Source organism: Mobula birostris, chromosome 22, assembly GCF_030028105.1.
Source record: "Mobula birostris isolate sMobBir1 chromosome 22, sMobBir1.hap1, whole genome shotgun sequence".
Classification (NCBI taxonomy): Eukaryota; Metazoa; Chordata; class Chondrichthyes; order Myliobatiformes; family Myliobatidae; genus Mobula; species Mobula birostris.
The window spans coordinates 12,251,483-12,828,198 of NC_092391.1; the positions used below are offsets into that span (position 1 = coordinate 12,251,483).

Below are 576,716 nucleotides of genomic sequence, written 5' to 3' on the forward strand. Positions count from 1 at the left end.
GGAAAAACTTCTTCACACAGAGAGTGGTGAATCTGTGGAATTCTCTGCCACAGGAAACAGTTGAGGCCAGTTCATTGGCTATATTTAAGAGAGAGTTAGAGGGCCTTGTGGCTAAAGGGATCAGGGGGTATGGAGGGAAGGCTGGTACAGGGTTCTGAGTTGGATGATCAGCCATGATCATACTGAATGGCAGTGCAGGCTCGAAGGGCCGAATGGCCTACTCCTGCACCTATTTTCTATGTTTCTATGGTCCCTACCACTGATCGAGGGGTCCAGGTCCCTACCACTGACCGAGGGGATCCACGCTCCCTACCACTGACCGAGGGGGTCCGCACTCCCTACCACTGACCGAGGGGTCTGCGCTCCCTACCGCTGACCGAGATATCCACAGTCCCTACCACTGACTGAGGGGTCCATGGTCCCCAGGTTGGGAACCCCTGCACTGAGGCTGCACAATGCCTCAACTCCATTAACTTGAGTCATCCACATTTTGCTGAGGTAAAGACGGTTGCGAGCTTCAAGTTCCTGGATGTAAATATCACCCACAATATACTCCCTGGCCAAGCCAGGTGGATGCTTTGGCCAAGAAAACACACCAGTGTCTCTACTTCCTTAGAAGGCTAAGGAAATTCAGCACGTTCTTGGGGACACTCACCAATTTTTACAGGTACACTATAGGAAAACACTCTTGGCAGATACCGACTGTTCTGTCAAAGACTACAAGAAATTACAGAGAGTTATGTACGCAGGCCAATATATCACAGTGGCCAGCTCCACCATCTCAGAATCAGAACAATTTGGCCACCTGACACAGACTATTAAAAGAGAACCCATACGAAAATAACATTGTCCAACATTATCCCAGATAATAAATACAGATTTATTTAAGCATATTTTTCACAAAGACATTTCCAGAGGCCCACCTCAGGAGGAAATACATTAAGAGGAGACAGAAAATGCTTGTCGTGTTTTTCTTCCCGATTTCCATTCACTTTAACAAAAATATTCACTTATCAGATGAACTGAACTTTATTTTAATTTGTAAAGAAAAAGACATTTTAAATCCCTTAATATTCATTTCATATTAATTAACAGAATTATAATCTACCTTCACAACAGTGCTCAACAGCACTGAAAATAGATATTTTTGTAGTTATGAATTCAGTAATTTTTGAGGCAACGTTTGAAACACAATACATTTACATCTGTTACTTGGCATAAAACCATAGGAATACAATATTTTAAGACAGTTGGTGTTTTTTTTTCCATCACAGAGGTCCAGCAACAGTGTCGACAGTACATATTCATTGAGTACAAAAAAAACACTGCTAAGAGGTCAAGGGTCAAAGGTCAAAACCAAACATCAGGCCATTTAAACAAAATGTACAAATCTCAGCCCACAAACGTCTTCCATTCAACGAGATAAATACACTGTAATAAATAAAATCGCCTGCAAAAATATTCCAAACCTTTTAGTGGAGACGGTTGTTAAGTGCGCGGAGGTTCACATTAAATTAAGAGAAGAGGTTATCGGTCTTGTGGAAGTCAACAACAGTGGTGGATCTGAGCAGACATGCACTGTACATTTTGGGCGGGGAACAATGGGTTACAGATTCATCGCATGGTCTGGGGCAGGAAGAAGGGACCTTTTCTCTCTTTTTTTAAAAAAAAACGAGGAAACAAATGTCTCTGTACGTTTTCACTTCAGGTCCAAAACTTCGTCGTCGAAAGATGCGTTCAGGTGAAATAAACAGCTGGGCAGGGGGCTCTCGATCTTGGCTGCTGTTGTGTCTGAGTCGGAGCTGGTGGATAAGTGGCGCTGGGCTTCCGATTCTGTATCCATGACCTCCGCCAGAATCCTGGAACAGGAAAGCAAAGCAGAAAGGGTTTATTGGTCATACAAGATGTAGATGCAATAACCCTTCTCAGTAGGTCAGACTGTTTACTGGTTTAGAGTTACAGAAAACTACAGCACTAAAACAAGCCCTTCAGTCCATGCCGAACCATTGCTTATTCTCACATTTTATAATTATTTTATTTTTGAGATACAGCACAGTAACAGCCCCTTCCAGTCCTATGAGCCTGCGCCACCTATTTACACCAATGTGGCCATGTAACCTAGTAACCTGTATGCCTTTGGAAGGCGGGAGGAGACTGGAGCATGCGGAGGAAACACGCGTGGTCACGGGGACGACGTACAGACTCTGCAGAGACAGTGCTGGGAATGGAGCCCTTGTTGCTGGTGCCGTAAAGCGTTACGCTAACCGCAATGCTACCGTGGCAGCGCATGGAATGAGATATGGTGAAAAGCTTTTGTTTGCATGACATCCGGGAAGATCATGCCACGTGTAAGTACATCGAGGTAGTGAGAAGATAAAAACAGAATGCAGAATGTAGTGTTCAGCTGCAGAGAAAGTGCCGTGCAGGTAGTCCAATAGGGCAGAAGACATAGGCCACTCAGCCCATCGAATCTACTCTGCTATTCCATCACGGCTGATTTATTATCCCTCTCAACCCTATTCTTCTGCTTTCACCCCGTAACTTTTGATGCCCTGACTAACTAAGAACCTATCAACCTCTGCTTTGAAGTGCTGTAGTATTCTATATTCTACACAGAGTGGTGGGCGCATGCTATGGTCTGCCATGGGTGGTGGTAGAAACAGATACACTAGAGACATTTAAGAGACTTTTAGGCACATGGATGATAGAAAAATGGAGGGTTATGTAGGAGGGAAGAGTTTGGTTGATCTTAGAGTAGATTAAAGGGCCTGTACTGTGCTGTAATGTTCTATATTCTATAGTGCAAAGGCCACAATGAGGTAGATTGGGAGATCTTTAGGACACGAGAGATCCATTCAAGAGTTTGAAACTGCAGGATAGAAGCTATGCTTGAGTCTAGTACATACTCTCAAACTTTTGTATCTGATTGGTATCTCCCACACACTTGTTCATATCTGCCTTTGATTGATTTGGGTTAGGAACAGGAGATGAATCCCATTATAACCTGGAGACTACCCTCCACTCTCCCATCAACATCCTGCTCCCTACTCTAGGCAATTGACAGTGGCCAATTAACCTACTGATCTGATCAAACGCTCACTTCTGTGAGACGAAGGAGACAGTGACGGGGAGAAGGTGCAAACTGCACACAACCCATTCTTGGGGTCAGGATCGAACCTGGCTCACTCGAGTTGTGAGGAAGCACCTCCACCAGATGCACCACACCCACCTCTGTGCACTCCGGAGTGAAAGTACGGGATGCTGCAGGTGGGGTGGAAGCATCTCCAAATCCATCGTTGCAATGAGACAACGGCCCACCTGAATGGCACGTCAGCCGTCATCAAGAAACTAAGTAAAGTTAGGTGGTTTGCTTTTAGAGTCATCGGGTAATAGAGCAGTACAGACCAGAAATAGGCCAAGTTAGTCCACCTCTCCTTACACCTCAATAGATCATTGGGGTTCTACTGATGGTTGGATTGCATGATAAGTCCTCAGATTCGATTGGCCTTGGTCAAGTTTTAATTTGAAATCTGAGAAGCCACTAAATCCCTGTGGTGAAAACCCGCACAGGAGTCTTAGCAACACAAGGTCAGGCAGCATCTATTGGAAAAAAGTACAGTGGACATTTCGGGCCCAGACCCTTCGGCAGGACTGGAGGAAAAAAGCTGAGGAGTAGATATGAAATGTGGGGGAAGGGGAGAGAGGAATGCCAGGCGATAGGTGAAGCTTGGAAGTGGAGGGAGGGATGAGGCAAAGAGCTAGAAAGTTGATTGGTAAAAGAGAAAGAAGGCCATGGAAGAAAGAAGAAAAAGGGTGGGGTTGGGGTGAGGAGCACCAGAGAGAGGTAAGGAGATAGCATGAGAGAGGGACAAGGGGATGGGAGATGGTGGTGGCATTACTGGAAGCTTGAGAAATTGATATTCATGACACCAGGTTGAAGGCTACCCAAACCTCTTGTTCTTTACCTGTCACTGCTCGTCGATCTCACGGCACCTTTCCTGGGCTGTTCGTCTGTTCCTTTCCGAGACCACTTTTTGTGTTTTGGAGCACCATCAGATTTGGTCGTAGTTGAGTCCGTCGTCAGGCCTACAGTGTGAAGGAGGTACAATGTTCAGCTGTGAAGAGGAGCTGCCAGCTCAGAGGCAAACACACACCGTGACCAACCCCTTGAAAATGATAACATAAGGAAAATTCATCCCATCCACCCTCTTAGACCCTGGAATATTGAAGAGTACTGCAGAGAAATGGGAATCATGGAACAACAAACATCTTTCAAATCGGTTATTGCTAGTAAAATATTTATTCTTTGATTCGGCAAAATAAAACCAAGTTGCTGAAGGAACTTAGTGGGTCAGGGACAGTCATGGAGGGAGATGGACATTCAACATTTACTTGGACTGAAAGAGCGGTGGCGAGATGGTCAGTTTAAAGTGGTGAAGGGGAGGGATGGAGCAAAAGCTGTCAGGTGATAGGTGGATCCATGTGACGAGAGGTTGATTGGCATATGAAGTCATTTGCTCATTGGTGCCATTTTCTCATTGCCTCATTTGGAATGGGAAAGGAGGCAACCCTGACCGAGTGTAACTGTGTGGCAAATGAAATATGTTCTTTAGAGCTATGACACTGGCTGTCTTGTGCAACTGAGCATGAGACTGGGAGAGGAGTGGGAAGGGATAGAAGGGAAAAGAAAAAGAAAGAGGAAATAGAGAGGGGGGCAGTATCAGCAAGGGATGGAGGGAGCCAGAAGAAACACATTCAAAGATGTAATAACTCCAACTTCAGTGGACTGCACTTGTTAAGAAATCTTGAATAATGTTTAATCCACATCTCCCACCGAGGTTTTGCCTGAAGGTTTCAGATGCACACTTTGTAAGTGCCTGTCAGCTGATGGCTCTCTTATGCCATGTTTCACATCCACAGAGTGAGCTGCAGATACCCCACTCTGTCCAGACCCTGGGAAGGGTGGAAATGTGAGCTGCAGATACTCCACTCTGTCCAGACCCTGGGAAGGGTGGAAATGTGAGCTGCAGATACCCCACTCTGTCCAGACCCTGGGAAGGGTGGAAATGTGAGCTGCAGATACCCCACTCTGTCCAAACCCTGGGAAGGGTGGAAATGTGAGCTGCAGATACCCCATTCTGTCCAGACCCTGGGAAGGGTGGAAATGTGAGCTGCAGATATCCCACTCTGTCCAAACCCCGGAAAGGGTGGAAATATGAGCTGCAGATATCCCACTCTGTCCAAACCATGGGAAGGCACCGCGTCTGTGAAAAACTCAGAGACCTGCTTTGTGTCAGGCATTTTAGTGACTAGCTGGCCTCAGGAAGGAAAGAGGGGATTGTCACCTTCCTGTACTTTAAATATAGGGGGAATAGAGCAGGAGTTAAAAAATAAATAAATAACTATATACATGTATATTTTATATGTTATTTCCTGCCTATGCAAACTCAGATGGGCTTTTGAAAGGGAAAGAATAAACACTCCTTGAATTTTAACCATTTTCAGATTTCCAAAGATCATAGAACATGGAATATTACAATACAGTAAAGGCCCTTCAGCCCACAATGCAATGCCAACCCTTTAAGCTACTCTTAAGATCAATTAGACACTTCTCCCCCACCCACATAACCCTCTGTTTTGTATCATTGTGCCTATCTAAGAGTTTCCTAAATGTCCCTAATGTATCTGCCTCTACCACCACCCCTGCCAGGGCATTCCATACACCCATCACTCCCTGTGTAAAAAACTTACCTCTGGCACTCCCCCCCCCCCCACATACTTTCCAACAATCACCTCAAAAGTAAGCCTCCTTGAATTCCCCATAACCGCACTGGAAAAAAAAATCTTTGGCTATCCACTTGATCTTATTATTTTGTACATCTCTATCAAGACTCCTCTCATCCTCCCTCATTTCAGAGAGAAAAACTCTAGGTCATACAAGCTCTCCTCGTTTAAGTCAAGCTCTTCTAAGCCTGGTAGCATCCCGGTAAACCTCCTCTGGATCCTCTCTAAAGATTCCACATTGTATCTTGTAGACCAATACAGTGTCAAAACGTTGATTTGTTCATCTTTGCTATCAAGAAGGCCAGTTTCAGCTTGCCAATTGGAACAAAGGTGAAGTGAGCATCTCTTACCCAGCAATTCTTTGCGTGTTCTGCATGCAATCTCTTTGATCTCCATGCGGGACAGTGAGAGTGAATGGGTTACTGGCATCGGCGCGGTAACACTGGACGTGGGTGTTGTGGCAACCTTTGCAACCAGGGGGGACTTCAGAGGCCGTTCGATGCTCCTTCCAACGAGGTTGCTGAGGGGAATCTTGTAAATGTGTTTCCACTGAATCTCCCCTTCAAATATAACACAACAGCACGGTCACAAGTTAGCCACAGCAACACACACAAAAGTAGCACACGGACTGCTAGGACGGGAAACAGCTTCGTCCCCCGGGCTGTGAGACTACTGAACTCCCGGCCACCACCCAGGTCTCATCATTTATGAAGCACCAATAGCATTATACTGTTCACTTTTTAACTTCTTTTGTAAATGCACCCTATGCTAAATATCAATCTTCTGGAATGTATTTAATTATTTGTTAATTTATTTGTGGTAATATTCTGTTACGTGTTGTGTGTGTGAGTTATATGTACTGTGTTGTGCACTTTGGTGTGCAGGAATGTTATTTCATTTGGCAATACACATGAAAATAAACTTGATATTGAAAATGCTGGAGGTATTGAATATATAATTTATATATAATATATAATATATAATATAATATTTGTATTCTGTAAGATTGGGAGGTTTAATATCTATGTACTAACTGGGTTTATATTTATATATCATAATTACAACAATGTAATCCCAATAACTTTGTATGATTACCATGTTATGTTAATCTTTATCATTACGATACTAATAAAAAGATTGAAAAAGAAAAAAAGAAAATGCTGGAGGAACTCAGCAGGTCAGACGGCTTCAGTGGAGGGGAATAAATAGCCAACGCTTTGGCTCCTTGGTCTTCATTAACTTCGCGTGTCGAACAAATCTCCGCCCAGGTCAGGGTTGACACAATGTACAAGTGATGAATGAAAGCCTTCCTGGCCAAAGAGAGCTAACCTGGATCAGACAACGGACCACATCAACACAGCCTGCCATCAGTGGAGATATCCCTGAGATGAACTGCATTTCTGAAAATTGCTTTACAAGATGGCAACTCAATTTATAAACAGCATTGGGTCATAGAAAGTAACAGTACAGAAACAGGCCATTCAGCCCACAGAGTCCCTGCTGGTAATTAAGCACTCAGTGATCTTACAGCACCTGGGATCACTTATGGGGTTCAATTCCCACTGCTGTCTGTGAGGAATTCTCCGTGTTAAATATATGGATTACGACAAAAGGAAAAATGGCTAGAGTCGCTTAGCACTTTAGTGCAAGGGTGCTTAGAGATATAGAAAACCTACAGCACAATACAGGCCCTTTGGCCCGCAAAGCTGTGCCGAACATGTCCCTACCTTAGAAATTACTAGGCTTACCCATAGCCCTCTATTTTTCTAAGCTCCATATACCTGTCCAAAAGTCTCTTAAAAGACCCTATCGTATCCACCTCCACCACTGTTACCGGCAGCCCATTCCACACACTCACCACTCTCTGCATAAAAAACTTACACCTGACATCTCCTCTGTACCTACTCCCAAGCACCTTAAACCTGTGCCCTCTTGTGGCAGCCATTTCGGCCCTGGGAAGAAGTCTCTGACTATCCACACGATCAATGCCTCTCATCATATACATCTCTATCAAGTCACCTCTCATCTTCTGTCGCTCCAAGGAGAAAAGGCTGAGTTCACTCAACCTGTTTTCATAAGGCATGCTCCCTAATCCAGGCAACATCCTTGTAAATCTCCTCTGCACCCTTTCTATGGCTTCCACATCCTTCCTGTAGTGAGGCGATCAGAACTCAGCACAGTATTCCAAGTGGGGTCTGACCAGGGTCCTATATAGCTGCAACATTACCTCTCAGCTCCTAAATTCATTTCTATGATTAATGAAGGCCAATACACCGTATGCCTTCTTAACCACAGAGTCAGCCTGCGCAGCTGCTTTGAGCATCCTATGGACTCAGACCCCAAGATCCCTCTGATCCTCCACACTGCCAAGAGTCTTACCATTAATACTATATTCTGCCATCATATTTGACATACCAAAATGAACCACTTCAGACTTATCTGGGTTGAACTCCATCTGCCACTTCTCAGCCCAGTTTTGCATCCTATCAATGTCCCGCTGTAACTTCTGACAGCCCTCCACACTATCCACAACACCTCCAACCTTTGTGTCATCAGAAAACTTACTAACCCATCCCTCCACTTCCTCATCCAGGTGATTTATAAAAATCACAAAGAGTAAGGGTCCCAGAACAGATCCCTGAGGCACTCCACTGGTCACTGCTGGTTTATTAGGTGCGTTAAAAATCAAACTTACAAAAATTAGTGAAAATAACGAAAGCTGCCAGTATTTACAGACAGATATCTATCAGAAATCACATTAACAGCTCCCAGCTTATTCTGGTCCAGTGTGAAAACCTGGCAGCCCCCATCTCCCTCTCACTGAGGGCAATGAGCTCCCTTTATTCAGCACTAGGACCTACCATCTTTAAATACCAAAGTTAACACATGAATTAGAATATGATGCACCCCACAATGTAGTTACAATTATATTACAAGATAAACAGAGGTATCTACCTTAAATACAGAAAGAACACATGCACCTTTACACATCCCTATTATGAAAGAAATAGAATATTCCGCCATATATAGGAAGAAAGTCACCATAAAGCCAACCCGGACACAACAGCTCGGTTTAGGACCCAATATGAGAATATACTGGGGAAGAGATTAAGGCGCGCACACTCAGTGCAACAGCAGCAGAATGAAAAGATAATGTGTGTGTGTGCGTGTGTTAGGAGTGCGTTTACTGAGTGCTGTCCACCAAACCCTATGACCACACGGGTTTCCTGCAGGGGCTTCGGTTCCCTCCCATATTCCAAAAACATATGATTAGATGAGTTGGGGGTGTGTGAGATTAGTATGTTGGTGCAGGAAGTGGGGCAACACTTGTGGTCCTCCCAGCACAATCCCCGCTGATTTGATTTGACGCTGGTGACGTATCTCACCGTATGTTTAGATGTACCTGTGATCAATAAAGCTAATTTTTAATTTCACATTGAACACACACAAATCTTATTTTCTGCTCCCATCAGCTCCTCCCACATTGTGCCAAATCACCTGCGCATCTGGGGCAATTTACAGGGGCCAACTAACCTACCAGTCCACATGCTACTGCGATGTGGGAGCGATACTGCAGCCCTTGGGGCCACAGGGAGACCACAAGAAGTCTCTACAGGTAACACCAGGGGTCAGGATTGAACCCGTATCACTGGAGCTGTCTGGCTGCAGATCCTCTAACTCCACCTTAGATGAAAATGGCATCGTTGAGCACACTTACAGGGAGAACTCCCCCCAGAAAGCAACATTCATCATCAAGGACCTCCACCATCCACAGCATGCTCTCTTCTCAGTACTACCATTGGGCAGGAGGTGGAGGAGTCTGAGGTCCTATACCACCAGGTTCAGGGACAGTTATTACCCCTCAGCCATCAGGCTCCTGAACCAGAGGGGATAGCTCACTACAACACTGAACTGATTCGACAACGACAGGCTCAAGAACTCAAGTTCTCAGTATTATTTTATTTGGACAGATTGTCCTCTTTTGCACATTCATTGCTTGTCTTTGATTATTTCTCGATTTTCATAATTTCTATTGTATTTCCTTATTTTCCTGTGAATGTAAGAAAATGAATCTCGGGATAATATATGGTGACATATCAGAATCAGGTTTAAAATCACTGGCATATGTCATGAAATTTGTTGTCTTTGCAGCAGTAGTACAATGCAATACATAATAATAAAGAAAAAAAACCTGAATTACAGTAAGCACGTAGATATTAAATAGTTAAATTAAATAAGTAGTGCAAATACAAAAATAGAAAAATAAGGTAGTACTCATGGGTTCAATGTCCATTAAGAAATTGGATGACAGAGGGGAAGAAGTTGTTTCTGAATCGTTGAGTGTGTGTCTTCAAGCCCCTGTACCTCCTTCCTGATGGTAACAATGAGAAGAGTACATGCCCTGGGTGATGGGGGTACATATATGTACTTTGATAATAAGCATATCTTGGAATTTGAATATTCATAGCTGGAAGTGAATTGAAGGGTCTGAGAGATAGGTGGTTACTCAGATGGACCTGAAACGGCTCTTGAATCTGTATATAGGACTTGCTCGGGCAGCACTGAAGTTTACAATGACAACTTTGCAGCCGCCTTCACTGGGAACCGTGGAGATGGTCGTCTGAAATCCTGCAACCAATCACACAGCAAATGGATCTCCGGGAGGATCCTGAGAGAGCTTGAATTCAACAAATACTACAAGGCGAAGGATTTAAAGTCCAAAGTTCAAAGTAAGTTTATTATCAGATTTATGTATATGTCACCATATACTACCCAGAGATTCATTTTCTTGCAGGCATTCACAATAGAAATACAATAGAATCAATGAAAACACACACACACGAAGACTGATAAACACCCAATCTGCAAAATAAGGCAAATTGTGCAAATACAACCCACATCCCCAAAAATAAATACATAAATAAATAAATAACACTAAGAACATGAGTTGCAGAGTCCTTGAAAGCGAGTCTGTAGGTTGTGGAATCAGTTCAGTGTTGTGGTGAGTGAAGTTATCCGTGCCAGTTCAGGAGCTGCTAGTTGCAGGGTAATAGCTCCTCCTGAATCTGGTAGTGTGGGATTTAAAGCTCCTCTGTCTTCTACCTGATGCAGCTAGTGAGAAGAGAGCATGGCCTAGACGTTGCCTTCTGGTGGGCAGTACCCCTTGTAGATGTGCTCAACGGTGAGGAGGGCTAAAGTTGTGTTAAAATGTCAGGGAAGCTGAGTTTTGAATTTTGAATTTTAACAGGATTATGCTTTTCAACATTAAATGCAGAAACAGTTTCACAAACTAAAGCACTGCCTGCTTTCTGCTTCTGGATGAGAAACATATTTGCTTCATTTCCCAATGCACTGTTTTAAAGGAGATGAGATTCTGGTATTGGCAGAAAGACAATGTTTGGGTAATCCCAGGTGTGGCTAGCTATTTTTACAGATCCTTCATAGGAAGCATCCTATCCAGATCATCGCGGCTTGGCACGACAAGTGCTCCGCACGTGGTCGCAAAAACCTGCAGAGAATGTGAACACAGCTCAGTCCACCACACAAACCACCGACTCTGTCTATACTTCCCACTGCCTGAGGAGAGCAGCCAAGTAATCAAAGCACCTTGCCACCCCAGTCGTTTTCTCTTCTGCTCCACCCCCCCACACCACCTTCCATCAAGCAGAAGCCACAGAAGAACTAGAACACATACCATTGGGGCGAGGATAGTTTCTACCCCACTGTCATCAGCACCATCACGATGTGCCGTGACGTACGACGTGGCCCATCACGGTCTGTCCATGACCATGACTGTTCTTGGCAAATTTTTCGACAGAAGTGGGCAGTGTCTTTACAAGACGGGCGACCCCAGCCATTATCAATCCTCTTCAGAGATTGTCTGCCTGGCGTTCGTGTTTGCATAACCAGGAATTGTGATATGCACCAGTTGCTCATACAACCATTGGCTACCTGCTCCCATGGCTTCACGTGACCCTGATCGTGGGGCTAAGCAGGAGCTGCAGACTAGCAGAGGGAAGGAGCGCCTTATACATCCTTTGGTGGAGACATATCTTTACCCCGCCACTGAACCCACTATTAAAAAACTTCTATTTTGAGGCTGTGCCCTCTGGTCCCAGCCTTCCCCAGTACTGGAAACATCTTCTCCACAACCACTCTATCTAGGACTTTCAATATTCGGTGGGTTTCCATAAGATTCTCCCTCATTCTTCTAAACCCCAGGGAGTACAGGCCCAAAGCCATCAAATGCTCCTCATTCTTTCATTCCCAGGAGCATGAGGCAGATTGTCAAACTAGGGGACTGTTCAAAAGTCTTGTAACAGCAATGTCGGTGATACCTTTGAGGAAGATGCCCTGGATTCTCCTTACAGATCCCACCATAGAACATAGAACAGTACAGCACAGGAACAGGCCACTTGGCCCACAGTGTTGTGCGAACCAGCTAAAAGGCAAATCAGAAACAGCCAGACATGAATCCCTCCTCCCTACACTGTGTCCATATCCTTCCATCTTCCTTACATCCATGTTTCTTAAAAGCCTTCAATGTATTTGCCTCTACCACCACACCAGGCAGCATGTTCCAGGCATCCACCTCTCTCTGAGTAAAAAAACACACCGATCACATCCCTCTTAAACTTACCCCCTCTCACCTTCAATGCATGCCCCCTTGTATTAGACTTTTCAACCCTGGGAAACAGATACTCTCTAAACCACACAGCATCCTGGTAAATCTCCTCTGCACCCTCTCCAAAGCCTCAACATCCTTCCTATAGTGGGGCCAGAACTGTACACAATACTCCAGATGTGGCCTAACCAGAGTGTTATAAAGTTACAACATAACACTTTTAAATTCAGTGCCTCGTCCAATAAAAGCAAGCATTCCATAAACCTTCTTAACCACCTTATCGACCTGTGTAGCCTCTTTCAAGAAGCTATGAACTTGGATCCCAAGATTTCTCTGCTCAGCAACACGGTCCAGGATCTTGCCCTTCACAGTGTACTGTCTCCTTGTACTTGCCCTACCAAGGCGCAACGCCTCATCTTTAACTGGGTTAAACTCCATCTGCCATTTCTCTGCCCATATCTGCAGCTGATTCATATCATGCTGCATTCTTTGCTAGTCTTCTGCACTATCCACAACTCCACCAGTCCTGGTATCATCTGCAAAACTTACTAACCCCTCCATCTACATTTTCAACCAGGTCAGTTATATCCATCACAAACCGTGAAGGTCACAGCACAGATCCTTGTGGAACTCCACTGATTACAGTCCTCCAGCTTGAATAAATTCTTTCAACGACTACCCTGTGTCTTCGATGTGCAAGCCAGTTCTGAGTCCAGACAGCCAATTCACTGCAAACCCATGCACCTTCCTTGAACTCTGGACTGGCCAATGATGAGTCCCTAAACTCTAGGCCTTGAACTTCGGTCTCAACCAAATCACATCATCATCACTTGTTCCTCCTGCCCACATGGAACCTACCGACAACTTGTTGACCTGGGGAAGGTGGGGAGCTTGTCCACTCTCTGTCAGTCTGACATCCGACCACGGATGTCCCACATCAACGTTGTTAGCCTTTGAATGCTTAATGGAGACTTTGACTATGGTCTGACCTTTAATTTCCCACATCTCAGTCTCTAAACCCTAACCTGATCCCTAATTCCCTTTTGTCACAAACCTATCCCTACAGACCTAAAGATACACAATGAAAAATTTAAAAAAACCTGAACTGTGACTCAATTCAGGCATTCCAGTGTGCTTCTGAACCCAGAGTTAAGGCAAAAACCCAAAGAATTAGGCTATTTGGCCCATTGAGTCTGCTCTGCCATTCCATCACAGCTGACGTACTCATCAAAAAGGCTGGATCCATCCTTGGTTAAAACCTGGATTCCTTTGAGTTAGTGGTGGAGAGGAGATCGCTAAACGAACTGTTATCCATCATGGACAATCAGGCACATCCTCTCATGGCCTACTGAATAAGCAGCCGAGCACACTTTCAAACAGGTTCATTCAGCTCCACTGTCACAAGGATCGTTACAGGAAATCTTTCCTACCAAATGCAATAAGCATATACAACAGTTCATCCCTGTGTGACAGGAGAACACACGTCATAGAACAACAGTCTCTGTTTTATTATTTCGTACATTATTATTGCACATTGGTAAATTATTATTGTATATATTATTATTCTGTACTTTATTATTAGTTAAGTCTGCACACTGCTAAGTGTGTTTTTAAATGTTGCTGTTGTAATTTCCCACTCAGGATCAATAAAATACTTATTATTATTCTATTAATATTTACTTTCCCTCTCAACTCCATTCTCCTGCCTTCTACCTGTAACTGTTGATGTCCCGACCAATCAAGATGATGAGTTTAGATCCCATTATTGACCTAAAACATGTTTCTTTCTCCATAGGAACTGTCTGAATTGTTGGGTGTTCCCAACTTTGTCTGTTTTCATTAAATATTTCCAGTATTTGCACTAATTTTCTTGGTAAATTGTGGTTTCTGCTAAATTGGGACACTTGTGAACCCGTACATTTGGCCCAATTAAGCAGTTACCCAAATTAGCCAAAGTTTCATGGAAATAGTTAAAAAGCATAACAAAGACAAGCTACAATTTAAATGAGTTACAAGTCATGCACTTAAATGAAATGCAGAACAAATTAGATCACTACCAGTATTACCAATTAAGACAGTTCTAAGTTGTCTTACTGCTTATAAAACTGCACATTGATTCTCAATAGTTACTGATGGAAGAATTCATCACTGCTGTGTTCTTTTGATTGATTAGAAATGAACAAAATCAGTGCAGACACCTAGTAGGCGTAATAGACTGCCTTCATTGCCTTCCTGCATAAAGTCAAATAAAAAACAAAATTATCAAAAATTTCTGCTTTTTGAATCAGCGTCTGCTGGCCCAAATGCATAACATAATGCAAGCACCCACAATGAATGCTGTTTAAAAACTGTTTGTTAATGTCTAAAGGCTGTTTTCGGTATTTCTAAGCCTGAACATTTTAAAGCACAGTGAGCAAAATAGTTCTGAATTGTCTTACTGCTTATTTCTCACCAACTATCAACAACAAAAATCACTGCTTTCTGAACACAAACACACAACTGGCACTGTTAAAAAGCTGTTCGCTCTAAGCATGGTGTAGAGTCTAACAGCCACACAAGGGCATGCGACTCGCAATAGTTGGATACTGTTTGGCAATAGTCCCGTGTCCCAATTAATTTGCATAGTGTTTCAAATAAATGAAGGGAATCCCGGCTATATTCTTGTCCTAAATAAGCACCTGCCTTGATTAACCAATGGCCTAATTAACTGGAATCCACTGTATAATATATAAAAGTCACATGTACATACATGAATATACATTGTATATACACACACACATATATATTGTACTGTGTAAATGTCTTAGGAACATGTAAAAAACTTTGTAAAGCAAAAATGCTTTCAGAAATAATGAAATGAAGTTTCTAAATATCAATAAAAACATAAAGAGCAGTAAACAGTAAAAATTAAAACAAATTTGATGTGACCACCTTTTGCCTTTAAAACTGCATCAATTCTCTTAGGTATACTGTTGTCCCATTTTATAAGAAAATTGGCTGGTTGGTTGTTCCAAGCATCTTGGAGGACTTCCCACAGTTTTTTCTGCAGACTTTGGCTGTCTCGCGTGCTTCTGCCTCTCCAGGTAATCCCAGACTGCCTCGATGATGTTGCAATCAGGGCTCTGAGGAGATCATACTATCTGAAACTAATATTAAAAAATCTAGGGTGCCTACAACGTTATAAATAGACACAGCATATTAGGATCAGGAGTGGAGCTCAGTGTGGTCTTCTGCTGATGTAGCCAACTGTCACAAAACGTGTAGCCAGACAAGACACGGTTGCTGAGTGACATTCACTCTGTGGCCACTTTATAAGGTACATCCTATACCCAGTAATATGGCCATGATCATGGTCATCTGGTGCCGTAGCCTATCCACTCCAAGGTTCAACGTATTATGCATTCAGGAACGCTCTTCTGCACACCACTGCAGTAATGTGTGGTTATTTGAGTTACTGCTGACTTCTCATCAGATTGAATCAGTCTGGCTATTTTCGTCTGACATCTCACTAACAAGGTGTTTTCACCTACAGAACTGCCACTTGCTGGATATTTTTGTTCTTCATACCATTCTCCAGAACTGTTGTATGTGAAAATCCCAGGAGATCAACAATTTCTGAGGTCCTCGAAACACCCCAATCGGCACCAACAACCATTCATGGTCAAAGGCACTTAGATTACATTTGACCATGTCTACATGATTTTAATGCACTGAGTTGCTGCCACGTGATTGGCTGATTAGATATTCGCATTAACAATCAAGTGTACAGGTGTACCTAAAAAAGTGAGCTCTGAGTATATATCAATGGATTCCAGTGAATTGGGCCGTCGGTAAATGAAGGTGACTGATGTGGTGTTTAATAGCTACAGCACCAGAAGACCATGAAGATACAATACTTCTTCCTCTTTTGGATGCATATACCCTGTGCCTACCAAATTGCTTCCAGAAATTTCAGCCATTGCTGCTCTGCCGTCATCCCTGCCAGTGTTCTCTTCCAATCAATTCTGGCCAATTCCTCTCTCATGCCTCTGTCATTCCCTTTACTCCACTGTAATACTGCTATATCTGACTTTAGCTTCTCCTTCTCAAATTTCAGGGTGAATTCAATCATATTATGATCACTTTCCCCTAAGGGTTCTTTTACCTTAAGCTCGCTAATCAATTCTGGTTCATTGCACAACACCAAAGTCTGAATAGCTCATCCTCCACTGAGCTCAACCATGAGCTGCCTAAAAAGCCATCTCATAGACACTCTAGAAATTCCACCTCCTGTAATTAAGCACCAATCTGATTTTCCCAATCTACCTGCATATTGATATCCCCCATGACTATTGTAACATTGCCCTTTTGGCTTGCTTTTTCTATCTCCCACTGCAGTTTGTAGGCCACATACTTACTTCTATTTGGGGGCCTGTATACAACTCCCATCAGGGTCTTTTTACCACTGCAGTTCCTTACCTCTATCCACAATGATTCAACACCTCCTGACCCTATGTCACCTCTTTCTAATGATCTGATTTCATTTTTTTACCAACAGAGCAACACCACCCCCTCTGCCTTCCTGCCTATCCTTTTGATACAATGTGTATCCTTTGACATTCAGCTCCCAGCTCTAATCTTTCAGCCATGATTCAGTGATGCCTACAACATCATGCCTCCCAATCTGCAATTGTGCTACACGTTCATCTACCTTATTCCATATACTGTGCGCTTTCAGATACAACACCTCCTGTCCTGTATTCACCTTGTCGATTTTGTCTGCCTTTTACGTTGCAACTCATCCTGTTGTCTGCAATTTTGCCCTATAACAGCCTCTGTTTGTAAACCAGCTACATACCTCATCTACAGCATTATGATGTGCCCTTCCTACGCTGCTTCTTGCATTGAAATATATGCAGCTCAGGACACTAGTCGCACCAGGCTCAAAATTCCTAACTTTGTCTGAGGACTTGCCAAGATCTGCCCCCCCCACAACCTCTCCACTAACTATTCTGGCACTCTGGTTCCCATCCCTCTGCAACTCTAGCTTAAACCCCATTGTGCAGCATTAACAAACCATCCTGCTAGGATATTAGTCCTCCTCCTGTTCAGGTGCAAACAGTCCGTTCTGTATAGGTCCCACCTTCACTGGAAGAGAGCACAAATACCCAAAAATCTTTTGCCTATCCTCCTACACCAACGCCTTAGCCACGTAATAAATTGTATGATCTTCCTAGTTCTGGCCTCACATATTACAGGTAGCAATCCTGAGATCACAACCCTGGAGTTCCTGCCCTTTAACTTAGCATTTAACTCCATGAACTCCCTATGCAGAACCTCAACCCTCGTCCAAACTATGTCACTGGTACCTACATGGACCACAATCTTTGACTGTTCACCCTTCCACTTAAGAATACTGAGGACTCAATCCGAGATATCCCAGACACCGACACCCGGGAGGCAACACAGCATCCAGGAATCGTGTTCTTGCCCACAGAACCTCCTGTCCATTCCCTTAACTAACGAATCCCCTATCACCACAACTCACCTCTTCTTCCCCTTCCCTTCTGAGTCATAGAGGCAACTCAGTGCCAGAGATCTGACCACTGTGACTTCCCTCCATTAGATCAACCACGCACCTCCCCCCAACAGTATCCAAAGTGACATATCTGTTGTTGAGGGGGATGGCTACAGGTGTGCTCTGCAATGGCTCCTTAACCCCTTTCCCCTTCCTGACTGTCATCCATTTTTCTATGTCCTGCACTTTGGGTGTAAATATCTCTCTCTGTGTCCTACCTATCACCCTATCAGCCTCCTGAATGATCCAAAGTTCATCCAGTTCCAGCACCAACTCCCGAACGCAGTTTGTTAGAAGTTGTGGCAGAATGTACTTCTTGCAGTTGTGGTCACCAGGGACACTGGAGGTCTCCCTGCCTTCCCACATCCCATAAGAGGAGATGTCAGCCATCCTGCCAGGCATCTCTACTGTCCCAGCAGATAGAAAGAAGAGAAGGAAAAAAAAACTTGAGCTTTTCTTTCCTTTGCTTTCTCTGACTGAAGCCTCTTTTCACTGAAGCCTTGAAGAATTAGGAACTAATACACATTTTTAGAGTGCTGTAGAGGTATTGGCTCTGCTCTAATTTATTCTGTATCTTACATAAATATTGAAATACTCAGTTGAAAGGTCATTTGTCTTTTTTTATACTTTTTAAATAATCTCCATGACACTTAGGACTTTATTCCTTCAAACGTAGAAGACTGAGAGGACACTTGATATGGGGTATACAAAATTATGAGGGGTATATAGATGGAGTAAATGCAAGCAGGCTTTTTCCACTGGTTGGGTGGGCCTACAACCAGAGGTCATGGGTTAACGGTGAAAGGTGAAAAGTTTAAGGGGAACAAGAGGGGAAACATCTTCACTCAGAGGGTCGTGAGAGTGTGGAACGAGCTGCCAGCACAAGTGGTGCATATGAGCTCGATTTCAACATTTAAGCAAAGTCTGGATGGGTACATGGATCATAGGGGTATGGAGGGCTATGGTCCCAGAGCAGGCTGAGTAGGCAGTTTAAAATGGTTTCAGCATGGACTAGATGGGCTGAAGGGCCTAGTTCTGAGCTGTACTTTTCCTTGAATCTATGACTTTGGCTAATCAGGGCTGCTGCTTAACTGGGCCAAAATGACTGATCCCGATGTGCTGTAATATAAATAGAATTAAAGTCCTAATGAATCTTTTGCAACATGAAAGCTTGTGCAGCAGGAGGTACAGCAAATCGCTGACCTTTGTGGGGTGTACCAGTTGTGAGAAAAGAAATCAGAAACTCATTAATCTCTTCCCAGTAAGGAAGCAGTAAATGACAAGTGAACTGTGCTTGTTCTGACAAGCTGAAAAACATACAAGTCATTCCTCCAGTGGGTAGTGACGCAAAGTGTGCAGCTGCAGGTACAGCAGAGGTTTCCCCAGGGCGAGGAGACAGCACTGGGAATAAGAGGTAGATGGACTCTGTCTATACTTCTCACTACCTAAGTAAAGCAGCCAGCATTATCAAAGACCCCAACCAACCTGGACGTTCTCTCCTCTCCCCTCCCCTCAGGCAGAGGATAATAAAAGCCTGAAAGCATATACTGCTGAGATCGACAGCTCTTATAAGAACCATACATAGTCAGCTGGGTTGAGTTGTTCCCCGATCTTGGCAATTTACTTGCAAACGTTTCATCACCATGTGAGAAGTCATCATCAGTGTGCTGTTGGTTGTGGTGTGACCTCTGAAATCTTGCCCACTTTGGGGCATAAATAGGATTGAGGCCCATGTGTTTAGTTATCAAATTGTTCATGGAAAACCAGGCTTCCAGGCCACAGCCAATCAGCAACGAGATTTCCTCCCCACATCACAATTGAGTTTCCATAATGACGGCCACTCAGCTGATTGGTAAGTATATAAAGGCCAAGCCAGACATCCCACCTCTCCCGGAAGTTCTGGGAGTCTCCTGCATATTAATATTGGCTCCCTGATGCCCGTAAATTATATACAATATCCCGGAAATCAATTTTTTTGAGAGCAAGCGAGTGAGAAAATATAAAACGTACGTCACCCCAGACTACACTAAAGTGTACCCCTGCCTAATAGGGGTCAAAAATAATGACAGTGTTGCTCGCTGCACTGTTTGCAACAGTGACTTTTCTATTGCCCACGGTGGGTTAAGACTGTAAAAGACATGTTGAGGTGAGTTTAACAGGTGTCATTCGTTCATTAGCATAGCTAACGTTATTTAAACTAGCTCGCTAGCTGCTAAGGAGCTACTCTATTGCAGACATCCCACTTCTCCCAGAAATTCCGGGAGTCTCCCGCAAATTGATGGTGCTACCTGCCTGAAATGAGTTTTTGCAGGATGGGATGTCTGCCAAGCACTCGGAGGACATCACAGGTAACAGTGCACTGATGGTGTCTCCTCGTAGGGTAACAAAACACTTGCAAGTCAATTGCCAAGAATGAAGAACCACTCAACCCAACCGTCAACCACCTGAGCTACACATTTTACAAATTATCTCCAACTATATATAGTTCCCTAGTATGAGAAGATGGACTCTTGACCTCACGATATGCTTCTTTATGCTCTTGCACCTTACTGGTTACCTGCTCTATGCATTCTCTGTAGCTTTTATACTTTAATCTGTATTGCTATTGTTTTACCAGTTCCTTAAGGTTGTTGTAGCTGGAGGTGGTCATGGGGACAAGCTCGCACTACCTATTAAATGTTCCCAATGGTGTGCTCCTCAAATAGCCCCTGACAACCAAGTCCAGCTCCTGGCCTTCATGTGTGGTTTAGCTACTAAGCCTGGTGGAACTGCTTCTACTGACTAGAGAAGGGGCAAAGGTGGGTTACTGATGCCTCAAAACCAGTCGCTTCGGGCAGATGGGGCTTGTCAGCCATGGTTGGCAGCTCATCCAGGAGAAGGAAAACTCTGATCTAAACCTCTGCTGCCTTGCGGCTATGCCCACTCATGGGGAAGGCTTCGGGAGTAAACCCCGAGGGAAAAATCCCAAAGGGGAGTCCCTAGGGCAGTCCTACGCTGGGTTCAACGCTGACTGGCAACTCCTGCACCAAACTGCCATCTCTGCCATTCCTTTGGGTCCATCAGATGTGTGAAGAGGAGAAGCTTGCTCTCCATATTGCACTGGACAGGATGGTGTATGTATCTTGACACCTAGGACACAACATCCTTGGTCAACTGTGACCAACAGAGGCCTCATTATTGCTGATTTGCCTTATTCTGCCCCAATGCGCAGTGTAATAATCCGATCTGTATGAGCAGTGTGCAAGATAAGCTCTTCATTGTATCTCAGTACATGTGACAGTAATAAACCAGTTCCGTTTCCAATAATATGCAACGATTATCAAGGGAAATGGTTTCAAAAGAATCTGAGTAGAAAAGCTCCAATCATATGAGAGCCTGTGTGGTCACATCTGGAAAATAATGTGCACGTTTGCTCTCCCTCAGGACGGACATTATACTTGTAATACAGGGAGGTCCGTGAGGGTTCACTGGACTGAAAATAAAACAGCCCAAATCTGTGCAGGCAGCAACAAATCTCAAGATATTAAAGGAATTGCAGAGGAGCGGACGAGAGATCAAGAAGAAAAATGGCAATGAGGTAGAGGATCAGCCTGAACTTATCGAACGGGGAGGGGGTGTTGCAAGGGGCTGAACCACCCTCCTCCTTCTCTTTCTTCAAAGCTCAGGCGGCCATCCATTTCAATTCGACTTCCCATTCCCATTCTGACATGTTGGCCCATGACCTCCACTGTCACTTTGATAAGCACACTCAGGCTAGAGGAGCAAAATCTCATGTACTGCCTGAGTAGTCATCAACCTGGTGGCGTGAACATCGATTTCTCTAACTTCAAGTTATCTCTCCCTATCACTCTTCTCTCCCTATGAACAAGTTAACAAATTTATCGACAGATGCCTGTGATGTTAAATCTGATTCTGATTCTTTCCATTTCCCCATTCTGGCTCCCCTCTTACCTCTTCTCATCTGCCCATCATCTCCCTCTGGTTCCCCTCCTCCTTCCCTTTCGTCCATGGTCCACTGTCCTCTCCTATCAAGATTCCCTTTTCTTCAGCCTTTAACCCTTTCCACCTATCACCTCCCAGCTTCTTACTTCACTCCACCCCTCCCCAAAGCACCCACAATCCCCCCCCCTCACCTGGTTTCACCTATCACCTGCCAGCTTGTACTTCCTCTCTTCCCACCTTATCATTCTGGTCTACCCCCCCAGTTCCTTTCCAGCCCTGAAACGTCGACTGTTCATCCCTCTCCATAGATACTGCCTGACCTGCTGAGTTCCCCCAGCTCTTAGTGCGTGTTACTATGAGGAAAGTATAACATAGGGACATAAGAAATAGGAGCAGGAGTCGGCCATCTGGCCCGTCGAGCCTGCCCCGCCATTTAATAAGATCATGGCTGATCTGGCCATGGACTCATCTCCAGCTGCCTGCCTTTTCCCTATAACCCTTAATTCCCCTACTATTGAAAAATCCATCCAACCTTGCCTTAAATATATTTACTGAGGTAGCCTCCACTGCTTCATTGGGCAGAGAATTCCCCAGATTCACCACTCTCTGGGAAAAGCAGTTCCTCCTCATCTCCATCCTAAATCCACTCCCCCGAATCTTGAGGCTATGTCCCCTAGTTCTAGTCTCACCTACCAGTGGAAGCAGCCTTCCTGCCTCTATCTTATCTATCCCTTTCATATATTGCCACACATTTTGTTTTTTCACTAACTAGAAGCAAACAGGCAAGTAGGTTAGCCAACTAATAAATTGCTACTGGAGAGCTTGAAGAGTTTATAGATGGAAACTGGGGACAAAATTTCTGCTTTCATTGCTTGCCAACATTTTTGCTAGTCCTTTACAGCACATTAAATATATACGAGTATGTTTGTGACCATAAACCAAATTAAATACAATCACTGTTTCCTGAACGTGATGAAAGACAGACCCTGAACTCATACTCTGGAGCAGCATATCCACATCTTGTTAACAAATGTCATCTTTCTGGGACTCCATCAGTGGAAAAAACTCAAGTCCAAATATTGGAGGTCAGACAAAAGGAATTGCAGATGCTAGAATCCACATCAATGCCTCTACTTCCTTAGGAGGCTAAGGAACTTGGCATGTCCCTGTCGACTCTTACCAACTTCTATCAATGCACTATAGAAAGCATTCTGTCTGGCTGAATATCAGCTTGGCTTGGCAACTGCTCTGCACGTGACTGCAAGAATCTGCAGAGAGTTGTGGACACAGCTCAGTACATCATGGAAGCCAGCTTCCTGCCCATGGATTCAGTCTGTTCTTCTTGCTGCCTCAGTGAAAAAGCTGGCAAAATCAAGGACCACACCCAACCCAGATGTTTTCTCTTCTCCCCTCTCTCATCGGGCAGAAGATTCAAAAGCCTGATAGCATGTACCACCAGCTTCTGTCCCAGTGTTGTAAGACTACTGAATGGTTCCTTAGTTCGAGATCGACCTTATTATGTTCTTGCACCTTATTGTCTACCTGTACTGCATTTTCTCTGTAGTTGTTGCACTTCGTTCTGCATTCTGTTATTGTTTACCTTGTTCTCCCTCAATGCACTGTGTAATAATTTGATCTGTATGGACAGTACGCAAGACAAGTCTTTCACTGTATCTCGGTACACGTGACAATACTATACCACATCTGACGGAGGAACTCATCTGTTGGAGGAAAGGAATTGTTATAGGGACTGAGAGAGGAGAGATGAATAAATTTCCCCTAGTTTGTAGGTGTGTGGTACAATCTGAAGGATTAAGGAGATTGTAGTTAGAGGAATAATATGGGATTAATGTGGGATTAGTGGAACTGAATACTTGATTTGGTGCAGACCTCGTGAGCCAAAGGACCTGTTTCCATACCTCTCCGTAACTCTGTGGCCATTCTGGCTGAAAGGATCCCAAGCCTTAGTTCCAATCCTTCTTGCCCTGAGTCCCATGCTAGCCACAAAACTGCACTATCCTCTGCATAGTGGATAAGCCAACCTTGCACCCAACATTAGTAAGACCAAGGAATTGATGGTGGTCTTCAGGAGAGAAGCTGGGAGAACACACACCAGTTCTCATCGAGGGTCAGCAGTGGAAAGGGTGAGCAACAGCAATATCTCTGAAGATCTATCCTGGGCTCAGCAGTGGAAAGGGTGAGCAACAGCAATATCTCTGAAGATCTATCCTGGGCTCAGCATATTGATGCAATTACAGAGAGGCCACGCCAGGGCAATACTTCATTAGGAGTTTGAAGACACTTGGTGAGTCACCAAAGTCTCTAGCAAATTTCTACAGATGTACCGTGGAGAGCATTCTGACTGGTTGCATCGCTCTCTGGTGAAAAGGTGTCAATGCACGGTATTGGAAGAACCTGCTGAGGGTTGTAGACTCAGACAGCTCCATTTGGGAACAACCCTCTGCACCATCAAGGATATCTACAAAAGGTGAAGCCGGCATCCATCGCTAAGGACCTTCATCATTCATGACATGGCCTCTTCTCATTCTCCTCTCTCATTAATATCATCAGTGAGGAGGTCCTTCCCCTCCACAATCAATGTTCTGAACGCTCCATGAACCTACAAACACTTCCTCACTATCTTGCTCTGTTTTTCCACTACTTATTGTTTAAATATATATTTGTTATTGTAATTTATAGTATTCTTTATGTATTGTACTATACTGCTGTCACAAAACAACAAAGTTTTCAACATATATGAGGGACAGTAAACCTGATTCTGATAGGAAAGCCTTAAAGCAGAGGTTCTTAACTGGGGGTCCATGGATAGATTCCAGGGGGTCAGTGAACTTGGATGGGAAAAAATTTACATCTTTATTTTCACTAACCTCTAACTGAACTTTAGCCTTTCCTTCAATGATGAATGTAGGCAACAAATCACAGTAGCATTCGCAGTACCTGTAACTTTGTCACCAATAGAAATCACAGAGATTTTCATATCACATTACAGTTGTTACAGATATCTCAAAATGTCATTTACGGCACACTCACCACTACTTTGAAACTACGGTAGTTATTAGACCTGCTGCTAGATCGAACGCGATCACAGTCTTCCTGTCTGCAGACGCTCGTAGCTGGCCAACTATCGGGCAGCCCCGTGATTGGATGTCCAACATGACAAGCGTACTGCTTTATCAGAGGCCATCCCACAGTTTTTATTTAAGCTAAGCAACAACAGCCTTCACACTGATAAGTCTTTCAACAATAAAATTTAATTTTAACTTGCCTGTATTTTAAATATATAGTCTTATTATTTCATGTGTTAATAAAGAAGCACATACATTACTATATCACAAATTTAATATTTTGATAACTGCATTTGAATATAATCAGTTTCCTTTGTAATCCTATATAGTTTATTTTTTATATTTAAATACATTATTTATATATATTATTTAAATATGTTCTCAGAAGGGGTCCATAGGCTTCACCGGACTGACAAAGGGGCACAGAAGCTTCACTGGACTGACAAAGAAGTCCACGGCATAAGGAAGGTTAAGAACCTCTGGTTTAGAGGAATATGGGCCAAAGCTTAGAGGGCTATGGTTTAGGTGTAAGTGAATGGGAGCTGGCAGATTAATAACTCAGCATAGACAAGATGGGCCGAATGGCCTGTTTCTGTGTTGTAGTGCTCCATGACTGTAAATGTCTCAAGCAGGACTGGTACAGGAAGATCCCCTGGTCAGCATGCCTGAGTGGGGCCGAAGGTCCAATTTCTAGTCTGTATTAACTGTAAGCTTAGAAGTCTGCTCACTCAACACAATATTCATGTAAAATTAACCATCACAAATTCTCAATAATTTCTTTGCTTCCATGTACTCGTTAGAGTGCCAATTCTGAATGTCAGAATCATTCTTAAATTAATGCAGCTTACATTTCAGGAGCAGTGCCAGGCCAAACACTGTCTACAACTTGAATAAGAGTGCTTCCATCGTCAGATGGAACACAAGACAGCAGATTATTTCATAAAAGCATGAGAAACTCAGCAGCTCTCATCTAATACAACACCATTAAAAAAACACTGCCCCACCTTTTAAGTAAAAGCCATCATCTCTTGATTCGGCTTCCCTGCAGTGAGTAATACCTATCAGTAAAAGGTCCCCAAGAAGAACAAAATGCTTCTTCATTTACTAAATAGTTCTAATCATGTCTTCCATTCAAGAAACTTTAAGCTCAATACTGTAGGCATCTAAAATGGCAATCAGGTTTCTAGCATGTGATCACTGTTCTCTGGATTTCAAAGCTGCAGTCAACCTTGGAGCAATTTGGATCTGCTCCAGTTTGCCCACTGTCACAACAGGTCAACAGCAGATGCCATTTTATTGGCTCTTCACTCAGCCTTGGAACCTCTAGGCAGTGATCAGGAGCAAGGCCTACCAGCCAGCTGAGTGACATTGCAGCAACAACCAAGCACTCAGCGTTGGGAAAACCAAAGAGCTGATTGTGGAGTTCAGAAAGGGTAGAACGAGGGAACACACACCAATCCTCCTCCCTGTACAGGGAGTTACAGGGAGGAGAAGAAGATGGCGGCGCGACAAAGCGCGCGTGGCCTCTCCGGTGATGAATATCTGCAATCTGTCAAGTAGGGTGCCGTGCACAATTCTGATTTGATGGAGGCAGACGTGAGAGCACGGAGGAACATCTGGTGAAACTTCTTTAATACATGCATTTCTAAATGACAATAAACGAGGTCTGAGTGTCCCCATAATCTAATCTAATCTAATCCTCATGGAGGGATCAGAAGTGGAGACAGTAGCAATTTCAAATTCCTGGGTGTCAACATCTCTGAAGACCTAACCTGGATGTAACATATTGATGCAGCTATAAAGAAGGCAAGACAGTGGCTGTTTTTCATTAGGAGTTTGAGATTTGGTTTGTCACCTAAAATACTCAAAATTTTTTACAGATGTCATGTGGAGAGCATTCTGACTGGCTGCATCACCATCTGGTATGGGCAGGGGGTGGGGGAAGGGAGCTACTGCACAGGATTGAAGGAAGTTGCTGGACGTTGTAAACTTAGTCAGCTTCATCATGGGTACTAGCCTCCGTAGTATCCAAGACATCTTCAAGAAATGGTGCCTAAAGAAGTGAGATCTATCATTACGGACCCCTACCAACTCAAGACATACCTTCCATTCATTGTTCCCATTAGGAAGGAGGTACAGAAACTTGAAGGCACACACTCAACGATTGAAGAACAGCTTCTTCCCCTCTGCCATTGGATTTCTAAATGGTCATTGAACTCATGAACACTAACCTGCCGAAGAGTCTTGGCCCAAAATGTCGACTGTGCACTTTTCCATAGATGCTGCCTGGCCTGCAGAGTTCCTCCAGCATTTTGTGTGTGTTACTTGGATTTCCAGCATCTGCAGATTTTCTCTTTGTGATTGGAACACTACCTCGCTACCTTTATTTTATTTATTTCTGTTTTTGCACCACGTATTTTAACTTAACTACTTAATGTTCATATATTTACTGCAATTCCGTTTTTGTCTATACTTATGTACTGCACTGTACTGCAGCTGCAAAGATAACAAATTTCACAACATATGGCATTGATATTAAACCTGATTCTGATCAGGATGCTCTACATTTAACACTATCATCCCATCAAAACTAATCAATAAGCTCCAAGACCTTGGCCTTGAAACCTCCTTGTACAATTGGATCCTCACTTGCAGACCCCAGTCAGTTTGGATCAGCAGCAATTTCCATCAGCACACCAAGGCTGCGTGCCTAGTCCCCTGCTCTACTCACTTTACACTTATGACTGTGAAGCCCAAGTACAGCTCTGATTCCATACTTAAGTTTGCTGAGGACACCACTGTTATTGACCAAATCAAAGGCGGTGACGGATCAGCTTATAAGAGGGAGATTGAAAATCTGACTGATTGGTGCCACAACAACAACCTCCCACTCAATGTCCGCAAGACCAAAGAGCTGATTATTAAATACAAGAGGAGGAAATCAGATATCTATGGGCCAGTCCTCATTAGGGGATCAGAGGTGGAGAGGGTTAGCAACTTTAAATTGCTTGGCATTATCATTTCAGAGAATCTGTCCTGGGTCCAGCATTACAAAGAAGGCATGGCGTTGCCTCTATTTTCTTAAAGGTTTGCAAGTATACAGCATGACATCTAAAACTTTGACAACCTTCTCTAGATGCATGGTGAAGAGTTTACTGACCGGATGCATCATGTCCTGCAGCAAAACTTTGCTCAAAGAAGTAGGTGTTATAGTTTCTCAAGGGGGAGAGAGATAAAGGTGAGGCAGTTTAGTCCCTTCCACTGCTCTGAAGGGCGAGGGAGCTATTGATGCCCCTTTCAACCAGGTTGTTAAGGAGGATAGTGGCTATTATTCCGCAGTTGCTGGTGTCCAGAGGAGATAACACAACCTCCACAATTCCAAGGACGCTGACTCCATAACTAGCAATTACTTACACCTTTTATTTTTGAAACAGGATTGTTGCCTTACACACAAAATAGTGGAAGAACTCAGCAGGTCAGGCAGCATCTATGAGAGGTATTAACTGCTGATGTCTCAGGCTCAGACCCTTCACCAAGACCTTTTCATTCCTCACATAGATGCTGCCTGACCTGTTGAGTTCCTCCAGCATTTTTTTTGTGTTGCTCTGGATTTCCAGCATCTGTAGAATCCCTTGTTTTTGTGATTTCACCTATAGTGCATCTTTAATTCCTCGATGACTTCATCCCTCTCTATCATTATAACCTCCTCTTGATATCTAGTCTAGAGCATCCATATCAAGGTCTGGGCCAGGGCAGTCTCACTAAGAACTCATGAATGGTGGAGATGGTATGGAGTGATTCCTGAATAAGAGTCTCAGCCCAAAACTTCCACTATTCATTTCCATAGACGCTGCCTGACCTGCTGAGTTCCCCCAGCATTTTGTGTGCGTTGCTTTGGATAGGGAGGGCATCAGAGAAACACTTAAAGCACTCATGAGATGCTCGCTCACTAATCCCATGGATACCAGAGAGGTTCCCGCTCAAGGGATACCAACATTACTCCTGGATTCTATCCCGTGCTTTCTCAGCTGCTGTTAAATTACAATTCGTTGGACCCTTGACCCGACAAACTATCTTGCTGTGATGTTGCTCCTTATTGCACTTTCCACGTAGCTGTTACACTTTATTCTGCATTGTCAATGCTTTGCCTCAAAGCACTGTATAATGAATTGTATTGAATGCAAGTAAAGCTTTTCACTGTAGGATGAAAGATTGTAAGATTAGCTTTATTGTCACATACACATTGAAACATACAGTGAAGTGCATCATTTGCGACAATGACCAACACAGTGCAAATATGTGCTGGGGGCAACCTGCAAGCTATGCCATGATTCTGGCGCCAACATAGTATTCCCACAACTTAACCCTAACCAATATACCTTTGGGACATGGGAGGAAACTGGAGCAGCTGGGGAAACCCGTGCAGGTACAAGGAGAACGTATAAACTGCAGAAGAAAATGGCAGAAACTGAACCCCAGTCACTGTGATAGCATTATGCTAACCACCATGCAATCATGCCTCCCTAATCTCGTGTCCATTATTGACAATAATAAACTAACTTATTATTGTCAATTCTCGAGACCAGTTCCATTTCCAATTCCCCTTCCAAACTTCCTGGGTAATGTTTTCTGGGGTCTGAGTGCCTATCGTACTCGAATGGAGCCAAGAATGGAAAAGCCTATGAAATTAGGTAGATATAGCTCAGTTCATTACAGGAAAAGCCCCCTCCACCATCGAGCGTATCTAAAAAGAGCACTAGCACAAGAAAGCGGCATCTATCATCAAGAACCCCAGCATCCAGGCCATGCTCTCTTCTCACTGCTACCATCAGGAAGGAGGTACGGGAGCCTTAAGGGTCCAACACCACCAGGCTCAGGAACAGTTATTACCCCTCAACCACCAGGCTCAGGAACCAGTGTGGATAACTTCACTCACTTCAACACTGAACTGACCACTGAACACAACCTGTGGACCTCACTTTCAGGGATTCTACAACTCATGTCCTCAGTGTTATTTATTTATTTATTATTAATTTTTTAAATGTATTTGCATAGATTGCCTTCTTTCACACATTGACTGCTTCTTACTCTTGGTGTGCAGTTTCTCAATGATTCTATTATCATTCTTCATTTTCCTGTAAATTCCTGCAAGAAAATAAATCTCAAGATAGTATATAGTGACCTACAGTACACGGCATGTCCTTTGATAATAAATTTACTTTGAAACTTTGAAAAACATGGCTTTTTGTGATTGGTTCAGGTAGCACTTGACTGATAGCTTGTTTAATAATTTGCATCGTGCTTTTGCATTTGAAAAATTCTTTCCTAGATTGTGGTAAGTCAAGAAAAAAAAAACTAGTTAGTGCTGAGGTACTCAACATGAAGAGAGAAACTGCAAAATCATCTGAGAAGCTGGGGAGGTTGAGAGAGCAAGGGGAGGAGACCATGAGAAGACATGACTGATGTCAACCAGCAGGGGGAGCTGAAGGCTCAAATATCAGAAGAGATGTGGAGATTGGGTGGCGGGGTGGAGATATAGTGCCTATAAAATATATTCACACCCCCATGGAAGTTTTAATGTTTTATTGTTTTACAACATTGAATCACAGTGGATTTAATTTGGCTTTTTTGACACTGATCAACAGAAAAAGACTTTCGTGTCAAAGTGAGAAAAGAGCTCCACAAAGTGATCAAAATTAATTACAAATATAAAACACAAAATAATTGACTGCATAATTATTCACCCCCTGTTTAATATGATAACACCAAATCATCACTGGTGCAGCCAATTGGTTTTAGAAGTCATGTAACTAGCTAGGGTGTCCAAACTATGTGCAGTCAAGTGTTTCAAATGATTGTAGTAAAAATACACCTGTATCTGGAAGATCCAACTGCTGGTGAGTCAGTATCCTGGTAAAAACTACACCACGAAGACAAAAGAACACTCCAAGCAGCTCTGCGCAAAGATTATTGAAAAGCACAGGTCAGCAGATGGATATGAGAAAATTTCCAGGTCACAGAATATCTCTTTGAGTGTGGTTAAGTCAATCATCAGGAAATGGAAAGAGTATGGCACAGCTGTATATCTGGCTAAAGCAGGCTGTCCTCAAAAACTGAGTGACTGTGCAAGTAGGGGACTAGGCCACCAAGAGACCTATGACAACTCTGGAGGAGTTACAAGCTTCAGTGGCTGAGATGGGAGAGACTGCGCATCCAACGACTGTGGCCCAGGTGCTTCACCAGTTACAGCTTTATGGGAGAGTGGCAAAGAGAAAGCCACTGTTGAAAAAAACTGACATGAATCTCAGCTAGCGTTTGCCAGACTCTGAGGTTAACTGAAAGAAGGTTCTATGATCTGATGAAACCAAAACTGAGCTTTTTTGACCACCAGACTAAATGCTACGTTTGGCATAAACCAAACACCGCACATCATCAAAAACACACCATGTGAAGCATGGTGGTGGCTGCATCGTGCTGTGGGGATGCTTCACTGCAGCAGGCCCTGGAAGGCTTGTGAAGGTAGAGGGTAAAATGAATGAAGCAAAATGCAGGGAAATCCTGGAGGAAAACCTGATACAGTCTGCAAGAGAACTGTGACTTGGGAAAGATTTGTTTTCCAACAAGACAATGACCCCAAGCATAAATCCAGTTACACAGGAGTGGCTTAAAAAAAACAAAATTAGTGTCCGGGAGTGGTCAAGTCAGAGTCCAGACCTCAATCCAATTGAGAATGTGTGGCTGGACTTGAAAAGAGTTGCTCACTCAGGATCCCCATGCAATCTGACAGAGCTTGAGCAGTTTTGTAAAGAAGAATGGAGAAAAATTGCAGTGTCCAGATGTGCAAAGCTGATAGAGACCTATCCACACAGACTCAAGGCTTCAATTGCTGCCAAAGATGCATCTACTACATACTAATTTGAAGGGGGTGAATGTTTATGCAATCAATTATTTTGTGTTTTACATTTGTAATTAATTTAGATCGTTTTGTAGAGCCCTGTCTTCACTTTGACACAAAACGGTCTTTTTCTGGTGATCAGTGTCAAAAAATGCCAAATCAAATCCACTGTGTTTCAATGTTGTAAAACAATAAAACATGAAAACTTCCAAGGGGGATGAATACATTTTACAGGGACTGTATGTCTCTACCAAAGGAGGTGTTTGGCACTCCCTCCCTCCACTAGTCTGCAGGTCACCTTTAGACAAGGTATAACACCTGCTTAGCCCCACCCCAACCAGCTCCGACCAGGGTCACATGAAGTTATGGCAAACCACTTCTGCAGAAAAAATTGCCACAAACAATCATGGTTATGAGGCCATGATCACCCACGTCATACTATACCGAAAATAATAGTGATAACGTTAATCGAGATTGCTGACAATCCTTTGAGTTTGAGAACAGAGTTGGAAACCTGAAATGAGAAGTGTTGGGAAAGCTTTGCAAGTCAGACATCTTCCGTGGGGAGAGGAAAATGGCCAGGGATTGAAAAGCAAAGCAATGCAGATGCTGGAAATCTGAAACAAAAGCAGAAAAAGCCAGAAACATTCAGCAGGTCAGGCAGCAACTGAGGAGAAAGAGATTGAGGCAAAACCCCAGATCAGAGTGGTGAAGCTGTGCAATCCATTGCCACAGATGGCTGTGGATGCCAAGTCCCTGGGTATATTTAAAGCAGAACTTCATAGATTCTTGAGTAGTGATGACATCAAAGGTTTTGGGGAGAATGCAGGAGAATTGGGTTGAGAAGGAAAATAAATCAGATGAGATCAAAAGGTGAAGCAGACTCGATGGGCTGAATGGCCTAATTCTGCTACTATGTCTTATGGTCAGTGAGATGCCATCATGAAAGATTGTTAACCCAACATATTAGTCCTGTCTCCCTTCCACCGTAGATGTGAACTGACCAGCTGGGCACGCCCAATATTCTCTTTTCTTGTACCAGAACCAATCAGTTCTGACAAAAACTGGAAAGGTTGGTTATCTGAAACACAGCTGGAAGGAAGATTCCTCGAGCTTCTGTTGGGCTTTGCAGGGGAAGTGTAAGAGGCAGAGGGTGGAGAGATCCATGTGGGGAAGGGGGGAATTAAAGTGACAGGATCTTCAGCATCACCTTCCAGACCGAGGAGTGGTGTCTCAGTGACTATCATCCAGGAGGGCTTACAGCCACTGTGATGAAGTTCTTTGAGAGGTTGGTCATGAAGCACACCAACTCTTGCCCAAGGAGTGACTTGCATCCGCTACAATTTGCCCACCTACCACTGAACACCTGGACAAGAAAACAGCATCCATCATCGAGGACAGTCACCATCCAGGACATGCTCTCTTCTCAGTGCTGCCATCAGAGCGGAAGTTCAGCAGCCCTGGGCCCCACACCACCAGGTTCAGGAACAGTTCAACCATGAAGCTCCCGAACCAGGGTGGACAACTTCACTCACCTCAACACTGAACTGATTCCACAACCTACACACTCATTTTCAAGGACTCTACAACTCATGTTCTTAGATTGATTGATTGTTCAGAAGTTCAAAGTAAAATTTATTATCAGAGTACACACATGTCACCACGTACAATCCTGACAGCCTTTTTCTGTGGACATGCTTAGCAAATCAAGAACAGTAACTGTAAACAGGATCAATGAACAGCAAACTGTGCAAATGGAAATATAGTTAAATAGCAATAAATAATGAGCATGAAATAACAAGATAAAGTGTCCTTAAGGTGAGACTATTGGTTATTTATGGTATTTTTGCATTTGCACAGTTTGTCTTTTGCACATTGACTGTTTGTCAGACTTTGTGTGCAGTTTTTCATTGATTCTGTTGTGAATGCCAGCAAGAAGATGAATCTCAAGGTAGTAAATGATGGCACAAACATGCTTTGATAATATATTTGGCAACACAAACACAAAATGCTGGAGGAACTCCGCAGGTCAGGCAGCATCTATGGAAATGAGTAAACAGTCAATGTTTCGCAACAAGAACCCTTCTCCAGAACTGAAAGGTCGACTCTTCACTCATTCCCTTAAACGCTGCCTGGCCTGCTGAGTTCCTCCAGCACTTTGTGTGTGTGCTGCTTTGGATTTCCAGCACCTGCAGAATTTCTCGTGTTTATTTTGATAGTATATTTACTTTGAACTTTGAACTTCAAGTGGCCACTCAAATTATGTTATATATTCCCAGTGAAGACGCCAACATTTAAGAGGAATTTGGATAGCTATGTGGCTGGGAGGGATATGGAGGGCAATGGTGCGGGTGCAGGTTAATGGGACTAGGCAGATTAATATGGCTCAGCATGGCTAAATGGGCTCTGTGATGTACTGTTCAAAGACTTTATTACTCTAAGAGAAGGGCATGTGGTAAAATCTAATGCTGAACGTTAAGCTGGGAAGCATCCAAGTGAATTGCTGCCTCACCTCCTGAGGCCCTCCAGCATCTTCTGCCTTTAATTCAGATTTCCAGCAACTGCTTTTTTTAATATTTTAATTACAGCATCCGGATGATTACAGCATCCAGGAAGATTACTAGGCATGATTGACAGTGGAATTACCCAATAACGCCCAAACCATAATTAAGCAGTGAGAGATTTACTTTGTTTGTAGCCTCCGCACAATTCTTAGGCGTGCAAAAGATAGGTAACCTGCAGATGCTGGAAATCCAAAGCAACACACACAAGATGCTGGAGGAACTCAGTAGGTCAGGCAGCATCGATGGAAAATGGGCAAAAAAGAGGCAAATGAAATACAATGTTGGAAAATGCATCGTCATGGACTTTGATAGAAGAAATAAACATCCAGACTATTTTCTAAACAGGGAGAAAATTCAAAAATCTGAGATGCAAATCCTTGTTGCAGAACACCTTAAAGGTTAACTTTCAGAATGAGTCAGTGGTGAGGAAAGTACATGCAATGTTAGCATTCACTTCAAGAAGTTTGGATACGAGCAGGGATGTGATGCTGAGGAACTGGTGAGGCCTCACCTTGAGTACTGTGAACAGTTTTTGGCTCCTTATCTAAGAAAAGATGTGCTGGCCTTGGAGAGGGTTCAGAAGAGGTTCACAAGGATGATTCCGGGAATGAAATGTCATCATATGAGGAACTTTTGACAGGTTTGGGCCTGTACTTGTTGGAATTTGGAAGGATGAGAAGAGATAGTGACTGAAACCTTTTGAATGTTGAAAGGCCTAGACAGAGTAGATGTGGAAAGGATGCTTCCCAATGTGGGGGAGTTGAAGACAACAGGGCACAGCCTCGGGACAGAGGGGCGTCCACTCAAGACAGGGATTTCTTTAGCCAGAGGGTGGTGGATTTGTAGAATTTGTTACCACAGGCAGATGTAGAGGCCAGGTCATTGGGTCTGCTAAGGTGGAGATTGATAGGTTCTTGATTGGCCACTGCATCAAATGTTACGGGGAGAAGGCTGGGAAGTGGGGCTGAGGAAGGGAAAAAGGATCAGCCATGATTAAATGGCGGAGCAGACTCAATGGACCAAATAGCCTAATTCTGCTCCTAGGTCTTATGTTCTTATGGAAAAGCGTAAACAGCTGACATTTCAGGCCTAGACCCTTTATCAGGACCACTTTCTTAGGTGTGTTGTTTGTTAACACAAATGGCGCATTTTACCTTATGTTTTGATGTACAAATGAATCTGAATCTAAATTCTCTTTTGGTGAATGCACACTACTAATGATAGGGAAGGCTGCTGTGGTTTCATCCTTGGCTTCCCCCACCCCACCTTTCTGCATGCTTTAGACAGATAGAGGTGGGGTAAAACATTATTGTACAATCTACTTCCAGGCTGGTTGAACATCCACCCTACATCCAATTTGCCACCTAATGTTGGTTGTTACCACAGAATGTCAAGAAAAGCAAATCTGCTCAAGTTGCAGGAGGATCTGAAGACAGGTAGATAAACTGGCTTCCCCCCTAGTGAGGGAGATGTGATGGGATGAAGAGAGGATTGATATAAATGGGTGCTTCAATCAGGATCATGTTTGCCAGCGCTGACATATGTCATGAAACTTGTTGCCTTCCAGTAGCAGTAGAGTGCAATACATAAAAAATATTATAAATTACAATAATATAAAGGAATTTAAAACGTGGCGCGAAAGGAGAGCAAAAATAGTGAGGTAGTGTTCATGGGTTCAGTGTCCTGTCAGAAATCTGATTGTGGAGGGGAAGTGGCTGTTCCTAACGCGTTGAATGTGTGTTTCTGGGCTCTTGTACCTTCCCTCTGATGGTGGCAAGGGGAAGAGGGCATGTCCTGGGTGGTGTAGGTCCTCATGGATGGATGTCGTCTTTCTGAGGCATCGCCTTTTGAAGATGTCTTCAATGGTGGGGAGCATTGTGAATTTAATATTTCAGTAGTATTTGAGTAATATAAATATATTGTTTGATTAAGCATTCTTGTTTGTTTAAAACAACTCATAGTTTGTATAACTCATTATGGGTTATATGAAAACATAAGCAAATCGCATAAATCATGACGCTACCACGTGATACCTGCGCGCCTTACTTAAAGAACAAATTAAGACTTGCATCTCTCTTGACTTTTTTGTTTTCCTTTGAATTTGTTTCATGTTTTGAAGCTGCAAAACCTAACAGGGAGTCTAGCGCCCATGGCGGGGTGGAGATATGTCCCTACTAAAGGAGGTGTAAGGCGCTCCTTCCCTCCACTAGCTTGTAGGTCACCCTTGAGCAAGGTGTAGCACCTGCTTTGCACCACCCCCCCGCCATGCCAATCAGGGTCACATGAACCCATGGGAGCAGGTGGTGGATGGTCATACGAGCAGCTGGTGCAGATCACAAGTCCTGGTTATGCGACCACTGACACCAGGCAGACAATCTCTGAAGAGTACTGATCATGGCTGGGGTCACTCATCTTGTAAAGACACTGCTCAGAATAAGGCAATGACAAACCACTTCTTTGGAAAAATTTGCCAAGAACAATCATGGTCATGGAAAGACTGTGATTGCCTATGTCATACGACACAGCACAGAATGAACGAGCTCGTGCCCATAATGCAGCTGTCTGTGTTTACAACATTCTGCAGCTTTTTCCAATCCTGTGCAACGGTCTCGCGATGATGCAACCAGTTACCAGCCTCTGTTAATTTACAGGTTGAGTCGATGGTAAGGGAGGCTTGTGCAATGTTAGCATTCATTTCAGGAGAACTAGAACATAAAATCAAGGTTGTAATGCTTAGACTTTATGAAGCGTTGGTTAGACCTCACTTGGAGAATTGTGGATGGTTTTTAGGCCCCTTATCTAAGAAAAGATGTGCTGGCAATGGAGAGGATCCAGAGGAGGTTCACAAGAATGGTTCCAGGAATGAAAGGATTAATGTATGACTCACTCAACAACTTCCAGATTAGATGCTTGTACTAGAATTGCAAAGACACACTAGACCATAAGACATTGGAGCAGAATTATGCCATTTGGCCCATCAAATCTGTTCCTAAAACTGATTGCAACTTATTATCCTTTTCAACCCCATTCTTCTGCCCTCTCTCTGTAAACTTTTACTAATCAAGAACTTACCAACCTCCACATTAATTATATCCAAAGACTGCAATAGGCTTCAATGAGAACCTCCTCATTCCTCTAAACTCCAGTGAGTACAGGTCCAGAGACATCCTTTCATTCTCCAGAACATTCATGTGAACTGGTCACAAACAAGGGAAAATCTTGTTTGCGTGAACTGGTCACAAACAAGAGAAAACACATAAAATGCTGGAGGAACTCAGCAGGCCAGGCAGCATCTATGGAAAAGAGTACGGTTCACACTTCGGGCCGAGATCCTTCAGCAGGACTGGAGAAAGAAAACCCAGGAGTAGATTTAAAAGGTGAGGGGAGAGGAGAGAGGTGATAGGCGATAGGTGAAACCTGAAGGGGGAGGGATGAAGTGAAGAGCTGGCAAGAGACAGGAGGCCATGGAAGAAAGAAAAGGAGGGAGAAGCACCAAAGGGAATCGATGGACAGGTAAGGAGATAAAGTGAGAGAGGGAAAAGGGGATGGGAATGGTGGGGGGAGGGGAGTGCATTACTGGAAGTTTCAGAAATTGATGTTTGTGCCGTCAGGTTGGAGGCTATCCAAACGGAATATAAGGTGTTGTTCCTCCAACCTAAGTGTGCCTTATCCCGACAGTGGAGGAGACCATGAATGGACATATCGTAATGGGAATGGGAAGTGGAATTAAAATGTGTGGTTACTGGGAGATCACGCTTGTTCTGGCAGACGGAGCATAGACGCTCAGTGAAGTGGTCTCCCAATCTATGTCGGGTCTCACCAATGTGCAGGAGGCCACACCGGGAGCACCGAACAGAGCAAATGACCCCAACAGACTCACAGGTGAAGTGTCGCCTCACCTGGAAGGACTGTTTAGGGCCCTGAATGGTAGTGAGGGAGGAGGTGTAGGGGCAGGTGTAGCACTTGTTCCACTTGCAAGGGTAAGTGCCAGCAAGGATGAATGGACAAGAGAGCTGCGTAGAGAGTGAACCCTGCAGAAAGCAAAAATGAGGGGGGAGGGGAAGGGAAAGATGCGCTTGGTGGTGGGATCCCGTTGGAGATGGCGGAATTTACTGCGAATTATTTGCTGGAGGCAGAGGCTGGTAAGATCGTAGGTGAGGACAAGAGGAACCCTATCATTGGCAGGGTGACGGAAGGATGGGGTAGGAGCAGGCGTGCGTGACATGTAAGAGATGAGATTGAGGGCAGCGTTGATGGTGGAGGACGGGAAACCCCTTTCTCTGAAAAAGGAGGATATCTCCTTCATCCTGGAATAAAATGCCTCATCCTGAGAGCAGATGTGGTGGAGATGGAGGAATTGAGAAAAGGGGATGGCATTTTTACGAGTAACAGGGTGGGATGAATTATAGTCCAGGTAGCTGTGAGAGTCTGTGGGTTTATAACAGGCATCAGTGGATAATGTGTCTCCAGAGATAGAGACAGAGAGACCAAGAAGGGAGAGAGAGGTATTGAAAATGGACCAGGTAAATTTGAGGTAAATTCATGTGAACTGCTCAAGTTAGCAGGACCAGTGTTCCTGGCACTGGTCTCCCAGTACGCTAAACATGATGAAAACTTAAACTGAAAGAGTAGGTCAGGATTTATTTAATAGAGTGTTGGAGAATGAGGGGAGATCGATGGAGATGTACAAAACTATGAGGGGTATAGATAGATACAAGCAGGCTTTTTCCACGGAGGTTAGGTGAGACTAGAACTAAAGGTCATGAGTTAAGGGTGAAAGGTGAAATACCTAAGCAGAACCTGAAAGGGAACTTCTTCACTCAGAGGGTGGTGAAAGTGAGGAACGAGATGCCAGCAGAAGTGTGGATATGGGTTCAAATAAGTATATGGATGGGAGTGGTTTAGAAGGCTACGTGGGTCGATGGGGCAAGACAGAATTGGAACAGACTAGATGGGCCAAAGGGCCTGTTTCTGTATTGTAGTGTGCTATGACTCTATAACCCTAAATGTTACACTAATCCAATTGGAATATGAGCCTGGGTTTCAATCACTGGAACCAATGCTCTAGCAAACACTTGGGACTGGGTCAGATGGTTCATCAAACTGGCTTGATGGAGTTTAATCTATAAAATGAACACTTGGCTCCAAGTGTGTCTTGAAATGAGATCAAAACAACATTCCCCTTGTTTCATTCCTTCCTTACAAGTTCCTGTATGAACACCAGATGACTCTCCAGTGGGTCAGGGCCAATCCCAACCCCTGAATTCTAGAGAGTCTACCCTGCCATTTCTTCATGGCTGATCCAACTTTTCGTCTCAGCCCCAATCTCCTGCCTTCTCCCCGATATCCCTTCATTCCCTGACCAATCAATAATCTATCAACCTCTGCCTTAAATATACCCAATGACTTGGCCTCCACAGCTGCCCATAGCAAAGCACTGCACTGATTCACCACTCTCTGGCTAAGGAAATTTCTCCTCAACTCCATTCTACAAGAGTTCCTTCTACACGGTATGAAACGAGGACCCCGAACCACACCTGAAGCGCTACAGAGAAGATGGCCAAGGACATAGGTGGAGGACCTCCATTGCTGCCCTGTTTGCCAGGGACGCAAGTAAAGAAGAGCTTCTATCCACTGTTATCAGACTAGTGAAATGGACCTCTTGTATGATAAGATGGACTTTTGGCCTTGTAATCTATGTCCTTAGGATCTTTCACTTTATTGCTTACCTGCACTGAAATTTTTCAGTGGCTTTGTTATTGTTTACCTCATTCTAGCTCAATGCATTGTATAAGCAGGATGCAAGACCAGTTTTTCGCTGTATCTTGGTACATGTGACAATAATAAACCAGTAAGAGAAGATGATTCTATATTTTGCGGCTAACGAACAACACTCGCCAATGGTTACCAAGAGTTTTTGTAGGATTTGGGCACGTGGCCAAGTGGTTAAGGCGTTTGTCTAGTTATCTCAAGGTCGCTAGTTCGAGCCTCAGCTGTGGCAGAATGTTTGTGCCCTTGAGCAAGTCAGTTAACCACACATTGCTCTAGTCTGTGTGAGGAGTGGCACCCCACACAGACTTCCAATCTGCGCCTTGTAAGGCATGAAAATGCCCGACGCAGGCCTCTCATGGTCTGAGTCGACGTTCCCTCCCCTTTGTAGGATTTAGTCTGATTTGCAGCAAGCTGAGGTAAAGAACTAGGAATGCAACTAAAAAAACTGCAGGGTTCTTCAATAGAAGAAACATAGAACATGGAATACAGACCATTTTCTCATTGAGGGCAGGAGACTTCTGATGAAGGAGGCAGACTATATTTATATTTATCAGGTGTTTGGACAGGTACTTGGATAGGAAAAGTGTAAATGTATGAACCTCAAACAAATGTAAATACACTTATCAGTTGTTTGGGCAGGCACAGACTGGAAAGGTGTAGAGATATGAACCTATTGTGTGCAAATGGGATTAGAGGGTATAGGCTTCCCGGTTGACCGAGAGGGGTGGGCCATGAGGGCTGTTCCTGTATTGTCAATTCGGAGATTCTGTGAAAATGATTGGATTGGACTGTGACCAATCACTGAGCGGAAGTACGTCAAGGAAGCTACCTTTTCAAAATGATATTCTGGACAAACTTCAATATATGAAGTCTGTCTTTCAAACTACTTACTATGCAGTTGGAACTTATAATATTTTATAGCATTTGGTAAGCAGTCGACCATTTGAACATAGGACAGGACAGTCCCTTTGGCTCACGATGTTTTGCTGGCCTTTTGACCTGCTCTAAGATCAACCTAACATAGCCCTCTATTTTTTTATCATCTATGTACCTGTCTAAGAGTATCTTAAATGCCCCAAATGGATCTGCCTCTATCACCACTCGCAGCAGTGCATTCCATGCACCACCACTTTCTGTGTAAAGAACTTACCTCTGACATCACCACCCCCCCACATACTTTCCTCAATCACCTTAAAATCATAACCCCCGCCCCCCCCACAATCCTCATCCACACACAGTCTAAACTGGGAAGTGCAAATTAAATTTAAACCATATACAAGAATGATTGAGTCAGAGATACCAAAGCCATACCAAAAGGGTTATATAGTAAGTGTGCACAGACTGATATATGAATAATTGTAAACACTGGACAACTTTGACTTACCGAGGTCAGCTTATAGACTATTCTTAGGACAGAACCCTTACACAACCCGGGAACTATCTCTACAAGCCATCCCTAGGTTACAGAGACGGACTTACAAACGATGCCGTCATACGGGGTGGCGCAGTAGCATCGTGGTTAGCACAACGCTTTACAGTACCAGCGACCCTAGTTCAATTCCCACTGCTGCCTGTAAGGAGTTTGTATGTTCTCCCCTTGACTGTGTGGGTTTACTCCGGGTGTTCCTACAATCCAAAGACGTACCAGTTAGTAGGTTAATTGGTCATTGTAAATTGCCCTGTGATTGCGCCAGGGTTAAATCGGGGCAATTGCTGGGCAGCGTGGCAAGAAGGGCCAGAAGGGCCTATTCTGCAATGCATCTCAAATAAATTAATAAATACATAGATAGATCGATAGGTAGATATAATTAAATTCAAATGTCTAATGCATGTGATTAGTCGGCTGCTTTGGAACAGCATGGGGTTTTAAATCGATTGCTATGTTGTAGGAATGCGAATGCAGCCTTCGAATCCCATTGGAACTTAAGCAGGACAAGGCATTATACTGTTGGCAGTAACACCAATAAACATCTTTTCCCTCCAAAATGGCAGCAAACTTGGCAGATACTAGCAACAGTTTTGCTGTCAGTTGGATTCAAGTACAATTACAATCAGCAAAATATCTTTATCATCCTTCAACATTTCCATTACATTTCCAGCCGAGCGTTTCTGTGTTGTCAGACTGTGTTCTTGATGTGAAATCCTGGAGAGTATCCAAAACGCTTCAAGTTGGGAATAGTTTTTTTGAAGGAGAATTGGCTGAATATTCAAAGGAGTTGGGTTTGCAGGGACATGGCCCTTGATTGGCCCTTCAAAGCGCCAGAAGAGAAAATGACCAGCGACATATATTCTCTATCATCTGTTAGACCCAGAGTTCAGATTCACCAATCAGGTTATAGAATGCAGAATTGTCCAGAACCGTAGGGACCTTCCAACCTTTCTGACCTTCATAAACTTATTCAAAGCTGAAAGTATATTTATTATCAAAGTACATCTGCGGTATGTTATCAGACATAACCTTGAGATTCGTTTTCTTGCAGGCATTTATGGGAAAAAAAGAAATAGAATAGAATTTATGTGAACTATATTTAAACAAAGACAGACGAACAACCAATGTGCAAAAGACGAACTGCACAAATAAAGATAATACTGAGAACATGAGTTGTAAAGGGTAAAAATGAGTTGCGGTGAGTTGTAACTCTATGAACAGTCTACCTTTCCCTTCCACACAAGCTATAGTCCTCTATTTTTCTTCCAAACATGTGCCTATCGAAGTATCTTATATGTACCCTATTGTATCAGCCTCAACTGGCACCCTGGCAATGAATTCCAGGCACCAACCATTCTCTGAATAGAAAATCTACCTCTGATAGTCCTCAACAGTCCTCCACCCACCTTAAATGGATGTCCTGCTGTATGTTATGCTATGTGAGCCTAAGTCCCGTGGCAACCCAAGGTGCCCAGTGAAGTAAATGCTCTTTAGGGGTCTGATGCCTGTTGGTCAAAGTCTGGGTTGTCAAGGCAAGAAAGCCTTAGAGGGGTCATAGCAACCTGGCAAAGAGGAAGCAGTTTTTTCCTTGACTCATTCAGGGGACAGGACACCAGAACAATGCGATAACGCCTGGGATCATGTTTTAAACTACCCCCCTCTCCCACTCAGTTTAGGGTTAGCCAAAAGGCCAGTGGCAGGGCTGTCATGACCTCTTGTACTGACGAGCTTCACTGCCTCTGTACTGCTCATTGGCTCGATACTGGGTGGCTGTAGAAAGTGACTGAGATAGGAGGAGGGTCATACACAAGTACAGTTGTGGAGTTCAGCTAATTATTTTCTCCGCCCAAGTCCGCTGTCTGCCACATTTCTGAGCTTTGCTGTAAGCAACTTACTGGAGGGTGACCATTGCCAGCAGTGTGCTGATTGCTGCTTTCCAAAGGGTTAGGTGAAGTGTGAGAAGTAAATTAAATGAAGTGTTATGACTTTTGATCCTGTCGTGTATTACAAGCAACTCAGACTGCTGGCTAAGACATAATCACTCATACACTCATGTGTGTCCTGTTTTATTGCTGGGTGGCTTTCTCTTTACTGTAAAGCCCTCACCTTCTTGCTCTGCTGCTGCCCCCGATATCTCTCCCTGGGCGATAGCAGCTCCAGCTCCTTTTTGAAGATGCAGGGCTTCCAAATGAGCCTCTAGCCAAGATTTGTCTGTTTTAATGGTGGTCTCCCTCTCTGCAAAGGTAGCATGTGCTCGTGTAGCCTCTGCCTTCGCTCTGGCTCGTTCTGCTGATGATCTGCACAATGACAATGAACTGTGATGAGAACTGCTGTCAGACGCTCCGTCTTGTGTGCTTTGTCGATCCTGTAGCGTTGTGTGGTTTGTGTGTAGTATCTCTCATCCACGGTGCTTGTTATTCACCGCCATCGACTCTTCATATGCTGTTCGGCCAGTTCCATTCCCATCTTTTGACTGTACACTGAGAGAGCTGGGAGATGTAGACAAGTGAGATGGCAGAGTTGGAACTAACCAGTCTTGGTAACATTTCAAGAATCATGGGCGAGAGATAGAGGGTAGAAATTTGTGCTCAAACTGTGAATGATGGGTTTACTGAAGTTCTCTCAAAACAGCACCATCATTTGCGTGGAGAAGAGCACAGGAAGAAAGAGCAAATTTTGAAGGCACTTGGGAAACCTCAGAATGAGAAGAACTGGACATCATGCAAAATTCCTCCCATTTCATTAAACAGCAAGCGGTTTTGAGCAGCTCAGAGAGGAACCCTCTTATTATGCAAAAAAGCAAGTTGATATGAGCAGCTCAGAGAGGAATCCCCTTATTTTCTAAAAAAGCAGTGGATTTGGGCAGCTCAGAGGGGCACCCAATTATTTTGTCTGGCATGATCAATAACAGGTGGAGCATCAAGGATGAATTCATGGAAGGGACCATTACAGCTGCTGGTGATATGTCTTCTTCTGCCTCTAGAAGTGCTGGTTGTTTTGTACAAACATCACATCCTGTTTTTAAGCTTTTTTTTACATCATTTCCTGCACGGGTTAATTGGGATTTTGACTTGAAGCACACATGGGAGAAAGACAACTATCTCCATCCACTTTTTATTTGCCCGTGAAACAGCAACATCTGTGAGTCTTGAGCTTGTTCATATTGGTAAACAGTTAGTAGATATACCTTGTAGGAAGTTATATGTTTATTGCTCATTGCTATTAAGCTATTGCTGTACCTCGAACTCACTCTAGTCCATGGCTAGCTATAGAATGTTGCATGTGTGTATGACCTTGTTCAATGCTGATCCTGAGAATAATCGACAATATTAGTATACTCAGGTGTGCAACGATTCTGTTTCAAATTTAATACATGTTTTACTTAACTTCCTGCAGCTTCACAAAGTTTTCCCATTAAAAACCCTGAAGAAAGCATCGGCTCAGGTGATATTTGAGAAGGTGTTTAGCTCCCTGCCGAGCTTTGTACACAACACACTGCAAGGGCAGTAGATGGCTGACTGGAGACAAGAGCCGCATAAGCAGCATTTTACATGACCGTACCACCTGTCGCAAGCTAGAGGGATAAAACGGGAAGGCAAAATGATGTCCGACTTGCCAGAGGAGCAACTAAGCACCTCTCCACCCTTCACATACACTAGTCTGGATGTCTTTGGTCCTCTAGTAGACATACAAGAGGAGGCCGAACTCACAGCAAGCGATGGGCAGTGCTCTTTACCCACCTGAGCACTCAAGCTGCTCACATAGAAGTGACTGAATTCATGCATACATCTACCAACATTAACATGCTGAGACGGGTCCTTTCCTGTCCTTGGTCCCATGAAAGGATCCTACACTGACTGCGGTATGAATTTTATTGGTGTTTGCCTTGAACTTGAGTTCCGCAAAGTGATGACAAACTCTAAGGTGCAGAGGTCTATCAGAAGCCAGCTCTGAACTTGGGACTTCAATCCGCCAGCCAATCCGTTCAGCCTTTTATTTTGAAATAATAGCCCTGCCGACTTTTATTTGGATAGCTCCCCCAACTTCAATTTTAAAATTTAATTGGACCACGTCAGGAGGGCAGCACTTCATTTTTGGTGGAGTGTTCTGATCAGATTGAAGAACATATAAACAATCCTATGTTGCCTCCTTTCATTTGCACCATCAAAATCATTGTCTGTAAGTGTTGTTTTAGCTCATAAAGAAGAATGCTATCTGAGCAATATTTTGTGTTAACAATATATAAAAATTTAGTCCCGATTATTGGTATAGTCTTTGACTAGCCTTGGTAATTTAATGCAAGGAAGGACCTGAAGTTTGATCGATTTAAGCACTGGGCTGATTGGGAAAGGTCGGTTACGGGCCGAATTGAGGCAGTGGGGCCCGGCACAAGAGCAAGGAATAACCCGAGGTTTGGACGATTTAAGTGCCAAGCCAGATGGAAAAGGTCTGGGTATTGGAACTGGGGGCCAGGGATAGGCCGGTTCAGCCTGCTGCTCAATGAGGTTTACTTATCTCCGAGCTGAACTGAGACTGCAGTCCGCCACCAACAGGCTCCTGAATCGGCTGCTGCCTTCACTGCTGGGGTCTCACTATCTGAACGCTATTTGCTTACTTCTATTGTTTGCATGATTTTTTTTCCCTGCATGTTGGGCATTTGACGGTCTCCTTTTTTAAACAGTTTCTCTCAGATCTCTTTGTTCTGTGGCTGCCTGTAAGGAAACAAATCTCAAGGTTGTGTGTCGTGTACATACTTCGATAATAAGTATACTTTGACTATGAATGCTTACATGATATTAATCTTCTCGCATACTTTAAAGCTTTGCATACTCATGTACATAATATTTGTGTATTTTACATGTAAGTCCAGGCTTTATATATTCCTAACTTTTTACGAATATGTGAATTAATCATCATAAGTCTGCTGCATTAAGTGCTTACAGTATTTTTCTTAGTTTTAATTTTATTCAGTTGTATGTGTGAGTGCTGCCCAATAAAGCACCAGGAACTTAGACGTTACATTCTGAGTCCTGTATCCAGTTGAGTGGAGTTTGGCTTGGTGCTGCACTGTGCACACATCAGGATTTCAGTATAGTGGGCTTGCTAGATAGGCACCAGGATATGGGACAACACTTGCGGGCTGCCCCCAGCACATCCTTAGACCGTGTAGGCTGTTAACGCAAACAATGCATTTCACTGTAGGTTTCAGCATACATCAGATAAATAAATGAATCTGAATCTGACTCTTTACAACTCATGTTCTCAGTATGATTTTTATTTGCAAAGTTTGTCTTCTTTTCCACATAGATTACTTCTCAGTGTTTGTTTTCAGTAAAAATAGAAACACAACAGAATTCTTAAATTTTATTTAATTTCTTTTTTTCCCTGTATATAACTGCAAGAAAATTAATTTCAAGGTAATATGTGGTAACTTATATGTACTTTGATAATAAATTTACTTTGAACACTGAAGCCTCTGTTTGAGTCTACCAAAAGCAGAGAACTACAAATGACTCTTATTCCTCCAGATTTAAATCCTGTCGAGTCTTCAGCCACCTGGAGGTTCGAGCTTACCTTCACCTTGAGATGAGGGGAGGGCTGGCATCTCCTGACCTGTCGGTGTTTGCGGTGAACTTTGCAAACTTGCCTCCTTTGAACTGCCACAGGATGTTGCATTCATCGAAGCAGCAGCAGATGTAAAGTAGATGTCTGACTGGAAAGTGAGAGAGGGGAGAAACAACAGTCAGCTCCCAGGGTAAATTATAAACACAAGAGATTCTGCAGATGCTGGAAATCCAGGGCAACACACACAAAATGCTGACAGAACTTAGCAGGTCAGGTTGCATCTGTGGAAATGAATAAACCATCAACATTTCGGGCTTAGCCTGATCTGCTGGTATTACTTTTAGAAGATGGAACTCCATACAGTTCAGTACAGACCCTTCTGCCCACGATGTTAACCAACTTCTACCACCACACCTGCAACGTGTTCCACACATCCACCACTAGCTGTATAAAGAACTTACCTCTGACACCCCTCCTATACTTTCCTCCAATCATTTTAAATGAGGAGTATGTCCCCTCATATTAGCCATTTCCACCCTGGGGAAAAGGCACTGGATGTCCACTCCAGCTATGCCTCATCATCTTGTACACTTCTGTCAAATCACCTCCCATTCCCTTCCACTCCAGCGAGAAAAGCCCCAGCTCACGCAACCGTTCCTCCTAAGACATGCTCCCTGATCCAGGCAACTTCCTGGTAAACCTCCTCTGCACCCTCTCTAAAGCTTCCACATCCTTCCTATAATGTGGCAACAGAACTGAACACAATATTCCAAGTGTGGTCTCACCAGGGTTTGATAGAGCTGCAACATTACCTCACGGCTCTTGAACTCAATCTCCAGATTAACAAAGGCCAACACACCATACATGGTACGATCCTTCCCACAAAGGTCCACCTACACTGGATTTCCTTGGTGTAATAGTTCCAAATGGACACTCCGTACAGAATCAATTTGCAGCAGGTTTCCAGCATCTGTGGTATTCAATTTACTTTCTGTGTAACGTCGATGAACACCAGTGACACTCATGTGACAGAAATTGTCTGCAACTGTTATTAAAAGCAGTAGGTTCCATTTATACAATATCTTCAATGTAATAAAATGTTCCAAGGTGTCTCATAGGACACTATTCTGACACTACATAAGGAAAATGTTAGGACAGATAATTAGACTGTAGAAATAAATTGATTTACTATGGTCAGACACACAAAATACTGTACACTAAAAGGCTTGTAATGTATACTGTTCGTACAGATCAATCATTACACCGTGCCTTGAGGTAGAGAAAGGTAAAACATAGAAACATAGAAAATAGGTGCAGGAGTAGGCTATTCGGCCCTTCGAGCCTGCACCGCCATTCAGTATGATCATGGCTGATCATCCAACTCAGAACCCTGTACCTGCCTTCTCTCCATACCCCCTGATCCCCGTAGCCACAAGGGCCATATCTAACTCCCTCTTAAATATAGCCAATGAACTGGCCTCAACTGTTTCCTGTGGCAGAGAATTCCACAGATTCACCACTCTCTGTGTGAAGAAGCTTTTCCTCATCTCGATCCTAAAAGGCTTCCTCTTTATCCTTAAACTGTGACCCCTCGTTCTGGGCTTCCCCAAAATCGGGAACAATCTTCATGCATCTAGCCTGTCCAATCCCTTTAGGATTTTATACGTTTCAATAAGATCCCCCCTCAATCTTCTAAATTCCAATGAGTACAAGCCCAGTTCATCCAGTCTTTCTTCATATGAAAGTCCTGCCATCCCAGGAATCAATCTGGTGAACCTTCTTTGTACTCCCTCTATGGCAAGAATGTCTTTCCTCTGATTAGGGGACCAAAACTGCACACAATACTCCAGGTGTGGTCTCACCAAGGCCTTGTACAACTGCAGTAGTACCTCCCTGCTACTGTACTTGAATCCTCTTGTTATGAATGCCAGCATACCATTCACCTTTTTCACCGCCTGCTGTACCTGCATGCCCACTTTCAATGACTGGTGTATAATGACACCCAGGTCTCATTGCACCTCCCCTTTTCCTAATCGGCCACCATTCAGATAATAATCTGTTTTCCTGTTTTTGGCACCAAAGTAGATAACCTCACATTTATCCACATTAAATTGCATCTGCCATGAATTTGCCCACTCACCTAACCTATCTAAGTCACCCTGCATCCTCTCAGCATCCCCCTCACAGCTAACACTGCCGCCCAGCTTTGTGTCAACCGCAAACTTGGAGATGCTGCATTTAATTCCCTCGCCTAAGTCATTAATATATATTGTAAACAACTGGGGTCCCAGCACTGAGCCTTGCGGTACCCCACTAGTCACTGCCTGCCATTCCGAAAAGGTCCCGTTTATTCCCACTCTTTGCTTCCTGTCTGCCAACCAATTCTCTATCCACATCAATACCTTACCCCCAATATCGTGTGCTCTAAGTTTGCACACTAATCTCCTGTGTGGGACCTTGTCAAAAGCCTTTTGAATATCCAAGTATACCACATCCACTGGTTCTCCCCTATCCACTCTACTACAACAACAAAATGCAGAATAAAGTGTGACAGCTACAGAAAAAGAGCAGTGCAGGTAAACAATAAGGTGCAAGGTCATATCAAGGTAGATTATGAGGTCAAGAGTCCATCTTATCATAGAAGAAAACTATTCAACAGTCATAAGGATAGACACAAAATGCTGGAGGAACTCAGAAGGTCAGGCAGCATCTTATGGAAATGAACGAACAGTTGACATTTCAGAGTGCAATCCTTCAGGACTCCTGTGTCATAGCAGCAGTTTAGAAGCTGTCATTGAGCCAAAAGCTTGATCATGCCAAGAGATTTCAGGGAGCATTTTAAATGTAAAGATTTATGGAGGGCATTTCAGAGCCTGGGGATCCACAGCAGAAGGTACAGGTGCCAAGCTGAATTCAATAAAAAACTTCGGGGCATGCTCCAGTGATCAGAATTGCAAGGAAACAGCGGCCTTGGAGCTGTGGGGGAGGAGGAGGTTACAGAAGCAGGAAGGGCAAGGACAAGGAAGAGCATAAAAACAGGGGTAAAAACGTTAAAAGCAAGGTGGTGTGTAAATGTGAACCGGTGTATGGTCAATGAGCTTAAAGGTGGTGGGAGGGTAAGATTCAATATGATTTGGGAGAAGAACAGCAGAATTTTGGATGACTTTGGATTTGCAGAACTTTGAATGATTAAGGGTGGGCAGGAGTTAGAAAACAGCAATTCAAACTTGAAGTTGCTACAAACATACAAGTAAGAATACTGTCTAGGTCCTCAACCACCACAACAGATTTCTGCTATACAGTATTTACTGATAGTGGTTGGGTCCTGTTTCAATTGGCCACAGAGAAGTTGGGTTCTGATTGGCTGCAGTTGGATGTGGTTGGGACCTGATTGGCTACAGTAGGGTCATGCTGTGTTCTGATTGGCCACATATGGGTCTCAATTGGCCAGTCAGGTCACATTGAGCTCCAACTGGCTACAGTCTGGTCAGGTTGGTCTCCGATTGGCTGTACTTGGGTCAGGGTTGGCTCCAAGTGGCCTCAGTTGGGTCAGGTTGGGTTCCCACAGGCCACAGTCAGGTCATGTTGGGTTCCGATTGGTCACAGCTGGATCAGGTTGGGCTCTGATAGGCTCCAGTGGGTCAGCTCGGGTTCCGACTGGCCGCACTTGGATCAGGTTTGACTCCAACTGGCCGCAGTTGTGTCAGGTTGGGTTCCGACTGGCCACAGTCAGACTGCGACTAGTTTGAATGCAGGTCTGTGCAGGAGGGATTCAGCAGCTGGTGAGTGGGGCTATACGTCGCGGATCCCAGCATGGAGTTTCTAGAAGGCTAAGTATTTGGAAACCCAGCTCTGGCTCCTAAATCTGACAAGCAGAAATTACTAATTTTTATTCACTATAAAAAATACACACCATTCTCCAGCAAACAGGAGTGGTTTTAACAGCATGCATATGCACAGACACACGCAAACACGCATAAACGTGTGCGCGTGCATTCAGACATGTGAATGAACATGGTGCTTGAACACACACACACACGTATAACATTTGTACACACAGACATATGTATGAACACGGTTGGCACACACATAATATATGTATGTGCACACATGAATGAACATGGTTTACACACTTAAATGTGTATGAACATACATGAATCAGCAATCTTCACACATAGGCATAGGAATAAAGATTTTGCACAAGCACACACACACACAGAGGAAGAACGTGATGTTCACGTACTCACACATAGGAATGAACACATGGAGCATCACAACCTCACACATCTTTGATGATTTCATTTGTAAATACATTTGAATCAATCATTCGGTAAAGTTTCTGACAATTAAGTATTGTATCTCCCTGATCGCAGCTGTCCTACGTTTTGTAATGCTGCATTGTTCCCACATATGCGGCTGAATACGGGGAGATGTCCTGCTCCAGCGGCTCCTACCTGTGACGCGGTGAGATGGAGCTCCAGCATCACGGCCGTGTGCACGAGGTTTCCGTTCACTACCAGCCGAATCTCGATGGAATCAGTGGTGAAGGCCAAGATGTAAGGAAATGCACAGACTGTGGGAAGGAAAGGTCAGCAGAGACGTTACCTGGAGGTTTCTCAGTTTTCCCGCTGCGCCCCAGCGTGCTGCTCCCGACTGAAGTGGGAGAACGCAGGGGGAGAGTCACAGTGTGGGTGTGAGGTTCCTTCCTCTGTGAGACCCCGACACGCCACGAGCTGGAGTGAGAGTGGGCTGATCGCATGCTGGGAGCCCACAGTCTCTGGCAGAGGGGGCTCGAGGATGTGCAGAGTAAATTAGGGTGTGGTGGTGGGGGAGAGGGAATGTGTGGCTGTGGGGAGGTGTCAGAAAAGGGAGTCTTCAGCGGGGCTGTTAGCATGGGGAGGGTCAGTGTGGGGTGTTGGGTGAGGTTAGTGTTGAGGGATTAGTGTTGGCGTGTGGCCAAGTGGTTAAGGCGTTCGTCTAGTGATCTGAAGGTCGTTAGTTCGAGTCTTGGCTGAGGCAGTGTGTGTGTCCTTGAGCAAGGCACTTAACCACACATTGCTCTGCGACGACACCGGTGCCAAGCTGTATGGGTCCTAGTGCCCTTCCCTTGGACAACATAGATGGCGTGGAGAGGGGAAACTTGCAGCATGGGCAGCTGCTGGTCTTCCATACAACTTTGCCCAGGCCTGTGCCCTGGAAACCTTCCAAGGCACAAATCCATGGTCTCATGAGACTAACGGATGCTTATATATAAAAGTGTTGAGGGGTCGGGTGATGTTAGTGTTGAGGGGTCAGCATGAGGAGCGGCGGTGGGGGGGTTGGGGATGGAGTCAGTTTGTCCACGAGAGCATTTTCCACTTTGACTTGTTTGCCGGTTGCCTCTCCCAGTGGGGACAGGTCTAAACCTGGGGGCCCCACCAGTAGCGGAGGGTCACGTCACTCAAGTAGATTGAATAGAGCGGATAGGGCTTCCACATGGTGTGTGCGGGTGGATTTACCCGGGTGGATGGGGTTACAAGTGTGTGTGGAGTTACTGGGGTGGATGGGGTTACACGTGTGGGTGGAGTTACCGGGGTGGATGGGATTACAAGTGTGTGTGGAGTTACTGAGTGGATGGGGTTACAAGTGTGGGTGGAGTTACCGGGGTGGATGGGGTTACAAGTGTGTGTGGAGTTACCGGGGTGGATGGGGTTACAAGTGTGTGTGCAGTTACCGGGGTGGATGGGGTTACAAGTGTGGGTGCAGTTACCGGGGTGGATGGGGTTACAAGTGTGGGTGGAGTTACCGGCTGGATGGGGTTACAAGTGTGGGTGGAGTTACCGGGGTGGATGGGGTTACAAGTGTGGGTGCAGTTACCGGGTGGATGGGGTTACAAGTGTGTGTGGAGTTACCGGGGTGGATGGGGTTACAAGTGTGGGTGCAGTTACCGGGGTGGATGGGGTTACAAGTGTGGGTGGAGTTACCGGGTGGATGGGGTTACAAGTGTGTGTGGAGTTACCGGGGTGGATGGGGTTACAAGTGTGGGTGGAGTTACCGGGGTGGATGGGGTTACAAGTGTGGGTGCAGTTACCGGGGTGGATGGGGTTACAAGTGTGGGTGGAGTTACCGGGTGGATGGGGTTACAAGTGTGGGTGGAGTTACCGGGTGGATGGGGTTACAAGTGTGTGTGCAGTTACCGGGGTGGATGGGGTTACAAGTGTGGGTGCAGTTACCGGGGTGGATGGGGTTACAAGTGTGGGTGGAGTTACCCGGGTGGATGGGGTTACAAGTGTGGTTGGAGTTACCGGGTGGATGGGGTTACACGTGTGGGTGCAGTTACCGGGTGGATGGGGTTACAAGTGTGGGTGGAGTTACTGAGTGGATGGGGTTACACGTGTGGGTGGAGTTACCCGGGTGGATGGGGTTACAAGTGTGTGTGGAGTTACCGGGGTGGATGGGGTTACACGTGTGGGTGCAGTTACCGGGGTGGATGGGGTTACACGTGTGGGTGCAGTTACCGGGGTGGATGGGGTTACACGTGTGGGTGCAGTTACCGGGTGGATGGGGTTACAAGTGGGGGTGGAGTTACCGGGGTGGATGGGGTTACAAGTGTGTGTGCAGTTACCGGGGTGGATGGGGTTACACGTGTGGGTGGAGTTACCCAGGTGGATGGGGTTACAAGTGTGTGTGGAGTTACTGAGTGGATGGGGTTACAAGTATGGGTGGAGTTACCCGGGTGGATGGGGTTACACGTGTGGGTGCAGTTACCGGGGTGGATGGGGTTACAAGTGTGGGTGCAGTTACCGGGGTGGATGGGGTTACACGTGTGGGTGGAGTTACCGGGGTGGATGGGGTTACAAGTGTGGGTGGAGTTACCGGGGTGGATGGGGTTACATGTGTGGGTGCAGTTACCGGGGTGGATGAGGTTACAAGTGTGGGTGCAGTTACCAGGGTAGACAGGGCACCTGGGTTGGGGGAATTGCCCAGAGCAGTGTGCTTGTCCAATGGGTGGGCTTGTCCCACTGGGTAGAGATGCCCGACAGGGCCAGGTTACCAAAGTGGTGGAGAGATGGAGCAGCATGTGCCTCCACAGTCATCAGAGTTGGACTATGTCTTTTGGAGACTCTACATCCTCGTAGCTGAGCAACCAAGCTTGTAAGGATCCTGTTTTAATCTGAGGTGACACTGTGCTTCCCTCTGTGCTCCATACTTGCCAAACATAATAATAATAACTTATAACCATCTGGATAGAGTAATAGAGGATAAACAGGCAAGAACAACTTACCTAATACATTTAGCCATTCCAAACACACACACACACACACACACATATATACAGAAATCAGTACGTGAAATACACCAGAAATGTGCTGAATTAAGAGAGGAAGTTTAGAACACGAACAGGGTGTACATTGTCCCAACAGTATTATCTACAACTGGCATCACCCCCAAGGCACTACACAAGAGCATTAAACAATTAGAGCTACACAGTAGTACAAAACACCAGCAGAATAGTCCAAAAGGTCCCAGCAACTGAGAAATGAGTGAGCTTGAGCTGAGAAAAAATAAATAAATAAGAACTTAATTATAGAAAACTTTTCATGCAAATGAGCCCTAGATCTTCCAACTCACACTCACAGGGCTGATGCAGCCCTGAGATCAAGCGCTATGTGCAACCATTTCAGTGACTCTGCTCACTGGAAAAAACGTTTCAGCTCAAAGTTTAATTCCTTTCTTTGCTTTCATGCATGGCCAATTCAAATGCTAAGCAACAAGTAAAATCTTCAGAAGGTTTCCGGTAATTGGAATATGAAGCAGCTTCTAATTAACAAGGATGCTGGGGTGAAAGGTGTTCATACCTATGGAGTTGGGGACCTGGTTCCAGCTGAAGTGGAAGTCGGAAGCCGACGGCTGCATCAACGGAGAGCCACCATTAAAGGGACACACCTTCTTGTAGTAGCAAACATCTGCAATGCGACAAAGGAACACTTAATCACTTCGTTGTGGCCTGGAATTAAATGCAAAATTTCCACCTCTGCCATCCAGAGGAAAGTGGGAGTACCACTGCCCTCTAACTGGCACGCGGTCCTGCATCACAGTTCCTTCACACTTCCGTGCACATTCGACATCAGTAAGACCAACTGGCTGTGGACTTCAGGAAGGGGAGGACAGGAGAACACCTGCCTGTCCTCATCGAGGAGTCAGCAGTGGATTGGATGAGGAAGTCAGGACTGAACCCGGGTCTCTGCAGTTGCAGGGCAGTGGCTCTACCAGCTGTGCCAGTCTGCTGCGTCATGCCAAGGACTACAGACCAGACTGATGATGTTACCAAACTTCTTAACCTTCATTGTGGACTGCCAAGTAAAATTCTCCTAACTGGAATTCAGGATTTGGACTTGGTCAACACACACAAAATGCTGGAGCATTCAGGCAGGATAACTGAATATTCCCCTCTGTAGATGCTGCCTGACCTGCTGAGTTCCTCCAGCACTTTGAGTGTGTCACTTTAAGATTTCCAGCTTCTTCAGAATCTCTTGTGTTTTAGACTGGTTAAAATTCTTCTCAGGACGTGAGGAAAAAGAAAAATCAATAACATTTAAAGCCCTGATAACACCAGGAGCAGTGAGACTATTTTCAATGAGTTACAATTAGAACTCCCTTGGTATATGGTTCATAACTGAACTGAGGAAGATTAACATAACCACAACCTTCATTCTTATAGAATCCTTACTGCAGCAAAATGTGCCTCAGCACCGAATAGGAACACTTTAAACACAATTTGATAATTGAGCCACATAGAGTTGTAGATTGTTACAACACAGAAACAGGCCTTCAGCCCATCTAGTCCATGCTAAACTTTTATTCTGCCTAGTCCCATTCACCTGCACCTGATCTGCAGCCCTCCATAACCCTTCCACCACGTACTTATCCAAACTTCTCTTAAGTGTTGCAATCGAACCCACATCACTATTTCTGCTGGTAGCTCGTCCCACACTCACACCACCCTCTGAGTGAAGAAGCTCCCCCTCACGTTCCCGTTAAATATTTGACCTTTAGTTCTAGTCTCACCCAACCTCAATGAAAAAAGCCAGCTTACATTTACCCTATCCATACCCTTCATAATCTTGTATGTTCATCATGACCATGATTGTGCTTTGCAAATATTTCTACGTAAGTGGCTTCCCATTGCTTTCTTCTGGGCAGTGCCTTTACAAGACGGGTGACCCCAGTCATTATCAATACTCTTCAGAGATTGTCTGCCTGGTGTCAGTGGTTGCATAACCAGGGCTTGTGATATGCACCAGCTGCTCAAGAGACCACCCCATAATTTGTATACTTGTATCGAATTTCCCCTCATTCTCCTACGCTGTAGGGAATTAAGGAAAAGAAGGTGCATGATTGTGAACACAAACAAATTGGACCTGATTCTGTGCTGCATGAATCTAGGGCACTTTAGTGGGGGTGACCGAGAACTCGGGCCAAGAATTAGGTTTTATCCAGCATCTGAAGCCAGAAAGAAAGGTGAAGAGGATTGTTGTGGTATCCTCTCAGGGCTTGCTTCGTCAATTGAAGACAAGGCCACCACTGGGGGGGTTGATTAAACATGGTGTGATCACGTTCTCCGAGTTGAAGGAATGCAGGTAACCCAGAGGGTTAAAAGGGAGATCTCAGAGCTGAGTATGAGACAATGGAAGCATTTGAACATAAATGTATAAGTAGAGAACTTTTTAAGGTTTAATTTTCATTGTACAGCAAAATAACTGTGTGCAGAAATCTAAAATAAGATAGTTATTGTAGTTTACCATTGTCTAGTGACAGGAGAATTGCAATCAAAAAGTTCCCTGGGGTGCTGATGATACCACAAAGATAGACAGAGCTGGGAGGTGAGAAATCACTTGTTAAATTTTTAAATTTTATGGCACCAACATTCACGGAAACAGTTTTAAAAACACTGAAAATAACTGTTTAATACTTATTTTGTTAAAGATCTACAAAGATAACCTCAAAATATTTTCAAGCAAAAGAAAATCTGCAGATGCTGGAAATCCAAGCAACACACACATACACCATGCAGGAGGAACTCAGCAGGCCAGGCAGCATCTATGGAAAATAGTGAAGGGTTTCAGCCCAAAGCGTCGACTGTACTCTTTTCCATAGATGCTGCCTGGCCTGCTGAGTTCCTCCAGCATTTTGTGTGTTTTGCTCAGAGTATTTTAATGTCTAGAGATTTATCATGTAGGAGGGGAAGTTTGTGAAGGCAGAGGGAAAAGAAAATGACAATGCAGAGAAGTGATTGATGCTTTAATTGTTAACGTTCCACTGTCTGGATGGCAGGTAGACACACTCTGACAGCCTGCTGTCAATGGTCTGAAAAGAATGGTCATTACAAGGCAGGTTTTCACACAGAGTGTGGTAGGTGCATGACAGTATCAGAGCAAATTTTGGGGTTAGCACATGTAGCAAATAACTTTAACTGACTTCAGACACTAGCCTTCAGATTTAAATATGAATTGTGGATTAAATTGCAGATAAAATACAAGTTAAATTGGAAGAACAGAAAATGCTGATTTCAATTCATTACTTCTGTGTATTTGAGTGTCTGTAATACAGGTGCGAACAGACAGGTGTGATAGTGGGAAGATCCAGGCATTTGAAACTGTTACGCGTAATTCAAAGGAAGCATTGTAAATATGGAATTGTCCTTTGACCTTAGCATATAAAATGTGATGTAGTGCTGGCAGAACTCTTGCTCTGAAAGAAACTGCTTCGTCTCTATCAGCACTTCTTTTTGGTGACGTCATTCATGTAACAACAGGCGGGTGCTGGCAGGAGCAGTGGTAGAGACAGATACATCAGGGACATTTCAGAGACTCTTGGATAGGCATATGGATGAAAGAAAAATAGACGGCCATGGGGGAGGGAGTGGGTTAGATTGATCCTAGAGTAGGTTAAGAGGGCCAGAGCAACAATGTAGGCTGAAGGGCCAGGACTGTATTGCATTGTTCTATGTTTTACGATCAAAGGCACCTTGCAACCTCAATGCACCTTACCTGAGGCCTTCAGGAGCTATGAGAGTGATTAAAGTCTAAGTCTAAAGCCCAGCTTGCCCAGCAATGGCATGGAGAGGCAAGTCGATGACCAAAGAGCATCTGAGTAAAAACTGAGATGCAGGACGTGCTACATTATTTTAGTGGCTGCCTCACTTTCCTGACACAATCCTATCCAACCTCAAGAAAGAACATACAATCTAGAACAACGAAGAATGGGAGATGAACCCTTGCAGAAGTTAGATAAATTATAAAAGATTCCTGATAAATGCAAACAACTGGATGAAATGTTTGACTTACAGTTGTAACAGAGAAGAAGTCCGGCCTCGCCATCTTCATACACATCAATAGCTGCCACAAAACTAACCTGCAATCAGAATGGGTAAGGGGAGTGCATAACGTCAGCAAGAACTATGGAAAGCCTTAACTTCTAAACACTGGAGGTAGGTCCATCGTTTCAGAGAATTCTCCTCCACTGAAAAGCAAAATAAGTTAAGATGCTGAAAATCTGAACTAAAAATGCGCCAGGTCCAGAAGCAGTTTGCTAGCGTAGTGGTTAGCTCAGTGCCTTACAGTACAGATGACCCGGGTTCAATTCCCGCCATTGCTGGTAAGGAGTTTGTACATTCTCCCCATGTCCGTGTGGGTTTCCTCCGGCTGCTCTGGTTTTCTCCCACAGTCCAAAGACGTACCGATAGGTGAATTGGTCATTGTAAATTGTCCCGTGATTAGGTTGGGGTTAAATCGGGGGATTGCTGGGCAGCGTGGCTTGAAAGGCCTATTCTCCGCTGGATAGATGGAGGGATGGATGGATGGAAGGAAGGAAGGAAGGGAGAAAGGAAAAGAGGGAGGAAGGAAGGAAGAAAATAAAACCTTGAAGTTGATGGATTGTAACCATTCTCTGCTACCAGGAATGGTAGTACAGGTATAGCATAGCTAATATTAATATAGCACCTATGGTACAAGTTCAATTTTGCAATTATCTGTGAGGAGTTTGTACGCTCTCCTCATGACTGTATGGAATTCTTCTGGATGCTCTGGTTTCCTCCCACATATCAAAAACGTTCAGGTTATTTGGTTAATTAGTCGCAGAGGGTGTAATTGGGCTTGTGGGTCAGAAGGGCCTGCTACTGTGAGGTACAGCATCTCTAAATCAGGGGACTCCAACCATTTTTATGCTATGGACCCTACTATTAACCGAAGTGTCGATGGAGCCCAGGTTGGGAACCCCTGGTTGAAATAAAAATGAATTAAAAAAATGGCCGGGAAGGCTCAGTAAGTCGGGTGGTATCTGTGGAGAGAGAAGCAGTTAACGTATTTTCTGAAATGAGAAAAGTTAAAAATCAAATATGAATTACGACCCTCAGAACATGAGCTGAGGTACAGCATACTCTGTTGCATTGGAGACAATTATGGATTCCATTGTCTGGAATCAGAACAGAGTGACAGGATACCGCAGATGCCGGAATCTGGAGCAACAAACAATCTGCTAGAGATACTCACGAGTTGAGCAGCATCTGTTGGGGGAAGGTGATAGGGAGTATTCTGGAGTTACAGTATTGTGCAAACATCTTGGGCAAAAATATATATCTAAGGTGAATAAACTTTTCTCGGGCTTCAAACCAAGTACAGGCATCGATTATAACCAATGTTTCGATGACAAACTCTGCCATCTTCTTCACGGATGACTAACCAATCAGGAGGGATGAAATTCAGAAGAATGAGGGGTGACCTCATTGAAGCCTTTCGAACGGTGGAAGACCTCGATAGAGTGGATGTGGAGAGGATGTTTCCTGTGGTGCGGGAGTCTAAAAGCAGAGGACACAGCCTCAGAATAGACAGATATCCATTTAGAACGGAGATGATGAGGAATTTCTTTCGCCAGTGAGTGGTGAATCTGTGGAATCTGTTGCCAGATGTAGCTGTGGAGGCCAAGTCATTGGGTATATTTAAGGCAGAGGTTGATAGGTTCTTGATTGGTCAGGGCATGAAGGGATACGGGGAGAAGGCAGGAGATTGGGGCTGAGAGGGAAATGGATCAGCCATGATGAAGTGGGGGAGCAGACTTGATGGGCCAAATGGCCTAATTCTGCTCCTATATCTTATGATCTTATGGTCTAAGTTCAGGGAAGTTTGCAATTAGTTTGTCCAAGCCATATTATTTGAACATTTGGGGGTGTCTTCCCCATTACAGCTATGCAATCCAACTCAAATATGGAAGTAAATGATGCCATTGTGACTAGTGAAACTGTACTAAATCACCCACTGACCTCAACGGTACTCTGAGTTTATGAGACCATCAGTGTCTCCAAAAAAATGCCTGCTCATCGCGATAAAACTTCATTATCACCAGCTTCAGAGTTACTCCCATGACTTCAATCACAGTCAAAACAGAAAGGAATTGCTGACATTCTGGATTGAAGAATTAGGGTTTCGAACCGAGACGTCAACAATTCCTTTCCTGCCACCTGATGCGGTTCAACCTGCTGAGTTTTTCCAGCCGCCTGTGCGTTGTGCTGGGAGTCAGAACTTGTGATCACCGTGTAGGAAATAGAAAACCAAGTACTGTACAAATTGCGAAGCCTAAGGACCGGCAAAGTGTGAAGGGTAAGATTTTAACAGTCAGAACAAGAGCTGCTCTGAGGAAATCCACACACCCCACCCCCTGCCGTTAGCAGAAGGAGGTGGAGAAGAACTTTAGAAGAAAGCAGGAGGCATGTGGCACTGGATTGATGAATGTCCACTAGTGTTCAACCCTCCATTGGGATAAAGACAGCACAAGGAAATGGGTTAGACTCACTTGTGCAAATGCAGTGATGCCAGGTTGCATCAGGGACCACCTAAGAGGGCAGGAAATGCAGAAATCCTCGCAGAACATTCAAAACCCTGACCTCCAAGAGCTGCCAACAACTCCACCCCACGTGGCAAATGGCTTATTACTGTCCCATGTATACAAGTGAAAGGTTTGTTTTGCATTCCATTCATACAAATCATTGCAACAGTGCATTGAGATGGTACAAAGTAAAACAATAACAGAATGCAGAATAAAGTGTTACAGTTACAGACAACAAGGTGCAAGGGCATCAATGTGGTAGATTGTGAGTTCAAAGAGAACGATAAATCATAAACACGAGGGTTTCTGCAGACGCTGGAAATCCAGAGTAACACACACAAAATGCTGGAGGAACTCAGCAGGCCTGGCAGCATCTTCGGAGAGGAATAATGAGTCAACATTTCGGGCTGAGATCCCTCTTCGGGACTGAGAAGGAAGAGGGAAGACACTGGAATAAAGAAAGGTGGGGCGGGGTAGGTGAAGGACATCAGCTGGAGGGAGATAAGGGAAGCCAGGTGGGTGGGAAAGATGAAGGGCTGGAGAAGAAGGAATCTAATAGGAGAGGAGAGCAGAGCACAGGAGGAAGGGAAGGAGGAGGGGACTCGGGGGGGGGGAAGCAACAGGCAGGTGAGAAGAGGCAAAATGCCAGAAGCACGGAACAGAGGAAGAGGTGGGGGGAATTTGTTTACAAGAAGGAGAAATCGAATTTCATTCCATTAGGTTGGAGGCCATTCACTAGTCTTCCTATATAACAGCAGGATAAAAGCTCTCCTTTAGCCAGGTAGTACATGCTTTCAGGCTTCTACATCTGCTGCCTGGTGGGAGGGGGGAGAAGAGAGCACGTCGGGGGTGACTGGTTCTGTTTTACATGATGTTGGCTGTTCTACTGGGGCAGCAAGAAGTGCAGACGGAGTCCATGGAGGGGAGGCTGGTTTCCGCGATGCTGAGCTACGTCCACAACTCTCTGCATTTTCCAACCTGATGGCACAAACATTGACTTCTCTAACTTCAGCTAATGCCCCACCTCCCCCTCGTACCCCATCCGTTATTTATTTATATACACACATTCTTTTTCTCTCTCTCCTTTTTCTCCCTCTGTCCCTCTCATTATACCCCTTGCTCATCCTCTGGGCTTCCCCCCTCCCCCTTTCTCCCTAGACCTGCTGTCCCATGATCCTCTCATATCCCTTTTGCCAATCAACTGTCCAGCTCTCGGCTCCATCCCTCCCCCTCCTGTCTTCTCCTATCATTTTCGGATCTTCCCCTCCCCTTCCCACTTTCAAATCTCTTACTAGCTCTTCTTTCAGTTAGTCCTGACGAAGGGTCTCGGCCCGAAACGTCAACTGTACCTCTTCCTAGAGATGCTGCCTGGCCTGCTGCGTTCACCAGCAACTTTTATGTGTGTTGCTTGAAATTCCAGCATCTGCAGATTTCCTCGTGTTTGCGTTTTTAAATACATCCAACTAGGATGCTTTCAGTGGTGCACTGATAAACATTTGTGAGGGCAAAGCCTCCTGAGGAAGGAGAGGCACTGGTAAGCTTTCTTCGCAATTGCGACTACGTTACTAGACCAGCACAGGTGATGTTCACTCCTCAGAACCTGAAGCTCTCTGACCTCTCAACCTCAGCACAGCCCACGTGCACTGCGCCCCTCCCCCCCAGAGGTCAATGACCAGCTCTGGTTAAAAACACCACGCACAGACACGCTGCCACGTATTTTCAAAGTTCAAGTTCATTTATTATCAAGATACTGTACGTATACATTATACAACCTTGAGATTCGTCTCCTTATAGGCAGCCAAGAAACAAAGAAACTCTGAAAAAAAGACTGGCAAACACCCGGTGTGCAGAGAAAGAAAAAAAAAACAAATCATGCAAACAATAAAAGCAAGCAAACAGCATTCTGAACTGAAGTCCACAAGGAGAGCTTGTCCACGGACCCTTATTTCAGCACAGAGCCCAGTAAACAACGTGGAGCAGTGATCTGAACCGGCCTGTCCTTTGCCTAGGGCCCTGCCCTGACACCTTGATCTTTTCAATCTGACCCAATGCCTAAATCATTGTCCAAACATCAGTTTCTGTCGCTTCAATATGCTCTGGGGCCTGGACCATGCCTCCTCGATTCGGCCTGTACCTGACCTTTCCGATTCAGCACGGCGCTTAAATCAGTCGAATCTCGGGCCTTCATCACTCTCAGCGGTGGGCCTGCTGCCTCATTTCACCTTGGTTCTGCCACACCGAATTGTCTCCAAGTCCGAAGGGAATTTACACACTATTGCTGCTGAGGATCATTTCCCAGAAAAAAAAGAGTGATTAATAAAAAATTTAGCTCCTGGGCAGAATGAAAGGCACTTTTGCCATTTGTAACATTTACTACGTATATAGTAATTGAATGAGACGTGTGACGTACTTTGAGAGTTTCCCTCTAATTTCCGTCCCAGAGAAACACCAGCTCTTGCTGGTGGCCACTGTGATAATTAACATTGCGAGCATCTTCCATGGAAATGGAGGAGGCAGGGCAGTATCTGACACATCGGAGTCAAAGGGGAGCAACATCCCATGATGAGCCAAACAGCAGTCTTTCCCAACACATTAAAACAGAGACTAGATCACTTCATAATCACAAACTGCGGCTCCTAGATGACCATCAACGGTAACCATGGAGACAGAAGAGCTGTATTGGCTGTTGGGTAGAAGCAGCAGCAGAATCTATATCTCCATGCAATCTGGTTGGGAGAGAAATAGAAGGGCTTCGGAAGCCCAGATGAAAAGATTAGCTCAAAGTTGAAAGTAAATTTATTACCATATGCTACCCAGAGATTCATTTTCTTGCAGGCATTCACAATAGAATAAAAAATACAATAGAGTCAGTAAAAATACTACATACAAAGACTGACAAACCACCAGGGCGTAAAACGGGACAAACTGTGCAAATTAAATAATGAAATCAATAAATAACATTGAGAACATGAGTTGTAGAGTCTTTGAAAGTGAGTCTTTTGGTTGTGGAATTGGTTCAAAGTTGAGGTGCGAGAAGTTGAAGGGTAATGATTGTTCCTGAACCCGGTGGTGTGGGACTTCTACCTCCACCTTGATGGCAGTAGCGAGAAGACAGCATGGCCCGGATAGTGAGGTCCTTTGTGATGGATGCTGCTTTCCTGTGACAGCACTCATCACATCTACATCAGAAAACCAGTGAATGCATCATTTGCATCAAATCAAATCAGCGAGGACTTTGTTGGGTAGCGTACAACTGATGCCAAGCCCCCCGTGCCAACAAAGAGAGCCCACGATTCACAAACTCTAATTGTACACCGCTGGACTGTGGGAGGAAACTGGAGCGCTTGGAGCAAATCCGCGCGGTCACAGTGAAAACGTACAGGCAGGAATTGAACTCCATCTTATAGCTGGTGCTCTAAGGCATGGTAATGGGGTTAGAAATGACCTTGTAGAGTAGGGGTTCCCAACCTGGGGTCCATGGCATAAAGGAGGCTGGAACCCCTCTTGTAGAGGTACCGTACATAAGATCATGAGGGGCATAGATAAGGTGAATTGTCACAGTCTTTTTTCCCCAAATCTATAAATTACAAAATAAATAAATAGTGCAAAAAAAATCAAATAATGAAGTGGTATTCATGGACCATTTGGAAATCTAATGGCAGAGGGAAAGAAGCTGTTCTTTATAAGACCATATAAGCTGTCTTATTAGAACATAAGACATACAGTAGAGGCCAATTTAGGCCCAATGAGTCAGCTAGGCCATTCGAACATGGTTGATCTTTTCAATCTACCTCATCATGATGTTGCACTATATCATCTACTTCCACTGTAAACATCATATTCGGCATTGTTGTCATTTTTTGTACTAAATTGATGTAATTATATTTGGAATGTGTTAGTGCATATTATAGCAAATATTAACTTTAGCAACTAATCTTTAGACCTGAATGTGGATTGTAGATTAAATTTAAAATGCAGCCCTGGTCAATAGTTTCCTGGAGCTGTGGACATAAGTTAATTGAAAACCAGACAATGCTGATTAACGTTCATTTTGGGCATCTGGAGTGTGGGTGTAGAGAAGGAGGTGTGAAAATGATACGTAATTCAAAGGAAGCATTGTAGAAACATTGTAACTATAGAATAATCATTTGCTCTGTAGCCTATGAAATGCCACGTAATATTGGGTCAAGGTGGCCTCTTCCTTCAGAGAGTGTTTCATTATGTTGAATGAAGGACTACTTTTAAATCTACTAGCTGTGCCTCTCCGGTGCCCTTGTTGGTATTGCAACAGTTTGATTTGTATGAATGGCATGTAAAACAAATCCTTTCCCTGTACCTTGGTACTTGTGACAATAATAAATCAATTACAACCACCTCCCACCACTCTCTCTAAAACTTGAAATGATTTTTCCCACATTCCCAGTTTGGATGACACATCCTCCACCTTAAACATTAACTCTGTTTCTCTTTCCACAGATACTGATTGACCTGCTGAACGTTTACAACATTACAGGCCTCCAACATAATTAAAGCTTGGTTGATATTGAATTATACTCAGCAAGCAAGACTTGGTCAGATATTGAATTAAAAAAAAAACAAAATGCGACACTCACCTTAGTTACTTGTATTTTAATGCCACTATTCAGGTGATATGGGGCAAATTCAATTAGCTCTCAGATACTGATTTGCGTTCTAATGCATTCTGTGACTAATTATATTGTAAGATCAGTATTAATAGCTCTGCTTCATTGTTAAGTTTAGACAAACATTTTTTCCATGTTATTTAATATGACTCAGTGGTGGCCGAGGGGTTTTCTTTGTCTCGCGGTCTGTTGCTCACCTTGCTTGCATCGACGTGGTGCAGCCTGTAGGTCTCGCCTGTGCTCTCATTCACCAGGTCGAACTGGTGGCGGTAGGCCACGCAGATCAGGTTGTCGTTCTCTCCCGTTGGCCCGTCCACCAGCGTCATTACGACTGGGGGGTCAGACAGGCAGATCTCCTGCGGGCAGACACAGAGGGCGAGATGACTACCATCGAGAAGCAGAAAGCAGGGAGGAAAGGCCCTCTACTTCCATGATCACGAGTGCTCGCAGCATGAAGTCAAAGGGAAATGGGGAAAGGGAGTGGAATGAAAGCAAGTAAAGAAGATGGTATAAGGAGGTTGCAAAGGGATATAGATAGGTTCAGTGAGTGGGCAACCATGGGAGTCAAAGGGCAGGAAAGTAGAATTGTGGAATATCAGATTACCCACAATCCCTCTAAATGGCAGAATAGGGGCAGAATGGTCTTAAGGGCCAGAATGGTCTTAAGGGACAGAATGGTCTTAAGGGCAGCAAAGCTCCTCCAACATTACAATGAGGGGAAGTTTAAGGGGTATGCTCTATTCCCATGTAGAGGCTTGAATGCACTGGTTTCTGTGTTAGAAGAAGGTAGTCCTCATTTAAACTTAGCTTCCATCAGATTGAATACATTCTGATCAACAGAGAAAAGATTATGGCAGCTATTTCTCTCCAGGTACGCAGAGCAGTTAATTATCACTGTGGTAGGTGAGTTATTTTTATTTCATTGTTCAATGTAATTACATTAACTCATTTTTTAGGTTAAAAAAGAAGCTCATTTCATGATGAACTTTGGGCCTTCGCGGTTTTAGATCATTATTCGACACTGGAAGTTCTACCCCGCTGGAGATACCAGATCTCACGGGATGGTAAAACAGGCCCAATTTGTTCACTAGGATTAATATAACAAATCCCAGGATACTGCATCAAAGAGGACATTGAGAGACCTCCCCAGAATTTAGATGTTTAATATATATATTAAACAGTTAAATTAAATAAATAGTGCAAGAAATAGGAAATAAGAAAGTAGTGAGGTAGTGGTCATGGGTTCAATGTCCCACTCTTGGCAGGGCATTTCACTTACCCACCACTCTCTGTGCAGAAAACTTAACTCTAACATCCCCCTATACTTTCTCCAATCACCTTAAAATTTCGCTGGTCCGTATAAACCTATTTCAGCCTGGGAAAAAGTGTTTGGCTGTCTACTCAATCTATGACTCTTATCATCTTGTAAGCCTCTGTTTAGTCACCTCTCATCCTCCTTCACTCCAAAGAGAAAAGCCCTAGCTCACTCAACCTATCCTCATAAGACACGCTCTCTAATCCAGGCAGCATCCCGGTGAATCTCCTCTGCACCCTCTCTAAAGCTTCCACATCCTTCCTATAATGAGGTGACCAGAACTGAACACAATATTCCAAGTGTGGTCTAACCAGCGTTTTATACAGCTGCAACATTACCTCACAGCTCTTTCACACTTTTCTGGTTTAAACTCCATCTGCCACTTCTCAGCCCAGCCTGTCAATGGCTTGTTGTAACCTACTTCCACACTACCTACAACGTTGTGTCATCTGCAAACTTACTAACTCAATCTTCCACTTCCTCATCCAATTACTGAGGAGGGAGGAGAAGATAGCAGCACGACACAGCGTGCGCAGCTCTCCGGTGAAATGATATCATATCTGTTAAATAGGGGCCATGGACAATTCTGATTTGATGGAGACAGACGTGAGAAGCAGAGGAACATCTGGAGAAATTTCTGAAACGCCGGTTTGCTGCCCCTGTTACTGCGCGATCGAGAATCTTCCAGAGGGAAGGCCCCAAAATCCCCAGCTTTGCCTGATGCTGACGACCGAGGCTGAGGCAGAATCGTTCGGATAGAGATGGTGCTCAGTACTCGGTGTCGGAGGGCTGATCGGAGGCTCGAAGTTTTCGGACGACTCAGAGTCGGACTATGGTCGGGCATGGCAGGGGGAGTTTTCTTCCTTCTCTCATCTGCGAGAGATGTGGGACATTCGAGAGACTTTGGACTTTTTTACTGTGCCATGGCCTGTTCTTCATCAAGTTATGGTACTGTTGCACTGTTGTAACTATATGTTATAATTATGTGGTTTTGTTAGTTTTTCAGTCTTGGTTTGTCCTGTGTTTCTGTGATATCACACCGGAGGAATATTGTATCATTTCTTAATGCATGCATTACTAAATGACAATAAAAGAGGACTGCGTGTCCTCATAATCTAATCTAAAAAAAGTAATTTGTAAAAACGACATTGAGCAGGGGTCCCAGAACAGATCCCTACGTTGATGGGTCTTGTACCTTATCCAGCAAGAACAGCAGATTTCCTTTCCTGAAGAACATTAATGAACTCTGCGGTATTCTAATCAGTTCACGGCTATTATTTATGAAACTCACAGAAAATCACATTTATTTTCTTCCATTGGTGGGATTTGAACTCCTGGTTCTGACTTAATGGTTGCTAGTCTGGCAAGTCAATCTCTATGCTACCATGCCCCATGCAAACCCCTTGTCCAGTTATTAGAGCTTACCCTAATGTACTGGAATTCTTCAACAGGAGATTCCGCGCACGGTTGCAAGCTGGGAAAACTGTTGGAGCTGTGGAGGCTTTTCCTCGTGATGAGGAGCAGCTTGTTCCGAATGGCCACCACAATACGCAGCTCGCTGCTGTGGTGCGTGTTAGTGGCGTACAAGTGACAGCCTGCAGAAAGAAAAAGAGGAGACCCCGAGTGAGTTGGCTTGCAAGCATCCAGCAGAACGCTTCCTCTCCTGACTCTGGTCTGCTGTCACTTGAAGGGGATTCCCAGCATCCAGTATCACTGAAGCATTTCTACAGCTGGCAAGTTAGGAAGCAAAAAGCAAAACGTTTGTCCTGATGAAAGGCCTTGTTCCAAAATGATGGCCCTTTACCTCTCTCTGTAGGTGCTGCCTGACCTGCTGAGCTCTTCCAGCATTCTGTGAATTTGAATTGAATTGACTTTATTTCTTACATCCTTCACAGACATGAGGAGTAAAAATCTTTACATTATGCCTCCGTCTAAATGTGCAATGTGAAGATTTTCAATGGGTGTATTACTCTGGATTTCCAGCATCTGCAGAATCTCTTGTGTTTACATTTATCTCTTTTTTTGAAACTACTAACAGAACAAAATAAAATTTGTGACTTGCTGATGTGATTTAAGTAGAAGGTGAATTCTCAGAAACATTTGTAAATGTTACCATTTTAGAAAGCATGAAATTATGATACATTTACCGTATTAAATGGCATGTATAAAATAACTCACCTTAGGGACTCAGATTAGTGTGTAGAAGATTGATTCTAAGAGAAGCTGATGGGAATACGAGAGAGAACAAATTGTCTGGGTAGAAGGAGATAATGAGAGGGGTGGGGATTTGGGCTAATAGATTATACACCGGCATGGACTTGATCATCCAAACAGCCTCCTCCTTTGCCAGTTAAACAGGACTAAGTATACCAATTTAAGTTCAATTACACCTCAGTGACTGAGACACATTATGTTCTACGGCCAGGATTCATGGCTAATACCTGGAATTCTTACCAGTTCACTGATTTCCATTTCCACTTCCTTGGAAAACTTACTTACTGCCCATTACAGTAAGTTTTTAGGGCAGCAATGAAGGTCCTCCCTCTCTGGCCATGTTCAGGGCTTCCTTCATCATGTCAGTAGCTTCCTCTTGCCTTTCACTACTGTCAGTCACGCAAGTCCCGGGTGGAGACTCAGGAATACTGTCACACTCAGATGCAGAAGGATTCTTCATTGCTGTTTCCGTAATAATTTTGCTTTACCAGTCAGGGTTGTTAGCCCTGAGCTGGACCCTGAACCCCCAAACCTGAAGGACCAATGGACCACTTTTAGTCTGGCCTCTACTCTTTGACCTGTTTGGCATGGGTGACCCTACCAAGAGCCAAAGCATGAAGCTCTGCCTCCAGACAACATAGCTCTTTGGGTCATTGAGACACGTAAGCGTCCAAACCAGGACAAAAGTGTTGTCCTCTTGAAGGTTCCTTGGACGAGCAGCCAATACAGTATAATCAAAGACTCCTCCCACTGCAGACAACCTCCCTCCTCCCCTTCCCATCAGGCAGAAGACAGAAAAGCTGAAACACATGTACTACCAGGCTCAAAGTGGGTTTCCATCCCGCTGTTGTAAGACTATTAAACAGACCTCTTGCACAATAAGATGGACTCCTGATCTCACGATCGACCCAGTCTTGGCTTTGTACTTTATCGTCTGCCTGTACTGTACACTCTCTGTAACAAGAACGCTACTTTCTACATTCTGTGATTGCTTTTCCCTTCTACTGCCTCAATATACTGACGTGGTGAAATGATCTGTGTGGACGGCAGGCAGAACAAAGTTTTTCACTGCACCTCAGCGACAATGATAAACCAATTACAATGACACATCATGGCCGAGAAGGCTGTGGCAGTGAACTGTGTGGCGAAGCGCTGCCTCACTGACTGCAAGGTCTAGAATTCTTCAGTTAACACCGCCCATGCAGATCCGAGTGTGGTAAACCATGTATATATGTTGTAACTTGGTTACCTGTCTGGACACACCCCTCTGCTGACTGCCCCTGTGGCTCCTCCCACAGAGTCCTGTATAAAGGTGTTCGCCTTGCCCCTCCCCCTCAGTCCGGGGGCAGACACTCACTGTGGAGGTCGTATTGTACAGCGAATTTCAGTATTTTACCAAACCTCAGTCTTTTGGAGTAATTGAAGGTGCTTCACCGAGTTTTCTTCATTGCTGCAGTGAACACTGATGGCCTCACAGTCACTCCCTCGGTAAATTCAGGGCTTTCCTTTATAGTTACTGATGTGGAAAATAATCCACATTTATAATTTGTTCAATTGGCAGGGGCCAATTCCAAATTTACTTAAAATAAGGGGGAGCCATTACAGACACCCAGAGACAGCATCCAACCACTGGTAAAACCACTATATATATACATATATATATATATATATATATATATATATATGTATATATATAAATAAAAACATAGAAATCCTACAGCACCATACAGGCAACGTGGTAAACCACGTATACCTGTCTGGACACGCCTTGGACACACCCCTCTGCTGACTGCTCCTGTGGCTCCTCCCACAGACCCCTGAATAAAGGCGATTGTGTCACTGCCCCTCCCTCAGTCCAGGGCAGATACTCAGCATGGACGTTGGTCCACTTACTGTTAATAAAAGCCTTTCAGTATTTACTCTATTTCCAGTCTTTTGGAGTAATTGATAGTGCATCAAAAACCTACAGCACAATATAGGCCCTTCGACCCACAAAGTTCTGCTGAACATGCTCTTACCTTAGAAATTACCTAGGGTTATCCATAGCCCTCTATTTTTCTGAGCTCCATTTTCCTGTCCAGGGGTCTCTTAAAAGACCCTATCGTATCCGCCTCCACCACCGTCGCGGCAGCCCATTCCACACACTCACCACTCTGCGTAAAAAACTTACCCCTGATATCTCCTCTGCGCCTAACGTATGTATATATACAACGCAGCCTGATGCTGATGGCAGCAAGGTTAACAAGGTTGCATACATGTTGTGGAACGTGCTTTTGATCCAGACCTCAGGATCTATCCACAGGGATTTGAGCAACATACACACACAATTCAGGGAAAACTCAGCAAGTCAAACAGCATTTAGGAAGAGGAGTAAACAAACGACATTTCAGACTGAGACCTGATGCAGGGGTTACCGGGACAAGGCAGGAGATTGGGGGTGAGAGGGAAAATAGATCAACCATGATGAAATGGTGGAACAGAGTCTATGGGCAGAATGGAGTCTTAAGGCCTTATGGTTATGAAACTAATAGAACTAGTAATTAAATTAAGCCCTTTCGCCTGTGCAATGCACACATATCTCAATTTTTTGCACTTCCATTTGCCTGTCTGGAGATTCTTAAATGCCCCTATTGAATCTGCCTCCTCCACCACCCCTGTTAGCACATTCCAGTTATCCACCACTCTCTGTATAAAAATCTTACCCTGCACGTTTCCTTTGAACTTAACCCCCTCACCATAAATGCATGCCCCCTAGTATTAGATATTTCAACCCTGGGAACAAGTTACTGCCTGTCTACCCTATCAATGCCTCTTATAAATCTCTATCAGAGATTTTCCGAGGACTTCTCTGCCATTGTAGACAAAGCTACCTCAGACACAAGAGCTTCTGCAGATGCTGTAAATCTGGAGCCACACAGACAAAATGCTGGAGGAACTCAACAGGTCAGGCAGTATCTGTGGAGGGGAATAAATGTTTTGGGCCAAGATCCTTCATCAGTACTGGTGAAAAACCCTAGTTTTTCCAACCTCTAGACTCCTAATCCAGCCAGTGTCCTGGTAAGCCTCTTCTGCACCCTCTCCAAAGCTTCCACAAACTTCCTATAATGGGGTGACCAGAAATGAATACAAAGACTCTGAAGTTTTATAAATCTGCAACATAACTTCCTGACTCTTGAGCTGAACACCTCAACTAATAAAGGCTAATAAATTCCATATGCTATTACCCTGTCAACCTGTACAGCTTCGTAATGATGCGGTGGAATGCAACCAAGATTATTCTGTGTACCGACACTATTAAGGGTCTTACCATCATTAGATTAATATTCATAGAGTTACAGAAAAGTATAGCACAGAAGCAGGCCCTTCAGCCCATCTAGTCTGTGCCAAACCATTTAAACTTCCATTGACCTGCACCAGGACCATACCCCCTACCATCCATGTACCTATCCAAACTTTTCTTAAACACTGACATCGAGCTTGTGCTGGCAGCTCATTCCATAAGATATAGGAGCAGAATTAAGCCATTTGACCCATTGAGTCTACTCTGCCATTTCATCATGGCTGATCCATTTTTCCTCTCAGCCCTAGCATCCTGCTGTCTGCCTGTAACCCATCATGCCCTGTTTCACACTTTTCACCACTCTCTGAGCAAAGAAGTTTCCCCTCATGTTCCCATTAAACTTTTCACCTCTCACCCTTAACCCATGACCTCAGGGTGTGTACAGGGTATTTCCAGGAAGCATCACTTCCAAGGCGCAGGGCATTACCTTTTGTTTTTTCAAGCTTGTTGTCCTTGCAGTCGGCTTTACTCTTCACAAGCTGTCTCTCCTCCACAGCCCTCCTGATAGTGCTCAGCCTAAAGACAAACAGCCGTGCGTCTTTCCCTGTTGGAACAAGCCAGACATTTTGCACTGAATGGCAGTAAAGATGGGCCACAATCTCACTTGCAGAAGCAGTGCACCATATTGAAGAACCCCTGTCAGACGTCCAAGAGTTCAGTCTGTGCTCATGAGCAGAGAAAAAGCTGAGATCATATCATGCAGCTGACTTACATCAGAAATGGCCAATTCCGATGCAGAGACAGAAAGTAAGAGATAATCCCTTTGTGGAGCTATGGCTAGCAAACCACAGAGGACTCTCCTACGACACACAAAGTGCCGTAGTTACTCAGCAGGTCAAGCAGCATCTATGGAGGGTAACATAGTGGATAGCACAAAGTTTTACAGTCGACGTTTCGGCCTGAAGCCCTTCATCAGGACTGGAAAGGAAGGTGGAAGAAACCAGAATAAAAAGGGGGAGGAAGGGGAAGGAGTACAAGCTGACAGGTGAGACCAGGTGAGGTGGGAGGTGGGTAAATGGGGGAGGAGTGGGGGACAAAGTAAGAAGGTGGGAGGTGATTGGTGGAAGAAGTAGAGGACTGAAGGGAGAAGGGTAACATAATGGATAGCACAAAGTTTTACAGTGCCAGCTGTAAGACTAGGGTTCAATTCCATCTGCAACATCCCAGACACTATGTGTTCAATCTCCTGCCATCTGGTAGGAGATACACAAACATCTCAGCCAAGACAGTAAGACTGAAAAACAACTTTTTCCTGAGGGTTGTTGTGCAGCCGAGCAATGCTACACACCAGCTTGCCAAATGCCTTTGAATGTTATGGACTATCTAAGCCACTTGTTGGATGTAAATACCAGAATTTTTTTTAAGTTAAGCCGTACCACGTGCGTCCTACATATCTGTTTTGCACGGACTGGAATCTTGTTGTCTCGAGCAATGACAATAAAGTTCTATCCTATTCTATTAACCCTGTGTCTGTGTGGGTTTCCTCTGGGTGCTTTTGTTTCCTTCCTCATTCCAAAGATGTATAGTTACTCAGGGTTAGTAACTTGTGGGCATGCGAATTTGATGCTGGAGACATAACAACAATTGTGAGCTGCACCACCATCAGCCCCCTCAGCACATCCTGAGATTGTGTCGGCCATTGACACTAACAATGCATTTCACTGTATGTCTGGATGCGCAGTGCCTATAAAAAGTATTCACCTCCCATGGAAATTTTCAAGTTTTATTGTTTTACAACATTGAATCATATTGGATTTAATTTGGCTTTTTTGGCACTGATCAACAGAAAGACTCTTTCGTATCAAAGTGAAAACAGATCTCTACAAAGTGTTCTAAATTAATTGCAAATAGAAAACACAAAACTACTGATTGCATAAGTATTCACCCCCTTTAATATAGAAACCATAGAAAAACTACAGCACAGAAACAGGCCTTTCGGCCCTTGGCTGTGACGAACCATTTTCTGCCTAGTCCCACTGACTTGCACATGGACCATATCCCTCCATACACCTCCCATCCATGTATCTGACACACCAAATGATCACTGATTCAGCCAAATGGGTTTAGATATCACATAATTAGTTAAATGGAGATCACCTGTGTGCAGTCAAGGTGTTTCAATTGACAGAGATAAAAATACACCTGTATCTGGAAGGTCCAACTGCTTGTCATAAAACAACACCATGAAGACAAAAGAGCATGCCAAGCAACCCTGTGAAAAGGTTATTGAAAAGCACAAGTCAGGAGATGGACACAAGAAAATTTCCAAGACACTGAATATCCTTGGAGTACAGTTAAGTCAATCATCAAGAAATGGAAAGAATATGGCACAGCTGTAAATCTGCCTAGTGCAGGCCATCCTCAAAAACTGAGTGACCGTGCTAGAAGGGGACTAGTGCGGGAGGCCACCAAGAGACCTATGATAACTCTGGAGGGGTTACAAGCTTCAGTGGCTGAGATGGGAGAGACTGTGCATACAACAACTATTGCCCAGGTGTTTCACCAGTCGCAGCTTTATGGGAGAGTGGCAAAGAGAAAGCCACTGTTGAAAAAAACTCATATGAAATCTCAGCTAGCATTTGCCAGACTCTGAAGTCAGCTGAAAAAAGTTTCTATGGTCTGAGGAATCCAAAATTGAGTTTTTTGGCCATCAGACTAAACGCTATGTTTGACGTAAGCCAAACACCGCACATCATCAAAACATACCATCCCTATCGTGAAGCATGGTGGTGGTTACATCATACTGTGGGGATGCTTCACTGCAGCAGGCCCTGGAAGGCTTGTGAAGGTAGAGAGTAAAATGAATGCAGCAAAATTTAGGGAAATCCTGGGGGAAAACCTGATGCAGTCTGCAAGAGAACCGTGACTTGGGAAAGATTTGTTTTCCAACAAGACAATGACCCCAAGCATAAAGCCAGTTACACAGGAGTGGCTTAAAAACAACAAAATTAATGTCCTGGAGTGGTCAAGTCAGAGTCCAGACCTCAATCCAATTGAGAATTTGTGGCTGGACTTGAAAGGGGCTGTTCACTCATGATCCCCATGCAATCTGACAGAGCTTGAGCAGTTTTGTAAAGAAGAATGGGGAAAAATTGCAGTATTCAGATGTGCAAATCTGACAAAGGCCAATTCACACAGACCCAAGGCTGTAATTGCTGCAAAAGGTGCATTTACTACATGCTCTCTTGAAGGGTGAGTAATTAGGTAATCAATTAGTTTGCATTTAATAACTGTAATAAATTTAGACCAACTTGTCGAAATATGTTTTCACTTTGACACCAAAGAGTCTTTTCTGTTGATCAGTGTCAAAAATGCCAAATCAAATCTGCTGTGATTCAACATTATAAAACAATAAAACATGAAAACTTCCAAGGAGGTGAATACTTTTTATAGGCACTTTACATGTGACAAATAAAGCCAATCATTTTTTCCTTTAAAAATAGTTGAGGACACATTACAGGTCCTTGTGGTTGGGTAGGGGGAAGCGAGTTCATGGTGGTAGCTACATGCATCTGTCCCTCTGTTAATTAGTCCTCATTACAGTTACCTTTGTCAGCTCGGCAGAGGAAGAGGTCCTGAGTTTCTAAAATATCCATCTGTTTCACCGGTAGTGTCCTGTCAAACACTGGCACTGGGCTCTGCCCCTCTGTATGGACCAAAAACAACCAGAGCTAAAATTAGACCACAGTTAGATTCATCCTACAAAAATATCAATTAATTCTTTCCCTGTCCCTCAGAACCTGGGATAAAATGCCAGAAATTTTTATATTGTAGCCTGCAACTCACCACACAAATAACTGGTGGTCAAATTAAAGCCCAATCAAATTTAAAACAAATGAAATACAATTATGCAAATTCACGGAGTTGAAACTAGACTAGAGTTGTACTGTCAGTGCTGACTCCTCATTATCTTTTTTTACATTTCAAAAATATACCTTATAATAATTAAACTTACATCTCCTTGTTAATGCAAATAACTAATTAGCCAATCATGTGGCAGCAACTCAATGCATAAAAGCACGCAGACAAGGTCAAGAGGTTCAGTTGCTGTTCAGACCAAACATCGGAATGGGGAAGAAATGTGATCCAAGTGACCTTGACCATGGAATGATTGTTGGTGCCAGACAGGGTGGTTTGAAACTGCTGATCTCCTAGGATTTTTACCCCCAACAGTGTCTAGAGTTTACAGAAAATGGTTTGAAAAACAATAAAACATCCAGTGAGTGGTAGTTCTGTGAGTGAAAACACCTTGTAAAAGAGAGAGGTCAGAGGAGAATGGCCAGATGGTTCAAGCTGACAGGAAGACAACAATAACTCAAGTAACCACATATTACAACAGTGGTGTGCAGAAGAGCATCGCTGAACGAAAGCAACAGAAGACCACAAACATACACTCAGTTGCCACTTTATTAGGTACAGAGGTACTTAATAAACTGGCCACTGAGTGTATGTTCAGTACACATCTTTCTCTGCATTCATTACACCATCAACTCATTTTCTTATTTTACTGTGTGCTTGCACATAATTAATATTCTGTGTGATTAGAAGCTTGACATTGCAGGCACCATCTCCAAACTGTTCCAATCCTTCCCCTGTAAGCGCCAGCCTGCACTTGCAGAGTTCCACCCACTGCTATTAGAGTTAGCCAAAGGCCAATTAACCCCACTGCTGGAATACTGGAGGATTCAAAGCAGAATTTTAAGATTTGTACCTCCCTTAGAATTGAGCAGAACAGCAGCTCCTCTGTCGATAACAGAGGATAGAAATGCTCAAGGCATTTCACTGGAGTTTGACCGGACCCAATTTGAGACAGAGACAGAAGATGGACATTAATATTAGAGAGGTGCAGAGTAAAGGCTGTTTAAAGATTTCGAGGCACTAGTGTACCATGAAGTCCAGGACATCTTCAAGGAGCAATGCCTCAAAAAGGCAGCGTCCATCATTAAGGACCCCCGTCACCAGGATATGCCCCCTTCTCATTGCTAGCATCAGGAAGGAGATACAGCAGCCTGATGGCAAACATTCAACGTTTCAGGGACAGCTTCTTACCCTCTGCCATCAGATTTCCGAACGGACATTGCACCGATGAACACTACCTCATTACTTTTTTTGATACGTCTCTTTCAAAGGAGGTGTAAGGTGCTTCTTCCCTCTAACAGTCTGCAGGTCACCCTTGGGCAAGGTGTAGCACCTGCTTAGCCCCCCAACCAGGGTCACATGAAGCCATGGAGGCAGCTGGTGGATGGTTGGATGAGCATCTGGTGCATGTCACAAGCCTTGGTTATGCAACCACTGATACCAGGCAGACAATTTCTGAACAGGATTGATAATGGCCGGGATCACCTGCCTTGTGAAGACACTGCCCAGAAGAAGGCAAATACAAACCACTTCTGTAGAAAAATTCGTGAAGAAAAATCATGACATTTTCAAGCTGGCCTGGTTAAAATCCCCCAAAATAATGTTTCACACATGTTGGTCACATTGTACAGATCATCTAGAGCCTGTTTGATATTGACCTGAGGTTTAGACAGATGTGTGCAATGTAAGAATAACAAACATCACAAATAAGATGATAAGTTGAGATACAGCTCTTTAGATAAACAGAGAACATTAATAAATGTATTTAAGGCAATTTAAAGAAACAGGGCTTTTGAAGTTATGTTCCATCACAATTCCAACAGATAAGTTTCCAATAGTGGCAATGATATTCAACATCAAAGATGAAACCGCAAATGTTTTGTGAATTGGCTCTGTGTGACCACTCCAGTGACATTTGTTAGGCCGTGAAGGCTTAGTAGTACACAGTATGATTCCAAAGGTTCAGTACGGGATGGGAGTAAGTAATTGTGAATGTAAGGGTTCAGTACAGGATGGGAGCAAGTAATTATGAATGCAAGGGTTCAGTACGGGATGGGAGTACGTAATTGTGAATGTAAGGGTTCAGTACGGGATGGGAGTACGTAATTGTGAATGTCAGGGTTCAGTATGGGATGGGAGTACGTAATTGTGAATGCAAGAGTTCAGTACGGGATGGGAGGGGAGTACGTAACTCTGAAGTCAACAAGAATAAATATGTCCAGAACATACCAAACCATCTTACAGCAGTTCACAGGGGCAATCTCAAATGACATCCAGTAATAAACCATAAAGCTACAACGAAGATGGCGCCAAACAACATCCTCCACACCCATCATAGAGTATCCTTACATCCAACATCCTCCACTGCCTCGTAGAGTATTCTCACATCCAACATCCTCCACTGCTTCATAGAGTATCCTCACATCCAACATCCTCCACTGCCTCATAAAGTATCCTCACATCCAACATCCTCCACTGCCTCATAGAGTATCCTCACATCCAAGATCCTCCACTACCATCATAGAGTATCCTCACATCCAACATCCTCCACTGCCTCATAATCCACACATCCAACATCCTCCACTGCCTCATAGAGTATCCTCACATCCAACATCCTCCACACCCATCATAGAGTATCCTTACATCCAACATCCTCCACTGCCTCATAGAGTATCCTCACATCCAACATCCTCAACTGCCTCATAGAGTATCCTCACATCCAACATCCTCCACTACCATCACAGAGTATCCTTACATCCAACATCCTCCACTACCACCACAGAATATCCGCACTTCAACATCCTCCACTGCCATCATACTGTATCCTCACATCCAACATCCTCCACACCCATCATAGAGTATTCTCACATCCAACATCCTCCACTGCCTCATAGAGAGTATCCTCACATCCAACATCCTCCACTGCCTGATAGAATATCCTCACATCCAACATCCTCCACACCCATCATAGAGTATCCTCACATCCAACATCCTCCACTGCCTCATAGAGTGTCCTCACTTCCAACATCCTCCACTACCATCATACGGTATCCTCACATCCAACATCCTCCACTACCATCATAGAGTATCCTCATATCCAACATCCTCCACGGCCTCATAGAGTATCCTCACATCCAACATCCTCCACTGCCATCATAGAGTATCCTCACATCCAACATACTCCACTGGCTCATAGAGAGTATCCTCACATCCAACATCCTCCACTGTCAAATAGAGTATCCTCACATCCAACATCCTCCACTACCATCACAGAGTATCCTTACATCCAACATCCTCCACTACCATCACAGAATATCCGCACTTCAACATCCTCCACTGCCATCATACTGTATCCTCACATCCAACATCCTCCACACCCATCATAGAGTATCCTCACATCCAACATCCTCCACTGCCTCATAGAGAGTATCCTCACATCCAACATCCTCCACTGCCTGATAGAATATCCTCACATCCAACATCTTCCACACCCATCATAGAGTATCCTCACATCCAACATCCTCCACTGCCTCATAGAGTGTCCTCACTTCCAACATCCTCCACTACCATCATACGGTATTCTCACATCCAACATCCTCCACTGCCTCATGGAGTATCCTCACATCCAACATCCTCCACACCCATCATAGAGTACCCTCACATCCAACATCCTCCAATACCTCATAGAGTATCCTCACATCCAAGATCCTCCACTACCATCATAGAGTACCCTCACATCCAACATCCTCCACTGCCATCATAGAGTATCCTCACATCCAACATACTCCACTGGCTCATAGAGAGTATCCTCACATCCAACATCCTCCACTGTCAAATAGAGTATCCTCACATCTAACATCCTCCACTGCCATCATAGAGTATCCTCACATCCAACATCCTCCAATACCTCATAGACTATCCTCACATCCAACATCCTCCACTGCCTCACAGAGTATCCTCACATCCAACATCCACCACACCCATCATAGAGTATCCTCACATCCAACATCCTCCACTGCCATCAGAGTATCCTCACATCCAACATCTTCCACTGCCATCATAGAATATCCTCAATTCCAACATCCTTCACTGCCTCATAGAGTATCCTCACATCGAACATCCTCCACTGCTTGATAGAGAATCGTAACATCCAACATCCTCCACTACCATTATAGTATATCCTCACATCCAACATCCTCCACTGCCTCATAGAGTATCCTCACATCCAACATCCTCCACTACCATCAGAGAATCCTCACAGCCAACATCCTCCACTGCCTCATAGAGTATCCTCACATCCAACATCCTCCACACCCATCATAGAGTATCCTCACATCCAATATCCTCCACTGCCTCATAGAGTATCCTCACATCCAACATACTTCACACCCATCATAGAGTATCCTCACATCCAACATCCTCCACTGCCTCATAGAGTATCCTCACATCCAACATCCTCCACACCCATCGAAGAGTATCCTGACATCCAATATCCTCCACTGCCTTATAGAGTATCTTCACATGCAAAATCCTCCACTGCCATCATAGAGTATCCTCACATCCAACATCCTCCACTGCCTCGTAGAGTATCCTCACATCCAACATCCTCCACACCTATCATAGAGTATCCTCACATCCAATATCCTCCACACCCATCATAGAGTATCCTCACATCCAACATCCTCCACTGCCTCATAGAGTATCTCACATCCAACATCCTCCACACCCATCATAGGGTATCCTCACATCCAACATCCTCCACTGCCTCATAGAGTATCCTCATATCCAACATCCTCCACTGCTTGATAGAGAATCGTCACATCCAACATCCTCCACTACCATTATAGTATATCCTCACATCCAACATCCTCCACTGCCTCATAGAGTATCCTCACATCCAACATCCTCCACTACCATCAGAGAATCCTCACAGCCAACATCCTCCACTGCCTCATAGAGTATCCTCACATCCAACATCCTCCACACCCATCATAGAGTATCCTCACATCCAATATCCTCCACACCCATCATAGAGTATCCTCACATCCAACATCCTCCACTGCCTCATAGAGTATCCTCACATCCAACATACTTCACACCCATCATAGAGTATCCTCACATCCAACATCCTCCACTGCCTCATAGAGTATCCTCACATCCAACATCCTCCACACCCATCAAAGAGTATCCTGACATCCAATATCCTCAACTGCCTTATAGAGTATCTTCACATGCAAAATCCTCCACTGCCATCATAGAGTATCCTCACATCCAATATCCTCCACTGCCTCATAGAGTATCCTCACATCCAACATCCTCCACACCCATCATAGAGTATCCTCACATCCAATATCCTCCACACCCATCATAGAGTATCCTCACATCCAACATCCTCCACTGCCTCATAGAGTATCTTCACATTCAATATTCTCCACACCCATCGAGTATCCTCACATCCAACATCCTCCACTACCTCATAGAGTATCCTCACATCCAACATCCTCCACACCCATCAGAGTATCCTCACATCCAACATCCTCTACTGCCTCATAGAGTATCCCCACATCCAACATCCTCCACACCCATCATAGAGTGTCCTCACATTCAACATCCTCCACTACCATCATAGAGTATCCTCACATCCAACATCCTCCACTGCCTTATAGAGTATCCTCACATCCAACATCCTCCACTGCCTCATAGAGTATCCTCACATCCAACATCCTCCACTGCCCCATAGAGTATCCTCACATCCAACATTCTCCACTGCCATCATGGAGTATCCTCACATCCAACATCCTCCACACCCATCATAGAGCATCCTCACATCCAACATCCTCCACTGCCTCGTAGATTATCCTCACATCCAAAATCCTCCACACCCATCATAGAGCATCCTCACATCCAACATCCACCACTGCCTCATAGCGTACCCTCACATCCAACATCCTCCACTGCCTCATAGAGTATCTCACATCCAACATACTCCACTACCTCATAGAGTATCGTCACATCCAACATCCTCCACACCCATCACAGAGTATCCTACCATCCAACATCCTCCACTGCCTGATAGAGTATCCTCACATTCAATATTCTCCACACCCATCATCGAGTATCCTCACATCCAACATCCTCCACTACCTCATAGAGTATCCTCACATCCAACATCCTCCACACCCATCAGAGTATCGTCACATCCAACATCCTCCACTGCCTCATAGAGTAACCCCACATCCAACATCCTGCACACCCATCATAGAGTATCCTTACATCCAACATCCTCCACTGCCTCATAGAGTATCCTCACATCCAACATTCTCCACAGCCATATTGGAGTATCCTCACATCCAACATCCTCCACACCCATCATAGAGCATCCTCACATCCAACATCCTCCACTGCCTCATAGAGTATCCTCACATCCAACATCCTCCACACCCATCATAGAGCATCCTCACATCCAACATCCACCACTGCCTCATAGAGTATCCTCACATCCAACATCCTCCACTGCCTCATAGAGTATCCTCACATGCAACATCCTCCACTACCATCACAGAATATCCTTACATCCAACATCCTCCATACCATCACAGAATATCCTCACTTCCAACATCCTCCACTGCCATCATAGTGTATCCTCACATCCAACATTCTCCACACCCATCATAGAGTATCCTCACATCCAACATCCTCCACACCCATCATAGAGTATCCTCACATCCAACATCTTCAACTGCCTCATAGAGTGTCCTCACTTCCAACATCCTCCACTACCATCATAGAGTATCCTCACATCCAACATCCTCCAGTGCCATCATAGAGTATCCTCACATCCAACATCCTCCACTGCCTCATAGAGTATCCTCACATCCAACATCCTCCACTGCCTCATTGAATATCCTCACATCTATCATCCTCCACTGCCTCATAGAGTATCCTCACATCCAACATCCTCCACACCCATCATAGAGTATCCTCACATCCAACATCCTCGACTGCCTCATAGAGTATCCTCGCATCCAGTATCCTCCACACCCATCATAGAGTATCCTCACATCCAACATCCTCCATTGCCTCACAGAGTATCCTCACATCCAACATTCACCACACCCATCATAGAGTGTCCTCACATCCAACATCCTCCACTGCCATCATAGAGTATCCTCACATCCAACATCCTCCACTACCATCATAGTGTATCCTCACATCCAACATCTTCCACTGCTTCATAGAGTATCCTCACATCCAACATCCTCGCCTGCCTCATAGTATCCTCACATCCAACATCCTCCACACCCATCAAAGAGTATCCTGACATCCAATATCCTCCACTGCCTTATAGAGTATCTTCACATGCAAAATCCTCCACTGCCATCATAGAGTATCCTCACATCCAAAATCCTCCACTGCCTCATAGAGTATCCTCACATCCAACATCCTCCACACCCATCATAGTGTATCCTCACATCCAACATCCTCCACTACCTCATAGAGTATCCTCAAATCCAAGATCCTCCACACCCATCACAGAGTATCCTCACATCCAACATCCTCCACTGCCTCATAGAGTATCCTCACATCCAACATCCTCCACACCCATCATAGAGTATCCTGACATCCAATATCCTCCACTGCCTTATAGAGTATCTTCATATCCAAAATCCTCCACTGCCATCATAGAGTATCCTCACATCCAAAATCCTCCACTACCTCATAGAGTATCGTCACATCCAACATCCTCCACACCCATCACAGAGTATCCTACCATCCAACATCCTCCACTGCCTGATAGAGTATCCTCACATTAAATATTCTCCACACCCATCGAGTATCCTCACATCCAACATCCTCCACTACCTCATAGAGTATCCTCACATCCAACATCCTCCACACCCATCAGAGTATCTTCACATCCAACATTCTCCACTGCCTCATAGAGTATCCCCACATCCAACATCCTCCACTGCTTCATAGAGTATCCTCACATCCAACATCCTCCACACGCATCATAGAGTATCCTTACATCCAACATCCTCCACACCCATCATAGAGCATCCTCACATCCAACATCCTCCACTGCCTCATAGGGTATCCTCACATCCAAAAACCTCCACTACCATCATAGATTATCAACACATCCAACATTCTCCGCACCCATCATAGAGTATCCTCACATTCAACATCCTCCACTACCATCATAGAGTATCCTCACATTCAACATCCTCCACTACCATCATAGAGTATCCTCACATCCAACATCCTCCACTGCCTTATAGAGTATCCTCACATCCAACATCCTCCACTGCCTCATAGAGTATCCTCACATCCAACATCCTCCACTGCCTCATAGAGTATCCTCACATCCAACATTCTCCACTGCCATCATAGAGTATCCTCACATCCAACATCCTCCACACCCATCATAGAGCATCCTCACATCCAACATCCTCCACTGCCTCATAGAGTATCCTCACATCCAACATCCTCCACACCCATCATAGAGTATCCTCACATCCAACATCCTCCACTGCCTCATAGAATATCCTCACATCTAACATCCTCCACTACCATCATAGAGTATCCTCACATCCAACATCCTCCACACCCATCATAGAGTATCCTCACATCCAACATCCTGCACTGCCCCATACAGCATCCTCACATCCAACATCCTCCACTGCCTCATAGAGTATCCTAACATCCAGCATCCTCCACTGCCTCATAGAGTATCGTCACATCCAACATCCTCCACTGCCTCATAGAGTATCCTCACATCCAGCATCCTCCACTGCCTCATAGATTATCCTCACATCCAACATCCTCCACTGCCTCATAGAGTATCCTCACTTCCAACATCCTCCACTGCCATCATAGAGTATCCTCACATCCAACATCCTCCACTGCCTCATGGAGTATCCTCACATGCAACATCCTCCACACCCATCATAGTGCATCCTCACATCGAACATCCTCCACTGCCTCATAGAGTATCCTCACATCCAACATCCTCCACTACCATCATAGAGTATCCTCACATCCAACATCCTCCATACCCAGCATAGAGTATCCTCACATCCAACATCCTCCACTACAATCAAAGAGTATCCTCACATCCAACATCCTCCACTACCATTATAGAGTATCTTCAACATCCTCCACTACCATCATAAAGTATCCTCACATCCAACATCCTCCACTGCCTCATAGAGAGTATCCTCACATCCAACATCCTCCACACCCATCATAGAGTATCCTCACATCCAACATCCTCCACACCCATCATAGAGTATCCTCACATACAACATCCTCCACACCCATCATGGAGTATCCTGACATCCAACATCCTCCACTACCTCATAGAGTATCCTCACATCCAACATCCTCCACTGCCTCATAGAGAATCCTCACATCCAACATCCTTCACTACCATCATAGAGTATCCTCACATCCAACATCCTCCACTGCCTCATAGAGTATCCTCACATCCAACATCCTCCACACCCATTATAGAGTATCCTCACATCCAGCATCCTCCACTACCTCATAGAGTATCCTCAGATCCAACATCCTCCATTGCCTCATAGAGTATCCTCATATCCAACATCCTGCACACCCATCATAGAGTATCCTCACATCCAACATCCTCCACTACCATCATAGAGTATCCTCACATCCAACATCCTCCATACCCAGCATAGAGTATCCTCACATCCAACATCCTCCACTGCCATCATAGAGTATCCTCACATCCAACATCCTCCACTGCCTCATAGAGTATCCTCACATACAACATCCTCCACTACAATCATAGAGTATCCTCACATTCAACATCCTTCACTGCCTCATAGAGAGCATTCTCACAAGAGCCATTACTGCCTGGTTTGGTGTAGCATTCTCGCACATATATAAAAAGCACAGTGAACTGTCAGGTCAGTAGGAAAGGCCATTGGCTACATTCTAGTACCACAGCAGGGCTTGTATGTGTCCAGGACAATGAAACAGGCAGGAAAAATCATCATGGATACCATACACCCTGCAAACTACCTTATCGAAAAGCTCATGTCTACTCAGCACTATAGAGTATTAAAATAAAAACCTCATGCCATTTTAAATGTTTCATCCCCCAAGCGGTTAATCTGATCAACCATTCTAGTTAGCGCCCTCCCCATCTATTACCCCCACCACTCCACTGTAAACACTTTAAACCATTGTTTGTAATGCAGTGTACCTTCTAAATACATGGTGGTATTTATTTCTTTATGGAAATGTTAGTCCATATCTATATTTATCCTCCAACTTTGTTTTTTATGTAATTTATTCTTTGTAATTATTCAATTTTACTTTTTGTTGCATGTAAATACATGTAAATGCATATGGTGAATAAAATTGATCCTTGATCATTTACAGGAGAAGCTTAAATGATTTAGGGAGGGAATTCCAGGCTTGGGATCTGAAGAGTCCATTCCGGGATGCTAAGGGTACAGAAACTAAATGGGTGTAGATATCCCAGAGAGATGAGCAGACGGTTTTAATGACTCCGGGTCTGCACTCAATGGGGTTTTGAAGAAAGTGGGTGGAGCTTATTGAAACATTGAAAAGCCTAGGTAGAGTTGATGTGGGGACGATGTTTCCTGTAGCGGGGGAGTCTGAATAGGCCCTCTGGTCCTAGGAGGAATCTCTTGGAGTGTGTTGAATCTGTGGAATTCATTGCCACAGACAGCAGTGGAGGCCAAGACATTGGGTATGTTTAAAGTGGAGGTTGATAGGTTCTTGGGTAGTCTAGGCATTATGGGAAGAAGTTATGAGAATGGGGTTGAGAGGAACACACATACACACACCTAGCACAAACAAACAAACAAACACACACACACACACACACAGCCACTACACAGTAAAAACCAGTTGAAGATTAGTCCAAAATCGTCATCACACTAACCGTCCAACAGCAGAACCCCAGCTTCTGTGGAAATCAGTAACGACTGGCCCCAGGAATCGCTGCAGATGATTTCGAGGGGGAAATTGTTGCAGAAACACTGAGGTTCCCAGGGCTGCGAGCAAAGTAGACAAAAACAAAAGCATTGAGGTGATCTGACCGGGAAGCTAATGTCTAGCACAACATGCCACGATGATCGAAGCCAACCAATGAAACCTAGTTCATAGGAGCTGTAATGTAAAATTGTTCCAAAATTCAAGGTTATGGAACCCACTGGGATTCCATACCAGTCCTGATGCAGGGTCTCAACCTGCAACATTGACTGTCCATTTCCCTCCATAGATGCTGCCTGACACGTTGAAATGTTGAAGGCGTCCTCTCAAAGTTCAAAGTCTATTATCAAAATACATACACGTCACCGTATCCTACCCTGGGATTCAGTTTCTTGCAGGCATTCAGAGTAAATGCAATAGAATCTATGAAAATGCACATAACTATAGACAAACGACCAGGGTGCAAAAGACTAAAATCTGCAAATACAAAAAAAGGAAAAAAGTAATAATAATAATAAATAAATAACAATAAATATCGAGAATGTGCATTGAAGGCTCGTTAACAGAGAGTCCATAGGCTGTGGAATCAGATCAGTGTCAGGGTGAGTGCAGTTATCCTCTCTGGTTCAAGAGCCTGATGGCTGAGGGGTAATGCATTGAGTATAATTAAATTCCAAACATGCTCTTTCACAGATGTTGGTGCATTGCCATACTCAGACACAGGAAGTCTGTTCCCTCTTGAATCTCTGAATTGGCCAGGCTCAATGTCTGTTGCATTGATGTACCGTCCAGACTGACTTTTTCCTTACTGAGGTATTCCTCACTGATTCAATACAACCATTTGCTTTTTGAAATCAATTTAAAGCCATTCATTTAGAAAGTAATCCGGGTCTATCAAATGCTTTTGAGCAGAGACAAGCTTCTCCTATGAATCATAGAAAACTATAGAAAAGAACAGAACCATTTAGATGACTGTCTCCATGTCAACAATCACAATATTTGGCTGATCCCACTTCCCAGCTCTCTCACTTAAGTACTTATGAAGATACCTCACAAATGTGTTGCTGTACCCAGCATTTCTTAACACACTGACTTTCCACATCATCTTTGGGCCAATATTTTTGTCTCAATTCCTCTCTAATCCTTCTCCCAATTACCTTCTCTACGTGAGGCAACACTTCAGCTGTGAATCTGTTGGTTTCATCTACTGTACTTGGTGCTCTCCTCTACATTGGTGAGACTGCTTTGTGGAGCAGCTCATCCTCAACCACAAACTCTCACTCCTTGGTCTAAATGCACCACTATGCAACAGGGTTTTGTTCTTCCTAACCAACAGATAGACCTTAGAAAGTCAAGATGCACAACCATTCCTCTCTCCCCATCATTCCCTGGGCCATGTGCTGAGACTATTACGAGACACTTTGCTCACACACGACTGCATGGACAAGCACCTGAGCAATCACATCAAGTCCGCCGATGACACAACAGTGGTGGGGATCATCACCAACCTTGATGAGATGGCCTACAAAGGCGGAAGTGTTCGAGTCCTGGTGCCAGGCATATAACCTAATCCTTAATGTCAACAAGACAAAGGAGACTGTTATCAGGAGAGGGCACACCACTCACACCACTCTTTACGTAAGTGGCACAGTAATGGAAACAGAAAGGTGTTTCACGCTCTGGAAGTCCACATCATATACAGCCTCTCATGGACCCAGAACACATCTTGCAGAGTCAAGAAAGCTCAGCAACAACTCTACTTTCTAAGAAGGCTGAAGAGAGCTGGACTTTGCACATCCATACTCACATCATTCTACAGATTTGCAGTGGAGAGCATCCTGACAAGCTGCATCACGACTTGGTATGGAAACCGCACTGTGGCGCACAGGAAGGCGCTACTGTGGGTAGTCAAAACTGCCCAACACAACGCTGGCACCAGCCAGCCTGCTGTCGAGGACATGTATAGAGAAAAGTGCTGGGAAAAAAAGGCCAGTAGCATCACGAAGAATCCCACGCACCCTGCTCATGGACTGTTTGTCCCATTCCCATCAGGAAGGAGGCTATGTTCTGTCTTCACCAGATCCACCAGACTCAAAGACCGTTACCTTCCCCAAGCAGTAAGGCTGATCAACACCTCCATTCATTAATTCCACCACTACTTTATTATTTCCTGTCAGTCACATTATGTACAGCCCAGTGTCAGTTTATGGACATATCTATATAAGATATCTTATGTATTTATATCTATTATGTGTTTTGTTATCATATTATTATGTCTGTCTTTAGTGTATTTTCTTTTGTGCTGTATCTGATCTAGAGTAACAATTATTTCGTTCTCCTTACGCTTGTGTACAAGAAATGAAATTAACCAATTTTGAATTTTGCATCATGGAAAAGCAAAATTTTCCGGTAGCCAATCATTTCAAATCCTACCCCCTTTCCTGTTCTGACACGTCAGTCCATGGCCTCTTCTTCTGCCATGATGAGTCCACTCTCAGCTTGGAGGAGCAACACCTTATATTCAGCCTGGGTAGTCACCAACCTGACAGCATGAACATTGATTTCTCCAGATTCTGGTGATCCTTTCCCCTTCACCTTGTTCATTTCCCCAATTTGATCCCTTACTTCTTCTCCTCACCTACCTATCACCTCCCCCATGGTGACCCTCTTCCTTCCCTTTCTTTCATGATCCAGTCTCCTCTCCTATCAGTTTCTTCCTTCTCCAGATCTTTGCCTTTTCCACCTATCTCCTCTCTGCTTCTTACGTCATCCCCACTCCCCCATCCACCTGGCTTCACCTATCACCTCCCAGCTTGTCCTCCTACCCCTGCTCCCACCTTCTCAATCTGGTGTCCACCCCTTTCCTTTCCAGTGACGAAGTGGGGTCTTGGCCTGAAACTTCTATTTCCATAACTGCCACTTGACCTCTTGAGTTCCTCCAGCATTTTGTGTGTTGCTTTAAATCCCTGTCCTGCTTATTAACATTCTTGTTTTATCCTTGGAATCACTCAGCCACAGAGAAGCCCTGGAATATTGGTCAAAACCAAGAATTGCAGCCATAAAACCTCCTTGACAATAGACAATAGGTGCAGGAGTAGGCCATTCGGCCCTTTGAGCCAGCACTGCCATTCACTGTGATCATGGCTGATCATCCACAATCAGTATCCAGTTCCTGCCTTCTCCCCATATCCCTTGACTCCACTATCTTTAAGAGCTCTATCTAACTCTTTCTTCAAAGAATCCAGAGAACTGGCCTCCACTGCCTTCTGAGGCAGAGCATTCCACAGATCCACAACTCCATGGGTGAAAAAGTTTTTCCTCAACTCCATTCTAAATGGCCTACCCCTTACTCTCAAACTGTGGCCTCTGGTTCTGGACTCCCCCAACATCGGGAACATGTTTCCTGCCACTAGCGTGTCTAATCCCTTAATAATCTTATATGTTTCAAACAGATCCCCTCTCATCCTTCTAAATTCCAGTGTATACAACCCCAGTCGCTCCAATCTTTCAACATATGACAGTCCCGCCATCCCGGGAATTAACCTCGTGAACCTACGCTGCACTCCCTCAATAGCTAGAATGTCCTTCCTCAAATTTGGAGACCAAAACTGCACACAATACTCCAGGTGTGGTCTCACCAGGGCCTTGTACAACTGCAGAAGGACCTCTTTGTTCTTATACTCAATTCCCCTTGTTATGAAGGCCAGCATGCCATTAGCTTTCTTCACTGCCCGCTGTACCTGCATGCTTACTTTCAGTGACTTGGGTGGGGGGTGGAGGAGACCAACAGATGAGTGATTCATTAGTACTGTAGCTGGTTAGTCACTTCAAGGTGCTGCTCCTGAGGCTGTTAATCAAGATAAGAGCCCACAGTAATACAGGAAAAATACTGGCATGGACAGAGGATTGGCTGACTGGCAGGAGGCAAAGAATGGGAATAAAGGGGGCCTTTGTCTGGTTGGCTGCTGGTGACCAATGGTGTTCCGCAAAGGTTAGTGTCAGCAGCGTTTCATTTTGTATTATATATCAATGATCTGGATGACGGAATCGATGGCTTTGTGGTCAGGTTTGCCGATGATACAAAGGTAGGTGGAGGGACAGGTAGAGATGAGGAAGCAGAAGGACTTGGACAGATTGGGAGAATGGGCAAAGGAGTGGCAGATGGAATACAGTGTAGGGAAGTGTATGGTCATGTACCTTGTTAGAAGGAGTAAAGGTGCAGACTATTTTCTAAACCGGGAGCAAATTCAGATGTCAGAGGTGCAAAGGGACTTAGGATACCTCATGTGGGATCCTTATAGGTTAATTTGCAGGTTGAGTCAGTAGTAAGGAAGGCAAATGCAGTGTCAACATTCATTTCGAGAAGACTAGAATAGAAAAGCAAGGATGTAATGCTGAGGCCTTAAAAGACTTTGGCCAGGCCACACTCCGGGTATTGTGAGTGGTTTTGGCATTGGAGAGGGTCTACAGGACAATCACAAATATGATCCCAGGAATGAAAGCGTTAAAGTGTGAGGAACCCTGGGCCTGTATTCGCTGAAGTTTAGAAGAATGAGTGGAGGTGGGAGGGGGTGGATCTCATTGAAACCTATTGAATATTGAAAGGTCTAAATAGAGTGGATGTGGATGCTTCCTGTAGTGGGTGAGTCTAGGAACAGAGGGCACAGCCTCAGAACAGAAGGACATCAATTTAGAACAGATATGAGGAGGGAGGAGGGATTTCTTTACCCTGATGGGGGGTGAATCTGTGGATAAATTTGGAGTGTAGTTTGATGGGATCTTGATTAGTAAGGGTGTCAAAGGTTACGAGAAGACAGGAACAACCTCTTCCTCATCAGATTTCTAGGACAACTAATCCATGAACACTACCTCACTATTTTTGCTCTCTTTTGCACTATTAATTAACTAAAATTTTATAATATTTTTGTTGTAATTTATAGTTTTTAATGATTATGTACTGCTGCCAAAAAACAACTAATTTTGTATTTGGCTGAACACAAGTATCATGTCCAAAGGGCCTGTCCCTGTGATGTACTGTTCTATCTAATAATACACTACCATAAGTCAGGAGTGTGATGGAGTATTATCTATTTACCCAATAACTACACCAACAACAACTGTCACCAGCTGTGGGACTGCATGGCAGCATTGAGGTTAACCTAACTTTTTACAACACCAGCATCGCAAGTTCAATTCCCCCTGCTGTCTTTTATGAGCTTGCATGTCCTCTAGGTGCTCCAGTTTCCTCCCGCATTTCAGAGACTTACGGTTAGGGTCAGTAAGTTGTAGTCATGCTATGTTGGCATGGCGACACTTGCAGGCTGCCCCCCAAACACACCTCGGACTGTGTTGGTCATTGATGCAAAGAAAGCATTTCACTGTATGTTTCGACGTTGTCCTGTATTTGTAACATATAGCTAACATTTAATCTTCAGGTTATGTCGCAAATGATGCATTTCAATGTCTGTCTAGGTACCATATCCGATGCGATCGTTGGTGACCATGGTTTTCCATATAGATCTATCCCTTGTTCTTTGGATGACTTCCATTTCCTCGATGTGTAGCCACCTGGCTAAGCTTTTGATGTCCTCCTCTAGGTTTGCTCCCCTCAATCTTTCCAGAGAGTATGAGTTTTTCCAGTTCATCTTTCCGCATGATGTGTCTGAGGAATCTGAGCTGCCTTTCTCTTACTGTTGGTATGAGTGATCGAACTGCTTGGACTCTTCTGAGAACTTCTTCATTTGATGAGTGTGTGGTCCGTGATATTTTTAACATTCTCCTGTAGAACCATAATTCAGCTGCTTCTAGTCTCTTTTCCATTGCTGGAGAAATGGTCCAGCATTCACTTCCATAAGTCAGAATAGAATAAATGTAGCACTGCAGTATTCTGTTTTTAGTGTACATGCTCATCTTTCTGTCTGTTAATATGGTCTTCATTTTTTGGAAAGCTTCTTTCGTCATTGCTATTCTGTATTTGATATCTGTGCCACACCTCCCATCACTTGTTTCGATGTACATGTGATAAATAAAACTAATCTTTAATCGTTAGGTTTTGCTAGCTGTTAATACAAATGCCACATTTCACAGCATGTTTCAATGTACATGTGATAAATAAATGAATTTGAATCAAGGATAATTCAATCTATTTTGTTTGCTGGTGAGAGGTTTCCAAGCCCTGAAATGAACAATAAATTGTTATCACAACCTTAACCGACTGAGCCACAATTTGTGGCATGCAGACGCTTATTTCACCGTCCTCTCATTTTGAAGGTGTCTCAATATCCTGCTGAATTATAAAGGAAATGACTAAAAGGTGCAGGGTTGTCACGGTATCATTTAAGTGCTGCTGATGTAATGTGCCTGCCTCAGTGCCTCTGCTCAAGGAGAACGAAAGCTATATCCACCACTGATAAATTACGGCTTCAGGTCAGATTCCAGACAACATTGAGACAAATTAGGAATCGGTGTTCAGACAAATCCTCCGGTGTAAAGGGAACAGCTCTCAAAGCAAAGCTCACCAAACACATCCATCAGTTAATTTGATGGGATTAAATGTGCATTAAAACACTATCCGCATTAATCTTCTGATGACACTAGTCAGCAGTAATTCAAATGGAACAGCCACTCGATTTAACACTTTAGAAACAAACGCCCTTACTACTTCAAATGAGCACTGCTTCCACAAATCTTCAGTTGAAAACCGAACGCCAATATCTCCTGTCATTTTACTGAGAAAACATCTCAGAAAATTGTTTGTCAGATGGGCATCAGTAAACAGCACTGTCGATGGGAAGCTACTTCACTGGAAGGAAATAGCATGGAGAATGCCAGAAAGGAGCTGTAGCTCAGATGCCCTTGAGGTGCAGAGGGGCATCTATGTCAGGGAACTGGGAGGAAGGCAGTGATATAAGGCCTAGGCGGGCTACATCCCTCGAGAAAACCTAAACTTCTCCCTCCCCTACTCACTGGATGGTGGGGTCCATCATCAGAGACTCCCACCACCCAGGTCACGCTCTCTTCTCACTGCTGCCATCAGTGAGAAGGTACAGGAGCCTCAGAACTCTACCAGGTTAAGGAACAGTTACTATCCCTCAACCATCGGACTCTTGAACCAAAGGGGATAACCTCACTCAACTTCACTTGCCCCATTATTGAAATGTTCCCACAACTAATGGAGTTAGTTTCAAAGACACTTCATCTCAAGTCTCAATATTTATTGTTAATTAATTAATTAATTGTTTTTTCCCCTTTGTTTTTGTATTTGCACAGTTTGTTGTGTTTTGCACACCAGCTGAACACCCATGTAGGTGCAGACTTTCATTGATTTTGTCATGGTTATTATTCTATGGATTTATTGAGTACGCCCACAAGAAAATGAATCTTATAGTGATCCATATGCACTTTGATAATAAATTTACTTTGAAGCTTGAAATTCAAGCAGATGATTGAGAGTGCAAGGGGTGACATTAGTAGGTGTTAGAACAACTGTTTGACTAATGATCCTCTCCACGCACAGGAGCAAAACACTGGGGATGTGTGTTGGGTTGTGGGTCAATCCTGATTTCATCAGTGTGAGGGGCTAAGTAATCTCCCTTAGCTTCTAAAGGTCACAGTTCCTGGTGAACTTGCATGAATAACGACCTACAGTTTCCAGTAGTTTCTGATACACACACGTGTAACCACCTGCTGGAGACAGTGCGTCACTATAAATGCAACATTAGTGGTAATGCAATCACTCAATTTGAGTATAATGTCCTCCTAAGGGGTTGTCTATTTATTACCAAAGTAAATTTATTACATATATGTCACCATATACAACCCTGAGATTCATTTATTGCGGGCATTCACAGTAAATACAAAGACATACAATACATTCAATAAAAACAAAGACGGACAAACAAACGGTGGGTAAGAGCCAGCAAACTGTGTGAATACAAAAAGAGAAAAAGAAAAATACAAAATTATAATAAGTAAGTATTGATAACATGAGATGAAGAATCCTTCAAAGTGAGTCCATAGCTTGTAGGAGCAATACTGTGTTAGGGTGAGTGAAATTATCCCCTCTGGTTCGAGAGCCTGATGGTTGAGGGGTGATAACTGTTCCTGAACCTGTTGGTGTGGGACTTGAGGCTCCTGTACCTCCTTCCTGATGCAACAACGAGAAGAAAGTATGTCCTGGATAGTGGGGGTCCCTGCTGATGGATGCTGCTCTCCTGGGACAACGCTCCTTGTAGATGTGTTCAATAGTGGGGAGGGCTTTTCCCACAATGGACTGGGCTGTATCCACTACTTTTAGTAGGCTTTTCTGTCAAAGGCATTGGTGTCTCTATACCAGGACACAATGCAACCAGTCAATATATTCTCCGCTGGGTTTGTCAAAGCTTTAGATATCGTGCCGGATATTTGCAAACTTCTAAGTTAGTAGAGGTGCTGCTGTACTTCCTTTGTAATTGCATTTACATGCTGTCCCAGGACAGCTCCCCTGAAATGATAAAACCAAGGAATTTGAAGTTGCTGATGCTCTCTGATCCTCGAATGAGGTCTAGTTTACGGACCTCCAGTTTCCTCCTCTTGAAGTCAATAATCAGCTGCTTTGTCTTGCTGACATTGAGTGACAGGTTGTTGCTGTGACACCACTCATCCTGATTTTCAATCTCCCTCCTACATCTTTATACGTCACCAATTTGATTCGACCAATGACAGTGGTGTCATCAGCAAATTTAAATATGGCATTGGAGCAATATTTAGCCTCACAGTCATAAGTATAAAGTGAGTAGAGCAGGGGCCTAAACACACAGCCTTGTGGTGCACCTGTGCTGATGGAGATAGTGGAGTAGATGTTGTTGCCAATCCAAATTAACTGGAGCCTGCAAGTGAGGAAATCGACGATCCAATTGCACAAGAAGGTATTAAGGCCAAGGTCTTGGAGCTTATTGATTAGTTTTGAGGGGGTGATAGTATTGAGTGCCGAGCTGTTGTCAATGAAGAGCATCCTGATGTATGCATCTTCACTGTCCAGATGTTCCAGGGTTGAGTGAAGAGCCAATGAAATGGCATCTACTGTTTACCTGTTGTGCCAGTAGGCAAGCTGGAGTGGATCCCAGTTGCTCCTCAGGCAGGAGTTGATATGTTTCATCATCAAACTCTCAAAGTACTTCATCACAGTTTATGTAAGTGCTTCTGGACGATAGTCACTGAGGCAGGTCAGCATGCTCTTCTTGGGCACCAGTGTAATTGACGCCTGCTTATAGCATAATAATAAGCAACAAACTATCTGCTGGAGGAGTTCAGCAAGGCGACAGATCCTTACCCCCATCAGATGTTGCTTCACCTGCTGAGACACTCCAGCAGATTACTTATTGTTCCAGATTCCGGTCTCTTGCATAGAGTGTTCTCTCTGAGATCCTAATGCAAGATATTGGATACATTCCAGCGTATCTCAATGAGACCTACCTAATTGAAAGGCCCCAACAGAGTGGACATGGAGAGGATGCTTCCAATAGTGGGAGAGTCTAGGACCAGAGGACACAGCATCAGAATACAAGGACGTCCCTTCAGAACAGAGATGGGGGGGGGGGTGGATTTCTTTAGCCAGAGGGTGGGGGATCTGTGGAATTCAGCACCACAGATGGCTGTGCAGGGCAAGTCACTGAGTGCACTTAAAGCAGAGTTTGATAGGTTCTTGATTAGTAAGGGTGTCAAAGGTTATGGGGAGATGGCTGGAAAATGGGGTTGAGCGGGAAAATAAATGAGCTATGATGGAATGGCCGAGCAGACTTGATGGGCCAAATGATCTAATTCTGCTCCTAAGTCTTATGGTCTTACAAAGATGGCAAGAAAGCAAATTGTAAAGAGGGCAGAAGGAGCAAAGGATACAAGAAGAGTCTTGGCTCAACACGTTAACTGTTCATTTCCATAGATGCTGCCTGACCTGCTGAGTTCCTCCAGTGTTTTGTGTGTGTTGCAAGGTAAATCCAGCTGCCTTAGCGGGGCTGCCCCAACACATCCTCAGCCCGCATTGGCCAATGTTGTAAAGAACGTATGTCACCTTATGTTTCAAAGTTTAAAGTGCATTTTTTTTATTGAAGTATATATATTTTACACTACCTTGAGATCAAAGTACATGTGACAAAGAGAGCAAATCTATCTTTGGTAGCACAGTAACACAGCCAGTAAAGGCATTGCCTCACAACTCCAGGGACCCAAGTTCAATCCTGGCTTCGGGAGCTGCCCACATAGAGTTTCCACCTTCTCCCTATTGCGATCCAGTTTCCTCTCACATTCCAAAGGCATGCAGGTTCAGAAGTTAACCGGCCACTATAAATTTCCCCTGGTAGGTAGATGAGAGGTGGAATCTGGGAAAAATTGATGGGTGTGTGGGGAGAGTAAAACATGATGAAAAGAGTTCTGGTAAAGTTGGTATGTGATCATCAGCACATACTCGATGGGCCAAAGGGTCTGTTTCTGGGCTGTATCACGCCATGATTCCGATTGTCCAGGATACGATATGCAAAATACTCATTCTACACGGAAGAGATTAATGTATTTCTCGTGAGAACCACACTAGTTTGGTGATCATTTCTGGGTAGTTCAGTTTCTTAACATGGGGTCTAAATTTCCAGAAATGGACAAATCAGTGCGGCTTTGCTATTCCTGATATCATCATGTGATAATGGAATTAGAATTGGTTCATTGTTGTCACATGTACCGGGATAGAATAAAAAGCTTGCATTTGTGTGCCATCCAAACAAATTATTCTGAACATCATCACACTGAGATAAGTAGGAAGAAAAACAGAATGCAGAATATAGTAACACACACAGAAAATGCTGGAAGAACTCAGCTGGTCAGTCAAAATCCTCAGGACAGGGTAACATTGAACTCACTCACAAAAACTCAGCAACTCCATCATGGGCACTGGCCTCCCCAGCAATGAGGACATCTTCAAAAGGTGGCATCCATTATTAAAGACCCCATCACCCAGGACATGCCCTCTTCTAATTGTTATCCTCAGGGACGAGGTACAGGAGCCTGAAGACACACACTCAGCGATTCAGGAACAGCTTCTTCCCCTCCACCATCAAATTTCTGAGTGGACCACGGACCAATAAACACAGCTTTAGTATTTTCAATTTTCCCTCTCTTTTTGCACTATCTACTTATCTTTTACATATAACTGTAATTTATATTTTTTATTAATATGTATTGCACTGTACTGCTGCCACAAAACAACAAATTTCATTACATATGCCAATGACTTTAAACCTGATTCTGATTCTGAAATAGTTGCTGTCTGACTCAGCAGGTGAGGCAGCACCTATACAGGGAAATATACAGTCGATATTTTGGAACGGGTCCCTTCGTGCAGCATGTGCAGTAACCTTTGTTTCTCTAATATGATGTTAATTATTGTGTTACAGTTACAGAGAAAAGTTCAGTGCAGGTAGGCAAATAAAGTGAAACGTTCTGGGGTTTGCTCAATCCTGGTGACCTGGGCGATACTCACTTCTTGTTTCATACTTTACCGACAGCCTTGACGGCTTCTGTAGAATTTTCTTTCTTAGTAACTGACTCAATCACACCAACAGCTACCATCTGTCTCACGAGGTAGATCACAAGAACAAGGATACACCTTTTGGTGTGTGAGAATTCCGTTCAAGAGTCTGAGAACAGCCATGAACAAGGATGACAGGTGGGAGGAGGAGAAGGCCGGCAATGTAGTGAAGCCAGACTCTAGTCCTGCATCCGTCCTACTCTCCCCTCCGCCCATCACGGACACCCCACTGTATTTCAGACACAGAGGGAAGTCCTCAGGCCACTGCTGGAAGCACGGCTCTGTAGTGACATCATCCACTCAAACGTTTACGGAGGAAGACGGGTGGTCGGTAATACACTCACCTCCTTCCTGTACAAGCCTGTTGTCACCAAGCTGGTCGGGGCGTCGCCTCTCACGATAGTTTTCAGCTTGAGGGCCTGAAAGAAAGAGTCTAAGTTGTAAAACAGCCGTGCATGGTGAGGGAATCAACACACACACACACAAAATGCTGGAGGAACTCAGCAGGCCAGGCAGCATCCATGGAAATGAGTACGGTCAACGTTTCGGGTCAAGACCCTTCAGCAGGACGGGAGAAAAAAAGATGAGGAGTGGATTTCAAGGAGGGGAGAGAGGAGAGACAAACACAAGGTGACAGAAACTGGGAGGGGGAGGGGGTGAAGTAAAGAGCTGGGAAGTTGATCGGTGGAAGAGATACAGGGCTGGAGAAGGGGGAGTCTGTTAGGAGAGGACAGAAGGCCATGGGAGAAAGAGAAGGGGGTTGAGGAGAGGAGCACCAGAGGGAGGTGATGGGCAGACAAGAGATAGGGTGAGAGAGGGAAAAGGAGATGGGGAATAGTGAATGTGGGGGGGGGGGGGGGAGGGGATTACCAGAAGTTCGAGAAATCGATGCTCCTGCTACCTGACTGGAGGCTACCCAGATGCAACATAAGGTGTTGTTTTTCCAACCTGAACGTGGCCTCATCATGACAGTAGAGGAGGTCGTGGATGAGCATATCATACATCAGGCCAATTGTCACTCAGTTTGGACCTGCAGGCTCGACTTTATTGGTGGACAGGGACCTGGACACAGCCAGTGGACTCTGCACTGGCTCACGACCCTGGGCAACATGGCTGAGTCAGACTGAGACACATAAAATGCTGGAGGATCTCAGGAAGTCAGGCAACACCTACGGAGGGCAATAAACAGTCCACACTTCTGGCCAAGACTCTTCACGAGTCCTGATGAAGGGTCTCGTCCCAAAAAGTTGACCGTTTATTCCCCTCTATAGGTGCTGCCCGACTTGCTGAGTTTTTCCAGCGCTCTGCGTGTGTTCCTCAGCTGTTACAGCTTCTGCAGAATCTCTTGTGTTTATGTAGTAGTTCTCCCCATGCACAAAATACAGAAGAAACTGTATCTATTACAAGAGTTTTTCTTAAATTTAAATATAAACATGTGAAATGGTTAAAAACACTTTTTAAAAATAATTATGCTCATGACAACTATAAGCAATATTAAAAATATGATGTAACCTTCTGCCTACATTACCTCCTTGATTAATAATTCTCATCTAACAAGCCATGCATTGGGGCAAATCCTACCCCCCTCCATGCAAGTGCTAAGGGATTACAGCCAGTCTGTGCAGGGGTAGAGTGCAGAGACCACTACCATCTGGCCAGACATACAGAAACCTGAAGTCCCACATCACCAGGTTCAAGAACAACTACTTCCTTTCAGCCTTCAGCTCTCGAATCAACCTGCACAACCTTAACTACTACATCAGAATAGCAACACTATGACCACTTCGTACCAGAATGGATTTGCTTATTTTTGTTCTAATTGTGATCTTTGTATAATATTGTTAATTCACGTACGTCTTTCCTGTGATGCTGCTGCACTTGTGCATACATGTACCTGTACAAATGACAATAAACTTGACTTTGACATCACCACCTGGAATTTGTCAGCTGGTCTGCTAGACCCTCGTTTCAAGAAACTTGGGACAAAGCTCTGAGCCCATCGGCATTCAGAACGATGGCGAATGTCGACAATTCACAACAGAACAGGTGGCATTTCCCAGTGGGATTTGTCCACTGAAGACATTCTATTATTTGCAGATACGGTGGATTCCGGTTAATTGGGGCAGCCACTTATTTGGGACACCCCTAAAGAACAAAAACTAATCAAGAAAATATTTATTTATTTAATGATACAGCACAGAGTAGGCCATTTTCGAGCCACGCCGCCCCACCCAGCAGCCCCGATTAACCCTAACCAATCACGGGACAATTTTCAATGACCAATTAACCAACCTGGTCTGTTTTTGAACTGTGGGTGGAAACTGGAGCACCCGGGGAAAACCCACACGTTCCACAAAGACTCCTTAAAGAACATCTCCGGAATTGAACTCTGATCTCTGGAACGCCCCGAGCTATAATAGCGTTGCACAAACTGTTACGCTAGCATGGCCCCCAAATTGCCAAGATTCCTTCCATTTGGTGGAGACACTACGTCACTTAATTGGGACAGGAGGTTAACTAGCATCAGGCATGTGTACCTGTATGGCTATAAGATACTACACTAGTTTTGAGTGAACAGTTTTTAAATGGCATCAGTTATATGTATTTGTGTTCAAAAAGCAGTGATTTTCATCACTGATAGTTGTTAAGTAATAAGCAGTAAGAGAATTCAGAATCGTTTTGTTCACTGCAGTTTCAAGCATTCAGGCTTGGACATGCCAGAAATGGGCGGGAATGAAAATGAAATGATTTCACTACTTCAACAAGTTAGGAAGATTGAAGAATTTGAAGGTATCAACAATCACCTTGAATGTTACAATGAAATTGAAGATTTGGAGGAGATGTGTAGGGCAGTTTTTTATTCCACACAGGAAGCAGTGGATGCCTAGAATCTGCTTTCGGGGTGATGTGTAGCAAGATACATTAGAGCGATTCAAGCGGCTCTTAGGTAGGCTCGTGAATGTGCAGAGAGTGGAGGGGTATGAAAAAGGAGGGGTACGGACTATCTGCAGGTTGAAGAGATTTTGTGTCATTAGCTTAATTAGTTTGCACAACATCATTTACCGAAGGCTCTGTTCCCGTGCTATACTGTTCTATGTTACATTGAGAAATGATTTCACACCGATCGCCTCTGTCAATTGCTCCCTCATTTTTGTTAATGTCCATCTGGACCTGCGGTCTGGGGAACTGGTTAACCAAGCGACCCGGCCCTTGAGAATTTGGACTTGACATTACGAAAGGGTCCAGGAGACGACTGCCTGCTGCCGTCACTCCCACTGAAAGTAGGGAGATCTGGCTATTAGATTTCTGTAGCCGCACCCTTCCCCCAGGCCAATGAAGCGTGAAGCAGTGACTTAATTCCATCCGGTGCCCCTTTTGAACCTGAACTTGAATGGAAGCCTGGGGGCGGCCCGTCCTGCACTAAACTTACCAACACTAACCATACATTTCTGGGATGCGGGAGGAAACCAACGCACCCAGGGGAAAGCCACGTGGACACGGGGAGAACGCCCAAACTCTTGACAGAGAGCGGTGGGATTGTATCCCGATCGGTGATGACTGGCGCTGTAAAGCGGTGTGCTAACTGCTACGCTACCGTTATTAATGCAAATGACACATTTCACTGTATATTACGAGGTGCGTGTAATAAATAAACGAATTTGATTGGTGGTGGTGGGGGGGGGGGCGTTGAGATCATCCTGAGAGCTGGCATTAGCTTGATGGGCTGAATATCATGCGGAAATTGTGGAAAAATCACCATTTCACTGAACTGCATTACCTGCACACTTGAAAATTCAGCATATTCTCCCCTGAGAGAAGATGCAAATATTGCTGGTAATCAATGCTCCATTTTGTATATGCCATGCTTTTAACATTTCAGATAGAAAGGGTTGTCCGTCTGTGTCTGGAGAGAATTAATTCAGCTGAGCACCATCTTAATATGATTGCCGCTCCATCGGGCAGCCGTTGCCTATCACATGACCTTTAGCCAAGGATAATGAAGAGGAGAGAGAAAGACAGACTTTGCGCTGTCAGGTGGGCTCTGCGTAGTTTGCTCAGTGCATTCACTAAGAGACTCGTTAAAATGCCTCTCGTTGAAGTCAAGTGACGCCGCACTGTCAGAATGCAGACAAAGTGCAAAGAGGCTTGAGCTCGATAAGGAAAGGGAGAGCAGCCATTTTGAGCTGTAGTCCTAGAGCACTTTCAGCCCCTTGAGCCCCTGGCAAACTACTATTTTGCCTAGCAACACGCTGAAAATGCTGGAGGAACTCAGCAGCACAGGCAGCATCTATGGAAAAGAATAAGCAGTTTGTGTGCGTTGTTTTAGATTCCCAGCATCTGCAGATTTCCTTGTTTTTTATTACTGTGTCCATGCATTGACCTGCACCTGGACCATAGCCCTCTATTCCCCTCACATCAATGTACATATTCAAACCTCTCATAAATGTTGAAATCAACCAGCTCGTACCACACTCTCATCATGGAACAACATTAGCTATCTTCCAATCCTCTGGTACCTCACCTCTGCGTTAAATACCCCTGTCGTTCCAGGTTTCTGATAGAATCCTTTGCTGTTCGGTGATAACTTACCTGACCCACCCGGACAAACTCGGCCTGGCGTGCTTCTTCTTTTTTCCGTGCTGACTTAGGTGACTCCGGTAACACGTCGCTGAAGGACCGCCTATTCAGCATGTTCTGGGCACACAATGAAAGGAAGGTTAAAACCCCTGTGCCATTCCTCCCTGCTCGTTCAGTCTTCTAATTCTCCGGAGGGAGGAAACGGATCTTGCAACGCACAAGCCTTTGCTATTGGCAGCTGTCCCCCCACAGCACCCCATTTCACAAGCTGCAACCCCAAATAATTTACCGCTACTTCAGAGTGAATCTTTAATCAGAGGTGGCAGTCTATGTGTCACACATTTTAATCAGAATATGACAGTAGCTGAGTTCCTCAAAATGCCTGATGGATATTCTCAGGAGAGTACAGATGAGCAGAATTCGGGAGGTTCATTAGTGCTACGAGTTTGACAAGGGAGGATGGGAATCAGAGCACCAGGTCAGAAAGTGGAGGAATGGAAATGAAGGTAGATGTCAGGGCCAGTAAAAATAGGCAGGAGCAAAGTAATAGATAAGATGAGACAGATAGTTTGAAGTGTGTGTGTATTTTAATGCTAGGAGTATTATGGGTAAAGGCAATGAACTTAGAGCATGGATCAGTGCATGGAATGATGATGTGGCCATTACAGAGACTTGGTTGAGAGAGGGACCGGAATGTGCGATTAATGTTTCGGGGATTCGATACTTCAGAAAAGATAGAGAGCAAGGTAAATCTTAGGAATCTAGAATCAAACAGAGACCTTGAGGATTATAAAAAACTCAAGGAGGGAATTACGAAAGCCAGGAGGGGCCATGGCAAATAGGATTAAAGAGAATCCCAAGGCATTTTATACATCCAACAGGAGCAAGAAGATAATTAGGGAGAGGGTAGGACCACTCATGGATAAAGGGGGGGACATCTACCTGGATGGGGAGAATGTGGCTGAGATCCTTAATGAATACTTTACCGTAAAACAGAAGAGCAGAATCCGGCCATTCAGCCCATCAAGTGTGCTATCATGACTGATTTAATATCCCTCTCCACTATTCTCCTACCTTCTCCCTGTAACCTTTGATGCCCTGATTAATCAAGAGGCTATCAACGTCTGCCTAAAATATACCCAATAACTCGGCATGCACAGCTGTCTGTGGCAATGAATTCCACAGATTCACCACCGTCTGTCTAAAGAAGATTCTTCTCATCTCTGTCCTAAATTGACGTCCCTCAATTCTGAGGCTGTGCATTCTGGTCCTAGAGTTTCCTGTTGTGTATTTAATATTTCAGTAATATTTGAGTAATATTGTAAATATATTGTTTGATTAAGCATTCTTTATTGTTTACATAATGCATTACAGGTTATATGTAAAAGTATGTGAATGGCATACGTCATCACACCACCACGTCACACATGCCCATCTCACTTAAAGTAAAAAAACAAAGTTAGACTCGCATTCCTGGTTCCCTTGTTTTTCTTTCAATTAGTTCTTATGTTTTGCAGTTACAAAACATAACAGTGGTGAGGAGGAACTTTTAAAACGAACCTGTGATGACCTACCTGTTGAAGTGCAGTAAGACGTTCGAGTTTAAAAAAAAGGTGCAGTGAGACTTTCGAGTTTTAAAAGAAGTGCAGTGAGATGATCAAATTTAAAAAAAGACAGAAACGGAGAAATTCATGGGTGCATAAACAGTGATAATAATCATTAAGAAAAGCAGAAATAGCAGAAATACATCAGAAAGACTGACACATTTAATTGCACAAAAGATAACTAGGTATCGTACACTGTGAATTAAGCAGTATTTTAAAGCAAATAAAATAGCCAATGAGAAATAAGTGACAATTTTACTAAGTGCATTGGATTTAAAGGCAGACGGTTTGCTTACAAGTTGATCTGCTTTAACCAAACCAGCCAAAATGAGCTTTGCTGATATCGTGAAAGTAATAGACCATAAGACATAGGAGCAGAATTAGGCTATTTGGCCCATCAAGTCTTCTTCACCACTTAATTATGGCTGATCATTTCTCTCCCCCACTCAGTTCCACTCCCCGACCTTCTCCTTGTAAACTTTGATGCTGTGTCCAATCAAGAACCTATCAAGCTCCTCCTTAAATACACCCAATGACCTGACCTCTACAGCTGCCTTGAATTGAATTGAATTGACTATATCTTGCATCCTTCATATACATGAGGAGTAAAAATCTTTATGTTACATCTTCATCTAAATGTGCAATTTATAGTAATTTGTAATAAATAGTATGTACAACAGGACAGTTAATATAGCATAGAAATACAATTGTATCAGTGTGAATTAATCAGTCTGATGGCCTGGTGGAAGAATCTGTCCTGGAGCCTGTTGGCTTTAATGCTGCAGTACCGTTTCCTGGATGGTAACAGCTGGAACAATTTGTGGTTGGGGTCTCCAATGATCCTTCGGACCCTTTTTACACACCTGTCTCTGTAAGTGTCCTGAATAGTGGGAAGATCACATTTACAGATGCGCTGGGCTGTCCACACCACTCTGTACAGAGCCCTGCGATTGAGGGAATTACAGTTCCCATACCAGGCAGTGCTGCAGCCAGTCAGGATGCTCTCAGCCGTGCCCCTATAGAAAGTTCTTAGAATTTGTGGGGGCCATACCAAACTCCTTCAACTTTCTGTGGTGAAAAAGGCGCTGTTGTGCTTTTTTCACCACACAATCTATGTACAGACCATGTGAGATCCTCGGTGATGTGTAAGCCAAGGAACTTAAAGCTGTTCACCCTCTCAACCCCAGATCCATTAATGTTAACAGGGGTCAGCCTATTGTGGTAATAAATTCCACACGTTCACCACTCTCTGGCTAAAAAAATTTCTCCACATCACTGTTTTAAATGGACGTCCCTCTCTCTTGAGGCTGTGCCCCCTTGTCCTAGAATCCCCTACCATGGAAAACATCTACTCTGTCTATGCCTTTCAACATTCAAAAGGTTTCAATGAGATTCCTCCTCATCCTTCTGAATTCCAGTGAGTACAGACTCAGAGCTATCAAACGTTCCTCATAAGATAACCCTTTCATTCCCGGAATCATCCTTGTGAACCTCCTCTCAATCCTCTCCAATGCCAGCACATCTTTTCTTAGATAAGGAGCCCAAAACTGTTCACAGTACTCAAGGTGAGGCCTCACCAGTTCCTAATAAATCCTCAGCATCACATTCCTGCTCTTAAATCCTAGACTTCTTGAAATGAATGCTAACATTGCACTTGCCTTCCTCACCACCGACTCAATCTGCAAGTTAATCTTTAGGGTGTTCTGCACAGGGACTCCCAAGTCCCTTTGCATCTCAGATTTTTGGATTTTCTCCCCACTTAGAAAATAGTCTGCACATTTATTTCTTCTACCGAAGTGCATGCCTATGCATTTTCCAACATGCATTTCATTTGCCACTTTGTTGCCTATTCTCCTAATCTATCTAAGTCCTTCTGTAGCCTACCTATTTCCTCAACACTATCCGCCCCTCCACCAATCTTTGTATCATCTGCAAACCTGACACTGAAGCCATCTATTCCAACATCTAAATCACTGATAATACAGCTTAAAAAGAAGTCGTTGCAACAATGACCCCTGCGGAACACCACTAGTCACTGGCACCCAACCAGTAATGCAGGAACTACTGTTGACTGCAGAGTGCTTTAGGTTTCATAAGCAAAATCAAAAAGAAGGGGAGTCCATTTCAAATTGAAGGGATTGTCTGAACATTGTCAGTCCTGTAATGGACTTAATGATGTACTGACAGACTGTTTAGTTTGTAAAATCTTGCAAGAAAGCATTCAATAGCACTTCCTAACTGAAGCACAACTTATATTTAAAAGAACAGTTGAAACAGCTGTATCAATGGAAACAGCAGACAGAGATGCAACTGAGTTGCAATCAGGAATGAAAGTGAACAAAACTGTAAAATCTAAACAGAAACTGGCCTGGCTAAACAAATTGTTGTGGCAGGGGCTCACATACACCAGACCAATGCAGGTTTAAAGGTGAAACGCAGTAAATGCAACAGACTAGGACACACACAAAGAGCATGTCGGGAAGACAAAATAAATGGACTGCACAGGGAAGAGAAAATGATAAAAAGTCAATTGCAGCTTTAATAAGCATACTAATCTGCATGCTGTTAAAATCTGATAATGATGAGAGTGACACAGGACTGGGACTGGGTAGACTTGAGATTTACAATGTGAAAACTAACAAGAGACAAGCAATATGGCTTGCACTAGGAGTGAATGGCAAATTAATTACAATGGAATGGAACACTAGCTCAGCTGTCTCAGTCATTCCAGAAAATGAGGTTACTAAGCTACTAAGCTGAAGCCTGCTGATAGCCAGCTCAGAATTTATACTGGAGAAAAGATAACTCCTGTGGAAATGACATTTGTAAAAGTGAAATAGAACCACCAACAACCCACATTGGGCTTGTATGTGGTAAGAACCAGGAGGGCCAGCAATGTGGGGTGTAATTGCCTGAGACGACTACAACTTGATTGGAGATCCATCCACTATTTTTATGCCACATCCCCTGTAATAGAGTAAACTGAAAGTGAATTAAGAAAGGTATCGGATGGTGCCACAGCAATGTTCAAGGATGGCATTGGAAAACTCAAAACATATCAAAGCTAAAATAGTGTTAAATGAAAATGCCACACCCATGTTTTGTTAAGCCCATCTGGTTCGTTGTACCATCTGTGATGAAGTAGCCAGTGAGTTAGATCACAAGGAAGCTGAAGGAATTCTTTCCAAGGTTGAGTGGAGACTATGGACAATGCCAGTGTCCAGTAGTCAAAAAGAATGGGTCTGTCAGTACCTGTGGTGATTTTAAGGTCACCATCAACCCAGTACTGAAAGCAGATCAAAACCCTCTGCCCAGGATAGAAGTTATCTTTGCAAACCTTTCTGGAAGGAAACACTTCAGCAAAGTGGACTTAGCAGAGACCTATTTGCAGATGGAGACAGAAGAAGAGTCCAAAGTGTTTCTCACCATAAACACCCACAAAGGACTTTATCACTAAAATGGGCTTATTTCTGGAGTAGCATCTGCACCTGCATTCTGACAGAAAGCTGTGGACCAGGTGCTGCAAGGCTGCCCAGGCACTCAGTGTTACCTGGATGACATCAGTGTTACCAGTATGGACGACAAGGAACATTTCTAAAATCTCCAGACAGTGTTAGAAAGATTAGAAGATTATGGGTTCAGAGCACAACGCAGCAAGTGTGAATTATTTTAACCAAGTATCACTTACTGTGGTCACACCATAGACACATAAATTTACACAAGAGTGCTGAGAAAATTCAAGCAGCGGTAGATGCCCCAAGGCCAAAGGACATGTCATAGCTGTGTCCTTTTTAGGATTTGCCAATTACTTAAGCAAGTTCCTGCCAAACTTGGCTACTGTGCTCTACCACTTGAACTCTGCTACAGAGCAGGAAGAAATGACATTGGACAAAGCAGTGTGAGGTGGTTTACAAAAGGTAAAGGAAGCTGTGATGCCAGACACCGTACTCACACATTATGATCCACATCATCCAGTGACGTCTGCCATGCACTGTTTGGGATACCAATACACCCAGAAGAAAGGTGTCCTGAGCGGTCAGAACCTTTCCCTGCGGTCCCAGAGTTAACTCCTACAACCACCACAGAGGAGACCCCAACAGCTGAGATTGTTTCACAGCCACGAGTTTCATCTGGCAAGCAATGTGATCCCCTCTTTTTACAAAAGATGTTATCTCACAAGATTAAGAAAGCCTCCACAGCAATTAAATCTTTAGTCCTGAATGGGACAATTTAAACTTGACTATGCTGTGGATGTCTATACAGTAGTTGTATTATATAGGATGTGTATATACAGTATGTATATAAGTTGAAATGGATTCTATAATGAGTTGGATTTTATAGCTAAGCAGGGAAGAGTGTTGTGTATTCAAAGGTTTCAAAGGTGCATTCAATATCAGAGAAATGTATACAACATACATCCTAAAATACTTTTTATCGCAACCATCCACAAAAAAGAGGAGCGCCCCAAAGAATGAACAACAGTTAAATGATAGAACCCCAAAGCTCCCCCCTTCCTGCGGGTAAGTGGCAGCAATATTTGAGTACCTGCCAAATCATCCTATTCATACCCTCACTGGGGCGTGGCACAGTCAGCAATCCAGAGATTACTACCCTGGAGGTCCTGCTTTTCAGCTTTCTGCTGAACTCCCCATATGCTCTCTTCAGGACTTCCTTCCTTTTTCTACCCATGTATTTGGTACCAATTGGTACTGATCCACATCAGTATTTACCAAGGAGAAGGACATGGAGGATAAGGAGATCATTGCCGAAAGTATAAGTATGCTAGGGCATTACAAAGTAAAGAATGAGATAGTGTTGGGTCTCTTAAAAGAGCATTAAGGTGGATAAGTCTCCAGTGCCTGATTCAACACAGCCCACGTTATTGCAAGAGGCTAGTGAAGAGATTGCTGCTGGGGCCTTGACCATTATCTTAGTGTCCTCTCTAGCTACGGGTGAAGTCCTGGAGGACTGGCGAGTAGCTAATGTTGTTCCATTATTCAAGAAGGGAACCGGGGATAATTCTGGAAAGCATAGATCAATGAATTATACTGGACAGAGTTCTTAGGGGTAGGATTTATGAGCATTTGGAAAACCATGGCCAAATTAGGAAAGAGCCAGCATGAGTTTGTGCAGAGCAAGTTGTGTCTTACTAACTTGATTGAGTTTTTGACAAAATGGTGAGGGTGATTGAGGAAGGTGGAGCTGTGGATGCTATCCACATGGAATTTAGTAAGGAATTTGGCAAGGTCCCTCATGGGAGGCTCATTCAGGTGCATGGGATCAATGGTGAATTGGCTGTTTAGAGTCAGAACCAACATGCCCTTAAAAAGTAGAGGGCAGTGGTCAAGAGGACTGGAGATCTGTGATCAGTGGTGTTCCTCAGGGTTCTGTGCTAGGTCCTCTGCTGTACGAATGACCTGGATGAAAATATAGATGGGTGCCTTAGTAAGTTTGCAGATGATACGAAGATTGGTGGTGTTGTGGATAGTGTAGAGGACTGGCAAAGAATACAGTGGGATATGGATAAGTTGCAGATATGGGCAGAGAAATGGCAGATGGTGTTCAACTGGCCAAATGTGAGATGTTGCACCGTGACAGGTCAAACATAAAGAGTGAGTACACTGTTAAGTCCAGGACCCGTAATACTTGACAGTGTTGAGAGCAAAGAGATGTTCGAGTCCAAGTTCATAGCTCCCTGAATATGACTACACAGGTTGAGAGAATGGTTTAGAAGGCATATGGCACGCTTACCTTTATTAGTCAAGAATTGAGTTCAAAAGTCACAAAGTTAGGCCGCATCTGGAGTATTGCCTACAGTTCTGGTCGCCCCATTATAGGAAGGATAACAAGGCTTTGGAGAGGGTGCAGAAGAGGTTTACCAGGATGCTGCCTGGATTAGAGGGCATGTGCTATGATTTATCTCGCTCCTGTATGTCTTCTCATCACCATCTGAAGTTCTGCCAACAATAGTTGTGTTGTCAGAAAATCTGTAGATGTTGATTGAGTTATGCCTGGCCACACAGTTGTGGGTTGAGAGAGATCAGAGCAGTGTGCTGAGCATTGAGATGCACCAGTGTTGACTGTCAGTGAGGAGGAGATGTTACTTCCGATCCGTACAGGATGTGGTCTCCCAGTGAGGAGTCAAGGAACCAGTTGCAGAAGGAGGTACAGAGGCCCAGATGTTGGAGCTTGTTGATTAGAACTGAGGGTTTGGTTGTATTGAATGCTGAACTGCAGTCAATAAGCAGCAACGTGACGTAGGCATTGTTATTGTCCAGGTGATCCAAGTAGAGAGCCAGTAAGATTATATCCGCTGTTGGCATATTGTGGTGATATGCAAACCACTGCAGGTCCGGGTCCTTGCTTAGGCAGGAGTTGATTCTAGTCATGACCAGCCTCTCAGTAGATAAGAGTGCCACTAGGCAATAGTCGTTTAGGCAGTCCACCCTCTTCTTGGCAATGGTATGGTTGTTGCCCTTTTTGAAGCAGGTGAGAATCTCCGGCAGCAGCAGGTAGAGACTGTAGATGTCTTTAGACACACCCGCCAGTTGGTTGGCACAGATTTTCTGTACCCTACCAGGTACAACATCAGGGCCTGGCCCCTTCCGAGGGTTCGGCCCCTTGAAAGATGTTCTGACATTGACCTTCGAGGCAGAGGTCACATGGTCACCAGATGCTGCAGGGATTCGCACAAGCGTAGCTTTATTCTCTCCTTCAAAGCATGCATAAAAGGCGTTGAGCTCATCTGGGAGCGAAACGTAACAGCCGTTCATGTTAGGTTCCCCTTCATAGGGAGTAATGGCCCACGGACCTTGCCAGTGCCAACGTGCATCTGATTCCATCTCTAACCTCAATGGGATTTGCTTTTTTTTAAAATCTTAAAATGGCCTTCCATAGGTCATACCTGAACTTCTTGGATAGTTCTGGATCGCCGGTCTTGAATGCCACAGATCTAGCCCTCAGTAGAGTACAAATCTCCTGGTTCATCCATGGCTTTTGGTTTGGGTATGTCCGTGCTGTTCTCAAAGGCACACACTCATCCATACAGGTCTTGATGAAGTTGGTGAAAACTGTAATTGTATTCACTCAGATTCAAAGATGAATTCCTGAATATTGTCCAGTCCACTGTCTCAAAGGAGTCCTGTAAGTGCTCCACTTCTTGGTCCACACCACTGGTGCTGAAGTCCTTAGTCTCTGCCTATTTGCTGGGAGCAGAAGTGCAGCCAGGCAATTGGACCTTCTGAAGTGTGGGCATGGGATAGAACGATAAGCGTTCTTGACAGTGGTATAACGGTGGTCAAGTGTGTTCCTTCAAATGGTCAAATGACATACTTCCTACCGCAGTGCGACCAGAACTGTACAGAGTGCTCCAGTGATAACCTTACCAACATCTTACAGAGCTGTAACATTTCGTCCTAGCTCTTCTACTCAATATCCTGCCAAATGAAGCATGCATGCAAACCACTTTCTTCATCATCCTGTCTATCTCTGTCACCAGCATTTTACAGTAGTACCGTATCTTTTGATTCCCTTAGAATCAGAACAGAACAAAAAATAACAAGATGAAGTCTTTCAGCCAGCTCTGTCCAACTAACAGCCCGTTGAAAACTGTTGCAAAATGGCTCCCATGTCACCAACCTCACCTACTCTACCACCATGGCCTCAAAATATAACAGTGAGTAAAAGATTTCTGAGGTTTCAGTAGCATGAAACAAATCTAAATATTACTTTCACTAGTGCCCATTTTCAAACAGGCTAAATCTGTGGCCTATTAACTTTAGCTACAATTAAAAATGTAATCAAATACTACTGACCAATAACCAACAGAAACTATTAAGTGCACTCCACTTCACATGCCCAATCACTGAACTATTCCCACAACCAATGGACTCAATTTAAAGGACTCTTCATCTGATGTTCTCAATATTTATTGCTTATTTATTTATTATTATTCTTTCTTTCTTTCTGTATTTGCACAGCCTGTTGTCTTCTGCCCTCTGGTTGACCCCAAGTTGGGTGTCTTTTTTATTATTCTATAAGTTCCTCGGGGTCAATATCACAAATGACCTGACTTGGTCCATCCAAGCAGAGTCCGCTGCCAAGAAGGCCCACCAGCGCCTTTACTTCCTGAGAAAACTAAAGAAATTTGGCCTGTCCCCTAAAACCCTCACTAATTTTTATAGATGCACCGTAGAAAGCATTCTTCTAGGGTGCATCACAACCTGGTATGGAAGTTGTCCAGTCCAAGACCGGAGGAAGCTGCAGAAGATCGTAAACACGGCGCAGCACATCACACAAACCAATCTTCCGTCCTTGGACTCACTTTACACCGCACACTGTCGAAGCAGTGTTGCCAGGATAATCAAGGACACGACCCACCCAGCCAACACACTTCTTGTCCCTCTTCCCTCCGGGAGAAGGCTCAGGAACTTGAAGACTCGTACGGCTAGATTTGGGAACAGCTTCTTTCCAACTGTGATAAGACTGTTGAACAGATCCTGACCCGGAACTGGGCCGTACCCTCCAAATATCTGGACCTGCCTCTCAGTTTTTTTGCACTACCTTACTTTCCATTGTTCTATTTTCTATTTATGATTTATAATTTAATTTTTTAATATTTACTATTGATTTTGTACTCCAGGGAGCGGGAAGCGCAGAATCAAATATCGCTGTGTTGATTGTACGTTCTAGTATCAATTGTTTGGCGACAATAAAGTATAAAGTGTATACTTATTGAGTATGCCCACAAAAAAATAAATTCCAGAGTTGTAAATGGTGACATATATGTACTTTGGTAATAAATTTACTTGGACCTTTGAATTTTAATTTAAATGCAATACATGTAAAAACCTACAATGTATCTCCTCTCATCGGTGAAGGTAAGCATTGATTGTGATTCGTTGTTTCTATTTGTACCTCATCCCAATGTTGGAATCTTATTAGATGTTCACTTCGATATTACTTCTATTGATCTGCGCCACAAGCCAAAAGACGGCAAAATCTCATTCATTCACTGATCTAATTTTAAGCTAGCACTAATATTAAGGTGGGGGGCAGGGTGGAGATAGGTCTCTACCAAAGGAAGTGTAAGGTATTCTTCATCTCCGCTAGCCTGCAGGTCACCCTTGGGCAAGGTGTAGCCCCTGCTTAGCCCCCTGATCAGGGTTAGATGAAGCTACGGGATCAGGTGGTGGATGGTCGTATCACAAGTCCTGGTTATGCAAACATTGGCACTAGGCAGACAATCTCTGAAGATTATTGATAATGGTTGGGGTCACCTGTCTTGGAAAGACACTGCCCAGAAAGCAATAGCAAACTGCTTCTGCAAAAAAATTTGCCAAGAACTATCATGGTCATAAACCATGATGGCCCACGTCATATGACATGGCACTTAATGATGATGATAATGAATATTAATGATTTCTGATACGGACTACCGTATACAACCCAAAGGACTGTGTATTGGGTTTATTTAAAGCATAGGTTGATAGGTTCTTGATTGGTAAGGGCAGCAGCAGTTACAGGGAGAAGGCAGAAGCATGGGGTTGAGAGGGAGAATAAATCAGCCATGATGGAATAGTGGAGCAGACTCCATGGGCCAATTAGCCTAATTCTGCTTCTGTCTTATGGTTTTATGATTTTACTGTAACCAGTTCCTGATCTCTGTTCCGTCCTACTACAGATTAATCTTGTTATTGAATGTGCTGGTAGCTCTCAATCAATTCAATCAGATCAGGTCTCCACAATTACATGATTTATTTATTTGATTACTGAGATACAGCATAGAACAGGTCCTTCCCCTTCCAGCCACACCACCCAGCAATCCTCTGACTTAATCCTGGCCTAATCACAGGACAATTTACAATGACCAATTAACTAGCATTTACTGCCTATCCCTAAGAACTTAAGAAATAGGAGCAGGAATAGGCCAGTTAGTCCATTCAGCCTGATCTGTCGTTCAATGGCTCATCTGGATATTTCCCATAACCCTTCATTCCTGTGTTATCCAAATTCTATCTAACTGTGTCTTAAATATATTTAATAAGGTAGCCTCTACTGTTTTCCTGGTCAGAAAATTCAACAGATTATCTACTCTTTGGGAAAAGCGCCCTTAAGAAGCAGTGGTGAGCTGCCTTCCTGAATTCCTGCAATCTCTGCATTGTTTTATTTAGAGATACACCATGGTAACAGGCCCTTCCAGCCTAACGAGCCTGCACTGCCCAATTACACCCATGTGACCGATTAATCCACTGACACGTATACCTTTGGAATGTGGGAGGAAATCAGAGCACCCAAAGGAAACACACAAGGGGAATGTACAAACTCCTAATAAGACAGCTGTGGAAAGTTATGTGCTGAATCTATTACAGGAGTAGTGTCGAGGTGGCAGTTCCAGAGCTTCGGCCAACAACACCAAGAACAGCTACTTCCCTTCAACCATTTAGTTCTTGAACCAACCGGCACAACCCTAATCACTGCAGTTTGCAACTTTGATCACTTTGCACTAATTTGAACTTGGTTTATTTTGTACTAATTGTGTGCCTCCACGTAGAAATCCTGTATAACTGATAATCCGTATTTTTCTTGTGAATCCTCCCAATATGAAGCCATGTGCCGGTGATGTGGCTGCAAGTTTCTCATTCCAACCACGCATACATGGACTTGTGCAGATGACAATAAACCCGACTTTGACTTTAACTTTGTAAGCAAAGATACATTTACAAGTAAAAATGGTTGGGTTGGGTGAGGGGAAACAGATGTGTTTTATGATGTTCTTAATTTCATAATGAAAATTAATCTGTAAATTCAATTGGGCACTCACATTTTCTGTCATTATCTCTGTCCACAAACATAAGCAAATATTCCCTAATTAATCCACTTTTGGCACTGCAAGTCACACTGCTGTCAAACTGCAAGGATATGGATGTTTTGTTTGGAGATCTTCTTCCAAGCTGGCAAATGAGGTAGACTGGCAACATTTCATGCAGAAAGCAACAAAAATATTTGGAGTTGCAATGCTTTTGGAACTAACTGTTATACCAACCTATAATTCAGCCTCAGAATAGAGGGGTGCCCTTTTCGAACAGAGATGCAGAGGAACTTCTTTAACCAGACTAGTGAACCTCTGGAATTCATTGCCACAAGCGGCTGTGGAGGCCTAAACATTGGGCATGTTTAAAGCAGAGGTTGATAGATTCTTGATTAGTCAGGGCATGAAGGGAGGAGATTGGGGCTGAGAGGGAAAATGGATCAGCCATGATAAAATGGCGGAGCAGACTCGAAGGACCAAATCGCCTAATTCCGCTCCTCTGTCTTAAGGTCCTATATCCGCTCCTAATTCCACTCCTATATCTTAAGATCTAAATAATATACAAAATAACAAACAAAATTATGAGGGACATAGATAGGGTAAATGAAAGCAGGTCTTTTCCACTGAGGTGGGTGAGACTAGAACTAGAGATCATGGGTTAAGGGTGAAAGGTGAAATGGTTAAGGGGATCTTCTTTACTGTGAGAGTGTAGTCCAAGCTGCAGCAGAAGTGGTGGATGCTGGTCCAATTTCAACATTTAAGAGAAATTCGGCTAGGTATATGGATGGGAGGGTATGGAGGGATATGGTCCGAGTGCAAATCGATGGAACTAGGCAGAATATTAGTCTGGCATGGTCTTGATGGGCCGACGGACCTGTTTCTCTGTGTTCTATGGCTCTATGACTTTATGATCAGAATGGGTAGGAGGGGATGAGGAAGAGAGGACGAATGATGCTTTAACAAGTAAACACAGCACACTGGGTCAAACAGCTACCCGAGGCATATCATCACGCTGAAAGTCACCCATAACACACCATTAATGTTAATTCATAGAATTTGCTTTCAATGCCTGTTAGCTCAGCCTGTTGCTTCTTAATAAAATGGACACCAATTTCACACATGACAAGAACCAAGAGACAACAGAGCTTGTAATATTTTAGTCCAATAAACGCAATGCTTTCTTTCAGTTAGAGGCAAGGTTAGGGCACATTGTTAAGCACTTTTGAAAACCATGCTTCAACGCTAGATGCAGTCAGATGTTACAATGAATGTTATTAACATGGGCAAAGCAGTGTTAATCCTTTAAGGACAAGCTGCGCATTCGTGCATCAGAAAACAAAACCCTTTAAGGTCTGTGTGCCACGGAATACTGATGAGAGATTTAGCGTGCCGGCACATCATTCTAATTGAAACCATCGCCGTGGTTACGTAAACCTTTGAGAACAGGCACAATTTGAAGGAAAGGTCCAAGGAATCCAGACTCAATAATTGCTTGGCTTCCACTGTTTCTGATGCTGGTTGAATGCACTGAAGTTGCCCATCTTAGTTCAAGGGGGGTAAATGCTCATGAACTCAGACGTAAAGGGAAATAAAAGATAAATGGTCTCACTGTTATCCAGCCTAGTTGGATTTCGTTCATTTCCTAAAGAAGAAATGTGACACAAAACAGTGGTTCACTGTGATATGCTCTCAACATTAACAAGTTAACGCTAAACCAGAAAGTGAGCCCAGTCTCAAAGCTTGTGTTGGGACAAGATCACATAGATAATATTCTCTAAACAATGTTAATATATAACATTGTGGGTAATTGTACTTGAATAATTGCATGCAAAATCAACCACTGAACTTTCTAAACAATTTACTTAATAAATACATGTAAGACCGAAATTAATATTTTTAACACATTAAAATGCATGCAAAAATATCAAAATTCTTTGATACAATTTTGTCTCTAGTATACTCTTTAATAATAGAGATTACTTTATAGAGACTTTGCCCCATTGAGATATTAGTTAGCCACTCTGTGTTGTTCAGTGGTTGCAGAAGAAACCATTTATTTACTTGCCCCACTCCTATCAGGGAAGCATCCACGCCAGGACCTCCAGACCCAAAAACAGTTACTTTCCCCAAAGAATAGTCAGTATGTGGGATACAAAATACAACGGGAGATAAAAAGGACATGTAAAAAGGGCAGTGTTACAATAGCCATGGGGGAAATCAATATCAGAATGAGAACCAGGTTTAATATCACCAGCATGTCATGAAATTTTTTAACTTTGTGACAGCGGTACAATGCAATATATGATAAATATAGAAAAAGAACTAAATAAATTACAGTAAGTCTATATCTGTATATTAAACAGTTAAATTAAAAATACCAGTGCAAAAACAGAAATAATAAGAAGTAAGGTAGTGCTTATGGGTTCAATGTCCATTTAGAAATCGTATGGCAGAGGGGAAAAAGCTGTTCTTGAAAAGCTGAGCGTGTGCCTACAGACTTTTGTACCTCCTTCCTGACGGTGAAATGACAGGAGGGCATATCCTGGGTGATGGGGGTCCTTAAGAATGGATGCAGACTTTCTGAGGCACTGTTTCTTGAAGATGTCTTGGACACTCCGGAGACTAGTACCCATAACGGAACTGACTAATTTCATAACTTTCTGTAACTTCTTTTGATCCTGTACAATGCCCCCCCCCCCATACCAGACATTGATGCAGCTACATTGGAAAAATCAGGTTGGTGCTGGATTCCAAGAAAGGGAATCTGGAGAGTGCCTACAGGATGGCTTTTTAGAGCAGCTTGTGGGGTTGAGTCCAGGAGGGGAAAGGGAATTCTAAATTAGGTGTTATGTAATAAACCAAATTTGATTAGGGAGCTTAAGGTAAAGGAACCCTAAGGAAGTAGTGACCATAATATAATAGGATTCACCCTGTAGTTTGAGAGGGAGAAGATAAAATCAGATGTATCAGCATTACAGTGGGGAAAGGGAATTACAGAGGCATGAGAGAAGAGCAAATTGGAATTTGTATCCCACATCCTGGCTATTATTTGAAGCCCTGAATACAACTCCCATCAGGGTCTTTTTACTCCTGTAGTTCCTTAACTTTACCCACAAGGATTTCACACCTACCAATCCTATGTCATATCTTTTGAAGGATTTGATATAATTTTTTTTTTACCAATAGAGACACCCCATCCCCTTTGCCAACCTCTCTGCCCTTTCAATACAATGTGTATCCTTGGATTTTAAGCTCACAACTATAATCTCCTTTCAGCCACACTCAGTGGTGCCCATAGCGTCATAGTTGACGATCTCTAACTGCACTGCAAGATGGTTTACCTTATTCCTAATACTGCGCGCATTCAGGTATAATATCTTCAGTCCTGTATTCATCCCCCTTTTGGATTTTGCCCTTATGTTACACTGCAACTCATCCCACTGACTGTAATGATTCTGTAAATTAAATTTGTTAGACTAAAATAAACACTAAAATAAAATAAAATCCTCCAATAAAGGCTTCTATTGTAAATCTCAGTATTTAGGCTATGTAACTATGGATGATAGAAAACTGGAACAATGTGTGGGAGGGAAGGGTTAGATCTTAAATGGGGTTAAATGGTCAGCACAACATCCTGGGACAAAGGGCCTATACTGTGCTGTATTACTAAGGAGAAGGTGTTTGGGAAGATGAAAGGACTGCAGGTAGATAAATCACCTAGACCAGATGGACTATGTGCAGGGTTCTGCTTTAATTTAAATAGCAATAGACATTGTGCAGGTTGGATTTAAATAGCCTCCACTGGGACTATTCAGTGCTGATCTCAATAACATTTTGGTCAGTTCACAAATCACAGTGATCCGGGGATTGTTAGGTGGGAGATTTGGGGAAATGTGCCTGAGGTACAGGACAAGCACAGAAGCTGTATACACAGATGTTGGTTGGAGAGGTCTAATGTGGAATATTGTGTGCCTTTCTGGTCACCTACCTACAGGAAAGATATCACTAAGATTGAAAGAGTGCAGAGAAAATGCACAAGGATGTTGCTGGGTGTGACAGAGAGCACTCGGTAAACGTACACACACACACACACACACACACACACACACACACACACACACACACACACACACACACACACACACACACACACACACACACACACAGTCTTGTTATTCTGTGGTCGTTGTGCTGAGCGGATGCCCTTCAGTGCCTTCCCCAGTATGTTCTCATAATGGGTCCTAAACTTTGATATGCTCATTCCACATCCTATTCCCATTCTGACATGTTTATCCACGGCCTCCTGTACTGTAAAGATGAAGCCACACTCAGGTTGGAGGAACAACACCTTATATTCCCTCTGGGTAGCCTCCAACCTGATGGCATGAACATCGACTTCTCTAACTTCCGCTAGGCCCCACCTCCCCCTCGTACCCCATCTGTTATTTATTTATATACACACATTCTTTCTCTCACTCTCCTTTTTCTCCCTCTGTCCCTCTGACTATACCCCTTGCCCATCCTCTGGGTTTCCCCCCCTCCCCCTTTTCCTTCTTCCCGGACCTCCTGTCCCATGATCCTCTCATATCCCTTTTGCCAATCACCTGTCCAGCTCTTGGCTCCATCCCTCCCCCTCTTGTCTTCTCCTATCATTTTGGATCTCCCCCTCCCCCTCCCACTTCCAAATCTCTTACTAGCTCTTCTTTCAGTTAGTCCTGACGAAGCGTCTCGGCCTGAAACGTCGACTGTGCCTCTTCCTAGAGATGCTGCCTGGCCTGCTGCGTTCACCAGCAACTTTGATGTGCGTTGCTTGAATTTCCAGCATCTGCAGAATTCCTCTTGTTTACTGATATGTTCAGGTTGGCTTTATGGGGCCTTTTCCACCATACACAGCAGAATATTCCATTCCTTTAGCAATGGGGATATGTAAATGTGTATGTATACTGTATTTAAGGTAGATACTTCTATTTATTTTGTAATATGATTGTAACTACACTGTGAGGTACACCATATTCTAATTCATGTGTAGTCTTAAGTTAACTTTGTAGGTCATTAAAGCAGACAACCCACCCTGAAAAAACTCATTTCAGGGAGGTAGTATCATCAATTTGCAGGAGACTTCCGGAGAGGTGGGATGTCTGCAATAGAGTAGCTCCTTAGCAGCTAGCCAGCTAGTTTAAATAACGTTAGCTATGCTTATGAACGAATGACACCTGTTAAACTCACCTCAACACGTCTTTTACAGTCTTAACCCACCATGGGCAATAGAAAAGTCACTATTGCAAACAGTGCAGCGAGCAACACTGTCATTATTTTGACCCCTATTAGGCAGGGGTACACTTTAGTGTAGTTTGGGGTGGTGTACGTCTTATATTTTCTTTTTTTGGAACTCTCTCGCTCTAGCTCTTGCTCTCACTCGCTCTCTCTCGCACGCATGCTCTCTCACTCATGGTCGCTCTCATTCACGCTTGCTCTCTCGTACTTGCTTTCTCGCTCTCTCTCTCTCGTGGTCGCTCTCACTCACGCTTACTTTCTCGCTCTTGCTCTCTCTCTTGCACTTGCTTTCTCGCTCTCGCTCTCTCGTGCTCTCTCTCTCGTGGTCACTCTCACCGCGCTCACTCTCTCGCGTTTGCTTTCTTGCTCTTGCGCTCGCTCCCTCTCGCGCACTCTCAAAAAGATCAATTTCCGGGACATTGTATATAATTTGCGGGCATCAGGGAGCCACTATTAATATGCGGGAGACTCCCGGAACTTCCAGGAGAGGTGAGATGTCTGTTAAGGGTGGTATGTCCTGGTGCCTAATAAACAGGGCTCTTCACCCTCAGTGAGGGAAAGATCGGGGCTGCCACGAGTTCACACTGGACAAGGTATGGAGTTATTATTGTTTTCTGATATCTCTTTGCAAACATTGACTTTTTTCTTGTCACTATTTCTGCTAATTTTTGTAAGTTTGACTTTTGACACGCCAAATCAACACCCTTGTACTAATATGCTAAGTGACCCCAGCTACAGTATATTTCCTTTGGTCATGACCCATGTACCTACCACTGGGACTTTAGAAACTGAATTGTAGAGAAAGATTGAATAAGTTAGGTATTTATTCCCTGGAGCGTAGGAGAACGAGGGGAGATTTGATACAAGGAGGCAAAATTCTGAGGACAAATGCAAGCAGACATTTTCCACTGAGGTTGGGTGAGACTAGAACTAGAGGTCATAGGTTCAGGGTGAAAGGTGAAATGTTTAAGGGAACATGAGGGGGAAGGGAGTGTGGAATGAGATGCCAGTGGAAGTGATGGACGCAGGTTTGATTTCAACACCTAAGAGAAGTTGGGGTAAGTGCTTGGATGGGAGGGGTATGGTCTGGGTGCAGGTTGATAGGACTGGGCAGTATAACAGTTCAGCATAAACTGAACGGGCTGAAGGGCCTGTTTCTGTACGGCAGTGTTCTATGAGTCTATGACACACAATGATCCTATTAACAAGCTTGAGGGAGTCCCATGGCCTAATTCTGGACCCTTATATGTATTCTTAAGGAGGAAATTCCTCCAACTACTTTTTAAAATTTTTTTAAAAAATTATTTTATTTTATTGAGATACAGGGTGGAATAAGCCCTTCTGGCCCTTTGTGCCACGCTGTCCAGCAATCGCCTGATTTAATCCTAGCTTAATCATGGGGCAATTTACAATGACCAATTGACCTACCAACCATTACATCTTTGGACTGTGGGAGGAAACCCACGCGGTCACGGGGAAAGTGTACAAATTCCTTACAGGCAGCGGTAGGAATTGAACGTGTGTCACCTGTACCGTAAAGCATTGTGCTCACCAGTACGCTACCATGCCTTTAACTTTCATTAATTATTTCTTAATAACAAAGTTTTGCATAAATCATTTAACAGTAGTTAAATTGAAACTGCTCCAAGAATATGATCAATTCTGGGCAGGAATCAAAATTGTCATAGAACACAGAACAGGCCCTTCAGCCCAAGATGTTGTGCTGACCTTTTAACCTACTCTAAGATCAATCTAACCCTTCCCTCCTACATAGAGCCCCATTTTTCTATTATTCATGTACCTCTCTAATATGCACCTAATGTACCTGCCTCTACCACCACCCATGGCAGTGTGTTCCACATAACCACTAGTCTCTGGGTGAAGAACTTACCTTTGACATCTCCTCCTCCAATTGCCTTAACTTATGCCCCTTTTTATTTGGTATTTCTGCCTTAGCTATCCACTCTACCTATGTCTCTTATCACCTTGTACACCTGGATCAAGTCAACTCTCATCTTCCTTCTCTCCAAAGAGAAAAGCCTTGGTTTGCCCAACCGGTCTTCCCAAGGTATGCTCTTTAATCCAAGCAGCATCCTGGTAAATCTCCACATCCTTCTTATAATGAGGTGACCAGAAATGAACACAATATTCCAAGTCATGCTGATAATTTTTTTTTTGAATTTGCAGAGGTTGGAGTTAATGGCGGATTAAAAGAAGATTTGTGGCAACAACACAGAGCCAATAAAACTCCATGACTTTACTGGCATGCAACCTCATGCAGGCAGCGAATATATATCAGTAGCTGTCGTACCTTGTGTAAGTCCGGTATGAGATCCTGATACAGGGACCTTATCAACATGTCCAACGTACGCTGACGTTTCTGAGAGAATGTTGGCGTCTCCAGAGTTGCCTTTTCTCCATTTATTACTGAAAAATTACACATCAGAGAGCAAGCATGAGCAGTGTCCAGTGCTCACCAGAGTCTAGCAGAATGAGAGAGCATCTCATTGAAACCCATCGGATACAGAATGGACGTGGAGATGATGTTTCTTATAATGGGGGAGTCTATGACCACAGGGCACAGTCTTAGAATAGAAGGATGTCCCTTTAGAACAGAGATGAGCAGGAATTTCTTTAACCAGAGAGTGGCGAATCTGTGGAATTCACTGCTGTAGATGATGTGGAGGCCAGGTCATTGGGTATATTTAAAGCAGAGGCTGATAGGTTCTTGACTAGTAAGGTTACGGAGAGAAGGCAGGAGAATGGGGTTGAGAGGGATAATAAATCAGTCATGATAGAATGGCAGAGCAGACTCGATGGGCCAAATAGCCTCATTCTGCTGCTGTGTCTTATGGTTCTTATGCTTTTAAAATGAACTGATCCTGTCTTATTTATTCCCTTTTCCAGATGGGGGTAAAGGTGGCAAGTCATTATTTGTTGCAATCTGCTTTTTCCCTGTATCCAGTTGGCAAATTCCTGTACAGTAAGACTCTGTTAATCTACTATCAGACAATTCAGAACTGCCAGTGGTTTGGTGTCTAACTGACTGAGTACCGATCCCTATATCCCCTGTCACACACTGAAAGCCTGGTTCCCACAGTCCCTTTAAACTCATCGGAATCCCAGTACCTGTGTCCCCCGAAACTCCCCTGGGTCTGTTTCCGGCACTTTACCAGGTTCACTCAGAATATATTATTCTACTGTGTGCAACCTAAAACAAAATCTGCATTAAGAGTATGTAGGAGGATTAACAGAAATACATTCAGTGGCCACTTCTACACGCGATTGTTAATACAAATATCTAATTAGCTGATCATGTGGCAGCAACTCAATACATAAAAACATGCAGACGAGGTTGAGAGGTTCATTTCTTGTTCAGACCAAACATCGGAATGGGGAGGAAATGGGATCTAAGTGACTTTAACCATGGAGTGATTGTTGGTGTCAGATGGGGTGGTTTGAGCATCTCAGAAACTGCTGATCTCCTGCGACTTTCATGCACAACAGTCTTTTGTTTTACAGAGAGTGGGGCGACAAATAAAAACCATCCAGAGAGCAGCAGTTCTGCAGGCAAAAATGCATTGTTAGTGAGAGAGGTCAGAAGAGAATGGCCAGACTGGTTCAAGCTGACAGGAAGGTGATAGTAACTCAAATAACCATGCATTACAACAGTGGTGTGCAGAATAGCACCTCTGAATGCACAATGCATTGAACCCTGAAGTGGGTGGTCTAGAGCAGCAGAGGAGCCCGCAGGGTTCCACTCCTGTACCTAATAAAATGGTCACTGAGTCTAACATCCAGCATTACAGAGAATAAGCCAGGTGAAGTGGCTGAGGCAGGTACAATCACAACTTTAATTTTTCAAAGACTGTTGCCAGGTACATGGATTAAAAAAGAGGTTCAATGGTTCATTTATTATCAAATTATGTACGCAGTATACAACTGAGATGTGTTTTCCCCAGATTGTGTATTCCATGGACCAGCAAATCCCAGCCGGTTTAGCGAGCAGAGCGGCGGACACCCCTGCTGAAATCCGGAGGAAAACACACAGAGGATGCAGAAGGAGATCACAAAGCCGAGGAAAGAGGACTGGGTCGAGACAACAGAGACTTTTGGAGAAGGGGAGTTCGGTGGGTAATACCGTTCCAGCTGACCGGAAGTGCACTGACAGCGGTAAGCGTGAAGGATTGGGTGCTTACTGTTCTGGCTAACAACGGATGGTGCAATCCGGGGTATATTACGATTGAGGAATGTGTTTGCAGACTGGATATTGAACTTTTTACTGTTGGACTTCGGCCACATTCCACCGTATACAACACTTGGCGGCACGGGAGGTCGTTCCTGCCTGTGGCCATTGAACGTGCAGCTCCTCCCGTGGAGGGTCAGACACCCTGAGCCAATAGACTGGTCCTGGACTTATTTTCCATCTGGCATAGTTTGCATTTTGTTGTTTAATTGTTGGGGGTTTTTGTATTGCTATATTTACGCTCTGTTCTTGGTTGGTGCAGCTGTAACAAAACCAAATTTCCCTCGGGATTAATAAAGTATATCTAGCTATCTATACCCACGAAACAAAGAAAACCATTTAGTCATTCAAAGAAAAACATCAAAATATCAAAGTTAGGTTTAGTTGTCACATGTACGTCAAAACATGCAGTGAAATACGTTGTTTGTGTTGAGAACGCGACGGGAGGGCATCCCGCAAGCGTCACTGTGCTTTCAGCACCAGCATGGCATTACCAACAACTTACTAATGTCTTTTTAACATGGGAGGAAACGGGAGCACCCAGAGGAAACCAACGAGGTCACATTGGAATAACATGCAAACTGTTTATGCAGCCTACTGGAAAGGGATTTTGGCTGGCATGGGCTAGTTGGGCCGAAGGGCCTGGTTCGGTGCTGTATGACTCTATGGGACTTCCATATTAAGTTCTTAGCCCAGAGATGGGAGCACGGCAAAGGTATAACCCATAAATGTTTTTCTTACCTGTTCTCCTCAGACCCCACAAACAAGAACATAAGAAATAGGAGCAGGAGTTGGCCATCTGGCCTGTCGAGCCTGCTCCACCATTCCATAAGATCATCGCTGATCTGTCCATGGACTCATCGCCACTCATCTGCCTTTTCCCCTTAACCTTCAATTCCCCTACTTTGCAAAAATCTATCCAACCTTGTCTTAAATATACTTACTGAGGCAGCCTCCACTGCTTCATTGGGCACAAAATTCCACAGATTCACCACCCTCTGGGAAAAGCAGTTCCTCCTCATCTCCATCCTAAATCTACTCTTCCAAATCTTGAGGTTATGTCCCCTAGTTGTAGTTCACCTCCACCTCCCCAGTAACTCCCCATTCATCCTTCCCAATCGTTTTTCCACCCACTGACCTACAGACCAGCCTCCCGCCTCACCTCAGAGCTGATCCAGGTTAATATTCACTCTTTCTATAATAACTCTTTACTGTCTGTTTAGTGCCATGGATTTTTATGGTAGTTCATTATCTGCGATAGTGCCTTGGTCCCTGGAATGGAACGGTGTTCCAAGAAAGGCAGACTTACATTTGACTAGAACAAAGTCCCTGAACTCATGATGGTCTGTAAACACTGGAGGAGATGGTAGAGGAGGTCCAAACAGTGGGACGCTTTCTTCAGAAAATATCTTAAGTCTGTTAAACAAAAATGAGTGAACATCGTTAGAAATCGTACAGTATGCAACATTCATCCAAAGTCAAAGTTCAAAGTAGATTTATTATCAAAGCACGATTACGTCACCGTATGCAACCTTGAGATTCACTTTCATCCAGCATTTACAGAAAAATAAAGAAATCCAGTAGAATTTACAAAATACTGTACATGAACAAAGACTGATAAACAACCAATGTGGAAAAGAAGACTTTGTGCAAATTAAAATAAATAATACTGTGAACATTGTTGTAAAGAGTCCTTGAAAGTGAGTCTGTAAGTTGTACAAAGTAAGAGTGCAGCTGAGGTGTGTTATGTCAATATTTTGTGATTTTTATCACTTTAATATTTCCCTTTTTTATTCAAAGTGGGAACAAATGTGTCTAATGGCCTCCAGCAGTATAAGATAAAGCCCAAAGTAATTTTACCTGCCTTAACATTGTCAATATCAGCAGAGACTGAACTGCTCAACAAAAGATTGGGAACATTAAAAACTCTCCTTGTTTTTAACTTCTTTTATGTGTTGGCAGCAAGTGTGCACTGGCAAAGTCTATATTTACATTCATTTTGCTTTAGGAATGATCCGGGGCAGTAAAACATGCACACAGGAGATTCTGCAGATGCCAGAAACCCGGAGCAACAAACACAGGTTGCTGGAGGCAGCGTCTACCGAGAGGAATAAAACGTCGATGTTTCCGGCTGAGACCCTTCATCAGGACAAAATGCTGAAGGGACTCAGCAGGTCAGGCAGTATTTATGGAAATTAATAAAACAGTCAACATTTTGAGCTGAGACTCTTTATCAGTTGGCACCTTGGCAGTGGCAAACAGCAGAAAATGCCCAAGACCCAGTGGGAAGAACAGTGGTATGGCAGGTAGTACTGAGGCCCCATGGCCACCTAAGAGATTAGCTTTGTTTATCACATCTATCAAAACATTGAAACATACAATGAAATGCATTGTTTGTGGCAACTACCAATCCCGTCCATGGATGTGCTGGTAGCAGCTCGCAAATGTTGCCATACTTCCAGTGCCAACATAGAATGCCCACATCTTACTAAGCCATATGTCTTTGGAAGAGAGGGGAAGAAACCCATGCAGTCCTGGGGAGAACATATAAACTCCGAACAGAGAGCAGCAGGAATTGAACCCCGATTACTGACCAGGATTCAATCCTGATTGTCAGTGCTTTGTGGAGTATTCATGTGGGTGCATTCTGGGCACTCTGATTCCCTCCCACATCCCGAAGAAGTGCAAGTTGGGAGGGGAAGTGGTGGCTATGAATTGCCCCTGGTGTAGGCGAGTGGGAGCTGATGGGGGAGTGGGGATTGGCGTAAAATGCATGTTTGCTGGTGGGTATGTCAAAGGGTTGTTTCTGTGCCTGGGGGAGAAGAGATGACAGAGAGGTTGAGGAATGAGATCGATCAGAACTGGTAGACGCTCAATGGGACAAAGGCCCGGCTCCAGAATTGTGAGAAATACAGAAGTGAAGCAAAAAACATGAAAGAAAACAAAATAAATTAATAATTAACATAATATTTGAGTTGGACTGTGATTATCACTGCTGCCATTTCAATTTAGCTGTGTTTTGCAGAAAGCAGCACTTGACACATCTCTCGACTGATTAATAACTGAAAAGACTTTAGTGTTCTGATCACAAATAACAAGTGAAGGACTGAACCAAAAATAAATGTCAAGAGATCTTCAGACTCTAAGTATCAGAGAGGACAAAAAAATGAATCCAACTGTCAGACATCTGCACAGACAGCTGGGAAATAAAGGAGACACTCTCTCCACCAACTACGATTTACAAAAGTTCAAAGTTCAAAGTAAATTTATTATCAAAGTACTTATGCAGTATGTCACCATATACAACCCTGAGATTCATTTTCTTGTGGGAATATTCAGCAAATCCAAGAACTATTATAGAATGAATGAAAGACCACACCCAACGGGGCATACAAACGACCAATGTGCATAAGACAAAAAACAGCAATTACAAAAGAAAAAAAAAGAAATAATAATAATAAATAAATAAGCAATAAATATGGAGAACATGAGATGAAGATTCCTTGAAAGTGAGTCCATAGGGTGTGGGAACAGTTCAATGATGGGGTGAGTGAAGTTATCCACTCAGGTTCAAGAGCCTGATAGTTGAGGGGTAATAACTGTTCCTGAACCTGGTGGTGCGAGTCCTGAGGCCCCAGTTCCTCCTTCTTGATGGCAGCAGTGAGACTGAGCACAGCCTGGACAGGGAACTTTCTGAAGGAAGTCGATCTATCTATTAATTCGTTGAACGAAGGTAAACTGACCACTACATTTATAGCATTTGGCAAGTACATCGAATTTTAATAGAACTTTATGGGAGCAATACAAAGTATTGTGTGTACTTCTGGTCACCCATCTACCGGAAAGATATCAATAAACATGAAAGAGTACAAAGAAATTTTACAAGGATGTTGCTGGGAATTGAGGACCTGAGTGAAAGGGAAAGTTTGAACAGGTTGAGACTTCATTCCCTGGAGCGTAGGAGAATGAGAGGAGATTTGATAGAGGTATACAAAATTATGAGGGGTATAGATAGGATAAATGCTGAGGTTGGGTGAGACTAGAACTAGAGGTCAAAGGTTAAGGGTGAAAGGTGAAATGTTTAAGGGGAACATGAAGGGCAACTCTTCACTCAGAGGGTGGTGAGAGCATGGAACGAGATGTCAGAGGAAGTGGTCAATGCCCCAACAATTGCAATATTAAAGGAAGTTTGGATCAAGTACGTGGATGAGAGGGGTGTGGAGGATTATGGCCCAGGTGCAGGTTGCTGGGACTAAGCAGAATGATCATTCAGCATGGATTAGTTTGCATAAAGAGTCTGTTTCTAAGCTGTTGTGTTCTATGATTCTATAACTCTATACTTGCAGAATCACAAACATGAGAAAATCTGAAGATGCTGAAAATCCAGAGCAACACACACAAAATACTAGAGGAACTCAGCAGGCCAGGCAACATCTATGGAATAGAGTAAACAGTCGGCGTTTTTGGGCCGAGACCCTTCATTGGGACTGGCGTGAGTCACTCAATATTAGTAGGACTTGTACTGGGCTCTTTTTTTTGGTGTTCTCTGGATTGTAGTGAAGATCCAGAGAGGAACATCAAGTAAAATGGAGTTGCAAGGAAAAAGGACCACATGGGTGCATTGGGGATTGGGTTGCGGGAGGCTTTACACTGGAGCCATAAATTGGTGATGCTCATGGTAAAGTCATTGTGCCTTGCCGTGGTTGCTCGCTCCTAACCCTCTGTTAATCATGTACACTCCCCTCCTGTCACTGCTTGCTCTCCTTGCAAGAAAATGTTTGGCGACAATTTCAGTGTAACCCACCTTCTAGAGAACCTCAGCCTTGTCGTAGGGTTTGAAGACATGCATGCCTTAATGACCCAGAGAGCTATGTTGGCTGGAGTCAGGGCCTTGTGCTTTGGCTGTTGTTTGGGTCACCCATGCCAAACAGGTCAAAGGGTAAAGGCCAGACTAAGAGTGGTCCACTGATAGTCCAGGTTTGGGGGTTCAGCTCAGGGTTAACAACCCTGAGTAGTAAAACCAAATTGTTATGGAAGCAACAAAGAAGAATCCTTCCACATCTGTCTGCAGCTGGATGGACAGATAGAGACGAAGACCCTTCATCGCTGCCCTATATGCCAGCAGTGCTAACGGCAGTAAGGAGAGTAAATCAGGCACAAGATCAGCCCTCGGCCATTCTAAAGGGACTGAACGGTGGTTGAGATGGTTGGGTTCCTGTAGTGTCATAGCAAGGTGCAAGAAAGTCACTCAAATATATAGTAAGGCTAAGCCTCACTTCTCTCCTCTTTAACCACCACCAGCGCTGCTCTTTCCTCATCCATTGTAAAGTAAAACAAAGCACACCATCAAAAAAATCAGACTTACCTGTAGCTGTCATTTTGTTTGTTATATCGGACTAAGGCAAAAATATCTGTGTCAAAAGCTAAAGAAATAACCACATTTTTCATATTAATACTAAGTCATAGTTTAAAGCAGACATTAACTATAATAGATAATTGATAACAGAATATTTGAGTTCAATTATTCATGCTTACCTTGGCTCTCACTTAAGATAATAATTCAGTTATTTAATCATAACTGACAAAATAACTCCAAACTTAGTTCTCACCTCAAACTCTTTTACCGCCACCATTGTGTGGTACAGAAACGGCAAGGTATCGGACCCCAAGACCCTACATAGGATAGAAAACACTGCCAAAAGGATCACTGGGGTCTCCCTCCCACTGATTCGTGACATTAACCTGGAGCGTTGTGTACAAAGGACCCCGAAGCATTCCCACAATCTCCTTGACCCATTATCATCAGAAAGGAGACAGAAATCAGGACTAGGACTACCAGACTGGGTAACAGCTTCTTCCCTCAGTCTATGAGACTAACGAATACCCTGCCACCACTGAGGTCTCATCACTAGGACAGCGAGCAGTTTACTGTTTACCTGTGCCACAGTTTTGAATTATATTTTATTAACTTATCTATGATAGTATTTTGTTTTATGTGCTATGTGTGTGATATATGTTTTGTGGGTGCACCATAGTACAGAGCAACATTGTTTTGTTTGGTCATACATAGGTATAGTCAGATAACAATAAACTTGACTTTGAACGTGAGCTCTCAACTTTGTGATCAAGTATTTTTTTTCGCAATGACTATTCACAATATGATGCTGACGTTAATTCACAAAGAGCTCAAAATCTGAGAAGATTCAGTAGTTTTCTTTGTACTTGGTTTCTGAAGCTAATAGAGGAATAAGTCATTTTCTGAATGACTTTCCAAAACAGGAAAACATGATATCAAACTTCCCAAAACAGAAGTGGGCCTCTCTCGCCTGCTTCTCTATTCAACACGGCTATGGTTGATTTAGCACCTCGAGGACAGCTTCTACTCCACTGTGATAAGACTATTAAATAGTTCTCTGCTACAATAAGAGGGACTCTTGACCTCATAATCAAGCCCGTTACGATTTTGCACTTTATTGTTTACCTGCACTGCACTTTCTCAGTAGCTGTTACACGTTATTGTTAATCTTTTACCTTGTCCTACCTCAATGCACTGTGTAAAGATTTAGAGAGAGTTTAGTCTTTTTTGCCACGTACATCAAAACATCGAAAACACACAGTGAGATGCGTTGTTGGTGTCGATGACTATCATAGCCTGAGGACAGTGTAACATTGTGCACATCACTTTGCAGCACCAACAACCGAAGTTCAATTCCTGTGACCGCGTGAGCTTTTTTCTGGTGCCCTGCTTCCTTCCACAGTCCAAATACATACGGGTTCGTAGGTTAATTGGCCACGTGGGTTATAATTGGGTGGCGCAGGCTCATCAGACTGGTAGGGCCTGTTACTGTGCTGATCTCTAAATCAAATTGAACTGAAAATTAAATTAAGTGTGCAAAGGGCAGTCGGCAATTGTTGCTATGCTTCTGGTGCAGCACAGCATACCCACAACTCGCTAATCCTAATGCGTACATTTTTGGAATGTGAGAGGAAACCCACGTGATCATGGGGAGAACCTGCAACCTCCTTACAGACAGCGATGGGAAAAGAACCCTAATTGCTGCTGCTGTCTACATGTATTTGATCTGTGTGGATCATTTGCAAGACAAGCTTTTCACTGTATCTTGGCACATGATACAATAGTAAACCAATTCCAATTCCTCAAGTGTGCAAACTTGTCCCATTTCTAAATTCACCGAAGATTAAAGATCTATGGGTCCCAAGTTCAAATTTACTTATTGACTGAGTACAAATTCCACAATTCCACAAATTTATAAACATCTGAAAAAGAAATTGCTCTTCATCTTGGACTAAAATGGACACCCCTACATCTAGATTCTCCAACCTTAGGGAATAATCTCTCAGCATCCACAATCCTTCAATCAACCCCTCTCAGATTCCCAAGTGCACACCTCTGCAGACCTGCCCAATATGATCAAGGAGCTTCCAAACACAACTTTAAATCATAGAGTCATACAACAAGAAAACAGGCCCTTCAGCACAACTCATCTATGCCAGCCAAGTTGTCCATCCAAGTCAGCCCCATTTGCCGACATTTGACCCATATTCCCCTTTACCTTTCATATCCATGTATCTGCCCAAATGTCTTTTACGTTTTGCTAATGTATCTTCATCAACTACTTCCTTTGGCAGCTCATCCTACACACACTTAGTGGCCAATGTATTACATACACCTGTACACCTGCTCATTAATGCAAATATCTAATCAGCCTATCATGTGGCAGCAACTCAATGCATAAAAGCATGCAGACATGGTCAAGAGGTTCAGTCGTTGTTCAGACCAAACATCAGAACAGGGAAGAAATGACCTAAGTGACTTTGACCATGGAATGATTGTTTGTGCAGACAGGGTGGGTTGAATACTTCAGAAACTAATGGTCCCCTAGCATTTTCATGCACAACCATCTCGAGAACAGCAGGCTAGTTCAAGCTGACAGAAAGGCGACAGTAACTCAAATAACCACATGTTACAACAGTGTGTGGAGAAGAGCATCTCTGAATGTACAACACGTCAAACCTCGAAGTGGGTGTTCTATAGCAGAAGACCATGAGCATACACTCAGGGACCACTTTATTAAGTACCTAAAAAAGTGGCCACTGGGAGTATGTAGCAGAATGTGAAAATGTTGCCCCTCAGGTTCCTGTCAAATCTCTCTCCTTCAGCCTCTGTCCTCTGTTTTTAATTTCTCAACACTGGGGAAAAGCTGTGTGTATCCACTCTATCTATGCTCCTAATGGTTTTAAACATCTCTACAAGATCACCTTTTAGTCTCCTACACCCCAACGTCCAAAGAGCTAGGCTGTCCAATCTCTCCTTATAACCGAATCTCTCAAGTCCTGGCAATGTCCTTGTAAATCTTCTCCACACTCTTTCCAGCTTTATGGCATCTTTCCTACAATGGTCGTCGTTATGTGCCGTGTCGTATGACATGGGTCATCATGGTGATCATTATTGTTCTTGGTAATTTTTTTTCTATGGAAGTGGCTTGCCATTGCCTTCTTCTGGGCAGTGTCTTTACAAGTTGGGTGACCCCAGCCATTATCAATACTCTTCAGAGATTGTCTGCCGGCGTCAGCACTTGTGATAAGCACCAGTTGCTCATACGACCATCCACCACCTGCTCCCACGGCCTCACGTGACCCTGATCAGGGGGATCAGTGGGGGGGGGGGATAAGCAGGTGCTACACCTTGCCCAAGGGTGACCTACAGGCTAGCGGAGGGAAGCAGCACCTTGCACCTCCTTCATTAGAGACGTATCTCCACCCCGCTACCCATTTCCTACAGCAGGGTGACCAAAACTGAACACAATACTCCCAATGCAGCCTTGCCCATGTCATGTACCACCGCAACATAATATCTCAACGTTCTACTCAGCACGCTGACTGATGAAAGGCAGTACGACAAAGCCTCTTCACCCTCCTGTCTACCTGTCACATCACTTTTTACAGAACAGAACTGGAACCAAGGGGACCGGAATGGAGCCGAGGGGACTGGAATGGAACCCAGGGAACCGGAGTGGAACCGAGGGGACCGGAGTGGAGCCGAGGGGACCGGAATGGAACCCAGGGAACCGGAGTGGAACCGAGGGGACCGGAGTGGGCCGAGGGGACCGGAATGGACCGAGGGGACCGGAGTGGAGCCGAGGGAACCGGAGTGGAGCCGAGGGGACCGGAGTGGAACCGAGGGGACCGGAGTGGAGCCCAGGGAACTGGAGTGGAGCCGAGGGGACCGGAGTGGAGCCGAGGGGACCGGAGTGGAACCGAGGGAACCGAAGTGGAGCCGAGGGAACCGGAGTGGAGCCGAGGGGACCGGAGTGGAGCCCAAGGAACCGGAGTGGAGCCGAGGGGACCGGAGTGGAACCGAGGGGACTGGAGTGGAACCCAGGGAACCGGAGTGGAACCGAGGGGAACCGAGGGGACCGGAGTGGAACCGAGGGGACCGGAGTGGAGCCGAGGGGACCGGAGTGGAACCGAGGGGACTGGAATGGAGCTGAGGGGACCGGAGTGGAGCCGAGGGGACCGGAGTGGAACCCAGGGAACTGGAGTGGAGCCGAGGGGACCGGGGTGGAACCGAGGGAACCGGAGTGGAACCCAGGGAACCGGAGTGGAGCCGAGGGGACCGGAGTGGAGCCGAGGGGACCGGAATGGAGCTGAGGGGACCGGAGTGGAGCCGAGGGGACCGGAGTGGAACCCAGGGAACTGGAGTGGAGCCGAGGGGACCGGGGTGGAACCGAGGGAACCGTAGTGGAACCCAGGGAACGGAGTGGAGCCGAGGGGACCGGAGTGGAGCCGAGGGGACCGGAATGGAACCCAGGGAACCGGAGTGGAACCCAAGGAACCGGAGTGGAGCTGAGGGGACTGGAGTGGAGCTGAGCCATCCTCAATGCTAAGGGGCTGCCTCATTGGAAGAGGAGGCAGGAAATACTAACAGTGGCAGCAGAGGGAACTATCTGCAGGATGAAGAAGTGTTGTGCTGAAGGACTACAAGGCAAAGTGAACAGTAACATTCATAGAAAATCTTTACTCACTGTAACAGGAGACCAACCAATGCAAGAACGGTTCACAAGTCTGGTTCCTTGTATCCAGATACTGAAGAGAATGCACAGACAAAGGCAAGCCTAGCTTCCTGTTAAGCATAGCATGGCCATTTTGACATAAGTACCAGGCATGTTTAAACAGCCATAAATTCACCTTTCAATTGAACATGAAATCCGCTGTGAATTAACAGAGGAAACCTAATAATTGAAACTAAGCTGTGTGAAGAGTAGTACAGCACTCAGGACCTGGGAAAGTTCTGTGGACAGTCAGCATTTAGGACCTGGGATATGTTCTGTGGACGGTTAGCACTCAGGACCTGGGATAAGTTCGATGGACAGTCAGCGTTCACTTTCTCAAGCTCAGGATACTAACTTTGATGTTTCCAGCGTGCTGAGCTATTTGAGCTCACACCACGAGCCACATTCTCATCAAAAATCATGCTATGGGAAGGATACAGAGGCTTTGGAGAGGGTGCAGAGGAGGTTTACCAGAATGCCAACTAAAGGAGAAGCTGGACAAGCTCAGGTTGTTTTCCATGGAGTGCAGAGGGGAGGCTCATTGGGGAACTGACAGTGGTTTATAAGATTATGAAAAGCATAGATCGAGTAAACAGCTTTATCTTTTCCCCAAAATTGAAATGCCAAGTATTAGAGAACATGCATTTATGTCAGGAGTTTCCAACCTGGGGCCCATGACATAAAAAAGGTTGAGATCCCCTGACTTAAGGTGAGAGGGGGAAAGGCCAGAGGAGATGTACGAGGCAAGCTATTTTTTTTTACACAGAGAGGGGCAGGTGCTTGGAATGCACTGCTAGGGTGGTGATGGAGATGAATATGACAGAGACATTTGAGAAGCTTTTACACAGGCACATGAATGTGCAGAGAATGTAGAGATAGGGACTGTTGTGCAGACAGAAATGGATTAATGTAATTAGACATCATTATCTTAATTAGTCAAGTTTGGGATATCTTATTTTGTAGACAGTGGAGGCTCCAGGTTTTGGGGGAGCTGTCAGTGATTAACAGGTTCTAACACCTAGGAAGTTTTCTCATGGTTTGTCGTTGTTCCTTCGCAGCTACATCCTCTATTAAAACCACCTCACTTCACTACCCCAACCACCATTCTCACCTCCACCAGCAAGATGAAAGAAAACATTAACACAAGAGATTCAGCAGATGCTGAAAATCCAGAGTAACACAAACAAGCTGCTGGAAATCCAGAGTAACACAAACAAGCTGCTGGAAATCCAGAGTAACACAAACAAGCTGCTGGAAATCCAGAGTAACACAAACAAGCTGTTGGAAATCCAGAGTAACACAAACAAGCTGCTGGAAATTCAGAGTAACACAAACAAGCTGCTGGAAATCCAGAGTAACACGTAAAAGCTGCTGGAAATCCAGAGTAACACAAACAAGCTGCTGGAAATCCAGAGTAACACAAACAAGCTGCTGGAAATCCAGAGTAACACATAAAAGCTGCTGGAAATCCAGAGTAACACAAACAAGCTGCTGGAGGAACTCAGCAGGCTGAGCAGCAACAATGGAGGGGAATAAAGAATCAACACTTCGGGCTGAGACCCTTCATCAGAACTGGAAGCGGGGGGGGGGGGGACGTAGTACAAGCTAGAAGGTGGTAGGTGAAGCCAGGTGGGTGGGGGAGCAAGAATGAAGAGAGAAGCTAAGAGGTGAGAGGTGAGGTGGAAGAGGTAAAGGGCTGGAGGAGAAGGAGTCTGAAAGGAGAGGAGAGTGAACCATGCGAAGGAAAGGAGGAGGGACACCAGTAGGAGGTGATAGGTGAGAAAAACAGAAGAGCTAAGAAGGAGTCCACACCCTTCACATCCTTCCTCTCCAGTCCTGATGAAGGGTCTTGGCCTGAAAATGCCAACTGTTTGTTTCCCTCCATAGATGCTGCCTGACCTGCTGAGTTCCTCCAGCCTTTTTGTGTGTGTTACTCTGGAGGAAAACATTAGAAGGGTTGCAAACACATCCTAACACAATGCTACACCCACAGAACAAAGATCTCCAGTTTCATCCTTTCGTGAGCAGACATTGCAGCTGCAGAACTTGCCTTATCCTAGTGAAATTGTAACAGGCCAGTCTGTCATTGCCCATGGGAACAGACGGAGGGAACTAAATCCGGCCCACAGATCTTCAGCCACCTTGCTCAAGGCTCCAGTACTAATACAAGGTAACAGCATGGACTCTCTTTGCAAAGTATCAGGGTTGTCTTCAATACCAGGAAGGTACTGGATTTGTGGACCATGGATCTGCGCCTGGAAAGTCTTCACTCTCCAGGGCGCAGGCCTGGGCAAGGTTGTATGGAAGACCAGCAGTTGCCCATGCTGCAAGTCTCCCCTCTCCACAACACCAAGGTTGTCCAAGGGAAGGGCATTAGGACCCATACAGCTTGGCACCAGTGTCATCGCAGAGCAATGTGTGATTAAGTGCCTTGCTCAAAGACACAACATGCTACCTCTGCTGGGGCTCGAACTCACGACCTTCAGATCATTAGTCGAATGCCTTAACCATTTGGCCACGTGCCCACACAGATTTGTGGAAGGTGTTGAAAAAAGGAAAAGAGTAATCTAAACCAGGCACACGTCTTTAGACCAAAGGTTTTCATCCTTAGTACAAGAGAAGAGGATACGTGTGAAGTGCGAACGGATCATAGAAGGTTTGAAAGATGGCGATGAATCCTCTCCTTCTTGGAACACTATGGTCACAATGTCGTTCCCAATGTGTCGTTTCCTCTCCACCTGAAAAGCAAAGATTCAGAATTGTTGTGAGTTTATATCTACTGTCGTACAGCCAGTGATGAAGGAATCGGCAGAAGATTGCAAGAGATAGGAACAGAATTAGGCCATTTGGCCCAGTGAGGCTGCTCCATCATTTCATCATGGCTGATTCGTTATCCCTATCAACCCCATTCTCCTGCCTTCTCCCCGTAGTCTTTGATGCCTTCACTAATTAAGAACCTATCAACCTTTACTTTACATATACTCAATGATTTGGCCTCCACAGCTGTCTGCGGCAATAAATTCCACAGATTCACCACCCTCTGGCTAAAGAAATTTCTCCTCATCTTTTTTCTTGTATTCTGAAGCTGTGTCCTCAGGTCCTAGACTCGCCTCTATAGGAAACATCCTCTCCATGTCCACTCTATCTAGACCTTTCAGTATTTGTTAAGTTTCAATGAGACCACCCCCCGCCCCCCCAGGAGAGTACAGGACTGGAGCCATCAAGTGTTCCTCATACATAAACCATTCCTCATTCTGGGATCATTCTCATGAAACTCCTTTGGACCCCGTCCAATGTCAGCACATCCTTTCTCAGATAAGGGACCAAAACCCGCTCACAATATTCTATATGATCTGACCAATACCTTATAAAACCTCCTCAGCATTACCTCTCTTTTATAGACATCCATTTATTCTATCCACCAAAAGCCCTGCCACCCCATATGTGGACAGAAAGGCTTGAACCATATGCCAACTCAGCTAACTTCCTTCTGGGATTAACACACATGGGTCTTCCCTTTTGTGGACCTTGTAGGAAAGGAGGGCATTTGGAAATTATCCCTAATCACCCCTTGAACAGCTTAGTTGCTGGGCCACTTGCTATGGATCTGGAATACCTCGAGTCTGGGTGAGAAAGGCGAACTTCAACCAAATTGATAATGGTGGGTCAAGTGGTCTCCATGGTCCCTGATACTTTCCTTCGTTTTGTTCCAGGTTTATTTAATTAGTTAAATTAAATTGCAATAATTATATGTGGAGGGAGGAGCTATTATTCTTATACATGGGGTGGCACGGTAGCATGGAGGTTAGCACAACGCTTTACAGTAAGGGCGACCCCGACCTGGGTCCAACTCCCACCGCTGTCTGTAAGGAGTTTGGACATTCTCCCTGTGACTGTATGTGTTTCTTCCGGGTGCCCCAGTTTCCTCCCACAGTCCAAAGACGTACCGGTTGGAAGGTTAATTGGTCATTGTAAATTGTCCCATGATTAGGCAAGGATTAAATCAGGGATTGCTGGGTGGTGCGGCTTGAAAGGCCGGAAGGGCCTTTTTCACGCGGCATCTCAATAAATAAATAAATACATAAACTTTGGCAAACACAAGTAACACAACTCAAAGCTGCTGGTGAACGCAGCAGGCCAGGCAGCATCTCTAGGAAGAGGTACAGTCGACGTTTTGGGCCGAGACCCTTCATCAGGACTAACTGAAAGAAGAGATAGTAAGAGATTTGAAAGTGGGAGGGGGAGATCCGAAATGATAGGAGAAGACAGGAGGGGGAGGGATGGAGCCAAGAGCTGGACAGTTGATTGGCAAAAGGGGTATGAGAGGATCATGGGACAGGAGGCCTAGGGAGAAGGAAAAGGGGAAGGGGCGAAAAAACCCAGAGGATGGACAAGGGGTATAGTGAGAGAGTGAGAGGGACAGAGGGAGAAAAAGGAGTGAGAGAAAAAGAATGTGTGTATAAAAATAAATAACGGGTGGGGTACGAGGGGGAGGTGGGGCATTAGCGGAAGTCAGAGAAGTCAATGTTCATGCCATCAGGTTGGAGGCTACCCAGATGGAATATAAGGTGCTGTTCCTCCAACCTGAGTGTGGCTTCATCTTTACAGTAGAGGAGACCGTGGATGGACATATCAGGATGGGGATGGGACGTGGAATTATAATGCGTGGCCACTGGGAGAAACTTTGGCATCCACTTTTCCCCTACCCACCCATAAGAGCAGGTTTAATATCATATCCTAAAGCCGGCACCTCTACTCTGTGGTCTCAGCACAGAACTCTGGAATATGAAATATTATTAACATACAGGAAGAAGAAGGGAAGCTGTTAACTGAAGAAATAAAACTTAATAAAACAATAAGTTCTTCCATGGAAAACAGGAATAACAAGAATAAACTGTCATCAAAAAGCTGAGCTGACCTTTCAAATGCCTCCAACTTTAGCAAAGGGATTGATTTGTTGATTGAAAATATACTGAAAATAACTAAGTGTAAAGGAGTTCTGCACAGAGCAGAGATAGCTCTCTTCAAGTTCTCCAGCATGGTTAGAAGCCTAATGACCTTACTGGAGATGGTTCCAGGCAAGGAGCGAAACTGTCGGCAATTTTCTGCACATCTATGCCACACAGAAGCTCGTTCATGTTGATGTTGTCAGTTTGCAGGCAAAAAATAATGAGAAAGGAAGTATCTGACAACGGAGCACAAGCACAGAAGGTCAGATATGAATTGGTAATGACCAAAAGCGAGGGCAGCAAGAGTCAGAGGCGTTCTCGGGAAAGGAACAAAAACAGTAACCAAAAGCAAAAATAAATGCCAAGAAATGCATCCTTGGTTGATAATGTTAAATGATGAGCACTACACCTTTAGAATTCAGACAACAGATTTAGTAATTGAAGGAAGAATATATTGCCACGAGAGGAATGAATTTCAAGGCATAAATATAGTCAGCAGCCACTTTATTAGGTCCCTCCTGTACCTAATAAAGTGGCCACCGAGTGTATGTCCGTGATCTTCTGCTGCTGTATCCCAACTACTTCAAGCTTCGACTTGTTATGCATTCAGAAATGCTCTTCTGCACACCACTGTTGTAACGCGTGGTTATTTGTGTTACTGTCGCCTTCCTGTCAGCTTGAACCAATCTGGTCATTATCCTCTGACCTCTCTCACTAACAAGGCATTTTTGCCCACAGAACTGCTGCTAACTGCATGGTTTTGTTTGTTTGTTTTATTGTCTGTGAAAATTCCAGGAATCAACAGATTCTGAGATACTCAAACCACCCTGTCTGGCACCAACAATCATTCCATGGATAAAGTCACTTAGATAACATTTCTTCCCCATTCTGATGTTTTCCCTGAACAACAACTGAACCCCTTGACCGTGTCTGCATGCTTTTATGCACTGAGTTGTTGCTACACGATTGGCTGATTAGCCATTTGCATTAACGAGCAGGTGTACAGGTGTATCTAATGAAGTGGCCACTGAGTGTAAATAGTAGAAATCTGAAACATTATATTCCCTTGGCATCTGAATAAAGGAAACCCAGATGTTGCCTTGGATGGAGAACACTAAATGGATCAAGCAATAATTTGGTGCCTTAAAAGCAACATGCCACGATACACCATTCAAATGAAGTGTGACCGGAACATCTTCCAGTCAAGGTGACACCAGCAAACAACGATTTTTCGGGTGAGATCTTCCAGACAGTTAATTACTTCACTTTCACTACACCTTCCACTTACTCTTTTTGTCCTGATTGTGTTTCAGAAACTGCTGGAGCCTGCGACATACGATTTGGAGTTCAATCAAGTGACCTAGCATTCCGCTGTCGCCAAGAAAGTTCCACGAGAGGACCATGAGCACGAATTGTCCCGAGCAGGAGACCAGGCACGGGGCGCGGGGCTGTGATTGACTCGCCGATCGAAGCGTCGAGGTAGGCTGAAACATCCAGGTGAATGCGGAGGAGGCTGGGTCGGCGGTCGTTCTTCATGGGAGGCCACGGCTCAACGGTCACTCCCCACGGAAAGTCTGAGTTTGAGCTGTCGTTCTCCTCAGTGCTGACAGAGGATGTTTTCATAATTCTGAGACTTCTGTGATTATTGGTGTGGACTGCAGTTTACATTGGTCTCCTTGGGTTTTGCTGTGTTTTCTTTCTTGTTGGCAATTGGCAGGTGGGTGATATGTTACTTTTTTGGGGCAAGGGAGGGGTTGCGGATTTGGGGTCTGATATTCTTGTTGGTATTTTTCCGTGTGAGCGATCTGTTAGTTTTTTGTGTGCGAGAGAGGGGTTGATGGTTTGATGTTATTGTTGCTGGGTTTTTTTTTGCATGGGAGAGATTTGGTTATTAGGGGTTTGATGTTTTGCCTCCTGTGTCTGGGTGAGAGATCTGTTAGCCTTTATGCAAGGCAGGGGTTGGGATTTGGGGTTTGTGAATTTTGTTTCAGTTTCTTTTAGTGGTTTTTCTGCATTTCATGGCTATCTGGAGAAGAAAAATCTCAGAGTTGTATTCTGCGTACATACTTTGATAATAAAATGAAAATGAAATGAACAAGGAATGGATATTACTGAACGTGCCAGTGATACATTCATGAATCTTGACACCTTGCCACGTGAGGTATAAATGGGCATCCTTCCCACAATCCTTTTGACTGTCTGCTGTCAGGCAGAAGCACATCATAAGAACCAGAACTGTCAGGCTAGGTAACGACTTTGTCCCCCAAGCTAACCAGCACACACGGTTGTCATTCATTCCTCATGTGCCCTATCATATTGACATAGGTGATCAAGGTCTTTCCATGACCATGACTGTTCTTGGTAAATTTTTCTACAGAGGTGGTTTGCCATTGCCTTCTCCTGGGCAGCGTCTTTATAAGATGGGTGACACCAGCCATTATTAATATTCTTCAGAGATTGTCTGCCTGGTGTCAGTGGTCACATAACCAGGACATGTGATATGCACCAGCTGCTCGTACGACCATCCACCTGGTCCCTTGGTTTTACATGATCGGGGGGGGGAGGGGCTAAGCAAGTGCTACACCTTGCCCAAGGGTGACCTGCAGGCTAGTGAAGCAAAGGAGCACTTTATACCTCCTTTGGTAGAGACGTATCTCCACCCCGCCAACCTTGTACACAAGTACACCTTGTCTGAATACTATGCTGCCCACCCCTCCACTCCCCAACTCACAGACACTCTCTCATCCTGCACTGGTCACTTTTAATCTTTTATTGCTGCTGTTTCACATATTTATATGACTGTTTGTTTTGTTATAATTTTGCCAGTAACATTATACTGTCTTACATAAACATACACCTCACACTTCATGTCAACCTGTCAATCTCCAGGCCATATCACTCAGGGACTTGAGCTGATATTATTTTCCGACTGTATGTGCTGTGCTTTGCACCTTGGCCCCAGAAGAACCAGTTTTCATTTAGCTGTATACATATGTATGATTGAATGACAATAACCTTGAACTTGAGTAAAAGAATTTTCTATGGAAGTTCTGTTCTGAAACAGAATTTAATTCCCTCCTATCTTTTATGGTATTCTTCTTCCCAGTTGCTCAGATCTGAAATTTTAAAAAGGGATGCCAAGGAAAAGTACTATAATTAATTATCAACATTTAAATTGAACTTGAGTGGATCTTCAGTTCAAAAGCCTAGGGTTCTAAATATTAAATTCGAAACACAGTGCAGCTACAGATAAAATGTCCCATGCAATCGATTTCCAAAGATATGGGTCTGAAGTTCACCGTTGTTTCAATTAATGTTATGATAACTTCCAAAGAGCCATCTCGCAGTTCTGGCCGATAGCCGAATATCAGAAAATCATTGTCACTCTTTCTAATTTTAAGCTGATAAAGATGTCCTTTAAAAAGAAAAAGAAAGGTGGAAACCATAGAAAGGGTGCAGAGGAGATTTACAAGGATGTTGCCTGGATTGGCGAGCATGCCTTATGAGAGTAGATTGAGTGAACTTGGCCTTTTTTCCTTGGAGCGACGGAGGATAAGAGATGATCTGATAGAGATATATAAGATGATGAGAGGCGTTGATCGTGTGGACAGTCAGAGACTTTTTCCCAGGGCTGAAATGGCTAGTACGAGAGGACACAGTTTTAAGGTGCCTGGAAGTAGGTAATCTTACGCAGAGAGTGGTGAGTGTATGGAATGGGCTGCCGGCGATGGTGGTGGAGGTGGATACAATAGAGTATTTTAAGAGACTCCTGGACAGGTATATGGAGCTCAGAAAAATAGAGGGCTATGGGTAACCCGAGGTAATTTCTAAAGTAAGTACATGTTCGGCACAGCACTGTGGGCCGAAGGGCCTGTGTTGTGCTGCAGGTTTTCTATGTTCCTATGTCATAAAGTCCATAAAACCTTAAGACATCGAGTCTGCTCCACCATTCAATCCTGGCTAATCCTCTTTTTTCCCTCCTCAGCCCCACTCCCTGGCCTTCTCCTCATAACCTTTAATGCCATGACCAGTCAATAACCTATCAATCTCCACCTTAAATATACCCAATGACCTGGCCTCCACAGTTGCTTGTGGTTACAAATTTCACAAATTTACCACCCTCTGGCGAAAGTAATTTCTCTGTATCTCTGTTTTAAATGGATGCCCCTTATCCTGAAGCTGTGCTCTCTTGTCCTAGACTCCCTCACCATGGGAAACATCCTTTCCACATCTACTCTGTCTAGGCCTTTCCACATTTGAAAGGTTTCAATGAGATCCCCCCCTCCATCCTTCTGAATATCAGCAAGCACAGACCCAGAACAACCATACATTCATCGTGTGATTACCCTTTCATTCCCGAAATCATCCTTGTGAATCTCCTCTGAACCCTCTCCAATGCCAGCACATCTTTTCTTAGATGAGGAGCCCAAAACTGTTCACAATACTCCAGGTGAGGCCTCACCAGTGCCTTATAAAGCCTCAGCATCACATCCTTGCTCTTGTATTCTAGACCTCTTGAAATGAATGCTAATATTGCATTTGCCTTCCTCACCACTGACTCTACCTGCAAGTTAACCTTTAGGGTGTTCTGCACAAGGACTCCCAAGTCCCTTTTGCATCTCAGACTTGTGGATTTTCTCCCCATTTAGAAAATAGTGTGCACATTTATTTCTACTACCAAAGAGCATGACCATGCATTTTCCAACACTGCATTTCATTTGCCAATTTCTTACCCATTCTCCTAATCTGTCTAAGTCCTTCTGCATCCCACCTGTTTCCTCAACATTACCTGCCCCTCCGCCAATCTTCATATCATCTGCAAACTTGGCAACAAAGCCATCTATTCCATCATCTAAATCATTGATGTACAGCATAAAAGAAGCGGTCGCAACACTGACCCCTGTGGAACATCACCAGTCACTGGCAGCCAACCAGAAAAGGATCCTTTTTATTCCCACTCTCTGCCTCCTATCAATCAGCCAACACTCTAACCATATTAGTAACCTCCCTGTAATACTGTGGGTTCTTCTCTCGGTAAGTAGCCTCATGTGCGGCACCTTCTGAAATTCCAAATATACAACATCCACTGCATCCCCTTTATCCATCCTACTTGTAATCTCCTCAAAGAATTCTAACAGGTTCATCAGGAAATCATACTGTGATGACTGTATCCTAAGGTTTCCTTTACCTGAAGCTCCCTAACTGCCTCTGGTTCATTGCATTACACCCAGTCTAGTATAGCTGATCCCCTAGTAGGCTCAACGACAAACAGCTCTAAAAAGCCATCTCACAGGCATTCAACAAACTCACTCCCTTGAGATCTATTACCAAGCCGGTTTTCCAAACCTACCTACAGGTTAAAATCTCCCATGACTATCACAACATTGCCCTTTTGACATGCCTTTACTATTTCCCATTGTAATCTATAGTTCACATCCCAACTACTGTTTATACAACAGTTGTAGAGTTCATAAAACTCAGAAATGGGCCTTTCAGCCCATTGAGTCTGTGGTAACCATCAACAACCCATTTTAAGATATTTTAAGATCAGCTTTATGGATCACATACACAAAATGAAATGTGTTATTACATCAGTGACCAACCCACAAATGCCACCACACTTCCAGTGGCAACATAGCATGCTCACAACTTATTAATTCTAACCCATACTGTACATCTTTGGAACATGGGAGAAAACCAGCTCACCCAGAGGAAACACTTGTGGTCACGAGGAGGAAGTACAAACTCCTTACAGACAGTGGCGGGAATTGAACCTAGATTACTGAAACGTAAAGTGTTAGGCTAACCTCTTGGCTAAATTACTGGGTATAGGAGCTGTGTATTCTGTTCTGTGTGTTTACTATGTTTATTATGGTAACTAATCACATTGGTGGCGGGGTAGGGGCAGTAAAAGCAAAGGGAATAGGTTACGTATTCATGCTTATTTCAGGGCAGTTTGTAGCTTGGGACCATGGAGGTCTTATCTTTGCAGACTACTGAGATAACATCCAATACTGCTTAATTGTATGTTTGCTAATTGCAAATAAAGGATCGAAATAGGGAATTTGACTCTTTGGAGCAATCATTTGTGTGAGCATGTCATGCAAGTAAAACAAATCGGGCTGGATCCATTTTTGCTTTTACACTGTCCTTTTAAACTAATTCTACACTAATCTCATTCAGCAAATTTCAGTACCAGTGACTGGAAGTTCAGGGTTGAATTCTGCTGCTGTCTGTAAGGAATTTGTAGGTTCTCCCCACAACCACTGTGATCACAAGGTTTTCCCCCAGCTGCTCCAGTTTCCTCCCAGATTCCAAAAAGACATATGGGTTAGGGTTAGTAAATATTGGTGCCAGAAGCATGGTGACCCCTGCGGGTTACTGCCAGTATATCACAGCAACATTCCAACTAAATCCTGGAATCCTTGGCCCCTAGCCCTAGAAAAAGCAGCAGCACTTGGAATAGAATTGTTTCCATGCATCGGGACAAACAGAAGTTCTGCTTGCTCATCAGGAGGAATGCAGCTTCTCACAAACTACCCACACACCTGCCCATCATGCTCCTCTTCTCCACGTCTGCAGCTCCCACCTTAGCCACAGCAGTCAGAATCAGAATCAGCATTCAACATTATCACACTGTTCTAATCAACAAGCTCCAAAGCCTGGCCCTCTGTACTTCCCACTGCAACTGGATCTTTGACTTTCACACCAGGAGACCACAGTCTGTGCTGATCAGAAATAACATCTCCTCCTCACTGAGGATCAGCACTGGGGCAACTCAGGGGTGTGTGTTTAGTCCAGTAAGCTACTCTCTGTACATCCACAGCTCAAACGCCATCTATAAATTTGCCAATGACACAACTATTATTGGTAGAATTTCAGATGGGGACAAGGACGCACACAAGATTGAGGTAGATCACCTGGTGGAAGAAGAAGAAGAAGAAGAAAGCCCTTAACTCCGAGTGGAGTTTTTTTTAGCAGGCTTTCTTACTGTTACGAGGCCGAGTTGCTAGTTCGATGTTCAACCCAGCACGGATGGAAAGCGTACAAGGGAGCCGGCTGGATTCGAACTCGGGAGCCTTTGCTCCAAAGTCTGGCGCTGGTGCCACTACGCCACCAGTCGGCAAGATCACCTGGTGGTGTTGCAACAATAACCTTGCACTCAACATCAGTAAGACCAAAGAATCGATGGTGGACTTCAGGAAGAGGAAGTTGGGAGAACACGCACCAATCCTCACTGCAAGATCAGCAGTGGAAAGGGTGAGCAGCTTCAAGTTCATGGATGTCAATATCTCGGAAGATCTATCCTGGGCCCAACATATTGATGCAACTACAAGGAAGACACGATAGTGACTATTTTTCATTAGATGTTTGAGGAGTCTTGGTATGTCACTAAAGAGACTCAGCAAATTTCTTCAGATGTACCATACAGAGCATTCTACCTGATTGCATCACTGTCTGGTATGGGGGTGGGGGGGCATTGCACAGGATCCTGAAAAGCTGCAGGAAGTTGTAAACTCAGCCAGCTCCATCATGGGCGATGACCACACTAGCTTCGAGGACACCATCAAAATGTGGTGGCCTCCATCATTAAGGACCCCTATCACCCTCTAAACACCACTACCATCAGGGAGGAGGTACAGGAGTCCAAAGACATCTACTCAACATTTCAGGAACAGCTTTTTCCCCTCTGCCATCTGATTTCTGAATAGACAATGAACCCGTGTACACTACCTCAGTAGTTTTTTTCATTTTTTTGCTCTCCTATTTATTTTTTCATATATAGTTCTGGTTGTAATTTATAGTTCTTTACAATTTATTGTAATTTATGTACTGCACTGAGCTGCTGCCACAAAACAACACATTTCACGATGTACAGCATGCTGGTGATATTAAACTTGATTCTGGTTCAGGTTTAATATCACTGGCATATGTCGTGAAACTTGTTTTGTGGCTGCTGTACAGTGCAATACATGAAAAATATTCTAAGTTATAGTAAGAAACAAACAAGTTGTGCAAAAAGAAAGCAAAGTAGTGATTTCTGATTTCCTGGCTTCTCATCTCATTTTCCAGTCCTGATGAAGGGTCTTGGCCCAAAACGTCGACTGTTTACACTTCTCAGTAGCTGCTGCCTGACCTGCTGAGTTCCTCCAGCATTTTGTGTGTTTAGCTTTGGATTTCCAGCATCTGCAGACTTTCTACTGTTTGTGAGATTAGTGAGGTAGTGGTTTCATGGACCGTTCAGAAATCTGATCACGGAGAGTAAGAAGCTGTTCCTAAAATGCTGAATGTGTGCTTTCACTGACGATAGCAATGAGAAAAGGGCATGTCTTGAGTGATGGGATTTCCTTTTTAAGGCATCACCTTTTGAAGATGTCCTGAATGGAGTCCTGTCAGATCGCACAGAACTGGAGTGGAAACAAATCACTCCCTGTCCAAATGGACTTCCTAAGAAGGCAAAGGTGGTGGGTAAAGCTGGCAAGGGGCTCCCTCGGTACCAAAGTGCAGTGACATCTTGGATTCTCACGTTTAAGTCTCTGAAGGGGTGGAGAGGAGGCAGCAAGTGGAAGATCATATCCCACCTCCAATAATTGCCCAAAAAATTCCATGTATGATCTGGAATCATGAATGTACAAGGCTACAACTTTGGTTCTTTTTGTACTGAACATATCAGGGGCCATAGTTCATGTTATGCATTTAGAAAATGAGTCTGCATTGTGACAAGTAATATATGAGTTTGCAACTACATCGCCAGAATCCTGTCTCGTTGCTTCTTGCGATGAACCGATCACATGCATTTTATTTTACAAAGCAAAGGGCAAAACTTTATAACAATGAAAGGTTGCCAAAAGCAGCAGACTTCCAGTCTCCTTCGAGCAGTCACCAGTAAATCAGTGTTCATGCCAGAGTTGCTGTTTCTCTCTGCAGATCCTGAATGTATGCAGAGCACCAGACCAACAGGACTGGGGACTTACACTTGCTTATCTCCTTGTTGAATCATCTGTTTCCTTCTCAGGTATAGGAGCCATCTATCCATTTTCGGTCTGTCTGCATTGTATTTTGTGCTGCAAGGTTATTAAGGATCACAGTAATCTGTCACGTGGGTCAGGGCGTGGTAGAAGCAAATGAGTATAGTTACGTATTTACGCTTAGTTAGTTTTACTTTAGTTAGAGGTAGCCAGGGACAGGGATGGCACTTTTTTTTGTTGAGCACTTAATTATGCTAATTTGAGTGCTAATTACTCTTAATTCTGCTGTATCCCTAATATAGTTTCATTCGTTTCTAATATCGCTATAAGATTGTTTGTCTTTGCTGGTTTTGTAATAAAGGATCGAACGTACTTTCTTCGACCTGGAACTCAGTTATTCGGAAGGGCGTCACTCAGTGTCAGGTCTCTGGCTCAGTCTCTCAGCGGCATTGGTTTGTTTTAACGTAAACGCTACATCAGACCACAGGAAGTCAAAACAGCCTGTAAACCATGACACATCTCCGACAAACTGCCACTGACTAAGCCTGACGGTGGGTACACTGGTCGAAACCCATTCCCCACATCTGACGCTGCTGTGGGAGAGAACAGTCTACAGCAGGTGTTGCCACAAGGGACCACAGATGTTGGAATTTAGATCCACATGCAAGGCAGTGGAGAAACTCACACAGCTCAGGCAGCAACGGTGGAGGGAAGTTAACAGTTGACAAATTGAGGTGAGACCCTTCATTGGACTGAATGATAGAGTGAAGATAAAGATAAAGAAAAGCTTTATTTGTCACATGTACATTGAAGCATACAGTGAAGTGGGCCGGGTTTTGCGTCAATGGCCAACAGTGTCCAAGGACGTGCTCACGGGTATCGCCACACTTCCAGCACCAACACAGTATGCCTATGACTTATTATCCCTCATCCATTCATCTTTGGAATGTGGGAGGAAACCACAGCAAAAGGAGAAAACTCACTCGATCATACAAACTTCTTACATACAGCGGTGGGAAATAAATCCCGATTGCAAGTGCAATCGCAGGCACTGTAAAACACTCCAACCGGTATGCCACCATGTCGAGAAAAACAGTAGAAAGAGGGGAAGGGAAGGGGTGCAGTAAGGGGGGGGGGGATGTGACAAGCAAGTGAGGGAGGGAGAGTGGAAAATATGTCATAAGCTGGGAGGTGATAGTTGGAAGCGACAAAGGGTTGAAGATGATGGAATTTGATAGAATTAGAAGCGGAAAGTCTGGAGTTGGGGCAATATTATATTAGCGGCTGTGGAGGGGAGGTCTTCAAGTTCCTGTACCTCCTCCCTGATGGTAGCAATAAGAAGACGGCGTGTCCTGCGTGATGGATGCTGCCCTTCTGAGACATCACCTTTAGAAGGTGCCCTCAGTACTGGGGATGGCAGTGCCCATGATGGAGCTGGCAGAGTTTTCAACCTTCTGCAACTTTTTCCAATCCTGTGACAGTGATGCAACCATTTAGAACGCGCTCCACGGTATATCTGAAGAGATTTGCGAGAGTCTTTGGTGACATACCAAGTCTCCTAAAACTCCCAATGAAATATAGCCACTGTCATGATTTCTCTGTAATTGCATCAAAAAGTTGTTAGATCTTCAGAACTTGAAGCTGCTCACCCTTTCCACTGACGATCAGCAGCACTGGATCAACAGATCTCCGGTTCCACGTTTACCAGCATCCATTCCAATCAGAATTCTGATGTCTTTCACTGAAAGTCCTTAATGATCCGAGTGTGAAATAATGACGATAAGATTAAGACTGACACTTACCAAAGCACAGCTAACATGAAAGCACTGCCAGTTGTGAAAAGTGCAAAGTAATTAGTGAAACACGGAGGAAGGCTAAACTGCTGAACAATAATCAGACTTAATTTGTCTCTTAGGGCTTTCAGAAATTGTTTTTATTTTACTTTATTGTATTTGCCTAATTTGTGAATTAAACAATGTAAAAGGATACAATCTATGCCTTATCTCATTTCATCAAAACTCATTCCTTATTCTCTTCCCCTGGCACCCACTAACTCGACAGCTTACAGTGAATGCATCGTAGTTCAGTGGAACAGAACACATGGGCAGTGTCTTGCCACAGGAAGCCTAAGGAGCATAATTGTTTTAACTTTGCAGATAGTAAAAAGAAAACACATTTTTAAAAATTTGATTCATTTCATGGCATTCAATTCAACTAAGGGAAGTTTTTCTCAGAAACCATCTCAGAATCTTCTCTAAAATGCAAGAGGTTCTGTAGATGCTGAATCCAGAGCAACACAGTCAAAATGCTGTAGGGACCCAGCAGGTCAGGGAGGATTTATGCAAATGAATAAACAGTCCCTGTTTCAAGCCAAGACCTTTCATCAGGACTTCATGTAAATTACTCTTAAATATTGAAATCAAATCCACATTCACTAGTTCTGCTAGCAGCTGTTCCACCCTCTCACCACCTTCTAAGTGAAGAAGTTCACCGTCTGGTTCCCCTTAAATATTTCACCTTTCACCCTTAATCCGTGACCCCTGGTTGTAGCCTCACACAATCTCAGTGGAAAAAGTCTGCTTGCATTTTATGTGTGTTGCTCAGTAACTTTTCGGATGTTTCCTAGATCTCATTTGCAGAGCTAGGAGCAGACAGTTTTTACTTAGAGTTGCAGCACGTTAACAGGTCCTTCCGGCTCGACGAGCCCGTGGCGCCCAATTACGCTCAACCTACTAACAGCCACATCTTTGGACTGTGGGAGGAAACTGGAGCTCCCAGAGGAAACCCACGTGGTCACGGGGAGAACGTACTTAGAGAGAGCGGTGGAAATGAACCCAGGCTGCCGGTATGGTAAAGTGTTACGCTATCTGCTACACTACCCTGCCACCCCCACCACAGCAGCCAGGGAGATTAAATTTAAACTACTGTGATAAATCCAGCATAATGGGACTGTGAAACTATTTTTAAAGAGACACTATCTTTATTTGTCACATGCGCATCGTAGCATACAGTGAAATGTCCCCCAGCATCCAGGTTGTGCTCTCTTCTCACCACTACCATCGAGCAGGGGGTACAGGAGCCTTAGCTGCCACACCACTAGATAGGCAGATAAATACTTTATTGATCCCAAAGGAAATTACAGTGTCACAGTAGCATTACAAGTGCACAGACATAAATATCAGAAAAGAAGTAGAAGGAATAAAATATAAGTTACCACAAACAATCTAACAAGAGGAGGTCATCACCTCCCCGGCTATAGGTTGACTCATTATACAGCCTAATGGCCGAGGGTAAGAATGACCTCATATCACACTCTTTGGAGCAGCACAGTTGTCTGAGTCTATTATTAGAAGCGCTCCTCTGTTGAGCCAAGGTGGCATGCAGAGGGTGGGAAACATTGTCCAGAATCGCCAGGATTTTCCACAGGGTCCTTTGTTCTACCACAGCCTCCAGTGTGTCCAGTTTGACTCCTAGAACAGAGCCAGCCTTTCTAATCAGTTTATTGAGCCTGTTGGCATCACCCGTGTTGATGCCATTGCCCCAGCACTCCACCACATAGAAGATTGTACCAGCAACAACAGACTGGTAGAACATGTGAACGAGAGGCCTGCATACTCCAAAGGACCTCAGTCCCCTCAGGAAGTAGAGGTGACTCTGACCCTTCTTGTACACAGCCTCTGTGCTGGTGCTCCACTCAAGTCTGTCATCCAGGTGCACCCCCAGGTACTTGTAGGTCCTCACCACATCCACGTCCTCACCATCAATAGTAACAGGGAGCAGTGCAGGCTTAGGTTCAGGAATAGTTATTACTCTTCAACCATCAGGCTCCTGAACCAAAGAGGATAACTTCACTCACTGCAATTCTGAACTGATTCGACAACCTATGGACTCACTTTCAAGGACTCTACAACTCAGTATGATTTATTTATTTTTAATTATTTGCATGATTTGTCTTCTCTTTCACATTTTTTTGTCATTCTTTGCTATTAATAGTTTTTTAAAATAAATTCTTTTGTATTTCTTTATTTTTCCAGTAAATGCCTGCAAAAAATGACCCTCAGTATGGTATATGGTGACATACTTTGATAATAAATTTACTTTGAACTTTGAACCCTGAAGTCCTTTACAGCCATTGACGTATAAGCTATTACAACAGGTGAAACAAGACGCCAATTTGTACACAGCAAGATCCCACACACAGCAGTAAGATCATCTACGAGCCATGTGATGTGGGTTACAGCATAAAAATTGACCACAACTCCTGCAGCTTGACGTTGAATATGTGGCAGCAAGGGATCTCTTACGTCCACCTGAGGCCAGGCTGGGCCTTGGTTTATGTCTGTCATGCTCAGAGCCTTGGACACGGGCTCGACTGAGGGGTGAGGGTGCCATTGACTAAACCACAGCTCTATTTGGCATTACTCGCTTTGGTTGTTATACCCAGGAATTTGATCGCACGAGTGCCAGATGAAAATTGCCCCGCCCTAACGTTTTCACAGAATCATGCGTATTCCTGCACTGAGAGGAAATTCCAGGATTTTCGGCGAGAATGACCATGCTGGAAATTCCTCTCAGCTGCAGGGATATCCAGGCATCTGTGCAAACTTTGAGGTTTTCTCCCACATTCCAAAAAGTCATACAGGTTAGGGCCAGTAAGTTGTGAGCATGCTGCATGGGCACTGGAAGCACGTGGGCTCTCCCAAAGCACAATACTCAGACTGTGCTGCTCACTGACGCAAACGACACATTTCACTGTTCGTTTCAACTTACATATGACAAAAACCATAAGACCATTAGACACAGGAACAGAATTAGGCCATTCAGCCCAATGAGTCTGCTCCACCACTCCAACACGGGATCCCCCCCCACTCTTCTAAATCCCAGTGAGTACAGGTCCAAGCCTGCCAAACATTCCCCACATATTAACCCCTTCGTTCCCAGAATCATCCTTGTGAACCTCCTCTGGACAACACCCTTTCTGAGATATGGGGCCCAAAACTGTTGATAATACTCCAAGTGTGGCCTGACTAATGTCTTATAAAGCCTCAGCATTATCTCCTGGCTTTTATATTCTATTCCCCTTAAAATAAATACCAACATTGCATTTGCCTTCTTTACCACAGACTCAACCTGTAAATCAACCTTCTGGAAGTCTTGTACAAGGACTCCAAAGTCCTTTTGCACCCCAGATGTTTGAAACTTTCTCCCCATTTAGGTAATAGTTTGCACTATTGGTCCTTTTACTAAAATGCATTATCATACATTTCCCAACACTGCCACTATTTTTGCCCATTCTTTCAATTTGTCTAAGTCCTGCTGCAATCATGTTGCTTTATCAGCACTACCTACCCCTCCACCTATCTTTGTATCATCCACAAACTTTGCCACAAAGCCATCAATTCCATTATCCAAATCACTGACAAACAATGTGAAAAGTAGACAAATAAAGCTAAACTTTAAAAACTAGCACACAACGGTACTCCATGCAATCCTACACCTCTCAGCCCATGGCTGTAGGCAGTGGAGAGGCACGTCACCTGCTGTTTGTTTTCTTTTGAGTATGGAAGCATTGTGGAGACGTGAAACATGATTTCATGCCCCTGGTACACGGTGTAGATAGAGTGAATCCCCGTGGTGTCATCTGTAAACACAAAGAAAGCTGACGTTACAATATAGCACCAAAAATCATGACCAGCATATTGCCTTAGGCATCATCACACTGAATCGCGGTGGAAATCTTTCCTAATGTTACCAACCCACTATTGTTCTCTCCTCACGAAGAAGGTGCGGCAGTTTGTCACGCGGCTCAGAAAGTCAGTGGCACAGTAGCACAGCGGTTGGTGCAGTGCTTTACAGCGCCAGCTGTAAAATTGACCCAGGGTCAATTCCTGCCACTGTCTGTAAGGAGCTCGTGCCAACATGGTGCGAGGATGTGCTGGGGGCAGCCCCCAACTGTCGCCATGCCTCCAGTACCAATTTACTAACCCTGATCATTTGCCTTTGGAATATGTGAGAGAGGGCAAGAGAGAGAGAGATTAAAAGGGAAAGAGAGACGAGAGCGGAAGAGAGGGAGAGAGGTGGCGAGAGAAGAAGAGGGAGAGAGGTGTAGTGAAAGAGATGGTGAGAAGGGTGGTGAGAGACAGAAAGAGAGAGAAAGAGTGACATAAAGGCAAAGAGAAAGAGAGAGCAAGAGAGATAGAGAGAGATGAGATAGGGAGGAGGAGGAGAGGTGATGAGAGAGAGATAGGCAAAGAGATGGAGAGAATGAGATCGGGAGGGCGGGTGGGAGAAGTGATGAAAGAAACGGTGAGAGATGGGGAAAGAATTATGAGATAGGGAGGGAGGGAGAAAGGGGTGATGAGAGAGAGACTTGAGGGAAGAGAGAGGGAGAACTGCAAAAAAGGTTCTGTGGTCCGTCCAAGTTCGAGGCAGCTGCTGTTTGGCTCATAATGAATAATGCAAAGCTGCCTTGGACTGTTGAGCACAATAGCCACCTTGCTTTAAACTTCACAATCACCATGGCAGTATGACAGACACATCAATGCATTGCATTGTCTGGTCCCAGTCTAAATCATGAACACACAGGTTGGATCTGGATACAGCAAAGCCTGCATCAAGACAAAGCCAGCCTGACTGGAGTCTATACACAACATGCCAGATGGGCTTCATGTTGGCAGGAAGCCAGGGAACTGGCAATTATTTGGTCCAGAGGTATATAATTACATTCTCATTAAATCATGAGAATTAGAAGCAGGATCAGTGTAGTCAGATTCTAAAGCCATTTCCACCATTACCTCAGCTCCATCATGCACCCAGCCCTGACAGTCACTGTTATGCATCTCCCATTACGTTCAACAATCGTGCAGCCTCGGCCCAATGACACTCAACTGCAAGTCCATGGTCCTCTAAGCTTTAAGAGCGTGGCTCGCTGTGAGAGATTTCAGTCCAAAATAGTCGACATCAAAATGGTAGATTTTAAACTCTGGATCAGTGAAAATATTCTTATAACACTTATCCATTACAAAGACCTCTAAGAGACCTACAGATGCAACGCACCTCCAGCGCCAGAAATCTAAAAGGAAAACTGGTAAATTCTCAAAAGTTGCTACAAGACAGGCAGCACAAGTGGATAAGGAAGCCGAGATTCTGGGCAAGTGTTTGCTAAAAATGCCGCCTGCCCTCAGATTATCACATCCATGGTTTACTGCTCCAATGACAACAGGATCTTGCAGGTTCAATGAAGCATCCATGCTCTCAAACCCCTTGTGAGTTTCAGATTATCTCCAGCTTCAAATTGGAACTGATTTCTGAAATGTTAAATCGTTATCACCGTCATCATTATGTGCCATATCGTATAATGTAGGCGATCATGGTCTTCCATTATCTTTAACCTGTCTACTGAGCGACGGGTCGTTGCCTGTGGAGAAGGCTCCCTTCACACTGTTGCTCTTTCCATGACCATGATTGTTCCCGGCAACTTTCTCGACAGAAATGGCTTGCTATTGCCTTCTTCTGGGCAGGGTCTTTACAAGACAGCAAGACAGGTGACCCCATTCAATATTAATACTCTTCACAGATTGTCTGCCTGGTGTCAGTGATCACACAGCCAGGACTTGTGCTGTGCATCAGCTGCTCCAATGACCATCCACCACCTGGTCCCATGGCTTCATGTGACGCTGATCGGGGGGGGGGGGGGGGGGCGGAGAGGTGGGGTAAGCAGGTGCTACATCTTACCCAAGGGTGACCTGCAGGCTAGCAGAAGGAAGGAGCGCCTTACACCTCCTTTGGTAGGAACGTATCTCCACCCCACCACCCATGAAATCTTCAATGCCTCTGATATTTAGGCAGGTTTAACAACAATTGATATTAAAATATAAAATTAAAATATATACAACAACCTTAGAAGTAAAAACAAATAGTTTTCTAAAAACACAAGTTAAAAAAGTAGATGCGAAACCTCAACAGGACAAAGGCCTTCTCCATTTTCAGTCCATTGAGGAGATTATGGATGGAATGGCTCACATTTCGCTGTTTAAAAAACATCCCTGCTTCTAAGTGCACGTGTATACTTCTTGGACATACTTACTGGTGTTTAAACAGCTAAATGCTCTCGATTCCATTCAGAACCGCCACAGGCCAGTCTATTGCCTGGTGGTAGCGTGGTGCAGCTGGGACAGCTGCTTCCTCACGCCACCAGAGACCTGGGTTCAATCTTCTCGTTGGAAGCTGTGGAGATTGCTCTTCCAGTCAGCACATACGTTTTCTTCACATGCTTCAGTCTCCTCCCACATGCCAAAGGCATCCTGGTTGGTAGGCTAATTGGTGTGTGTTATCAGGATGTGGGTGGCATGGTAGTACAGCATCTCCACTGATCACAATTCCCACCACTGTCAGTAAGGGGTTGTGTACGTTCTCCCTATAACACGTGGCTAAGTGGTTAAGGTGCTCATCTAGTGATCCGAAGGTCGCTAGTTCGAGCCTCAGCTGTGGCAGCGTGTTTGTGTCCTTGAGCAAGGCACTTAACCACACATTGCTCTAGTGTCTGTGTGAGGAGTGGCGCCCCACACAGACTTCCAATCTGTGCCTTGTAAGGCATGAAAATGCCTGACGCAGGCTTCTTAAGGTCTGAGTCGAAATTCCCTCCTCCCCTCCCTCCCTTCCCACTATAACCATTCCAGGAGCTCCAATTTCCTCCCATATTCCAAAAAGACCTACAGCTTAGGGTTAGTAAATTGTGGGCATACTATGTTGGTACCACTTGCAGGCTACCTGCAGCACATCCGTGGGCTGTGTTGGTCGTTGGCGCAAACGACATAGTTCACTACATGTTTTGGTTCATGTGACAAGTAAAGCTAATCTTAAAAAAAAATTGGTAGAATCCAATGTGTCAACATTGATGAGAATGTGTGGACAGCTAAAAATTGGATAAATGGAAGATTAGTGTGGACAAGTGGTATATGGTTGAAAGGACCCAGGTGCCAAAGGCCTGCTACCATATTGCATCTCCATATAACTCTGGATATTTTGCCCTGATGACTTTACAGGATCCTGAGACTCCCTCTCCACAGATACCTGCCTGACCAATGAAATTCCCACATGTTTTAATTTGACCTCATCCCGCCGTACTCAGTCTTGCCTTTTCAAGGTTCAGCAGAACTAATGAAACCAATCCAGAGCAATGTCATTTGGGAGTGGGCTTGACACATTGTTTGGACATCCAGTGTTGTTGCTGGTTTTATGTGTCATCTGACAGCCCTACAGAATATGGTACAATGCTTACTTTTGGTGTCGAGTCCTCCTCTGTAACCGATCCATCCCTTCAACGTAATTGTTTCGCCCATCAGATTGAGAAACTTCTGGAAACATTCACTTCCAGTTTCTGTCACAAAAGTGGAGACAAAAGAGAGAGCTGAGTGGATTAGGACACCGTCCCCTCAGAAGTTCCTTGGGCCAAGACACCACCCAACTCTGTAAACACAAATTCCACCATTTCTAACTGTAAGGATGTCTCTCTCCATGTTTGAGGTAGATAAGCCAATTTATGCATCTGTGTAAGCTGCAGGAAGTAATCACAAGGTGAGCATTCTTCTCGTGAGCTCACTTCCTACATGAAAAAATGTGTGCTCCGGTCTTTCAGGATCCCAGTCCCAATTTGGGGATCAGATTCCCATTGTGGTCCAGATCTGGAGCCTCTTTCACCTGGAGGGACTAGGCACACGGGAACATCACAACTCATTGGCTCCCCTTCAGCTCATCACTATCTTGAGTGGTGACCTATAAAATCGTGAGGGGCATAGCTAAGGAGGATGGTCTGCCTTTTTCCCCAGAGTAGGTGAGTCTAAACTAGAGGGCATACACTTAGAGTGAGAGGGGAAAGGTTTAAAAGGTGCCCCAGCCAATGTTTACCCCTTAATCAATGTAACAGAAACAGGTTGCCTGTCCATTTTCATCCTGGAGTACAACAGCTGGCAGCTGTGTTTCCCACAGTAAAATAGTGACTGTATTGTTTGCTGGAAGTTACTCTGAGAGCAGCTGATATACGTAGGACAGGGCAGTGAGGCCCAGTACAGGTCCTTCAGCCCACAATGTTCTGCCAACCTTTTAACCTACTCCAAGATCTACCTAATGTTTCCATTCCACAGCCCTCCATTTCTCTTCCATCTATGTTCCTCGAGTCTCTTAAATGTCCCTAATGCACAATACTGTGTAAAAGTCTTAGGCACATGCAAAAAGCTACGGTGTTTAAGGCTTTTGCACAGTACTGTATTTGTCAACGTGAAGCGGACAGCGAGTTTGTAAATCTGCCGGGAGCAAAGGGTGTTAGAAAAGGCAAGAGTGGAGCCCCGCAGGAGAGGTATGGGACAGGTGGCAGAGAAGGAGTGCTGGGGGCGGGGGTTGGTGCAGGTGTAGACACACCCAGCCCTGAGACACCACGCATGGTCAAACAATTGGTTTATTGATCATTACAGAATATCTCTCAGGTGCTTTCCACTCCCTCCCCTCTCTCTTCTCCTTTTCCCAAAAATGATTCCCCTCTCCCTGTCCCCTTCCCACTCTCAGTCCACAATAGAGACCCATATCAGAATCAGGTTTATCATCACTCACATATATCATGAAATTTGTTTTTTTTTGGTGGTAGTAGTACAGTGCAATACATAAAATTACTGCAGTACTGTGCAAAGGTCTAGGGCACCCTAGCTATATATATGTGCCTAATACTTTGTACAGTACTGTATTTGCTTGTACCACTATACTTGGCAGAGCGTTCCATGCACCCACCACTCTGTGAGTACAAAAACTACCTCTGACATCTCCCCTCTCTTTCCTCCAGTCACCTTAAAATTATGCCCTCTTGTATTACACATCAAAGTTGTTGGTGAACGCAGCAGATTCTTCGTCAGGACTGTCGGGTCTCGGCCTGAAACGTCGACTGTACCTCTTCCTAGAGATGCTGCCTGGCCTGCTGCGTTCACCAGCAACTTTGATGTGTGTTGCTTGAATTTCCAGCATCTGCAGAATTCCTCATGTTTACCCTCTCGTACTAGTCATTTTCACCTGGGGAAAAAAGGTGCTGGCTGGCCACTCTCTCTATGCCTCCTCTGGCTTCTCACCACGACTTTTCCAGTCATGATGAAGGGTCTCCTCGACTAGAAACGGAGACAAATTATTCCCCTGCATAGATGCTGCCTGACCTGCTGAGTTCCTCCAGCATTCTGTGTGTGTTGCTCGACATTTCCAGCATCTGCAGAATCTCTTGTGTTTATGGAAACAGAAAGCCTATTATACTTAATAACAAAATACTGGACACACAAACACCTGCAGAAAGAAAATCTTGTCGCAGATCAGATAATCACAAGATTTCTTCTCTTAAAGCAAACTTAAGAAGATGTATTATAAGAGTAGGAGATGACCTCGCCGTCTCCCAGTGAGGTGCCAGCTTATCCTATGCCCTAAATCCTTTTTGCAATTAGGTAAATGAAGTTAAGAACCTCAGTTATTTTAGTGAGACTTAACCTCAACAGATCCATCTCCCTAAACCAAAAACAGAAGCGGTGTAAAACTGTGCCCAACATTCCAATGATGAGCGGTCGAACAGCCTTGGTCTCTACCCCATCTTGTTCTCTGATTAGCATCTCTTTTTCAAACCAAATCATCACCTCCCTTGAGAGAGCTGTCAGCCAGGCAAGGCTATCAATCCTGGCTCAAAGGGCTGAACAGTCTCTTTCTGATTTGCATCAGTCAATGACTCTATAATTAAGTTCGGGAGGAGACCAAGGATCAAAGCTGTGGTGAAAAACTGGATGAAGTTCCAAATCGCTGGCTATAATGAACAGAGATGCGCACAGTGATTCACACACACACACACACACACACACACACACACACACACACACTCTCTCTCTCTCTCTCTCCCCCTCACACTCTTTCCGGTCATGTGCCGCCAGCAAACAATGATTCCTCGGGCGACGTCTTTCAGATAGCCAATCTCTTAACTTATTTCACTTTTTCTCTGCCTCCCGCTTATTCTTCTGCTCTTGTTTTAGTTCAGAAATTGTTGCAGCCTGTGACATGCAGTGTGGAACTTGATCAAATGATCTAGCACTCTGCTGTGTCCGAACAACACACACAAAATGCTGGTGGAAATCAGCAGGCCAGGCAACATCGAGGAAAAAAGTACAGTTAACGTTTCGAGCCGAAACCCTTCGGCAGGACCGGAGAAAAAAGCTGAGGAGCAGATCTAAAAGGTGGGGGGAGGGGAGAGATGATAGATAAAACTTGGAGGAGGAAGGGTGAAGTGAAGAGCTGGGAAGTTGATTGGTGAAAGAGACAGAAGGCCATGGAAGAAAGAAAGGAGGAGGAGCACCAGAGGGAGGCGATGGGTGGGCAAAGAGATGAGGTGAGAGGGAAAGGGGGATGGGAAATGGTGAGGGAGGGCAGAGGGCTGGGGGGCATTACCGGAAGTTTGAGAAATTGATGTTCATGCTATCAGGTTAGAAGCTATCCAAAAAGGAATATATTGTAAAGTGTTGTTCCTCCAGTCTACATGAGGCCTCAGCACGACAGTGAGGAGGCCATGGATGCACGTATCGGAATGGGAATGGGAAGTGGAATTAAAATGGGTGGTCACTGGGAGATCCCGCCTTTTCTGGTGGGTGGAGCATAGGTGCTCGGTGAAGCGGTCTCCCAATCTGCATCAGGTCTCACTGACATACAGCAGGCCACACCGGGAGCACCGGAATCAGTTTCTGACCACAACAGACTCACAGGTGAAGTGTCGCCTCACCTGGAAGGACTGTTTAGGGCCCTGAATGGTAGTGAGGGAGGAGGTGTAGGGGCAGGTGTTGCACTTGTTCTGCTTGCAAGGGTAAGTGCCAGGAGGGAGATCAATGGGGAGGGACGAATGCTGGGTCTGGATAGCTGCCTTGTGGAGACCAGCGATGGGGGCCCGAAAAGGTCTGAGAACACAAGCTGACTTGTGGAAAAGACCAAGACAAGGCACAGGATCATAAATAACTCCATCTCAAAGCGGCGAGGGAGATTGCAGCACCAAGGAGAATGCGGAGAGGGTCAGCGCTCACTTGGGGCGACGACGGTCAGTAGATGGGTGTGCAGCATTCGGACCCGGTCAGCGATCACACCTAACAGAAGCCACTGGGGCAACGATGGTCAGCAGCATGTTGGTAGCTTTTGGGCCTGGCCAGCGTTCGCTCCCAACGGAAGCCACCAGGGCGACGAGGCTCAGCAGCCTGATCGGCGGCGTTCGGAACCAGCATGGTCACTCTCATGGAAGGACTGAGTTCGTGCGGCCACTCTCATCGTACGTTGACGGAAAGATGTTTTTGATATTCAGAGATTTAAGTGGTTATTGAAATGTATTTTATCTTGGTCTCCTTTAGTTTTCAGTGTTTTCTTTCTTGTGGCTGATTGGAGGGTGGGTGATCAGTTAATTTTTTGTGTGTGTGGTGGGGTTAGTGGTTTTGATGCTACTGTTATTGTTCAGTTTTGTGAGTGAGGGGGTTGGGGATTGTTAATGCCACTGTTTTTGTTCCCGCTGGGGAGGGGTTATGAATTTGATGCTATTGTCTCTGCTTTGTTTCCTGTTGGGGGGGGGAGGAGTTGGGGATTTTGGGTTTTTTTGAGTTTTGTTCTTTTTCTTTTTCATGCCGGAGGAGGGGGTGGTAGTTGATGCCTTTTCTTCCTGTATTTCATGGCTATGTGGAGAAAACAAATATCAGAGTTGTATAGTACATGCATACTTTCCACAATGAACCTTTGAACCTTTGCCCAGATACACATGGCGCGCGCGCGCGCACACACGCACACACACACACACACACACACACAATATTTTTCTTCTTCGATTGTCCATTGAAATCCGATGACGACGTCCACTCCTTTAACAGTGAGATCTTTGATGACTATACAGTCCTATCCTGGACCCACAAGCTCTATTGCAGGTGGGACATGTATATGTGGTAGTGGTGGCAACCATGGCTGCATTTCTCCTGGCTCTCTTCTGCTGTCTTCTGGTTGTTCTTTCCGTCTCCAGAATACGAACCCCGTCCCTACACAGCTGTCACCAAGTGGTACGGTCAGCAGCAACATCCTCCAGGTCCTCGGGTCTGATCTTACACTTCCTTAAAGCATTCTTCATCTGATCCTTATAGCGTTTCTTCAGCCCTCGAGCTGAGCGTGGACCATGATGTAGCTGGCTGTACAACACTCTGCGGGGTAGCCAATATGGGGGCATCTTTATCACGTGCCCCAGCCACTGCAGCTGACGCTGGGTGATCATGGCCTCAACACTCCTGCAGTTGGTCTTCACAAGTATTTCAGTGTGAGGCACCCACTCACGGCAGGTAATTCCCAAGATGCGCTGGAGGCAGCTTATGTAGAAGCGCTCCAAGGACTTGATGTGACGGCTGTAGGTTACCCAAGCTTCACAGCTATAAAGGAGGGTGCTGACATAGACCGCTTGGTATACGGAGACCTTTGTGTAGGGATGAAGGCTCCTGTTCTGAAAGACTCTACGCCGAAGTCTCCCAAAGGCAGCTGATGCAATATACACACAGATATACATGCGCACACACTAATACACATGAATGCACATACGCTCACTTACCATTGCTAAACATCTCATCGTCTGTGAGCTGTCCATCCTTCGCGTACAGAACTCCAAACTTAAAGTTCACTGAACCCTAGTTGGACAATACAAAGTTCAGAAACTCACAATAGTATGCACGCAATGTCATATTTATTACACACAATGCCGCAATGTAATGAAACCTAGGAATCGAGATTGAAAATTATAGTTTACAAAATGCTAAATGAAACAGCTTTATATGGAGAACATATTGAGGACAAGATAAACAGCCTCTCAGCTTGTTCATTAAGTCAGATAATAGTGTTGTTTACAGGAGAGCATGTTCCAAACAATGAGCTCATTCTATCCTCTGGGGCCTGGAAGGCTGTCTATTACTATGGCATTATTTAGCTAAAACCAAACACACGGGGAGATGGTGCTCTCTGTTTAATAGAACAATCCAGGCCCATCCCAGAGTTGGGGCATCCCGTTACACACTGTACCCCTGTAAGCATGCCTTGCCCCGTACCTACTCCTCACCTGCACTCCCTCCCCCACTCTCCCCCTGTAGCCCCCTCCCCTTCACTCTGGACCTGTCCCTATCCATGGACTCATCCTCCTCACCAGAACTCATACCTCTCCCAATATTCCTATTCCCCTTCCTCCCCACCACTCCCTTCCCTCACATCACCTGTTACTGGTCCTAACTCAGCCCCTCCCTCTGTACTCATTCCCACAGCCCTGACTTCACCCCCACCACTCTGGCCTTGCCCTCCCTACCCCTAACCCTGAAGCTCCTCTGTACCTCTCCCTCCCTTCCCCTGTAACCACTCTCTTTCCCAAAACCCACTCCCTTTCTCCCCTCCATCTGCCGTCCCTTCCCAACATTTATATCCCTATTCTCTCCACTTATTATCCCACTGCACCATCCCCCCCCCCAGGGTAAAACTGTCTTAACTACTTACCAGTGAGGCCTTATCTCCATCCCTGCCCCATTCATCCATTTGTATGGATCACAGGGGAGGGAAGGTTTTAGGGGAGAGAAGGGTTATGGGGGGGGGGGTAGGAATTTACAGGGTCATTATAGAAGAAGGCAAGTTACAGGGGAGGGAGAGTTACAGAGCAGGAGCGCAAAGTGAGTGGTTACAGGGATGGGGGTGTACAATAAGAGGGAGGGGGAATTGTACAGATTCCGTCCAATGCTTTCTTCCTGGCATAGAATTAGACCCCGATGGCTTCTCCTTATCACTCTCTATCCAGCTCTACCGCTCCCCCTCAGATACCCCTCTATCGCCCCCAACTGGTGCCCCTTAGATCCCCCTCTATCCTGCTTTCCACCCTTGTTCTGAAATGTTTGCTCCCCGACCCTGTTGGTCTGCACAATGTCGTCTCAGTCTTCCTCCAGCTCTGTCCCACTGCTAACTTTGCTCCCCTTGTACCCCCACACCGCTCTGTTATTTCTTCCTCTCGGCCTCTCCAACCCCATTGGTACTTCCCCTGTACCTTGCTCTTCCCTAGTAAACCCTCCCTCCTAATGCACCCCTCCCCTCTGTATTCCCTCCCTTTTCATTCCTCCCCTGTAACTTTCGATCTCTTCTCCTGTAGTCCCCCCATAACTTCCCTTCATAGCCCCTTTCTGCCCTGTAACCTTCCTACCCCCATAGTTATCCCCTGCTGTAACACAGAACACAGAATAGTACAGCACAGTACAGTACAATGTTGTGCCGACCCTCAAACCCTGCCTCCCATATAAGCCCCCACCTTAAATTCCTCCATATACCTGTCTAGTAGTCTCTTACACTTCACTAGTGTATCTGCCTCCACCACTAACTCAGGCAGTGTATTCCACGCACCACCCACTCTCTGAGTAAAAATCCTTCCTCTAATATCCCCCTTGAACTTCCCACCCCTTACCTTAAAGCCATGTCCTCTTGTATTGAGCGGTGGTGCCCTGGGGAAGAATAACCTTCCCTCCCCTATAACCTTACCTCCCCTGTAAAATCCCCATTACCCTTCTCTCCCCTATTTCCCTATAATCCTTTTCTCCTCTATAACCTTCCCTTCCCTGTAATCACCCCCCATAATTATCCTTTGCTGTAGCCCTCCTCTCCAAGGTAACCTTCCCATCCCTGTAACCCCCCATAACTTCACTCCCTCATTCTCTCCCCTACGATCTTCCCAACCTGTAACCTCTCCCATCACCACCAACTCCACTTATAATGCTTCCATTCCCCCACCTCCTCCCTCCCACTTCCCTTCCTCCTTCCTCCTGTGACCTATCTCCCCCGCATCCCTTCCTCTCCCGGCAATCCATCCCTCACCTATTACCTCCCTCCCCATCATATCTCACTCACATTGTAACACTCCCCCTTAGCCAATCATTCCCTTGACACCTCCCTCCTACTGCACGCCTCCATCTCCTGTAACTTCTTCCTATCATTCTACCCCTCTCCTCCCCTTCCTCCTCGTATCCCTCTTCTCACCTATCTCATCCCTCTACCCTTCTCTATCAGCCACTTCTCTCTTTTTGCCTAAACACCTGTACCAATTTTAAGTCAGTTAGATGCGGCCATGTAATGTCTGGTCAGCCATGTCCACTGGACGAGAGGCCTCGTCATTACCTTCGCACTTACCTCCTGTTCCTCGAGAACCAGCAAGTCCTGTCAAGCACAAAGGGAGGAGCATGAGGCTTTGGCAGCACCTTAGACTTCTGCTACTTCCAAGTCTAAAGGCCATCAATCAGTTGTAAAATCAATATAAAAGTTTCACCTTTTCAAAATGAATCTGCTTCCCTTCTCACCAGAGCCACCACCCTTCCTTATCCATTTCTGGGTTCAATCAACTTCATCCATATCACATTTCTTTATTCAATTTCATTAACAGCAAGGAAACTTTAGAACTTTATATAGAAATGTTGTAGTCCTGTGGTTCTCACTCTGGAAGGGAAGGGAACCCCCAGTGTACTCAATGGATCATTTCTCAATCTCTTTCTTCAATATACTTTCAGCGAAAAGAACAAAATAAACAGGCATCCATTGTTGCAGGACTTTTGGGAAGAACTTCAGCAAAACAGAATTTAAACTCATTCAGTACAGATTCCTCAAGCTAATACACACAGAACAGTTGACATTTCGGGCCAAGATCCTTCATCAGGACTGGAAAGGAAGGAGGCAGGACCTAGAATAAGAAGATGGGGGGGAGTAGCAGGAGTACAAGTTGGCAAGATGATAGGTGGAACCAGATGAGGGGGAAGATGGGTGGGTGGGAGTGGGGTGATGAAGTAAGAAGTTGGGAGGTGACAGGTGGAAGAGGCAAAGGGCCGAAGAAGAAGGAATCTGATTGGAGAGGAGAACAGACCAGGGGAGAATGGGGAGGAAGAGGGACACCAAAAGGAGTTGAGGAGAAGGGAAAAGGGCTTCTTCCCCCTTCCTTTCTAGTTCTGATGAAAAGTCTCGGCCTGATACGTTGACTATCCCTCTCCATAGATGCTGTCTGACCTGCTGAGTTCCTCCAGCATTTTGTGTGGGTGTCTCTCTGGCACTCCAGCATCGGCAGAATCTCTTGTCTTCCTCATGCCAAATCGGAACTTATCTGAGACAGGGATTCCTACTTCCGAATAACACACACTGAAAAATGTGTACTAATATGAAGTCTAAATTGTAGACAGATCCTATTTAAAGTAGGACATTGCGATTAAAATGTAAAGTACAAAGCAATCCATAATCTGGATCTTACCTTCTGTATTTCTGGAGTAAATATTTCCCTGGGGCCTTTCTCAAATTTATCAAGGTTCATGGCACTGTAAAACAATATGGAGATTGACAAAGGTGTTCAGTGCAGGTCATTCCTGCAAGTACTATAACTGTGACCAAAACGCCACGTGCAACGTAATGTGCACCTGCCCAATGACTTCATTCTCTGAGGAACTATGCTAACTCTCTGAATATCGCGTTCTATACTGTGGCCACTTTATTAGGTACTCCTGTACACCGGCTCGTTAATGCAAATATTCAATCAGTCAATCACGCGGCAGCAACTCAACACATAAAAGCATGCAAACATAGTCAAGAGGTTCAGTTGTTGTTCAACCAAACATCAGAATGGGGAATAAATATGGTCTAAGTAAGTTTGACTGTGGAATTATTGCTGGTGCCAGATCAGGTGGCCAGAGTATCTTAGAAACTGCTGACCTCCTGGGATTTTCACACACAACAGTACTTAGAGTTTACAGAGAATGGTGTGAGAAACAAAAAACATTCAGCGAGTGGCAGTTCTTGGGCAAAAACACCTTGTTAATTTGAGAGGTCAGAGGAGAATAGCCAGACTGGTTCAAGCTGGCAGGAAGGCAAACATCAGCAGTGTGCAGAATATCTCTGTGCACACAACTCACTGAACTTTGAAGTGGATGGTCTACAGCAGCAGAAGACCACGAACACACACTCAGCAGCCATTTTATTTGGTACAAGTGGTACATAATACAGTGGCCACAGAGTGATTTGCATTGCCGTTCTGTTAAAATTCAAGATTCAAGATTATTTATTGTCAATCTCCTGCACACAAGTGTAAAGGAGAACAAACCAGTTGTTACTCTGAATCCAATGTAGCGTAAACAAAAACACAACAAGCATAAAAACATAAATATAAAAGCAATCTTATAAAATGCAACCTACAAGTAACTGTGGAGTGGCAGTGCATGGGGGAGTTTCGAGGAGTGGCTCCTCTTCATGTGGATAGATCTCTCTATGAGAAATCTTCTTTTCCCAGTCTTGATGAAAAGTCTTGGCCTAAAACACTGGCTGTTTACTTTTTTCCATAGATGCTGCCTGACCCGCAGAGTTCCTGCAGCAGCTTTGTGTGTGTTACTTGGTTTTCCGGCACCTGCAGGCTTTCTCTTGTTTGGCTGATGTGGATGTAGTGATGGTGTGACGGGTTAACAGGTGGGGGTGTTGAGTAGCTTGACGGCTTGGGGGACATAACCGCTTTTGAGTCTCGTGGTCGGGACTGAGATTCCTCTCCCTTAGTCTCTACATTTCTGAAATTACTGATGTTCAACCAAGTCCCAAGCATAAAACTTGTAATGGACAGAAAATTGAAATATGCACCATTATAGCAGCTGGTATCACAATTTCATAATAAGATCAGCAGAGGCAATGTGGTTGTGATGAAAAGGAAATTCTGTTTGGCAAATGTATTTGATCTGTTTTAGGTAATAACGGTGGTGGTAATGATGTGGCACACTTTGAATTTCCAAAAGGCATTTGATAATGTGCCCCTATAAATTCTCTGATTGTGTTTTATTTGCACCAATGTCTTGCTTTGCACAATCTTTCTTTCTTCACAGTCTTGTACAAAGTATGAATAATTTCTCAATCTGTGTGTTTTCTGTACCCGCGTGCCTGTAATGCTGTTATACCTCACCAGACTTGTGCACAGAACAATAAATTCAACTTGTTACTCTAAGAGCTTCAGTTATTGGGAGTAATATATTAGTCTCATTAACTTTAAAGCAAACAGAGTATTGGAAAAGCAGATTGTGTTCAGGTCGGCAAGCTGTAACTGGGGAGTATAAGGGGGTCTCAATAGCTTACAAGTCAATGGCACCCACCCACCTTCCCCCTCACCTGGCTTCACCTATCCCTGCCAGTTTGTACTCCTTCCCCTCCACTCCCTCCCCACTTTCTTATTCTGGGTTCTGCCCCCTTACTTCTGAGTCATAACAAAGGGTCATGGTCCAAAACGTTGACTTTTTATTCCTCTCCACAGATGCTGCCTGACCTGCTGAGTTCCTCCAGCATTTTGTGTGTGTCACTGATGACTGCAGCTAAATTTACTGATGATACTATGGTGAAGAGTTTGTATATGCAATTTGTGAGTAGAACAAATGACCTGGAAATGGATAAGGAGAAGAGAATCGGGCTACCTTTAGGAAGAAATTAATTTCAATAGAGATGAAGTACAGAATGTTACAATAAAGAAAGATCAGTGAGTCCTCATTCTTAAAGGGTAAGACCATTAGACATGGGAACAGAATTAGGCCATTTAGCCTATCGTGTCTACTTCGCAGACAGACAGACCATACCTTTTTTACCAGGGAAGAATTAATACTAGAGGGTGTGCATTTAAGCTGAGGGGAGAAGTTCAAAGGTGACGGGTGGGGCAAGTTTTATTACAGTGCAATGGATGCCTGGAATGTGCTATCAGGGTGGTGGTGATGTAGGCAGTTATGATAGAGGTGTTTAAGTGACTCAGATAGGCATGCTAGTATGCAAGTTGGAGGGAATAGGAACATGTGCGGGCAAAAGGAATTAGTGTAATTAAAGTCAAAGTAAATTTATCATTGAACTATTTATGTGTCAATATATTCTAACTTTAGATTTATTTTCTTGCAGCCATTTACAGAAAACTTGCGAAATACGATAGAATTTATGAAAACTATACACAATCAAAGACCCACAAACAACCAACATGCAAAGATGACAAATTACATTAAATAAATAAACACTGAAAACATTAGTTGTAGAGTCCTTAAAGAATAAGTCTGTAGGTTGTAGAATCAGGACAGAGCTGACATGAGTGAAGCCATCTACAATGGTTCAGTATCTTGATGGTTGTGGGGTAACAACTACACCTCAACCTAGTGATCAGAAACTTCAGACTTTTGTACCTCCTGCCCAATGGTAGCAGCGAGCTAATTAGGCATCATTAGCTTAAAGAATTTGGCACAGATGTAACAAATAATTAGGAAGGCACTGGAGGAGGAAGTGGTTTTTGGCCATGAGGTCTATCCTATGACTTCCACTGAGGACCAACTTCTTCTGCCTATGTTCTACCAGCTGTAAGCATTACTGAATTGCAGCCATACCAGAGGGGGGTGATGCAGAAGACACAGGACATCATAGTCCAGCAATGCAGATTAATCCCCCCTCAACAGCGGGCCAGCTCTTAATGGTGGAAGTCCAATGACAGACAGAATGCCACAATAATGCGAGGGCTACGTACCTTAGAATAGATTTGACAGAAAGTGTTTTTGTAGGGCTATAAGGAAGGCAAATTTTCTGTGTCCCCTGGTGGAAGAAGAAGAGAAGAATTGTATAAGTAAAGGTGATCAGAAAGTGTCCAGAATTTTCAGTAATTTATAAGAAGTCTCCTGGTCTTTGCCCACAGATCCTGTTCCTGAGGCCTCTGACTCACACCAAGCGTGTGGGTGTGAATCAACCCAGAAAAAGTAATTGGCGTATTCCTAATGAATCTCACTTACTTGTGCTGACGTACCACAGAATGTATCCTATCTGGATGCATTGTGGTTTAGCCCATCCAGGACCGCAAGAAACCGCACAGAGTTGTGGACACAGGTCAGCACATCACAGAAGCCAGCCTCCCCTCCCCTCCATGGATTCCTGTCTACCATTCTCACCCCCTCAGTAAAACAGCCAGCATAATCAAAGACCCCCCCCCACGCACCTCAGACATTTGCTTTTCTCCCCCTCCCATCAGGCAGAAGATACAAGAGTCTGAAAGCGCATGTCAGCAAGGCTCAAGGACAGTTTTTACAGCCCTACGCTATGATAAGATGGACTCTTAACCTCACAATCTACCTTGTTATGATTCCACTTTATTGTTTATATACACTGCACTTTCTCTGTAGCTGTGACACTTCATTCTGCATTGTTATTGGAACCAGGACAGCTTCTATCTCACTGTTATAAGACTATTGAATGGACCTCTTGTTCGTTAAGATGGAATCTTATCCCAACATCAATCTACCTCACCTTGACCATTGAAAGCTATCATCTACCTGCATCCCCATTCCCTCTCTCAACGTCCAACTGTGATGAGATCTACTCCTCTTTGCCTCGTAATCCCAAAGATGCTCTTTCAGGTACAGCTCCAGTTTCTTCTTGAAGCTCCTACTTGAGCAACAAGGGCCAGGACCAAAACTGTGAAAGATTATCTCTCCACCCAATACTCAGTGGTAAAGGGAATCCCATACACTCTCCCCAATGTCCAACTGTGAAGAGATTCTAAAGGATCAGAGGGTGTGGAAGCCTTGGTCGACTCCAGGACCCACACAACATGGGAAAACAGTCCTTTCCTAATTATCCTGACTTTACATTAAACAAAAGGAACTTTGTCAGTCTGAATCAAATAGCTTCTTTCTTTGATTTCTAGGTTTTAAAAAAGCAAGAACATTTTAAATGACACTATCCTCTGTGCAATGCCTTGCATGACCATTTTCGAATTGATTTAGTATTCCACAGACTGTTACTTGTAGATAACATTGCAAGTTAAGTTTGGTAGAGGCAGCCTGAAACTGAAGAATGTGGCATAAAATTAGGTGGTGTTTACAACCTAGAGAGAGATCATTCAGCCCAACGAAGTCCAAGGTGGTGTTTGTGCTGTATACATCTTCACATTACCTTTCATTATTTACATCTGTAAACACAATTTCTAATCCTATTTTTTTTCCTCTACTGATCTGGTGCTCTTGTAAAGACATCCATTCTAGTCCCTTCAAATTCTCCTTGAGGAAAACATTCCACATTCCAACTGTTCTCTGGGAAAAGACGCTTCTTTTGAATTCCCTTAAAAGAATTATTGGGATTCTTAACTCTGCCAAATTATTTGGTTTCTTATATTTGAGGAGTTCCTTAACGTCGTTATAGCAGGGTGGTGGGGGTGGTAGTGGGGAGAAGCTCCCATTCCCTATTAAATGCTCCCAATGGTGTGTGTCTCAAAAAGTCTCTGCCAACCAAGTCTACCTCCTTGCCTTCACATCTGGCTTAGCTACTAAGCCCAGTGAAAGCATTTCTACTGAGGAGAAGGGCGAAGGCAGAAGACTGGCACCTTAAAAGCCAGTTGCTTTGGGCTGATGGGGCTGGTTAGCTGTGGTTGGCAGCTCATCTAGGAGAAGGAAAACTCTAATTTCAAACCTCAGCTGCGTTGTGGCTCTACCCATTCATCGGGAAGGCTTCAGGAATAAATTCAGAGCTGGAGTCCCTAAAGCAGCCCTACGTTGAGTGCAATGCTGACTGGCAACTCCTGCCGCTAAACTGTATTGGTCTCTACTATTCCTTTGGATTCATCGGCTGTGTTAAGAAGGGGTACCTGCTACAGTGGCAACGGCTTGCTGTCCATGTCCTACTGTCCTGGCTTGCGTGTCATGTAGCCAGCTGGAACACTGAGTCCAGAACCAGAGGCCACAGTTTAAGAATAAGGGGTAGACCATTTAGAACAGAGTTCAGGAAAAACTTTTTCACACAGAGGGTTGTGGTTCTGTGGAATGCTCTGTCTCAGAAGGCAGTGGAGGCCAATTCTCTGGATTCTTTCAAGAAAGAGTTAGATAGAGCTCTTGAAGATAGTGGAATCAAGGGATATGGGGAGAAGGCAGGTAAAGGGTACTGATTGTGGATGTTCAGCCATGATCACAGTGAATGGCGGTGCTGGCTCGAAGGGCTGAATGGCCTACTCCTGTACCTATTGTCTATTGACACAACATCCGTTGTCAACTCCAGCCAACGAAGGGCCTCATATATTTGAGGTTCCTAGTTCCAACCTCCCACTGGACTGAAAACATCTTCTTTTCATCTTCAATATCAGAAGCCATTGTAAAGTTAAGGGGTTGCACTAGTTTATTAGTCAACCTTCCTGTTCCTACAGAGGCCACCCTCAGCCAATCCAATCCGTCTCTTTTTTGGTACCAATAGTTAAATCGGTTTTACACCTAAGACCATGAAACATGGGAGCAGAATTAAGCCATTTGTTTCACCATTCAACCATGGCTGACTTACTTTCCCTCTTGCTTGCCCTCTCCCCATAACCTGCCCTTACTAATCAAGAAGCTATCAATCTCTGCTTTCAATATACCCAGTGATTTGGGCTCCAGAGCCATCTGTGGCAATAAATTCCACAGCTTCATCACTCTCTGGCTAAAGAAATTCCTCTTCTCTGTTCTGAAGGGATGCCCTAGCTCTCTGGTCTGAGACTCCCCCACTATTAGAAACACCCTCTCCACATCCACTCTGTTTAGGCTGTTTTTATGTGGCCACTGAAATTGTCTTCTGTATTCCGTTAGGTCTAACCTTAAAACCTCTTTAATCATCTGAAGTGCATCAAAGTTCCAAGTTCATTTATTAGTAAAGTATGTATATTGTAAACAATCTTTACAGGCTTCCACAAAACACAGAAACCCACAGAACCCATTAAAAAAAAGACCACTGACCCCCCCCCCAATGTATAGAGAGGGAAAAAAGCAAATCATGCCAACAATAAAAGTAAGTAAATAGCATTCAGAACTGAAGTTCACAAAAGGCAGTCCATGGCCACGAAGCATTATATATATATGTTACTAGTGTGAAACATTCTAACCCCACTGACTGGTCAGCTTTTCCTGCAATCTTATTCACCTGTGTCACCACTTTTAAGGAATTGTTTATCTTGTAACCACAAATCCCTCTGCTTCTCAACCACAACTGGATCTATTTTTTCTTGGAGTACTTGGCAACTCTGCCACATTGAAATTTACATTCTATAATCGATTCTGACATTGTTTTCTTTGCTGACTATACCCCCGCAATTTGAAGTGTGCAACCAATTCACAATTGGAACTGTTTACGGAAACAGTGAACACCAGCGGAGCTGGGTGTAATCCTTGAGCTGAATTGCTTCATATATCGTGTCTGTCTGAGTAACCTGTTCCATTTTGTAACCAATCTCCCTGCCATTGTCTGTTTGAACTTTATTATGTGTCTAAGGATCAGACCAAAACACTTTTGAAAATAAAAAATAATCACAATAACTCTAATGCAATTTATTCAGTGAATTTAGCAGGATGGACAATTAAACCATCTTTTTTCCAACTTACATTTATTTGTTTTTATGACATTTTTGATTTCTAAACATTTCTTTCTGATACAATTTTGAGTGAGAAATACATAATAAATTAGTAGAAATGAAGAGAGCTTTCGGCTCATTGGCCTTCAAAGATCAAAGTATTGAGTCCAGGAGTTGGGATGTCATGTTGAAGTTGTGTAGGACATTGTGAGGCTTATCTGCAGTATTGTGTGTAGCTCTTGTCACCCACCTAGAGGAAAGATTTCAATAAGATTGAAAGAGTGCTGAGAAAATTTACAAGGATGTTCTTGAGACTTAATGACCTGATTTATAGGGAAAGGTTGAAGAGGTTAGAACACTTAATTCCCTAGAGTGTAGGAGAATGAGGGGAGATTTGTTAGAGGTTTGCAAAATTATGAGGGATATAGATAGGGTAAATGCAAGCAAGCATTCTCCACTGAGGCAGGGTGAGACTAGAACTAGAGGTCACAGGTAAAGGGTGAAAGGTGAAATATTTAAGGGGATCTTGAGGGGGAACTGCTTCACTCAGAGAGTGGTGAGAGTGAGTAACGAGCTGCCAGTGGAAATGGTGGATGTGGGTTTCATTTTAGCACTTAAGAGAAGGTACATGGATGGATTGGGTATGGAGGGATAAGGTCCAAGCGCAAGTCAATGTGACTAGGCACTAAATAGATGAGCTGCAGGGCATGTGTCTATGCTGTAGTACTCTACATTGAATACTTTCTGCTGACATTAAGTGAGTTGATACATCCCAAAATGTTGCTTCTTTCATTAACACAGGAATCACGTTAGCTGTCATCCTGATCCCTTGAAGACGAAGAGGAAGAAAGCCCTTAACTCTGAATGGAGTCATTGGGACGCCGTTGTGACAGCGTTTTTTTAGCAAGCTTTCTTATTTTTATGAGGCCGAGTTGTTACCTCGACGCTCAACCCAGCATGGATGGAAAGCGTGCAAGGGAGCCGGCTGGATTCGAACGCGTGAGCCTTCGTTCCTAAGTCTGGCGCTGATGCCACTACAGCAGCCGGCTAATCCTGATCCCTTGCAATATTCTAATTCTAACAAACTTTTATGAATCAGAAATTATGCCTCTATCTTCTCTCATTCCTAAATTTAGATTTCTAGTTCTGACAAAGGGTCTTTGCCCTGAAACAATGACTTTCCCCAGACCCTACTGTTTCTAGCATTTGCTTTGGATTTCCAGCATGCTGTTCCATTCCCCTCCTCCAGTCAGTCTCTAGCTGTCCACTCTATCTATGCCCCTTATCATCCTGTCTATCAAGTCAGTGCTCATCCTCCTTCTCTCCAAAGAGAAAAGCCCTAGCTCACTCAACCATTTTATGTGGTTAAGATATTTACTGTAGCTCCGTAATTCTGAATGAGCTGAACGTCGTTGTACGAGGCAGCGCCAAGCAACACACTTACTGTTTTCTTCCAGAGAATAGCACGGTACTGTGGCACACGTTGATTGTTTTGATCGGAAAGCACAACCGAAAGAAAGAAAGGATTCTTTTCTGTGTCTGTGCCTACGTAATTTTGATGAACTAGGAGGAAAAGATAAGAAAAATACATTAGAAGCACACCCAACTAGTCAAGGACGCAATTCCAACAAGTTCAGATTGTACCGTAATGTTCAACCATCAGAGCAAAATTGAAGTCATAGAACACTACAGTACAGTAACAGGCCCTTTGGCCCATCTAGTCCATGCCAACCTTTTAATTTGCCTAGTCCCATCAGCCTGCAACTGGATACATTTACTCTACTGAGGTAGTGATTAGGGATCTGCAGGCTGGTTCAAGAACCGACAGGGTGGATACTGAGAAGGTTTTCCATAAAATTCAGATAAAAGTAGTGGATATGGTCCAGTCCCTCACATGCAAAGCCCTCCCCACCATCGAGCACACCTACATAAAATGCTGTTGCAGGAAAGCAGCATCCATCATCAAGGATCCCCACCAGCCAGGTCATGCTCCCATTTTGCTGCTGCCATCAGGAAGAAGGTACAGGAGCCTCTGGGCTCACAGCACCAGGTTCAGGAACAGTTATCACCCCTCAGCCATCAGGCTCTTGAACCAAAGGGATAACTTCACTCAGCTTCACTCGGCCGATCATTGAAGTGTTCCACCAACTAATGGACTCAGTACCAAGGACTCCTCATCTCATGTTCTCAATATTTATTGCCTACTTATTAATTTGTATTATTTATTTCTTTTTGTATTTGCACATTTTGTTGCCTTCTGCACTTTGATTGAATGCCCAAGTAGGGCAGACGTTCATTGATTCTGTTATGGTTATTATTCTATTGATTTATTGAGTATGCCCACAAGAAAATGAATCTGAACGTTGTACATAGTGAGATATCTGTACTTTGTTAATAATTTACTTTTCTAGGTTTTCACAAATAAAATACCAGAGGCATTTTACATTTCAGAAAAGCCATAGCAACTCATTTATTGGACACCAAAAAGCTGAACTCAAAGCACACTAAAAACCCTTTACGTAATTACATCATCACGTCAGGCCAGCTTCTTAAAGTGAAACCCCGACTCAATGTTGGTGGTTGTGAATTACGCACATTTCCACCAGTTATGATTACCCTACACTTTGAACTTTTAACTCTGAACATAGTATAGCTGTTTTGGGTTTAAGTTGGGGGCAAACACAAGCCAGGGCAGTGATGATATGGAGACTAAACTGTTGCCCCTGCATCAGGCACCCCCTCTTCACACATCTGATGAACTCACAGGAACAGGAGAGACCGATCCAGTTTGGCATCAGTGGCATCGCAGGTGGCTTTGTAGATAAGCGACACGTGAAGGCCTAGAGCTGTAATTGGTTGTTAAAGGCTATTTGAGGCACACACCACGTATTGGGAACATTTAATAGGTATTGGGAGCTTATCCCTACTTCCTCCCCTGGCTATGAATCCCTAAGGAACCCCCACACCATTATCCCAACAGGGTTATACAGACAGCAGACTCCACTCAGGAATGTGATTCTGACCTCAAAGTATGGAAGTAAAACCCGGCATTTCCAGCTACATCCCATGAATGAAGTAATAAATAAATTATGCATTTCTCGTATCAATTATCATCAATTCTGTGCATTTATTTATCTTCCACTTCCATAACTAGTGTGCAATAATGCATCTGACACGAGGTTGTGAATCATCATGCAACTCTATAAAACAGTGACATTATGTAAATCTAAATGTCCACCTGTATGTGCACATATAAATGGTTATGCACATGTGTAAATAATTATGAACATTTACCAATTGATATGAATAATTATGCAAATGTCTGCCGATGAAAAATCATGCAAATTGATACTTGCATTAAATTATGCAAATTTGTGCCAACAGATGTTAAATAATCCAAATGTTCTTAAATGATCTGACAATTACCTGTCTACCACAATAATTATTCAAATCTGGACCAAAAGATATCAATAATAATGTAAACACAGCTGTGAATAATCATGCCAACCTGTACCTACAGGTGAATAACTATCCAAAATTGAACCTGGTTATACGTTTCTATGTAATTATTCATATCTAGGCATAATTATTCATATATGAACCTGAATATATGAATAATCATTAAAGATTGGAATTGAAATTAATTATTGTCAAGTGTACCAAGATACAGTGAAAATTTACCAAATCATTACACAGTGCATTGAGGTAGAACAAGGTAAAATAATACGTACAGAAAGCAGAATAATGTGAAAAAGAGAGAGTGCAGTGCAGGTAGACAATAAGAAGCAAGAACATACTGAGGTAGATTGTGAGGTTAAGAATCCAACTTGATGTACTAGAGGTCCATTCAATAGTTGTATAACAGTGGTGTAGAAGCTCTCCTGATGGTCCACCACTGTATAGTTGAAGGTACTGTCCTTTGGTATGTGTTTTCAGGCTTATGGATCTTCTGCATGATGGGAAGGGGGAGAAGAGAGAATGTCTGGGGTGGATACAGTACACCAGTGAAAATATACAATGGAATACACAGCACAGGGTGGTGGTAGAGGCAGGTACATTAGGGACTTTTAAGAAACTCGTAGATAGGCACATAGATGACAGAAAAATTGTAGGGCTAATTGGAGTGAAGAGTTAGATTGATCTTGGAATAGGTTAAGAGGTCAGCACAAATTCATTGGCTGAATGGCCTGTAAATGTGTTGTACTGTCCTATGCTCTACGTTCCATGAAAACTGAATGCTATGAATATGATAAGCCTATCAGCAGGATAATGAGGTGTTATTACAACTTGCGTGGCCACTATGAACAGTGAGAGCAAATCACCGGCCGCCTTCCAGAAGAATTCTAATGGTGCTAAGTATACTCGTTGATGATTGGCTGTTGCCTGGCACAGCCCCTGCCCTGGGGTAGCTAGACAATTCTTGGGACCTACAACAAATCTTTGCTGTTCGAAGTAATCGTGCAGATGTTGTTCAGAAGATAGTTCTCTGCATCAGAAGTACTGAGGGCTTACAGTCCAGAGACCAAAAAAAGGTGATTGTCCACCATTGCATAGTTGAAGGTATGGTTCTTTGGATAAAGTGTTAAACTCAGGTCAGCTGTTTTAGGGGTTGGAAACTATACCTTTGCATGGTTGGGTTGAGTTGATCTCTGATCTTGGCAATTTACTTGCAAGTACCTTGCTAAGATTGGAGAACAATTCAACCCAGCCATCAACCACCTGAGCTACACATTTTCTTCATTATTTCCTATCCCTTTGTATATTGTTGAACAAGGACAGAGAGCTATCCTCAGTGTCTTACTAGTACTTACCCTTAAATCATCACCGAAGTACAAACCAGAAACACAAGAGTCTGGAGCAATATACAATCTGCTGGAGTTACTCGGCTGGTTGGGCAGCATCTGTGGGGTGTGGCGGAGGGGATGAACTGTCATTGCTGTGGGTCAGATCATGCGATAGGGTTATGACCTGAAACACTGGCAATTCCCTTCCTCCCATAGACACTGTAGTTGTTTCTGAAAAACAGGTTATCTACTCATTACTGCTTGGCCATTTGAGAAAGCTTGTTATGTGTATTTGTTCAAAGCATAACAGTGACTGGTCTCTGTCCCCCTTCACAACTTTACGATATAAGTGAACACAATTGCTCTGGTAAGGGAAGCAATAAGCTCTCACAAACAGCATCATGATAACAGCCACATAATCAACCTTCAAAGTATTGATCTTGGGGTAAGTGTTGTCTCTGGCACTAAGGTTGTTTTTCCTTCATTCAGCATAGGAAGCCTCCAAGAGGACCACAATCTTGTCGTTGGGTTTGGAGGCTTGTGTGCCTCAGTAACCCGGAGACCTATGTTGGCTGGAGACAGGGCCTTGTGCTTTGGGTCTTGCTATGGTCACCCACACCAAACAGGTCAAAGGGAAGGGGCCAGGCTAAGAGTGGTCCACTAATACTCCAGGTTTGGGGGTCAACACAAGCCTGACAACCCTGACTGGTCAAAAAACAATTCTTACGGAAACAGCGATGAGGAATCCTTCTATACCGACAAGAGATGGAGGACATACATTGCTGACCTAAACACCAATGGCATAATGGGCAGTAAGTAAACACAGGGATGAAACAGTTTTAAATAAAGCTTTAAAACACCTGACCTACTAGATATTTCTATCGTCTTCAATTTTTGTTTTATATTTCTAACATCTGGAGGTTTTTCTGTTTTTCTCTGAGAAGCCTTGCCATATTACGTCATTATGTCCCCATTTACTAAGTTGCTTACAAGCTGACAAAATACCTGCAACAAGTGGACATTTGTGCAGTAAAACTGTGGTAATTCACTGTCCTGTTGGTTGTAATTCCTGCACCAGTTTTCCCATCTCATTGACCATAAGAGCATAAAACATAGGAGCAGAATTAGGCCATTTAGCCTATTGACTCTGCTCCACTATTCAGTCAAGACTGATTTATTTTCCCTCTCCCTGTAACCTCTAACGCCCTTACGAGTCAAGGACCACTTTAAAAATACCCAATGACGTGGCCTCCACAACCATCTATGACAAAAATTCCACAGATTCACCACCCTTTGGCTAAAGATATTCCTCCTCATCAATGTTCTAAAGGGACATCCTTGTATTCTGTGGCAGTAACCTCTAAACTCACTTGATATTGGAAACATACTCTGCATGTCCACTCTGTCTGGGCCTTTCAATATTCAACAGATTTCAATCAGATCCCCCTTCATTCTATTAAACTCCAGGGAGTACAGGCCCAGAGCCGTCAAATGCTCCTCAAGCATTATCAGATCAGTGCATCGGTTGCTGCATTCTCTTTGAACTCACTGGGGCATCGGCAGCCACACCCTCTAAAATCACCAGGACACCAAATTCTATTTTCTTTTTAAACCCACTGGAGCCCATATCCTGTGCTCCCTCTAAACTTAGCAGACTGGCTGGAAAAGTTACTGTGCTACTAAAGTAGCTCACATTTTAAAAGGAGAGCATGATCACAGTGGGCCGAACAGCCTCCTTCTGTGCCCTAAGTTTCTACGGTTCTCTGCAGTGCTGGTAAACCCCTTATACATTGTGAGTGTATGGAACAAGCAACCTGCTCTGAGAATCTGCTTTAATTAAATTGAATTCATATCAATCCTTTATCTCGATGAAAGCAAACCACACTGAGATGCTCGACAGACAGAGTTTGTTTCAAAGGCTTCTGATCGTGAAGAATCCTTTTGATGTAGAAAGCTCTTGTAATACAAAGTGAATTTCTTGCTTATCCCACAGAGCTTTACACTTCATTATACAGATGACTGAGACTCCACATCCTGATCAGGCTGGTGCTGCATGCTGCACCATCTTCCCCAACCGTTTCTCTTTTGTCCGACCAAGTCACGCAAAGCTGACTACCCCTCTGTTTGGAAAAGCAAAGAGACTGCGGGAGCTTTAAATCTTAAACAGAAACCAAAAAATGCTGGAACAGCTCAACAGGTCAATTCTATTCAAAGCTGGAGCCCAGGGTTCAAAGTTTCTGTACAAAGGAACAGTGCTGACACTGAAAAGCACTGAAAGGAACTAAACACATACCCGCTCATATCCCTTTTTAGCTTAACTTCTTCCCTCCAGAGCTGGGCATAGAACAAAGATCAGTAATCATTCCCGCTGAACTTGTTCTGTGCACACAAACATCTCACAGTCCAGTCAGATGAAGGAGGCCCTCCTTTGGTCAGGGTCGACCACAGATGCTGCATCCTAGCTGTCTACGTGATACGCAAGCCAGGGCAGTATGATTTTGAGCACAAGCTGTTGTTCATGTGGCAGGCTCGCCCTCTCCACACAGCTGATTAATCCAAAGGAACAGGAGAGACCCATACAGTTTAGTGCCAGCAGCTTTCCCCATGAGTGGGAGGTTTGAGATCAGAGTTTTCCCTCTCTTAGATAAGCTGCCAAACACAGCCAATGAGCCCCACCTGCTCACAGTAACTACCAGTCACGTTAAACAACGCAGGATTACCTCAGGGACTCCAGCTCCGGATTTTTCCTCAGGGTTTACTCCTGAAACTTTCCCCATGAGTGGGAAGTTTGAGATCAGAGCTTTCCTTCTCCTAGATAAGCTGCCAAACACAGCCAAGGAGCCTCATCTGCCCGGAGTGACTGTTTGAGATGCACACTGTTGGGAGCATTTAATAGCTGGCGGGAGCTAATCCCCACTACCACCCGTGGCTATAACAAGTGAGGTGAATATTGTTAAGGAATAATAAGGAAGTCTGGAGCCTGCCCTAGGGTTGGAGGACTATCTGTGTGTGAGGGTGGGTGGGTAGGAGGGAGGAAAGGAGCTTTTTTTTTCTCTTTAAGCAACACATACAAAATGCTGGTGAATACAGCAGGCCAGGCAGCATCTATAGGAAGAAGTACAGTTGGTGTTTCGGGTCGAGACCCTTCGTCAGGACTAACAGAAAGAAGAGATAGTAAGAGATTTGAAAGTGGGGGGGGGACAGACTCGAAATGTAGGAGAAGACAGGAGGGGGAGGGATGGAGCCAAGGGGCAGCCCAAGCCTTTATGTTCTAGAGTATCTGATGAACATTGACATTGGATAATCAGACAAGTGTGGGTACAAGGAGCTGGGTTTCCAAATGTCCTATATTCAAAGGGGCATCCTTCATCTTGACTGCCCTGAACCAAATGCCTTCCTGTCACTAGTAGCCCCCAGAAAGGCACAACTGCCAGCAACCTGTCAATCAGCTCAGAAATTCAGCAGATAGCAGCCTTCCACAGAGATGTTTCCTGGGACAACTGACAAGAAACTTTCACAGCAAGGTAGAACAAGTTCCTTTCAAAACGAGCCTCACCTACCAAATACTCAACATGTTAATCCCAGACCCTGACGAGACAGCTCTCATACAAAGCCAAAACATGCAAGCAAGGCCAACGGGTTTGCAAAATGTTTAGGTTGGAGTTCCTGAGTTCCCATTAGCCTAAGTGGCAATGTCCAGCAAACTTTGTCATTCAACATCAAGCAAGAAGAGACAGCGAGCACAATGAACCTAATGTCCCGCCTGAGCTCTTAGACCAAAGTCCTGGGCATGAACACATTCCCTATAACTAGTTTAGCCATGACCCTGCCATTGATCATGTATGTTGTCTTCAAGTGGAAAAGGGTTCAAGGTCACACTCAGAGTCTCCTTGGAGAACTGAAACATCTCCACTGACCTATGAGTGAAGAAGGGGCATTTGGGATGGTGTTGAGAACTGTGGGTCCGTGCATCAGATCAGAAGCCCTGTGTAAGTGGCAGAAAGGGAGGACCAACTCTCAAACTATCAACCTGTCTGCTCCAGTTCCAGCTGTGCAAGTCTACATTATCCTCCTAACCTCCCTGTTCTTAAATTCAATATTTCTAAATGAAGGTCAACATTCCATTTGCTTTAGTTTGCATTATTTCAATAGTATGAGTTAAAGTTGAACTTACTTAAGGAGATGCCAGATGTGGACCAGTTGTCATCCTTAAACCAGGAATGAAATACCGAGAGATGAAAGCATCATCACCTGCTAATCTCTTCTCCTTTGCTTCTTTCTCCTAGGGCTTGAGAAGACTGGTTTCCTCCCTGGTTAGCTAAAGACACCAGTACAGGATGTACAGTTGACTAGATGTGGGGGATGTCATGTTCGACAGTACAGAAATCTCTTGCTGGCACAGAGCTGGGAAGAGAGCACCATTCTTATACAAGCTGGCTCTGTACTATTGGCCACTCATTGTACCCCACATAAATGGGATGGCAATGCGAGTGGCGTCATGGTTAGATGGGATCGTAAAGAGAGTTTTCAGCACACTGGCCTTCATAGATCAGAGTTTTGACTATTGGAGTGGAATAGTATGTAGAAGTTGTATAAGGTATTGGTGAGGCTGAAGTTGAGTACCGTGTGCAGTTCTGTTCACGAACCTACAGGAAAGATATCAATAAGCTTGAAAGAGTGCAGAGAAAATTTACAAAGATATTCTCAGGACATGAGGTCCTAAGTTATAGGGAAATATTGATTAGGTTAGGACTTTATTTCCTGGAACATAGGAGTGAGGGGAGATCTTATAGAGGTGTACAAAATTATGAGGAGTATAGATAGGACAAATGAAGCAGGCTTCTCCATTGAGGTTCAATGAGACTAGAACTAGAAGTCACGGGTTTAGGGTGAAAGATGAAATACTTAAGGAATATTTAAGTACTCCTTGAGGGGGAACTTTTTCACTCAGTGGGTAGTGAGTGTGGAACTAGCTGCTGGTGGAGGTGGTAGATACAGGTTCCATTTTAACCTTTTACAGAAGTTTGGATAGGTGCATTTAAGAGAAGTTTGGAAAGGGGAGGGGTATGGAGTGGCATTGGTCCGGGTGAAGATGTATGGCACTAGGCAGAAAAAGAGGTCAGTATGGAGTAAATGGGCTGAACGGCCTGTTTCTGTGCTGTAGTGCTCTATAACTCTATGAGAACTCTGATACACAGTAACAGCAGGACACTGGGCAAAGTCAACCTCAAGTCTTTGGTGGAACTCTGCTGTATTCTGCCTCTGAAATTCATTACACTGAATGAATGTAATGTACTGATAGTCCTAAATAGATTATGAGTACTACCAACCTACAATGAAAGTTCTCTGTGGGTCACCAAATACTGTGTACAATTAGTGATCCAGAGGTCTAGGTAGTGCTATACTGACTCATCATCGCTACCAGTGACTCTGATGTCTAGGTAATTCTACACTGGCCCAACCTTGCTACCACTAGATAGTTCTACATTGGTCCATCCTCTCCACCAGTGACCCAGATGTCTAGATAGTGCTACACTTGCCAATCCTGTCCACCAGACAACACTTTCTTAGGTTATATTGATTACCTTTCTCCCAGAGCACAATGCACATCACGATCAGGATACTGCAATATTTCCCTGCCTCACAGATTTCACAATGCTCAACCTACTGTTGCAATCCCCCATTTGCAGTGTAACTATTCAGGCTTAATCATCTCAGAGGAACCAAAACAAATATGTTCTAATTGACCTCAACCAAGCTCTGCGTTAATTGACTGAATGTGGCAGCACTGGAGTCAACTTCTCTCTTATAACATAGAAGAGTACAGGCCCTTCAGCCCCCAATGTTGTGCTGACATTTTAACCTGTGTAAAGAACATTCTCCCCATCTTCTGGCATCTGATGTTCTCATCCTAATATCCTCTAAATGTGCTGAGGTTTTTTGATACCCAACCACACTCCTCACCGCACCCCACCTGACCCAAGTTCTTTCACGTAGTGAGTTACAGGCCCTCTCCAATCTTTAATAATTCTAACTGTTAACCCAACTCTCTGTCCCTCAGCTACTGGCCACTCTGTTAACGGGATCTGCTATTGTATCTACGTTAAGTGAGAATGCAATTTTATAATGAAATCAACCTGCAAACTTCTCTCATAAAGTTCATAATGGTCTGGTTTTCTGACAGTGTTTATTTGTTGGAGATTTCCAACTGGTAACTTAAATTTTAAGTGCATCCGATACAATGTCATTAATGGTTCAAAATGAACTGTCTAACTCCAGGTGAGAGAGCGGTCAGGCTGCTAAACTTGTTTGATTGCCTTTGGGGGCCAGAGGTCAACATCATCTATCACTCCCCATCTTCTAGCCTCTCTCCAAAGCCTTATGGAGTGAAGTTCGGAGAGCATATAGGGGGTCAGAAGTGGATAAATCTGTCAGTGTTTGCATATTAAACACATGCAAAGTATGGCTATCCTATTGGATTCCTTCTTCAGCCCTTTACCTCTTCCACCTATCACCTCCCTGCTTCTTACATCATCCCCCCTCTTCCCCACGCAGCCATTTTCCCCCTCTCCTATCACCTGCTAGCTTGTATTCCTTCCCCTCCACCCCACCTTCTTATTCGGGCTTCTTCCCCCTTCCTTTCCAGCCCTGATGAAGAGTCTGGGCTCAAAACATCAACTGTTTATTCCTCTCCACAGATGCTGCCTGATTTGCTGAGTTCCTCCAGCACTTTGCATGCGTTGCAGATGATACTGACTGTACTCTGGATGGAGCTGAATGTGCAGGGACTGTGGCAAATTCTCATGTACCAGTGTTAAGTTGGTTACCAAAGTTTCAGGAGCAGTGAATACAGGTTCAGGCTCATGAATGATAGAAACGTGGAGGGTTATGTTGCAGGGAAAGTTTAGATTGATCTTAGAATAGGTTAAAGGTTGGCACAACATTGTATGACAAAGTGCCTGTACTGCCCTGTAATGTTCAATGTTATATGGTTCTACTTTGCTTTAATCATCAGGTTTGTAAACTGATCTGCACAACCCAACCCTACCTCAGCAATGGAAAACAATGGACCACTTGGTGCATTACCATAGACATGTATTCAATTGTGCCTTTGTATTTCTTCCACACTGAGATCATGTTTGCTAAGAATTTTTTTTCAATGTTTGGTATAATTTTATATATAATTTATGCACAATTTACCTATTTTCTGTGTGTGGCCCATACTTATATGTTGCTCTAAGCAAGCTTTTCATTGTACCTGTATCTCACCTTACCTGTGAACATACCAATCAACTCGACTTGAAATGAATCTGCCGATCACTCCCCCCGGGTCCCCTCCTCCTCCCCTTTCTCCTATCGGATTCCTTCCTCTCTAGCCCTTGACCTTTCCTACCCACCTGGCTTCACCTGCCACCTTCCAGTTAGCCTCCTTCTCTTCTCCTGCACCTTTTTATTCTGGCACCTCCCCCTTCCTTCTCAGTCCCGAAGAAGGGTCTCGGCCCGAAATGTCGACTATCTATTCATTCCTGTAGATGCTGCCTGACCTGCTGGGTTGCTCCAGCATTTTGTGTGCGCTGCTTTGGATTTCCAGCATCTGCAGACTTTAGTGTGTTTTTCAGATGCTTCTTATTTACAAGATAGGCACAAAAGTTGTAGCATGGAAGTATTTACAAGCTAGATGTACATTTGTTTAATGCTGGGGTACTGCTATTATCACAGTCTTCAGTCTCATCTTATTCCAGCACCAGGCACCTGTTTTAATTAACCTGGTTTAATCGGTCTCTTGCGGCTGGCGCTTGGGTAATGCCTGCTGTAAAAGAGTTTTCCTCTGTCGCTGGGTGAAACTGATGTGCGAGCCTCACGTTATCGGAGGCAGGACTCCGGCACTGATCGGTGACTGGCTGGTGTGGCTGGTGTCCAGGGAAGAGCAGTGCGGCGGCGCACTGTCACTGCAATGCCGTCTGTTCACATTACCTGTGTTGACAGAAAAGCACAAACTCTGCAGTGATACAGTTGCTGCAGTCCTTAAAGAGCAGTACAGAACTGCTTCAGCTGGGTTATGTCCACAATAAAAGGAGTCTTCCCCATATTTTTTCTGCTTCCTGTCTCAGTCAGACCAAGAATTTTATGGTAATTTAATGCAGCGATAATTCCAAGGGAGAAGAAGCTTCAATATGTTTTATTTTTGGCTAAGGCAGTCTCGTTTTTCTTACAGATTTTCTTCCCTCGTGGCCATTAACCCTTTCTAGGTTTCCAGCAGTCAAGTATGCATCTGAAAGTTACAAATTTGAGCATTTATCAGACTGTTGAAACATCCTCTCGTACATTAAAATATGAACTTTTCATTTCCCAAAGCAACACACAGGATGCTAGCGAATCTCAGCGGGTCAAGTAGCACCAGGGAGGAAAATGACAGTCGCTAATTCAGGTCGAGATCCTTTATGTGGACTGAAAAATAGAGGGAGACAGCCAGAGAATAAAAAGGTCTTGATCTCCCAATCTATCTTGCAGAGTCCCTAGCACTTTATTAGACTACCTGCAGAGCACTTTCTCGGTAACCGTAACTATATTCTGCATTCCGTTTTCTCTTTGATGTACTTACATTTGGAAATAGCCCTCTGGATGGCACACAAACAAAATCTTTGCACTGTATTTTGGCACATCAGAATCAGCTTTAATATCACCGGCATTGTTGTGAAGTTTGTTAACTTTGTGGTAGCACAATGCAATATATGACAATATAGAAAAACTACCTGAATTACAGTAAGTATACATATATTAAATGGGTTCAGTGTCCATTCAGAAATCGGATGGCAGAGGGGCAGAAGCTGTTCCAGAATTGTTGACTGTGTGCCTTCAGGCTTCTGTACCTCCTCCGTGATGGTAATAATGAGAAGAGGCGTGTCCTGGGTGATGGGGGTCCTTAATGATGGATGCTGCCTTTCTGAGACATCGCTCCTTGAAGATGCCTTGGATACCACGGAGGCCAGTGCCCTTGACGGAGATGACTAAGTTTACAACTCTCTGCAGTTTACTTTGTAGCCTCACTCCCCCCACACCACCCACAAATACCAGACGGCGACGCAGCCAACTAAAATGGCTTCCATAGTACATCTATAGAAATTCGTGAGTGTTTGAGGTGACATACCAAATCTCCTCAAACTCCTAATGAAACATAGCTGTTGTGCATTCTTTGTAGCTGCATCAATATGTTGGGTCCAGGCTAGATTCTCCTGGATGTTGACACCCAGGAACTTAAAGTTGCTCACTCTCTCCACTTCTGATCCCTCTATAAAGCTCAATAATAAACCAATGCAAAAGTCATCGAATTGGGCAGACAACAAAACCAAGACCTTTCCAATGGTCTATCCAATGGATTCAATGTTTCCAATGGTCTACCCAATGGTATCCAAGGCCTATCCAATGGTTAACCCAATGCCATCATACACATGTACTTCAGCAAAGGGTTAATGAAAGGACTGGTATCCTGACTAGTGTTTCTGTCCCTGTGATTCACCTCACCATCAACCCTACCGCAGCACAGTCTGGTTCAACTTTAAACACTGTGGTGGCAAGTGCACATTGGGTTAAGTACATGGGGAAAGAGCCAAGGAACCACGGCAGCGTAGCAGTTAGCACGACACTACTACAGCTCAGGGTGTTGAAGTTCAGAGTTCAATCCCGACGCCATCTGTAAGGGGTTTGAACACCCTCCCCGTGGAATGTGTGAGGTTTGTCCGGGTGCTCCAGTTTCCTCCCACATTTCCAAGACGTACTGGTTACTAGGTTAATCAGTCATTGTAAGTCGTCCTGGGATTACGTTAGGGTTAAATTGGGGGTTGTTGGGGGTTGCTGGGCAGCATGGCTCAAATGGCCAGAAAGGCATATTCTGCACTGTACATCTAAATTTAAAAAATATAATTTCACTCAACACGCTTGTTCAGCCTTTTAATGCGACCAGACCAATCTACTGACTAACTCCATATAGCTCTGTGTCTCTTTCATCAACAAAGATTTATTCCAATCAATCACTGTCATGGGAAGAGAGTTCCAAATTTCAACTGCCCTCTGTCTGTAGAACAGTCTCTGACTGTGATCTTGTCTCTTGTTTTTCAGGCTATTCCCCTTGGTCCTGGATTCCCTGACAAGCTGAAATAGTTCTGTCAAATTTAAACGAGATCTGCAGATGGAGTAACTCGGACGAACAGGAAATGCTGGAAACACTCAGCAGTATCACAAAGAAGGCACCTCTACTTTCTTAGAACTCGAAATTACCTTTCCTCAACTCTCTGAAAGGTCTCCATGCTGAAACATTAATTGCTTCATTGCCCACAGATGCTGCCTGACCTGCCGAGTGATTCTTCATTTTCTGTTTTTACTTCACTCCCCTTCCTGTCTTGAAAGCTTCAGCTGCCTGCTACAGCCTCATGCTCCCATCCCCATGATCAGAGTGGGATGCTGCAGTCCCTTGTGCTCCAGAATGGGAACCTCTCAGTCAAGTGATGAATTCACAAGGATGAAGTCTCCACAGGTGCACCCTGGTTACATACAGCTCTTCTCCAGCAATATAATTCACGATGCGCAGGAACAGCCGACTGTGCAGCCTAGCGCTTCGATATCTCTAGGAACGGCCTGGAAGACATGCAGCCTCAGGGCTGGGAGTTTGAAAGGTGGGGAGCAGCCCTGTAGGTGACCTGGTTCCTTACTGATTTCGCCAACTGAACTGTCGTGTGAGACTGGAACACCGAATCTGCAGGTGGTGATTTTGCTGATCGTTGGCCGCTAGCAGAGGAAGGCCCCTGTACTCGAGTGATCCCTCCCTCCCTCCCTCCCTCCCCCCCTCTCTCTCTCTCTTTTGATGGAGAGTGAAAGTCTGTCGAACCTCAAGATAAGGGGCTTGGAATAGCAATGCAGATGATTGTAACATCAGCTCTCATTGTTGTAGGAGCGCCCTCCCTCTCTCACAGTGGGAGAGACAGCCTGACTGAGGTACCGAAGTGCTGGTTTGTGGATTGTGGATTTTGATGGACGCTGGATCAAGGACTCTTTGGGTCTTTGGGGCTTCTGGTGTTGCTTGCATGGTGGGTGGGGGGGTCAGCACTTCTGCTGGCACAAGAGGGGAGGGGGGATGGTCGATACTTCTGATGCTGCTTGTGCAATGGGAGGGGGAGGAGGGGCTTCAACGTTTCTTATTTTATGGATGTCTGTGAAGAGTACGAATTTCAGGTTGCATACTGTACAAGTACCCTGATATTAAAATGAACCTTTGACTGTCAGAAGCTGCAAAGAGTGGTGGACTCAGCCTAATACATCTTGGGCACATCCTCCCCCTCCATTGATAACATACACTCAATGGCCTCTTTCTTTGGTACGGGAGTGGAACCCAGTGTGCTCTTCAGCTGCTCGATGTGTTCTTCAGCACACCACTGTTTTAACCCGTGGTCACTTAAGTTACTATCACCTTCCTGTCACCTTGAAACAGTCTGGCCATTCTCCTCTGATCTTTCTCATTAATAAGGCATTTTCACCCACAGAACTGCCGCTCATTGGATGTTTTATTTTGGTCTTTGCACCATTCTCTGTAAACTCTAGAGGGTGTCGTGTGTGAAAATCCCAGGAGATCAGCAGTTTCCGAGACACCCAAACCACCCTGTCCGACACTAACCATCACTCCACAGTCAAACTTACTTAGATCACATTTCTTCCCTGTTCTGATATTTGGTCTGAACGCAACTGAACCTCTTGACTATGCCTGCATGCTTTCTGCACTGAGTTGCTGACACATGATTGGCTGATTAGGTATTTGCTTAACGAGCATCTGCACAGGTGTACCTAATAAGATCACCACCTCAAGAATCCAACATTATCATGAAGATCCCCACCACCCCAGCCATGCCATCTTTTTACAGCTACCATTGTGCAGGAGATACAGAAGTCTGAAGTCTGAAGTTGCACCACCTGTACAACCTTAATCACTACCTCCGTATGGGAACATTATGGCCACTTTGTAGTACTGCAGGCTCTTTTTTTGGTTCTGTGTTCTTTCTTGTTTAATATTGTATATTTTATCTGTAATGGATGTTTTTCTTGTGAATGTTGTGTATCAGATGTTACATACTGTGATGCCGTTGCAAGGAAGTTTCTCATTGCATCTATGCATACATGTACTTATGCACATGACCATAAACTTGAATTTGACTTTGACTTCTAATTCTATCTCTTCAATGGTCCCTGTTTTTCACCGGTCCACATTCAATTGCAATGCACCCGTTTTAATGAGTCGCCGATAGATGGGACTGGGCAGAAGGCTGGGCTAGCATGAACTAGATGGGCCGAAGTGCAGTTTTCTGCACTGCAGTGCTCAATGAGGATCGTCAACTTGTTGTAGAGGAGAGGCTTGTGGGTTCCTGAGATCCCGAGAGCGATGGTGTCTGGAGGTTAGCTCTTGGTAGGGGCACCCATGGCGGTAAGGTCAAGGAGGGTGTTCCAGACAAACAGCGGTCCAACCATGACATCGACAGTGGAGCTTGCGGAGGATATCACAGCAGAGAAGATGGAGGAAGGCTGCAGCAGCGAAGAGTCTCAGTTATCTTGCATTCCATGACCCCAATCTGTCAATGACCCTGTGGCAGTTGCCCGTGCATCAGCCTCCCCACGTTAAACAAAGCTACATACACATGTTCACTATTAAAGGAATAACCCCCTAGGAGAAATTCATACTGGACTCAAGTGATCACACTACAAATAGTGCTCTATAACTCTATGAATGGATCAGTAAGGAAGTCCAGCACTCCCAGTAAAATGCCCACAACATCAATACACATGAGATGACACGGGTATTAAAAAAGAGAGACTTTAAAACTAGAGCCTCCTAACCGATAGGGCTCCCTGTGGCTGTTGACATAGCTGGGCTGACTGGGAAATGCTGAGATGGTGTTCATTAAAATTACATTGTAAAAGCATGGCTAAAAATGTGATGTCAAAATTAAGATTACAAGTCAGAAAGTTATCCGTTATCTAAAGATTAAATATTGAGTCATTGATTCATTGAAAAGTGCAACACAGAAACAAGCCCTTCGGCCCATCGAGTCCATGAGGAAACCATTTAATCTGCCTTCTCCCATTGACCTGCGGCAGGATCATAGGCCTCCATACACCTACCATCCATGTACGTGTTCAAACTTCACTTAAATGTTGAAATCCAGCTCACATTCACCACTTGCACTGGCAGCTCGTTCCACATTCTCACCACCCTCTGAGTGAAGAGGTTTCCCCGCATGTTAGGAGATTTACAAGGATGTTGCCTGGAATGGGGAGCATTGAGTGAACTTGGCCTTTCCTCCTTGGAGCGACGGAGGAGGAGAGGTGACCTGATAGAGGTGTATAAGATGATGAGAGGCATTGATCGTGTGGATACCCTGAGTCTTTTTCCCAGTGCTGAAATGGCTAGCATGAGATGGCATAGTTTTAAGGTGCTTGGAAGTAGGTATACAGGAAATATCAGGGGTAGATTTTTTACGCAGAGAGTGGTGAGTGCGTGGAATGGGCTGCCGGCGACAATGGTGGAGGCGGATACAATAGGGTCTTTTAAGAGACTCCTGGATAGGTACATGGAGCTCAGAAAAATAGAGGGCTCTGTGCAACCCTAGGTAATTTCTAAGGTAAGGACATGTTCCGCACAGCTTTGTGGGCCGAAGGGCCTGTATTGTGCTGTAGGTTTCCTATGTTTCTATGTTCCCATTAAACTTTTCACCTTTCACCCATAACCCATGGCCTCTGGTTATAGTCCCGGCCTACCTCAGTGGAAAAAGCCTGCTTTTATTTACCTTATCTACACCCCTGATAATTTTGTATAACTCTATCAAATCTCCTCCCCAATCTTCTACGCTCTAAGGAATAAAGTCCTAACCTATTAATCTTTCCTTATAACTCAGGTCCCTCAGACACAGCAACATCCATGTAAATTTTCTCTGTACTCTTTCAACCTTCTTTACATCTTTCCTGCAGGTAGATGACCAAACCTACACACAATACTCCACATTAGGCCTCACCAACAGTTTATACAACTTCAACATAACATCCCATCTCCTGTACGCAATACATTGATTTATGAAGGCTAATGGGCCAAAAATATATTTGTGATTCTTTCTGAATATTTGCAGTGATGTTTCAGTATTCAGAATTTAAGATTCTACAAGGTAAAAACAATGATTAGCACTAATCAATGTGGATTAGGAACATTATAGTGCAAGAAAATATATGTTTATTGACTGGCAGAAGAATACAGTAAATATTACTCTTTAATGAGGAATTCTTGTATTAATAGGTAGTATTCCAGTGAAAGCACATTGATAATTATTTTTAATTAAACAGTCCTATTAATTAATTTCAAAAAAGTGACATTTGATCCAATACTACCATTTTTTGGAAGTAATCTTCTATTTAAATATGCATAGCATTCGGAATAAGCTGGATACGTCACTGCGAAAGACACTAGCAGTGTGCCAGAGGTCCGTGAATGTCAGGGAGTAGGAGTGAGTGCCAATGCTATTACAAAAGAAAAAGTGCTAGGCAAACTCAAAGGTCTTAAGGTGAATAATTCAGTGGGGCCAGATGGACTACATCCTAGAGTCCTGAGGGAGGTTGCTGAAGAGGTAACGGATGCGTTGGTCATGATCTTTCAGAATCACTTGATTCTGGCGTGGTCCTGGAGGACTGGAAGATTGCAAATGTCACTTGACTCCTTAAGAAGCGGGGAAGGCAAAAGAAAGGAAATTACAGATCAGTTAGCCTAATCTCAGTAGTTGGGAAAGTGTTGGAGTCTATTATTAAGCATGAGGTTTCGGGGTACTTGGAGACTAATGATAAAATAAGTAAAAATCAGCATGGTTTCTGTAAAAGGATATCTCGCCTGACAAATCTGTTAGAACTCCTCGAGGAAGTAACAAGCAGAGTGGACAAAGGAAAGGCAGTGGATGTCATTTACTTGGATTTTCAGAAGGCATTTGTTAAGGTGCCACACATGAGGCTGCTTAACAAAATAAAATCCTACGGAGTTACAGTAAAGATACCGGCAAGGATAGTGGAATGGCTGACAGGCAGGAGGTAGTGAGTGGGAATAAAAGGGGCCTTTTCCGGTTGGCTGCCAGTGACTAGTGGTGTTCCTCAGGGGTCAGTATTGGGACTGCTACTTTTCACATTGTTTGTCAATGATTTAGATAATGGAATTGATAGCTTTGTGACAAAGTTTGCGGATGATATGAAAGTAGTTGAAGGGGTGGGTAGTGCTGAGGAAGCAATGTGATTGCAAAAAAATTTAGACAAATTGAAAGAATAGGCAAAAAAGTGACAGATGGAATACAGTGTTGGGAAATGCATGATAATGTATTTTGGTAAAAGAAACAATAGTGCGGACTATTATCTAAATGGGGAGAAGGTTCAAACATCAGATGTGCAGAGAGACTTAGGAGTCCTCATGCAAGACTCCCAGAAGGTTAGTTTACAGACTGAGTCTGTGCTAATGGAGGCAAATGTAATATTGGCATTTACTTCAAGGGGAACAAAATATGAAAACGAGGAGATAATGCTGAGCCCTTTATAAAACACTAGTCAGGCTGCTCTTGGAGTATTGTCAACAATTTTGGGCCTCATATCTCAGAAAGAATGTGTTGTCATTGGGGAGAGTCCAGAGGAGGTTTACGATGATAATTCTGGGATTGAAGGGTTTAACATATGGGGAGTGTCTGGCAGCTTTGGGCCTGTACTCACTGGAATTTAGAAGAATTTGGGGGGATCTCACTGAAACCTACCAAATGTTGAAAAGACTAGATAGGGTGGATGTGAAGAGGATGTTTCCTATGGTGGGGATATCCAGAACTAAAGGGCACAGCCTCAAAATTGAAGGGCAACCCTTTAGAACAGAGGTAAGGAGGAATTCTTTTAGCTAGAGAGTAGTAAATCTGTGGAATGCTCTGCCACAGACTGTGGTGGAGGCCAAGTCTGTGGGTATATTAAAGGCAGAAGCTGATAGTTTCCTGATCGGTCAGTGCATCAAAGGAGGCAGATATATGGGGTTGAGAGGGATCCGGGACCAGCCATGTTGGGATGGCGGAGCAGACTCGATGGGCTGAATGGCCTAATTCTGCTCCTATGTCTTATGACATAACTTAAAGTTGCTTACTTTAAGCTGCTTACGGAAGTTCCCGTACAGCAGGAGTTCCCAACCTGGGATTTATAGACCCCTCAGTTAACGGTAGGGCATAAAAAAGGTTAGGAAGCCCTGCCCTACACCATACGAGCTGGATGTTGCCAACATGACATGCCTGATGAATCATATCCCCACTCCAAATTGTTTCCAAAACAAAGCTGCTTCTAATGAGCGACAACTTACAACAGAGGCTTTATGATTCAGCTTCATTCCACTCACAATGAGCACCACAAATCAAACACAGATTGATGGTATTTACGTTGCATTGGATTTTAATGACAAGCTTAGGTCTGCACTCATTCATCAGTAGAAGCTAGTCTTTGTTATTTAGCCTCTTCAGGGCATGTCTCCAACCTGATGGTATAAACATCGATTTCTCTAATTTCCGGTAATCCCCACCCCCCAAACTTTCTCAATTGTCTCTTTTTCTATTTCCCATTCTGGCTCCCCTCTCACGTTTTCTCTTGTCAGGTGCCCATTGCTTACCTTTGGTTCCCTTCCTCCTTGCGTTTCTCCCATGGTCCACTCTCATCTCCTATCAGATTCCTCCTTCTTCCACCTATCACCTGCCTGCTTCTTACTTCATCACCAACTCACCTTGCTCCTTCCTGATTTCACCCTATCATCGACCAACTTGTAAACACAAAATAATCTGCAGATGCTGGGGTCAAAGCAACACTCACAACACACTGGGAGGAACTCAGCAGGTCAGGCAGCAGCAGTGGAAAAGAGCGGTCGACGTTTCGGGCCGGAACCCTTCGTCAGGACTGTAGGGGGAAGGGGCAGAGGCCCTATAGAGAAGGTGGGGGGAGGGTGGGAAGGAGAAGGCTGACAGGTTCCAGGTGAAAAACCAGTAAAGGGAAAGATAAAGGGGTGGGGGAGGGGAGGCAGGGAGGTGATAGGCAGGAAAGGTGAAGAAGGAATAGGGGAAAACACAATGGGTAGTAGAAGGAGGCGGAACCATGACGGAGGTGATAGGTAGCTGGGGGAGGGGGCAGAGTGAAATAGGGATAGGGGAAGGGAAGGGGAGGGAATTACCGGAAGTCGGAGAATTCTATGTTCATACCAAGGGGCTGGAGACTACCTAGACGGTATTTGAGGTGTTGCTCCTCCAACCTGAGTTTAGCCTCATCATGGCAGTAGAGGAGGCCATGTATGGACATATCTGAATGGGAGTGGGAAGCAGAGTTGAAGTGGGTGGCTACTGGGAGATCCTGTCTGTTTTGGCAGACGGAGGTGCTCGACTTATCACTGTAAGCGCAAGTGCTACACCTGTCCCTACACCTCCTCTCTTGCCACCATTCAGGGCCCCAAACAGTACTTCCAAGTGAGGCAACACTTCACTTGTGAGTCTGTTGGGGTCAACTATTGCATCCGGTGCTCCTGGTGCGGCTTCCTTTACATCGGTGAAACCTGACGCAGATTGGGGGACCGCTTCGTCGAGCACCTCCGCTCCGTCTGCCAAGGCAGACAGGATCTCCCAGTAGCCACCCATTTCAACTCTGCTTCCCACTCCCATTCAGATGTGTCCATACATGGCCTCCTCTACTGCCATGATGAGGCTAAACTCAGCTTGGATGAGCAACACCTCATATACCGTCTAGGTAGTCTCCAGCTCCTTGGTATGAACATAGAATTCTCCAGCTTCCGGTAATTCCCTCGCCCTCCCTTCCTCTATCCCTATTTCACTCTGCCCCCTCCCCCAGCTGCCTATCACCTCCCTCATGGTTCCGCCTCCTTCTACTACCCATTGTGTTTTCCCCTGTTCCTTCTTCACATTTCCTGCCTATCACCCCCCTGCTTCCCCTCCCCCACCCCTTTATCTTTCCTCTTACTGGTTTTTCACCTGGAACCTACCAGCCTTCTCCTTCCCACCCTCCCCCCACCTTCTTTATAGGGCCTCTGCCCCTTCCCTCTACGGTCCTGATGAAGGTTTCCGGCCTGAAACGTCGACCGATCTTTTCCACTGATGCTGCCCGACCTGCTGAGTTCCTCCACCGTGTTGTGAGTGTTGCATCGACCAACTTGTACACTCTCCCCACCTTCTTCCTCGTTCCTTTCCAATCCTGATTAAGCGTCTAAGATCAAAACTGTTATTCCTCTCCATAGATGCTGCCTGACTTGATGACTAAATCCAGCACTGTGCGTGTGTGTGTGTGTGTGTGTGTGTGTGTGTGTGTGTGTGTGTGTGTGTGTGTGTGTGTGTGTGTGTGTTGCTCCAGATTTCCAGCATCGGCAGAATCTCTCGTGTTTATGATTTAATAAACCTCCATGAGATTTTCCGTAACTCTCTCTGACATATAAAATAAAATTTGGCTTGGCTTGCCTTCCTTTATAAATTTAATCACTGCATGATAAATTTCCACTTTGTCTGTCATAAACTGGTTCATGCAAAACTGGATGGTTGTCATCTCTGCTCTCTCTTGCAACCACTTATCCTGGTTTGCATTCTTTTATATTTAAAAATCCTTTGATGTTGAACTTATTAGCATTCGTGCCTTTCTTTTTTACCATTACTTCTAACTTCAAAGATTGCTCTAAACCCATTCAGTTTATTCTTCAGAATCTGAGATTTGCTGCCTGTTCTTTATCACTGGTCTGTAACCTATTCTGGCTCCTCGGAACGCAATATCTCAGTATTAAGGCTCTCATACTTTGCTTCCAAATCTCTCCAAAGTCTCGCCTTCCTCCCTCTTCCTTTGTTCCACTTCCAACTCCAAATCCTCTCCACTCTGTGCCTGCAGCTCAAAGAATTTTGGCTCAGAGAGGGTGGGCTGGAGTGAATCAGTGAGTATTCTCACTGGAGGGAAGACATCAGGGAGGGGCAGAGTTAGCTGGACATGATATTCAGAATCAGAATCAGAATCAGGTTTATTATCACTGGCATGTGATGTGAAATTTGTTAACTTAGCAGCGTCAGTTCAATGCAATACAGAATATAGAAGGAGAAGATTAATAATAATAAATCAATTACAGTATATGCATATTGAACAGATTAAATCATGCAAAAAACAGAAAACTTTTCAGTCGAAGCAAGCAGCTGAGAAGAGAGTGGAAGAAATCAGGTAGAAAAAGTCATTTTTTTTAAACACTGCTCGGGGAGAAGGGTCGGCACTGCGCAGGCGCGTGACATAGCGCACCAAGGTTTAAAAGCAGACCTCCATAGACAGCGGCCATCGTCAGAGTGGACTGAGTCAGAGTGGGACGGCTTTGGCTCAAACAGGCTTCGGCGAGAACAGGCAGAGGCCAGGGTAGGTTCCGGTAAGTTTTTTGTTCAGATTGTTTAGTGCAGTGAGAATGCCAGGCAGGATGTTGGAATGCTCCTCTTGCAGGATGTGGGAAGTCAGGGAGCCCTCTGGTGTCCCTGACAACGACACCTGCAAGAAGTGCATCCAGCTGCAGCTCCTGACAAACCGCTTTAGAGAACTGGAGCAGGAGCTGGATGACCTGCGGATCATTCGGGAAAATGAGGAGATTATAGATCGTAGCTACAGGGAGGTAGTTACGCCAAAGGAGCAGAGGACGGGAAATTGGGTCACTGTCAGGCGAGGGAAGAGGAAAAGGCAGGCAGAGCAGGGTTCCCCTGTGGCCATTCCCCTCAAGAACAAGTATACCGCATTGGATACTGTTGGGGGGGATGACTTACCTGGGACGAGCTGCAGTAGCCGGATCTCTGGCACTGGGTCTGGCTCTGCAGTGCAGAAGAGAAGGTGGAAAAAGAGGAGAGCAGTAGTGATAGGGGATTCGATAGTTAGAGGTGCAGATAGGAGGTTCTATGGTCGTGACAGAGAATCCAGGATGGTTTGTTGCCTCCCAGGTGCCAGGGTCAAGGATGTCTCTGATCGATTGCATGACATTCTGAAGTGGGAGGCTGACCAGCCAGATGTCGTGGTGCACATCGGTACCAATGACACAGCAAGGAAGAGTGAGGAGGTCCTGGAGAGTGAGTATAGAGAGCTTGGTAGGAAGTTGAAAAGCAGGACCTCAAGAGTGGTAATCTCAGGATTGCTACCTGTGCTAGGTGCCAGTGAGGGTAGGAATAGGATGCCCTGGAGGATGAACAAGTGGCTGAGGAACTGGTGTAGGGGGCAGGGTTTCAGATTTCAGGATCATTGGGACCTCTTCTGGGGCAGGTGGAACCTGTACAAGAGAGACGCGTTACACTTGAACTACAGGGGGACCAATATCCTTCCAGGGAGGTTTGTTAGTGCTATTGGGGGGGCTTTAAACTACATTTGCAGGGGGATGGGAACCAGAGTGCCAGAGCTGACAGTGTGGCTGGGGTGAAAATAAATGATGTTAAAAGTTCAAGCAAATCCGCTGATAGAAAGGTTGTGAGTGGTGGTAAAAATCTTCTGAGGTGTATATATTTCAATGCCAGGAGTATTGCGGGGAAGGCGGATGAGTTGAGGGCGTGGATTGACACGTGGAATTATGACGTTATAGCAATTAGTGAAACTTGGCTACAGGAGGGTCAGGACTGGCAGCTTAATATTCCAGGGTTCCGATTCTTCAGATGTGATCGAGGCAGAGGAATGAAAGGTGGGGGAGTAGCATTGCTTGTTAGGTTAAATATTACATAGAAACATAGAAACATAGAAAATGGGTGCAGGAGTAGGCCATTTAGCCCTTCGAGCCTGCACCACCATTTATTATGATCATGGCTGATCATCCAACTCAGAACCCTGCACCAGCCTTCCCTCCATACCCCATACAGCAGTGCTCAGGCAGGACAGATTAGAGGGCTTGTCTACTGAGTCCTTATGGGTGGAGCTGAGAAACAGGAAAGGTATGGCCACATTAGTGGGATTGTATTACAGACCACCCAATAGTCAACGAGACTTGGAAGAGCAAATCTGCAGAGAGATAGCAGGCAACTGCAGGAAACATAAAGTTGTGGTGGTAGGGGATTTTAATTTTCCATACATTGATTGGGACTCCCATACCGTTAGGGGTCTAGATGGTTTAGAGTTTGTAAAATGTGTTCAGGAAAGTTTTCTAAATCAATATATAGAGGGACCAACTAGAGGAGATGCAATATTGGATCTCCTGTTAGGAAACGAGTTAGGACAAGTGACGGAAGTCTGTGTAGGGGAGCACTTTGGTTCCAGTGATCATAACACCATTAGTTTCAATTTGATCATGGACAAGGATAGATCTGGTCCTGGGGTTGAGGTTCTGAACTGGAAGAAGGCCAAATATGAAGAAATGAGAAAGGATCTAAAAAGAGTGGATTGGGACAGGTTGTTCTCTGGCAAAGATGTGATTGGTAGGTGGGAAGCCTTCAAAGGGGAAATTTTGGGAGTGCAGAGTTTGTATGTTCCTGTCAGGATTAAAGGCAAATTGAATAGGAATAAGGAACCTTGGTTCTCAAGGGATATTGCAACTCTGATAAAGAAGAAGAGGGAGTTGTATGAAATGTATAGGAAACAGGGAGCAAATCAGGTGCTTGAGGAGTATAATAAGTGCAAGAAAATACTTAAAGTAATCAGGAGGGCTAAAAGAAGACATGAGGTTGCCTTGGCAGTCAAAGTGAAGGATAATCCAAAGAGCTTTTACAGGTATATTAAGAGCAAAAGGATTGTAAGGGATAAAATTGGTCCTCTTGAAGATCAGAGTGGTCGGCTATGTGTGGAACCAAAGGAAATGGGGGAGATCTTAAATAGGTTTTTTGCGTCTGTATTTACTAAGGAAACTGGCATGAAGTCTTTGGAATTGAGGGAATCAAGTAGTGAGATCATGGAAACTGTACAGATTGAAAAGGAGGAGGTGCTTGGTGTCTTGAGGAAAATTAAAGTGGATAAATCCCCGGGACCTGACAGAGTGTTCCCTTGGACCTTGAAGGAGACTAGTGTTGAAATTGCAGGGGGCCCTGGCAGAAATATTTAAAATGTCGCTGTCTACGGGTGAGGTGCCGGAGGATTGGAGAGTGGCTCATGTTTTTCCGTTGTTTAAAAAAGGATCGAAAAGTAATCCAGGAAATTATAAGCCGGTGAGTTTAAGGTCAGTAGTAGGTAAGTTATTGGAGGGAGTACTAAGAGACAGAATCTACAAGCATTTGGATAGACAGGGACTTATTAGGGAGAGTCAACATAGCTTTGTGCGTGGTAGGTCATGTTTGACCAATCTATTGGAGTTTTTCGAGGAGATTACCAGGAAAGTGGATGAAGGGAAGGCAGTGGATATTGTCTACATGGATTTCAGTAAGGCCTTTGACAAGGTCCCGCATGGGAGGTTAGTTAGGAAAATTCAGTCGCTAGGTATACATGGAGAGGTGGTAAACTGGATTAGAGATTGGCTCGATGGAAGAAGCCAGAGAGTGGTAGTAGAGAATTGCTTCTCCGAGTGGAGGCCTGTGACTAGTGGTGTGCCACAGGGTTCAGTGCTGCGTCCATTGTTATTTGTCATCTATATCAATGATCTGGATGATAATGTGGTAAATTGGATCAGCAAATTTGCTGATGATACAAAGATTGGAGGTGTAGTAGACAGTGAGGAAGGTTTTCAGAGCCTGCAGAGGGACTTGGACCAGTTGGAAAACTGGGCTGAAAAATGGCAGATGGAGTTTAATACAGACAAGTGTGAGGTATTGCACATATTGCAATATTGAGGTATTCCAAGGTAGAACATAAACAAAAGGCCTGTTTCTGTGCTGTAGTTTCTATGATTTCTATGGTTTCCAATAAATATTTAAAAAGTGAGGTGGTATTCATAGGTTCAATGTCCATTTAGGAATCAGATGGCAGAAGGGAAGAAGCTGTTCCTGAATCGCTGAGTGTGTGCCTTCAGGCTTCTGTACCTCCTACCTGATGGTAACAGTGAGAAAAGGACATGCCCTGGGTACTGGAGATCCTCAATAATGGACACTGCCTTTCTGAGACACCGCTCCTTGAAGACGTCCTGGGTACTTTGTAGGCTAGTACCCAAGATGGAACCGACTAGATTTACAACCCTCTGCAGCTTACTTCAGTCCTGTGCAGCAGCCTCCTCCGCCAAAGTCTAAGTAAATTTATTATTTAAGTATGTTTATGTCACCAAATACTACTCTGAGATTCATTTCTTGCAGGTATTTAAAGAAAAATAAAGAAATACAGTAGAATTTATAATACATAAGTGAAGACTGAGAAGAGAAGTTGTGCAAACAGATAGAGAGAGAAGCAGATATACAGATAATTGATCAATCAATCATTCAGAGAACATAAGTCCTCGAGAGCACGTCTGCAAGTTGGGGGAATCAGTTCAGAGTTGAATTGAGTGAAGCTACCCACACAGGTCAGAGCTTGATAGCTGCAGGATGGAGGTGACGGGCACACGCCTGAGATTAAGTACTGTAGAAATGATCTTTCGGGAGGAAGAGGGAGGTGTGACCACTGTGTAGGCGCATGGATTGTAACCTCAGCAATTTAATTTTAAATCACAGTCATAGTGAGGTACAGAACAGAAACAGGTTCATCCTGCCCATATACACTAATTCCTTTTTCTCTTAATCTCCACACATTTCCATCAACGCCCTGAGATTCTACCACCCGGGGCAATTTACAGTAACAAACTAACCTATCAACATGAATTCTTTTCAAACGTGGAGGATTCAGGTTCAGATTTATTTATCATAGGTACATCAAAACATACATTGAAACGTGTTGTTTGTGTTAACAACCGACACACTTTAGGATGGATTTGGGGCCTGCAAGTGTCGCTTGGTGGAACAACACAGGACACAACAAAGTGGTACTCAAGAAGCACAAAACAATAACAACGAAACTAGCCCCATTCCTCTCTCTCACCCTCCTTCCCAAAACCCAGGAGTCCAGGGAAAACCCATGGGGTCACAGAAAAAACATGGGAGCTCCACACATCCTGGGATCAGGATTGAGCCCAGGTCTCTGGCACCGTGAGGCAGTTCATTTAGCCGTGCCACAGCACAGTGCCCACTCTTTTCATTCATCTCTATGGGTCATCGATGAGCAGGCCACTTAACCACTATGCTGCCCACACCCCCCGCCAACCACTGTCCAACCAGTACGAGCTACTTACGTCCTGGGTGGGCTACAGCAGAGACTGCAGGGTGGATCAAGCAAACTGACCACTGCACCTGGGTACAGAAGGCCGCACAATCTGGGGCGTGGAAAGGAACGTGGCAATGATAGAGGAAATTGGGAAGAGTGGGACCAACTGTTCCCTTCGACCATAAAGCATGTTTCCCAAGTGATGTGTTGGCTGGTGCTGGATTAAGGTACAGAATTGCTATTTTTCCCACAGTTTAACTTTCCTATTCTTGCTTCTATCTTATGTAATCATCCATGTACATGGATTGTCTAGTAATTACGGTACATTTCCTTTTGTATTTTTCTAGAAACTTATTATTTTTAGGTAGCAAGTGTCATGCTATTTGAATCTGGCTATCTTATCAGCCATTGTTATCACTGGACCGTTTGTTGTCTATCGTCTGAGTATGAGACAACAATGACCGCTTTTTCCTTTGTCTTTTCTTTGTTCTCTCAGCTCATCATTCTTTGTTCATTCCTTCTTTCTGTATCAGAGTGGTTCCCAAATTTTTTCTGGGTTACCGTCTCCATGGCTCCCAGACCACATCCCCAGCATCCCCCCTCCCTTTCCAGCCATTGATTAGCAAGAGCAAATTAAAGGGAGGTGGGGCAAGTGCAGCGGCCATTGTCAGAGTGGGCAGAGTCAGAGTGGAGATCTTGAGGCTTTAGCTCTTCGAGGTTTCAGTCAGAGGAAGCAAAAGAAAAGAAAAGCTCCAGGTTAAGTGTTTTTTTTTCTTCCTTTCTTTACAGCAACTCAGTTAGAACAGTAGAGAAGCCAGGAAGGATAGTGTAATGCTCCTCTTGTGAGATGTGGTAAGGCAGGGAGATCTCCAGTGTCTCTGACGACTACAACTGTGAGAAGGGCACCCAGCTGCAGCTTCTAACAATCCATGTTAAAGCGTTGGAGCTGGAACTGGGTGAACCCTGGACCATTCAGGATGATAAAGGGGTGATAGATACGACATATAGAGAGGTAGTTAAACCCAAGGTGCAGACACAGAAAGCTGGGTAACAGTCAGCAAGGGTAAAAGGGTTAAGGAGCACCCTTGTGGCCATCCCCAACAACAGGTATATCACTTTGGATACTGTCAGTGGGGGGGTGGCAGGGTGACCTAACAGAGGAAAGTCACAGTGGTCGCGTCTCTGGCACTAAGTCTGGCTTTGTGCCCTAGAAGGAAAAGGACAGAGGAGGCACGCTGTGGTGATAGGGGATTTATCAGTTGGGGGAAAAGACAGGACGTTCTGTGAGCAAGAACAAGATTTCCATATTGTATGTTGCCTCCCAGGAGCCAGGGCCTGGAACACCTTGGACTGAGACCACAGCATTCTTAGATGGGAGGGCGAACAGCCAGAGGTTGTGGTCCATGTGGGTACCAATGACATGGGTAGGACGAGAGCATAGGGAAATAGGTTCTAAGTTAAAGGCCAGGACCTCCTGAGATGTGACCTCAGGATTGCTACCCATGCCACGTGCTAGTGAGGCCAGAACTGGGAAGATTATACAGTTTAATACGTGGCTACGGAGTTCGTGTCAGGACGGAGGGAATAAGATTTCCAGAGAAGGTGGAACCTGTACAGAACGGACATTTTGCACATGAACTGGAGGGGGATCTATTTCTCGTGGGAAGATTTGTTAATGCTGCATGGTGGGATTTAAACTAGAGTTGCAGGGAGATGGGAACCAGAGTGCCAGAACAGTTAGTGGAGAGATTGTGGAGGCAGATGTTAGTAAGATCTCAAAGTCAGGAATCAAAAAGTTGAGCATGGTGCAATTAGTGTCCTGAACTGCATCTATTTCAATGCAGGAAGTAGTGTAGGAAAGGTGGATGAGCTCAGGGCCTGGATCAACACCTGGATTACAACATTGTAGCCGTTCATGAGAATAGGTTGCAGGAGGGGCAGGACTGGAAGCTCAATATTCTGAGGGTCTATTGTTTAGACATGACAGAGCAGGAGAGATTAAAGGAACAGAGGTGGCATTACTAGTCAGGGAAAACATCACGGCAGTGCTCTGTCAGCACAGACTGGAGAATTCGATGTAAAGCATTATGGGTGGCACAGAGAAATAGGAAAGGTATGACCACGTTAATGGGGCTATATTACAGACCACCCAACAGTCCAAAGGATTTAAAGGAACAAAGTCTTGAAGAGGTCATGGACTGTTGTAAGAGAACTGTTGGAACCCCGTACTATAAAAGGGCAAGATGGGATAGAGCTGGGGTGGACAACATTTACATACCATATGTCACTTTTTTCATGCACGAGTTCAGATGTGCCATACAGCTCTTGTACCCCCATTCAATTCTTGTAAAAATGGACATATTTAGCATTTCAAAGTTGCTGGTGAACGCAGCAGGCCAGGCAGCATCTCTAGGGAGAGGTACAGTTGACGTTTCAGGCCGAGACCCTTCGTCAGGACTAACTGAATTTCTAACTGTTGCTTGAATTTCCAGCATCTGCAGAATTCCTGTTGTTTGCATATTTAGCATTTTTACATTATATATTGATTTAATATAAAAACAAGATAAACATTACTAACCTTAATGAGCCTTTAAAAAAATGTATTTTGTCTTCTTTTGATTCCTTCCTTTTTCTTACTCACATATTCTTTCCGTTACTCAGACCCAAGCAGTAGTTTCAGTTTTCCTTCTATTTCAGTCTGATGTTGTGTTTTATAGTGTCTATCAAGAGCATGTCTTCTATTATGTGAGAAAGTGTTTTCACAAACAATGCACAGCGGTTTTCCTGACGGACCCGCTATAACTAAGAACTCATTTTTCCCTCTGTTCATTGAATTCATGCTTACTATCACTTTCTGCTTTTCTTTTGCACTGTGATGGGTAACTGAATATAAAAACAAGGCTTAATTTTTGGAAAAGTACAAAACTGCAAATGTTCACATAGGACGAACAAAGTTCAACTCCGTAGCGCATGAGTGTCAATTGTAAAGTGACTGGCAAGAACCCGTGACACAACGCTGGTGCAGACGCCTGGCGTCTCAGGATCAAACAAGTATCAACATGTATTGAACAGTTATGGAACGACAGCGAGCAAAAGCCCTTCTTTCCTAGTTTGACTCATTCAACATTTTTTAAAATTGAAAACAGATTAATGTGAAAGAAGATAACATTCACCAAAAGATACGCACAAAATAATAAAATCACTAAAAATAATTCTAAGTTTTAGATTTATTCTCAGTAAAACCCATTTCTAGCTCGAAGCTACTTGAATTCCTGTTATAGATTTTTTTTTCTACAAATCAGTTTTTGGTTAATACTTTTTGCATGAGTAGACTTACTTTTTTATTATTATCACTGGGGTGCAATGTGCCACTTCTAATCATCCAATGCGCCATAGGTTGGCCATCCCAGGGACAGAGTTTGTCAAATGTGTTCAGGAAAGTTTCCTCCATCAGTACGTAGAAGTCCCAACGAGACACTATGCAATAATAGATCTGCTATTAGGGAATGAGACAGGGCAGGTGACAGAAGCTTGTGTAGGGGATCACTTTGCATCCAGTGGCCAGAATGCCATTACCTTCAAAGTAAATATGCAAACAGATAGGTCTAAATTGGAGAAAAGCCAATTTTGATGGCATCAGAAATGATCTGGCAAGTGTAGATTGGGACAGGCTGTTTTCTGGCAAAGGTATACTTGGAAAATGTGAGGCCTTCAAAAACAAAATTTTGAGAGTACTAAGTGTGTATGTGCCTGTCAGAATAAAAGGTAAAGATAACACGTGTAGGAAACCATGGTTTTCAAGAGATAGTAAGGCCCTGGTTAAGAGAATAAAGGAGGTGTACTGCAGGTATAGGCAGGTAGAAACAAGTGAGGTTCCTATGGAATACAATAAATGCAAGAGAGCACTTAAGAAGGTAATCAGGAAGGCTAAAAACCAGCATGAAGTTGCTCTAGCAGACAAGGTGAAGGAGAATCTTAAGGGATTCTACAGGTACGTTAAGAGCAAAAGGATTGCTAGGGACAAAATTGGTCTCTGGAAGACCAGAATGGTAATCCATGTGTGGAGCCAAAACAGATGGAGAAGACCTTCAATGCATTCTTTGTGTCGGTATTTACTTAGGAGATGAATACAGAGTCTGTAGGAGTGAGGCAAAGTGACATCAACTTCATGGGTCCTGTACGGATTATGGAGGAGGAGGTTTTTGCTACACTGAGGCAAGTCAGGGTGGCTAAATCCCCAAGGCCTGACAAGGCGTTCTCTCGGACCCTACAGGAGACAAGTGCAGAAATTGCCAGGGACCTAGAAAACATCCTTAGTGACAGGAGAGGTAGCAGACAATTGGAGGATACCAATGTTGTTCCACTGTTTGAAAAAGGCTCTAAAAATACACCAGGAAATTATAGGCCAGTGAGTCTGACATCAGTTGTAGGAAAGTCATTGGAAGGTATTCTAAGGGACTGGATATATAAGTATTTGGGTAGACCGGGACTGATTAAGGCTTGTCAGCATGGCTTCGTGCATGGTAGGTCATGTCTAACCAATTTTATAGAGATTTTGAGAAGTTACCAGGAACGTGGATGAAGGCAAGGCAGAGGATGTTATCTACATGGACTTTGGTAAGACATTTAACAAGGTTCCACATGGGAGGCTGGTCAAGAAGGCTCAGTCACTCGGCATTCAGGATGAAGTAGTAAATTGGATTAGACATTGGATTTGCGGGAGAAGCCAGAGAGTGGTCATAGAGGGTTGCCCCTCTGACTGGAGGCCTGTTACTAGTGGCGTGCCACAGGGATCGGTGTTGGGTCCTTTGTTGTTTGTCATCTATATCAATAATCTGGTTGATAATGTGGTTAACTGGATCAGCAAATTTGTGGATGACACCAAGACTGGGGGTGTAGTTCACAATGAGGAAGGCTATCATGGCTTGCAGAGCAATCTGCATCAGCTGAAAAATGGCAGATAGAATTTAATGCAGACAGGTATGAGGTGTTGCACTTCAGTAGTCTTACACCATGAGCGGTAGGGCACTGAGGAGTGCATTAGAACAAAGGGATCTGGGAATACAGGTGCATAATCCAATGAAAGTGGCGTCACAGGTAGACAGGGTCGTAAAGAAAGCTTTTAGCACATTGGCCTTCATAAATCAATGTATTGAGTACAGAAGATGGGATGTTATGTTGAAGTTGTCTAAGACGTAGGTGAGGCCTAATTTGGGATTTTGTGTGCAGTTTTGGTCACCAGCTTTCAGGAAACATGTAAATAAGGCTGAAAGGGTGCAGAGAAAATTTACAAATACATTGCCAGGTCTGGAGGACCTGAGTTACAAGGGAAAATTGAACAGGTTAGGACTGTATTCTTTAGACCATAGAAGATTGAGGGGAGATTTGACAAGAGATACACAAGATTATGAGGGGTATAGATAGGGTAAATGAAAGCAGGCTTTTTCTACTGAGGTTGGGTGGGATTACAACCAGAGGTCATGGCTTAGGAGTGAAACGTGAGGTTTAAGGGAAACATGAAGGAAAACTTCTTCACTCAGATGGTTGTAAGAGTGTGGAATGAGCTGCCAGCATAAATGGTCCGTGCAAGCTGAATTTCAAAGGTTAAGAGAAGTTTAACCATAAGACATAGGAACAGAATTAGGCCATCCGGCCCATCGAGTATGCTCCGCTATTCAATCATGGCTGATCCTTTTTTCTATTTCCTCCTCAACCCCAGTTCCCAGCCTTCTCCCCGTAACCTTTGATGCCACATCCAATCAAGAACCTATCAATCTCTGCCTTAAATACACCCAACGACCTGGCCTCCACAGCTGCATGTGGCAACAAATTCCACAGATTCACCACACCACCCTTTGGCTAAAGAAATTCTTCCCCAAGTTTTGAAAGGGCGCCGTTCTATCCTGAGGCTGTGCACTCTTGTTCTAGATCCTCCCACCATGGGAAACATCCTTACCACATCTACTCTGTCTAGGCCTTTCAACATTCAAAAGGTTTCCATGAGATCCCCCTCATCCTTCTGAATTCCAGTGAGTACAGACACAGAGCTATTAAATGTTCCTTGTATGATAACCCTTTCATTCCTGGAATCATCCTTGTGAACCTCCTCTGGACCCTCTCCAATGGCAGCAAATCTTTTCTAAGATGAGGGGCCCAAAACTGTTCACAATACTCAAGGTGAGGCTTCACCAGTGCCTTATAGAGCCTCAGCATCACATCCTTGCTCTTGCATTCTACGCCTCTTGTAATGAATACTAACATAGCATTTGCCTTCCTCACCACTGACTCAACCTGCAAGTTAACCTCCCAAGTCCCTCTGCATCTCAGATTCCTGGATTTTCTCCCCACTTAGAAAATAGTCCACACATTTATTTCTAGTACCTAAGTGCATGACCATCGAAGTTTGGATAGACACAGGGATGGTAGAGGTAAGGAGGGCTATGGTCGAGGTTCAGGTTGATGGGAGTAGGCAGTTAGATAGTTCTCGGCATGGACTAGATGGGCTGAAGGTCCTGTTTCTGTGCTGTACTTCTCTATGACCCTATTGCCTTCTTCTGGGCAGTGTCTTTACAAGACAGCTGACTCCAGCCGTTATCAATACTCTTCAGAGATTGTCTGCCTGGAGTCAGTGGTCGCATACCCAAGGCTTGTGATATGCACCAGTTGCTCATTCGACCATCCACCACCTGCTCCCATGGCTTCATGTGACCCTGATTGGTGGGGGGAGGGGGGGGCTAGGTAGGTGCTACCACTTACCCAAAGATGACCTGCAGGCTACCGGAGGGAAGGAATGCCTTACACCTCCTTTAGTAGAAACGTATCCTGACCCCACCACCCAAATGGGAGGTACACAAACAAGAACACTGGTGAGTGGATTGTCCTTCTCTTTGAACAATTGCTCAACAACCTGAAGTATTGACTTCCCTTCGTATATGTTTCTAGTCCCCTTCCAAATAACAACTCTTGAGCTGCGCTTTCATCTTTTATTAATTGCAACACACTTGGATGCAAGGGCCACTCTGGGTCCAACTGAAGGTGTTATTATCTTTTCTTAAATGTCTATTTTGTGATGGCAAGTATACTAAGAACCTCAAGTGCCGCAGGTCTAGCCCATCAGCGGAGGAGCTGGAGGAGCTGACATTGTTCATATCTGCTACAGAAAGGTGATGGCGTCGGTGCGCAAAGACGGTGTGCAGTCTAACAGCGAGTGATTGTTTTTCCTGTGATCGTCAGACCTGACTGGTCATTGGTAATACAGAATACTGCAAGTCCAGTTTTCTGGTTTACTCCTGAGTCCAGTGGCGGTGGAGCTGCGTGGCTTTGGTTGTAGCACGGACTAGGCCTCATGCCGCAGGGTCGCCTGTTGCAGCCGACCGGGACAGGAGAGATTGGAGACAATGGAGGCAGTGTGGCACGAAGTCCGTGCTGGGTTGAGGCTGGTCCCCCCATCAGTGCTTCCCTCCAAGCTCGCTTAGTAGAAGACAACCTGGACTGCATTCACCCTTGGATTGCTGCAGGATTGTTCCTGCCAACCACATCCATGCACCACCATGTTTTGTTTGGCTGCATTCGTGGGTATTCATGTATGATTTGAATTACAATTAGACTTGAACTTTGACTAATGAAGTGAACATAACCAAGCAAAGAGTCCTTGCCTGGCAAAGTTTACTCGTCCAACTGCAGAGCAAATTCTGTTGAATTCTGTTGTCCTAAGCACGTTGCACAACATGCCTTCTACATTCTCAGACATTTAATTTATTCATCTTTGAAAAGAGTTGTTGCTGATCGGCATTGCTTTAATTATTTAGTCTGGTGATTCATGCAGAACCATTCTCAGAACCTCCCTTACTGCTGGCAGAATACGTTTTTCAATCGTATGGGGCTTTCCCAATTTAGCAATGAGCAACGAAGTGCTGTACGAAGCATGTCAACCATCACTGTTTTGTTATGAAGTGCTGGCAAACATGTTCTGAAGTATTTTCCAGTTCTAAAGATTTTCACAAAGTGATTGAAAATAAGCCAAATTCCTATTTGCATTATCAGAGTGTATTCTCTTCAAGTGTTCAAGGAGCCTGGATGGTTTCAATGCCTCATTTGAAAAAACTTTTTCACATAGCTTGGTGCTGGTATAAATCCATATCTCAAATACCCCATGCAATATTGCCGGAACTTCTTTTTCATTTGGTCTGCTTCTGTCATTTTTGTTATCGATTAATGGCCACGGTTACTTGCCTATTGCTTAAGTCCAACCTCAAGTGCTGCAATCAATAAAGTGAAAAGTTATGACATCATCACAGCTGAGGCGATACCTGACTCAATGCCTCAAAGTACATAAGGTGGGGCAGCGATACCTCAGTCAGCAGTGGGCCAGAGAAATGCGGTCAAGACCATTAGAAAGGGCAGATTCTGGACTTTACTCCATTGACTGCCATTCTCCGGTTCGCAGGACTTGCGTCACTGCGTGATTAGAGTATGGGAATCGTACTAGCTAACACTGTACTACAGTAGTGAATGGCGATAAAGCGCGGGTGGGCCAGACCCGGAAATAATACCATTTCTTCAGTCCAGATTTCTCATATGGCAAATATGGATGTGTCACATTGCTTTTCAACAACGACACCGCACTGTGAGCAAAGTCTAAGACAAGGGGGGTTAGCAAGAGATGAGGCGATTACGTGATCATTGTATTCAATTATGAGGTACTGAGGATCAATTAATTTCTTAAATTAAGCCTGCAGCCTCCCCCCCCACAGGCCCCTTTATCTTTATCACCCCCTTAGAAAGTTCCACCACCCCAGGGTGGAGATATCACCCATTTTGGGAAACACTGTTGTAACACTTAGTAAGATTGCTGGCGATAAGTTTTATGCCTCATTCTTGACTTCCAAAGATCTTTTGTATCACAGAAGCAACAGTGGTCAGTATCAGTGAGAAGAGTATTTTCCCAGAGCTGAAAAGGAACAGCACAGAAGAGGAAGGGCACGAATGCGGCAGCCCATATGGGAAGCAAAGAACACTGACAAGACTACAAAGGCAGTTCTGCCGAAAGGGTGTGAACAGTTTCGATCTGCATTACAAAGCAGAACTGCAATTGTAATCTCGGGATTACTACCTAAACTACATGTAAATTGCCAAAACATAAATCCTGATGAAGGGTCTCGGCCTGAAACGTCGACTGTACCTCTTCCTAGAGATGCTGCCTGGGCTGCTGCGTTCACCAGCAACTTTGATGTGTGTTGTTTGAATTTCCAGCGTCTGCAGAATTCCTCTTGTTCCAATTCACAGGGGTAGGGTTGTAGACTGCAGAGAGTTGTCAACACAGCTCAGCACATCACAGAAATCAGTCTCCCCTCCATGAACTCCGTCTATATTCCTCACTGATTCAGTAAAGCAGCCAGCATAATCAAAAACCCCACCCTCCCCAGACATTCTCTCTTCCCCCCTCTCACATCAGGCAGAAGTTACAAAAGCCTATGTCCTACCCTGGTGACACCAATATCAGCCCACACCCTACTAATTCTTCCCTTCTTATGGGAATTCACGGTCTAACGTCAAGATTGTTTACAGTTTACATTCTAGAACCTTCTTAGTCAAAGAGTTGCCGTCTGCAGCAGGGTTTCCTTCAAAAATATAGCAGCCTCGAGCACTGTTCCAACCTGCTGCTGAACAAGGCAAAGGTCACTCAGTGCCTGCCAACCCCAGGGACTTTGTGGACCAACTTTCCACCACCTCCCATCACTGCGGAAGCAACATGTTGTGTATTTAATATTTTAGTAACATTTGAGTAATCATACATATTGTTTGATTAATCTTGTTTCTTTTAAATAATTAATTATGGGTTATATGTAGGGAGAGGGGAGGGGCCTTGTAAGGTATGAAAACGCCCGACACAGGCCTCTCATAGTCTGAGACGACGTCATATGTAAAAATACGTTAACTGTTTATGAAATCACACTTCCATGTGATAATGCACACCTCACTTAAAGTAATGACAAAGTTAAACCCACATTCTTCGGACTCACGTGTTTCCTTTGAATTAGGTTAATGGTTTGAAACTACAAAACATAACACAGCCTGTCCTCAAGGAACAACCCCACACACAGGAAGATTTACTCTCATTTTAAAACTCAGACAAACTTAATCAAATTATATTTTAAAAAATACTTTTGCATATACTAAACCCAAAATATAGTCAGCTGAGGACACTGATAGCTCCTATAATTACCTTTCGAATCAAACTATGCACTACACAAAGAAAAGCAAAGCAGTACTGCACTGCAAAGCTAAGTCTGCATATGATTTAACAGAACAGTGTCTGTGTGTGACTGCGCAGCTTCTAACTTCTACAGAAAATCGCGGTGCAAAACATAACCATAGTTATATTGTAGCTTTCTAAAACTCTAGTTAGGCATCCGTCCTTAAGGACCCCCTTCACTCAGACCATGCCCTCTTCTCATTGCTGTCATCCGGGAGGAGGTACAGGAGCCTAAAGGCAACACTTAATGTTTCAGGAATAACTTCTTCCCCTCTGCCTCTGATTTCTGAGTGGACATTGAGCCCATGAACACTACCTCGCAGCTTTTTTTTTCTTTTTGCTCTATATATCTACACTTCTTGCTGTAATTCACAGTTTTCATTATTATGCGTTGCAATGTACTGCTGCCACATGACAACAAATTTCATGACCTATGACAATGAGATTAAACCTGATTCTGATTCTCCACCTAAATGAAGGATTTACTTGCAACAGTGTGACCACATAGTGTACAAAATCACGAGGCGCATAGATAGGGTGGATGCTCACAGTCTTTCTCCCAGGGCTACGGAGTTAAGAACTAAAGAGTAACACACACACACACACACACACACCGTGCTGTAGGAACTCAGTAGAATGCTGTAGAATCTATGGAGAGGAATAAAGAGTCAACATTTCAGGCCGAGTCTCTTCATCAGGACTTCATCATAGAACTACAGAGCCTGAGTTCAAGGTGAGAGGGGAGAGATTTAATAATAACCCGAAAGGCAACATTTTCCACCCAGAGGGTGGTCAGAGTATGGAATGAGCTGCCAGAGATAGTGAAGCAGGTACAATACCAACGGTTAAAAGGCTTAAAAGGACAGGTACAATGATAGGAAAGTTTTCGAGCAGGGGTACCCAACCTTTTTTATGCCATGGACCCTTACCATTAACCAAGGGGTCTGTGGACCCCAGGTTGGGAACCCCTGGTTCAGAGGCCAAATGGGACTAGTTTACTTGGATACAGCATGAACTAGTAGGGCCGAAGGGCCTCTTTCCATGCTGAATGACTGGGACTCTGGGCTGTGTTCTGAGAGCTGGCACTGCCCCCATGGGCCTCTGCTCCGTCATAAGAAAATTGGAGAAGATGAAAAATATTAGAGAGCATTTTTATCATACAAAGGAAGACTTACAATAAGGACAAAGTATAAATGTAACAAATATAAAATCTGAGAACCAAAAACACTTAAGCCATCTGCAATAGCTTCCACCTTATATTTTGAAAGGAAGTTACTTTAGTTCAGAATACACATGGAAGTCAGCAATTGTTGCCAAATTTATGTCTCATCAAAAAAATCATTGTGTCACAGTACAATTACCTCATCCTCTCCTCCGCTGCCATTTAGTTGTCTACCTGCTACAGCACACAGCTATAAAATACAAGAGCATAGTGTTACCCAGAAATTCGTCAGTTCGAGTGGCAGTAATTGTGCTGGCCAGAAACACTAAGCACATTTTCCACAGCTCCATTCAGCATTCGGTGTGGCTGACCAGGGAAGAAACCCCAGACATTGTAACCATGCAAACCATAAATCTGATATTAGAGCACCCCAAGGGCATCAGGCACTCCAGTATCCATGAGTTAGTGGCAATATTTAAAGCGATATGGAACACTTATTTACATCACGTTGAAGAAATTGCAGAGCTATTGATAAATAAAGGTCACGTGAAACCATGGGAGCAGCTGGTATGAGCAGCCGGTGCATATCACAAGTCCTGGTTATGTGACGTCTGGTGCCAGGCAGACAATGTCTCAAGAGTATTAATAACGGCTGGGGTCACCAGTCTTATAAAGACACTGCCCAGAAGAAGGCAATGGCAAAACACTTCTGTCGAAAAATTTGCCAAGAACAATCACAGTTATGGGTCCCTGATCATCTTTCTCATACAACAAGGCACAGGATGATGTTGAAGATGATTTGATCTCATCCTTCCCTTTCTCTGTAATCTACACCCCCACTCAGGATAGTTGTGCTCCTCCAGTCCTGCATATTGGGTGCTCCTGCATTCAATCACCCCCATCAAGAACAGTTACCAAGCCCCTCAGCTCTGAAAATCCCTCCCTAAATCACTCTACATCATTCTTTCCTCTTTGAAATGCTCTTTAGAACCCATTGAGAACACCAGAGTCATAGAACACTACGGCATGGATACAGCAACTTCAGCCGATCCAGTCTATGCCAACCCAATCTTCTGCCTAGTCCCATCAACCTGCACCTGGACAATGTCTCTCCAAGTTCCTCCCATCCACATATTTGTACATATCCAAATTTCTTAAATGTTACAAAATGGAACCCGCATTTTTCACTTCCGCAGGCTGCTCATTCCACGCTCTCACCACCATCTGAGTGAAGAAGTTCCCCTTCAGATTCTCCTTAAATAATTCACCTTTCACCCTTAACCCATGACCTGCAGTCATGGTCTCACCTAAACTAAAGCCTGGTTTATACTTCTGCGTTAACTCGACGCCGTAACCTACGCAAGCGACTTACGCGCATTGAGAGCATTTATACTTGTGCGTTGGTGTGTCTGTGTCGCTCTGCAATGCGCGCATGTTGCACATGCGCACTTACCTGCCCGCGCAAGGCTTCATGGTCATGGTAGTCTCGGGGTAAACAGAACACGAGCATCTTTTTTCGTGCGAAATGTGTCCTCCATAATTTCGGAGGTCTGTAAAGCTTTATGGAAAGCATTGTAGCTAGAGTTCCTTCCCTGCCCTTCAGTCGCCCGATGGGAAGCTATTGCAGCCTAGGACGACATGCGATGCTGCCAAGCGGACCAATCACAGCTGTTGCGTTCTGCATTGCCGCGACGCGCGGTTACATTTTGGGAGAGGTGCGTGTCGCAGCAACGCAAGCTCTCGCGTAGGGTTCCGCGTCAGCTTTGCCTAGGGTTTGCGGCGACGCAGACCTTACGGTGACGCGGTGACGCAGAAGTATAAACCAAGAGGGGAAATCCTGTATGTATTCACCCTATCAATAGCCCTGTTGTCTGCCCTAACATCTCCCAGTGCACTGTATGTTCAATACAATGTCCTCTTAGTAACATTTTCTTCCAAAGAGCCTGGGGACATTTGGGTTGAAGATGAGGTGCCACAGAAATGGGATTGTTGAAATTAGAACTCTAATTTTAGCAGGGTGGCATTTTCCTGGCGTGGGCTTTCTTTGGAAAAGGTTAACATTTGTAGATATTTTATTTTATTTAGAGATGGAAGCAGGACCTTCCGGCCCAACGAGCCTGTGGCGCCCAATTACATCTCTGTGACCAATTAACCTACTAACCCATATGTCTTTGGGATGAGGGAGGAAACCGGAGCACCCGGAGGAAACCCACGCAGTCGCGGCGAGTACGTAGAAGCTCTTTACAGGCAGCAGTGGAATTGAACCGGGGTTGCTGGTGCTGAAATGGGGTTACGCTAACCGCTACACTACCGTGCTGCCCCAAATGTAATGGACATTGATGCAACAATGAATTACTTTGTCAAGAACAATCATGGCCATGGAGACCATGATCACCCACGTCAGAAAAACACAGCACATAATGATGATGACGAATGAATTATTAACAAATAAATAATTGATGCAAAACAATAATCCGGTTGTCATGGATTATTTTGATTGTGTTATAGGTTAAAATGAGCCTTCAGCATCAGCTTCTGCTGGACAAATCACCCACTGTGAATGCTTTTTGTTTCCATTCTTATGGCAAAATAAAAACCTTACAAAGCCAATGCTCCACAGAGCAGTGGATTTCATTTATAGCTTGTTCTGCTGTGAACTAATAGTGAACATTAGGGGATATATATCAGGAGCGCTGTGCGCGCAAGGCCCTTAGTATTATCAAGGATCCCATCCATCCAGTAACCCCTTTGACGTTCTACCATCAGGCAGGAGACTCTGATGCATAAAAACAAGAACGGTCAGGATGGGAAACAGTTTCTTCCCTCAGGCCATTAGGCTTCTGAACTCCCTGCCACGTCGTATTGAAAGTGCCGCTGGTTAATCTTTTCTGTAACTACCCTATAATATTTAACTTATGCACTTTACTTTGTTATTTATGTGCAATTCAACTGTAGTTTTTATCCTAACTTTCCTAAGTTATGGGTACTACTGTACTTTACGCCCTGGTTAGGAGAAATGTTGTCTCATTTGACAGTATACATGTATACAGTTAAATAACAATAAATTTGACTTGACATGAAAAATATCTCCTGAACACAACTATAATATTCACACCCCGTGAACACACAAAAAATCAGCATTGATAATTAATTATTGCAGTTTGCTTAGAATGGAGTTAAAGTATGTTGGGGAAAGATAAATACGTTTTTATATAAGTGTGAAGCAAAATAATAATAGTTATGGGCTGATTTGTGGTGATCCTTTCAGCCAAGGTCTAACTGCACATCAGATAATGGAGAGGCAAAGCAGATGGAAGACTGAATAATTTTACATCCTACAGACTACTATGCCATACAGGAGTTGTTCCGATTGGAACAGTCATGACTATCAGAGGGCATCATGTGGCTATGAGTCATGTTGTGACCATTTGCCAAACTTCAGGCATTGTATCCAGAGTGCTGGATTGTTCAGCTACGGGTCGATCTATCCGTCTTTTCGCTGACACAGCACAGGGCCGCGTACAAGTTGACAACACATTAAGCTGCTGGAACCATTCCAGCAACATGCAAATCTGTGCTGCGTTTAACCCTTGCAGAGACAAGGATGGTGCCAGGAGAGAGGATTAAACACCATTAGTCTGTTTTACCGATTGAAATAATATTCTCATCTCTGCAAGGGTTCAGTTTCCGTGGACGAAATAATTCAAAAGTTGAAACACAGGGAATTCTGCAGACGCTGGAAATCCAAAGTAAATCACGCAAAATGCAGGAGGAGCTCAGCAGGTCAGGCAGTCTCTATGGAGAGGAATAAAGAGCCAAAATTTCAGGACAAGATCCTTCATCAGGGTAATCAGAAGAAGAAAGGTCTCGACCCAAAACATCGACTCTTCATTTCTCTCCATAAATGCTACCTGACCTGCTGAGCTCCTCCAGCATTTTGTGTGAGTGATTCAAAAGCCATTCCAATCAGAAAGTCAAATGAGCTTAACGTAGTCAAGAAAGGAAATCTGCCAGATACGGGACTTGCACTGATCGAGCTGTATCCTCGCTGGCCCCTGAGGTGGCATATCAAACTACTCAACTGGGTAATTAAATTCAGGAATAACAGTTAGTAGGGCAAATGGAAAATACTCAAAATGACAAGCACCAGCTGTGGAGAGAGAAACAGTGGGTTTTCAGATGTCAAGCAACACACATCAAAGTTGCTGGTGAACGCAGCAGGCCAGGCAGCATCTCTAGGAAGAGGTACAGTCGCCGTTTCAGGCCGAGACCCTTCGTCAGGACTAAGTGAAGGAAGAGTGAGTAAGAGGGTTTTCAGATGTTTTGCTTTTCACATTCACTGTCTTTTACCCACTCTGTGCTGCTACTTCAACTACTTGTGATGCTCGAAGTTCAAGGTTCATGTTCAAAGTAAATTATTATCAAAGTACCTACAGTTTTTTTTAAGGCATCCGTTAGTCTTGCAAGACCATGGATCTGCGCCTGTAAAGTCTTCACTCTCCAGGGCGCAGGCCTAGGCAAGGTTGTATGGAAGACCGGCAGTTGCCCATGCTGCAAGTCTCCCCTCTCCACGCCACCGATGTTGTCCAAGGGAAGGGCATTAGGACCCATACAGCTTGGCACCAGCGTCGTCGCAGAGCAATGTGTGATTAAGTGCCTTGCTCAAGGACACAACGCGTTGCCTCGGCTGGGGCTCAAACTCACAACCTTCAGGTCACTAGTCGAGTGCCTTAACCACTTGGCCACGTGCTCAACCTACAGTTTATGTCACCATATATTATCCTGAGATTTATTTTTCTTGCAGCCATTCACAGCAGAACAATGAAATATATTAGAAAATGAGTTCTAGGTTCTAGACCCAGTGGTGGTAAAGCACTGGTGTTATAGTTCCATGTTATGATAGACATGATTTCAAAAGTTCAATGTAAATTTATTACCAATTTATGTAGAGTGGATTGTGGTTAAGGGGGCCATTGGTTAATCAGGGTAGTTGTTTAATTGGGACAACTCTTAAAGAACAAAAACTAATTGAGAAAATAGCCAAGATTCCCTTTGATTATTTGCGACACTGTGACCATAAGACCATAAGATATAGCAGAAGGCGGCTATTCAGCCCATCGAGTCTGCTCCGCCATTCAATCATGGGCTGTTCCAATTCTTCCAGTCATCCTCGCTCCCCTGCCTTCTCCCTATACCCTTTGATGCCTTGGCTAATCAAGAACCTATCTATCTCTGCCTTAAATGCACCCAATAACTTGGCCTTCATTGCCACTTGTGGCAACAAATTCCACAGATTTACCACCCTCTGGCTAAAGTAATTTCTCCGCATCTCTGTTCTAAATGGACGCCCTTCAATCCTGAAGTCGTGCCCTCCTGTCCTAGACTCCCCCACCATGGGAAATAACTTCACCATATCTAACCTGTTCAGGCCTTTTAACATTCGGAATGTTTCTATCAGATCCTGCCTCATTCTCCTGAACTCCAGGGAATACAACCCAAGAACTGACAGACGTTCCTCATACGGTAACCCTTTAATTCCTGGAATCATTCTCATGAATCTTCTCTGAACTCTCTCCAATGTCAGTATATTCTTTCTAAAATAAGGAGCCCAAAACTGCACACAATACTCCAAGTGTGGTCTCACGAGTGCCTTACAGAGCCTCAACATTACATCCCGGCTCTTATATTCTATACCTCTAGAAATGAATGCCAACATTGCATTTGCCTTCTTCACCACTGACCCAACCTGGAGATTGACCTTTAGGGTATCTTGCACAAGGACTCCCAAGTCTCTTTGCATCTCTGCATTTTGAATTCTCTCCCCATCTGCCCATTTATTTCTTCCACCAAAGTGCATGACCATACACTTTCCAACATTGTATTTCATTTGCCATTTCTTTGCCCATTCCCCTAAACCATCTATGTCTCTCTGTAGGCTCTCTGTTTTCTCAACACTACCCGCTCCTCCACCTATCATTGTATCATTGGCAAATTCAGCCACAAATCCATTAATCCCATAGTCCAAATCATTGACATACATCGTAAAAAGCAGCGGTCCCAACACAGACCCCTGTGGAACTCTGTTGGTAACCGGCAGCCAGTCAGAATAGGATACTTTTATTCCCACTCTCTGTTTTCTGCCGACTAGCCAATGCTCCACCCATGTTAGTAACTCCCCTTTCATTCCATGGGCTCTTATTGTGCTAAGCAGCCACATGTGTGGCACCTTGTCAAAGGCCTTCTGAAAATCAAAGTACACCACATCTACTACATCTCCTTTGTCTACCCTGCCTGTAATTTCCTCAAAAAATTGCAGTAGGTTAGTCAGGTAGGATTTTCCTTTCAGGAAACCATGCTGGCTTTGGCCTAACTTGCCATGTGCCACCAGGTACGCCACAATCTCATCTCTAACAATCGATTCCAACAACTTCCCAACCACTGATGTCAGGCTAACAGGTCTATAGTTTCCTTTCTGCTGCCTCTCACCCTTCTTAAATAGCAGAGTAACATCTGCAATTTTCCAGTCATCCAGTACAATGCTAGAATCTATCGATTCTTGAAAGATCATTGTTAATGCCTCCGCAGTCTCTCCAGCTACTTCCTTCAGAACCTGAGGGTGCATTCCATCAGGTCCAGGAGATTTATCCACCCTCAGACCATTAAGCTTCCTGAGAACCTTCTGTCATAATTTTCACTGCACAAACTTCACTTCCCTGACACTCTTGAATGTCCGGTATACTACAGATGTCTCCACTGTGAAGACTGATGCAAAATATGCATTCAGTTCCTCTGCCATCTCTGCATCTCTCATTACAACAACTCCATTGGTTCTAATATCTATCCTCGACTCTCTTTTACCCTTTATATATATAAAAAAGCTTTTAGTATCTTCTTTATTATTAGTCACCAGCTTCCTCTCATAATTCATCTGTTCCTTCCCAAATGACCTTCTTAGTTTCCTTCTTCAAGTTTTTAAAAGCTCCCTAATCCTTTACCTTCCCACTAGCTTTGGTTTCCTTGTATGCCCTCTCTTTTGCTTTTACTTTGGCTCAGACTTCACTTGTCAGCCACGGTGGAGTCCTCCTTCCATTCGAAAATTTCTTCTTATTTGGAATATATCTGTCTTGCACTTCCCTCATTTTTCACTGAAACTCCTGCCACTGCTGCTCTGCTGTCCTTCCTGTCAGTGTCTCTTTCCAGTCAACCTTGGCCAATTCCCCTCTCATACCACTGTAATTGCCTTTATTCCACTGAAATACTGACACGGTGGAATTTAGTTTCTCCTTAATTGGCGCTTAATTGGGACATGAGACTGTTGCTGAATAGTTTCTAACTAACATCAGTTGTGTGCACTTTTGTGAGTGTTAGACACTTTACCATTTTCAGAGAGAACAGTTTACAAATAGTGCCAGCTGCGTGCGCTCGTGTTAAGTTATCCATTAGGGCCAGTGGACGCCGATTTAAAAAGCAGTGAATTATTTTTGGATTACCACAGTATTTCATGCAGAAGGGCAATGAAGGTAGACCATTATCTGCACTAGGTGTCTGTGCTGACCTTGTTCATTTACAGTCAACACGGCATCGTACACTGGATGAATTCCTCTGTCAATAACTTTTAGGAATACACAGTTTGATCGTACTCTAGTTATATTGGTAGTGTTCTAATTTGTTCTGTATTCCATTTAAATCCATCATTTGCTACTCAGTTAAATGGGCAGTTTGTCTATTATACCTTTTTTAACTATTTCCATAAAATTTTGGCTAATTGGGACAACCACTCAATTGGGCAAAAATGTATTGATCCCAATGTATCCCAATTAACCGGAATACACTGTATATGTTACCGTACAACACCAGATCACCAGGGGCAATCTCACCTAAACCCCTCTGTAGTTCTTGCATTCATTCCGACTCCACTATTCTATCCACCCTGTTAGTAAGGCAAATGCTCCACTTGCCTTTTGAGTGACCTTTTCTAAGCAGATTCGAAACTCAAGCTTTGATGACATTAGATCCAGGTAGGAAGAAAGTGTACTGAGGAAATTGACAAGGATGTTGCCATGACTTGAGGAACTGAGTTATAGTGAAAGGGTGAATAGGTTAGGACTTTATTTCCTGGAGTGGAGGAGACTGAAAATCTGGCTGAGTGGTGCCACAACAACAAGCTCCTACTCATTGTCAACAAGACCAAAAAGCTGATTATTGACTTCAGGAGGAGGAAACCAGCAGTCCACAAGCGATTCCTCATCAGGGGATCAGAGGTGGAGAGGGTTAGCAACTTTAAGTTCCTCTGTGTTACTATTTCAGAGGACCTGTCCTGGGCCCAGCACGTAAGTGCAATTACGAAGAAAGCATGGCAGTGACTCTACTTCCTTGGAAGTTTCCAGAGACTTGACATGACATCTAAAACTTTGACAAACTTCTGTAGATGTGTGGTGGAGAGTATGTTGACTGGCTACATCACAGCCTGGCATGAAAAGGCTAATGCCCTTAAATGGGAAATCATATAAAATGCAGTGGATACAACCCAGTCCATCACAGGTAAAGCCCTCCCCACCATTGAGCACATCTACATGCAGCATTGTCACAGGAAAGTAGCAACCATTATCAGAGACCCCCACTACCCAGGTTATGCTCTCTACTCTCTGCTGCCATTAGGAAGAAGATACAAGAGCCTCAGAACTCAGGTTCAGGAACAGTTATTACTCCTCAACCATCAGGCTCTTGAACCAAAGGGGATAACTTCACTCAACTTCACTTGTCCCACCACTGAAATGTTTGCGCAAGCTATGGACTTATTTTCAAGGACTCTTCATCCCATGTTCTGGATATCAAAGTTCAAAAGTTCAAAGTAAAATTTATTGTCAAAGTACATACATATCACCACAAACAACCTTGCTTTTCTTCTTCCTGCGGGCATACACCGCAAATCTATAGGATAGTGTTTGCAACCAGGATCAATGAACAGCAAACTGTGCAAATGGAGATATAAATAAACAGCAATAAATAACGAGCATGAAATAACAAGATAAAGAGCACTTAAAGTGAGATCACTGGTTGTGTGAGTGGGAGAGGACAATACCTCGTCCCACCTTGTTACTTGTAAAAATGCCTTCCCCTTCTCTCAATTCCTCCGTCTCTGCCGCATCTGCTCTCAAGATGAGGCTCTCATTCTAGAATGAAGGAGATGTCCTCCTTTTTCAAAGAAAGGGGCTTCCCTTCCTCCACAGTCAGCACTGCCCTAAACTGCATCTCTTCCATTTCACTCACATCTACTCTGGTGTTTCTCTCTCCCCTTCCCCACCTCCTCAGCTTTTCTCTCCAGTCCTGCTAAAGGGTTTCGGCCCGAAACGTAAACTGTACTCTTTTCCGAGATGCTGCCTGGCCTGTTGAGTTCCTCCAGCATTTTGTGTGCATTCATTGGCTCTGGGAACACCAGAAATAGAATGAGGGTAGTTATGCTCTTTTGTTCAAGACCTTGATGGTAGAGGGGTAATAACTGTTCTTGAACTGTTCTTGGGGGTGTGAGTCCTGAAGCTCTTATACTTTCTACATATTTATTTATTATTACTATTTATTTCATTTTGTATTTACACAGACTTTTGCACATCGGTTGAATTCCCTGTTGGCACAGTCTTTCAGTGATTTTATTATGTATTTACTGAGTCTGCCCACACGAAAATGAATCTCAGGATTGTATATGATGACATGAATATACATTGATCATAAATTTACTTTGAACTTTAAGAAAGAGGAAAGCATAAATCACAGATTCAGTTTCTTGCAAGCATTTGCAGGAAAAAAAATGAAATACAATGGAATTTCACAAAAATACAATACATAGACAAAGCAACACATACAAAATGCTGGAGGAACTCAGCAGGCCAGGAAGCATCTATGGAAAAAAAAATAAACAGTCGATGTTTTGGGCCGGGATCCTTCATCAGGACTGGAAAATGTGTGGGGAGGGAGGAAGAAGTACCAAGGTGGCAGGTGAAACTGTGTGGGGGGGGAGGGTAAAGTGAAGAGCTGGGATGTTGACTGGTGAAATTGCTGAAGGGCTGGAGAAGGGGGTATCTGATAGGAGAGGACAGAAGACAATAGAAGAAAGGGAAGGCAGAGAGATACCAGGGGGAGGTGATGGTCAGGTAAGACGAGAAAGGTGCAAGAGGGAAATGAGAATGGGCAATGGGGGGGGGGGGACTGGAAGTTCAAGAAATTGACGTTCATGCCATCAGTTTGGAGGCTACTCAGACGGAATATAAGGTGTTGCTCCTCCAACTTGAGAGTGGCTACATCGTGACAGTAGAGGAGGTCATGGAATGCAGATGTTCTTGTGTTTGTGATACATGGACAAAGACTCACAAGCAACCGATTTGCAAAAGAAGACAAACCGTGCAAATAAAAAGATAATAATGAGAACAAGAGTTGCAAAGAGCTAGAAACTCAGAGTGCAATACATCACAGATACAGGCCCTTCAGCCCAACAAGTCCACAACAACCATGGTGCCCACCCAGCAAGGAAGGGACACATTCAAATTCATTCCCACACGGAGTGCCATACGCTGTTTCAGCACCGGGGGTGCTGTAAGATAAGACGATTGTTTGTATCAATGATTGATGCTTTTCTGAAGGTCTCAAGACAGGTTCTCTGTAAACATTAAATATTTACTGGGTTAAAAGCTCCAAGACTGCGGCAACTCTCTCTCACACACAGCCAGCTAACAGAGCAACACGGTGATTCAGACTCTCAACAACCAGTCCTCTCTAAGCAGTAGGCCAGGCAATGGAATAGCATTACATAACGCACACACCTTCTACCAACCCCAGGTAGGTGAGTTTCAACCCATTCACTACCCATGCAAAGCTATGCAAAGTTGTAGAACTACTGTATGGAAACCAGAACACAGCGAGACAGACTCTTGGGATATCAGGTGCCACCTCTCCAAAACAAGCAGGATTCTTCCACATACTGGATACAGTCAATATACCCGTTGAAGAGTTCTTCTCTATTTGAGACATTACCTTTTCCTAGGAAGTATTTGAAATACCATCTGGTGTGATATTCCGGGTTCTCTAGATGCACGTCGGTCCGGTGCCAAGTTCCCGGTGCACAGTCAGTATTCTGGGAATCAAGAAACATAAGTTAATATGGGTCATCTTATGGTTATTTCTTTCCTTTAACTAAGGTAGGAGTTTAAGCAATAGATAAGATGAATATTAACTTTATTTGTCTCAAGTACTTCAAAATGCATGGTTTGCATCGAAACACAGTGAAATGTATGCCTTGCATCAAATCAAATCAGCGAGGGTTGTTGCCGCAAGTGTTGCCGTGCTTCCGTCACCAACATAGCATACCCAGAACTCACTAACCCTAACCTGCATGTCTTTGGGTCGTGGGAGGAAACCAGAGCACCCGGGGGCAACCCATGCAGTCACAGGGAGAACATATGGGCAGGGACGGGAATTGAACCCCGACCAGGGGTCGCTAACATTGCAGCTCAGAAACGCTTCATCAGAAGTGAGAAATGCAGAAAATAAATCAGTATCAGAGAAGGTACAGCAGGGATGGGTGAAATAAAATGAACATTTCCGATAGGGTGACCAATTGCATAAAATACTATTTACGGTCAGATTAGGCCCAGGACCTGAAGTACAGGGAAAGGTTGAATAGGGATGGGAGGTGTATGGAGGGATATGGTCTGTGTGCAGGTCAGTGGGACTAGGCAGAAAATGGTTCGGCACAGTCAAGAAGGGCCAAAAGGCCTGTTTCTGTGCTGTAGTTTCTATGGTTTCTATGGTTAGGACATTATCGCCTTAAACGTGAAGATCAAGGGGAGATTTGACAGAGATTTACAAAATTATGAAGGGTATAGAAAAGGCAAATGCAGGCAGGCTTTTCTCACTGAGGTTGAATGAGACTAGAACAAGAGGTCATACGTTAAGGGTGAAGGGTGGAATGTTTAAGGGGAACCATAAGACCATAAGATATAGGAGCAGAAGTAGGCCATTCAGCCCATCGAGCCCTTTAATGCCCTGGCTAATCAAGAACCTATCTATCTCTGCCTTAGATACACTCAATGACCTGGCCTCCACAGCTGCCTGTGGTAACAAATTCCACATATTCACCACCCTCTGGCTAAAGAAATTTCTCTGCATCTCTGTTTTAAATGGACACCCCTCTATCCCGAGGCTGTGCCCTCTTGCCTAGACTCCCCCACCACAGGAAACATCCTTTCCACATCTACTCTGTCTAGGCCTTTCAACATTTGAAAGATTTCAATGAGATCCCCCCCTCATCCTCCTAAATTCCAATGAGTACAGATCCAGAACCTCCTCCAAGGCCAGCACAGCTTCTCTTAGTTAAGGAGCCCAAAACTGTTCACAATATTCAAAGTGAGGCCTCACTAGTGCCTTATCAAGCATCAGACTCAGATCCCTTGAAATGAATGTTAACCTTTAAGGTGTTCTACACAAGGCTTCCCAAGTCCCTTTGAATCTCAGAATTTTGGATTTTCTCCCCACTTAGAAAATAGTCTGCACATTTATTTTATCTACCAAAGTGCATGACCATGCATTTTTCAAAACTGTATTTTATTTGCCAATTTTTTGCCCATTCTCCTAATTTGTCTGTCCTTCTTCAGCCTTCCTGTTTCCTTAACACTACCTGCCCTCCACTAATCTTCATAACATCTGCAAATTTAGCAACAAAGCTATCTATTCTATCACTTAAATCATTGATATTCAGCATAAAAAGAAGTGGTCCCAACACCAGCCACTGCGGAACAGCCAAAAGGATCCTTTTATTCCCACTCACTGCTTCCTAGCAATCAGCCAATGCTCTAACCATGACAGTAATTTTCCTGTAATACTGTGGACGCTTAACCTGGAAAGTAGTCTCATGTGTGACACACTGTCAAATGTCTTCTGAAAGTCCAGATATACAACATCCACTGCATCCCCTTTGTCCTACTTATAATCACCTCAAAGAATTCTAACAGGTTCATCGGGCAGGATTTTCCCTTAAGGAAACCATGCTGACTTTGACTTATCTTGTCCTTTGTCACCAAGTACTCCATAATCTCATTCTTAACAATTGACTCCAACATCTTTCCAACTGCAAATGGATATGTTATTTCAAATAATCAGAGAGACTTTTTAATGAAAATGGGATGGGGGTTTTGGGGAGCAAAAGAGGAGATAGCACTGTATATTAGTCAATGATTGCATTACTTCATCCTAGGGAGGGGATACGCTGGAGGGTGCACTTCCTGTCAGCTTGATCCAGTCTGGCCACTCTCTCTGACATCTCTCTGACATCTCTCATCAACAAGGTTAGTTTTTGTCCACAGAACTGTCCCTCACTGAATGATTTTTGTTTCTCGAACCATTCTCTGCAAATCTAGACTGTTGTGCGTGAAAATCGCAGGAGATCAGCAGTTTCAGAAGTACTCAAACCACCCTGCCCGGCTCTAACGTTCATTTCACGGTCAAAGTAATTTAGATCACATTTCTTTCTCATTCTGTTATTTGGTCTGAGCAACAACTGAGCCTCTTAACCATCTCTGCATGCTTTTATGCATTGAGTTGCTGCCGTATGATTGGCTGATTAGATATTTGCATTAACAGGTAGGTGTGCAGGTGTACCTAATAAAGTGGCCACTGCATGTATCAAACCACAATTTAGTCATGAATAGAACAGGAAACAAAGTCATGACAACATTTACAAATCCTCGAGATGAGCATTTGAATTGCCAATGGTTAGAAGGGTGTGGGGAAAGCGCTGGAAGATAGGAATTAGTGACAAAAGGTGCACTCTAGTCAGCATGGATGTAGTGGGCTGAATATCCTCCTTCCATACTATACTGCACATTTCTATGACCCAATAGGGCTTGAGAGAATCAAGAGTGGGAATGTTATCAAACAGTCTCTAGGCATTAACACTTAACACACAATCTGTGCAGAATCCTTTCAAAACACTGTTACATGCTTTTAAACACTCTTCTACCAGTAATAGCTAAACACAATAAAATAAATTCTCATCCTGTTTGCAACCTAAATTCATGCTGTTGGACTTTCAAAGCAGTAAACATTGCAATAAGTGTTTGAAATAAGTCATACCACAATTCAGTCATCAACAAAACAGGAAAACTGAATATTCTCTCCCTCTCTCTTTTTCCATTCCCCATTCTGGCTCCCCTCACATGCCTCCACTTCACCTCACCTGTCCATCACCTCCCTCCGGTGGCTCTGCTCCTTCCCTTCCTCCCATAGTCCACTCTCCTATCAGTTTCCCTTTTCTTCAGCCCTTTACCTCTTCTACCTATCACCTCCCAGCCTCTCACTTCACCCCCTCCCCCACCCCACAGTTTCACCTATCACTACCCAGCTTGTACTCATTCCCTTCCCCCCCACCTACTTACTCTGGCTTCTTCCCCCTTCCTGTCCAGTCCTGATGGTCTTGGCCCGAAACACTGATTGTTGCTCAAACCTGCTGAGTTCCTTCGGCATTGTGTGTGTGTAGATCTACATTTCCAGCATCTACAGAATCTCTTGTGTAAACAAAACACGGGCGCAGGGCTCCCACAATGGACTTTTCCCTGTTGCCTCAGAATTCATCTCCATTGGATGTATTGCCCCCTTCTCCCTTGGAGTTACTTCCCTCACCCACAGTTAATCAGCCCAGTAGAGCTATTCCTCAACAATACCACCCACCCCACCTTCACCGTGGTATCACTCCTGATCTCTGAACCTCTCCCTCACCATTATCCCCAAGTTCCAGATGTTAACACTGAGACTCTCCTTGCAATTCCACTCACTCAATGACAGCACCACAGACACCTGCACCCACAGGAAGCCCAACCCTTCCAGGATATAAGAATTCAGCCTGATATGATGATCCAACATAAGCCACGGTTACTACAAGCCACATATTGAACTCTGCTCTGTGGAATTCAGTGAAACCAAGTCTCAGAAAGTAAGCACAATGCACGGCCACTTCAACACTGCAGGTTGTACCCACTAAAGAAACCAAATCAATTCAACCTGCTGGTAATGGCAAAAAATTCACACTTTCATTTTAAATTCAATTCAGAAAAAATATATTGCCTCTTTGAAAGAATAATGAGCAAATTGGACCAATGTGATTCAGTACAGCCTGTGTAATTTAGAGGAATTAAAAGAAATGTCACTCCAGCAGAAAGAAGGATTGACAGAGGCAGGTTCTCTGAGCTGAGATCTAGATCCAGGGAGACACAAGAGACTGCTGATGTTGGAACCTGGACCAACAAATAATCTACTGGAGGAACTCTGTAGCTCGGGCAGCTTCTGTGGACGGAACAGAATTGAGAGTCCTGATGCAGAATTTTGACTTGAAATGTCGACATTCCTTACTTCCCCCCACTGTTTCCCCTAAGCTGCACGGGTATGCAGCCATGCAGTAACTGAAATGCTCCCACGCACATAGCCTTTGTTGCTGTGCAGCTGGAATTTTCTTTTATATAATGTTTATATAATTTTGAAATGCTGTGAATATAATTGTGTAATATCCCATAATTAATTATGTGTTAATGAATGTTATCCATAAATGTTCTACCTAGCATATAACCTTTACTATGAAACATTTTAGAGCTTCACGTATTTACATTGTCAGTGGTTCAAGTTAAACACTATTACAAATTGTAACAATAAACACAGAATGGAAGTCAGTAGCTTATTGCTTATAAACTGGAGGCAGGCTGAATGCCGATGCCATCTAGTCAGAACATTTTACTTTAGCCATTGTGCCCGTCAGTTGTCTTGACTACATGACACTGTTTACTTGTGTTGTGAGTTGTAGTTTGTATTTGTTTGATGTGCAAATTACAAAAACAAAATATTTAAAGTGCTGCACAGTTTTCAGGCCATGTAAAACTTTCCTGCTCAGAATGATGGCTGGTACATGCTGCTATAAAAAAAATAGAAGGAATGTTGTCTACCGCCACCCACCACCCCACAAATGATGCATCATCCACTAAATTCCTCCAACAGATTGATTATAGCTCAAAATCCAGGGATACAGTCTCACTTTTAAATACTATTATTGCACCTGGCGCAATCATTTCTTTTGCCAGCTCATTCCATATAAACACCACAGTCTGTTACCCCTCAGGACCCTTTTAAATCTTCCACCTCTCACCTTAAACACCTGCCGCCTAGTTTTGAGTCCCACATCCCTGACGAAAGAATATGTGCATTCAGCTAATCACTGTCCCTCATGATTTTATACACTTTTGACACATGTTTTGGACCAATTTTCATAATTTTTTGGAAGATCAGAATATTTTGGATGGTGTAGCAGCTAGCCCAATGCTATCACAGCTCAGGACACTGGAGTTTGGAGTTCAATTTCAACACTGTCTGTAAGAAGTTTGTACGTCCTCCCTGTGAGCGCGTGGGTCTCCTCCGTACAGGTTAGTGGACTAATTGGTCGTTGTAAATTGCCCTTTGATTGGGCTAAGGTTAAAAAGATGGGTTGTTGCTTATTAGGCCGGAAGGGCCTGTTCTGTGCTGGTTTTCTAAATAAATAAATAAATCTGAGGAGGCATTTGGAAGGCACAATGAGAGCACCAAATGGCAGTGCACTCACATTTCTGCCCTGATCATTGTGAACTTGTCCCATCCAACGTCTGCATCACGACACCTTTGTGTAGCACCATGCCAACCATCACCAAACACGGCTCTATAAGGAACTTGTACGTTTTCCCCATGACCAAGTTTCCTCCAGGAATTCTGGGTTCCCTCTACATTCCAAGGACGTAGGGTTAGGGTGCAGATAAAGATGTCATTGAGGATGCAAGGCCACACTAACTAGAGGATAAATACCTTCACTAACTTCAAACTATCATTGTAGCTTCCATTAACAGTTAACACCTGTATTGTGAATGGTGACCGACCATGCAAATAAAGAATATGAACATACACAAACTTACTAATTAGTCAATGTCTGCATCTAACTAGTCAATTTTGTGCAAAACTGATATTTCTCTGTTCAAACTTTAGAACAGTGTGGTGACAGAGGCCAGGCTGTTCTCCTTGTGCACAAGTATGACTGCGGAGCGAGTCTACATTTTCAGAGCCGATTAATTGGTGACAACATTTTTCATTCACTCTTCACTAACATCACTTACACTCAGTGGCCACTTTATTAGATACACCTGTACACATGCTCGTTAATGCAAATACTTAATCAGCCAATCATGTGGCAGCAACTCAATGCACAAAAGCATGCAGACATGGTCAAGAAGTTCAGTTGCTGTTCAGACCAAACATCAGAATGGGGAGGAAATATGATCTAAGTGACTTTGACTGTGGAATGATTGTTGGTGCCAGACAGGGTGGGTCGAGTTGAGTATCTCAGAAACTGCTGATCACCTAAGAATCTAGAAACATAGAAAACCTGCAGCACAATACAGGCCCTTCAGCCCACAATGCTGTGCTGAACATGTACTTGCTTTAGAAATTACCTAGGGTTACCCATAGCCCTCTATTTTTCTAAGTTCCATGTACCTATAGAAGAGTTTCTTAAAAGACTCTATTGTATCCGCCTCCACTACCATTGCTGGCAGCCCATTCCACACACTCACCCTCTGCGTAAAAAATCTGCCCTTGACATCTCCACTGTACCTACTTCCAAGAACCTTAAAACCGTGCCCTCTCCTGTTAGTCATTTCAGCCCTGGGAAAAAGACTCCGACTATCCACCAGATCAATGCCTTGTATCATTTTATACACTTCTATCAGGTCATTTCTCATCCTCTGTCGCTCCAAGGAGAAAAGGCCAAGTTCACTCAACCTATTCTCATAAGGCATGTTCCCCAATCCAGGCAACATCCTTGTAAATCTCCTCTGCACCCTTTATATAGATTCCACATCGTTCCTGTAGTGAGATGACCAGAATTGAGTACAATACTCCAAGTGGGGTCTCACCAGGGTCCTACATAGCAGTAATATTACCCCTCTCGGCTCTTAAACTCAATCCCACGTTTGATGAGGGCCAATACACTGTATGCTTTCTTAACCACACAGTCAAACTGCACAGCAGCTTTGAATGTCCTATGGACTCAGACCCCAAGATCCCTCTGATCCTCCACACTGCCATAATACTATATTCTGCCATCATATTTGACTTACCAAAATGAACCACCTCACACTTATCTGAGTTGAACTCCATCTGCCACTTCTCAACCCAGTCTTGCATCCTATCTATGTCCCGCTGTAACCTCTGACAGCCCTCCACACTATCCACAACACCCCCAACCTTTGTGTCATCAGCAAACTTACTAACCCATCCGTCTATTTCCTCATCCAGGTCATTTATAAAAATCACAAAGAGGAGTGGTCCCAGAACAGATCCCTGAGGCACATCACTGGTCACTGACCTCCAGGCAGAATATGACCTGTCCTCACCCACTCTTTGCCTTCTGTGAGCAAGCCAATTCTGGATCCACAAAGCAAGGTCCCCTTGGATCCCATGCCCCCTTACTTTCTCAATAAGCCTTGCATGGCGTATCTTATCAACTGCCTTGCTGAAATCCATATACATTACATCTACTGCTCTACCTTCAGCAATGTGTTTAGTCATATCCTCAAAAAATTCAGTCAGGCTCATAAGACATGACCTGCCTTTGACAAAGCCATGCTGACTATTCCTAATCATATTATGCCTCTCCAAATGTTCATAAATCCTGCCTTTCAGGGTCTTCTCCATCAGCTAACCAACCACTGAAGTAAGATTCACTGGTCTATAATTTCCTGGGCTATCCTTACTCCCTTTCTTGAATAAGGGAACAACATCTGCAATCCTCCAATCCTCTGGAACCTCTCCCGTCCTCATTGATGATGCAAAGATCATTGCCAGAGGCTCAACAATCTCCTCCCTCACCTCCCACAGTAGCCTGGGGTATATCTTGTCCGGCCCAGGTGACTTACCCAACTTGATGCTTTCCAAAAGCTCCAGCTTTCTTAATGTCTACATGCTCAATCTTTTCAGTCTGCTGTTAGTCATCCCTACAATCGCCAAGGTCCTTTTCCATAGTGAATACTGAAGCAAAGTATTCATTAAGTACCTCCGCTACCTCCCCTGGTTCCATACATACTTTTCTACTGTCACACTTGATTAGTCCTATTCTCTCATATCTTACCCTCTTGCTCTTCACATACTTGTAGAATGCCCTGGGGTTTTCTTGCTTCCTGCTCGCCAAGGCCTTCTCATGGCTCCTTCTGGCTCTCCTAATTCCATTCTTAAGCTCCTTCCTGCTAGCCTTATAATTTTCTAGATCTCGATTATAACCTAGTTTTTTGAACCTTTCATAAGCTTTTCTTTACTTCGACTAGATTTTCAACAGCCTTTGTACGCTATGGTTCTTGTACGCTACCATCCTTTCCGTCTCATTGGAATGCACCTATGCAGAACGCCACGCAAATATTCCCTTAACATTTGCCACATTTCTGCTGTACATTTCCCTGAGAACATTTGTTCCCAATTTATGCTTCCAAGTTCCTGCCTGATAGCTTCATATTTCCCCTTACTCCAATTAAACATTTTCCTGACTTGTCTGTTCCTATCCCTCTCCAATGCTATAGTAAAGGAGATAGAATTGTGATCACTATCTCCAAAATGCGCTCCCACTGAGAGACCTGACACCTGACCAGTTTCATTTCCCAATACCAGATCAAGTACGGCCTCTCCTCTTGTAGGGTTATCTACATATTGTGTCAGGAAACCTTCCTGAACACACTTAACAAACTTCACCCCATCTAAACCCCTTGCTCTAGGGAGATGCCAATCGATATTGGGGAAATTAAAATCTCCCATCACGACAACCCTGTTATTATTGCACTGTTCCAGAATTTGTCTCCCTATCTGCTCCTTGATGTCCCTGTTACTATTGGGTAGCCTATAAAAAACACCCAGTAGAGTTATTGACCCCTTCCTGTTTCTAACTTCCACCCACAGAGACTCAGTAGACAATCCCTCCCTGATTTGCTCCTTTTCTGCTGTTGTGACACTATCTCTGATCAGCAGTGCCATGCCCCCACCTCTTTTGCCCCCCTCCCTGTCCTTTCTGAAGCATCTAAAGCCTGGCACTCTAAGTAGCTATTCCTGCCCCTGAGCCATCCAAGTCTCTGTAATATAGCTCCAAGTACTTATCCACGCTCTTTGCTCATCCGCTCTGTTCATAATACTCCTTGCATTAAAATAGACACATCTCAAACCATCGGTCTGAGCGCATCCCTTCTCTATCACCTGCCTATCCTCCCTCTCACACTGCCTACAAGCTTTCAATAACTGTGAGCCAACCGCCCCTTCCTCCATCTCTTCAGTTTGGTTCCAACCTCATGCACAATAGTTTCTGGGGTTTACAAAGAATGGTGAGAAAAACAACATCCAGTGAATGGCAGTTCTGTGGACGAAAACACCCTGTTATTGAGAGAGCTCAGAGGAGAATGGCCCCACTGGTTCAAGCTGACAGGAAGGCAACAGCAACTCAAATAACCATGCGTTACAGTGGTGTGCAGGAGAGAATCTCTGAACGCACAACACGTCAAACCTTGAAGTGAATGGACTACAGCAACAGAAGACCATGAAGATACACCCAGTGGCCACTTCATTAGGTACAGCAGGTAACCACTGAGTGCAGTCCACCTCCATATCAGTCTTATGCTTTCGCAATACTATAGAAATTCAGGCATAGAAACAGGCCAGTCAGCCCATCTTTTCCATACTAGCAAGGGAAAAAAAGATCTACTCAAGCCAATCCTACAGAATGTCTTCCACCTGTAACACAACTCCCAACACTGCTTCTGATTGCAAGCCGTTTGCTTTGATTTACTGGTGCTTTGTAATTATTTTTTTTGCATTGGACTGCCTTGTTTGAGTTGTTTAATTCATGCTATCCATTAAATTCAATTTTTCAAGGAAATTAAAGCCTTCAAGTTGACATTCTAACCACCAGCTCTGGTTAGATGTGCAGCCCCTGCTTTTACCGTGAACGATTCCAGCCCTGTGAAAATAAACTTTGCAGTCAGAGCCTGTACGTGCTAAAATCACACTCTGTAACCCCATGTTTTACACTGACAACGTGCGCACCAGATTTAATTACTATAAACTGGGCTCTGCCAGATCAAGGCTTTGTTTAATTAACATGTTGACTGTGAAAATCTGACTGTACAAACGATGCTCCCAAAATGAGGGGAAATAATGAAACCACTCCCCCAATGTGATTTTGGTCGCCCCTCCCACCACTGTCACCACAACCCTCCCTGGTCAATGTTTCCACCCATTGAGACGCCTGATTCAATCTTTATAATTGCTCAGATTTTTTTATGCCTTATATACAGCACCTCACTGTTGCCGTGACAACCAGGAGGAAGCCGCGCAAGCTGAAAATAATTGGCAGAAGGATCATCGGCGAGTTGAGGAAGAGGTTTTAACCGCCGGTTGGGTCTGTGTGAAAGCAGTAAGCAATGATACATGCTAAGGGTGATTCACAGTGGCTGAGGTGAGCACTTGATGTGCTCTATCTCATAAGCCTAAGGACTGGAAGCTGGGATCAGGATGGCTAGCACGGTCAGACGGATCAAAGGGTCTCCGAGCGTGCTTGAATTTCAGTCAGGGTTCAGAGTTCAACGTGTAGCCTGCCCTATCAGCAGCTAATTTTCTGGTGGCCTGGCACCAAATGTCTTCCAAACAACCCATCATTCGATGTGCAGTGTGATCATCCTGTCGTGCATTGGAAGATTCAAAGAGGATCATCTTGAAGGGAGAGGCAGATCCATGCCCTGTTCTGTCTCCCTAAACCAGCATGCATCCTCAGATGTGGGGCTGTGAGCCCTTGTAATTCTCTACCCCAGAAAGCAGTGGAAGCTGAGCCACTGACAGCCGAGATTGCCAGACGCTTGGACTATGTTGGAGTCATGGAACAGTCAATGGCAAGTTTATAGTCACGTGCACAATATGCGTACACACAGGTATAAGTATAAACTTACCTGCAGCAGCATCACAGGCACATACCATTAGAGACACAGCATAAATTACACACAATTTTTACAAGAAATAACATGATTAAAATGAAAGGACAACAGAGCCCACTTCAGTGCAAGGTGATCAAAGTGGACATAGTGTTGCTAAACTCTGGTGAATAGGGCTGTGGTGGTTGGTTCAAGAACCAAAATGGATGAAGGGAAGGAGCTGTGGTGGTGAGGGACTTGGGGCTTCTGAACCTGCTGCCCGATGGTTGCTGCAAGAAGGTGGCATTGCCCGATGGTGGGGATTGTTGATGATGCATGTTGCCTTCTTGAGGCAGCACCTCCTGGAGATACCACCGATGGTGGGGGAAGGTTGGTCCCATGATGTATTGGGCTGAGTCTATGTCTCTCTGCAGTATCTTACGCTCCTGCATGTTTGGATTACAGTACCAGACCGTCATGCAGCCAGTCAGGATACTTTCAATAGTGGACGTTTATTAGAGTGTCCATCGACATAACCCTGCTATGTGTTCCTTGCGACTGCATCTATGTAGCCGGCCCAGGATACTGGGGGATATGGATAATGAAACAAAGATCAGCCATGACAGCATTAGAGAATGGTAGAACAGACTCGAGTGGCTGAATAGCCTACTACTTCTCCTTTCTCTTCTGCTTTTAGTTACAACGGAGATGAGGAGGAATTTCTTTAGCCAGAGGGTGGTAAATGTGTGGAGGCTAAATCATTGGGTGTATTTAAGGCAGAGGTTGATAGATTCTTGATTAGTCAGGGCATGAAGGGATATGGGGAGAAGGCAGGAGACTGGGGCTGAGATGGAAATCGATCAGACATAAAGAAGTAGATCAGCCATGATGAAATGATGGAAAAGACCCAATTGGCCAAAATGGCCTAATTTTGCTCCTGTTTCTTATGGTCTTAGTTCTCTGCAGTGGAAAGTTGGGAACCAAAGTCACTCACTTCAAAATGGTCCACAAACACATAAAGACAACCTCACTATTCAAATTTTGCAGAGTTTATTTATTTTAGTTTGTAACTCAGTGCATTACACTGTACTTCTGCCACAAAACAACAAATTTCACGATATAAACACAAGATTCTGCAGATGCTGTAAATCTTGAGTAACACAGACAAAATGCTGTAGTTACCCAGTAGGTCAGGCAGCATCTACGGAGAGAAATAAATAGTCGATGATTAGGGCTAAGACCTGACCTGAGGAAGGGCCTTGGCCCGAAGTGTTGTCTCTTTATTTCCCTCCATGAATTTCATGACATACACTTAGTGGCCACATTATTAGATATACCTGCACATTTGCTTGTCAATGCAAATACCTATCAGTGAATTCTGTGGTAGCAACCCATAAAAGCATGCAGACATGGTCAAGAGGTTCAGTTTTTGTTCAGACCAAGCATCAGAATGGGGAAGAAATGTGATCAAAGTGACTTTGACTGTGGAATAAATGTTGGTGCCAGATGGGGTGGCTCGAGTATCTCAGGTCTCCTGGGGTATTCGGGCACAACAGCCTCTCAAGTTTACAGACTGGTGCAGAAAACAAACCAACATCCAGTGAGGGGCTGCTCTGTGGGCGACAACACCTTGTTAATGGGAGAGGTCAGAGGAGAAGGGCCAGACTGGTTCAAGCTGACAGGAAGGTGACAGGAACTCAAGTAACCACACGTTACAACAGTAGTGTGCAGAAGAGCATCTCTGAGCACGCAACATGTAAAACCTTGAGGTGGAAGGGCTACAGCAACAGAAGACCACAGACATACACTTAGTAGCCACTTGATATGTACAGAAGGGACCTAATAAAGTGACAACTGAGAGTATGCCAGTGATAATAAACCTGATCAAGATTTTGACTCTGAGACTTTGAATAAAGCTTTTACAACACTGACCTCAGTACCTATCCATGAGTGTTTAGCGAAGAGGTTGCAAGAGTAGAGATACAAGTGGACTGCACTCCCTCAGAATATCTCTTAATATTATATTCCATACATATATAAATCAGCTCACTAGTACCAACCATTTAGGTTTCAAAGATCGAAACAGAGATCAAACAGCTTAGTCAAAAGAAAGCTCAATGCATTTTGTTCATAAATATTTCACCAAACAGAAATAAAACACCCCAGCTAAATTGTTTTTCACATTAGTGGAAGTGAGTCTGACTGCTTTAGAAATGATTCAAATCAGATTAACGAGGCTGCATGAAGTGACTGCCAACCCAAATGCAGCACTTGAAATTTCATTTTTATATAAAAGCTGCATTTTATCTGAAAAGGGCTTTTTATTATGCACTCTGTGGCCGCCTTCTGTGCCTAATAAAGTGGTAACTGAGTGTACATTTGTGATCTTCTGCTGCTGTAGGCCATCCACTGCAAGGTTCAATGTGCTGTGCTCTTCTGCACACCACTGTTGTAACACGTGGTTATTTGAGTCACTGTCGCCTTCCTGTCAGCTTGAACCAGTCTGGCCATTCTCTGACCTCTCTCATTAACAAGGTGTTTTTGCCGACAGAGCTGACGGTCACTGCGTGTGTTTTGTTTTTTGCACCATTCTCTGTAAATTCTAGGAATTGTTCTGTGAGATCAACAGTTTCTGAGATACTCAAGCCACCCCGTTTGGCATCAACAATCATGCCACGGTCAAAGTCACATAGATCACATTTCTTCCCCTTTCTGATGTTTGGTCTGAATAACAACTGAATCACTTGACCATGTCGACATGCTTATGTATTGAGTTGCTGCCACATTAATGAGCAGGTGTAGCTAATAAAGTGGCCTCTGAGTGAATCTTGCTTTAAGTGCCCTGAAACACCTGACACACACATTATGTAAGTGGAGATATATTGCCACAATCATGACTTGGTTCTCCAGACCTTTGCTGTTCAACTTTCCAGGCAAGAGGAAGGAACTTCAATCACTAAAACCCTTGATTTGCTTGGCATTGTGCTCCATGTCTGATGACAAAGATGCTTATCGTTCAATTGCTTCACAAGTTAAGAAGCCATGTTTGAATGGACAAGTTTCAAGCACATCTTCAATTTTTTCCTACAGCTGCCTAAACCATTGGCAGCGGAAAGAATTTCCACCTAAAATTTACCCATCCCTCCAATTCCTTCATCTAGTTAGCGGTAGTAGTATTGTGATCACTCAAGATGTGTGTGATGTTTTCCTAAGGGTTGGTGGATTCCCTTAATGGGGAACGCCGCATGTGATTTTGTTTAACATGGGGAGGCTGATCCACGGGCAGCCAGCACACAGTCCTTGACAGATCGGGGACAGGGTCCAGTGACATGGAGTGCAAGACAACTGGGGACCCTTCACGGCAGCAACCTTCCTCCGTGAAGATGGCGGCGCGACGGCAGCGTGCGCGGCCGATTCAGTGATGATAACTGTTATCTGTCAAGTAGGGAACCGTGCACAATCCTGATTTGATGGAGACAGACGTGAGGACACGGAGGATCATCTGGAAAACTTCTGAAATGCCCGCTTCGCTGCCGCTGCTACTGTGTGGTAACCAGAATCTCCAGAGCTGAAGGCCCCGAAATCCTCGGCTTTACGTGTTTCAGCGGCCGGGGAGAGGTCGAAGGCGCTCGGCAGAGGATGGCGCTCGTGAGGCTGTATTGGAGAGGCAGGTCGGAGGCTCGAAGTTTTCGGACGGATGGACTCAGTGTCAGCTGTGGTCAGCTGCTTCCAAGGTATCGGCAAGTTGACAGTGCCTGGAGGTTTATGGCAGGGAGTTTCTCCCTTTTGCCGCCTGCTATCGGGGACTTTGAGACTTTTTTTTTACTGTGCCCATGGCCTGTTCTTCATCAAATTATGGTATTGCTTTGCACTGCTGTAACTATATGTTATAATTATGTTGTTCTGTCAGTGTTAGTCTTTGGTTTGTCCTGTTTTCTGTGATATCACTCCGGAGAAACATTGTATCATTTCTTAATGCATGTATGCATTTCTAAATGACAATAAAAGAGGACTGAGTGTTCTCATAATCTTAAAAAAACCTCCCCCTTGACCTTATTGTCATGGGTGACTCCTCTAAGAGCAAAGCAGCAGATGGTTAAACTCTAGATGGCATCAGTCTCTGGATCTCAGGAACTCGCCATGACGAAATCCTTGGAGAAGCATCTAGTTTAACTCACTCTGGTGTGTACCACATGTACTGAGCAACTGCAACAGGCCACATCATGCACAGAACTGGGAGCATTGTCAGTCAATGAGGCTAGGCATTTGCAGGTACAGGGATATGATGGCAGCTTTGAACGGGTTTCAGGGGGGAGGCCGAGCCAGAGGAAATGGAACCATGTTCAGTCTGGAATAGGTTTAGTTTAGTCTTAAATTAGAGATACAGCACGGTACGGGCCCTTCCGGCTAATGACCCCGTGTCACCCAATTAACCTATATGTCTTTGGAATATCAAAGGATGCTGCAATGCTGGAGGAAACCCACACAGTTTCTTGGCTGGCATGGACCAGACGGGGCAAAGGTCTGTTTCTCTACTGCATGAATCTATAGCTTCGTTGTCTGAAGGGCTCATCATCTGAGATTACAGCACTCTTTAACCTCAAGCTTCTGTGGATTATGGACAACGCCAGGCATTGCCCAGTGTCTTTAAAACCATGCAGTCTTGGGGAGAACGGATTTCTTACGGATGGTGGTGGAACTTAACCTGGTTCATTGGTGCTGTAATAGCATTACGCTAACTGCTACACCACTATGCTGCCCGTAAATTTATGTTTATGGCTAATATGAGTGAGCATAACCTTAAGGTGATTAGAGGAAAGTATTGGGGAGGGGGAAGGAGTATCAGAGGTAGGTTTTTACACAGAGAGTGGTGGGTGTGTGGAACACGCTGCCAGGGACGATGGTAGAGGCTGACACATTAGGGGCATTTTAGAAGCTCTTAGATAGGCACATGGGTAATTGAAAAATGCAGGGCTGTGTAAGAGGGAAGAGTTACATTGATCTTAAAGTAGGTTAAAAGGTTAGCACAACTTTGTGGGCAGAATGGCCTGTACTGAGCTGTAACGTTCTATGTTCTATGTTCTGATAGGAGCCGAAAGCAAAATAAAATTCACAATCTTCCACTGATAAGACGTCCATGAGTTTCTCGCTTTTTGTAGATAGAAGAATAGGGGAGAGAACTTAAACAAGATGGTTGCTTAAGGTTAAGACGGGTCTAAAATAGGAGACATCATGCCAGGATACTATTAAGACCCTGAGGGCTAAAGCCACCAAATGGACCTCCAGAACCTCAAGTGTCTTCTCAGTCAGAATCGGAAGCAGGTTTATTGTCGCTGACATTGGTCACGAAGTTTGTTGTGTTGCACCAGTAGTACAGTGCAATACATAAAATGCACGATAAATTTCAGTAAACAATATATTTATAAAATTAAAATAAGAAGCATAAAAAGGAAGCAAAAATACTGAGGCATTGTTTATGGGTTCATTGACCATTCAGAAATCTGATGGCAGAGGGGGAAAAGCTGTTCCTGAAACGTAGAATGTGTGTCTTCGAGCCCCCTGTGCCTCAGCTCTAATGGTGGTAACGAGAACCATGTCCTGGATGGCGGGGTTCCTTAATGGTGGACGCCACCTTTTTGAGGCAGCACCTTTTGAAGGTGTCCTCGGTGGTGGAGAAGCTGGCGTCCATGATGGATTTGCGTGAGCTTACAACCCTCGGCAGTTTTATCCAATCCTTTGCAGTGGCCCCTCCATACCAGACCTCCGTGTTCTGGTAAACACAAGGTATTCTGCAGTTGCTGGAAATCCAGAGCAATACACACACAAAATGCTGGAGGAACTCAGCAGGTCAAGCAGCATCTATGGTGATGAATAAAGTCGAGACCCTTCTTCAGGACTGAAAAGGGGAAGGAGGTGGGGGGGGAAGGGGAAGGAATACAAGCTAAAAGGTCATAGGTGAGGCCAAGTAGGTGGGGGAGTGGGGATGAAGAAAGAAGTTGGGTAGTGATAGGTAGAAGGCATGGCCTGGAGAAGGAATCTGATGGGGCGATGGGGTAGAGGTAGAAAAGGTAAAGAGCTGATAGGAGAGGAAAGTGGATCAGGGAGGAAGAGAAGGAGGAGGGGCACCTGTGTTCTGGCGAATGCAGAGCTAAAGACTATAGAGTTGAGAGATGGGGAGATGGGATTCTCTGGTAACATCCTGGGGAAAAGAGGGATTGAAAGGCATTGAAGTGATATGGTTGTCAGAGATACAGCACAAAGAAAAGGAAAGGGTCAAGAAAAGTTAAGTCACTTTTTATTGTCATTTCGACCATAACTGTACACGGTAAAAACGAGACAATGTTTTTCAGGACCATGGTGCTACATGAAACAATACAAAAACTACACTGAACTATGTAAAACAACACAAAAACTACACTAGACTACAGACCTATCCAGGACTGCATAAAGTGCACAAAACAGTGCAGGCATTACAATAAATAATAAACAAGACAATAGGCACAGTAGAGGGCAGTAGGATGGTGTCAGTCCTGGTTCTGGGTATTGAGAAGTCTGATGGCTTGGGGGAAGAAACTGTTACATACTCTGGTCGTGAGAGCCTGAATGCTTCAGTGCCTTTTGCCAGATGGCAGGAGGGAGAAGAGTTTGTATGAGGGGTGTGTGGGGTCCTTCATAATGCTGCTTGCTTTGCAGATGCAGCGTGTGGTGTAAATGTCTGTAATGGCGGGAAGAGAGACCTCAATGATCTTCTCAGCTGACCTCACTATCCGCTGCAGGGTCTTGTGATCCGAGATGGTGCAATTTCCGAACCAGGCAGTGATGCAGCTGCTTGGGATGCTCTCAATACAACCTCTGTAGAATGTGGTGAGGATGGGGGGGTGGGAGATGGACTTTTCTCAGCCTTCGCAGAAAGTAGAGATGCTGCTGGGCTTCCTTTGCTGTGGAGCTGTTGTTGAGGGACCAGGTAAGATTCTCCACCAGGTGAACACCAAGAAATCTGGTGCTCTTAACAATCGCCACGGAGGAGTCATCGATGTTCAGCGGAGAGTGGTTGCTCCACGTCCTCCTGAAGTCAACGACCATCTCTTTTGTTTGGTTCACATTCAGAGACAGGTTGTTGGCTCTGCACCAGTCCGTTAGCCGCTGCACTTCCTCTCTGTATGCTGACTGATCGTTCTTGCTGATGAGACCCGTTATGGTCGTGAGCCCCTCACTGTGACTGGGGCCTCATTACAGATGACATTACTCATATCTCAGGAAAAAAAAGACAGCAAAATAAAGAAATTGGAACACAGCTTCAGTCTGCTAAGTATTTAACTGGCAATCTGTCAATCAATGGTATTTGAGAACTGCCTGCTCTTTGTTGGCATGCCAGGGAGACAAACATGGAGAAGAATCACAAGAATGAAGTCATTTGTTGCCAGTATGCCAAGCACGGGTGACACATACGATTATGCGTTTCCACCCGGTTTCAATCAGTGAGTTTGCAAACACGTCAAGAAGACACCGACAATTATTCAGACACGTGGGCGACTTTCTGAAAAGGAACCTCATGTAATCTTCTGAAAGGATGTTATTAACGTCAGTCTACCAGAACTTCAATCTCCCTCCATCACCCTATTACAGAATCAGACGTGGGGTGTTTAGACTCTGCCACCTCTCTCCCTCCTGTCTGACCTCAGAGAAAGGTCCAAAGTGGCCCTTGAGGACAAGTGGGCAAGATTATCCTATCCTAGTGAGTGGTCCTTGCTCCATATTGCGAAGCTCTGATTCCCTGATCGCACAACAGGGTGGCACGGTAGTGTAGCGGTTAGGATAATGCCGTTACAGCGCCGGTGACCCTGGTTCAATTCCCGCTGCTGTCTTACACATTGTGACCAAGTGGGTCCCCTCTGGGTGCTGGATCCGGTTTCCTCCCACATTCCAACAACGTACTGGTTTGTCGGTTAATTAGCCGATGGGTCTAATTGGTTAGCGCAGGCTGATTGGGACAGAAGGGCCTGTTACCTTGTTGTAGCTCTAAATAAAAGATAAATAATTATAATGCTGTGCCTGGAGAAGTGGGACTAATTCTGTGTGCTAACCTCAGCAGGGATATATTGCTCACGGGGCGATGAAGTTATGGAGTACAGAAGTTGGCTTTTTGACTCATGCCGACACTTTTGCCCACTTACACTCATCCTGTTTGCTCAGATTACAACTACATCCTCCTAAACCTTGCTACTTAAGCTCTAAAGTGCCTCTTTAAGACAGTGGTTGTATCTGGTTCTACCACTGTATTCCAGGTAAGAACATAGGACATAGAAGCAGATTTAGGCCATTCAGTCCATTGTGTCTGCTCCACCATTCTATCATGGCTGACTTATTATACCCCTCAACCGCATTCTATCTTCCCTCCATAACTTCTGTTACCTTTACTAATCACCCTTGGGTGGAGGGGTGGAGATACGTCTCTACCAAAGGAGGTGTAAAGTGCTCCTTCCCTCCACTAGCCTGCAGGTCACTCTTGGGCAAGGTGTAGCACTGGCTTAGCCCCCCCCGATCAGGGTCACGTGAATCCATGGGAGCAGGCGGTGGATGGTCATATGAGCAGCTGGCGTATATCACAAGACCTGCGACTATTGATGCCAGGCAGATAGTCTCTGAAGAGTGTGAAGACACTGCCCAGATGTAGGCAATGGCAAACCACATCTGCAGAAAAATTTGCCAAGAACAATAATGGTCGTGGAAAGACCATGATCATCCGTGTCAAACAGCATGCCACATAATGACATTGATGGTGACTATTCATGAACCTGCCAACCTCTGCTTTAATAATACCCAATAATTTGACCTCCACATCCATCTGTGGCAACGAATTCCACAGATTCACCATCCTCTGGCTAAAGGAATTCCTCCTCATCTCCGTCTGAAAGAGCTATCAATAACTCCCCTTTAAATCTCCTACCTTTGCCCTCTTGTTTTTGATAGCTCAATCTTGGGAAAAGATTTTGACCTAATCTACTCATCTCTCTCATAACCTTATATACATCAATTCTCTCACTCCTCAGCCTCCTCCTCCCCACGGAAAAGAAGGCGGGTGTGCTGAATACCATTGTGAGGATGATGTGTGGAATTAAAAATTAATTTACATGACCGAGATAGTGTTCCCTGTAGTTTAGAAAGCCAAGGGGCTCATTGTTTTCATTCATCATTGTGAGGGATTGTGGAGAACTCTGCAACTCATGTTCTCAACTTTCTTTTTCTTACTTTTGTATTTGCCTAATTTGTTGGTTTTTTGCACATCCATTGTTTGCAGTGCTACATTTATTCCATCCTGACTTATGGAAGTGAATGCTGGACCATTTCCCCAGCAATGGAAAAGAGACTAGAAGCAGCTGAATTATGGTTCTTCAGGAGAATGTTAAAAATATCATGGACCACACACATCAAACGAAGAAGTTCTCAGAAGAGCCCAAGCAGTTCGATCACTCGTACCAACAATAAGAGAAAGACAGCTCAGATTCCCAGGACACATCATGCGGAAAGTTGAACTAGAAAAACTCATACTCTCTGGAAAGATTGAGGGGAGCAAACCTAGAGGAAGACCTCGACTTATGTACATCAAAAGCCTAGCCAGGTGGCTACGCATCAAGGAAATGGAAGTCATCCAATGAAAGAGGGATAGATCTATACGGAAAACCATGGTCACCAACGTCTAAATTGGATATGGTACCTAGACAGACAGTTGTACGTCCATCGTTGTTGTGTGCAGTTTTTCATTGACTTGTTTGTGCTTTTTGACATTTACTATGTATTCCCACAAGAAAGTGAATCTCAGGGTTGTACACAGTGACATATATGTACTTTGATAATAAATGTAATTGAACTTTGAACTGCTAGAATGTACAGAGGAACTCATTATATTTGGAAAGTTTGGAAATATCATACAACAGTGACAATTCTGGAAAATAGTTAACTCTACCAATGAAAAATGAACTAACAAGAGGAAATTTCTAATTAACCTAAAACTTAATGGACTAGCACAAAGATCAACACGTCTATAAATCATAAACTCAAAAGATTCTACAGATGCTGGAAATCCAGAGTAACATAAGACCATAAGATATAGGAGCAGAATTAGGCTTTTTGGCCCAACGAGTCTGTGCAGCCAGCTCATCATGGCTGATCCATTTTCCCTCTTAGCCCCAATCTTTTGCCTCCCCCCCCTTTATACCATCATGCCCTGAACAGTCAAGGATCTAGCATCCTCTACCTTACATAGGCATAAAGATTTGGCCTCCACCGCTGCCTGTGGCAACGAATTCCACAGTTTCACCACTCCTTGGCTAAAGAAATCCCCCCTCATCTCCATTCTGAAAGGGCACCCTTTCATTCTGAGGCAGTGTCCTCTGGTCTTAGACACTCCCACCATTGGAAACATCCTCTCCACTTCCATTCTATCAAGGCCTTTCACCATTCGATAAGTGTCAATGAGGTCACCCCTCATTCTTCTGAATTCTGATGAATACAGGCCCAGAGACATCAAGAGCTCTTCATATGACAAGCGTTTAATCCTGGAATCATTTTCATGAACCTCCTTTGAACCTTTTCCAGTTTCAACTCATCATTTCTAAGATAAGGGACCCAAAACTGCTCACAATACTCCAAGTGAGGCCTCACCAGTGCTTTATAAAGTCTTAAAATTATATCCTTGATTCTATATTCTACTCCTCTTGAAAAGAATGCTAACATCGCATTTGCCTTCCCCACCACAGACTCAACCTGTAAATTAACCTTTGGGGAATCCTGCACAAGTTCCCTTGTGCCTCAAGTTTTTGTGTTTTCTCTCCATTTAGAAAATAGTCAACCCTTTCATTTCTTCTACCAAAGTGCATGATCATACACTTCCCAATACTGTATTCCATCTGCCACTTCTTTGCCCATTTTCCTAATCTATCTAAGCCCTTCAGCAGCTTCCCTATTTCCTCAAAACTACCTGTCCCTCCACTTATCTTCATATTGTCTGCAAACTTTGCATCAAAGCCATCAATTCCATCATCCAAATCAGTGACATAAATGTAAAAAGAATCAGTCCCAACATAGACCCCTTTGGAACCCCACTTGTCACCAGCAGCCAACCAGAAAAGTCTCCCTTTATTCCCACTCTTTGCCTCCTGCCAATCAGCCACTGCTTTACATACACAGAATGCTGAAGGAACTCAGCAGGTCAGACAGCACCTATGGAGAAAATAAACAGTGGAAGGTTCGGGCTGAGACACTTTATCGAGAGTGGAAAGAAAGGAGGAAGAAGGCAGAAGAAGGTGAGGGGAAGGAGGTGGTAGGTGAAGGTGGGGGTGGGGGAATGAAATAAGGAGCTAGGAGGTGATAACTAGAAAAGGTAAAGGACTATAGAAGGAATCTGATTGGAAGAGAGTGGATCATGGGATAAAGGGAGGGAGAAGGGGCACCAGTGGGAGGTGATAGGCAGGTGATTGGGAGAGACAGAGTGGGGATTGAAGAGGGGGAAAAAGAGTCTGTTCCCCTATGAATCTACAAGCTGTGAAAAGAAACACAGTCATCTGTATTTCCCTAACCACCACCCCCCTCCAAGAAATTAGATTGTCCACCAGTCTCAGATATTCATAATACAATCTTTGATGGACTACATCTATAAGAGTGCTATAACCAAAGGCTAATAGAAGGTATTCATTTAAAAATACGGTAGGAAGAGCAAGTCCAACTTTGTCTCTGAAATGTGCCTTTACAACAGGTCAGTGCCCTTTGAGAGGCTGCTTGGACATTGGTAATAGAAAATACTGTAAGTCCTACTGAGTAGTTCATTGGCAAGACCAACTACCGAGGAGCTGCGTGGCCTTCGGCTGCTACACAGACCAGGCCCCCATGCTGTGATATTGACTGTTGCAGCCACCCAGGGGAGGAGGCGTCAGAGGCAGTTTGGGAGAGGCCTGAGGCATAGCAGGCACATTGGAATCCGTTCTGGGTTGGGAGCTGGCCCCAGCAAGCCGGCCCTCCAGTCGATTCGCCCCCTGGAAGATGAGCTGGACTGCCTTTGTCTGCAGCTGACCCAGTGTGAGATGAGGAACTGCTGCGTGCTTGTTCTTGCAGAAAGGTGGCTCCAGGACAACATCTCATACACTGTCAATCTACAGGTCACACAGGGGCTTGTACTAATATTATTTGTGATTATATGCCCTTTGTGGTGTGTGTAACTGTTGGTATAGTGTTTTGCACCTTGGCCCCAGAGAAACAATGTTTTGTTTAGCTGTATACATGTGTATGGTTGAAAAACAATTAAACTTGAATCTGAACTTCAGCTTAAAGCCCACATCTGGTATTGTTGAAGAAACATTGGAAGACAAGAATTAATATCATCAAAGGAAATCATTGATTAGAGAGGATGGTCAAACTGCTTTTAAAAATGGTGATCGGCTTCTAATTATAACACTGTCCCATTCAGTCCCACCATCATGTTGAGGTCCAATAAAATTTTGGTGACATAGAAACAAAGAAACATAGAAAATAGGTACAGGAGTAGGCCATTCGGCCCTTTGAGCCTGCACGGCTGTTCAGTATGATCATGGCTGATCATCCAACTCAGAACCCTGTACCTGCCTTCTCTCCATACCCCCGATCCCTTTAGCCACAAGGGCCATATCTAACTCCCTCTTAAATATAGCCAATGAACTGGCCTCAACTGTTTCCTGTGGCTGAGAATTCCACAGATTCACCACTCTCTGTGTGAAGAAGTATTCCCTCATCTCAGTCCTAAAAGGCTTCCCCTTTATCCTCAAACTGTGACCCCTCATTCTGGACTTACCCAATATCGGGAACAATCTTCCTTCATCTAGCCTGTCCAATCCCTTTAGGATTTTATACGTTTCAATAAGATCCCTCCTCAATCTTCTAAATTCCAACGAATATAAGCCTAGTATAAGCAATTGCTTTCTTACTGACGATAAGCTGCAGCTTGTTTGTTCTAGGCTCATTGTCAGTGATAGGAATTAAAACAACGTATTTCTCTCATGTATTCTTCCTTCCCTGAAAGTTCTTGATATATCTTGGGGGACACTTAAAAATGTAGCAGCTCTTATAGACACATTATAATTATGGTCCAGTTTATGTTTCTCTTGTCCTATATGAAGATAAAGGCTTAATAAACACTGCCAAGAACTGAAAAAAGTAATTGGGCCAAAGTTTATGTTGAGATTTTTGATGTGCGGTACTGCACAAAAGTCTTGGGCATATACTGTATATACAGGTGGGGTGCCTAAGACTTTTGCATGGAACTTTAGTAATTTTATTAATTGCACTGTACTGCTGCTGTAAAACAAAACAAATTTCATGACATATGTGAGCTATGATAAACATGATTCTGATATGGGTCTCTATTGTGAGCTGAGAATGGGAAGGGGCAGGGAGAGGGGAATTATGATTGGGGAGAGGGGAGGGAGCAGGAAGCACCAGAGAGACATTTTGTAATGACCAATGAACCAATCTAATGTCCTTGCCTGGGGACTCAGGGCTGGGTGTGTCTGCACCTGCACCACCCCACTCCCCAGCACTCCTCTGCCACCTGTCCCTCACCCCACCCGCGGCACTCCACCCTTGCCATTCCCAGTGTCCTTTGCTCACACCAGATTTACTAACTCACTCTCCACTCCATATTGACAAACACAGTACTGTGCAAAAGTCTTAGGCACCCTAGTTATATTAATGTGCCCAAAACCTTTGCACAGTACTGTAGGCTTTACCAAAAAGGCTATTATATATTTCTCATGTCTCGTTGTCATGGAGAAGATCGTAGAGAGAGACGAAGATAATGGAGAGAGACCTTTACAATCCACTGCCAGCCATATGAAGAAGGAGCCTGTATATTGCTCTAAGTTAAACATTTCCTAGATTCTGATCTGGTGGCATTGAAGACTTGAGTCAATACTTTTGATGATATGTAACTTGAGATGATTCTTTTACCACTAGGCAAGGGCCTTTGAGAAATGATGCAGAGGTGCATGAACTAGTCCTCATTCGGGAACGGAGGTGGAAAGAGTCATTAGATTTAAATTCCTTGGCATTTTGATATTACACAATCTGTCCTGGGACCAGCACATAAGAAAGCACAGCAGTACCTCAACTTTCTTAGAAGAATGTGTGGATTTGGCATGTCAGCAAAAACTTTGACAAACTTCTATAGATTCATAGCGGGGAGTATCTTGACTGGTGAGGTCACAGTATGTTCTGGAAACACTAATGCCCAGGAACAGAAGAGGCTACAGAAAGTGGTGGATACAGCCCAGGGCATCACAGGCAAAATTAATTCAGTACATTTACATGGAGCATTGTCACAACAAAGGAACAACCACCGAAAAAAAGAGGGTCTCGTCCCGAAACGTCGACTGTACCTCTTCCTAGAGATGCTGCCTGGCCTGCTGCGTTCACCAGCAACTTTGATGCGTGTTGCTTGAAAAAAAGAAACTCCACTTTGCAGGCCATGCCCCCTTCTCAGTATTACCACCGGATAGGAGGTGCAGCAGTCTTAACTACTGTTCCTCAGGATCAGTTATTACCCTACAATCATCAAGCTCCTCAACCAGCCTGGATAACTTCAGTTACCTACAGACTCACTTTTCAGGAACCTTTACAATTTACATTCTCATTTTTTCTATTTGCACTATTTTTCTTCTTTTGCACATTGGTTGTCAGTCTTTAAGTATAGATTTGCAAAATTCTATTACATTTTTTTCCTGTAAATACCGTTTTGACTGGCGGCACTACGGCGAGGGCTAACTCAGCCGCCTGCAGTCAGCTAGCAGCGCAGCACTGAACTGAGCTGATTACTCCTGGACCCCTGCTTTGACGTCTGATATTCTACATTCACTTGCTTTTCGCCCTTTGTGCAATTTGTTCTTTTTTTCCGTGTGCTGGGTGTTTGATGTTTCTTTGAGCGGGTTCCGTGGTGGCCACCTGTGGGGGGACAAATCTCACAGTTGTATTCTGTACACCCACTTCGACAATAAATATACTTTGAACTTGTGCTGTGTTGGTGCCACTTATGGGTTCCTATCACCACGATGCTCAGTGATCTGACATGAAATGACGCATTTCACTGTTTGCTTCAATCTACGTCGAGCTACCAAAGACCACGACAAGCTCGGTTTTACCATGAAACCAGGCTGAACCAAAATAGTCAGACCAGTTATGCTCACAGATCTCGATTTTGCAGATGACATAGTCCTGCTCTCTGATCAGATGGAGGAAGCACAGCAGCTACTGACAAAGGTGGAAATTGAATGCAATAAAGTTGGACTTCACCTAAATGCTAAAAAGACAGAGTACTTGGCATTTAACTGCGACGAAGGTACTCTCAAGACCGTAAAGAATGATACCATTCAGAAAGTCTTTGACTACAAGTACCTCAGGTCAAGAATGATAAGTTCGGAGAAGGACATAAAGATACGGAAGGTGCCGGCGTGGAGGGATGTGAACGACATGAAGGAAATCTGGAAGTTGAACCTGACCAGAGGGCTTAAAAAGAGGATTTTCATAGCAGTCATAGAGTCCATTCTCACGTACAGATGTGAGAGGTGGACACTCACCAAGACTATGCGGAAGTCTCTAGATGGTTGCTATACATGAATGCTCCAGATGGCTCTTGCTGTAGCCCATCCACTTCAAGGTTCAACATGTTGTGCATTCAGAGATGCTCTTCTGCACACCACTGTTGTAACGTGTGGTTATTTGAGTTACTGTTACCTTCCTGTCAGTTTGAACTAGTCTAGCCATTTTCTGACCTCTCTTAGTAATAAGGTGTTTTTGCTCACAGAACTGCTGCTTACTGATGCTTTTTCATTTTTCGCACCAACATCTGTAAACTCTAGAGACTGCTGTGTGTGAAAATCCCAGGAGATCAGCAGTTTCAAACCACCCTGTCCGGCACCAACAATCATTCCACGGACAAAGTCACTTGGATCACATTTCTTCCCCATTCTGATGTTTGGTCTGGACAACAACTGAAACTCTTGACCATGCCTGCATGCTTTTATGCATTGAGTTGCTGCCACATGATTGGCTGATTAGATATTTGTGTTAATGATGTACACAGTAACGTGGCCACTGAGTGCATTGTGGCATTATCAACATAATTGCTGCGACTAAGTGGCAGCAGTGTCCAACGGACACAGACCAAAGGCACCAATGCATGGATTTGTTGTATTAAAGAATAACAAAGTTGAAAAGGTTACTGGCCAAGAGCAAAGAGACAATACTCTTCCCTGATATTGATAAGGAGAACGTCTAATCCATTTGGTTCTGGTTAAATTAATTAATACATTCAAAGGTTTCTGCCACTCATTCTTGCAGGAATAGCATCCATTACATCCAAAGGCCAAGCTAATGTCAGACATTTTTAACAACTGACCTTTTCTTTATTAAGCATTGTCGTGGACTATCAAACTTCTCATTAATAAGGTTACGCTGTGTTCCCAAACAGAATGCATGACTTTTACAGCCAGAGTGGAGAAGTAATGAAGCCAAAACATCGTAGTGGACTATCGCTGTTATTCAGCAGAGTGGCTGCAAGTTTGAAATGATCAGAGAGAGATTTCGGAACGGTGTTTACTTCAACTCCCAAATGAGCAGGGCACCCGTGTACTTTAGAAATTCGGCAGTCTACTCATAAAGAGCATTTTGTATTACATTGTTTTGCTAATCCCTGTGAGTTAAATTTAAGAGACCTTTGACGCTGTGTGGCACCATTTTGTGGGTCTGGGTTTGTAGCACAAAGGCTTTTAATTGTTGCATGTACACCAGTATGCTTTTCTCTTCAGCATTAAAGAGGCTGCTTCAGGAGAGTAAAATCAAATACCCCAAAGCGCTCTGTGGAGCAGGAAGAGACCAGCCACACCTGCATCTTATTCCATTATTCAATGTGGCCGCAGTTCAAGAACAAAAGTACCAGTAAAGACAACCGAGAAAAACAAAGCAGAGCAGTGCACCGGATCACCTGAACAGAATTGTGCAGTTTTGGCCTCCAAGTTTGAGGAAGGATATTCTTGCTATGGAGGGAGTGCAGCGTAGGTTCACTGGGTTAATTCCCAGGATGGCGGGACTGTCATATGTCGAAAGATTGGAGCGACTGGGCTTGTATACACTGGAATTTAGAAGGATGAGAGGGGATCTGATTGAAACATATAAGATTATTAAGGGATTGGACATGCTAGAGGCAGGAAACATGTTCCCGCTGATGGGTGAGTCCAAAACCAGAGGCCACAGTTTAAGAATAACGGGTAGGCTGTTTAGAACGGAGTTGAGGAAAAACTTTTTCACCCAGAGAGTTGTGGATCTGTGGAATGCTCTGCCTCAGAAGGGAGTGGAGGCCAATTCTCTGGATGCTTTCAAGAAAGAGTTAGATAGAGCTCTTAAAGATAGTGGAGTCAAGGGATATGGGGAGAAGGCAGGAACGGGGTACTGATTGTGGATGATCAGCCATGATCACAGTGAATGGCGGTGCTGGTTCGAAGGGCTGAATGGCCTACTCCTGCACCTATTGCCTATTGTCTATAATGCAACAAGAACCACGTCAGCCAAGCAGGACGCAAACTCTCAACTCGTTCACGGGAGCACAAGCTGGCGGTCTGGAGACACAATCCACTGTAAAGGCGATCACTCTCAGAGAGAAACACAAACAACTGTGCACTGAGGATGTCACCTCGGCTGGTGGTGAAACGTCTGCAAGCTAATTGCCCAGCTCGGTGAACACCACGACATCAAGCGACTCATTCAACCCGGAAGCGGCTCTTCCAGTATAGGTTCACTCAACCTGCCTATACTACTAATATTCAGCACCGACCTAACAAAATTTCTGCTTGTACATAGTCTTACCTCGAACATTGTTGCCTGGGAAGACTTCGTCTACCAGCCCACCTCCACTCACAAGCACCAGTAACTGAGTTATAGTTATACAGCATAGTTATACAGAAACAGGCCCATCAGCCCATAACTTCCGTGGCAACCAGCAGGCACACGTCTCAATTACCAGCACTAGGTCCGTCTGGGTTGAAACCCGGGGTTGAAGAATCCAGCAGTCAAAGCCCGAAAGTCAAAATCCCGAGATCAGCGAGTCTGGACGTCTGCAAGTGCGGGTCACGGTCTGGAGGCTGTCTGTCCTGGGGTTGAATGCGTGTGTGTGTGTGTGTGTGTGTGTGTGTGTGTGTGTGTGTGTGTGTGTGTGTGTGTGTGTGGTGAGGGTGTGGAAAAGGGGTTCATTTTGCTGCCGTTGCTTGTCGCACGTGTGTTGCTCTGTTGGATACTGCAGGCACGCTATGCTGGCGCTGGAATGTGTGACTGTACTCACCGGCTGCCCCCGGGCATCCTCAAATTGCGCTGGTTGTTAACACAAATGATGTATTTACTGTACATTTGAATGTACACATGATTAATAAACATCTAATCTAATGATTCAAATGGTCATCTACGTTTGTACTTTATTAGAACGGTACAGTACAGGAACAGGCTGTTTCACCCCAATTACTCCTTAAAGTTTTGAAGCCACCTGCCTCCCCCACCTCCTCCTGCTCCAATGACCTCTCACCCTCTGCTATGGGGAGACTTTCCCTGTAATCTTTTATGTCAATGGCTCTCATCGTTTCTACCAACATTACATTCATGGTCCTTCAGGGCTCTTCCAGTACAGGTTCTCTCAACCTGCCTATACTGCTCAACGTGGGGAGGGGTCCCACCTCTACCACTCAACGTGGGGAAAGTTCCTGCCTCTACCATTCTTTCAGGCCACAAGTTCCAGAATCTGTCCTCCTCCTGCGTTGACAAGGTTTTCCTCATATTTACTCTAATCCTACTGCTCACTGCTTCAAAGCTCTACCCCATGTTTTTAACCCCTCTAATGTTTTAGTCACATAATTTTATACACTTCAATTAAGTTTACCTTTGTTCTCTACTGTTTCAAAGAAAACAACACTACATTATCTCGTCTTGGACAATGCCCACTCCAAGGATCATCACCTTATCCTGGGAAAGGCTTGTGAGTTGCCAAGATCCAGGGAATGATGCCATTCTGGAGTTTACCCATTGGCACTTGGTTCCTGGTAGGGCCACCAGTCAAGGTGGACTTTCCTGCAAAGAGCTAACCAACCTAGAACTCAGCAGCGAAGCTGATGGAAGATGACGACAAAGACAGTGAAGGTGGAGGAAGGCTGAGCAGTGAAGGGTTCCCAGTCGTCTTTGACGCCATACCATTACACCCTGAACTCAATCTGTCAAGGACAGTGCGATGGAGGGAGGAGAAGATGGCGGTGCGACGCAGTGCGCGCGGCCGTTCCGAATTGATATCGATATGTGTTAACTAGGGGGCCGTGCACAATCCGGATTTGATGGAGACAACCATGAGAAGCACGGAAGAACATCTGGAGTAATTTCTGAAATGCCTGCTTCACTGCCGCTGCTACTGTGCAATCGAGAATCTCCGGAGGGGAAGGCCCCAAATCCTCGGCTTTGCCTATTGCCTGTTGCCAGGGCTGGGATCGAGATGCTCGGCAGAGATGGTGCTCGGTGCATCAGTGTCGGAGAGCTGGTCGGAGGCTCGGAGTTTTTGGATGGACTCGGAGTCGGACTGTGGTCAGATGCTTCCAGGATGCTGCATTGGCAAGTTGGCAGCGCTGGAGGTTCACCGTCTACGTGAGATGATGGGACTTTCAAGAGACTCTGAGACTTTTACTGTGCCCATGGTCTGTTTTTATCAAATTACAGTATTGCTTTGCACTGTTGTAACTATATGTTATAATTATGTGGTTTTTGTCAGTTTTTTAAGTCAGTATGTCATGTGTTTCTGTGATATCATTCTGGAAAAACATTGTATCATTTCTTAATGCATGCATTACTAAATGACAATAAAAGAGGACTGTGTGTCCTCATAATCTAATCTAATCTAATGACTGCCCATACATCAGCCTCCCCACGTTAAACAAAGTCTCACACAGGCGTTCTTCATGAAGGAGAACATCATACTCGACTTGAACGGTTGCACTACTACTTGTGATAATCGTCATAAATCCCCTCTGGACTCTCCTCGATCATCATGTAATCTGCTAAGCATAAACGTAACAGGCATGCATCTGTTCTCTACGCACTTTGTATTCTGTGTTGCAGGGGCATGAGTGGGGGTGTGGTAAAAGCAAAGGGAATTTTCGTGGTAGCTTGGGAACAGTGGAAGTCATACCTTTGCTGACCGCTGAGATAACGCTCAGTAATGCTTAATTGCATGTTTGCTAAAGGCTAATAAAATCTCAAATATAAGACCATAAGACACAGGAGCAGAATTAGGCCATTCAGCCCATTGAGTCTGCTCAGCCATTCCATCATGGCTGATCCTGGATCTCACTCAACCTGCCTTCTCATCATATCCTTTGATGCCCTGACCAATCAGGAAACGATTAACTTCTGCCTAAAACGTATGCACAGATTTGGCCTCCACCGCAGTCTGCGGCAGAGTATTCCACAGATTCAATACTCTCTGGCTAAAAAAACTCCTCTTCACCTGTGTTCTAAAGGGTCACCCCTCAATTTTGAGGCTGTGCCCTCTAGTTCTGGATACCCCCACCATAGGAAACATCCTCTCCACATCCACCCCATCTAGTCCTTTCAACATTCAGTAGGTTTCAATGAGATCCCCCTGCATTCTTCTAAAACATAGGGTTTTACTTTTGGAGCGATCATGGGAGCCGTGGGCATGTCACGCAAGTATAACGGTCTATTAGGTCGCAGGCAGGGGGCAATTATTTTGTTTTGATCTTGGATTTGTTTTTGCCGTTACAATAACCATAAGGCATATGGTAGTGTAGCAGTTAGTATAATGTAAATATAACACCAGCATCTCGGGTCCAATTCTGCTGTTCTTTGTAAGAAGTTTGTACATTCTCCCTCTGAATGTGTGGGTTTCCTCCAGGTGCTCCAGTTTCCTCCCACATTCCAAAGGCATATGAGTCTGTAGGTAATTGGTCATATAGGTTTAATTGGGTGGCAATGCTCAATCTTCAGTCTAACTAGTGTTGTGAAGAGTTCCAGCCGAATCTCTCCGCTCATATGACTGAGGAAGGCATATGGCTCTATATCAGCATCCTGTTTCTCTCTGTTCCTTTTCTAAAGGATGAAGGAATTAAAATGAAACTAGAAATGTTAATGAGAATGAAAGAAGAATAAGCTAAAGTTGGGCAAAAGGACAATAAAACACTAGCACAGCTTGTTGGGCTGAATGGCCTATTTCATAGTTCTACATTCTCTGTCCAACATCGTCTAGGTAATTCCCCCAACTTCTTTGCCCTGGGTGATAGAAATAGCCTGCAAGGCCTGTTGCATCATCAAAAACTCTATCAGTCTGTATGTAGAGTGAGCCCAGGTATGTGCAGAAAACTTGGAGAAAGCTTCAATGTCGCAACTCGAGTAGGCTAACAAAAGGATTCTACAATGGCTTCAGTCTGGTTCTAGAGTTAGCCTTTCATCTGTGTGAGTTAAAGGTCCTTCCTGTTTAAGAGGTGCTTATCTGAATTGGATTGTAAGAAGCCTGACTCACTGCAAGTCATAATGAAGGCACTTAGATCAGCTGGGACCTGAGTGGGAACACAAGAGGCAGCGGTATTAATCAGGAGTGGAAAGCAAAGACTCTGTAAACCTTTCCATTAGTAATACCAATAATGTGCATGGTTTGTTTATTCTGAATGTCTGAATTATCTCCACACCTAAAACAAACAGCAGCCTAATCATTCCGTTTTTTTTACATGTTGAATCAGCTTCAATTCCCCCACAGAAGACACAATTGTAGATTGAGGATTTGCAAAGTGCTCCCGATTGTTTATTTCAGGTGCTTGCCTCCTCTCTGCCAGTGACAGCAGAATGGAGGTGTAGCTAACTCGGTAAAGGGTCAAGAGAGATCCAGGAGATAAGCAAATAAAAGTGGTATCTGAAATTTAGCACTTGCATTGAAAAACATGGCACAATTAAGGTTTGAATGGAAAGAGGCTCAATAAAAAACAGAACATCTCAGGAGAACGTTAAAAGCACTACCTTAGATTGTCGAGAGTGTTAAAGGCAAAGCTAAACAAATTCTAGCTTCCTACACAAGAGAACAACATAGAAAAGACAGAAGTTCATGATAAACCTTTAGAAAACTTCATGGGAAGTACTTTGGATACTTTTGTGCTTCTTGCTGCCGATAACATCCCAGAGTTATTGAATCCCCACCACCCAGGACATAGCCTCTTTTCAGTACTATCAGGGAGGAAATATGAGAGCCTGGAGATACACACAATATTTTAGGAACAGTTTCTTCCCATCCACAAACATGGACAATGAACCCACGAATACTACCTCACTATTTTTGCTTCTTTTTTTTAATATATATTATATGGATTCCTGTTAATTGGGCCATCGGTTCACCAGGGCAGCCACTTATTTGAGACAACTCTTAAAGAACAAAAACTAACCCAGAAAATAGCCAGGATTCCCTTTGTTTATTTGGGACACTATGCCATTTAATTGGGACAGGAGACTTTTGCCGGACAGTTTCTAATTCGCGTCAGTTGCATGTATTTGTGTGGCTGTTAGACATTATACTGTGCTTAAGGCGATCAGATTTTAAACAGCTTCAGTTGCATCTGCTTCTATTCATTTAGGTCAAGGATACTAATTCAAAAAGCAGTGATTTTTGATCACTTTGTTTTTTTTATTGTGAAGGCAGTCCATTATCTGCACTGAATTTGTTCATTCAAAGTTCAAAGTACATTTATTATCAAAGTATTTATACTTTACACTTAAGATTCGTCTTCTTACAGGCAGCTACAAAACAAAGAAACCCAACAGAACCCACTAAAACAAAAAAAGACCGTCAAACACCTAAGGTGCAGAGGAAAAGAAAAATCGTGCAAACAATAAAAGTAAGTAAATAGCATTCAGAACTGACGTTCCAAAAAGTGAATCTGCACTGTGATAGTTGCAAGCTTCAGCCACAGTTCAGGGTAGAGGTGAGTAAACCTCGCGGAGCAGCAAACTGAAGCTGGGCGCCAAGTTGAGTAAAATTGACGGAGCAGTGACTGAACCAGCTTGATCTTTGCCTTCAGCCCCGACACCTTGACCTTTTCAATCTGGCCCGGAGCTTAAATCGCTCAGACCTCAGGTCACTTCTTGCTCTCAGACCCAGCCCTGCTGCTAGGATCCACTCTTGGACCGGCACCCAAACACCTCAATTTGGCCCGTACCCAACTTTTCCAATTTGGCTCAGTGCTTAAATCGATCAAACCTCCGGTCCTTCCTCGATCTGGTGCCCCCATCCAGGCCCCACCGCCTTGACTCCACATCGCCTCCGTTCTGCCGAATCAAATTGCCTCCAAGTCCACACCAGCCAAACGTTGGTCCATTCCCCGTTCTCCAGCCCAGTCCCTGCTGCCTCAACTCAGCCCATACACACCATGCCGCAACCACTCTAACACCTTTGAGACTTCAGTTCCCACTGCAAAAATCCACTCGGAGAGGCTCTGACGGAGGGGCTGGAGGCTCGAAGTTTTCGGACGGGCTCACAGCCCGCTGCGGTCGGGTGCTTCCAATGGTGCTGCATCGGCAAGTTGGCAGCGCTTGGAGGTTCATGGCAGGGAGAGTTCCTCCCTTCTGCCGTCTGCGTGAGACGTTGAGTCTATTGGGACTTTGAGACTTTTTTTTTTACCGTGCCCATGGTCTGCTCTTCATCAAATTACGGTATTGCTTTGCACTGTTGTAACTATATGTTATAATTATGTGGCCTTGTCAGTTTTAGTCTTGGTTTGTCCTGTGTTTTCTTGTGATATCACTCTGGAGGAACATTGTATCATTTTTTAATGCATGCATTTCTAAATGACAATAAACGAGGACTGAGTGTCCTCATAATCTAATCTAAAAAAAAATGCCATGTCGTATCGGCGGTTCAAAAGCTCAACTCCGACAGGGAAGTTACAATGATCGCTTACCAGAAAAAGTACCTTGTTATTTTATTTGCCACCAGCAAGCAGTCACCGAGCTTCATCTTAAACCATCAGTCAAATGAACTCAGTAGTGTACACTAGTTGAATTCCTCCATTGATAACAACTAGAAACTAACACAGTACTGTAGTAGTAATGGCCATGTTCTAATTTGTTCTGTGTTGCATTTAAATACATAATTTGTTACTCAGTTAAACAGTAGTTTTGTCTTTTTTATACCTTTTTAACTATTTCCATGAAACTTTGGCTATTTGACCAAAATATACTGGTCCCAAAGTGTCCCGATTAACCGGAATCCACTGTACAAGCTTTTCTTATTGTAATCGATTTTATAATATTGCCAAGTACTGCTGCCACAAAACAACAGATTTCCTGACTTATGACAGTGACAATAAACCTGATTCTGATTTGTACAGCACAAGAACAGGACCTTCAGCCCCCATGTCAATACTAACCACATTTTCCAGCACTAAGCCCTGAGCCCTCAGTGTCTCCGTGATTCAAGTAGCTGGTTAAATACTTGCTTAATGTTATGATAGGCCCTGGCTCCACCACCCTTTCAGGTCGTGTTTTCCAAATACCAACCACGATCTGAGTAAAAAAAAATCTCAGCTTAAAAATCCTGATTGTATTAATTCTATCTATACCCCTCATAATTTTGTATCATCATGATGTGCTGTGTCATATGACCTGGGTGGCCAGGGTCCTCCATTTAACTTTAATCTGTCCACTAAGTGAGGGGTCATTGCCTCTGGGGTCTTCCCACTGAAAGGGAAGACCCCCCTTCACAATGTTGCTCTATCCATGACCATGATTGCTCTTGGCAAATTTTCCTACAGAACTAGTTTGCCACTACCTTCTTCTGGGCAGTGTCTTTACAAGACGGGTGACCCCAGCCATTATCAATATTCTTCAGGGATTGTCTGCCTGGCGTCCATGGTCACATAACCAGGAGTCACGATATGCACTAGCTGCTCATACGACCATCCACCACCTGCTCTCATGGCTTTACGTGACCCTGATCGGGGGGCTAATCAGGTGCTACACCTTGCCCAAAGGTGACCTACAGGACAGCGAAGAGAAGGTGCTCCTTATTCCTCCACTGGTAGTGATGTATCTCCACCCCGCTACCCATAATTTTGTATACCTCTAACAAATACATGCTCATTCTCCTACATCTCAGGGAATAAAGAGGAGAATAAAATAGAGGGTGATCTGAGGAATTTTCCCCCACACAGGAGGTGGTTGGAAGCTGAAACGCACTGCCTCAGGTGATAATGGAGGCATCTACTCTCACAATATCCAAGAAGTATGTGCATGAGCACTCGAGCCTATAAGACAATTAGATCTCTAGACTAAGTTTGAACTCTACTGCAATAAATATTGAGGTGTTTTTGACAGAATAATTCAAATACCCCAATTCATAGAGCAATCTGGTTTAAACATTATACACTCTGGCTACCTGAAAGCTACTCATAATCCCCATTATTTAATTATTTACATTAATTATGTTCTGATACATAGTTGCAGAGCATTATTCACCAGCTTTACTTCAGTAAGAGGATCAAGGGTATAATTCCCAAAGTTGTGGGGTCAGGCCTTCCATAAAGCAGGATGATTATGGTTGATGGTGGTTGCTGCAGGAGTGTCCAATGCCCAACATCTCCAACTACTTCAGAGGGCCGGAAGTAGGGAGCTATTGGAGCAGGTCCATGCCTGCATGCAGTAAGGTCTAGACAACATTCAGTCATGAGCTGATCAGTGACCGGTAATGCTCAGGCCACGCAAGTGCCAAGCAATGACCAATGAACGTAGACCCTAAACCATATTTGATTGATGCACTACAGAAAGCATTCCGTCTGGATGCACGACAGCTTGGTATGGCAACTTCTCTGCACACGGCTGCAGGGAACTGCAAAGAGCTGTGGACGTAGATCAGTACATCACAGGAGCTGGCCTTCCCTCAATGGCCTGTCTATACCTTGCTCTGCACCCTTAGTAAAGACCGGGCATAACCCAGACATTCTCTCTCCTCTGCTGCCCCATCGGGCAGAAGATACAAGAGTCTGAAAGTATATACTACCAAGTTCAAGAACAGCTTCTATCGCACTGTTATCAGACTCTCCAACTGGCCTGCTATGTAATAAGATGGACTTTGGACCTCACAATCTACCTCACTATTATCTTGCACCTTACCATTTACCTGCACTGCAATCTTTCTGTAGCTTTTATACTTTATTCTGCAGTGTTATTGTTTAACCTTATTCTGGCTCAGCGCACTATGTAATGATTTGATCCATACAAACAGTTTGCAAGGCTGATTTTTCACAGTATCTTGGAACATGTGACAAAAATAAGGCAATACCAATCTCCAATGAGAGACACTCTTAAAACACTTCAAAGCAACACACAAAATGCTGGAGGAACTCAGCAGGTCTGGCAGCATCTAAAGAGATGAATAGATAGTCGACATTTCAGGCCAAAAACCTTCTTCAGGACTCAGGCCATCCTGGAGTTAGCACATCCCCACTGTTTCTATCATGGCACTGACTGGAACCCAACCAAATGTGTAGTGTGTCCACAGATTTATGGATGGATACACAGCATATTCTTCCAACTAAACCCTCAAAAAGACTTAACAAAGGGAATTCCCTTAAACTGATGGCACAAGAGATTCTGCAGATGCTGGGAAATCCAGAGTGACATTCACAAAATGCTGGAGGAACTCAGCAGGTCAGGCAGCATCTATGGAAAGCAATAAACTGATGAATTGTCTCAGCCCAAAATGTCAGCTGTTTATCATTTCCATAGGTGCTGTCTGACCTACTGAATTCCTTCAGCATTTTGTGTCTGTTTCCCTTAAATTAATTCTTATTTCTGTCCTTCTGCGTTGTTATTTTACAAGAGTCCCATTATCCAATCCTTACTGTTAAGACCCTACATAGGCCCTAGTAGTAATATCAGATTAAATTGCATGCAGGTCTCTCTTCTCTATTGATTAGTGGAGCTACATTTTCCATTAATTGGGAATGTCTAAGTATCTATGGAGGTTCCGAAGGACCAAAGCATCCAAACTAAATGCCTCCAAAACCAAAGTTCCCAGTATCGCAGCAGCCACCTCTCTTACAACCCAAAGATCAAGGTTATTAAGACTAGTGAACCTTCCCATTAATTCACTCCTTTAATGTCTCCAGAACCTTTATATTCATAGAAACATAGAAAACCTACAGCACAATACAGGCCCTTTGGCCCACAATGCTGTGCCAAACATGTATTTACTTTAGGAATTACCTAGGGTTACCCATAGCCCTCTATTTTTCTAAGTTCCATGTACCTATCCAGGGGTCTCTTAAAAGACCCTATCGTATCCGCCTCCACCACTGTCGCTGGCAGCCCATTCCACACAATCACCACTCTCTGCGTAAAAAAACTTACCCCTGACATCTCCTCTGTACCTACTTCTAAGCACCTTAAAACTGTGTCCTCTTATGTTAGCCGTTTCAGCCCTGGGAAAAAGCCTCTGACTATCCACACGATCAATGCCTCTCATCACCTTATACACCTCTGTCAGGTCACCTTTCCTCCTCCATCGCTGCAAGGAGAAAAGGCCGAGGTTCCTGATAATACAGTCCGTTCCTCATTCTCAATAGAATAAGTAGGCAGTTCTCCAGCATTTCTAGCAAGCTCTCTTTATTTTCAACTGAAGTGCTGCATGTAAGCTGTTTCAAAAAGGTTAATTCCCATTGATGGCTGGGCCAAAGTCAGGAGGAGGTAGGCTCAGGAGCCAAAGGTGACACAAGGAAGAAGCACTTTCCATAAGACCAAGTGACATGGGAGCAGAATTAGGCCAATGGGCCCATCGAGTCTGCTTCACTATTCCATCATGGCTGATTTATTATCCCTCTCAATCCCACTCTCCTGCCTTCTCCCTTTCTATAGCACTAGTAGCCATGATCTGGAATTGTGGGCACGTTATGTGAGCACCAGAATCTATGGCAATGCTTGCAGACTGTCCCCAGCACATCCTAAGGTTGTGTTCACTGTTAACGCAATTAGAGCATTCACTGTCTGTTTCAATGTACAAATGATAAATAAATGAGTCTGAATCTGTGCAGGATTCCCCTGAGATTAATTTGCAGGTCGAGTCTGTGGTGAGGAAGGCAAATGCGATATTAACTTTAGTTTCATGAGGACTGGAATATAAAAGCAAGGTTGTAATGTTGAAGCTTGATAAGACACTGGTGAGGACTCACTTGGAGTACTGCGAGCAGTTTTGGGTCCCTTATCTTAGAAGCCATATGCTGAAACTGGAGAGGGTTCAAAGGAGATTCACAAAAATGACTCCAGGATTGAGCAGCTTGTCAGATGAAGAGTGTTTGGTGGTTCTGGGCCTGTGTTCACTGGAATTCAGAAGATGAGGGGTGACCTCATTGAAACCTATTGAATGGTGAAAGGCCTCGATAAGACTGAATGTGAAGAAGATGTTTCTGATGGTGGGAGAGTCTAGCTCTAGAGGACACAGCCTCAGAATAGAGGGTAAACACAAAATACTCTGCAGATGTTGGGGTCAAAGGAACACTCACAGCACGCTGGAGGAACTCAGCAGGTCGGGCAGCATCCGTGGAAATGATCAGTCAACGTTTCGGGCCGGAATCCTTCGTCAGGACTGAAGAGGGAAGGGGCAGAGGCCCTATAGATCACAGAGGGGGAGCAGTGAGAGAGGGTCTCACTGAATTCCCGTCGAAGGGAAGATTTAAACTTCTTCAATAGTCTTCCTTTTAGAATGGAGATGAGGAGGAATTTCTTTAGCCAGAGAATGATAAATCTGTGGATTTCATTGCCACAGGTGGCTGTGGAGGCCAAGTCATTGGGTATATTTAAAACGGAGGTTAATAGTTTCTTGATTGTTCAGGGCATGAAGGGATATGGGGAAGAGGTGGGAGATTGGGGCTGAGAGGGAACATGGATCAGCCATGATAAAATAGCGGAGCAGACTCGATGGGCCAAATGGTCTAATTTTGCTCCCGTATCTTATGGTTTTAAGGTATAATCTGAATTTAATTTTGGGAAGACAGTGGACACAGACTACATTATGGCTTCCCACGAGGAACCAGAGGGTGAGCTGATCCAAGGCAAATGGTGAGTGGGACAAATTGAAAACCTGGCATGGACTTCATGGGCAGTCACACTCTACAATTCCATGAATCTTTAGCCATTTCTCCATTCCTTACCAGAGTTTCATGGTTCCTTGCCTCTAAGGGACTCTTTTTTAACCAACCACTTTTTGACTTAGTTTTATATACACATATAAAATCACAATCTGTTTTCATATTTATTCTCAAAGTTCAAATGTTCAAAGTTCAAAGTAAAATTTATTATCAGAGTACACAAATGTCCCACATACAACCCTGAGATTCTTTTTCTGTGGACACACTTAGCAAATTTATAGAACAGTAACTGTAAACTGTAAACATCAGGAACTATTAACTGTACACAAACTATGCAAATGCAGATATAAATAAATAGCAATAAATAATGAGCATGAAGTAACAATATAACAGAGTCCTTAAATGAGTGTAGCTATCCCCTTTTGTTCAAGAGCCTGATGGTTGAGGGGTAGTAATTGTTCTTGAACCTGCTTGTGCGAGTCCTGAGGCTCTTGTACCTTCATCCTGATGGCAGCAGCGAGAAACTAGCATGGCCTGGGTGGTAAGGATCTTTGATGATGGGTGCTGTTTTTCTACACAGTGTTTCATGTAGATGTGCTCAATGGTTGGGAGGGTTTTACCCGTGGGCCGAATCCACTAGCTTTTGTAGGATTTTCTGCTCATTTTCCAAGCCACGATGCAGCCAGTCAGCACTTTCCACCACACGTCTATAGACGTTTGCCAAGGTTTTCAATGGTATGTCAAACCTCTGCAGACTCCTGAGGAAGTAGAGGCGCTGTCATGCTTTCTTTGCAATAATATTTATATGATGGGTCCAGGACAGGTCCTCTGAGATACTGACATCCAGGAATTTAAAGATATTGACCTTCTCCACCTCTGATCCTCTGATGATTACTGGCTCATAGACCTCTGGTTTCCCTCTCCTGAGGTCTACTATCAGTTCCTTGGTCTTATTACCACTGAGTGGGAGGTTGTTGTTATTTCATCACTCAGCCAAGTTTTCAATCTCTCTCCTGTATGCTGAATCATCACCCCCTTTGATACAGCCCACAACAGTGGTGTCTTCAGCCAACCTGTAAATGGTGTTGGAGCTGTGCTTAGCCGCACAGTCATAGATGTAAAGTGAGTAGAGCAGGGGGCTAAGTACACGTCCCTGAGGTTGATGGAGATAGTGGAGGAGATGTTTCTGCCAATCTGAACTGACTAGGGTCTACAAAGGAAGGTCTAATTGGGCTTATGAAGGATCTGGTTTGCATTTATATAGGCTCTTTCACATACTCAGGAATGACGGCCGAAGAAATGCTTCTGACGTGCTCCTGCAACTTCGCTTCTGTCATGTTGGGAGTTGGCTTATTTGGTGGTTGAAAGCCACTTCCACCATGTCAGTCATTGATTGGCCAATTTAAAAGATGCGGCCACTCTTTCCAATGCTTTCCAGTGCCAGGCGCCTCAGGGGGATAAGATTAGCATGTGCGGAAGGCTCGGCCTCTTTCTTTCATCTCTAGGGCCCACTTCAGGCTGAAGTCGTGACCAGCACTGAAGGACCATTGAGAAGGAGCAATTCAGACATAGATGACACCCCCTCCCCCCACTGCCACCTCCGTTTTTGTTTAAAGTATTCATTTGTAGCATGCTTAGTTCTTCAGTCTTATAATTTGAGGAGATTTAACGGAGTACTCATTAAATTGAAAGGTAGCTCAATGTACAGTGTCGTGGTTTTGTGTAGTTTAGATGAATACTTGTTTAGCTAGACGCCCAATTTAATGTTTCACTGGGAGCTCAGTGAAACCCACTCCCCCTTAGAGTTTCACTGTTCATTTTTAAATAAATATTTAACATGTCCATTTTAAATCAGCATCTTCTGTTTTACTCATTGGATCCTCGAATCTGCCTCCACGTTACAGCTTCAAAATTCAAAATACATTTAATATCAAAGTATGTATATGTTGTACAACCTTGAGATTCATGTCCTAACAGGCAGCCACAAAACAAACAAAAAAAACACCCAATATGGAGAAAAAAAACAAATCATGCAAGCAATAAACAACGCAAATTCAGAACTGAGTCCATGAAAGGGAGTCCATCTCCGCAGACACGAAGCCACGGCCTCAATTCAGCGCAGAGCCGAGTAAACATCGTGAGACAGTAAGCTGAACCGGCCCGTTCCTCACATCAGGCCATGTAATAAATATGATGCACACGTAATAAAGAAATGAATCTGAATCTGCGCCTAAATCTGCAACATGGGCAACTGGCCAATTTGTGCACCAACAGGTCCGAACAGCAGTGAGATAAATGGCCAATTAATCTGCAGTTGATGTGATAATTAAGGGATTAACCACTTCCCAGCAGAATTTCCCTGCTGCTCTCTCCGTCGTTTCATGGGATCTTTCTCAGGCTTTGGGCTCCTGGGTTTGATGCCTCAATCCCATCCAAACAACACTGAACAGAGGTGTCCTCCTAGCGCGGGAGTTGAATCTGAGCCAGAGACAAGACTACTGGGAACCTTGAGTAAGGAAGGGAAGCACCTTGAGATTTCACAGGAATACACACACACACAAAGTTCTGGAGGAACTCAGCAGGTCAGATTACATCTAGGAAGGGAAGGGAACACTTGACGTTTCAGGCTGGGAGTCCCGAGGAGGACTGGGAAGAAAGGAGGCAGAAGCCAGAATAAGGTGCTGGGGAGAGGGGAGGAGTGCAAGCTAGAAGGTGGTAGGTGAGGCAGAAGGTGGGTGGGTGGGAGGGGGAGGGGGATGAAGTAAAGAACTGGGAGGTGAGAGGGGGAGAAAGTAAAGGGCTGAAGAAGGAGAAATCAGATAGGAGAGGACAATGACAATGGGGGAAAGGGAGGGAGTAGTAGTATTGGCAGAAACATCTTTGCTGATCTCTCTCTCCAGGGTCTCGAGATACTTGCTGTAGGTATCCCATGTCTTAATGGAATGCAAAGGGCAAGAATCACTGCTGCCCAGCAAGCCACGAGTTTGGGTTGGGTTTGAGGACTTGACCCTAAACCAAAGACTGTGCTGGTGTTCTGGAGGTGAGGGCTAGTCTCCTCAATGATGTCTGCCTTCCCTGAGAGAAAACTCCCAAAACATGGGAAGCGTTCCAAGACCTTGGTGTGGGCTTCTTTTGTGCGAATGGGTGGGTGGATGGGAGGGAGGAAAGAGGCTTGTCTTGTTGTTGTTCCATTGAACATTGTGGGCATGCTATGTTGGTGCTAAAATGTGTGGTGACACTGGCGGGGTTGCCTCTAGCCCATCCTTCGGTTATGTTGGCTATTAGCATAAATGATGCATTTCTCTGTATGTTTTGATGTGAATGTAATAAATAAATTAATCTGAATCCAAATCCGATTATTAGAGGGCAATATTGGTGAATCTGTGAAAATCATTGCCACAGGAGGTGTGAAGACCCACTCACTCAAAAGAAGCCCACACCAAGATCTTGGAAAATGTGACTTGCCATGTTTTGGGAGTTTTCCCTCATGGAAGGCGGACAGCATTGAGGCCAGGTCATTGGGTTTATTTAAGACAGAGGTTGATAGATTCTTGATTGGTCAAGGCATGAAGGGATACAGAGAGAAGGCAGGAGATTGGGGCTGAGAGGGAAAATGGATCAGCCATGATGAAATGGTGGAGTAGACTCGATGGGCCAAATGGCCTAATTCTGCTCCTATGTCTTATGGTTTTATGGTCTTATTGGATAGTGAGGTGGATTAGTAGGAAGTTTTCTTTTTGCATATTAAGCCAATCTTTACCATACTTCACTGAATGTGTCAACAAAGCTTGTGCACAGTAATTAGTCTTCAGTTTACACTTGGTTAGTAATGGCGGCAGACCCTGATCCTACCCAATGCATCCATAACAAAGCCAGTCTTGATGCAGAGGAACGTCAACAACGCTACAGCATTACCTGAACAGCCTTCTCAATCTCTCTCACCACAGTGCCACGCCTAACCTCCAACAAGCTTCTCGCTGGACAGCAGCTAGTCCACGGAGCTAATGGGGAAGTGCCCAAGTCACCACCATTCCAGAATCGAGGTCAGCTCACCAGCCTCAGTCATCGATCTACAGAAACTCTGCACAGCAATGCTGGATCCAGTGACGTTGATCCGAGGTTCTTCAGAAGTCAAGAATGAGGCACAAAACTTGGCTGTTTTGTTGGGTGGTACAAGAAAGAAGAATGGACAAAGGAAAGACAAAGCAGCCATGCTCGTCTCATACTCAGACTAGAGTGTGGCAATATTTCAGTGATAACAATTCACCTAGAAAATAGTCAGATTCAAGGCGCAAAAAATCTGAGAAGCTTCTAGAAAGATACAGAATTAGCAACACTATAATTACTAGAAAGCTACTAGTACTGCTCAGTACTAGCGACACCCAAGGATGTGCTGGGGGCAGCCCGCAACTGTCACCACACATTCCAGCGCTAACACAGCATTCCTGCGATGCTCAGCCGAACAACTCAGAACACAAAAAGCAACTAAACAAACCCTGTTCCTCTCCCCCACCCACCCTCCCACACCCACATACAGTCTTCCAATCCCCGGACAGGCCTCGACTCTTCAGGCCTTTGACTTTCCCATTTCTGATCGACCTTCGGGCTTTGATCTTCAGTTTGGACCCCTGGACAGGCTGACGATGGAACCCTGAACTCCAGGCTCGCCAACCGAGCAGCTCGGGTTCCTCCTACTCACACACACATGTCCGTTCCTGGGACTCACTGACCTGGAACAGCCCAGCATCCAGGGATGATCCTTCATCAATGTCCAGGTCACTGGCTTTCGAGCGCAGACTGAAAACTTGGACTGTGGATGTTCTTTGTCACACATCCATGTTGCTAGCCTTCAAATGCAGAGCTCAGAGCAGAAGCCTAGACTCTGGCCTGATCTGTAACTCTTCCACATCCCTATCCCTAAACCCTAATCTGACCTCTAACTCCTCCATATCCCTGTCCCTAAACCCCAATCTGACCTCTGATTCCCCACATCTCTGTCCCTAAACCCCAATCTGACCTCTGACTTCCCACATCCCTGTCCCTAGACCCCAATCTGACCTCTGACTCCTTCACATCCCTGTCTCTAAACCCTAATCTGACCTCTGACTCCCCACATTCCTGTCCCTAAATCCTAATCTGACCTCTGACTCCCCACATCCCTGTCCCTAAACCCTAATCCGGCCTCTGACTCCCCACATCCCTGTCCCTAAACCCCAATTTGACCTCTGACACCCCCACATCAGTGAGATCAGCACAGCCCAATGCCTAATGTGTTAAAAACTTGTATGCAGGTACTGTACTGCAAGTAAACCAGGAAAATTAATAGAAGGTCAGTGTTTACTAGTCATCATCATCATGTGCTATGTCATACGACATCATCATTAGGTGCCGTGTCGTATGATGTGGGCGATCATGGTCTTTGACCATGACTGTTCTTGGCAGATTTTTCTACAGATGTGGTTTGCCATTGCCTTCTTCTGGGCAGTGTCTTTATGAGATGGGTGACCCCAGCCATTATCAATACTCTTCAGAGATTGCTTGGTGTCAGCGGTCGCATAACCAGGACTGATATGACCAGCTGCTCATTCGACCCTCCACCACCTGGTCCCATGACTTCGCAAGACCCTGATTTGGTTGGGGGGGGGGGGTGCTAAGCCGGTGCTACACCTTGCCCAAGGGTGACCTGCAGGCTAGTGGAGGGAAGAAGTGCCTTACACCTCCCACCGCCCTGCCCGGAGCATCCATTACCCCAGCCTCAGGAACAACAGCACAGCACCCAACTTCAACCCAACCAACAAACCAGAAAACTGTTTCGTACCTCATCGCTTGATCCGTTCTCCACACGGAACCTGCCTGCCCTCTGTATTGCCCCATCGGCATCACTGGAAATAAGCTGCAAAGGGCAAGAGGAAAAAATAAACAGGAGTTATTGCGAGAGTTCAACGGGGAACAGGGAACATTCATTCTGAACATCATATCCAGTGCCAAAGTAAGATGTCCAGTGGGCACAGTCACCAGTATTTGGACTTTCCATGGGTCAACTTCATTCCCAAGGAGATGGAGAATGAAATGCAGGGACGTCTTACTGCAACTGTAATTGGTGAGACCACACCTAGTGTTCTGTGCAAGTGGAGTTCTGTGGACTCCACAGAAGTCCACAGAACTTATTTAAGAAGGCAATCGAGCATCTGACAGACCAAAGTTCAAAGTAAATGTTATTATCTACGTTTGTAAGTACATTTACGTCACCATATACAACCCTGAGATTCATTTTCTTGTGGGCATACTCAAATCTATAGAACAATAACTATAACACAATCAATGAAAGACTGCCCAACTAGGGCATTCAACCAGAGTGCAGAAGGCATCAAACTGTGCAAGTACAAAAAGAAGAAACAATAATAACGATAAATAAATGTCGAGAGCATGAGATGAAGAGTCCTTGATAGAGAGTCCGTTGTTTGTGGAAACATTTCAATAATGCAGCAAGTGAAGTTATCCCCCTTTGGTTCAAGAGCCTGATGGTTGCAGAATATTAACTGTTCCTGAACCTGGTGGTTGAGTCCTGAGACCTTCCTAATGGCAGCAGCGAGAAGAGAACATGCCCTGGGTGGTGAGGGATGGATGGTGATGGATGCGACAGTGTTTCATGTAGATGTGCTCAATGGTTGGGAGAGCTTTACCAGAGCTGAACACAAGTCTGCTCTGCTGTTCAAAGACATCATGAATCCAGATAACGTGGTTGAACAGTACAGCAGAGTTTTGAGGCAGAATAGCCAATTTCCGCTCCTACATTGCAGTCCATGTCAAATCATTCCCTCAAAGTTGCCGTACATGTTGATACACAGCCTCCTCTACTGTCAAGATGAAGCCACACTCAGGTTGGAGGAACAACACCTTATATTCCGTCTGGGTAGCCTCCAACTCCTTACTCATCCTCTGGGATTCCCCCCTCCCCCTTTTCTTTCTCCCTAGGCCTCCCGTCCCTGATCCTCTCATATCCCTTTTGCCAATCAACTGTCCAGCTGTTGGCTCCATCCCTCCTCCTCCTGTCTTCTCCTATCATTTCAGATCTCTCCCTCCCTCTCCCACTTTCAAATCTCTTACTAGCTCTTCCTTCAGTTAGTCCTGACGAAGGGTCTCGGCCCAAAACGTCGACTGTACCTCTTCCTAGAGATGCTGCCTGGCCTGCTGCGTTCACCAGCAACTTTGATGTGCATTGCTTGAAATTCCAGCATCTGCAGATTTCCTCGTGTGTACATGCTGATACGATGGTTAAAAAGGCATTTGGTATGATGGCCTTCACTAGTCAGGGTACTGAGCTCAAAAGCTGCAAGGTAATGTTACAGCTCTATAAAACTTTGATTAGACCACACCAGGTCACTTAGTGTTCAGTTCTGGTCACCTCATTATAGGAAGGAATTGGAAGCTTTAGAGAGAGTGCAGAGGAGATTTAACAGGATGTTCCCTGAATTAGGAAGCATGTCTTATGGAGATAGATTGAGCGAACTAGGGCTTTTCTCTTAGGAGCGAAGCAGAGTGAGAGGTGACTCATTAGAGGCGCACAGGATGATAAACAGTGGATAGCCAGAAACGTTTTCCCTGAATGGAAATGGCCAATACAAGGGGCGCTTTAGAAGAATTCATAGGGAGGACGTCAGAGATAGGTTTTTTTTTACAGGGAGAGTGATGGGTACGTGAAATGCCCTGCCAGGGGTGGTGGTAGAGACAGGCCGTTGCACGTCAGCACAAAGGGCCTTAAGCAGCCAGTATAATGCTCATATTCAATGACTCTTCATCTCATGTTCTCAGTATTTATTGCCAAGGCTCTTAAATATTGTGGTGTGGTAGAGCAGTTGTTAGCATAATGCTTTACAGTACAGGTGAGCCTGGTTCATTTCCCACTGCTGCCTATAAGGAGTTTGTACATTCCCCCCACCCCGTGACCACTCCACTCTGGGGGCTCTGGTTTCCTCCCACAGTCCAAAGACATACTGGCTGGTCGTTTAATTAGTCAGTGTCAATTGTCCAGGGGGCTTGCTGGGTGGCATGGCTCAAAAGACTGGAAGAGCCTATTCCACACTATACCTCAATAAATAGATAAATAAATATTTTTTTCTTTATTTGTACAGTTGGTTGACTTTTGCACACAGATTGAACACCCTAGTTGCTGCGGCCTTTTACTGATTCTGTTACGGTTATAATTCTATAGATTCATTGAGAATGCCCACAAGAAAAGCAAATCTCAGTAATGCATATGGTGGCATATATTTATCTGATAATAAATTTACTTTGACTTTGAACTTTGCATTCAGCTTTTGTCACCAACTTAACTCTCCACAAAACATTCACAGTCCATCAGCAGCTATACAAATATTGTCAAATTCCCTCCAGGCTAAGTGCTTGCAGGAAGAATGCAAGCTTTTATCTCCAATTCTTTACCTTTCTAAAAAAAAACACTTTAAGAAAGGTCTTGGACAGGAAGCACAATGTTTAGAAGCACTCCCACCAAGCCTTTCTGTGGCAGGGCACAGAGGGCCCACAGGGCACAGCGCTACAGTAAGCAATGCAATAATAAGAAAAATGTCATCTCTTTTAAGTCCTTGCCGCTGATTTAAATAGCCCACTGCCTCAGGAGTTTCTGTCAGAGGACTGATGTAACCAGAGATACATTTCTGCTGGATCACAGCAAAATAAATCATTTAAGAGCAGGATAACACACAGAATTGCATATTTTAAGGAGCTTTCCCCCCACCCCAGCAATGGACTGGTGCATGCTGATGGCTGGCTGACAGGTGCATGAGGCACCGCTGGCCAGCTGTGCATGCACGTCAGCACAGAACTTGGAAACAGGCCCTTCAGCCCAACTGGACCAACATGCCATCCTGCACTGAGGTAGTAGAAGGGACAACAATAACAGAATAGAGAAGAAGGTGTCACGGTGACTGAGAAAGTGCAATATAGGCAGGCAATAAGGTGCAAGCCCATGACAAAGTAGATTGTGAGGAACAGAGGCCATCCTATCATGCTGGTCCTATAATATCAGCGTTGAAGCTATCCTTGAGTTTTCAGACTTTTGTATCTTCTGCCTGATGCTCTATGCAAGTTTTTCATTAGAGTAATAGAAAACTACAATACAAAAATTGTGGGGTAGTGGAGGTATAATTTGTCCATCTGTGCTGATCACCCCATCCTTGACCAAGCTGTTCCACCGTGAACACATTCTGTTATGAGTCAACATGATGCTTTCCGATCAGGTCATATACCTCCGCCGCGCCACTCAGGTGTGCTTCTGGGGTACAGGGGCTCGCGACCCTTGTGCCTGTTCTCTCAGCAGCAGTGAACCATCTGGTTGGCCTATCAGAGTTCTCTTTGGGAACTAGTTAATTTGATCGGCATTTCTGATCTGGCTATTGTTCACGATTACACGTAATTAAAAAAAAAACAGGCCACCTAGTCTGTGCAGAACTATTATTCTGCCTAGTCCCATCGACCTGCACCCAGACCATAGCCCTCTGTACCCCTCCCATCCACGTGCCCGTCTAAATTTCTCTTAAAGGTTGAAATCAAATCTGCATCTACCCCTTCCAGCTCGTTCCACGCTCTCACCACCCTCTGAGTGACATGTTGACTTTAAATATTTTACCCCTCATCCATAACCGGGTCATGGGTTAAGGGTGAAAATTGAAATGTTTATGAGAATCATGAGTGGAGACTTCTTCACTCAGAAGGTGTGGAGAAGTTAGTGGATGTAAGTTCTATTTCCACATTTAAGGGAAGTTCGGATAACTACATGGGTATGGAGGACCGTGGCCAATGTGCAGGTCAATGGGACGAGGCAGAATAATGGTTTGGCTTGGACTAGATGGGCCAAAAGGCCTGTTTCTGTGCTGTGACTCTATATAATGTTAGAAATTTCATTACTAGAATAGATGGAATTAATAACTATTAATAACTATTTAGAGTAGTAATAGTATTAGTGTGATAACGCGAGTTGACTGTGATGTTCTCCCGAGGTTTTTTATTTATTGACCAGGCTCTTCTGGCACTTAGAGCCGTGCCATCTGGAACCTCCCGATTTAACCCTAGCCTAATCACGGGATAATTTACAATGACCAATCAACCTACCACCGGTACGTATTTGGACTGGAGGAAACCCACGCGGTCACATATAAACTCCTCTCAAGCACCAGCAGCATTGTCTATCGATATAGGCCAATCCGGGATCCACGTACGTGGTGTAGAGCACTATTTATAACTATAATCACAGAAGACAGGAGTTGTAACTATGGTTGGTTAAGATAATATTTATGATTTTAGGTAATGTCTTGAACATAATCTATAGACAATTGATAATTACCAGTTTGTTCTCTAATATAAAGTCTGCATTGGTGTTGGAAACTTTTAGTAATTTAAAACCATAGCAACAGAGCTTGCAGATAGACAGGTGCATGCTCACATACAAGATGTTCATTCTAAATGTTTACATAGGAACTTTTAATAATGAAATGCCTCAAAATGAAATATGAAGAGCGAAGTTCTAGAGGACAGATGCAAAGTGCTTACATAACAAAACCACAATCCAATCTGATGACATGAAAATTGATTTTTCATTCTGGTGAAAAAAAACTTTTTCTCTCCCATCCTATCTTCGTCTATCCCCACTCTGGCCTTTTCCCTCTTCTCACCTGCCTATCATTTCCCCCTGGGTCCCTCTCCTCCTTCCCTTTCTCCCATGGTCCACTCTCCTCTCCTATCAGATTCCTTCCTTTCCATTCCTTTACATTCCCTACCCTCCTGGCTTTATCGATCATCTTCTTGCTAGCCTCCTTCCCTTCGCCACACCATTTTATTCTGGTGTCTTCCCCCCCCTTCCTTTCCAGTCCTGAGGAAGGGTCTCAGCCCAAAACTTCAACTGTGTTTTCATTTCCACAGATGTTGCCTGACCTGCCAAGCTCCTCCACTATTTTGTGCATTTTGTTTTGAATTTCCAGCATGTGAAGAATTTCTTGTGTTTTATCATCATTATCATCATCCTGTGCCATGTCATATGACCCGGGTATCATGGTCTTCCCTCTATTTTTAATGTGAGAAGTTGTAATAAGCTCCTTAAAACTTTTGCCTGTCCATCCTTTGATGTAACTCATGAATGCTACGTGCTGTTGACTGTGACTTTTTCCTCCATCAATTTTCCCATTACTGCAAGATGTTCAAGCTTGTCTCTACAATGCATAATTGATCACTAACATCAAATTTCCAAGGCAGTGCTCAGCACACTGTCATTAGTATTGAACACGTTTGATATCATCCGCCACAAACGAGTTTCTAAGCAATTCACCACCGATACCCAGGATAGGCACCATCAGTTAGTAGGGTGCCAGAATTCTCTACCTCTCCAACACAACCTTGACTATTAATCATCCAACTTTTTGCTTTTGTTGTTTTGTTTGGCCAGCACTGCCCTGGAGGGTGGATCTAATGTTTCAGTTTTCCGATATTTGAAACCACTTCTCCCTCCATCATGGCTGGAGCAGGCCAATTGCTCACAGTAGAAGCGATCTTGCATGGTCAAGTTCCCCTCTAAACTCTGACAAAAGAGACACAGGATTAACAGATCTACCTTGAATACAGTAATGTGGCTACTTCTGGTTATTTATGAGGCAGGTCTATGGGACAGATGTCTTAATGGGTGTTTAATATACTTAATCAGAGCTGTCCATCTTAACCAGCTATCCACACAATCAGAATCTCATTTATTATCACTGACAAATATTACCAGATATCAAATACAGAATAGCAATGACGAAAGAAGCTTTCCAAAAAATGAAGACCATATTAACAGACAGAAAGATGAGCATGTACACTAAAAACAGAATACTGCAGTGCTACATTTATTCCATCCTGACTTATGGAAGTGAATGCTGGACCATTTCCCCGGCAATGGAAAAGAGACTAGAAACAGCTGAATTATGGTTCTACAGGAGAATGTTAAAAATATCATGGACCACACACTCATCAAATGAAAAAGTTCTCAGAAGAGCTCAAGCAGTTCGATCACTCATACCAACAATAAGAGAAAGACAGCTCAGATTCCTCGGACACATCATGCGGAAAAATGAACTAGAAAAACTCATACTCTCTGGAAAGATTGAGGGGAGCAAACCTAGAGGAAGACCTTGGCTTATGTACATCAAAAGCATAGCCAGGTGGCTACACATCGAGGAAATGGAAGTCATCCAAAAAACGAAGGATAGATCTATATGGAAAACCATGGTCACCAAAGTCCGCATCGGATATGGTACCTAGACAGACAGACAGACAAATGTTAAGTTTAATGGCACTCAACCGTATACATGTATACAGCTAAATGAAACAATATTCCTCGGGGACCAAGTACATATATTGCATGGAGCATATAAAATAATAATAACACAATAATATTAACAGATAAAAAAGCATTCTGTAGATGGCCAGGTTGACATAAAGTTCATATAGGACATATAGTTAAAATGCACAGTGCTACCATTACTAGTGTATCATAAATAATGTGTACTGGATGTTCAGAAGTCTCCCATCCTGGGGTAAGAGGTTACCCAGCCTAACAGCCTTTGTACTTGTACGAGGTACCTCCTGCCTGACTGTAGGTGCTCAAAGAGATTGTGGGATGAATGGGAGGGGTTCTTGACAATGCTGAGGGCTCAGCAAACACAGCACCTCTGGTGTATGTCATGAAATTTATTGTTTTGCAATACATACGCAACTACAATAAGAAATATGATAACAATACATAAGTAGTGGAAAATGAGAGCAAAATATTCATGGGCCATTCAGAAATCTGATGGCAGAGGGGTAGAAGCTGTGTCTAAAATATCGAGCGTGTGTCTTCAGACTCCTGTACCTCCTCCCTGATGGCTGCGATGAGAAGAGGGCATGTTCTTGTTCTACAGGGGACATCTTGTTCTCAGACTGTGCCCTCTGATCCTAGATCCAGTGGAGTAGCAGCTTGCTTTTACAAGGAAAAGTTCAGCCTCCTGTCATTGGAATGCAGGAAAATGATAGGTGCTATTTTGGAAATGTATAATAAAGGGGGGAAAAAAAGAACATTAATACTCAGATACGATGATACCGATATAAATTTCACCACCCAAATAGCTACGATGGATAACTGTAATCAGCATAGGCAAGAATTGTAAATATTTTCGGGATAGACAAGATTCATGATTACAATTAATTCTCTCGAACATTATCCTTCACATCGGTACTTGATAACAACCTGTTTCTTCTCTAATATAATGACTATATTGAGTTGGAAAATTTCAGGCATTTGAAACCATGACAACAAAGCCTGGAGAGAGAGAGAGATGCATGTTCACAAATAAGATTTTCATTCTAAGTGTTTACATAGGAACTTTAATATTGAAATGCCTCTATATGAAATACTAAAAGCAGAATTCCAGATGACAGATGTGAAGTATACTGTATACATAACAGATACACAACATATAATTGATCACTAACATCAAATTTTAGAGGCAGTTATCAACACATCTTCATTTCCATTTAACATATCACGGGAATTTATGATACTGGGATGTGCTTTTTTTGGAAACACGTATGCTGATTTTGGGGAAGTTGACCAGGGTAGAGGCTGATGGGATCTGTCACCTTGTGAAAACAGGAAGTACTCTGTTAAAAATAAGGAATTATCCCTTAACATGGAGGCAGGAAACATTTTTTCCCCAGGAATTTTCATGGGGAGGTTCCTTAAGGTTGTTATATCTGGGACAGGTAGTGGGGACAAGCTCATATTACCTATTAAATACTCCCAATGACGTGCACCTCAAATAGCCTCTGAGCAACCAAGTCCAGCTCCTAGCCTTCACCTGTGGCTTAGCTTCTATGTCTGGCGAAACCGTTTCTACTGACAGGAGAAGGGGCAAAGGCAGGTTACTGGAGCCTTAAAGTCAGTCGCTTTGGGCAGATTGGACTCATCAGCCGTTGGCAGCTCACCTAAGAGAAGGAAAGCTCTGATCTCAAACCTCCGCTGCCTTGCAGCTGTATCCACTCATGGGGAAGGCTTCGGGAGTAAATCACACTGACTGGCAACTCCTGCGGCACTGCAGGTGCCAATCTCTATCAAGCTCTGTAGTTCCTTTGGGTTCATTAGATGCATGGAGAGCAACATGGGCACCAGCTCGCCCTCCATATTATACAGCCCTGGCTCGCTTATCTAGACAGTTAGGATGCAATATCCATGGTCGAACCTGACCAACAGAGAGGCCTCAGATTCACAGGCAAGGCTAAGTCATTGAAGGCATACAAAGCATATAAAACATCAAAAGGTTTGGGGGGAATGGAAACACTATTAAATTGGTCATAAGCTAATTGAATGGGACTGTAGGCTTAACCAGGCTCTTCACTCACTCCTGCTCCAATATGTACTGCGCTAACGTTCTTAAATCTGGTGGCAAGTGGCCCCAGTGGCTGCCTGGAAAATCTGGCACTTAAAGGAAGCAAACGTGAGAACGTTGCTGGAGAAAGCAGAAATTGTAAGAACTGGAGTGAGAAAGGGAAGGCATGGGAGTGGTAAATCAGGTTGCCACGGTGAAAGGAAGTCAAAGGTTAAAGCTGCCTCAGGGCACAGGACTGGGGTGGTGTCTGGAGAGGGTCCACTGGGTGACAGCCTCAGCTGTTTACACTTCTGGAGGTCTCATCTCCTCCTCTCAACCCCCACCACCTCATTGCATCCACATGCCCCAACTCTAGCAACGTAGTGGCACTTTATTAGGTACCTCCTAATAATATGTACGTTTGTGGTCTTCTGCTGCTGTAACCCATCTACTTCAAGGTTTGATGTGCAGTGCATTCAGCGATGCTCTTCAGCACACAAGATTGGCTGATTAGATATCCGCATTAATGAGCAGGTGGAGAGGTGTGTCCAATGAACTGGCCAATGAGTGTAAGCTGGAAACACTAATATTCAGAGAAGATCTAAAACAAAACACACCTTTTGCAATATCCCACTGACGTTCCCTCTCAGGGTGGTGTCCACCAGCCACTCAGTCCTAGAGATTTTTAGAAATGCTCACCTGCCTCTGGGGAGTTAGTAACCCATGTCAGAAATTACACTTTGTGTCGACCGTATTAGGTGCACCTGCTCATTAATGCAAAAATCCTGACTGGTTACATCACACCTGGTATAGAAACAGGAATGCTCAGGGATGAAAAAGGTTGCAGGAAGTGGTAGATACAGCCCAGTGCATCACAGGCAAAACCCACTGCGCACATTTACAAAGAGCATTGCCATAAGAAAGCAGCAGCTATCATCAAAGACCCAAAATATGCAGGCCATGCCCTTTCTCACTACCACCATCACACAGGAGGTACAGGAGCCTTAGGACCCAGGTTCAGGAAGAGTTCTTAACCTACAATCATTATACACTGGTGTGCAAAACATCAACCACTGCTACTCTGAACTTTTCCACAAACTGTCTGTCTGTCTAGGTACCATATCCGATGCGGACTTTGGTGACCATGGTTTTCCATATAGATCTATTCTCCATTCTTTGGATGACTTCCATTTCCTCGATGTGTAGCCATCTAGCTATGCTTTTGATGTACATAAGCCGAGGTCTTCCTCTAGGTTTGCTCCCCTCAATCTTTCCAGAGAGTATGAGTTTTTCCAGTTCATCTTTCCACATGATGTGTCCGAGGAATCTGAGCTGTCTTTCTCTTATTGTTGGTACGAGTGATCGAACTGCTTGGACTCTTCTGAGAACTTCTTCATTTGATGTGTGTGTGGTCCATGATATTTTTAACATTCTCCTGTAGAACCATAATTCAGCTGCTTCTAGTCTCTTTTCCATTGCTGGAGAAATGGTCCAGCATTCACTTCCATAAGTCAGGATGGAATAAATGTAGCACTGCAGTGTTCTGTTTTTAGTGTACATGCTCATCTTTCTGTCTGTTAACATGGTCTTCATTTTTTGGAAAGCTTCTTTCGTCATTGCTATTCTGTATTTGATATCTGTGTTGCACCTGCCATCACTAGTTATTAGGCCGCCAAGATATCTAAATTTCCACAAACTACAAACTCACTTTCAAGGACTCTTAACCACTCATGTCCTCAGTCTTATCTACTTTCATTTGCACTCTGTCTACTCTTGCACATGGTTTGTCAGTCTTCCTCTGTTTATTTCTGTAAATTATATTGTATTCCTTTTTCTTCTGTAAATACCTGCAAGAAAATCAATCTGAAGGTAGTATATAGTGACATAAACATTCAGTGGCCACTTTGTTAGGTACAACTGTACACCTGTTTGATGATACAAATATCTAATCAGCCAATCATGTGGCAGCAACTCAATGCATAAAAGCATGCAGTCACGGTCAAGAGGTTCAGTTGTTGCTCAGACCAAACATCAGAATGGGGAAGAAATGTCATCTAAGTGACTTTAACCATGGAACGATTGTTGGTGTCAGACAGGGTGGTTTGAGTATTGCAGAAACTGCTGATCTCCTGGGATCTTCACACACAACAGTCTCTATAGAGTTTATAGAGACTGGTGGGAAAAACAAAACTATCCAGAGAGTGGCAGTTCTGTGGGTGAAAATGCCTTGTTAATGAGAGGAGTCAGAGGAGAATGGCCAGACTGGTTCAATCTGACAGGGAGGTGACAGTAACTCAAATAACCACGCGTAACAACAGTGGTGTGCAGAAGAGCATCTCTGAACGCATGCATTACTAAATGACAATAAAAGGGGACTGCGTGCCCTCATAATCTAATCATCATCATATGTTGAACCTTGAAGAGGACGGGCTACAGCAGCAGAAGACTGTGAACACACACTTAATGGCCACTTTATTAGGTACAGGAGATATCTAATACAGTGGCCACTGAGTGTATCTTACCATTAAGATGCTTCCTGTGCACAGTTTCCCTTCAAAAAGTGTAACCAAAACTGAACATGGAACTTCCTGGAAGCAGCAGAATTTTATTAAGCCCGGTAAAAAAAAATTTAATTTTCATGGGTTTAGACGATAGACACCACAGGCCAAGGGAAAGATGACTCTTTCAATTTAGTTTTCTTTTGCAGTTTTGTTAATTGTTGCTTTGAGCAAGTTATCAGCAGTCAGCAAACTCTGTAATTACCCTAATCACCCACCAAACGCAATTAAACAGAGAACCAACACACAGAAAACTGAAAGGCTTCTCCTTCCCCTGTTCACTACCGTTCAAGGTAATTTTACTATCAACATACATGTATGCCACCATATACAAGCCTCAGATTCATTTTCTTGTAGGCATACTCTATAAATCCATATACTAAGCATAACAGAATCAATGAAAGATTGCACCAACTTGGGCATTCAATCCGTATGCAAAAGACAACCAACTGTGCAAATACAAAAAGAAAAAAATAATAATAATAACAAACAATAAAATAAATATTGAGAACATGAGATGAAGAGTCCTTGAAAGTGAGTACAATGCTTATGGGAACATTTCACTGATGGAACGTGAAGTTGAGTTGTTATCCCCTTTGGTTCCAGAGCCTGACGGTTGAGAGGTAAGAACTGTTCCTGCACCTGGTGGGGTGAGTCCTGAGGCTCCTGTACCTTCTTTCTGATGGCAGCAGGTCCCAGGTAGTGGGGATCCTTGACGATGGATGCTTCTTTCCTGTGACAACGTTTCATGTATATGTGATCAATGGTGGGGAGGGCTTCACCCGCGATGGACTGGGGGCCGTATCCACTACTTTTTGCAGGACTTTCTATTCAAGGGCATTGGCGTTTCCATGCCAGCTGTCTGGCAAAGCAGTTCCATGGAGCAAGAGGCTGGGAAAGTGAATGCAACCTTACAATGATTCTGGAAAGAGACCTGACCAACGATCCATTGATCGTCAAGGAAAAGGCCTTACTGTCCCAGAATTAATAGCAACCATTAGAAGAGAATAACTATAGCTTAACTGCTGTTAAATTATTAATAAATTATGGCCATAGCTAGTGCTAAACAACAAACAATGTCACAAGTTTAACTAGTGTTAACAACAGATCAACTTAAATGTTTTGTTTGAGATTTGAAATAAACTCAGAGTGTCTTCAAAGTTCAAATTTACTTCGAAGTATGGACACATATACAACCTTGAGACACATCTTCCTGCAGGTACTCACAAAACAAAGAAATACAATGGAATCCACAAAAAAAACACACACAACAAAGACCACCACGCATCCTGTGTGCAAAAGCAAACAAATTGCCCAAGTAGTAAAAAGAAAATAGGTAAAGAGATAACACGTAGAACACGAGCTGCAGGGTTCCGAACGCGAGTCAACGGGGTGTGGAGTCAGTTCAGTGCTGAGGTGCGTGAGGCCGATCCAGGAGCCCGATGGCCACTCGGCAGCAACTGCTCCCGAACCTACCGGAGTGAGGCCCAAGCCTCCTGCATCTCTCAACCAACGATTGACGCGAGAAGAGAGGGAGACCGGTCAAACACAGGCAGATGGCGCTGAACACCTGTTTGTCTTGTGTTCTCGGCCTTGACGATTGTTATCTTGCTCAACAAGGAGGTAGAGGAACCTGAAGACACACACTCAATATTTTATGAACAGCTTCTTCCCTTCTGCCATCGGATTTCTGAATGAACAATGAACCAACTCAGGAACAAGACCTCACAATTTTCACTTCCTTTTGGTACTACGTATTTACTTTAATTTTCATATATATAGTATTTTTAAGTATAGCACCATACTACTGCCACTAAGCACCAAATTTCACGACATATTTCAGTGATAGTAAACCTGATTCTGATAATCTTTCAGGTCACTGACCTTTCATTAGAATTGCTCACCCATGGGGAGGTTCAGCGATGGGAAGCATAAATATACAAAGCAAATCTGAACTCTTCTGCCAATCCTTGCCAATGGTGACTGGTTGGGAGGGGAAGGGTGTGGGAGGAGGAAGCAGGACGGGGATAGGTTAACCAGACTCCAGAAAGGAGGACAAGGCACGGTATTTGAATAGTAGAATGAAGCTGCAGATTCTAGCATTGAGTAGCACTTTAAAGTTAGTCTTGACATCAGGACTCCTCCAGCTAAAAGTGCGTCCCAATTAACAGCACCCAGGCAGTTTACAGTCTGATGGCATGAGCACTGATTTCTCCATTTTCAAGCGAATTGCTCCCCCCTCTGTCCCTTTACTCTCCTTCTCCCTTTAATCCACCTAGTTCCTCCCACAATTGCCCCACAAAGCCCCCAGCCTCCCCATCACCCATTTTCTGTCCATTCCTATCACCTCTTCCTCTACCCATCACCCACACACTCCTCCTTCAGTGCCTCTTCCCTCCCTCACAGTTCCTATCTGCCTACTCCACCTCCCTTACTCTGTCCCATGCTCCACCTTCCTTTCCCATCTGATTCCATTATCTGAAGCTCTCTGTTGCTTCCATTTACCACCTCCCAACCTCTGTCGTTATTTCCACTCGTCTCCCCTCCATCTGCCTATCACCCCTCGTAACCAGGATCCATTTGTCACCTCCCAACCTCTGTCGTTATTTCCACTCTTCTCTCCTCCATCTGCCTATCACCCCTCATAACCAGGATCTACCTATCAGTATGCCTGCTCTTGCTCCATCCCTTCACCTCTTTATACTAGATGTCTCCTCTCTATCTTCCAGTCCAGTTGAGCCTCTATTTCCCTCCATAGATACATACTGAGTTTCTCCAACAGTTTGCCCCCGTGAGCAAGTGCCTTTCTGCACCATGTCCCTTCCCTTTCCCTGACCTGACTCCAAACCCAGCCAACAATGTTCAGACCCCTCTCTGGGGTACCTGCTCCACTTCCTGGCTGTGTTCTGGGGTTCAGTGTCCACCTGCCCAACAGCTGTCCATCTGAAGAGAGAGACGGAGACACTGACCTCAACATCCGCTCTGGTCCCGTGGCCCTCAAAGCTACTGAGCTTCTCCCTGTCCACTTCCCCAGCCACTGCTCCACCGTGTCCAGCCACGGACATCAGGATGGCACAATGGCAAAGCAATCAGAGTGGCCATCTATTGCTCACCTCCTGATGGTGGCAGAAATTTGTAAATCTCTATAGCCCTAGGGGCTTTGCACCTCTGTAATAAAGTTCAAAGTACTTTATAAAGAAATAAAATAAAGAAATTTAAGGCGTGCATTAGTCTTGCGAGACCATGGATCTGCGCCTGGAAAGTCTTCACTCTCCAGGGCGCAGGCCTGGGCAAGGTTGTATGGAAGACCAGCAGTTGCCCATGCTGCAAGTCTCCCCTCTCCACGCCACCAATGTTGTCCAAGGGAAGGGCATTAGGACCCATACAGCTTGGCACCAGTGTCGTCGCAGAGCAATGTGTGATTAAGTGCCTTGCTCAAGGACACAACACGTTGCCTCGGCTGGGGCTCAAACTCACGACCCTCAGGTCACTAGTCCAATGCCTTAACCACTTGGCCACGTGCCCACACAAAATAAAGAAATAAAGAAACGCAAAAAAACATGAAAAAGATCATCAAACACCCAATATGCAGGGGAACAAAATTGTGCAAACAAAAAACAATGCAAGCAAGTAGTGTTCTGAACTGAAGTACACAAAGAGAGTTAGTCCACAGACATTCATGATAGAAATTCATAAATTACACGAGGCAAGGATAGGTAAATAGTCAAGACAGTGAAATTTGAAGCTTTGTGGCAGCAATACAGTGCAAAATATAAGATATAAATTACATATATAAATAAATTTTTTTACTGCACCCATGGTTTGTTCTTCATCAAATTATGGTATTGCTTTGCACTGCTGTAACTATATGTTATAATTATGTGGTTCTGTCAGTGTTAATCTTTGGTCTGTCCTGTTTTCTGTGATATCACTCCGGAGAAACATTGTATATTTTCTTAATGCATGTATGCATTTCAAAATGACAATAAAAGAGGACTGAGTGTTCTCATAATCTTAAAAAAGTAGAAATAAACAAACAAACAAAAAAGTTAGTGTTCCATTCAGAAAACGATTGAGGAAGGGGGAGAATCTGTTTCTGCATCGTTCTTCTGTGACCGCACGGGTTTCCTCTGGGTGCTCAGGTTTCCTCCCACTTTCCAAAGATGTATCAATTAGTACTGTAGTCATTGTAAATTGGTCATTGTAAATTGTCCTGTGATTAGGCTAGGATTAGATCGGGAGATTGCTGACTGGAGCGGCTTAAAGGACTGGAAGGGCCTGTTCCCACACTGTTTCTCTATAAATAAATACAAATGTGGGTCTCCAGGCCCCTGTACCTCCCCAATGGTAGGGTCTCCAGGCCCCTGTACCTCCCCAATGGTAGGGTCTCCAGGACCCTGTACCCCCCAGTGGTAGGGTCTCCAGGACCCTGTACCTCCCCACTGGTAGGGTCTCCAGGCCCCTGTACCTCCCCAGTGGTAGGGTCTCCAGGCCCCTGTACCCCCCCAGTGGTAGGGTCTCCAGGCCCCTGTACCTCCCCACTGGTAGGGTCTCCAGGCCCCTGTACCCCCCAGGTGGTAGGGTCTCCAGGCCCCTGTACCTCCCCAGTGGTAGGGTCTCCAGGCCCCTGTACCTCCCCAGTGGTAGGGTCTCCAGGCCCCTGTACCCCCCCCACTGGTAGGGTCTCCAGGCCCCTGTACCTCCCCAGTGGTAGGGTCTCCAGGTCCCTGTACCCCCCCAGTGGTAGGGTCTCCAGGCCCCTGTACCTCCCCAGTGGTAGGGTCTCCAGGCCCCTGTACCTCCCCAGTGGTAGGGTCTCCAGGCCCCTGTACCTCCCCAGTGGTAGGGTCTCCAGGCCCCTGTACCCCCCCCAGTGGTAGGGTCTCCAGGCCCCTGTACCCCCCCAGTGGTAGGGTCTCCAGGCCCCTGTACCCCCCCCAGTGGTAGGGTCTCCAGGCCCCTGTACCCCCCCAGTGGTAGGGTCTCCAGGCCCCTGTACCCCCCCAGTGGTAGGGTCTCCAGGCCCCTGTACCCCCCCCCAGTGGTAGGGTCTCCAGGCCCCTGTACCTCCCCACTGGTAGGGTCTCCAGGCCCCTGTACCCCCCCCAGTGGTAGGGTCTCCAGGCCCCTGTACCTCCCCACTGGTAGGGTCTCCAGGCCCCTGTACCCCCCCCAGTGGTAGGGTCTCCAGGCCCCTGTACCTCCCCACTGGTAGGGTCTCCAGGCCCCTGTACCTCCCCAGTGGTAGGGTCTCCAGGCTCCTGTACCCCCCAGTGGTAGGGTCTCCAGGCCCCTGTACCTCCCCACCGGTTGTAATGAGAAGAGGGTATGAACTGGACGGTGAGGGTCCTTAATGTTGGATGCCACCTTTTTGAGGCGCCAGCTTTTGAAGACGTCCTCAATGGTGGGGAGGATCCTGAGCTAATGGGAGTCTACAGCCCCCTGCAGCCTCTTGTGATCAGTGCCTGGAACGGGCTTTCAGGGGCAGAAGTGGAAGCAGATACATAGAGGATAGTGGTTGGAGCTGAAGATCTGTAATTAGTAGAGTTCCGCAGGGATATGTACTGGGACCTCGCCTGTTTGTAATGTATATAAATGACTTGGATGAAAACACAGATGGGTGGGTTAGTAAATATGCAGATGATACCAAGACTGGTAGAGTTGTGGATAGTGCAGAAAAATGGCAAAGAATACAGCACAATATAGATCAGTTGTAGATATGGGCTAAGAAATGGCAGATTGAGTTTAACCCCCATAAATGTGAGGTGTTGCTCCTCGGTAGGGCAAATGCAAACAGACAGTACACCTTTAAGGGCAAGGTCCTTAACAGCGTTGTTGAGCAGAGGGATTTTGGGATCCATGTTCATAGGTCCTTGATGGTGGCCACACAGGTCAATAAGGTGGTTAAGAAGCTTATGGAATGCGTGTTTTTATTAGTCGAGGCATTGGGTTCAAAAGTCAGGAGGTTATGTTGCAAATTTATAAAGCTCTGGTTAGGCCACGTCTGGAGTACTGCATACAGTTCCAGTCGTCCCACTATAGGAAGGATGTTGAGGTTTTGGAGAGGGTGCAGAAGAGGTTTAGCAGGATGCTGCCTGGTTTAGAGGGCATGTGCTACCATGAGAGGCTGGATAAACTTGGGTTGTTTTCTCTGGAGCGCCAGAGGCTGAGGGGAGATCTGTTAGAGGTTTACAAGATTATAAGAGGCATAGATAGAGTGGACAGAGATTATTTGTTTCCCAGGGTTGAAATATCTAATACCAGAGGGCATGTATTGAAGGTAAGAGGGGATAGATTCAAGGGGGATGTGAGGGGTAAGTTTTTTACTCAGACAGTGGTGGATGCCTGGAATGCACTGCCTGGTGTGGTGGTGGAGGCAAATACATTAGAGGCTTTTAAGAAATTTTCAGACAGGCACGTGGATGTAAGGAAGATGCAGGGATCTGGACATCGTGTAGGTAGGAGGGATTGGTGTTTGGGTGTTTTAATCTGCTTTTTAGCTGGTTTTGTACAACATTGTGCGTTGAGTGGCTTCTCCTTGTGCTGTACTCTCCTATGGTGTTTAGGAGGCATTTAAATAGTCGCATGAACAGGGAATGGAAAGAAATGGATCAGTTGTAGAGGGGATTAGTTTAATTTGGGATCCTGGTTGGCACAGGCATCATTGGCCATAGGGCCTATTTAAAGAGATTAGCTTTATTTGTCACATCAAAATATTGAAACATACAGTGAAACGCATCGTTTATATCAAATCAGTGAGTTTTGTACTAGGCAACCCACAAGTGTCTCCAAGCTTCCAGTGCAAACGAAGCACGCCCGTAACTCACAAACCCTAAATGTCCATCTTTGACATGTGAGAGGAAACGGGAGCACATGAAGGAAACTCATTCGGTCACGGGGAGAACGTAGAAACCCCTTATAGACAGCGGTGGAACTGAACCTGGGTCACTGCTGCCGTAACAGCAATATGCTACGCCTCAGCGGCGCCCTCTGTAGGTATCTCTGTCCTAAGTCCTGAGTAGGAGTTCCCAACCCGCAGCAAGGCTCCGAGGAACCTTACTCTGTTAGGACAAGAGCCCATGGACATCCATTCCCATTCAGCTCTGTCACAGACTTAGACAGCTACACCATACATTCACCAGACTGAAGATTCAGCTGAGCAGCTCCATGTAACACTAAGAAAGGTGTGATCCAATTTCTCGGCAAGAACGTGTCACTCAGAGGCACTGGATTTCCACGGAGCTGTTGGAAATGAGATTCACACGAGTCTCTTATCAACAGCTCCCAGTACTGCATTTGACTGACAAACTGTGGGCAAGCTCGCAAGCTTGTTACTGAAGGCTGCTGCTCACACGGAGTGGATTAGGCTGAGAATGTTTCTCTAATTAAAATTAAGCTGTTGTTTTCTTTGACTTAACGAATGGGGGAGGGAGCAGCCTTTATCAGCAAGCGATAGAAGGCTCACAGGCTCCCCTCTGCCCACGTCCCTGTGAGTCAGCAGTGGAAGCTTGGCAAGGGTTGGAGTTGGTGCCCACCAGCTGGGCTTTAACTTCTTTCCAGAAACAACTTACTCCTTTCACCTTGCCTGGGATGCATTTGCTGCCGTTAATACAAGGGCTTTCTTCAGCTCAGCATCAGCAGGAGAGGGGGTGATGGCGACTGAGCATTCAGCAGCAATCTCCCAGGGCACCGAACCCCTTGGTAAACCCCTGTGGCTCTGCTGACCCCGACGTCAGATTCAACCCCAGTCAATGATGCGGCCCACACCTGTCCCTGGCACAATGGCAAGTGTTCCAACTTCAACTGCTATTGCTACTGAAATAACAGCTCCAACCCTAACCAAACCACTGACATCAAAGCTCAGCCCCTCCATTCCCTTCACTCTCCCCTCCTTCTGTTCCTTCTCTCCTTCTCTGTCCCTTCCCTTCACTTTCTCCTCCTTCCCTTCACTCTCCCCTCCTTCACTCTCCCCTCCCTCCCTGTCCCTCCCCTTCACTCTCCCCTCCCTCCCTATCTCTTCCCTTCACTCTCCCCTCCCTCCCTATCTCTTCCCTTCACTCTCCCCTCCCTCCCTATCTCTTCCCTTCACTCTCCCCTCCCTCCCTATCTCTTCCCTTCACTCTCCCCTCCCTCCCTATCTCTTCCCTTCACTCTCCCCTCCCTCCCTATCTCTTCCCTTCACTCTCCCCTCCCTCCCTATCCCTTCCCTTCACTCTCCCCTCCCTCCCTATCCCTTCCCTTCACTCTCCCCTCCCTCCCTATCCCTTCCCTTCACTCTCCCCTCCCTCCCTATCTCTTCCCTTCACTCTCCCCTCCCTCCCTATCTCTTCCCTTCACTCTCCCCTCCCTCCCTATCTCTTCCCTTCACTCTCCCCTCCCTCCCTATCTCTTCCCTTCACTCTCCCCTCCCTCCCTATCCCTTCCCTTCACTCTCCCCTCCCTCCCTATCTCTTCCCTCCACTCTCCCCTCCCTCCCTATCTCTTCCCTCCACTCTCCCCTCCCTCCCTATCTCTTCCCTCCACTCTCCCCTCCCTCCCTATCTCTTCCCTCCACTCTCCCCTCCCTCCCTATCTCTTCCCTCCCTCCCTATCTCTTCCCTTCACTCTCCCCTCCCTCCCTATCCCTTCCCTTTACTCTCCCCTCCCTCCCTATCCCTTCCCTTTACTCTCGCCTCCCTCCCTATCCCTTCCCTTTACTCTCCCCTCCCTCCCGATCTCTTCCCTTCACTCTCCCCTCCTTCTCTGTCCCTTCTTCACTCCTTCCCCTTCCTTCTCTCCTTCGTGCTTTGATAACAAATTTACTTTGAACTTTAAGGGCCATTGGGCATTTTATTGTGACAATTGCCTATCATCATTATTGACACTTAACATTTCATTGATTTATTTAATTGCTTGAATTTAAGTTCTCTATCTGCTCAGATAGGATTGGATTAACTTTCCAAATCTCTGGATAGTGTGCCCTGTAATGGTCAGCATTTCAGCCAAGACCATGCATCTCCAATCTTGACGAAGGGCCTTGGCCTAAAACATCGACTATTTATTCACTTCCATCGATGCTGCCTGGCCTGCTGAGTTCCAGCAGCATTTTGTGCGTGTTGCTCTGGATTTCCAGCACCTGCAGAAACTCCTATGTTTATAAAAGAGAGAGCGTGGCTTTGTGTTTGATGGAGAAGTGACGGTGCTGCCTGATGTGTACACGAGGGTTTCAGACAGAGAGAGCTGTACTACACTTGACAGAAAAGTCACATTGCATTCAATGGAGGGATTCACATCTCATTTGACAGGGGAGTGTAACATGGGTCCTGTAACCGGCAATAATTACCTCAGGATGATAGGCTTTGGATGTTTCTGCTCCTAGCAAAGAATCAACCTGGGAGCCATCAGCACACAAGGCACTGTGGGGAGCACCAGACGGTGCATGACAGACAAAACCCTCAGGAGTATTCCATGTGGACACCTCAACAATGCAGCCTGCAGAGATGATAGAATTCACACACTCCCCCCCTCCGCCTACCCTATCAGAAGGAGCCATGTGACGATAATACAGAACACGTCAAAGCATCCTCAAGCCTGTCAAACCTTACGATCTTCATAACACCAGGTCTACCCGTGTAAACAAACACATTCTGCTCTTGTCAACTTCAGCTTAGGAAAATTAATTATCTGGTAATTTGAATTAAACAATGTAAATTGATCAGAGTGCGCAGGAGGACAATCACTGCTGTTGAATCACTTCAATTGAAATTAGCAGACAATGCAAATTGGGCCACAAATTGAGTTTGTCTTTGCAGTTCAAGCAGATGGAAGGCAACATGGGCATTCCTGCCCCCAAACTCAGCATTACCAATGGTCTGTACTCACAACACCAGCTCACTGCACGCCCTGGGAATGGTTCTGTTTCTGATTTTGTGGCTGGCCTCTGTCTGAGATCTCAGTGTTTCTTCAGCTCAGACCTCTTGAGGATGCTTATTTTAATTACTCTTCCACTACAGTGGGGATTGGGGGGGATAGTAGCGTAACACTCATTCAGTTCCACACCTGCCACTGCAGGGTTCAATACCTGCCAATGTCTGTAAGGAGTTTGTACGTTCTCCTCATGTCCATGTGAGTTTTCTCCCACATCTAAAAGAGATAGATAGATAGATATGCTTTATTAATCCCGAGGGAAATTTGGATTTGTTACAGCCGCACCAACCAAGGATAGAGCGTAAATATAGCAATACAAAAACCACAAACAATCAAACAACAAAATGCAAACTATGCCAGATGGAAAATAAGTCCAGGACCTGTCTATTGGCTCAGGATGTCTGACCCTCCACGGGAGGAGTTGCACATTCGATGGCCACAGGAAGGAATGACCTCCCGTGCCGCCAAGTGTTGTATCACAGTGGAATGTGGCCGAAGTCCAACAGTAAGAAGTTCAATATCCAGTCTGCAAACACGTTCCTCAATCGTAATATACCCCGGATTGCACCATCCGTTGTTAACCAGATCAGTAAGCACCCAACTCCTTTACGCTTACCGCTCTCAGTGCACTTCCGGTCAGCCGGAACGGTATTACCCACTGAACTCCTTTTCTCCAAAAGTCTCTGTTGTCTCGACCCAGTCCTCTTTCCTCGGCTTTGTGATCCCCTTCTGCATCCTCTGTGTGTTTTCCTCTGGATTTCAGCAGGGGTGTCCACCGCTCTGTTCGCTAAGCCGGCTGGGATTTGCTGGTCCGTGAAATACACAATGCGACCTTGCTCCTGTCCCGCGTTTCGGGATGTAACCACTTCCAGCACTAAAGAAAACCCAAATAAAACTCTCTCTACCAGCATGTTAGAGAGGGTGTAGCTTTGACGTGTTACCGTGAGAAAAAAATAACGTAAATTAAAAAGTAAGAAGAAAGTAAGAATAGATCGGAACGGCTGTACCAGGCTGCATGCACGACCGGCGCACGTGCACTTGGTCCGGGTTCGTAGGTTAATGGGTCACATGAATGTAATTGGGTGGTGTGGACACATTGGGTCAGAAGGGCCTATTACCGAACTGTATCTCCAAATACAAAATGGCCATCCCTTCGACTGCTGAAGTCCTCACCTCCAGGTTTTGCTTCCCAAACTTCTTTGCCACCCTGCCTCCCTTCTTTAAGATGTTTCCTAAAAACCCTCACCTTTGACCAAACTTTTGGACATGGAAGCATCATAGGATGCTTTTCTTCATTTAAGGGTGGAGACCAAAAGGGAACACACTGCTAATGGCACATTAAACCTACGGGAACAGCTGGGTGAGGCCATGATTCGGAATTCCACCCAAAATAAAGCATCTCCAACGATCATCCGTACCAGACCTTCACCGAGGGAGCACATCACTAAGGACCCTCATCACTGGGACATGCCCACCACCAGGGAGGGGGTACAGGAGATACACACCAACCCATTCATCAGCAGCTTCTTCCCATCTGCCCTCCACCTTCTGAACCCACAAACACCACCTCATTATTCAGCTGTTTTGCACTATATATGTAGTTTTTAAATCTATACTAATTTGCTCTTTGCACTGTACTGCTGCTGAAAGATGACAAAAATACAGATCATAAACAGAAGGGATTCTGCAGTGGGAGAGACAGCAAGGTAGAGTGGAGCGATGACAGGGAGTTGATTCAGGGAGCAACGGAGAGACAGGTCAGCAGACATAGTGAATAATACAGAGTGAGAGGGGAAGAGGGTGCAGCTTACAGAGAGGGAGGGAGGGGGAAGAGAGAGAGCAAGGGGAAGGGGGAGAGAGTGAGAGGGAGGGTGAGAAAGGGAGAGGGATGGGGTAAAGAGGGAAAGGGAAAGGGAGAAGGGCAGGAGAGGGATTAACAGAGAGACAGACAGAGAGGTGGAAAGACAGAGAGAGGGAGAGGGGGAAAGGGGAAAGGGGAAGCGGAAAGAGGGAAGGGGAAGTGGAAATGGGGAAGGAGAAGAGGGCAAAGAGGGCGAAGAGGTCAAAGACAGAGAGGAAGAGGAAGAGGGAATGGGGAAAGGTGGTGGGGAAGTAGGAAAAGGGGACGAGAGGGGGAGGAGGGCGAAGAGGGAGAAGGGGAAGGGAGAAAGGGGAAGCAGGAAGAGGGAAGGGGGAATGGGGAAGGAGGTGAAGAGGTCAAAGACAGAGAGGAGGAGGAAGGGGGAATGGGAAAAGGTGGTGGGGAAGTAGGAAAAGAGGAAGAGAGGGGGAAAAGGGGAAGTGGGCCCTATTAACCAGCTAAAAGACATGAACATTCACATAGCAATTAATAAATGCACATTTACTTTGCCCTTCCAAAAGCACCATTTTAATTTCTGCATCAATCCATTCCCAGACAATCAGATGGCTGGTTGGTCAGAGAGAGATATGGTGGGGCGGGGGGTAAACAGATGTCTGTCTTGCTTATCTGAAGGTTAATGCAGATTCAAAATGAAAAAGGACTGCACTTGGAATATGGCAACCTGACCACCGTTTGCAACAACAGACTGCTTCCTATGACCAAGGGAGAAAGAGTATCCAGCAGTTGCTGCCATTACTTGGAGAGTTCTGTAGTCCAAGTTCATTCTAAAAGGCCATGCTCTTTTCTCACTGCTGCCATCAAAAAGAAGGTGCAGGAGCCTTAGGACCCACAACACCTGGTTCAGGAACAGTTATTACCACTTTAACAGGGTCTTGAACCAGAGGGGATAATTTCACTCAACTTCATTTATGCTAACTCTGTTCCCACAACCTTTGGGCTCACTTTCAAGGAATCTTCGTCTCATGTTCTCAATATTTATTGCTCATTTTTTATTATTTAGTTTTTTTATTTGCATTTGCAGAATTCGTTGTCTTTTGCACATTGGCTGTTTGTACGTCTTTGCTGTGTGCAGCTTTTTGTTGGTCCTATTGTCTTTGTATTTACTGTGAATGCCTGCAAGAAGAAGAATCTCAGGGTAGTATATGATTGGCATGTACGCACTTTAATAATATATTTACTTTGATCTTTGAAAGGCACAGGCTGAGCCTCAGACAGTCTCCAATGTCCACAAAATCCAGCTCTCGCAATGGGTGCTGTGGCCTTGATCTCTGGCATGTTATCCTTCATTAGCCGACAACCACAACCTTTCGTTTCCGGACTCCAGCAAAGAATGAAACGCAGCCCGTAATTACATCTCGACTGCAAAATGCCCAGATCCACTGATGTGCTGGTCGCATTTCCTGCCATTTGCTGTGTCAAGACTAATTCTTCAGGTAAAGAATCAGAATAGCATCATTACCTCCGGACAGTGAGAGAGATGATTTGTAAGATTAATTTATAATTCAATGTCAGGGACAGAGACAGACAGAAAGAGGAAGAAAAGCAAATCTTAGTGCAAAAGATTTTTTAATAAGCTTGTCATGACAGATAACAAAATCCAACCTGAAGAAAGCTGTATGATGCCAGTACCTGTCTCACAGTTGTACTGCATTATATCAATCTTGTACTCCAGTCAGACGTAAACTTCCATTTTACTGAACGAGAGCTGATGATTTCAGTATGTAAATAAGGAATATAAAATCTCTTCTTAATGCCTTTTAACTTGTGTAAGTCAGGCTCAGCAGCTAAAATGGAAATAAAATTTGCATTTCCTTAGGAAACCATCACTCCCTTCATCTGCAACGCACACAAAATGCTGGAGGAACTCAGCAGGCCAGGCAGTATCCATGGAAAAGCGCAAACATTCGATATATTGGGCCAAGATCCTTATCCTTCATCAGGACTGGAAAGGAAGGGGGAGGGGTCAGACTAAGAAAGTGGGGGGAGGGGAGGAAGAAGTACAAGGTGGCAGGTGATATGTGAAACTGAGAGACAGGATGGGGGTGAAGTAAAGAGCTGGGAAGTTGATTGGTGAAGGAGATAAAGGGCTGGAAAAGGGGGAATCTGCTAGGAGGGGACAGATGACCATGGAAGAAAGGGAGGACCACCAGAGCAAGGTGATGAAGTGGGAGAGTGAAACAGGAATGGGGAATGGTAAAGGAGATGTGGGTGGGGGGGGGGGGGGGGGGAAATTACCGGAATTTCCAAAAATTGATGTTCATGCCATCAGGTTGGAGCCTACCCAGACAGAATATAAGGTGTTGCTCCTCCAACCTGAATGTGGCCTCATTCTGGCAGTAGCGGAGGCCATGGATTGACATGTCAGACTGGGAACGGGAAGTAGAATTGAAATGGATGGCCACCGGGAGATCTCACTTTTTGTGGCGGACGAAGCGAAGGTGCTCAGCGAAACAGTCTCCCAACCTCCCCTTCCTTTCCGGTCCTGATGAAGGGCCTTGGTTTCAAACATCGACTGTTTGCTCTTTTCCACAGATGCTGCCTGGCCTGTAGTTCTTCCAGCAATTTGTGTGTGTTACTTTGGATCTCCAACATCTGCAGATTTTCTCATGTTTATGATTCTCCCCTTATCTGTTGGGTTTGTCAGTCAGTCAGTGGGTGCTGTCCCAAATCCAGGGTTGGCGGCTGTGCACCTCCATCTTCTTCGATCTTGCGCTCTTTTTCTGGCCTCAGCATAACTCAACCCTGTCCATTGCCTCACATTATCGTACCAAGTGGTTCGCTGCCTTCCCCTTTCCCTCTTTCCTTCTATCATCCCTTCCAATAACAATTTCTGCAGTCCACCACCTCTTAACAAGTGTCCAGCATATTCCAGCTTCCTTTTCTGCACATTCCTCAGCAACTCCTTTTCTCTCCTCACTCTCTTCAACACTTCCATATTACTGACCTTCATCCATCTAATTTTCTGCATTCTCCTTAAACACCACATTTCAAATGCCTCAAGTCGCCGTTGCGCTTCCTTGCATAAGGATCACGATTCTACTCCATACAACAGACTGCTCCAGATGTAGCATTTCCAAATTCTCCAACGCAGCCCAAAGTCCAAACTCTTGCCACACAGCACGTCACTCAGGATCCAGAACGTTGATCTTGCAATCTCAATTCTTCGTCTAATTTCTATATCACATTTCCCATCCTCTGTGACCATCTGTCCCAAGTACTCAAACTTCTTGACTTGCTCTATGCATACACCATTAATTTTGATACTGATTTTGGGGACTTCTTTCTTCCGTGATACTACCATCATCTTCGTCTTGGCAGCATTTATTTTCATTCCAAATCGTTCTCCTTCAGCATTTATCTTATCTACTATTCTGAGTAACTCATCCTCAGCCTCAGCTAACAACACTGAATCATCTGCATACCTCAAGCTGTTCACTGACACTCCACCAATTTGGACACCAGCTTCATCGTTCAACACCCTGAAGATTACCTCTGAGTAAATGTTAAAGAATAAAGGGGAGATAATGCAGCCCTGGAGAACCCCTTTCTGGATCTCAACTTCCGGTGAATTCCCATCACTAGTTCTTATTACTGCCTTCTGTTGCCAGTACAGACTCGCAATCAGTCGAACATCTTTTCCATTCAGCCCCAATGAGTTCAGGCAATTGACCAGCTGTTCATGATTGACTCGGTCAAAAGCTTTTCGTAATCCAGGAAGCACATGTAAGTGTCTTTTCTTTTCTAGACCTCGTTCCACAATCATTTGCAAATTGAAAATCCTTTCACGGGTACCCTTACCTGGTATAAATCCGCTCTGGCACTCATTAATTTCATTAAGAACTGTCCTTTTTATTCTGCTTAGAAGTATTAATAACAAGATCTTGGAGGCATGACCTATAAGACTTATAGTTCTAAAGTCTGAGCATTTTGTGCTCTTACTATTCTTTGGGATCATGACAAACTCTGACACCACAAAATCTGTTGGCCACTTTCCTGTTGAGTAGATTGTATTGCAAAGCCTCGTGATCTCCTCAACCTCCGAGTCGCCAAGGCATTTCAACATTTCGGCTGTAGTACCATCTACACCACAAGCTTTACCAGTTTTTAAACTTTCCAATGGCTGCTCTTCCGCTACCAAAATTTCCGTACCTTCCGTGTTCTTCTCACTCACTTGATCATTTTTAGCATCGTAGTACATTTTCCTAATGTATTCCATCCATCTACTTTCCACCTTGTCATTCTCAAAGAGTATGTTCCCATCCTTGTCTTGAATAATACCAGTCCTTGATTGTTTCTTGTTCCTGTTGGTCATCTCTACAATCTCCCTGTGTATATCCCTTGAATGATGCAACATGTCCATGGTCTCTATCTTTTCACACCGTTTGATAAACCATTGTTCTCTAGCTTTTGCACATTCTGCTCTTATTTGTTGGTCCAATTCCTTGTACTTAGATGTGTCCTTCTCGTCCTTCCTTCTCTCTTCCATGAGCTTCAGAATGTGATCCGTCATCCAGGCTTGTTTAGCTACGCGCCTTCTTTTGGGAAGACATTCTTCAGCTGCCATTTGCATACAGTCCTTCAGGTTTGACCACATGTTATCTGGTGTCTGCTACTCTCAGTCCTTTAAACCTATTTTGTACCGCTGCAGAAAATCTTTCACTATAATCGCTCTTCTTCAGTATGTCCATATCCAGCCTGGCTTTCTTGGTTGTAGACTTCATCTTTGTCTTTAGTGCAACCTTCACCCTAACAACCACCAGGTTGTGATCTGAGCCTATACTGGCACCTGGATAAGTCTTGACCATCCTAATACTTCTCCTGAAGTGTTTCCTCACTGCAATATAGTCAATTTGTCACCTTCCAGTATCCTCAGGCCTTCTTCCAAATGTATAATTTTCATTTGGGTAATTTGAACCATGTGTTTGCAACCATCAGCTCATACTGTTCACAAAATTGTATAAATCTTCCCCCTTTTCATTTCTCTCATCTCAGCCATACTGACCAATGATATCCTTGTATTTCACGTTGCCTACTCCAGCATTCAGATCTCCCATAACGAAAAGTACATCAGAGCTCTTTGCAATTTTTAAAGCAAATTCTACGTCCTCATAAAACCGTTCCACAACTTCACCCTCATGCTCACCTGTTGGTGCATACACTTGGCCTATCGTAACATTGAAAGGCTTTCCTTTTAATTTTACTATTATGACTCTATCAGATATGAGACAAAACCCATCCATTGCATTGTAGATTTTCTTCTTCACAATAATTCCAACGCCATTGGCATGGCTCTCTCCTCTAGAGTATATCATCACAAAATCATTCTTGACAACTGCTCCAGCCTGTGTCCAACGGACTTCGGTTACTCCCATAATATCCAGCTTCATTCGAGATTTCTCAAGAATTGCATTATCAAGCTTCCCCGCTTGATACATTGTTCGAATGTTCCATGTCCCTATCCATAAGATACTTCCTCTAGTTTTCAGTCTACCATTAGCCAGTGCCACACGTCCTTTCGGATTTGGTGTGCTGCCTTCATTCCCAACAGGCCTACAATTCCCAAGGTCGTTATCTTCTTCCTCGTGGCTATGTACAGCAGAATCGCTCGCAAGGAGCCCAGGTTCATCTGCACAATGCATGTCTCTTCCAACTAAGTGCATAACATACGAATCATAAGAGGGAGATACATGGTGAGGCTTTAATCTCTTCCACGGAAGATGGCCGTTGGCTCACAAGGAGCTCATCCGTCCTTTGTCAGGTCTTGTTTTTTTCACTCCTGCTGGGTGTCCTCGCACCCTCCTCACCAGATTGAGTCCAGTGGGGGGAGCCGGTTTAGTCGCTGACCACTCGACCATGAACATGTTGTACTGGATTACATGGTTACCAGATGTACAGAGGAGCAAATTCATATGGTGTAGGTTCATGGGAAAAGAATTTTAAGATTCAAGATTAAAATTTATTCATCACGTGTACATCAAAACATAGAGTAAAACACATCATTTGTACTAATAACCAACTTGTGTGCTGGGGCAGCCCAGCGTTCCCAAGCGTTCCAGCACCAATATAGTAATGTTTGGCAGAACAACAGAACACACCAAACAACAAAACAACAGCAGCAAAACAAGCCTCAGTCCTCCTTCACAGCCACACACATACACAGTCCTCTAAACCAAGTACAGACTGTCCTCGGACTCACAGACATTGAGCCTTTGACTTCACCAGCAGACTTGCAGATATTCACAGACTTGGGGCTCTGGCCAACAGGCCTCAACTTCCAATTGACCTCCAGGCTTCAGCATCGATCCCAGGACCCAATGATTGTGGAACACCGGGCCTCGAACTCCAGACTCACTAATGCACACGCACAGGGGTATTTGGTATATGTGCGTGCTTTCATAGACCAAAGCACCAATTACATAAGTTGAATGCCATGCTACAGATGTACAAACATTGATTATACCACACAGTGTGTGTACTGTTCTGTTTGCTGAACTACAGGAAGAATGTGGACCCATTAGAAAGGGAGCAGGTGAGAGTTACAGGATATTGCATTGAATGGAGAGAGCTGTTGTTACTTTATACTTTATTGTCGCCAAACAATTGATACTAGAATGTACAATCATCACAGCGATATTTAATTCTGTGCTTCAAACTCCTGGATTACAAATATTAAATATTAAAAATATTAAAATAGTTAAAATTAGTAAATATTAAAAATTTAAATTATAAATCATAAATAGAAAATAGAAAAATGGGAAGTAAGGTAGCGCAAAAAAACCGAGAGGCAGGTCCAGATATTTGGAGGTACGGCCCAAATCCGGGTCAGGATCCGTTCAGCAGTCTTATCACAGTTGGAAAGAAGCTGTTCCCAAATCTGGCCGTACGAGTCTTCAAGCTCCTGAACCTTCTCCCGGAGGGAAGAGAGACGAAAAGAGATATTAGGAGAGATGTTGTTATAGGTGTCTATTCCCAGCGTATAATCTATTGTTCTTCTCCGGCCCCTTCCCTGTTTCTCGGGTGACTGGAAAGAGCTGAAGAAAAATAAACCACCCAATGCATGCAGGATTTTTCCACTGAGCTGGGAAGAGACTAGAATTTGAGGGTGAAAGGTGAAATATTTAAGGCGAACATGCAGGGAAACTTTACCAGAGGCAATCTACAAGGATGTTGCTGAAACTGGAGGGCCTGAGTTATAAGGAAAGACTGAATAGGTTAGGACATTATTCCTTTGAATGAAGAAGATTGAGGGGAGTTAAGAGATATACAAAATTATGAGGGGTATAGATAGGGTAAATGCAAGCAGGCTTTTTCCACTGAGGTTGGGTGGGACTACAACTAGAGGTCATGGGTTAAGGGTGAAAGGTGGCATGTTTAGGGAGAACATGAGGGGAAACTTTTTTATTTAGAGGGCGGTGAGAGTGCGGAATGAGCTGCCAACACAAGTGGTGCATGCAAGCTTGGTTTCAATGTTTAGGAGAAGTTTGGTTAGGTACATGGCTAGGAGGTGTATGGAGGGCTATGGTCCCAGTGCCGGTCAATGGGACTAGGCAGAATCGTGGTTTGGCATGAACTGGATGGGCCGAAGGGTCTGTTTTTGTGCTGCAGTTTTCTATGACTATGACCAAAGCTGGCCAGGAGTACTCCGGAACTTTCCCCAACTAAGCAGTGTCAGAGGAACACAACCAATTCTCCATCACACTTTGAGAAAGTGGATCGTCACATATACTGTCACATTGCCTTTGGAAGTGGCAAGAAAAGAGCAAGGCAGCTGAATTTCATTCAATCCCATACAGTGCTTCTCAGTTCTAGCATTAACCCTGCTGATGGTGGGCACTGTCTATTGACAGGAGTTAAAATAGTAATCAAAAAATTGAGGAAGGCAGTGCAGTAGATGTGTTTACATTGACAAAAGTAAGCATTGTGACAATGTCCCTCACGGTAGATGTTCTAGAAAATTAAAGCTCAATACATCCCACAGTCCAAAGACGTACAGGTTAATAGGTTAATTGATCACACAATAGTTAACTGGGCAGAATGGGCTCATTGGGCCAGGAGGGCCTTTCACTGTGCTGTATCACAAAATGAAAAAAAAATTTAAATACAAAATAAAAATGAAAATAAAATTGGGATCTTTGTTTACCAAAATACATGATTTGCCTGAGAATACAGATGGCCTGATTAGCAAGTTTGTTGATACATGAATATTGGTGGGGTTGTAGAAAGCAAAGAAAGTCCAAAGAAATAGAAAGATATTATTCAACTGGAGAATTGGGCAGGGTGGTGGCAGATGGAAATTAATCCAGACAAGTGTGAGATAATTTATTTTGAGATGACAAGTGCTAGCAGGTCATATACAGTAAATTCAGGGACCTTTGGTTTGCTGATGTAGAGAGGTACAAGTTCACATTTCTCTGACAATGTGGATAGAGCCACGGAAAAGGTATTTGCTATACATGCCTTTATAGACCAAGACACTGAGTATACGAGTTGGCATGTCATTTTGCAGGTGTACAAAAGATCGGCTAGACCACCCTTCAGGGTATTGCATAGAGTTCTGGCTTCCCAGCCACAGGAAGGATGTGGCAGCATTAGAGAGAAGAAGAGAGTTGCTAGCATGTTGCCTGGAATAGAGAGGTCTGCAGATACAAGGAGAGATTGGAGAGGCTGGCTTATTCTCACTGGAAAATCGGAGGCTACATTATAGAGCTTTATAAAGTTATGAGGGACATCAATAGGACAGACAGTTGGAATTCCTCACCTCCCCCCCACCCCCAGGATTCTAGAACTAGGTGGCACAAATTTAAGAAGAGAGGGGAGGAATCTAAAGGAGATCTCTGGGTAAGATTTTTAGATTATAAGACATTGAGGTAGAATTAGGCTTTCGGCCCATTGAGTCTGCTCCAGCATTCTGTCATGGCTGATTTATTAACCTTCTCAACCCCATTCTTCTACCTTCTTCCCGTAACCTTTGACACCTTAACTAATCAAGAACCTATGTCCACTTCAAATATACTCAATGAGCTGGCTTCCACAGCCGTCCGTGGCAATGAATTCCTCAGATTCCCCACCTCTGGCTGAAGTAGTTCCTCATCTTTGATCCAAAGGATCCTCTGAGTCGGTGCCCTCTGGTCCTAGGCACCCCAGTGGAAAAGTGGCTGAAGAAATCTCTGGGTGTCCTTGTGTTTCCCCACACAGAGGGTGGTGAATCTCTAGAACAAGCTGCTAGAGGTGATGGTGGGGACCGATACAATTGCAACATTTAGAAGGTGTTTGAACTGATATTTGGATGTAAAGGACCTAGAGCAGGTGTTCCCAACCTACGATCCTTGGATCCCTCATTTAAAGGTATTGCCCAATGGCGTAAAAATATTGGGAACCCCTGACCTCAAGAAATACAGATCTAATGCAGGACACTGGATTTAGTGTAGACAGGCATCACAGCTGTGTGGACCAATGATTAATCTGAGCAGCAACTTTTTACATAGCCTGAAAACTGTGCAGCACTTCCAATGTTTTTTTTTGTAGTATTTAAACTATGAATATTTAAACCAAATAGCTGTACAGCAACAAACATTAGGTGCACAGGAGCTGTGTGACTGCATACTCAGACAGCTCAGCACATCACTGGGACTCAACTACCGGACCTGGAAACAATATAGAACTCGCGATGCTGGCGGTGCGCTCGTAACATCATTGCAGACCCACCCCACCTCGGACACTGACTGTTCAATCTCTTGCCATCTGGTAGGAGATACAGAGCAACTTAGCCAAGACAGTAAGACTGAAAAACAGCTTCTTCGCGAGGGCTGTTGTGCAGCTGGGCAATGCTACAACCCAGCTTATCAATGGCCTTTGAGTGTTATGGACTGTCCAAGTCTCTTCTTGCATGTAAATATGGGAATTTTTTTTAATTAGGCTGTACTGCATGCATTGTAAGTACCTGTTTTGCACGGACTGGATCTTCACCACAATCTTGTTGTCTTGAGTATGACAAAAGTTCTTTTCTATTCTACTCTTCGAGGAACAGGGGCCAGGCAGCCTGTCTCTATGCTTTAGGATTCCGTGATTCTATGAAAATAAATAAGCAAATGCTGTGGAAGAGGATAGGAACCACAGAACTAATCGACCAGGGACCACTGGGCCGCATCAGCAAACAAATACCATTCCACTGGAGCAGAAGCCTATTTATTTTCATTGACATATCGGAGAAAGGTATCTCGCACACAGTCGCTCGACCATTCCCCTTTTTCACTCACGATTCGGAGTAGCACTCGCAAAGGCAGCATAGAGTCCTACAGCGGGGGCACAGGTCCAAAGCCATGAGGCCTTAGGCCTCCAGGCCACTGATGTTAGTTTGGATGTTTCTTTATATAAAAATAAACTTTACTTATAATTAAAAACTACAAAATAAACTTTGCAATGTGTCTTCATTCTCTCATTTATAGTCAATGCATTAAGTAGTGTTTTGTTACATTCCTTAAAACTAATAGCACTGTGGCCACTCATGTGGTGCATTACTACAATTAATTACCCCAATCTAACCCTAACACTCCCTGTGCTGTGGTGGAAGACCCCTATACTATGGTCCTTCATCCACCACGGGCCTTGTGAAGGCTGCACTGAGCTTCAGTGTGTCCGTCAGCACCGGAAATCCCAGGCGATCAGCAGTTTCTGAGATACTCTAGCTACCCCATCTGGCACCAACGATCAACACGAGGAAATCTGCAGATGCGGGAAATTCAAGCAACACACACAAAATGCTGGTGGAACGCAGCAGGCCAGGCAGCATGTATAGGAAGAATTACAGTCGACGTTCCGGGCCGAGACCCTTCGGCAGGACTAACTGAAAGAAGAGATAGTAAGAGATTTGGAAGTGGGAGGGGGAGGGGGAGATCCAAAATGATAGAAGGCAGGAGGGGGAGGGAAGAAGCTAAGAGCTGGAAAGTTGATTGGCAAAAGGGATACAAGGCTGGTGAAGGCAGAGGATCATGGGATGAGAGGCCTAGGGAGAAAGAAAGGGGGAGGGGAGCATCAGAGGAAGATGGAGCGCAGGCAAGGAGTTATTGTGAGAGGGACAGAGAGAGAATAAAGAGAGAGAAAAAGGGGGAAAATAACAAATAAACAAACAAATAAATAAGGGATGGGGTAAGAAGGGGAGGAGGGGCATTAACAGAAGTTAGAGAAATGAATGTTCATGCCATCAGTTTGGAGGCTACCCAGACAGAATATAAGGTGTTGTTCCTCCAACCTGAGCGTGGCTTCATCTTGACAGTAGAGGAGGCCATGGATTGACATATCAGAATGAGGATGGGAAGTGGAATTAAAGCGTGTGGCCGCTAGAAGATCCTGCTTTCTCTGGCGGACAGAGCGTAGGTGTTCACAGTCAAAATCATTTAGATCACATTTCTTCCCCATTCTGATGTTTGGTGCGAACAACCAAACATCTTGACCACATCTGTATGCTTTTATGTATTGAGTTGCTGCCACATGATTGGCTAATAAGGTATTTGCATTATCAAATAGGTGTACAGGTGTACCTAATAAAGTGGCCACTGGGTGTATAACCGTTGTTTGGGTTCCTAAAGCTGGACCAATGAGCAGACTTGCAGCCAGGAGTTCGGTAGGGACCTCCTAGTTCTCAAGGGGTTGCTGCTCAGTTCATCTTGGCCCTTTGCACAGGCCGAGGGCAGAGGTCATAGGACAGGTAGAGATCAAGTGATGGCAGAACTTTGCTAGTGAAGAGGAATTATAGGTGCAAGGCCATAGGGCAGGGAAGTTGAAGGGAGACCTTAAGGTTACTCCATGTTTTGGAAATAGGTAAGTTCTAAGCTACTTTGGAAGGCAAATTGAAATATTTCTCTCTCTGCAGATGCTATCTGAACTGTTGAGTATTTCCAGAGGTTGGGGGAAAAGTGGATCAGACAACAAGAATACCTCTGCAGTGTTGGGAGGCTTTCTTGTTGGTATAACTTTGTTCCTAATTTAGTAATGGACTCATACAGAGCATGGAAACAACCCCTTCTGCAGCCCTGTCAGTGCCAACCATCTGAGTCTGAGTCTGAGGTCTCTATCGGTCAGAGTTGACCATGGATATTTCATCCTAGATGCCTAGATATGCAAGCCAGGCAGCTCGATATGGAGAGCAAGCTGTTGCCCAAGGAGCAAGCTCCCCCTCTCCGCACATCTGATGAACCCAAAGGAACGGCAGAGACCGATACAGTTTGATACCAGCAGTGTCGCAGGAGTTGCCAGTCAACGTAGAACTCAATGCGCGACAGCCTTAGGGACCCTGGCTCCAGATTTGTCCCTGGGAGTTTACTCCCAGAGCCTTCCCCATGAGTGGGTACAGCCGCAAGGCAGCGGAGGTTCAGGATCAGAGTTTTCCTTCTCCTAGGTGAGCTGCCAACCACGGCCGACTAGCCCCATCTGCCCAAAGCGACTGGTTTTAAGGTGCCAGTAACCCACCTTTGCCCCTTCTCCTGTCAGTAAAAATGGTTCCGCCAGGTTTAGTAGCTAAGCCATATGCGGAGGTCAGGAGCTGGTCTTGGTTGTCAGAAGCGATCTGAGGTGCACGCCATTGGGAGCATTTAAAAGGTAGTGGGGGCTTTTCCCCATTTCCACTCCTGGCTACAACAACCTTAAGGATACAACCATAAAGCACTGACAAACACTAAATCTGCACTGAATGTATTTTATTCTCCCCACATTTCCCATCAATCCTTGCTCCTAAGAGTCTGTCACTCAGTTACTATATATATTAGGGGCAATGGACATTGGCCATTTCACTTTATCAATTAGTATACCTTTGGGAGATGGAAGGAAACCAAAGCAAAGTGTAGGAGCCATGTATCTACTTGCTATCCATATTGTATTTTGCGTTGCACATTTATTACAAGTAGTTAGTCCCGTGGGTTGGGATGTGGTGGGACCGAAGAGTTTAGTTATGTATTCATGCTTTGCCTTTGGGGTCAGTCGAGTTTGGGTCTTAGGGTGATTATCTTTTCTTGTTGTCTACATAAGATCACTTAAAATCACTTCACCACGTTTGGAATACATTTAAGAAGGCTTGGCTTAAGTATTTTTAATATGCTAAGATTGGTTATTTCGTTATATCAATAGTTTAAGTTTCATTAGCTTTTATCACTTCAAGATTGTTTGTTTTGCTAGTTTCTTAATAAAAGATCAAACGTGTTCTTCGACCTTGGAACTTCATTATTGGATTGGATGAAAGGCATTGATCGCATGGATAGCTAGAGACTTTTTCCTAGGGCTGAAATGGCTAACAAGGGGGCGTAATTTTAAGGTGCTTGGAAGCAGGTACAAGGGGGATGTCAGAGGTACGTTTTTCCACACAGAGAGTGGTGGGTGCATGGAAAGGGCTGCCAGCCACAGTGGTAGAGGTGGATACAATAGGGTCTTTTAAGAGACTCTTAGATAGGTACATGGAGCTTACACAAAATAGGGGGCTATGCGGTAGGGAAATTCTAGGCAGTTTCTAGAGTAGGTCGGTACAACATCGTGGGCTGAAGGGACTGTAATGTGCTGCAGATTTCTATGTTCTATATTAGTGTGTCATACAGGATCAACCCACCTCCCACCGTGGTTAGTCTCTAAGCAGTTTTAGTTTATTCGAGTAAACGCTACCCAAAGGTTAATAGTTTAAAGTTTAGTTTCATTTGTACATCAAAACATGGAAACTTATCGTGCAAAGCGTCACTGATCAACACAGTCTGAGGATGTGCTGGGGGCAGCCCTTAAGTGTTGCTATGCTTCCAGCACAACATAGCATGCCCACGACTTACCATGTGTCTTTGGAATGTGGGAGGAAACCAGAGCACCCAGAGGAAACTCACACAGTTATAGGGAGTACATATAGACAGCGATGGGAATTCAAAGTTCAAAATAAATGTTATTATCAAAGTACATATACGTCACCATATACAACCCTGAGATTTGTTTTCTTGTGACATACTCAAAAAATCTATACTGTAGTAACTGTAACAGGATCAAGAAAAGATCAACCAGAATGAAGACAACAAACTGCAAATGCAAATATAATTAAGTGGCAGCAAGAACATGAGATAAAGAGATAAAGAGTCCTTAAAGTGAGATCATTGATTATGGGAACATTTTAATGATGGGGCAAGTAAAGTTGAGTGTAGTTATCCCCTTTTATTCAACAGACTGATGGTTGGGGGGGGTTGTAACTGTTCTTGAACCTGATGGTGCGAGTCCTGAGGCTCCTGTACCTTCTACCTGACGGCAGCAGTGAGCAGAGAGCATGACCTTGATGGTGGGGGTCCCTGATAATGGATGCTAATTTCCTGTGACAGCATTTCATATAGATGTGCTGAATGGTGGGGAGGGCTTTACCCGTGATGGACTGGGCCAAATCCACTGCCTTTTGGAGGATCTTCCATTCAAAGGCATTGGTGTTTCCATACCTGGCGTTGATGCAACCAATCGGGAAGGTTCTCTTCTGACACTGTTGGAACCAGTCTGTTGAGGATGATGCAGGCGAGGATTTTCCCGGCAATGGAAAGTAGTGAGATGCCTCTGTAGTTCCTGCAATCGGTCCTTGAACCCTTATTTTTGAAGGGGGTGATTATCGTTGTGTCTCTGAGGTCAGGGGGCATCTCTTCTTCTTCCCAAATGCTAGTCAGGGTGCTGTGGAAAGCCTCCAGTGATTCCTTGCTGAGTGCCTTGTACAATTCAGCAGGTATTCCATCCTTGCTGGGTGCCTTGTACAGTTCAGCAGGTATTCCATCCTTGCTGAGTGCCTTGTACAGTTCAGCAGGTATTCCATCCTTGCCGGGCGCCTTGCCACTGCTCATCTGCGTGATAGCTTTCTTGACTTCATCTATTGAGGGAAGATCATATAGTTCCTCGTGAATAGGTTGTTGGGGGATTTGGTCCAGAGCAGACTGTTCAACCGATGAAGGGCGGTTCAGGAGCTGGCTGAAATGCTCTTTCCATTTACTGAAGTCATAATTGACAGAAACCTAAACAGAGATATGGCTTCCCAATGAAACTTCTCAGATCTTCTCCCACAGTGACGTCAACCATCTTGTCTCCTCCTTCAATGTCCCCACCTTCTGTCCACTGGCTTCCCTGCACGCTGTTTTCTGCAAACATAAGTGTGAATGGACAATGAACCTATGTACACTACCTCAAAATGATAAAAACATCGAGTGAGGGGCAGTTCCGCGGGAGAAAACGCTGAACTCTGGTTGGACGCCTTCGTTGTGCAGACATTCATTGATTTTGTTATGGTTACGATTCTATAGATTTATTGAGTATGCCCACAAGAAAATAAATCTCAGGGCCGTATATGGTGGCTTACATGTACTTTGATAGTAAAATTAACAGAGAATTTTGAAAATGCCTTGTTAATGAGAGGAGAATGACCAGACTGGTTCAAACTGCCAGGAAGCCGATAGTAACTCAAATAACCACGCGTAACAACAGTGGTGCGCAGAAGAACATTTCTGAATGTACAACACATCGAACCTTGAAGTGGGTGGGTTACAGCAGCAGCAGATCACGAACATATAATGTGTGGCCACTTTATTAGGTACAGGAGGTACATAATAAAGTGACCAGAGTATACGCATGTGAAATGGTTGCCATATTTCCTACATTGGATCAGGAACTACCGTATGCTTAAAAAAAATTTATTGGCCATACACAAGCAGAAGACTATGAACCTAATAAAATGCAGGAGGTCGCTAATATTGAGGCCAATGAGTATAGCTGTGGCATTTTGCACTGAATAAATATTCAATGAGTCAATAAAATGGAAAAATATGAAAATATAGCCACAGATGGTAAAGATATTAATTTAATTACTTCTGTTATTTTTATCATTTAAATTAATATTTATATAGTGGTGTCTCATGCTAACATTCCATACATGAAAAGCTGGAGGAACTCAGCAGATCAGGGAGTCTCTACGGAAATGAACAGTCAACGTTTCAGGCCGAGACCCTATTCTAATTTTTTAGCTGGTGACAGCATAAATACTGTAAGACAGCAAACCCACAAAATGGAAGAAAGCACATGACCTGCTAAATCATCTTTTCATTAACACTCAAGCTCAAGTTTACCATGGGCACCATGATACATCAGCCCTGACACCAATTAACCCAAGACTCTCTCACAAAAACAAATTAAGCCATAGCAATTATATCAAAGTTTGTCAAACATTACCAATTATCTACACCTGAAATATACCCATATTGAAAGATACCAGGAAGATATTTATAGCAGTAAAAGAGCTTCATCATTGACACTAATCTACCCAGCATCGAGGACATCTTTGAAAGGCGAAGCCTCAGAATCAGGTTTAATATCACCGGCATATATCATGAAATTTGTTAACTTTGCGGCAGTACAATGCAATACATGATAATATAGAAAAAATAAGTAAATCAATTACAGTAAGCATATATATGTATATTAAATAGTTAAAAATAGTGCGAAAACAGAAATAATAAAAGAGAGGTAGTATTCATGGGTTTAATGCCCATTTAGAAATCGGATGGCAGAAGGGAAGAAGCTGTTTCTGAATTGCTGAGTGAGTGCCTTCAGGCTTCTGTACCTCCTTCCTGATGGTAGCAATGAGAAGAGGGCATGTCCTGGGTGATGGGGGTCCTTAATGATGGACGCCACCTTTCTGAGGCATCGCTCCTTGAAGATGTCTTGGGAACTAGTGCTCAAGATGCAGCTCTTGTAGCTTCTTTCGATCTTCTGCAGTAGCCCCCAGCTACAGACAGTGATGCAGCCTGTCAGAATGCTCGCCACGGTACATTTGTATAAGTTTTCAAGTGTCTTAGGTGACAAACCAAATCTCCTCAAACTCCTAATGAAACACAGCCGCTGTCTTGCCTTCTTTATAGTTGTGTCGATATGTTGGGACCTGGTTAGATCCTCAGAGATCTTAACACCCAGGAAATTGAAATTTCTCACTCTCTCCACTTCTAAACCCTCCATGAGTATTGGTTCATGTTCCCTCGTCCTACCCTTTCTAAAATCCACAATCAGCTCTTTGATCTTACTGACGTTGAGTGCAAGGCTATTGCTGCTACACCACTCAACCAGCTGGTAAGGACCCCCATCACCCAGGACATGCCCTCTTCTCATTATTACCGTCAGGAAGCCTAAAGGCACTCACTCAGTGATTCAGGAACAGCTTCTTCCCTTCTGCCATCCGATTTCTAAATGGGCATTGCACGACTTATTTAACTAAATTACATACTATATATCTGATTGTAATTTATAGTTTTATTATTATGCATTGCAATACACTGCTTCCACAAAACAACAGATTTCATGACATATGCCAGTGATATTAAACCTGATTCTAATTCTGATTCCCCAGGTTAAATTAATAATGTACTGCTGTTTGAAGAGAAAACAGCTCTATACAGCACTTTATCAACCCCTTGGAGCTTGTAACATGATACATTGGCTGTGAAGGGCTTTGAAGTACTGTCAATGTTTTGAATCCCTACTCTGAATCCAGTAAAACCACTCCAAGATAACCCTTTAATTTATAGGCAGGTTTGTGCTTGAAGGTTTTGCAGGATTCAAGATTGTTTAAGATTGTTTCCAGTACACCAGAATGAAATAATTGTTAGTCCAGATCTGATGCAGCCTCCCCCTCAAAGTCCAACCCTACATCCCCACGGTGAGAGGTGGTAACAGGTAAGGCTGGCTGACAGAGCTTTGTGAAGCTGTGTAGACCCACTCCCTATACAGTGGATACAGAAACATTGATGAATCCCAACCATACCATCGACCTCAGGGGACGCTGGAGATGGGAGATCATCGATGGCCTGTATTCCACTTGGGAGCTAAGGGATCAAACAACAACAAATTTGATGCAGCACACAAAAAAAATCACAAGGTAAAGAACAAAATAATTAAAAATTGACACACACGATAGCACATATACATAAATCGATTGTTAGTACATAAAGGGATGCAAGGTACAGGGGTGTCTGACAGGAAACGATAAGGCAATGGTGGTTGGGGGTTGGGGGTGTAGAGGAGTGGCTTAGTGGGTGGAGGTGTTGATCAGCCTTACTGCTTGCAGAAAGTAACCATTTGAGTCTGATGGTCCTGATGTGCAAAAAAGTGAAAATGGTAATAAGGTGTCTCTCTGGTGAATGTGAAAACACACATCCATTCTAACTCAGTGCCCAGTAAACTGGATTTTGAACTTTCAACCATGAAGAGCAAGCACTTGTCCTACAAGAGGCAGGGACACTGCAGGAGGTAGTGGTAGCTGAGAGAGAATGGAGGAGGCTATCAGAACGAGATCACTTTAGGAAGTAGTCATGGAGTCATACAACATAGAAACAGACCCTTTGACCCATCTGGTCTGTGCTGAACCATTTAATCTGCCTAGAACCACTGACCTGCACTGTGACTATAGCGTTCCATACACCACCACCACCCCCCAAACTACTCTTTAAAGTTGAAATTGAGCTTGCATGTACCACTTACGCTGGTAGTACATTCCACACTCTCACAACCCTCAGTGAAGAAGCTCACCCCTCACATTCCCCTTAAACTTTTCACCTTTCACCCTTAACCCATGACCTCTAGTTGTAGGCCCACCCAACCTCAGTGGGGAAAAATGTCTGCTTGCATTTACCCTATCTATACCCTTCATAATTTTGTATAACTCTATCAAGGCTCCCCTCAATCTTCACATTCCAAGGAATAAAGTCCTATTCGATCTTTCCCTGTACCTCAGTTCTTCCAGTCCCAGTACCATCCTTGTAAATTTTCTCTGTTCTCTTTCGTTATTCATATCTTTTCTGTAGGTAGGTTGGCTAAAGTTGTTTTATTTGGAACAGTGGTACGTAAAATTATGAGAAACCCAGTAGAGTGGATAGCGACAGCATTTCCCCCAGAAGGGACGTCAGCAACTAGGGACAAGGACCAAATGTGACTGTTCGATGTTTAGAATAGACAAAGAGGAGATTTTCCCTCAAGGGAGTACACAACTCTTTGAAAGGTTGGTAGAATAAGAACCTTTGTCACATATAAAACAGCACACATAAAATACTGGAGGAACTCAGCCGGTCAGGAAGCATCTATGGAGGGGAATTAAGTAGTTGATGTTTGAGGCTGAGATCTTTCATTAGGACTGGAAAAGAGGGGGAAGAAGACAGAATAAGGTGGCGGAGGGTGGTGAAAGGTGAGACTAGGTAAGGGGGGAAGGTGGGTGGGTAGTGGGGGTGGTTGATGTCAGAAGCTGAGAGGTGATAGGTGGAACAGGTGAAGGGCTGAAGAAGAAGAAATCTGATAGGAGAGGAGTGTGGACCATGGGAGAAAGGGGAGGAGGAGGGGCACTAGACAGAGGCAATGAACAGGTGAGGAGAAGAGAAGGAATGAGAGGGTAACCAGAACGGGAATGGAAAAATAGGAAAGGAGGGAAGAATGGGAATGTGGGGAAAACTGGTGGAATTTGTGGAATCAGCTTTGCACAAGTAACCATATTCAATTGGAACAATCATAAGGCCTGGGACATAGCTTGTATCACCAAACATCATCAGCTTTTCCAGGAACTTTATTTAAGAGTTTTTCAAACTTTTTTAAAAACCCTAGCTATCCCCCATTGTTCCTTGGCATTTCCCAGTGTTGCACACAGCTACCTTGCACAAGAATTCCCCTTTAGTCAGATATTTTGTTAAACAAAATAATGAAAATGCATTTTATTTTGCTCAGACACTTAATGTGCAGGTAACATGATCACTGCCAATCCTGATACCATATATACACACTTAGTGGCCACTTTATTAGGTACTCCTGCTCACTAATGCAAATATCTAATCAGCCAATCATGTGGCAGCAACTCAATGCAGATGTGGCCAAGAAGTTCAGTTGTTGTTCAGTGCAAACATCAGTATGGGGAAGAAATGTGATATTTATAGCTTATTTATTATTATTTCTCTTTTTCTTTTTGCATAGTTTGTTGTCTTTTGCACATTGTTTGTTTGTTCTTCCTGTTGGGGCTGGTGTTTCATTGATTCTATTGTGTTTCTTACACTTACTATGAATGTCCACTAGCAAATGAACCCCAGGGCTGTCTCTGCTGACATACTGTTTATGTACTTCGCTAATAAATTTATTCTTTGAACTTTGAACTAAGTGACACTGACCGTGGAAGGGTTGTTGGTGCCAGAGAGGGTGGTTTGAGTATCTCAGAAACCACTGATCTCCTGAGGTTTTCACACAAACCAGTGTCTAGAGTTTACAGAGAACAGCGCAAAAAACAAAAACCATCCAGTGAGCGGCAGTTCTGTGTGTGCCTTGTTAAGGAGGAAAAAGCATGTGTTACGACAGTGGTGCGCAGAAGACCATCTCTGAATGTACAACATGTTGAAGCTTGAAGTGGATGGGCTGCAGCAGCAGAAGATCACAAACGTGCATCCAGTGGCCACTTTATTATCTACAGGAGGTATCTAATGAAGTGGCCACTGATTGTATTTGTTTTACTTAGGCAGAAACATAGGACCCCAATGCCATCACAGTTAGATTAAATCACACATTCTGATCCTTCTCTCCTCTCACAAGGTCCAGGTCTAGCAGCACACAGATTGATCTTCTCACCCTCAGCTCAAATGCCTCGTGTCAGAACTGCAGTCAGACTCTCATTAATTAAACCTTAATTCATCTGCTCAATAAAACAGTTCCCGTTAACCACAGACTTTAGCAGTCAAATCCTGAACTTCAAATTCAATTACTTAAGAGACTTTTACAAGTTAAAAATAAATCTGCTACCATGAAGCCATCACAATCACCTACTTCCATTAGGGAAGGAAACACATACTTCATACTTTATTGTCGTCAAACAATTGATACTAGAGTGTACAATCATCATAGCAATATATGATTCTGCGCTCCCCGTTCCCTGGATTGCAAATATTAAATATTAAAAATAGTAAATATATTAAAATTTTAAATTATAAATCATAAATAGAAAATAGAAAAGGGAAAGTAAGGTAGTGCAAAACAAACCGAGAGCCAGGTCCGGATATTTGGAGGGTATGGCCCAGATCCGGGTCAGGATCCGTTCAGCAGCCTTATCACAGTTGGAAAGACGCTGTTCCCAAATCTGGCCGTACAAGTCTTCAAGCTCCTGAGCCTTCTCCCGGAGGGAAGAGGGACTAAAAGTGTGTTGGCTGGATGGGTCGTGTCCTTGATTATCCTGGCAGCACTGCTCCGACAGCGTGCGGTGTAAAGTATGTCCACGGACGGAAGATTGGTTTGTGTGATGTGCTGCGCCGTGTTCACGATCTTCTGCAGCTTCTTTCAGTCTTGCTCTTTAATCAGACGTCAAGGAGTTATCGATAACAGATAAACGTTGCCACCAGGTGCAGTAGCAGTGCTGTCATTCGAGTCGCCCACGTTCTCCTCCTGCAGGGTTGTCTATTGGTGGGTCCTTGGGTGACTGTAGAGGCCGACCCAGGATCCACATAACCGGGATATTAGGATAGATTCCCTTCATGGAGAAGCTAGTATATAACCTTGTTTAACATGGGGAGGCTGATGCACGGACAAGTCACCACATGGTCCTTGATAGTTCAGGGTCAGGGTCCAGTGACACGGAATGCAAGACGACTGGGGACCTGTCACTGCTGCAGCCTTCCTCCGCCTTCGCTGCCGTTGGGATGTGTCGTCACTTCTCATCTTTTTTTCCCCAGCCAAAATTTATTTCCATAGATGCTGCCTGACCTGTGAGTCCTTTCAGCATTTTGTGTGTTTTGCCTTGGATTTCCAGCATCTGCAGACGTTCTTGTGTTTGTCATCATCTTCCGCCAGCTTCATTGTTGAGGTCTTGGTTGGATCGCTCTTTGTCTGGATCCTCCCCCTTGATCTTATCGTCATGGGTGACCCTAACAGGAGCTAAGCTCCAGGTGGCTAAACTCCAGACGGCGTCACTCTCAGGATCTCATAGGCTTCTCCACCACGACAAGGAAATGATTCTCAGAGAAGATCAAATGCCAGTATGTATACACATACGTTAAGATACCTTCATTCCTGAGAAGTGGAGTTGTAGGTATTTGCCAATGGGCTCAGCCTCTGCACATGCTGAGGCATGTACAATGGAACAGTTAGTGGAGCTACCAGCTTCACCATCCTGATGTGATCCTGACCTTCCTGTGTGGAGCTTACACATACTCCTTGCCACTGTTTCCTCCCATATCCCAAGGACACGTGGGTGGAGGGGTTCATTGGCCATGGTGAGGTACCTCTCCAGTGTAGGTGAGTGGTAGAATCTCAGGGCAAGTTGATGGGCCATAAAACAGCAGCACACCATCCATCATCATGAACACCTCACCATCTGAGCCACATCTCTTCACTGGTGACCTTCTGATTCAGTGTCAGTGCAGTGCCTTCTGTGAACACTGCCCACGATTTATTCTTTAGAGTCTGGACAAACCTTTCTGCCAAGCCATTTGCAGCTGGGTGGCATGGTGCAGATGTACCATTCATTTTCAGGAATGGCTGAAACTGTTCCACAACAAACTGTGGTCCATTGTCACTGACTAAGTGTTTTGTAATGCCAGTCCTTGAGAAGAATCTTCTCAACATATCAACAGTGTGCAAGGCTGTCGTGGAGCCTATTGGGAGCACTTTTGGCTACTTTGTAGCTGCATCCACTACTCACAAGAAATTTGTGCCCATGGCAAGATCCAGATGAATCCTCTGCCAAAGCAATGCAGGCTATTCCCAGGGACAGAGAGGCAGTGCTGGCATCTTCTGGGTACGTTGGCATCCCGAACTGTGCACAGCAAACTGCTCAATCTGCTGATCTATCTCAGGCCACCAGAAAAAGACTCAAGACAACACTTTCATTTTGACCACACCTAGATGACCAGCAGATAGCAGGAGTGCAGAATAAAGACAGAAAATGTTGGAGGCACTGAGTATCTGTGGAGAGAAAAACAGTTCAGATCAATGATCCACAGGTATTGCCTGACCTGCCGGATATTTCCAACATTTCATAACCACGACAAAGTCTGTAGATGCTGGAAATCCAAAGCAACACATAAAGAATTCTGGAGGAACTCAGAATGCCAGGTAGCATCTATGGAAATGAATGAACAGTCAATGTCTCAGGCCGAGACCCTTCTTCAGGAATAAGAAGGCGGAAGATGCCAGAATTTTAAAAAACAGGGGGAGGGGAAGGAGGCTAGCCAGAAGGTGATAGGTGAAACCAGGTGTGTAGGAAAGGCACGGGGCTGGAGAAGGAGGAATCCGTTAGGAGAGGAGACTGGACCATAGGAGAAAGGGAAGGAGGGTACCCGGGGGAGGTGATAGGCAGGTGAGAAGAGGTAAAAAGGTCAGAGTGGAGAATTGAGGCAGGGAGGGTGATGCTTATCCGGAAGGAGAAATCGATATTCATGCCATCAGGTTGGAGGCCACCCAGACAGAATCTAGAGTTTTGATCCCCCACCCTAAGGGTGGCACAAGTGGAGGCCGTGGGGACCAACATGTCAGTTTTTCACTGTATCTCAGTATATATGATAATAAACCGAGCCAAAACCTGACCTACCCTGCTCACTGCCAACCACAGAATCTCCAAAGCGAGGCAAGTGAGCGATAAGAGCAAAAAAGAAATACACACTGAAAATGCCCCTCCCAGTTCAACGAGAGACCACACGTCATCAGCGAAATCATCTACCTTTTGGTATGTGACCACTAAACACCAGGGAGATCATATGATCAAAAGAGCGCACTGAAATTCAGAATTGGTGAGCAGGGTTTTGGTACTCCTGCTGGTAAACACTTTGCTGGGGACAGCAATGATCTGAGCTCACCGCTGTTTAATATAATTGGAATGACAGGCCCAGCTAATTAAAAATGCATTCTGTGTCTTTGACTGCACCGCCCACATCTCTGCCCTTCGGATCGAATAATATTAGAAGCAAGATCTGCTCTTTGAAGTTACAATGTTCTTGGTGCTGTGAATTAGCAGTTTGATATTTCCAATGGTAAATGCTCTGAGACTCTGTACTGATGGCTTACGATGGGAGATACCTGGCAGGAAATTCTGCAGTTTGCAAGCCAGTAATTCAATGTAGGAAGCAGCGTTGTCAGTGATTTTCTATCGTAGAGACACAAGAACTCTAGAGGACGGAAATGCACCATTCGGCCAGCCGTATCCGTACTGACCCATTTGCATTTTACTCTCCACAAATTCCTATCAACTCTAGAGTCTCCCACTCACAGACTCATAGGCCACAATTTAAGAGGGTGCCCCTTTACAACAGAGATGAGGAGGAATTTCTTCAGCCAGACGATGGTGAATCTGCAGATGGTGGAGGCCAAGTCGCTGGGCTTACTCGCTTGTTTGTTTATTTATTTATTTTATTTCTTACGTCCAAGGGAGTAAAAAGCTTTATGCTGCATCTCCGTTGTAATGCACAAGCAATAAGGAAGGGAAACGTGGGAGGATATTGCCCGTACACTAAGATTGTGTACACAATAGTTGTGTACACATCTATGTGCAGTCTGATACACAATCAGATCACAGGGAGATATGCAATCAGATCATTGTGTATCAATAAATCTGACTGCCTGGTGAAAGAAGCAGTCCCAGAGCCTGTTGGTCCTGGCCTTAATGCCACGGTACCATTTGCCAGACAGCAGCAGCTGGAACAGTTTGTGGTTGGGGTGACTGGAGTTCCTGATGGTCCTCCAGGCCCTTTTTATGCACCTGTTGCTGTAAGTGTCTTGATTAGAGGGAAGTTCACATCCACCGATGCACTGGGCTGTCCGCACCACTCTCTGCAGTGCCCTGCGATTGAGGTGGTACCATTCCTGTACCAGGCGACGACACAGCCAGTCAGGATGCCCTCGATGGTGCCCCTGTAGAAAGTCCTGAGCATGTGGGGACTCATGCCAAAGGTCTTCAGCTGCCTGAGGTGAAAGAGGCACTGTTGTGTTTTTTTCAACCACACAGCTGGTATGTACAGTTCAGGTGAGATCCTCAGTGATATGTTTACCGAGGAACATCAAACTACTCACCCTCTCAACTACAGTCCCACTGATGTCAATAGGGGCTAGCCTGTCTCAGTTCCTCCTGTAATCCACGAGATCAATTCCTTGTTTTTTTCCAACATTGAGGGAGGGGTTGATAGCTTCCTGATTAGTAAGGGTGTCAAAGGTTATGGGGAGAAGACAGAAGAATGGGGTTGAGAGGGAAAATAAATCAGCCATGGTTGAATGTCAGAGCAGACTTGATGGACTGAATGGCCTAATTCTTTTCCTCTGTCTTATGGTCCAATTAGCAATGGTCAATTAACCAAACCAGCACCTTTGTGGTTTGTGGGAGGAAAGCAGAGGATCCAGGGGAAACTCACGTGGCTCTCTACAGACTCCATCCAGCCAGAGTCCGGGTTGAACCCAGGTCTCTGGAGACGTGAATCAGCTGCTTCACAGCTGTCCCACTGTGCCCTGTTGTCCCTCAGGATGACCTGTCACATCTTCAGCACAGTCACTAATCTCACAACCAACTTGCCAAGCTACAAACGACTTGTGTTCAGGTTTTCCAGACATTTTTGAAAGCTTTGAATGACACAAGAAGATCAGAAACAGAACCACTGATAGGCCATTCTGCCCATCTGTCCTCTCCCTTTCAGTGGAGGAACCCCGTAACCTTTGAATGTTTCCTCACATTAATCTTTAACTTTAGTGGGTTCTTGCTCTGACCTTTCCAATGGGTAACATCGTCCTTCTTGGCTGTTTGGGAGGGTGAGGTGAAAGGATAGAGGGATCCAGCAATCTGTGAAGTAAACCAGATACTATGAAAATATCTATCTGGTAAATGGGAAGTATTTCAAAGTTCAAAGTAAATTCGTTATAAAAATATGTACATGTCACCAAATACTACCCTGAGATTCATTTTCTTGCAGGTATTCACAGTAGAACAAAGAAATAAAATCAAATCAATGAAAAACTATACATAATGTGTAAAAGACAAACTGTGCAAATACAATAATAATAATATAACTAAATGAATAAATAATATTGAGAACATGAGTTATAGAGTCCTTGGAAGTGAGTCTATAGGTTCAGAGATCAGCTCAGTGTTGAGGTGAGTGAACCTGTCCACACTGGTTCAGGAGTTTGATGGTTGAAGGGTAATAACTGTTCCTGAACCTGATGGTGTGGGGCCTAAGGCTCCTGCAACTTCTTCCTGATAGCAGTAGTGAGAAGACAACATGGTGGTGGTCCTTGATGATGGACGATGCTTTCTTGTGGCAATGATCCATGTAAAAATATTCAGTGGTGGGGAGAACTTTGCCTGTGATGACCTATTTTCTGTAACCTTTCCCATTCCTGATAATGCTTGATCATCTCAGAGAAGGTATAAAGTTCAATTGGCAATATTAACGCACTATTTGGTAATGTCATGCTTATGTTATTGTCCATAAGACCATAAGACACAGGAGCAGAATTAGAGTATTTGGCCCATCGAGTTTGCTCCACCATTCAATCATGGCTGCTCCTTTTCTCCCCTCTTCAATGCCATTCCTTGGCTTCTCCCCATAACCTTTGATCCCATGGCCAATCAAGAACCTATCAAGCTCTGCCTTAACTACACCCAACGACCTGGCCTCCACAGCTGCCCATGGTAACAACTTCCACAAATTCACTACCCTCTGGCTAAAGAAATTTCTCTGCGTCTCTGTTTTAAATGGACGTCCCTCTTTAAAATGGTTGTCTTAAGTTAGGGCATCAAATTGCTTTGATTTTGTCCCTCGCTGATGAGTGATTCAGCTCAGGATGTTCGTGGAACAGATTAATGGACCACTCTTCACCCCATTGATGCTACAGTAAGCGGCAGGAAAATTTATGACAACAATGTAAGAGCTGAGGAACATAATTAGGAGGTACAACTGAAGGGGAAAAAGAAACAGAACTGTAGGGCACAGGGGATGATGAATGCAGGAAGTAATTAAATGTGAACAGAATCTTCCCTAAAACAAAGCAGAACAAGGTTAGCCTGGAGCCTCCAGTAATAATATAGCTCAGAAATAGACACAAACCTGTCTCTTCTTACAACCGCCCTGAATTCTCCTCCGGACTGGAGAACTGGACTGGTCAAAGAACACTGAGGCTGTCTACAAGAAGGGTCAGAGCCGTCTCTATTTCCTGAGGAGACTGAGGTCCTTTAACATCTGCCGGACGATGCTGAGGATGTTCTACGAGTCTGTGGTGGCCAGTGCTATCATGTTTGCTGTTGTGTGCTGGGGCAGCAAGCTGAGGGTGGCAGACACCAACAGAATCAACGAACTCATTCGTAAGGCTAGTGGGTTGGAACTGGACTCTCTGACGGTGGTGTCTGAAAAGAGGATGCTGTCTAAGTTGCATGCCATCTTGGACAATGTCTCCCATCCACTACATAATGTACTGGGTGGGCACAGGAGTACATTCATTCCACTGAGATGCAACACAGAGCGTCATAGGAAGTCATTCCTGCCTGTGGCCATCAAACTTTACAACTCCTCCCTTGGAGGGTCAGACACCCAGAGCCAATAGGCTGGTCCTAGACTTATTTCCTGGCATAACTTACATATTACTATTTAACTATTTATGGTTTTATTACTATTTATTATTTATGGTGCAACTGTAACGAAAACCAATTTCCCCCGGGATCAATAAAGTATGACTATGACTCAAACAGAATCCGCCATGACAATCTACACACTCAATGGCCACTTTATTAGGTGAAGGAGTAGAATGTGGTATGGTCTTCTGCTGTTGTAGTCCATCTACTTCAAAGTTTGACGTTTTGTGCATTCAGGGATGCTCTTCTGCACACCATTGATGTAACGTGTGGTTATTTTAGTTACTGTCACCTTCCCGTCAGCTTGAACCAGTCTGGCCATTCTCCTCTGACTCCTCTCATTAGAACAAGGCATTTTCACCCACAGAACTGTCGCTCACTCCGTGTTTTTCATTTTTTGCACTGCTCTCATAAATTCTAGAGGCTGCTGTGCATGAAAATCCCAGGAGATGAGCAATTTCTGAGATACTCAAACCACCTTGTCTGGCACCAACAATCATTCTTTGATCAAAGTCAGTTAGATCACATTTCTTCCCCATTCTGATGTTTAGCCTACACAACAAATGAACCTCTTGACCATGTCTGCATGCTTTTATGCATTGAGTTGCTGCCACGTGATTGGCTGATTAGATAATTGCACTAACAAAAAGATTGTCTCTAATAAAGTGGCCACTGAGTATATATTTCTCAAACAACAGCAATATCAATGAGCTGGGCTATAAATAGACTTTTTTATTCTTCCGATGTCTCATCTGATCAGGACTTTGGCATTAAAATGCACATTTATCTAAACAAATGATGGGACAGATAAGTGTGCGATATTATGAATGAGTTAGGAACAGGAATGTTGGAGAAGCCAGCTCTCTCCACAATTATCCCAGCGAGATCAACTCTCAACTCAGCCAGCATCAGAGGCAAGGAGATAGGTTGAAGGAAGAAACTTCTTTCTCCCTCACCAAAGGGTAAAATAACCATCTGGAAGGAACATTTCAAGAATCTCCTCAACCGCGACTCTGCCTGTGGTGTAACTGCTCTCGTCTCCACCTTACAACAACCCACTCAGTCCTGCTTTGTATGACGAACACAAAGTCATAATGGTCTTACGAGGCCGTACAGAACTTAAGTCACAAATCTACAGTCTCTGTCCACATCCGGCCAGAGTAGGATGTACCAGGGGACCTCAGTGAAGTTGCAATCGGGTCCATCTTCACAAAGAAGATACAAGTCTGATTGTGGTCAGTGCAATGGGGTCTCTCTGCTGCCAGCCACAGAGAAAGTAATCAACGTTCCCTCAAGCACCAACTCTCTGTGGCAGAAGAGCAACTCCTTGAGTCGCAGTATGAATTCCATCCAAATATAGGCACAGTAGACATCTCTTTACCTCTCCAATATCTCCAATGGAAATGCAGAAACGAATACCATCTATTGTACGTGGCTTTTCCCGAACTCACAAAAAACTTTTGAATCCATCAATTAAGATGTTCTGATGAATAACTTCCTTAAATTCAGCTGCCTGCAGAAAATCATCTCCATTTTACACTGGCTGCTCAACCTTATAAAAGCATGAGGGTCATAGATCAGGTGGAAAATCATGCATTTTTCCCCCAGGGTAGAGGTTCGGGTTTCTTATTCTGAGCATGATGATTCTGAGTAGAATTTTTGTGAGGTGGCTCATTAAACTAATTGTTCTGTGTTGTCCACACTCCGCTGCACCTGGTTTCTTTGGCAGTGCAATGAATACTGTCTTTAATAGATCTTTTGGTACTTTGCCACTGCTGTATAATCTATTCAATAAGATTGTTAATTTCCCTACACCAGAATCTTCTAGCGCTTCATACAGTTCAAGCGGAATGTTATCTGGTCCTGATGATTTCTCCTTTTGCATTTTCTTCATAGCAAAAATTCTACTTAGAATCATCATGCTCAGAATAAGAAACAAAATTAAACCAGAGATCAGTGAAGAACAGTGTGACTTTGTCGAAGGCAAGGGAACATCAAACGCCACTGATATTCTCAGGAATATTATCGAAAGGTCAATAGAAGTACAACAAGACCTATACTTCTGTTTCATTGACCACACAAAAGCCTTTGACACAGTGAAACACCAAGTCATCATGAAAATCCTTAAAGATATTAACATCGACGGAAAAGATCTAAGAATAATCAGGAGTCTCTACTGGCAACAAAGTGCAGCCATACGGATAGACAACGAGATTGATGAATATCAGCCAATAAAGCGAGGAGTTGGACAGGGTTGTGTTCTATCACCAGCCCTGCTCTCCCTGTACAGTGAAAACATCATGAGACCAAACAAGACCTACCTGGAATAAGTATAGGAGGATACAATATCAACAACCTCCGCTATGCGGATGATACAGTACCGATAGCAAACAGTGAAGTAAATTTACAGAAACTAGTATCTACCATCAACACAGAGAGCGAAAGACTTAGCCTAACCTTAAACAAAAAGAAGACTGAAGTAATGGTAATATCAAAGAAACCAGATATCCCAAACTGTAGGACCGTATTGGGAAATGAAATCCTGAAACAAGTTCACAACTTCAAGTATCTCGGATCATGGGTAACATCTGATGGCAAATGCGAAACAGACATAAAAGCAAGAATAGCAATGGCAAGAACAGCATTTACGGAAATGAGAAACATCCTAATGAACAAGAAAATAGCAATTGACATCCGCCTTAGAACTCTCAGCTGCTACATTCTTCCTATATTGATGTACGGCTGCCAGTCATGGACCATCAGAAATGCAATGGAAAAAAAATCAATGCAGCAGCAATGTGGTTCCTCAGAAGAATGCTAAGCATATCATATACGGACAGGATAACCAATGAAGAAGTTCTACAGAGAGCAAAAACAAAACATACATTACTTAAAAAAAAAAAATCAGAAAACAGCAATCAAATTTCTTTGGACACATCACGCGAAGAGAGACATTAGAACATTTACTTACAACTGGAAAGCTGGAAGGAAAAAGAAGCACAGGGAGACAGAGAATGAAAATGATAGATGGAATAACATCATGGTTAGAAACAGGGGAGGCAACAACTACAATTCGGAGGGTCAGGGACCGTGATGGATGGAGAGACATGATCGCCCACGCCGAACGGTAAGGCACCTGGATGAATGAATGAAGAGGTTTGGGTGGTGGGGTGGAGATACAGCTCTACCAAAGGAGGTGCGAGGTGCTCCTTCCCTCCACTAGCCTGCAGGTCACCCTTGGGAAAGGTGTAGCACCTTCGACCCCCGCCCTGCTCCTGATTAGGGTCCTATGAGCAGCTGTGGAAATCACAAGTCCCAGTTATGTGACCACTGACACCAGGCAGATAACCTCTGAAAAGTATTAAGTACCTTCAATACCACACAGCCCTCATTGCTACAATGGACAGGACACAATGGACAACTTGACTAGCAGACCACAGTTTGTGAGGATTCAGAGCTGTATGTCAGATGTGGCTATGAGCAGCACGGGGGCCCATAGGGAACTGTATTAGCTCCCTTCCTGTTTACACACTATACCTCAGACTTTAGATACAACACTGAATCATGTCATCTACAGAAATTCTCTGATGACTGAGCAATAGTTGGGTGTATAAAGAGAGGATGGGAGGATAAATACAGGGCCCTGGTGGAGGACTTTGTCAAATGGTGCAAGCTGAATCATCTGCCAAACAAAGGAGATGGTGATAGACTTTAGGAAGACTAAGCCTGCGTTGCTCCCTGTTACTATTAATGGTGAGGACGTGGATGTGGTGAGGACCTACAAGTACCTGGGGGTGCACCTGGATGACAGACTTGAGTGGAGCACCAGCACAGAGGCTGTGTACAAGAAGGGTCAGAGTCACCTCTACTTCGTGAGGGGACTGAGGTCCTTTGGAGTATGTAGGCCTCTCCTTCACATGTTCTACCAGTCTGTTGTCACCAGTATAATCTTCTATGCGGTGGTGTGCTGGGGCAATGGCATCAACACGGGTGATGTCGACAGGCTCAATAAACCGATTAGAAAGGCTGACTCTGTTATAGGAGTCAAACTGGACACACTGGAGGCTGTGGTAGAACAAAGGACCCTGTGGAAAATCCTGGCAATTCTGGACGATGTCTCTCACCCTCTGCATGCCACCTTGGCTGAACGGAGAAGCACTTTTAGTAACAGACTAAGACAACTGTGCTGCTCCAAAAAGCAATATATGAGGTCATTCTTACCCTCAGGCATTAGGCTCTATAATGAGTCAACCTATAGCTGGCGAGGTGATGACCCCGTCCTGTTAGACTGTTTGAAGTAACTTATTTTTTATTCTCTTATTTCTCTTCTAATATTTGTAGATTTGTATATCTGTGCACTGGCAATGCTACTGTGACACTAATTTCCTTTGGGATCAATACAGTATCTATCTATCTATATTGACTGGGGTCACCCGTCTTGTAAAGACAGTAGCCAAAAGAAGGCAATGGCAAATCTCTTCTGTAGTAAAATTTGCCAAGAACAAATATGGTCACGAGACTAAAATCATCTACCTCATACGATACGGCACATAACGCTGGTGATAATGATAAGAGGGGTCTAAAGCGTGAGGGTTTAAGGTGGGAGGGGTAAAGATTTAAACAAGACCTGAAGGGGCAAGTTTTTCCCACACAGAAGGTGGTGGCATTTGGAATCAGTATCTCGAAGAAATAGTATAGGTTGCTACAGTTACAGTATTTAAAAATGTACCGGAAAACACACACTCAATATTTTAGGAACAGCTTCTTCCCTTCCTCCATTAGATTTCTAGCTGGTCCAGGAGGCATAGTAGGGGAATTTTTTGCATAGTAGGGGAATTAAGGGATATGGGGAAAAGGCAGGCGGGTGGAGACGAGTCCATGGCCAGATCAGCCATGATCTTCTTGGATGACTGAGCAGGCTCGATGTGCCAGGTGGCCAACTCCTGTTCCTATTGCTTATGTTCTTATGTGACACCACCTCACTATTTTGCTCTGTTTTTGCACTTTTTTATATATATCCTTATTGTAAATTATAGTAATTTTTAATGTATTACACTGCACTGCTGTTGCAGGACAATATATTTCATGAGATATGTCAGCAGTAATAAGCCTGACTGAAGACATTTGGTCAGGTTCATGGATAGGAAAAAAATCAGAGGGATCTGGGAAAAATGCATGCAAAATGGAACGAGCTCAGGCAGGCAGAGTGGTTGGCATAGATCAGTTGGGCTGAAGGGCCTGCTGTCTTACACTATGATTACACAGCACCCAAGCTACGAGACTGAACAATGGGTGTAAATTTAAAGGTGCAATACCAATACAAGTTACTATTGTCACCACCACCATGCTACCGGCTCCGTCCGATGATACGCTACACATCGAGTCGGTCAACTTTCAGACAAGTGAGAAGCAGCTGGAGAAACATTTTCCAGCACCGACGATCAGAGTTCAATTCCTGCTGCTGTCTGTAAGGATTTTATCGTGCTCGCCTTGACTGCGTGGGTTTCCTCCAGGTGCTCCAGTTCCCCCCAACGTTCCAAAGACATTCGGATTAGTAAATTGTGCGCGTGCTATGTTGGAGCCAGAAGCATGGCAACACATATGGGCTGCCCCCAGTATGGCCTCAGACTGTGTTGGTCACTGACGCCAGCAACACATCTCCCTGTGTGTTACGACGTACATGTGACAAAGCTAATCCTTATAGCCTGAGCATTAATCAGGGCCTCAGCGGAGCCCCAGTTTATGGTTGGCACACTCACTGTCTGTCAGGACATCGCCCTGTGGGTGGGGGAACTGACAGACAGTTGGGAGGTTTACCTGCACTGCACTTTCTCCCCAGCTACTTCACTATATTCTGAATTCTATTTTCTATTTACTACCAGAGTGTGGCATGGTCCGTTTAGATAGTATGCAGACAAAGATTTTCTCAGCATCTTGGTACATGTGTCAATAATTTTAAAAGTCCAAAAACCAGGAGGAATTTACCCTCTGTCAGCACGCAGCTGTTCCAAATCCTGCAGCAATAAACAAGACGCTTGAGGAACTCAGCAGGTCAGGCAACATCTGTGGACAGTTCACATTTCAGGTCATAAGAACATAAGAAATAGGAGCAGGAGTCAGACATCTGGCCCACCGAGCCTGCTCCCCCATTCAATAAAATCATGGCTGATCTGGCCATGGACTCATCTCCACCCACCTGTCTTTTCCCCGTAACCCTTAATTCCCCTGCTATGCAAAAATCTATCCAACCTTGTCTTAAATATGTTTACTGAGGTAGCCTCCACTGCTTCAATGAGCAGAGAATTCCACAGATTCACCACCCTCTGGGAAAAGCAGTTCCTCCTCATCTCCACCGAATCTTGGGCTAAGTCCCCTAGTTCTAGTCTCACCTACCAGTGGAAACAACTTTCCAGCCTCTATCTTATCTATCCCTTTCATAATTTTATATGTTTCTGTAAGATCTCCTCTCATTCTTCTGAATTCCAGTGAGTACAGTCCCAGGCAACTCAATCTCTTCTCATAGTCTAACCCCTTCATCTCTGGAATCAACCTGGTGAACCTCCTCTGCACTGCCTCCAAGGCCAGTATATCCTTCCTCAAGTAAGGAGACCAGAACTGCACACAGTACTCCAGATGCAGCCTCACCAGTACCCTGTACAGTTGCAGCATGACCTCCCTGCTCTTAAATTCAATCCTTCTATCAATAAAGGCCAACATTCCATTTGTCTTCTTGATGGCCTGCTGCACCTGCAAACCAACCTTTCGTGATTCATGCACAAGCACTCCCAAGTCCCTCAGCACAGCAGCAAGGGTCAAACCCCTTCACCTGGCTTGCCAATGGCCTTTGAGTACTAGGGACTATCAAAGCCACTTGTTGCATGTAAATATGGGATTCTTTTTTTGATTAAGCCACACCACATGCATTGTGAATATCTGTTTTGCACAGACTGGAGTAACACTGCAACCTCGTTGTCTTGAGCGATGACAATAAAGTTCTATTCTACCTCAACTGAAACTTAGAGGGAAGAGAGCCACAATAAAGAGGCGAGAGGAAGGGGTCGAGCAGGAGCTGGGAGGCAATAGATGAATCGAGGTAAGGAGGGGTGATAGGGAGATGGAGGAGGGGAGGGGCGAAATAGTGACAAAGGCTGGGAGGTGATATGTGAAAGCAATAAAGAGCTTCAGATGGTGGGAGATATTGGGAGAGGGAGGTGGAATATGAAACCAAGTGATTAAACACAAGATTCTGCAGATGCTGGAAATTCAGAGTAACACACACAAAATGCTGAAGGAACTCAGCAGGTCAGGCAGCATCTGTGGAGAGGAATAAACAGTTGATGCTTCTGGATGGGACAAGACCCCAAGGACATAAGCAGGACTTCAGAATCCAGAATCAAGTGAAGCAGAATGAGGGGCAGTGAGGAGAGAACCCAGTTGGAGGAGTATGTGGCTGATGTGCAGATGAAGTGGGTGGAGGAAAAGAAAGAAAAGAAACTATGTGACAGAGCTGGGCACATATAGGAGAAAGTAGGTAGATGGAGAAGACAGAAAAGGGACAGAGTGGGAACAGTTTTATTCCCCTCCATAGATGCTGCCTGACTTGCTGAGTTTCTCCAGTGTTTTGTATCTGTTGTTTGGGACTTCCAGTATCTGCAGGACCTCGTGTTCACGAGTGGGAATAGCTGACTGGATGTTGGTGAACTCAATGTTCATGCCTTAGGTCTGCCTAGACAGCAAGTCTATGGAAGGGCAGGCTACTATCAAGTCTCCAGAGGTGCAGTCATAGTACTAGAGGCAATGAGAAAAGCACTGAACTGATTACACAACCCATGGGCTAACTTTCAAGGACACTACAACTCATGTTATCAATAATATTTATTAATTATTATTTGCCCAGTTTTTCTTCTTTTGCACACTGGTTGTTTGTCAGTCTTTGTGTGTGGTTTTTCATTGATTCTGTTGTATTCCTTTGTTTCACTGCAAATGCCTGCAAGAAAATGAATCTCAAAGTAGTATTGTATATAGTGACAGATACACTACGCATGTTGATCCTCCAAGAGGACCACAAGCTTGTCCGAGAGTTTGGAGGCTTGTGTGTCTCAATGACCCAGAAAGCTTTGTTGGCTGGAGTCATGACTTCATGCCTTGGCTCCCATGCCAAATAGGTCAAAGGGTAGAGGCCAGACTAAGAGTGGTCCATCGATTTTCCAGGTTCAGGGTTTCAGCTTAGAGCTAACAACCCTGACTAGTTAAAAAAAATTGTTATGGAAAGACCAATGAAGAATCCTTCTAGATCTATGTGCAATGGTATGGACAGACAGAGATGGAGAACCTTCATTGTTGCCCTAAATGCCAGCTGCGTAATGGGAAGCAAGTAATACATATTTCAATAATAAATTTACTTTGAGCCTGCGACCACCGGAAGATACTGCACAGCAACAGGCCATTCGGCCCACAGTCAGCACTGCTGCTCCATTAAGATTTCCTCCTATATTAACCCATTGAAAACTGATCAGTGTAATATATAGTTCCCTTCTCACCCTAACATGCCTACCAAGCTTCCTGTCAAATGCTGCTTCCTGTGGCATATCCCCATTAGTCACCTGGTAAACCAATCTTCCAGAATTAATATGCAACTCTCCTCCACTCAGTGCATCTTTGGAGCAATTATCCTGCGGCTACTGTTGTAGTTTATTTTTCCTTTTCTCCCCCACTTCTTTTTTTTAAACTTTTTCTTTTTTTTTTACCTTTTTCCTTCCCCTTTTTCTGCACATTGGACAATAGGTTGGCTTTAGCTGGTTTACAGTAGACCTGCTATGAGTCAGACCAGGCGACAAGGCCTCAAACTCCTGCCCCCCCCCCCACCTCAAAGTCATGAGCGTACAGCAGTACTCTCTGTGCCCAAGTTACTTTGGGTCTACCTTCCCTTTTCAGAAGAGATCTGGTTGTTATGTTTTCTTGATGGATGCAATCTATCAGCATTGGAACCAGCCTTGCAGTTCCTGGAACTGCTCTTCATGGGATGTTGCTATATTGGTGGACTGCCATGTTTCCAAGATTGCAACAATGCTTTGGGTGTCACCCACTCAAGCATAGGTTCCTCAGAATTAAGGAAATCAGATAAAGAGGAATTTATTCAGACAAACAGCAATGAATCTGTGGAACTTGTTTAAAGTTCAAAGTAAATTCATAATCAAAGTACATAAATACCATCTGAGATTCATTTTCTTGCAGGCATTCACAATAAATACAAAGAAACAAAAAAAAGCAAGCATAGTAATAACAGTAATAAATAGCGAGAACATGACATGAAGAACATAGAACATAGAAATTTACAGCACATTACAGGCCCTTTGGCCCACAATGTTGTGCTGACCATGTAACCTACTCTAGAGACTGCTTAGAATTTCCTAAGTGCATAGCCCACTATGAAGAGTCTTTGAAAGTGAGTTCATAGGTTGTGGGAACAGGTCAGTGATGGGGCGAGTGAAGTTATCTCCCCCCCAGTTCAAGAGCCTGGTGGGTGAGGGGTAATAACTGTTCCTGAAGCCAAAGGTGTGAGCCCTGAGGCTCCTGTAACTCTTTCTTGATGGCAGCAGCAAGAAGAGAGCGTGGCCTGGATGGTGGGGGTCTCTGCTGATGGAGGTTGCTTTCACGCAACATCGCTCGATGTAGATGTGCTCAGTGACGGACAGGGCCGTATCCATTACCTTTTGTCACCTTCTCCGTTCAGGGGCATTGGCATTTCAATACCAGACCATGATGCAACCAGTCAGTATACTCTCCACTGCACATCGATAGAAGTTTGTTGGTTTTAGTTGACATGCCGAATCTTCACAAACTTCGCTGCAGTGACTTGTAATGACACTTAGGTGCTGGACCCATGACAGATTCTCTGAAGTAATAACACCAAGATATTTAAAGTTGCTGACTCTCTCCACCTCTGATCCCTCAATGAGGGCTGCCTTGTGGAGCTCCAATTTCCTCCTCCTGCAGTCAATAATCAGATCCTTAGTCTTGCTAACATTGAATGAGAGGTCATTGTGATTTGCAATTATCACTCAGCCAGGTTTTCAATCTTCCTCATACATTACCAATTCGTCACCACCTTTAACTTGACCAACAACAGTGGCGTCACCAGCAAACTTAAGTACAGCATTGGAGCTGTGCTTAGCTTCACAGTCATAAGTATAAAGCGAGTAGAGCAGGGGTTAGACAGAGCTCCACAGAGGGCTGTGGGGGCTAAATTTTGCACACATTTAAGGTAGAGATTGAGAGGTTCTTAATTGGTAAGAAGGTTAAGGGACACAGGGAAAAGGCAGGAGAATGTGCCAGAAACAAGCCAGCCATGATTGAATGGCAGAGTATATTCAATGGGCCAAATGGCCTACTTCTGCTCCTGTACCTTGAGATCATTTCATTGAGCGTAAGCACTTAACAGAGGTGCCAAGCATCCCCCCTGTCCCTTACTCACAGCCCCTGAGATCAGTACAACAAAGTTATCAGTTTATCACCTTGGCAGCAAACAGCTGGAGAAATTAATATACATTTTCACTTCTGGTCACAGACAGAGTCTTTTCTCTGAGCTGAAGTTTCAGGAAGGCTCAGGAGCCTCAGTGTAGGGGAGATGCAGTCAGTCTCTGGGGTTTCTCATTTTTAGACCAACAACCTGACGGGGCTCCATCTGCCAAATGTAGAACTTCTCAGTGGCCAAACATTTTAATTCCAATTCCCATTCTGACATGTCAGTCCATGGCCTCCCCTTGTGCCACGATGAGGCCACACTCAGGGCGGAAGAGCAACACCTTATATTCCATCTGTGTAGCCTCCAACATGATGGTATGAATATCGATTTCTCCTGCCAGTAAAAGATATTCCTTCCCCCTCCCCTCTTCTTCTATTCCCCACTCTGGCCTCTTACCTCTTCTCATCTGCCTATCACCTCCCCGAGTCCCCTCCTCCTTCCCTTTCTCCGATGGTCCTCTTTCCTCATCCATGCCTACCTTGCTTATTCTGGCTTCTGCCCCCCTTCCTTTCCAGTTTTGATGAAGGGTCTTGGGCCCAAAACTTTGACTGTTTATTCCTCCTCCATAAATGCTACCTGACCTGCTGAGTTCCTCCTGCATTTTGTGTGCGTAGTGCTGAAGAGAAGGGAGCACTAGTTCCGTTATGAATCAATATCATTGTGTGCTGTGAGATATGAAGTAGGTGATCATGGTCTCAAGACCACGATTGTTCTTAGGAAATTTTTCTACAGAAGTGGTTTGCCATTGCCTTCTTCTGGGCAGTGTCTTTACAAGACGGATGATACCCCCCCCCCCATCCCCACCGACTGTCTGCCTGGCATCAGTGGTCACATAACCAGGACTGGTGATATGCACCAGCTGCTGATATGACCATCCACCACCTGCTCCCATGGCTTCCTGCGACCCTGATCAGGGGGCAAAACAGGGGCTACTCCTTCCCCAAGAGCTGACTTGTAGGCTAGCGGAGGGAAGGAGCGCTTTACATCTCCTTTGTAGAGACGTACCTCCACCCCATAATGCAATCTGAATACCTGAATTAAATCACAAGTATAAATAGATCTGTCGTTTAGGTGAAATTATGGAGTTTACAATCATAGCTTCCAGTTGGTAAATAACATAGGACAATACTGCACAGAAACAGGCCCTTTGGTCCAAAATATTGTGCTGAACCAATTAAATTTATAATCAAATGGCCACTAAACTAATCCCTTCTGCCTACACAATGCCCATATCCTTCCACTTCCCTCATATGCATGTGCCTACCTAAACGCCTGTTAAAAGCCCCTACTGTATCCGCCTCAGAAAAAATTCAAACAAGCTCCCATCCTACTAACAACAAACCGTTTCTGCTTTAAGTGCTTTACAATTCAAATAGATGGAACTGCACAATGTGCCACCAAGCGCAAGACCCAGTCAAATCTTTGCAAATGGGTCATTGCTCATTCTCATTTTAATTGCACGAGTATTAGCTCATCGGAGCGCAGCCTCTGAGCGGACTGGGCAAGAGCACACAGGAGACGTTCGTTATTGGCTGGGGAGAGAGAGAAGCGGATAAGCGAGCACAAGTGGCCATAAATCAGGCAGCCGCCAGTGATGAGAGGACTCAGTCAAAATTTATAGCAATCAATAAGGGGAGATCATCGTTGGAAGGAAGTACAAGTTGTTTTATTGAGGTGCCAAGGAAAGGCAGTCAGGAGACTTGGCAGGGTTTAATCTTCAGAGTAGTTATAACGGTCACGAAGAATGAAGTATCGTAGGGACAAATGTACATGGCGTCATTGTCTGAAGAGTAGACTTCAGCAGTCCAGCAGTCTGGGATGTCACAAAACCACAATATAGTAACAGGCTCTTCAGCTCATCGAGTCCAAAGCAGACGTGACACCCTTCACCCTGAAATCTTTGCATTTCCCGTCTACAAGGCTTTGATAATCAATCACTATGAATACTCAAGGCTGAATTCAAAGCAGATCTCTGCATACCACGGGGACAGGTGTTGTGAAGGGAAACCATCACATGGAACAGAAACAGGCAGTTCAGCCACATCAACCTACCTCTTTTCATTCTCTTCACAGCCCCTTAACTCCTGCTCCCCATCAGGTCCCACCAGCCACTGACACCCCGGTCTGTTTCCACTGGTCAATTAACCTAGCAATTGGCACGGCTTTGGGATGTGGGTTGGTGTGGTGGCAGGGGGAGGGGGGTGGGTGAACCATGATATCCAGAGGAAACTCAAGTGGACGCAAGGAGAGCTTGCGGACTCCACACAGACAGCACCGGAGGTCAGGATTGAATTTGGGTCACCACAGCTGTGCCACAGCAGCTGCACTATAATGCGTGGAGGACACAGGACCAGGCATGAGAGCGGTCAGTCTGAATGATGCAAGCCGCCCACAAAGCCACTGGGCCTTCTCTGTCTTCTATGACTTACAGTCTTAGCTTAACATCAATTTCTGTAGGTTCCTTGTGAACTCCTGAACTGCCTTCACTCTTTGAACCTTTTCCCCCAAGTGAATGAATGAATGAACAGGTTAGGGTTAGTGAGTTATGGGATGAAGCTCGATTCTTAGCACAGTCCTCGCCAATTTGATTTGATCCAATTCTCTGCCCGCTTTAACGTACATGTGCAAAATAAAGCAAATCTTTATCTTTATACTTTGTTATAAAATATTTCTATAGCATATGAAATATTTAATTATTCAATTGAATTTATATTTCCCAGTTGCCCATGGTGAGATGTGAACCTGTGATTCCAGATCAATGCCCGAAAACTCAGCTGCTTAACCATTACACCACCAAGGCAACTCTCCACCATGACCTGTTCAAAGACAATTAGGAATGGACAACAAATCCTGGCCTTCCAGAACAACCCCACGTTCAACTACTCAGATTCCTTCTTCTTCAGCCCTTTGCCTCTTTCACCTATCACCTCTCAGCTTCTCACTTCATCCTCCCTCCCCCACACTGTCCTTCCACAGGAGGGAGCTTGTCCCCCTCCTCCTATACCTTCCCTTCCAGCTCTGAAGAAAGGTCTTGGTCCACACAAGGTTATCATACAAGGAACATTTGAAAGCTCTGGGCCTGTACTCACTGGAAGTTAGAAAGACGAGGGGGATCTCATGGAAACCTTCTGAATGTTGAAAGGCCTAGACAGAGTAGACACGGAAAGGATATTTCCCATGGTGGTGGAGTCTAGGACAAGAGGGCACAGCCTCAGGATAGAGGGGCGTCCATTTTAAAACAGAGATGTAGAGAGATCCAGAGGGTGGTGAATTTGTGGAATTTGTTACCACAGGCAGCAGTGGAGCCCAGGTCGATGGGGGTATTTAAGGCAGAGATTGATAGGTTCTTGATTGGACATGGCATCAAAGGTTAGAAGGCCGGGGAGTGGGGCTGAGAAGGGGGGAAAAAAAAAGGATCAGCTACGACTGAATGGTGGAGCAAATGGCAGATACTCCTCTGTCTTATGGTCTAAAACACTGACTGTTTATTCCCTTTCAAAGATACTGCCTGACCTGCTAGGTTCCTCCAGCATTTTGCATGTGGTGCTCTGGATTTCCAGCATCTACAAGATCTCTTGTTTATATCAGCTTATGTTTATAATGCACTGTGCACTTATACCCAGTGTTTGTGAGCCTTTGATAATAAAGTTGAAATTAAAACAAAATTCCCCTCTGATAACTCTACTTCTTTCAAAAAGAGCACGATGTAGAGTGTTACACATTTACTTTACCCTGCCTGACACAATCACCTTGCCACTTGCACTTTATTTTGGGTCGGCTCCACAAAGCCGCCACCCCCATTCTCAGTGCAGTTAGCACTGCTGCTCAGAGACATGCTACGGAAACGCTGCAGCCCGAAGTGAACGCAGGAACATCAGCGCTGCGCGCAATCATTGAGCAGCGGCACTTCACAAGGACAGTATTTCGATCAAAACTCACTCCTTCCTGTCAGCTGGAAATTACGCTCGGTGGCCACTTCATTAGGTGCACCGGTACACCTGCGCGGTAATGCAAATACCTGAACACCAGTCACGTGGCAGCAACCCAACGCAGAAAAGCATGCAGACGTGGTCAAGAGCCTCAGACCAAATATCAGAGTGGGGAAGAAATGTGACCTAAGTGACTTTGACCGTGGAATGATTGTTGCTGCTAGATGCGGTGGTTTGAAACTACTGATCCTCTGGGATTTTCATGCAGTTTACAGAATGGTGCGAAAAACAAAAAAAAACATCCAGTGAGTAATTGTTCTATGGTGAATACACCTTGCTAATGAGAGAGGTCAGAGGACAATGGCCAACGCATTCAAGCTGACAATAACCGAAATAATTGCTTAGCGGTGTGCAGAAGGGCATCTCTGAATGCACAACACGTCAAACCTTGAAGTGGATAGGCTACAGCAGTGGAAGACCACGGACATACACACAGTGGCCATTTATTAGACATAGGCGGTACATAATAAAGTAGCAACTGAGTGTTTAAATCCAGAATAAAGCACAAGGAGAGAGTCAGAGAGCACATGGCATTCCTTTAGATCCTCTAGACAACCTCTGTTACGTGCGTGAATCCTGGTCAGCCGGCACTATGCCTGCAGATATAACAAAAGGGAGACGTGACTCAGTCTCAAACCATTACAGGGAACTGTTCAAACATCCCAAGTGCGTGGCGGAGCACCATGCCCCTAATACTCACAAGCAGTGAGTCATTTTCACAAGACGTTTAACAAAGTCGATGAAAGAATTAAACAGAAACCATTTCACATCTGATCAGGTAGGCAGTGAACCACAAAGCCATCTGCTCCCCCACGTAACTATGACAGGCCAATGAAAAGATCAGAATTGATACTCTCACCACACCCCCTTGCCCCCTTCCCCCAGGTTGTCCTGAGCACTTCACAACCAATGCAGGTTGATGTATTCTTTTTGTTTCCTAAGTTTTCTAAGTATCGTCAATCTGAATCAGAATCAGGTTTAACATCACAAGTATATGTCGTGAAATTTGTTTACTTTGAGGCAGCAGTACAATGTAACACATTGTAAATATAGAAAAAGTTGAATTACAGTAAGTATATATGTAATGGCTAAGTTCAAATAAGTACTGCAAAAACAGAAAAACATGTTTTTTAAAGTAGAGGCAGTAGAGACTCTGCCATAGTTAGATGCATCAGCAAGGGAGATGAGGCTGAGTACAGGGCTACGGTAGGAAACTTTGTCACACGGTGTGAGCAGAATTATCTGCAGCTTAATGTGAAAAAGACTAAGGAGCTGGTGGTACACCTGAGGAGAGGTAAGGCACCAGTGACCCCTGTTTCCATCCAGGGGGTCAGTGTGGACATGGTGGAGGATTACAAATACCTGGGGATACGAATTGACAATAAACTGGACTGGTCAAAGAACACTGAGGCCGTCTACAAGAAGGGTCAGAGCCATCTCTATTTCCTGAGGAGACTGAGGTCCTTTAACATCTGCCGGACGATGCTGAGGATGTTCTACGAGTCTGTGGTGGCCAGTGCTATCATGTTTGCTGTTGTGCGCTGGGGCAGTAGGCTGAGGGTAGCAGACACCAACAGAATCAACAAACTCATCTGTAAGGCCAGTGATGTTGTGGGGATAGAACTGGACTCTCTGACGGTGGTGTCTGAAAAGAGGATGCTGTCTAAGTTGCATGCCATCTTGGTCAGTGTCGCCCATCCACTACATAATGTACTGGGTGGGCACAGGAGTACATTCAGCCAGAGACTCATTCCACCGAGATGCAGCACTGAGCGTCATAGGAAGTCATTCCTGCCTGTGGCCATCAAACTTTACAACTCCTCCCTTGGAGGGTCAGACACTCTGAGCCAATAGGCTGGTCCTGGACTTATTTCCTAATTTACTGGCATAATTTACATATTACTATTTAACTATTTATGGAGCAACTGTAATGAAAACCAATTTCCCCCGGGATCAATAAAGTATGACTATGACCATGTTCATAGGTTCAATGTCCATTTAGAAATCAGATGGCAGAAAGAATTAAGCTGTTCCTGAATCACTGAGCGTATGCCTTCAAGCTTCTGTACCTTCTTCCTGACAGTAACAGTGAGAAAAGGGCACGTCTTGGGTGCTGGCCGATGCCCTTCTGAGGCACCACTCCTTGAAGATGCCCTGGATACTGCAGAGGCCAGTGCCCATGATGGAGCTGGCTAAGTTTACAACTTTCTGCAGCTTATTTTGATCCTGTGCAGTAGCCCCCCCCCCCAATACCAGACAGTGATGCAGTCAGTCAGAATGCTCTCCAAGGTGCATCTATAGAAGTTTGAGAACTCCTAATGAAACACAGCCGCTGTCTTGCCTTTTTTTTTATAGTTGCATCAATATTTGGCACAAAATATGATACACAAAAGCTGATTTCTGCACGCCTGCCGAAGTGCACCAAAGCTGGCAAATCCTTTGCCCGTCTGCTCTGACCCTTAGTTTACTCTCTATGTGCCCAAGTTCATCCACAGCTCAGGAGTCACCTCCTCAACCTTGCCCTCACTGCTACACTCTGCACTCCCAGTGTCCCAGATGACTCCCACTGTCCCTAGAACATGGCCCTTTCCCCATCTACATACAGGACCCCCAGATCATCTCGTCAGTTACGGCTGGACCACCAACACCCACATCCCGAGATCCCAGCCCTCTCCCTGCACGCTTCATTACTGACAGACACCGACTGCATGGTGCCGGGGCAGCAGGTAAGTTCCATGTACAGTACTGGGCAAAAGTATCAGGCGCATATATACAGCTAGGGTGCCTAAGACTTTTGCACAGCACTGTATTGGTCAACATGGAACAGACAGCGCGTTTGCAAACGCAGCAGAAGCTGAGAATGTTGGGAATGGTGAGGGTGGAGCGTCCCGGAAGGGCAGAGAAGGAGTGCCAGAGGCGGGCGCTGGCGCGGGTAGAGACACACCCAGCCCTGAGACACTCAGCCAAGGTCACTTGATTCCAAACAATGGGTTTATTGGTCATTACAGAATGTCCCTGGCGCTTCCCCCTTTTCCTAACCATGATTCCCCCCTCTCTGCCTGCTTCCCACTCTCAGTCCACAGTAGAGACCCAAATCAGAATCAGGTTTATCGTCACTCACATATGTCATGAAATTTGTTTTCATTTTGTGGCAGCGGTACAGTGCAATACGTAAAATTACTACAGTACTTGGGGCCCCTTGCTATATGTGCCCTAGACTCATGCACAGTACTGTATCTATTCTTGAAGCTTTCTCCAGCAATAACCTTACAGAACATAGAGCAGTAAGCCCTTCAGCCCTCGATCTTGTTCTTACCAATTAACCTATTCCAATCTTTCAATCTGCTCCTCTGTCAGGGTGGAGGTACAGGAGCCTAAACACATTCAAAGTTTTAAAACCAGCTTCTTCCCTCTGCCATCAGCACCTCACTATTCCTTTTTTTGCTCTATTTATATTTTTATTGTACTGTAACTTAGTCATTTTTTGTCTTTTAACTGTACTGCTCTTAAAACAGCAAATTTCCGAACCTATGACCATAATTCTATTCAATCTAACACTTCCCTCCAACACAGCCCATAACCCTCCACCTTTCTATCATCCATGTGCCCACCTAGAAGTCTCTTAAATGTCCCTGATATATTCTGTCTCTACTACCAGCCCTGGCAGTGCATTCCAGGCGCTAACCACTCTCTACGTAAAAACAAAAACTTACCCCTGACATCTCCCTTAAACTTTCCTCCACTCACCTTGGAAGGATGACCTCTGATATTCGCCACTGCCATCGGGCAGAACAGGTGCCAGCTGTCCACTCTGTCCTAGCATCTCATCACCTTGTACACCTCTATCAAGTTGCCTCTCATCCTCCTTCACTCCAACGAGAAAAGCCCTAGCTCACTCAACCTTTCAAAGAGTCATAGGGTGACATAGCATAGGAACAGGGCCTACAGCCCAACTTGTCCATGCTGACCAAGATGAAACTCGAGCTACATTGAAACTCCAGTAATCTATGTACTTGGCATTTGGTTCACAAGTAGATAGCTCCTGCACGCCTCAGATACAAATTCATTAATCACATGCACAGTACATCAAAACACACAGTGAAATGCCCCACTTGCGTTACTAACCAACACAACCTAAAGATATTCTGGGAACAGCCCACAAGTGTCAGTAGACATTCTGCTGCCAATATCACATGCCCACAATGTTTACAAAACACAAGCAGGAACAACAAAACAACAAAAACAACAACAGTAAAACAAGCTCTGTTCCTCCCTCCTACTCATCCATTCACTCAGTCTTTTTTTTAAACAAAATAAACTTTATTCACAATAAAAAAATTATTTACAATAGTAAACCATCTGTTGCGTATGTGGCCTGGTTACACAACAATGCTATTAATAAAAACGCTGGAGACGGGAGCTAAGTTTCATGGTTCCTTACTGGCAGAAACCGAACTTGGCACAGATCAATACGCACCTAATAGCGCATGCTCAATACGTGTCTAATAGCGCATGCAACGACGTATCCCTGGGATGTAGAATTAATATTTTTCTTGTAGTTTAACTTGACCATGCTTGCTTGTATTTTTAATGTAATCACCAATAGACATGCTCAGTGGTTATAGTAACCTCTATATTTTTTGGGACTCATTGGTTTTCGATACTCTGAACTGGCAACTAAAGCTGCCCAGAATGGCTGGAAGACCAAGATTTTCCCTGTAGAAGTGGGATGCAGGGGATTCGTTGCTATATCTATGAGCAGTCTATTGAAGAAGATGGGGATGAGGGGTCACTCCCTCCAACAAGCAATCAAGTCCTTGTCAAATGCAGCAGAAGAAAGCAGCAATTGGATTTGGATTAAAAGGAAAGACAACAACTGGGCTGCAAGATGAAGACAGGAGGGTATGGAACTGAGGGGGGTGTATCTGGGACGCCAGGTAGCACCATTGAGCCCTCTGGAGACGTCGTGGGCTTATCAACGAAACATCAAAGAAGGAGGGTGCCCACCTGATGACCCCGATGACGTACCTACCCTCCCTCCTTGTCACCACTCCAAAACCACTGCCAACATCACGAGTGCCAACTTACCACAGGGATTGAAACATCAAATCCTAGTAGCTCTACCTGGGTGTTGCATTACTTACTTGAATCTGTATATTTTATCGGTAAATGTAATCAATATAATGTTGTTGTTATCAGTAGTCTGGTATAAGGAGGCCACATTACTTTGAGTCTTTCTCTTTCCCTGTTCTTCTTTTTCCTCTGCTCTTGCCCTTGACTCCTGTCATGTCTCTTCTCCTTTCCTATTCTTTGCTCTTGTGACACTTAATAAAACAATTGCAAGTAACAAGTTTTATTTCTCATTCTTTGACCTCTGAAGAACTTGTGGATCATAAAAGCATCAGGATCCAACATCACCTTTTCATCTTGGTTGGCATGGTCAAGATGGGTTGAAGGGCTTGTTACATTAAACTGAAATAAATGAAGCGGGAAGATAAGCTCAGAATATGGGATATGTCGTTTGTGGTGTTCCTGCTAGGTAAAAATTTAAATAGACACCTTTTCAGAACCAGCTTTGTAAAGATTCCTCCCAGAGCTCTCACTCTGGAGAAGCAAGTCCATTGTGAGATTAGAGTTACTTGTCACATGTACATTGAAACATATAGTGAAGTACGCCGTTTGCGTAAATCAAATCAGCTAAGACTGTGCTGAGCAGCCTGCAAGTGTCACCACGCTATCCGGTGCCAACATAGCTTTCACACAATTTACTAATCCTAACACGTATGCCTTTGGGATGTGAGTGGAAACCAACCAGGTCATGGAGAGAATGTACAAACTTTTTTTTATATATATTCAGGCAGCAGTAGGAATCGAACCCTGATCTTACATCTCGCACCGTAACAGATCCTGCACATCTTTCCCCTCACCTGGCTCACAGGAAGATTTATTATAACATTGTAAAACATACAAACAGAATGTGTGTTGGGTATTAAAGTTGGGCTGGGAGCTTAATGTCCAAGGATACACATTGTATCGAAAGTGTAGGCAGGAAGGAAGAGGGGATGGTGTTGCTCTGTTGGTAAAAAATGAAATCAAATCATTAGAAAGAGGTGACATAGGGCCAGAAAGTGTTGAATCATTGTGGATAGAACTAAGGAACTGCAAGGGTAAAAAGACCCTGATGGAAGTTGTATACAGACCCCCAAACAGTAGTAAGGATGTGGCCTACAAATTACAATGGGAGATAGAAAAGGGCAATGTTGCAATAGTCATGGGGGACTTCAATATGCAGGTAGATTGGGAAAATCAAGTTGGTGTTGAATTACAAGAGGGGGATTTTCTTGAGTGTCTACGAGATGGCTTTTCAGAGCAGCTCATGGTTAAGCCCACTAGAGGATCAGCTGTTCTGGATAAGGCATTGCGCAATGAGCCAGAATTGATTGGAGAGCTTAAAGTAAAGGAAACCTTGGAGGAAAGTGATCATAATACGATCGAATTCACCCTGACATTTGAGAGGGAATGGATAGAGTCAGATGTGTCAGTATTACAGTGGAGTAGAGGGAAGTACAGAGGCATGAGAGGGGATTTGGTCGGAATTGATTGGAAAAGAACACTGGCAGGGATGACAGCAGTGTATCAGTGGCTGGAATTTCTGGGTGCAATTCGGAAGGCACAGAATATATACATCCCAAAGAGGAAGTAGTATTCTGAAGGCAAGATGACACAAGCATGGCTAACAAGAGACGTCAAAGCCAACATAAAAGCCAAAGAAAGGGCATATAATTGAGCAAGAATTAGTGGGAAGTTAGAGGATTGGGAAGCTTTTAAAAACTAACAGGAGGCGAAAAGTCATTAAGGTAAAAATGGAATATGATAGTAAGCTAGCCAAAAATACTGAAGAGGATATCAAAAGTTTCTTGAATACATAAAGTGTAAAAGAGAGGCAAGAGTGGATATCGGATACTGGAAAACTATGCTGCTGAGGTAATAGTGGGAGATAAGGAAATGGCAGATGAACTGAATAAGTATTTTGCATCAGTCTTCACTGTGGAAGACATTAACAGTATGGTGGAAGATCCAGCTCTCAGGGAACATGAAGTATGTGAAGTTACCATAACTACAGAGAAGGTTCTTGGGAAACTGAAAGGTTTGAAGGTAGGTAAGCCACCTGGACCAGATGGTGTACACCCCAAAGTTCTGAAAGAGGCGGCTGAAGAGATTGTGGAGGCATTCGAAATGATCTTTCAAGAATCACTAGATGCTGGTATAGTTCTAGAAGACTAGAAAATTGCAAATATCACTCCACTCTTCAAGGAGAGAGGCAGAAGAAAGGAAACAATAAGCCAGTTAATCTGACCCCAGTGGTTGGCAAAATGTTGGAGTCAATTGTTAAGGATGTGGTCTCTGAGTACTTGGAGACACATGATAAAATAGGATAAAGTCAGCACAGTTTCCTAATTGGAGAGTCTTTCCTTACAGATCTGTTGGAATTCTTTGAAGAATAGGTTGAGTGATCTCGGACTTTTCTCCTTGGAGCGTCAGAGGATGAGGGGTGACCTGTTAGAGGTGTACAAGATAATGAGAGGCATTGATCGTGTGGATAGTCAGAGGCTTTTTCCCTAGGGCTGAAATGGCTAGCACGAGAGGGCACAGTTTTAAGGTGCTTGGAAGTAGGTACAGAGGAGATGTCAGGGGTAAGTGCTGTTCTTTTTAAATGCAGAGAGTGGTGAGTGCATGGAATGGGCTGCCAGCAACGGTGGTGGGGGCAGATACAAATAGGGTCTTTTAAGAGACTCTTGGTTAGGTACATGGAGCTTAGAAAAATAGAGGGCTATGGGTAACTCTAAGTAATTTCTAAAGTAAGTACATGTTCGGCATAGCATTGTGGGCTGAAGGGCCTGTATTGTACTGTAGGTTTTCTATGTTTCTAAATAACAAGCAGGAGAATCAGTTGATGCTGTGTACTTGGATTTTCAGAAGGCCTTTGACAAAATGCCACAGATGAGGCTGCTTAACAAGCCATGAGCCAATGGTATTACAGGAAAGAATCTAGCATGGATAAAGCAGTGGTTGATTAGGAATAAAGGGAGTCGATTCTTTTTACATTACAGGTCAATGATTTGGAGAATGGGATGGATGGCTTTGTTGCAAGGTTTGCGGACGATATGATGATAGGTGGAGGGGTAGGTAGTTTTGAAGAAGCAGAGGGGCTACAGAGGGACTTAGACAGATTAGGAAAATGGACAAAGAAATGCCAGATGGATTACAGTGTCGGGAAGTGTATGGTCGTGCACTTTGGTAGAAGAAATGAAAGGGTTGACTATTTTCTAAATGGAGAGAAAACACAAAAAACTGAGGCGTAAAGGGACTTGGGGGTCCTTGTGCAGGAGTTCTTAATTTGCAGTTGGAATCTGAGGTGAGGAAGGCAAATGCAATGTTAGCATTTATTTCAAGGGGACTAGAATATAAAAACAAGGATGTAACGTTGAAACTTTATAAAGCACTGGTGAGGCCTCACTTGGAGTATCATGAACAGTTTGTGAACAGGTTTGGGCCCCTTATCTTAGAAAGGATGTGCTGAAACTGGAGAGGTTTCAAAGGAGGTTCACAAAAATGATTCTGGAATTGAATAGCTTGTCAAGTGAAGAGCATTTGATGGCTCTGGGCCTGTATTCACTGGAACTCAAGAATGAGGGGTGACCTTATTGAAACCTATTAAATAGTGAAATGTCTTGATTGAGTGGATGTGGAGAGGATGTTTCCTATGGTGAGACAGTCTAAGACCTGAGGACACAGCCTCAGAATAGAGGGGCATCCTTTTGGAATGGAGACAAGAAGGAATTTCTTTATCGAGAGAGTGGTGAATCTGTAGAATTCTCTGTGTCCACTTAAGGTAGAGGTTTATAGATTATTGATTGGCCAGTATAAAGGGAGAACGCAGGAGATTGGGGTTGAGAGGAAAATTCTGATAGCCACGATGAAATGGCAGAGCAGATGCAATGGGCCAAATGGCCTAATTCTGCTCCTATATCTTATTAATAGAAATAACATCCAAAATCTGCTAGCATGGCACCAAAATCACAAGTATGTTGTACTGTATTACTAGAACTTTTACGTAGCTGCCTTTTCGTCTTGGTCTGCATTCATATGATGGGCTGAAGGGTCTGTTACTTTAAACTGAAATGCATGAATGGGGGAAGATGAGCTCAGGAGATGCTGTGTATAGTTTGCACTGTGCACCAGGTACCAATTTAAGTAGACTCCTTTTCAGAACCAGCTTTGTAAACACAAAGTCCCATGTGCATGGCAGTATAGGAGCTACCTTCTACCAGAGCAACTCTCTGCTGAATATCTTTGTCTGATGCTCATGACAAGGTTTAAGATGAGCTAAACCACCGGCACTGGCCCAGCACCCAAAGGAGGTTCTTGTCCACAAATACAAAATGATCTGTTCAACTCATGAGTAAATTTGCCTAATAATTACGTCAGTCCCACACACTCCACAGAGAACTGAGGCCGGGAGTAGTGCAAGTCAGTGTTGCAGAGACCGAAGAAAATTACCTCAGGGTCTAAACAAGCACACAGCAGGAGTGAAGGTGCCCATGGTAATGAAAAGTACTAATCAGTAGGACGAACGATGTAGAATGGCACAAAGAGAATTCCACTGCAAGGTCACCATTCTGTAATTTTAATGCTGTTCCTCTCACCTCACCACAGATACTTCCTGACATGCTGAGTACCTCCAGAAGCTTCCTGCTTTTATTACAGACAATTTGAACCAATCTCAGTATTTAATAAACAGAACTCCCCAATTCAACACGCACAAAATACTGGAGGAAGTCGGCAGGCCAGGCAACATCTACAGAAATAAAAGCCAATATTTCAGGCCGAGGCCCTTCTTCAGGACTGAGAAGGAAGGGGGAAAATACCACAATAAAAAGATGGGGGGAGGGGAAGGAGGCTAGCTGGAAGGTGATAGGAGAAGCCAGGTGGGGGGAAAGGTAAAGGGCTTCAGAAGATGGGATCTGACAGGAGAGGGGAGTAGACCAGAGGGGAAAGGGAAGGATGAGTCGTCCCGGGAGTAAGGGGGGGAGAGTATTAGGTAGTTGAGAAGAAGTAAATGGTCATTGTGGGGAATAGAGGGGAGGGGAATAGGAAGGAAAAATCAATCTTCATACCATCAGCTTGGAGGCTACCCAGACGGAACATAAGATATTGTTCCTCCACCCTGATCGGATGGGAAGGAGAGTCCGAATTAAGATGTTCAGCCACTAGGAAGTTCCACTTGTGGTGGAAGGAGCAAAGGTGCTCCACAAAGTCTCCCTCAGTTTACGCCAGGCCTCATCAATGTACAGGAGGCCGCATCGTGAGCACCAGACACAACAGATGACCCCTAGCAAGTTCCTCAAATATTTGAATTTACAGCCAAATGAATATATCAAAGTTTCTACTATTAATAAAAACATGATAATAATAATGAAGGGATCAGATTTTATTGTTTTATAAAGATTCAAAAGCTTTATTTCCCAGTTTTCTGTACTTCACTCCTGAACAATGATTGCACAGGAACCACTATAACCCAGAATCAAAATCAGGTTTATTATCACAGACATTTGTTGTGAAATTTGTTGTTTTGCAAAAAGAACATAAATAATGAGGCAATGTTCATCCGTTCAATCTCCATTCAGAAATATAATGGCAGAGAGAACGCAGCTTTCCAAATGAGTGTGGGCATGTGAGGCTCCTCTACCTTCTCTCTGATGGGAGGAAAAAGAGAAGAGAAAATGTCATCCGTGCTGGGGGTTCTTAATGAGGGATGTTGCCTTTTAGAGGCATCACCTGTTGAAGATGGCGCCAGTGAGGGTAGAGACAGAAATATTTGGGAGATTAATGCATGGCTGAAAAGCTGGTCCAGGGGTCAGGGCTTCAGGTTCTTAGATCATTGGGATCTCTTTTGGCTGCACCTGATTTATGACCTGTTCAAAGCTGACAGGCTGCACCTGAACCTGAGGGGAACCAATGATCTCACAGGCAGGTTTCTTAGAGTTCTTGGGGAGGGTTTATACTAATTTGGCAGGGAGCGGGAACCAGAGTGAAGGAACTCAGGACAGGACAATGGTAAAAAAAAAAAGCAAAGATAGTGTGCAGTCAGACTGTCAGGAAGGGCAAGCAGATGATAGGACAGGGTGAGTATCAGTGCATAGGATGCAGAATCCAAAGCAGTAGCAAATACAGGACTCGAAGTGTTATATCTCAATGCACAGAGTATAAGAAATAAGGTGGATGATCTTGCTGCACTATTTCAGATTGTCAGGTATGACATTGTGGCCATCACTGAATCGTGGCTGAAGGATGGTTGTAGTTGGGAGCTGAATGTCCAAGGTTACACGTTATATCGGAGGGATAGGAAGGTATGCAGAGGGGGTGCCGTGGCTCTGCTGGTAAAGAATGGCATCAAATCAGTAGAAAGAAGTGACATAGGATCAGAAGATGTTCAATCCTTGTGGGTTGAGTTAAGAAACTGCAAGGGTAAAAGGACCCCGATGGCAGTAATGTACAGGCCTCCCAACAGTGGCTGGATGTAGACCACAGATTACAATGGGAAATAAAAAATGCGTGTCAAACAGGCAATAGTCATGGGAGATTTCAACATGCAGGATGATTGGGAAAATCAGGTTGGAAATCGATCTTAAGAGAGTGAGTCTATTGAATGCCTATGATTAGATTATGAGAACACTCAGTCCTCTTTTATTGTCATTTAGAAATGCATACATGCATTAAGAAATGATACAATGTTTCTCCGGAGTGATATCACAGAAAACAGGACAAACCAAAGACTAACACTGACAGATCCACATAATTATAACATATAGTTACAACAGTGCAAAACAATACCATAATTTGATAAAGAACAGACCATGGACGCAGTAAAAAAAAAAGTCTCAAGTCCCGATCGGCTCCCAAGTCCCTGATAGCAGGCGGCAAAAGGGAGAAACTCCCTGCCGTAAACCTCCAAGGCACCAACAACTGCCGATGCCTTGGAAGCAGCCGACACCGAGTCCATCCGTTCGAAAACTTCGAGCCTCCGACCAGCCCCTCCGATACAGCCTCCCGAGCACCATCCTCTGCCGAGCACCTTCGACCTCGCCCCGGCCGCCGAAACAAGCAAAGCTGAGGATTCGGGGCCTTCTGCTCTGGAGATTCCGGTTACCACACAGTAGCAGCGGCAGCGAAGCGGGCATTTCAGAAGTTTCTCCACATGTTCCTCCGTACTCTCATGTCCGTCTCCATCAAATCAGAATTGTGCACGGTCCTCTACTTGACAGATTACAGATCAATCACCGGAGAGGTCGCGTGCACTGCGTTGCGCCGCCATCTTCTCCTCCTCCTCCATAAGAGATGGCTTTTTAGAACAGTTTGTCGTTGAGCCAACTAGGGGATCAGCTATACTGAACTGGGTGTTATACAATGAACTAGAGGTGATTAGGGAGCTTAAAGTAAAAGAATCCTTAGCAGCCAGTGATCACAATATGATTGAGTTCAGCTTGAAATTTGATAGAGAGAAAGTAAAGTCTGACATAGCAGACTTTCAGTGGAATAAAGGAAATTACAGTGGTATAAGAGAGGAGTTGGCCAAGGTAAATTGGAAGAGAAGCTAGCAGGGATGACAGCAGAGCAGCAATTGCGTGAGTTTCTGGGAAAAATGAGGAAGGTACAGCATAGATGTATTTGAAAAACAAAAGAAATACTCAAATGGCAAAACAGTACAACTGTGGCTGACAATGGAAGTCAAAGCTAACGTAAAAGCAAAAGAGAGGGCATATAAAAAAGCAAAAATTACCCAGAAGACAGTGAATTAGGAACCTTTTAAAGTCCTACAGAGAGCAACTAAAGGAATCATTAGGAGAGAAAAAATGAAATATGAAGGCAAGCTAGCAAATAATATCAAAGTGAATAGTAAAAGCTTTTTCAAGTATGTAAAAAATAAAAGATAGGTGCAAGTGGATAGAGGACTGCTAGAAAATTAGGCCGGAGAAATAGTAACGGGAGACATGAAGATGGCAGATGAACTAAATGAGTATCTTGCATCAGTCTTCACTGTGAAAGTGTGGAAAAAAAATTATAAAGTGAAGATTCATTTTGAATTAAATGTTGTTGTAAGCTTGACTAGCTAGATATTGCTCAAGACCTGGGTCATGAGGGTGATGGGATAAGAGTCAGATGTTGCTTTGCTTTGCAGGCTAACAATAGCCAGACACAGATCATCTCCAAGATTGTCTAGCAAGTACCAAATAGAGGAACTAACTATAGACACACATCTCGAACTTTGTGCACTGTGCAGGAACATTAGTAAACTTGCTGATACCCAACAAGTGCTTAGAAATCGCTGACCAAGTATGTTTAACTTTTGGCTATTGCCCAAGATTTACTATATAAATTTAGGATGTAACCTGACATTGTTGGACTCGTAAGACAATGGCTCCCCGTGATCATCTAATAAAAAGGTTAACTATCCCAAGGTCCGTGTCTTTATTTTTGTTCCCTAACAGAGTAAAGTCTCTCACAGTGATTGGTTATGCAATTCTTTTCCGGTAAATCAGAGTAAATTCTTCAGCAGGAAGACACTAGCATGTTCCAGATTGTGAAGGACGTGAGGGAAGAGAATTCAGTGCAGTTACAATTACAAGGGGAAGGTGCTCAAAAAGCTGAAAGACCCAAGGGTACGTAGGTCACCTGGACCAGACCAGCTTCACCCTAGGGTTCTGAAAGAGGTAGCCTTAGAGATTGTGGAGGCATTAGTAATGATCTTTCAAAAATCATTGGACTCTGGCATGGTGCCAGAGGACTGGAAAATTGTAAATGTCACTCCACTCTTTAAGAAAGGAGGAAGGCAGCAGAAAGGAAATTATAGACTTGTTAGCTTGACCTCAGTGGTTGGGAAGATGTTGGAGTCAATTGTTAAGGATGAGGTTCTGGAGTACTTGGTGACACAGGACAAGATAGGACAAAGTCAGCATGGTTTCCTTAAGGGAAAATCTTGCCTGTTGGAATTCTCTAAGGAGATTACAAGCAGGATAGATAAAGTGGATGTTGTATATTTAGACTTACAGAAGTTCTTTGACAAGGTGTCACACGAGGTGAAGATGGCAAATGCAATGTTAACATTCATTTCAAGAGGTCAAGAATACAAGATGCTGAGGCTTTATAAGGCACTGATGAGGCCTCACCTCAAGTGTTGTAAACAGTTTTGGGCTCCTCATCTCAGAAAAGACGTGCTAGCATTGGAGAGGGTTCAGAGGAAGTTCACAAAGATGATTTCAGGAATGAAAGGGTTAGCATATGAGGAACATTTGATAGCTCTGGGTCCATAGTCGCTGGAATTTAGAAAGATGGGGGTGGGGGGGGGATCTCATTGAAACCTTTCAAATGTTGTAAAACCTAGACACAGTAGATGTGGAAAGGATTCTTCAACAATATGAGGGAGTCTAGGACAAAAGGGCACAGCCTCAGAATAGAGGGGCTTCCATTTAAGACAGAGATGTGGAGAAATTTCTTTAACCAAAGGGTGGTGAATTTGTGGAACTTGTTGCCACATGCAGCTGTGAAGCCGAGGTCATTGGGAATATTTAAGGTAAAGATTGAAAGGTTCTTGGTTGGACACGGCATCAAAAGTTACAGGGAGAAGGATGGGGAGTGGGTCTGAGGATGGAGAAAAACGGATCAGCTATGATTGAATGGTGGAGCAGATTCGATGGGCCAGATGGGCTAACTCTGCTCCCATGTCTTATGGTCTTGTATCCATGGAGAGCATTCTAATTAGCCGTGTCACTGTCTGGTATGGGGAGGTGGGGGGGGAAAGCTACTACGTAGGATCAAAATAAGATGCAAAGAGTTGTAAACTTAATCATCTCCATCATGGGCACTAGCCTCCATAGTATCCAAGACACCTTCAAGGAGCGATGCTGCAAAAAGGCACCATTCATCATTAAGAACTGGCATCACCCAGGTCAAGCCTTATTCTCACTGCTACCATCAGAGAAGGAGGTACAGAAGCCTGAAGACACACATTCACTGATTCAGAAACAGCTTCTTCGCCTCCACCGTCAGATTTCTGAATGGACATTGAACCCATGAACACTACTTTTTTTTAAGTGACTGCTATTTTAGTCACTAAATTTTTAATATATATATATTTACTGTAATTCAGTTTTTCACTATTATTATGTACTGCTGCTGAGAAGACAATAATGTTCATGGCATATATCAGTGATATCAAATCTGATTCTGAAGGCTGGGACAAAGCAAAATTAACACAGCAAAATTAACCCAATTTATGCCCTCGTCAGGGTGGAGCTACTTGTGGCTTTACGCGTAGAACAAACTCATGAAAGAACAGGAAAGGGGAGATGTCCCGAAGTACAAGGAGAGGATGGTGAGAGGCTGGTGAAAGGAGGTGTGTACATTTTATCTGAAGGAGAACACTTATCACATGCGAAATAGCACTTCAAGTAGCCACAATGCTAAATGGATAGGTATCTTCTATTTCAGTCCAGGACAAGGAGGATTATTGATGTTGAGATTCACCCTAGGATGCACTGGAACACTACACCAGTGATGTAACATGGGGTTATCTGGTGTTCTGGGCCTTTCAGAATCAGACACTCTCGCCCAGGCGATCCAGCCAGCATTGGTCAAGCCATGGCTTGTGCCCCAGCAGCACTGGTCCACAGGTCACACCTCTTGATCCATCGCCACTTGAAGGCTCGTTCAGCAGCCTCTGTGACGGTCTTAGCGGCTCTTTTCTTTGTAGCTTCTAATAGCAAGGAGAGAGGAGGCTCTGCAGGGCGAGCAGCCGGCAAAGTTTCTGCACCCCACCTCTACAGACTCGCATCGTTCCCTCCACCTGCCCCTGGCAATGCTCCACCAGTTCCTGGTATTTGGCTTTCTTATGCTCGAACGCTCTTCAATCCAGTCTTCCCAGGGAACTGTCAGTTCTACCATGAAGAAGGGAGAAGGCTCAGGAGCTTGAAGACTCATACGGCCAGATTTGGGAACAGCTTCCTTCCAACTGTGATAAGACTGCTGAACGGATCCTGACCCGGATCTGGGCCGCACCCTCCAAATATCCGGAACTGCCTCTTGGTTGTTTTGCACTACCTTACTTTCCATTTTTCTATTTTCTATTTATGATTTATAATGTAAAATTTTAATACTTACTAATTTTTACTATTTTTAATATTTAATATTTGTAATCCAGGGAGCGGGAAGCACAGAATCAAATATCGTTGTGATGATTGTACGTTCTACTATCAATTGTTTGGCGACAATAAAGTATAAAGTATGACCACCTGCTTCGAGTTTTCTGATAGAATGATCTGGAAGGCTAATGAGTAAGACTTCAACTCATAAACCTTGGGGCAGGTTCATTAGATTTAGACTCTGAAATCTCTTCGGTCTAAAGCAATTGCAACAAAACCTTGCTGTCACTCCTCCATACTTTGGATTAAGATATTATATGACAAAGTCAATACATTGTGCAGTGAGACAAATTGTTATGAAACGGAACAAGAGCCATCTATTTCAAGATAATGTTCTTTTGGCACCAAATCCTATAACCTCATATTAAACGACTCATTTGAAATTAAATTGTGCAAGTATCTACTAACAACCGGTTCCATCAGGACTTCAAAGTACACTTATAATGAAAGTATGTGTATGCCACCATATGCTACCCTGAGATTCATTTTCTTCACAGTCGAACAAAGGAACACGATAGTATCAATGAAAAACTACACACAAACTAAGTTGGACAAAGAACCAACGTGCAAAAGACAAACTGTGCAAATCAAACAAAATGAAAATACTGACAACATGGGCTGTAGAGTCTTTGAAAGTGAGTGTGCAGGTTGAGGAATCAGTTCAGGGTTGAGGTGAGTGAAGTTGTCCACACTGGTTCAGGAGCCTGACGGTGGAAGGGTAATACCTGTTCCTGAACCTGGTGGCTCTGGTACCTCCTTCCCGGTGGCAGCAGTGAGAAGACAGCATAGCACAGAAGGTGGGGGTCTCTGATGATGGATGCTGCTTTCCTGTGATAGCCCTCCTTATAGATGTACTCGATGGTGGGGAGAGCTCTACCTGTGAAAGACTGAGTTGTATTCACTACTTGAATTTCCACAGGACAAAAACTATCACAGGAAGTACTGACAGTTAACATTTGTAGATTTTCCTGCCCAGGAATTAACCTTTGGTAAGGCCACACAAGAAGTATTAAGCGTGATATTGCTTGACCCGCTGGAGGAAGGAAAGGATGCTGGAGTGGCTGATCAGGATGCTGTTTGGATTAGAGATTAGCTATAAGTCATAGTCAAAGCAAATTTATTATCAAAGCATGTACACGTTATCATATACTACTTTGAAATCCATTTTCTGCAGACATTTACAGGAAAATAAAGAAATATGATAGAAATAATTTAAAAATATATAAACAAAGACTTTCGAAAAACCAAAGTGCAAAAGGTTGGACAAACTTGGGTTGTTTTCTCTGGAGCAGTTGAGGCTGTGGGAAGGTGTTACAGAAGTTTATAAAATCACAAGAGGCACAGATTGGGTAAACAGCCAGAGTCTTTTTCCTAGGGTGGGGAAATGGCAAGTACCAAAGGACATACATTTAAGGTGGGGTAGGGGGTGAAGTTTAAGGAGATATGAAGGGCAAGTTTTGTTTTCTCCTCCCCCACCACACACACACACACACACACAGTGGCAGGTGCCTGGATTGGGCTGCTGGAAGTAGGTCAAGGTTGTTCAACACACGAATATGCAGGGGATGGTGGGAAACCAATACAGCTTATTTCGGCACTGTGTCCAGTGCAGACATTATGGGCTAAAGGGCCTTTTCCAAACCATGTTCTTTGCTTGTTGATAAGATAGATCATATTAGCCTAATAAAACTGTTAATATCACAGATAGTTGAATTTATTAAGTACTCTGGAGTGCAAACTGAGAAGATCTCCAGATGCTGGAAATCCAGAACAACACACACAAAACGCTGGAGAAACCAGCAGGTCGGGCAGCACCTATGGAAAGGAATTAACAGCCGACATTTTGAGTCAAGACCCTCCTTCAGGACTGAAAAGGAAGGGGGAAGAAGCCAGAATAAGCAGCTGGGAGTAGGGGAAGGAGGTAAGTTGTCAGGGGGTAGGTGAAACCAGATGAGGGGGGTGGTGGGTGGGGGAGGAGGGCAGGGAGATGAAGTGAGGAGCTGGGAGCTAATAGGTGGAAAATGTTAAGGGCTGAAGAATGAGGAATCTGATAGAGGAGGAGAGTGGATCATGGGAGAAAGGGGAGGAGGAGGAGGAGTAGAACCAGGAGGTAGTAATGGGCAAAGGGGTGAAGGGTAAATGGAGAGCCAGAACACTGTTCAGAAGGGTTTACCAAAGGCTTGGTTAAGGATTTAAGGAAGGTGAAAATGTAGGAGAGAGAGATGGAGAGTTCTGAGATAAATTTACAATGGGGCCAGTGCCAAGTTGTGTTACAACTGTAAACTAATCAAAAACACCTTCAACCACAAACGAGGGGCCTCAGTAAAACCCTTCTATCACACCCCCTGCTATCATCATTCAGCGAGCAAGGCAAGACCACCGTGGCAGATCTATTACTTTAGTGGATGGACAGGAACAGCAAGCATTGCGGCCGATGTCAATCCGTGTCCCTAACCCTTAGAATCGTACAGTGCAAAAACGGGCCTTTTTCACCCATTTGATCCACGCTGGCTATGATGCTGATCTACACTAACCTTATTTGCCCACATTAATCCTCGTAATACTCATGCATTAATCTACCATAAAATCTCTGTGCCTTTCCAATCCAAGTACTTGCGCAGATGCCTTTTAAACACTGATTATTTTTACCTCCACCAACTCTAAGAGTTCATTCCAAATATTCTCAACCTTTTCACTCCTCACATCCCTTTCAGATTTCTCCCCTCTCAGATTAAACTAGTGCCTTCAAGTTTCTAAATTCCTCCTCCCTGGGAAAAGAACTCTGACCATCTTCTACCTATACTCTTTATAGTCTTATAAGCCTCGAGAAGGTCACCCCTGCATTCATGAACATAAACCAGCCTTTGTAGTAGGAAAGGGTTAGATTGATGTGAGTGTAGGGTAAAAGATTGGCACAACATCATGGGCTGAAAGGCGTGTACTGTGCTGTTATATTCTATGATATTATTCCCTCTTCTTCCCAGTCCTGATGAAAGGCCTCAGCCCAAAATGTCCTCTTCATAGACACTGCCTGACCTGCTAAGTTCCTCCAGCATTTTGCGGACTTCTAGCGTCTGCAGAGTCTTCTAGTTTTATGTTCTAACCAATCTCTTAGAGCCACATCTCTCCATTCCAGGCAATATCTTGGTGATTCTCTTCTATTCTCTTTCTGATGGTACTACACCCTTCCTGTAGCGTGGGACGGAGAATGGTATACCATACTCAAAGTGCAGCCTCCCCAATATCTTATACAGCCACATCACGATATCCCAACCTTTACTAATGTGGTCACTCAAGTTGAGTATGATGTTCTCCTAAAGGGTTATTCCCTTAATGGAGAATACTTGTGCATGACTTTGCTTAACATCAGGAGGCTGGTGGACAGGCAGTATCCGCAAAGTCCTTGACAGATCGGGGTCAGGGTTCAGTGGCATGAAGTGCAAGATGACTGGGGAACCCTTCACGACTGCAGTCTTCCTCTACCTTCACTGTCGTTGTGAAATGTCATCATCTTCTGGCAGCCCCATTGGTTGGATCGTTCTTTGTCTGGAACCTCCTCCTTGACCACTTCTCACTGCTGCCATCAGGAAGCAGGTACTAGAGCCTCAGGACCCACACCACTAGGTCCAGGAACAGTGATACAACCTTCAACCATCAGGCTATTGAACCAAAGGGGATAACTTCACTCAACTTCATTTGCCCATCATTGAAATGTTCCCACAACCTACAGGCTCACTTCCAAGGACTCCTTACCTCATGTTCTTGATATTGTATAAGGCATTGGTAAGCCCAAATCTGGAGTATTGTGTACAGTTCTGGTCACCAAATTATAGGAAAGATGTCAATAAAATTGAGAGAGTACAGAGGGGGTTTACTAAAATGTTGCCTGGGTTTCATCTCCTAAGTTACAGAGAAAGGTTGAACAAGTTAGGTCTTTATTCTTTGGAGCGTAGAAAGTTGAGGGGGGACTTGATAGAGGTGTTTAAAATTATGAGGAGGATTGATGGAGTTGACATGATTAGACTTTTTCCATTGAGAGTAAGGAAGATTCAAACAAGAAAGCATGGGTCAAGAATTAGAGGACAAAAGTTTAGGGGTAACATGAGGGGGAACTTTTTTACTCAGAGAGTGGTAGCTGTGTGGAATGAGCTTCCAGCATAAGTGGTTGAGGCAGGTTCGATGTTGTTGTTTAAAGTTAAATTGGATAGATATATGGACAGGAAAGGAAAGGATGGGTGCAGGTCGGTGGGAATAGGATAGAGTAAGAGTTCGGCACGGACTAGAAGGGCCGAGATGGCCTGTTTCCGTGCTGTAATTGTTATATGGTTATAGCTTATTAATTTATTATTATTTCTTTATTTTCTTTATTTTTGTATTTGCACAGTTTGCAGCTTTGAATGCCAAGTTGGAGTGCTCTTGCATTAATTCTATTGTAGTTATTATTCTATTATGGATTTATTGAGTATGCCTGTAAGAAAATGAATACTTTGAACTTTGACCTCACCACTATTGATGACCTTAACAAGAGCTGAGCTCCAGACGACATCTCAGGAACTCACAAGCCTCTCCAGCACAACGTGGTGATGACCCTCGGAGAAGACCTATCCTTATAGTCAATGCAAGCATACCAAATGCTTTTGTCACTACCCTGTCGTCCCGCGTCACCATTTACAGTGAAATGTGCACTTGCAGTAGGGATCACAATGAACAAAGCTTGCCTGCAACCTCACTGAGGTAATAACAGCTGAACATAAGGAAAAGGCCAAATCCTTCAGCCTGTTGCTAATCTGGTGAGAGTACATCAGTAATGTAGATGGGAGGAGTGTTGGTTCGAATGGGGCTTTCTATTCTCCACTCTCCCACATGCCGTCAGCCCCCCTGATGTTGAATATATTGGAACAGAACAACCATCAGATCTGAACAGTGGCACCAGCTCTAAGCCACAGTGCTCCCGGCAGGAGTTTATCATTCACATCTCACAGCCCGCCAAGACAATGCCATTGACGGATGATTCTGGCAGGAGACCTGTGCAACATAATTTCCAAAATCTTTTCTTTCATGCAGCAGATTTGAAGCAGGGAACTCTCTCGAAAATAGATACACTAGGCTGCCTTTCGTCTTAGTGTCACCCTACGAACAGGGACGTAATGCAGTGGGATGCACGGCTGAGGGATGACGATGAGGTGGATGACTCCAAGGTAGTAGTAGAGTCTAAAACTAGAGGGAGTGAGTTTAAGGTGAGAGGGCAGCGAATTAAAGGGGACCTGAGAGGAACGTTTTTCCACTCAGAGAGTGGTGGGTATATGGAGCTGCCTGAGGAAGTGGTAAGGGTGGGCATCACTATGCCTTTCAAAAGACATTTGGATGGGTACATCACTGGGAAAGTCTTCTTTCCAGAATCAGAATCAGGTTCAATATCACTGGGATATGTCACAAAATTTGTTGTCTTTGCAGCAGCAGAACATTGCAATACATAACGGAAAAACACTGAATTACAGTCAGTATATATAAAATAGTTAAATTTAAGTAGTGCAAAAATAGAAATAAAAAGGTAGTGAGGTAGTGTTCATGGGTTCAATGCCCATTCAGAAATCGGATGACAGAGGGGAAGAAGCTGTTCCTGAACTGTTGAGTGTGTGTCTTCTGGGCTTCTGTACCTCCTTCCTGACAGTAGCAATGAGAACAAGGCATGACCTGGGTGATGGGGTCCTTAATGATGGACGCCATCTTTTTGAGGCATCTCTCCTAAAAGTGTCCTGGACACCACAGAGATGAAGCTGATGAACTTTACAACTCTCTGCAGCTTGCTTCGATCTAATGCCTACTCACTTTGACCTGCACCTGGATCAGAGCCGTCCATACCCCTCCCATCCATGTATCTATCCAAACTTCTCTTAAATATTGAAATCAAACCCACATCAGGCGCACAGCCTCTCCGGTGAATGATATCTGTAATCTGTCAAGTAGGGTGCCGTGCACAATTCTCATTTGATGGAGACAGACATAGGAGTACGGAGGAACATCTGGAGAAACTTCTGAAATGCCTGCTTCGCTGCCGCTGTTACTGCGTGGTCTGGAATCTCCGGAGCAGAAGGCCCCAAATCCTCGGCTTTGCTTGTTTTGGCTGCTGGGTCAAGGTCGAAGGTGCTCAGCAGAGGATGGCGCTCGGGAGGCTGTATCAGAGGGGCTGGTCGAAGGCTCTAAGTTTTCGGACGGATGGACACAGTGTCAGCTGTGGTCGGCTGCTTCCAAGGCATCGGCAGTTGACAGTGCCTGGAGGTTTATGGCAGAGAGTTTCTCCCTTTTGCTGCCTGCTATCAGGGACTCGGGAATCAATCGGGACTTGAGACTTTTATTTACCATGCCCATGATCTGTTCTTTATCAAAGTATGGTATTGCTTTGCACTGCTGTAACTATATGTTATAACTATGTAGTTCTGTCAGTGTTAGTCTTTGGTTTGTCCTGTTTTTCTATGATATCACTCTGGAGGAACATTGTATCATTTCTTAATGCATGCATGCATTTCTAAATGACAATAAACGAGGACCGAGTGTTCTCATAATCTAATCTAATCTAATCTAACCCAGCTCTTGCGCCAGCAGCTCATTCCACACTCTCACCACCCTCATGTTCCCCTTAAACACTGATCATGTGGATAGCCAGAGGCATTTTTTCCCCCGGGCTGAAATGGCTAACACGAGAGGGCATAGTTTTAAGGTGCTTGGAAGTAGGTACAAGGAGGATGTCAGTGGTAAGTTTTTCCATACAGAGAGTAGTGAGTGTGTGAAATGCATTGCAGCCGACAGTAGTAGAGGTAGATACAGTAGGGTCTTATACACATGGAGCTTAGAAAAATAGAGGGCTCTGCAGTTTCTAGAGTAGGTTACATGGTCAGCACAACATTGTGGGCCAAAGGTCCTGTAATGTGCTGTAGATTTCTATGTTCTAACAATAATTTCATTTGCTTTTACACTTGTGTACTGGAAATGACATTAAACAACCTTGATTTGACAAGCTGAAACTTAACTGCTCCTTGGATGACAGAGACATTTTCACCTTTAAAGGGAGAGCTGACAGGCGCCTCATTCCCTCCCCTCATTGTAATTCATAAAAGAGATGAAGAATCATAGCACGCCATTATTAAATAACCTCCACAGCTTAAATGCCATGTATAAATATTTGATATTCATCTTAATAATTGGAAAGTGTTCATGTTTCTACTGGGCATACAACCAATAAATAATACATTACGTGATGAGGACAAACATGAATTTTCCAAACAGCCAGTCAGCTCATCAAGTATATTGTCACCTGACTGTACGTATATACAACCAAACAAAACAATGTTTCTCTGGACCACAGTGCACTCACAAAACACATCACACACAGCGCATAAAACAAACTATTACCGAAAACAAGTTAAAGTACAATTCAAAGTGCACGGAGCGACAAGGTACAACACCTTACTGTTCCAGTGCCCCAGGTTCAATTCCTGCCACTGCCTGTAAGGAGTTTGTACACTCTCCCCGTGACTGCGTGGGTTTCCTCCGGGTGCTCTGGTTTCCTCCCACAGTCCAAAGACGTACCGGTTGATAGGTTAATTAGTCACTGTAAATTGACCCGTGCTGGACGGCATGGCTCAAAGGGCCAGAAGGGCCTATAAGTAAATAAGTAAATAAATGTAGTGCACGGTACAGGTAAACAGCTCGCTGTCCTCGTGACAAGACCCTGATGGTGGCAGGGTGTTCATTAGTCTCACAGCCTGAGGGGAGAAGCTGTTACCTAGCAGACCTAGTCCTGATGCTCCTGAACCTCCTTCCTGATGGTAGTGGGTCAACGAGATTGTGGGATGGGTGGTAGGGATTGTCAACAATGCTTCGGGCCATTGGTATACATGCATCAACTCTGTCACAGTACAGAATCTCATCCTTTTCATTCTCAGAGCCAACAGGAGAGCAGCGAGCTGATGAGGAAAGATAAGGTGAGACCTGGTAATAGAGAGGCTCTTCATTTTCACTTTAACCTGTGAAGAAAGATCACAGAAGCAATCTGAGAGAGGGATCTCTCTAAACCACTTCAAGATTTAATGGCCTGTCCTCCAGGTTGGAAAGGAATAGGTCCTGTGTCAGGTGGTTAAGTCACTGAACCAAAAGCCGTGAACAGCACAAGTTTGTGTCAGCATGAAGATTAGCTTTACTTGTCATGCGCGCATCAAAACATACTGTGAAATACAATGTTTGCATCAACAACCAACACAGTCCAAGATGGATTCTTGGTTTCTTTCTAATGAACAGCAGAGTTGGGACACAGCTCAGCACATTACAGAAACCAGCCTCTCCACTACAGACTCTGTCACCAGCACAATCAAAGGCCCCCACCCAGCCTGGGTTTTCTCTCTTCAGCCCTCTCCCACCGGGCAGGAGAGACAAAAGCCCTGAAAGCACGTAGCACCAGGCTCAGGAACATTTTCTCTCCTGTTGTTATCACACTTTTGAATGGACCCTGTGTACAGTAAGATGGACTCCTGCCCTCACAACCTAACTCATAATCTACTTTATTGTTTACCTGCACTGCATTTTCTCTGCTGCTGTTACACTTTATTCTGCATTCTGTTATTGTTCTACCTCAGCGGTCTCCAACCACTGGGCCACAAATCATGTGCTACCGGGCCGTGAGGAAACGATACGAGTCAGCTGCACCTTTCCCCATTCCCTGTTGAACTTGAAAATAGGGTTACCAACTGTCCCGTATTTGCCGGGATGTCCCACATATTGAGCTAAATTGGTTTGTCCCATACGGGACCGCCCTTGTCCCATATTTCCCCTGCTAAGGTAGAGTGTTCCTATAAAACCTTTCGTGCCGAAATGGCGTGAAGCGAAGAAGCAATTACCATTAATTTATATGGGAAAAATTTTTGAGCGTTCCCAGACCCAAAAAATAACCTAACAAATCATACCAAATAACACATAAAACCAAAAATAAATGACACTAACATAGTAAAAGCAGGAATGATATAAATACACAGCCTATATAAAGTAGAAATAATGTATGTACAGTATAATCGGGAAGGTGAAGGCAAAACTGATTTGTAGTGAAAAAAAATCGGCACGTGCGCGCATGCACACATCACATGCGCACGTCACGCATGCGCACACAGGTGCCCACACAAGGCTTCATGGTCATGGTAGTCTTTCCTTGGGTAAAGTGTTCCAGTATTTGACTGCTATTTTTGTCCCTTATTTGGGAGTGAGAAAGTTGGCAACCCTAACTGTAAAAAACATGTTGAGGTGAGTTTAACCCTACTTGAACACCCTCCCCCCCACCCCCACCACCACTGGTCGGCCAGTCCGCAAGAATATTGTCAATATCAAACTGGTCCACGGTGCAAAAAAGGTTGGGGACCCCTGTTCTACCTTGTCCTACCTCAAAGCACTGGGTAATGATTTGATCTGTACGAACCGCATGCACGACAAGCTTTTCACTGTATCTCCGTACATGTGATAATAATAAACCAACACTAATGAGTTAAAAAGAGAGCACCATCGAGTCAGTCCCCGAAGCAACATTGACTTCTCTTTGGCAGGGGGTCCCAACCCGGGGTCCACAGACCCTCAGTTACTGGCAGGGGTCCATGGCACAACAAAGGTTGGGAACCCCTGTCTGAATCTGAAACACAGTCAGCTCCATCATGGGCACCAGCCTCTCCACCATCAAGGACGTCTCCAAAAGGTAATGCCTCAAAAAGGCATTAAGGACTCTCACCACCCAGGACGCCCTCTTCTCTTTACTGCCAGAGGGGAGGCAAAGGAGCCTGAAGACGTACACTCAAAGTTTTAGCGACAGCTTCTTCCCATCCATATCGGATTACTGGTCCGTCCATTTCTACCCATGTAGTGATATACACTGGCTATTTTCCCTCTCCCCTCTCGTTCACAAAAAAGGGTCTCGACCCCAAACATCAACTTCCACCCCTTGGCTCCACAGAATCTGCCCGACCCTCCAGTGTTGAGAAGGTTGCCCTGTATCCAGGTGCAGCACTGAAGTTGAGGCAGGGCTTCAAAATTAAGTCTCACCTCAGCACGACTTTCCCCTGCTCCACACAAAACAAAGGCACATCAGACCACTTCAGAATATCTTTTCAAGGGGAGGGATGAATGAGCAGAGACAGCACATTAATTCATAAAGAACATTCCCTGTCATTGATATTCCAGAAAGTTAAGAGTTCGAGCTCAGTTGTCATTGCTGAGGACAACAAGGGTGCAGTGCTAATTCTTTCAGTGAAAATCAGCATAAAAACACAATGAGCAAACTTAAAAATGATGTCTGAGTTACTCAGAGTGACAATCTAAGTTCCGAATGAATTAAAAACAAACAGCTCCAAAATGGGACATTGTTCAGTTGCACAACAGCCCTGGGGAAGAAGCTATTTTTCAGTCTGAATGTCCACGCAGAGAAGTTTCTGTATCTAATCACTGTGATATTAACAGCTTTGTTAGATGAAGAATTTTGGGGCAGCAGGGTACCTGCGACCCGGGTTCAATTCCCACTGCTGTCTGTAAGGAGTTTGTACGGTCTCCCCGTGACCGCGTGGGTTTCCTCCGGCTGCTCCAGTTTCCTCCCACATTCCGAAGACATACCAGTTAGTAGGTTAATTGGTCATAGCAAATTGTCCTGTGATTGTCCTAGGGTTAAACTGGGGGATTACTGGAGGGAAGGGTCCGTTCCTCATTGTAAGTCAATAAATAATAAACATGGTCCATGCCCTCCAATGAACAGAAGGCAGTACAACACAGGAACAGGCCCTTCAACCTACAATGTCTGCACTGTACATGATGATAAACTAAATTATATTTCTTCTGCTTACTCATGGTCCATATCTCTCCACTTGTGTCTGTCTAACAGCCTCCTAAATACCATTACTGTATCTCTCCCACCACGACTCCAGCAGCCCATTCAGGGTACCCGGCAGCCTGATCCACGTATCGCCTTTAAACTTTCCCTCTCTCACCTTAAATTGCAGTTCCTTTCTGTGCCTTGTGGCACATCAGGCGGCAACCTAGCCCTTTCTTTACCATTCGTCTGCTTTTTTTTATATATGAGGCCCAAGTTGCCAGCTCGACACGCAACCCAGCTCCAATGGGAAGTGTGCAAGGAGCCGCTGGATTTGAACCGGGGACCGTTTGTCTCTAAGAGAGATGCTGATGCCACCACACCACCGGCCAGCTATTCACCTTAAATGCGCGTCCTCTGGTACTCGGAAGACTGAGTTCAAGAGCCACCAGGTAATGTTGCAGCTCTATAAAACCCTAGTTAGGCCACACTTGGAGTACTGTGTTCAGTTCTGGTCGCTTCATGAAGGGTCTCAGCCTGAAACGTCGACTGTTTATTCATTTCCATATATGCTGCCTGACCTGCCGAGTTCCTCCAGCATTTGTGTGCGTGTTACTCTGGACTTCGAGCATGTGCAGAATCTCTTATGTTCATGCCTCATTATAGTAAAGGACGTGGAACCTTTAGAGAGGGTGCAGAGAGGATTTACTAGGATGTTGACTTCTCCGTGGAGTGAAGGAAGTTGAAAAGTCACATCGTGGACCAGTGGGCCTGTACTGTTCTAAATTCTGCTGGACACTTCCACCCTGGGGGAAAAAATTCACCATTTACCCTATCTATGCCTTTCACATTTTACAAACTTCTGAGGTCTACTCTCACCTCTGCCAAAAAAAGAAAACAAAGTCTATCCTATGTGTCGTAACAACTCATATCCTCTAATCCAGCAGCAACATCACCAGCAGTCTGCCCCCAGCACCTCTCCATTAGCAGCTGGGAGGTCCTCAGAGAAACAGGAGCAGATGTGGTAGTGCTGTCATAGTCAGTGTGTCTCAGTCAAGTCACCAAACACAGTGTAGAACTATCACACCATTCAGTCTATCGAATATATACTAGCTCCTGGTCAACCAATCCCTTTCTGCTGTTTTTTTTTTGCCCACTTTTGTGATCTATGTGATCTACACAGAGCATTGTGGCAGGAAAGCAGCGTCTGTCACCAGGGACACCCACCACCCAGGTCATACTCGCTTCTGCCCTCAGGAAGGTGGTTCTCAGAGCTCACACCACCAGACTCAGGGGCAAGTATTACCCCACCACCAGGCTATTGAACCAGAGGGCATAACTTCACTCAGCTTCACTCGCCCCATCACTGAACTGTTCCCACAACCTATGGACTCACCTTCAAGGAATCTCATGTTCTTATTGCTTATTTATTTATTACCGTTTCTTTCTTGTTGTATTTGTTGTCTTTTGCACAGTGGCTGAACTTCAAGTTGGAGCAATCCTCCATTGATGTCATTATGATTATTATTACATTATGAATTTATTAAGTACTGGACTCACCTTACACCGCACGCTGTCGGAGCAGTGCTGCCAGGATAATCAAGGACACGACCCACCAGCCAACTCACTTTTCGTCCCTCTTCCCTCCGGGAGAAGGCTCAGGAGCTTGAAGACTTGTACGGCCAGATTTGGGAACAGCTTCTTTCCAACTGTGATAAGACTGCTGAACAGACCCTGACCCGGATCTGGGCCGTACCCTCCAAATATCCGGACCTGCCTCTCGGTTTTTTTGCATTACCCTACTTTCCATTTTTCTATTTATGATTTATAATTTATTTTTTAATATTTACTAATTTTTTACTATTTTTAATATTTTTAATATTTAATATTTGTAATCCAGGGAGTGGGAAGCGCAGAATCAAATATCGCTGTGATGATTATATGTCCTAGTATCAATTGTTTGGCAACAATAAAGTATAAAGTATCCCCACTAGAAAATGAATCTCAGGGTTGAAATGGTGACATATATTTATTATGAGAATAAATTTGCTTTGAACACTGAATGTTACCATACACCCAAACCTTCAGCACCCCATTTCTTACCCCTCCCACACCCACACATTCCCCCCACTGAGTCCACTCTTCCCACAAACTATCTGCCCACCCAGGTCCCTTATTTGATTCCATGCTCCACTTCCCCTTTTCCAGTCTTCTGCAGTATATCCCATGCATACACCTCAATTTTATATACCATGAACACATCTCCTCTTAACCTTCTTCTGCACCAGACCCATCGTCTCCACCTCTCTCATAACCAACTGCTCCATCTCAGAAAACGTCCTGGTAAATCTCCTCTGCACCATCTCCAACATCATGACATCCTCCCGAAACCTTAGTGACCAGAATTACTCCAGCTGAGGTCTGAGCAAAGTCACAGAGTTATACAACATGGCAACAGGCCCTTCTGCCCAACAACAGAATCCTCCATGCTAGTCCCAACTCCTTGCATTTGGCCTATAAACTTCCAATCCCTTCCGCTCCATATATATATTTTTATAAATGACCTGGATGAAGAAGTAGATGGGTGGTGGGTTAGTAAGTTTGCTGTTAACACAAAGGTTGGGGGTGTTGTGGATAATCTGGAGGGTTGTCAGGGGTTCTAGCAGGACATCAATAGGATGCAGAACTGGGCCGAGAGGTTGAAGATGGAGCTCAACCCAGATAAGTGTGAAGTGGTTTATTTTGGTAGGTCAAATTTGAAGATAGAGTATAATATTTACGGTAAGACTATTGGCAGTGTGGAGGATCAGAAGGATCTTGAGGTCTGTGTCCATAGGACACTCAAAGCCGCTGTGCAGGTTGACAGAGCTGTTAAGAAGGCGTATGGTATAATGGCCATCAACCATGGGATTGAGTTCAAGAGCCGTGAGGTAATGTTACAGCTACATAAGACTTTAGTAAGACCCCACCTGGAGTCCTGTGTTCAGTTCTGGTGACTTCACTACAGGAAGGCTGTGGATACTATAGACAGAAAGTGCAGGGGAGATTTACAAGGATGTTACCTAGATTGGAGAGCCTGCTTTATGAGAATAAGTTGAGTGAACTTGGCCTTTTTTCCTTGGAGTGACGGAGGATGAGAGATGACCTGATAGAGGTGTATAAGATGATGAGAGGCATTGATCGTGTGGACAGCCAGAGGCTCTTTCCCAGGGCTGAAATGGCTAACATGAGGGGGAATAGTTTTAAGGTGCTTGGAAGCAGGGACAAAGGAGATGTCAGTTTTTCCACACAGAGTGGCAGGTGCCTGGAATGCACTGCCAGCAAAGGTGGTAGATGCGGATACAATAGGGTCTTTAAGGGACTCTTGGAGCTTAGGGAAATTCTAGGCGGTTTCTAGTTACATGGTCAGCACAACATCGTGGGCCGAAGGGCCTGTAATGTGCTACAGATTTCTATGTTCTACGTTCTATGTCCAAAAGGCTCTTAAATGTTGCAACGATACCTGCCTTGACTGCTTCCTCTGGCAGTTCTTTCCAGGTACTCAATACCATCTGTGTCAAGATGTTACCTCTCAGGTCTCTTTTGAAATTGCTCCACTCTTATGGTGTATTGGTGCCCCCTAGCCTTGGGCTTCCGAACCCTGAGGAAAAGACTATGACCCTCCACATTATCCATTCCCCTTATGATTCTATGAACTTCTGTGAGGTCACATCTCATTCTCCTACATTCCAAGAAATAAAGATCCAGCGAGGCCAACCTCGCCTTATAACTCAGAGCTTCTAGTCCAGACAACATCTTCAAATCTCTTTTGCACCCTCTCCAGCCTGACAATGTCTTTTCTTTAGGTTTTATAAAGGTGGAGCACAATTCTATATTCAAAGTTCAAATTTCAAAGTTAATGTATTATCAAAGTACATATGTGTCACCATGTGTCGAGTACAGGAGCAGGGAGATACTACTGCAGTTGTACAAGGCCTTGGTGAGACCACACCTGGAGTATTGTGTGCAGTTTTGGTCCCCTAATCTGAGGAAAGACATTCTTGCCATAGAGGGAGTACAAAGAAGGTTCACCAGATTGATTCCCGGGATGGCAGGACTTTCATATGATGAAAGACTGGATCAATTAGGCTTATACTCGTTGGAATTTAGAAGATTGAGGGGAAATCTTATTGAAACGTATAAAATCCTAAAGGGATTGGACAGGCTAGATGCAGGAAGATTGTTCCCGATGTTGGGGAAGTCCAGAATGAGGGATCACAGTTTGAGGATAAAGGGGAAGCCTTTTAGGATCGAGATGAGGAAAAACTTCTTCATACAGAGAGTGGTGAATCTGTGGAATTCTCTGCCACAGGAAACAGTTGAGGCCAGTTCATTGGCTATATTTAAGAGGGAGTTAGATATGGCCCTCGTGGCTAAAGGGATCGGGGGGTATGGAGGGAAGGCAGGTACAGGGTTCTGAGTTGGATGATCAGCCATGACCATACTGAATGGTGGTGCAGGCTCAAAGGGCCGAATGGCCTACTCCTGCACCTATTTTCTATGTTTGTATGTTTCTATATACAACCCTGAGATTCATTTTCTTCTGGGCATACTCACTAAATCCATAATAGAATCAATGAAAGAACACACCAAATTGGATACGCAACCATTCTGCAAAAGACAACTAACTCTGTAAATACAAAAAGAATAAAATAATAATAATAAATAAATAAGCAATAAATATCAAGAACATGAGATGAAGAGCCCTTGAAAGTGAGTTCATAGGTTGTGGGAACATTTCAATAATGGGGCAAGTGAAGTTGAGTGAAGTTATCCCCTTTGGTTCAGGAGCCTCAACTTCACAGTCCTTCTGTTCCTCAGTACTCATTCAGACCAGGATCTATGTCTTAACATCGTTTCACATTCGGCCGATTAAACTCAAGATTCAAGATCAAAGTGGCTATTTACTGGGGATCTGGTTCACGAGCACCAGGGCGTGTCCACACACCAGTGGGCCTGCATGCTACGTGTGCAGGGGCCAGACCTCCTCCCGTCCTCTGTAGTTCATCCTGAGTCCAAAAGGAGTTCAGTTTCCGTGTGTCACCAGCAAGCAGGCACCACATGTGGCTGTGCAGTGGCAGGGAGACACTTACACATTCGGCTCTCCTTTTCGCAAGACTGCTAGCCAGCGGCGGAAGCTGAAAGCGAGAGCGACGATCTCTACCCACGACACTACCACACTAGACACAACAACCAATCAAGTTTATCACATATACATCAAAACATACAGCGAGAAGTGTCTCTGCGTAAACAACCAACACACCCGCGGATCCTGCAAGTGTCACCACACATTCTGGCGCCAACATTGCATACACACAAAGCTCAGCGGAGCAACACAGAATACAACAGCAAAACAGGTCCTGTTCCTCCCTCCCGCCTATCCACACAGTGAGTAGTTTAACCCCAGGGCAGTCCTCCAGCAGACTCAGACTCGGGCCTGAAGACGTTGCCATTGCTCACCCCATTTCACCCCACAGCCGGGGTTCCTGAGAGGGCGGATGGAGGGGGATTTTGTGAGGAGCTTATGCTCCTTAATCATGGTTTTTGTGTTCTCCCAGTGTTTCCCTCAGAGTTCACAATACCATCCCAAAAGTCCCTTCACTTTTGAGTACTCTTGGGTCAGAATTCCCAACGGTCAGTGGGGACTCTGCGCTGTTTCGAGAAGGTTTTGTGCACTTTGACCCATGTTCACCTAGTAACCTCTTCTGACGACAGAGCTCCAAATAGAGCTTTGGGAACTCAGACATGACTGAGTGCAAACTTCCATCAAATCAAATGGCAGAAAATATATACTCAGTGGCCAGTTTATTAGGTACACCTGCTCGTTAATGCAAATATCTAATCAGCCAGTCATGTGGCAGCAACTCAATGCATAAAGCATGCAGACATGGTCAAGAGGTTCAGTTGTTGTTGAGACTAAACATCAGAATGGAGAAGAAGTGTGATCTAAGTGACTTTGACTGTGGAATAATTGTTGATGAAGACAGAATGGTTTGAGTCTCAGAAACTGCAGGTCTCCTGGGATTTTCACACACAGAGTTTACAGAGAATGGTGCACAAAAACAAAAACAAACATCCAGTAAGTGGCAATTCTGTGGGTGAAAACACCTCATTAATGAGAGATGTCAGAGGAGAATGGCCAGACTGGTTCAAGCTGACAGGAGGGTGACAGTAACTCAAATTACTACAGTGGTGTGCTGGGTTAGGGCGTATTCTAGAGTTAGGGCCTATAGCAAATATTAATTTCTACAGCAACCAATCTTCAGACCTGAATGTGGATTGTAGACTGAATTTAAAATGCAGCCCCGAACAATGGTTTTCCTGGCACTGTGGACTGGAGTTGATTGTAAACCTGACACTGCTGATTAACGTTACTTTTGGGTGTCTGGAGTGTGGCTGCAAAGAAGGAAGTGTGTGAAAACTATATGTAATTCAAAGGAAGCATTGTAGATACATTGTAACCATAGAATTGTCCCGCTGTTACCTTTGACCTTTAGCATATAAAATGTCACGTAGTATTGGGTCAGGAGGCTTTTTGTTCCAAGAGTGTTTCAGTATGATGCCTGTTGCTTGTTTTCGTTGAATAAAACACACTTCTATATCCGCTGGCTTCAGTGCCTCTCCAGTGTCTTTTGTTCACGATCTAACAGCAGAAGAATATCTCTGAATTCACATGTCGAAGCTTGAAGTGGATCAGCTACAGTAGCAGAAGACCGCAAACATACAGTCAGTAGCCCCTTTAGTAGGTACCTTCTGTACTTAATAAAGTGGCCACTGAACGTACAGATGCATTTTCAGTCAAATAGATTTGCTCATTCCATTAGGATAATGTCGCTAAACTGCTGGTCTCCAGAAGATATCAATCATAATCATATTCATGAATTTTAAATACTAAGCCACCTACACAACTTAGACAGAAAAATCAAGCAATTAATTAAGAATGTGCTGTCAGTTTAATCTTCCACAAATCTGCCAGGGATCAGGTTTAAGTTTTTTAAAAAATTCTCACCAGCTGACATGGGAAGCAATGGAGGCTAAGAAAAGAAATCAAATCTCACCCTCTGGAATTGGGGATCAGTCAGCATGTAGTTCTGAACGTCTGGTGTATCTCTAACGTGGATGTTACCAGAGATTATTGGCCTGTGGCTAATCCACCTTTGACAACCCACACGCTTCAGCAGAGAATAGTTAGAGCTGCAGTCCCAGGATACCAACACTGAGAAATCAGCTTTCTCAGCCTAAGTTGCATCTCACGTTTCCCTGACATCAAGGGTTCCCAACCTGGAGTCCACGGACCTATTGCTTAATGGCATTATCCATGGCATAAAAAAAGATTGGGAGCACCCGCCTTACATCAGAGAAGATCATTTAGACTATCAAAACCATGCTAGCTCAAAGCAGTCTCCCCACATTCACATCAATTCTCCTCAGTGCCTACTATACACCCAAGGATGTCTACAGTGTCTGGTTAATCTAGCGAGCCACATGCCTTTGAGATACGGGTGGACACCAGAGCACTCAGGGAGACACAAGTGGTCACAAGGACCATAAAACATACAAGTAGACTTAGGTCATTCAACCAATCAAGTCTGCATCAAACCAAAGAGCTGATTATTGACTTCAGGAGGAAGAAACAAGAGGTCTGTGAGCCAGTCCTCATTAGGGGATCAGAGCTGGAGATGGTCAATAACTTTAAATTCCTTAACGTTATCATTTCAAAGGACTTGTCCTGGGACCAGCACGAAGTGCCATTACAAAGACCACAAGGCAACTCATCCACTTCCTTTCTTGTTTGCAGATATTCAGCATGTCATCTAAAAGCTTGACAAACCTCTATAGGTGCACAGAAGAGATGGATTAATCCTGATTGATTGCATCACAAATGGCTATGAACAGAAAAGCCAACAGGAAATGATGGATACAGCCCACTCCATCACAGGAAATGCTCTCCCTTGTATATCTACAAGGATCACTGCCATAAGAAAGCATCATCCATCATTAAGGATCCCCCACCAACCAGAACATGCTCACTTCTCACTGTTGCCATCAGGAAGGAGGTACAGGAGCCTTAGGTCCCACACCACCAGGAAGAGGAACAGTTATCACCCTACAACCATCAGGCTCCTAAACCAGTGTGGATAACTTCACTCACCACAACACTGAACTGATTCCACAAACTATGGACTCACTTTCAAGGGCTCCACAACTCATTCTCAGTATTTATATTTTCATTTGTTTTTGTTTCTAATCGCAGTTTTTCCTCTTTTGCACATTGATTGTTGTCAGTCTTTGTGTGTAGTTTTTAACTGAATGCATTGTATTTCTTTGATCTGGCTGAACAAAAATGAATCTCAGGCTGGTATGTGGTTGACATACATGTACTTTGATAATAAACTTACTTTGAACTTTGAAACCAGAACACTGAGAGAAACTCACTTGGTCACAGTGACTGTAAGACACAGGAGCAGAATTAAGACATCCAACCCATCAAGTCTACTTCACCATTCATCCTGGTTGATTTATTTTCTCTCTCAACCCCGTTCTCCCATAATATAGGGAAAAGTTGAATAGGATACGATTTTGTTCTGTGGAATGTAGGAGAATGAGGGGAGACTTGACAGAGGTGCACAGAATTATTAGATTAGATTATGGGAACACTCAGTCCTCTTTTATTGTCATTTAGAAATGCACACATGCATTAAGAAATGATACAATGTTCCTCCAGAGTGATATGTTCCTCCAGAGCAATATTCCTCCTGACGGAATATTCCCCAGGCTGCTCCACGAGGCGAGAGAAGAGATTGCTGAGCCTCTGGCTAGGATCTTTATGTCCTCGTTGTCCACGGGAATGGTACCGGAGGATTGGAGGGAGGCGAATGTTGTCCCCTTGTTCAAAAAAGGTAGTAGAGATAGTCTGGGTAATTATAGACCAGTGAGCCCTACGTCTGTGCTGGGAAAGCTGTTGGAAAAGATTCTTAGAGATAGGATCTATGGGCATTTAGAGAATCATGGTCTGATCAGGGACAGTCAGCCTGGCTTTGTGAAGGGCAGATCGTGTCTAACAAGCCTGATAGAGTTCTTTGAGGAGGTGACCAGGCATATAGATGAGGGTAGTGCAGTGGATGTGATCTATATGGATTTTAGTAAGGCATTTGACAAGGCTCCACACGGTAGGCTTATTCAGAAAGTTAGAAAGCATAGGATCCAGGGAAGTTTGACCAGGTGGATTCAGAATTGGCTTGCCTGCAGAAGGCAGAGGGTGGTGGTGGAGGGAGTACATTCAGATTGGAGAAATGTGACTAGTGGTGTCCCACAACGATCTGTTCTGGGACCTCTACTTTTCGTGATTTTTATTAAAGTCCTGGATGTGGGAGTAGAAGAGTGGATTCGCAAGTGTGCAGACGACACAAAGGTTGGTGGTGTTGTAGGTAGTGTACAGGATTGTCAAAGATTGCAGAGAGACATTGATAGGATGCAGAGGTGGGCTGAGAAGTGGCAGATGGAGTTCAACCTGGAGAAGTGTGAGGTGGTACACTTTGGAAGGACAAACTCCAAGGCAGAGTACAAAGTAAATGGCAGGATACTTGGTAGTGTGGAGGAGCAGAGGGATCTCGGGGTACATGTCCACAGATCCCTGAAAGTTGCCTCATAGGTGGATAGGGTAGTTAAGAAAGCTTATGGGGTGTTAGCTTTCATAAGTCGAGGGATAGAGTTTAAGAGTCGCGATATAATGATGCAGCTCTATAAAACTCTGATTAGGCCACACTTGGAGTACTGTGTCCAGTTCTGGTCACCTCACTATAGGAAGGATGCGGAAGCATTGGAAAGGGTACAGAGGAGATTTACCAGGATGCTGCCTGGTTTAGAAAGTATGCATTATGATCAGAGATTAAGGGAGCTAGGGCTTTACTCTTTGGAGAGAAGGAGGATGAGAGGAGACATGATAGAGGTGTATAAGATAATAAGAGGAATAGGTAGAGTGGATAGCCAGCACCTCTTCCCCAGGGCACCACTGCTCAGTACAAGAGGATATGGCTTTAAGGTAAGGGGTGGGAAGTTCAAGGGGGATATTAGAGGAAGGTTTTTTCTCAGAGAGTGGTTGATGCGTGGAATGCACTGCCTGAGTCAGTGGTGGAGGCAGATACACTAGTGAAGTTTAAGAGACTGTTAGACAGGTATATGGAGGAATTTAAGGTGGGGGGTTATATGGGAGGCAGGGTTTGAGGGTCGGCACAACATTGAGGGTCGAAGGGCCTGTACTGTGCTGTACTATTCTATGTTCTATGTATATCACAGAAAACAGGACAAACCAAAGACTAACACTGACAGAACCACATAACTATAATACAGTTACAGCAGTGCAAAACAATACCGTAATTTGACAAAGAACAGACCATGGGCATGGGCACAGATCGACTCCCGAATCCCCGATAGCAGGCGGCAAAAGGGAGAAACTCCCTGCCATAAACCTCCAGGCACCGTCAACTTGCCGTTGCCTTGGAAGCAGCTGACCATAGCCGACACTGAGTCCGTCCGTCCGAAAACTTTGAGCCTCCGACCAGCCCCTCCAATACAGCCTCCCGAGTGCCATCCTCTGCCGAGCGCCTTCGACTTAGCTCCGGCTGCCGAAACAAGCAAAGCCAAGGATTCGGGGCCTTCTGCTCCGGAGATTCCGGTTACCACACAGTAGCAGCGGCAGCGAAGCGGGCATTTCAGAGGTTTCTCCAGATGTTCCTCCGTACTCTCACGCCCGTCTCCATCAAATCAGAATTGTGCACGGTCCCCTACTTGACAGATTACAGATATCATTCACCGGAGTGGCCGCGTGCACTGCGTCACACCGCCATCTTCTCCTCCTCCCTTGTATGAGGTACATACAAGCATGTCTTTTCCATTAAAGTTAGATGAGACTAGAACTAGAGGTCATAGGTCAAGGGTGAAAGGGGAAATATTTAACAAGAATCTGAGGGTGAATTTCTTCACTCAGAGAGTGGTGAGAGTGTGGAATGAGCTGCCAGCAGACGTGGCGGATGTGGGTGTGATTGTAACATTTAAGAGAAGTTTGATAGGTACATGGATGAGAAAGATATAGAGAACTACAGCCTAGGTGCTGTTTGATGAGACTAGGCAGAGTAACAGTTCAGCACCGACTAGATGGGCTGAAGGGCCTGTTTTCGTGCTGTATTGCTCTGACTCTAACCCTTGATGCCCATACCAATGAAGAACCTATCAACCTCGGTTTTAAATATACCCATTGACAGTCTCCACAGCCATCTGTGGCAATGACTTCCACATAGTCACCACCCCCTGGCCAAAGAAACTCCTCCTCAACTCTGTTCTAAAGGGACGTCCCTTGCATTCTGAGGCTGTGCCCTCTGGTCATAGACTCTACCACTATAGGAAACATCCTCCCCACGTCCACTCTATCTTGTCCGGTCAATATTCGGTAGGTATGCAAGAGTGCAGAGGATGTTGAAACTCCATAGAGACTGCACTGGAGGCCGGGATTGAACTTGAGTCGCTGGAGTTGCTAGACATGGCCGTGCTATTACGCTGCCCCTATAATACACCACAAACAAAGGAGGCGTAAGGCGCTCCTTCCCTCCGCTAGCTGCAGGTCACTCTTGGGCAAGGTGTAGCACCTGCTTAGCCCCCCCATCAGGGTAACGTCAAGGATGGTCGTACGAGCAGCTGAGGCACATCACAAGTCCTGGTTACGTGACCACCGACACCAGGCAGACAATCTCTGAAGAGTATTGATAATGGCTGAGGTCACCCATCTTGTAAAGACACCCTCCAGAAGGCGGCAATGGCAAACCACTTCTGTAGAAAAATTTGCCAAGAATACCTCATACAACACAGCACGTAATGATGATGATAATACATGGTATCAGTGACGCACAGAGGCACCAATTCATTCTCTTTCTACAATGCCAAAAGAGCTAATAAATACAAATCCAGGCTGCAAAAGCTTGAAGATTAAAAGATTAGCTTTATTTGTCACATATACATTGAAAATCCAGCAAAATACTTTGTTTGTATCATCCACCAACACAGTCCGAGGATGTGCTGGGGGCAAACTGCCAGTGTCACCACACTTCCTGCACCAACACAGCACGCCCACAACTTACTGACCCTGACTTGTACAATTTTGGAATACGGGAGGAAACCAGAGCACCCGGAGGAAACACACGCTATCACGGGGCAATCGTACCAACTCCTTACAGCCAGTGGCGGGAACTGAAACCTGACCTGGCTGCTGCAGCTGTAAGCACGGCGCCATCCGCTACACCTCTATGTTGTACCCGAGTCCTTCGAGTTAACATACCTTGCAACATGGGGAGCACATTGTACACCATTCTGAAGATCAAGAGCAGAGTAGGGTTTGGACTCATGTGTTCTTGTACGTGTCACAGAGTCATCGAGCACTACAGCATAGAAACAGGCCCTTCGGCCCATCTAGTCCACGCTGTACTATTTCTTTCTTCTTAATCCCATCGACCTGCACCTAGACCATTGCTCTCCACATCTCTCCCATCAATATACTTGTCCAAACTCCTCTTAAATGTTGAAATTGAACCCGATTCTATTACAAAAAGTTACAAAAAGGTGCAGTGGGTTTTTAAAGGGGAAAATAAGGAACTGGTTTTCATTCCAAAGGGTTTGCAGCTTCGAAACCCACTACTTTTACCAACAAGGTGGGCTAGTACGAGGAGCATCAACACCTGGAAGTTGCTCTCTAAGCCACACACCATTCCAGCCTGGAAATATATTGCTGCTTCTTTGGTGCCACTGGGTCAAAATCCTAGAACTCTTTCCCTAACGGTACTTTGTACACCTACCTCAAGGAGCACAGTGGTTGAAGAAGGCAGGTCACCACCACCTTCTCAAGGGAAACTAGGGATGAGCAATTAAACGCTGGCTCAGGCTGTGATGTCCACATCTCACCCTTCGAGACCCGAAGGTCAAACTCACGATGAGTGAATCCTGGGGTTGAGACCCAGAGGTCAACAAATTCCGGAGGGCAAAGACGGCGGTCAGAGGCCGCAGTCAGCAGGTCTGGAAGTAAGAGGCCCGAAGGTCGAATCCCCTGGGTCAGCTTGTTCGGAGGTCAGAGGCCTGATGTCTGCGAGCTTGGGCCAAGAACTGGAGGTTTGAGGCCCGATATCTGTGAGTCAGAGTACAGGACCAAGTACTGGAGGGCCAGACGCAGCCTGCCCAGGGATTGGAGTGTGAATGGGTGAGTGGGAAGGTTGGAAAGAAGCTTGTTTTGCTATTGCTGTTTTCCTTTGTTGCTACTGCTGATTGTGTTGTTCTGCTGGACATTGTGGACATGGTAGGTTTGAGCCAGAATGTGTGGAGACAAACAATGCATTTCACTGTATATTTCAATGTACCTGTGATAAATACAGCACTTACTGGATACATCACCAGGTGTGCCCAAGGCTTCTGCACAGTACTGTAATTTTATGTATTGTTCTGTACTGCTGCCACGTTAAAAAAAACTAATTTCATGACAATTGTGTGTGATGATAAACCTGATTCTGATATGGGTCTCTATTGTGGACTGAAAGTGGAATCATGGTTGGGAGAAGGGGAAAGGAGAGAGGAGAGCGCGGGAAGCACCAAAGAGACGTTCTGTAATGATCAATAAACCAACTGTTTGGAAGCAAATGGACGCATGCACCATCCGTAAAGTGAGAAACAGTAAAGGAAAAGTTTCCAGGAAAAACTTATTTCACACTCCACAGATGCTGCCCGATTTGCCGAGCCTTCAGCACACTTTTATTTATGATGTTTCTGTGACCTGATCTTGTATCTCAGCTGTGTTCATTAACAGTTGTTTTCTTTGAAGTTGCAACACTGAAAAAAATCAGAACTTCAAGTCCCCAGGTGTAAATATCACCATCGACTTACCCTATTCTAGCCACGGGGGAGCTGTGGTTGAGAAAGCACACCAAGACTTCTTCTCCTGAGAAGGCTAAGGAAATTCAGAAGGTCCCCAAAGACTCACCAGTTTTGCACAGATGCACCAAAAAAAGTATCCTATCCAGTTGCATCACGGTTTGGTAGGTCAACTGTTCGATTCAAGACTGCAAGAAATTAAAGAGCTGTGAACACAGCCCAGTCCATCACCCAAACCAGCCTCGACTCCACCTACACTTCCTGCTGTCTCAAGAACAGAGGCAACATAATCAAAGACCTCCCCATCCCACCCTAGACATTCTCTCTTCTCCCCTCGTCCACCAGCAGAAAGCACAAAAGCTTGAGAGAGCACATCACATCACACCGGACTCGAGGACAGCTTCTATCTCACTGTCATCAGAATCCTGAACAGACCTTGTACACTAAAAGATGAACTCTTGAACTCTGATCTTTCAACCACCCTGTCAATTTTTTTTTAACTGCCTTGATGTTATTACAGTACTGTACAGAAGTCTTAGGTAAATACTGCATATATAACTAGGGAGCCAGGACTTTTGCAGATGCTGTAGTAATTTTATGTATTGCACTGTACTGCTGCAAAAAAAACAAATTTCATGACATACGCGGGTGATGATAATCCTGATTCTGATGTGGGTCTCTTTTGTGGATTGAGATTGGGAAGGGGGCAAGGAGAGGGGAGTCATGGTTGGGAGAAGGGAAGGGAGAGGGGAGGGAGCGGGAAGCACCAGAGAGACATTCTGTAATGATCAATAAACCAATTGTTTGGGATCAAGTGACCTTGTCCGATGTGTCAGGGCTGGGTGTGCCCGTCCCTGGAACTCCTTCTCTGCCACTTGCCCCACACCCCTCCTGCGGCAATCCACCCTCGCCATTCCCAACATCCTTTGCTCCCACCAGATTTACAAACTCACTCTCTGCTCCACGTTGACAAATACGGTACTGTGCAAAAGTCTTAGGTACCCAAGATATATATATGTACCTGAAGACTTTTGCATTGTACTGTGTATCGGACAAGATCTACCTGGATGGCATTGCAAACAAAGGCTGTATCTCAGTTCACTTATTATGTGCCACATCATGTGACAGGGGCAATCACGGTCTTTGACCACGATGGTTCTTGGCAAATTTTTCGACAGAAGTGGTTTGCCATTGCCTTCTTCTGGGCAGTGTCTTTACAAGGCAGGTGGCCCCAGCCATTATCAATACGCTTCAGAGATTGTCTGCCTGGCGCCAGTGGTCGCATAACCCCAGGACTTGTGAAGTGCACCAGCTGCTCATACAACTATCCGCCACCTCCTCCCGTAGCTTCACGTGACCCTGACTGGGGGGGGGGGGGAGGGGGGGGCTAAGCAGGTACTACACCCAAGGGTGACCTGCAGGCTGGCAGTGGGAAGGAGCACCTCCTTTGGTAAGGACGTATCCCCACCCCGCCAGCCAGTACCTCAGCCCATTTGTCAATAATAAGCCAAAGCAAACACTGAACCTCAGTTATCTAAACACTTGGGAATTCTCTACCTGCAAACAGGATCAGGAATAGGCCACTCGGCCCCTCAAGAATGCCCTGTCATTCAATATTATCATGGCAGATCTTTGTTGCCTCATCATCTCTTCAAATTTCCCATTCTTTCAATTATTCATCTCCATCCGTCTTGGATATATCTGAGGATCTGTGCTCCATAGTCCTCAGAGGCAGAGAATTTCAGGGACTAACTAATTTCTGAGAGACAACTGAATCTATAGAGAAAGGAAATTGATTAAGCTTAGGAGACAAACAGAATTAAGTGATGTGGGGAAGAGAATGAGGTAGAGTTACAAAACTTACACCTGCTCCTGTTTCAACATCTCCCCATATCTATGGAAAGGAGTTTTTTTTTGTGTGAAAACACATTTGCCTAACTGTCTCCCTTCTCAATCTGTTAACCTATTTTAAATAAACAGCACTGAGCTGTTGGCGTTTTGAGGACTGTTGGGAAGATTATGAGTCAGTCGAGTTGTGCTGAGACTCTGCTGTGGGCCCTTTGCATTTGTTTCATTGGGTGCAGCCATCTGCTTCAGTCATAGCTGTTCCACCAAGTCTTGGTCTGGCCTTTATGGTAGTCGGAGGGAGGGCTTTGCTTAATATGCAGGCTGTGAATGTGCTAACTGCTGGATGTGTGTGTTTATCACTGGTTTCCTGGTTGCATCTTCTGTTTCAGAGGGCAGTTAGGCTACACTGAGGGGAAATTGGTTAACTTAATTATGCTTTTATGTTGGGCTTAAGAGTTTGGAGTCATCTAGGCCCAACATAAAAGCACAAACCCAAGCAATCTTCCCACAGCGTTTTCAAACAGCAGGTACAGAAGCCTGGTCCCACACCGCCAGGTTCAAGAACAGCTACATCCTTTCAGCCATTTGGCTCTTGAACCAGACCTAATCACCAACTCATTGTAGCAACATTATGACCACTTTGCACCAAAACCTTTTTTCTGGTCCTAATTGTGTTTTCTTGTATAATTTTGTATAGCTTGTGTTTTTATTTTAATTTATTTACTGAGCATGGAACAGGCCCTTCTGGCTCTTCGAGCTGTGCTGCCCAGCAACTCCTATTTTAAGCAACGCACATCAAAGTTGCTGGTGAACGCAGCAGGCCAGGCAGCATCTCTAGGAAGAGGTGCAGTCGACGTTTCGGGCCGAGACCCTTCGTCAGGACTAACTGAAAGAAGAGCTAGTAAGAGATTTGAAAGTGGGAGGGGGAGGGGGAGATCCAAAATGATAGGAGAAGACAGGAGGGGGAGGGATGGAGCCAAGAGCCGGACAGGTGATTGGCAAAAGGGATATGAGAGGATCATGGGACAGGAGGCCCAGGGAGACAGAAAAGGTGGGGGGGGGGGACCCAGAGGATGGGCAAGGGGTATAGTGAGAGGGACAGAGGGAGAAAAAGGAGAGAGACAGAAAGAATGTGTGTATATAAATAAATAACAGATGGGGTACGAGGGGGAGGTGGGGCATTAGCGGAAGTTAGAGAAGTCGATGATCATGCCATCAGGTTGGAGGCTACCCAGATGGAATATAAGGTGTTGTTCCTCCAACCTGAGTGTGGCTTCATCTTTACAGTAGAGGAGGCCATGGATAGACATATCAGAATGGGAATGGGACGTGGAATTAAAATGTGTGGCCACTGGAAGATCCTGCTTTCTCTGACGGACAGAGCATAGGTGTTCAGCGAAACGATTTCCCAGTCTGCGCCGGGTCTCACCAATATATAGAAGGCCACATCGGGAGCACCGGACGCAGTATATTCACGCACCTATTTTAACCCTGGCCTAATCATGACACAATTTACAATGACCAATTAACCTACCAACCGGTATGCCTTTGAACTGTGGGAGGAAACCAAAGCACCCAGAGGAGGTCTATGTGGTCACGGGGAGAATGTACAAACTCTGTATAGACAGTGGCAGGAACTGACCCCAGGTTGCTGGGACTGTAAAGCATTGTGCTAACCACCACACTACTGTGTCGCCATTTCTCGTGAACGTGTGTCCAATCGTATGTGCCAGTGAAGCTGTTGCAATGCGCTCGAAACGCTGGAGGAACTCAGCAGGTCAGGCAACACCTGCAGAGGGAAATGGACAGTCGATGTCTCAGGCTGAGGCATTTCGTCCGGATTGGAAGGGGGGCAGAAGCAGCACACAAGCAGTAATAACAACAACAGAATGTAACAAAAATCAAAATAACAGCAAAATAAGCCCCTTTCGTCCCTGCCCCCCACACACACACGCACCCGCATGCACAGTTCCTCTAATTCCAGGATAGGCCTCAGAGCCTCCAGCGGACTCGCAGAGAACAAGTTTCCGACTCCCCATGGGCTCTACTTCCACCACACCACTCTCAAAGCTCTGTCTACCAACTTATTAACTTTCTCTTGGCATGGTTAGAAGGCAAGTTATTCAATAGAAGACAAAGGGTAGCAAAAAAATGGGTATGTTCTCCAATTGGATGATAGTGAAACAAGATCTCCCACAGGACGAGAGCCGTTCCCTCAGCCACTCAATATATTTTATTAGTAACTTTGAAAACACAATCGCAAGCATCTGATCCAAATTTTCTTATGGCTAGAGGCTGGTAATGTTTATAAACCCCATAAGATTACAGGAACATTGATGGATTAAGTGAGTGGGTGAAAGTGTGGCGGCTGGATTTCAATACAATTAAGTATGAGGTCATCCACTCTGAGCCAAACAAAAGGATCAATAGTTTTGCTGAAATAATAAAAAGTTAGAATCAATATGGGAATCGGTATGGGATATGAGGGTCCAGACCTACAGTTGATCAGAAACATGCAATAATTGTGCAGCAGTTTTGATATAACTATAGAATAAAGTGAACTACTGTGGTTATATTCACTCAGTGGCCGCTTTATTAGGTACCTCTTGTTGTGTTTTCAGAGATGCTCTTCCGCACACTGCATTGCTGTCACCTTCCTGTCAGCTTGAACCAGTCTGGCCATTCTCCTCTGACTTCTCTCATTAACAAGGCATTTTCACCCACAGAACTGCTGCTCACTGGATTTTTTTTTTTTGTTTTTCACACCATTCCCTGTAAACTCTGGAGACTGTTTGTGGAAATCCCAGCAGCAGCAGCAGTTTCTGAGATACTCAGATCACCCTGTCTGGCACCAACAATCATTCCACAGTCATGGTCACTTAGATCACATTTCTTCCCCATTCTGATGTTTGGTCTAAACAACAGCTGAACCTCTTGACCATGTCTACATGGTGTTATGCATTGAGTTGCTGCCACATCAAGATCAAGTTCAGTTTAATGTCATTCAACTATACACACACATATATCGCCAAACAAAACAACATTCCTCTGGACCGAGTTGCACAGCACAGTACATGTAACTCACACACAGCATATAAAGTAATATTCCCAGAAACAGATTAGTAAATAATAAGGTATATTTTTGACACAAAAAGTAAACATTATAGCGTTACTTGTGCTTCATGAGTGATGAGACCTGGAGGCTGGCAGGGAGTTGAGTTGTCTCACAACCTGGGGGAAGAAGCTGTTTCCCATCCTAACAGTTCTTGTCCAAATGCTATGGTACCTCCTGCCTGATGGATGGCAGGGAGTCAAAGAGATTATTGGATGGATGGGAGGGATCACTGACAATGCTAAGGGCCCTGCATACGGAATAAGTGCACGAGGGACCCTAACAATCCTCTCAGCAGTCCTCGCAATCCTTTGCAGGGACTTGTAGTCAGATGCCTTGCAATTCCCGTACCAGACGCAGGACACTCGTCAAGACACTCTCGTTGGCGCTCCTGTAAAAACTGGTTAGAATGGGGTGGGAGGGGTGCGGAAGCAATCAATCACAGATATTTGCATTAATGAGGTGGCGTACCTAATAAAGTGGCCACTAAGCCTGTAGCCGGGAGTGGGCAAGGACAGCAGGAGCCCAGTTTTCAAGATGCAGTAGAGATTTGACAACAGCTTCCTGGTCACTCTACAGATCCTAGCTACCATGGCATTTAAAGCACCCAGATGGAATTTGGACTCAAATTTTCCTGGATTATTAGTCCATTGCTCCAGATTAAGCATTGCAGTTCATGAGGAACTCTAAGCAACGGGGCTCAAGGCAAGATAATGATGATTGGATAACGCTGGCCTTGTTGCCTCCCCGTACCAGTCTGTGTAAACAGATAAGCTGCAGTTGGAGAGAGGATTCAGTCCATCGTGCGAACTGCTCCACCATCTGTCGCCTTCTTCCTCACAGTTTAAGGGAGACCCCGGTCAAATTCAAATCTCCATGGAGTCTCCTGATGACGGGAAATCTCAGGGCAGCTCTGAGTGGCTGTCTGATCCACTGGCAAAATGGCCACTCAAAGGCAATTCCCCACAGAGATCACCACCCCTCCCTCCATCCCCTCCTGCCCAACACCTTCCACATTGAGCCAAAGACTTAACAGAGCAGTAATTAGGACATTAGTATGATATTAATAACTCATTTACACCTCATGTAACAATGTGTAAATTTTTCCAGAGCATTTGGCAATGGCACTAGTTTGCAAATTCCTTGACTTTGCGTCAGTTCAAATGATTTTTCTTCCTCAAGATGCAGAGGGCTGCCAATCGAGCTTCAAATCTCTGAATCAGACATCCAGGCCCAGTGCTCAACCACTTACAGATCGTCAGATCCCCACAGAAGATAAATCCCTCCCTCAGCGTCAGACTTGAACTGAGGTTGATTCAACCCATTATGGAATCCTTTGAACAAAAACCAGGGGAACATAGAACGCCTTCCTGAGTTAACGAACCACCCCCATCAACTGTAAAGCCATCATCTGTCTAACTTGTACTAACGTTGCTACAACACCCAGTGACTTGCTTCTTGCCTGATCATATCCACTAACCGTTGCATGAAAGGCATCAGTGAATCAGACGCATTTTTTGTGTCTACTTTTCCGATTTCAGGAAATGGAAGCATATGCACATTGTGTAAGCAGAAGGGATTACTTTTGGTTCCGCATTTGATTACCGATCGGGATGCAATTCCTGCCGCTGTCTATAAGGAGTTTGCACGTTGTCCCTGTGACCAGTTGACTTCCTCTAGGCATTCTGGTTTCCTCCCACATTCCGAAGACATTTTTCACCAGTCCTGCCGAAGGGTTTTGCACCGAAACGTCATACTCCTCTCCATAGATGCTGCCTGGCCTGCCGAGTTCCTCCAGCATTTTGTGCGTGTTGCTCGGATTTCCAGCGTCTGCAGACCTTCTCATTTATTTATGGAGATACAGCACGGAACGGGCCCCTCCAGCCCTTCGAGCCACACCGCCCAGCAATTCCCGGTTTAACCCTAGCCTGATCGCAGGACAGGTCGCAATGACCAATTACCCTATCAACCAGTACATCTTTGGAATGTGGGAGGAAACCAGAGCATCCTGAGGAAACCCACGCATATCACAGGGAGCACGTACAAACTCCTTACAGACAGCGGTGGGAATTGAACCCAGGTCGCTGGTACTGTACAGCGTTGTGCTAACCACTGCGCTCCCGGGTCACCCTATACAGTAAAAGGTTGTGGAAACATTATTTTGTACCAGAAGTGCACCAACACTTAAGGGCTGTTCTCTGCACAGTCGTTGGACAGTGTTGGTCACTGACTCATGTTTCACCCTACGGTTCTACGTACAGGTGACAAATAATTAAAGCTAATCTCAAATCAGAACAAGGTCCCTCAGGAAGTCTCGAGATTGCAACTCCATTGCCAGTGTTCATGTTCAGGAGATACACAAAGTAGCTCCTGAATAAACGCAAAGGCTGGAAAGCATCTCCAAATGTGACTACACTAACTTATTAATTTTCCACAAATTACTTGGACTAGGAGCAGCTGCAGAGCCATTAATGTTTAATATTGAGACCTCTCTGAATATTAATATAACCCTGTTTGAAAATCATTGGAAATTTTTGGGGGCATCGCATTGGGGACACCGAAGTAGCGTAGCACAAAGTAGTGTGACGCTATTACAGTGCGAGTCATTGGAGTTCAGAGTTCAATTCCGGCATCCTCTGTAAGAAAGCATATGGATTTCCTCCGGGTGCTCTGGTTTCCTCCGACGGTCCAAGGACGTACTGGTTTAGTGGTTTAGTTGGTCATAGTAAGTAAAGGCATCCGGTAGTCTTGCGAGACCATGGATCTGCACCTGGAAAGTCTTCACTCTCCAGGGCGCAGGCCTGGGCAAGGTTGTATGGAAGACCAGCAGTTGCCTATGCTGCAAGGGAAGGTCATTAGGACCCATACAGCTTGGCACCAGTGTCGTCGCAGAGCAATGTGTGATTAAGTGCCTTGCTCAAGGACACAACACGTCGCCTCAGCTGGAGCTCGAACTCACGACCTTCAGGTCGTTAGTCCAATGCCTTAACCACTTGGCCACGTGCCCACACACTGGTCATAGTAAATTGTCCTGTAATTAGGCTAGGGGGCCAAAAGGGCCCGTTAGGCTCTGGCTCTTTAAATAAATAAAGATTAAAAACTGTCACACTACAACAATGTTGAAGATGAATACAAGGGCATCAGCATAAGGACTGGCTGTTAAATTAGCATTATGATAACTCAGAGCATTGCATGTCGGTAACAAGAGAAAATCTGCAGATGCTGGAAATCCAAGCAACACACACAAAATGCTGGAGGAACTCAGCAGGACAGGCAGCACCTATGGAAAAGAGTACAGTCGACACTCTCGGCCCAAACAGTGACTGCACTCTTTGCCACAGATGCTGCCTGGCCTGCTGCGTTCCTCCAGCATTTTGTGTGTGTTGATTACATGTCGGTAGTTGTTTGAGCCGACTACGTTACAAATGAACGTACTTGGAGTAAGAGAGGAGAAATCAGGCCCTCCAGCCCATCAATTACACACCAGCTATCAAGCTACCATTTACACTAACCTATTTCATTTCGCCCTTCCCACACTCCCAACAACCATCAACTCCCCGCCTGTTCTCCCAGACTATACCACTCGTCTATGGACTAGGGGCCTTTTACATTTGCCAGTTGCCAATTACCCTACCAATCCTCATGTCTCTGGTTCCTCTGGAAGACAGAGAGATTACTAGCACCCAGGAGAATCTCATACTGCCTGCAGGAACAAACTGAAAAAAAAAAAATCACACGAAGTTGGTGTTCAAAATAAAAAGGCTATTTATCAGAAATTGGTGCTCAGCAGGAAACCAGTCAAAGCTGACCACGAATTTAGTACAACTTTCACGTTCTCAGTTGAAGAGACTACCAGCAAAACTGCATCTTTGATAACAGAGTGGTGGCGACAGGAAGAGTTAGTTAACAGATGAGGCCCCGATTACAAAATAAAATGATCATCCACAGTAACGCAGACAAAATGCTGGAGGAACGCAGAAAGCACCCGTGGGGAGGAATAAAGAGTTGACATTTGGGGCCGAGACTCTTCATCAGTATAGTTGCTGCCTGACCTGCTGAGCTCCTCCAGCATTTTGTGTGTGCTACTCAGAATTTCCAGCATCTGAAGAATCTCTTTTGTCTAACAGCAAGTCTAACTTTCTCTTACAACAATGGGTGCTCACTATAACATAATTAATGAAACTCCTGAACCTTGGAAGTCATCCCTGCTGCATTCCGTGTCTCTACTTCTAGGCTCTGTCTGTGGCTCCCTGCTACCACAATAGCATGATCCACATCCCTATTTACTCATTACTAGCCCCCACTGTTCTTTCCCCTACAATGCTCACCTACAGAACATGCCAACTTCAACAGGCAAGATCATCTCCAATTGTGAGAATTAACTGGAGCTGTACGATGGAACCCTACCAGCTGTATACTGTGCCATTTCCAGTTAATTGCTCTAATTCTAATTGCTTTTGGTTTGCTGGCCTTTATTAATCAGAGCATTGAGTATAAGAGTTGGGATGTAATGTTGAATTTGTATAAGGCATTGGTAAGGCCAAATCTGGAGTATTGCGTACAGTTCTGGTCACCGAATTATAGGAAAGATGTCAATAAAATTGAGAGAGTACAGAGGAGGTTTACTAAAATGTTGCCTGGGTTTCATCTCCTAAGTTACAGAGAAAGGTTGAACAAGTTAGGTCTTTATTCTTTGGAGCGTAGAAGATTGAGGAGGGACTTGATAGAGGTGTTTAAAATTATAAGGGGGATTGATGGAGTTGACATGGTTAGACTTTTTCCATTGAGAGTGGGGAAGATTCAAACAAGAGGACATGGGTCGAGAGTTAGAGGACAAAAGTTTAGGGGTAACATGAGGGGGAACTTCTTTACGCAGAGTGGTAGCTGTGTGGAACGAGCTTCCAGCAGAAGTGGTTGAGGCAGGTTCTATGTTGTCGTTTAAAGTTAAATTGGATAGATATATGGACAGGAAAGGAATGGAGGGTTATGGGTTGAGTGCAGGTCGGTGGGACTAGGATAGGGTAAGAGTTCGGCACGGACTAGAAGGGCCGAGATGGCCTGTTTCCATGCTGTAATTGTTAGATTGTTATAATTCAGTAAAAACCTCGAGTACTGGGCGTGGCACTTAACTCATTATTCTTCCAAGGTGTAAGATGAGGGGTCCACCTTGCACCTAGTCAGGAAAGATTAGATCCACAGGCATGGACTTCGAGAATCTCCACTACTTGAGTGAAAACACAGTCCTGATGAAGGTTCTCAGCCTGAATCATCAAGTGTTTATACAGCTCCACAGCTGTTGCCTGACCAGCTGAGTTCCTTCACCATTTTGTGTGTCACAAAGCAAATATTAGTATCAAAGTATAAATACGTGGCCACATACAACCCTGAGATTCTTTTTCCTGTGGGCATACTCAGAAAGTCTGTAGACTGGTAACTATGACAAGATCTGTGAAAGATCAACCAGAGTGCAGAAGACAAATTGTGCAAATGCAGATATAAATAAACAGCAACAAACAGCAAGGACACAAAAGAACAAGATAAAGGTGTCCTTAAAGTGAGATAATTGGTTATGGGAACACCTCAATTGTCAGGCAAATGAGTGTAGTTATCCCTTTGTTCAAGAGCCTGATGGTTGTGGCAACTTGTAACAACCCAGTATTACAAGTGAAAACTGTCATCCAAAATTCCTCAACCTTCTAGACCAATGGTTGGCTAATAAGCAAAGGTGATGTGAAAAATCCAGAAACAGCAATATATTGCAAAAGCTGTTAAAATTATACACCCACACACATTAACCCAATTCTCTGTTTGAAGTGTATATTTTGTTTCTACTTTAAGTAAAATACTGATGGAGTCAGAAAGAAAGTTCAAAAAATATACCAAAATAAGTAGTGTCATTTAACAAAACGGCTTAGTACTGCAAAAACTTAATAGAAAACTCAATTATTTTTAAGACTTAAGGCTCCCCTCCTTTCCTTTTCTCTGATCTTCATTCTGTCATACATTCTTGAGCTATTAATATATTTTATACAAGTCTAAATGTGTTAATCTCAAAAAGAAAGCATCAAGATCAAAAATGTGTTAAGTTTTGTTCTGAGAAGTCATGCAGAAAATTACTGGGAGTTTCAACTTAAATTACTTAATTCAGATATGGGCAATTTCCTGGAATATCCCTTCACTATTAAGTTCAAAACCTTCCATCTCATAATGTAAAGCACCGCTATTTCCTTTAAAAAAAACTCACTTTTGCACAAATTTCAAGCCACTTGTGCTCCAACAACAGAATAGCAGCATTGGGTCATTTCCACAACAGATACCACAGATACAATCAATCCACTCATGCCTTCTTAAGCTCTTCATCAGCCCCTTAACCAATTTTAAGAACATCAAGAATGCAAGACCAGCTCCGGGTGTACAACATACACTGCAAATTGGCAAAATACATATTTCGCTCTCAGAACCTTGCCTGCATAAAACACTGGATTCCTTTAAATGTGTCACACAGAAAATTAACAGTTCTTTCAACATCTGCAACGCACTAATTTTGAGATGCTCAGGTTCCAACTTAAAGACCAGTGTCAGATGGTGAGTTAATTTCGGGTTGAATTAGGCACAGATTATGAATCTTGAGGTCAACTATTAATTTTGGAATTACTGAAATTTACGGCAGAGTAAAAGAACATTATGCTGTTTGACCCACTGAGTTTCTCCAGCAGTCTGTCTTTTTTTGTTCTAGGTTTCAGCATCTGCAGTGCCTTGTATCTCCAAATCATGTTGCCTATTGTGTGCAGGTCTAGTCCACGAATGATACAGACTAGAGCTTGCTGGCAATTACTGGCCAATCAGAATCATTGATGTTTCACTATAGAAATCCTGCATTTAAGTACACATGCTACCAAGTGCAGATTTTTTTTCCATTCCCTTATGGCATTAACAGAGACCGTTTCAACCCATTGAGTCACTGGAGATTACAAAACATTTACAATCGCCTAGTGCTGTTCCCTGTAGTCTATTCACCCCACAGTCCTATCAGCCCCTCCCCAATTTCTACTAATCCCTACTCAGTTCATTCGTTCATTCTGGGCCGTATCGTATGACTTTGGCGACTATGGTTTTTGACCATGATTGTTCTTGGCAATTTTTTTTTCTACAGAAGTGGTTTGCCATTGCCTTCTTCCAGGCAGTGTCTTTGCAAGATAGGTGACCCCAACCATTATCAATATACTTCAGAGATTGTCTGCCTGGGGTCAGTGGTCACAAAACCAACTGCTCATATGACCGTAAACACGAGGAGTTCTGCAGATGCTGGAAATTCAAGCAACACACATCAAAGTTGCTGGTGAATGCAGCAGGCCAGGCATCATCTCTAGAAAGAGGTAGTGTCGACGTTTCGGGCCCAGACCCTTAATCAGGACTAATTGAAGGAAGAACTAGTAAGAGATTTGAAAGTTGGAGGGGGAGGGGGAGATCCAAAATGATAGGAGAAGACAGGAGGGGGAGGGATGGAGCCAAGAGCCGGACAGGTGATTGGCAAAGGGGATATGAGAGGATCATGGGACAGGAGGCCCAGGGAGAAGGAAAAGGGGGGGGGGGAACCCAGAGGATGGGCAAGGGGTATAGTCAGAGGGACAGAGGGAGAAAAAAGAGAGACAGAAAGAATGTGTGTATATAAATAAATAATGAATGGGCTACGGGGGCAGGAGATGGGGCATTAGCGGAAGTTAGAGAAGTCAATGTTCATGCCATCAGGTTGGAGGCTACCCAGAGGGAATATAAGGTGTTGCTCCTCCAACCTGAGTGTGGCTTCATCTTTACAGTAGAGGAAGCCGTGGATAGACATATCAGAATGGGAATGGGACGTGGAATTAAAATGTGTGACCACTGGGAGATCCTGCTTTCTCTGGCAGACAGAGCGTAGGTGTTCAGCAAAACAATCTCCCAGTCTGCATCGGGTCTCACCAATATATAGAAGATGCTCATATGACCATCAACCACCTGCTCGGATGGCTTCACATGATCCTGATCAGGATGTTAAGCAGGTGCTACACCTTGCCCAAGGGTGACCTGCAAGCTAGTGGAGGGACGGAGCACCTGGCACCTCCTTTGGTAGAGATGTTTCTCCACTGCTCCACCCAAAGGGGTAAATTACAATGTCCGATTAACCCCCTCAACCTGGCATGTTTTTAGGATAGGAAGGGAAGGGCACACAAGGGAAACCAAATCCTTCAGCATCTTCATGCACACATTTTGAGATGAACCAGAGAAAGCCTGCAAACTCCACATGGACAGTATTAGTGCTACTGCTGGGAGATTGCAGCTCTAGTTGTAGTCCGGAAACAGGCCAACAGATTGAGAAGGCTAAACCCCTCACTCTGCTCAACCCTAGATTCCGCAGTAATTTCAGAAATCATTACCCAAGATTACCTTGGAGAATTTCTCCTTGGATTCTGCAGATTTTGAGATCACATTGACCTCAGTGGGTACGATAGAGCAAAAGATTATGATATCAGGGGAAAGAAAGTTACCTTATAATTATTTTGCATTAATACTCTATTAAATAAATAAATAAATGTGGAAAGGAATTAATTTATTCACTTGTGCATTGGCTGAGTTTACTAACAAGAAATCCAGAAATGAAGTACCAGGCCTCCCTTTGGGTTTTAATGGAATTCCATAGCTAATGTGACATTGGATGTCAGCCAGAAAACTGGGCTATGGTACTATGCAGGGTGAGAGAATGAATGAAGATCGGAGATGACTAAAGCTTCCACTGAGCATACCACTTATAATGCCACGCCAACACCATACAACCCACACATTCACAGACAATGCACTCTGTCAAACACAGGGATTAATGCTATTTTTAATAATATTGAGTGATTCATTCAAGAAACTTTAAGCCCTGTCAAGTAATTGGTACTGTATACAGAAGTACTCCAGCTTTGGGGAGACCAAACCATATCAGCCTACACCTCAAGGACTAGTTTACCTGACCACTTTAGTCTCTTCCTGAAGGGGTTTAGCTGTCAGTTATCACCGTTTCGAGTGGTGGCCAACACGGGCCCTCTTGTTTGTCTTGATAGTTTGACTAAGCCAATGTGAACTCAATTGTTTCTCTTCAAGAGAGTGAGCAAAGTCTGCAGATTAGAAGTTTAATCTCCTGAGCAACAAGCTTCTTGAACGTTGTAGCCACTGTGCTACAAAGTTAAGGTCAGCAATAAGCCTTTTGGGCCTGGAAGGTGAATATCCATCACAATTTTCCCTCAATGCTGTTATTGTGCATTTCTCCAAGACCGGTTTGGAACTGCCTTAAAGAGGCTTTAGCAAGGAGGTGGTCTTTTTTTTTGCCTTTGTATTCATTTGCCCTAACCCATTTTTGACTGGGAGCAATGCTCGCTGAATAGAGCATCACATCACTCAAACCTCTTTGGCTTGCGGTTGACCACAGAAATTAACACAGAACTGACTCTTGTATTTTCCAAGTAAGTTTAAAGTTACAAAAGCTTTTCATGGTATCTCAGTACACCGACAATAATAAACCAATTCCAGTGCCATACATTGCCCTTAATCAGTATTTGGTTAAGAACAGATTTTATGGCTACATTTTACAGTGCTTCTGGAACAGATTCATTACTTATGTGGATCTAATTCTTAAAATACCTGGAGATAAAGCAAGCAGCACAGGAAGTGGCCGTTTGACCAGTCCCGTCTATGTTGACCAACTAATCCCACACCATTCTCTCCTCCTTCCCATCAACTAACACAGAAAGCATCCACCTGGATGGATAATGGCTTGGTATGGCAAAAAAAAAATGCAGAGAGTTGCAGACACAGCTCAGTCCATCACAGGAAACCAGAAACTCTTCTAAAGACTCTGTCTATACTCCTTGCTGCTTCAGTAAAGCAACCAGTATAATCAAAGATCCATCCACCAAGGACGTTTCTCTTCTCCAGTTGAGCAGAAGGTACGAAGTGCTGAAAGCACGTACCACCACAGTCAAGGACAGCTTTTACCCCACTGCTAGAAGACTACTGAATGGTTCCCTAATACGACAAAATGGTCACCAGTCCACTCTCCTCTCCTATCAGACTCCTTCTCCTCCAGCCCTTTATCTTTCCAACCCAACTGGCGTCACCTATCACCTTCCAGCTATCCTCCTTCCCCCACCCCCACCTCTTTATTCTGGCAGCTTCCCTCTTCCTCCTCAGCACTGAAGAAGGGTCTTGGCCCAAAACGGTGGCTGGTTATTCATTTCCATAGATGCTGCCTGACCTGCTGAGTTCCTCCTGCATTTTGTGTGAGCTGCTCTTGATCTCACAATCTACCTCACCATGATCTGTGCTGAACTTTCTCTGTAGCTGTAACACGCTTCTCATTTTGTTATTGTTTTACCTTGCACTGTATAACCATTTGATCTGTATGAACAGGATGCAAGCTTTTCACTGTATTTCAGTACCTGTGATAATAATACACCAATTCCATATCCTACCACACATGAACATACCGAGGAGAAATTTACAGTGGTACTGCACACCTTTGGGCTATGGGGGGAACATGGAGCACCTGGAGGAAACAGACAGGGTCACAGGGAGAATGTGCAAACTCCACACAAACAGAACCGGAAATCAGGATTGAGCCCGAGTCACTGGCGCTGTGAGATTGCAATTCTATAAGCACCAATGCAGGAAAGATATTCAATTAATCCACAAGACAACAGCCACCCTATTCACTCAATTCCTCAGTTTCTAACTTAGTCTCATTTTCCAGATCTGGAATTGCTGCCTGCCATTATTCAGAATGCCTTCAAACACCCATATATCACAGAAAGAAGTGATGCACGGGGGTTAACACTTCATATTCTGTTTTGGTAGTCTCCAACCTAATGGGATCAACTTTCATCTCATTAACTTCAGGTAACTACTCCCCTCCTCCCCAATGTTTGCCCCATCCCTCTAGCCCAGCTACCCATCTCCTTCTCTTCCCCCACCCTCACAACCTGTCCATCACCTTCCTCTGGTTCCCCACCTCCTTCCCTTTCTTCCAAACATCTACTGTCCTCTCCTACCAGATTTCTTCGTCCGACCTAGCCTCTTCCACCCATCACCTCCCAGCTTATTTTATTAATCCCCCTTTTCTCCTCCCCCCCACCTGTATTCACTTATCACACGTCGCCTCATGCTACTCCCCCTTCTGCGCTCTTCCTTTCCACTCCTGCTGTTGACGGACTGTTCATTTCCCTCCACAGACAGTGCCTGACCCACTGAGCTCCTCCTGCACTTTGCACGTGTTGCAAAGGGTTAAGGACATGAAACACAAAGATCCCCGGGCTTGTATAACATTGAACTGCATGAAAAGTATATTGCACTTTGCTTAAATGCAGCCGCCGTGTGGGTTATGAACAGATTTGCCAAATAGTTTCCTGCACTTGTTTCCCCCCACCCCCCACAGCTTCTGGTCAACTGGAAACAAATTTATAAATGACGACGTTACCTGATCTCTATCCCACAGAAGGCGGCAGCCATTAGGCACTGAAGCCCACCGTCAAACCCAAGTCACACACGCCACTTTGCAAATACATCACTGCTCCTTTACCACTATGGCTTCCAATCGTGGAACTCCTTGGCCAATGACAGCGAGGGAGCACCATCCTCACACGGTCTACAGCTGTTCCGTAACGTGGCTAACCACCTACTCAAGGACAACCAAGGATGGGCAATGAATTCTGACGCCCCGTGGAAGAATTAATGAATCAGTTATACAGTCTTATTAACCTTTCAACCTAAAAGCATAGTTAAGCAGGATAGATCCACAGACACGTGCAGCAGGCACCAAATCATCATCTATATTGTTTACTCATCCATAGAAAGTGTTCATGCAAAGGAAAACCCTTTGTTGTACAATTGCTCTGTTTTGCACAAGATTAATTTTGACATTGTTGTTTCCAGGTTACATAAATATTAATACCTGAGAAAGGTTAAATAGTTCAGGTTTCACAGAGCTCACTATGCAAAATAAAGAGATCATAAGACATAGGAGCAGAATTAGGCCACTCAGCCCATCGAGTCAGCTCTGCCATTCCATTATTATCCCCCTCAAACCTATATGCCTGCCTTCTTCCCCCATTGATGCCCTTACTCAGCAAGAACCGATCAACCTCTGCTTTAAATATACCCAATAACTTGGCCTCCACAGCTATTTGTGGCAATGGGTTTCACAAATTTACCACCCTCTGGATAAAGAAATTCCTCCTCATTTCTGTTCCAAAGGAACTTCTTTGCATTCTGATGCTCTGCCCTCTGGTCCGAGACCAGGGGTTCCCAACCTTTTTTTTTTTTTAAGTGCCACAGACCCCTGACCATTAGTTGAGAAATCTGCAAACCCCAGATTGGGGATGCTTGTACTCTCTCACTATAGAAACATCCTAACTATCTCCAATCTATCTAGGTCTTCCAATGTTCGATATATTTCAAATAGATACTCCTCATACTTCTAAACTCCAGCGAGTGCAGGCCCAGAGCCATCAAATGCTTCTCATACATTAACCCTTTCTTTCCTGGGATCATTCTCGCGAACCTCCTCTGGACCCTCTCCATACCGGCACATTATTTCTTACATGAGGGACCCAAAAATGCTTATAATACTCCAAATGTGGTCTGACTATTGCCATATGAAGCCTCATCATTGCATCCTTGCTCTCCCATTCTAGTCCTCTCCAGATGAATGCTAGCATTGCATTTTCCACCCTTATTATTGACTTAACCTTTAGGGAATCCTGTACAAGGACTCCCAAATCTACCTAAAAACAGTATCATGCATCATATTATGTGCCTACAGAAATTCAGTTCTTATTTGCCTTGGTTACCTGGGTAATACAGTACTCAATCTTCATACTACATCATGGGTTTAATCCAATTCATGGTGCTTACACACAAGTCCAACATCCTAATGTACTACTGCAAAACTACGTTTGTGCAGCACTATGCTGTTACGCAAATGTTAGAGATCCCACTGCTCTATTTCAAGACAACCAGATACTTCTGTTGTTCTGAATGATGTTCACTCCTCAAAGGACATCATTGAGAAACCTCACCTGCTCACGATCACGTTGCTGCTCACGATGTACAATCGTTCGAATCACTGGGCTGCGAGGCACTTTGGGATGTGTAAAAGCCGTAACACAACCAGGTCTCTTTTTTTTTTAAATATCAGGTACCAAACATCCCATTGCAGTAAAAACTCATGCACTTACCAGCTCCACAGAACCATAATGCTTCCTGCTGAACTCTCCTCGCCGACAACCCAGGTCTTCAGAGGCAGAGCTGGAAGAGAAACGCTTCATCAGTGAATGTACCCAATGCCGCAAGGTCTGTCAAGGACAATAAGCTCAGGGCCAGAGGATACGGCACAGCCATTCCCCTCTCGCCATTGCGTCTGTGAACCTCTGGGCTCTTCCTGCAGCCAGCATTGGTTACTGTCCAGTGCAGCACAATTAACCCAAAAAAAAAGAAATTATCTGGAATGCACAAGCCTTTAGATTGAAACCAGTCATTCAATTATATATTATGTCATTATAAGATCGATAGAAGATTCAAGGATACCGCTCAATGGTAATTACATTTCAGAACCTTATCTTAAGGACTGGAATCTGCAGTAGATCTGATTTGTCTGATGGTTACATAAACTCTCTCGATTAATTCCACACCCCACCCCTCCCATCTTCCTCTAATTAACCTCCCAGAAGGAGACTCCCAGCAGCTTTGCAAGGCATCTGAAGGACAGCCACTCCTTCTGTTGCAGGAGGCAAAGACACAATGCAAGTTGCTAAAGATATCACAGAGACCTACAGGGCGCCACGGTAGCGTAGTGGTTAACATGATGCCATTACAGCCTGGAGCATCAGAGTTCGAAGTTCAATCCCGGCATCCTCTGTAAGGAATTGGTATGTTCTCCCCATCTTCCTCCCACAGTCCAAAGACATACGGGTTATTTAGTTCATTGGCCATTGTAAAATTGTCCTGTGTATGAGCTAAGGTTAAATCAGGGGTTGCTGGGTGCTGGAAGGGCCAATTCTGTGAGGTATCTCGAAATAGATTTCAAAAACAAAACCTAAAAACGCACCGTGGGATAATATTCCCACTGGGAGGGCAATTCCGCATGACAATATGGGACACAAAGCCCTATTGGGAAGTCAGAAGTAGTCATTATAAAATTCATGAAGTTTTGATACAGTCTAGGTTCAGTTAGTAAAATTCTTCTCATTAAATTTGAAGGCTCCAGGGACTTGAGATGAAAAGTCATTGTTGGCGTGCCGTTGTTGTAGCAAAAAAAAAGAGTATGCACTTTGGAGATTTTAGCTCCCTGGTGAGAAACTGAACGTGGGCCCTACCTTCTTCTCAACTAACAGAACACAAGTACTACTTCAGAATCAGAATCAGGTTTGATAATACTGTCATACGGTGTGAAATTTGTGGTTTTGCAGCACCAATACAGAGTAGTATAAAATAACTATAAATTACAATAATTATATGAAATAAGTAGAGAAATATGATTAGGGGAAAAAGAGAGCAAAAGAAGCGAGATAGTGTTCATGGGTTGGTTCATTGTCCGTTCAGAAATCTGATCGTGGAGGGCAAGAAGCTTCTCCGAAAACATTGAGCGTGTATCTTCAGGCTCTGTACCTCCTCCGTGGTGGCAGAAATAAGAAGAGGGCTTGTTCTAGGTGATGGAATTCCTAAATGATTTGAAATATTTTGAAACCAGCATCCCAGCTAGTATCTGAGTCTTCCAGTCTACCTTGTCTCCCTGCACTGCAATTTCCCTGTAACTGTAACACTCTTTTCTACGTTCTATTATCGTCCCCCACCCCCACCTACCTCAATATACTTACCTATGGAGTGATCAGACAAACCTTGTCACTGTATCTCATTACACGTAACAATAGTAAAGCAATTACCAATTGAACCGGATTACCTGACTGTCGCCTGTGGGGGCTCCGTATGCAAAAATTAGCTGCAGCATTCTCTATGACACAAAGATGACACCATTCTGAAAGCATCTTAGTGACTATAAAACACTTAAGGGATGTGAAAGGAGCCAAGGAAAGGCAGGTCTTTATTTGGCTCCGAAACAAGTGGCCATTTCTTGCAATGTCATCTTGTGTCTCTCTGAGCTGACTTCATCGACAGAGTACTGCAGACAGGCACACTAGAGTAACAAGCCTGGCAACACATGCTTAATGAATTCTGCAGAGCTTAGGCACCCAAGAGCTTGTAGTCACAGCCTTCTGCAACCCAGCTGCACTCTGAAGATTAAAGATAGCTGTGGAATTGACAGCGGGTAACAGGAAAGGATTTAGCCAAGTTACATTATGGAACACAGGACCATACAGCACAGGACAGGTGCTTTGGCCCAGAGATTGTGCTGAGTTTTTACCCTACTCTAAAATCAATCTAACCCTTCCCTCCTACATAGCCCTCCATAGCCATCCATGTGCCCATCTAAGATTCTCTTAAATACCCCTAATATATCTGCCTCTACCACCACCCCGGCAGGACATTCCACACACCCATCACTCTCTGGGTAAAGACCTTACCTCTGACATGCCCTATACTTTAAAATCATTCCCTCTTGTATTAGTTATTTCTGCCCTGGGTAAAAGTCTCTGCCTATCCACTCTATCTATGCCTCTTATCAAGTTTCCCTGAAAAAAGAATCCATAAGACTATAAGACATAGGAGCAGAATTAGGCCATTTGAACCTCAAGTCTGCTCCACCATTCAACCATGGCTGATTTATCATGCCTCTCAACACCATTCTCCTGCCTTCTCCCCATATTAATCAAGAGTCTATGAACCTCCACTTAAATATACCCAATGCTCGGCCTCCAGAGCTGTCTGCGGCAATGAATTCCACAGATTCACCACCCTAGGGCTAAAGGGATTCACTCTCACTGTTCTGAAGGGAGGTCCTTCTATTCTGAGGCTGCGCTCTTTGGACTTACATTCCACCACTATTGTAAACATTTTCTCCACATTCACTCTATCTACGCCTTTTTTAATATCATAAGGGCTTTGTTTTATTGGCAGAATACCATCCTTTATGGGCGGCAGGGTGCAAATATGTCTTTACCAATGGAAGTTTAAGGCACACCTTCCCTCTGCTGGCCTGGAGGTCACACTTGGGTAAGATGTAGCCCCCCCCCCACACACCCTGAACAGGGTCACGTGAAGTCATGGGAGTAGGTGGTGGTCGGTCGTATGAGCAGCTGGTGTATATCACAAGTCCAGCCAATCTCTGAAGAGTGTTGATAATGGCTGGGGTGATCCGTCTTGTGAAGACACTGCCTAGAAGGCGACAATGGCAAACCACTTCTGTAGAAAAATTTGCCAAGAACAATCATGGTCAAGAGACCATGATGGCCTACATCACACGACACAACACATAATGAATGAACTGTCCTTGAGGGTGGGAAATTGTCATGAGGTGTACTACAGACTCCATTAGAAAAACAACTCCGAACCAGTTCCCCTCTACCACCACTCTGCTCCATCTGGCGGAATTAGTCCTTACTCTTAATAATTTCTCCTTTGGCTCCTCCCACTTCCTCCAAACTGAAGGTGTAGCCATGGGCACCCGTATGGGTCCAAGCTATGCCTGCCTATTTGTTGGCTTTGTGGAAAAATCCATGTTCCAAACCTATTCTGGTATCTGTCCCCCACTTTTCCTTCGCTACATCAATGATTGCATTGGCGCTGCTTCCTGCACGCATGCTGAGCTCGTGGACTTCATTTAACTTTGCCTCCAACTTTCACCCTGCCCTCAAGTTTACCTGGTCCATTTCCAAAACCTCCCTCCCCTTTCTAGATCTTTCTGTCTCTATCTCTGGAGTCAGCTTATCTACTGATGTCTACTGTAAGCCCACAGACTCTCACAGCTATCTGGACTATTCCTCTTCCCACCCTGCCTCTTGCAAAAAAGCCATCCCCTTCTCGCAATTCTTCTGTCTCTGCCGCATCTGCTCTCAGGATGAAGCTTTTCATTCCAGGACGAGGGAGATGTCCTCCTTTTTTAAAGAAAGGGGCTTCCCTTCCTCCACCATCAATTCTCTCTGAAACGCATCTCTCCCATTTCACGCACATCTGCTCTCACCCCATCCTCCCGCCACCCCACCAGGAAAAGGGTTCCCTTGTCCTCACCTACTACCCAACCAGCCTCCGAGTCCAACATATTATTCTCTGTAACTTCTGCCATCTCCAACAGGATCCCACCACTAAGCACATCTTTCCCTCCCCGCCTCTCTCTGCTTTCCGCAGGGATTGCACCCTACGCGACTCCCTTGTCCATTCGTTCCCCTCATCCCTCCCCACTGATCTCCCTCCTGGTACTTATCCTTGTAAGCGGAACAAGTGCTACACATGCCCTTACACTTCCTCCCTTACCACCATTCAGGACCCCAGACAGTCCTTCCAGGTGAGGCAACACTTCACCTGTGAGTCGGCTGGGGTGATATACTGCGTCCGGTGCTCCCGATGTGGCCTTCTATATATTGGCGAGACCCGACGCAGACTGGGAGATCGTTTTGCTGAACACCTACGCTCTGTCTGCCAGAGAAAGCAGGATTTCCCAGTGGCCATACATTTTAATTCCACATCCCATTCCCATTCTGATATGTCTATCCACGGCCTCCTCTACTGTAAAGATGAAGCCACACTCAGGTTGGAGGAACAACACCTTATATTCCGTCTGGGTAGCCTCCAACCTGATGGCATGAACATTGACTTCTCTAACTTCCATTAATGCCCACCTCCCCTTCGTACCCCATCTATTATTTATTTATTATTATTAATTTTTTTTCTCTGCTTTTTCTCCCTCTGTCCCTCTCACTATACCCCTTGCCCATCCTCTAGGCTTTCCCCCTTCCTCTTTCTTTCTCCTTGGGCCTCCTGTCCCATGATCCTCTCATATCACTTTTGCCAATCACCTGTCCAGCTCTTGGCTCCATCCCTCCCCCTCCTGTCTTCTCCTATCATTTCGGATCTCCCCCTCCCCCTTTCAAATCTCTTACCAGCTGTTCCTTCAGTTAGTCCTGACGAAGGATCTCGGCCCAAAACGTCGACTGTACCTCTTCCTAGAGATGCTGCCTGGCCTGCTGCGTTCACCAGCATTTTGTGTGTGTCGCTCTTTTCTTAAAAATACATCCTTAAAACCTTTGTTGGCTATGGAAGTCCTCCCCTTTCCCGTGGGGCACACCAACACGATCAGAGAGTGGGATCAATAGGGAAACATCCGTTTGTTTTGCCGATATTTTGGCAGAGAGTGCCAGTGAAGGAGGCACAGAGTACTTGATTCCAACTCCAATCGAAGGCTCTGAAAGCACAACACTTGGCAAGAGAACACGACTGAAGTCACTGTTTATAGCTCTCTCGACTGAGCATTTCCAATTCAACAAATGTAAAATCTTTGGACAAAGATGAGCTCTCTCTTTAGTTTGGCAATTACATTCAAAGTAGCATCAGCTCCGTGTTCTTCATGCCATTTTGCTGTTACAATCAGACCTTCCCCATCTCCTGCTTAATGGCCTTGGCTCATCTGAAGGCAATGACTTACACTTGGATGTTGAGTCCAGCAGCAGTTCAGTGGCATTACAACACGCTCATGAGTAATGAGCAAATTCGCCACGAGGGGAGTCGAATTCAAAGCCCGCCCTCCCTTTGCCAAGCATTCACACACAAACAGCTTCAGTGAGGGTCAACACACACACACACTTCCAGCAGGTATCTCTTCATAAAGTTCTGATACAGTCCAGTAAAAAGTCTATTTTCATTAAATTTGAAGGCTCCAGAGACCTGAGATTGAAAGTGGCATTGTTATACCATAAAGTGTATGCACTTTGGAGATGCTGGATCCCTGATGAGAGGCTGAACCTTCTTCTCAACTAACAGAACACATGCATTCATCTGAAACCAGCGGCCTGGCTAGTAGTCCTTCAGTCGACCTTGTCCTGGGCCATGCACCTTGTCTGCCTGCATTGCAATTTCTCTAACCCTAACACTATTTTCTACATTCTACTGTTGCTCCCTCCCCTACCCCAGTACTACCTCGATCATCTATACTATGCTTAGAATGATCACACAAAGAAAACTTTTCACTGTATTTCAACACACGTAATTTCCATGAGGACCACATCCTCGTTGTAAGGTTTGGAGGCTTTCATGCCTCAGTGACCCAGAGAGCTGTGTTGGTTGCAGTCAAGGCCTTGTGCTTTAGCTCTTGGCAGGGTCACCCATGCCAAACAGGTCAAAGGGTAGAGAGGCCAGACCAAGAGCGGTCCACTGGTCCTCTGGTCCTCCAGTCCTCCAGGTTCAGGGTCCAGCTCAGGGTCAACAACCCTGACTGGTCAAACAAAATTATCACGGAAACAATGCTCAAAGTAAGACAGCAATGTTGGATCCTTCTACATCTGAGTGTGACGGTATTCCTGAGTCTCCACCCGGGACTTGCATGGCTGACAGTAGTGAGAACTGAGGGGAAGCCACTGACACGATAAAGGGAGCCGTGAACACTGGGGGAGGACGACCTTCATTGCTGCCCTAAACACCAGGGGCGTAACAGGCAGTAAGTCAGTACATGCAAGCAAGGGGAAGGAGAATGGTTGCCTGTTCTTCCTGCTCACCCAGGGGACGTGGCAGCCCACACACCAGAATCGGGGGATCAACCCTGGAATCCACCAGATCCCTGCGGCTTGGTCACATCCCAGTGCATTCATGCACGGGTCTGTTGACAAAGCCCTTGTTTAGTTTCAGACACCGGTCATCTGTTTGCATCAAACTGTTGCAGTCGGGCAGAACAAATCAGATGACTATACAGCTGGGAGCCCACACTTCCATGCCATTTTAAAAGTATTACGCAAAGAAAAACATACTATTAAAATATTAAAATACTATCAATGGGGAAGTCCTTAATGAATACTTTCAGAAACATTGGTAATTACCAAGAAAGGTCAGATCAACTTCAAACACTCTGGTAACACATTAGCATAGTTATATAATATTAGAGTCAAAGAGCACTACAAGCACAAAAATAGACCCTTCAGCCCATCTAGTCCCTGCCATCCATTAATCTGCCTTGGCCCATCACCTGCACCCAGAGCATAGCCCTCCATTCCCCTCCTATCCAAGTACCTAACATTACATTTGCAATTTTAGAAATGATTCATAGATGAAGTTTAACTAAAGGGAAGCAACACATTGAAAAGTCAGGATATTTAATAAAGACATCTGTGCTATAAATTCCTATAAAAACAAGGGGGAAATAGTCTCGTGCTTTATGCAGCCCTTGAGAGAACGCCTGACGAAATCTATAATCTGTACATTGTACAAACAGAGGGAACTCAATAACAGCCCTAACCAATTTTCTTCGTAATTATCACTATGAATTGTTAAGAGAACAGGTGGCAGAAATTATATTAAAAAATCCCAAGATAGATAAATATTGGATTGAACATTTCGAAAGGGGTGGGGTTGAATAACATCTACATCTGTATAAGAAAATAACCTCACAGCAGTTGGGCTGGTTGCTTTCGTTCCACCGTGATATACTATACATTCGCACGGAACTGAACCCGCACAACATGAATACATCACCCCGTTGAAGTTGCCTTGCCTACTGTAGTGTAGTAGCGTTCAGTGATCAAGTATATAACGCCCACTGTCTGTTGTGGGCCAGTCTTTCAATAATAAAACACATGCCTCCCATCTGATAACATTGGGATTGTTAACGCATGAAATCGTGATGCATTTTTCCTTCAACCGGCGACATCAAACTTTCGCATTTCAAATGTGCAAAGTGCAGAATTTTTAACAAAATCCGGTATTCTCTCCTCCCTAAACGGTGCAGGGAGATTTGTTTCTCTCTCTCTCTCTCTCTCTCCCTCGCAGCAATCACCAATAAAGTAGCATACAGCATTTTACAATACCTTCCAAATATTTTGGAAACCACTGTGCCTGCGCATCGAGCAACACTGGTGCACCCGCATAGCCCCTGCTCAACATGTCAAGGCGTAACTGACGCTCTTGTACTTACAAACAAGCAAAATGAAAGCACACGCTTTAAAAAAAATATATCGAAATCTGTTTTACCGTTGTGTGAGACTCAGCAGTTTACTGGAAGCTGCATCCGCACTGCTCACATCCATACATGCGTTTTCTCGGTTGCACAAACTGTTCTAGTTAATGGAACTAGACATTGCACCTGCTGCAGTTTTTAACGGGAGGGGGTGAGAGAATGCAACTTCAATTCTGCAGACTTATTTTTTTATATATATACATAAACAGAATTCCCCACGCGGAGTGTGCTGTAAGTGTGGTTCCAGGCTGCGCTCGGTAGCTGAAATGAAATGCTGACAATATTGCAACAACCAAGAAGAAGAGAAAAAAAATAGACGACGCATTAGCAAACGTGTCCGAGTAATAGCAGGGTAAAGAGAACCGTGGAAACGTGGTTCACATCTCAAATAGTGAATGTGCTCTCTCTGGTTCAGCACTTCATTCTCAATACATAACACACATACACACCCCGTGAGTGTCAAAGCAATGCTCCGCCCCTCCCTGACGCCATCGCCGCCCCTGCAGCCTTCAGCTCGACCCCTCGTAGTTTCGGAGCCGCCGCTCCACCCTTAGATTCGCTGTGCGTCTGCGGCGATTAGACTACAATATCCAACATGCACCGCGGACCGGGCGCTCCGCCCACCACTCTCATTGATTGGTCGAGCTCCCGCTGTATTGATTCCAGAATGTTGTGCTGGTTACATTTTGACTGACAGGTATTGGGACCTCAGCATTAGGAGCGGAGGAGAAACGGTTACCTCACTTGGTGAAATAATCAGGGCTTTGGTTCCAAGAGGCAGGATAAAAATACTAATCACAATATCTGCACTATCAAATCATCATCATATATAATGCTTCCAACAATAACATTTCTCAATGATCTAAAATTAGTGGGTGCAAATTCAAATATCCCATTTGGGCAAAGGTGAAAATTGTGCATTTTATTTGGATATGCACCACGAGATAGATTATTAAAACTAAAAGGATTTGTGTACAGTGTAAGGCTAGCACAAGAAACGCATCTGCTGAATATTGTTCTCCCTGGCATTCAAGGAAACTATTCAAATCAGCTATTAAGTTGAAACCGATCAAATTGACCAACTTCTTTAAGTGGAACAAGTATTATTTTTAAAATGGTAACGCAGAATACCTAATGGCCAAAGACTCACTGAGCAGATTTCAGCAGATTGACCCTCTCGTGATCACTTGTTTTAGCATTTCTAAAACAGTAGATAATGTTTTAGATAACACAACTGGAAAGAACGTCACGCTGCCTGAGTGAGCACTTTCAGATAAGACATTGAACTTGTCTCCTGTACACACAAGATCACTCAGAACCATCATTAAGTGGAGGAAAGCTTTCCAACAAATGATACAAAACACTGTCCTTTACCTCACTTTTAATTGTGGGTTTAATGTATTGACAGTGCTTGTTGGCAAAGCATTCACATTAAGGTTTCTATAAGACCATAAGACATAGAAGCAGAATTAGGTTTCATCATGGTTGACATATTATCCTTTTCAACCCCATTTTTCTGCCTTCGTCCTGTAACATACTTCTGCTCCTATATCTTATATAATTACATATTACTATTTAACTATTTATGGTTCTATTACTATTTATTATTTATGGTGCAACTGTAACAAAAACCAATTTCCCCCGGGATCAATAAAGTATGACTATGACTATGACTATTATGGCCTTACAACATTTGAATCCCTTACTAATCAAGAACCTGTCAAACTCAGTTTTGAATGCACTCAATGACTTGAATTCCACAGCCACCTGCGGCAATTAATTCCACAGATTCGCCATCTTCTGGCTAAAATCTTCCTCATTTCTGTTTTAATGAGTTGATCTTGTATTCTGAGGCTGTTCCTTCTGGAACTATACTCCCCCCCCCACTATTGGAAACATCCCTTCCACATCAACTTTCAATATTCAATAGGTTTCAATGAGATCCCTGCTGAATGTTCTAAAGTCCAGCGAGTACAGATCCAGAGCCGTCATTCATTAACCCTTTCATTCCTAGGATCATTCTCATGTTGCAGGAAGATGGTGGGTGCTATACAAATGTAAATTAATTAATTTTCTCTTTAAAATTCAAAGGATATTAAAAGTTTGCTGTCTTCACACCAGAGCATATACACTGTATATATACATATATACACACACACACACACACACACATATATATATAGCTGGAAATGTGGAATTAAAACAGAAATGCTCAGCAGGCCAAACAGTTGATGGCTTGCTGAGCGTTTCCAGCATTCTTATATTTATTACCCCAGTAACAGGTCCATTCCCTATCCTAATAAAGTCAGAAATCTGTCAACCACCGACCAACATGACTGAGTCGTTGGCAGAGGGCCAAAACAAACACCTTCTACCCGCTTGACTGCAATCCTCTTGACCTTGTGCCAACGTATGGATGAATGGAATTGTCGTGATGATCATTGCCAATCAGTTACAAGCAAAGTAAACGGAAATGGGAAGTTGAATTAAAATGGGTGACCACTGGGAAATCCCGCCTGTTGTAGTGGATGGAGTGGGAGTAGGCCATCTGTCTCTTGAACGTGTTCCATCATTCAATTAGATCATGACTGATCTGACCGTGGACTGAGCTCCACCTACCTGCCTTTTCCCAATAACCCTTAATTCCCCTGCGATGCACAGATTTATCTAACTGTGTGGTAAATGTATTTAATGAATTAGCCTCTATTGCTTCTCTGGGCAATACACTAATGAAAAAAAACATGGACTATTTTTACTTCTCCATTTTATGTTCTCTTGATGGTCTGGTTTCTGACACACCAACAGGTGACTGAATGCCAGAGGGGAGTGGATGGTAGCTGCATATGTTCATGATTATGAACATAAAATTATTCACAGTCAAGGAGTAGACTGGTCATCAGACGTGATTGACAGGGGAATTATCCAATCATTTCCACTGTGGTGGTCTCTAATGATGCCAACATTTACAGGTTGCACATTACTGATTGCTGCTCTTAACTTTCACTGCTTTAACCTTGTTAGCCCACGGCTTCCTCTACTGCCGCAATGAAGTCACACTCAGGTTGGAGGAACAACACCTTATATTCCATCCGGGTAGCCTCCAACCTGATGGCATGAACATCGATTTCTCAAACTTCCGGTAATTGTCACCACCCCCCCCCCCACCTCTCCTTCATCATTCCTGTTTCCCCTCAGCCTATCTCCTTCCCTGCCCACACTTCCCTCTAGTGCCCCTACCCCTTCCATAATCTTCTGCCTTCTCCCCTCTCCTATCAGATCCCCCCCTTCCAGCCCTTTATCTCTTGATCAATCAACTTCCCAGTTCTTTACCACCCCTCCCCCTCTCCTGGTTTCACCTATCACCATCCACCTTGTACTTCTTCTTCCCCCTCCCCCCACCTTCCTACTCTGACTTTTCCCCCTTTCTTTCCAGTCTTGATGAAGGGTCTCGGCCCGAAACATCAACTGTTTACTCTTTTCCATAGATGCTGCCTGGCCTGCTGAGTTCCTCCAGCTTTTGGTGTGTGTTGCTTGGATTTCCAGCATCTGCAGGTTTTCTCTTGTTTGTGCACTGCTTTAACTTTGCAGCCTGGAATCAAATATCTATAAGGCGGTATGTGACATCACTATAGGTCACAAGTGATTGGACAATTCTCCTGTCTATCAAACTTTACCAAACTGCTTCAAGTGCACTGGGATTCACAGATTCTAAGAACATTTATTGTCAAATTGTATGCAGTTCTCAACCCTGAAATTCGTATTCCCCACAAACAGCCACAAAACAAAGAAAACGAAAGAACCCATTTAAAGAAAAATATCAACCACCCCTCCCCCACCCCACATGCAAAAACCTCCCACAAATTACAGGAATGGCAAAAAAAATGAAAAACACAGAAAATAAAACACAAAATCGAAAGAGTCCATATTCAGTTCAGCTCAGTGTTCGTTTATCTGCATGCTGCCCTGATTCAAAGTCACCCAAAATAGCAACAAAGAAAAAGTGGGTGAACAAAAACCAGAAACACATCATAACGTGAACCTAGAGTCCAATCCACAAACCGTATTGATTAAATCTTGCCCAAGACCCTGGACCCTGGTAGACTCTGGAACCTTCCTCTCACAGCATCGAGGGAGAGAGAGAGACCATGTGAACACAGGGACCTTCCCTTAGGAGAAGCAAGCGAGAGGGAGAGAGAGGGACCGTCACACGCAGAGCACTTTTGCCTAGCAGCGAGCAAGCGAGAGGCTGGTAGACAGCACTGAACACCTGCTTGCCATCTGCAATCGCACCGATGATTTCAATCTTCCTGGTGCCTTTATCGGCAAGCTCGCAAGAAATAGAGTCAATCACGGGCTCGCGCCCCCAGTCCAGGCTACTTGGCCCCGAGGCCACACACTTCCTCACGGAACCCGCTTGGAGACAGCAAACTGTAGATCACAGGCTCCAACAGTAGCGGAACCACATTTGAAAGGAAAAGACCGTAAAAGAAGTGACAGAAGCAGTTTTTATGAATGGTCTGGAGGATGCCACCCTTGGTTGCACAGTTCACTGGGATTGATCTCATTCTCATAATTATGTACATTTGTAATAATCACCCACTCACTGTGTTTCTCTAGAGAAATCACCTCACTTTTACCAAGAATAGTTCTGTAGTTTTTTCAACGCTTTTCTAAAATAAACTGCTTTGTTGTGCTGTGACTGCCTTCCATGAATCACACACCACCTCCCCATTTCCAATCTATTAGCTGGTGTATAGTTGGCAATAAAAAGCTTTGTAGCTGTTGTCATTCCTCTCCGTGCCTCGTGGGATGTCGGGTAGCAATTACCATTTCTTTAGCATTTGCCTGTTATTTTTACAAAGCCAAGCTGCCCAGCATGGATGGAAGGGGTGCAAGGAGACAGCAAGAGTCAAATCTGGGACTGCTCGTCTCAAAATCCAGTGGGGGTGCCACTACACCACCAGCTGGCCATAAAATGCATTAACTTAAGAAAAATGACTAAATTGTGAATTCCAGCCATGGTATTAGTTCCATGAGAAAGAGTGTTGATAAGCAACCGCAATGCTATAGTTCTCCAATAGACGTCCAAAACTTGACAAACAGAATCAAATAAAGAGTGATGATTGTCACATCAGGTGCTGTTCATTCATGAGAAAACCAGTTTCTTTCTGCATGGTGCTCTGCTCTATAGTCATAGTCATAGTCATATTTTAATTTCCCCCGGGATCAATAAAGTATGACTATGACTATGACTTTAGAGCAGAGCACACCAGGATGCCTGCATACAGGATACTAAAATGAACCTTATTGATAACCCTGCTTGTACAGTATGTGAACGCCTCCCATGTGGGAGTGGTATGGGAATAACTCTATTAACTACCACTACACAGACTGACAGAAAAACATTGTTACTAGCATCAAGGGTCGTCAGCAGCTGCCTGGAGAACTTACATTCCACAATATCCAAACTATCGCCTAGGGTGGGTTCCCATATATCTGTCCTTAAAATAAGGCTTAGATGTTACCTGAAACTTCACACAAAATTTCAGAATCAGAATTAGAATCATGTTTAATATCACTACACATGGAGTGGAATTTGTTGTTTTGTGGCAGTACAACACATCAAAGATACAGTGGATTCCAGTTAATTGGGCCATTGGTTAATCAGGGCAGCCACTAATTTAGGACAACTCTTAAGGAACAAAGATAATCGAGAAACTAGCTGAGATTCCCTTCATTTATTCGAGAGACTTTGAACTTTTTTTTTTACCGTGCCCATGGCATGTTCTTCATCAAGTTACGGTATTGCTTGTACTGTTGTAACTATATGTTACAATTATGTGGTTTTTGTCAGTTTTTCAGTCTTGGTTTGTCCTGTGTTTCTGTGATATCACACCGGAGGAATATTGTATCATTTCTTAATGCATGCATTACTAAATGACAATAAAAGAGGATTGTGTGTCCTCATAATCTAATCTAATCTATACGTCATTTTATGAAAAGAGCTCTATAAATAAATTATTATTTTTATTTATTTTTTCTCAGCTCAAGCTGGTAAAACCTGAGGTGCAGGCATAACCAAGCACACTCATTTGTCAATCACTAGGAACTTTCAGAGTGTTCTAGTGGTGTTTATTATTGTGGCTTTCTGAAGATTTACATAGATATTGATGTGTAGCCCTAATTGTTTAATGCTATTGTGTGGTGACTTTGGGATGACACCAGTTGTAGATATTTCTATTGGGACAATGCATACCCTGTTCATGTTCCAAAGGTTTTCAATTCCTCTTTTAATTCAGCACATTCTGGTGTTTTTCACTTATTGATTTCTGTAAGATGTGTGTTTGGATTGGTTATATCTATTAAATAAGTTGTTCTTACTTGTTTATCCTGTATTACTATATCTGGACAGTTATTACCGATTGTCCTATCAGTAATAACTGATTAGTCAGAAAATAATTTGTGGTATTCTGACTCTAAAACCGGATCAGGCTTGTAATTATATTAAGGTATGATTTCTTTTATGAATTTGTACTTCAAAGTAAGATTTTGGTGAATGATGTTTACTACATGATATGCCTGTGTATGTAATCAGATTGAGTTAAACTGCTGCAGGATCCTTTAATGTGTTGGATTGTTTCTGGGGGTTTTTTTTCAGCATTTTCTACATTTATCATCTTAAATTTGTTAGTCTTTTATTGTGTATTTTTGATAATAGATTTATTATTATTATATTAAAGCAGGGAAGTTTACCTTATACAGTGCTGTGCAAAAGTCTTAAGCATGCATATCTAGCTGGAGTGTCTAGGGCCTTTTTTAACAGTACTGTAGTAATTTTATGTATTGCACTGTACTGCTGCTGCAAAAATAAAAATCATGACATATGTGTGATGATAAACCGGATTCTGATATGGGTTTCAATTGTGGACTGAAAGGGGGAAGGGAGTGGGAAACACCAGAGAGACATTCTGTAACAATTAATAAACAATTGTTTGGAATCAAATGACCATGCCTGGTGTCGCAGGGCTGGGTGTGTCTGCACCCGTGCCACCTCCCACTACCAGCACTCCTTCTCAGCCAACTATCCCACACTCCTCCCTTGGTGCTCCACTCTCACCACTCCCAACATGTTTTTGCTCCCGCCAGATTTACAAACTCGCTTCCCGCTCCATATTGACGAATACAGTACTGTGCAAAAGTCTTAGTCATCCTGGATGTATCTATGTGCCTCAGACTTTTGCACAATACTGTAATTAACAAAGATACACCACTCTGAGAATGAAATATCTACATTAGGTTTAGAAGTATGGGAATAGATATTTTAAATGGCTGGCATGTACTAAATGGGCTGAAGGGCCTGTTTCTGTGCTGTACTTTTCTAAATACATTAAATGATGTAAAGTGAACCTTTTCTTGAAGGAAGGGTTTTTACTTTTAATCAGTTCCTCTGTATAACTTCCTTGCTCCACCAAGTCAGTTCACTGCATTCTCGTTTCACACTGCGGCTGAGATCCTGCAGGATGGCACGTCCTAACATTCCAGCGTGATTTGCACCATTACACAACGCTCCTCAATCCTCCAAGTCATTTCTCATGGACTTGCACCTTCATCCCTGATACTCTGAAAATTGACACGATCATTACACAGACACGCTGCAGCTGTAATATTCCTTTCCTGTTCAGAGCAGTGAGAATCTTCATTGCAAAGCAGACAGATTTACTGTTCACAGTAGACTGAGCACCAAGCATGAAAATAAAAATGACTTCAAAAGATCTGAAAGAGCCTGGTGATGCTGAAGTTTAACCTGTCCTCTGATTAACCTTACCAATTTCCAAGTCGCTGCAGTTAAACTGACTTTGCCTGTTTAGATCAACACCCCCCCCCCCCCATAATGCTGGAGGAACTCAGCGTGTCAAACAGCATCCATGGGGAGGAATAAACAGTTGACGTTTTGGGAAGGGTCTCGGCCCGAAACGTCAGCTCTTTATTCCTCTCCATAGATGCAGCCTGACCTGCTGACTTCCTCCAGCATTTTGCATGGGTTACCCTGGAGTTTTTGCGTTTTTAATTTGCCCATTTAGAGAAGTGGCTATGAAGGCACAAATCAAGTCGAATACAGTTTCATCTTTGCATTGAATATCATAAGTAGAATAGATTACCCACTAGCATGCCAAGACATTTTAAATGCTCAGCGTGAACTGCTCTACTGTTTAAAGTAAAAAAAAACAAGGAATCTAGCTAAAGGAGTATTTATGTCTGAGCACTAGTATCACTTTAAATTGGTGTTTCCAGTTCACTGTTCAAAAACATTTATTACCATACTAAATCTACAATGGAAAATATGTCAAAGTCATATATCAAAGGCAAACACAGTGTTAGCATTCATTTCGCGAGGACGGGAATATAAAAGGAAAGATGTAATGCTGAGACTTTATAAGGCATTGGTCAGACCACACCTTGATTATTGTGAGCAGTTTTGGGCCCCACGTCTAAGGAAACATGTACTGGCATTGGAGAGGGTCCAGGAGGAGGTTTATGAGCGTGACCCCAGGAAGGAAAGGATTAACGTATGAGGAACATTTGATGGCTCCAGGCCCTCTAATCACTGGAGTTTAGAAGAATGAGGGGGAAAGAAATCACATTGAAATCTACTGAATATTGAAAGGCCTAGAGAGAGTGGATGAGGAGAAGATGTTTCCTATCGTGGATTAGTCTAGGATCAGAGGACACAGCCTCAGAATAGAGGGACGTCCATTTAGAACAGAGATGAGCAGAAATTTCTTCAGCCAGACAGAGGTGAATCTGTGGAATTTATTGCCACAGACGGCTGTGGAGCCCAAGTCATGGAGTATATTTAAAGCAAAAGTTGATAGGTTCTTTGTTAGTAAGGATATCAAAGATTATGGGGAGAAGGCAGGAGAATGGGGTTGAAAGGGATGGATAACCATAATGGAATGGCAGAGCAGACTCGATGGGCCAAGTGACCTAATTCTGCACCTACGTCTTATGCTCTAAATCCCAGAACTCCAGTTAACATCTGGTGCGGGCACATCTACACTGGAAGGACAGCATTGGTTCAAGAAGCTCACCAGCCTTTGCTCAAGAGCTATTTGAGACACACAGGTCCCAGAAAATGAATGGAGATTATTTTTTGAGCTGGGTAGTTTGATAGGCTTTCTTTAAAAGATCATGACATTATGTTCTGTATCGCTCTCTTTACTTATTTGTGACTGGTAGCTGTGCACTCCTTCACTTTCAGGGACTCTGCATCGCACATTTTATGTATTATATGGTTACCTGTTTTAATTATTTGCATATTGGATGTTTATCGGTCTTTGCTGTTGCTGTTCCTCTTCGCGCCCTGTGGGGCATCAGGTGGCAACCTTTGCCGTTTCCTTAGCATTGGCCTGTTTTTTTTTTAATGAGGCCGAGTTGCTAGCTTGATGCTCTACCTAGCATGGATGGAAAGCGCATAAGGAGCCAGCCGGATTCGAACCTGGGATGACTCACCTTGAAGTCCAGTGCAAATGCCACGACACCACTAGCCAGCAATCGGTTTTTGTGGTGCTTGATTTCCTGTGGGTTTGTTTGTTTTGTGGCTGCCTGCAAGAAGATGAATCTTAAGATTGTATATGATAACAAAGTTACTTTGAACGTACGCCACGGAAGTACACTGATTTAATGGCGGTTATTGCCTATCAGTGATTGAGCGTTCAAAGAAAAGTTTGAATCAGAACGACTGGCCATTTGTCTTTAAACCATGCGCTCTCCTTGACTGAATTTGTTGGACCATTTATTCTTAAATAGCAACAATTATCATTCACCTATCATTTGATAGCAAATTCTAGCCTTTAAAATATTCCCGCAACACATCATGTCAAGAATCAACTTTATTCACCGTATACATGTATTAGGAATTTGTCATGGTGTGCTGGCATGACATGTGACAAAAACAACATTCAAAAATTATAAAGAATGAAGCTATAATATAATGTTATAAGTACAGATATGGAATAAAATGTTCAAAGTTCAAAGTAATTTTATTATTGAATTACACATATGTCACCATATGCAACCCTTGTGATTCTTTTTCTTGCAGGCATACTCAATAAATCCACAGAGTAATAAAGATAACCGAATCAATGAACTACCAGCCAACTAGGGCATTCAGCTAGTATGCAAAAGACAAAAGGAAGAAAGGAAAGGAGGAAAGGGGAAGGGGGAAAGAGGGAAAGAGGGAAAGGAAGAAAGAAGCAATATCAAGAACATGAGATAAAGAGTCATTGGTTGTGGGAACATTTCAATGATGGGACAAGTGACGTTGAGCAAAGTTATCCCCTTTGGTTCAAGAGCCTGATGGCTGAGGGGTAGTAGCTGTTCCTGAACCTGGTGGTGTGAGGCTTGAGGCTCCTGTACTTTCTTCCTGACGGTGACAGCTAGAAGAGAGCATGACCTAGGTGGTTGGGTTCCCTGATGATGGATGCTGCTTTCCTGTGACAGCATTTCATGTAGATATGCTGAGTGTAGGGAAGGGCTTTACCTGTGATGGACTGGATCATAGCCACTACTTTCTGTAGGATTTTCTGTTCAAGGGCATTACTATTTCCATACCAAGCTGTGATGCGGCCAGTCAATATACTCTCCACCACACATCTGTGGAAGTCTGTCAAAGCTTTAGATGTCATGCCAAAACTGCACAAAGTCCTACTAAGGAAGTAGAAGTTGCCGTGCTTTCTTCATAATTGCATTTAAATGTTGGACCCAGGACAGGTCCTCCGAAATAATAACACCCAGGAATTTAAAGCACCTCTGAGACTCCAATGAGCCTCATGGACATCTGGTTTCCTTCGTACGTACGTCTTTGGAATGAGGAAGGAAACCGGAGCAGCCAGAGGAAACCCACACACTCAGGGGAAAACATTAAACTCCTGGAAGACAGTGACAGGAGTTGAACCCGGCTTGCTTCCATTGTAATCGTGTTACGGCACGCCACCCGCAAAAGAGAACCTCATCACATGTTCCCAATATTTATTGCTTACTTGTACATTAATATTACTTCTTTCTTTTTGTACTTGTATAGTTTATTGTCTTCTGCACTCTGGCTGAACGCTCTAGTTCGCCAGTCTTTGTTTATTCTGTTATGGTTATTATTCTATAGATTTATTGAGTATGCCCACAAGAAAACGAATCTCCGGGTTGTTTATGGTGACATACATGTACTTTGATAATAAATTTACTTTGAGCTTTAACCAGCATCTCAGGTCCTGTTGGCTGAGGTCAGGTCAAGCTCTTCAGACGCACAATAAATGTGGTGAGGCAGGCAGTTGAGAGGTGTAAGAAGGACATTAACAGACTAAAATGAGAAAAACAACAGCTAACAGAAAGCCATAGAGGAGATTCTACAGGTGCTGGAAATCCAGTGTAACACACACAAAATGCTGGAGGAACTCGGCAGGTCAGGCAGCATCGATGGAGAAGGATAAAGAGTCGACCTTTTGGACTGAGACCCTTCATCAGGGCTGGAGAGGAAGGAAGAAGAAGCCAGAATAAGAAGTGGAGGGAGCACAAGGACTACAAGCTGGTGAGTGACAGGTAAGACCAGGTGAGGGGGAAGGTGAGACTGCAGTTTTTTCAGAATCTGACATTAAATGGTGGAAATTCTCAAAAAGTCAGGCAGCATCGGCAGAGAAAGGGACAGAGCTAATATTTCTGATTGATGAACTTTGGCAGAGTGGGGAGACAGTGAGATGCAAGAGGTCAATTACCTTTGACCCAAAGATGCCACATCAGGATGGATTTCTAAATGGAAAAAGTTAACGTTAATATATGATGTATATTTTACTGGGCGAGGACCGGCTAAATGGAGTAATGTGGGAACACAGACGTTGTCCATTTTGATAGAAGAAGCTGAAGAACTCACTATCTGATTGGTGAGAAACTGCAGAACTCTGAGACAGAGGGATCTGTGTGTTTGTGCATGGTTCACATAAGGCTACAACAGACTTATAGCAAAGTAATTAAAACTAACAGAATATAATTATTGATGGCTAGGGTAAATTGAATATAAATGTAGGATTGTTAATACAGGCCATCTGGAATATATACAGTGTGGAGATGCGATACAGGGTGGAGATACAATACAGGGTGGAGATACGATACAGTGTGGAGATACGACACAGTGTGGAGATACGTCACAGCGTGGAGATACGTCACAGTGTGGAGATACGTCACAGGGTTGGAGATACGATACAGGGTGTAGATACGATACAGGGTGTAGATACGATACAGGGTGTAGATACGATACAGGGTTGGAGATACGATACAGTGTGGAGATACGATACAGTGTGGAGATACGATACAGGGTGGAGATACGATACAGGGTTGGTGATATGATACAGTGTGGAGATACGATACAGTGTGGAGATACAACACAGTGTGGAGATACGTCACAGGGTTGGAGATACGATACAGGGTGTAGATACGATACAGGTTTGGAGATACGATACAGGGTTGGAAATACGATACAGTGTGGAGATACGATACAGGGTGGAGATACGATACAGTGTGGAGATACGATATAGCCTAGTATGGAATCTCCAATGCACAGGATGGCAAGAAGCTGCAGAGGGAAGTTGACTCATGCATCCATCATGGACACAGCCCACCCCTTCACCGAGGACATCTTCAAGAGGCAGTGGCTCAGGAAGGTGACATCCCTCACTAAGGACCCTCACCCTCTGGGATATGCCCTCTTCTCATTACTGCCGTCTGGGAGGAAGTACAGGAGCCTAACAACCCACGGTCAATGACTCAAGAACAGCCTCTTTCCCTCCACCATTGGATTTCTGAATGGTCCGTGAACACTTTCTCATTAGTCCTTTGTACCGCACTAACTGCTTATTTTTGTCATTCACAGTAATTTTATGTCTTTGCCTTTGCACTGCTCTGCTGCCACAAAACAATAAATTTCCTTTGGGTCCACCGGTTTTCTCCCACAGTCCAAATACGTACCAGCTGGTAGTTAGTTGTCCACTGTAAACTATCAAGTGATTAACCTCGAGTGAAATCGGGAGGTGGGGGGAGGTGTTGCTGGGCTGCGTGGCTCAGAGGCCGGAAGAGCTCATTCTAAGCCATATCTCAATCAATCAATCAATCAATCAATAAAATAGGTGGGCTGCTGGGCAGGGTGACTCACTGGGCCAGAATGGCCTGTTCTGTGCTGTACACCAAAATAAAATAAAGTCCAGAACGATACCCCAACAACCCTCCCCCCTACACACACAGAACAGCTATCACCTGAGAATTTCAGAACTGTGATCTACTGTTCCTTCTGTAAGCTGCGGAGGGATAAGGAATCAGTGATGGCACACAAACTGCGCATTAGCTTGGAGGCAATTCAGTGATCTGGACAACCACAGACCCGTACGTCTTTGGAATGAGGAAGGAAACCGGAGCACCAGAGGAAACCCACACACTCAGGGGAAAACACAAAACTCCTGAAAGACAGTGACAGGAATTGAACGCGGCTTGCTTCCATTGTACTAGTGTTATGTTAACTGCTATGTTGGCACGCCACCCACAAAAGAGAAGCGCTTTCACCCATTCAGTTCTGTGTGAGGCAGACGGCAGCGGGAATTGAACCCCGGGTGGTTGGCAGCTTCACGCTAGACGCTATGCTGTCGAGCCTCCCTCCATCGTTCGGTTCTGTGTGAGGCAGGGCACAGATGGCTAGGCTTTAGATGCCCAGGATTACGGACAGCAGGATCAGGGAGCCCCGACCCATCACATCCAGGTCCACAGCCCTGCCTTCTAGTCACTAATTAAAACCTTCAATCCCTGGTGAATCTAGTACCCTCAACAAAAACCACTGGCTGTCAAACTGAGCTGGAACCATGCCCAGGAAAGCAGAAGAAAAACCAATAAACATTTAGACCTTCAACCAATCTGCCCTTGGGAAGCAATGGTGTTTCCCCACCACAAACACTCAGCAGTCTCACAGGCAATGGTTGCATAGAGGTCAATTACTGAGCACTCCACAATAAACAGGAGGGATATAATTCAGCAGAAACTTGCTCTCACTGCAGCCAGCTAATAATTCCACCAGCCTGAGTGCTAAAACCAAATCTTCATTGAAGTACACACACCAAGTTCCTGAGGCAATAACAGTTTAGGAAGAACTCCCTCTAGAAGGAAGGTAAACCTTTAGAAATGAGAAAGTAATCCTTCTTTAAATGGCTCCTTCAATGAGCGCAAGGGCAACTCATTTTAAACTTTTGAGATTCATATTGTAGTTCTGTTTGGGCAAATTTACTCCCAGTGTTCCTATCACTCAATGACGTCTTCTGTGCTTTGTGGCACCCTTTGCTCTCAATGCAGCTCTGCACAAATACCTTCCTGGTCGTTGGAGCTAGTAAATTCAATGACCACTTTATATCTGTACACCTCATTAATGCAAATATCTACTCAGCCAATCATGTGGCAACAACTCAATACATAAAAGCATGCAGACATGGTCAAGAGGTTCAATTGTTGTTAAGTGACCTTGACTGTGGGATAATTGTTGGTGGCAGATGGGGTGGTTTGAGTATCTCAGAGACTGCTGATCTCCTGGAGTTTTCACACACAGCACAGCAGTCTCTAGAATTTGGCATGAAAAACAGAAAACATCCAGGGAGCAGCAGTTCTGTGGGTGAAAATACCTTGTTGATGAGAGAGGTTGGAGGAGAATGGCCAGACTGGTTCAAGCTGACAGTAACTCAAATAACCCTGCATTACAACAGTGGTGTGCAGAAGAGCTTCTCTGAAAGCTCAACACATCGAACCTTGAAGTGGATGGGCTACAGCCACAGAAGACTATGAACATACACTCAGTGGCCACTTTATTAACTAACAACATTATTCAAGTCAGTGGGTATATTTAAAGCAAACGTTGACAGGTTCTCGATTAGTAAGGCTGTCAAAGGTCACAGGGGGAAAAGACAGGAGAATGGAGTAGAGAGAAATAATAAATCAGCCACGATGGAACGGTGCCACAGAATCAATGGGCTGAATGGCCTAATTCTGTTCCTTTGTCTTATGGTCTTCAATGTTGGAACTAAACTAACTAGGGTGAAGTGCTTGTGGGGGGGGGGGGCCAGCCACCAGTAGTTACAAGCATGAGGTCACCAGTAGAGATTATTTTATTGGCATTTAAAATGTCAAGTGTAATTCAACCGCAGTTTATCTTTGAGATTGTACGAACACAGGCAGAGTGGGAGAGAACAGAGGCTTCTGTGGGCATGTTGGAATCCGTACCAAGTTGGAGGTTCGTCCCACCCGACAGAGCTTGCTCAGTAGAAGAACAAGCTGGACCAGGGCAACAACCCAAGCATCAACCTGCAGCACACACCACTGGGGGATTTCAGAGATATGCTTTGTGACTGTATGCTTTTTTGCTATCATAACCATACATGCTATGTGCTGTTGGTTATGTGTTTTGCACCTTGGCCTTGAAGGAGCACTGTTTCATTCGTGTATTTTCATGTCTGGTTGAATGATAATTAAATAAACTTAAATATACCAAACTGACCAACCCATCCTTTCCCAAGCTACCCAAGTAGCCTAACACTTACTTCTTCGTTACCTGAAAATATGTAGCTAGTAACCTATGAACAACAGAAGTATCTGAAGGAAGGGTTTCAAGATCTCCACAAGTCAGTGAGAGGTTTTTAAAACTGATGATTCCCCAGAACATACTGTTGTTCTACACTGTTGTTCCATCATAGAAAGCATCCTCACACCAGCCATTGCTGTCTGGTTTGGTGTAGAATCCTCTCGCAACATACAAAAGCCACAGCAAACTGTCAGGTCAACACTGGGTGCAGTCTACCATCGCTACAGGACTCGTACGTGGCCAGGCCAAAAATGTGGGCAGGAAAAATCATTGTGGAAACTACCTACCCTGCAAACCACCTTTCCCAAAAGTTCCCTTCTGGAAAGCACTTTAGGACTATTAAAACAAAAACTTCACACCATCTTAAAAGCTCCCCCCTCCCAAGCAATTAATCTGATCAACCATTCCAGTTAGCCCCCACCCCCTCTATCTATTACCTCTATCACTGTACCATGTAAACACTTGAAACCACTTTTTTTATAATGCTGTTTACATTATAAATACATGCTGGTATTTCTAGCTTTATGCACATTTTACTCAATTTTGTTACTTTAACCTCTTGTTTATTTTTATATAATTCTTTATCATTGTTGAACATTGTTGTTTTTAGTTGCATATCGTGCCCTGTCTAACACATCACAGCAAATTCCTGATATACCTGAATGTATCTGGCAAATAAAGTACATCTTAATCCTTGCTTTGTAAATGTGATTATCAAAATTCCACGTGAAAGAAACCCGCCCGTATCAATAGGAAACCTTCAAGGACAAGTTCATGAAGATATACTGTTCCTGCTGCTCAGTGACTACCCACCTAAGAAAAGCACTTATAACACTGAGGTACTGACGTGCACCAGTTACTAACAATGACTGATAGTAACACTCACTCCCAGCACTACAATCGAGGCATGGGCACTGAAGTAGAATCAGAATCAGATTTATCACAAGACCATAAGACATAGGAGCAGAATTAGGCCATTCAGCCCATTGAGTCTGCTCTGCTACTTGGTCATGACCGATTCATTTCCTCTCTCACCCTCATTCTCCAGCCATTTCCTCATGAACTTTGACCTCCCAGGTTCTCACTTTATTCCCCCCCCCCCACCTTCCCCTGGCCTCACTTATCTCCAGCAGCTTGTACTCCTTTCACTCCCCCCACCTTCTTATTCTAGCTCCTTTCCAATCTTGCTGAAGGGTCTCAGCCCAAAACGTTCACCACTTATTCCTTTCCATTGATGCTGCCTGACCTGCTGAGTTCCTCCAGCATTTTGTGTGTGTAACTTACCACGTAACAAGTGGTGTGCCTCGAGGACTGGTTCTGGAACTTGCACTTCCCACATTTCAGAGTAGTCTATCATCGTATACAACAGAGTGCAATGAAATTCCTCGCTTGAGTGAAGCTCACAGGTTAAGACCATAAGACATAGGAGCAGAATTAGGCCATTCAACCTATCAAGTCTGCTCTGCCATTTCATCATGGCTGATTTATTGTCCCTCTCAACCCTATTCCCCGGCCTTCTCCCTGTACCCTTGATGCCCTTACTAATCAAGAATCCATCAACCACTTCAAATATACCCAATAACTAGGCCTTCACAGTTTCCCGTGGCGTTGAATTCCACAGATTCACCACCCACTGGCCAAAGACGTTGCTCCTCATCGCTGCTCCAAAGGGGTGTCCTTCTACTCTGAGGCTGTGCCGACTCATCCTAGACTCCTCCACCATAGGAAACTTTGTCTCTAAGTCCACTTTATTTAGGCCTGTCAATATTCACTAGGCTTCAAAGAGATCCCCACTCACTGACACGTCATGAAATTAGTTGTTATGCGGTAGCAGTACAATGCAATACAGAAGTTTCATGTAAATAGTTAACAGGTATAAAAAGAGCCAAAGTACCATTTAACTGAATAACAATCTATATATTTAAATGAAATACAGAACAAATTAGAACACTACCAATACTGCTACTGTACTATAAAAGTGGGCATTAGTTCCTAATAGTTATCAACAGGAGAATTCATCTGCAGCGTTCTTTTAAAGGGTCAAAGTGAGGGCAGATTCTAGTGACGACAATGGGCTATTTTCATACGAATGCATTCTCCAAATCTTCATTCTCATTGTAACATTCAAGACACTTGTCAATACCTTCAAATTCTTCATAGTTCCAAACTTAATGAAGAAGTGAAATGGTTCCATTTTCACTCCCAGCCTTTTCTGGCATCTCCAACCTTACTGCTTAAAAGCACAGTGAGCAAAACAGTCTGAATTGTCTTGCTGCTTATTTCTCACCAACTATTAGTGCAAAAATCACTGCTTTTTTGAACGCAAACACATGCAAATGATGTTATTTTGACACTGATCATTTTAAGCATAATGTTCTGTCTAATGGCCACACAAGTGCACGTGATTGATGCTAGCTAGAAATTGTTTGGCATCAGTAGTCTCCTATCCCAATTAAGAAGCATAATGGCATAATGTCCCAAATAAAAGAAGAAGGGAATCCTGGCTATTTTCTTGATTGGTTTTTGTTCTTGAAGAGTTGTTCCAAATAATTGGCTGTCCCATTAACCAATGGCTCAATTAACCAGAATCTATATATACACCGACATGGTTTATTTCTGATTGTAGTTTATAGTATTTATGTATATCTTGCACTGTACTGCTGCTGCAGCAACAAATTTCACCACATATATCAGTGATATTAAAGCTGATTCTAATTCTGACCATATTGACCATTGTGCCCACAAAGCTAGTCCCATTTGCCTGCATTTGGCTGACATCCCTCTCAACATTTCCTATCTATATACCTAACTAAATGAGATTTGAAGAAGAAGAAGAATAGCCCTTAACTCGGCAGTGAAGTTATCGGGGCACCGTCATTACGGTGTTTCCATAGCAAGCTATTCTGTTTTTACGAGGCCAAGTCGCTAGCTCGACGCTCAACCCGACTTGGATTTGAACTCGGGAACCTTCGCTCCGGAGTCCGGTGCTGATATTATTGCGCCACCAAGCGGAGCCAAATGAGATTTAAAAGTTGTTAATTTACCTGCCACAGCCACTGGCTGGCTTCACAATCTACCTTGTTATGATCTTGTACTTTATAATTCACCTGCACTGCACTTCCCTGGTAGCTTTTACACAGTAGCGTAGCAGATAGCATAATGCTACTACAGCACCAGAGATCACTGATCGGGGTTCAATTCCCACCAGTGTCTGTAAAGAGTTTGTATGTTCTCCCCATGACCATGTAGGTTTCCTCCAGGTGCTCTGGTTTCCTCCCACATTCCAAAGACATACAGTTATGTTTCGTGAGTCGTGGGCTTGATATGTTGGTGCCAGAAGCATAATAATACTTGTGGGCTGTCCGCAGTGCAATCCTCCCTGATCTGATATGACGCAAATGACACATTTCACTGTGAAAAATAAAGCTAATCTTTAAAGATCTTCATTCTAAATTATTATTGTTTTAGTTTATTCTAGCTGAATGCACCGTGTAATGATTTATTCTGTATAAACAATGTGCAAGACAAGCTTTGCACTGCATCTTGGTACACATGACAATAATAAAGCAATACCAGCCCCATATACCCACCAGCCTCTGCATAAAGAAGGTGCCCCTAACCTTCCGGTTAAATAATCCGCTTGGAATGGGTGAAAGGCCCAAAGCATCACTTCCAGAATCCAGAAGAAGCAATTCAACAAACTGATAGAAGATCATTGAAAAAAAAACGTGAATCCTTCTCTCTTCACAATATCTATGAATTTCTCTGTTCAGATCTCCTGCATCTTGCTTCTGAATTTCAAAGTCAAAGTAAATTTGTTATCAAAATATCTATGTGTCACTATATATTACCTTGGGACTCATTTTCTTGCAGCTTTTACAGGAAAATAAAGACAAGAACTATACTTAAATAAAAACAGATGAACAACAAATGTGCAAAAGAAGACAAATTGTGCGAATATAATTAAACACTGACAAAATGATTGTAGAGGCCTTGAAAGTGAGTCTGTAGGTAAGTGGAATCAGCTTGGAGTTGAGGTGAGTGCAGTTGTCCACTCTGGTTCAGGAGACTGATTGCTGTAGGGTATTAACTATTCCTGAACTAGGTGACGTGAGAGCTAAGGCTCCTGTACCTCCTGCCTGATAGTAATAGCGAGAAGAGGGCACGGCCTGGGTGGTGGTGGTCCCTGTCGACGGATGCCGCTTTCTTGTAACAACACCTCTTGTAATGGTGGGGAGAGCTTTTGCCTGTGATGGCGGGGCTGTACCCACCTTTTCTGTAGCCTTTTCCATTCCTGGGCATTGGTGTTTCCATAGAAGGCTATGATACAATCGGTCAGGACACTCTCCACAGTGCATCTTTGGAAGTGTGGAAAAGTTTTTGGTGACGTGCTGAATCTATATAAACTTCAAAAAAAATAGAGGCATTATTGTGCTTTCTTTGGATTAGCAATTATATGCTGGTCCCAGGTCTCATCATCTCATGTGTGTTAATAATATTAATCAAGTGATCAAAAATGCCCTGGATATGGGGAGGCCTGTGGGAATGTCTGCTGCTCTTCCCTATCTTCGATATCCACCCGAGAGAGCAAGTGGATCTACAGTTTAAAGCCTCAAAAGTTCAAAGTACCTCTTTATCAAAGAATGTATACTATATACAACCTTGAGATTCGTCTCCTTACGGATGGCCACAAAACACTAAACAAAAAGACCAAACACCCAATGTGCAGGAGAAAAAAAACTCATGCAAACAATAAAAGTAAGCAAATGACATTCAGAACTGAAGTTCACAAAAGTGAGTATCATTTCCTAGTCATAGTCATAGTCATAGTCATACTTTATTGATCCCGGGGGAAATTGGTTTTTGTTACAGTTGCACCATAAATAATAAATAGTAAGAGAACCATAAATAGTTAAATAGTAAAATGTAAATTATGCCAGTAAATTTTGAAATAAGTCCAGGACCAGCCTATTGGCTCAGGGTGTCTGACCCTCCAAGGGAGGAGTTGTAAAGTTTGATGGCCACAGGCAGGAATGACTACCTATGACGTTCTGTGTTGCATCTCGGTGGAATGAGTCTCTGGCTGAATGTACTCCTGTGCCCACCCAGTACATTATGTAGTGGATGGGAGACATTGACCAAGATGGCATGCAACTTAGACAGCATCCTCTTTTCAGACACCACCGTCAGAGAGTCCAGTTCCATCCCCACAACATCACTGTACTGGTAGTGCAGAACCCCCTCAGCACTTCAGCAATATGTCAAAAAGTTAAGAAACAAAACACAACATCTTTGTACATGTTGCAGAGCAAATAAATTTACTTCAGTAACTGTTGTCTTGCAGTAAATCAGTTTTGCACAGAAACATCCCACCGAATGGTAACAAGGTCAATTGCCATGTTGGGGGTTTTAATGCTGGCCAAACTCTGTATGAACCATTTATTCTTCTTCAAAGGACCAGCAGGAGACAGACAAAATGTTGGATGCTGATGGATCAGATGAGTTTTTAAATAATCCAATAGTTTCATTTTCACCATTAGCAACAGTTTTGATTTGAAGGAGAATTTCAGATCATTAATCACATTTAAACTTCATTGTTGTCAAGGGTGGGGATTAGAACTCCCATCTCTGAATTATGTATTCTAGCAATGTAACCAATTGCATATTAATCAGGAGCACTAAATGGGCCCTTTGTATTGTCAACGATCCCTCCTATCCATCCAACAATCTCTTTAACCCCCTAACATCCTTAGGGGTACCCCTAGGGGTATGGTGCCACTAGGACAAGAGTGTTAGGATGGGAAACAGCTTCGTCCTCCAGGCTGTGAGACTACTGAGCTCCCTGCCACCACCCAGGTCTCAGCATGTATGAAGTGCCAGTAATGTTATCATCATCATGTGCCATGTCATATGATGTGGGTAATCACGGTCTTTGACTGTGATTGTTCTTGGCAAATTTTTCTACAGAAGTGGTTTGCCATTGCCTTCTTCTGGGCAGTGCCTTTACAAGACAGGTGACCCCAGCCATTATCAATACTCCTCAGAGATTGTCTGCTTGGCGTCGGTGGTCACATAACCAGGACTTGTGATATGCACCAGCTGCTCATACGACCATCCACCACCTGCTCCCATGGCTTCACATGACCCTGATTGGCATGGCGGGGGGTGGGGGGAGGTGCAAAGCAGGTGCTACACCTTTCCCAAGGGTGACCTGCGGGCTAGTAGAGGGAAGGAGCACCTTACACCTCCTTTGGTTGAGACACATCTCCACCCGCCACCCAAGTAGCTTTATATAGTTTACTTTTTAATTGGTCATAAATGCACCCTATTATTTATTAATTTATTATGTATCGTGTGTGAGGTCTACATACTGTGTTGTGTGCTTTGATCTGGAGTTCTACGCACTGTGTTGTGCGCCTTGGTCTGGTGTTCTGTGTACTGTGTTGTGCACCCTTAGACTGGAGAAAGGTTGTTTCGTTTGGCGGTATACATGCGTATATTTAAATGACTCTGAGCTTGAACTTGACCTCCTTCACCTCCGCTAGTACGCTCAGAGTCCTCCCTCAGTAACACAGCACAAGCCTTCAGGCAGGAGAATGACTGTGAACAGCAGGCTAAAATAAGAAGTGAAAACTGAGACATTTCCTGCCTATTTCCTGTCCACACCCATTCTGCTGTAGCCAAGAACACTCAGAACCGAGACCACTGGTACCTGGTATCATCTGACCCAGGCATGCACTGCACATTGTAGATGCAAGCCTTTGCAAACCACATAGTAAATATCATCACACTATAGTAATGAGAGGCCTAAAGGCCACGAAACAAATTGCCTAATTAAAACAATTTGAATCTTTCAGTGCTTAAACATGCCATTAAATAGTAAGCTTCTTCAGTTTCCTAATGATTTCTTCCTTCGTTAATGGGCCTCGAGGTCATTACATGCTCCGCTACTCTGTAGGACCTAGTAGATAACAGACAAACGTTCACAGAAGGATGCCAAGCACTGCGGTTCTCGGTGGTCAGGATACCTGGAACATGAATTTAATAGGCTCACTCTACATTGCATCATTTGTTTTAGCCTTTCGATTCACCTTCAGGTTCGTCTGCCATCATCATCGTGTGCTCGTGGGCGATCATTGTCTTCCACCTGTCTTTTGACCTCCTTCACTTTGTTGTTCTTATTCTTTTCTCTTTCCGTGACCACTATTGTTCTTGGCAATTTCTTCTACAGAAGTGGTTTGCCATTGCCTTCTTCTGGGCAGTGTCTTTACAAGAGAGCTGACCCCAGCCATTATCAGTACTCAAAGTTCAAAGTTAAATTTATTATCAGAGTACACACATGTCACCACAGACAACCCTGGGGTTCTTTTTCTGCGGACATACTTAGCAAATCTATAGAACAGTAACTGTAAACATCAGGAACTATTAACTGTAAACAAACTGAAAATACAGATATAAATAGATAGCAATAAATAAAAAGCATGAAATAACAAGATAACAGAGTCCTTAAATTAGTCCTCAAATGAGTTTCTCTCTCCCCTTTTGTTCAAGAGCCTGATGGTTGAGGGGTAGTTACTGTTCTTGAACCTGGTGGTGCGAGTCCTGAGACATTTGTACCTTCTACCTAATGGCAGCAGCAAGAAAAGAGCATGGGCTGGGTGGTGATGCTGCTTTTTCACGGCAGTGTTTCACGTAGATGTGCTCAATGATTGGAAGGGTTTTCGCCATGATGTACCTGGCCAAATTCACTACTTGTTGTAGGATTTTCTGCCCAAAGGCGTTGGTGTTCCCATACTAGGCTGCAACGCAGCCAGTCAGCACACTTTCCACCACACATCTACAGAAGCTTGCCAAGGCTTTCAACGACATGCCGAACCTCGGTAGACTCCTGAGGCTCAGAAGCAGAGGTGCTGTCGTGCTTTCTTCTCAATACTATTTATATGATGGGTCCAGGACAGGTCCTCTGAGATAGTGACGGCCAGGAATTTAAAGTTGCTGACCCTCTCCACCTCTGATCCTCTGATGATTACTGGCTCGTGGACCTCTGGCTTTCCTCTCCTGAGGTCTACCATCAGTTCCATGGTCTTATTAGATTAGATTATGAGGACACTCAGTCCTCGTTTATTGTCATTTAGAAATGCATGCATGCATGCATTAAGAAATGATACAATGTTCCCCCGGAGTGATATCACAAAAAAAACAACAGGACAAACCAAAGACTAACACTGACAAGACCACATAATTATAACATATAGTTACAGCAGTGCAAAACAATACCATAATTTGATAAAGAGCAGACCATGGGAACAGTTAAAAAAAAAGTCTCAAAGTTCTGATTGACTCCCGATAGTCCCCGATAGCAGGCGGCAGAAGGGAGAAACTCTCTCTGCCATAAACCTCCAGGCACCGACAACTGTCGATGCAATGGAAGCACCCGACCACAGCCGACTCTGAGTCCGTCCGAAAACCTCAAGCTGCCAACCAGCCCTCCGACACCGAGCACTGGGGCACCCTCTCTGCCGAGTGCTTCGACCCCGTCCCGGCTGCCGAGCAGCAAGCAAAGCCGAGGACTCGGGGCCTTCTCCTCCGGAGATTCTGGATCACACAGTGACGGCGGCAGCTGTTCATTGACAATTGACATTGAGTGAGAGGTTGTTGTTATTACACCACCTAGCCAAGTTTTCAATCTCCCTCCTGCATAGCAAATCATCATCCGCTTTGATACACAGCAGTGGTGTTCTCAGCAAACTTGTATATGGTGTTGGAGCTGTACTCAGCCACACAATCTAGGCGTAAAGTGAGTAAAGCAGGGGGCTAAGTACACACTGAGCTTAGAAAGCATTGAGCTCACCTGGAAGCGAAGCTTTGCTGTCACCTATGTTGCAAGATTTAACTTTGTAGGAGGTTATGGCATTCAAACCCCACTACAGCTGTTGGGTATCCCTCACTGATTCCAGTCTAGTGTGGAATCTCTACTTCGCCCGTGAGATGGCTTTCTGCACCTCTGGTAGCATTCTTGATCTCCAGACTTGAATGCCTCTGCTCTGGCTGTCAGCAGGTTCCAGATTTCATTGTTCATCCAGGCTTCTGATCGGGGAAAACCCTGGGGACACGCTCATCCACAGTTGCTTTAATAAAGTCTGTGATGACCTGGTGTAGTCATTCAGGTTCTCAGATAAGTTTTTGAACACGGCCCAGTCCACTGACTCGAGGCAATCCTGTAGCCATCCCCTGACCTCCTGCGATCACCTCTTAGTTGTCTCGATCTCTGGAACCTTCCTCTTTAGGCTCTGTCTGTGTGCAGGTAGTTGGAGTACAGCCAAATGATCTGATTTGCCAAAAAGTCTTGGGAAGGAACGATTATCATAGTGTAGCAACGGTCCAATGTGTAGGGACCTCTGGTGCAACAGGTTAAGTTCTGATGATAATTGAGCAGGCTTTTCTTCAACAGCCCTGGTTAAAGTCGTGGACTATAATGTTAAATGTGTCGGGATGGGCCGTTTCTTGTGCAGTTTGGCAAGTGCTTGATTATGAATGGCCACTGGTGGAATGTAAACTGCAGTCAGGATTACGGGTGAGAAGTTGCGAGGCAAATAGAATGGTCTACATTTAGTCGTTAATTATTCTAAGTCAGGGGAACAAGAAGTCGACATAAACTCAACGTCTGTGCACCAGCAAGAATTGACTAAAAAGCATACGTTGCCACCTCTTTCCTTGAGGTTTGATCCATTCTGAAAATAGTAAAATCTTGTTGGATAGCTGCATCGGGTGTGTTCGCTGTTAACCAAGTCTCAATGCAGTGAACAGTTGAGATCTGCCTCTGATACAGCAGCCTTGCCCTGGGGTCATCAATCTTACTTTCAAGTGACTGTACATGCTCGATCTAGATGGTAGGCAGAGAAGGCCTCACCCCTTTGCGTTTTAGCCTGGTTCGAATCCTGCCTCTCCTGCCACATTTTCAACCTTGGTCCTGGCCTTGACCTTTAAAGGTGCCATGTCTTAAAGATCAACATATAACAGTTGAATGTGAGGTCTGAAGATCATTTTGTAGTCTGTTGTCGAGAGGAAATTGAATGCTGCAGATTGCAGCAAAAGTAGTTCAAAAGGAGTGTATTTAAGAGGAAAAGTGGTACAAATTCCTGCAGCCTGCAGAGTCGCTGATGACTAGCACCATCTTGAAATGTCTCAAAGATACTCTTCAGAGATTGTCTGCCTGGTATCAGTGGTCGCCAGGACTTGTGATATGCATCAGCTGCTCGTACGACCATCCACCACCTGCTCCATGGCTTCACATGACCCGAATTCGGGTGGCGGGGGTGGTGAAGGGAGCTAAGCAGGTACTACATCTAGCTGAAGGGTGACCTGCAGGCCAGCAGAGGAAAGATGGGCTTACACCTCCTTTGGTAGAGACGCATCCCCACCCTGCCACTCTCTGCCAGCATCTATATTTTTTTTTTCCAGCAGCACTTGGAATCTGTCCCATTCGCAGATTTATTACAGTTTTAGAACCTCTACCAGTGTACTTCTGAAGGTACCCTGGCTGGTTGTATCATGGTCTGGTACAGCAATTCGAAAGCACAGAGACACAAGAAACTACAGAGAGTAGTGGACTCAGCCCAATATATCACGATACATCACTCTTCACCACTGACGGGACGTACATGAGGTGCTACCTTAAGAAAGCAACATCCATCAAAGGTCCCCACCATGCCATCTACTCACCAGTTATCATTGGACAGGAGGTACAAGAGCCTGAAGTCCAAACCATCAGATTCAAGAACAGTTACTTCCCTTCAACCATTTGGTTCTTGAACCAACAGCACGACCCTAATCACCACCCTCACTGTGACACTTCACATGACAAAATGGTCATTTTTTTCATTCTAATTGCGAACTTCATAAAAATTGTTCATTTTTTTTTGTTGTGGATGTTGCTTATCTGATGGTATGTGCCAGGTTTTTGTGCATATGTCAATGAACACGTTTGACTTTCAACACTGAGGAGTGAGCTCACTCGAAAAAAGCTGCTCTAGGTTTTGTCTAACTCAGAGTTCAGCCCTGCTGAGTTAGATCTTCCTTAAGTCATTCACAAGACGTGGTCATCAACAATACTAACAGTATTTATGGTCAGTGACGCATCATCTGAAAGGCACGGCGGGTCTGGAGTCGTATATCAACCAGATGAGACCAGATAAGGACAAAACACTCCCTTCCCCAAACAGCACGCACAAAATGCCGGAGAAACTCAGGTCAGCCCTTCCATGGTGGTGGGGGGGAGGGAAGGGGGGGTGTGTGTGTGTATTTGCTCACGATTTCCAGCGTCTTGGTGTTTGTGATTGTCTCCTGCTGGTTTAACAAGACAGATGCCCACAGGGTGGCACGGTAGCATAGTGGTGAGCACAACGTTTACAGTACAGGCGACCCAGGTTCAATTCCCATCACTGCCCATTAGGGATTTATGCATTCTTCCCGTGACTGTGAGCTTCCCACTCACTGAAACCGAGCTCCTCGATTGCAGGGGTGGGGTGGGAGGGGTAAGGAGTGAATCACACCGAGTGGATTTCCTTCGGGTTCTCCGGTTTCCTCCCACAGTCCAAAGACGTACCGGTTGGTAGGTTAATTGGTCATTGCAAATTGTCCCGTGAATTGGGGAATTGCTGAGTGACACAGCTCTGAGGGCTGGAAGGGCATTTTGTGTGCTGTACCTCAATAAATAAATACCAAAATCTGGCTGTTACAGGAGAGGGAGACACTCGTCCTGGTTATCAGACCAGTCCTCTGCCCCACGCATCTGCCCACTGCGAGCAAGTCAATACAGTCGAAAGGTAACGTACAGAATGCTCGCCAGCGGTGGGACGCATTTCATTTTGTGATCCCATCCTCCCGCTCACCGAAACCAGTTGAGGTATTGCTGGTGAAATCAAATCACGGTATTGCTTTGCACTGTTGTAAACATATGTTATAATTATGTGGTTTTTGTCAGTTTTTCAGTCTTGGTTTGTCTTGTGTCTCTGTGATATCATACTGGAGGAACATTGCATCATTTCTTAATACATGCATTACTAAATGACAATAAAAGAGGACTGCGTGTCCTCATAATCTAATCTAATCTAACCGGGCTCCTCAACTGCAGGGGTGGGGTGGGAGCGAATCACCAGTGAAACACAGTCTCCCTATCGCAACTCACCTCTCCTTCCAGTAAGCTCAGGGATCGACAGAGGAATGCACAAAGTCCTAACCTATTCAACCCCAAGTCATAGGGAAAGTTTGAACAGGGTCGGACTTTATTCCCTGGAGCGTAGGAGAACGGGGGGAGATTTGATAGGGGTAGACAAAATTCTGAGGGGCACAGATAGGGTAAATGCAAGCTGGCCTTTTCCACTGAAGTTGGGTGAGACGAGAATTCGAGGTCATGGGCTAAGGATGAAAGGTGAAATATTTAAGAGGAAGCTGAGGGGGGAACTTATTCACTCAGAGGGTGGTGAGAGCACGGAACAAGCTGCCAGCAGAAGAGCAGAAAAGGGTTTGATTTCAAAATTTAGGAGAAGTTTGGATAGGAGAGATATGGAAGGCTATGGTGTACACGTGGGTCGAAGGGACTAGGCAGAATAATAGTTTGGCATGGACTAGATGGGCTGAAGGGCCTGTTTCACGGCTGTGGTAGTCTATGACATCTGTGACAGAGTGAAATCCTAACATGGGGAAGCCAGTTCACTAGCATACCACTGGGGACAGCATCAATGGCAACTCCTTCAGTCCATCCATTACATGCAAACTGAAGTAACAAAATAAACCATAAAAATGCAACAAAACACTGAAGAAAAGCTTGGATAGGTACATGGATGGAAGGGTAGCAAGAGATATGGTCTAGATGGGACTAAGCAGGGAGTAGATGGGCTGAAGGGCCTATTTCTGTGCTGTAGTGCTCTGTAAGCCCTCAAGCCTGCCCTCCATTCAACGTGATCATGGCTGATCTACCCCTCCTGCAGAAATAAATTGTTTTGAAACCAGTGTTTGCATCAGAGATATCGCCCTTTCTGTCCCTCCTTGTTAAACAAACTCCCTCGGTACCCACACATGCCCTTGGGCTTTCACTGTGTTAGCAATCAGTGCAGCAGAAGACACCAGAGGCCTGGGCCGGGTCTCCGCCGGTTGTCTGTAACACCACCAGTATCGAGCTGCTGTGGTCACACTGGGCCGTGCCCCTGAACTCTCTCTGGGACACCACTGGGTGAGAACAACATCTATCACTTGTCTGCGACCTCTCTTGGGAGGGCAGAAGGGGTGCGTGACCACTGGAACACCGTAGCCGTGCTAGTGAGCCAACAGTGGGGTTTGCATTGTGCTGTCCTCTGCTCTGTTGGAAGGTGAGGTGATTGGGTTCCACTGGAGGCTCGTCCTCTGCTGAGGAGCCCAGCGAGTTTTGTACCAGCTAAAGCGGCATCACAGAGGGGAGTTTTCCACATAAAAGGTGCTGCACAGATGGCTTTTGGTTCAGCAGCCACGACTGGCATCCAGCACCCTCTGCCACGTTGCTCAGTGTCAGGTGCCCCTGGGAATCTCCACTCAGCTGCTGACTCAGTTCCCATGGCAGGAGGATGTTATGCTCCAAGTGCTGACTGCAGGGAGCCCATGAGGCTTTTAGCCATTGGAGCAGAAGTAGGCCATTCAGCCCATCGAGTCTGCTTCACCATTCCATCATGGCTGATTTATTATCCCTCTCAACCCCATCTTCCTGCCTTCTCCCCGTAACCTTTGATGCCCTTACTAATTAAGTACCTGGCAACCTCTGCTTTAAATATACTCAACAACTTTGCCTCCACAACCATCTGTTGCAATGAATTCAACAGTTTCACTGTTTTTTTTTAAAACTCCAAAAATAAAACCAAACTGAAAGAAAAACGGGACTGGGTTAACTTATGTACGTACCTAGTTTTACTTTTCACGAGGCACACACGCATGACGTGGTGGCGTGATGACATATGCAATTCACGTACTTTACGTATAACCCACAATGCATTATGTAAACAAGAATGCTTAATCAAACAATATATTTACAATATAACTCAAATATTAAATACACGATGCTCCTCCCTACTTAGCTATAAATTCCAACTCAATACAGAATGCATCTCAAATCGTATATATATATATATTCATACACGTATACATACGCACATACATACTGCATACTGGGGCTTCCTCCAGGATGGTTGTAGTTGTTGACTCTGGGACTGCAGGAAGTGGTTCTGACATGCTCTAAACACCTTTCTTCTGGACATGCTGGCGTCATGAACGGTGCACGGTAAGCTGCTCAATCTGGTGATCCATCCCAGGCCAGCGGACAAAGCTTCGAGCCAACGCGTTCACTCTGACCAAGCCTAGGTGACTGGCGTGTAGCTCCTCCGACACCTTAGCTCTCTGCTTGGATGGCACAACAGCCCTCAGCCGCCACACGAGGCAAAGCCCTCCCCATCAAAGGGAAGTTCATCCCGGCACAGGTACAAATAGGGGAACTGGAGTTTCTGTTGTATATACCAGACATTTTAGGTGGTCATGTAAACCTGGGACAGTTTAAGGTCTTTTCTGGTTTTCCTCTGGATCACCTCTTATCATCCAGTAACACTGCTGTCATCCAGGTAACACTGACGTTATCCAGGTAATACTGATGTCATCCAGGTAATGCTGAGAACCTGGACAGCCTTGCATCACCTGATCCACAGCTTCCTGCCAGAGTGTAGGTGCAGATGCTGCTCCAGAAATAAACTGATTAAAGGTGATAACACTCCTCATGAGCGTTTGTGGAGAGAAACACTTTGGACTCTTCTTCCATCTCCATCTGTAGGTAGGTCTCAGCCAAGTCCACTTTGCTGAAGGGTTTCCCTCCAGAAAGGTTTGCAAAGATATCCTCTATCCTGGGCAGAGGGTATTGATCTACATTCAGTACTGGGCTGATGGTGACATTAAAAATCACCACAGATGGGCCACAAGGCTTGGGATAGACTTTAACTTTTGATCGATCCTGACAGACTCATTCTTCTTAGCTACTGGGACCACCGGCATTGCCCATGGTCTCCACTCAACCTTGGAAAGAAGTCCTTCAGCCTCCATGCTCTCTAGCTCACTAGTGACTTTACCACAGACGGTATAATGAACTGGACGAGTTTTACAAAACTTGAGTGTGGCATTTTCATTTAACACTATTTTACCCCTGACATGTTTGAGCTTTCCAATGCTATCCTTAAATATTGCTGGGCATCATCCAGTGCCTTTCTTAATTCACTTTCAGTTGACTCTATTGCAGGGGACGTAGTACACAAACACTGGATGGATCAGCCACTCATGCCCCCACTATTCTGGCCCTCCTGCTTTTACCACACACAAGCCTAATATGGCGTGTTGCTTGTATTCACTGTTATGAATGTCATTCTCACAGGGGTTATCTTTTCTCCACTACAAGTTCTTAGTTGGATATCTGCAAGCTTCAGTTCAGTATCAACAAAGTGCCACTTAAACTCATTTTGTGGAATGACTGAAACAGCCGAGTCAGTGCCCAATTCCATTTTAATCAATATGCCATTCACTTCCAGTGTAAGCCATATTGTTTGTGTCGTGTTAGTTTTCACATGGTAAACCTCAAGGCTACGTAGTCCTCCGTCACTTTCATCATTATCATATTTTTATTAACAGCATGCAGATTAGTGCCCTTTTTGAAACTAACTTGGCTTTTTTTTTTTTTTAGCTTTTCCTCTTTCCCACACATGATTTGTTCAGCCAGCTGGGGTTCTGTTTAGTCTTTGCAATTTTGTTCATGCTCATTTTCATTCTTGACTACAACTCAATTGCATCTCTATCTGCTGTTTCAATTGATACAGCAAATTCAACTGTTCTTTTAAATGCAAGTTGTGCTTCAGTTAGGGGCCGTTTTTGAATGCTTTCTTGTAATATTTCACAAATTAAATGATCTCTCAGTGCATTATTAAGCCCATCATTGAACTGACAGTGCTTAGACAAGTTATTCGATTCAGCCACATATGCCGAAATGGACTCCCCTTTCTTTTGATTCCACTTAAGAAACCTAAAGCATTCTATAATCAACAACGGTTTCAGTTCTAAATGTTCCTGCATTATTTTCATGATATCAGCAAAGCTCACTTCGGCTGGTTTGGTCAGAGAAGTAAAGTTTCTAAGCAAACTATGCCTTTAAACCTCAACACACTCAGCAAACTGGCACTCACTTTTCATTTGGCTATTTCGTTTGCTTCAAAATACTGCTCAATTCGCTCAGTATACAATATCCAGTTATCTTTTGTGCAATCAAATTCATCTATCTCTCCAATATAGCCAACCATCTCTGCTTTTTATAAATTATTGATAATTATCACCTGGTGCTCACTGTACATGAACCCATGAATTTATCTATCTTCTTCCTTTTCTTTTTAAAGTCACCATCTTTGTTCCTTCCCAAAGAAGCACTTGCAGTGCTATTTTATTTTATTCGATCATTCCTTGCTCTGCATTTTTGTTTACTTGAATGTCTCGCTGCACTTCAATGGGTAGGTAGTCATCTTGGGTTTGTTTAAAACTTCCCTGTTGCCACTTATATGTTTTGTAAATCCAAAACGTACAAGGGAGCCAGGATAACTTGGTTTTAGTGAGACATGGCATACAACATGGTGGCGTGCTAACTTATGCCATTCATGTACTTTTACATATAACCTGTAATGAATTACATCAATGACAAAGAATGCTCAAACAATATATTTGTAATATTACTCATATTACTGAAATATTCAATACACAACTTTCACTGTCCTCTGCCTAAAGAAGTTCATTGTGTCTGTTCTAAAGGGATATCCTTCTGTTCTGAGGCTGTGCTCTCTGGTCCTAGACTCTCCCCCCCCCCCCCCCCCCCACTATAGCAACATCCTTTCCACATCCACTCTATCTAGGCCTTTCAATATTAGGCAGGTTTCTGCTCCCCCACTCCCATCAAAAGCTCCTTATACATTAACCCTTTCATTCTCAGTATCGTTCTCATGAATCTCCTGTAGATTCTCTCCAACACCAGCACATCCTTTCTTAGATAAGGGGCCCAGTTCTGCTCACAATCCTCCAAGTGCAGTCTGACCTTTTGGCACAACACTTAAAAAATCCTGGATTGATGATCAACCACTGACGGATGCCTGTGTCATGCGTTCTCCCATTATCTCATGATATCTCGAGAAGGTGCTGTAGACACCCCTCCACTGAATCACCACAGTGAACCCATAAATTCACGCTCCACTGTGCTGCTGCCTGGGGTAAAGAGTTGGATAACACCAGCAGCAGTTCTCCCTCTGCTAAAAAACTCAAGCCATGATCACCCATTCTCGCCCCCCAACCACCACTTTGTTCCCAGTCTGGAGTGCTTTAGTGAAATTCAATTTTATCTCCAAACCATCAGCGCAAGACCTCCTGAACATCAAATAAAGTACTGGTATTTTAATGTACATTTCTTACTGTAATTTATAGTTTATGATTTGCACTGTACTGCTGTTGCAAAACTACTTTAGCCAAAAATACCAGTGATATAAAATATGATTCTGATATTGGTTTATTATTGTCACTCGTACCAAGATATTGTGTAAGCCTTGTCTTCCATACTGTGCATATGGATCAAATCTTTGCACAGTGCATTAAGTTACGGCTCAGGCATCTGCGTAACCGCATTATGCCTGGCTTGTTCTTCATACACCTAATCCAGTTAACATTTTCTCTAAAATATAATGCAGAAGATGTTTAAAAAATCTGTAAGCATTTTATCAACTGTACAGTAAAGCTCAGTTCTATAAATGTGCTGTGTCGCGACGTGTTTAAATTTTGTGAAATATTGGATGAAAGCTGGAACAGCTCCAAGAGACACTTTAACGCTTTGCAAGCATATAATGTGTCTGTAGAAGTTAAACACTGTTAAACATTGTTAATGTCAAATGTTTGCTGATGACAGCTGGAGTTTTCCTTGGCCTCAAGGCACAAGTGACTTGAGGATGTCTGTCAATGAACACGAGTTGTTTGAATGAAAGAAACCATGCTGAGTTAGAGGCATGAGAACTAAAGGCCTGACCCTACTCGTCTCTCAATGCTTGTGGATTGAACCCCCATTTACTGAGGCACCTTTCCCTCGGTTCTTGGGACTTCACCTAGACCGAAGAATCATAATCGATCGGTGTCTAGGACAGACCCAGGGTGATTTCACGAGTCAAAGCTCGGAGTTTCCCCAACAATAGTAGCAAACAAGTGGAGGCTAAGAATCGTGAACTCTGAAATCTTTATGGAACTCAATTGAACTTTGTGGAACATTGCTGTGGTTTACTTGTGCTTTCCGTTTTATGATAAGTTAGGCTCACATTACTTTGCTCTGCTTGTACATTTATCACCACATTTCCTGACCACTCGAATTGGTTTGGGTCTTCAGGGTCTGATGAACCCAGCCCATTACAGCTAATTATATTTTAGGGTATTTTTCAAACCAATATCTTGAGACAGCTATGTTTGTAGTAACACATCTTAACTAAAACTTTGACTCTTTTATTCACTTCCATTGACTCTGTCTGATCTGTTGCATTCCTCCAGTATTTTGTATGTGTTTAACTGCAAGTTCAACTTTGCAACTGATAAACAAAACAAGCAGCATGCTGCACTTTCACACATCGTGGGAAATTTTTGTATGTGTGAATCACCCCAAGCAATGAAATGGTTTAAACTCTACTCTGAAGAGTTAAAATTATATAGATCAGGATATTCTCTGTTTAACTGCATATTCCAGCAAATATTACAAGTGAAAGACGTGCAAGTAACTTTGGTCATTCTGTTGGGTATTCAATCCATGCCACTCTTGCAATCATTAATGTTCTTTTATTTTAATCAAATATAGAGCTCAATTTTGTACGAAATCTGATATGGCAAAGAAACTCAGAATGCAGGAGACCCAAGCTGCCTCGGCTCAATGGCGCCACCAAGGAGAGTCCAGTGGAACTGCAACTTGAGCAAAATTGCCAAATCAGCAAGTCAAGCTGCACCTATAGAGACAAAGATCGATGTTTTGGGCCGAGATCCTTCATCAGGACCAGAAAGGAAGGGGAAGCAGAATGATAAAGAAGGTGGGGGGGAGGAGTACAAGTTGGCAGGTGACACCAGGTGAGTTGGAGGATGGGCAGGTGAGTTAAACTACACATAAAGGTTTGTCACCCTCTATCTCGTTGGTTGTTAAGCGTATTTCACGATCATACACAATCACATTTCCTTTTCCAATTTCTGGTGCAGATGGTGTTGACAACGTGGAGTTTGTGATGATTTGTCTGCGGACTTTAGAACTGGTTTATTTATACTAACTTATCTGAAGATATTATTGATTCACTATGTCAAATTCCAAAGAAGCAAAGGGCATGAAGCACAAAAGGACTGCTAGTTCATTTAAAACAGAATGGCTTAATGAAACAGTAGAAACTGTTACACCGAAAGCTCATGAGGTCAGGAACTTGCAGCTACGAGAAATATTTTTGTACTATATAGAAACTGGCGTTACTTGTGTGTATTGTTGTGATGCAAAAGCTGCTGCAGAATTTGCAAGTGGGAAGAAATGGGAGTGATATTTGGAAACTTGACCTTTTAAAGCGTTATTTAGTGAGCAAATCACATATGGACAGTGTGCAAAAGCTGTGGTGAGAAAATCCTTCATTACCTGCTATGGGCCTGCTACACACGTTTCGTGAGAGTGCAGATGAATAAGAGCAAAAACAATCAAACTCAGAGGAGTGCTTACTGACAGTGTTTTGCTAGCTGTTATAATGACTACCTCTATATATAACATACAGTGCACACATGCTGTTGTCACTGGGCAAAAAATGGCACAGCACAAGATTTTTGTGCACAGTGGTCATTACAAATTAGAGGGAACATTGGTTTTAAACACCTGACACAGACACCCTTACATCGAGCAAGAACCTATGAAGTGCAATGTACATACAATAAGCACCTGTAAAAAAAATTAGTAAAGTGAAGATGCTTTCAAAATATTGAAATGAAAGGTTTATAATAATTTTTTTTGATATTTAGAAAAAGAGCAGTAAACAGTAAAAACTGAATCAAATCAATATTTGGTGTGACCATCCTTTGCCTTTAATTTGCATCGATTCTCTTGGGTACACTGTCCTGCAGTTTTATAAGAAAATCAGCTGGTAGGTTGTTCCAAGCATCTTGGAGAACTTGCCACAGTTCTTCTGCAGACTTTGGCTGCCTCACTTGTTTCTGTCTCTCCAGGTAATCCTTGACAGCCTCAGTGATGTTGAGATCAGGGTTCTGGGGAGCCTACACCATTGGAAACTATATTTTAAATAATCCTGTGTGCCTAAGACTTTTGCACAGTACTCTACATAGGCTCATTCCTACGATCGGCAGAACTAATTTCTATTTTTAGTAACTCTTCTTTCTTCTAACTCGTAAGTACTTCGAATGGCATTCGTGGTGGTAGAATAGCACAGTGGCTAGCAAACACCTTACAGCATCAGCAACCCAGATTCATTTGTCACCACCGTCGGTAAAGAGTTTGCATGTTCTTTACCAGACGGGCCCAGCCCTTCTCGATCTGGAGCATCGGCTATCCATTTCCCTCCACAGAGGCTGCCAGACCTGCTGAGTTCTTCCAGCATCGCATGTATGGCTCCAGACTCCAGCTTCTACAGCCACTTGTGTCCCCGTTAAAACAATAAACTGGAACGGGAAGCGTTGGTGACTGAAGATAGGGTGGCACAGAAGCATAGTGGTTAGCGCAACACCAGACAGCACAGGCGACTCAGGTTCAATTCCCGCCACTGCCTGAAAGGAGTTTGTATGTTCTCCCCGTCACTTCGTGGGTTTCCTCCCACAATCCAAAGATGAACAGGTTGGTAGGTTAATTGGTCGTTGTAAATTGTCCCTTGATCAGACTAGGAATAAATCAGGCAATTGATGGGTGGCGAGGCTCAAAATGCCTATCCCACACTGTATCTCTAAATACATATGTACATACCTGTTTCTTAAACATAATGAATATCTCTGATTCCACCACCACCTCCTCTGGCAGCATCTTTCAGACCTCAACCACATACATTTTTAAAAAAAGATTGGCTTTATTTGTCACGTGTACCGTATGTCTTTGGACTGTGGGAGGAAACCGGAGCACCCAGAGGAAATCCATACAGTCACAGGGAGAACGTACAAATTCCTTACAGGCAGTGTCAGGAATTGACAGCTCAGCTTACAGCCGGTGCTTTAAAGCGCTGCCCTAACCTCTACGTTACTGTGCCGCTCAATCTAACAAGCTTCCTGCTCAGATCCACTTTAAATCCCAGTGGGGGGTTTTAATCACTTTTTTGTTTGAGTTGTGAGCTGCCCCCGAGTTTCGATATCCCAACTTGGAGCAACTTCCAGGCACAGTACTGATTTACACATGCTTTCATTCCGAGATGGCACTGTGTAGCCACCCTGCCACCAAGTGGCCATGTAAAGCATTGCGACAATCTGCTGCCCTCCCTCAGAAACCGGTTTAATAGCACAGGCATATGTCATGAAATCGGTTGTTACGTGGAAGCAGTACATTGCAATACATAATAGTAAAAAATCTGTAAATTTAGTATATATATATTAAAAAGTTAAATTAAATAAATAGTGCAAGAGAGGAAAAAAAAAGGACTGAGGTAGTGCTCATGGGTTCAATGTCCATTCAGAAATCAGATGGCAGAGGGGAAGAAGCTTTTCTTGAATCTTTGCAACACTCACAACACGCTGGAGGAACTCAGCAGGTCGGGCAGCATCTGTGGAAACGATCGGTCGACGTTTCAGGCTGGAACCCTTCGTCAGGACTGAAGAGGGAAGGGGCAGAGGCCCTATAAAGAAGGCGGGGGGAGGGTGGGAAGGAGAAGGCTGGTAGGTTCCAGGTGAAAAACCTGTAAGGGGAAAGATAAAGGGGTGGAGGAGGGGAAGCAGGGAGGTGACAGGCAGGAAAGGTGAAGAAAGAATAGGGGAAAACACAATGGGTAGTAGGAGGAGGTGGAACCATGAGGGAGGTGATAGGCAGCTGGGGGAGGGGGCAGAGTGACATAGGGATAGAGGAAGGGAGGGGGAGGGAATTACCAGAAGTTGGAGAACTTCCCTCTACAGTCCTAACGAAGGGCTCCGGCCCGAAACATCGACTAATTGTTTCCACAGATGCTGCCCGACCTGCTGAGTTCCTCCAGCGTGTTGTGAGCGTTGCTTTGACCCCAGCATCTGCAGAGTATTTTGTGTTCTTGAATCTTTGAGTGTGTGCCTTCAGGCTTCTGTGCTTCCTGCCTGATGGTAGTAATGAGAAGAGGGTACGTCCAAGGTGGTGGGGGGCTTAATGATGGGTGCTGACTTTTTGAGACTTTGCTCCTTGCTGGTTACTGCAATACCTGTCCTTTCATCTCCATGTCTCAAATATGAAGATGCAGCTGTTCAACGGTTCAAAAATAAAACATTCCTATTTAATGGCCTGGTTCACATTCCTCTTGGGGAATCACTGGGCAAGGGAGGACAGCTGAGTGTGACCCCTGCTATAGCGCAGGGGAGCACAGCTCTTTGTACACTGTCAGAGAATGCTGACAGCTAACGTGGTAAGCAGTGAGCAACTTGACACACAACACAAGGCAGGCCAGCTAAAGTCCAAGGTACTGCAGGCAACCTGGAAGCAGCAGAAGATCCAGTCACAGGGTCATCAATTTGTCTCATGGACACTGCACAGAAACAGATCATTTTGCTCTGTCACAGCACCCAGATAGTACAAAAGCAAAAGAATGCAGAAAAGTATTACAGTAACAGAGAAAGTGCAGGGCAGGCAAGCAATAAGGTTTTTTTCTAAGCGTGTCGCACCAGACATTCAGCTATTCTTGTCTGGCACGTGGTGTCAGGATTAACCTGGTCACGTTATGAACGTTCCTAACCCGACCCGTATATTTTTTATGAGGCCGAGTGGCTACCAATAAGGTGCAAGGCCATGACAACACAGGGTGCAAAGTCAAGAGCTCATCTTGTTGTACTGGGAGACATTTCAACGGTCTTATAAAAGTGGGATAGAAGCTGTCTTTAGGGCTGGTGGTAAGTGTTTTCAGGATTTTTTTTAAAAAATTGATGTTAAAGGTGAACAAAAGCTAGGGATAGCCACATCTTACATGTGATCAGAAACGGTGCACACTTCACTGTGTCGGGAAAGGGAATCAACTTAGCAGCGTGCTCTCCGTATGTTCGAAGCTCGCATGATTGATGTTTGCAATACTGATGTCTGTATATTCGATGCTTGCATGATTTGCTTTTTCTCTCCCTCTGCACTTTGCGTGTTTGATGGTCTTTTTTTAAAAAATGGGTTCTATCGGGTTTCTTTGTTTAGTAGCTGCCTGTAAGGAGACAAATCTCAAGGTTGTATATAGTACACATACTTTGGTAACAAATGCAGTTTGAACTTTGATAAGCAAATGACGCTGAAATCTGCAATCTCTCCCCATGCAGAGACCGTGAATCATTCAAGCACATTGTGAAAACCAGCCTTCCCTTCATTAGCTTCGTCTACACTTTCCTCTGGCTCAGTAAAACAGCCAATCCCACCCAATCCCAGACATCCTCTCCTCTCTACGCCCTCCCCCCAATCTGGCTTGAGATACAAAAGCCTGAAGGAATATACCACCAGCTTCAACGACAGTTTCTACCCTGGTATAAATAAGACTATTAAATCTATGATAAGATGGACTCTTGACCTCACAATCTACCTCGTTAGGATTCTTGCATCTTATTGTTTACCTGAGCTGCACTTTCCCTGTAGCTGTTACCCTTTATTCTGCATTGTTATTGCTCGACCTTGTTCTACCTCAAAGCACTGTCTAATGAGCTGATCGGTATAAGCAGTATGCTGGACAAGATTTTCACTGTATCCTGGTACATGTGACAATAATAAACCAGTTCAAAATTTTTTAAATGTGTCCAAAGATATTTGGAAGAAATAAAAACTCCTAAAATAGATTTAAATATACTCAGTGGCCACATTAGTAGTTACCTCCTGTACTTAATAAAGTGGTCACTGAGTGTATGTTCGTGGTCTTCTGCTGCTGTAGCCCATCCACTTCAAGGTTTGACATGTTGTGCTTTCAGAGATGCTCTTCTGCACACCACTGTTGTAACATGGTTATTTGAGTACCTGTCGCCTTCCAGTCAGCTTGAACCAGTCTGGCCATTCTCCTCTGACCTCTCTCATTACAAGACCGTTCTGCCCTCTGAACTGTGGCTCACAGGATACTGTTTTGTTTTTCACATCATTTTCTGGAAACTCTAGAGCAGGGGTTCCCAACATGGGGTGCACAGATCCCTCGGTTAACGGCAAGGCTCCATGGCATTAACAAAAAAGGTTCGGAACCCTTGCTTTCGAGACTTGTGCGTGTGAAAATCCCAGGAGATCAGCAGTTTCTGAGATACTCCAGCCACCCTGTCTGGCACCAAAAATTATTCCTCAAACAAATCATTTAGATCACATTTCTTCCCCATCCTGAAGTGTGGTCTGCACAACAACTGAACCTCCTGACCATGTCTGCATGCTTTTAAGCATTGAGTTGCCTCCACGTGATTGGCTGATCAGATAGTTACTTTAACGAACAGGCATACAGGTGTAACTAATAAAGTGGCAACTGAACGTAGTTTTAAACCTCTTGAAAACAAGCTTTTCGCTGCATTTCAGTGCATAGAGTACTAAAGCACAGAAACAGATTCTGTGGTCCACCTAGTCTGTGCTAGTTTTTCTGCCCATTCCCCCTGACCTGCACTGGACCATAGCCCATAATAATAATAAGCCAATATATCAATACCAGTATGTACTCTCCCATGCAGTAACAGTGAATCAGTTCCAAATTTAATCCATAAAAGCCGATTGATCACTTTACTGAACCCAGCCTAAGGCAATTCCAGACTCTTGTCCACAGTTCAAAGTAAGTTTATTACCAAAGAATGTATGTCATCATATACCACCTCGAGATTCATTTCCTTACAGTCTTTCACAGTAGAACAAAGAAATACAATAGAATAAATGAAAAACTACACACAAAGACCGACAAACAACCAATGTGTGAATGGACGGATGATACTGAGAATAAAAGCTGTGGCGTCCTTGAAAATGAGTCGGTAGATTGTGGAATCAGTTCGCTGTTGAGGTGAGGGAAGTTACCCACGTCAGATCCTGATGGTTGTAGGGTAACAACCATTCCTGAACCTGGTGGTGTGGAATCTAAGGCTCCTGTACCTCCTGCCCAATGGCAGCAGCAAGAAGAGAGTAGGGCCTGGATGGTGAGGGTCCTTTATGATACGTGCCGCTTTCTCCTTGGAAATGTCGTTCCTTGATACAGGGAGGGGTGGGGGAATCTCCACTGCTCTTCCTAATCTTCTATACCCACCTGAGAGAGTAAGTGGATCTACCATTTAAGGCCTCAAAAGTTCAAAGTACTAATACTGCTTTCTCTTGGCTAAGCCTTCTCCATAAAGACTGATAAGCACTGGACCTTATTAAAACCTCCCACAGCAATGAGAAAACCCCAGGGGTTCCTGACAGAGAACCCAACCAAAAGAGCAGCAAAAGATACGACTCTTCCACACGATTTCCTTCCCATCAATCACCAGCTCTCTCTAGACGTCCCCGAGTCAAAGATCGGTAGCAATAGAGTGAAATTCAATTCCAAATGAATTTATAAATATTTGAATAATGAAAGCTCAACAGATAAATAATTGAACAATTTCTCGCTCCAGAAAATGTTATCCATTTATAAATTGCAGTCATTCAGAAAACACACACAAACCTATAAACCCGGCAGAAAGCACCATAAAAACCAATCTGTGACCAAATTAGAGCAGGTAGTCTGCCCCCCCCGTGAGAACAGGACTATCTCAAGGTGACCCTTGCTTCACTCTGGGCCAGGGAGGCTCTACAGGCTTGACTTTCAATTCATTCACACTCTGGACCACAGTGGAGTACAGCACTGAAACAGGTCCTTGCACCTATGCCAAACTAATTATGTCAATGACACCTGATCCTTCTGCCTGCACACGGTCCATCACCCCTCCATTCGCTGCCTATCTCAGAACCTCTTAAGTGTCTCCATAGTATCTGCCTCCACCACCAGCCCGTGTCACACAGCTCCTTTGAAATCTCCTTTTATCACCTCAAACGCATGCCCTCTGGATATGAGATTTTGAGCCTGGGGGAAAATTTTTTTAAATATCAGCTGTATATCTCTGTTTCTCAGCATTTTATACATTTCTATCAGGTTTCCACTCAGCTTCTTCCGCGCCACAGAAAACAACTCAAGTTTATCCAATCTTTCCTAATAGTGCATGGCCCTCTAATCCAGACAGGATCTGGTAAACATACTCTGCTCCCTCTCCAAAGCCTTCATATCTGTTGTGGAAATGTTCTTTACTTGTTGGTAACAAAATGGAACCTGTATTGTACCAGAGTGCTTTGCTAATAGTGTTCATGCAACCTTATGCCATTGGAATCACCTTGACAAACTGCAAACTTGTTACCAGAAGAATGGCAAGTACATCGATTAAGCAAACGAACAGAATGCACTGTCCTTGAACTGAGGCGCGATAACTACACTTGCACATAAAGGAATGACTAGGCTGTCTTTTCCCGAAGCTACTACCTGCTCTTGTGCAGTGCTGGTCTTCCCTTGCTGCAAGTAAAATAAACTCGCTTATAACGGATCCACTGTGAGTTAATTGCTGTTTGTTATAAGGCGTAGCAAAAAGGTGCTTAACACCATCCTGTAACGCGGTGACCAGAACTCCAGGTGTGACCTGATCAGCTTTATAGTTATAACACAATATTCTCTTTAGCAATAGCAAATGTTAAATGGATTTAAAGCTATTTCCATGAATGTTGTATTGACATCACTCATTACAACTTCTTACAACTCATGTTGTCAGTATTATTTTTATTGACACAGTTTGTTTTTATTGCATGTTGGTTAGTCAGTCTGTGTGTGGATTTTTGTAAAATTCTATTGCTCTTCTTTTTCCTGCAAATGCCTGCAAGAAAATGGATCAAGATAGTATATTAAAAATTAACTATTTGTAAATTAAACATCAATACATACAGTGAAATGCATAATTTTCTCATCTTCATGAGCAACATTAAAGGTGTGCTGGAGACAGCCTGGAAGTGTCATTTTGCCCCCAGCGCCAACATAGTATGCCCACAACTTACTAACCACAACCTGTACATCTTTGCAATGTGGGAGGAAACCAGGCCGCATGGAGGAATTGAACCCTGATCGGTGATCACTGGCGGTATAATGATGTTACGCTACTGTGCTACCGAGAAAACCATCACCACCTCTACCATGCTACCAACAAGTAGCATGTACCTCCTGCCCTACCAGTGCCCACAGTGGGAAAGTGTTTATAAAGGGCTGCTGCTAGAGAAAGGGCATGGTTCTGTGCAGGATTATCCTCCTTAATCCAAACACACTGCATGTCAACTTGTCTACTTATCGTTCAGGTATCAGCTTTCAGTGAAGTCATCAAAGCAAGCCTTCGTCCTCACCCATCGTCTGCAGTGGAACCCAGCACCCAGGAAACCAACTCACAACAATTATTCAACCACCTCTGCCTCTGCTTGTGATGTTTTCTCTATTTACCTTATAGCAGGGGTTCCCAGCCCTTTTTTATGCCATGGACCAATGTGATTTATCCAGGGGGCCCTGACCCCAGGTTGGGAACCCTACCAGAGGTAGAGAGAGAGACAGATAGACTGCAAGAACCATCAAACTCTAAGCAACTCTCATTGTAGACAACAGAAACACAATAGACTGTGGATGCTGGAATAGAGGCTTAGCACACTACACCACAGAAACAGGCCCTTCGGCCATCTAGTCCGTGCTGGCCTGATCTTCTGCCTAGTCTTATCTCATCTACAGACTACAGCCCTCCATATCCCTCTCATCCAAGCACCTATCCAAACTTATCTTAAATGTTACAATTGAACCCACATCTACCACTTCCAATGGCTGCTCATTTCACACTCACACCACACTCTGAGTGAAGTAGTTACCCCTCAGGTTTGCTTTAAATATTTCACCCTATCTATACCCCCTCATAATCCTGTATACCTCTATAAGCTCTCCCCTTATTCTCCCGTGCTCTGGGGAAGGAAGACCTAACCTTTTCAGAAGATGAAGATTTGTCACATGTACATTGAAACACCGTGAAATGCATCTTTTATATCAATATCCGCAGTCTGGGAACATGCTGGGGGCAGACCACAAGTGTTTCCATGATTCCAGCACCAACAGACATGTCCACAACTTACTAACCCCAACCCAAGCAGAGGGGAAAAGCCTGCAGGCTTCACCCACCCTATCTCTACCCCTCATAAAAGATCTCCTCTCATTCTCCTGTGCTCCTGGGAATAAAATCCCAATCTGTTCAGACTTTCCCTATAACTCAGATCCTCAAAAGTTCTGACAACAACCATGTAAATTTTCTCTGCACTCTTTCAAGCTAATTGATATCTTTCCTGTAGGGAGGTGACCAGAACCACAACACACAATACTCTAAAATCTGGCATCACCAACATCTTGTACAACTTCAACATAAAATCCCAACTCCTGCACTCAGTGCCCTGATTTATGGAGGCCATCTGGAGCAACACACTGGAAGATGGAAAATCTCAACAGATCATGCAGTGGGGAATGGAAAGTCAACATTTAAAGTTGAGACCCTTCATCTGGACTGCTCTGCCTAACAAAGTGCCCACTAATTGCATGTTTATGGTGCATTCAGCGATTCTCTTCTGCACACCACTGTTGTCACGTGTGGTTATTTGAGTTACTGTCACCTTCTTGTCAACTCGAACCAGTCTGGCCATTCTTCTCTGACCTCTCTCTTTCACCAGGCGTGTATGCTCACAGAACTGCCACTCACTGGATGCTTTTTTTGTTTATCTCACAATTCTCTGTAAACTCTAGAGATTGCTGCACCTGAAAATCCCAGGTGATCAGCAGTTTCTGAGATACTCAAACTATCCCATCTGGCACCAACAACCATTCCACCGCCAAAGTCACATTTCTTCCCCATTCTGATGTTTGGTCTGAACAGCAACTGAACCTCTTGACCATGTCTGCATGCTTTTATGCATTGAGTTGCTGCCATATGATTGGCTGATTAGATATTTACCTTAAGCAGGTGTACAGGTGTTCCCAGTAAAGTGTCACTGAGCATAGTGGGGAGATATAAAACTGGAAGGAAAGAGTGGGGCAAGATCAGGTAAATGATAGGTAGATCCAATAAACAAAGTCAGAGCATATGATCACTGCAGATAGTGGCTACTCAATTATTGCACCTACCCCAACAGAGATCTGCATCTCACTAACTGAAAACAAACACACAAATGTACACCTCACTAGTGCTGGAATCCCAGTGCAATGCATTTTGCAGCTCTGCAGTGCATTTTATAAAAATAATCTCATTGCTTGCAACACCTGAACTCAAGATTTTGCCCTATACAATCGCGCAAAGCTAATCAGATACCAGCTGTTGGGGTGGAATACAAAATCTGACTGCCACACACAATCCCCTCTAAACACACGCCCCTCTCTCACTTTACAATTAGACTGCAAGATATAGGAGCAGAATTAGGCAATTTGGCTCATCGAGTCTGCCCACCCCCCCCCGCATTTCATCATGGCTGATCTAATTTTCCTCTCAGCCCCAATCTCCTGCCTTTCCTCCCGTCTCCCTTCATGCCCTGACCAATCAAGAATATTAATTGTGCCTTAAATATACAGAAAGACTTGGCATCCGCAGCTGCCTGTGGCAAAAAAAAATCCACAGATTCACCACTCTCTGGCTAAAGAAATTCCTCATCTCCATCCTAAAAGGATATCACTCTAACATAAGGCTATGTTCTTTGGTCTTAAGACTCTCCCACCATTGGAAACATCCTCTCCACATCCACTCTATTGAGGCCTTTCAACATTCAATAAGTCTCAATAAGGTCACCCATCATTCTTCCGAATTCCAGTAAATACAGGCCCAGAGCTACCAAATGCTCTTCATATGACAAGCCACTCAATCCTGGAATCATTCTTCTGAACCTCCTTTGAACCGTCTCCAGTTTCAGCACATCCTTTCTAAGATAAGGGGCCCAAACCTGCTCACAATACTCCAAGTGAATCCTCACCAGTGCTTTATAAAGTCTCAACATTATATCCTCGTTTTAATATTCTAGTACTCTAAAAATTAAGGCATTTGCCTTCCTCACCACAGACTCAACCTGCAAATTAACCTTTAGCAGGTCCTGTAGAAGGACTCCCAAGTTCCTCTGCATCCCAGTTTTTTGTATTTTCTCTCCATTTAGAAAACAGTCAACCCTTTCACTTCTACCAAAATGCATAACCATATACTTCCCAACACTGCATTCCATCTGTTATTTCTTTGCCCATTCTCCTAAATGTCTGTCCTTCTGTAGCCTCTCTACTTCCTCAAACCACCTGCCCCTCCATCTATCTTCGCCTTCATATGGTCTGCAAACTTTGCAACAAAGTCATCAATTCCATCATCCAAATCATCGACATATAACGTAAAAAGCATCGATCCCAACACAAACCCTATGGAACACCACTAGTCACCAACAACCAACCAGAAAAAGCTCCCTTTATTCCCATTCTTTGCCCCCTGCCAATTAGCCACTGCTTTGCTCATGCTAGAATCTTTTCTGTAATACCATGGGCTCGTAGCTTGTTAAGCAGCCTCACGTGTGGCACCCGGTCAAAGGTCTTCTGAAAATCCAAGTACGCAACATCAACTGATTTTGATTTTCCTTTGTCTATCCTGCTTATTAATTCTTCAAAGAATTCTAGCAGATTTGTCAGGCAAGATTTTCCCTTGAGGAAACCATACTGACTAGGGCCTATTTTATCATATGCCTCTAAGTACCCTGAGACCTCATCCTTAATAATCGACTCCAACATCTTCCCAATCACTAACTGGCTTATAGCTTCCTTTCTTCTGCCTTTCTCCCTTCTTGAAGAGTGGAGTGACATTTGCAATTTCCCAGTCTTTTGGAACTACTCCAGAATCTAGTGATTCTTGAAAGATCATTACTAATGCTTCCACAGTCTCTTCACCCACCTCTTTCAGAACCCTGGGGTGTACATCATCTGGTCCATGTGACTTATCTACCTTCAGACCTCTCAGTTTCCCAAAAATCTTCTCCCTAAAAATGGTAACTTCACATACTTCATGACCCTAGAACCTGGAACATCCACCATAACTCTAGTGGCTTCCACAGTGAACACTGATGATAAAAAGGAGGGAGGAGAAGATGGCAGTGCAATGCAGCGTGCGCGGCCGTTCCGAATGATATTGTACGTGTTAACTAGGGGGCCGTGCACAATCCAGATTTGATGGAGACAGCCGTGAGAAGCACGGAGGAACACCTGGAGAAACTTCTGAAATGCCCGCTTTGCTGCCGCTGCTAATGTGCGATCGAGAATCTCCGGAGGGGAAGGCCCCAAATCCTCGGCTTTGCCTATTGCCTGTTGCCAGGGCCGAAGCACTCGGCAGAGATGGTGCTTGGTGCTCGGTGTCGGAAAGCTGGTCGGATGCTTCCAGGATGCTGCATCGGCAAGTTTGCAGCACTGGAGGTTCACCGTCTGCGTGACATGATGGGACTTTCGAGAGGCTTTGAGACTTTTACCATGCCCATGGTCTGTTCTTATGAAACAGACCATTGCTATGCACTGTTGTATTGCTGGTATTGCTTTGCACTGTTGTAACTATAGGTTATAATTATGTGGCTTTTGTCAGTTTTTAAGTCGGTTTGTCATGTGTCATGTGTTTGTCATGTGTTTCTGTGATATCATTCCAGTGTATCATTTCTTAATGCATGCATTACTAAATGACAATAAAAGAGGACTGCATGTCCTCATAATCTAATCTAATCTATATACTTAGAGTTCGTCCTCCATTTCCTTGTGTCCCATTACTACGCATCATTTTCTAGTGGTCTGATATCCACTCTCGCCTCTCTTTTACACTTTATGTATCTGAAGAAACTTTGGGCATCATCTTTAAGATTATTGCCTTGTATTTCATCTTTACCTTCTTAACGTTGCCTACTGTTGATTTTTAAAAGCTTCCCAATCCTCTAACTTCCCACTAATTTTTGCTCTATTATATGCCCTCTCTTTGGCTTTTATGTTAGCTTTGACTTCTCTTGATAGCCAGTTTTGTCATTTGGCCTTCAGAATACTACTTCCTCTTTGGGATGTACAATATACATCCTGTGCCTTCCAAATTGCTTCCAGAAATTCCAGCCTTTGCCGCTCTGCCATCATCCCTGCCAGTGTTCTTTTCCAATCAATTCTGGCTAACTCCTCTCTCATGCCTCTGTAATTCCCTCTAATCCTCTGTGATACTGATACATCTGGCTTTAGCTTCTCAAATTTCAGGGTGAATTCGATTAAATTATGATCTTTTTCCCCTAAGGGCTCTTTTACCTTAAGCTCTCTAATCAATTTTGTTTTATTGCACAACACCCAATCCAGAATACCTGATCCCCAAGGGGGCTCAACCATGAGCTGCTCTAAAAAGTCATCCCAGAAGCATTCTAGAAACTCCCCCTCCTGTAATCCAGCACCAACCTTATTTTCCCAATCTACCTGCATATTGAAATCCTCCATGACTATGGTAACATTGCCCTTTTGGCATGCATTTTTTTAATCTTCCATTGTAATTTGTAGGCCATATCCTTACTACTGTTTGGGAGGTCTGTATACAACTCCCATCAGGGTCTTTTCACCCTTACAGTTCCTTAGCTCTATCCACAATGACTCAACACCCTTGGACCCTATGTCACCTCTTTCTAAAAATTTGATCTCATTTTTTTTTAAACCAACAGAGCCGTCCCACCCTCTCTGCCTTCTTGCCTATCCTTTCGATACAATGTGTATCCTTGGACATTAAGCTCCTAGCTACAATCTTCTTTTAGCCATGATTCAGTGATGCCTACAACATCATACCTGCCAATCTGCAACTGTACTACTAGCTCATCTACCTTATTCCATATACTGCACACATTCAAATATAACACCTTCAGTCCTGTACCCACCCTTTAAGATTGTCGACCTTTTATGTTGCAACTCATCCTGTTGACAGCAATTTTGCCCTATCAACAGCCTCTCTTCACTACACATGGCCTCTGTTTGTAAACCAGCTGCCTTAACTTCAACACTATCATCCACATTACCTACGATACTTCTTGCATTGAAATACAGGCAGCTCAGGGCACTAGTCGCACCATGCTCAACCTTTTGATTCCTAACTTTGTCTGAGGTCTTACCAACATCTGTCTCCACAACCTCTCCACTGACTGTTCTGGCACTCTGGTTCCCATCCCCTTGCAACTCTAGTTTAAACCCCTCCATGCAGCATTAACAAACCTTCCTGCTAGGATATTAGTCCCCTCCAGTTCAATTGCAAACCATCCCATCTGTACAGGTCCCACCTTTCCTAGAAGAGAGACCAATAATCTAAAATCTTATGCCCTCCCTCCTACACCAGTGCCTTAGCCACATATTAAACTGTATAATCTTCCTAATTCTAGCCTCACTAGCATGTGACATAGGTAGCAACTTTGAGATCACAGCCCTGGAGGTCCTGTCCTTTCAATTAGCACCTAATTCCCTGAACTCGTCCTACCCAGGTCATTGGTACCTACATGGGCCACGACCTCTGGCCATTCACTCTCCCACTTAAGAATACTGAGGACTTGATCCGAGATGTCCGGTGCCCTGGCACTTGGGAGGCGACATACCATCTGGGAATATCATTCTCACCCACAGACTCTCCTATCCATTCCCCTAACTAACGAATCGCCTATCACCCCCTTCCCTTTTGAGTCACAGAGGCGAACTTGGTGCCAGAGACCCGACTACTGTGACTTTCCTCTGTTAGGTCAACAGCCCCAACAGTATCCAAAGTGATAAATCTGTTGTTGAGGGAGATAGCCACAGAGGTACTCAGCACTGGCTCCATAACTCCTTTCCCCTTCCTAACACTCACCCAGTCTCCTGTGTCCTGCACCTTGGGTGTAACTACCTCTTTGTATCTCCGACCTATCACCCCTTCAGCCTCTCAAATGATCTGGAATTCATCCAGTTCCAATTCCACCTCCTCAGCCCGGATTGGTAGAAGCTGCAGCTGGATGCACTTCTCACAGGTGTGGTCATCAGGGACACTGGAGGTCTCCCTGCCTTCCCACATCCCGCAAGAGGAGTATTGAGCCATCCTGCCTGGTATCTCTGCTGTCCAAGCTGAGCAGATATAAAGAAAGGAAGGGGAAAAAACACAACCTGGAGCTTTTCTTTTCTTTCTCTGGCTGAAGCCTCGAACAGCTAAAGCCTCAAGATCACCACTGCCACTGCCCACTCAGACGATGGCCGCTGTGCTTGTCACTGCCTTCCTTGAATTTGCTCGCTAACCAATCACAGATGTGGATTGGTCGCTGGTCAATGCTCTATTATGCTGCCGTGACCCGCTTGCTGCTGCCTTTTTCTAATCAGGCAGAGGACCCGAGTGAAATCCCCTCTTCTCAATCTTCCGATGTCTGGATTGGTCACTGGTCAATGCTCTATTACACTCAGTGAAAATGAGATCTAGAAATGAACCGACAAAGAGGCATGGAAAAGATGTTGTAGAACTGCAAGTTGTAGAACTTGGACCTGTCCGTGCAATAGTTAATAAATGGAATAGGGAATTAGACCATAAGACATCAGGGCAAAATTAGCTCATTCATCCCATTGGGTCTGCACTACATTCCATCATGGCTGATTTATTATCCCTCTCAACCACACTCTCCTGCCTTCTCCCCATATCCTTTGACACCCTGACTACTTAAGGACCGATCAACCTCCGCTTTAAACATACCCAATGTCTTGGCCTCCCCAGCCATTTGTGGTAATGAATTCACTACCCTCTGGCTGAAGAAATTCCTCCTCCTCTCTCTACTAAGTAAACATCCCTCCACATTCTGAGGCTGTGCCCTTTAGTTCTGGACTCCCCTCCTAAAGGAAATATCCTCTCCACATCTATTCTATCTCGGCCTTTCAATAGTTGGTAGGTTTCAATGTGATCCATCCTCCCCCAACCCTCCCATTCTTCTAAACTCCAGTCAATACGGGTCTAGAGCCATCAAACACTCCAAAAAAAAAAATTCAGCTAAAGAAACATCATTGCAAGTAGACAGCAGCAAGTCATAAACACAGATTCTGCAGATAACGCAAATCCAGAATGCTGGAGGAACCCAGCAGGTCTAGCAGCATCCATGGATAGGGATAAAGAACCAATGTTTTGGGCCGAGACCCTTGATCAGGACTCAGAGGCAAGTGGCAGAAATGCACTTAACGAGGGAGCAATACAAATAAAAGAGAGATGAATGAATACAGGCCTCCCAAAAGTGGCTGGAAGGTGGACCACAGATTACAACAGGAAATAGAAAAGGCAAGTCAAAAGGGCAATGTTATGACAGTCACGGGCAATTTTAACATGCAAGTTGATTGGGAAAGTCAGGTTGGTAATGGATCTCAAGAGTGAGTTTGTTGAATGTCTATGAAATGGCTTTCTAGAGCAGATTGCCATTGATCCTACTAGGAGATCAGCTACACTGGATTGGGGGTTATGTAATGAACCGGAGGCGATTAGGGAGCTTAAGGTAAAAGAGCCCTTTGGAGCCAGTGATCACAATATGACGGAGTTCAATTTGATAGGGAGAAAGTAAAGTCTGACGTGCAAGTTATTTCAGTGGAGTAAAGGAAATTACAGTGGTATGAGAGAGGACTTGGCCAAAGTAAACTGGAAGGAGCTGCTGGTAGGGATGACAGCAGAGAAGCAATGATGTGTGTTTCTGGGGAAAATGATGATGGTGCAAGACAGATGTATTCCTAAAATGAAGAAATACTCAAATGGCTAAATAGTACAAACATGGCTGACGAGAGAAGTCAAAGCTAATGTAAAAACAAAAGAGAGGGCATACAACAAAGCAAAAATTAGCAGGAAGATTGAGGATTGGGAAGCTTTTAAAAAACTACAGAAAGTAATTAAAAGAATCACTGGAACAGAAAAGATGAAATATGAAAGCAAGCGAGCAAACAATATCAAAGTGGATAGTAAAAGTTTTTTCATGTAAAAAAATAAAACAGATAAGAGTGGATACAGGACCGCTAGAAAAAGAGGGCAGAGAAATAATAACAGGGGACAAGGAGATGGCAGATGAACTGAAAGAGTATTTTGCATCATTCTTCACTGTGGAAGACACTAGTAGTGTGCCAAATAGTGTACTGTGTGAAGTAAGAGAAGTGAGTGCAGTTACTATTACAAGGGAGGTGCTCAAAAAAGCTAAAAGACCTAAAGGTACACAAGTCACCCAGACCAGATGAACTGCACCTCAGGGTTCTGAAAGAGGTAACATTAGAGATTATGGTGGCATTAGGAATGATCTTTCAAATAACATTGACTATTGCATGGCGTCAGAGGTATGGAAAATTGCAAATGTCACTCCACTCTTTAAGAATGGAGGAAGGCAGCAGAAAGGAAATTATGGACCAGTTCGCCTGACATCAGTGGTTGGGAAGATGCTGGAGTCAATTGTTAAGGATGAGGTTATGGAGTACTTCGTAACACAGGACAAAGTCAGCATGGGTTCCTTAAGGAAAGATCTTGCCAGATGAATCGGTTGAATTCTTTGAGGAGATTACAAGTAGGATAGATAAAGGAGATGCAGTGGATGTTGGAAAATTGGACTTTCAGAAGGCCTTTGACAAGGTGCCACACATTAAGCTGCTTATCAAGTTAAGAGTCCATGGCATTACAGGAAAGTTACTGGCATGGTTAGGGCATTGGCTGATTGGTAGGAGACAGTGAGTAGGAATAAAAGGATCCTTTACTGGTTGGCTGCCAGTGACTAGTAATGATCTGCAGGGGTTGGTGTTGGAATTGCTTTTTTTTAATGATGTATTTAAATGATTTAGATGATGAAATAGATGGCTTTGTTGCCAAGTTTGCAGATGATACAAAGATTGATAGAGGGGCAGGTAGTGTTGAGGAAACAGATAGGCTGCAGAAGGACTTGGCTAGATTGGGAGAATAGGCAAGAGAGTGGCAAATGAAATACAATGCTGGAAAATGTATAGTCATGCATTTTGGTAGTAGAAATAAATACGCAGACTTTTTCTAAATGGGCTGAAAGTGCAACCATCTGAAATGTGAAGGGACTTGGGAGTCCTTGTGCAGAACACCCTAAAGGTTGACTCGCAGGTAGAGTCAGTGGTGAGGAAGGCAAATGCAATGTCAACATTAATTTCAAGAGGTCTAGAATACAAAAGCAAGGATATGATGCTGAGTCTTTATAAAGGCAGTGGTGAGGCCTTACCTTGAGTATTATGAACAGTTTTGGGCTCCTCATCTAAGAAAAGATGTGCTGGCTTTGGAGAAGGGCCAGAGATGGTTCACAAGGATGATTCCAGGAATAAAGGGCCATCATACAAGGAATGTTTGATAGCTCTGGGTCTGTACTCACTGGAATTTAGAAGGACGAGGGATGGGGATCTCACTGAAACATTTTGAATTTGAAAGGCCTAGACAGAGTATATGTGGAAAGGATGTTTCCCGTGGTGGGGGAGTCTAGGACAAGAGGGCACAGCCTCAGGAGAAAGGGGCATCCATTTAAAACAGAGATGCGGAGAAACTTCTTTAGTCAGAGAGTAGTGAATTTGTGGAATTTGTTATCCCAGGCAGTTGTGGAGGCCAATTCGTTGAGTGTATTTAAGGCAGAGATTGATAGGTTCTTGATTGGACATGGCATCAAAGGTTACGGGGAGAAGGCTGGGGAATGCGGTTGAGGTGGGGAAAGAAGGATCAGCCATGATTGAATGGGGTAGCAGCATTGATGGGCCAAATGGCCTCATCCTGCTCTTACGTCTTATGATCAACTTGGAAAGATATCAATAACATTGTAAATATGAACTACAGGAAAGATCATCAATAAGCTTGAAAGAGTGCAGAGAAGATTTCCACAGATGTTGCCGAGACTTGAGGACCCAAGTTACAAGGACAGATTGAATAGGTGTTGCCCCACGATAGAAAGGATGTAGAGCAGGGGTAGCCCCAGCTTACATGAATCGGTCGTTAATGGAAATAACACATTTCATGGAGCATTGCAATGTACATTTCAATATTCAAGATCGCTTAATGCCATTTCCAATACACAAGTGTGAAGGACAACAAAATAACAGATTGCTTGTATGTCCATAAAGTGACACTAGGCACAGGAGTGACAGGAGGTACCTGACAGGAAATGATAAAGTAGTGGTAGTGAGGGGTGTGGAGGAGTGGGTTAGTGGGTGGAGGTGTTGATCAGTCTTACTGCTTGAGGAAAGTAGCTGTTTTTGAGTCTGGTGGTCTTGGCATGGATGCAATGCAGCCTCCTCCTTGATGGGAGTGGGACAAACAGTCCATGAGCAGGGTGGGTGAGATCCTTCATGATGTTGTCGGCACCTTTCTGCATACTGTACATGTCCTTGATGGTGGGTAGGCTGGTGCCACTGATGCATTGGGCAGTCTTTGACTACCCGTAATAGAGCCTCCCTGAGTGCTGCAGTGCAGCGATGCAGTTTGTTGGGATTCTCTTTACCGTGCACCTGCAGAATGACGTGAATACAGATGTGCACAGTCCAGCTCCCTTCAGCCCCCACAGAAAGCAGCAGCACTGGCGAGCTTTCCTGATTGTGTAGGACGTGGTCTGGGACCATTGTGAGATGTGCACCCCCAGGAGTTTGAAAATGCTTGCCATTTCCACTGCTGTGCTGCAGGGGTGGGGGCAGGGGGCGTGTGAGTCGTGCAGGTTCTCCTGAAGTCGATAACCAGCTCCTTTGTCTTGTTGACATTAAGGAAGAGGTTATTTACCTGGCATCGGGCCTCTCTGTAGGCCAACTCATTGTTGCTGTTGGTCATCGGTGAACTTGAACAATGGGATCGCTTGGGTGTTTGGCCGTGCAGTCATCTGTGAGCAGAGTGCACAGCAGTGACTCAGCACTGGGGCGCACCCGTGTTGAGGACGATGGAGGGGGAGGATACAAATCTGAATCCAAATACAAAAACACTGGTGATTTGAACCAAGAACCAGCTGCAGCAAAAATAAACTGCTGGAGAATGCGGGTCGAGAATCATCCACAGAGGAAAAGAAATAATTGACATTCACCATTTCTTTCCCTCCACAGATACGGCCCAGTCTGCTAAGTTCCTCCTGCAGTTTGCTTTCTGACTCCAGCTTCTAGCGTCTGCTGTCACGCGAGTCTCCTCACCCACTCAATGTACACAGTAGGTTTGTGGAAGAAACGCGTAATCTGGAAGAAGAAGCTGAGCACTTAGATTGTGAGAAAAGATAAATGGGCAGTCGTTGGATCTCCGAGTCAAGGACCCAGAGAGAGGGAGAGACAATGCTTGGAAACCAGTCCTTTAGTGCACTGAGTTTGACAACCACCCACTCCTACCTTAACTCATGTTACTCTCCCCCTTAACTGTGACCAACAAATCCCTTGTAGTACCACAGGAACCACACTCACCCACTTTTACACCACCTTCAAGAGCACTTACCATGATATCCCACGCCCACATTTCGGGAAGTCTGATCACACCGCTGTACTTCTACTCCCGGTGTACAAGCAGAGACTCGTGAAATGTAACATTGACATCAACAATTGGGAAACCAATGTGAAGGACAGGAAACTCCGGCTAGCCATCATCCGAGAAGGAACAGCAACTTTCGAAGCCAACAGATGTGCAGAATTAGAAGAAAAGAGAAGAAAATTGAAAGAGAGGCAGCAACAACCAAAGCCCGATCTGCCATCTGGAGCTACCTGCCCTGAACGCGGAAGAACTTTCAAAGCCAAGATTGGACACATAAGCCACTTGAGAGCCCATAAGTATATGAACAGAACAAAGACCATCATCCTCGACCTCGAGGGATAGACACGACAATGGCGACGACGACTTCTACTCCCTGAGTTCAGGCAGAGACTGAAGACCGCAGCACCAGTGGTGAGGACATGAAGGTATGGTACTGCAGCACTTACAGGACTGCTTTTTAAATCAGTGGACTGGACTGTATTCAGGGATTCATCTTCACATCTGAATGAGTACACCACAGCTGTCACCGACTTCATTACACCCATGCTTGGATGACTGTGTGCCCTCGAGAACTTACTGTACACTCACATTAAAAGCCATAGATAATCCAGGAGGTTCGTAGTCTGTTAGGGGCTAGATCTGTGGCATTTAAGTCTGGCGACCAGGTCTGTACAAGAAAACCAGGTATGACTTGCAGAGGGCCATTTCAAGAGCTAAGGAACAATTCTGAATGGGGTTGGAGGTGAAATCAGATGCACGTCAACTCTGGCAGGGTTTGCAGGCCATTACATCCTACAAAGCAAAACCTAACACCATGTATGGCAGTGAAGCTCCACTCCCAGACAAGCTCAACACCTTTTATGCTCGCTTTGAAAGGGAGAATAAAACTACAACTATGCAGATCCCTGCAACATTCGGAGACCATGATCTCCGTCTCAGAGGCTGACGTCAGGCTGTCTTTCAGGAGGGTGAACCCTCTCAAGGCAGCAGGGCCCAGTGGAGCTCCTGGTAAAGCCTGTGCCAACCAACTGGTGGGAGTGTTCAAAGACATTTTCAATCTTTCACTGCGACAGTCGGAAGTTCCCACCTGCTTCAAAAGGGCAACAATTATACCAGTGCCCAAGAACAGGGTGGGCTGCCTTAATGACCATCGCCCAGTAGCAGTCATATCTACGGTAATGAGTGCTTTGAGAGGTTGCTCATGGCTAGAATTAACTCTCATCTTAGCATGGACCTGGACACACTGCAATTTGCCTATCGCCACAATAGGTCTACGGCGGACATGATCTCATTGGCTCTTCATGCAGTCTTGGACCACCTGGACAATACAAATACCTATGTCTGGATGCTGTTCAATGACTACAGCTCCGCATTTAACACCATCATTCCTACAGTTCTGATCTAAAAGCTCCAGAACCTGAGCCTCTGTACCTCCCTCAGCTGGATCCTCTGTATCCTAACCGGTAGACCACATCCTGTGCGGATCAGAAAGAACATCTCCATCTCACTGACAATCACCACTAGTGCACCTCAGGGGTGTGTGCTTAGCCCACTGCTCTACTCTCTCTACACCCATGACTGTGTGGCTAGGCACAACTCAAATACCATTTATAAATTTGCTGATGACACAGCCATTGTTGGCAGAATTTCAGATGGTAAGGAGAGAGCATACAGAGCGGGATACATCAGCTGGTAGAGTGGTGTCTCAGCAACAGTCTCACACTCAACATCAGTAAGATCAAAGAGCTGATTGTGGATTTCTGAAAGAGCAAGATGAGGGAACACACACACCAGTCCTCAGAGGGATCAGAAGTAGAGAGAATGAGCAATTTCAAGTTCCTGGGTGTCAAACTCTCTAAATATCTAACCTGGGCCCAACATATTGACGCAGCTGCAAAGACAGCAAGATTTCATTAGGAGTTGTTAGTGTCACCAAAAACACTCACAAATTTCTACAGATGTACCATGGACAGCATTCTAACTGGCTGCCTCACCGTCTGGTATGGTGGGAGGGGAGGGGCAGGGTCTACTGCAGAAGATCGAAGTAAGCTGCAGAGGGTTGTAAAATTAGTCAGCTCCATCTTGGGTACTAGCCTGTAGTGTCCAGGACATCTTTTAGGAGCAATGCCTCAAAGGACTCCATCACCCAGGTCATGCCTTGTTCTCATTGCTACCATCAGGAAGGAGGTACAGGAACCTGAAGTCACACACTCCTTCCTCTCTGCCATCAGATTTCTGAATGGACACTGAACCCATGAACACCACCTCCCTACTTTTTAATTTCTATTTTTGCACTATTTAACTTATATACACACACACACACACACACACACACACACACACACACACACAGTAATTCACACTTTTATCATGTATTGCATGTACCACTGCCACAAAGTCAACAAATTTCACAACATGTGCCGGTGATATTAAACCTGATTCTGAAGTTACAGGGGGATCATGAGATGGAATAGTGAGTCAGGAGTCGCAGCTGTTTCTGACGAAATGTGAGAAGTTTATTACCATACACACCAGAGTAGAATGAAATGCCTCGCTTGAGTGAAGCTCACAGAGCAGGACTATAAAGACATTGTCCTCATTCTGCGCCTTTCAACCCCTGAGTCTGCTCCATCATAGCTGAACCCTATTCTCTTTACTTCTCCTTGTAACCTTTGATGCTCTTACTAATCTTGAACCTATCAACCTCCACCTTAAATATGACTTGGCCGACGCAACTGTCTGTGGCAATGAATTCCACAGACTCACCACCCTCTGGCTAAAAAAATTTCCTCTTCATCTGTGTTCTAAAGGGACGTCCTTGTATTCTGATGCTGTGCCCTCTGGTCCAAGACTCCCCCACTATAGAAAACATTTTCTGCACATCTACTCTATCTAGGCCTTTCAATGTTCAATAGGTTTCACTAAGATCCCTCCCTAAACTCCAGAAAGTACAGGCCTAGGCCATCAAATGCTCCTTTCATAGCCAGGACCATTCTCATGAACCATCCTTGGGCCCTCTCCAATACAAACAGCTTGCAGTATATAGTTTTATTTATTATTACTGTCCGTATAGAGAAGACCACAGAACAACAGAATGGTGCCAAGATAGTAACACAATCTGACACAGTACAAAAAGAAAATTAGATTAGATTAGATTATGAAGACACGCAGTCTTCTTTTATTGTCATTTAGTAATGCATATGCATTAAGAAATGATACAATATTCCTCCAGTGTGATATCACAGAAACACAAGACAGACCAAGACTGAAAAACTAACAAAAACCACATAATTATAACATAGTTTACAACAGTGCAAGCAATGCCATAACTTGATGAAGAACAGGCCATGGGCACGGTAAAAAAAAAAGTTCAAAGTCTCTCAAAAGTCCCACATCTCACGCAGATGGGAGAAGGAAGAAAACTCTCCCTGCCATGCCTGACCACAGTCCGACTCTGAGTCCGTGCAAAAACTTTGAACCTCCGACTAGCCCTCCGACACCGAGAACCACCTCTGCCGAGCGCTTCACCCCAGCCCCGGCCACCAGCAGCAGGCAAAGCCGAGGATTTTGGGGCCTTCCCTCCGGAGATTCTCGATCGCACAGTAACAGCGGCAGCGAACCGGGCATTTCAGAAGTTTCTCCAGGTGTTCCTCCATGATCTCACAGCTGTCTCCATCAGATCAGAATTGTGCACGGCCTCCTACTTACTTACAAATACGATATCATTTCACCGGAGAGCTGTGCGCATTGCGTCGCATCACCATCTTCTCCTCTCCTACTCTTGGAAAATGAAGTGAGAATAAAGGAATAACCAAAGAGGTAGAGATGAGAGTCTGAGAAATTTGCAGAACCAGTGGGAAGGTGATGTGAAAAGGGATTAGTTCAGGAGTCTGATAGCAGGAGCAAAGTCTGGCCATCCAGGCGTTCAAGCTCCCGTATCTTCTCCCAGAAGGTAGAAGAGAGAAAAGGGAATGGTCTTTTTGATGCAACACATCGTGAAGATGGACTGGACAGAAGGAAGTGATGAGCCGAAGATGATCTGGGCAGTGATTACAGCTCTCGGCAGGTTCCGTCACTACAGAGAAGTGGCTGCCACCCCAGGCCGAGATGCAATGTATCAGGATACTTTCCATTGTGCGTCAGTAGAAGTTTGAGCAAATCCTCATGGACGTGCACAATCTCCACAGATGCCTAAGGAAATACGTACACCACTGCACTCTCTTGATCACCATATCAGTACAGAAAGACCAGGGGAGGATGCTGGTTGGAACTCAATGCTGTCGATCATCTCGACAGCAGCTTTATTGATGAGGATAGAGTTGTGTTCACAACAACCAACCCCTCCCACCCCACCAACCCTCACAGGTCCACAGCCAGCACTTTTGTCTTGCTGACATTCAGAGTTAGGTTGTTCTACACCATGTACTCCAACCTATCACTGCTGTTGATTCTGCCATTAGCAAATCTATATGAACATCTTGGATACAGGGTCTGAAGAGACAGAATCAGTGGCCACTTTATTAGGTACAGAAGTAGATCCAGTGCAGTCTTCTGCGGCTGAGCCCATCAAGGTTTGAAACTTTATGTGTTCAGAGATGCTCTTCTTCACACCCCGCTTGTAAAGTGTGGTTATTTGAGTTACTGACACCTTCTTGACAGCTCGAACCAGCCTGGCTGTTCTCCTCCGACCTCTCTCATTAACAAGGCAAACACGAGGAAATCTGCAGACGCTGGAAATTCAAGCAACACACACAAGATGCTGGTGGAACGCAGCAGGCCAGACAGAATCCATAGGAAGAAGCACAGTCGACGTTTCAGGCCAAGACCCTTCGTCAGGACTAACTGAAAGAAGCAATAGTAAGATATTAACAAGGTATTTTCTCCCACAGACTGCCACTCATTGGATTTTTTAAAAATTTTGTTTTCCACACTATTCTCTGTAAATTCTAGAGATGCTTGTGTATGAAAATCCCAGGAGCTCAGCAGCTTCCAAGATACTCAGACCACCCTGTCTGGCACCAACAATTATTCCACAGTCAAAGACGCTTAGATCACATTTCCTCCCTATTCTGATGTTTGGTCTGAACAACAACTGAACTGCGTGACCATGTCTGCATGCTTTTATGCACTGAGGTGCTGCCACATGATTGGCTGACAAGATCTTTGCATTAACAAGCAGGTGTCCAGATATCCCTAACAAAGTGGTCACTGAGTGTAGTTGTTAAATCTGCTGATGGCAAAAAGGTAGCAAAACAAATTACCAAGGGGAGATTGTGGCTTAAGGGGATAGGGACAAGTTAGTAAATCAAGTCAATGTAGGAAAATGTGAAATTATTCATTGTGGTAGGAAAAATGAAAAGAAGACCATATTATGTAAATATTGAGCGTTTGCAGAGCTCAGAGACATTGGGGGGTGTCCTGGTGCGTGACTCACAAAATATTAAAGCACAATAATTAACGAGGAAACTAACAGAATGTTATTACTTATTGCTAAGAGAACCGAATACACAATTACGGAGGCTTTGCTTCATTTAAGTAAGATACTGGTGAGACTACATCTGGAGTACCTACGCAGTTTTAATATTCTTTAATGCATTGGAAGCACTCCAGGGTTTATTAGATCAATATTTGGATGGAGAGAGTTCTACAAGGAAAGGCTCAGCATGCAGCTGCTTGGACCTGAAATGGTGAGAAAAGGCTTGATTGAAACACGAGATCCCGAGGGAGGCAATGTGGAAAGGATCTGCAACTGGGGTCATTGTTTAAAAATAAAATAAACCCTTTTTTTCTTGGAACGTTTTTTTTCCTTAAAGACTCATTTTCATAAGGCAAAGGTAAACAGATAACCCGATTAGGAAGGAGGCAAAAGGTTACAGCAGGTAAGCTGGCGAGCAGAGCTGAGGTCAGATCAAGATTGATCTTGTGCTGGAAAGTGTGAAGAGGAGATTCACTGGGAGGCTGCCTGGATAGGTGAACCAAGCATTCGGAGAACACATTGCAAGAGAATAGTGCACTGATCTCTCCACATCGAGTGACGAACCATTTGAAAACAGTTTTTGTTCACACACATAGTCATAGTCATACTTTATTGATCCCGGGGGAAATTGGTTTTCATTACAGTTGCACCATAAATAATAAATAGTAATAAAACCATAAATAGTTAAATAGTAATATGTAAATTATGCCAGGAGATAAGTCCAGGACCAGCCTATTGGCTCAGGGTGTCTGACCCTCCAAGGGAGGAGTTGTAAAGTTTGATGGCCACAGGCAGGAATGACTTCCTATGACGCTCTGTGTTGCATCTCGGTGGAATGAGTCTCTGGCTGAATGTACTCCTGTGCCCACCCAGTACATTATGTAGTGGATGGGAGACATTGTCCAAGATGGCATGCAACTGGGACAGCATCCTCTTTTCAGACACACCGTCAGAGAGTCCAGTTCCATCCCCACATGTTTGACCATGAGCTTCAGGCCTAGATATCAGAGTTCACAACTGAAAAACATCATTTGAAAGGGGAACAGTAATGCTGTAGCTGACTGCCTTTCACCATCATAAAAAACCCCTACCATCCAGGACATCCCTCCTTTTCATTACTGCCATCAAGGAGAATATACAGGATCCTGAAGACACACACTCAATGTTTTAGGAACAGCTTCTTCCCCTCCACCATCAGATTTCTGAATGGACAACACACCTATGAAAACTACCTCAATATTGTACTCTCTTTACATTATTCATTTTTATTATAGTTTATAATAATTTTATATATTGCATTAGACTTACAATCATACAGACCCATAATAATGCAGGGAGGTGCAATTAGTGTCGATGGGAAAGGGGTTAGCATGGGCATGATGGACTGAAGGGCCTGTTTTACTGCTTCACAAATCTATGACTACTAAGTGGTAGATTTGATCAGCTCCCACTTCCAATTTGTATCTTCACAGCTTGATGGGCTGAAAGAAGCAGAGAAGATGCATCAAGTGGTGGCGTCACATTGAAGGTGCCAGAAATTTCGGGAGACGATTGAATAAACGTGGAGGCCGAGGTAAGGGAGAGGAAATGAATGTCATTTTGGGCCCTGCCAACTCTAACCAGAGTTGGCTAGGAAGGAAAGACCAGAAAGGGGGTTGGTTTCATCACTGCCCGGCATGGAAGCTCTTCGAAAGAGGCTACAGTGTGTTGTAGATTCAGCAAGCTCCATCATAGGCACTACCCGTCCCGGCATGGAGGACATCTTCAGGAGGTGCTGCCTCAAGGAGGAGGCATCCATCATTAAGGATCTTTACCATCCAAGACACGTTCTCTTCAGGAAGGAGGTACAGGAGCTAACGACACAGACTCAACAATTCAGAAACTGCTCCATTCCCTCCACCATCTTCTAAATGGCCCATGAACTCTTTTTGGTTTTTTTTGCACTATTTATTTATTTTGTAATTTATGGTGCTTTTCCTCTTTACACTGCGCTGCTGTCATAAGAACAAGAAATTTCACATCATTTAAAACAGTGATAACGAATCTGATTCTGAACAGATACAGGGAACCAGGACAAGCTGGGCAATGAGATGGAATCCTTGTGGAAAGGCAATGGGAGGAGAAGCAGTCTTTTCTGATTATTTTGTTAGTTAGCATCTGAAGTAATCTGCTTCTGAATTCCCTTTAAAACACCTTACCAATGAGTAAAACGGATTTGACAGAGAAGGTCAACTATGATGGGACAGGATGAGGAGGTCTGTATTCCCGCCCCAGTTTCCTCGGTTCTGTTCAGCCGCCCGGAGCTGTCAAGGTGTCGACCAAGAGTTTTGTTCTTCCATCTGGGCGTCTGAAAGCAGGAAGCATCAGGAAAAACATGACAGAGCAGGGGGAAATTTCTCTTCCCAGAGGTTTACAAGTGTTTGCGATTCTCTGCCTGAAAGGCAAAACTAAGCAATAAAAACCAGCTAATTCCCTCCCAAATGAAACAATCTGACAGACCGTGATAACACCCAGATCTAACAATTAAACAGTACATTTTTCCCCTCAAAAGACTGTTGGCAATTTAGTCCAGAGTTGTTTTAAAACAGGATCAGTCTAATAACTTCCAACTTGCTGTTTGGGATGCGCAGAATCAGATTTAATATCATCAGCTTACGTCATATTTGTTATGCAGTAAATTACTGTAAATTAATGCAGCTAAATTAAATAAACAGTGCAATAAGAGAAAAAAAAAGTAAGGAGGCAGTGTTCATGGGTTCAATGTCTGATCGCAGAGGGGAAGAAGCTGTTCCTGAATCGTTGAGTGTGTGTCTTCAGGCTTCTGTACCTCCTCCCTGATAATATCAATGAGAACAAGGCATGACCTGGGTGATAGGGGTCCTTAAAAGATTGATGCCACCTTTTTGAGGCATCACTCCTTGAAAACGTCCTGGATGCTGAACTGACATGTTAAAACAAAATTCACAAATTGCTAAGTCTGTGTTGATTTTTTTTTTGCTCCCTTCTTGAGGAACTGGTTGCACCACCATTTAGCCTGCAGGGGTCACTGGACCCGATTGGAAAAAGCTGCAAGGGTTGCATCCATGATTGGCACTCCCCAACAGAGAGGAGATCTTCAAAAGGCGATCCCTCATTAAGGACCAGGAAATACCCTCTTCTCATTACTACCATCAGGGAGAAAATACAGGAACCTGAAGACACACACTCAACGTTTTATGAACAGCCTTTTTCGCCCCAGCCATCAGATTTCTGAATGAACAATAATCCAAACCATGAACACTACCTCTCCATTTTGGTGCTACCTATTGAATTCAGTTTTTAAAATATATTTCTTATTGTAATTTACAGTTTTTTAATGTATTACACTGCCCTGCCACACCTCCACTCCATCCGTCCAAAGCAGAACTTCCAACGGCCAAACATTTAAAATCCCATTCCCGTTCTGACACATCAGTCCAAGACATCCTCCTGTGCCACAATGAGGCCACCATCGGAGTGGAGGAGCAAATCCTTATGTTCCATCTGGGTAGTCTCAAACCTGATGATGTGAACATCCATTTCTTCTTCCAGTAAAAAAAATTCCCCTTCCCCTCCCCTCGTCATCTATTCCCTACCCTGACTTCTCACTTGCCTATCACCTTCCCCTGGGTTCCTTCCTCCTTCCCTTTCTTCTGTGGTCCACTCTCCTCTCCTATCAGATTCCTTCTTCTCCAGATCTTTATCTTTCCAACCCACCTGCCTTCATCTATCACCTATCACCTTCTAACTATCCTCCTTCCTCTCAACCCATCTTTTTACTCTGGCATCTTCTCCCTTCCTTCCCAATCCTGAAGGGTTTCGGTCTGAAACATCGACTGTTTATTCAGTCCACAGATGCTGCTCGACCTGCTGAGTTCCTCCAGCATTTTGTATGCCATGCTGTAAATTTCATGACATATATCAGTGTTAATAAAACTGATTCTGAATTTAGTTTAGGGCCATTTCAGTTACAAGAATACCTGGATGAAAACCTAATTACACAGGCTGTTGAAGAGTCACAGGTTACAATAACCTGAGCAACTTTTATTATCTAACTTACCTCTAACATTACTCAGTGCTACATTTCTGACCTTGCACAGTTAAAATCCGTAAAACATATTGGTGCTGACATTTATTTTATACACAGCAGAACTGGACAGATAACAATTTCACCACAAACTGCATAAACAAATCTTAAAATGGCTGTATACATTCAGCAATCACTTTATTAGACATCCCTTGTACCTAATATAGTGGAGGATGAACGCATGTTCGTGGTCTTCTGCAGCTGTAGCCCATCCACTTCAAGGTCCGATGTGCTGTGCATTCAGAGATGCTCTTCTGCACACCTCTGTTGCAATATGTGGTTATCTGAGTTACCGTCATCTTCCTGTCAGCTTGAATCAGTTTGGCCATTCTCCTCAGACTCTCATTAACAAGGCACTTTCACCTACAGACCTGACACTCATTGGATTTTTTTTTGTTTTTGTTTTTCCTCACCATTCTCTATAAACTGTAGAGACTGTTGTGAGTAAAAAAACCCCAGGAAATCAGTTTCTGAGATACTCAGATCACCCAGTCTGGCACCAACAATCATTCCATGATTAAAGTCACTTCGGTCACATTTCATCCCCATTCTGATGTTTGGTCTGAACAACTGAACCTCTTGACCATGTCTGCATGCTTTTATGCATTGAGTTGCTGCCATATGATTGGCTGATTAGATATCAGCACTGATGTGCAGGTGTACCTAATAAGTTAAAGTACATTTATTATCAAAGTGTACATACAGAATTCAAATCTGAGATTTGTCCTTCCACGGGCAGCCATGAAACAAAGACACACCATGGAACCCATTACTAGAAAAACTTCAACCACCCAATGTGCTTTTAAAAAAAAATCGTGCAAACGGCAAAAAGCAAGCAAACAACAGGCAGAATGTCAACATCAAACCAGGAGTTTTCAGGTTAGTTCAGCTCAGGGCCACTAACTGACTGCAGGTCGCTGTAGCAGTCTCTAGTGAAGTGCTCTAGTCCTCACCGATCAAAAACAGCAAACAAGAAGAGTAATCAGAATCCAGAAACACATGTGACATGAACCGCAAGGTCCCCAAAAGCAAGTCCATAGCCACGAGCCTCGACAATCGATTCTTGCAATGTGGAGTCCAAAACTCCTGCACTTTCCTCCAACAGCAGCTAGTAAGAGGGGAAGGAAGACAGGTCAAATGCAGGCAGGCAGTGCCCAATACCCGCCTGTTTTCCACTCTTATCATCAACTTCAACCTTGCTCAATGCCTCAACCGGAGACAAGCAATGGAGTCGATCGGGGGAGGGGGTTATGCCCCATCTCCAGGCCACCAGGCTGCACATTCTGCCCCCAATGTCACCCAGCTCTCTCAGAGACAGTAACTCGCCAGCTTGCTCAAAACCACACCATCAAACTGTAAGTCACAGGTTCCAATCGCACGCACTTTGGTAATAGAATCATATTTGAAAGCGGAGAGAAAGTAAAAAGTAGCAGTTTCATGAGCTGCCTGCGGGACGTCACCATTAGTCACATTGCTTGCCAACGCCATCTTAAAGTAGCCACCGAGGGTATACTTGGTGCTCCACAGGACTTTGTAATGTCCCAAAGCTATCAGAGGTGCTACACAAATGAAAGGCCTTCATTAATACAGTTTAAGAGAGGTGTTGAAAGAATTAATTAAAGGATAGAAACATCTAAACTTGTTTGCTTGCCCACCCTGTGTATCGAAGAGACCACCTCTTGCACCTGCTGTGGACAGGTCTCGGATTGTGTTTCTTTTTACACTAATATATTGTTTTGCAGTCTTTTTGTTTTAAACAATTCGTTTCCAGAACACGACAAGACCATTAGACAAAGAAGCAGAATATCACCAATTGGCCCATCAAGTCTCATCTGCCATTCTATCATGGCTGATTTACTTCCCCTCTCACCCCCATTCTCCTGCCTTCTCCCCATAACCCTCCAACTCAAATATTTATCAAACTCCGCTTTAAATATACAGAAGAACTTGGTTTCCACAGCCATCTGGGGCAACAAATTCCACAGATTCACCATCCTCTGGCCAAAGAAATTCCACTTCATAAGAGCATGAGAAATGGGAACAGAATTAGGCCACTTAGCCCATCGAGTCTGCTCAATTTCCTCTCAACCCAATCTCCTGCCTTCTCCTCGTATCCCTGACAAATTGACCACTTGTCCTGCACAGCTGCCTGTGGCAAAGAATTCCACAGATTCACCACACTCTGGCTAAAAAAATTTCTCCTCAACTCCGTCCTAAAAGGAGGCCCCTCAATTCTGAGGCTGTGTCCCCTAGTCTGAGACTCTCCCACCATAGGAAGCATGCACTCTATAAAGGCCTTTCACCATTCAGCAGGTTTCAGTGAGGTCACCCATCATTGTTCTGAATTCTAGTGAATACAGGCCCAGAGCCATCAAAAGCTCTTCAAATGACAAGCAATTCAATCCTGGGATAGTTTTCCTGAACCTCCTTTGAACCCTCTCCAGTTTCAACACATCCTTTCTAAGATAAGGACCCCAAACTGCACAAAATACCCCGAGTGAGGCCTCACCAGTCTCAACATTACATCCTTGCTTTTACATTCTTTTACATTGCTCTTGAAATGAATGCTAACATCACATCTGCCTTCCTCACCAGAGACTCAACCTGCAAATTAACCTTTAGGGAATCTTGCACAAGGACTCCAAGTCCCTTTGCACTTCAGATATTTGTAATTTCTCTCCATTTAGAAAATAGTCGATTCTTTCATATCTTCTACCAAAGTGCATGACCATACACTTCCCGAGACTGTATTCCACCTGCCACTTATTTACCCACTCTCCGAATCTGTCTAAATCCTCCTGTAGTCTCTCTACTTCCTCAAAACCACCTGCCCTGCCACCTATCTGCATATCATCTGCAAACTTTGCAACAAAGCCATCAACAGCATATTCCAAATCATTGACATATAACATAAAAAAGAACCGGTCCCAACACAGACCACTGATCACAGGCAGCCAAACAGAAAAGCCTCCCTTTATCCCCACTCTTTGTGTCCTTGCAATCAGTCACTGCTTTGTTCATGCAAGTATCTTTCCTGTAATACCATGGGCTTGTGGCTTGTTAAACTAGGGCTAGTTTAACAAGCTAGGGCTTTACTCTTTGGAGAGGAGGAGGATGAGAGGAAACATGATAGAGGTGTACAAGATAATAAGAGGAATAGATAGAGTGGACAGCCAGCGCCTCTTCCCCAGGGCACCACTGCTCAATACAAGAGGACATGGCTTTAAGGTAAGGGGTGGGAAGTTCAAAGGGGGATATTAGAGGAAGGTTTTTTATTGAGAGAGTGGTTGGTGTGTGGAATGCACTGCCTGAGTCAGTGGTGGAGGCAGATACACTCGTGATGTTTAAGAGACTACTAGACAGGTATATGGAGGTATTTAAGGTGGGGGGTTATATGGGAGACAGGGTTTGAGGGTCGGCACAACATTGTGGGCTGAAGGGCCTGTAACATGCTGTACTATTCTATGTTCTATATAAACAGCCTCTTGTGTGGCACTTTGTCACAGGCCTTCTGAAGATCCAAGTACATAAAATCAACTGATTCTCCTTTATCTCTGCTGCTTGTTATTTCTTCAAAGAATCCAAACAGATTTGTCAGGCAAGATTTTCCCTTGAGGAAACCATGCTGACTATAGGCTACTTTATCATGTGCCTCTAAGTACGCTGAGACCTCATTCTTAATAAACGACTCCAACATCTTCCCATCCACTGAGGTCAGACAAACTTGTTCTATAGTTTCTCTTCTTCTGCCTCTCTCCGTTCTTGAGGACTGGGGTGACATTTGCAATTTTCTAGTCTTCCAGAACCATTCCAGAATCTAGTGATTCTTGAAAGATCATTACTAATGCTTCCACAATCTCCTCAGTCACCTCTTTCAGAAGCCTGGGGTGTACACCATCAGGTCCAGGTGCCCTATCTACCTTCAGACCTTCCAGTTACCCAAGAACCTTCTCTCTATTAATAACTTCACACACTTCACGACCCAACACCTGGGACTTCCACCATACTGCCAGTGTCTTCCACAGTGAAGACTGATTCATCTCTGTTCTAAAGGGACATCCTTCTATTCTGAGGCTGTGCCCTCTGGTTCTAGATTCTCCCAGTACTATCTACACTGCCTTGTATAATTTATGTGCAATACGAGTTCTGTGTTGTCTGAATCAATGTGACTGTGATGCTGCTGCAAACAAGCATTTCATTATATCTGTACCTCACTGTACTTGTGCATAGGAACTCAAGGTAGTGTAGCAGTTAGTGAGAGACTATTACAGCTCAGGGCATCGGAGTTCGAAGTTCAATTCCAGCGCCGTCTGAGGAGTCTATACATTCTCCCCGTGACCATGTGGGTTTCCTCCGGGTGCTCCGGTTTCACCCCACAGTCTAAAGACAAATTGATTGGTAGGTTAATTAGTCATTGTAGATTGTCTTGAGATTTAGCTGGGGTTTAAATAGTTGGGTTGCTGGGCGATGTATGTCGTTGGGCCAGAAGGACCTGTTCTGCACTGTAACTTCTAAAATTAAATTAAAACTTGACTTGACAGAAGAGTACTGCACAACTCCTTCAGTCCACCACAATAATACCAGTTGAACTAATTGCATCAGCCTGCATATGGTATTTGTTCGTCCATCCACTGCCTTAGGTGGCAGGGTGAAGACACATCTCTACCAAAGGAGATGTAAGGTGCTCCTTCCCTCCGCTAACCTGCAGATCACCCTTGGGCAAGGTGTAGCACCTGCTTAGACACCCCCCCAACTGATCAGGGTCACATGAAGCCATGGGAGCAGGTGGTGGATGGTCGTATGAGCAGCTGATGCATATCACGTCTTGGTTATACGAACACTGACACCAAGCAGACAGTCGCTGAAGAGTATTGATAATGTGGTCACCCATCTAGTAAAGACACTGCCCAGAAGGCAATGGCAAACCACTTCTATAGAAAAATTTAATGAGAGCAATCATGGTCACGAGACCACGATCGCCCACATCACATGACATGGCACATAATGATGATTATCTCCTGCCTGTTCATATATTTGACAAATGCCTCAAACTTTTCTAGTGTTTCTGTTTCCATCACCTTACCTGGCAGAACATTCCAGGTACCTAATACCCTCGAGAAACAAAACTTGTCTCACGATTCTCATTTAAACCTCCTTTTAATGGAGGGAGCACTGCACAGGATTGGAAAAAGCTGCAGGAAGTTGTAATCTCAGCCAGCTCTATCAAGGGCACTAGCCTCCACAGCATCAAGGACATATTCAAAAGGTGATGCCTCAAAAAAAAAAGAAAGCAGCATCCATCATTAAAGATTCCCATCACCCAGGACATGCCCTCTTCTCATTGCTCCCATCAGGGAAGAAATACAGGAGCCCAAAGACATACACTCAACAATTCAGGAATAGCTTCTTCTCCTCTGCCATCAGATCTTTTTGAATGGACAATGCACCCATGAATATTACCTCCACATTTTTTATTTTCTCCCCCTCTCTTTTTGCACTACTTGTATATTAAAAATAAACTTAAATATTTCTTATTGCTATATAATAATGAAGACTGTAAATTACAATATCCTGCTACCACAAAACAACTTGTTTCACATTATAAATGTGATTTTAAACCCGATTCTGATTCCCCCCTCATCTTCAACCCATTTCTTCAGTATTTGGCATTTCAACCATAGGAAAAAGGCACTGGTACCAACCCGATCCATCTCACTTATAAGGTTATGTACATCCCTCAGAACCCAACTCTCCAAAGAAAATAACCCAAATTTGTCCAACCTCTCCATATAGTTAATAGCTTCCAGGCAGCATCCTGGTGAACTTCTTCTGCACCCTCTGAAAACCTTCCACATCTTTCCCATGGCGTGGCAACCAGAACTGCAGACAATATTCCAAATGAAGCTGAACCAAAGTTTTATACAACTGCAATGACTTCCTCTCTTTGATACTCAGTGCCCCTACCAATGAATGCAAGCATGCCTTGTGACCCTCAGTGTTCTGTTAACAATACCCAATAAAGGTTAATTAAGCATTTTTCACCATTCGGACCTTCTACAAATGGGTCTCTCCAATTTGTTGGAACTATCAACAAAAACAAAACACAAACCCTTCAAATTCTCATTCCAATCACCTGGTGAGTTTGAATTTCATTGTAAAATAGAGCTTTGAATGAAAAGAAACAGTTTTCTTCTGTCTTTACTTCCTAATTCGAACTGAATTAGATGACAATTTAAGCAAGCTCTTACTGTGATCTTGTTACCAACAATACATGCTCCAACAGATAGAGGTTTCCATCATTAATCAATCTAAGCCAGAAAGATGTAATATTGTAAAATCAAATCAAGCAAATAGGATGAGTTGACTTGGGTCTTCAGAATCAAAAAATCAATTTCAACATCACAGGAATATGTTTGGAAATTTGATGTTTTGCAGCAGTACATTGCAATACATAATAAAAATGATAAATTACAGTAAGAAATTGATTTTAAATTAAGTAGTGCAAAAAAAAGAGCAAAATAATACTGAGGTAGTGTACATGGGTTCACTGTCCATTCTAATGGCGGAGGGGAGGAAGCTGTTCCTAAAGTCTCGAGCGTGTGTCTTTGGTCTCTAGAGTATCCTTTTTTATGGTAGCAATGAGAAGCGGGCATGTCCTAAGTGATGGAGGTCCTTAATGATGGGTGCCGCCTTTTTAAGGCACCGCCTTTTGAAGATGTCTTCGATGGTGGGGAGGTTAGTGCCCATGATGGAGCTGACTGAGTTCGCAACTTTCTGCAGCTTTGTCTGATCCTGTGCACATCCTCTTCCTGACCACACGGTGACGTAACCAGTTAGAATGCTCTCCGTAGAGATTTGCGAGCATGTTTTATGTCATACCAGCTTAACTAACAGTGGTCTGTGACTGTATATATTAAAATAAATCACTGTATCTAGTTTCCAGGGTGAGTGATCTACAAGCAGCACTTGGGGATAGAATGTCTCAGAGTTTCCCCAAGTAATGACTTGAATATTACCCCTCGCAAGAAATATGGGAATTTTTGGTTTAAAATGTTTCATTTTGCAGCTTCCCATCCTTAGCTACTTCACTCCCACATTACACCTACTGAAACGTCATAGAAGCACCTCTGCCTCTGGGCAAACATCAGAGAAATTCAGTTTTTTGTACTTCCACTGCTCAGAACAGGACTGAAATTACATTAAAATATAAAAATTTAAGTTTTCAACTCAGAGTTTCTTTAGTTTTCCTGCCAGCAGAGCTCTACAATGGTGTACTTGTCTTTTGGAGAAGCAGGTTAAACATACATAAACACAAGTCCTCAATGATTCCAGGGGATTGGAGGGGGGGTGAAATAATATTGTGATTGCTCTGGTAAAGTATGATGTTCTTCTCGGGGGTTAGTCCCTTAATGGAAAACGCCTGTGCATGACTTTGTTTGACATCGTGAGGCTGATGTACGGGCAGCCACCACATGGTCCTCGACAGATTGGGGTCAGGGTCCAGTGGCATGGTGTACAAGATGACTGGGGACCCTTCACTGCCGCAAACTTCCCCCACCTTCGCTGCCACTGTGATATGTCATCATCTTCCACCAGGTCCACCACTGAGGTCTTTGTTTGGATCCTCCATCCTTGACCTTACCACCATGGGTGACCCTACCAGAAGCTAAACCCCAGATGTCTAACATCTTGCTTTCAGGATCTCAGGAAACATTATGGTCCAATTCCAGAGTAACTTGAAGGGAACAGAAATGCCTGACACCTGAAATAGTTTCACCTGAATAATCATGTTAAACTTGCTTCCTTGTTATCCTCTTGACATTTAGCAGGTCAGAAAATCTCAAAACATTATCAGCAAGGTCTGGTGGTGGGACGGGGGGGGGGGGGAAGGGGGAGAAGGGGGGGGGAAATGACAGGGTTTTAATAGATCAAGACCAGCATCAGCACGAGGTTCAGGGGAGTTTGTTCTCACCCACCCTCTGCACATCATTTCAGAAGACCACAAGACATAGGAGCAGAATTATGCCATTCAGCCTATCAAGTCTGCCCCGCCATTCCATCTTGGCTGATTTATTAACCCTCTCAACACCATTCTCCTGCTTCTTCCCCCAAAACCTTTGGCATTCTTACTGATCAAGAACATATCAACCTCTGCTTGAAATATATCTGATGACTTGACCTCCACAGCCATCTGTGAATTCCAGATTCACCACACCCTGGCAAAAGAAATTCCTCCTCAGCTGTGTTCTAAAGGGATGTCCTTCTATGCCAAAGCTGTGCCCTCTGATCCTAAACTCCACCACTACAGGAAGCTTCCTCTCCATGCCCACTCTATCTAGGCCTCAAATATTCAATAGGATTCAATGCCATCCCACCCCGCCCCCCCATTCTTCAACAACACCAGCGTGTACAGACCTGGAGCTCTTCATATTCATATATTCATTCCCAGGATCATCCACACAAACCTCTTCTGGACCCTTTCCAATGCCAGCATATCCTTTCTTAAATTAAGTTAAAGTCTGTCCTGAGCCTTATAGGCTCATCAGGCTGGTGCTTATGCCGCTTTCCGTGGCGTGAAGCAACTGAGAGTACGAGACTCCACGCCCCCTCCCCAACCGGAATGGACGCCAGTCTATCGCAAGGTTAATCCCCAGCATTTTTGCTGGTACCCATTTTCAGTTGGGTGGACTGGAGCATCATGCTCAAGGACACAACACGCTGCCTCGGCCGAGACTTGAACCCACGACCTTCAGATCACTAGTCCAATGCCTTAACCACCTGGCCACGCGCCACACCTTTTCTTAGATAAAGGGCCAAAAACTGCTCACTTCAATGCCTTATAAAGCCTCAGCAATACATCCTTGCTTTTATATCCTAATTCTCTAAAAATGAATGCTAACATTGCATTTACCTTCCTCTCTACCGACTCAACCCGCAAGCTAACCTTTAGCGAATCCTGCACCATGACTCCCAAGTTCCTTTGGCACTTCAGAACACTGAGTGCACACTGGACCTCACAAGTTAAACTCGTTGTGAGGATTGATGCAGACTGTTTAACAGGGACGTTATACCCGTGGTAGGAGACACCCCTTTAAACAGCATTAGCACAGTGGTAAGCAGTATTGAAGATAGAATCTCAGAGTAAAAGACATACAAGACATTGTCGAGGCCTAATTTGGAAAATTGTGCGCTGTTCTGGTCACCTACCTACAGGAAAAATATTAATAACATTGAAAGAGTACAAAGAAAATTTAAAAAGATACTGCCAGGACTTGAGGACCTGAGCCATAGGGAAAAGTTGAACAGGTTAGGACTTTATTTACAGAGCATAGGACAGCGAGGGGAGATTTGATCTATGACTGTAGTCCCACAGCACAGAAACAGGCTCTTTGGCCCATCTTAACCTGCCAACCCAGATGCCACTGACATCTCATCTTACTTACTCAGGTTTGGCCCATATCCCTCTAAAACAGGGGTTCCCATCCTTTATGCCATGAACCAATACCAATAACCAAGGAGTCTATTGACCCCAGGTTGGGAACCCCTGCTCTAAGCCTTCCCTAACCACGTGTCTGTCTAAATGTCCTGTAAAAGTTACTATTGCTCCTGGCCTGATCAATTCTTCTGGCAGCTCATTCCAACTACACGCCACCTTCTGCATGATGAGGTGGCCCCTCCAGTGTTGTCTCCCTTTCTACCTCTAGTTTTTGATTTCCCTTTGCCCTGGTGAAGACATCGGCTTAAATAGTTGACACTGAAGGGGACAACAACAAGGGGGGGAAAAGAAAATCAAACAGGACTGTCAAAGCTTTCACAAGTTGTACCTGCCAGTGCCATGTACAGTGAGCAACAATTAAAAATCAAAGGCATATGTAGGAACATGGCAATGCCCACTGCCCAGCAAAGAAACCGCCCCCCCCCCACATACACACACACTCACTCACTCAAGCACTTGCTCAGGAAACGTACCCCTTTAAAACAGTCAATTGCCCAGGAATCCTTGTCGTGATTATCTGTGCCACTCGGTTGTGAATGATCTCCAGGTTTCACGAGAACAAGGAACGATGTATAGAGCATAGAACAGTACAGCGCAGCAAGAGGCCATTCGGCCCACAATGCTGTGCCTACCCCATTAAATTACTAATCAAATGCCCAACCAGACTAATCCCTTCTACCTACACAATGTCCATGTCCTTCCTTCTATTTTCTTCACATCCGTGTGCTTATCCGAACGTCTCCGGAAAATCCCTAATGTATCTGCCTCTACCACCACCCCAGGGGGCGTATTCCAGATACCCACTACTCTCCGTGTAAAAAAAACAAATCTTTCACATCTCCTTTGAACTTAGTTCCTCTCACCTCAAATACCTGCCCTCTGGTATTTATATTATGAAATTAAATTTTTAAAAAAACATGGATCTGGAATAAAATCAAATTCTGGAAACACTCGGCAGGTCAGGCAGCATCCATGTAGAGTGAAACAGGTCAAGGTTCCAAATCGAGGACTTCTTGCCCGAACTCGAGAAAGTCTTCAGCCTGAAACGGTGACTCCGTTCCATGCTGCCCAAATGCCGTCTGACCTGCCGAGCGCCCAGAAACGATCAGCTTTGCACCGGGGCGCAATGAAACCTCTGCTCGCGTGAAACGCACAAGCGGTTTACACGGCTACAATAAACACAACGACAAATACTGTACCAAAATAAAACAACTGGATGGGACAAAGATTGCAGTTTCCAGCATTGTCCGTTCACAATAATTTTATTCCATCCTGCATCTCTTGGTATGCAGTAAAACGATTAACTCTTTCTATGCATGGAGTAGCAGGACTGGCCCTGCCGTGCAAAGGTTATCGTCGTCAGTCGTCGCTGCCGGGAGTTTTTGGAGATGAGGCTCCCCCGTCAAGGCAGGTACGGTGTCGTCTATCACACAGTCCCGAAGAAGGGTCTCGGCCCGGTACGTCGACTATTAATTCATTTCCAGACATGCTGCCTGACCTGCTGAGTTCCTCCAGCATTTCGTGTGTTATCACACGAGAAGTCGCCTTTCACTCCCTCCACCGAATACCTCGGAACTGGACAACGACCCACTACCTCCCTCCGCATCCGAGCCCCCCCCCCCCGGTCGGGGAAAATAATAAAAAAAAACAACTCAAATACTACGCGAGTAGAAAAGAATTCAACGGCGGAATTCAAGAATGCAGCCCGAAGCTTTCTAATGAAACGTTAAGTAGCGAAGTAGCCAGGATGGGGGCTGAACTCCAAAATCGAAACCCTTCTCCAAATGCCAGTTGGGTAATACAGTACAGTACTGTAATCGGGAAAAGCGCGGTCTCGGGCAGGATTAAAGAGTGCGGTACAACATCTCAGACACACACACGATAGCACTTCTAACGGTCAGCAGCCGGCTCCAGGCGGCAGGTTACTTCACAAAATTCCACCAAAAAAAAAGGACACAGTTATCTTTTTACCTTTGTATTTCGAAGCTGCACCCTTTTCTCAGGAAGAATGCCCTCTTCCGCATTTTCGATTTCTTCTCTCTCACTCTCCGCGAGGTGAATTACAATAAACCAGCAGCGAAACTCACGGTAACTGCATGGACAACACCGGCTGGGGCACACAGCGAACCCTCTCCTCAGTCCACACTGCTTCAGTCACGCTAATCGCCTGTCAGCGTTACATCAGGAGAAAATGTATATTTTGTTTCCCCAAGTTAGATAGATAGTGGGGAGCGTTGTCACAGCCTGCCCTTGAAATCTGGAGAAAAAGGGGACTGAACTGCACCGTCTGCAGATAGTAATTAAGTCACAAGAGATGGACAAGAGCTGCAAATTGAATAGAGCTCTTCAGGGTCCTAGCGCCCCGACAATAAGCGATGCCTAAAGAGAATCGGAATTCATCTCTCCTTTGTCATATCTCCAGGGCGCAAAGAAATTCCCTGCTCGCGTAAAGCTGATAAACAACATACATGGTTATAATAAACATAATAATAAAACAGCGATCAAAACAATACAGAATGGGTCAAAGATTGTTGTTGTGCAACTTAGACGGGTAGACTATAGTTATCCCAAGTGTCTAGGCCAATGTTTCTTCCTCGCTGGACATCACTTACGGATGGTAAATGGACACCACAGTTGTGTTTATGATAGATTAATTTCAGTCGTGCTTCCTACAGCGATGCCTCTGTGGGAGAGTCTGTGTTTTCCTTATCGACTTCACCTCAGAACCAGAGTGGAAGGAGGTTACCCTCAATCCCGAGGGGCTGCCAAGAAGGGAAAAGGACAACAATTCAGCTGTTTCTCTCTGGCTTTGAAATGCTCTGGTAGGGATGCAGGAGGCACTGAGAAACACAATCAGGATCAGATTTACCGGCATATGTAATGAGATTTGTTAACTTTGCGGCAGCAGTACAATGCTGGAAAAAAATCTGAATTACAGTATATATATGTGCACACAATATTTAAATTAAATACTACTTACAAGTCTCTTGGCAGTGTGGAGGATCAGGGGGATCTTGGGATCCGAGTCCATAGGACACTCAAGGGAGCTGCACAGGTTGACCCTGTGGTTAAGAAGGAACCGGTGCTTTGGCCTTCATCGATCGTGGGATTGAGTTTAGGAGCCGAGAGCTATATAGGACCCTGGTCAGACCCCACTTGGAATACTGTGCTGAGTTCTGATCGCCTCACTACAGGAAGGATGTGGAAACCATAGAAAGGGTGCAGAAGAGATTTACAAGGATGTTGCCTGGATTGGGGAGCATGCCTAATGAGAATAGGTTGAGTGAACTCGGCCATTTCTCCTTGGAGTGACGAAGGATGAGGGGTGACCTGATAGAAGTGTATAAGATGATGAGAGGCATTGATCGTGTGGATAGTCAGAGGCTTTTTCCCAGGGCAGAAATGGCTAGCATGAGAGGGCATAGTTTTAAGGTGCTTGGAAGTAGGTACAGTGGAGATGTCAGGGGTAAGTTTTTTTTTAAAAAAATGCAAAGAGTGGCGAGTGCGTGGAATGGGCTGCTGGTAACAGTGGTGGAGGTGGATACGATAGGGTCTTTTAAGAGACTTCTGGACAGGTATATGGAGCTCAGAAAAATAGAGGGCTAGGGGTAACCCTAGGTAATTTCTCAGGTAAGGACATGTTTGGCATAGTTTTGTTGGCTGAGGGGCCTGTATTGTGCTGTAGGTTTTCTATGTTTCTAAATAAGTAGTGCAAAAATAGAAATTTTAAAGTAATGAGGTAATGTTCATGGGTTCAATGTCCATTCAGAAACCGGGTGGCAGAGGGGAAGAAGTCGTTGAGTGTGTGCCTTCAGGCTCCTGTACCTCCTTCCTGATGAGAACAAAGCACATCCTGGGTGATTGGGGTCCTTAAATGCCCAGGATCGGGAAAAAGCTGCAGAAATTTGTAAACGCAGCCAGCCCCACCATGGCCACTAGCCTCCCTGCCATCACGGACATCTTCAAAAGGCAGCATCCATCATTGAAGACCTCCACCAACCGAGATATGCCCTCTTCTCATTACCGGCATCAGAGAAGAGGTACAGGAGCTGAAGATGCACACTCAGTGTTTTAAGAACAGCTTCTTTGCCTTTGCCATAAGATTTCTGAGTGGTCCATGAAACCATGCATAATACCTCATTATCTTGCTATTTTTTTTACACTATTTACTTTTATATATTATAATTGCAATTTATAGTGATTTTTATTAATTATGCCATACTGCTGAAACTAAACAACAAACTTTACCACATATATCAGGACATATATCATGACATACTTCACAACCTCCCCGATTCTGATCTGCACCTGGAGCACATGAGGACTTAGCAAACCCAGAGGAGATGGGTGAGCGAGAGCTGGTGATGGTGAGCAAGATCCGGGTGAGACACAATACTGCAGATACCGGCATCTGGAGCAGAGATGCTTGTTTCTTCAGGCCAGAATGGGTTTAAAGATGACAAGAATAAAGAGGAATAATCCAGCTTTAGGTTAAGTGAGGGCAATGCAAGCTGTGCAAGAGGTGGGTCAATAATCAGCCACAATCTCAATGGCTGGCAGAGCAAGCATGCGGGGATACCTGAAGGAACAGCCAGTCTGGTGGACGAGCTCAGCAGGTGGAGCAGCATCTGCAGGCGGGGTGTGCGGATGGGAAAGGAATCCCGGTCGAAATTCAGGGCCCCGATGCAGGGCGTCCACCTGAAACGTGGACAAGATCTGGTGTGAGATGGGAGAGTCAGCTAGTTCTCTATGAAGGGCGAAGACAAGAGACAAGTCTGAAAGTGAAACAGCCAGAGGGTTGGAGGGAAGGACCAAGAGTTAAGGAATTTCCAACAGACTGCATTCTGATAGCTGCTCCACCTTGTATTACCAGCAATCTTCAGCAAGCATCACTTTCCATGAAGAAGACCAACGCACGAGCAGCAAAATGGGAGCTGCAGTAACAATTACTGGCCCAATGTACCATTCTCTGAAAATAACTTTCTATTTCCATCCTCTACAGTGGCATAGCGGTTAATGTAACGCTTTACAGTGCCAGCGACCTGGGTTCAATCATGCCTGTAAGGAGTTTGTACATTCTCCCCGTGACCGCGAGGGTTTCTGACAGGTATTCCAGTTTGTACATTCTCCCTGCGACCGCGTGGGTTTCCGATGGGTATTCCAGTTTGTATATTCTCCCCGCGACCGCGTGGGTTTCTAACAGGTATTCCAGTTTGTACATTCTCCCCATCACCGCGTGGGTTTCCGATGGGTATTCCGGTTTGTACATTCTCCCCGTGACCGCAAGGGTTTCCGATGGGTATTCCGGTTTGTACATTCTCCCCGTGACCGCGTGGGTTTCCGATGGGTATTCCGGTTTGTACATTCTCCCTGCGACCGCGTGGCTTTCCAATGGGTATTCCGGTTTGTACATTCTCCCCGTGACCGCGAGGGTTTCTGACAGGTATTCCAGTTTGTACATTCTCCCTGCAACCACGTGGGTTTCTGATGGGTATTCCGGTTTGTACATTCTCCCCATAACCGCGAGGGTTTCCGATGGGTATTCCGGTTTGTACATTCTCCCCGCGACCGCGTGGGTTTCTGGTGGGTATTCCGGTTTGTGCATTCTCCTCGTGACCGTGTGGGTTTCTGATGGGTATTCCGGTTTGTACATTCTCCCCGCGACCGCGTGGGTTTCCGATGGGTATTCCGGTTTCCTTCCACAGTCTAAGTATGGACAGGTTAGTAGGGTTAATTGGTCACATTGGTGTAATTAGGTGGCGAGGGCTTGTTGAACCAGAAGGGCCTGTTACTATGCTATATCTCCAAATAACTAAAAGTATCTATTTATCTGTGGATGATATTGGAACACTGTTATGAAGTCATTTATCTATCAATGTAAATACACTTCATAACGAATTCTGGTCTCTTTAAGCAATCACCTACGGCTGATGGTATTCAAAGTGAATTTATTATCAAAGTATATTATATACATATACACACACATACATATCTCACCATATGCTACCATGAGATTCACGTTCCTGCAGACATGCACAGTACAAGAAATACAACTGAATCGATGATAAACTGCACACAAGACTGACGAATGACCAATTTGTGAAAGACAAATGGTGCAAGTACAAAAAATAATAAATAAATATCCACACAAGTTGTAGAGTCTTTGAAAGCGAGCCCATTGGTTGTGTTGTCATAAGCTATGATGTCAGGAATCATCATTCTGAAAGGAGTATTAGCAAGCTTGTTTATTAAAGACAATATCCCATGGCTAAGAACTAGTTACCTATTTACACGACCCCAGAGCCTCCTTTATATCTGGCACTTAATCTGCAGAGCTTGAAGAATCTTGTTGACTTATATCTTGGCTTAATGCATCAATCTTTTTGACAGAATCATTTCACAGCATAGAAAGCAGCCAATACAGTGTTGGTTGAGCATCCAAAATAAGGATGCAGTGAGATTAGGGGTGATGCAGCAAGCTCTCCTCAGGCTGATTCCTGGGATGGAGATTTGAAAAGCAAGCTGGAACTATGCATTGTTGACCAGAGTTTAGAAGGATGAGAGGTGATCACACTGAGAATCATAAAGTTATGAAATACTGCAGCACAGTAACAGGCCCTTTGGTGCATCTAGCCTATAGCAAACCATCAAACTGCCTAGTCCCATTGACCTTTACCCAGACCATACCCCCCCATACGCGCTTTGACACATATAAAGCACTTAAGGGACTCGACAGGTTAGAACCATAAGATATAGGCGCAGAATTAGGCCATTTGATTCATTGAGTCTGCTCTGCCATTCAATCATGGCTGATTTATTATCCTTCTCAAACCCATTCTCCTGCCTTTCCCTCATAACTTTCTGACACCCTTAATAATCAAGAACCTATCAACCTCTGCTTTAAGTATACCCAATGTTTTGGCCTCTGCGACATCTGTGGCAATGAATTCTATAGATTCGCCACCTTTTAGCTGAAGAAATTTCTCATCATCTCTGTTCTAAAGGGATGTCCTTCTATTCTGAGGCTGTGCCCTCCGGACCTGGACCCTTCCTCTTTTGGAAACATCCTTTCTGTCCCTCTGCCTAGGCCTACCGAGGGCAGGTGCAGGATTATTCAACCACACACAGATAAATGGAACATCATTGCTCTGGGACCAAGGTGCAAAATGGCAGTGGAAGCTTAGTTGTCAAGAGTATTCAGAACTTGACGGGTTTTCAAAGATGAAGGAAATCAAACATGGCTTGCGGCTTGAGGCAAGGCTTGCTCTTATTGAACAGAAGATCAGGCATGGCCAAGTACTGCTCCTGTTTCTCCTGTTCCTTTGATTTATCTTACAAAGTTCATCAATTTTCCTAGGCTCTTATCAAGGTGGATCGACAAAGCCACCTCTTCACTCGTCTCATTCTCCCTTCTATTCCTCGAATATTTCACTGCATTCCTGAGCCTCTAACAGTGGAGAGAGGCGAGGGAATCACAGCTGCAGCCCATCCCTTTCTACAGCTAAAGGATCCTTTCTGAGTCGTTCCTGTGCAGCACCTTTTCAACGTTCAAACTGAATTTATTATCAAAGTACGTACACCAAATACTACCCTGGGATATAACAGAATCAATGAAAAACTTCACTCATTCCAGCACTGAACTGATGCCACGATCTATGGACTCACTTTCAAGGATTCTACAAATCATATTCTCAATATTTATTATCATCTTGGTTTTTCTGTATTTGCACAATTTGTTGCATTTTCTATGTTGGTTCTTTGTCCGTCTTTGTGTGCAGTTTTTCATTAATTCTATTGTGTTTTTTTGCATTTACTGTAATGCTCACAAGAAAATGAATCTCAGGAATGTACTTAGTGACATATACAGTATCTACTTTGATAATAAATTTACTTTGAACCTTGCAACTATACCCAAAGACAGACAAGCAACCAATGTGCAAAAGAATAATAATACATAATAACTATCTGGATATAATAATACAGGATAAACAAACAAGAACAACTTCTTTAATAGAAACAACTATTCCAAACACACATAACATACAGAATTCAATAAGTGAAAAACACCAGAAATATGCTGAATTAAAAGAGGAAATGGACAGACTATGAAACATGAACAGGGTATACATTGTCCCAATAGTAACATCTGCAACTGGTATCATCCCAAAGTCACCACACAATAGCATTAAACAATTAGGCCTACACAGCAATATCTATGGAAATCTCCAGAAAGCCACAATACTAAAAACCACTAGAATAGTCCGAAAGTTCTTAGCAATTGAGAAATGAGTGAGGTTGGGTATGCCCGCACCTCAAAGGTTATCAGTTTGAACTGAAAAAAAATAAAAATTAAATAAATAAATGAACAAATAAAGACACGGATAGGTAGACAAATAAATAGATTGATAAGCAAACAGACAAACAAGCAAACAAATAAATCAATAATACTGAGAACCCGAGTTATCACTTTCAAGGTGTCTACAACTCATGTTCTCAGTATTATTGATTTATCCATCTAGTTACTTATATATTATTTATTTGGTTAGTGATCTATCCAACTATCTATCCATTTCTTTCTTATTTATCTATTTATTTTTTTACTTTTTATATCTGTGCAGATTGCCTCCTTTTGCACATTGGTTGTTTGTTACACTGTTTGTGTGCAATTTTTCAATGATTCTATTGTGTTTCACAAAGAGAAAATCTGCAGATGCTGGAAATCCAAGCAACACACACAAAATGCTCCAGGAGCTCAGCAGGCCAGGCAGCATCTATGGAAAAAAAAGGTACAGATGATGTTTCAGGCTTTTGGCAAGACTGGAGAAAACAAAGATGAGGAGTAGATTTAAAATGTGGGGGAGGGGAGAGAGAAACAGGGTGATACGTGAAAATGGGAAGGAGAAGGATGAAGTAAATAGCCGGGAAGTTGATTGGTGCAAGGTACACAGGGCTGGACAAGTGGGGAGTCTGACAGGTGGGGATAAAGGGCCATGGAAGAAAGGGGAAGGAGAACTAGAGGTTGTGTTGTGCTGTATTGTGTTTCTTTGTTCCACTGAGAATTCCTGCAATAAAGTGAATCTGAAGATAGCGTATGGTGACATAAAGATACTTCAATAATAAATTTACTTTGAACTTTCAAATCTTTAAGGAAACTATTCATGGTGGATGCTTGCACAATTTAATAACAAAGGAATTGTTTAATAGGAGGTTATAAGATTTAGTGCCAAAAAATGTTATCTTGAAATAGATGGCACTTATTCCAGCCAACAGATACATTTTCAGGGATTGAGAGCTCTCCCCTTCACTTCGATATAACATGCCAAAAAAAAATCACTGTGGTGCAGCTGGCAGTGCTGACCCTCAGAGTACCAAAGACCAGGATCAGTGCCAATCTCTGTGTGGAGTCTGCACGCTCTCCTTGTCACCGGGTTGAGTTTCTTCAGGAAGCCACAGTTTCTTCCTGTGTACCAAAGAAATGGGGTGGAGGGGATCCAAGCAATCAAAGAGTTAACGTATGAGGAGCGTTTGATGGGCGGCACTGTAGTGTAGCAGTTAGTGCAGCCCTTTACAGTGCCATCCGCAAGATCAGGGTTCGATTCCCACCTCTGACTTCAAGGGGTTTGTCTCTATTCATCTTCTGCATCTGTGCCTCTTATCTTATATACCTCTATAAAGTTATTTCTCATCTTCCTTTGCTCCAGAGAGAGTTGCCCTCACTTGTTCAAGCTATTCTCTTAAGATTTGGTCTCTAGTCAAGGTAGCACCTTGGTGAATTTCCTCTGCACCATATCTAAAATTTCACATCTCTTCCTATAATGTGGTGACCAGAACTGAACACAATATTCCTAGTCAGGATGTTATAGAACTGTAACATTACAACATGGCTCTTGAACTCAATCCCCCAACTAAAGAATACCAACACACACCATACACCTTCTTAACAACCCTATCAATTCGCACAGTAACTTTCAGAGACCTATGGACGTGAAGGATGGCAGGGTGGATATACATCTCCACTGAAGAAGGTGAAAGGCACTCCTTTCCTCCACTAGCCTGTAGGTCACCCTTGGGCAAGGTGTATCATCTGCTTAGCATCCCACCCCGCCACCCCTCCAGTCAGGGTCACGTGAAGCCATGGAGCAGGTGGTGGATGGTCGTATGAGCAGCTGGTGCATATCACAAGTCCTGGTTATGTGTAACGCTCAGCTTTATCGGCTCGTATTTATCTAGGGGAAACCCTGTCTGCTGCCCAACCGTGTCTCCTGGTTGCATCGGTGACTGTGCAATGCCACCTGGTACGACCTCAAACATTAAACACCAGACCGCACACAATGTACACTTTACAGATTACACTTTATAAATCTTTCTGGGACTATGAGATTAATAGAGATACAATATAAAAGAAAAAGAAAAAGGTGCCAGACTTATCAAAGTTCAATTTCTTCGTGCACACAGTTGGAGCTCAAATACCCGGGGTCTTCTCTCTTCACCGTGACCCACTCCGACCCCCTCGACTCGCAGCTCAGGACCACCCAAGGCGATCGACCAGAGTGCTCCCAGCACGTCTGTCTTACTCCCGGTCTCTCCTCCAAAAGCCAGCCAAAAACTATCGGTTGTCAGCCATATGACACAGAATATCATCCCAAAAAAGAATAACATGGACGCCCATTGGTTCATTCGCTCTCTTATCGATAATATAACCCAAACAAGCTGCAGTGAGAGAACCTTCTCAGCATTTAACATAACAAAGAAGCCATTTTAATTATAACATAACAAAGAAGCCATTTTGATTAACATACGCAATAACATAAAAGAAGAAGCCCTTTATATGTGCAACCACTGACTCCAGGCAGACAATGTCTGAAGTGTATTTATAATGACTGGGGTCACCCGTTTTGTAAGGACACTGTCCAGAAGGCGGCAATGGGAAACCACTTCTGTAGAAAAAAATTGCCTAGAACAATCATAGTCGCGGAAAGACCATAATCGCCCACGTCATACGACATGACACATAACGATGATGATGTTAGAAGTGAACCCCAAGATCCTCCTGTTCCTCCACAGCTCAACTTCTGCCCAACTTGTCCATACTGAACAAGATATCTGCACTGAGATGATAATTCAATCTACAGGAGGTCACACAACACTAGTCCAGGTAAGAGGAGAAGCAAGGAGTGGCGCAGTTGTATACTTAGAACTTTTTTTGGTTCACAGCTGAGGGAACCAGGCTCAATCCTGAACCCTGGTATGTGCTCATTCCTCTATGACCACTTCTGTTTCCTCTCACATCCCAAACTACAGTACATGAGTTGATGGGTTAATGGGCTGTTGTAAGTTAACCCTGGAGTAGTGGGTGCTAGAATCCAGGAGGAATCAAGAATGTGGCAAGAAGATAGAACATAGAACATGCTTGTCGTGGCTATCCCTCGAGGTCGAGGATGATGGTCTTCATTCTGTTGATCTACTTATGGGCTCTCAAGTGGTTTATGAGTCCAATCTTGGCTTTGAAAGTTCTTCCTCATTCAGGACTGGTAGTTCCAGATGGCAGATCGAGCTTTGGTTGTTGCTGCCTCTCTTTCCATCTTCTTCTCTTTTCTTCTAATTCTGCACATCTGTTGGCTTCGAACGTTGCTGTTCCTTCTCGGATGATGGTTTGCCAGAGTTTCCTGTCCTTGGCATTGGTTTCCCAATTGTTGATGTAGATGTTACATTTCTTCATGTTGACTCTTAAGACATCTTTGAGTCTCTTCTGTTGTCCACCTCTTTTATATTTGCCTTCTTTAAGCCGGGAGTAAAAGATTAGTTTCGGCAGACGTTCGTCTTTCATCCAAACAACATGACCGCTCCATCTTAGCTGGTTCTTGATGACGTAGGCTTCAATGCTTGTTGTCTCAATCTTGCCCATCTCAAGTCCAAAACGAAGACATCCACAAGTTCCCTCATCGAGTTCCAATACGCAGATGACAACAGTGTTGCAGCTCTTTCAGAAAACCACCTACAACAGATTCTGACTGCCTTTAACCATGCATACACGAAATTTGGACTTACCATCAATTCCAAGACGACTCAGATCATCTATCAACCGTCACCAACTGAGACAAATTGGATAGAACCATCAATACAACTTGGTGAGACAACCCTGGAAAACGTGGGCCACCTTCCGTATCTTGGAAGTCACCTCTCTTCCAATGTTGACCTTAATGACGAGATCCAACATCATTGTAAATGCACTGAAACAGCTTTTAGATGTCTCCAAACAACAGTCTTTCATGATCATGACATCTGAACAGACACCAAAATGTTAGTGTACAAAGCAGTGGTGATCCCAGCGCTCCTGTATGCATCAGAAACCTGGACAACACACCGACGACATCTGAAGGCACTTGAAAAGTTCCACCAACGCTGTCTTCGAATATCAGCTGGGAAGATAGAGGAACCAACGTCAGTGTGCTAAATGAAGCAAAAACAACAAGCATAGAACATGGAGCTTAAATATGGAACGGATTTCATAGGGAAAATCGCTGTGGGGTTGGTATTACAAGCAGACATGGATTTGATGGGACAAATGGCCTCCATCGATATAATTTGGAAATATAGACAAGCTTGGCTTGAGTTGCAGCACGAGGAACAACAATCACAGAATCTGTTCTCAAAGTAACTGCTTATGATATGAGGCGGGCCATTTGTAAGATACTGATGAGTTAGGGACTGAGAAACAAAGTACACAAATTCATCAATGGGAAAACAGCTCACGTGTCGACAGACAAACCAAAGTCAGTCAGATAGACAGCTAGACTGATGAAGAGATGTGTATTGCAGAAAGAATAGAGGCAATGAGTTTTCACAGATATACAGACCAATACCAGAGGGAGACAGAGGGGAAGAATTAGAAATAGATAAATAGACAGACAGATGAATAAATAGATGGAAAGATAGACAGATCATTATATAATAGATAGGTACTAACGAAGATGTGATTGCTGAGTAGCTAAAACAACTAGCATTCGCCCAATTATTTTGGAGTTTATTCTACAGGGATGCTTATCACGTTTTGAATAATAAATGAAATGTTCTTTTCTACAATAGGATTTGTTTGGCAGGATTCGCACTAATGGGCAAACCTTGCTGAAAGCAGTATCAGAGAGAAGAATTATTTAGCCACCTGGTTAATAAAATGGCCAGTAATGAACACTGTTCACAGAATTTATGCAGTCCGCTCCCAGCTTGTTGGGACTACTGTGGTTACAAAGCAAGCTGTCAAATACACTTTTACACTCAACCTAAACAGAAATAACTTGCATCTACATGAACTAGTGATCTCTTAAAGATGAAGGTTACTGGCTATCACACAGTTGCATTGTATTTCTCAAAGGCTTGCAGTTCATGTAAACTGTATGACGTCTTTGTATGGTCTGGTTACACTTCACATTCAGGATGCTCCTTATGAACTCTAAGTGTATTTTCTTGCTTCTCACTAGCTCAGTAAAGCAGCCAGCATAATCAAAGCCGCAGCCACCCCAGACATTCTCTCTTCTCCCCCTTCCACTGGGCAGAAGATAGTAGTGTGATCACTCGAGGCAAGTGCAATGTTCTCCTAAGGGGCTGTCCTCAGGTGGGTGTAGAGGCTGATCTGGAATCCAGTGTGGGCAGGGTGGTGGTGGATGTGGTTTGCGGTTGTGCCTTTTGGTTTTTCAGACTTTACACAGTTGCTGCTTGATCTCTGCAGCACAGTGGAGGTGCTTCCATGTAACACAGCTCCCTCTTGAACAGACTTCCTCCAGGTGCATCAATGGAGTAAAATGTACTCCAGTTTTGTGATACAATGTGAATTTCCTCAGGCTGATTTCAGTGTCATCTTTGAAACATTTCCTTTGCCCACTAGGGGCTCGCTGACCTTTCTTCAACTGGGAGTAAAGGTTCTGTTTGGGGAGATGCGAGTTTGGCACCTGAATGATATGACCTATCCATCGGAGTTGGTGTTGCTTTATTGTGGTGGAGAAGTTGTTCATGTTGGCCTCCTCCAGTACACTGGTGTGAGGACAAAGGACCGCAAGACATTAGAGCAGAATTAGGCTGATCCCTTTTACCCTCCTCAACCCCCCTCCCCGGCCTTCTAGCTGTAACCTTTGATGCCATGTCCAATTAAAAACCTATCAAACTCTGCCTTAAATACTCCCAACGACCTGGCCTCCACAGCTGCCTGTAGTAACAAATTCACCACCATCTCGGTAAAGAAATTTCTCCACACCTGTTTTAAATGGGCTGTTTTAAAAGCCTCTATCCCGAGGCTGTGCCCTCTTGTCCGAGACTCCCCCACCATGGGAAACATCCTTTCCACATATATTCTGTCTAGGTCTTTTAAAATTTGAAAGGTTTCCAATGAGATCCCCCCTCATCCTTATAAATTCCAGTGAGTACAGGCCCAGAGCCATCAAATGTTCTTCACATGGTAACCATTTCATTCCCGGAATCATCTTTGTGAACCTCCTCTGAAGCCTCTCCAATGCCAGCACATCTTTTCTTAGATGAAGAGCCCAAAACTGTTCACAATACTCAAGGTGAAGCCTCATCAGTGGCTTATAAAGCCTCAGCATCACATTTCTGCTCTTGTATTCTAGACCTCTTGAAATGAATGCTAACATTGCACTTGCATATCCTCACCACTGACTCAATCTGCAAGTTCATCTTTAGGGTGTTCTGCACAAGGACTTCTAAATCCCTTTGCATCTCAGATTTATGGATTTTCTGTCCATTGAGAAAATAGTCTGCACATTTATTTCTCTACTAAAGTATTTTATTTGCCACTTTCTTGCCTATTTTCCTAATCTAAGTCAGTCAGCAGCCTACCCATTTCCTCAACATTACCTGCCCCTCCACCAATCTTCATATCAGCTGAAAACTTGACAACAAAGCATCTATTCCATCCTCGAAGTCATTGATATACAGCATAAAAAGATGACCCAACACCTACCTCTGCAGAACACTAGTCACTGGTAACCAGCTAGAAAAGGATCCTCTTATTCCCACTCACTGCCTCATGCCAATCAGCCAATGCTTTAACCATGCTACTAACTTTCCTGTAATACCATAGGATCTTAACTTGGTAGGCAGCCTCACGAGTGGCACCTTGTCAAAGGCCTTCTGAAAGTCCAAATCTACAACATCCACTGCATCCCCTTTATCTATCCTACTTGTAATCTCAAGGAATTCCAACAGTTTCGTCAGGTAAGATTTTCTCTTAAGGAAACCAAGCTGACTTAATCATATCTTGTCCAAGTACTCCATAATCTCACCTTAACAATTGACTCCAACATCTTCCCTACCACTGAGGTCAGGTTAACTCGTCTATAATTTCCTTTCTGCTGCCTCCCTCCTTTCTTAAAGAGTGGAATGACATTTGCAATTTTCCAGTCCTCCAGAACCATGCCACAGTCCAATGATTCTTGAAAGATCATTACTAATAACTCCACAATCTCTACTGCTACCTCTTTCAGAACGTGTAGTTCATCTGGTCTAGTGTGTCTGTCCTTCCAAATGGTCCTCAAAATCTTTTCCCAATCATGAGTGAAGCCCACAACTTGAAGATTAAGGAGCAGCAGATACTAGAGAGGTGTAGCAGTCATTGAAATGTGAAATTCCTGGTTAACCCCTTCTGTACTGGACACAGATCCATATTGACAGGTTTACAATACATCATCAGGATAGGACTGTCAAGTCTCTCAAAAGCAAAAGGGAAGGTGTATGTCCCATAATCAACTCCCCTTGGTGCAGAAATGTATCAGTGTTGTCCCAATTCTGCTCACCAGATGTGGAATATCCATCCATTTTACCTGCCCATGGGAGATCTCTGCAATCATTTTGATAGCAGTATACATTCCACCTCAGGCTAATGTCAAACAGGCTTCAGATGATCTGAGCAATGGGATCAACATACACAAAACAGCACACTCTGATGCCTTCGCCATCATTGGGGGGGGGGGGGAGATTTTAACCAGGCTAGCCTGAAAAAAAAAAATCACTAAATAATTACCATCAACAAATCACTTGTAGTTCCAGAGGAAACAACACACTGCACCACTATTACACCACCATCAAGAATGCTTACCATGCTATTCCACACCCTCACTTCAGGAAGTCTGATCACCTGGCAGTACTCCTACTCCCAGAGTACAGACTGAAGACTGAAGACTGCAGCACCAGTAACGAGGGCCAAGGAGGTATGGACATGGGAAGCACAGGAATGCTTTGAATCGGTGGACTGGACCGTATTCAGGGATTCATCCTTGAATCTGGATGAGCATGCCGCAGTTGTTACCGACTTCATTAATACTTGTGTGGATAAGTGCATGCCTACTAAATCTTGCTATACATTCCCAAATCAAAAGCCATGGATGAACCAGGAGGTACATCATCTGCTGTGGATTAAATCAGTGGCACTTAAGTCTGGTGACCCAGGTCTGCACAAGAAAAGCAGGTATGACTTGCAGAGGACTATTTCAAGAGCAAAGAGACAACTCCAAGGAGTAATTGGAGGCAACATCGGATGTACGACAACTCTGGCAGGGTTTGCAGGACGTTACTTCCTACAAAGTGAAACCTTATAGCATGAATGGCAGCGATGCTTCACGACCAGATGATCTCAATGCCTTCTATGTCCACTTTGAAAGGGAGATTATAACTACAGCTGTGAAGATCCCTGCTGCACTCAATGACCCTGTGATCTCTGTCTCAGAAGGGGACGTTAGGCTGGCTTTAAGGAGGCTGAACCTCCGCAAGGCAGCAAGCCCCAATGGAGTACCTGGTAAGGCTCTGTAAACTTGTGCCAACCAACTGGAGGGAACATTCAGGGACATTTTCAACCTCTCACTGCTACGGCCGGAAGCTCCCACCTGTTATACCAGTGCCTAGCAAGAGCAGTGTGAGCTGCCTTAACAACCATCAGCCAGCAGCACTCACATCTGGGGTGATGAAATGCTTTGAGAGATTGGTCATGGCTAGAATGGACAGGAACCTGGACCCACTGCAATTTGCCTATCGCCACAATAGCTCTCCATGGCTCTTCACACGGCCTTAGATCACCTGGACAATACAAACACCCATGTCAGAATGCTGTTCATCGACTATAGCTCAGAATTTAACACCATCATTCCCACAATCCTGACTGATCAGTTACAGAACCTGGGCCTCTACCTCCCCCTGCAATTGGATCCTTGACTTCCTAACTAGAAGACTACAATCTGTGTGGATTGGGGATAATATCTCCTCCTTGGTGATCAACACCGGCGCACCTCCGGGGTGTGTGCTTAGCCCACTGTCTTACTCACTCTATACCCATGACTGTGTGGCTAGGTATAGCTCAAAGACCATCTGTAAATTTGCTGATGATACAACCATTGTTGATAGAATCTAGGTGGATATGAAAGGGCATACAGGAGCAAGATATACCAGCTGGTTGAGTGGTGTCACAGCAACAACATTGCATTCAGTGTCACTAAGGCAAAAGAGCTGATTGTGGACTTCAGGAAGGGCAAGTCGAAGGCACACAAACCAATCCTCAGAGGGATCAGAAGCTCCTGGGTGTCTCAATCTTTGAGGATCTAACTTGGTCCTAACATATTGATGCAATTATAAAGAAGACAGTGGCTATATTTCCTTAGGAACTTAATGGAATTTGGTTTGTCAGCTAAAGCACTCAAACTTCTCTAGATGTACCATGGGGAGCATTCTGACAGGCTGCATCACCACTAGGTATGGTGGGGGCTACTGCACAGAAGCTACAGAAAGTTGTAAAATTATTCAGCTCCATCTTGGGTACTAGCCTCCGTAGTATCCAAGATATCTTCAATGAGTGGTGATTCAGAAAGGCAATGTCTAATACCAAGGTTCCCCATCACCCAGAACATACCCTCTTCTCATTGATATCATCAGGAAGGAGGTACAGAAGCCTGAAGGCGCACACTCAGTGATTCAGGAACAGCTTCCTCCCCTCTGCCATCTGATTCCTAAATGGACATTGAATCCTCGGACATTACCTCACCACTTCTTAATATATATTATTTCTGTTTTTGCACTATTTTTAATCTTTCCAATACTTACAGTAATTGATCTACTTATTTGTTTTTTCTTTATATTATGTATTGCATTGAACAGCGGCCACTAAGTTAACAAATTTCATGACACATGCCGATGATAATAAACCCGATTCTGATTCATATCAATATGGTTAAAAACTCCAGCAAGTTTGTTAAAATGATTTCTCTTTCACAAATCTAATCTAGTGCTATCTTCTACATGTCCTGTTATAAATTAGTTTTTAATAAACTCTAGCATTTTCCCCAATTACTGACATTAAGCTAGCTGGTCCCCAGTTCACTAAGCTCCCATTCTCTCCTTTTATAAATAGTGGGGGTACATTTTTCACCCTCCAATCTGCAGGAACCTATATTTAGTAAATTATTAACCAACGTATCCATTCTGTCATATGGTCTTATGTCTTATTTCCACGGCAACCGATGTCTACAGTAACGTCTTTTAATACTCAGGGACACAGATTATCAGACCAGACTCTGGAGATTTATCGGCTTATAACGCCATTAATTTCTCCAGCACTCTTATTTCACTAATGCTGATATCTTCTATAGCATAGCAGAAAGGGAAAATCACTATTAAAGCACCAATGATCACTGACTGGGGTCAATTCCCACTGTTGTCTGCAAAGAATTTGTACATTCTACCCATCACCACACAAGTTTCCTCTTTGTGCTTTAGTTTCCTCCCATGTTCCAATGAGGTACAGGCTATGGTTAGTGGGTTGGGGGTGTGATGTTTCATCTGAAAGTCTAGAAACAAATTGAAAGAAAAACACAGGAGCTCAGAATAACTTGTCTACTTAGTTTTTCTTAGTAAGGCACCACACATGACGTGGTGGCATAATAACATAACCCATTCACATATGTTTTACATATAACCCATAATGAATTATGAAAACAAAGAATGCTCAAACAATACATTTACAATATTACTCAAATATTACTGAACTATTAAATACACTACACTCCTCCCTGCTTAGCTATCAACTCCAACTCAATATAGAAAGCATCTCAACTCAAATATGTAACACATTGCTATCTAGTCATCTTATATACACGATATATAGTACAACTACTATATAGACATCCACAAGAGTCAAATTTAAATTATCCCATTTACTCCTGAAGAGTTATTGCTATGAAAGATTTCTTACTCTTGTGGGATAACATCTTTCCTGACAGTGGGGAGTAGGGGAGGGGGGTGGTTTGGCAGGTGAGACTTGTGGCTGTGTAACAACCTCAGCTTTTAAAGCCTCCTCCATGGCGGTTGTAGGAGTTGACTCTGGGACTGCTGGAAGTGGTTCTAACAGCTCTGGGCACGTTTCTTCTCCAACAATTGACTCTGCTCTCATCAGCTGATCGACGTGTCATCTCCAGGTGACATTAGGTGCAATTTCCACTGTGTAACAGAGTGGTCCAGTTCTGCACATAATTATTCCAAGTACCCACTTTAGATCGCCTCTGTAGTCCCTCGCCAAAACTGCTCATCCAGGAATGAAACATCAAATCTGTCTGGGGAGCCCTCAATTTCTCTCAGCTATTTATCCTGCATTATCCTTCTGAGATTTGGTTTGAGAAGATCCAAGCGTGAACACAAGGGACGACCCAGACACAGCATCTCTGGTGAGTTGTAGGATGTGGACTGTGCTGCATTGTGATATTTAAGGAGGAAATTGGCAAGCTTCTGATTCAGTTTTAGTATAGTGTACTCTGCTGACATTATTTGCTGTGCGTTCTGAAACACCAGCCCTTGAGAAGGGGCTTCTCAACACATCAGTGTGCGAGGTTGTGGAAACACTTCTGGTCACTTTGTAGCTGCATCTACTACTCCCAACAAATTTGTGCCCATGAATAGTTCGGCAAAATCCACATGAATACTCTGCCAGGGCAATGCAGGCGGTTCTCAGGGATGGAGAGGACTTGCTCTTGGCATCTTCTGGATGTGTTCACCTTCTGAACAGTGCAGGGCAAGCTGAGTGATCTGCTGATCCATCCCAAGCCACCAAAGCTTTGAGCCAACGCTTTCATTTTGACTATGCCTAGATGACAGTCATGTAGTCCCTCCAACACCTTAGCTCTTGGCTTGGATGGTACAACAACTCTCCATCCCCACACAAGACAAACACCCCTCCCCATCAAGGGCAAGCTCATCTGGGCACTGGTAAAGTGGGAGAACTGGAATTTCTGCTACATATTCCAGCCTTTTTGGGTTTCCACACAGGCCTTGGACAAGGTGGGGTCTTTTCTGGTTTTCCTTTGGATCATCTCTGCCATAATAGGGAGACTTACAATTTGCAACAAGGAGAATATGTTAAGAGGAGTGTCTTCTTCTGTAAATATTTCAAGCATTTCCTTTTCTGGGGGGGAAAGGGATAACCCATCAGTATTTCCATGGTTAGTTGTCCTCTTGAATTTGATCTTGTAGTTATGTCCTCCAAGAAATGGAAACCATCACTACATTTGTGATACTACTGTTAGTGGAACACCCTTCTGTAGATTGAAAATGGACACTAGTGGTTGGTGATCAGTAACGAGGGAAAACTCTCTTCTATACAATGCAGCGATAACCAAAAGATGGTGGAAGGGGGAAATTAAAGACTTATAGATGTCCTGACCAAGACAAATGGAGTTTTGAACAGACAACCCTAACCCTAAGGTAGTACCATTACTTGAGTCAAGTATGATGCTCTCCAAAGGGGTTGTCTATTGGTTGGTGCTCAGATGCCTGTAGAAGCTGATCCAGGATCCACATAACCGAGGTGTTAGGGCAGATTCCCTTAATGGAGAACACTTGTGTGTGACTTTGTTTAACATGGGGAGGCTGATGTATGGGCAGCCAACACACTGTCCAGAACAGATCAGGGTCAGGGCTCAGTGGTATGGAGTTCCCTAAAGTACAACTATTTATTTAATATAGATTATCATAGTGCTTTTTAAGTGAATATTATGTTTCACTATTAATATAACAGTATGAATAGAAGCTCATTGATAGAAGATACTAGCACAGATAGAAGATTGACCAACTGGCAGGAGGCAAAGAGTGTGAATAAAGGGGCCCTTTTCTGGTTGGCTGCTGGTAACTAGTGGTGTTCCGCAAGGGTCAGTGCCTGGACTGTTTCTTTTCACGTTATGTCAGTGATTTGGATCATGGAATTGATGGCTTTCTGGCCAAGTCTGTAGACGATACAAAGATAGATGGAGGACAGGTAGCATTGAAGAAGCAGAGAGTTTGCAGAAGGACTTAGACATATTAGGAGAATTTGGGCAAAGAAGTGACAGATGGAATAAAGTGTGGGAAGTGTATGGTCATGCACTTTGCATGAAGGAATAAAGGCATAAGCCTATTTTCTAAATTGGGAGAAAATACTGAAATCAGAGGTGCAAAGGGTTTTGGAGTCCTCATGCAAGATTTTCTAAAGGTTGACTTGCAGATTTGGTTAGAGTTAAGGAAGGCAAATGTAAGGTTAGCATTCATTTCACAAAGACTAGAAAATAAAAGCAAGGATGCACTGCTAAGGCTTTGGTCAGATCGCACAGAGCATTGAGAACTGTCTTGGGCCCTTTGTCTAAGGAGGGAAGTGCTGGAATTCAAGAAGATCCAGAGAAGGTTCACAAGAATGTTCCTAGGAAGGTTCGGGTTTACACATTTTGAACGTTTGATGGCTCTGGGCCTGTACTTGCTGGAGTTTAGAAGAATGATGGGAGAATCTCACTGAAACCTCTCAAATTTTAAAAGGCCTTGATAGAGGAGATGTGGAGAGGATACTTTCTAGTGTGGGGAGAGGCTAGGGCCAGGTGGCACAGCCTCGGAATACAAGGACATCCCTTTAGAATCGAGATGAGGAGGAATTTCTTTAGTCAGATGGTGGTGAATTTGTGGAATCCATTGACACAGACAGCTGTGGAGGCCAAGTCCTTGGTTATGTAAAAAGCAGAGGTTGATAGGTTCTTGATTAGTAAGGGCATCAAAGGTTACAGGGAGAAGGCAAGAGAACGGGATTGAGATGGATAATAAATTAGCCGTGATGGCATGGCAGAGCAGACTTGATGGGCCATTTCTGCCCCTATGTACATTAGCCAACTTGAATGCCAGTTCTCTTTAACTGCAGAGCCAAGTTTCTTTGCAGTTATTGTGTGTGGATCAAAGGAAAGAAGGGGAGAGCCTTCAAAATAATAATTCCTACATTATTACCACCAGCTTTATGGATGACAATAGCTAGTACAGGAGTAAAGTGCACTTGAAGGTCAGAGAGAAGCAATACAGAGATTGATGCAAACTGACTCAATTTTCTTCAACATTTCTGTTTCAAAACAGATTTACATCAAATTCTAGATATTTATTTTGCTACTTCTGTAAAAAAAAATAACTTCTTCCTTGCCTCGTAGGTATGTTACCACAGAGACTCAGCAAATCCTAGACAGGAATTAAGAAACAGTACGGAGAAAATTTGCTAAGGTGTTGCCCCAGGACTCAAGGACCAGAGTTTATAGGGTGAGGTTGAATAGATTAGGATTTTATTCCCTGGAATGTAGGAGAACGATGGCAGATATGATAGAGGGAAACAAAATGAGGAGGGGTAGAAATAGGCTAAATATATGTAGGCTTTTTCCACTGAAGTTGAGTGGGACTAAAATCAAAGGTCATGCAGTAGGTCAAGGGTGAAGGGTCAAATGCTTAAGGGGAAGTCTTCACTCCGAGGCTGATGAGAGTGCAGAATGAGCTGCCAGAGCAGGTGGTGGATGTGGGATCAATTTCAACATTTAAGAGAAATTTGGGTAAGTACATGGATGAAAGGGGTTACGGTCCAGGTGCAGGTCAATGGTGTTATGGTGTTGTCTGTGTTTTATGCTTGGCACCAAACCATAATCAATTCTGGTACATTTCACATACTGGCAATAAAGTGATTCTGATTCGGTACTTCCTGTAGCTAGTAAAGTGGCCATGTAGTCTTCCACTGCTGTAGCCCATCCACGTCAAGTTTCGACATGTTGTGCTCTTCCGCACTGCACTGTCATAAAGCGTGGTTATTTGAGTTACCGTCAGCTTGAACCAGTCTGGCCATTCTCCTCTGGCCTCTTTCACTAACAAGGTGTTTTCCACAGAACTGACACTCACTGGATTTTTTTTTGGCACCATTCTTTGTGAGCTCTAAAGACTGTTGTGCATGAAAATCTCAGGAGATCAGCAGTTTCTGAAATACTCAAACTACCCTGCCAGCAATCATCCCATGGTCAAAGTCACTTAGATCACTTTTCTTCCCCTTTCTGATGTTTGGTCTAAACAACAACTGAACCTCTTGACCGTATCCACATGCTTTTATGCATTGAGTTATTGCCACATGATTGGCTGATTAGATATCTGTATTAACAAGCATACTTAGAAAAGTGGCCAGTGAGTGTAAAGAGGGAAATGGGAATGGCCTTTCACTGAGTTGGTATAGCCTTTTTGTGATCAACTATAGATCCAAAGGTTTACCCCACTCCTTGTGTCCAATATCAATTCATTTTGATACGTTACAAAAACCAAGAGGCCAAAAATTGTGCTTTGTGGAACCCAGAATTAACAGCTACTGTGCATACATTTATCACTGCTTTAGATCCCATGTACCAGTCTGTTTTGACCAGACTTTCATGTGTAACTTTATCATAGAGACCACAGCAAATATACTTCCCTCACCAACTCTCCTTGACACCTCCTTGAAATATTCCATCAAGTTGGTGAGGCATGACCTTGCATTTAGAAGTAACATGCTGATTGTCACTCATTAATCTGGCCTTTACGAGTGACAGATGATATGGTCTCTCCAATAGTTTGCCAACCAATGAAGTCAAACTGGCTGTCCTATTATTATTCAACTGATTCTTTCCATTTTTTTTTATAAAAACAGTAGTATATTAGGTCTTCCAGACCTTTGGCTCCTGTAAGTGGGGGATTGTGAAAAGATGGTCAGACCTTCAACAATTTCCTCCCTTGCTTCTTTTAACAGTCTGGATTATTACTCACTCAGGCGTAGTAAACTTCTCAACATTTCCTCACTGCTCTGCTTATCCTATCTCACACTCTTTCCCCTTAACTACAACTTCAGTCTCCTCTACCGTTTAGTAAAGACACATGTATTTCAAGAACTAAAAGCTTCACCCAACCATCTGCTTAAACACATGGCTTACTTTTCTACCCCGATAACCATCCCACCCTCCCCTTTTCCTTAATTACCCGTCTTCACTTTACATACTTAATGAAAACTTTTGATTTTACCTGCCAATGTTTTGCCGTATTTGTTTTTCTAATTCTGGCCAGAGCTAGAACATTTCATATGAGCTTCACTTTGTGCTTTATCCCATTCCCTGAGCTCCAGATGCAGATGTTACAGCCTTGTCTTTAAATAAAGAACAGGAAGTTCTGGAAACACTCATCTGGTCAGGCAGAGAAAAAAAAAATTAACATTTCAGATCAAAGATTGTTCATCAGAATTCTTATGAAAAGCTTTAGACACAAAATGTTAATTCTTCTCTATATATCATTTTTAAAGTGAACTAAAGGAATTGTTTTATTTGTCACATGTTCATCAAAACGCACAGTGAAGTACACGACAACAAATGCTGTCTGAGGATGTGCAAGTGTCACTTCCAGTGCCAACATACCATGCCTACAATATACTAACTCTAATCTGGACGTCGTTGGAATGTGGGAGGAAACGGGAGGTGCCAGAGCAAACCCACACTATCGGGGGGTGGGGGGGACAAACTGTACACAAAATTTCAGGTGTCGGCTAACCAACACAACTGTAATGAGACTTTCCTGTTCTTAACTACCAACCCTTTGCAATAAAGGTCAAGGTGGCATTTGCCTTTTTTGATTAGTTATTTGACTTGCCAGCATTTGATGATCCATGCAGTAGAGGACACATAGATCACTCTGAACATCACCCATGTTCAATTCAATCTCTTCTCATTTAAATAATAAAATACCTTTCAATTCCTCTTGCTGAGATGCATGACCTTATAAACGCAAGAGATTCTGCAGATGCTGGAAATCCAGAGCAACACACACAAAATGCTGGAGGAACTCAGCAGGTCAGGCAGCATCGATGGAAATAAACAAACAGTCTACACTTTGGGCTAAGACCAGTCATCAGAGCCTTGTGCATGACCTCATTAAACTCCACATGCCATGTTGTCATCTGGTCATTCAATCTAGATAGATATCTTTGCAGACACCTCCTGGAGTCAAGTTGGTATCAGAATCAGAATTCTCAAAATCAGATTTAATATCACTGGCATTTCATCACAAAATGTTCAATGAAATACATGATAAGTAAATATCAGAAAAAACTGAGTTACATTAAGTATATACATGATTAAGTAGTTAAGTTTAAATAATAAGTAGTGTGGATATTCTAAGGTCTTGCCCAATGGACTAACAATATGAAAATGCCCTTGAGCTTCAATGGATTGAGGTATCTCAGTACATCCACCCTGCAGGGTGCCTGTTCTTCCAGCAACTCCTGCAGTTGCACAAGCTTCTTGCAGTTCCCTTTGTCTTGCTGAGGTGGAATCAAAACATCCAAGTAGGTGGCGCAGACCCCATGCAGCACATCTCGAGACGCTGCCTCTTATCACAGTGCCATGGTAATGTAGCTGTTAGCGTGAGATGGTTACAGCTCAGGGCATCGCAGAGTCCAGAGTTCGATTCTGGTGCTGCTCTGTAAGGAGTCTCTGTATATCTGTGGGGTTCCCTCGTGCTCCCGTTTCCTGCCACTGTCCAAAGATTATCAGACAGGTTAATTGGTCTTTGTAAATTGAACCATAATTAGATTAGGGATAATCGGGGTTTGGGGTGCTGGGGCAGTCTGGGTCAAAGAACTGGAAGGGATTACTCCGTGCTATATCACTAAATAAACAAACACGTCCCTGCGAACAGAGGCCTTCCCAAGAGTTTTACTTGCTTCATAATCAGCAACATTTTCCAAACAGAGTTAAGGACACATCAATTTAGAAGAAAGTACACAACAGTATGGACCCTTCAGCCCACAATGCTGTGTTGACCTAGATAAACCTGCTTCATGATCAAGCCAACTCTTCCCTTGTACACTGGCTATAACCCTCCACTTTTCTTACAACCATGGGCCCATCGAAGAGTCTCTTTAATGGCCCTGTTGTTTCTGGCTCAGATGCCAAGCCCAACAGCACATTCCAGGCATCTAGCATTCGTTGGGTAAAAAAAAACTTTGACATTTCCTCTATCCTTTCCTCCACTCACCTTGAATGGATGCTCTTTGGTGTTGACCATCACCCCCTGGGAAAAGAAAAGGCATTGGCTGTCCACTCTACCTAAGGAAATATCGAATAGGTAAGGACTTTAGTCCTTTGAACGTAGAAGATTGAGAGGAGATTTGACAGAGGTTTACAAAATTACGAGGTATTTAGATATGGTAAATGCAAGCAGGTTTTGTCCATGGAGGTTGGGTGGGACGACAACCAGAGGTTAAGGGTGAAAGGTGAGAAGTTTAAGGGGAACCCCAGGCAAACCTCTTCACTCGGAAAGTCATGAGAACGTGGAACGAGCTGCCAGCGCAAGTGGTGTACGCGAGCTTGATTTCAACATTTATGAGAAGTTTGGACAGGTACATGGAAGGTAGGGGTATGGAGAGCTATGGTCCAGGTGCAGATTGATGGGACAAGACAATTAAAATGGTTCAGCATGGAGTAGATGGGCCAAAGGGCCTGTTTCTGTGCTATTCTTTTCTATGACTCTCTCTCTCTCTCATCAAGTTGCCGCTCATCTTTTTTCACTGCAAAGAGAAAAGTCCTAGCTTGTTCAACCTTTAAAACGTATTTGTCAGACACAAATTGAACAAAGAATTTAATTAAAATTAGGAAAGGAGTCATTTACTATTCCCATGCTCATTTTGACAAGATTAGTCATATCCATCATAACAGAAGCAGACATAGGTCATTTTGCCCATTGTGCTTAGTGCACCATTTAGTAATGTTATGGCTCATCTTTTTCCCCTTTCCTGCACTAACCCCTTAACCCTTGACACCCCTGGTGTAACATGGAGGGGCCAGCAATAGGGAACTGGCTCCACAGTTTGATACAACAGTGCTCTGCCCCCGAACCTGTGCTGGGCGTCTTGATGAAGCAGAACTTCCAGCACGATCCATACATCTGCACTACAATGCATAGGTGTACAGTTCAGGAATAAGTGGACGTATGGGGGACTTTTGGCCATCAGCTCCCTCTGGAACCCAGACAAACTGGAGTGATTGAAACACTGTTCATTCTGCACCCTTCACACTTTGATGGCACTGGAATAAAGTTCAATATAAATTTATTAACAAAATAGGTAGAACACCTATAAAAAGTATTTACCCCCCCCCCATGGAAGTGTTCATGTTTTATTGTTTTACAACATTGAATTACAGTCGATTTAATTCAGCTTTTTTGACTCCGAGCAACAGAAAAGACTCTTTCAAAGTAAAAACAACTTTCTCCAAATTGTCTAAATTTATTAAACACAAAATGAATGATTGCATAATTACTCACCCCCTTCAAGTCAGTATTGAGTAGATGCACCTTCGGCAGCAATTTCAGCCTTGAGTCTGTCTGGATATGGGTCTCCATCAGCTTTGCACATCTGGACACTGCAATTTTTCTCCCATTCTTTTTTTACAAGACTGCTTAAGCTTTGTCAGATTGCATGGGGATCGTGAGTGAACAGCCCTTTTCAAGAACAGCCACAAATTCTCAAATGGATTGAGGTCTGGACTCTAACTTAACCACTCCAGGACATTAACTTTGTTGTTTTTAACCCATTCCTGTGTAGCTTTGGCTTTATGCTTGGGGTCATTGTCGTGCTAGAAAATAAATCTTCTCCCAAGTCACAGTTCTATTGCAGACTACATCAAGTTTTCTTCCAGGATGTCCCTGTATTTTGCTGCATTCATTTTACCCTCTACCTTCACAAGCCTCCCAGGACCTGCTGCGGTGAAGCATCCCCACAGCATGATGCAGACACCATCATGCTTCACGGTAGGGATGGTGTGTTTTTGATCATGTGCAGTGTTTGGCTTATGCCAAACATAGCATTTAGTCTGATGGCCAGAAAGTTCAATTTTGGTTTCATCAGACCGTAGAACCTTCCTTCAGCTGACTTCAGAGTCTCCCACATGCTTTCTGGCAAACTCTAGCCAAGATTTCATGTGAGTTGTTTTCAACAGTGGCTTTCTCTTTACCACTCTCCCAAAAGCTGTGACTGATGAAGCACCAGGGTAACAGTTGTTGGATGCGCAGTCTCTCCCGTCTCAGCCACTGAAGCTTGTAACTCCTCCAGAGTTATCATAGGTCTCTTGGTGGCCTCCTTCACCAGCCATTTGCTTGCACAGTCACTCAGTTTTTGAGGACAGGCTGCTCTCTGTAGATGTACAGCTGGGCCATATTCTTTCCATTTCTTGATGACTGACTTAACTGTACTCCAACAGATATTCAGTGACTTGGAAATTTTCTTATATCCATCTCCTGGCTTGTGCTTTTCAATAACCTTTTCATGAAGTTACTTGCATTGTTCTTTTGTGTTCATAGTGTAGTTTTTGCTAGGATACTGACTCACCAGCAGTTGGACCTTCCCAATACAGGTGTTGTTTTACCACAATCACTTGAACCACCTCAACGGCACAGAGGTGATCGCCAATTAACTAATTATGTGACTTCTAAAACCAATTGGCGGCACCAGTGATGATTGGGTGTGCCATATTAAACAGGGGGTGAATACTTATGCAATCAATTATTTTGTGTTTTATATTTGTAATTAATTCAGATCACTTGGTAGAGATCTGTTTTCACTTTGACAGGGAAGTCTTTTTCTGTTGATCAGTGTGAAAAGAGCAAAATTAAATCCACTGATTCAATATTATGAAACAATAAAACATGAAAACTTCCAAGGGGGAGGGAGGGCGAATACTTTTTACAGGCACTGTATATGTTACTATATACTACCCTGATATTCAATTTCTTGCAGGCATTCACAATAGAACAAAGAAATACAATAAAATCAATGAAAAATTACACACAAAGGTGGACAAACAATCAATATGCACAAGAATAGAAACAGGCAAATACCAAAAAAAAATAATTCCAGACTATTGGGTGTTATTATTACCTCAGCACACCTTTACATAACTCAATTTTTTAGATGCTACACTATGGCATAATTCCATTTTCAATGACCAGTTAATGTTAGAAACACAAAACGCTGGATGAACTCAACAAGCTAGACTGAGACTTGTCATCATGACGAGAAAGGGAGAGGGTAGAAGCCGGAATATTGAATACTCTGACTTATGAAAGCTAATGTGCCAAAAACTCTTCTTACAACCCTGTCTACCTGTGACGCCACAATTTTGTTGGCGTATTCCCAGGTCCCTTTGTGCTATCACACACTTCATTTCCCTACCATTCACTGTGTAAGTCCGACCCTGGTTTGCCCTCCCAAAGTGCAACACCTCACACTTGCCTGCATTAAGTTCCAGAGCAACACACACAAAATTCTGGAAGAACCTATCAGGCCAGGCAACATCTATGGACAGGAATAAATAGTCAACGTTCCAGGCCGAGACCCTTCATCAGGACTCAGCCTGAAACATCGACTGTTCATAGATGCTGCCTGTTTTACTGAGTTCATCCAGCATTTTGTGTGTATTGCTCAAGGTTTCCAGCACCTGCAAAATATCTTGTGTTTAAGTTAGTGTTAGATGTCTGCTCGATAGAACCCATCCTGAGTCTTGCTTTTAACTTGCTTCCTGAGAACACCGATTTGACCAAATTGTACTGGAACTTAACGGGTTAAAATTTGAGGTACCATAAACCAGAGCTTGTGTATCTGAAATGAATATGTACTCCCTTGAGCATTGGAGTCTGAGAGGTGAGCTGCAGTATTTATAATGTTAGAACATTTTACTGATGTGGTTACACAGAAGCTATTCCCTCTGGCCGGGAAATGTTCAACAAGAGGGCAGGGTTGGATATTTAGTGCTAAAATTATTCAGCAGCAAAACCAGGGAAAGGGAACGGAAAGGGAATTTCTTCCCAGACTCTTACCCTTTCAGCATGTGTTTCCAATACTCCCTCCGCCTTGTACGATCTGCCTTCCACCCAAATACACTGTTTCTATCCACGTCAACTGAATTCCACACTCTCACCACTCACTCTTCAACAGGCAGCAGCTGATCCTTTAAAATCATTTCATTTCTACATTTCTCAGACTTACATTTCTTGTCATATCAATCAAACTAAAAGAGGTAAATGGTCTTTATTATTTTTCATTAATATCAATAATACTGAAAACACTCATTTGAGCATGATGGTACATTGCCAAGTGGGCCTAGAGAACATTGTGTTAAAAGTTTATTTATTTAAAATTGAGATTTGAACTATGCTGTATCTCTCTCTCTCTCTCCCCACTTCCCATTCTCCTTCCACTTTTCTCTTCTGTCCCACCTTTCTCTTCTCTTTCACCTCTCTCACTCTTACTCTCTATCCCTTCGCCTTCTTTCTCCTTTCTCACCACTCTCTCTTTCTCCCCCTCCTTCTCTCTCCCCTCTCCCACCTCGGTCTCAAACTCTCTTTATCTCTCTCTTTCACAGTCTCTCTTTCCCACCTCCCACTCTCCCTCCCTCCCTGTCTCTCTCTCTCTCTCTTTAGTAGTCTGTTTTGTGTAAAACTAAGCGTGTATATCTCTGAGTAATGAAACAGACAAGAGATAACAAGTATTGATGAGATGCTTAGACATGGGAAAGTATTGATTTAGACTAGTCAGAATCAAAAATCACCGGAAGATGTGGGTGAAACAATTTAGATTGGTTTCGTAGTCTTGAAGACTTAATAAATCATGGTTCAAACAACATTAACTTTTATTGAGCTGACTATTGAGCGAGGCAGGATATCAACGAAATTGCTTGTGTGATAGAACCAAGCATTAAATCCAGATCCCTTCTTTATACAAACGTATAATCATTCACAGAATATGGGCATTAGGGTCAAGTTTATCCCTAAATTTCCTTGAGAAGATGATGATGAGGCAGCTTCTTGTACTGGGTGTAGGTAATGCTACAGTGCTGTTGATAGGGAATTCGAAGGCTTAGACCCAGCAACAAGGAAGTAAAGTCCACGATGTGTGAGTGAGTGGAGAGTTCTCAGCTGGTAATCCTCCGTAATGACAGCCTCCTGTGTCCTTGTTAGGGATGCTTGATGCTTTGCAAGATCCTACCTAGGCAGTGTCTTTCCCAGGTGGGACACATGGCATTCACGGGCACTGGTGATGGAGAGTCCGGGCTGAGACAGCTCAATCTTGCGTCCCCTTTTGGACCTGAGGTGTTGAATGAACTTCAGCTGAGCTGTGGGTCCACACAGTAATCTGAGAGTAATCAGGAGGGATTTTATCTTTCATCTATCTCTTCACTTTCTGAATACCTTAGTGGATTTCAGAGGCCAGAGAGTGAGAGCGGCAGTTCTGAAATGCTGCAGCCAGTCTGCATGTCGCCATCTCCCACAGCGATTCAAACCATGAGCTATTTATTGGTTAGTGCGATCACTCGACTCGAGTATGATGGCTGTCTATAGTGGGTGTTCAGGTGTTGGTAACACAGATTGATTCCAACTTGTTAAAATGCTCTATTCCCTGCTCTATCTCTCTGAGCTCTCACATCCACCTGAGAGACAGAAACTCCTGTTAACAACTGGTCAGAAATTTGTGACCTCGGATGTTACGCCAGTCCCTTGGTTCTACTGTGATTTCTTGGCATAGAGTTTGATGTGCTTGAAAGGCCACACATACCCCAGATCGTTAGATGCACTGGCAACTGTGCTACCACCTCCAGCGCAACTGAACTTCCTCTTGACTTCTCTTGCTGAATTGTCTCTTGTCACTCGCAGAGGAATGGCAGAAGGTTAAAGCGGAGTAGTTGCCAATATGACTGAGATACAGAGTGGGGAGTATCCTGACTGGCTGTATCATGGCCTTGGATGGAAACACCAATGCCTTTGTACAGAAAAGACTACAAAAAGTCATGGATGAGCCCAGTCCATTTCAGGAACAGCCACCCCCCCCCCCACCATTGAACACATCTACAAAGAGTGCTGCCACAACAAAGCCACATCCATTATCAGGGACCCCCATCCTCCAGTCCATGCTCTCATCTCACGGCTCCAATTGGAAAGGAGGTACGGGAGCACCGGGTTCATGAACAGTTATTACCCTACAAGCATCGGGCACCTGAGCCAACGTGGGTAACGTCAATCACCACAACTCTGAACTGATCCCACAGCCAATGGATTCTCTTTCAGGAACTTATGTGCTCAGTATTATTTAATTACTTGTTGATTTGTTATTATTTTATTGGGTATTTTCACAGTTCGTCTTCTTTTGCATATTGGTTGTTTGTCACTCTTTGTGTATAATTTTTCATTGATTCTATTGTATTTCTTTGTTCTACTGTGAATGTCTACAAGAAAATGAATCTCAGAGTAGTATATGGTGACATACATCTACTTTGATGATAAATTTACTTTGAACTTTGAGATAAATGTTGTTAGGTGGTCTGGTACATTTTTATTGGACCTGCTGGTCTTGACTTGTCCCAATGTTCTACAGAAGGATCCTCCCAGCATTCCTGCAAGAGAACCACGGGCCAGTTGGCTGTGATAGTTTTATCCATTCACTGGAATGGAGAAGTCACTGCCAACACTCTCTAGTGACTGTGCGTTGTTGGAAGTAACATCCTGAGGTAATGCACAGGTTCTGCCCACGCAAGGAATTACCTCCATGCCTCCACTGGAAGGAATTTTTGTAAACACAAGAGATGCTGGAAATCCAGAGCAACACATACTCAGGGAACTCAGGAGGTCAGGCAGCATCAACGGAGGGGGGTAAACTGTCAATGTTTCGGGCCGAGATCCTTCATTGGACTGGAATGGAAGGGTGAAGAAGCCAGAATAAGGAAGTTAGGGGAGGAGGGGGGAGGAGTATGAGCTGGCAGGTGATAGGTGAAACCAGATATGGGGAAGTAGGGTGGGTGGGGCGGGGGGTTCAAGGGGAGAGGTGGAAGAGGTAAAGGGCTGAAGGAGAAGGAATCTGATACGATAGGAGAGTGGACCATGTGGAAAGGGAATAATAAAAGGTGAGGAGAAGAAAGGGCTGAGGGCAGCCAGAATGGGAAAGGTGAGATTGATCGTGGAGACAGTTTGTAAAATTTGGGACAACATTGTGGGCTGAATGGCCTGTACGTTTCTGTACCGTTCTATTCCATTGTTGATGGATATTATAGAATCTGATGAAGACCAATTCAGTAGTCATGGTTACCTTTATTAATGTGAGTTTGTAACACCATCCAAGCTTCTTCTTGTTACGTTTTGTAACTTCAAAACATCAGACTCATTCAAAGGAAGACACAGGAGGCCTAACTTCGTGTTTACTTTAAGTGAGACGCACATGTATTACATGAAAGTATGATGACATATGCAATTGACGTATTTTTATATATATTCTGTAACTAATTATTTAAAACAAACAAAAATGCTTAATCAACCTATATATATATATATATATATATACACACACACCTATATATACCGTAGATATGTATATACACAAGGTTCTGAAATATTAAACCTCAACATTTCTTTCAAGATGTTGTGCATTTTCAGAGCAAGTAGACCCTGGTCCAACTCTATCATCAGATAAAGGAATGGCACTCTAAAGCTAGGAGGAAGGGAAAGGGAGAGAGGGAGGGAGGGAGACAGAGAGAGAGAGAGAGAGAGAGAGAGAGAAAGAGAGAGAAGTGATACTTTACTTCCATCGCAGGTCTCTCCCCGTTCAACCTGAATGGCACTTGAGAAGTGGTCACAAGGAGACTTGGCACGTTGTCATAGAAAACTACAGCACAGAAACCAGCCCTTAGGCCTCTCTGGTCCAGGCTAAATCAGCCAAACCCCATTGACCCACACCCACACCACACCCCTCCCATCCATGTAATTATCCAAACTTCCCTTAAATGTTGAAATTGAGCCCACATCCACCACTTCTGCTGGTAGCTTGATCCACACTCTCATCAGCTTCTGAGTGATGAGGTTCCCCCTCATGTTCCCCTTAAACATTTCATTTTTCACCTTTAACCCATGACCTCTAGATGTAGTCTCACCCAACCTCAGTGGAAAAAGACTGCTTGCAAATACCCCTCATAATTTGTCTGTGGAACTTGCCCTGGATGCAGATTGCTGATGGGGTCCAGGGGAGGAAAGCCAAAAGGCAGGTCAGTAAGTTTCCCCAAGCATCTCTCACCCTTTACCATCCACACACAACCTCCCTCTCCTCATTCTATCTGACCCTGGTTAATCAGGGCTTCGGTTGCATTGACCCGCTGAAACCGTATACTCTCTAGTGAGGGAGAAGGGGGCAGGAATGAGCTTGAAATCTATGTCTGCCAGGAGTTATTCTGATTGTCCTCTCCTGTTGAACCATATTTAATCTTCCTTCCCAGAAATATAATTGGTTCAATCTCTTGCCAGACTCATTAATGACATTTGCCACCAAGCTTTGGAAGGGATTGACCAGGTAGATGTTGAAGCTTCCCTAGGTTAGAGAGTGTAAAGCCAGAGGCACTAGGTCATTTTAATGAATGCTGTATCAGTGTTCAGTAATAGAGGCTCCTACTTCTAGTTCTTCTGTTCATGGACACTCAGTGGCCACTTTATTAGATACATCTGTACACCTGCTCATTAATGAAAATATCTAATCAGCCAATCATGTGGCAGCAACTCAATGCATAAAAGCATGCCAACATGGTCAAGAGGTCCAGTCGTTGTTCAGAGCAAACATCAGAATGGGGAGACAATGTGATCTAAGTGACTTTGACTGTGGAATGATTGTTGGTGCCAGATGGGGTGGTTTGAGTATCTCAGAAACCGCTGATCACCTGGGATTTTCATACACAACAGTCTCTTGAGCAAGGGTTCCAGACCTTTATTATACCATGGACCAATACCATTAAGCAAGGGGTACCTGGATCCTGGGCTGGGAACACCCGCTGTAGAGTTTACAGAGAATAGTGCGAAAAACAAAAGAAACGTCCAGTGAGCAACATTTCTTGTTAACGAAAGGTCAGAGGAGAATGACCAGACTGGATCAGGCTGACAGGAACGTGACAGTAACTCAAATAACCACACGGTACAACAGTGGTGGGCAGAAGAGCATCTCTGAATGCACAACACATGAACCTTGAAATGGATGGGCTACAGCAGCAGAAGACCACAAACATACCCTCAGTGGCCACTTTATTAGGTAAAGAGGCTGCTCAGTGTATTCTCTGGATTAAATCATGGACCTCCAGATGATTTTCATATCAATGCAGATTTTAAAGCCTTTCTCTCCCAGCATTTTAGCAAGTGCTCAGAATCGAGTGAATGCTGTTTTTTTGACAGACTTTTACATCACTGTGCAAACACTAGGCTGCTTCCATTAGATTTGAGAACAAACCTTATCTCACAAGTAGCATGAATTAAAAATTTAATAATTTCAGTTCTTTCACCTCAAACTAGCCTGAGATGCTTGTGACGAACATGGTGATGAATTCAGAGTCACAGGAATACTAATTTGTCACTTCAGGCATAATTGCCCTTGGTATCAGATCCAGTAAACATGTCTTGAGTATTAAGTCAGCAACTAAACCCACAAATAGATAGTTTATGATCCACTGACAGGATAATTTTCTGTCATTCTGTCTCTGATTCACATTAAGTGGTTCGATTCTGATGTGTGTTTGTGATGGGAACTCTTTGAAACAGGCATTCCATGAAGTAATTTAATTGGCTTCAGCTTAGAATTTAATCACCGAAAGATGTATGCTCATTCTCTTGATTTCTCATTTAATCCCACACGGTATTGATCCTCAGCTGATGTTTCTCACAGTGACCCCAGGTGTTGTTCTCTGCAGATTTTTATTGTTTCCAGCCATCATTCAAACGTTTTGTATTCGTTCATGGATCACGCCACTTTTCCCCTCATTTGTCCTTTAGCCATCAGTTGCCGCTTGGAGCAGCTACAGAGCTTTCAGACGTCCTGCAGTATAATCATGTCAGCACTTTTAGCTGTAGAGCAAGAAACAATGAAAGCTGTAACATATCACTCCAGAATGTACAGTAAAATTCTGACAGACTGCTGTCTGATTTTAAATATCACTCCATATTGTACAGTAAAATTCTGACAAGCTGCAGTCTGATTTTAAACATCATTCCATATTGTACAGTAAAATTCTGACAGACTGCTGTCTGATTTTAAATATCACTCCATATTGTACAGTAAAATTCTGACAAGCTGCCATCTGATTTTTCAGTAAACCAATGGTTCAGAGTTGGTTTCTCTGCTCCTGTTAAATTCACCGGGGCCCTGGCTGCTGTGCGGCTTTCAAACTCACCAGGGTTCATTCACACATTCCCTTTACACTCAGCTGGGGCATTTCCCAGCTTCCCTTTACACTCACGGGGAACCTGTTCCTCCTGTTAATGTAAACGCTCTAGTGACCATTCCCACTGTCGCTGTAAACTCACCAGTGACCGTTCCCACTATCACTGTAAACTCACCAATGATCATTCCCCCATCACTGTAAACTCACCAGCAACCATTCCCCCATCACTCGAAACTCACCAGTGACCATTCCCGCTGTCACTCTAAACTCACCAGTGACCCATCACTTTAAATTCCCCATGACTTTAAACTCACCAGTGATCATTCCCCATGACTGTAAACTCACCAGTGACCGTTCCTCCATCACTGTAAACTCACCAGTGACCGTTCCCCAACACTCTAAACTCACCAGGGACCACTCCCACAGTCACTGTAAACTCACTAGTGACCATTCCCCCATCACTGTAAACTCACCAGTGACTGTTCCCACTATCACTGTAAACTCACCAATGATCATTCCCCCATCACTGTAAACTCACCAGCAACCATTCCCCCATCACTCAAAACTCACCAGTGACCATTCCCGCTGTCACTCTAAACTCACCAGTGACCCATCACTTTAAATTCCCCATGACTTTAAACTCACCAGTGATCATTCCCCATGACTGTAAACTCACCAGTGACCGTTCTTCCATCACTGTAAACTCACCAGTGACTGTTCCCACTGTCACTCTAAACTCACCAGTGACCGTTCCCCAACACTCTAAACTCACCAGGGACCACTCCCACAGTCACTGTAAACTCACTAGTGACCATTCCCCCATCACTGTAAACTCACCAGTGACTGTTCCCACTGTCACTCTAAACTCACCAGTGACCGTTCCCCAACACTCTAAACTCACCAGGGACCACTCCCACAGTCACTGTAAACTCACTAGTGACCATTCCCCCATCACTGTAAACTCACCAGTGACTGTTCCCACTGTCACTCTAAGCTCACCAGTGACCATTCCCGCTGTCACTCTAAACTCACTAGTGACCCATCACTTTAAATTCCCCATCACTTTAAACTCACCAGTGACCGTTCCTGCTGTCACTCTAAACTCACCAGAGACCATTCCCGCTGTCACTCTAAACTCACCAGTGACCATTCCCCATCACTTTAAACTCACCAGTGACCATTCCCACTGTCACTCTAAACTCACAAGTGACCATTCCCCATCACTGTAAACTCACCAGTGACCGTTCCCACTGTCACTCTAAGTTTACCAGTGACCGTTCCCCCATCACTTTAAACTCACCAGTGACCATTCTCCATCACTTTAAACTCACTAGTGAATCATTACTCATCACTGTAAACTCACCAGTGACCATTCCCACTGTCACTCTAAACTCACCAGTGACCATTCCCACTGTCACTCTAAACTCACCAGTGACCATTCCCACTGTCACTCTAAACTCACCAGTGACCACTCGCACTGTCACTCTAAACTCACCGGTGATCATTACCCATCACTGTAAACTCACCAGCGACCATTCCTGCTGTCACTCTAAACTCACCAGTGACCATTCCCACTGTCACTCTAAACTCACCAGTGATCATTACCCATCACTGTAAACTTACCAGTGACCATTCCTGCTGTCACTCTAAACTCACCAGTGACCGTTCCCACTATCACTGTAAACGCACCAATGATCATTCCCCCATCACTGTAAACTCAGCAGTGACAATCCCCCATCACTCGAAACTCACCAGTGACCATTCCCACTGTCACTCTAAACTCACCAGTGACCACTCGCACTGTCACTCTAAACTCACCAATGATCATTCCCCCATCACTGTAAACTCACCAGTGACCATTCCTGCTGTCACTCTAAACTCACCAGTGACCACTCGCACTGTCACTCTAAACTCACCAGTGATCATTACCCATCACTGTAAACTCACCAGTGACCATTCCTGCTGTCACTCTAAACTCACCAGTGACCACTCGCACTGTCACTCTAAACTCACCAGTGATCATTACCCATCACTGTAAACTCACCAGTGACCATTCCTGCTGTCACTCTAAACTCACCAGTGACCACTCGCACTGTCACTCTAAACTCACCAGTGATCATTACCCATCACTGTAAACTCACCAGTGACCATTCCTGCTGTCACTCTAAACTCACCAGTGACCATTCCCACTGTCACTCTAAACTCACCAGTGACCACTCGCACTGTCACTCTAAACTCACCAGTGATCATTACCCCATCACTGTAAACTCACCAGTGACCGTTCCCCATCACTGTAAACTCACCAGTGACTATTCTCTGTCACTGTAAACTCACCAGTGACCATTCCCCCATCACTTTAAACTCACTAGTGATCATTCCCCATCACTGTAAACTCACCAGTGATCATTCTCCCATCACTGTAAACTCACCAGTGACTATTCCTGTCACTGTAAAATCACCGCAGATGCTGGAATCTGGATCAACAAACAAGATGCTGGGATATGTCAGTGGGTCAGGCAGCGTCTGTGGAGGGAATGGGCAGTTGTTGTTTCTGGTGGAGACCCTCCATCGTGGACTGCGCTGAAATGCTGTTGACTTTGAACAGCATTGTAAATGTGCAAATTAGTTTATTTGTTTTTTTAAGTTAGTGCGAAGGATAAATAACAGTGGACCATGGCTCTTTTCAATCCTGAATGGTACATTAAACAAGAACTGGTGCTTTGGGTCAGCAGTTGTGGGGGCAAATATTCACATCTTAATGTGCAACTCCTTGGAGGAGAAAGCAATGAAACCTGACTCACCCCCATCAGTTAGAGGGCAATGATTAACGTATAAAAGGCCACGTTAATGATACACAACACGCAGTGATTTATATTTAGATAATTAATCACTTAGCTGTGTGAGTTGAAAAATTATGAGGTCTTAACACTCAATTCTGTGGTGAAAAATTGAACCTGTGTTTTATGAACACAAAAGGCATTTATTTATTCATATATATCTTTTATTTAGAGACACAGCATGGAACAGGAGCTTCCACCCTCACAAGCTGCAGTCCCCAGCAACCCACCTCTTTAAGCCATAGGCTAATCACAAGTCAATTTATAACGACCAATTAACCTCCTTACTTCTTTGGACTGTGGGGGCGAGCTGGAGCGCCCAGAGGAAAGCCACGCAGTCACAGGGAGAATGTACAAACTCTTCACAGACGAGGCCGGAATTGAACTGTCAACTCCAACGAGCTGGACTGTAATAGTGTTGTAATAACCGCTGCTCTACTGCGGCACTCGAGTCATAAGTTCGTCCAGTCAACACTGGCTTAAGTGAGGTAGTGTCCAAAGATTCAATGTTCATTTAGGAATCCGTTGGCAGAGGGGAAGAAGCTGTTCCTGAATCGCTGAGTGTGTGCCTTCAGGCTTCTGTACCTCCTGTCTGATGGTAACAGTGAGAAAAGGGCATGCCCTGGGTGCTGGTGGTCCTTAATAATGGTCGCTGCCTTTCTGAGACACCGCTCCCTGAAGATGTCCTAGGTACTTTGTAGGCTAGTGCCCAAGATGGAGCTGACTAGATTTACAACCTTCTGCAGCTTCTTTTGGTCCTGTGCAGTAGCCCCTCCACACCAGACAGTGATGCAGCCTGTCAGAAATCTCTCCACTGTACAACTATAGAAGTTTTTGAGTGTATTTGTTGACATGCCAATTCTCTTCAAACTCCTAATGAAGTATAGCTGCTAGTTAGCCCTCTTTATAACCATATTGATATATTGGGACCAGGTTAGATCCTCAGAAATCTTGACACCCAGGAATTTGAAACTGCTCACTCTCTCCACTTCACAGCAATGAATGCCCTCCATTTCTGTCTGTGCTTGGCCACTCAGGTGCAGAAGGATTCTTCATTGCTGCTACCGTAACAATTTTGTTTGACCAGTCAGGGTTGTTAGCCTTGAGTTGAACCCTTGAACCTGGAGGACTGGTGCATTACTCTTAGCTTGGCCTCTACCCTTCGATCTGTTTTTGGGAATGGAGACACAAGCTTCCAACCCATGTGGACCTCTTAGAGGAGTAGCTTCGGATAATTGAGTTCAAATTTTAAAAGACAGAAAATGCCAAAAACACTCCTCTGGTTAAGCAGCTTCACTAGAAACTTAACGTTTCATCTCAACCACCCTTCATCAGCTCCGATCTGCTAAACGCTTCCAGCAGATTCTGTTTATATTACTTTTCCGTTACTGTTGATCATTACTGTTCAAGCTGACATTCTGGTAGGGTAGGGAGGGATTACTGAACTGTCAATGGCACAAGCATTTGACTAAGGGTCATCTGCTTCCCTAATTACAGATAAGGAGATCTCACGCAGAGCAGTGTCACAACTGTGCAGGGGAGGGGAAGGACTGGTGAGGGTTAATAACTAGTAAGTAGGGTTGTAGATTGTGCTAATGTGGTAATCGGGAACCACAGACAAAAGCTTGCCAGCCAGTGGTGTAGTGGACTTTGAGGCGAGTAGTCCTGGGTACGAATCTGGCCGGCTCCTTGCACGCTTTCCATCCATGCAGGGTTGAGCGTCAAGCTAGCAACTCGACCTCATTCAAAAGTGCTAAAGAAATGGAAAGGTTGCCACCTGGTGTGCCACAAGATGCGGAAGAGAAGAACAGACTGAAGTAGGGATTTGTAGTGACCTAAGTTTCAGGAACTTCACTTTTGACTGGTCTCCTGGTGACTTATTACTTTTAGTAAATTACCCATTTTCTCAAACACAAACTCCATGTGATCTTTCAGTTTGCTCCTACACCAACTAATAATTTTTTTCCCCACGAACTTCTCCAAATAAAACAGATTACTTGGGCACCAGTGTTTTGCTATTTCTGGAAGCAGGTGGATTCCAAATTTCTTGCAGATAAAATAGTGACCATATTTCAATAAAGTACTTCATTGGCAAGTCTTTAATAGTTGCAAATTAGTGCATAATTTTTCTGGTTCGTTATCTCTCTGTTTATGTAAATTGGGGGCCAGGATTTTTGCTGTTTGTGTCTCTCTGGATGATCTGACATAGATATGCTTACTAATCAGATATAGATTGGACTGCAGGATTGAGAGCTATGTGCAGTGAACTTCTTGTAAAAATAAATGCCAATTCAACATTATTTGGAAGTGGTAAGCACGAAGATATAATAAGGTCAGTGGTACCTAATTTATGGGATGTAATTCCTAGATGCCAGAGGGCAGTTTTAAAAGGACTAGAATAGACTGGTTCTCTAAGCAGACCATCTAGTTCATCTGGCAAAATGCCTTATCGCCAGATCTCACCAACAGGCAGCAAGACCCCTCCCAGTCAGAGCCCTCCTGTACGCCCGGAAGGTCATCTCCACACCCCACTGCCCATGGGAGGACTGCAGTGAGGAGGAGTCTGTGACCCACCTCTTTGCACACTGTCAGTTTGCAAAGAGGGTGTGGAGGAGAATGGACAGGCTAGTGTCACATTTCATCCCCAGCAGCTGCGTAACAGAGGACTCTCTGAGCTACGGGCTACTCCCGGGGACGCACACGGAGACCAACATCCGGTGCTGCTGGCAGATCATCAACTCGGTGAAAGACGCTCTTTGGTCGGCCCGAAACTTGATGATCTACCAGCACGTGGAGATGTCCGTGGGAGAATGCTGCCGACTGGCACGTTCTCGGCTGCAGGAGTACGTGCTGAGGGACGCGCTGAAACTCGGTGCAGCCACCGCAAGGGCCCGGTGGGGAAGGACCACGGTTTAGGTTTCTTCACCCGCGGGAGTGGGAGGGGCTGGGTGGCGGGGAGTATACCCCTCAACAATGGTGTGGTAAGGTGAACAACTGGAGTGCCATGTGGGTGGCCATAAGTATGGATATGTACAGACCATAATGGAAATGTATGTAAAGGATGGGAAGTTATTGAATGGTTTATTGTATATATTTATTTTTGAATAAAGTATATTTTGAAATTTAAAAAAAGGACTGGAATAGAAAAGCAAGGATAATGCTGAGGCTTTCTAAGGCATGGGTCAGACCACATTTGGATTTTTCTGAGCAAGTCTGGGCCCTGTATCTAAGGAAAGATGTTTTAGCCCTGGAGGGGTCCAGTGGAGGTTCACTATAATCCAAGAGTGAAAAGCTGAATGCGTGAGGAGCACTTGGCATCTCTGGCCGGAGTTTCAGAAGTGTGAGGGATAGACATCACTTGGAACCTGGTAGATATTGACGGGCTGGATAGAGTGCATGTGGAGAGGATGTTTCCCTCAGCGAAAGAGTCAAAGATCTGAGGGCACCATCTCAGAACGAAGACGAAGAGGAATTTCTTCAGCCAGAGGGTGGTGAATCTGCGGAAGCTGTTTTCACAGAACTGTGGAAACCAAGTCACTGGGTATAGTTAAAGTACTGTACATCTCTCATTGGTAAGGGGGTTAAGGATGAGAAGACAGGAGAAGAGGGTTGAAGAAAGACTCATTCTTTCCTTATGAAGGGGCTCTACCCAAAACATTGTTTTTTTTTTAAATTCCATTCCATAATTGAGGCTAATTTGTTGAATTCCCCCAGCATTTATGTGTTACTAAAGAAGAATTACTTCTCCTATGAGTTATCATCTTCACGGCAAATTAATTCAACCATTCTGCATCCCCACTGAACAACCTTCATACTTGTGAATAATAAAGCTTATCTGCAGGAGTTAACTTGGAGAGTTCCTTCAAAAGGGTGGCAGGAGGCAAAGAGTGGGAATAAAGGGGACCTTTTTTGGTTGACTGCCAGTGACTGGTTCTTACAGTGAGTACAGACCCAGAGCCATCAAATGCTCCTCATGTGACAAGCCTTTCAATCCCGGAATCATTTTCGTGAACCTCCTTTGAACCTCCTGCAATGTTAGCACAGCCTTTCTTAGATAAGGAACCCAGAACTGCTCACAATACTCCATGTGAGGCCTCACCAGTGCTTTATAAAATCTCAACAGGATCGAGATCAACTGGGGAAGTGGACCAGGCAATAGCAGATGGAATTCAACTCAAGAGTAAAGTGCTGCATTTTGGTGAGTTAATCAAGGGCTTAACTTACACCATGAATAAAAGGGTTCTGGAGAGTGTTGTGCAAGTACATAGTTCCCCTAGTTGGAAAAGAAGCCACTTGGCATGCCTTCCGACATTGGCCAGGGCACTGAGTACAAGAGGTAAAATGTCACGCCGCAGTTGTACAAGGTGTTGGTGAGACCGCACTTGGTGTACTGTGTCCAGTTCCAGTTGCCTAGCTAGCTGAAGGATAACATTAAGCTGAAAAAAATGCAAAAAGATTCTGAAATTCTTTCTGAGACTTGAGGGCTTGTGTATTAAGGAGAGACTGTACAGAGGGGCTTTTTTCTCCCCAGAGATTTGGAGCCCGAGGGGTAATATCCATCTTGGGCTTTTGTTTGCATGTCATTCTAACTCTCCTTCCCGCTCACACACAAACATGTCCATCCTCGGTCTCTGCCATTGCTACAAATGCAAACTGGAAGAAGGATATCTCATATTCCACTTGGCTAGCCCATATCCCAGCGGTTTGGTTATTGAACGTTCCAATTTCAGATAACTTACACCCCCACCAAAATGCTCCCACACACATCCAGATTCAGGCTTGGATACAAATTCAGATTTATTTAGCTCATGTTCAACGCTTCAGTGATTCCATCTAATATCAGAGTGTGTATCTGAAATCCTTACTCTTCACAGATATCCACGAAACAGAAGAAAACCGCAAAGAATGAATAACAGAAAAAAGGTTAGAGCCCCAAAGCATTCTTTCTCCCCTCCCATGCAGAAACAGCAGCAAAGCATCACCCCCTCCCCCTCCCTCCACTTATTCCAGCAGGAAGCATCAGCTCCCTCCCACCATCACCCACCAAGCAAGCAACAGCAAAACCCCCAAAGAGACCATAAACTATGTCCATCAAAAACTTGTCCATAACCCAGCATTATACATTGAAAAACAGGGTAAAATGCATCTATTTATCTATTCATCTATTTTTTTCTTCTCCTTTTGGTTCTTCCTTCCCACACCTTACCCGGAGCTTGTTCTCCATCAACCCCTTCACACTGGATTCCACCCATCACCTACCATCCTGTATCTCATCCCCGAACATATTGCAGTCTTCCTTGTATCCTCTCCGTACAGTGGCAGGGTCTTGGCCCAATATGTTGACTTACACTCTTTGCCTCCGCAGATGCCGCTTGATCCACTGGGTTCTTCCAGCGCTCTGTTATTATCCTTCATTCCGGTGGCTGCGATCTTTTTTATCCTCTCACAAAATCACAGTAAGTTCTTGGTCCCACTGTGAAAAAACGTAAGTAGAGTGAAATGCATCACCAGAGCAAAAATATCACAGAACGTGTAACATATTAATCACAGAGGCCATGTAATACGTCATAGACAGCCAGAGTTTCAGCATGGAGCGTCTGCGATTAAACATAAATCTCCGAAACCAGAAACAAAAATTCATCAGTTATACACTGATGGATAACAACACTGAATACACATATCGTGAATGTATGAAGTCAGACATATTCAAATTCAAGTTAAATATCGGCAGAATAATGGCTAAAAATATCAAACTCAATTCTGTAGCGTTGTTGCTCATCTTATCGATAGCCAGTGAGTAACCACGGTAACATTAGCCAGAGATTAGAATATCTGAGAGAGTTTGAGGGCAAAGCATCACCCTAGTGACTCAAGTTATGTTCAAGAGAGTGTCTCTGAGCAACCAGAGGAAGATTAGGGAGAGGTGAGAAAAGACAAATTAATTTCACGGAGAACGATAGAGTAACAGTAAAGGAGACATTGGAATTTAAAGAGAAATGTGGTGACAGATGGCTTTGTCTTTGGCCTGGTGCCTGTTTCAATCCAACTGCACTCTACTTATAGAGAGCAGGATAAGCTGGCCCCCTTCACTAAGAGAAAGAGGAAGTGCTCATACGAGTAGTATGAATGGTTGGACTTAAACAGCCTCTGATAGTCTGAGGCATTTACAGACTAATGGATCGATATGATTAAATACAACGTAAAATATTAAAATGCTGTTAAAAGCTAACAAAAGGCATAACTACGATAGCATAGCAGCTAGAGCAATCATTTTACAGAGCCAGCGGTCACCAATCAGAGTTCAATTCCTGCGCTGTCTGTAAGAGTTTGTACTTTCTCCCCACAACCGCATGGATTTCCTACGAGTTGTGCATTTAATATTTCAATAATATCTGAGCAAACTTAGCTTGATCAAGTATTCTTGTTCTTTTAAATAATTAATTACAAGTTATATGTAAAAATCTGTTAATTACATATATCATCATGCTACCATGTGATGCGTGCGCCCCTCGCTTAAAGTAAACTCGAAGTTAGACCCGCATTTCGGACTCTCATGACTTCCTTTGAATTAGTTTAATGTTTTGACGTTACAAAACATAACACTAACTAAAGGTGCTCTAGTTTTCTCCCACATACAGGTTAGGGTTGGTGAGCCATGGGCACACTATGTTCATACCGGATAGCATGGTAATATTTGCAAGCTGACCAGCATAATCCTTGCTGATTTGATTTGATGCAAACGACTCATTTCACTGGTATGCTTCAATGTACGTGTGACAAATAAAACTAATCTTTAAAAGCAGGTGAAATCCAGAATGAATGCCTGAAATTTAAAGTGCGATCAAGAAACAGTTGCTGCCTGCTCTTTCCCTTTTACCAGCAGCTTGAGCTCTTTGTGCATGAGTGTTAAGCCAGACCTCCCCGCTGTACAGCATAAACCGTTGGCGCTCGGTCAGATCAGCGTGGCCATAATGGGCAGGCTGGGTGAAAAGGCAGGAAAGTGACAGCAGAGATCTACGCAGAAGCCCTGTGTGACACTGGGAAAGATTCATCAGGAGCAGTGTGCTCTGCTCTGTCCGAAGGTCCTCGGAGAGGTGACAGTAAGGTGACACTGGGGGTGGGAGATTTAATTTTGTGAAGCTGGAGGTTCTCCACAGACCGGCAGAAGTTCAGGTAGAACTTGATAGAGATGCCAGGGGTAAGTTTTTTACGCAGAGTGGTGAGTGCGTGGAACCGGCTGCCGGCGACGGTGGTGGAAGCGGATACGATAGGGTCTTTTAAGAGACACCTGGACAGGTACATGGAGCTTAGTAAAATAGATGGCTATGGGTAAGCCTAGGTAATTTCTAAGGTAAGGACATGTTCGGCACAGCTTTGTGGGCTGAAGGCCCTGTATTGTGCTGTAGGTTTTCCATGTTTCTATAGATCAGGGCGGTACGATAGTGTAGTGGTGAGCACAACACTACATTACCAGCGACCTGGGTTCAATTCCCACGCTGCCCATAAGGATTTAGCACATTCTCCCCCGTGACCGCGTGGGTTTACGCCGAGTGTTCCGGTTCCACCCCCCCCCCCCCACCATTTCAAAGACATGCCAGTTGGTCGGAGAGTTGGTCGTTGTAAATTGTCCCATGATTAGGCTCGGATTAAATTGGGAGGATCGCTGGGCAGCGTGGCTCGAAGAGCCGGAAGGGGCTCAGTAAAAATAAACAAACAGACAAATAAATAAGGGAAGGGGAAAATGTTTCTTGTAGCAGAAGAGAACAGATTTTATATCTCTTTTCTCCTGATCTACGCAGTCTTTCCTTCATCCTTCCCATTCCCCTATCACCCAGTTTCTTCCTCTCCTCCACCTTCTCCTCCCTCAGTGTCCCCTCACTCCACTACCAATCTGCTCACCCCACGTCACTCATTAGATCTGATCTTCCACCTTCCTTTCCTATCCGACTCCCTTTGTTGCCTCCACCTATCATCTCCTAACCTCTGCCACTATCTCCACTCTTCCCTCCTCAGTCTGCCTACAATCTGTCCCTCAGCTGGATCCGGCTCCTGACCAACCCCTTCCCATCCCCTCTTCATACTGGCTATCTCCCCTCTACCCGTGCAGACCAGGTGAAGGGTCTCGACCTGAAACATTGACCGTCCCCTTCCCTCTGCAGATGCTGCCTGGACTGGCTGAGTTCTTCTGGCATTTTGTTGTTTGTTCCGGATTCCAGCAACTGCAGTCTCGTGTCTCCACAAGTTTAATGTGGCTGGCAGACACCAAGAAACGGAAGGATAAATATCTTCAATTATTTTTATTTTAGCGATACAGCATGGAGAAGGCCTTTCTGGCCGTTTGAGTCACGCCACCCCAGCAACCCCCAACAAACTCGATTAACCCTGACCTAAATATGGGAGAATTTACAATGCCGGATTAATCTGCACGGCACATCTTTGGACTGTGGGAGGAAACCAGAGCACCCAGGGTAAACCCACACATTCCACAGAGAAGACATACAGAGACCCCTTACAGGACGGTGCCGGGTTTGACCTTTGAACTCTAGAATACCACAAGCTGTAACAATACCGTGCTAACCACTGCACTAGCATGGTGCTCTTTATTCTAGGAGTTGTCATGATTGGAAATTCTCTTAAAGAATGCAATAAAATTTCCAAAATGAAAAGAATAACAAGAAAGAGGAAAATCGTGTCAGAGTATGGGAAAGGAACAAGGCACTGGAATTAATTAGATGACAAGATGGCAGGCATGACAGACCCCCACTGAGCCATCTTTTGGAGAATGCCTCAGTCTCAGTAAACTCAGTAGCATCAATAGGACTCAGGGAATTTAATAAAGCATGAGTCAGACAAAATTTGGAGCATTCTAAGCAATTTTGGGCCCCTTATCAAAGAAGTGATGTGCTGGCATTGGAGAGGGTCCAGGGGAGGTTTTCAAGAATGATTTCATGAAGGAAAGGGCCAGTGTATAGGAAGCATTTGATGGCTCTGGGCCAGTGCTCACTGAAGTTTAGAATGGCGGCAGGTGGGGGGGAGTGGAAACTATTCGAAATCTACTGAATATTGAAAGGCCTGTGAATGTGGAGAGGATGTTCTTGGGAGAGTCTAGGACTACAGGGCACAGCCTCAGAATACAGGAACTCCTGATAAATATCTCCTTAACAGCACTGTGGGTGTACTTACACCTCAGGGACTGCAGCGGTTCAAGAAGGCAACTCATCACCACCTTCTCAAGGATGACTAGGGATGGGCAATAAATAATAAGGTCCAGGTTCAGGTAGATGGGACTGGGCAGAAGATCAGTTGACATGGACTAGATGGTCCAAAAGGCCTGTTTCTATGCTGTAGTACTCTGCATTTAGTAGCCTCTTAATTAGTACACCTGTGCACCTGCTCATTAATGCAAATATCTAATCAGTCAATTGTGTGGCAGCAACTGAATGCACAAAAGCATGCAGACATGGTCAAGAGGTTCAATTGTTGATCAGACCAAACATCAGAATGGGGAAAAAATATGATTGAAGTGCCTTTGACCGTGGAATGATTGTTGGTGCCAGGGAGAAGAGTCGAGTGGTAGTGATAGGTGACTCAGTAGTCAGATGAACAGACAGGAGATTGTGTGGACATGAACGGGACATCCAGAGGGTAGTCGTTTCTGGATTGCTGCCTGCTCCACACACCAGTGAGGATAGAAACAGGATGATATGGGAGATTAATGTGTGCCTGAGATACTGGTGCAGGGAGCAGGGCTTCAGGGTGTTGGATCAGTGGGATCTCTTCTGGGGGAGGTATGACCTGTTCAAAAGGAACGAGTTGTACTTGAACCTGAGGGGAACCAATATTCTTGCAGACGGGCTCGTTAGAGCTGGTGGGGAGGGTTTAAACTTATTTGCCAGAGGGATAGGAGCCAGAGTGAAAGGACTTAAGATAGGATGGATTGTTGGTAAAAAAGCAAAGATAGCGTGCAGTCAGACTGTCAGGAAGGGCAGGCAGATGATAGGACAGAATTGCAGCTAGCAGGGTGAATATCGATGCATTAGGGTCCCACTGATCCAACATCCTGAAGCCCTGCTCCCTGCACCACCATCTCAGAATCAAAAAGGGTAGCAAATACAGTACTCAAAGTGTTACATTTTAATGCATGTAATATAAGAAATAAGGTTGATAACTTGTTGCACTACTGCAGATTGTTGGGTATGACATTGTGACCATCACTGGATCACGGCTGAAGGATGGCTGTATTTGGGACACTTTGTATCAGAGAGATGAAGGTAGTCAAGGGGGTGGTGTGGCTCTGCTGGCATCAAATCATTAGAAAGATGTAACATAGGATCGGAATCGGAAGATGTTGAACCCTTGTGGGTTAAGTTAAGAAATTGCAAGGGTTTAAGGACCAGGATGGCAATTATATACAAGCCTCCCAACAGTAGCTGAGATGTGGACTGCAGATTACAACGGGAAATAGAAAAGGCATATCAAAAGGGCAATGTTATGCTAGTCATGGGAGATTTTAATCTGCAGTTAGATTAGGAAAATTAGGTTGGTAATTGATCCCAAGAGAGTGAATTGGTCGAATGCCGAGATGGCTTTTTAGAGCAGTTTGTCGTTGAGCCTACCAGGGGATCATTCATACTGGACTGGATGTAATGTAATGAATAGGAGGTGACTGGAGAGCCTAAGGTAAAGGAACCCTTAGAGCAGGGATGGCCAACCTACGGTGCATGTGCCAAAAGTGGCGCATTGGATGATTAGAAGTGGCACATTGCACCCCAGTGATAATAATAAAAAAGTAGCCTACTCATGCAAAAAGTATTAACCAAAAACCCATTTGTACAAAAAAAAACTATAACAGGAATTCAAGTAGTTTAGAGCTAGAAATGGGTTTTACTGAGAATAAATCTAAAACTTAGCAATTATTTCTAGTGATTTTATTATTTTGTGCGTACCTTTTGGTGAATGTTATCTTCTTTCACATTAATCTGTTTTCAATTTTAAAAAATGTTGAATGAGTCAAACTAGGAAAGAAGGGCTTTTGTTCTGCAGTCGTTCCATAACTGTTCAATACATGTTGATACTTGTTTGATCCTGAGACACCAGGCGTCTGCACCAGCGTTGTGTCGCGGGTTCTTGCCAGTCACTTTACAATTGACACTCGTGCGCTGCGGAGTTGAACTTTGTTCGTCCTATGTGAACATTTGCAGTTTTGTACTTTTTCAAAAATTAAGCCTTGTTTTTATATTCAGTGACCCATCACAGTGCAAAAGAAAAGCAGAAAGTGATAGTAAGCGTGAATTCAATGAACAGTGGGAAAATGAGTTCTTATTTATAGTGGGTCCGTCAGGAAAACCGCTGTGCATTGTTTGTGAAAACACTTTCTCACATAATAGAAGACATGATCCTAATAGACACTATAAAACACAACATCAGACTGAAATAGAAGGAAAACTGAAACTAGTGCTTGGATCTGAGTTATGGAAAGAATATGTGAGTAAGAAAAAGGAAGGAATCAAAAGAAGACAAAATATATTAAAAGTCTCATTAAGGTAAGTAATGTTTATCTTGTCTTTATATCAAATCAATATATCATGTTAAAATGCTAAATATGTCTATATTAATATACTTTTACCAGAATTGAATGGGGGTACAAGATTTGTATGGGGCATCTAAAATTGTGTGTGAAAAAATTGACGCATGGAATGTAAAAAGTTGGCCACCTCTGCCTTAGAGGTAGTGATCACAATATGATTGAGTTCAACTTGAAATTTGATAGGGGAAAGTAAAGTCTGATGTAGCAGTATTTCAGTGGAGTAAAGGAAATTACAGTGGTATGAGAGAGGTGTTAGTCAAAGTAAATTGGAAGGAGATGCTGGCAGGGTTGACAGCAGAGCAGCAATGGTTTAAGTGTACCAAGCGTTGAAGGACGTGAGGGAAGGGAAGCGAGTACGGTTACTATTACAAGAGAGAAGGTGCTCAAAAAGCTGAAAGACCTAAAGGTACATAAGTCACTTGGACCAGATGAACTGCACCCTGAGGTTCTGGAAGAGATAGCGTTAGAGATTGTGGTGGCATTAGAAATTATCTTTCAAGCATCATTGGACTCTGGCATGGATCCGGAGGACTGGAAAATTGCAAATGTCATTCCACTTTTTAAGAAAGAAGAGAGAGACAACAGAAAGGAAATTATAGACCAGTTAGCCTGACCTCAGTGGTTGGGAGGATGTTGGAGTCAATTGTTAAAGATGAGGTTATGGAATACTTGGTGACACAGGACAAGGTAGGACAAAGTCAGCAAACACGAGGAATTCTGCAGATGCTGGAAATTCAAGCAACACACATCAAAGTTGCTGGTGAACGCAACAGGCCAGGCAGCATTTCTAGGAGAAGGTACAGTCGATGTTTCAGGCATCACCCTGACGAAGGGTCTCGGCCTGAAATGTCGACTATACCTCCTCCTAGAGATGCTGCCTGGCCTGCTGAGTTCACCAGCAACTTTGATGTGTGAGGACAAAGTCAGCATGGTTTCCTTGAGGGAAAATCTTGCCTGATGAACCTGTTGGAATTCTTTGAGGAGATTACAAGTAGGATAGATAAAGGTGATGCAGTGGATGTTGTATACTTGGATTTTCAGAGGAGGTTCACAAGGATGATTCTGGGAATGAAACGGTTATCATATGAGGAATGTTTGATGGCTCTGGGTCTGTACTCACTGGCATTTAGAAGGATGAGAGGGAATTTCATTGAATGTTGAAAGGCCTAGACAGAGCAGGTGCAGAAAGGATGCTTCCCATGATGGCGGAATCTAGGACAGAGGGGCGTCCATTTAAAACAGAGATATGGAGAAATTTCTTGAGCCAGAGTGTGGTGAATTTGTGGAATTTATTACCACAGACAGCTGTGGAGGCCAAATCATAGGATATATTTAAGGCAGAGCTTGACAGTTTGTTGATTGGCCATGGCATCAAAGGTTACGGAGAAAATGTCAAGTAGTGGGGTTGAGAAGGGGAAAAGGATGATTGAATGACCTGATGGGCCAAATGGCCTAATTCTGCTTCTATGTGTTATGGTCTTATGGTCTATGGGTGATTTGAGTATCTCAGAAACAGCTGAACTCCTAGGAATTTCGAGCACAACAGTCTCTAGAGTTTACAGAAAATGGTGCAAAAAACAAACAAAGCATCCAGTGAGCGGCAGTTCTGTGGGTGAAAATGCCTTGTGAATGAGAGAAGTCAGAGGAGAATGGCTAGATTGGTTCAAGCTGACAAGAAGACAACAGTAACTCAAATAACAGTGTGTTTCAACAGTGACGTGCAGAGGAGCACCTCTGAATACACAACACGTTGATCCTTAAAGTGAATGGATGGGCAAAGCGGCAGGAGACCATGAATATGCACTCAGTGGCCACTTTATAAGATACACAATGTACATGATAAAGTGGCCACTGAGAGAGTATGACCCTATGCAATGTTTATAATTAGAGTGAGCAATGCAAAACAGTGAATGCTGAATTGACATAATTGGAATGGACTGCCAAAAAATAAAGTCTGGGAATATTTATTCTATTTCATTCTCCATCCAAACTGCCCATTAAGTGAGTTGATTTACTTCAAATTCCTGCTGAGTGTGTATTCAGGGCCTTCTGCTGCTATCACCTAGCGACTTCAGGGTTCGATGTGCTGTGCATTCAGAGATGCTCTTCTGCTGTGCACATTCTCACCTTTCCCCAAAGTGAAGATTCTTCGGATTTCACTCTTGCACTTACTGGAGGACGGATTTGCGATCCCTAGTTTTGGCTTTCTCCAGATCTTCAAAGCTGTAAATTGAAGTTCTTGGGGACACAGGTCTGCTCTCTTGGAATCAGCGTCCTGACTTTTCAAGGTGGCTGGGGTCCTGTTGGGGTCCGTGATCTACAGCGGCACTCAAGCCGCGGTTCTTCACGGCAGTGGGTTCCCGCTCTTGGAGCACACCTAGCGGCCCGCCGTTTTCCATACCTTCAAGAGTGGCCTTCAGAGTGCGGCCCTGTGGTCCTGTGGACGACTCGATTCCACGCCAGTGTTGTCGACTGAAGCGCAGTGGGAGACCAGAACATCGAGGCAACAGTGTATGTTACAGTCAAAATGAGAAACGCTGCAGACTGTAGCATAAAACAGCGAGCTATTTGTCTTCCTCTTGCTTTTACAGAGCAATATCTCTCTCTCCCTTGTTAGTGAGAGAGAGAACCTGTGGCATGTTGAACTGTTAGGGTGAACGGTAGTTCCTTGATGGAATTTAGATCACGGTCTCTTTGGGGGCTTTGCTATTCCTTGCCTGACGGGTGGTGGGGGAGCTGATGCTTTTTGCTGAAGCTGGTGGGTAATGACGAGGTGGGGAGGGGTGATGCTTTTGCTGTCCGTGTGTGGGAGGGGGGATTGGAGGCTTTGTGATCCTTATGCTTTCCTGTCATTCATTCTTTGGGGGGTTTTCTTCTGTTTTCTGGACGTCTGCAGAGAGTGAGGATTTCAGGTTGTATATTGTAAATATTCTCTGATATTGAGGGGAATGATTGGACCTTAAGCCTCGCTCTTCTAGTCTGCAAAGATCAAAGGAGTTTATTGATACCAGAAACCAGAGGAGAATCTAGGTGGCCCCATATTGCCAGCACAGTTAGCTAGAACTTGCCATTGTTATGTGACCCATGCTAACGAACTCTATTAATTGAGTGCTCATATATAATTGAGGCCCTCCATTGGTTGGAGTTGACCACAGAAGTTGCGTCCCAGCTATCTATGTGATACACAAGCCGGGGCAGGACAATACGGAGAGCTAGCTGTTGCCCTTGTAACAGGCTCCCCATCGCCACACATCTGATGAATCCAAAGGAATAGTAGAGACCGATACAGTTTGGCACCAGTGGCCTAGCAGGAGTTTTCAGTCGGCATTGAACTCAACGTAGGACTGCCTTAGGGTCTCCAGTTACGGATTTTTCCCCCATGGGTTTACTCCTGAAGCCTTCCCCATGAGTGGGTTTTAGATTATGAAGACACATAGTTCTCTTTTATTGTCATTTAGTATTGCATGCATTAAGAAATGATACATTATTTCCTCTGGTGTGATATCACAAAACGCAGGACAGACCAAGACTGAAAAAAACTAACAAAACCACATAATTATAACATATAGTTACAAACAGTGCAACAATACCATAACTTGATGAAGAAGTCCATGAGCACAGTAAAAGTTCAAAGTCTCTCAAATGTCCCACATCTCACGCAGACAAGAGAAGGAAGAAAAACTCTCCCTGCCATGCTGACCACAATCTGACTCTGAGTCATCCGAAAACTTCGAGCTCTGATCAGCTCTCCAACACTGAGTACTGAGCGCCATCTCTATCCGAACGATTTGACCTCCTTCTCAGCCGCCATAAGCAGGCGAGGCCAGGGATTTTGAGGCCTACCCTCCGAAGGATTCCCGACCACTCAGTAACGACAGCAGTGAATGGGCGTTTCAAAATTTCTCTAGAGGTTCCTCTGTGCTTTCACGTCCATTCTCCATCAAATCAGAATTGTCCACAGCCCCTATTTAACAGATACGATATCATTTTCCACCGGAGAGCTGCGCGCACGCAGGCGCGCCACCATCTTCTCCTCCTGCCTTTGGCCACAAGACAGTGGGGGTTTGAGATCAGTTTTCCTTCTCCTAGATGAGTTGCCAACCACGGCTGACGAGAGCCATCTGCCCGAAGCGACTGGTTTTAAGATGCCAGTAACTTACCTTTGCCCCTTAACCTGTCAGTAGAAATGGTTCCACTGGGCTTGGTAGCTAAGCCACACAAAGGCCAGGAACTGGACTTGGTGGTCAGAGGCTATTTGAGGTGCATGCCTTTGGGAGCATTTAATAGGTAGTGGGAGCTTGTCTCCATTATCACCCCTGACCATAACAACCTTAAAGGACCTGATACAATATATAATAGAACCCTATATAATAGCAGGTTAATATACCAGGCACTCATTCACCAATGATGTCTGTCCATCGTGTCCGACGATGACAGGAAATCTATCGGGAGAGTTTTTAAAGTGGGAAAGCCATCGCACTGGGCAGTTCCATTCTCTCGACCTCAGAAGTCCAGGTCCAGTGGCACAAACAAGCATCGCAAACTGGGGTCTTCCTTGGTTGCAGTGGATAACGATGATGTCTTCTGTGCCTTGTCATTCCCTTCGCTCTCCACAGAACGTTGCAGAACAGCCTTCCCGGCTGCTGGATCTCACTGTGGATCTCATTCACCCAGTTTACCAGAGTTGACTTCACATGCTAGGACAGGCATGTCTCTATCTCACCGGGATACCCTCACCTGGTTTACCCTCCACCTCTTGGAGCGACATAGTGGGGTGTGGCCGCTGTCGCATGCAAACAGCCTCTTGGAGCCACAGGTGAGAGCTGAGTGTCCAGTGGGGACCAAAGGTAAGTGAGCTGCCCTGGAATGGTCACATCAAGCCCCTTCTCCAGAGGTGCCGTCCCTCCCTGGACACCCAATACACCACTCCTAGACACCCAAGCACTTGTGCATTACATGAACAAGTCCTAGTAGATGGAGATGCATCGCTTGTTCCCCTCTCCTTTTGAATCATCTCCTTTGTCTGCAATATGTTCCTTACCCACCCAGTAACCTTACCTGCGGTTCCTCAAACCACTTCATTCTTCTGTAAACAAACCAGGCACTGGCCACGGGGCAGCACTGACACCACTGATTCCAGTTTAAAGCAGAAACCGAGAGAAAACAAGACACGTTAAAGCAGTCCACTGTGAAAAAACAGCTCATTCCTTTCGTATGTCTGCAGAATTATGGACACTGACAGCAGAGCTGGTTACCCCCGATAAGTAAACTCAGAAACAGGCCCTTCGACCCCCTGAATCTGTTCCAGCCGTCAGGCCCCCCATTTCCACTAACTACACTAACCCGATTTTATTGTTCGCAAACAACAGGAATTCTGCAGATGCTGGAAATTCAAGCAACACACATAAAAGTTGCTGGTGAAGGCAGCAGGCCAGGCAGCATCTCTAGCAAGAGTTGCAGTCGACGTTTCAGGCCGAGACCCTTCGTCAGGACTAACTGAAGGAAGAGTGAGTAAGGGATTTGAAAGTTGGAGGGAGGGGGAGATCCAAAATGATAGGAGAAGACAGGAGGGGGGAGGGATGGAGCCAAGAGCTGGACAGGTGATAGGCAAAAGGGATACGAGAGGATCATGGGACAGGAGGTCCGGGAAGAAAGACGGGGGGGGGGACCCAGAGGATGGGCAAGGGATATATTCAGAGGGACAGAGGGAGAAAAAGGAGAGTGAGAGAAAGAATGTGTGCATAAAAATAAGTAACAGATGGGGTACGAGGGGGAGGTGGGGCATTAGCGGAAGTTAGAGAAGTCGATGTTCATGCCATCAGGTTGGAGACTACCCAGACGGAATATAAGGTGTTGCTTCTCCAACCTGAGTGTGGCTTCATCTTTACAGTAGAGGAGGCCGTGGATAGACATGTCAGAATGGGAATGGGATGTGGAATTAAAATGTGTGGCTACTGGGAGATCCTGCTTTCTCTGGCGGACAGAGCGTAGATGTTCAGCAAAGCGGTCTCCCAGTCTGCATCGGGTCTCGCCAATATATAAAAGGCCACATCGGGAGCACCGGACGCAGTATATCACCCCAGCTGACTCACAGGTGGAGTGTTGCCTCACCTGGAAGGACTGTTTGGGGCCCTGAATGGTGGTAAGGGAGGAAGTGTAAGGGCATGTGTAGCACTTGTTCCGCTTACACGGATAAGTGCCAGGAGGGAGATCAGTGGGGAGGGATGGGGGGGACGAATGGACAAGGGAGTTGCGTAGGGAGCAATCCCTGCGGAATGCGGGGGGGGGGAGGGAAAGATGTGCTTAGTGGTGGGATCCCGTTGGAGGTGGCGGAAGTTACGGAGAATAATATGTTGGACCCGGAGGCTGGTGAGGTGGTAGGTGGGGACCAGGGGAACCCTATTCCTAGTGGGGTGGCAGGAGGATGGAGTGAGAGCAGATGTACGTGAAATGGGGGAGATGCGTTTAAGAGCAGAGTTGATAGTGGAGGAAGGGAAGCCCCTTTCTTTAAAAAGGGAAGACATCTCCCTCGTCCTAGAATGAAAAGCCTCACCCTGAGAGCAGATGCGGCGGAGATGGAGGAATTGCGAGAAGGGGATGGCGTTTTTGCAAGAAACAGGGTGAGAAGAGGAATAGTCCAGATAGCTGTGAGAGTCAGTAGGCTTATAGTAGACATCAGTGGATAAGCTGTCTCCAGAGACAGAGACAGAAAGATCTAGAAAGGGGAAGGAGGTGTCGGAAATGGACCAGGTAAACTTGAGGGCAGGGTGAAAGTTGGAGGCAAAGTTAATAAAGTCAACGAGCTCTGCATGCGTGCAGGAAGCAGCGCCAATGCAGTCGTCGATGTAGCAAAGGAAAAGTGGGGGACAGATACCAGAATAGGCACGGAACATAGATTGTTCCACAAACCCAACAAAAAGGCAAGCATAGCTAGGACCCATACGGGTGCCCATAGCTACACCTTTAGTTTGGAGGAAGTGGGAGGAGCCAAAGGAGAAATTATTAAGAGTAAGGACTAATTCTGCTAGACAGAGCAGAGTGGTGGTAGAGGGGAACTGATTAGGTCTGGAATCCAAAAAGAAGCGTAGAACTTTGAGGCCTTCCTGATGGGGGATAGAAGTCTATAGGGACTGGACATCCATGGTGAAAATAAAGCGGTGGGGGCTAGGGAACTTAAAATCATCGAAAAGTTTAAGAGCGTGAGAAGTGTCACGAACATAGGTCGGAAGGGATTGAACAAGGGGGGATAAAACGGTGTCGAGGTATGCAGAAACAAGTTCGGTGGGGCAGGAGCAAGCTGAGACAATAGGTCTGCCAGGACAGGCAAGTTTGTGGATCTTGGGTAGGAGGTAGAAACGGGAAGTGCGAGGTTTATTGTTTATTTTTCGCACGTCTGCAACATCATGGCGGGAGCAAAGAGTGTTGGGAATCGAGAGGGTGAAGCACCATGGGAGGGGTGTGGGACAGGTGGCACAGAAGGAGTGCCAGGGGTGGGGGGGCAGGGTGGCACGGGCACAGACCCATCCGGGCCTGAGACACCAGGCAAGGTCATTTGATGCCAAAAACACTGGAGAGAAAATCTTTTCGAAGATGTTGCTTCCTCAGAACATTCCGGTGGCTGTGATAGACTGCTTAAAGCTGAACACAAATATAATTTCAGACTACTTGTATCACATAGGAATTTGGGGAAGCAGTAAATTAACTTCTATTGCATATAATGTGTTTAATTGCATAACGGTGCTGACACTTTGCAATAATCCAACTAAGATAAAGGTGTTCTGTTGGTGATTTTCATTTGTACTCAGTGTCCGACAATAATCAGCCAGCACTGATGGATTCCAGTTGCCCTGATACAGTTTCTCCATGACTGCAATGTCCCAGTGAAACCTTTCACTGTGTTCGTTACCGACAGTGCCAAGATTTGCAGGGAAGAAGTCTAAACTGAATTTTCGGTGACATGTTGCACTACAAAACCATGAAGTCCAACATGTCACTAGAGATTTAATGTGTTTTGTTTTTGCGACAGCAATATAATGCAATATATAAAATTATTACAGTACTGTGCAAAAGTCTCAGGTATATATATATACCTGAGACTTTTGCACAGTACTGTAAATAGGTTTTCATTGTAGCAAGATAACGTAGGGCAGCCAAGGAATATAAGGGACCAGAAGCAACAGATGGGAAAATGCGGGCTTCAGATTAGTAACATACAATCAGGCCAGTTAGTGTGGCAACCGTTCCGCCTGCAAAAGACATCGTCTGTGTAAAGCACCGAAAACAACCTGAAGCTGAGCAAATCACAGGCAGAACTGAATTTCTCTTTGCTCTTTCATTCTGACACAAGATGTATTTCAAAACATCAAAGTTCTGAATTGACTGCAGGATAAAACAGAGTATGCAGGCACATAAATATTAAGAAGCTCTTATATGTTTTAAACAGCTGAGATGGTTTCCACATGAAGTATAAAAATATGAAAGGCCATTTACAACCAAGGAAGTAGGAACAACAATTACTATTTAATGAAGGAAGGAGACAGAGGTCACCTTGAGCTCTCGATTCTTGGGTGCCCAGGTCTAAAGGATTTTTTGAAACCTATTCGATATTTTCAGGAGAAGCAGGCTGCAGTACCCTGGGGAGAGGTCCTGCTGAGGAAACTCGATGGCGCCTGCTGAGTTCCTCCAGCATCTTGTGTGCCACCACAATGCACGGGGCCCTGCAACTCATCATTGGTGCACGGCACATCAGAGTTAGGTCAGCTTCCAAAACCCTCACTGAATTTATAAGATCTCACTGAAATGCGAGAGGAAATTATGTTTGAGCTGCTTTTTTTTTCATTAAAAGAAACTCTACTGAGGTGAACTTAAAAACACAAACACGAGGAAACCTGCAGATGCTGGAAATTCAAGCAACACACACAAAATGCTGGTGGAACGCAGCAGGCCGGGCAGCATCTGGTCTCGGCCCGAAACGTCAACTGTACCTCTTCCTATAGATGCTGCCTGGTCTGCTGCGTTCCACCAGCATTTTGCGTGTGAGGTGAATTTAAATTGCTGCCCGACAGATGATAGAGATACTGTACCCCAATATCTACAGCGTAATAAAATGCACGCTGGTTTCTCTGACAATACCCTGACTAATGCACCAGACATCATTCCTGACCATTCCAGCTGGACGTCAGGGTTTCACCTTTCCTATCACTGTATGGGGTAAAAATATGTGATGATTTAGATTATTTATTTATTAATCACATACACTGCAAAATGTACGGTGAAATGTGTCATTTTGTGCTAACCTAAAGATGACCTGACTTGGTCCAACCAAACAGAGTCCACTGCCAAGAAGGCCCACCAGTGCCTTTACTTCCTGAGAAAATTAAGGAAATTTGGCCTGTCCCCTAAAACCCTCACTAATTTTTATAGATGCACCGTAGAAAGCATTCTTCTAGGGTGCATCACAACCTGGTATGGAAGTTGTCCCGTCCAAGACCGGAAGAAGCTGCAGAAGATCGTGAACACGGCGCAGCACATCACACAAACCAATTTTCCGTCCATGGACTCGCTTTACACCGCACGCTGTCAGAGCAGTGCTGCCAGGATAATCAAGGACACGACCCACCCTGCCAACGCACTTTTCGTCCCTCCTTCCTCCGGGAGAAGGCTCAGGAGCTTGAAGACTCGTACGGCCAGATTTGGGAACGGCTTCTTTCCAACTGTGATAAGACTGCTGCACGGATCCTGACCCAGATCTGGGCCGTACCCTCCAAATATCCGGACTGCCTCTCGGTTTTTTTGCACTACCTTATTTTCCATTTTTCTATTTTCTACTTATGATTTATAATTTAAATTTTTAATATTTACTAGCGATTTGTAATCCAGGGAGCGGGAAGCACAGAATCAAATATCGCTGTGATGATTGTACGTTCTAGTATCAATTGTTTGGCAACAATAAAGTATGAAGTATAAAGTATAAAGTATGTGCTGTGGGCAGCCTGTGTCATGGTGCTGACTTAACAGCAGCAGACATCTAAGTTTCAGACTCCAATTCCCCAGAGTTTGGTTAGCTGCTGCTGTCCCCTTAAGACTCAGACTGCCAATTATCGCTGCCACATTCCTTCATGGAAAGTCTGTACTTAAAGGCCTGGGGCTGAGCACTCAGAGCTCAATTGTAAGAGTTCAATTTCTAGAACTGCTGTTTGTGATTTTGCTTTGGATTCTGTCTGTGTTGTCTTGTTTATTTCAAGTCTCAGTCTGAGTGTATTCCAGACCTTACTCTGCACTTGGTTCACCACCATCCAAAGCTCTCTAGCTACAGCCCGTAATCGTCACCATACATTCTGGCATCAACAGCACATAAACAGATGGTTAATGTCCACTGCTTCTCTGTTCCCAAGTCCCACCGAAGCTCCAGACCAGTGTACGGTTGACCTCAGCACTGGACGGTTACTTTGGAGTCTGCACCAGAGGAGGTGTTGTAATCTGTTGGAAGTGAGTCTCCTGACTTGTTGAATTAATACACCCCTGTCAAGGTCATCCCTCACTGCTCCTGAGAAATGGGGATAAGTACAACCTCGCCAATCAACCCAAACTCTGCAAAACCCAACTGATTGTATCCCAAAGCAAACTGCAAGTCCGCAGGCTCAGTCGGGATCAGGTCAGGTTTTCATTTTAGACCAATTAGACCTCAAGTTGTGAGCCACAGCCTGTGAACCACTGAAGCCCCTCTGGTGAAGCATATCTACAGTGCTGCTGGATACAGAGATTTGGACCCAGTAGCAATAAGGGGCCAGTGATACGTTTCCAAGTCAGCATGGCATGTTACTTGTGAGGGAACCTACAGATAGTGGTGTTTCTCATGCACTTGCTACACTTGCTCTTCATGACGAAGGTCAAAGAATTGGGAGATATCAACTCAGAAGAGTACAGCACAGTGCCGACCCTTTAACCTACTCTAAGATCAATCTAACCTTTCTCTCCTCCATTTGCTCCATGCCTCACTGGGTAAGTGAGAACCCTATATTATGAAGATTAATAACTTTGAAGATGCTACACTTTTTTCCCCAGAGAGAAGGAGAATGGAAACACAAAGGCCTGCAGTAACTGGGATCTGGAGCAACACACAAGAAGCGGGAGGACCCCAGTAGATCAGGCAGCATCTGTAGAGGGAAATGGACAATTGATATTTCATAAGACCATAAGACATAGGAGCAGAATTAGTCCACTCGACCCATTGAATCTGCTCTGTCATTCCATCATGGCTGATATATTATCCCTCTCAACCCCATTCTTCAGCCTTCTCCCTGTAACCTTTGACACCCTGACTAAACAAGAACCTAACAACCTCCACTGTAATTATACCCAATGCCTTGACCTCAACACCCATCATGCAATGCATTCCACAGATTCACCACTCTCTGGCTAAAGACATTCCTCCTCATCTCTGTTCTTAAGAGATGTCCTTGTAATTTGAAGCTGGTACAGACCCTTTCACCTGGGCTGGATGAAGGTGGAAATGAAGGATAGTGGATGCATTATTAATCAAGCAGGAAACGTAGCCTTGAACACTGTCAATGTTCCTACGATTTATTGATTATTGTTCTGAGTTTTATTCATTCCAGTCAGAACAGGAGATAGCCAGAAAGGCAAACTATAGAACAGAGTCGATGGGCAGAATAGCCTCATTCTGCTCCTATGTCTTATGGTTTTTGGAGGTGCATTCCACCGGGCTCTTGACACATCTTCAAGATGGCAGACATGTTCTGGAGGTCAATAAGTGCGTCACTGAGCACAAGCTACCCAGAAAAAAGAAGGTAAAGAAGGAACAAGGGTGGGAACGGTGTTTTACCCCTAGGAGAGCAGAGTTTGCACTCGGTGCTATCTCCTGTCCTAAAATGGAATCAATATTCTTTGGCCCCCTGTCCGGACTATCCCACTGATTACGAGCCCAGCACTGCTAACATTGAGATGATTAGTACAATATCAGGGTTAGGGGCACTGAGATCCATCAGCCTTGGGAGTATCCATCGCTGGTAATGCAGAAATGACGTGGGGAGGACCCCACTGATTAGTAATGGGTTACTGAGCACTGGGGGCTGGGAGGGTATATTATCTAGGGAACTAAAGGGTGACAGGGTGGAGATCTATCTCTACCAAAGGAGGGGTAAGGTGCTCCGTCCCTCTGCTATCCTGCAGGTCACCCTTGGGCAAGGTGTAGCACCTGCTTAGCCACCCAGTCAGGGTCACATAAACCTATGGGAGCTGGTGGTGGATGGTCGTATGAGCAGCTGGAACATATCACAAATCCTGGTCATGCAACCACTGACCCCAGGCAGACAAACTCTGAAGAGTATTGATAATGGCTGGGGTCACCCGTCTTGTAAAGACACTGCCCAGAAGAAGGCAACAGCAAGCCATTTCTGTAGAAAAATATATTACTTTGGAAAACAATTAGGGTCTATAGAGTTGATGAGACCAGCTGCTTAAGGGTGACATAGTAGCATAATGGTTAGCACAATGGCATTACAGCGTGAGCGATCGTTGATCAATGTGCAATTCCTGACGCTGCCTGTAAGGAGTTTGTATCTTCTCCCCATAATCACCCAGATTTCCACCCAGTGCTCTGGCTTCCTCCCACATTCCAAAGATGTACACTTAGGGATAGTGAGTCGTGGGCATGCTATGCTGGCACCAGGAACATGGCCATATTTGCGGGCTGCCCGCAGGACAACCCCCTGACTGCGTTGGTCATTGGCACAAATCAATGTTTCAATGTACATGTGACAAATAAAACCAATCTTTTCCTTCTCTCTTTAATTAAACAGCTTGCTTTAGCGCACACGAGTGGACTGAGTAGCTTAGTAATGCTGCAATAAACGTGAAATGTGAGACACGGTGTTGGTTTAATTTAAACCGTAATGATAAAGTTAAATACCAAGCAGTGTATTATATATTCAAACTTAGCCAAGGCAGGGAAGGAAATAACAGAGATCTAGAAAAGTTCTCAAAAATCACTCGAAGCAGAAGAAAGATATTGTATGTGCTGGAAATACAGAAAGTAAACAGAAACACTCTGCATCTACAAATAGGTCAATGTCTGTGAAGGTCGTTTGAGTTTTCAGACGCTCATAAAATATAGATGGAGTCCACTTGACCCACTGAGTCTAAGCCAGCCCCCAGAGCAATACCATTCCCTTTCACACTTACAATTCACATGCAGTGAGTGCCTCTGGAACGCAATGGTGGTTATGTTAAGGAACATAATGCCCTTCTCCTGGAGGATTGGTGCATGGCTGAGTATTTGTGGCATTGGCTGAGGGGATGTTGCATGAGGAACCAGGGTCATTAAACATTTTTCTCTTTCCTAAAGTGGTGTCTGCCTCTTATTAAGTCAGACTGGATCTTCATGCAAGTAAAATATGTGTTGATTTATGCAAGAGTACACATGAAATGTTTCTAGGGCCTAAGGTACAGAGAGCAAACTTGGCTTTTAAAAATTCCTAGATGCAAATAACTTAGAGTCTTGTAAAATACAATTCACATCTTTATCCCCAGCGAACACTAGCATGTTGCTTAACTATGAACTGAGATGTGATAAGCAACACATACAAAATGCTGGAGGAACTCGGAAGGTCAGGCAGCATCTATGGAAATGAATAAACAGTCAACGTTTCGGGGCAAGGCTCTTCTTCGGGTCTGGAAAGGAAGGGGAAAGGCGCCAGAATTAAAAGGTGTGGGGAGGGGAAGGAGGAAAGCTAGAAGGTGATAGGTGAAGCCAAGTGGGTTAGAAAGATAAAGGACTGGAGAAGAAAAACATATAATAAGCACCACATACAGTACCTTGATCTGTGTCTCTCGAGTCATGTTCTCAATGGTTAGCACAGACTAGATAGGTCAAAGGCCCTGATTCCATTCTCAATGATCCAATGATTTCTCCGTTCACCATTAATCACCAGGAAATGTCTTGGTTAATCTTGTCCTCACCAATTCACTTCACCTGTTTATGGTCACCTGAAGCCTCTCTTATCCTCCTCACTCTCCACGTTAGTTTTACATCATCAGCAAACTTGGATGTGTTCCATTTGTTCTCCGCCTCTTACTTATTGATTTAGACCTGGAGTACAGGGTCCTGTCATTGGCAAGTCCAGGTTACCAGGCCTGGAGTTTGGGGTCATCGGCGGGGTCCTGGGCTCAGAGGCGAAGATCGAAGCCAGAAGGTCGTCTGGAAGTCTGGATCTCAGGGTCCAACGGCTAAAGCCCTGGATCTGCGAGTTTGCAAGTCTACTGGGGAAGTCGAAGGCCCGATGTCTGCGAATCCGTGCGTCCACTGGAGGCCAGAGGCCCAGAGGTGGCCTGTCCTGGGGAAGGAGGCCAGTCTGTGTGTGTGTGAGCTAGTGAGTGGGTGGGAGGGAGGAAAGGGGCTTGTTTTGTTGCTGCTGTTGTTCTGCTGAACATCAGGGGCAATCCACGTGGGCGCTAGAATATGTGTCAACACTTGCGGGCAGCCCCCAGTGCATCCTTAGGCTGTGCTGACTGTTAACACAAATGACGCATTTCACTGTATGCTTCCATGTGCACGTGATTAATAAATCTGAATCTCAGATTATGAATAGCTGCGGTCACTACACCAGTGTCTTCAGTGTCCCACTAGTCACATCGTCCCAACTTCAAAATAACGTTTTTTTATTCATACTCCCTATTCTCTGTCTGGTAATCCAAATGCTTATTTGTACCTTTAACGCCATGTTGTCTTGTGTGATCTTTTTTCAAAGGCCTTCTCAAAGCCTAAATACATCACATCCTTCGATGACTAGTCTGATGTTTACAATCCACGTTATAATTCCAGTTGGCTCTGCCCAATCTGATTACCTCTTCCTCAACATTTTCCCCGCTACTGGTGTCAGGCTAACTGATCTATCATTAGTTTCTTCACTCTGTCCTTTTTGAAATATTGAAGTTACATTTGCTACTCCCTCCTTTGTGGAAGCCATCCTGGAGTCCATGCAATTTCTGGAGTTACAACCAATATGTTCAGTACCTCCATAGCACCTCCTTCACATCATCGTGTCAGGATTTATCACCTTTCAGGCCTATTAATCCCTCCAATACTAGTTTTTAGCAATGCTGGTGTCTCAGAAGGAATCAAAGTACATTTATTATCAAAATATGTATGCAGTTTACAACTCTAAGATTTGCCTTCCTACAGACAGGCGTGAAACAAAGTAAAACTATGGACCCGTTCAAAGGAAACACTTCCCCACGCGCAAAAAGCACAAATCGCACAAATGGCAACAAAAAAAACAAGAGAAAGCGCAGAATATAAAGCATAAAATCAAAAGGCATATTTCAGTTCAGCTCACTGTTCATTATCTGCAGGCCGTATCGATTCAAAAAATCGGTCAGACTAGAGACAAAGCAAAAGGAGCCATTGGAAACTAGAATATATCATAAACATGGATTGGAGTCCAGAATCCACAAACCACTTTGACTAAACCTTGCCCCAGGACCACCCTCTGACAGCACTGAGGGAGAGAGAGAGATCATTTGAATATCTTTGCTCAGGAGTAGCGAGTGAGGAGGAGAGAGAAGACGTCACACGCAGACACCTTCCTCCAGCAGCAGACAGCGAGGTTACTCGAAGTTTGTAGTCATTTTTATGTATGTAGAGATAGACATGGTAACAGGCCCTTTTGGGCCCAATGAGCTCACACCAACCAATCAGATCAATGCAGCTAATCAACCTACTAATCCATTCATCGTCGGGACGTGGGAGGAAACCAGAGCACCTGGAGGAAACCCACATGGTTGTGGGGGGATGTTAAGACTCCTTACAGACAGCGGCGGGAACTGAACTCAGGTCACTGCTCAGTAATACTGTTACATTAACCGCTACCATACCATGCCACCATAAAGATTTGTCATGTGTACATGGAAACATACAGTGAAATGTGTCCATTTTGTGAGGAGTCTATGTCTTCTACAAGGAAGAAGTTGTTGAATTTATTCAATATTTTCTTATTTCCCGATATAATCTCCCTCTTAACTCATTTTATAGAAGCTCTTACAATCTATCTTCATGTTTCTCATCAGCCGTTTCCTGCCATCTAATTTCCCTATGAATACTTCTCCCTTATATAAATATGTCAAATTTAAACGCCCAGCATCTTGAATGGATTCAAACTCACGCCTCTGGATAAATGGTGCTTTAACTCCATCTGTTTATCCAGAAGCATGCCCACTTATCCAGCGACAGACACAGCTGCTGTAGGATCCTGGCCTAAGCAAACTGGCTGCTGCATGTCCTGCACTCATGCACTTCAGAAGTACGTCTCTGGCACTGAAGTGTCTGAAAGGTGCAACAGAAATACAAGTCTTACTTTTATACATATTTCCATTCAAATATGGAGATAGTTGAATGGAAATTCAAATACAGGGAAGCAGTCACAGAGAATTAGAGGACAGAAACAGGCCTTTCGGCCCATCCAGTCCATGCTAAACCATTTAAACTACCTAGTCCCATTGACCTTCACCCAGACCATAATCCTCCATACTCCTCCCATCCAGGTACCTATCCAAACTGCTCTTAAACATTGAAATCGAAATCACATCCACCACTTGCACTGGCAGCTCGTTCCACACTCTCATCGCCCTCTGAGTGAAGAGGTTTCCCCTCATGTTCCCCTTAAACTTCTGTATAGTCCTGCCGAAGGGTCTCGGCCAGAAACGTACTCTTTTCCTGGATGCTGAGTTCCTCCGGCATTCCATGTGTTACTTCTGTATTCCCTTCCCATCTTGTCCAATCAATATAATGACGGCAAAGGAACGGGTTCTTTCACAAGGAGCTCTCTGCAATGGCAACTTTGTTCAACCTTATTGTCATGTATACAGCTAAATGAAAGAGTGTTCCCCTGGGGTGAAGGTGCAAAACACAGTACATACAATCACATACAGCATGTATAGTTACGATCCAGCACATACTGTCACAAATAACATTCGCACAAGTCCCTGGGTGGAATGGCCTGATGTTTGACAGGTTGACAGATAGTGTGAGGTGCATGTTTATGTGAGACAGTATAATATCACTGGCACTATTACAATAAAACAAGCACTCCTATATTGTAAATATGTGAAGCAGCAGGAATAAAAGATTGAAAAGTGGACCAGACATTCAATCACCAGTCATGTGATTGGTATTCTCCTTTATTGCATCTGAGGGTGGGGTGGGTATAGTTCTAACCTTTCTTCTTCACTGACCGTTCATTCAGTGACTTCCAGGGGAGCAGCAACAGTCCAGAAGGGAAAACAAACTGTCTGGCCACTGCTTTCAAATGAATCACATCAATGCATTATCCATCTCCACTATTTTCAAGAAAATTAAACACATTCCATAGAATCATAGAAAACTACACAATACAGATGATCATCAGGGCTGTGCTAATAACCAAGTCAAAGAGTCTCATCGATGACATCACATTTAATTGGCTTCTGTTACTGCTATATGTAATGACTGCGATGAAGTCAAGGGTGTCTAATTATTTGTCTTCACCGTCTACTTCAATCAATGTGCAAAAAAACCCCACAAACTGTGCAAATACATAAAGGATGAGGAGAAACAAACCAGTGTTGTGGCAGGAAGGCAGCACCCATCACCAGGGACCCCACTGCCCAGGCCATGCCATCTTCTCACTGCTGCCATCAGGAGCCTCAGGACTCACACCAACAGGTTCAGGGACAGTTATTACTCCTCAACCATCAGGCTCCAGAACCAGAGGGGATAACTTCACCCAACTTCACTTGCCCCATCACAGAACTGTTCCCACAACCGATGGACATACCTTCAAAGATTGTTCATCTCAAGTTCTCCATATTTATTGCTTATTTATTTATTATTATTATTTCTTTCTTTTTGTATTTCCTCTGTTACAGAATCAGCCCTTGTAATAATGATCAGTGAGACAGAGAGAATCTGTATTTACTGACAAGAACCTCTATTGTCTCAACTAACAAATATGTGAATTCATACACTAAGTGCCTTGTGTACACACCCACTAAGTTTTCCTGACCTTCCATGAGCACTCAAAGAACAGAGAAGATATCACCAGTTAAAAAGCAGTTTCTGCTGCTGGCCACATGTTCCTCATGGTCCCATTTTGAATCTGTGGTGAGAGTGGGAGATTGGGAGTGTCAGGCTTTAGCTCAAAGGAAGCTTCGGCTCAGAAGAGGCCGTGGCTCTGGGTAAATTGTCCAGTTAAGTTTCTGTTAAGTTGTCCTTTTTTCTAAGTCAGGGGTACTTAGTGTAGTTAAAATAGCTGTTGTGTTTTCTTCATGCTGGATGTTGGAGTCCTGGGAGACCCAGAGATTCCTGGGGAACTACACCTGTGTGAAATGCATCCGGCTGCAGCTCCTTGAAGACCGTGTTAGAGATTTGGAGCAGCAGCTCGATGACCTTCGGCTTGTACAGGAGAGTGAGGAGATAATTTCCCTCGGAACCAATTTCCCTCGGGGGTCAATAAAGTATGACTATGACTATGACTATAATCGATCAGAGTAACGGGACAGGAGTCACCCCTAAGTTGCAGGAGGTGGGCAGCTGGGTGACTGTCAGGAGAAGGGATGGGAAGGCGAATAGGCAATTAGCGCAGAGCACCCCTGTGGCCATTCCCCTCAATAAGAAGTATACCATTTTGGATACTGTTACAGGTGAATGACCTTCTAGGGGAATGCCACAGAGACCAGGTTACTGGCACTGAGCATGGGTCTGTGGTGCCAAGGGAATGAGGGAGAAGAGGGGACCGTGGTGATAGGGGACTCAATAGTCAGAGGAACAGACAGGACATTCTGTGGATGTGAACAGGACACCCAGATGGTATGTTGCCTCCCAGGTGTCAGGGTCAGGGACATCTCGGATTGAGCCCACAGCATCTTGGAGGAGAGGGAGAGCAGCCAGATCTCTTGGTACATATTGGTATCAATGACATAGGAAGAAAAAGCAAAGAGGTCCTGAAGAGAGAATTTAGAGAGCTAGGTAGAAAGCTGAGAAGCAGGGCCTCCAGGGCAGTAATTTCTGGATTGCTACCTGTGCCACATGCCAGTGAGGGTAAAAACAGGATGATCTGGCAGATAAATGCATGCCTACGAAGCTGGTGCAGGGGGCAGGGTGTCAGGTTCATGGATCATTGGGATCTCTTCTGGGGGAGGTATGACTGGGTTGCACCTGAACCTGAGGGGAACCAATATTCTCGCGGGCAGGTTTGTCAGAGCTGTTGGGGAGGGCTTAAACTAATTTGCCAGTGGGCTGGGAACCGGAGTGAAGGGGCTCAGGATGAGATGGATGGTAGAAAACAAAGATAGCGTGCAGTCAGACTGGCAGGAAGGGCAGGCGGGTGACAGGACAGAATTGCAGCCAGCAGGGTGAGTATCAGTGCATTAGAGATGCAGAATCCAAAAGTAGCAAATACAGCACTCAAAGTGTTATATCTCAATGCACAGAGTATAAGAAATAGGTGGATGATCTTGTTGCACTATTACAGACTGTCAGGTATGAAGTTGTGGCCACCACTGAATCCTGGCTGAAGGATGGTTGTAGTTGGGAGCTGAATGTCCAAGGTTACACGTTATATCAGAGGTTTAGGAAGGTAGGCAGAGGGGGTGGTGCGGTTCTGCTGGTAAAGAATGGCATCAAATCATTAGAAAGATGTGACATAGGATCGGAAGATGTTGAATCCTTAGGGGTTGAATTAAGAAACTGCAAGGGTAAGAGAACCCTGGTGGCAGTTATATACAGGCTTCCAAACAGTAGCTGGGATGTGGACCACAGATTACAACAGGAAATAGAAAAGGCATGTCAAAAGGGCAAAGTTATGATAGTCATGGGAGATTTTAACGTGCAGATAGATTGGGAAAATCAGTTGGTAATGTATCTCAAGAGAGTGAATTTGTTGAATGCCTATGAGATGGCTTTTTAGAGGACTTTGTTGTGGAGCCTAGTAGGGAATTAGCTATACTGGATTGGGTATTATGTAATGAACTGCAGGCGACTAGGGAGCTTAAGGTAAAGGAGCCCTTAGGAGGCAGTGATCACAATATGATTGAGTTCAACTTGAAATTTGATAGGGAGAAAGTGAAGTCCGACATAGCAGTATTTCAGTGGAGTGAAGGAAATTACAGTGGTATCAGAAACAAGTTGCGCAAAGTAAATTGGAAGGAGATACTGGCAGGGATGACAGCAGAGCAGCAAGTTGTTGAGTTTCTGGGAAAAGTTAGGAAGGTACAGGAAAGATGTATTCCAAAAACAAAGAAATATCCAAATGGCAAAATAGTACAACTGTGGCTGACAAGATAAGTCAAAGCTAATGTAAAGGCAAAAGAGAGGGCATACAACAAAGCAAAAATTAGCTGGAAGATAGAGGATTGGGAAGTTTTAAAAAACCTACAGAAAGCAACTAAGAAATCATAGGGAGGGAAAGGATGGAATATGAAAGCAAGCTAGCAAACAATATCAAGGTGCATAGAAAAAGCTTTTTCGAGTATATAAAAAATAAAGACGAGAATGGATATAGGACTGCGAGCAAATGAGGCCAGAGAAATAATAAAAGTGGGACAAGGAGATGGCAGATAAACTGAATGAGTATTTTGAAAAGTTTTGGGCTCCGCATCTAAGAAAAGATGTACGGGTATTGGAGAGTATTCAGAGGAGGTTCACAAGGACGATTCTGAGAATGAATGGTTATTGTATGAGGCCTGTACTCACTGGATTTTAGAGGGATGAGGGGGGATCTCATTGAAACCTTTCGAATGTTGAAAGGCATAGAAAAAGCAGATGTGGAAAGGATGGTTCTCATGGTGGGTGAGTCTAGGACAAGAGGGCACAGCCTCAGGATAGAGGGGCATCCATTTAAAACAGAGATGCAGAGAAATTTCTTTTGCCAGGAGTTGGTGAATTTGTGGAACTTGATACCACAGGCAGTTGTGGAGGCCAAGTCGTTGGATGTATTTAAGGTGGAGATTCAAAGGTTCTTGATTGGCCATGGCATCAAAGATTACAGGGAGAAGGCCAGGTTTCAGAAGGCTGAGGAGGGGAAGAAAGAATCAGTCATGATCGAATGGCAGAGCAGACTTGATGGGTCAAATGCCCCAATTCTGTTCCTATGTCTTTTGGAATTTCCATGTGTCCGTGGAGCACCTCACATCCGTGATAGTTGGTTCTTACAGATTTACCACTGCCAGCACACTTGAAGCGTCTGCTTTTATACCCATTTCTTACCAATTCAAATATTGCATTCCAGAGTCATTAGCTGTAGGTCATGTGTCTCACCTTCAACTCCTTTTTATTGGTTCTGCTCCAGGCCCACCTTCACTTATCGCCCTCTTCCCAGCAAGTGACAATTGGTAATTTATGGCTCTGTTCCCAATCAGCCCCACGCTTGAATCATGTAGACCACACACCGACCAACATTCACAAACCTGCATGCTACATCCAACCAAAGAACACCTCACAAATAACTTCTTATTTGGAAATGATCCCCAGTTCGGATTACCAGAGGCATCATTGTGTCTTCTTTAAAACACTAATGGAGCAACTAACACACAAATTGGAGAACACAATCTCTTCATAAAATGGCAGCCTCCATCTCCTCCCTCATGGCAAGAACAAAGGCAATTGGTCTGTCTGTTTTCATTGTCCTCGATTCATTTGAATTCACCGATTTTTAGACTCTAGTTCTTTCTGGCCAGCAGCAAAGTTTTTTGGGTTATTTTTTTGCACGTTGGTTGTTGTCCGTGCTGTTAGCTGCGGTCTTTCAATGATCCTATTTTATTTACTGTGAATGCCTGTAGGAAAATTATTCTCAGTGTCGAATATTGTGACATATATGCACTTCAATAATAAATTTACTTTGAAGTTTGAACTTTGATATAAGCTTGCAAGAGAACCAGTTTCTCCTCTCTACTGCCTCAATAATGTTCTATTTTGCCAAGTTAAAATTCCTGGCATGTGTATCAGAAACAGGAGTTCCATGAAGATGTCAGAGGTTAGTTACAGGGAGCTGATATAAATGGCATTTGGAATGCTTTTCCCCAAGCAACTGATGCTAGGAGGTGAATGGAAGAGATTGTTTCGATGTGTGGAGGAGGAGGGCATGCTTATGTTCTTAAATAAACACTCTGTCTCTCTTCACAAAAGAGATGGAGCACAGAGACACCAGGGAATAGAACATAGAAGAGTACGGCACAGGAAAAGGCCCTTCGGCCCACAATGTCTGTTCTGAACATGATGCCAAATTAAACTAAATCTCTTCTGCTTTCTTGCGACCCATCTCCCTCCATTCCCTGAATATTCACGTGTCCGCCTAAAAACCTCTCAAATGCTATCTTATCTGTTCCCACCGCTACCCCTGCCAGCCCGTTCCAGGCACCAGGCACTCAGTGTAAAGTACTTGCCACGTACATCTCCCTTAAACGTTCTCCTCTTAACTTAAATGAATGCCTTCTAGCAGAGATGCAGGAGATTCTGCAGATGCTGAAATTCCTGAGCGCCACATGCAAAATGCCAGAGGAATGCAACAGGTCTTGCAGCATCTATGGAGGGAAACAAACAGTTGATCTTTCAGACTGAGACCCTTTATCAGGTACGGACTTCACCAAGAAGTCCAGTCCAGTTCTGCTCGCCTCACTATAGGAAGGATGTGGAAGCATTGGAAAGGGTACAGAGGAGATTTACCAGGATGCTGCCTGGTTTAGAGAGTATGGATTATGATCAGAGATTAAGGGAGCTAGGGCTTTACTCTTTGGAGAGAAGGAGGATGAGAGGAGACATGATAGAGGTGTACAAGATATTAAAAGGAATAGATAGAGTGGACAGCCAGCGCCCTCTTCCCCAGGGCATCACTGCTCAATACAAGAGGACACGGCTTTAAGGTAAGGAGTGGGAAGTTCAAGGGGGATATTAGAGGAAGGTTTTTTACTCAGAGAGTGGTTGGGGCGTGGAATGCACTGCCTGAGTCAGTGGTGGAGGCAGATACACTAGTGAAGTTTAAGAGACTACTAGACAGGTATATGGAGGAATTTAAGGTGGGGGGTTATATGGGAAGCAGGGTTTAAGGGTCGGCACAACATTGTGGGCCAAAGGGCCTGTAATGTGCTGTACTATTCTATGTTCTATGTTCTAAGTCCACTTATTCCCATCCATCGATGTTTCTCTCCCTCAGTAGATGCTTCCTGACCTGCAAAGTTCCTCCAACATTTTGTGTGTGTTACTCAAGTTTTCCAGCATCTGCAGAATATCCTGTGTTTATGATGAAATTCGTCAAGACCTTGAAGAAGGCTCTCAGCATGAAACGTTGAGTGGTAATTCATTTCCACAGATGCTGCCCGGTCTGCTGAGTTCCTCCAGCATTTTGTGTATGTCCTTTAGTTTTTATGTCAAAGGGTAAAGCTGTAAATAATTGGATATGATAAACTTAAAAAGAGAAAGTATTGAGGGCACCAGGAACAATGCAACCAAGGGATGCAAGGGACCTCTTTTAGCAAGCCTATCCTAAATATTCTTCAGCTTCTTGAATCATAAACCACCTAATGCCCAATGGAGTTAAATATTAAAATTAGCTTTTTTATCACATGTACATCAAAAAGTCAAAACATACAGTGAAATGCGTTGTTTGCTTCAAATCAGCAAGGATTGTTCTGGGGACAGCGTGCAAGTGTTGCCAGGCTTCTGGTGTCAACATAGCATGCCCACAACTTAATAACCCATAACGAAACCATACATCTTTCGTATGTGAAAGGAAGCTGGATCACGTGGAGGAAACTCACACAGTCATGGGGAGAATGTATAACCTCCTGACAGACAGTGGTGGGAATTGAACCCCAAACTGGCACTGTGAAGTGATTGCACTACTAGTTAAGCTATTGAGCCAGTGAGGGGTTGGGGACCTTCCATCCCTTGCCAAGTGTGGCAGTAATGAGATCAGCTCCTCCATTTGCCTGATTTCTCGTGTGAACATGCAGCTGAGAGAGTCACTACCTCACAGGGCCAGAGAGCTGGTTTCAGTCCTGACTTCAAGTGCTGACCACGTGGAGTTTAGATTAGATTATGAGGACATGCAGTCCTCTTTTATTGTCATTTAGTAATGTATGCATTAAGAAATGATACAATATTCCTCCAGTGTGATATCACAAAAACACAGGTTAGACCAAGACTGAAAAACTAACAAAACCGTATAATTATAACATATAGTTACAACAGTGCAACAATACCATAACTTGATGAAGAACAGTCCATGGCACAGTAAAAAAGCTCAAAGTTTCTCAAAAGTCCCACATTTCACGCAGACGGGAGAAGGAAGAAAACTCTCCCTGCCATGCCCGACCACAGTCCGACTCTGAGTCGTCCGAAAATTTCGAGCTCCGACCAGCCCTCCGACACCGAGTACCCAGCACCATCTCTATCCGAACGCTTCGACCTCAGCCTCGGTCGCCAGCAGCAGGCAAAGCCGGAGATTTTGGGGCCTTCCCTCCGGAGATTCTCGATTGCACAGTAGCAGCGACAGCGAACCGGGCATTTCAGAAATTTCTCCAGATGTTCCTCTGCTTCTCACGGCTGTCTTCATCTAATCAGAATTGTCGACGGCCCCTATTTAACAGATACAATATCATTTCACCGGAGAGCTGTGCGTGCTGCGTCACGCTGCCATCTTCTCCTCCTGAGTTTGCATGCTCTCCCTAATGCAGTGTGGGTTTCCTCTTGATGCTCCAGTTTCTGCCCATGTCCCACGGACGTGTGAGTCACTGGGACGACAGGCCACTGTAAATTGCCCTCAAAAATGTAGGTGAGTAACAGAATCTGTTGGGGGGGGGGTTGAAGAGAATATAAGCGGTATTTAAAAAATGGGATTAATTGAGGAGTAGTGTTATCGGGTGGGTGATGGTTGGCATACTCAATCGGTCGAAGGATCTATATCTGTGCCGTTTAACTCCAATTTTCTATGACACCAAAAATAACTACATCACTAATACATCGTTGTATTGCTGATGATGGGATCTTACTATTCACAAATCGGCCTCCACAAAAGGCTACAGAAAGTGGTGGATACAGCCAGCCAACCACAGGCAAAGCCTACCCTACCGTTGAGTATACTTACGTGGACCACTGCCACAAGAAAGCAGCATCTGACTTCAAAGACGCGTACCATCCAGGCCAATGCTCTCTTCTCACACCACACCACAGCACAGCAGGAACAGCCTACGATCACCAGGCTTCTGAACAGGCATGGGTAACTTCATTCAGCAACCCTGAACTGATTCTATGACCTTCAGACTCATTTTCAAGGACCCTTTACAACTTTTCTCAGTATTGCTTTTATTTGCATAATTTGTCTTCTTTCGTACTTTGGTTTTTAGACCAGGAGATATAGGAGCAGGATTAGGCCATTTGGCCTATCGAGTCTGCTCGGCCACTACATCATGGCCTATCCATTTCCCTCTCAGGCCCAATCTCCTGCCTTCTCCCTGTATCCCTTCATGCTCTGACTAATCAAGAATCTATCAACTGCTGCCTTAAATATACCCAATTTTGTCATTCTTTGTCTGCTTATGTAGTTTCTTTGTAAAATTCTATTGCATTTCTTTTTTTTTCTGTAAATACCTGCAAGAAAATGAAACTCAGGGTAGTATATGGTCACGGATAATAAATTTACTCTGAACTTTGAACTTGAATACGTCTCAAGAGTTGTCTCATTTCCCATGCATCTTCTGGGATGCCCTGAAAGGTCATCCAACATGATACATGATGCAATTGATGGCCTTGTGGCCAGGTTTGCAGACAATATGCAGATAGGTAGTGTTGAGGAAGTGGGGAGTCTGCAGAAGGATTTAGACAGATTGGAAGAATGGGCAAAAAAAAGTGGCAGATGGAATGTAGTGTAGGGGGGTGTATGGTCATGCACATTGGTAGAAGGAATAAAGGAACAGACTATTTTCTAAATGGGGAGAATCAGGTTGAGGGGTTAATAAATCAGCCATGATAGAATGGTGGAACAAACTCGATGGGCTGAATGGCCTAACGCTGCTTCTATGTCTTATGGTCCTATATTAACACAAGTCTTTGCTGTCTGCCTTTCTGGCTCCCATGATAAGGCACATCCACGGTCTTGCTAACTAGACAGTTGTGGCATCGAGCTGGGCATTGTCCCTCTACGTGCGTGAATGTTCTAATAAAGTTTGCAAAGTAGTGCCTATGCTGTTAAATAGCATTATACCAGGTCTGAGAAAGGGTGTTAATAAATTGTACTTACTAAATTTGGAAATAGAAATATGTTACTGTTCAACAAATTAATTATTTTCAGTTGCCATGTCTGATTCCGACACTGGGTGAAAACGAATTTCAGGAACATGCCAGGAGAAGGTGTATCTGCCACTACAGCCTGCTCCACATTTCAGTAAGATCACTGCCTATTGGGTAGAAAATACAAAGGTTTGAAGGCAAGTACTATGCAGTTCAAGGACAATCTTTAACACACTTTTATACGCCTAGTGGCCACTGTATTAGGTACACCTGTACCAACTTTTATTAGTTACCTGCTCGCTAATAGTTGGGCACATGGCCAAGTGGTTAAGGTGTTCGTCTAGTGATCTGAAGGTCGCTAGTTTGAGCCTCAGCTGTGGCAGCATGTTTGTGTCCTTGATCAAGGCACTTAACCACACATTGCTCTAGTGTCTATGCGAGGGGTGGTGCCCCACACAGACTTCCAATCTGAGTCTTGTAAGGCATGAAAATGCCCGACGCAGGCCTCTCATGGTCTGAGTCGACATTCCTTCCCCATCCTCCCTCCCCTCCCTGCTCACTAGTGCTAATATCTAATCAGCCAATCATGTAGCAGCAACTCAATGCATGAAAGCATGTAGACATGGTCAGGAGGTTCAGTTGTTGTCATCCCAAACAACAGAATGGGGAAGAAATGTGATCTAAGTAACCTTGACTGTTACTCTTCTGCACACCACTGTTGTAGCATGTGGTTATTTGACTTACTGTCAAATTTCTGTCAACTTGAACCGGTCTGGCCATTCTCCTCTGACTTTTCTCATTAACGAGGCATTTCTGCCCACAGAACTGTTGCTCACTGTTGGCATAGTTTTGTTTTTTTGCACCGTTCTCTGTAAATTCGAGAGGCCACTGTGTGTGAAAGTCTCAGGAGATCAGCAGTTTCTGAGATACTCAAACCACCGCATCTGGCATCAACAATCATTCCATGATTGAAGTCACTTAGAGCAAATTTCTACTCCATTCTGATGTTTGGTCTGAGCAACAACTGAACCTCTTGACAGTGTCAGCATGCTTTTATGCATTGAATTGCTGCCATATGATTGGCCAGTTGGACATTTGCATCCACGAACAGGTGTACCTCATTTAGGGACCAATGAGTGTACTCAGTGACCCCCTTCCCTTTATTCCATAGTTTTCTACCCTCTATTAGATTCCCCCTTCTCCAGCCCTTTATCTCTTTCACCAATCAACTTCCCAGCTCTTTACCACCCCTTCCCTTCCCCAGTTTCACCTATCACCTGCCACCTTGTACTTCTCCCCGCCCCCACCTGTTTGCTCTGAATTCTCATCTTTGTTTCCAGTCCTGATGAAGGGCCTCAGTCCCAGACGTCAGCTGTTTACTCTGACCTGCTGAATTCCTCCGGCATTTTGTGTGTGTTGCTCTGGATTTCCAGCACCTGCAGATTTCCTTGTGCCTGTGTACTCAGAATAATCTGGAAACCCAAGAGCCAGGAACTAGATTGTAAAACGTGCTTATAGAGGTGTAACTGTTGTGGGGAACGATTAGATCTTACTGCCTTATATCTGTCTTCCTTCACTTCTTCTGCATCTTCTTTTTCTTTCAAATGTGGTTAGACTACTGTTGGAACCTGTGATCTACATTTTGGTATTGTGTTTTTGGGCCGATTGGGCGATCTGGTGTTTTTTCTGTCTCTGAGGATCTTCTGTGGGGCATGCGTCCTCGAGGCCCAGAAGCCTGGAGACAGAGGGCAAGCCCTTGATTGACTCCATTTTTCACTGGTCTCGCTGATTAAAACACGGTGGAAAATTGAAATCGCACAGCGGGTGAGGGGGTGTTCAACACTGTCTACCAGCCCCTGACTCGTGGCTGCCAGAGGAAGGTATCTGTGTGACGATCTTTCTCTCTCTCTGCTCCCAGAGGAAGGTCCCTCCATTCAGATGGTCTCTCTCTCTCTCGATGCTGGGTCTTGGACAATGTAGTTTGTGGATTGGACTCTGTGTTTCACGTTATGCTGTGTTTCTGGTTTTGTTCCACTCCTTTTTGTCTGTTACTATTTTGGGCGAATCTGAATCGGGGCAGCCTGCAGATAATGAAAACTGAGCTGAACTGAATATGCCTGAACCCTTGGACTTTTGTGTTTTATATTCCATGTTTTTCATCTTTACTTTGTTGCTAATGGCACTATTTTATTTGTGCACCAGGGTGGGGGGGGGGGGTGACATTTTTATTTGAACGGGTTCCACGGTGTTTCTTTGTTTCACGGCTGTCTGCGGGGAGACGAATCTCAGGCTTGTTCACTGCGCACATACTTTGATAATAAATGTACTTTGAAACTGAGGGGGCAAATAGGTATACTTTACAGCTACTAACACTGTCATTTCTAACCTCTCAGTGACAATACCTTTATGTTCTGCTCGTAGAGAGACAGAGATACCTGTAGTGGAAAACAAAGAAAAAACGAACTTGCTCGAAATTGTATCTCTCCACAACGGCTGCGATCTGGCGGAACAAAAGGCAGGGATTGAAATCAGCCATCGAGGTCAGTTACTTCTTCTGAATGAATGGTGAGTTCATAATGGCTGCATCCATCATTGCAAGTTAGTCAGTTGTCATCACCAACCTCTGCTTTTGACAACAGCTTTCAATGATCATGGAGAATTATATCTGAGAATTCCAGTATTCATCTGGGCCACATGAGAGGCACCATTCACCAATAATCCTTTCAGCAAACCATCAAAGATACCTGGCAAAAAATTAATGAAGCAACAATGACATGACAAAGTGGGAATGTGGAACTTTTTAAAGCAGGGAATTATTGAGTAATGTGACTTCAGATATGGAGGAGTGGACAGCACAGAAAGTTTAGGATCGATCTGAATTGAGGAACAGACTAAGAGGTCACTTATCTCAACACAGTTTGCTGGATTGTGTCATCAAAGGTGTGGCATTTTCCCAGAAGAGCAGGAAAGTGAACAAAGAACAAACACAGCCCAGCACATCACACAATCCAATCTTCCGTCCTTGGACTCACTTTACACCGCACGCTGTCGGAGCAGTTCTGCCAGGATAATCATGGACACGACCCACCCAGCCAACACACTTTTCGTCCCTCTTCCCTCCGGGAGAAGGCTCAGGAGCTTGAAGACTCATACGGCCAGATTTGGGAACCGCTTCTTTCCAACTGCTGAACGGATCCTGACCCGGATCTGGGCTGTACCCTCCAAATATCCGGACCTGCCTCTCGGTTTTTTTGCACTGCCTCACTTTCCCTTTTCTATTTTCTATTTATGATTTATAATTTAAATTTTTAATATTTACTATCGATTTATACTCCAGGGAGTGGGAAGCGCAGAATCAAATATCGTTGTGATGATTGTACGTTCTAGTATCAATTGTTTGGCGACAATAAAGTAAAGTATAAGAAAGTGGAAGTAAACGTACAAAGTAGAAGCAGCAGCTTCTAACCCACTGCGTCATTGAACTAGATCTTGACTGACACACGTGCAAACTGGCGGAGAAACTCAACCTTGAGTCAGCTTGACTTGCCGAGTTCCTCCAGCATTTTGTGTGTGTTGCTCAAGGTTTCCAGCAGCTGCAGAATCTCTTCTGTTTAGATGCTGACTGACCCGTTCGTGACCTTAATTCTGCATTCATAGAAATTGGAAGGAGAGAACGAAGGATTAGGATAATCTGTCACATGTACATTGAAACCAACAGTCAAATGCATTGTTGGCATCAAATCAAATCAGTGAGGATTGTGCTGGGCAGCCCGCAAATGTCTCAACGTAGCATGTCCATAACTCACCAACCCCAACCGTACGCCTTTGGAATGTGGGAGGAAACTAAAGCACTCCGAGAAACCCACGCCGTCACACAGACAATGTACAGACTCCTGCTGCAGGAGTTGAACCCCAATCCTACAGCTGGCACGGTAAAGTGTTGTACTAACCACAACACTGCTGTGACACCCTTCGAGTCTTCCAGCACGGAAACAGGGATACTCACCCACCAAGTCGATGCCAATCATCACGCACACATTTACTGTAATCCCAGTTTATTTCCCCCATATTCCCACTAATTTATCCCAACTTTCTGCCTCTCACCTATATAGTATGGACAATTTTCAACGGCTAGTTCATTGGCACGTCTCTGGGATGTGGGTGGAAACACAAGCAGCCGTGGTAAACCACAGGATCACAGAGGGAACGTCCAAACTCCCTCCAGACAGCATCAGAGGAACTGTGCTGGAACTGTAAGTTAACACCTCCACTAGCATTACTAACCTGACGAGCCACTGCGTGTAACTTACGTTGTGCAATGAAATAGAGAGCACAGTTAAAGTTGTGTTCTTTGTATCTGCTGTGAATGCCTGCAAGAAAAGGGTAGTGTATGCTGTCATATACACACTTTAATAAATTTACTGTACTTTGAACTTTGATTGTGAACTTTCACCCGTTTACTTAATAAGTATCTGTCACAAAAATATTCAGTCTCTGCTTCCACCGCCTTGGGGGAAGAAAGTTCTGAATGCTCACTGTCAGCTAAAAGAAAGAAAAAATGTGTTTTAAATTGTGAAGGTCACATTTGAAAGCAGGATACAGGGTTATTGGCAGGAATCCTGGCAGTGTGGAGGATCAGAGAGATCTTGCTGTTCACATCTGTCATTTATTCGTTATGCGCCATGTCGTATGGCGTGGCGACCATGATCTTTCCATGGCTGTGATTGTTCTTGGCAAATGTTTGTGGTTTGCCATTGTCTTCTTCTGGGCAGTGTCTTTACAAGATGGGTGACACCCCCCCACCCCCAGCCATTATCAATACATTTCAGAGATTGTCTGCTTGGTGTCGGTGGTTGGATAGCTAGTGATATACACGTGACTATCCACCACCTGCTCCCATGGCTTCATGTGACCCTTTTCAGGGTGTTAAGCAGGTGCTACATCTCACCCAAGGGTGATCTGCGAGCTAGCAGAGAGAAGCAGTGCATTACACCTCCTTTGGTAGAGATGTATCTCGATCCCACCACCCTCTACATCTACAGATCCCACGTAGGTTTGTTAAGAAGATGTACGGTGTGTCGGTCTTCATTAGACAGGGGATTGAGTTCTAGGGTCACAATTCTAAATTGCTGCCCATTTATTTTAAACAGTGACTTCTGATTCTATGACCTCTCACCAGGGGAAGCATCCTCTCCGCACCCACCCTATCAATACACCTCAAAATCTTATACGTTCCAGTCAGGTTTCTCTCACGCTTTTAAACCCCAGAAGATACAATCAGAGCTCGTCAACATTTTACTCATGAGACTAATGGATGACAGAGAAATGGAGGTCTATATAGAAGGGAAGGGTTAGATTGATTAAAGAGTTGGCACAACATTGTGGCCTGAAGGGCCAGTACTGTGCTGTAATGTTCAATGTTCTTTTTTTATTTTTGCTCTGTGAACCACCCTTTCTCTAGATTAGTAAAGTAAATCTGCTTTAACCACCTCTCTTAAAGAAGCAACGAAGAGTCATAAAATGGTTACGGGGCCAGCTGTCAGAACTCTAGACCATAGACCCAGAAATTTGAGTCACGGTGACAGAGGAAACATAAATCTCAAGGTTGAATATAGCATACATACTTTGATAGATACAAAATAGATTAATGAACGTATATTGTAAATCTGGATTTTTTTAAAAATACTATAATGCAAAATAAAACATATGGTTCCTTAATGATCAGATCTGCATACCTACCTGGTCTGGCCATGCTGTTGACTCTAAAATGTCTGCTCAATTCAAGGGTAATTAGATTGCGATGATAATTGCAGCTATTACCAGCTAAAATCTACATCCTGGGAACAAATGAGAAAAAAAACACAGGCATAGTAATTCCTGTATCTTCAGTCCTGTCCTTGTAGAACACGGCTGGCAAAGGTCCCTGGGATGTGGACGTTCCACTTCCAAGGCAAGTTGATGAATGCAGTCTTCAGGGGCCTCCGTCATCAGGAAGCAACTAATCACTTTGAAGAATCGTATCAGATGGTAAATCAATAAGTAAAATCCCCTGATGGTCAGACATTTTATAAATGATTTAAAGGCTGAAGTAAGACAGAAGATTAATAGGTAGAAGTGAGTGGTTTCAAGTTGCTGGGCATCAGCATCTTATAGATCTATCCTGGGCCCAATACAATCATGAAGAAGGCATGGTAATGGTTTCATTTCAAAGTCTGGCATGGAGACTTCAATGCACAGGATCAAAAGAGGCTTCAGAGGGTTGTAGACTCAACCAGCTCCATTCCAGGCAGGTTGTCGCAGATTTGCGGACTCTGAAAACTTGCACTCATTCCTCGATCACATTTATTTACTTGGGCACAAGGAGAACAGCCTGGCCCCTGTCACCAAACTGCGCTGAAGTTTAAACAAAGAAACGCCACTTTTATACAGATATCGTCTCCTTACCGTAGATTCTGATATTGATCCAATAGGAATGTTGTGCACTTCTGAATCCCATCATTTACGTATTCACGTGCCAATCATAATACATTTTCAGGTGTTAATAACCTATCTAATGTTAAATAACTGTCCAAAAGTAAGAGTTGTTCTAGAATCCTTTGTTTGTATTAAAATACTCAAGGTCACAAAAATAAATACATAGATATTGTTGAAGGTGAATAACGAGTAAGTGTTCATGGGTCCATGGACCATTCAGAAATCTGATGACAAAGGGGGAGAACCTGTTCTTGAAGTGTTCGGTGTGGATCTTCAGGATCTGGTGCCATCTTCTGACAGTAATAGGGCAAAGTAGGCTTGTCGCAGGTGGTGAGGGTCTTTAACTCTTGGAGATGTCCCTGATGGTGGGGAGGGTTGTGCCTGTGGAAGCTGCAGCAAGGTAAGGGTTAAAAAGGTGTGCAGACAGAACAGAGGGCAGACGTTGTACGGTCACAATCTGAACAAGATCACTGAGAGCTGGACTTCCCTTTTCTGAATGGGGAAGTTCATTAAGGCAACAGTTGAGATGATAAACTGGCAGAGACAGAGTGCAGACAGTGCAGTCACCCAGGCTGAACATGGCCCTTGAAAGTCTAATTTTCCTTTGCACAGTCTTTCTGGTCAAGGCTGGGAACCAAGATCACTGAGCATATCAAGACAAGGTAAGAATGCAAATGAAGATTTCCCCTTAAGGAAACTATGCTGACTTTGGCCTAGTTTATCATGTACCTCTAAATACCCTGAAACCTCACCCTTTATAATGGACTCCAACATCTTCCCAGCCATTAATGTCAGACTAATTGGCCTCTAATTTCCTTTCTTTTCCCTCCCTCCCATCTTAAAGAGTGGATTGACATCTGCAATTTTCCAGAACCATTCCAGAATCTAGTGATTCTTGAAAAATCATTACTAATGCCTCCACAATATCTTCAGCCACCTCTTTCAGAACCCTGGAGTGTAGTCCATCTGGTCCAGGTAATTTACCTACCCTCAGACTTCTCATTTTCCAAAGCACCTTCTCCTGAGTAATAATACTCACTTCTGCCTCTTGATACTCTCAAATTTCTGACATACCACTTGTGTCTTCCACAGTGATGACTGATGCAAAATGCTTATAAAGGCTGACAAAAAATCACTGTGCAAATAAATAAACAAGTAAGTAAATAAATGGAGAAATGAATACAGAGGATTCCAGTTAATTGGGACACATCAGGACCAGTACATTTTGACTTAATTAAATGGCTGCCCCAAATTAGCTAAGGTTTCATGGAAATAGTTTGACACTAGTTAGAAACTGCTCAGCAACAATATCCTGCCCCAATTAAGTGGCATAGTGTCCCAAATAATTAAAGGTAAACCTGGCTATGTTCTTGATTAGTTTTTCTTTAAGAGTTGGCCCAAATAAGCAGCTGGCCTGATTAACCAGAATCCACTGTAGTGAATTGTCAGCAACAATAATAGTTCTAATTTACACTATATTTGATAGTTTTCGTTACATATTCCTCTTAAACAGCACATCAGGTAGGTGTATTGAAAATGGCGGATATGGAGATAATATATTAATTTTAATAGCTGCTTAGAAAGACACAAAGTCAGACAATTTCAAAATGCACTTGGTTCCTGTAATCTAGCATCTTCACTAAATACACAGCAGCAGCTTAAAACTTTGTGCCACAATGGACAATTACTCGTACGTTAGCACTTGGCTGGTGGTCTAACAAGATGTATTGTAACTGGGTTGCAGAATTTACACGCAGGTTATTGGTTACACATGGGCCAAATACCAGGATTAGGAGCAGGAACAACCATATGGCCTCTCAATCTCTGCCATCCAATGGGATCAGGTCTGATGTGATCTTGGCATCAGCTTCACTCTCCTGCCTAATCCCACAATTCCCGACTCCCTCAGGTTTTGAATATATTTCACAGCCCCATGGCTCTCTGCCAGAGATTCACCACCCGCTCCAAGAAGAAAATGCCTCCTCATCTCAGCACAAACCTGCAAATCCCCTTCTTCTGACACTCCCACTGGAGGGAGTACTTTTGCAGCACTGACTTTTTTAAAACTCTCGGGGTAAGACAATTTCTCGTTCTCCTCACCCTGGTGACCAGAGGACCCAATTTGCTGAACCATCACATGTAGTATTTCTATGCCAGAATCAATCTAATAAGTCTTTTTCTGTACTCCGTATAAAGTAATAATATCTCTTCTTAAATAATGGAGCTAGTTTATAATTGTCAGATGCAGCCAGTGTGATGAAAAGCTTGAGCTTGCCTTACATACAGTATTACATAAAGACTCTAGCAAATTTCTGTAAATGAACAATAGAGTTTATTTGACCAGTTGCATCATTGTTAAAAAAGCTACAGAGGAATGTACACTGAGCCAGCGCTAGCCTCCCCATGATCGAGGACATCTTCAAAAGCCGATGCCTCATGAAGGCAGCATACATCTTTAAGGACCATTACCACCCTGGACATGCCCTCTTCTCATTAGTACCATCTGGGAGGAGTGTGTGGCCTGAAGGCACACACTCAATGTTTTAGGAGCACTTTCAGTACGCTGGATGAACTCAGCAGGTCAGCCAGCATCAGTCAGAAACGATGAGTCGATGTTTCGGGCCGGAACCCTTCGTCTGGACTGAAGAATGAAAGATGGGGAAGGATTTGAAGAATGCTTGTAGCTTCAGTTGAAAGACCAGTAATTTGAAAGACAAAGGGGTGGGGAGGGGAAGCATTGACATCATAGCCCTTCAATTCCTTCCCCATCTTTCATTCTTCAGTCCTGACGAAGAGTTCCGGCCCGAAACGTCGACTCATCATTTCTAACTGATGCTGCCCGACCTGCTGAGTTCACAGCATCTGCAGATTATTTTGTGTTTACAATGTTTTGGGAACGCCTCCTTCTTCTCTGCCATCAGACTTCTGAATGGACCATGAACACCACCTCACTACTCTGCTCTTTTTGCACTACCTATTTATTTTTTTAATATTCCTTATTGTATCTTATAAAAATTTTCATGTATTGTACTCGACTGCTGCTACAAAACAACAAAGTTTCATATGGGGGCGCTGAAGGCCGACCCAAATGCAAGACACCTGCACTGAAGATCTGGGAACTGGGCCGGACTAGAGTTAGGGACGGGAATGGACACCGACTAGGAGCTGGGACAGGAACACAGACTTGGGGCAGGACTTTAGCTAGGAAAGCGGGACCAGGACAAGGAACTGGGAAGTAGGAGCCTGGGTTTGGACTCCAAGCCGGAGACTGGACAAGGACCCAGAACCTGGGTCTTCACTTGGGCTCAGACCCCAGAACTAGGTGAGGACAGGGTTCTTCGAGGCTCTTGGACGTGGCTAGGCTCAGCTCTTGGACTCAGCTCAGTTATGCCCTTGGGTACAGAGCCAGGACTCCTTCTTAGAGAGCAGGGCCAGGATGCTTTCGCAGGGCCGGGCCCCTTCCTAGGACACCTGGCCGGGATGCTTACTAGGATGCAGGGCCAGGATGACTGCCAAGGTAAACTGTTAGGGATTCAGATGGGGAGGGGAAGAGAACAGTCCAGCCTCAGGGACAGCCTGGCTTACCCAACAGAGAAGGGACAGATCCAACAGCAGGGTAACAGCAAGGACAGCCTGACTTACCTAACAGAGGCAAGGACAGGAAGGGACAAATCCAACTGCAGGGTACCAGCAAGGACAGCCTGACTTACCCTACAGAGGCAAGGACAGGAAGGGAGCTCAATCCAGGGTGGCTCCAAGTCTCAGGGCAGCCAGCAACCTTGGCTGGCTGCAGAAACAGTCAAATCCATATCCAGCTCAGAGTGGCAGACAGCCACTTAGCTGGCCCCAGAAACAGCCAAATCCATACCACAAAGACTGCTCCAACTAGAGACAACAAGGCTCCATGAAGTGGCGGTCCTCCAACCAGGCCTAGAGATCACAAATGGCTGCTCTAGCCTTCCACCAGCAGGATACTCTAAGGGGATACTGACAAGACAAACCAGCAACCACACTTGACCCCAGGGCCACTTATATTCCCAGCCCCAAGACGAGCATCAGGTGCCTATGATTAAGCCCAGCTGAAGCAAGGGACAGCCGGAGGACCCGGAGACCGGAGTCCACGGACCGGACCGTGAACCGGAATGCGGACTTTACGGACCGGACCATGACACAAACGTCATGACATTTGTCAGTGATAATAAATGTCATTCTGAGAAACCTGACTGAGTCCATCCGGATCAAATCATTACACAGTACATTGAGGTAGGTCAAGTTTAAACAATAACAGAATGCAAAACAGCTGCAGGGAAGTGCAGTGAAGGTAGACAATAAGGTGAAAGTTTATAATGATACAGATTGTGGGGTCAAGATTCCAGCTTATTTTACTAGGGAACCATTCAATAATCTATTAAAACTGTGCTTGGACCTGGCTGTATTTTAATGCCAAAGGAGTCACTGTGGTCTCACCAGTCCCCGGGCACTTTCAGTAGTCTAAGTGGCATGTCAGCAAAGCAGTTAGCACAAGGTTTTACAGTGCTAGTTCTAAGGTCAGGGTATATTTCCCACCACTGTCCACGGATGTGGAGTACCGGTTAGGGTTAGTAAGTTGTGGGCATGCTACATTGGCGCTGGAAGCATGGCAACACCTGCCACGTATTTTCAATGTATGTTTCAAGAGTGGAGAGTTAGATACAGAAATGCAAACATCTTCAGGTCTTAATGAATAGAGCTAGCAGCTAGTTGATTCAAAGGACAGCCATTCACAAAAAATAATTGCTCACATGTAACCTTCCAGCTGTAATCAGACACCATTTTCTGGTAGGGACACGGGTCCTAGTTCACAGAGGGAGACCACTTAAGAGATTTGTTTCGGAAACTGACAAGGCAATCACTTCTATCAGCACTTGTAAGATACTTTATCAAACACTGTAACATCCATTAACACTTTAAGTCCATCAAAACTAGTCATTGGACAGGAGACTCTGATTCTGAATCTGTACCATTGTGACGAGACAACGAAAGTCAATAAATTAATATTTATGCAAATCAACCCTGATTGAAATTGTCGACTTGTAACTGATAGAAAAGTCAGTTGTCAGGGCTGAAATGTTTAGGTGACCTGGGGATTTCCTGTCTAATGGGAATGATACAGAGAGCATGCTGTAGAAGTTTAACCTACTGGATATTTTGGCAACGTTTGTGTAATTTCATCAAGGCAGAGATGCAACACGGGAAAACAGCCTTAATGGCAACACTGGCTTGCCAAACTGGAGAGCGAAGATATTGTTATCTGGCAGAGATCCTGATTTTTTTTTCCAGTAACAAAGCACAGACTAGGTTCTGGTTACGTAAAATAAACTTTTAGTAAGAAACGTAATTTGTACTTTCAAAGGACTCAGAAAGTCAGGCAGAATCTATGGAAGGGAGTAAACACGTTGAAGCTGCACCCTCTCTAACATGCTGGTGGAGAGAGTTTTATTTGGGTTTTTAGTGCTGGAAATAGTTACATTCGGACACGTCTCATTAGTGGGGCAGCAGTATGGTCGCATTGTTTATTCCAGGGACCAGCTGCTTGCGCTTATGCCGGCTGGTTTAGCGAGCAGAGCAGCGGACACCCCTGCTGAAATCTGGAGGAAAACACACAGAGGATGCAGAGAGGGATCATAAAGTCGAGGAAAGAGGACCGGGTCGAGACAACAGAGACTTATGGAGAAGAGGAGTTCAGTGGGTAATAAAATGGACGAGTTGACGGTGCTAGCCAGGAATCAGAGAACATTTCGGGAGAGCAGTGTTATGTGTTTTACTGAAACATGGCTGCACGAGGACATACCCGACCAAAACTTTTCCATGGAGGGCTTCCAGACCGTTCAGGCTGACCAGAAGTGCACTGAGAGCAGTAAGCGTAAAGGAGTTGGGGGCTTACTGTTCTGGTTAACAATGGATGGTGCAATCCTGGTCATATTACAATCAAGGAACGTGTTTGTAGCCCGGATATTGAACTTTTTGCTGTTGGACTCCGGCCATATTCCACCGAGATACAACACTGGGCGTCATGAGAGGTTGTTCCTGCCTGTGGCTATCGAACTTTGCGGCTCCTCCCGTGGAGGGTCAGACACCCCGAGCCAATAAGCTGGTCCTGGACTAATTTCCATCTGGCATAGTTTGCATATTGTTGTTTGATTGTTTGTGGTTCTTGTATTGCAATATTTATGCTCTATTCTTGGTTGGTGCAGCTGTTACAAAACCCAATTTCCCTCAGGATCAATAGAGTATGCCTATCTATCTATCTATCTAAGCTGTTGACATTTTGGGCAGAGACACTTCATCATGGGTGAAGAGGCCAGAATAAGAAGGTGGGGGAAGGAGGAGAAGTGAAAGCTGGCAGGTGATGGGCAAGACCAGGTGGGGAGGGGGGAGGATGAAGTGAGAAACTCGGAGGTGAGAAGTGGAAAAAGTAAAGGGCTGATGAAGAAGGAACCAGATCAGAGAGGAGAGTGGACCATCGGAGAAAGGGGCACCCACGAGAGGTGATGGACCGGTGAGAAGGGAAGGGGTAAGCGGAAAGCCAGAATGGGGAATGGAAAAAGAGGGAAGGGGGAGGGCTGAGATATTACCAGAAGTTAGAGAAATGGATGTTTATACCATCAAGTTGGAGGCTACTCGGACTGAATATGAGGTGGTGCTCCTCCGTCCTTGGTTCCTCCAGCAATGTGCGTGTGTTGCTCTGGATTTCCAGCAGCTCCAGAATCCCTTTTATTTATAATTTCAAGTTTTTGGAACTAAAGACCATCCACTATTTTCACTGGCTGATGGCTTAATTTATTAACTGGGAATGGAAGTTTTTCTTGAAATAATACCCTAATATAGTATTACATCTACTTTCACAAAATGGTTAAATGGTAGACAGCTAGTTAGACTATCTATGCACTCCGGTCATGCTGGTGATCTGACTGTTCTGTTGGTACGCACACAGATCCTCTTTCCAATCCAGTATTTCATTATTAAGGTGGAAGGTTAGACCATTTGGTTACGGAACAGACCTCAAACTAGTAACAAACAACAGGAATTCTGCAGATGCTGGAAATTCAAGCAACACACATCAAAGTTGCTGGTGAACGCAGCAGGCCAGGCAGCATCTGTAGGAAGAGGAGCAGTCGACGTCTCGGCCTGAAACGTCGACTGCACCTCTTCCTACAGATGCTGCCTGGCCTGCTGCGTTCACCAGCAACTTTGATGTGTGTTGCTCAAACTAGTAACATCTGGTTTATTTTAGCCGACACCTTTTGTACGTTTAAACAGGACTGGACTTCCAGGAGCAGTATGAGGTGGAACGTTCCCATACATTCATGATGAGGTCACATGGTAGGGTAGCCATTAACTTAACATTTTACAGCACCAGATATTGGGGTTCAGTTCCTGCCACTATTTATAAGGAATTTGTATGTTCTCCCCCTGACCACATGGGTTTCTTCCAGGTGCTCCAGCTTCCTCCCACGGTCCAAAGATGTCCAGATTAGTAGGTTAATTGGTCATTGTAAACTGCCCCATGATTTGACTGGGGTTAAATCCAGAATTGCTAGGTGGTGTTTATCTCAATAAATAAATAAAGTTTATACGTTCTTCCCGTGGGTTTCTTCCAAGTGTTCCGGCTTCCAACCACACTCCAAAGACATATGGGTTGGTAATTTGTGAGCACGCGATGTTACCACTGGAAGCATGGCAACACTTGCTGGCTGCTCCTGGCGCGGCTTTGGTCTGTGTTGGCTGTTGACGCAAGCGGCGCTTCTCACAGTGTTTCAATGTCCACGTGACAAATAATGTTAACCTTAATAAATCTATGCTAACTCTCAAATCAATCCTATCAATCTCGTTCTCTCATGTACCTCCTTAAATCCAGTCTCTCTCCCATAGCCTTCAACTACCCTGACACTTCCTCCACTCCCCCATACCAGGGGCAATTTTAAGTTACTGATAAAGAGCAAGCTCTTCCACCCACAAAGTCATGATGCCAAATTAATGTAAATATCTTCTGCCTCCCCATGATCCATGTCCCTCTACTCCCTGAATATTATAAACACAAGAGATTCTGCAGATGCTGGAAATCCAAGCAACGCACACAAAATGCTGGAGGAACTCAGCAGGTCAGGCAGCATCTATGGAGAGAAACTAACAGGCGACGTTTCAGGCTGAGACTGATGAAGTTCCCCGGTCATGATGAAGGGTCTCAGCCTGAAAGGATGACGGTTTACTCCTTTCCAGAGATGCTGCCTGACCTGCTGAGCTTCTCCACCATTTTGTATACGTTGCTCTCCGAACACACCTGTGTCTATTTAAAGACTTCTTGAATGCCAGTGTCATACTTGCGTGCACTACTACCCCTCAATCTCTCTCATTCCAGGGGATTAAGTTCTAGTCTATGAAACCTCGCCTTGTAACTCAGGAAGAAAAACATCACTCAGATAGAAAGCACTAAGATTTTGAAAGAAACTTTGAGTCTGCGGCAACGGTGAGGCAAGGCAGCTCGAAGTGGTACCAGTACACCAGCAGAAGGGAATTCGTTAACTGTTCATTCTGGAGTTATTGTGGGCAGAAAGTGCTGAGTCGATCCAAATGAATGGGCAGATAGCCAACTGTCTACAACTTTGCAGTTTGCTAAAATGCTTATGATTTACAAATGAATTAGACTGGAGCAGAATCAATAAAACTGAGCATTTATTGCAAGTACATTAGAGTGGGACATGTGCCTGCAGTTTAACTAGACCCAGCACTCCAATCAATTTTCCAGCTGCAGTTCCTGTTTTACAAATTTAAAAATAAACTAGAACTACCAGGAGGTTAGAACTTACTTTTTAAGAGCTGGCAGTCAGATGAAGTTACAGACATTTTGGGCTTTATCAGCAAACACAACTTCAGAGAAATGTGCCTATAAATAGTAAATTATATGCATGATTCATTGCTGGTCTTCAGACAAACTAATTTCCAGCTTTAATTAAGCATTTCAGACAGAAACCATGTTTACACTAGGAACATCAATGTCCATTCCTCTCGAGTATTGCTAAGAGCCTCGCCATACAAGTACTAGAGGGCTAAGGCACAGACGAAAGGAAGGAGATTTTCATGGCATCTGTCCTGTTACTCTCTTTTAAGACTCACTCCAGGGATTTTCCAAGATTCCCATCTTGCACTATCCAGAAAAATAAATCATGATATACGCAGGCAAGGTCACGTATCGGATGTAAAGAATCAGCAACCCAGATGGAATCTGTGTTAATGTTAGAGTTTAACCCAATGAGAAAAGCGCGAGTCTGGACCAAAACCACAGGACTGGCATTAACAAATACAGCGTTTAAAAGCGCTGGGTAAGGTTGGAAGTTTAGAAAATATTTTGCTCCATTTAACGACAGGAGATGAGTAATTGATCCCCAGAATTGGAGGGTTGATTATTAATTGAGAGGAAACTGAATGGTTTTGAGCTGATTTTGAGTTTTAAAAAGGCACTATTTTTATTTTTATCTTAAGGAGAGATAGGAGTGGAACTTGATGTTTGCTAATGTGGTCATGGAAGTTGCTTTTCATCCATATTATGTTCTGCGAAAAGCAGGGTTGGTGGAACCTGACTAACTGTATCACAGCCCGTTATGGAAACAACGATGTCCAAGAATGGAAAAGCCTACAAATGGCGGATACAACCCAGTCCATCCCAGGAAAAGCTCTTCCCGCCATTGAGCACATCTACAAAAAGCACTGCCACAAGAAAGCAGCATCCATCCTCAAAGACCCCCACCATCCAGGCCATGCTCTCTTCTTGCTACTATCATTGGGAAGGAGGTACAGGAGCCTTAGGTCCCACACCACCAAGTTCAGGAAGTTATTACCCTACAGCCACAAGGCTCCTGAACGAGAGTGGAAAATCTCACTCACCTCATCACCAAACTGACACTGAACACAACCTATGGACTCACTTTCAAGGACTTTACAACACAGCACTATATATTTAATATTATTATTATTATTATTTTGCATTTGTACAGTTTGTTGGTTTTCTCATATTGGTTGCTTGTCAGTCTTTGTGTGCAGTTTTACATTGATTCTATTGTATTTCTTTGATCTACTGTACTGCAAGAAAATGAATCTCAGGATAGTTTGTTTTTCTGTATTTTATATTTTATTACTTTGAGACTCAGTGTGGTACAGCTCCTTCCGGCCCAACGAGCTGCAACACCCAGCAACCCACCAATTTAACTCCAGCCTAATCATGGGACAACTTACAAAGACCAATTAACCTGCCAACTGGTACATCTTTGGACTGTAGGAGGAAACCGGAGCACCCAAAGGTAACACATATGGTCATGGGGAGAACTTTTAAACTCTTTACAGACAGAGCTAGAAATGAACTCTGAGCTCCGTCGCCCCGTGATGTAATAGCATCCCGCTAACCACTATGCTACCATGACACCCATATGTACTTATATGGTAGTCCAGTCACAAACAAGAGAAGATGTGCAGATGCTGGAAATCCGAGCAACACACACAAGATGCTGGAGGAACTACACAGGCCAGGTAGCATCTACGGAAAAGAGTGCAGTCAATGGCACTCTTTGACAATTGACAATAAACTGGACTGGTCAAAGAACACTGAGGCTGTCTACAAGAAGGGTCAGAGCCATCTCTATTTCCTGAGGAGACTGAGGTTCTTTAACATCTGCTGGACGATGCTGAGGATGTTCTACGAGTCTGTGGTGGCCAGTGCTATCATGTTTGCTGTTGTGCACTGAGGCAGCAGGCTGAGGGTAGCAGACACCAACAGAATCAACAAACTCATTTGTAAGGCCAGTGATGTTGTGGGGATGGAACTGGACTCTCTGACGGTGGTGTCTGAAAAGAGGATGCTGTCCAAGTTGCATGCCATCTTGGACAATGTCTCCCATCCACTACATAATGTACTGGTTGGGCACGGGAGTACATTCAGCCAGAGACTCATTCCACCGAGATGCAGCACAGAGCGTCATAGGAAGTCATTCCTGCCTGTGGCCATCAAACTTTACAACTCCTCCCTTGGAGGGTCAGACACCCTGAGCCAATAGGCTGGTCCTGGACTTATTTCTTGGCATAATTTACATATTACTATTTAACTATTTATGGTTTTATTACTATTTATTATTTATGGTGCAACTGTAGCGAAAACCAATTTCCCCCGGGATCAATAAATTATGATTATGCCTATGACTAATGCTTCGGGCCGAGACCCTTCATCAGGACTGAAAAAAAAGATGAGGGGTCATAGTAAGAAAGTGAGGGGAGGGGAGGAAGAACCACAAGGTGATAGGTGAAACCGGGAGACGGGGAGGGGTGAAGTAAAGAGCTGGGAAGTTGATCGGTGAAAGAGATACAGGGCTGGAGAAGGGGAAGTCTGATAGGAGAGGACAGAAGGCCATGGAAGAAAGGGAAGGGGGGAAGGAGCACCAGAGGGAGATAGGTTGTAGAATCAGTTCAGAGTTGAGGTGAGTAAGTTATCCACGCTGGTTCAGGAGCCTGATGATTGAAGGGTAATAACTGTCCCTGAACCTAGTGGTGTGGGACCTAAGCCTCCCTAGGGTAACAGGTTAAGTACCAAGAAATTTTAGCCAGAGGTTTGTACTTCTGAATGGAAATAAAAATATTAAGAAACACACTGGAAAATCCCCACAGTTTGTATCAAAAAAGCACTTAAATTCAATCAGTATCTGAGGATGTTGCATTCGGTATTAAGTCCTCTGGGCTGTAGAGTGCTCAGGTAGAAGAGGGTCCAGTTCACAGAGTTGGTGTTGAGCTTTGGTGGCATGGTGTAAGGGACCAAAGATACTGGGATGCTAGTGAGAATGGCCATTAGGCAGGAGGTACAAGTGCCTTAGGTCCCACGCCACCAGGTTTAGGAACAGTTATTACCCTTCAACCATCAGGCTCCTGAACCAGCACAAATAACCTCAACACAGACAAAATGCTGACGGAACTCAGCAGGCCAGGCAGCATCTATGGAAAAAAAACACAATCGACATTTCAGTAGGTTTCGGCCCGAAACATCAACTGTACTTTTTCCATGGACGCCGCCTCGCTGCTGAGCTCCTCCAGCATTTTGTGTGTGTTGCTCAGTTTTCCAGCATTTGCAGAATCTCTCGTGTTTATGAATATCCTCAACTCTGATTCCACAACCTAAGGGATTTGTTGTGTCCATTCCAAGGCAGCTCATTCACCTTTGCTGCCCACCGGACACTCAGCTCTCGCCTATGGCTCCAAGTCACTGTTTAAAGACTCTATAACTCATGTTCTCAGTATTATTTATGTATTAATTATGAATTATTATTATTATTATTATTGAAGTTTGTCTTCTTTTGCACATTGGTTACTTGTCAGTCTTTGTGTGTAGTTTTTCATAGATTCTATCATATTTATTTGTTCTACTGTAAATGCCTGCAAAAAATGAATCTTAGGGTAGCGTATGGGACATAATATTTACTTTGATAATAAATTTACTTTGACCTTTGAACTCTCCAGTCTTTGGAGGGGGCTGAGAATCTTCCCAAATCCATAGACATTCTTCAAAGTAGCATGGGAGCCTTTGTTCCTGAAGAACCTGTTAAAACTTGGCGGTCGTTTGCCATAAAGGAATTTAAATAACGGGCAAGGATTGTGTGAACCCTGTGGGGCAGTCGGAGTGTTTGGCTTCATACTGTAAGCGCTTCCTCACAGTGGCAATATGGAGTTGGGAGTCGGAGTCCTGTAACCCTGTGATGATATCCATTTAATATCAAAACCAACAGCCTTTATTTTCTGTGAAAAAAAAAGATTGAAATTGAAAGCTGTGAGTTGTTCCTGAGCGTACTGCATGCAGACAGGAAGAGACAATTCGTTGAGCCTTGAGATAAAGATCCAACTGAGACATAAAACCAGCTGCAGTGATGAAACAAGGTCACGTTAATATTGAAACATGGAACACAAGCTTTCGATGTATTTACAGTGCTCCTCACAGAGTAAAGCTACAATGGGCAAAAATAAATTTATATTCAGTGCTGCAAATTGGTGAAAATGATGGCAAAGAATCATAAATAAGGCATTCTAGGTGTACTGATCCCTGTGAAACACAACTAGTCATAAACTTCAGATCAGTAAACCACCCATCTCTCATTATCCTTTCTTCAATGGCCAAGAGAATTTTGTATTGTTGACACTGACACCATTTTCTGCTCCCTCGTCTTAGCTGGACAGGACAATTAGCACATCCACAAAGGAGATATGGAGGTCAAATTCATGTATGGTAATCATAAGTGCTTTCTGTGTCCAAAGGATACACAGTGGCAATGTCTTCAGAACCTAGAGAGATAACTTGCTTCCCTCCCCTGGAAGGCTTGTAGTGGAAGTCTCCCAACATTCCTAAAGGCAACGTCGAAATACCCGCTACCTGAGAAATCTTTACAAAGTCTAGAATTTCCGGAATCATACCTGGGAAGCAGGATAGCATCGCTGTTAACGCATCATTTTACAGCCCCAGCAATCGCCAATCAGGGTTCGATTCCTGCCTCTGCAGGTACCGTGGAGAGCATTCTGGCTGCATCACTGTCTGGTATGGAGGGGCTACTGCACAGGACCGAAAGAAGCTGCAGAAGGTTGTAAATCTAGTCAGCTCCATCTTGGGCACTAGCCGACAACGTACCCAGCACATCTTTAGGGAGCGGTGTCTCAGAAAGGCAGCGTCCATTATTAAGGACCACCAGCACCCAGAGCATGCCCTTTTCTCACTGTTACCATCAGGTAGGAGGTACAGAAGCCTGGAGGCACACACTCAGTGATTCAGGAACAGCTTCTTCTTCTCTGCCATCCGATTCCTAAATGGACATTGAATCTTTGGACACTACCTCAATCCTTTTAATATACAGTATTTCTGTTTTTGCATGTTTTTAAAAATATATTCAATATATGAAATTGATTTACTTGTTTATGTTTTATTTATTTTATTTTTTTTCTCTCTCCTAGATTACGTATTGCATTGAACTGCTGCTGCCTAGTTATCAAGTTTCA

At 44.2% G+C, this 576,716-nt stretch overlaps 1 protein-coding gene across 1 annotated transcript; it reads right to left on the reverse strand.

The window, feature by feature from the left end:
- Positions 1-881: 881 nt before the first annotated feature.
- Positions 882-404,852, reverse strand: garnl3 (GTPase activating Rap/RanGAP domain like 3). The gene is made up of 30 exons (XM_072240887.1): positions 404,476-404,852; positions 396,588-396,657; positions 272,317-272,391; positions 226,352-226,451; positions 176,357-176,475; positions 171,082-171,146; positions 167,818-167,881; positions 166,716-166,742; positions 164,122-164,197; positions 158,779-158,877; positions 155,036-155,139; positions 138,210-138,318; positions 130,873-130,918; positions 126,817-126,923; positions 123,573-123,688; positions 117,597-117,629; positions 103,586-103,690; positions 99,340-99,414; positions 87,392-87,503; positions 76,139-76,237; positions 73,019-73,135; positions 68,463-68,632; positions 65,920-66,078; positions 58,547-58,613; positions 55,058-55,165; positions 51,674-51,792; positions 47,229-47,367; positions 6,135-6,344; positions 3,966-4,086; positions 882-1,859 (listed from the first exon to the last, which is right to left on the reverse strand). Exons 1-30 carry the CDS (start codon positions 404,529-404,531, stop codon positions 1,700-1,702), a joined length of 3,027 nt encoding a protein of 1,008 aa, XP_072096988.1. The 5' UTR covers positions 404,532-404,852; the 3' UTR covers positions 882-1,699.
- Between the last annotated feature and the right edge of the window lie 171,864 nt (positions 404,853-576,716).

Excerpts from the sequence above, each read along its gene's own strand:
- garnl3 (XM_072240887.1), bottom strand. The coding sequence starts at position 404,531 with ATGGATGTGAGCAGTGCGGATGCAGCTTCCAGTAAACTGCTGAGTCTC. Across the intron at positions 138,319-155,035 it reads CAAAAGAAAACAAACAGCAG|GTGGAGAGGAAACGACACAT; the intron begins GTGACGTGCCTC and ends TTTGCTTTTCAG. Across the intron at positions 99,415-103,585 it reads AGTTTGTCCGGGTGGGTCAG|GCCCTCAAGCTGAAAACTAT; the intron begins GTAAGTTATCAC and ends TCTTTCTTTCAG.